The 451,890-nt window shown below is 41.7% G+C and overlaps 12 protein-coding genes and 4 pseudogenes across 16 annotated transcripts; 7 read left to right on the top strand and 9 right to left on the bottom strand.

The window, feature by feature from the left end:
- The first annotated feature begins 22,039 nt into the window (after positions 1-22,039).
- On the top strand, positions 22,040-24,909 carry LOC139374675 (soluble lamin-associated protein of 75 kDa-like; annotated as a pseudogene).
- Positions 24,910-26,818: 1,909 nt separating this feature from the next.
- On the top strand, positions 26,819-37,375 carry LOC139373776 (arpin-like; annotated as a pseudogene).
- A 1,505-nt stretch (positions 37,376-38,880) lies between these two features.
- Positions 38,881-56,173, bottom strand: LOC139416001 (aminopeptidase N-like). The gene is made up of 21 exons (XM_071164232.1): positions 55,581-56,173; positions 55,417-55,458; positions 53,976-54,118; positions 52,326-52,468; positions 51,922-52,048; positions 51,234-51,388; positions 49,360-49,473; positions 49,094-49,237; positions 48,894-48,959; positions 48,665-48,730; positions 48,378-48,526; positions 47,710-47,789; positions 47,316-47,449; positions 43,824-43,879; positions 43,482-43,629; positions 43,271-43,359; positions 43,071-43,181; positions 42,645-42,812; positions 42,408-42,548; positions 41,763-41,844; positions 38,881-41,567 (listed from the first exon to the last, which is right to left on the bottom strand). Exons 1-21 carry the CDS (start codon positions 56,171-56,173, stop codon positions 41,400-41,402), a joined length of 2,919 nt encoding a protein of 972 aa, XP_071020333.1. The 3' UTR covers positions 38,881-41,399.
- An 827-nt stretch (positions 56,174-57,000) lies between these two features.
- On the bottom strand, positions 57,001-59,726 carry LOC139415991 (uncharacterized). Its single transcript, XM_071164221.1, has 2 exons — positions 59,524-59,726; positions 57,001-59,121 (listed from the first exon to the last, which is right to left on the bottom strand). The coding sequence occupies exon 2, from the start codon at positions 59,041-59,043 to the stop codon at positions 57,910-57,912; it is 1,134 nt and encodes a 377-aa protein (XP_071020322.1). The 5' UTR covers positions 59,044-59,121; positions 59,524-59,726; the 3' UTR covers positions 57,001-57,909.
- Positions 59,727-59,839: 113 nt separating this feature from the next.
- On the top strand, positions 59,840-68,149 carry LOC139400530 (histone-lysine N-methyltransferase KMT5B-like). Of its 2 annotated transcripts, none has more exons than XM_071145370.1 (10): positions 59,840-60,105; positions 60,856-61,041; positions 61,203-61,350; positions 61,456-61,621; positions 61,711-61,820; positions 61,934-62,100; positions 62,213-62,232; positions 62,329-62,465; positions 62,584-62,780; positions 64,155-68,149. In XM_071145370.1, the coding sequence occupies exons 2-10, from the start codon at positions 60,909-60,911 to the stop codon at positions 65,885-65,887; spliced, it is 2,811 nt and encodes a 936-aa protein (XP_071001471.1). In that variant the 5' UTR covers positions 59,840-60,105; positions 60,856-60,908; the 3' UTR covers positions 65,888-68,149. The 2 variants fall into 2 exon arrangements, with proteins under 2 accessions (XP_071001471.1, XP_071001445.1); XM_071145344.1 differs by having other exon boundaries at positions 59,980-60,105; positions 60,773-61,041; positions 64,155-68,148.
- A 2,604-nt stretch (positions 68,150-70,753) lies between these two features.
- Positions 70,754-104,529, top strand: LOC139400891 (choline kinase alpha-like). Of its 3 annotated transcripts, XR_011632838.1 has the most exons (13): positions 70,754-71,232; positions 74,069-74,177; positions 76,422-76,475; positions 87,325-87,438; positions 89,306-89,439; positions 90,352-90,456; positions 92,302-92,360; positions 92,469-92,556; positions 100,669-100,777; positions 100,879-100,985; positions 101,547-101,628; positions 102,544-103,855; positions 104,004-104,529. XR_011632838.1 is itself a non-coding variant. In XM_071145472.1 (12 exons), exons 1-12 carry the CDS (start codon positions 70,997-70,999, stop codon positions 102,601-102,603), a joined length of 1,257 nt encoding a protein of 418 aa, XP_071001573.1. In that variant the 5' UTR covers positions 70,754-70,996; the 3' UTR covers positions 102,604-104,529. The 3 variants fall into 3 exon arrangements, 2 of the variants coding, with proteins under 2 accessions (XP_071001573.1, XP_071001664.1); XM_071145472.1 differs by having other exon boundaries at positions 102,544-104,529; XM_071145563.1 differs by lacking the exon at positions 76,422-76,475 and having other exon boundaries at positions 102,544-104,529.
- Positions 104,530-112,195: 7,666 nt separating this feature from the next.
- On the bottom strand, positions 112,196-116,698 carry LOC139415982 (synaptotagmin 1-like). 2 transcript variants are annotated; one of them, XM_071164208.1, is made up of 7 exons: positions 116,616-116,698; positions 115,869-116,058; positions 115,645-115,724; positions 114,995-115,396; positions 114,803-114,922; positions 113,496-113,607; positions 112,196-113,373 (listed from the first exon to the last, which is right to left on the bottom strand). In XM_071164208.1, exons 1-7 carry the CDS (start codon positions 116,616-116,618, stop codon positions 113,063-113,065), a joined length of 1,218 nt encoding a protein of 405 aa, XP_071020309.1. In that variant the 5' UTR covers positions 116,619-116,698; the 3' UTR covers positions 112,196-113,062. The 2 variants fall into 2 exon arrangements, with proteins under 2 accessions (XP_071020309.1, XP_071020300.1); XM_071164199.1 differs by lacking the exon at positions 116,616-116,698 and having other exon boundaries at positions 115,869-116,390.
- A 4,578-nt stretch (positions 116,699-121,276) lies between these two features.
- LOC139400381 (aspartate aminotransferase, mitochondrial-like) lies at positions 121,277-129,962 on the bottom strand. Its single transcript, XM_071145323.1, has 10 exons — positions 129,779-129,962; positions 128,712-128,868; positions 128,404-128,532; positions 128,239-128,298; positions 127,943-128,104; positions 127,708-127,812; positions 122,978-123,128; positions 122,693-122,858; positions 122,451-122,601; positions 121,277-122,254 (listed from the first exon to the last, which is right to left on the bottom strand). Exons 1-10 carry the CDS (start codon positions 129,856-129,858, stop codon positions 122,132-122,134), a joined length of 1,284 nt encoding a protein of 427 aa, XP_071001424.1. The 5' UTR covers positions 129,859-129,962; the 3' UTR covers positions 121,277-122,131.
- A 6,709-nt stretch (positions 129,963-136,671) lies between these two features.
- Positions 136,672-150,503, bottom strand: LOC139415976 (calretinin-like). The gene is made up of 11 exons (XM_071164186.1): positions 150,350-150,503; positions 144,955-145,031; positions 143,606-143,695; positions 143,236-143,316; positions 142,114-142,170; positions 141,136-141,213; positions 140,381-140,436; positions 140,231-140,270; positions 140,000-140,053; positions 137,247-137,318; positions 136,672-137,127 (listed from the first exon to the last, which is right to left on the bottom strand). The coding sequence occupies exons 1-11, from the start codon at positions 150,441-150,443 to the stop codon at positions 137,011-137,013; spliced, it is 816 nt and encodes a 271-aa protein (XP_071020287.1). The 5' UTR covers positions 150,444-150,503; the 3' UTR covers positions 136,672-137,010.
- A 7,599-nt stretch (positions 150,504-158,102) lies between these two features.
- LOC139415967 (purine nucleoside phosphorylase 6) lies at positions 158,103-162,435 on the bottom strand. Its single transcript, XM_071164172.1, has 6 exons — positions 162,199-162,435; positions 160,436-160,605; positions 159,945-160,048; positions 159,227-159,402; positions 158,818-159,008; positions 158,103-158,704 (listed from the first exon to the last, which is right to left on the bottom strand). Exons 1-6 carry the CDS (start codon positions 162,225-162,227, stop codon positions 158,508-158,510), a joined length of 867 nt encoding a protein of 288 aa, XP_071020273.1. The 5' UTR covers positions 162,228-162,435; the 3' UTR covers positions 158,103-158,507.
- Positions 162,436-166,138: 3,703 nt separating this feature from the next.
- On the top strand, positions 166,139-231,290 carry LOC139401276 (HYDIN axonemal central pair apparatus protein). The gene is made up of 84 exons (XM_071145650.1): positions 166,139-166,273; positions 166,558-166,683; positions 168,443-168,562; positions 172,932-173,066; positions 173,893-174,092; positions 174,203-174,327; positions 182,205-182,406; positions 182,654-182,837; positions 184,314-184,413; positions 185,010-185,128; positions 185,897-186,120; positions 189,769-189,836; positions 191,523-191,755; positions 193,050-193,150; positions 193,429-193,564; positions 193,786-193,950; positions 194,072-194,224; positions 197,872-198,110; positions 198,235-198,496; positions 199,771-199,914; positions 201,555-201,698; positions 201,856-202,169; positions 203,678-203,794; positions 205,078-205,366; positions 205,907-206,116; positions 206,400-206,537; positions 206,725-206,899; positions 206,990-207,117; positions 207,398-207,528; positions 207,629-207,765; positions 207,869-207,996; positions 208,183-208,377; positions 209,297-209,446; positions 209,985-210,224; positions 210,374-210,500; positions 210,787-210,939; positions 211,135-211,305; positions 211,392-211,565; positions 211,759-211,958; positions 212,031-212,168; positions 212,301-212,484; positions 212,587-212,728; positions 212,873-213,035; positions 213,445-213,660; positions 213,874-214,323; positions 214,432-214,641; positions 215,325-215,521; positions 215,598-215,780; positions 216,755-216,874; positions 216,981-217,140; positions 217,344-217,516; positions 217,683-217,881; positions 217,997-218,096; positions 218,254-218,353; positions 218,463-218,631; positions 218,734-218,975; positions 219,094-219,202; positions 219,348-219,552; positions 219,659-219,894; positions 219,996-220,147; positions 220,285-220,480; positions 220,558-220,666; positions 220,786-221,019; positions 221,126-221,487; positions 221,720-221,880; positions 221,985-222,079; positions 222,202-222,415; positions 222,532-222,753; positions 222,840-222,966; positions 223,135-223,300; positions 223,457-223,604; positions 223,756-223,966; positions 224,157-224,378; positions 224,494-224,663; positions 224,899-225,097; positions 225,191-225,349; positions 225,551-225,831; positions 228,249-228,468; positions 228,611-228,823; positions 229,060-229,223; positions 229,352-229,502; positions 229,703-229,933; positions 230,057-230,281; positions 230,523-231,290. Exons 1-84 carry the CDS (start codon positions 166,139-166,141, stop codon positions 231,030-231,032), a joined length of 15,330 nt encoding a protein of 5,109 aa, XP_071001751.1. The 3' UTR covers positions 231,033-231,290.
- Positions 231,291-233,459: 2,169 nt separating this feature from the next.
- Positions 233,460-358,094, top strand: LOC139415960 (N-terminal EF-hand calcium-binding protein 2-like). The gene is made up of 13 exons (XM_071164161.1): positions 233,460-233,786; positions 241,121-241,145; positions 280,663-280,771; positions 283,272-283,297; positions 283,991-284,088; positions 320,585-320,724; positions 322,244-322,371; positions 327,652-327,731; positions 331,685-331,741; positions 347,941-348,053; positions 351,188-351,265; positions 355,029-355,120; positions 356,060-358,094. Exons 1-13 carry the CDS (start codon positions 233,469-233,471, stop codon positions 356,086-356,088), a joined length of 1,293 nt encoding a protein of 430 aa, XP_071020262.1. The 5' UTR covers positions 233,460-233,468; the 3' UTR covers positions 356,089-358,094.
- On the top strand, positions 346,333-347,383 carry LOC139415952 (homeobox protein CDX-1-like; annotated as a pseudogene).
- Positions 358,095-358,957: 863 nt separating the features above from the next.
- On the bottom strand, positions 358,958-364,060 carry LOC139373209 (putative sodium-coupled neutral amino acid transporter 8; annotated as a pseudogene).
- Positions 364,061-368,715: 4,655 nt separating this feature from the next.
- LOC139400266 (membrane-bound transcription factor site-1 protease-like) lies at positions 368,716-393,391 on the bottom strand. The gene is made up of 22 exons (XM_071145269.1): positions 393,151-393,391; positions 390,270-390,832; positions 380,919-381,179; positions 377,234-377,452; positions 376,749-376,859; positions 376,399-376,625; positions 376,245-376,312; positions 375,992-376,094; positions 375,458-375,609; positions 374,025-374,186; positions 373,424-373,568; positions 373,148-373,336; positions 372,762-372,934; positions 372,470-372,585; positions 372,130-372,286; positions 371,645-371,769; positions 371,415-371,492; positions 371,185-371,325; positions 370,929-371,060; positions 370,672-370,798; positions 370,353-370,483; positions 368,716-369,519 (listed from the first exon to the last, which is right to left on the bottom strand). The coding sequence occupies exons 2-22, from the start codon at positions 390,493-390,495 to the stop codon at positions 369,305-369,307; spliced, it is 3,258 nt and encodes a 1,085-aa protein (XP_071001370.1). The 5' UTR covers positions 390,496-390,832; positions 393,151-393,391; the 3' UTR covers positions 368,716-369,304.
- Positions 393,392-399,064: 5,673 nt separating this feature from the next.
- Positions 399,065-413,544, bottom strand: LOC139400149 (serine/threonine-protein kinase H1 homolog). Its single transcript, XM_071145188.1, has 3 exons — positions 413,247-413,544; positions 410,265-411,429; positions 399,065-402,261 (listed from the first exon to the last, which is right to left on the bottom strand). The coding sequence occupies exons 2-3, from the start codon at positions 411,219-411,221 to the stop codon at positions 401,944-401,946; spliced, it is 1,275 nt and encodes a 424-aa protein (XP_071001289.1). The 5' UTR covers positions 411,222-411,429; positions 413,247-413,544; the 3' UTR covers positions 399,065-401,943.
- Between the last annotated feature and the right edge of the window lie 38,346 nt (positions 413,545-451,890).

The following is a 451,890-nucleotide window of genomic DNA, read 5'->3' as shown; positions in this document are numbered from 1 at the left end:
TCCACATTTTTGATGTGCACGTACAGTACTTTGCCTGACACACTATAGCCCAAAGGGAGTAGTAAAATCCGCCATGGAGTATCATTCAAATGCACGGATTGGACTCAATATTAGCGTTCATTCATCTGTGTTCTCTCTCTCGCTTGTTTTGTATTGATAGCGCGCAATGGGCAGGGCTCAAATAATTAATGTTAGTTCTGCAAAAGTAACATTATAATTTGAATAGGATACAAATAATAAAACAGGTCACAAATTCTTATTTTTAACTTGGGGTGTTAGCTTATAGATACGTCATGACATGCTTTTTGTTTCAAAATTCAAAAGGCACTTGCACTTCTGAGCCATCTATGTTGCAGGTGCATGCTTTTTGTTTCACAAAGTTTCACTTCTTTGCATTTGTTTCATAACGTATTTAATTTTGCAGCATATTTTGTTACTTACAAAATATTAGTAAATATTTTTTATAGTATATTTGTTCAGCAATAATAAATAAATAATGTGGAGAATCAGGGCCGGACTAACAACCTCCAGGTTGTTGAAAAAGGTGCCGTTTTATCATGTTATTCTAAACATTTTGTCAAGAAGCTATGAGAAAATGTTGCAGTTTTAAAGCTAATTTCCTGCAATTCTACATTTTTTTCCATGATGCTGAGAGAGAATGTTGCAGTTTTATAGCTAATTCCCTGCAATTCATTACATTTTGCTATCATAAGCTATCTGGGTGGCCCCAAACCTCCAATAATGTTTTGATATGTAATCAATTAGAGTTACTACTCATTTATTTTTATGAAATCATTCTCATTAGAATGTGTGTCTGTCAGAATACATTTGAACAGACAGCATGTATTTTATGTTAATAAATTCATATTTCATAAACAATTACTTAATTACACCTAAGCAGTACAGTGCCTTGCGAAAGTATTCGGCCCCCTTGAACTTTGCGACCTTTTGCCACATTTCAGGCTTCAAACATAAAGATATAAAACTGTATTTTTTTGTGAAGAATCAACAACAAGTGGGACACAATCATGAAGTGGAACGACATTTATTGGATATTTCAAACTTTTTTAACAAATCAAAAACGGAAAAATTTGGGCGTGCAAAATTATTCAGCCCCTTTACTTTCAGTGCAGCAAACTCTCTCCAGAAGTTCAGTGAGGATCTCTGAATGATCCAATGTTGACCTAAATGACTAATGATGATAAATACAATCCACCTGTGTGTAATCAAGTCTCCGTATAAATGCACCTGCACTGTGATAGTCTCAGAGGTCCGTTAAAAGCGCAGAGAGCATCATGAAGAACAAGGAACACACCAGGCAGGTCCGAGATACTGTTGTGAAGAAGTGTAAAGCCGGATTTGGATACAAAAATATTTCCCAAGCTTTAAACATCCCAAGGAGCACTGTCTAAGCGATAATATTGAAATGGAAGGAGTATCAGACCAATGCAAATCTACCAAGACCTGGCCGTCCCTCTAAACCTTCAGCTCATACAAGGAGAAGACTGATCAGAGATGCAGCCAAGAGGCCCATGATCACTCTGGATGAACTGCAGAGATCTACAGCTGAGGTGGGAGACTCTGTCCATAGGACAACAATCAGTCGTATATTGCACAAATCTGGCCTTTATGGAAGAGTGGCAAGAAGAAAGCCATTTCTTAAAGATATCCATAAAAAGTGTCGTTTAAAGTTTGCCACAAGCCACCTGGGAGACACACCAAACATGTGGAAGAAGGTGCTCTGGTCAGATGAAACCAAAATTGAACTTCTTGGCAACAATGCAAAACGTTATGTTTGGCGTAAAAGCAACACAGCTCATCACCCTGAACACACCATCCCCACTGTCAAACATGGTGGTGGCAGCATCATGGTTTGGGCCTGCTTTTCTTCAGCAGGGACAGGGAATATGGTTAAAATTGATGGGAAGATGGATGGAGCCAAATACAGGACCATTCTGGAAGAAAACCTGATGGAGTCTGCAAAAGACCTGAGACTGGGACGGAGATTTGTCTTCCAACAAGACAATGATCCAAAACATAAAGCAAAATCTACAATGGAATGGTTCAAAAATAAACATATCCAGGTGTCAGAATGGCCAAGTCAAAGTCCAGATCTGAATCCAATCGAGAATCTGTGGAAAGAACTGAAAACTGCTGTTCACAAATGCTCTCCATCCAACCTCACTGAGCTCGAGCTGTTTTGCAAGGAGGAATCGGAAAAAATTTCAGTCTCTCGATGTGCAAACTGATAGAGACATACCCCAAGTGACTTACAGCTGTAATCGCAGCAAAAGGTGGCGCTACAAAGTATTAACTTAAGGGGGCTGAATAATTTTGCACGCCCAATTTTCCAGTTTTTGATTTGTTAAAAAAGTTTGAAATATCCAATAAATGTCGTTCCACTTCATGATTGTGTACCACTTGTTGTTGATTCTTCACAAAAAAATACAGTTTTATATCTTTATGTTAGAAGCCTGAAATGTGGCAAAAGGTCGCAAAGTTCAAGGGGGCCGAATACTTTCGCAAGGCACTGTATATACACAGTGAACATCAGTGCCCTCTCAAAAACCGTTGGTGCATGATGCCACTGCTCAGGTGTAATTCAGTAATTGTTTATGATATATGAATTTAACAATTGTATAAACATAAAATACGTACTGTCTGTTCAAATGTATTGTGACAGACATAGACAGTTGAAGTCGGAAGTTTACATACACTTAGCCTGGAGTCATTAAAACTCGTTTTTCAACCATTCCACAAATTTCTTGTTTAACAAACTATAGTTTTGGCAAGTTGGTTAGGACATCTACTTTGTGCATGACACAAGTAATTTTTCAAACAATTTTTTACAGACAGATTATTTCACTGATAATTCACTGTGTCACAATTCCAGTGGGTCAGAAGTAATTGACTATGCCTTTAAACAGCTTAGAAAATTCCAGAAAATGATGTAATGGATTTAGAAGCTTCTGATAGGCTAATTGACATCATTTGAGTCAATTGGAGGTGTACCTGTGGATTTATTTCAAGGCCTACATAACCTGCAAGGCCACTCAGCAAGGAAGAAGCCACTGCTCTAAGACCACCATAAAAAAGACAGACTACGGTTTGCAACTGCACATGGGGACAAAGATCGTACTTTTGGATAAGTGTCCTCTGGTCTGATGAAACAAACATAGAACTGTTTGGCTATAATGACCATCGTTATGTTAGGAGGAAAAAGGGGGATGCTTGCAAGCCAAAGAACACCATCCCAACCGTGATTTCACGGGGGTGGCAGCATCATGTTGTGGGGGTGCTTTGCTGCAGGAGGGACTGGTGCACTTCACAAAACAGATGAGGAAGAAAAATTATGTGGATACATTAAAACAAAATCTCAAAACATCAGTCAGGATGTTAAGGCTTGGTCGCAAATGGGTCCTCCAAATAGACAATGACCCCAAGCATACTCCCAAAGTTGTGGCAAAATAGCTTAAGGACAACAAAGTCGAGGTATTGGAGTGGCCATCACAAAGCCCTGACCTCAATCTCGTAGAAAATATGTGGGCAGATCTGAATAAGCATGTGCGAGCAAGGAAGCCTACAAACCTGACTCGGTTACACCAGCTCTGTCAGGAGGAGTGGGCCAAAATTCACCCAACTTATTGTGGGAAGCTTGTGGAAGGCTACACGAAATGTTCAACAATTTAAAGGCAATGCTTCCAAATACTAATTGAGTGTATGTAAACTTCTGACCCACTGGGAATGTGATGAAAGAAATAAAAGCTGAAATAAATCATTCTCTCTAGTATTATTCTGACATTTCACATTTTTTAAATAAAGTGGTGATCCTAACTGACCTAAGACAGGGAATTCTTTACTAGGATTAAATGTCAGGAATTGCGAAAAACTTAATTTAAATGTATTTGGCTAAGGTGTATGTAAACTTCCGACTTCAACTGTATATATTTTTTAAAGATGCCTCTAAACCAAAAGAATAACACAGCGAATGAGACACAGAATGAAAGCAATTTTACTGGCAATCTTGTGCCTGTATTATACCACCACTACTGATGTTACTGTCAACTACTGCTCCTATAAACATTTGCAAACCATTCATTTCAGTATTGTTTTGCCATATGTCTAGATCGCTTATATGCCATGCAATCAAGTAGCTATGTCCATGCACAATTTTTAGAACTGGCGCCCTCTGTTGCTTCAAAGATAGTATTGACGCACCACTGAGGACAATGCACCTTCATGCTAGGGTATGTGTTGGGTACATAACTGTGTTGCTCTGTCAAAGCTTTTTCAGAGTCTGTTCTGTCTGAAACCCTGTTGTATTGCAAGTATTATTGCAAGCCAATAGACCAAATGGTCAATCAGTCATAAATCTAGGCTACTCTCGCTTTGTTCTTTTGATCCTAACTAGAACCTGTGAAAAGGTGTATAGAAGCTTTGTAGTGTGGCCCAAACACTTCGATTTGGAGGATTTTTGAGGCTGCAATAATCTATACAAATAGGTAGAAGTAGTTTTTGAAGGAAAATATTCCAAGGTCATATTAGTTAATTAAAGGTTAAACAGTAGTTCTGGTTGTAATGACTGAAAACATATATACTTTATTTTATGTTGGTAATTAGTTTGCGTGTCTGCAGAACCTTTGTATCAGAAAATCAAACTGTATCAAAGAGATTAAGCCTTTCACTGAGAAATATTACAAAAAACAAGCAGAGGATATCTGGCCACCCAGACGCAGATATGATGAGTCATCCCTGCATAATTATCCCTGGTCTCCAGTGATTGACCTGCCTGTCCACTTGCATTTGTTAAATCCTTGTAAACAGTTTCTCATAAAGAGTGGCGCCATGGCCTACCTACCTTGACCACCACTTGTTTGATTTCATTCTGCCCTAGCACTCAAGTGGAAATAAGTGTTTACCACCAGCGTGTCACATATGCTAATGAGTGGCTGTTTTTTCTTCACAGCACTCATGCAGGAGAAAATACATTTTAGGAAGTTAGGATTGGGAGAGAAAAAAAATTACAGTTCTGAAATCATAATCCCCCCAAAAATCTGGTGCATGTTAATGGATAATTGTCACTGAATCCATACTTGCCAACAGTAACTTAAACACTATGCCTAACTACATTATGTACCTTTAGTATTCTGAGTGCATATTTAAAGTCATTTAGGCCAATTTTATTTAAGCACCTCTCAGTAGTTGGTATTCAGACCCGTATGCAGCAGGGGTGGTCGGTGACATTTAAGATGGGGATGACGATTATTTTGTTTATAAGCATGGCCATATTTCTATTAAGCCATATTTGATGACTATCATTCATATTCCATTCACCCATCTCATTGTAACATCGATAGGTTTAGGCTCTATGATACCCAGATTTTCCTTATACCCATCATGAGGTTGCTACAACCTAGCCTATGAATGAAAGTTTACAACATAGGTGCACAGGTTGGGAGAAAAATTGGAGTAATCAATGTGACAGACAGTGACACATTCAATACCAACTGGCACACTCTTGCGTGCATCTAACTGATCTAGAGTGTAGTCATTAGTCCACCAGTTGCAAACAAGCGTTTCTATTAGTCAAATTCAGGTATGTTTATCCCCATTTTGGTCCGTTTGCTTACGTTTAAGAAGCGTTTTTCAACAGAATCGGCAGAATGAATACACCCCTGATCACACGCAAACACAGTTCATTTTCATAGCAGCCTCATACAAACAGTATGATAATTTTGCTTGCTGTATAATTCCTTCTCACATCTACGCACTCTCCTCCTCTCACCTTTTCCCTTTGCGTGTGGACTTTAGTGCGCAGCACATCAGCTGTCGGTGACTAGGCGAAAAAACCTTTCTAAGCCAAACTTTCATATCATAACTGCTAACCGCTATACACAGCCTACATCATTGTCACCATATTAGCTAACGTCATAGTCAACATAGCTACTTGAACTTTCACATTAGTAAACCCACTACAATCACAGTACAGTGTACAGTCAGCAAGAAGTTTAGTAGTTACACCGGTGGGCCCCGGTGGCAATAAATTTATAAAACTAAAAGCTTACCTTGACTTGGAAGAGTTCCAGTGTTGGATAGCCATAGCCAGATAACTAACACAGCATCCCTTTCTGCTTGAGCTGGGTGTTTGAGTAGGCTAAACTAGCTGGCTGCATTCAGTGAAAGTCAAAGTGAAAAAAATAGAACGAAATATAGCTAGTGCTCTCTCTTGCTCTCTCTCTCTCTTGCGTCTCCTTAATTTTTAAATAAATACATTTGTTCTAAACTGTTCAACTATTGTCTTTTTCACTCTTTGAGTCAACTATATTTTATACACTGCAGTGCTAGCCAGCTGTAGCTTATGCTTTCAGTACTAGATTCATTCTTTAATCCTTTGATTGGGTGGACAACATGCCAGTTCACGCTGCAAGAGCTCTGATAGACTGGAGGACGTCCTCCGGAAGTTGTCATAATTACTGTGTAAGTCTAAATGTGAATCAATTCTCAATTGCAGTGGTACGGTTCTAGAAACATAAATCCCTCTACTTTAATATCACATCAAAATAATTTCAGAAATGCAAAATACACACTTACTGTACATTTTTTAAACCAGTGTTAACATAGTTGCAGTCAACAATTTTTCAGTGACAACAATTTTGTGGCATCCGTCTTCCGTTTACACACAGGTTCGATGACACAGATAGCTAAGTAGAACAGGTAGTCCACTCTGTCTTCCATCTGTTTTCCGTAAGCAACCGCTGTAACATGGAATAATGGCAATTTGGTAAACCTTAACCCTCTAAAGGTATAAATGTCACCTTTTTTTATTATTATTATTTCTCGTCGATATGAAAGATAAGGTCCTTATGCTTGCAAAACTGTAAGCGATCCGTGTTAATGTTCCAACCAAGCGTCGCGGGTCTATTTGCTTTTCGATTAACAAAATCAGATTAAAGCTACAATATTTAACTTTTTGGGCTACCCGACCAAATTCACATAGAAATGTGTGTCATTCTCATTGAAGTCTAAGAATCAAATCAAATCAAATTTATTTATATAGCCCTTCGTACATCAGATATCTCAAAGTGCTGTACAGAAACCCAGCCTAAAACCCCAAACAGCAAGCAATGCAGGTGTAGAAGCACGGTGGCTAGGAAAAACTCCCTAGAAAGGCCAAAACCTAGGAAGAAACCTAGAGAGGAACCAGGCTATGTGGGGTGGCCAGTCCTCTTCTGGCTGTGCCGGGTGGAGATTATAACAGAACATGGCCAAGATGTTCAAATGTTCATAAATGACCAGCATGGTCCAATAATAATAAGGCAGAACAGTTGAAACTGGAGCAGCAGCACGGCCAGGTGGACTGGGGACAGCAAGGAGTCATCATGTCAGGTAGTCCTGAGGCATGGTCCTAGGGCTCAGGTCCTCTGAGAGAGAGAAAGAAAGAGAGAAAGAGAGAATTAGAGAGAGCACACTTAAATTCACACAGGACACCGAATAGGACAGGAGAAGTACTCCAGATATAACAAACTGACCCTAGCCCCCCGACACATAAACTACTGCAGCATAAATACTGGAGGCTGAGACAGGAGGGGTCAGGAGACACTGTGGCCCCATCCGAGGACACCCCTGGACAGGGCCAAACAGGAAGGATATAACCCCACCCACTTTGCCAAAGCACAGCCCCCACACCACTAGAGGGATATCTTCAACCACCAAGAAGCAGTAGATCAGTTCTATGTGCCCTATTTCTATGCTTCCCTTTCTTAAGTTTAGTTTTTGCATCTTTTACTTTTGGTTTTCTAAGATAACGGTTAATAAAAAACACTGGGGGGGTTATTAACTATAAAATCTGTGATTTGTTCCCCCTGCGCAGAACCCAAAATTATATTTTATATTTTCCCGAATTCTGTTTTTCGCTGGTTTTTCACTCTCAAAATTACAATTGTTCATAGAGAAACAACAACATTGGAAGTTCTGAGTCCATGCCAATGCTTAAATCACACCAGAAGAAAAAACGTTTTTTTAGGTCTGGAAGAAAACTAACACATTTCAATTTTTTTCTGTAATTCCCCTTCAATTGCGTATCTAGCAAGTGAGGATTGTGCAGTCTGATGTTCTGGTTTAGCCATGGTTCTGTACTACTGTTGCTCATTTCATGGCAAAGTTTGCAAATAATAAATACAAGGTACTGGAAAAAATAGAATACTATGAAATATCGGAGACACCAGGCCTGGTTTTCATAGCTGATTTTGAAAAGGCTTTTGATAAAGTACGACTGGAGTTTATATATAAATGCCTAGAATATTTCAATTTTGGGGAATCTCTTATAGAATGGGTTAAAGTTATTTATAGTAACCCTAGGTGTAAAATAGTAAATAATGGCTACATCTCAGAAAGTTTTAAACTCTCTAGAGGAGTAAAACAAGGCTGTCCACTATCGGCATATCAATTTATTATTGCCATCGAAATGTTAGCTGTTAAGATTAGATCAAACAATAATATGAAGGGATTAGAAATCCGTGGCTTAAAAACTAAGGTGTCATTGTACGCTGATGATTCATCAGCAACCAATTAATTGCAGCATTACCACAAAAATGGAAGAGGCAAGTAGAAGGGGAAAAAGGTAAGGAACTTGTATGTCGGCCCTGTATTAAAGAACATAAATGGTTAAAAAAAGTGTGATAAATAAAAACATATACCAATTTCATTTAAGGACCAAAAAACTGACAGCTGTGCCATATAAATTGCAAAATAGTTGGGAAGAGATTTTCGATGTTCCATGGCACATGGTTTATGAATTGATACGCAAAACAACGCCGGATGCAAAAATTTGAATTTTTCAATTTAAATTACTATACAAAATTCTTGCAACTAATAGAATGTTATATATATGGGGGATACAATCTTCCCAGCTCTGCAGATTCTGCTGTGAGGAGGCAGAGTCATTAAATCATTTATTTTGGTATTGTCCATATGTAGCTCATTTTTGGTCACAGGTCCAGGAATGGCTGAAGAATTGCAACATTTGCCTAGAACTAACACTGCAGACAGCAATACTGGGTGATGTGAAAAGCCATAGTCAATCAATCAATAATATAATAATTATTTTAGCAAAAAAATATATTTTTAATTTACAATCTGTAGAAGCTATGAGAAAAGAAAGGTTAAATTTGTTTGTGAAGCATCACAGCACAGTTGAAAAATATATGGCAAATAGAAATCCAAAATGGATAATGTTGAGAGATAGATGGGAGAGGTTGAATGGAGCTGAAGGGTGGGACTAATAGCAAGATAAAACATGTAAAACATACGGGGTCTGTAAAATGTATATAGGTTCAGAACATTTGTGAAATAGCACAGTTACAAATAGAAATCAAACTGGATGGACATCAGAAATAGAGGAAGGACTAAAAACAGACAAAAAATAACTATTGTAAAATAGGCTGTGTCTGTAAAATGTGTATAAGATGTATAAATTGAAGGTAAAAGCCAAAGTGTTTATTAGTTTACTCCAATTGGGGGATCGATGGTAGGGTTTGCAGGGAATAATAATAAAGGTATATTATTTTTAAAAGTATGTATGTCTATATAGGTATGTGTATGTATATATGTGTATATGTATGCATGCGTGTATGGATATATATATTTACCAAAAAATATATGGTGGAAATAAAATAAATAATAAAATAAATAATAATAATAATAAATACAAATGATATACAGTATATTTGGAAAGTATTCAGACCCCTTTACTTTCTCCACATGTGACCAACATGTGTTGATTTCTTTCCCAGCATAAGGCGCTAGTAGATTCAGGTGCAGCGGGGAATTTTATGGACCGCGGTTTCGCGCATAGGTTAGGAATTCTCCTGGTTCAGATTGACAAACCCCTCCCCGTGGTGCTGGGGATTCCCTGGTTGTCCTTTCACAACCCCACTATTTCGTGGCAACAGAGGGCTCTAAAGGGGTGGTCAGAGGAGTGCTCAGGTAGGTGTGTGGGAGTTTCCATCGGTGCAACGAAGGTGGAGAGTCCAGACCAAATCTCCACCGTGCGCATTCCCGCCGAATATGCCGATTTGGCTATCACCTTCTGTGAAAAGAGGGCGACTCAATTACCACCCCATCGACGAGGGGATTGTGCGATAAACTTCCAGGTAAACGCCGCACTTCCCAGGAGTCACGTGTATCCCCTGTCACAGGAGGAGATGGTGGCTATGGAAACATATGTCTCTGAATCTCTGAGGCAGGGGTACATTCAGCCATGCACGTCACCGGCCTCCTCAAGTTTATTTTCTGTGAAGAAGAAGGAGGGAGATCTGCGTCTGTGCATTGACTATAGAGGTCTAAAATCTATTACGGTGGGGTACAGTTATCCGCAACCTCTCATTGCTACTGCGATTGAGTCATTTCACAGAGCACGCTTCTTCACAAAACTGGATCTCAGGAGCGTGTATAACTTGGTGCGTATCCTGGAGGGAGATGAGTGGAAGACAGCGTTTAGTACCACATCTGGCCATTATGAGTACCTTGTCATGCCGTATGGGTTGAAGAATGCCCCAGCCGTCTTCCAATCCTTTGTAGACGAGATTCTCAGGGACCTGAACTGGCAGGGTGTGGTGGCTTATATCAATGACATTCTGATATATTCCGCCACACTCGCCTAGCATGTGTCTCTGGTGCGCAGAGTACTTGGGTGTCTGTTGGAGCATGACCTATACATCAAGGCTGAGAAATGCGTGTTCTCTCAACAGGCCGTCTCCTTCATGGGGTATCGCATTTCGACATCAGGGTTGGTGATGAAGTGTGACCGCATTGCAGCCGTGCGTAATTGGTCAACTCCCACCATGGTAAAAGAGGTGCAGCGGTTTTTAGGGTTTGCCCATTACTACCAGAGGTTTATCCGGGTTTTGGGCAGGTGGCTGCTCCCATTACCTCACTGCTGAAGGAGGGACCGATGGGTCTGCGGTGGTTGAGTAAGGGGGACAGAGCGTTTTGTCGCTTGAGGACTCTGTTTACAAAGGCTTTTGTGTTGGCGCATCCAGATCCCTCCGTGCTCTCACAGCGCTCGGGGGCGCCACTGAAGCTACGTCCCTGTGCTTTCTTTTTGAGGAAGCTCAGCCCGGCGGAGCGAAACTATGACGTGGGGGACCGGGAGTTGCTGGCTGTCGTAAAAGCTCTGAAGGTGTGGAGACTTTGGCTTGAGGGGGCTCAACACCCTTTCCTCATCTGGACTGACCACCGTAATCTGGAGTACATCCGGGCTTCGAGGACCCTTGCCAGGCAAGGTGGGCCATGTTTTCAGCAGATTCAGATTTACGATATCGTATAGACCAAGGTCCCAGAACGCTAAGGCAGACGCACTGTCCCGTCATTATGATACAGAGGAGCGGTCCATAGATCCCACCCCCATACTTCAGGCCTCTTGTCTGGTGGCACCGGTGGTATGGGAGGTGGACGCAGACATCAAGCGGGCATCTCAGTCAGAGCCTACTCAACCTCAGTATCCAGCTGGACGGAAGTACGTCCCACTTGGTGTTCACGACAGGTGTATTCGGTGGGCTCGCATGTTACCCTCCTCTGGTCATCTGGGTATCGATAGGACGGTGCGATGCCTTAGGGGGAAGTACTGGTGGGCCACTTTAGCTAAGGATGTGAGGGTTTATGTCTCTTCCTGTTCGGTGTGCGCTCAGTGCAAGGCTCCTAGGCACCTGCCCAGAGGGAAGTTACAACCCCTCCCCGTTACAACCCCTCCCCGCCTTGGTCACATCTGTCAGTGGACTTCCTGACCGATCTTCCTCTGTGTCAGGGCAACACCACGATCCTGGTCGTGGTGGATCGGTTTTCTAAGTCCTGTCGTCTCCTCCCTTTGCCCGGTCTCCCTACGACCCTACAGACTGCGGAGGCCCTGTTTACACACGTCTTCAGGCACTATGGGGTGCCTGAGGACATAGTTTCTGATCGGGGTCCCCAGTTCACGTCCCGGGTTTGGAGGGCGTTCATGGAGCGTCTGGGGGCCTAGGTCAGCCTGACCTCCGGTTTTCACCCCGAGAGTAATGGGCAGGTGGAGAGAGTTAACCAGGATGTGGGTAGGTTTCTGCGGTCGTATTGCCAGAACGAGCCAGAGGAGTGGGCGAGGTACCTTCCATGGGCAGAGATGGCTCAGAACTCACTCCGCCACTCCTCAACTAACCTTTCACCCTTTCAGTGCGTGTTGGGGTATCAGCCAGTCCTGGTACCGTGGCATCCGAGCCAGACCGAGGCTCCTGCGGTGGAGGAATGGGTGAAGCACTCGAAGGAGACCTGGGAGGCCGTCCATGGGGAACCTGAACAGGCCGAAGGGCTGCAGAAAGCAAACGCTGACAGCCACAGCAGTGAGGCTCCTGTGTTCGCACCTGGGGACCAGGTCTGGCTCTCGAGCCGAAACCTGCCCCTCCGCCTGCCCTGCCGGAAGCTGGGTCCGCGGTTTGTGGGGTCATTTAAAGTCCTGAGGAGAATAAACGAGGTGTGTTATATGTTACAGCTCCCCCTTATTACCGTATTAACCCCTCGTTTCATGTGTCTCTCCTCAGGCCGGTGGTAGCTGGTCCGCTTCAAGAAGCTGAGGTGCGGGAGGGGCCTGCAGTACCTCTTGGATTGGGAGGGGTACGGTCCGGAGGAGAGATGCTGGGTGCCGTTGAAGGACGTCTTGGATCCATCTCTGCTGAGTGAGTTTCACCGCCTCCACCCGGATCGTCCTGCGCCTCGTCCTCCGAGTTGTCCTCGAGGCCGGCGTCGGGGCGCTTCAGGAGCCGCATGTCAGGAGGGGGGGGGGGGGGGGTACTGTCAGGACTTCCACCGAAGGTGGCTCCTCTCCCTGTTCGGGCGGTGCTCGGTGGTCATCGTCGCCAGCCTACTAGCTGCCACCGATCCATTTTTCCTTTTAGTTTGTGTCTGTCTGTTATTGTTATCACCTGTGTCTGATTAGTTCATTTTGGTGGGTTTATTAACCTCCGTTGCCTGCTAGTCTTTGTGCGGGATTATTTTGCTGTGTGAGCTCTTTTAGGGGTGCGTGTTTGCGCCACAGGGTTTTTCCATCACAGTCGTTGTACCGTTGGTACTGTGTTAGGAGTAGAGATTTCTCCTCCGTGTGTTTCGTGATTTTCCCCACCTGTTGTTGGTGGGTTGGGACTTATAAATAAACGGCTGTGCAAACTGGAATTCCTTGCTCTCCTGCACCTACCTCTTCTTAAGTTTTTTTATTTTTAATTAATCAGGGATGAATACTTTTGCAAGGCACTGTAGCATCGCCCACCAGGTTAAATGGCTTGAAAAGAGTCTGTTCCAGATTTATACTTGTTGACCTGTCCCTCCCTAATTAGGGTCCTAGGAGAAACACTGACAAAAATTAAGGATCCTACCCAAGCATTTTCTCGTTTGGACAAAAGTCTGTCCTCTCTCCTCCGTGACTCAGAAACGATAAGTGGTCAATTGGTCGAGGAGTGTGTAAATTCATTAGTAGGCAAACAGAAGACGGTCCTCACCTCCTCAATGGCCTCCTTTTAGTGGGGAAGCACAAGTGTATCCTACACAAGCACAAGTGTATCCTCCTAATTGTTTGATATTTTACACACCCCCTTTGAATGAGATGTTGTATATTTTGAAGGAGAAAAGCATGCACACATGAAAAACTACAATATAAATTGTCTTTCACAACTAACTTATTCATTTTTATCACTTTAAATGTTGGGGAGGGGGGGGGGGGGGGGGTACACCCCAGTAAACGCAATTGGCTTGATGACACACAAGTGGAGGAGCTTCTCATTTCATACAAGCACATTTTCTTCCATGTTCTTCCTCTCCTCTCTCCTCACTGCCTCTCGACCATTACCTTTGACCTTTTTCAAAAGGAGGCGAGTGTCATGTCCTGACCATAGAGAGCCCTTATTACTCTATGGTGTAGGAGGTCAGGGCGTGACTAGGGGTATTTTGGTTTAATATTTCTATGTTGTGTTCTAGTTTATGTTTTCTTTGTTGGTGTTTTGTATGATTCCCAATTAGAGGCAGCTGGTATTCGTTGTCTCTAATTGGGGATCATATTTAAGTAGATATTTTTCCCACCTGTGTTCGTGGGATATTATTTTGTGTTTGTGCACCAGGTAGTCACTTTCTGTTTTTCGTTTATTTAATTTATTGTTTTGGCTTATGTTTCACTTTTGGAATAAATATGTGGAACTCAATATCCGCTGCATCCCGTTCTTACGACAACAGAGACAGCGAGAGAGGACGGAGGAGAGAGAACACACGAGTTGAGCTAATCTAATTGAGAAAAGGCGCCTGCCCTGTTACATAATGAAAGTTGCGTAACGTTTTGTTAAGTTCAGATAAAAATGTATGTAGAACAAACATGCCTCTTTGACATGTAGAATAATCACGTCGGCTCATTTTTGAACGCAACTTTCTGAAACGTTTCCTTAATGAACATGGTCCTGATACAGATCTGATAGCGCTCTACAAAATCAGAAGTAGAGTTTTACATTGCAGGACCACAATCAGTATGATAATGATCTGGGCCCGGTTTCCTGATAGCAATGGAATTTAAACTTATAGTATTTTAACAATATATTGTTCCTATAGAGATATATAACTGCCATACAACTTACATGTGTTTCCCAAAACACCATGTAGGGAGAACTTTCACTCATGCGTCATTGCAGCATGTGTTGATAGGCCTACTGATAGAATCTCTAATCTTAGACATGCTTTCTCCATTCAAATCTTATCTTAATATTATAATTATTCCACAATACTGATGATGGAGCAGTTCCTAGAGTGATATTATCACATATATGGCTACACATATTGCAGCTTTTCTAGCCTACCCAATAATAATGCGCCAAATAACTGATTTGGCACATCATTGCGCACATGTTACACATTATGGAATATATTGAGGGAAAAAAATACAGATAGTAAAATACACTCAGTGGTGCTACTGAGTTCGTATGCTAGCTCGGTAGCTAGCTCAAGTACCTCGTCTGTTCTCCTTTTTGTTTTGTCAAAAAAAAATTGCATGTTACCGTAGTGGGGTTATATTTTACATATATTCATATTATTTAAACCACTTATGTGCAATTAGCCTATTAAAATGTGTATCTGACTCCATAAAGATAATTTAGCAATGTGCAAATGTTAGCAAACATATAACAGGGGTCATGACAAGGGGGAAAAATCATTTTTCATAGTCAATCATTTCATTTTGCCTGTATTCTTGAAGAACGTTAATAAGCAGCCTATTGATATACTGAAAATGTCATCCTGGCACGTTTTTGAAAAAAGGTAAAATGTCACAGTAGCTGATGTTTTTCTCAATACATTGGAGTCAACGGGAAAATATGAATGTCACAGGATTTACCTTTTTCTGAATACATTGCAGTCAATGGGAAAAGATGAGTGTCACAGCATTCACGTTTATGTAAGGATCGACGCTGGTAGACGAGAAGCAAGTACAGGGAGTGAACATTTAATTATCAACGGACATGGAACAGGACAGGACAGCGTCTGGACATGAAAAAACAATGCACTATTGCGCGTCTTGAAGGGCAGCCTGGCACCCTCAAACGGCAGAGAGGGAGAGCGGGAGCAGGCAAGACAGTACCCCCCCCACCCCCTCTAGGAGCGCCACCCGGCATCCCACCTGGGCGAGCCTGACGTGCTGGCTGAGGCATGGGCGCTGGCCAAGCCGGCTGGGGCGTAGAAGCCCGACGAGCTGGCTGAGGCATGGGAGCTGACGATCCAGCTGAGGCGTGAAAGCCTGACAATCCTGCTGAGCCTTGAAAGCCTGACCATTCCGCTGAGGCATGGGAGCTTGGCGAGCCGGCTGAGGTGTGGGAGCCCGATGAACTGGCTGAGGCATTACGTGGGATAGGCGCCTGATGAGTCGGCTGAGGCGTAGGAGCCCGACGAGCCAGCTGAGGCATGACATGGGATGGGAACCTGCCGACCCAAACGGGGCAAGGAAACCTCTTGAGCCAGCTAAGGCGTGAAAGTCTGACGAGCCAGCGGAGGCACCCCCGGTTCCATTGGCGGTGGCACCCGGACCCGATGTCACCAACAAAACAACAAAACAAAAACCTCCCTGATGCTTCGTATGGTGGTGTCAGCATTCTGTAAGGATTGACGCTGGTAGACGAGAACCAAGTACAGGGGGTGAACATGTAATTAACAACAGACATGTAACAGGACAGGACAGCGTCTGGACATGAAAACATAATGACATTAATGCTGACACAGGGAACAGACAGAAATAGGGAAGGCAATCAACAAAGTGAAGGAGTCCAGGTGAGTCCAATGAGCGGCGATGCGCGTAATGATGGTGAAAGGTGTGCGTAACGAAGGGCAGCCTAGTGTGGGAGCTGGCGTGACAGATTATCTCAATACAATACGTTCTGTGGTGGTGGGGCAGCCAGCATAGAATACAGAGCGTAGGGGCTGGTAATGTTCTCTAGTTGCGCCATGATTGGCTCAGTGTTCTGTCACTTATGGGGACACTATATCACTGCAAAATTTAAATTAAATCCCCTTGAGTGCTGTCATAGACTTAAATTAGAAGTGCCCATCCAAGAAGGCTCAAGGTCATTGGTCACAGATCAAATGACGTCAAGTCACGTTATATCTACTGTAGCTTTGATTGGACTGATCATGTCAACATCATACTTTCAAAATCTTACCTATCAAGCTAGACAAGCAGTCATCACCATGCATCAAGTCGGCAATCCTTTTCAATTCTTATCATAGAGAAATTATGGATTAAACGTATCGGTGCTCATCGGCCATTGGACATAAACATTACACAACAAGTTGAAAATTGCAAATTCAACAATGAGTGCAAAGGCGTCATTGCAGCCACAAGTTCAATCCCAGGCTGTGTCACAGCTGGCTGTGACCGGGAGAATCATGAGGCGGTGTACCAATGGCCCAGCATCGTCCGGGTTAGGGGAGGGCTTGGCCGGCTGGGATGTCCTTGTCTCATCATTCTCTAGCAACTCCTTGTGGCGTGCCAGGCGCCTGCAAGCTAACTTCAGTCATCAGTTTGACAGTGTGTCAAGAAGCAGTGGCTGTCGACCTTCGCTGAGTTCGTAGGGGAGTTGCAGTGATGAGACAAGATCACAAGGTGCCTTGCAAAAGTATTCATCCCCCTTGCCATTTTTCCTATTTTGTTGCATTACAACCTTATTTGAATTTCATGTATGGACATACACAAAATAGTCCAAATTTGTGAAGTGAAATCAAAAATTCCAAAAATAACTTGTTTCAAAAATTTCAAAAATAAAATACAAATGGAAAATTGGTGTGTGCATATGTATTCACCCCCTTTGCTAAGAAGCCCCTAAATAATTTAAATATATTGGATTGGCCTAGTCAAAGCCCAGCCCTCAATCCAATTGGGAATCTGTGGTATGACTTAAAGATTGCTGTACACCAGCGGAACCCTTCCAACTTGTAGGAGCTGGAGCAGTTTTGCCTTAAGGAATTGGCAAAAGTCCCAGTGGCTATATGTGCCAAGCTTATAGAGACATACCCCAAGACACTTGCAGCTGTAATTGCTGCAAAGGGTGGCTCTACAAAGTATTGACTTTGGGGGGGGGTGAATAGTTATGCACACTCAAGTTTTCAGTTTTTTTGTCTTATTTCTTGTTTGTTTCACAGTAAAAAATATTTTACATCTACAAGGTGGTAGGCATGTTGTGTAAATCAAATGATACAAACCCCCCAAAAATCCATTTTAATTCCAGGTTGTAAGGCAACAAAATAGGAAAAATGCCAAGGGGGTGAATACATTCGCAAGCCACTGTAACTACCAATTGGATAATATCAGGAAAAAGGAGGGGGTAACACCATGGGCCAGAAAAGTTTGAATACGTTGGCCATGCTGTCAATCGCGTTCAAAACAACTGGAAAATCAGAACTGGGAAATTTCAGACTTCAGTGAGTTCAAGACAACTGGGAACTTGGATAAAACTAGTTCTGACTGGGAAAATATGGAAAATAATTTTGAAAGGTCATCCAACTCGAAATTGTCGGGATTTCGGGCCTCTTTCTAGAGCCCACATGAAGGACTGCCGCGCCACCTTCCTGTTCAAGTGAGCACAGCACAACAAGGTGAGTCCAAAAATTTATTGTATGCTGCTGTATAAGTGATGTAATATGCCAGGGAAATATCTATACTGTAGCCAGAAAAGTAATGCTAAGTGTATGTTGCATAGTAAGCTGTTAGTAGCCCATGTGCATCACCCTAATAATGTGGTCCCTTGCCTCCGTCATAACTTAGCCTACTGTTCTGACTTGATGGTGTACATGTAGCCTATAGCCTGTTTTAGAGAAATGTAATCCTCAAATATTGTAAGAGCTTTCATTGTCTGCTTATTATGCCCCCTTTATTCATCCTATGGTTCTGACTTGGTGTACACGGAGAATACTGTAAGAACGGGCCATGTTCTGAATTCTGTGCCGGAATTTCAAAAGTGCTGAACAAATAGTTATATTGACTACGTCCGTTATATTGACTACGTGTAAATGACTTAATCTAAATTAAGATTGCCTCTTATCCGCTTGTTGTTCCATTATAACATAGTTTGTACATCTCAATTGTCTCAAACCACATTTGTCAGAATTTTCAGTTTTGGATAAATAGCGTGCCCAATTTCAACTTCCTGCTACTCATGCCAAGAATATAAGATATGCATATTATTTGGATGGAAAACACTCAAACTTTTGTTATTGACCAAATACTTATTTTCCACCATAATTTGCAAATAAATTAATTAAAAATCCTACAATGTGATTTTCTGGATTTTTTTTTTCATTTTGTCTGTCAAAGTTGAAGTGTACCTATGATGAAAATTACAGGCCTCTCTCATCTTTTTAAGTGGGAGAACTTGCACAATTGGTGGCTGACTAAATACTTTTTTGCCCCACTGTATTATTAGGATCCCCAATAGCTGTTGCTAAAGCAGCAGCTACTCTTTCTCGAGACATGAAACATGACATGATACAGAACATTAACAGACAAGAACAGCTCAAGGATAGAACTACATACATTTTAAAATGGCACACAAGGCCTATATATCAATACATACACACAATTTCTAGGTCAAATAGGGGAGAGGCATTGTGCCATGAGGTGTTGCTTTATCTGTTTTTTTAAAACCAGGTTTTCTGTTAATTTGAGCTATATGAGATGGAAGGGAGTTCCATGCAATTATGGCTTTATATATACAGTAATATTGTACGCTTTCTTGAATTTGTTCTGGATTTGGGGACTGTGAAAAAAACCCTGGTGGCATGTCTGGTGGGGTAAGTGAGTATGTCAGAGCTGTGTGTAAGTTGACTATGCAAACAATTGGAATTGGGATATGCTTAACACCCCGGCCATCCTACAATCTAAACTAGATACTGTCAATCTCACCCAAATTATCAAGGAATTTATAGTCCTTGGTTCACTCCAGACATGACTGCCCTTGACCAGCACAAAAACATCCTGTGGAGTTCTGCACTAGCATCTAATAGTCCCCGCAATATGCAACTTTTCAGGGAAGTCAGGAACCAATATACATAGTCAGTTAGGAAAGCAAAGGCTAGCTTTTTCGAACAGAAATTTGCATCCCGCAGCACTAATTCCAAAACGTTTTGGGACACTGTAAAGTCCATGGAGAATAAGAGCACCTCCTCCCAGCTGCCCACAGGCTTGGAAACACTGTCACCACCGATAAATCCACAATAATCGCACATTTCATTAAGCATTTCTCTACGGCTGGCCATGCTTTCCAACTGGCTACCACAATCCCGGCCAACAGCTCTGTACCCCCCGATTCACGCAGTCTCCTCTGAACAGTTGATGTTGAGATGTGTCTGTTACTTGAACTCTGTGAAGCATTTATTTAGACTGCAATTTCTGAGGCTGGTAACTCTAAAATGAACTTATCCTCTGCAGCAGAGGTAACTCTGGGTCTTCCTTTCCTGTGGTGGTCCTCATGACTGCCAGTTTCATCACTGCACTTGAAGAAACGTTCAAAGTTATTGAAATGTTCCGTATTGACTGACCTTCATGTCTTAAAATAATGATGGACTGTCGTTTCTCTTCGCTTATTTGAGCTATTCTTACATTATATGATATTTTACCAAATAGGGCGATCTTCTGTCTACCACCCCTACCTTGTCACAACACAACTGGTTGGCTCAAACGCATTAAGAAGGAAATAAATTCGACAAATTAAATTTTAAAAGGCACACTAGGTGCATTCCAGGTGACGACCACATGAAGCTGGTTGAGAGAATGCCAAGAGTGTGCAAAGCTGTCATCAAGGTGGCTATTTGAAGAATCTCAAATCTAAAATATATTTGGATTTGTTTCACAATTTTTTGGTTACTGCATGATTCCATATGGGATATTTCATAGTTTTGATGTCTTCACTGTTATTCTACAAAGTAGAAAATATTTAAAAAATACAGAAAAAACCCTTGAATGGTGTCCAAACTTTTACTGGTACTGTAAATAGAGGAAGAAATAATATAAAATAATAAGATTAAATAAAATTTGATTAATTAGTTAAATAATTGTTATAATCTAATTATGTGTGCATTATTTATTTATCTATGAGTCCATGTTTTATTCATTTATTTTTAACTATGGCAGGTTTGGTCCAGCATACTCTTAAGATGCTTTTGGGAGACCAGGCCCTGATCATTTGCACAATCCTTCTGCAAAGTAGATAGATTGGAAGGCATGCATTGTGTATTGCTGTCTACTGAAGTGCCTCTAAAAAACAAGGTTTCAATGTATGTTTTCTCTGTCACCAAAAGGTGGTAGTGTTGCATAACATTTGTCATCCAGTTGACAGTTTTCAAAATGGAATCCAACGAGACATTCCAAACACAAAACACAGGTAAAAGAGAGTAATGTGAGCCCATAATGTGACATGTTAGCATGACAAATGGCTATAATGTTCAGAAGCCGATATATGATACATTTTTTATCCTCTTAAGAGATCGCTGACAGTTGAGCAAGTTATACAGTTGTAATCCAAGCGTATTGGATTACAACGTAGTTCAGAGTTCAAATCAAATTGTATTTGTCACATGCTTACTTACAAGCCCTTAACCAACAATGCAGTTCAAAAAATATAGTTAAGAAAATATTTACTAAATAAAGTAAAAATATAAAATCCAAAACTAACACGAAAACTACATAACAATAGTAAGGACATATACAGGGTCAATGTGCGGGGGTACAGGTTAGTCGAGGTAATTTGTAAAGTGACTATGCATAGATAATGTGGGGGGGGGGGGGGGGGGGGGTCAATGTAAAAGTCCGGGTGGCCATTTGATTAATTGTTCAGCAGTCTTATTGCTTGGGGGTTGAAGCTGTTAAGGAGCCTTTTGGTCCTAGACTTGACGCTCTGGTACCGCTTGCCGTGTGGTAGCAGAGAGAACAGTATGACTTGGGTGACTGGAGTCTTCAACAATTTTTTGGGCCTTCCTCTGACACCGCCTAGTATATAGGTCCTGGATGGCAGGAAGCTTGGCCCCAGTGATGTACTGGGCCGAACACACTACCCCCTGTAGCGCCTTACTGTCAAATGCCGAGCAGTTGCCATACCAGGCGGTGATGCAACCGGTCAGGATGCTCTCGAAGGTGCAGCTGTAGAATTTTTTGAGGATCTGGGGACCCATGACAAATCTTTTCTATCTCCTTAAGGGGAAAAGGTGTTGTCATGCTCTCTTCACAAGTGTGTTAGTGTGTTTGGACCATGATAGTTCGTTGGTGATGTGGACACCAAGAAACTTGAAGCTCTAGACCCGCTCAACTTCAGCCCCGTTGATGTTAATGTGGACCTGTTCGGCCCTCCTTTTGCTATAGTCCACAATCAGCTCTTTTGTCTTGTTCACATTAAGGGAAAGGTTGTTGTCCTGGCAACACACTGCCAGGTCTCTGACCTACTCCCTATAGGCTGTCTCATCGATGTCGGTGATCAGGCCTACCACTGTTGTGTCATCAGCAAACTTAATGAATGTGTTGGAGTCGTTCTTGGCCACGCAGTCGTGGGTGAACAGGGAGTACAGGAGGGTACTAACCACGCACCCCTGAGGGGCCCCAGTGTTGAGGATCAGCATGGCAGATGTGTTGATGCCTACCCTTACCACCTGGGTTCAGCCAGTCAGGAAGTCCAGGATCCAGTTGCAAAGGGAGGTGTTTAGTCCCAGGGTCCTTAGGTTAGTGATGAGTTTTGTGGGCCCAATGGTGTTGAACGCTAAGCTGTAGTCAATGAACAGCATTCTCACATAGCTATTCCCTTTGTCCAGGTGGGAAAGGGCAGTGTGGAGTGCGATTGAGATTGCATCATCTGTGGATCTGCTAGGGCATTATGCGAATTGGAGTGGGTCTAGAGTTTCCGACATGATGGTGTTGATGTGAGCCATGACCAGCCTTTAACAAAGCACATCATAGCTACCCACATGAGTGCTATGGGGTGGTAATCATTTAGGCAGGTTACCTTCTCTTTCTTGGGCACAGGGACTATGGTGGTCTCTTTGAAACATGTAGGGATTACAGACTCAGTTAGGGAGAGGTTGAAAATGTCAGTGAAGACACTTGCCAGTTGGTATGCGCATGCTTTGAGTACACATCCTGGTAATCCACCTGACCCCGTGGCTTTGTGAATGTGTACCTGTTTAAAGGTCTTGCTCACATCGGCTACAGAGAGCGTGATCCCTCAGTTGTCTGGAACAGCTGGTGTTCTCATGCATGCTTGAGTGTTGCTTGCCTCGAAGCAAGCATAAAAGGCATTTAGCTCATCTGGTAGGCTCACGTCCCTTTCCCTCACGTGTCCCTTTGTAGTCCGTAATATTTTTCGAGGCCTGCCACATCCGACAAGCATCAGAGCCGGTGTAGTAGGATTTAACCTTAGTCCTGTATTGACGCTTTGCCTGTTTGATGGTTCATCTGAGGGCATAGCGGGATTTCTTATAAGCATCCTGATTAGTGTCCCGCTCCTTGAAAGCAGCAACTCTAGCCTTTAGCTCGGTGCGGATGTTGCCTGTAATCCATGGCTTCTGGTTGGGAATTATACGTATGGTCACTGTAGGGACGACGTCGTCGATGCACTTATTGATGAATGCGGTGACTGAGGTTGTATACTGCTCAATTCCATTGGATGAACCCAGGAACATATTCCAGTCTGTGCTAGCAAAATAGTCATGTAGCATAGCATCCGAGTCGTCTGACCCCTTCCATATTGCGTGAATCACTGGTACTTTCTGCTTTTTTTCAGTTGAGCATCTATCTAAAGTGACAACCATCCAATGTTTGTGACAGATCTATCACCTGCCAAATGTAATCCCTGCACATAGAACCCCTGCTTCCTTCCATCAGGTGGAGGTGACACATGACAATGTGGGCAAACTCCTGCTGTTCGGTGATCATGATCCACCTTGTACTCCCGCGGCTCTGCACATGCCTGCAGCTGAAACTCAATGTTGATACCCTACAGATAAACTTTCAGATCCGCTTAGTTTGGTTGATGTTATATAGGCTACAGTATAATGTTACATAAAATGTAAAATGTTTTCACAGTGGTGGCCCTGAACCTGCATGGAAAGTGGTGGTCTTTAAATTATGTTCAAGACTTCCAGCAAATCCAGATCTGGTCTTGTGATGGTATGTTATTTTCATTTGCGCTTATGTCCTCTATGGTAAGTAATTGGCAATGGTGTCACTAAATATAGGACTTCCCATTACCTTCAAGTTTAGATGGGATAGGTGCACATATATTAAATATAATACCGTAAATGCTATGTTTTTACATGGTTATTACATCTAAAGGGTGCATGTAATAACATGCAAAGGCCCCTCCATACCCATAAATACATCAAATGAGGTTTTAAACAACTGAATGGGTTTTTTATCTATGTGTTTAGGATGTGGCTTAGATGTGTAGGTCATTCACAGGGAAAGTCTGTTACAGAAAGATATACTGTTCCTGCTTAGATTATTTTGGGAGTTTTGGAAAGGTTGGGTAAGAGATTTAATTCTGAGGGAATTTGGCAAAATTCTATGGCACAATGGAGAGGCAGTTGGATTCTGCACCATCAAAAAGAAAGGTAAAGCATTGTGTTTGATTCCAATTTGCTGCCAGGTCTTTTGATCAATCAGATCAGATCTGAAAAAGATCTGATGTGAAAATATCTGATGTGATTGGTCAAAAAACAATTCATGAGGGAAAAAAAATCTGAATTTGGCTGCCTATGTAAACGCAGTCAAAGGGCCCGTTTCACAGCTAATGCGAGGTGACGGAACAACTAATGGGTGAGTGTTACATCATCGACTGTGTACTCGATTGACAAATTGCTATTACATATGGTTAGCTGATACTTAAAATACCAATCCAGGCGTTATTCGATTTGTCAGGCATCAGCAAATTCTAAGCATAGTAAAATGCCCATCGATTCTCATCGCAATTTCTATTTAGAACAGGGAGTGTTGCTATGTCAACACATGTTATGTGGTTACCTGATATTGAAAATAGTAAGGCTGCACAGGAAGTTGTGAAAATCAAAACCATTACCTTATGCTCTTGGTTTACACAAAAGGCTCTGTATTGTACATGTTGAATTTAGGGGAAAGTGTCACATTCAATCATCCCATTCCTGTTTTCAAGTCAATTATTTAAAAAGCTAAACAGTGTAGGGAGGAATACATTTTTCTGTTGCATATGTTTTTAATCATTTTGTCAAAGCAACATAATGTATAATTGGCTCTTTCAGGAAGTCTGTGTGATGGATGCACAAATCAAAGCTATCAGCTTCCTGTTCTTGGCACTGTGCGTGGGGACTCAGTGGAGGAGGAAAGGTATGGCACTGCAGATCCTGACAGACTAAAACATCCTTCCTTCCTCAGTATGTGTAGCCCATGTTTCTGATGCTGTCTGGACCAAAATAATATAATGTATAACTGTTGCCACAGTAGCATTTGATTGAGGGATGCCAGCAAGCATTTGACCTCCCTTGATAACATGATGAAACCCGCACACTGCTCTTTCTAGTCTCAGTTCTCTTTATTAAGTTTTTCATATCGACCTCAAGGCCTTCATCAGAGCTTTTATGAGTATTTTTCATTTTCACCCTTATATAGACATTGTAGCCTCCCTTGATAAAAATAAAAAAAACTATAATAATTAGCCAATCAGTGTTGAGCTGAGCTCAACTGTGGGTTGTCCCCGTGCAGCAAAACACCCCCCAAAGGAGGCCAGTTTGGATTTGGCTTCAGACCAATCAAATCACTTCCTTTGCAAAACGTCATTTTCAGAAAAACCTGTCTGTTTCTGGTCTGCTTGTGTCAATGTCCTGCAGTAGCTATCTTGATAAATCGGCCCTTTCCTAAACCATGGATGGAGATGGGGATTTGGACTTGTGTTTTTGACTTAATTCTCTGTACTATACATTAATATGTTGTGCCACTGGCCTGAGCCAATTAAATCAGTAGTTGTTTGGTAAACTGTTGAAAGCCCTAACTTGCTTGACTGTTATATAACTATTTGAATGCAATATTTTCTTTGTGGACTTCACTGGACAGATGTTGCTTTCCGGTTTTGTGATGAAACAAATGTGTAGTTGAATTTATTCCGCCACTGTGTGTCTTTTTGTTGTCACCGCATTGTATATCACGTGGCGTATGAACGAATCAGTTATAGAGCAAACAACGCATTTATCAGAACATACAGTACCATTGAAAGGTTTGGACACACCTACTCATTCAGGGGTTTTTCTTTATTTTTACTATTTTCTACATTGTAGAATAACAGTGAAGACATCAAAACTATGAAATAACCCATATGGAATCATGTAGTAACTAAAAAAGTGTTAAACAAATCAAAATACATTTTATATTTGAGATTCTTCAAAGTAGCCACCCTTTGCACACTCTTGGCATTCTCTCAACCAGCTTCATGAGGTAGTCACCTTGAATGCATTTCAATTAACAGGTGTGCCTTCTTAAAAATTAATTTGGGGAATTTATTTCCTTCTTAATGCGTTTCAGCCAATCAGTTGTGTTGTGACAAGGTAGGGGGGTATACAGAAGATAGCCCTATTTGGTAAAAGGCCAAGTCCATATTATGGCAAGAACAGCTCAAATAAGCAAAGAAAAACGACAGTCCATCATTACTTTAAGACATGAAGGTCAGTCAATACGGAAAATTTCAAGAACTTTAAAAGTTCTTTCAAGTGCAGTCGCAAAAACCATCCAGCGCTATGATGAAACTGGCTTGCATGAGGACCGCCACAGGAAATGAAGACCCGGAGTTACCTCTGCTGGAGAGGATAAGTTCATTAGAGTTACCAGCCTCAGAAATTGCAGTCTAAATAAATGCTTCACAGAGTAACAGACACATCTCAACATCAACTGTTCAGAGGAGACTGTGTGAATCAGGCCTTCATGGTTGAACTGCTGCAAAGCATCCAGTACTAAAGGACACCAATAAGAATAGGAGACTTGCTTGGGCCATGAAACACGAGCAATGGGCATTAGACCGGTGGAAATCTGTCATTTGATCTATTGAGTTTTTTTGATTCCAACCACCGTTTCTTTGTGGGACACAAAGTAGGTGAACGGATGACCTCTGCATGTGTAGTTCCCACTGTGAAGCATGGAGGAGGTGGTGTGATGGTGTCGGGGTGTTTTGCTGGTGACACTGTCTGTGATTTATTTAGAATTCAAGGCACACTTAACCAGCATGGCTACCACAGCATTCTGCAGCGATACACAACAGGACAATGACTCAACACGACAATGACCCAACACACCTACAGGCTGTCTAAGAACTATTTGACCAAGAAAGAGAATGATGGAGTGCTGCATCTGAAACCATTGAGAAAGTTTTGGGATGAGTTGGACCGCAGAGTGAAGGAAAAGTAGCCAACAAGTGTCCTTCGAGACAGTTGGAAAAGCATCCTGGATGAAGCTGGTTGAGAGACTGTGCTAAGCTGTCACCAAGGCAAAGTGTGGCTACTTTGAACAATCTCAAATATAAAATATATTTTGATTTGTTTAGCACTTTTTGGGTTACTACATGATTCCATATGTGTTATTTCATAGTTTTGGTGTCTTCACTATTATTTTACAATGTAGAAAATTGTAAAAAAAATAAATAAAAAAAAAACATGAATGAGTTTTGAGCGATACACAACAGGACAATGACTCAACACGACAATGACCCAACACACCTACAGGCTGTCTAAGAACTATTTGACCAAGAAAGAGAATGATGGAGTGCTGCATCTGAAACCATTGAGAAAGTTTTGGGATGAGTTTTGGGATGAGGTGTGTCTAAACATTTGACTGGTACTGTAGGTTGCAATATGTATTTTTTACTGGCTTGGCTACCTCAGTGATTTTACCCACACACCGCTACTGCAATCAGGTACGTTTTTGGGGCTGCCAGTCATGTTTCAGTTTAGAGATGGCACACGCTATCACTAGGTTGGATGCACAACAATTTATGGTGTGTTATGAAGGACTGTTTACCTAGTCCCAAACCGAGATATCTTGGAGCCAGGAGAGGATGAGTAGAGTTCACATTAGCTGTACTTTATTTTACAGGAAGGGACTAGCCTAATGGATCTTTAAACATAGACCCACACTTTTAGATGACACTACATTTTAAATCATGCTAGCCAGCTTGTCATCTTCAAAAATGTTGAGGTAACACTTTCAGATCAAATGTAACCATGTTACACACCATGTTCCAAAATGTTAACAATGTGAGGTTTTCTCAATGAACATGTACATATTACCTCAACCTACCTGTTCCCCCGCACATTGACTCGGTACCGGTACCCCCTGTATACAGCCTTGCTATTGTTGTTTTATTGTGTTTTTAAATGTTTTACTTTATTTTATTTAGCTAATATTTTCTTACAACTCTTATTTTCTGAACTCTGCATTGTTGGCTAAGGGCTTATAATTAAGCATTCCACAGTAAGGTCTACTACACCTGTTGTATTCGGCGTACGTGACAAATAACATTTGATTTGATTTACAGTAAATGCTTTATGGAAAATTCAGGACAAATTCAGGACAACATCAAAGTTACCCCATTCAACCCACAGTGATATTGTATTCAGCCCACTGGGTACACACTGGTTGAAACAACATAGTTTCCAAGTCATAACAATGAAATTATGTTGAACCAATGTGGAATAGATGTTGAAATGACTTCTTTACAAATTGGGAAGTCTCAATTCCAGGAAACTGTCCATTGTATGTCTCCTACTCCTCTCCAGTGTGCAGGAAATACCTGTTGATGTGCCAGAAACAAAGGGATCGGCTCTGTGAGGAGGAGGTTCCTGGGGGGCTGACGCCAGAGATGGAACACATTGCTGAACATACAGCTCAACCGCAACACAAACATAGGCCATTTCTAGGTCTGAATCAGGGTGCACCAAGGCAAACGTTGTGTGTTAATGTTAGACAGACAGACATCACTATAAACATAACATGGTCTCTGAATTGTAAGACAAGAAAGCACACCTTGAAAGCATTCCGCTTGTGAATAGGATTATGTTTAATTATCTTATGTTAGGATTTTATAGCTTTTTTATTTCCATGTTAGTTTCATTCATTTTCAGTGTGAAGTATCTTTGTAAAGTGGGGTTGTCTTTGTAGGTTCAAGTGAGAAGCAATGTCCAACAACATTGAAGAAGAAGCGAAACAATAACATTTGAGAAAAAAAATCTGACTTTTGCCTGGACATACAATGTGTTTTAGTGACTTGGGGTCCATAACAACAAATTTAGCAACCACTGGATCTTGTAATTAAGACCATTTCTAAGATGTAGGAGGAAAAAACGCCTTGTATACATGGGTTAGGGAAATCAATGTGTAATCAAATATTTTCCATCTGATTTAGCCTACTTTTCTGAGTAATGTGTATTCATGACTGTACTATCTGCCTCTTGCCTAACACTTCCTTCAAGTAGTCACCTGATTATAGGTTTGCTGATGGGTTGGCTGCCGCCAGTGATGCAGCATCTTGTGATCACCACAGTAGTAAAAGAGTGAAGCCACCGGCAGACAAGGCCGACAGGAGTGCTAATTCCAAACGGATTGGGACATTAGATTAAACCTGAGCACAGATGGAACATGGTCCTCAGAAGACTTTGGGTCATGGGTTTGATACAGTATGTCATTTGTAGAAGGACATACAAGGTAATTTGTGTCACTTGTGATTTTGAGCAACTGTAAGGTGTTGACTAAGGCTAGAATAATGGATTTTCAAAACTAAGTTTATAATTTTGTGACCTGAATTGCAGATATGTCAGTTTTATATTCTGCTTAATAAATGTATAAGATCCTCACTGCAGTTACATGGGTTTATGTTTCTACATGTTTACTGCTTTGTATTCATTCTGTCCTGCCATCTCATGACTGTAATTGGATGTTAAACGTAAGTGGCTTTGCAGGGCAACCTTAAAGGCCCAATGTAGTCAAAACGTGGTTTTTCTGTGTTTTATACATACACTATATGGCCAAAAGTATGTGTACACCTGCTCGTCAAACATCTATTTCCTAAATCAACTGCAATAATATAGAGATGGTCCCCCCTTTGCTGCTATAACAGCCTCCACTCTTCTGGGAAGGCTTTCCACTAGATGTTGGAACATTGCTGTGGGGTCTTGCTTCTATTCAGCCATAAGAGCATTAGTGAGGTCGGGCACTGATGTTGAGTGATTAGGCCTGGCTCGTAGTCGGCGTTCCAATTCATCCCAAAGGTGTTCAATGGGGTTTAGGTCAGGGCTCTGTGCAGGCAAGTCAAGTTTTTCCACACCGACCTCGACAAACCATTTCTGTATGGACCTCGCTTTCTGCAGGGGGGGGATTTTATTCCTCCTCCACGAAACTTTACAGTTGGCACTATGCATTCGGTCAGGTAGCGTGCTCCTGGCATCTGCCAAATCCAGATTCGTCCCTCGGACTGTCAGATGGTGAAGCGTGATTCATCAGTCCAGAGAGCGCTTTTCCACTGCTCCACACCCCTCCAGCTGACACTTAGCATTGCACATGGTGATCTTAGGCTTGTGTGCGGCTGCTCGAACATGGAAACCCATTTCACGAACAGTTCCTCTGATGATGTTGCTTCCAGAGGCAGTTTGGAACTCGTTAGTGTTACAACCGAGGACAGATGATTTTTATGCACTACGCACTTCAGCACCATTTCGCGGCTGAACCGTTGTTGCTCCTAGACATTTCCACTTCACAAGAAAAAGCCCTTACAGTTGACCGGGGCAGCTCTTACAGGGCAGAAATGTGATAAACTGACTTGTTGGAAAGGTGGCATTCTATGACAGTGCCACGTTGAAAGTCACTGAGCTCTTTAGTACGGACCATTCTACTGCCAATGTTTGTCTATGGAGATTGCATGGCTGTGTTCGTGATTTTATACACCTGTCAGCAATGGGTGTAGCTGAAATAGCAGAATCTACTAATTTGTTAGTGACACTAACATGTTTACTTTTGAACATGTAGTGTATTTCCACAATATGAGGTTGGAATAACCCTGTGAAATTGTGAAAATTATGATAATACCCTTTTAGTGTAAGAGCTGTTTGAAAAGACCACCTGAAACTTCAGCCTGTTCTGGTGGGATAGAGTTTTGGCCTGACTGATGGAACCACCAGGCGGTAAATTAGTTAATAGACCAATAAGAATAAGAGTTCCAAACCTCTCTGCCAACCTTTCAACAGCTAGTTTTCAGTTTGCCCTTCCCCACTCAGACCTCTCCTAGAGAGTCCTAGCAAAATTCTTGCTAGAAGAATTGCTCTTTGCTAAGAAGCTATTTTTGTTTCTTTTTGACCATTGTAATTGAAAACAGTCACAGTAAGGTACTTAATTGTTACCCAGAAATGATTTCATATTGAGATGAAAACTTCTGCATGGACCGTTAATACCAGTGGCGGTCAGTGCCGTTTATGATGAGGGACGACTTTTTTTTTTTTCATGAGCATGGCCTTATTTCTATTACAGCATGATGGAAGACTGTCATTCATATTCCATTCACCCAGTTCAATGTAACATCGATAGGTTTAGGCTACTACATGATACTCAAGTTTTCCCTATACCCATCATGAGGTTGCTACAACCTAGCCTGTGAATGAAAGTTTACAACTTAGGTGCACACAGGTCGAGAGAAAAAGTTGAGATGACAGTGACGCATGGACAGACGGGGACACATTCAATACCGCCTTTCACACTCTTGCCTGTATCTAGCTTATCTAGGGTGTAATCATTAGTCTAACAGTTGCAGACAAGAGTTTCAATTGGACAAATTCAGGTATTTTTATCCGTGTTTGGTTTGCTTTTGTTTTAAGAAACGTTTTTTACCAGAATCAGCGAAGTGAATACACCCCTGATCACGCGTAAACACAGTTCACTTTCATAGCAGCCACATTGTATTCATGTTAGCCTCTATGCACTCTCCTCCTCTCACCTTTTCTCTTCATTTGTGGACTTCAATGAACAACACACCTGCTGTTTTTGATCAGTCAAAAAAAATCCCAAGCCAAACCATGTTATAACTGTTACACACGCCTACATTGTTGTCCCCATATTAGCTAAAGGAACATCTTCGTCAACATAGCTAATAGAACTAATGCGTTAGTAAACCTGCTACAATCATGCAATAACGTTACTGCAATCATGCAACGTAACGTTACAGAGTATAGTCAGTAAGCAGTTACATCGACGGGCCACCGTGGCAATACATTTATAAAACCAAAAGCTTACCTTGACTTGGAAGAGTTCCAGTGTTGTGCTGAATAGTCACAGCCAGCTAGCTAACGTAGCATCCCTCTGTTTGAGCCGGGTGTTTGAGTAACTAAACTAGCCAGCTGCATTTGTTAGCTAAGTAAGTGAAATTAAGAAATTAATTTGTTATACCTCTGATATGAGGATGGGGACAACCCAATCTTCTCATTATGAACAGGTTTATTCTGCAAGGATGTATTCTGATAAATTCAGCTCATTATTTGAGGCAATTGAGAGAGATAGAGAAGAAACAAGAACTCGTGCATTAACAGCACTGCAAAATTGTATACAGTAGCCTACAATACTTTTCTCCTAGTGGTCTAGTTGTCATATTAGAGGGAATGTTGGTTGATGTTTCACACCATGTTATTACTGACATCAACAAAGGTAAACTGACATTATGGAATAACCTCAATTAAATATGATGAGTCTGTTATTGTTACAGTGCCTTGCGAAAGTATTCGGCCGCCTTGAACTTTGCGACCTTTTGCCACATTTCAGGCTTCAAACATAAAGATATAAAACTGTATTTTTTTGTGAAGAATCAACAACAAGTGGGACACAATCATGAAGTGGAACGACATTTATTGGATATTTCAAACTTTTTTAACAAATCAAAAACTGAAAAATTGGGCGTGCAAAATTATTCAGCCCCCTTAAGTTAATACTTTGTAGCGCCACCTTTTGCTGCGATTACAGCTGTAAGTTGCTTGGGGTATGTCTCTATCAGTTTTGCACATCGAGAGACTGACATTTTTTCCCATTCCTCCTTGCAAAACAGCTCGAGCTCAGTGAGGTTGGATGGAGAGCATTTGTGAACAGCAGTTTTCAGTTCTTTCCACAGATTCTCGATTGGATTCAGGTCTGGACTTTGACTTGGCCATTCTAACACCTGGATATGTTTATTTTTTGAACCATTCCATTGTAGATTTTGCTTTATGTTTTGGATCATTGTCTTGTTGGAAGACAAATCTCCATCCCAGTCTCAGGTCTTTTGCAGACTCCATCAGGTTTTCTTCAAGAATGGTCCTGTATTTGGCTCCATCCATCTTCCCATCAATTTTAACCATCTTCCCTGTCCCTGCTGAAGAAAAGCAGGCCCAAACCATGATGCTGCCACCACCATGTTTGACAGTGGGGATGGTGTGTTCAGCTGTGTTGCTTTTACGCCAAACATAACGTTTTGCATTGTTGCCAAAAAGTTCAATTTTGGTTTCATCTGACCAGAGCACCTTCTTCCACATGTTTGGTATGTCTCCCAGGTGGCTTGTGGCAAACTTTAAACGACACTTTTTATGGATATCTTTAAGTAATGGCTTTCTTCTTGCCACTCTTCCATAAAGGCCAGATTTGTGCAATATACGACTGATTGTTGTCCTATGGACAGAGTCTCCCACCTCAGCTGTAGATCTCTGCAGTTCATCCAGAGTGATCATGGGCCTCTTGGCTGCATCTCTGATCAGTCTTCTCCTTGTATGAGCTGAAAGTTTAGAGGGACGGCCAGGTCTTGGTAGATTTGCAGTGGTCTGATACTCCTTCCATTTCAATATTATCGCTTGCACAGTGCTCCTTGGGATGTTTAAAGCTTGGGAAATATTTTTGTATCCAAATCCGGCTTTAAACTTCTTCACAACAGTATCTCGGACCTGCCTGGTGTGTTCCTTGTTCTTCATGATGCTCTCTGCGCTTTTAACGGACCTCTGAGACTATCACAGTGCAGGTGCATTCATACGGAGACTTGATTACACACAGGTGGATTGTATTTATCATCATTAGTCATTTAGGTCAACATTGGATCATTCAGAGATCCTCACTGAACTTCTGGAGAGAGTTTGCTGCACTGAAAGTAAAGGGGCTGAATAATTTTGCACGCCCAATTTTTCAGTTTTTGATTTGTTAAAAAAGTTTGAAATATCCAATAACTGTCGTTCCACTTCATGATTGTGTCCCACTTGTTGTTGATTCCTCACAAAAAAATACAGTTTTATATCTTTATGTTTGAAGCCTGAAATGTGGCAAAAGGTCGCAAAGTTCAAGGGGGCCGAAAACTTTCGCAAGGCACTGTATAAGGCAATTTTTTTATTTTATTGTTCTACTCTGCTATCCAGTAGTCCTACTGTTAGCTGTTTGTACTATGAAAGTATGACTGCATGAGGACATAGGCCTATTTGGATTTCTAGGACTCCTAATTTGTCAGTTTACAACATATTGTGCTGATTTGGCAGGGACATTTCTGTTTCATACATCAAAAGCAGTCAAATCCACTAGAGTAAATGTGATGCTAAAGGAATGGAAATAGAACCAAACTTCAGTGATACCAAAAAGGTCAACACAGGTAATCTCGTCATCATTCAGTGAGTATTCCTATCCACTTCATAGAATGATATGAATAATCTTACAGTCGGATGATTCACAGATTATTTTGTTTAAAGATATCTTATTGGTACACTTTACACTGAGAGACCTATAAAGGGCTCATCACAGCTCCTCCAATGACTCTCAGAATAATGTAAAAATGTACGTGCATGCATTTGCCCCGATACTGTATTTTTTGTAAAACGACTCTAGTGGTGCTGTCTGTTGGTTACTACCACCATGCAGAGGTGGAGGAGAGATTGACCGCCTCACTGAGGTCCAGCTGGAAAACCTAGTGACCAAGGAGGATCTGGTGAATGTGACAGGGAAAAACTGTCCCAGTGGGACCTACACTTTTTGGCACCCAGAGGGAGAGATAGACAAGATCGAACTAAAAACAGGCCAGAACATTCGAGTGAAAACCAAAGGCAATGGTCAATTCAAATCAATTTTTATTTGTCACATGTGCCGAATACAACATGTAGACCTTACAGTGAAATTCTTACTTACAAGTCCTTAACCAACAATGTCAGAATAATAGTAGAGAGAATGATTTATTTCAGCTTTTATTTCTTTCATCACATTCCCAATGGGTCAGAAGTTCACATACATTCAATTGAGATTTGGTAGCATTGCCTTTAAATTGTTGAACTTGGGTCAGACTTTTTGTGTAGCCTTCCACAAGCTTCCCACAATAAGTTGAGCGAATTTTAGCCCATTCCTCCTGATAGAGCTGGTGGAACCGAGTCAGGTTTGTAGGCCTCCTTGCCTGTACACACTTTTATTGTCCTTAAGCCATTTTGCCACAACTTTGGGAGTATGCTTGGGGTCATTGTCCATTTGGAAGACCGATTTGAGACCAAGCTTTAACTTCCTGACTGATGTCTTGAGACGAATCTTCAATATAGCCACATCATTTTCCTCAGTCATGATGCCATCTGTTTTGTGAAGTGCACCAGTCCCTCCTGCAGCAAAGCAACCCCACAACATGATGCTGCCACCCCCGTGCTTCACGGTTGGGTTGGTGTTCTTCAGCTTGCAAGCCTCCCCCGTTTTCCTCCAAACATAACAATGGTCATATGGCCAAACGGTTCTGTTTGTTTCATCAGACCAGAGGACATTTCTCCAGAAAGTATGATCTTTGTCCCCATGTGCAGTTGCAAACCGTAGTCTGACTTTTTTATGGCGGTTTTGGAGCAGTGGCTTCTTCCTTGCTGAGCGGCCTTGTAGGTTATGTCGATATAGGACTCATTTTACTGTGGATATAGATACTTTTATACTTGTTTCCTCCAGCAACTTCACAAGGTCCTTTGCTGTTCTGTGATTGATTTGCACTTTTCGCACCAAAGTAAGTTCATCTCTAGGAGACAGAACACATCTCCTTTCTGAGCGGTATGGCGGCTGCGTGGTCCCATGGTGTTTATACTTGCGTACTATTGTTCATACAGATGAGCGTGATACCTTCAGGCATTTGGAAAATACTCCCAAGGATGAACCAGACTTGTGGAGGTCTACAATTTATTTTCTGAGGTCTTGGCTGATTTCTTTTGATTTTCCCATGATGTCAGGCAAAGAGGTACTGAGTTTGAAGGTAGGCCTTGGAATGCATCCATAGGTACACCTCCAACTGACTCAAATTATGTCAATTAGCCTCTAAAGCCATGACGCCTCTAAAGCCAAGAAGCTTCTAAAGCCATGACATCACTTTCTGGAATTTTCCAAGCTGAATCATTAGTGAAATAATCTGTTTGTAAACAATTGTTGGAAAAATTACTTGTGTCATGCACAAAGTAGATGTCCTAACCGACTTACCAAAACTATAGTTTGTTAACAAGAAATTTGTGGTGACTCCAACCTAAGTGGAAGTAAACTTCATGACTTCAAATGTACATGGCGGTAGAGTTAAAGGGACTATGCATAGACAATAAACAGAGTAGCAGCAGCATAAAAGAGGGGTCTGGGTAGCCATTTGATTAGCTTTTCAGGAGTCTTATGGCTTTGGGGTAGAAGCTGTTAAGAAGCCTTTTGGAACTAGACTTGGCGCTACAGTACCGCTTGTCGTGCAGTGGCAGAGAAAACAGTCTATGACTAGGGTGGCTGGAGTCTGACAATTTTTAGGGCCTTCCTCTGGACACCACCTGGTATAGGTGTTCTGGATGGCAGGAAGCTTGGTCCCTGGGATGTACTGGGCCGTACGCACTACCCTCTGTAGTGCCTTGCGGTCAGAGCCTGAGCAGTTGCCATACCAGGCAGTGATGCAACCAGTCAGGATGCTCTCGATGTTGCAGCTGTAGAACCTTTTGAGGGGGAATACGCTTTGTTGAGGATCAGCGTGGCAGATGTGTTGTTACCTACCCTTACCACCTGGGGGCGGCCCGTCAGGAAGTCCAGCATCCAGTTGCAGAGGGAGGTGTTTAGTCCTAGGGTCCTAAGCTTAGTGATGAGCTTTTATTGCCCATTAATTTGTAAGTTCAATGTTCCTTTGAAAAGTAGAGAACTCAGATTTTCATGTTAAAATACATGTCAAACAAAAACCAATGATGTCAAAGTTAAACAAACCAAATATGCACAAGGACTTATTTGAACTATTTCCATGCAGATGCAAATGTTGGTAACAAAATGACAGTTGAAAAATAAAACGTACATTGCTTACCTAAATGATTCCAATGCATAGAAAACGTACATAAACACATTCACTTCACGAACAGTACAGATGCAAAGTTTGGGAACAAAATGACAGTTTGTGCTGTTTGTGACTTCATTCTGTTACTTTGCATCTGCACTGTTCTCCAAGTAAATGTGTTTGTAAGATTTTCTGTGCAAATTGTTAAAAGTTGTCCTTGTGCACAGAGTTGTATGGTTTGTTTAACTTTGCAGTCATTGGTTTTTGTTGAGCATACATTTTGAAGTGAATAATCTGAGTCTCAGCACCACTCTGTCACTGTGGAATTTCCAAGCTCTTAGTACTAACAGCATTGTGTACTTAGTTGTCATCTGCCCTTTCAGTTTCCTTGGCCAAAGTCGATGGAGGCACAGTGACCGAGTGCAATTTTGCAGGCGACGAAAAGGCAAGAGCATCGTGGACAGACAAAATAATGGCCAACAAATCAGATGTCAGCAACGAAGTTGGAGGGACAGGGCGTGGGAGCAGATGAGGAGGGATGGGTAAGAGGAGCAGGGGATTTCTGAAGCACAATTTATTTGCTTTCCTCACATATTTAGTCCTTGTTTACAGTAATCACATAGGGAATAATTTAGGTAATCAATGTACGTTTAACTTTTCACCTTGTTATCTTTGGGAAAACATGTCAAATTTTATCTACAGCACAGATATGATCTACAGCAGCGATGGGCAACTGGTGGCCCATGGGCCCTTGGATGAAATGATTTACTGTTGTGAGTTAGAATAGTTGGTTGTACATCAGCAGTTTCTCTTATGTCAGTCACTGATAGTCAGTTAATTTGTCCATGTCAGCTAACATTTTTTAGATTGTAAGTTAGTTTAGTAGCCAGTTATCTAAACTTATCATGGTCGAATTACTGGACCGGGGGTCACCCATAGATTTGTTAGTCAGTCTCACTCAGATATCATATTAAAAACTGCAAACATTTCTCTCCACCCTATGGCAAAATGTGTAGAATTGCAGGAAATTTGCTGTAAAACTAATTATTTTCCTCTCTGTCCCATGGCAAAATGTGTAGAATTACACTACTGGTCAAACGTTTGGACACACCTACTCATTCAAGGGTTTGTCTTTATTTGTACTATTTTCTACATTGTATAATAATAGTGAAGACATCAAAACCATGAAATAACACCTATGGAATCATGTAGTAACCAAAAAAGTGTTAAACAAATCTAAATATATTTGAGATTTTTCAAATAGCCACCCTTTGCACACTCTTGGCATTCTCTCAACCAGCTTCATGAGGTAATCACCTGGAATACATTTCAATTAACAGGTGTGCCTTCTTAAAAGTTAATTGGTGGAATTGCTTTCCTTCTTAATGCGTTTGAGCCAATCAGTTGTGTTGTGACAAGGTAGGGGGGTATTCAGAAGATAGCCCTATTGGTATTATAGTTTTGATGTCTAAACTATTATGTTTAAAATAGTAAAAAATAAAGAAAAACCCTTGAATGAGTAGGTGTTAAAACTTTTGACCAGTAGTGTATATCAAACTTGTTTTGAAACTGCAACATTCTCTACACCCTATTGCAAAATGTGTAGAATTGCACAAAATGTACTCTAAAACTTAAAACAATTCTCTCCGCTGTCAAGAGGAGGGCCAAGTAGGGGAAGATGTGGGTACGCAGACCCGCGAGCAACTGCGGGCCCTCATGAGTTCAGATTTTTTGTGGTCCCCACACCCATCACAGTTGCCCATCCCTGATCTACAGTCTAGTCACTGAACATAAATTATAGCTTTTTCTCTGTACTGTATATCTTTTATGACACCCCATTTCAATGTTTGGCCCCTATCACCCCTATTTGACTGCCATTTCTATCTTAGGATGATTGGGGAGATGAATAGAATTGCACAGCGTCCAACGTTGCTTGTGCAGCATATGCACACAGAAGAAGAAGTAAAGCGTTTAATTTTTAATGTTGTTTTTTATTCTGCATGTAATATAGACTCTACAAGACGCTGACAAATCTTGGTATTGCAGAGTACTTTTGATATAGGGGTGTAAAGCCTCTCTTTGGTAATCATCATACATGCTTTACCCCCTCTACTAATCGCTCTATTGAAAATGCATCATTGTTTGCAGAAGGGTACAAATCACATCTATAAGGCAAACCTTGTAATAAAGCTAATGGCAATTTATTTGATGGTGTTGTTGTTCTAATGATGTGTCATCCAAAATGTAAACCATCACTTGGGTAAGAGTGATCATGCAAGGATGGAGTTATAGCTTTGACTAGTAGAGTAGTAAACGTTGCCTGCCAGTCAGAATATCTGCATGTGTAAATGTGTGAAGTAGCCATTTTACAGTGGGGCAAAAAAGTATTTAGTCAGCCACCAATTGTGCAAGTTCTCCCACTTAAAAAGATGAGAGGCCTGTAATTTTCATCATAGGTATACTTCAACTATGACAGACAAAATGAGAAAAATTGTAGGATTTTTTCTGAATTGAATTTGCAAATTATGGTGAAAATAAGTATTTGGTCACCTACAAACAAGCAAGATTTCTGGCTCTCACAGACCTGTAACTTCTTCTTTAAGAGGCTCCTCTGTCCTACACTCGTTACCTGTATTAATGGCACCTGTTTGAACTTGGGAGCAATTATTAGGAAATTATTAGGAAATGGAAGACACACAAGACCACTGATAATCTCCCTCGATCTGGGGCTCCACGCAAGATCTCACCCCGTGGGGTCAAAATGATCACAAGAACGGTGAGCAAAAATCCCAGAACCACACGGGGGGACCTAGTGAATGACCTGCAGAGAGCTGGGACCAAAGTAACAAAGCCTACCATCAGTAACACACTACGCCGCCAGGGACTCAAATCCTGCAGTGCCCCCTGCTTAAGCCAATACATATCCAGGCCCGTCTGAAGTTTGCTAGAGAGCATTTGGATGATCCAGAAGAAGATTGGCAGAATGCCATATGGTCAGATGAAACCAAAATATAACTTTTTGGTAAAAACTCAACTCGTTGTGTTTGGAGGACAAAGAATGCTGAGTTGCATCCAAAGAACACCATACCGACTGTGAAGCATGGGGGTGGAAACATCATACTTTGGGGCTGTTTTTCTGCAAAGGGACCAGGACGACTGATCCGTGTAAAGGAAAGAATGAATGGGGCCATGTATCGTGAGATTTTGAGTGAAAACCTCCTTCCATCAGCAAGGGCATTGAAGATGAAACGTGGCTTGGTCTTTCAGCATGACAATGATCCCAAACACACCGCCCGGGCGACGAAGGAGTGGCTTCGTAAGAAGCATTTCAAGGTCCTGGAGTGGCCTAGCCAGTCTCCAGATCTCAACCCCATAGAAAATCTTTGGAGGGAGTTGAAAGTTCGTGTTGAGCAGCAACAGCCCCAAAACATCACTGCTCTAGAGGAGATCTGCATGGAGGAATGGGCCAAAATACCAGCAACAGTGTGTAAAAACCTTGTGAAGACTTACAGAAAACGTTTGACCTCTGTCATTGCCAACAAAGGGTATATAACAAAGTATTGAGATAAACTTTTGTTATTGACCAAATACTTATTTTCTACCATAATTTGCAAATAAATTCATAAAAAATCCTACAATGTGATTTTCTGGATTTTTTTTCTCATTTTGTCTGTCATAGTTGAAGTGTACCTATGATGAAAATTACAGGCCTCTCTCATCTTTTTAAGTGGGAGAACTTGCACAATTGGTGGCTGACTAAATACTTTTTTGCCCCATTGTAGATCTAGGCTACAGTAGAATAAGTCAACTATTGTAGGTGATTTGAAATCATGCGTTCTCCAAAATAGATCAATAACACAATAGCCCTTCTCAATCTAGTGCTTTTACCAATCTAACTTCAATCAACTAGTTACATTTTTAAAAATATATGTTTGTTTAAATAAATGTATGCACTCACTACTACTGTAAGTGGCTCTGGATAAGAGTGTCTGCTGAATGACTAAAATGTAAATAAAAATATGCTTTGACACAATACATATTTTTACAAATACATACATTTAGACATTTTATTGCTATAGTTTTGTGTAGTTTGATAGTCGTTTAACAAAATAATTGTAGTTGTCAACCTGAGAAAGCGCTTTCTTTGGGTGTGACTGTCAGTCAACAATATGGTCTCAATCAAGAAATGGTGGAATGTTACTTGTTTAAATCAAATTGATTAGAATTTCTCCTCTTTTTGAATTACAAGTGACAAAAACATTGAAATATATATTTATTTTAGGATTATATTGCATGTTGATTGTATAAAACCTGTTTTCAGATCTAACTGGAATGAAATCAAGGAGGTATTTATTAGTTGGATCCTGTTGCAAAACATTATGCAACGGAAACCATTGCTGTTTCTAAAGGACAAATTCAGGTAGGTCCCTCCACGTTTGATTACGTTTGCTTCCATTTGCTTCTTAGAGTAAACAGTAAACTGTTTCCGTTGCAAAATCTGACTAATTAATACACCCCAAGACTCAAGTCAAATACAGGGTGTGTTCAAAATCATGGCACTCTGGTCCATCTGTTTCTCATCCTATCAGCTCAGTTCAGCTGCTCTCGCCTTGACTCATTTTTAAACCACTCCAAAACAGTCTGCTTGTTTTCCTTCACCCATTTAATGTTGGCCTCAGTTCTCTCAGTGGCTTGCTCTAGGGCCCTGATTGCCAAATGCAGTTCTTCTACATCATGGTCGGTCAGGAACTGCCACAGCTGCACAATAACAATCAGGGAAAAGTTTGAATTAGGGCGGAAACCAGTAATTACTCAAAACTCAACTCCCACCAGCTGAACCTAGTCTCTCATCCCCAGACATTAAAAATCAATCACTGCATTCAAGGCAGAGGAGAGGTTTGTGACTCAGATAGCGTTGTGGGCCTTGCCTGTTACCAATAGGGAGACACTCACCTCTTCAAGCTCAAAGTCAGTGGAAAATCTCTGCGTCACTCCATCAATCAGGTTGCCAAGTGACATGATCCCTTCTTCGTACCTGAGGAGGAGAGTGGAGGAGAGGGGTGAAATGAGCATGTTTGCTCAGCAAGCAGTTTGAAATAATCCAATTTAGATGACTGCCTGGCAACTCAGTGGCCTTGTGGTTAGTGTCCGCCCTGAGATTGGAAGGTTGAGTTCAATCCCTGCCAGAGTCATACCAAAGACTGTAAAAATGGGACCTGATGCGTCTCTGCTTGGCACTCTGCGATAGACTAGCATCCTGTCCTGGGGGTGTACATTAAGCTGCCTCAAGCTACAGAAACAGGAAATGGGGTCCTGCCCACTTATTGGCAACTCCAAACAAATATATTAGAGGTGATTTCCTCTGATTGGCCAAGGAGACCTTTGTACCTGACTTGTTTGACGGGTCTACACCTTTCTTATTGGTATATTGCTTGAGGTTTATTTAGGTGATTTTTACACTTTATGAAACAACATACAAAATAATTGCTAATAAGTTATGGTTCCATTATTTCAGTTGGAAAGGAACTTTGTCCTCTGGCTTGTTTGTCTTAACATTAGGCCTTGCTATATACAGTACTTAACAACAGAAAAACATACTCCAAGCTGATGTAGTTCCAGTTTGCGCGTACAAAATTCCAGGCTATTGCTTGTCCTGCCACATTCCTGGCTATGTAGCTGATGGTAGAAACGGCATCCATTTTTCTTATCTTGTCAGGGTTCAAAGTGTACTCAAGGTATCTGCAAGATGAGAAGGAAATGCCAAATAAATGGTCTTTGCACAGCAACTAAATTTTATATCCCGAAAAGGGTGGTACGGACGGAAATCAATCTAACCTGTTCAGGAGCCAGATCTTTCTTGTGCATGAGAGGGCATATCTTAGTTTGTCTTTCTCTGTGGCTGTGGTGGCATTCTCAAACTTGCCCCAAGCAAATTCCCATTCCTTCTCTCCCCCAGCAGCTATAGCTTGGCAGTAGATGGTGGCCTTCAGGTTAGGGTGTATACTGTGGGAGTGAGGACAATCAAAGAGAGAAACAGAATCTGGTCATTGCAGTTAAAAGGATCAATACACTCAATATATCCCAAATTGCACATAACATTTTGGTATTAGGTCATTGAATTAATCTCATGCATATTTCAGGTTATGTGTTATGTTTTATGAATGATATGACCACCCCATTCAACTGTGAAATGCAGTAATAAGTACAGCAGGAACTAGCATGCATCTGGCCGTGTTGGCTTGATGAAACCTAATTCCATACCGATTGCTGGTTTTGTTTGTCATCCAGTTGTCAAAGAGCATTTTTGCCATTTCTTGGCACTCTGGAATGTCATTGCTGCATGCGACTGAAATGGCATTAATCTGGTTGTACCTGAGAACGAATAATGACATGTTAATAATATGCTTCAAGTGAGGATGTGTTCAGAGGGTTGCAATATCCAACAAAAATATGTTTCTCACTGTGCAGAATGCTTCTCTGGGACCGTAGAAAACATGGTGAAATTTTCAAAATGTTGATAAAGGCCACCAACTTGCTTTCTTAAGTATGCCTGGAAATAACATAGGAAAAAATACTGTATTACACTCATATTTGTCATTTACATTTGTAGGAATAGAGTTTGCTATGATAAAAGGGCACTTTAATGTACAGTATCTTGATTTGATGACTGACCTGCATTGGACCATAGACCTCGGAGCGATCAAACATGAGAATGAAATAGTCCAGGTTTCTCAGTGCTGATTCCCATGGTATGTACTCTGTGTCATTCCAGAGGTACTTGGTAGTTCTCAAAGCCAGTGTCACATTGATATGTTTGGCCCTTGATAAATAAATAAAATACATAATATAAGAAGACCGTAGCCGTCCAAAGAGGATATTAATTACACCAAGAAAGTATGATGTACGTAAGGTCTCAAGCCATGAAAATTCAATCATTGTGAGGTGTAAAAAATGTTTATCAGAGTATACATTTTGAAGGAAGTCCATGAATGTATCAGTCTTAGATGAGATTACCTTGCCAAGTTGAATGCATCATCAATAAGCTGTCCCCGGTTGATGATTGGAATTTCCTGAGAATAAATCAAATGAGTTCTAATTATTAAAGTCCTACTCCAGTCTCTTTTTCACCTCATTGAACACCTGATTTACTTAACAAACGGCACATCTCAATAGGTGGTCCAGGTACGACATGGCAAGAGAGGGGCCTTTCCTTTTCCCCCCTCTAGTACTCCTCTATTCTTCCCGGAAGGAAGAGGGAGGCCGATGACGTCACATCAGTCCATCATGTCCTACTCCTTGAAGTTTACAGATGTGTTTAAAAAATATTACTTTACTCAAAACATATATTTTGTCGTGCGTGTACTGTATATTACTGTATTTATACTTGTTATATTGTTTTTCAACCGGAAAAGTTCAAAGCTGAAGAGCATCTTGAAAGCAAACTGCACAAGTGAGCTAGCATATTGTCTTATTTGACTTTTTAAGTGTCATGCTCCATGGTCTGTGATCTGTGGTGAGGGGTTCGAATTATCTGATGCATGCCAGGTGTCTAGCATTCTTTATTGTACTCACCACTGTCCCTCCTACCCAAGCAAACAGAGGTAAATGACTATCGCCATGTAGCACTCACTTCTGTCTTCATGAAGTGCTTTGAGAGGCTGGTCAGGGACCACATCAGCTTGACACCCTAGACCCATAACACTTTGCATACCGACCCAACAGATCCAGGGATGACGCAATCGCCATTGCTCTGCACACTGCCCTATCCCACCAGAACAAGAGGATTACCTATGTGAGAATGCTCAGCTTTCAACAACATATTCCCCTCCAAACTCGTCACTTAGCTCAAGGCGCTGGGTATGAACACCTCCCTCTGCAACTGAATGCTGGACTTCCTGACAGGCCACCCCCAGGTGTTGAGGGTAGGCAACAACACCTCCGCCACACTGACTCTTAACACAAGGGTCCCCCGGGGGTTGCTCAGCCCTCTCCTGTACTCCCTGTACACCCATGACTGCGTGGCCGCGCATGACTCCAACACCATCATTAAGTTTGCCGACGACACGACAGTGGTGGGCCTGATCGCCGGCGGCAATAAGACAGCCTACAGGGAGAAGGTCAAAGTGATGCCAGGAAAACAGACTTTCCCTCAACATCAGCAAATCGAAGGAGCTGATTGTGGATTACAGGAATGAGGAGAGGGACCACATCCCTATTGACATTGACGGGACTGCAGTGTAGAAGGTCAAAAGCTTCAATTTCATTGGTGTGCACATCACAGAGGACCTGACATGGTCCAACACAGAGGTGAAAAAGTCGCAACAGTGCCTCTTCAACCTCAGGCGACTGAAGAAATTCAGCATGGGCCCTCAGATCGTCAATAAGTTCTACAACTGCACCATCAAGAGAATCTTGACCGACTGCATCACCGCCTGGTATGGCAACTGCACAGCCCTCAACCACAAGGCTCTACAGAGGGTGGTGTGGACAGGCCAATACATCACTGAGGGCAAACTCCCTGCCCTCTAGGACATCTACACAAGGTTGTGTTTGAGGAAGGGCCGGGAAATTGTCAAGGACTCCAGTCACCCGAGCCAGGGACTGCTCACTCTGTTACCATTTGGCAAGCAATATCGGAGTATTGGGTCTCGGACCAACAGGCTTTGAGACAGCTTCTACCACCAGGCCATCAGACTGCTGAACAGCTAACCCTAGCTGTCTCCTGCACAGACCTGAGCCTTAGTGACCATTTGCACCGACTCTCCACACACACACACACACACACAACCATCCATAAACAGACAAACACTAGCAACACGCAGTCAATGCCGCTGTTCTATTATATACTATTTATTCAACTGCGTGACCAAGACACAATCCACTTTATATCTGTAAATATAATTGTAGTGTAGATATTGGGAGGGGGGTGGGGGGTGAACAATAAACAGGGGGTTCCAGGGGTAGTCCTCCCCCAGAATGTTGTTGTTGTTGACATTTTAAAATGCATTTCCTGCAATTCTACACAGTTTGACATGATTTACTGTGCCTCTCAAGGGGTATTTTGAGGGGTATAAGGAGGGGTATTTTGAAAACAATATAAGTGGAAGGCCCCACAACCTCAAATGACTGATTACTGATTATTTTCTTGAAAACGTCCAGAATTTCAACACATTTTGCCATGGGGCAGATAGAACAATCGGCAGTTTTATAATGCTACTCTACACATTTTGTCATGAGGCTGAGATAAAATGTTGCAGTTTTAAAGCCATGGGGTTAAGTAATTGTCCAGTGAAAACTAAAAAAAATGCTTGCCATTTTCTCATAGAGGATGATGTCACCCTCCTGAGGAGGATGAGCTGGCTAATCAGTGGTCTACTTGCATTAATATTTTTTAGGACTGCCCGCACCATTCTGTTTTTGGGGTACGCCCACACCATTCCAACACAGAAAATCTGCATTTTAACATACTTAATAATGATTTCTTGGAAGGAAAACAATTTCACTCATATTGTAATTAATTATAGGTCATATTTCATAGAAATCTGGAAACACTGGGCAGCTACTTTAAAGCTAATTTCCTGCAATTCTACACATTTTGACATTGCTTATGACGTATTCAAATGCTACAAAAAACTGATTGGGGGGGGGGGGGGGGGGGAGAATCGTCCTGTTCTGTCCTGTTCTGAATATTGTGGGGATATTTCCCCCCCATTCCCGTGGCAATTTTGCCTATGAAATACAGTCATACTTGACACAGCACAATCATTATCTATACTGCAGAACCTATTGTGTATACAGGGCCGGTTCTAGCCTTCTGAGGGCCCTCAGCAAGATTTGCCCCCCCCCCCCCCCCCCTTCAGCTTTGAAGCAGATTTCCTGCAATTCTACACATTTTGCCATGATTATGACATGTTAATGATATCTGAGTGAGAGTGACTAACAAAATCAATGGAGGCCCCTGGGCACGTGCCCTGCGTGACCGGTCAATATTCGGCCATGATTACTTCTAGTTCAGATAGCTGGTTAGACTAATTTACCAATTAAAAAATTGATAGCCGACATGGATAATTCAGTGATTGTCAGCGACTGACATAGCAAGAGAAAAATTGCTGTTGCACAATATACTATTCAACAGTAAATTGATACCCCAACTGAGGGGGGGGGGGGGGGGGGGGGGCTGTACTGACATTTTGAGGGAGCTAGCACACAAGGCATTTTCCTGCACCTTTTAAACCTGCTGTAAACTTAACATGACAAGTACATTTGATTTGAAGAATGTACTCACAAAAACCTTGACCAGCACATTCTCTCCAAATATTTCTTACCATAACAAAACATTACCTAGTCTTCTTAGAATATGCTACATTGTTTATTTTGGATCAACAGGCTGCTTTGATAAAGCACAGGCACAGTTTTCTAGGCACTTGCCATATATAATGTGCTCTGTTTCGTGTCTGACTTGGACTGTATGGACAACACTGTTCCACACAAATGAGGAAGACTTACGTGAATATTAATTTCCAGCTGAGAGAGCAGTCTATCCCAATTCACTGGATCATAGTTGACTCTGAAATATCCCATACAGTTGATGTTGGCAAGCACCCACTTGCCATCTTCAGACAGGAAATCTGGCATCAGCACTGTTTAGCAAATTCAGAACATGAGAGTTACAATGTGCCTTAATTAGGTTTTTATTGACAGAACTAATGACTAGCACCATTTAATTAGTTGGGTTTGCTATTATCATACATTATACAGTATATTTGCCATGTTCAGTCTATCTATAATGGAGAATTACTGTACATAATATAGCTCATCAGATCATCTCTCTCAATTAGCCTGGGGACGAGGTTACTCAAGGTGATACTAAGACAAATATATTCAATTAAATACTCCTTACCTTGACCTTTTTTATCCAGCGTAGCTATTTTAATTGGTTCACCTTCCTTCTTCACTCTGATTGGAACATGCCATTCAAAACTAATGAAAGAGAACAAGTTTAAAAAATATATATGGGCATAATATTATGATCTACAGCTATATTCACATATGCTAATAAAATACTTAATTGTTGGCCTAATCCATTACAATGTAATCCAATTAAAACTGGAATAATATACTATAGCAACACTTAATTTGAAATTATAACTGTTATTGTCATAAACATGTCATAATTGAATGTCAAGGCAGTGCCATGTTGTATGTATTGGAAATGGTTATGACATATGTTACAACTAACAATTTTAGCAACAATGTTTAGGTGAGTAAGCAACATAAGCGGTTATGTCAACATATGTCATCACTGTTTCTGATGTATGAAAAATGACATCCTATGACATTCATATAGTATGATGCTGTTATGGTTTATATTTCAATTAAAGTGTTACTCTAAAACTGTTGAGTGGAAATGTCTGTCAGAGTACTATAACAACAATCCATTACTATAGCAACAATCCAAAGTCAGCCATTTGGGCATCTAATTCTACATGGAGGGGACAATCAGTGGTTCAGGAAACCTGTTATATTTGTTTTCTCACTCTGTGATGTTAGACAAAGTGCAGGACTTACTCGTAGTCAGATGTTTGATTTTGGAGGAAATGTTGTTGAGAAACTGCCCCATTGGTGGTGTTGATGGTGATGACTGGGTAACCCATTTGCTTTGTCCAAGTGTCCATGACTTCAGCAACTTTAATGTGGCTGCTGTCCTCGTCCACCGCCTACAACGTTTTTGTCATTAGCATTTTATACAGTGTATTCATGCCCCTAAAGCATTCTAGAAGTTTTACATGCTTGAAAGAACACAATTACATATACTAGTTTTGTGTTGATATGCCTTCGCAAAACTCAGCTTTTACCTCTTGTAAATATTCCCACAGGTCTTTGTGTACAGTATTACTGTACTGGAAAGCCTGAAGATATTTCTGAAACATTTTGAAACAATAGTATTTACACAAACTTACACAAAAAGTTCCCATTAGTTTTGATACATCCATGTGGAAAATTGCAAATATACAACATAGATGTTCCACACACTGACAATAAGCCATCCTACACATTAATGGACAAAGCCGTATGTGTGCGTACTCTCAGGCCATTCAGAAAGACCCTCTCGTCCAGATAATCTGCCAGCATTCTCAGCACAGCTGCCCCCTGAAGAGTGAAGATATGTTAATATTCATGCATCAACTCATTCTATCACTATATAGAACATTCCTGTACAATGTTAAAAATAAACATTCTTGATATCATCTCTCTTCCCCCATGGGGCTCTGTGACAACCAGACCTTGCTGTAGGTGATGGAATCAAAAAGCTGAGTGATGTCACTAGATGTTTGAACATCATCCTCTTTAGAGCTTAGAGGATGGGAGGAGGCCAATGAATCCACTTGAAATACAGTCTGGATGTCATTTAGAACAATCAGATCTTTCTGGAAAAAACAAAACAATCAGAGACCAAATAAAAAGAAGCCTATTAGAAGTATTACAATTTGCGATCTGATGCAACAGATGCAGAAAAAATACAGTTATTAATAAGTTATTAGGGACATACTATGTTCCATGTTGGCTCAATATGATCCACTCCCATATAGGATATATATGTTGCAAATCCCTCATTCAGCCACAGGTCATTCCACCATTTCATTGTCACCAGGTTTCCAAACCACTGAAAACAACACATTTAGGTGCTGTTACAGTGAATGCCACAACAATGCAAGATCATGTTTTTAATTCATTGTAGTTCACTTTACATTAATACATACACTACCGGTCAAAAGTTTTAGAACACCTACTCATTCAAGTGTTTTTCTATATTTTGACTATTTTCTACATTGTAGAATAATAGTGAAGACATCAAAACTATGGAATCATGTAGTATTTTAGATTTTACATTCTTCAAAGAAGCCACGCTTTGCCTTGATGACAGCTTTGCACAAGCTTGGCATTCTCTCAACCAGCTTTACCTGGAATTATTTTCCAACAGTCTTGAAGGAGTTCCCACATATGCTGAGCTTTTCCTTCACTCTGCAGTCCGACTCATCCCAAACCATCTCAATTTGGTTGAGGTCGAGGGATTGTGGAGGCCAAGTCATCTGATCGTGCTTCTACACCTGCATTGCTTGCTGTGTGGGGTTTTAGGATGGGTTTTTGTATAGCACTTTGTGACATCGGCTGATTTAAAAAAGGGCTTTATAAATACTATTGATTGATTGATTGATGCAGCACTCCACCACTCTCCTTCTTGGTAAAATAGCCCTTACACCGCCTGGAGGTGTGTTGGGTCATGGTCCTGTTGAAAAACAAATGATACTAATCCCAAATCAGATGGGAAGGTGTATCGCTGCAGAATTCTGTGGTAGCCATGCTGGTTAAGTGTGGCTTGAATTCTAAATAAATCTCAGACAGCATCACCAGCAAAGCACCCCCACACCATAACACCTCCTCCTCCATGCTTTACGGTGGGAAATATACATGCAGAGATCATCCATTCACCCACATCACGTCTCAGAAAGACACGGCGGTTGGAAGCAAAATTCTCAAATTTGGACTCATCAGATCAAATGACAGATTTCCACTGGTCTAATGTCCATTGCTCGTGTTTCATGGCCCAAGCAAGTCTCTTCTCCTTATTGGTGTCCTTAAGAAGTGGTTTCTTTGCAGCAATTAGACCATGAAGGCCTGATTCACACAGTCTCCTCCTGAACAGTTGATGTTGAGATGTGTCTTTTACTTGAACTCTGAAGCATTTATTTAGGCTGCAATTTCTGAGGCTGGTATCTTTAATGAACTTATCCTCTGCAGCAGAGGTAACTCTGCGTCTTCCATTCCTGTGGCGGTCCTCATGAGAGCTAGTTTCATCATAGCGCTTGATGGTTTTTGAGACTGCACTTGAAGACATTTCCGTATTGACTGACCTTCATGTCTTAAAGTAATGATGGACTGTCGTTTCTCTTTGCGTATTTGAGCTGTTCTTGCCATAATATGGACTTGGCCTTTTACCAAATATGGCTATCTTCTGAATACCCCCCTACCTTGTCACAACACAACTGATTAGCTCAAACGCATGAAGAAGGAAAGAAATTCCACAAATTAACTTTTAAGGCACACCTGTTAATTGAAATCCATTCCAGGTGATTACCTCATGAAGCTGGTTGAAAGAATGCCAAAAGTGTGCAAAGCTGTCATCAAGGCAAAGGGTGGCTACTTTGAAGAATCTCAAATATAAACTATATTTAGATTTGTTTAAAACTTTTTTGGTTACGACATGATTTCATGTGTTATTTCATAGTGTTGATGTATTCACTATTATTACACAATGTTGAAAATAGTAAAAATAAAGAAAAACCCTTGAATGAGTAGGTGTTCTAAAACTTTTGACCGGTAGTGTATATTACATTTAGAAATAGTATTTTTGAGTTTTTGTACCTGATGGGCAAGCTCATGTGCAATAACTGTGGCAATCCACTCTTTGTTTGATGTGGAGGACACCCCTTCCTCATATAGCAGAGCTGTCTCACGATATGTTACCAAGCCCCAATTCTCCATGGCACCTGCACTGAAGTCTGGTAGAGCAATTTGATCTAAAGTAGACATAAAATAGGCAGCGATGGAAAAAGTACCCTATCGTCATACTTGAATAAAAGTTAAGATAACTTAATAGAACATGACTCAAGTAGAGGTTGAAAGTCACCTAATAAAATTCTACCTGATTAAATGTCTAAAAGTATTTGATTTTAAATATACTTAAATATCAACAATGTCATTTAAAAAAATATACTTAAGTATAAAAAGTTTTTAAAAATCCCTTTATTAAGCAAATCAGACAGCACTGTTTGATTTTTTGTATTTATTTACTAAGCACTCAAAATGTAAAAGTAGTACTTTAAAGTATTTTTACTTAAGTACTTTACACCACTGAAAATAGGTTATTTTAATTGAATTTCACAACATAATCAGTATTCTTCTTACATTGTTTTAGACAGGTTATGTATGGAGTAAAGAATTAAATTGATTAGATGGATTTTATGACAATTCATCTTTGTTGAACACTTGCAATGTTATGATTTACCCATGCTTATTTGACATTGTTATGATGCAATCATGCCATACATACCTAGCTTGCTCAAAGGATAATTCATTTTGAATACTCCAGGACTCTCATAGAACGCCAGTATATTTCCAGTGATACTTGCAGCATACTTTGCCTGTCCAGCTTTTATGGCCTCCGGTCGAGCATATGTCTTTAACAAACCGAACAGAAAATAAAAATGTGAGTTTTAGTATCATATCAATATGATTTGGTGAGTAAAAACATCTATACCATGAAAATTAGCAGTGTAGTCTAAACTGAATACATTTAAATAGTATAGCGGTTTGGATGGAATCTAGAGAGAATTTGTCATTTACAACAGTATTAACTTTCTTTGATATTGCTAGTGAAATACAAACCTTTTCACAAGTAATTTTGTTGATATAATACACTACTGCAGTTATGATTCAACAACTATAGCTACATACCTTAATGTCAACTCTTTCATGTGTAGATCCTATGGAATCGAAATCAGACACTGTGAAAGCTAAGAGGTAAGTTGACATTTTCTTAGTCGTTTGAAAGCGAGTGACTTCCCAGGTCTCTCCATCGATATCCTCAAGGGTTGTACCTAAAAGGGATAAAAAAGACTCACTGATTACTTGAAGACTTTGATAGTATGAAAGGAAAGAGTTTTGTTTTGACACTCGTCACACAATAGTATCTACAGTAAATACTCAATATAAGCAAAAGAAAAGGCACAGTATATGCATGCATTAGCCTCATAATCTGTGAATTATTGTTTACAAAAAGTAATGCATTTAAAATTATGAATTTAATGAGAAGTCATAAATGTATGTCTACATTTTTTAATATACAGTTTTGCATATTGTTTTCCTGACGGACTAATTTCAGTATTGGGAAAGTTAATTTTTTGTAGTTGTTTTGGCTCTGTACTCCAGCACTTTGGATTTGAAGTGATACAATGACTATGAGATTAAAGTGCAGACTCTCAGCTTTAATTTGAGAGCATTTTCTTCCATCAGGTGAACCGTTTAGAAATTACAGCATTTTTTGTACATTGTCCTCCCCTTTTTAGGGGACCAAAAGTACACAAATTCACTTGTGTATTAAAGCAGTCAAAGTTCAGTATTTAGTCCTATATTCATAGCACGCAATGACTACACCAAGCTTGAGACTCTACAAATGTGATGGATACATTTGCTGTTTGTTATGGTTATTTCAGATTACTTTGTGCCCAATAGAAATGAATGGTAAATAATGTATTGTGTAATTTAGGAGTGTCATTTACATTTGAGTGTCATTTACACTTTTATTGTACAAAATAATATATTTCTAAACACTTCTACATTAATGTGGATGCTACCTGAATGAATTGTGAATAATGATGAGTAAGAAAGTTAGATGCACAAATATAATACCCCCAAGACATGATAACCTCTAGCATTTTTTGGGGGGGCGGGGGGTATGATATTCGTGCGTCTGTAACGATCTCACTCATTATTATTCACGATTCATTCAGGATTATCCGTAAAAATGGTAGCATCCACATTAATGTAGAAGTGTTTCGAAATATATTATATTCTTATTTACAATAAAAGTGACTCCAAAATGACACAATACATTATTTACCAGTAATTACGTGCTATGAAAATGGGACCAAATACTTCACTTTTTACTACTTTAATACACATAAGTGAATTCGTCCCAATACTTTTGGTCGCCTAAAATGTGGGGACTACGAACAAAAAGTGCTGTAATTTCAGAAAATACCCTCAAATGAAAGCTGACAATCTGCACTTTAACCTTATAGTAATTTTATAATTTCATTGTCATTGTATCATTACAGAGCCAAAACAACAAAATTGGCACTGTCCCAATACTTCTGGAGCTCACTGTACCTGCAGGAATTGTCCAACAGTAAAGTGGCCCCGAAAATCCTATGGAATATTCTGCAGGACATCTTATTCCTGCAGGATATATACTGTATTATGCAGGATTTTCCCTGCAGGATTCCTTTATAACCTTTTTGTAAGGGTACACAAGAATGTGAGGCGCCTTTTAGAAGGTGGCTTAACATTCCCTAGTATGACAATAGTATGAAATGTGCTTCTCACCTATGATTTTCCCATTTGCTAGTGCTGTTGTGCCAGGCCTATGGATGAGAGAGACTCTAAATGTAGCCTTCATGGCTGGCTCATCGAAACAAGGAAATACTTTCCTGGCGTCGGTTGGTTGCATTTGGCTAGTAGCGATGAATCTGTGAGGAAAGTATTTGTTGAAAAATAGGATAAATATTACAACTGGAATTGAATAACAGTGAATCAACAGCAATAAAACACAGACAATAGTTACTTGTTAGTTAATTTTGATTCAATTAGCTTCTTTCAGTATTTCAAATGATCCATGCTTCCAATGTCTATGCAGCTGCAGTATGAACTGTGATGGACATTTATTGCAATACGGGACTGTAATTGTAAAGCCACTGAGGAAGTAACAATTTGTCTCAAATGAGTGTCCTAATCTTTTCAAGGAATGAGCAGCAAAGCTGTTGCTGAAGTGAACAGAGGAAAAATATGCAACATTCTCCCAGGGGGTCTTTTTTATAATAAACACTTTTAAAGTTGAACATATAAATATGAGCCAGGACTGGACAACTGCTGGGTGATTTGATATGACAAGAAATAAAGAAATATAGTCCCATTTGTAGGGACATGATGTATACATCTGTACACATGTCCGCTGAAGAAGCCACTTTGGGGTCTTTTTTTAAGAAATTGGAATTCCATCTGTAAGCAAATCATGTTTTTTTTAGGGAAAGAGTGCAATAGAATACAAACCATGAGGAACTTTGTATTTGATCTCTGTTCAAGCACAGTGGTCTGTAAACTAGCGGGTCACTGATTTATAGCATGGAAACGATCACATATTAATATGCGTCAAGGTGTAATGACGAGGTGGTTTCAGGTTGTTTTCACTACTACTACTAATTCATTTCAAGGAAGCACTGCATATTAAAGGAATAAGCTACTGCCTGACCTAACCTGTGAGGACTTATGAAACAGTCATTATCTTTCCTGCCAGACTCCTAAATGTAACCATATAACAGCCTCTAACAAGAGGTCTGACCTAATGACACAGTAGGTAGAGCAATGTGTCTGCCTTGTAATTGCAAGGTCTCTGGTTCAAGCCCTGCTCTGGCTGTCCCCCTCAATTACTACATTGGTGGCAGAGGGGCAAATTATCCCATAGTATGTCAGGCCTTCGTTGGATGTGCCTCTGTTTTAGTTGAGGCATACAGTGTTGTGCCTCATGATGATACAGGGGAAGTACGTATCCTCCCTGTCAAGAAGTTTCAACTTTAAGGTTCAGGAGTGTGCTTACCTTATTATCAAAAGGTCACTACACTATCACTTGTAAATTGGCAACGTAATCAGGCCTTTATCAGACAGAGAAAGCTCTATCCCAACCGGAGCACTGTTTAGGGTGGTGGTTTGTGATCAATCCAGTTATGTAATGCAATTAATGATGCAAACATCAGACTTGTACAAGTCTTACCTTTCATCAAGTTCGACGATGATCGTTTCATTCCCAAACCACCTGTAAATGGGTTTTCATACAAGTCAAATCTAATTTCCATCTCACAGCATTCCTTTCATATAATTTTGACAACAAATCTTTGATATTTTTAGTGTCTCAGCAGTTATCAAAGAAAACCTTACCTTTCAGTGTCATCCTCTGTGCTTGGCCCTTTTTTGTATGAACTCATGTAAAAACCAGCCAGATCATCAAGGAGTTCCCCCTCAAATGCAGTAAAGAGACTGTAGTTCCCATCTTTGACTAAAACACTGTCTAGTCCAATCTCTAAGAAGTTGCTTTCATTACTATACAGTATGGTGTTATCAACTTTGATGATCTTTCCCTTATCAAGATCTGTCACCTTTACAGCAGTCACATTCTGTTCTTTACTGTGAAGGACGATAGTTTTGGTGTTCTCCACACATCTAAAATACACAGTGGAGTTTCCAGTGAAGACGAGAGATTGATTGGTAGTGTTGTTCATCACGATGTAGAGGTGAGGCTGTAGTACGATGTCATAGCTCTCTGGAATCAGGTTTCCAGGGAGTCTCATGTTGGGTGATGGTCCAGTTGGATACGGAGTAGTGGAATTAGGTGTTGGTGGTGCTGTAGGTTGTGTCTTGATTCTTTCATTCTCATACACAATAATCATTGTAATTATTCCACCAATAGATGAGACAGTCAACACCACTATGGCTATGGCCAGGAACTTTGAGATATACACCCCTGTGGCCATGTCCAGTCCTTCTGGAAGAGCCTCCCGCCTCCTGTTGTGTTGGTAAAGCTTGGAACTCGGAACTGAACTTGAAGCTGAACTGAGCTGCCTTTAATTGGCTCTATGTCTCTATCCGACCTCCCATAAACATGCAGACCGCTACGGGGATTAGCTAACCAGTTATTGCTCAGAGATTTAGCATGAACTTGCCTTTTTCAGTAATACTCTTTGCTTGCAGAGGTCGATATTCATTCAAATGAAATCAGTCAGATTGTTCTCCCACACATCTGGCATTGGTTATCCTCTCATACCATCAACCCTGGGTTAGGTGAACCTCAAACGGGAATGCTTTGAAACCCAAACATCACACGCCTCACAAAAAGTGATACATACTTTATATCGCGTGAGCTCCTCTCAAAAGAAAAAATGTCCTTTAAAAGCAAGAGAAAAAGCATGTTGGCCCTCTGGTGTCTATGTTGATCCTCGCGGTTCTAAGTAATGATAGAACCAGCTGTGTGGGACAGCAGCAGGCGCTGCAGCCCTTTGAGTCCTCAAGAGTTCTTTACCCGTTTCCAATACAACCTCTGAGTGCACTGACAGGTCTGTGTCCCACCAGCACTGGATTATTATGCATTCAGGGGAAATTAGGAGCATGTGTTTGTGTGAGGAGGGTGTGTTCTAGGGGAGGAGATTTAGGACATAATTATTTGGAATGCCCCCCTTCACCACACATTCTTTACCTCAAAAAGAAAAATAATGAAAATGGAAGTAAAGGAACATTCTAGGATATTGGATCTGCGACAAGTGATTTTCCCCCCAACACCAACTAACATAAATAGAGCAGCAAAAACTTTACATGGGTCCTTTAATGGATCCGTTTTATTGTAAAATCACAGCAAATTAGTTTTATATCAACAAAACAATGACAAAAAAGGAAATGTCAGGATACAATTCAATGATTTGTTGGAATGTCATTATCTAATACCCTCCATAAATAGGCCTAACTACATTACTGGTTACAAACTAATTAATGAGAGCGCAGATTATGTTTTACCAGTTCAGTTGCAAATTACACCTATTGAGAGAAATCTTCATGGTCAAACAAAAACATTAAGGATAAGGACCTCATGGTTAAGCGAGGCACTGCAGCATCACTAATTCTATTCTTGAAGTAATACATATGCGTTTGTTTACCCTACAAACAAGTGACCCCCCCAAAAATACCTGACAACATGTCAAGTAAAACCTGTTATTTCACACAAAGGCAATTTTCCATGGAGTGGAATAAGTTGAAATTCTGAACATTCAATGTATATTTGTTACAATTATTTTAACAGAGAACTATTGTTTCAATATCACACACAAGGAATCAATGCAAATGTTTATCGTGGAAGATCTAAAGGCTCATTATATTCCTTCACTCAAGAACAGCATATGAAATATGACATCTGTATATACAGTATGTGTATTGTTTTTAGTTGTCAATGGTGTGAGAGAAATATTGGACCAATTAAACATTATGATTGATTCAGCTTCTTCAGTAAACTAAGAAATAAGTTAAGAAAAATATTTAAAAATGTCTGATGGATGGTAAAATCAAATACACAATCCTTTTGTGCAATTGAATGGTGAAGGAATAAGCTAAAACATTCCAGCCACCATTGGAATGGACCCTGATTAGCCTAACTATGCTGCATTCCTGATAAGCTGTACTGAATTCCAACAGCTTATGATTCCGTCTTGTAATAGCATTTTGTTTACCAGAGCCAACTGTCCAGGTGTTGGAGACAATAACAGGACTGCTGGAGGATAGATGACAGCTCTCTGTAACTCTGCTCTCTCCAACCAGGAAGCAGTCGCTCATTGTTAAGGGCCTGTAGCCTGGGGGTCCCCTCTCTTAGAACCTGGTACAGACAGGGCCATCTGCTCTGTATCCTAAGCCTGGTTCGACGGTCTAAAGTAATGCCGCGGACAATCTTTTTGGCCCTTAGCTCCCGTAATGCTGGCAGATTAAGACTGGAGAAGACCAGACCACGACTAGGCGATACATCCAGGAACTCTAGAGACATGGACTCCAGCGTGTAAGATATGCCAAGGTTTCGGAGTGGCACCAGGATATGCAATGTCAAGGACTTAAGGTTGGGCAGTGACTTGGTCAGGGTCTGCAAAGTGCTTGGGCTTACTCCTTTGAAGACCCAAAAGTACTTGAGTTCAAGGACACGGAGGTGCTGGAAATGAGTAAGGAGTGACACTGATGTCTCAGACCAGTCAAAGTGCAGGCGCATCTTGGTGATCCGAGGGCAGCTGTGGGAAAGTTTTCCCAGTAACACCTGAAAGTTAGTGACCTGGTCCATCTTGATCTTGGTAATGCTGTCATGGTGGGAATTGGAACCAACCCGCAGGTCCAGTGGTTCCAGTAGTGTGAATGTCCAGTTCAGGTCCAGATGACTGAGATCCCTGCAGTGGACATTTTCCAGGAGGTCGGAGAGAAGCTCCCCCCATTTGTTGCACTGGTCCCCCAGGTCAAAGCTGGCTTTTAGGGTGAGCAGGCTTGCCCCACGGGATATAAGGTGGTGGGTGTAGTGCTGAACCCATGCTTTCCAACGCTCAAACTCTCGGTTGGACACCAGCAGTCCTTCCTGTCCAAGGTGGATCACCCCACGGCGAGAAAAGTCTGCCACTCTCCAAAGCTTCCCTGATCGCACAAGGCAACTCCAACTGGAGCATACAAGTGCAGAATTGCACTTGTCAACCTCACTCAGGAAGGAAAGCACATGCAGCTGGCATTCCACCGGCAGAAGATTGAAAGGAAATAAGTCATCCCCTGCTTTTGCCATTCTTCTTCTACTGACAGGGACAAGAAGCTTCTTCCTTGGGGACATGGTGTTCATTGGTGGAGGACAAAATCCCCACCAGGATAAGTCTGATTTAATTATGCCATATACATTCTGGTCCAGTTCTTCCCAAGTCTGAGAAAGATAATCAAGTGTTTGTCAGTAATCATCTAACGTTATAGTATACTATATAAATTATATTCTTAACCAAACAATTTAACCAATGCATACATGTCTGGTTACTGGTATCATATGTTATATTATGTTAATTGCATAACACGCATATTCCACAGAATGTGTAACGACACAGAGCGTTTGCTAAATATTTGCTGGCTAGGTAGCTAACCTGTAGCAAGAGAGCTTGTAGACAGACAGACAAATGACACCAACATCGTAAATGTTGTGCTTGTCATCGATGTGGCAACGAAATAATGGAACAAATATGTTTCGTTTTTCAATCTGCTCTAAATCTAAAGTTAAATACCAACTGGTGTGTTGTGCTAGCTAGCGTTATAGTTAGTTATACATTTCACGTACCTTGTGATGATTGTATGCAACAAAAGGAAGAGAAGTAGCTATTTGCTAGCAACCGTGGTCATTTTTTCTTGTCGATAATTATGTTTAATTACATAGGTTACGGAGAATAAATGTCTATAAGAACAATTTATGTAAAGAAAGTATTGGTTAGCCAGCTAGCTTACAAGGTTAACAGCTGAGTTGTTGTTGGAAATGTCGTCATCAAACCGCGCGTCAAGGTTCTTAAATGTTCATGGGTTTCAAGTTTGAGTAAGCAATGCGCAGGCTAATGTTATTTACATTTATAGGGCATTTGTAAAGCGCCAGGTACTGTGATGGTTTTTGTCTACAACAATGAAGTTAGCTAATACAACAGTTATTAAACTACATGCAGTCCTTGGTTTATCTAACAAACTGCCGTAAAATCAAACAATGTATATGTGTATATGTCCAGACAAGCCCCCCCCCCCAATCTTCGCCTGGCCGCCATCTTCAATTTTAAATGTTTGTTTTCTCTGACGTTTAAACTAATGGTATTTCTATTTGTTCAGATCTCGGATTGCAGGATGAATCATGTAATAGTACAAACGCTTGAATAACAAAGTGAGTATTTTAGACAGTTTGTCTTATCAGCGACACTTTTTTTTACTGATATTTCATGGACTTTTTTTGTGGAACAATGTTAGCTTACTAACGTTAGCAAGATAGCTAGCAATTGTTGTTGTGATGTTTTGCTGTAGCATTCGCTTGTTATTATTTAGCTAGCTAAGTGAGAAGAACACACTTTCAAAAGCAGAGCAAGTAACGTTAGTACAAATGGCATGTAGTCCTAACTTCTGGCTATTTAATTAGATGTGAAGCCTCTGCTAGGTAACCAGAAAACGCAGACCTCATGAGTCATGGGGGTGTTGGCATGCTAGCCTAACGTTAGTTACCCATTTATAATCTTTCAGGCATTAGTTAATTGATTATTGTGCCACATTACACTGGCTAGCACGACCCTATTTCTGCAGGTGCATTGCTTGTTTTGCCTTTCGAGAAAGACTAAATTAATAACCACGATGAAATGCAATGCTATGGAAACTCAAAGTTGACAAGCAACCACAAGATGGCATCATTTGATAAGCCATGAATTAGCTCGCTACAATCCGTTCAGGATCTCTGTTAGTTTTGTGGTGCCCCACTTTCTGCTTAATTTATTTGCTTACAGTGCCAACAAGTGCATTGCCTACAAGTCTTTACTCTCAAACCTGTTTGTTTCTTTGTTTAGGTCCAGAATGCATAGTGCTAAATTATTGTCTATATCAACAGAAGATTAAACCACGCTAGCCTCCCCTCATCCTCACTCTGCAGATCTTCAAGCACAGATTAGAGTATATGCGCCTGACTCTGGCGTAATGAAGTAGATGGGGGAATCAAAGAACATGGTGTTGAATGGCAGGCGGCATGGCAGCAGATTCTCCAGTGATCTATCCATAACCTCGGCCAGGTCGCTGCGACAGAGCAAGGGCTCCTTTAGAAGCAGGAGATGTAGTCGACGTAAGTGCTTTCCTTTGGCAATGCTCACCACACAATTACAGAACCATAAATGACCCCTTTCAGCTTCATAAATAAATTACACTGCAGTTTTTCCTGATTTTTAAATGGTTTAATTGTTCAAGTTTTTTGTCTTTCCTCATCTCCTCCCTCTCTCACCTCAGGTGTCAGCAGTTCTGCCCTAGAGGCAGAGAGACGTCATACCCCATCATCTGGTATGACTGCAAAAGAGCTCTGTGAGAATGATGACTTGACTACAAGCCTTATTCTGGACCCCTACCTCGGCTTCCAGACCCATAAGATGAATCGGAGGTTTGTTTCTTTCTGGCTCACAATTGTACACATTTGTCATATAATGACTTGGGCATAAGTAAGCAGCCAAAGTTACGAAATTGACTGTCTATGGTGTACTTTTAGGTTTCGACCTGTCAAGGACCGACATAGACAGTTGAAGGAGGTGCTAGAGTGCTTTAAAAAACATGACAACCTTGAGAAGGCCTTCCTTGCCTTGACTGCAGGGGACTGGTCAAGACACCACTTTCCGCACAAGACGAAGGCACAGGGCAAACTCTTCAAAGAGCATGTAAGTTATCTAGAAATATCCATTGTTGAGCAAAAAGCATGAACCATCAAAACGAAACTGTTAACACTATTTTTTTTGTGTTTTGGCAGGTTTTTGTTTACCTACGAATGTTTGCAACGAACAGTGGGTTTGAAATACTTCCTTGCAATCGTTATTCCTCTGAGCAGAATGGAGCCAAAATTGTAGCAACAAAAGACTGGTAAGTATCCAAATTAAATTGTAGTAGTCTGCATTTAGTTATAACAAAATGTTGCACTAAGTAATATAGTCATTTTTACAAACTCAAATGTTCCTTATTCGCATTATCCCAAGGAAAACCAACGATAAGATAGAATACCTGGTGGGCTGCATCGCTGAGCTATCGCAGAATGAGGAAAGTGTGTTACTGCGACATGGAGAAAATGACTTCAGTGTGATGTACTCCACCCGCAAGAACTGTGCTCAACTGTGGCTGGGACCTGCAGCCTTCATCAACCATGGTATGCATACCCATGCACTTGACACCAACTGTATCTGCCTCATTCAACACACATATACTATAATTAAAATACCAGTATTAAGAGACTAAACAAATGTTTTCTTGTTTTTCAGATTGCAGGCCAAATTGCAAGGTAAGTAATAATTATGCCTGCAAATCAAAGGTAATATGTAAAAAGGAAGTGAATTGTGGAAATAAATAACACCTTTTTCTGTATATGTTGTTACAGTTTGTTTCCACTGGGCGAGATACAGCTTGTGTCAAGGTTCTTGGGGATATTGAACCCGGAGAAGAGATCTCCTGTTATTATGGAGATGGCTTCTTTGGGGAAAATAATGAACTATGTGAATGTTACACATGTGAAAGGTATCATTCATTTCTTGCTTAAATATCAAACTTGTCGTTACTTTATATGTAGAATAATGAGTCATACATTGACTAGGATTTTGAGATTTCACATCTTTATAATTTCTACTCCCTCCAGACGAGGTGCTGGTGCTTTCAAATCGAAGACTGGACAGCCTACACCCACTCCAATTATCAACAGCATGTATGGCCTGAGAGAGACAGACAAACGTCTCAATCGGCTGAAGAAACTAGAAGACAGCAAATGCTCTGGCAGTCAGTTGGAAGGCTCTAATATGGATCCAGACTCTCAGGAAAATCATGACACACATCCATGTAAGTGCACCTTTGAGGTTGAGCAGGGATTGACATTAATGGTTGCCCTATTTCCTAGACTAGGTCAAGGGAATTGAGCAGTCACACAAGTTGAGCCTGCTCTGAGCCTGCTCTGTGGTTGCCCCATTGGGCAACAACCAAAATACAAATAATTGGTTCCTCCCCATTGTTTAAGTGAAAGACAGACAATTTAGGCATTTATGGGAGCTGGGCAAGTTGTGCTTGCACAGGAAATTCAGTACATTTTATGTGATAACCAACATAAAGAATCTATCTGCATGTAAAAAGCTAGATTACATTTATTTATTTTATTTTTTGTTGTTGAATTTTTCTCCTTTTCTCCCCAATTTCGTGGTATCCAATTGTTTTAGTAGCTATCTTGTCTCATCGCTACAACTCCCGTACGGGCTCGGGAGAGACGAAGTTGAAAGTAATGCGTCCTCCGATACACAACCCAATCAAGCCGCACTGCTTCTTAACACAGCGCGCATGCAACCCGGAAGCCAGCCGCACCAATGTGTCGGAGGAAACAAACATTGTGCACCTGGCGCACTGCGCCCGGCCCGTCACAGGAGTCGCTGGTGCGCGATGAGACAAGGACATCCCTACCGGCCAAGCCGTCCCTAACCCGGACAACGCTAGGCCAATTGTGCGTCGCCCCACAGACCTCCCGGTCGCGGCCAGTCACGACAGAGCCTGGGCGCGAACCCAGAGTCTCTGATGGCACAGTTGGCACTGCAGTACAGTGCCCTTAACCACTGCGCCACCCGGGAGGCCAAGATTACATTTTCGAAATCAAGTTTTTGTCATGTGCATAAGTACAGTGAAATACCTGTCTTGCTTAGTCTTTCCCAACATTGAAGTCAAGTATGACAAAAACAAAATAGAAATAAGAAGAACCTGAGAAAGTAAGTAAGCTATACAGTGTTAGTTCCAGGGTCAGGTAATTTACAATGTGTAGGGATACTGGAGTGGTAGGGTTAGATATGTATAGGGGTAAGGTGACTAGGCATCAGGATATATGATAAGCAGAGTAGCAGCATGTACTGTATGATGATTGTGTTTGAGTGTGTGTGTGTGTGTGAGCAAATGAAGTGTGTTGGTGTGTCAGTTTGAGTATGCATAGAGTCAGTGCAAAAATAAAATAGAAGGGTCAATGCAGATCTTCTGGCAACTAAAAAAATACTCGAGCTACTATTGGTCAATTATAACACGTGACATGCTGTACTTGTATTAAGAACTGTAACATTTTATGGTACATACTAATATTATAATACATTGTAATTTTACGATGATTGTATGTAGGTTGTCCTGTTTCTCAAACATTTGAATGACTGTTCTGACGTTATTTCTTCTTTTCTGTTCACATCTTAGCAGTAGGGAGGACAGCCCGCTCTAGTGTGACAAGGCTCAGTGACTCACAAGCTCTAAGCAGGCAAACTCTGTCCAAAATGCCTATCCCTACCTCATCGTTCAATCAAAGACACTCAAAGAACTCCAACGTGCCAAAGAGGCTAAAATCAAAGTCCATAAAGCCTTTGCTCAAGTTAGGGAGAAGGTGTCAGGTAACTGCCCACAAGTGCCCCATTGAGGTGGAAGCTATGGGTTTGTGCCTTAAAGACCCCACAGAATTTGTCAATAACAGGGTCTCACAAAAGAGAGAGATGGATAAGAAAGGGCCCATGCAAGTGGTGGGAACAAGGGGTGATCTTGAGCACTATACTGCGAAGGAAAACCATCAGAAATCAGTGAAAGATGTTAATAGGTGCCCTGATGGTTTAGCATGCACTCACAGAACTCGCAGTTCAACCAGAGCATCAGTTGGCACACAGGAGTCTGACAACATTAAACTTGAACCAAACTTGCCACCCATCCACTGCGGTGTGGTTAGTAAGACCAAGCCTATGGACCTTGGAGATTGTGTCACAGACAGTCACTGGATGAACAGCTCAAGCCTGGATATCAGCTGTCCAAAGACTGAGAACTGTCACAGATATAAGCAAATGATAAAGCAGGAAGAGCACTCTTTCCGACCAGCATCCCTTCTTAAGGAGGAGGTTTCAGACCTGCACCATACAGCCTGCACCACAGACATAGCTGATGGCAGGAAAGAGCTGCAAGGCCTGCCTGATGGTCATGAGCCCTACAACCTGTCTAAGGGAGACAAGCTTCTCCACCTTGGCAAGGGGAAGAAGAAACAGCAGATTACGCGCTATGATTCCCAGCTGATCCTAGCCAACAACAACTCAGGTGTCCCCAAGTTGACCCTGCGGAGACGAAGGGACAGCAGCAGCAGTAGGATTGAGCCTGGTGATGCAGACCCTGTCAAGTCCTCCAGCTCCACAAAGACCAGCATGAAATTTGTTAAGGACCATCATGCAAAGACCAAGAGGAGTTCTTATGCAGCCAGACTGAGTAATGGGACTTTCAGTCCTGTGGACCACATCCGCTCCTCCAAACATGGCCTCAGTCCTGTGGACCACATCCGCTCCTCCAAACATGGCCTCAGTCCTGTGGACCACATCCGCTCCTCCAAACATGGCCTCAGTCCTGTGGACCACATCCGCTCCTCCAAACATGGCCTCAGTCCTGTGGACCACATCCGCTCCTCCAAACATGGCGTCAGTTCTGTGGATCACATCCGCTCCTCCAAACATGGCCTCAGTCCTGTGGACCACATTCGCTCCTCCAAACATGGCCTCAGTCCTGTGGACCACATCCGCTCTTCCAAACATGGCCTCAGTCCTGTGGACCACATCTGCTCCTCCAAACTGCATATTCAGCTGCAGCGTGAGCAGGACAGCAGGAGGCTCAGCCAGTATCACCATGGTACTGGGCCCTTCACGGGTATAGTAGAGAGGGAAGCAGGGGAGGTCTTTGGGCCGACTGTAGCAACATTTGGGATGCATGATGACACAGAGGAAGACTCGTCCTCCTCTGAAGAAGAGGATGAAGACGACGTCTCTGACTCTGACCATGAAGAGTTTGACGATTTCATTCCACTTCCACCAACAAAACGCCTCCGCCTCATTGTTGGTAAAGACTCTATAGATATTGATATTGCATCAAGGAGACGTGAAAATCAGTCACGCACAGTCAATGCATGAGCTTTATGGATCTTTATTTGACTAGTTGATTTAAGTCAACAAAACAAAAAAATCCCATGCTGTTGTAAAATGTTAACTATTTTTGTACATGATGGAACTTGATTTGTTATTCATATAGTAGAATGTGTATATTTTACATAGCATATGTGTAGGCCTTTATTTTTATATCTTCAGCTTTATTTTGTACAATTGTTAATTATATTTAAAGCCTTTTCTTGTTTGTGGGGTAAACATGCTAAATTTTGCTTCACTGACATTCACAAGAATGGAACCTTTTGGGAACACACTTGATGTGCTTTTGTCCGCATGGCAGTGTATACATGCATATAAAATAATGTGTTTTATATATTGTTTTGAGAGTTTGAAAGGAACAGAATTGTTTCTTGCTGGAAGTCTGTGAAAATGTGTTTGACTTCCAGTGATTCCTGGGAGCTGGTCTGTGACATTTTTGCCCCATTTTTAATAATTCCTTCATTAATCAAAATGTCTTGGTGATTATGTATTATGTTAACTTTTCAGTTTGTGAAGAGAGAGATTTTCTTTTTATTCTATTCATTTCACTAAGTCACTCAATTCTCAAACTGTATCACTTCTCAGTCTCCGTTTTAACAATCACAAATTCATTACAACTTACTTTGTCTGGCATTGGTAGTGTAGATATTCAAACATTTTGAAAATCAGATTTTTTTTTCTTTGCTATTTTGTTCACCATTTGTTCATCTGAATGACTTTCTGTCTGCTGTGCGTGAATGATGTGCATGTCTCAACTTCTTAAATTGCTCTATCATTTTTTTTTTATACTAGGTTGATTTTAAAGTCGGTTGTACAACTTTGGTGGACCTGTCACTGTATGCTGTCATTCGTAGGCTACTGTCTGTGGTCTTGATTAAGCTACACTACATGGCCAAAAGTTTGTCGAACATCTCATTCCAAAATCATGGGCATTAATATGGAGTTGGTCCCTCCTTTGCTGCTATAACAGCCTCCACTCTTATGGGAAGGCTTTCCACTAGATGTTGGAACATTACTGTGGGGACTTTCTTTTGGCGTTCCAATTCATCCCAAAGGTGTTCGAAGGGGTTGAGGTCAGGGCTCTGTGCAGGCCAGTCAAATTTTTACACACCGATCTTGACAAACCATTTCTGTATGGACCTTGCTTTGTGCATGGGGGCATTATCGTGTTGAAACAGGAAAATACCTTCCTCAAACTGTTTCCACAAAGATGGAAGCACAGAATCGTCAAGAATGTCATTGTATGCTGTAGCGTTAAGATTTCCCTTCACTGGAACTAAGGGGCCTAGCCTGAATCATGGAAAAACAGCCCCAGATCATTATTCCTCCTCCACCAAACTTTACAGTTGGCACTATGCATTCGAGCAGGTAGCGTTCTCCTGGCATCCGCCAAACCCATGTTCCGTTGGACTGCAGAGAACATGTTTTCGCTGCTCCAGAGTCGAATTGCAGCAAGTTTTACACCTCTCCAGCCGACGCTTGGCGTTGCACCTGGTGATCTTAGGCATGTGTGCGGCTGCTCGGCAATGGAAACCCATTTCATGATGCTCCTGACAAACCGTTATTGTGCTTCCGTTGCTTGCAAAGGCAGTTTGGAACTCAGTAGTCAGTATCTCCTCGGTTGCAAAACTATTTTTATGCGCTTCAGCACTCAGCTGTCCCATTCTGTGAGCTTGTATGGCCTACCACTTTGCAATTGTTGCTCCTAGACATTTCCACTTCACAATAACAGCACTTACAGTTGCCCGGGGAAGCTCTAGCAGGGCAGAAATTTTATTAAATGATTCGTTGGAAAGGTGGCACCCTATGACGGTGCCATGTTGAAAGTCACTGAGCTCTTCAGTACAGGCCATTCTACTGTCAATGTTTGTCTATGGAGATTGCATGGCTATGCTCAATTTTATTCACCTGTCAGCAATGGGTGTGGCTGAAATAGCCAAATCCACTATTTTGAAGGGGTGTCCACATACTTTTGGTCATGTAGTGTACCTTTTTGAGTTGCTTGTATAATGTTGAGAATTACAGTTGAATTTCATATATATGGCTGTGCATTCTATAACTTAATGTATGTAATTCTTAACATTTATCTCCATGTTTAATTGTTTTTCTACCTCAGAAAAAACTGTACTAAACGTGTCCTTATTTCTGGTGAATGTAGTTTATATAATGCAAATCACAAATGCTTGTTTTTATTTTACAGTTTTAAGTACTCAAATTAAAGGTTTCTTCCAAGTGTTTTGTCTTCATGACCTGCTGTGCTAAGCTGCTGTTTATTTGGGACGTTCTCTTTTGTGTTATTTAACTAAGGAAGGAACATTCTGTAACTTTCTAAAAATCTACTTGTATTAATCGCATGCACCGAATGCAACAGGTGTAGACTTAACCGTGAAATGCTTGCTTACTAGCCCATCCCAACAATGCGGCGTTGAAGTTGCAATATGTGCTCTATTTCTATGCTTCCCGTTCTTAAGTTTAGTTTTTGCGTCTTACTTTCATTTTCGTATACCAGCGTCAAACATTTTTGGTTATGGAAAATATATTTCACAGTAGTTTAGATGGTACGTTGATTCTCTACACTATACTTGCTTGTTTTGTCACAACTGAAATTAGGCGAACTATTAGAGTTTTTGCAACCAGACAATGATGGAGTGATTTCTGCATAATATATTTCGTGGTTGTTTAGATGGTACAATATTACATTCATAATAGCTGCCCCCATAAATATCCTATTAATTCACTTATTATAGGTTTTAATCCAAACATTTTATGCAGATGAATGACTAGCTGAGCTGACTAAACTCCACTCCATTGTGAAGGAAGGTTCTGATGCTTTGTGGAATGCAGCTCTGACCACATTGATTCGTCCAAGGTCAATACGCTAACCTTGCACCTATGTTTGTCCATTGGTGAAATCCACACTTTTACAATAAATGTTAATCATATACAATCACAGATTTCTCATTGCAGTTGTTCTAAGATGGCAACTCCGTGCAAATGCACATGTGCCAATTGAATCTTAACAAGGAAATAGTTGGTGGTTGTATTTGATTATGTTAATTGAAAAAGCATGGATTTCAGCACAACTACAGAGGACAGAAGGTACACGGTTAGTGGTTCATAATACATATTTTTAAGTATTGATCATGAAAAACGTCATCACGCACTGATTTTTATCTGCAACAAGTCCATTTCGTGGAAACACCACTGGTAGGAAAATGTGTATATTTTCTTTATGCGTATTCTAGAATATTCACACGAAAAATTTTGCCAATTGGATGAACACCTAGTTTATGGCTGCGCCTGCATTCTTTGATAACTGTATGAGGTGTCTTGAAATAATATGTAGCCTTTTTAGTGAGACATTAAAGACATTAACCATGTTTCCATCCAACCATTTTAAAGATGATGAATGAAAAAAAAGTGTACAACAGGCCTTATGGAAACATCAAATTTGTCCGTAAAATTTCCCAACGTCGACAAAACAAAATGCTCGACAATTTTTCCCATGGATATAAATTATGCGAAAACTTAGGTGGAAAAACTTTTATTTGCAAATATTGATAGAAAACCCATAATGTCGCAGTAAACGCAATGATGTTTTAGCCTACTACGACTTGGAAAAGTATGAAGAGTTCATAGGCATGTGCAATAAATTATTATGAATTTAAATTATTTAATAACTTCAACTTATAGTGGTTAAGTACACAGTGATGAGCTTCATGCAAATTTCCAATAAATATTGAGGGTAGGCGATCATTTGAATGATGCTGGTGACAAGATGATCGGTGCTTGGCTGCCAATTATAGAAAGAAAACAATGCAACAGTAACCCTTTCGTCCCCCACGAATGATGCAGCGCCCCCATGGGGCAATCAATGTAATTTTGTAAATGCCGAATCTCTTTGGCAAGACGCATCATTCACCCAAGTTTTGTCAAAATCGGGCCAGTGCTGTCAGATATTTCGTGTGAAGAACACATTAACGGATGAAAACAGATCCATAGTTCCCTCCCCGATTTCATTGTGGGGGACAATTGTCTTGTTTTTATCCATATTTTGACATATAGGCAAGGCTTTACCTACTCTGTCTACTTTATCAGCAAACGTGTCTGTAGAGCATGCACCAAAACCAGATTGGGCAAGTGTGTGTGATAAAAACCATTGGTAGAGTTGAAAATTCGGTGGAAACACATTAAACTAATATTTTTTTAAAATTCTGTACATAAAGAAGTTAGCGCAAAATAGATTTTATTGCACTATGTCATCACACACAGCATTTTATCAGCTAAAAAGTAAGTTTGATGGAAATACCACTCTGGTGGGAAATCAAATGTATCATATCCAATCTGTCGCCAATTGGATGGAATACTAGCTACCGATACTTGAGAGTGGGCAATGGGACAAAATAGCATTTGAAGTCTACTTGGGTACACAGATTTCACCTCAGCAGCTCAGCTTTTCCCATATTAAATTGCCATTTTGTGCACACTGATCAGCACAAACATTGCATAGTCAACACATTTGTAGGAAATGCATTGTGAAAATATAAAATCCCATCTCTCATTGAGGTGGAAGTTGTTTTAGAGAAAGATAATTAGTCAATCTTGGGTAACAATAGCATAATCCATAGCATAGCCTAATGTAAACAATATTTTGGTCAGGTTTATCATAGCACCACAAAATAATATTTGTGATCAGCTACAAGAAGGCCTTTACCATGCATGGGAAATGGTGCTGGGCTGTCCCTATTTTGCTCCTAAAACGACGTGCCTGTGCCAACCAATGAGGTAAGAGAATGGGTGTGGTAGTATGACGTAAAGATGCAAACCCTACGTGCAATCCGTGCAACCCCCGTCGATTTCAGCCTATTGACTGGTGTAACCAGTAGTGTTTCTTCAGTCGATTCACTCCTTGACATTTAACGGTCTTGTCTACTCTGCTGTTTGAATAAACCCGAGACGCATATTTTCTAGATTGATTAAAAACACATTGCTTGAAATCAAATCTGAGTATTTTTTGTCGAAGCAAGCCTGATTCTACATTTCCTTTTATCTAATTAATTCAAACTGTAGGTTATTTAGTATTCATTTTAAGACAACATGAAGACGAAATTCATCAACGGGGTGTCATCCTCCCCTTCTATGTCGTTGGGTTTGTTGATCACTGAAAACGCACTTGAGGTGCAGCCAGATACTGAGGATGAATGCAAGGACATCATCCGGCCGGATGAGCCCGACCTGGACACGAAGCGCAAGGCATATTTATGGTGCAAAGAATTTCTCCACGGTGCGTGGAAAACGGTGACAGAAGAGGACTTTCAAATCAGTTTAATAAGGTAAATATAATCTTTGAGCCCAACCATTACTTATCAATATTTCATTTTCATACATTACACAGAGAAACCGTTATTTGCTGCGTTTTTCTCTCCCTAGTCATGATGGTGTGGAACACCAAACCTACCATAATTATAAATAAATAAATGCTCACATGAATAGATAAATAATTCCACATAAATAAATGACCAATGAAATACACAAATACTGACCAAAATGCATTCATTTTTCTCTACATATCTGTATGTATTCAAATATTTATTAATCTATTATATAATTATTCACTGTGGGTGGTATCTAACACACCATTGGTTGATCAATTTCACTGTGTGTTGCTTTTTTCTGGCCGATGGTCCGAAATGTAAACAATCAAACTACACACATTTGAGAGATTTACAACCGGTAGATAACTACAGTAGCCCACTTCTTCTGACAAGTAGGATGGCTGCAATCAGGCGAGCAGTAGTCAGAGACTTGGCAGTGCTGGCTAACGCTGCTGAAAACAACACCTCTCCAGATGACCTGCTTTTCCGTGTGGAAGTGTAACGGAGGTTAGCTCTTGTGAACTCCTTACAGTTCTCAGCCATTAGCTTCGCCCACAACTGCCTCATGTGAACTACAATCCGGACGCTGTGTTTTAACATTTAAAAACATCAATAATCATTGCTTGCAGTATGGCTTTGGAAGCATATGGCCCTTATCTTTCATCAGCGAGAAATAATCATTCAAATAAAAAAGATACACTTACTGTAGCAGTTTTGCACAGATCCATACAGCTATGGGTGCCTCCATCTGAGGAAACTACACTTCCCGAGTTACACTTACACGCTGTTGTTTGGAGAATGCTAGATATCTAATAATCACAGGTGGTAAACCTCTTGTCTTCCATCTGTTTTCAGTAAACAAGTGCTGTAACATGGAGATATAACCATGTGGGAACACTAACCCTATTAAGGTGCGTCAATTTAACATTTTGTGTTTAAAAAAAGATTTCTTGGTAAAAAGAAAGATAAGGTCCTTATAATTCCAAACCCGTACCGCAAGCAATACATGTTAATGTTCAGACGAATCTTAACAATGCTCCCCCATACAGAAGACGCCTTCGTCCAATGACACTTATGTGTAATGTAATGGAACTGAGAGTCATGATCAAGGGCTAAATGAAGGTAAGAACGTACCATAACCTCATTCCACAGCTAGCTTGAAATGTCACAGATGGAGCTATCCAATTGGTACCTATTGTATAGCTCATTCGGTTCACACGTTGTCAAGCTGGCAGTCACATGTGTTGGTGAGGTATAGGACCCTCGTTCAAGCCCAGTCAGTGGAATGTTCAAGGAGGCAGCGCTATATGCTAAGCTAGCACACTGACCCTGGTTATAGAGGCATGCATCGAAAACTTGGGTCAGCTAGCTGTTACAATGGGCACAGAGGTGGACCCATTAGTTCTTTGGAGGAAGTTTCCCGACGAATTCACCAGAGTTCAGGTTATAACAAAGAGTCCTGGTGCAGCACACCATATACAATCACCCTCTGGGCCACCATAATTGTTTTTCAACTGGTCATTCAGTACAGTATCGTTTCTGTTTAATTAAATGTTGAAAACTGTTCTGTTGTACTGAATTCACCCCAGGCAAATGATATCGAGCAACGCTCTGTGACTGTTACGTCCGTGCAAAAACAACATCCCACAAACTCAGGTGGAAAACAGGCTGCCTAAGTATGATTCCCAATCAGAGACAACGATAGACAGCTGCCTCTGGTTGGGAACCATACCCGGCCAACAAAGAAATAGAAAACTAGAATGCCCACCCAAATCACACCCTGACCTAACCAAATAGAGAAATTAACAGGCTCTCTAAGGTCAGGGCATGACAGTGACATTGATTAACCAATGGTTTGCTAGATTCATACATTTGCTTGACACCCCGTCATCATCATATTGGAGGAAGAAATACAGAAATAAATATATGAAAATATAATCTAAATTAATAAAATGAATGAATGAAAGTGTGACTCATTTAAATATATTTTTTTTAATCTATATGTGTGCATTCATTCATCCATTTATTTATCTAGTTATGTGTGCGTTTATTTATTTATTCATGTATTTATTTATTTATGTATGTGTATTCATTTATTTAGGTATTTATTTATTATTATGGCATGCTTGGTCCTCCATATCATGGTGTCCAGTGGTATGATAGGGTTTAATAAACAGAGAATATGATACTGTGATAAACCTAAGTAATGTAATTTCAAATTAAAACGATTCCTAAATGGGATTGTATTATGTGTTTTTGAATTTAAAGGCCAAGTGCAGTCAAAATTATGTTATTCCGGTTTTATATCATATTGTACAACAGCTGTTGAAACGAACACTATTAAAGAGTGAGAAAAAAATGACCAGTGTTATTTCCTGATAGTTGCTGGTGGGAGTTTCGGTTTTCCATGGTGACATAATCATGTGGTAAATTGGTTAATAGACCAATAACAAAGAGAGTTCCAAACCTCTCTGCAAATAACAGCTAATTTTCAGTTTTTCTCTCCCCACCCAGACAGTCCTATAGCAGAAATCTTGCTTGAGAAACAATTTTAGCTAAAAAGCTATATTTGCCCATTTGAATGGAAATCTATTGCAGTACGGTACTTAATTGTTACCCAGAAATGATTTGATATAGATATAAAAACGTCTGTATTTGGCCTTTAAAGCATCACTTATTATTTATGGGCTTTCTATCCCAGAACAAAAATGTTATTTAGCCCGCCACATTCATTGACCTGGGGGAATGTGACTCTTCTATGAACTTGATTTGTTTTTTTGTAATGTTGTGACAGGGGTGGCCTCAGCAACAAGCTCTTCCTCTGCGCCCTGCCCGACACCCAAACCAGTGTAGTTGATGAACCCCGTAACGTCCTCCTGCGCCTGTATGGAGCTATTCTACAGGTGTGTATAACATCTATAAACAGACAATGAAATGTTGAGTGAGTCAGTCATATCTTACCAAACATGTTTTTGTCACACAATGTCCAGTGTATAAAACATACATTTAATTTATTATTTGTTTGAATTTCATTGACTAAGCTGGTGATCATTATCATGTCTCAATGAAATGCACCCATATACAGTGGAATTTCGAAATTATTGACACCCTTTATAAGATTGAAGAACACCCTTTATAAAGATTTTATATGGTCATTTTTGATCATCTTTATTAAGGGTGTCAATCATTTCGGACCCCACTGTATGTGTTGTGTGTCCTTTGAATTTTCTATTCAGTTTAACTGAAAAATTCCGTCAATGTTCTTTAGGCTAAATACGTAGCCTACCAAAAGGCACAATCTTGGACCCTTGAAAAGTTCCATTTGAATTAACCTGATTTTCTGGTCATGTTTTAGAATAGAATAGAATGTGATAATATAAAAGTTTAGGAAAAACACAGCCTACATGTATTCCCTGATAGGTTCTAAGAAAGCTGAGCAGTGGTCTAGGCTTTGCTGCTGGAATTTGGGGTTTGACAGAAGGGGAAGGAGATATTTTCTTCCTCAAACATCTTGTTGTTGAAATGCCCTCTCGGCCAAATACCCACATGATGGGTGGCTCAAGTCGTGTGCACATGTGTGTTGGTGTGTGTGTACGCTTGCTTGTGTGTGTGTGTTTGTGGGTGTGTTTGTGTGCGCGTGTGTGTGTGTGTGTGTGTTTCTGCTGTTGTGGTGTGATGTACCCCCATGGCTGTACATGCATATGTTCTTTGCCGTAGGCCTTCCAAAAGGAGCGTGCCTTGAGCACACTTGTTTCCAGGTGATTCCACCATACCATACACGGTAGAGTATGAGATCCCTGAAGTCTCAGTATTGTCCACAACAAAGTTCATCCACATTGTTATGGAAGGCAGCTTGTGAATTGATGCACTTGTGAAGATACGGAGGGTGGGGGGTTGTGTGTTAACCTTTCCTATCCTTTTCATATTGGAAAAAAGTTGTCAAATAACATAGTAATACAAAATAAGACAAATTAGAAAACTCACATTGCAAATAAATAAATAAATTGGAGCTCACCTGACAGCAATTCAAATGTGAGGTGTTGCGCAGTAATTATAACAACTAGCAATAACGAAATTTCGTAATCTAGTTTTTTTTTGCGTCATGAGCTACTGCCAAATGACACAGGGGGATATCATTGCTGATGACATGTCATTAGGTCCACATTACATTGCTCATAGATCACATGATGGAAGGCTAGTTAGGACAACTCCAAGATAACCTCCTGGCTAAAATCAGATGACCAGAGAATCCAGGTCAAGAGTCCGTCAAGCTGACATTCTCCTTTAGTTGGATGGGAATGACAAAAGCAACAACTCTGATCTAAACCATTTTAGTGTAAAACAATTGAAGTAACAATATAAAATAGAAAATAGAATGAGACATGCCACATATCTAATAAGAAGTCATACACCATTTGGAACCTGAGGACAAAGACCCATGAATTAAACATGTAGAATTAGCCACAAGATGTAAAGCAACAAAGATTATTGTAAGAATCGAATAAAATTGAATATTAATATCTATTTATTATGGTCTCATGCAGTTTAGGAGATTCTTTCTGAATGATAATGGCAGTGGGTACCCTTTAATGCCAATGTTCTCAGTGCAATATTAGCACACCTGTTGCTAGAGCAACACTATGTACTTCACCAAAGTAACGTGCCCATTTTTACAGAAAATTACACAATACATTTTTCTCAAATGTTTCGACCATATCTACAGAGGAATTAGAAATGTCTTATCAAATACCGAATGTGATTAATATCTCTGAAATTCATGAGTAACTGGGTTTCCAAAGAGGAGAAAATATTTAAAGTGCCAATGCCAATATTTGCCTTTTATGCCAGAGCATACCGTAAGTGATTTAGCTGGTGTTGAAGCCAAACCTTAACCTTCATGCCACCTGCCTTGATCAGGAGATAACAGATCCCTTTCATAGAGCTCATCTCTCTGTTTCTACGGCTTTAATATCTCAAGTCGGTCTTTAAAAGGCACTGAGCGCTTTCCTATTGCCTTTTTGGCCGTTAACTTGGGGACTATACTGTACTCTGTCATTGTCTCTTTGTGAGGATGCTGTAGCATGACGAGTCTTTTGAAAATGTACATGTACTCATGGTTAGTTTCTTGCTTTTTCTTTCATTGATAGATGTCCTGTAATAAGGGGGAGCCCAGACGGTCAAACAAAGAAAATCTCTTTCAAGTAAGTAACTAATGGCAAAGGTGATCTACCCAGACTATTGGTTAGATTTGCCATCTGATTGTGAAAATCCCCACAATGTTTCATTTTTCTGGCCTGAAGACTGTTTTTGTATTCATTTACTGGAGTCTGATCAAATAAGTCTTAATAGTTTATCATGAAAGGTTTTAGTAATTGCCAATGGACGTAGTGATCACTTTGAAAAATGCCAGACCATTCCCCAAACGGGATGGTATAAAAGTGTGTTAAGAAATAGCCATGTTAAGTCACCACTTTGGATGGAGGTCACCTGTATTAGTTGATGACAGCAAGATAAAGAGAGGGTAATCCGACCAATGTGTTCATGTCACTCATCTGTCATTGCTATGCCATTAGTATCTTTTGCATGAGATTCACAGATTTATCCTAGAGGCTAATCCTACCTTGGCTAGCCAGTCTGTCCCCTCATAGACCTCACTGCTTCTTAACTGTGTGCATGTTTGTAGCCATTTTCTCATTACAGTGTGATTTAGGTTCACATGGACAACAATATTGCCCGTAAGGTTATTTAAATACGGTTTAAGGGCAACGTGGCATACTTTAATATAGACTCACATGACTAATTACAGTAATGTCGTCTTAACTGTAGCTTCAAGTGGAAAATCTCCACACCTGCTGTGCCATGGTCATGTGACCGTAGCCCTGGCACAAAGGGGGTAGAGGGATGGCAAGTGGTACCCATCGGATGGTACTGTGGCACTGAACAGTGTTAATACATTGTATAGAGGTGCTGTCAATGGTGCGCGTACTGGGAGCGGAGTCCGGTGCAGGAGAGCAGAGAGTTGTGAACAGGCGCACACTTTATTTAGGCAGGAGAAACCAACAGACGGACGCCACTGCGTCGAAACCTCCATCCAATATGACAAAGTGCAAAAACGCGCTAACAGTCACAACAATAAAGTACAAACAAATTAACATACCTTGTGAATATAAAACACTGAATAAACACACACCAGAAATAGCGTGTCAAAAATGACACGTAACACAAAACAATCACACACAAAGACATGAGGGGGAACAGAGGAATAAATACATGTAGTGTGATTGGGTAATGAAAACCAGGCGTGCAGGGAACAAGACAAAACTAATGGATACATGAAAAATGGAGCGGTGATGGCTAGAAAGCCGGTGACGTCGACCGTCGAACGTCGCCCGAACAAGGAGAGGAGCTGACTTTGGCGGAAGTCGTGACAGAACCCACGGACCAGCCACCACCGGCCTGAGGAGAGACACATGGGATGAGAGGTTAATATGGTAATTAGGGGGAAGCTGTAACATACCTCGTTCACTCTCCTCAGGACTTTAAATGACCTCACAAACCGCGGGCCCAGCTTCCGGCAGGAAGAAGGCACAGGGGCGGAGCTTCAGTGGCGTACCCGAGCGCTGAGAGAGCACTGCTCCTATCCCAGCTTCGGATGCTTCCACCTCCACTATGAATGGCAAAGAGGAGTCCGGATGAGCCAACACAGGAACCGAGGTAAACAGAGCCTTCAGGTGCCTAAAAGCCCTGTTCGCCTCAGCCGACCACTGCAAGCGCACTGGGGCCCCCTTTAGCAGTGAGGTAATGGGAGCAGCAACCTGATCAAAACCCTGGATAAACCTCCGGTAGTAGTTGGCAAACCCTAAGAATCGCTGCACCTCCTTTACCGTGGTGGGAGTCGGCTAATTACGCACGGCTGCAATGCGGTCGTTCTCCATCTCCACTCCTGACATGGAAATCCAATGCCCTAGGAAAGAGACGGATTGTTGGAAGAACAAGCATTTCTCAGCCTTAACGTATAGATCATGCTCCAACAGGCGACCAAGCACTTTGCGCACCAGGGACATGCTCGGATCGTGTAGTGGAGTATATCAGGATATCATCGATATACACCACTACACCCTGCCCGTGCAGGTCTCTGAAAATCTTGTCTACAAATGATTGGAAGACTGATGGAGCATTCGTCAACCCATATGGCATGACGAGGTACTCATAATGACCTGAGGTGGTGCTAAATGCCGTCTTCCACTCGTCTCCCTTACGAATACGCACCAGATTGTACGCCATCCTGAGATCCAGTTTAGTGAAGAAGCGCGCCCCGTGCATTGACTCAATCGCCGTGGTGTTAAAAGGTAGCAGGTAACTATACCGCACCATGATTTTATTGAGACCTCGATAATCTATGAATGGACACAAACCGCCATCCTTCTTCACAAAAAAAGAAACTTGAGGAGACGGGTGAAATGGAGGGCTGAATGTACCCCTGACGCAGGGATTCGGAGACACATAGCCACTGTCTCCGCTTGCGACAGGGGATACTCGGGACTCCTGGGAAATGCAGCTTCTACCAGGAGATCTATCGCACAATCCCCCCGTCGATGGGGTGGTAATTGAGTCGCCAAATCGGCATATTCTGGGGGAATGCGCACGGTGGAGACCTGGTCTGGACTTTCCACCGTGGTAGCACCAACGGAAACCCCTAAACACCTACCTGAGCACTCTCGCGACCACCCCGTGAGAGCCCTATGTGGCCAAGAAACAGTGGGGTTATGACAAGCTAACCAGGGTAGGCCTAGCACCACAGAATACGCAGAAGAATCATTAAGGAAAAGACAAATATTTTCCTTGTGACCCCCCTGCGTTACCATATACAAAGGAGCGGTGGCCTCCCTGATAAACCCTGACCCTAATGGTCAACTATCTAAGGCATGAACGGGGAAAGGCATATCCACAGGAACAATGGGGATCCCTCAACTATGAGCTAAACTTTTATTAATGAAATTCCCAGCCGCACATGAATCTACTAGCACCTTATACTGGGAATGCGGGGAAAATTCAGGAAAAGTGACAGAGACAAACATATCTACAAGAGAGGGCTCTGGATGAGAATGCTGCCTACTCACCTGGGGTGACGCCAGAGTGCCCTGCCTGCTGCATTGATTCCCAGAGGAACCAACCCGGCACCGACCAGCAGTGTGACCTCTGTGACCACATATGGTGCTCGAGCGGGAACCCCCTCCGGTCTTCCTGCGCACCATCCCTCCCAACTCCATAGGTACAGGAGAGAGGGTGCGGGAGGATGGAACAACCAGACCCCGATCTAGACGTCCACGAGTAGCCAGCATGTTGTCCAGCCTGATGGACATCTCCACCAGCTGGTCGAAGGTGAGGGTGGTGTCTCTACAGGCCAGCTCCCGATGGACGTCCTCGCGTAGACTACAGCGGTAATGGTTGATCAGGGCCCTGTCACTCCATCCAGCACCGTTAGCCAGGGTCCTAAACTCCAGAGCAAACTCCTGTGAGCCCCTCGTCTCCTGCCTCAGATGGTAGAGGCGCTCACCAGACGCTCTGCCTTTGGGTGGGTGGTCGAATACTGTCCTGAAACTCCTCAAAATGGTCCAACGCCGCAACCTCCTCTACACACAGCGCTGGCCCACTCCAGGGCTTTCCCGGTGAGGCACGAGACGAGGGCGTAACTCTTCTCGCGGTCCGATGGAGCTGGGTGGACCGTGGCCAGATACAAGCTTAGTTTGAGGAGAAAACCCTGGCAGCTGGCAGTATCTCCGTCGTACCCCTTAGGCAGGGATAAATGGATCCTGCTGGGTTCAGGCGGGGAAAGGGCACTCAGGGGAGACCCTGGTTGTGCTGGTGAAGGCACTGGAAAAACTCAGTCTCTCCCAGCGGTCCATATTCTGGACAACGCAATCCATGGAGGCGCTCAGATTGTCAATCATCTTTGTGTGTTCCATGACGCGCTCCTCCACCTCCATGGCCGGGTACCTTCTCCTGCTGACTTCATTTTTTGGTCAGAGATTCTGTCAGTCGTGTGTATAGGTGGCAGGGAAGTCAGGCGCAGGAGAATCAAACGGAGTGTAATCAAGTTATTTAATAACAATAAACAAAACATACTCCAAACACTAACTGTAACAATAAACAAAGTGGGTACGAGGCCCTATCGCGCACCAATACAAAAACAACACAACACTGAAATACAAACAATCTCTGACAAAGACATGAGGGGAAACAGAGGGTCAAATACACAACAGGTAATGAATGGGATTGAAACCATGTGTGTAAGAAGACAAGACAAGACAAAAATGGATCAATGATGTCTAGAAGACCTGTTGACGTCGACCGCCGAGCACCGCCCGAACAAGGCGAGGCTTCGACTTCGATAGAAGTCGTGACAACAGGGAAGTCATTTTCCAAAGACAGTATTTCAGACCGGTCTGCACTAGTTACGGTGGACATTTTCCCCATTCAAGTCTATGACCATTGAAAAGCATTGGGATTTATGCAAATGTGGTTGCAGTGTGAAAAGTATAAGTAGTATCAAAATGTTTTTTTCAAGCACACTAACCAATGGTAGCCTGGACGTTTTAAAGCTGTTTTGGTGTTTGTAGCTTTTACGGTTTTGGCGCTAGAGGTTCCAGCTAAATTATAATTATTTATTATTATTATAATAAGCATGAACAGTTTCTAAAGTTGTGCTTTACTTTCAGCAAGCACACCTAATTAGGAAATGTGGACCACAGTAGTGTTTTTGAGGAATTGTGATTTAGCAGTCAGAATAGTAGTGTTCACACCTGGACAGCCCACAGTGGACCTCAGTATCCTGATAAAAGGGACATCACATTGTATCACTTTCTGTTCCACAGATTAGTTGTAATCATGTATTTAAATTGACAAATCATACTGCATATTGAGTTTCAACAGAGGAAATGGTAGCCATTAAAAAAAACACTTTTTCTTTTTTTCAATACTGAGGAAGGTTGAATGAATGGAGTGCTGAACAGTTTCACGACAAAGTGGTCATCAACAGACCAGGATGTGGATGATAGATAGCATTGTTGATTATTAACCTGAAAATTAGGCTACTTAGCCAATTGAATTTGAAAAGCCTTGCTCAACAACCTGTTGTGATAGGTCGTAAAATAAATGTCGTTGGACTGCTGACCCACTTTTAGAGTGATTTCATGGACATGGAAATGCATTGTACATGTAGACCTACATACAGGCTGCAAGGCCACAATGTTCGTCAGGATGATTATGATAACAGGTTGAGCAGATTTCCATTTGGCATCCATCAGCACCACAGAGATATGTTGTTAATATCATCGGAGCAGAACCCATCTGTGAATGTGTCGAATATGAATACTTGCAGAGTTTAAAATTGGCTTAGTTGTTTTTAATAGTTCTGCCAAACTAAGGATTATTATGGCTTCATATGTACAAATCTATGGTCTCACCCATTTTATGGCATGAAATCCACACAGTGGATAGACCTAGAGATGATATCTCTCTTTTGAATAGTGGGAAAGCCATTCAAAAATGAGTACTGTAGAAGTTCCCCATGTTGTCAGTGATTATTTACTTAGTGTTGAGGAGTAACGGATTACATGTAACGGATTACATGTAATGGTAACTATAATCCGTTACATTACCAGCAAAAATATTGTAATCAGAGTACAGATACTTTTGAAAAACTAGATGATTACTTTGAGGATTACTTTTAAATTCAGAAAGTATGTTTGCGGAAAAAAATTGTTGACACCTCTCTGTTTTCTCAATGACATTGAAATCAGCATTGAAAAAAGGCGCACATTTAAATTTGTTCCACCTGAGTGAGTCTGACCACAAGTCAGAGACTACTATGATAACACACCAGATGTGTTTGATGGATCAAGGGAAATTATCAGGAATAGGCTTTTGTAGGCTACAGTTCAAGCTGTCTTCCAAAGGTGAGAGGTCAGCATCCAGGTCAGCATCCAAAGATTATCCAACTTGAATAAACGCTTATAGGTAAGGATGACAGCACTGGTGTAGTCTACGGTGATACTTATTATTGATATCTACATAGCGCATTGATGTGAATCCCACTGCTGCTCTCTCATTTAGCTATTTGCGCCTTACACGGAACTCAAACCGGCTGAGTGCGTGCGCCATCGTGCATATATTTATTTTGTCCCCCTACACCAAACGCGATCACGACACTCAGGTTAAAATATAAAAATTAACTCTGAACCAATTACATTAATTTGGGGACAGGTCGAAAAGCATTAAACATTTATGGCAATTTAGCTAGTTAGCTTGCACTTGCTAGCAAATTTGTCCTTTTTAGCTAGCTTGCTGTTGCTAGCTAATTTGTCCTGGGATATAAACATTGAGTTGTTATTTTACCTGAAATGCACAAGGTCCTCTACTCCGACAATTAATCCACACATAAAACGGTCAACCGAATCGTTTCTAGTCATCTCTCCTCCTTCCAGGCTTTTTCATCTTTGAACTTATATGGTGATTGGCATCTAAACCTTCATAGTATTACCACGACGACCAGCAACACAGTTCGTCTTTCAATCACCCACGTGGGTATAACCAATGAGGAGATGGCACGTGGGTACCAATGAGGAGATGGGAGAGGCAGGAACTGCAGCACGATCTGTGTCAGAAATAGAAAGGACTTCTATTTTAGCCCTTGGCAACGCAGACGCTCGTTGACGCGCGAGCAGTGTGGGTGCAATAATTTAATAACATAGATTTCTAAATTTATTTTGCAACGCTCACAGACCGTGTAGTCACGGTATTACGGATTGTGGTTGTTGTGGATGGCTGTTCACAAATGTGTATTTGAACCAAATAATGGTTGAATTCAAGAAGTTTAAGCTGCCTATCAATAATTGTTTTTGAAACCAGTGGACAGCCAGTGAAAAATGTGCTCTTGCAACAGCTGCATAGTGTGGATCCAAGCCTATGGAAGAAAAGTGCGGCTTTTTTTGCTCAATCTAATTAATGCTGATTTTTTTTAAAAGTCCATAGGCCTAATGGACACATGCTCAAACTCGCACACTTTTGATAGACTTAATGGGGCAATCTGTAGATGCTACAGCCATTTTTGGATTCATAAATTATATATATATATATCCATTGATTCTTGAAGGATATAACTTAGAATTGCCTCATGAGTTTAGTTCAACTGTTACACCCAAAAGCTTGTTTTTCTCCTTGAGAAGGAAGGGGTACAACATTTATTAGAATGACTGGAATTCTGATTTTGACTTTGGTTGTTAATGTAAAGATATAATTTAATCATTATTATATGTAGTAGAAATTGATGGATTAGAAGAAGCCTACATAACCAAACCATAAAGTAAAGGCCAGCTATGTAAACTTTAACATTGATTTATCCTGCAATAAAAGTAACTGAATGTAATCGGAGTACGTTGCTGAGTTTGGGTAATCCAAAAGTTACGTTACCGATTACAATTTTGGACATGTAACTAGTAACTGTAATAGATTACATTTAGAAAGTAACCTACCCAACCCTGTTTACTAATAATGTTTTCCCTATGTCTATAGTCATATGAGGTCAGTCCAATGTGCATTCAACACGCCATTAGCAAAGCACTACTATGGTTTATTTTCCTCCTATTTGGCTTCCGACAGAAAGAGCTGAGTCACTTTGAAGTGCACACTTAGCAAATTTCTTGCCCGATAGTCAGAGTCCACAGACCACTGCCAGCTCATAGCCTTTACAGTCGATAAGGGCACCTGTTCATAGCCGCAGGAAGTAGGGGTGCTGATGAATCAAAATCCCCCCAAAATATATTTAAAGAAAAAATAACATATGTATAAAATAAACTTTTTCCCACCAAATTAGTGCACTAGGCCTATTACTCCTGTATGAGCAGAGAAAAATACCCCTTGACAGCACCTCCACCCCAAAACATTTTCAAATCAAATTTATTTATATATCCCTTCGTACATCAGCTGATATCTCAAAGTGCTGTACAGAAACCCAGCCTAAAACCCCAAACAGCAAGCAATGCAGGTGTTGAAGCACATTGGCTAGGAAAAACTCCCTAGAAAGGCCAAAACCTAGGAAGAAACCGAGAGGAACCAGGCTATGAGGGGTGGCCAGTCCTCTCTGGCTGTGCCGGGTGGAGATTATAACAGAACATGGCCAGGATGTTCAAATGTTCATAAATGACCAGCATGGTCAAATAATAGGTCTGGGACAGGTAGCACATCCGGTGAACGGGTCAGGATTCCATAGCCGCAGGCAGAACAGTTGAAACTGGAGCAGCAGTACGGCCAGATGGACTGGGGATAGCAAGGAGTCATCATGCCAGGTAGTCCTGAGGCATGGTCCTACGGCTCAGGTCCTCTGAGAGAGAGAAAGAAAGCGAGAATTAGAGAGAGCATACTTAAATTCACACAGGACAACGGATAAGACAGGAGAAGTACTCCAGATATAACAAACTGACCCTAACCCCCCGACACACAAACTACTGCAGCATAAATACTGAAGGCTGAGACAGGAGGGGTCAGGAGACACTGTGGCCCCATCCAATGATACCCCCAGACAGGGCCAAACAGGAAGGATATAACCCCACCCACTTTGCCAAAGCACAGCCCCCACACCACTAGAGGGATATCTTCAACCACCAACTTACCATCCTGAGACAAGGCCGAGTATAGCCCACAAAGATCTCTGTCACGGCACAACCCAAGGGGGGGCGCCAACCCAGACAGGAAGATCACATCAGTGACTCAACCCACTCAAGTGACGCACCCCTCCTAGGGACGGTATGAAAGAGCACCAGTAAGCCAGTGACTCAGCCCCTGTAATAGGGTTAGAGGCAGAGAATCCCAGTGGAAAGAGGGGAACCTGCCAGGCAAAGACAGCAAGGGCGGTTCATTGCTCCAGAGCCTTTCCGTTCACCTTCACACTCCTGGGCCAGACTACACTCAATCATATGACCCACTGAAGAGATGAGTCTTCAGTAAAGACTTAAAGGTTGAGACCGAGTTTGCGTCTCTCACATGGGTAGGCAGACCGGTCCATAAAAATTGAGCTCTATAGGAGAAAGCCCTGCCCCCAGCTGTTTGCTTAGAAATTCTAGGGACAATTAGGAGGCCTGCGTCTTGTGACCGTAGCGTACGTGTAGGTATGTACGGCAGGACCAAATCAGAGAGATAGGTAGGAGCAAGCCCATGTAATGCTTTGTAGGTTAGCAGTAAAACCTTAAAATCAGTCCTTGCCTTGACAGGAAGCCAGTGTAGGGAGGCTAGCACTGGAGTAATATGATCAAATTTTTTGGTTCTAGTCAGGATTCTAGCAGCCGTATTTAGCACTAACTGAAGTTTATTTAGTGCTTTATCCGGGTAGCCGGAAAGTAGAGCATTGCAGTAGTCTAACTTAGAAGTAACAAAAGCATGGATTCATTTTTCTGCATCATTTTTGGACAGAAAGTTTCTGATTTTTGCAATGTTACGTAGATGGAAAAAAATCTGTCCTTGAAACAGTCTTGATATGTTCGTCAAAAGAGAGATCTGGGTCCAGAGTAATGCCGAGGTCCTTCACAGTTGTATTTGAGACGACTGTACAACCATTAAGAGTAATTGTCAGATTCAACAGAAGATCTCTTTGTTTGTTGGGACCTAGAACAAGCATCTCTGTTTTGTCCGAGTTTAAAAGTAGAAAGTTTGCAGCCATCCACTTCCTTATGTCTGAAACATAGGCTTCTAGCGAGGGCAATTTTGGGGCTTCACCATGTTTCATTGAAATGTACAGCTGTGTGTCATCCGCATAGCAGTGAAAGTTAACATTCTGTTTTCAAATGACATCCCCAAGAGGTAAAATATATAGTGAAAACAATAGTGGTCCTAAAACGGAACCTTGAGGAACACCGGAATTCACAGTTGAATTGTCAGAGGACAAACCATTCACAGAGACAAACTGATATCTTTCCGACAGATAAGATCTAAACCAGGCCAGAACTTGTCCGTGTAGACCAATTTGGGTTTCCAATCTCTCCAAAAGAATGTGGCGATCAATGGTATCAAAAGCAGCACTAAGGTTTTCCCGCGGCCATGCACCTGTCGGCTACAACGTATTTGGATTGTACTCAAGGCTATATGGGTTACTACTGTATAGTACTGTATATAAAGTGTAATAATGGCAATTATTTTTAATGTACTTAGCTACATTAATATGCAATAATAAGAACCCTTTATTTTTAAGTATCAACATATATGTATCTGTAAGTTAACAGACTTTTCTAATAAATTGTGTCAGACTGTATAGGCCTATCTTTTGAATTCTAGCTATTTTAGAGCTCTGGGCTCAGATAATTGCTCCTGCCACCATTTTACTCCACAGTTGAAAGCCCTGGTATCTTCTTTGGTTAAGCAGCCACAATTACTAATTGATGCTGTTGGCAGGCTCTGCCTCTCTCAGTACAATTGGCCCCTTGTTTTATTATTCTCCTCATGTGGAACGCAACTCACTTCTTCCCTTTCTGGTCCAAATCTGCTTTTAAACTTACCACCATGATGGATGAAATACCTGCCAAATCACTGACAGAGTTGTGAACGTAATTTGTTTGAGGTAGCCATTTTACAGTTCCCATGACTAAAATATCTGGACCTGTGTATCATTGATTTATAAATTGTGAATGCTAGATCCCTGGGAAAATGATCCTATCTCTTCCAGATAGCCTAAGCTTGTTTCATGTGATGTAAGGTCATGTGCCTCATCATCAGCTTCCGCTGTCTAAGCTGTTCTCATTTAATCCTATAGAATTGAATGAGTTTCTGTCCTACTAACCCCCACTTGATGAAAAATCACAGCTAACATGGGACCACAGGTTGGCTGCAGTCGTTTTTAGCTTATCCTATTAATTGTCTTCTCTTCCAGTTACCATGAAAACATCAACCAATGACTAAGTCATTTTCCCTCCTAATTTCTAAGGTTGGTTGTGCAAGGCAACAGTGACTGACAATCCTGAAGTTCAATAGAAGTGAACAACTTTCTGTTCTATGTGTCTGCAGGGTGCTGAGGCCATGGTGCTGGAGAGTGTGATGTTTGCCATTCTGGCAGAGCGGGAGCTTGGGCCCAAACTCTATGGCATCTTCCCCCAGGGCAGACTGGAGCAGTTTGTCCCTGTAAGTGACTCTGTGGAGTGATAATCATTGATAGAGAAAACAAATATTTACGACTGTGTGCCTCTGTGTGCGTGTGTGCGTGCCTGAGTATGTGTATGTGTGTACAGGTGTACTATCTTAATTTAATCACTCTGCTGTCACAGAAAATGATCCTGCGCCGCAGTAAATGCAAACTTGTAGTGTATTCAAGGTTTAAAAAGTATTCTAAAGTTTGTAATTTCCACTTTAAATGTCAGACTTGATTTCCCCTAACAAAAAATGTATCAACCTCTACAAAAAGGTCCATTAATTATAATCCATAGATTGTATTGATTATACTTTATTTTTATACATAAATTATTATCCACAATTCCTGTAGGATTATTTTCCTGCTGTGAGAAATTGTTCAAATTAAGATAGGAAACCTGTAGGATCTGTGCATGTTCTGTTCAGTGATGTGTGTTTAATTTACAGTATGTACAAAGGGAATACATTTGACATTTTAGTAATTTAGCAGACAGTCTTATCCAGAGCAACTTACAGGAGCAATTAAGTTTGAGTGCCTTGCTCAAGGGCACATTGACAGATTTTTTTATTTGAGCCAGCGACCTTTCGGTTACTGGACCAACGCTCTTAACTGCTAGGCTACCTGCTGCCCTAACCATACTAAATATCTTCCCTTTTTAAAGTGGCAAAAAATTGCTTGAAGTGATAAGTAAATTGATTCCATGCCCATGTTGCCCAGGCATTGTCCTAACAAGAGTTATCTTGCAAAATTCAACCCACACCTCAGGCTAGACAATTTAATCAATTGAAATAGGTACAGACCAAGAGTATAGTCATGTTCTATCTGAATCACCAGTTTTGCTTGTATGATGTACAGTACCAATCCAAAGTTTAGAAACACCTACTCATTACAAGGTTTTTCTTTATTTTACATTGTAGAATAACAGTGAAGACATCAAAACTATTAAATAACACAGTCATGTTGTAACCAAGAAAAGTGTCTCAGGTGGTTACCTCGTGAAGCTGGTTGACAGAATGATGTCTTCATTATTTATCACTTATTTTACCAGGTAAGTTGACTGAGAACACATTCTCATTTACAGCAACAACCTGGGGAATAGTTACAGGGGAAAGAATGAGCCAATTGTAAGCTGGGGATGATTAGGTGATATGAGGGCCAGATTGGGAATTTAGCCAGGACGCCAGGGTTAATCTTACAATAAGTGCAATGGGATCTTTAGTGACCACTGAGAGTCAGGACACCCATTTAACAACCCATCTGCACCCTATATAGGGCAATGTCAAAAATCACTGCCCTTGGGCATTGGGATATTTTTTGTTTTAGACCAGCGGAAAGGGTGCCTCATACTGGCCCTCCAACACCACTTCCAGCAGCATCTGGTCTCCCATCCAGGGACCAACCCTGCTTAGCTTCAGAAAAAAGCCAGCAGTGGTATGCAGGGTGGTATGCTGCTGGCAATGTAGAAAATAGTAAAAAAGAAAGAAAGAAAAACCCTTGAATGAGTAGGTGTATCCAAACTTTTGACTGGTACATATTAATACATTTTTTAGAACAGCAGTAAAGATGTTTTAGTTATCCACTTAAAGTCCTCGGAGACCAAGAAACCACAGAGGTCAAGCAAATGGCCTTTAAGCAGCTTCTGCTGTGATAAGATCTTAAACTGTTAGTGTTGACAGTGGCCAGAGTGGAGGGAAGAATGCATTGAAGCTGGTTATATCCTCCATTCTTTTTGACAACCCTATCAGCAGTTGATAATGTTGTCTCTGTTTATTGTTGCATAAAAAGTTGTCAGCTTGATGGGATTTAAGACAAGCTGTATTCAGCTAAGACTTGAAGACCTGATGTCCTTTGTGTTAATAGAGTCGCAAATTGGACACAGATGAGCTGAGCATGCCAAGCATATCTGCTGAAATAGCTGAGAAGATGGCCAAGTTCCATGGTATGAGGATGCCTTTCAACAAGGAGCCCAAATGGCTGTTTGGAACTATCGACAAGTGAGTTTGTCTCTTATAATGCAATTTCCAATAGAAACTGTAAACCCTCTTTGCCTAACCTGACCTCACTGAAAGCTCCAAACAAACATTAGCTATCACACATATCTCCTCTTACAAAATGGTTGCTAGTTTGCTTTTGTTGGTCAATCCTCAAGTCACCTGGTTTGAGAATAACAGAGAGGTTAGGGGGTAGGATGACCTGAAATATTCTGTTTTTACAAAATGTGATGCTGTTTTCAAATGAAACACAATACCTTTTTCTTGATAAAGCTTTTAGAATTGATTTGTTTTTTTTCTCCACTTTTTGTTGCGTTGCATCCTTATTCTAGAGGTAATTGAATTGTTTTTTCTCTCTAATGATCTAATATAATTTCATGCAATAGCCCTCAAGTAGAAACAAATAGAGCTTGTGGAGAAAGCAGCGGTTAGAGCGTTAATGTGTGGAATGCAACGGACTGACAAACGGTACACCAAATTCCATGGGTTAAAATGGATTTGATTACATGTTAAAATTGAAACAGTATGTTTCCCGAAGTATTTGAAGAATAAAACACGCCAATAACAGACTTAGTGAATGTTCTTTGCCTTCCTTTTGATTATGTGTTTTATGAATGGCCTAGTGAATTGACTTACAGTATTTACTTACAGTTAAAACAGGGCATATAAGTTGTTTAATGGATTAGCTTATCGGAGTGAAATATTGACTTGTTGACCTGCTTCGTGGCCTAAGGATAGTTTCAAGGAAATCACAGAGAAAAAGTTGCTAGTCCTCACAGATAATGCGTCATTTGTACGAGTATAGACAAGAAGTGCATTATCATCCTCGCTGTGATAAAATTGTGATATCTCTCTTATCTTTAAACTCTACAACCTCTTGTATCCCATACGTACTAATGTTTCCCCTATCCACAGGTACCTGAACCAGGTGATGAGACTAACCTTCACCAGGGAGTCACACATTCGCAAGTTTGCCCGTCTGAGGAGCTATAATCTGCCCCAGGAGATGGAGAGTCTCAAGTAAGGCCACCCTGGTTCCTGAATCACGTACATAACACCTTTTAGGCTAAGCACACAGGAACAGACATGATTACATGTACAGTATATGCAGTAATTCAGATATGTAATAGTCACGTGGTGTTTTCCAATAAATTGGTGTGGAATCCAGTCAACAATAATAAGCCAATAATTCCATACAAAGACTCTGTTGTCTTAGTGGTTAAAATATGTGTTGGAATTTGGCATTCTGTTTTTTGGGGGGTAAACAGTGAATTAGTGGACATATACAGTGCATTCGGAAAGTATTCAGACCCCTTGACTTTTTCCACATTTTGTTACGTTACAGCGTTATTCTGAAATGGATTACATAATTTTCCCCCCTCATAAATCTATACAAAATACCCCATAATGACAAAGCGAAAACAGGTTTTTAGAAATGTTAGCAAATGTATTAAAAATATAAACAACAGAAATACCTTATTTACATAAGTATTCAGACCCTTTGCTATGAGTCTCGAAATTGAGCTCAGGTGCATCCTGTTTCCATTGATCATCCTTGAAATGTTTCTACGATTTCATTGGAGTCCACCTGTAGTAAATTCAATTGATTGGACATGATTTGGAAAGGCACACACCTTGACAGTACATGTCAGAGCAAAAATCCAAGCCATGAGGTTGAAGCAATTGTCCGTAGAGCTCAGAGACAGGATTGTGTCGAGGCACAGATCTGGGGAAGGGTACCAAAAGTGTTCTGCAGCATTGAAGGTCCCCAAGAACACAGTAGCCTCCATCATTATTAAATGTACAAAGTTTGGAACCACCAAGACTCTTCCTAGAGCTGGCCGCCCGGCCAAACTGAGCAATTGGGGGAGAAGGGCCTTGGTCAGGGAGGTGACTAAGAATCCGATGGTCACGCTGACAGAGCTCCAGAGTTCCTCTGTGGAGTTGGTTGTCCTTCTGGAAGGTTCTCCCATCTCTGCAGCACTCCACCAATCTGGCCTTTATGGTAGAGTGGCCACTCCTTTGTAAAAGGCACACGACAGCCCGCTTGGAGTTTGCCAAAAGGCACCTAAAGGACTCTCAGACAATGAGAAACAAAATTTTCTGGACTGCCAAGATTGAACTATTTTGCCTGAATGCCAAGCGCCACATCTGGAGGAAACCTGGCACCATCCCTACGTTGAAGCATGGTTTTGCCAGCATCATGCTGTGGGGAGGTTTTTCTGCGGCATAAACTGGGAGACTAGTCAGGATCTAGGGAAAGATGAAAGGAGCAAAGTACAGAGAGATCCTTGAAAAAAAAAAAAACTGCTCCAGAGTGCTCAGGATCTCAGACTGGGGCGAAGGTTCACCTTCCAACAGGACAACAACCCTAAGCACACAGCCAAGACACCGCAGGATTGGCTTTGGACAAGTCTCTGAATGTCCTTGATTGGCCCAGCCAGAGCTCGGATTTGAACCCAATCTCTGGAGACACCTGAAAATAGCTATGCAGCGACGCTTCCCATCCAACCTGACAGAGCTTGAGAGGATCTGCAGAGAAGAATGGGAGAAACTCCCAGCTTGTAGCGTCATACCCAAGAAGACTCAAGGCTGTAATTGCTGCCAAAGGTACTTCAACAAAGTACTGAGTAAAGGGTCTGAATACTTACGTAAAGGTGACATTTCATACCTAAAAAACAGTTTTCTCTTTGTCATTATGGGGTATTGTGTGTAAATTGATTAGGGGAAAAACGATTTAATTCATGTTAGAATAAGGCTGTAACGTAACAAAAGGTGGAAAAAGTCATGGGGTCTGAATACTTTCCGAATGCATTCTAACTTCTGCTTCTTACCTGCTGAAATATGGCTTGTTTTTCTTTGTAGATCTTTGCTGGACTCCACTCACTCCCCTGTTGTTTTCTGCCACAATGACTGTCAAGAGGGTAAGGATCTTAGGCATAGTATTGCTTTCTGTAAAGCTAGTGAAGATAGTATTTTAAATACAAGGTATTGTACTGTGTGGTGTAATAATTATTCCTGTCATCCTTTAGGAAATGTCCTGCTCCTCAGTGGTCGTGAGGGCTCTGACGGACAGAAGCTCATGCTGATTGACTTTGAATACAGCAGTTATAACTACAGGTCTGTAACTCAGGCCCTAGTGCATACTGTAATCATTCCCTTTATTACTGTAATCGTCCCCTTTATTACCGTAATCATCCCCTTTACTTCCGAGTCATAGACAAAACTTGTATACTGAATGTACAGCATTTCTTTGGGTTTCTGAGAGCTGAGGCACATTCCTCAGAAAAGGAGCTAGATCCAGCAGTAAACACTGTCTGTCCAAGGTGACACTTTCTCTGCAGAATGTAAATCGTATTTAACACAGAGAGGGATGGAAGGAATTTACCTAGGTAGTTTGTATTTGTCATGTTTTTTACAACATTTAAGACAAGAACGTAGCCACACAAATTTGTGATCCAAAACATCTGGGTTTCTGAGTCTTATTTCATCATGTAAACAAACCAGCCAGACCAAACAATCCATCCAGTCTCTTACTGTAGTTTTTCCTGTACCACTTAGTATTGAGTTTGTTTTGTAAAGTGTGGAATTCATGAGTGCCCCATTTCTCGGAAAGGACTTTCACTGTTGTTGGCCTTGGCTCACAGCTAAGTTAGTACCGTCAAAACAGCCCACCCCTGCCGTCCTGACCCTCAGGCTCTCTCATGGTCATTGTACGTCACCACACGTGCTCCTCATTCTCAAGCCGGATCAGGTTTCACTGGGATCTCCTGTGTCCTCCCCAAAGCTTTGATTGTATGGGGGTCTAGGGTAAAACATAGATCATGTTTAGGAAGCTGGGTGCTCATAATAAAACAGTATTAAGTCTAATGGACATCTATACGCTATGACAAAAGTCCAAGGAGGCCCATATTAGACTCACATTTAGTTTGTTTTCCCACTGTTTTTCTTCCAAGTCGGGTTCACTGGCAGCTAGTGTGGCTCGCTTGAAAGGGCTTGAACTGTACAGGTTTTCAACATTGACCCATATTGCCGCAGCCACGGGTAGAGAAAGGTTGGAATGGAGTTTAGCCTCCAAGTTGTTCCTTTTGTCTGGTTTCCACAGCAACTGTGATTCCCTTCGCAAAGAGCTACCTATTTTCACTCCCTTTGTGAGAACGTCTCTTCCTTTGCTATGGGAACATTTTACTGTAGGTCTAGTTTTCATTTGGACAAGCAAGGAAAGAGCCCAAGGAATCATAATCCTGAATACATGTGGCAATACAATGTCAGTCAAATGAAATCTTATTTGTCACAGGGGCTGAATACAACAAGTGTAGACCATTCAATGAAATGCTTACTTTACATGCCTTTCCCGACAGTGCAGAAGAAGAAAATAAAAACACAATAGAAATAAAACATAAGAATGAAGCTACAGTGCCTTCAGAAAGTATTCAGACCCCTTGACGTTTTCCACATTTTGTTAGGCTTCAGCCTTAATCTACAGTTTATTCAATTGTTTTTTCCCCTCATCAATCTGTGTTGCTATCATGTTATCATGTTGTGTTGCTGCCATGCTATGTTATCTTAGGTCAAATCAAATTTTATTTGTCACATCCACATTAGCAGATGTTATAGCGAGTGTAGCGAAATGCTTGTGGTTCTAGTTCTGACAGTGCAGTAATATCTAACAAGTAATCTAACAAATTCACAACAACTACCTTACACACACACAAGTGTAAAGGGATGGAATAAGATATAACATAGAAATATATAATATATGGATGAGCGATGGCCGTGCGGGATAGGCAAAATGCAATAGATGGTATGAAATACAGTATATACATATGAGATGAGTAATGTAGGATATGTAAACATTATTAAAGTGGCATTATTTAAAGTGAGCCTCTATGTTAGTGATGTCTGTTTAACCGTCTGATGGCATTGAGATAGAAGCTGTTTTTTTGCACCAGCACTGACCTCGCCTTCTGGATGATAGCGGGGTGAACAGGCAGTGGCTCGGATGGTTGTTGTCCTTGATGATCTTTTTGGCCTTCCTGTGACATCGGGTGCTGTCGGTGTCCTGGAGGGAAGGTAAGTTTTCCCACGGTGATGCGTTGTGCAGACCTCACTACCCTCTGGAGAGCCTTGCGGTTGAGGGTGTGCAGTTGCCGTACCGGTGATACAATCTGACAGGATGCTTTCGATTGTGCATCTGTGAAAGTTTGAGCGTTTTAGGTGACATGCCAAATTTCTTCAGCCTCCTGAAGAGGCGCAACAGCACACTGTCTGCATGGGTGGACCATTTCAGTTTGTCTGTGATGTGTACGCTGAGGAACTGAAAACTTTCCACCTTCTCCACTAATGTCCCATCGATGTGGATAGGGGGGTGCTCCCTCTGCTGTTTCCTGAAGTTCACGATCATCTCCTATGTTTTGTTGATGTTGAGTGAGAGGTTATTTTCCTGACACCACACTCCGAGTGCCCTCACCTCCTCCCTGTAGCCTGTCTCGTCGTTGTTGGTAATCAAGCCCACTACTGTTGTGTCGTCTGCAAATATGATGATTGTGTTGGAGGCATGCATGGCCACGCAGTCATGGGTGAACAGGGAGTACAGGAAGGGGCTGAGCATGCACCCTTGTGGGACCCCAGTGTTGAGGATCAGCGAAGTGGAGATGTTGTTTACTACCTTCACCACCTGGGGAATGTCAGAATGTCCAGAACCCAATTGCACAGGACGGGGTTGAGACCCAGGGCCTCAAGCTTAATGATAAGCTTGGGGGGTACTATGGTGTTGAATGCTGAGCTGTCGTCAATGAACAGCATTCTTACATAAGTATTCCTCTTGTCCAGATGGGACAGAGCAGTGTGATGGCGATTGCATCGTCTGTGGACCTGTTGAGGCGGTATGCAAACTGAAGTGGGTCTAGGGTGGCAGGTAAGGGGAAGGTGATTTGATCCTTGACTAGTCTCTCAAAGCTCTTCATGATGACAGAAGTGAGTGCTCTGGCGGTAGTCATTTAGTTCAGTTATCTTTGCCTTTTGAGGTACAGGAACAATGGTGGCCATCTTGAAGCATGTGGGGACAGCAGACTGGGATAGGGAGCGATTGAAAATGTCCGTAAACACCAGCCAGCCAGCTGGTCTGCGCATGCTCTGAGGACGCGGCTAGGGATGCCGTCTGGGCCACCAGCCTTGCAAAGGTTAACACATTTAAATGTTGTACTGACGTTGGCCAAGGAGAAGGAGCGGGGGGGCCCCCAGTCCTTGGTAGTGGGACGCGCTGATTCCACTGTGTTATCCTCAAAGCGGGCGAAGAAGGTGTTTAGCTTGTCTGGAAGCAAGACGTTGGTGTCAATGACATGGATTGTTTTAGTCCGTAATTGCCTGTAGACCCTGCCACATATGTCTCGTGTCTGGGCCGTTGAATTGTGACTTTGCTTGTTTGATTGCCTTCCGGAGGGAATAACTACACTGTTTATATTCGGACATATTCCCCGACCTCTTTCCATGGTTGAATGCGGTGGTTCGCGCTTTCAGTTTTGCCAGAATGCCGTCATCAAATCCACGGTTTCTGGTTGGGGTAGGTTTTAATAGTCACTGGGTACAACAGTGCACTGCAGTGCACTGCACCAATGCACTTCCCAATAAACTCACTCACCAAGTCAGCATATAAATCGATGTTGTCTGAGGCTTCCCAGAACTTTTTCCAGTCCACGTGATCAAAACAGTCTTGAAGCATGGATTCCATTTGGTCAGACCAGCGTTGAATGGTTCTAGTCACGGGTTCATCCTGTTTGATTTTCTACCTATAGGATGGTACGAGCAAGATGGAGTTGTGGTCGGATTTGCCGAAGGGAGGGCAGGGGAGGGCCTTGTATGCATCGCGGAAGTTACAGCAGCAGTGGTCCAGTCAATGTGCTGGTAGAATTTAGGTAGCCTTCTTCTCAAATTCTCAAATAAATCCCGAGCTACAATAAATGCAGCTTCAGGATATATGGTTTCCAGTTTACATAGAGTCTGGGGAAATTCTTTCAGGGCCATCAAGGTATTTGCTTGGGGGGGATATACACGGCTGTGACTATAATTGAAGTGAATTCTCTTGGGAGATAATGCATTTGATTGTAAGGAATTCTAGGTCAGACGAACAAATGGATTTGAGTTCCTGTATGTTATTATTGTTACACCATTAGTAGTTAATCATGAGGCATACATCCCCGCCCTTCTTCTTACCAGAGAGATGTTTGTTTCTGTCGGTGCGACGCTTGAAGAAACCCGGTGGCTGTACCGACTCTGACAACATATATTCCGAGTGAGCCATATTTCCGTGAAACAGAGAATGTTACAATCTCTGTCTCTCTGGAAGGCAATTTGTGCCCTAATTTCGCCCACAAAGTTGTCTAGAGCCTGGACATTGGTGACTAAAATGCTTGGAAGCGGAGGGTGGTGTGCTCGCCTTCTAAGTCTGACCAGGAGGCCACTCCGTCTGCCTCTCCTGCGGAGACGACATTGTTTTTGGTCGGCCTCTGGGATTAGATCCAATGTCCAGGGTGGAGGTCTGAACAAAGGAGCCGCTTCAGAAAAGTCATATTCCTGGTCGTAATGTTGGTAAGTTGACGTCGCTCTTACAGTTGAAGTCGGAAGTTTACATACACTTAGGTTGGACTCATTAAAACTTGTTTTTCAACCACTCCACAAATTTCTTGTTAACATACTATAGTTTTGGCAAGTCGGTTAGGACATCCACTTTGTGCATGACACAAGCCATTACAAAAATTGTTTACAGACCGATTATTTCACTTATAATTCACTGTATCACAATTCCAGTGGGTCAGAAGTTTACATACACTAAGTTGACTGTGCCTGTGGATGTATTTCAAGGCCTACCTTCAAACTCAGTGCCTCTTTGCTTGACATCATGGCAAAATCAAAAGAAATCAGCCAAGACCTCAGAAAAAAAATTGTAGACCTCCACAAGTCTGGTTCATCCTTGGGAGCAATTTCCAAACGCCTGAAGGTACCATGTTCTTCAGTACAAAAAATACTACGCAAGTATAAACAGCATGGGACCACGCAGCCGTCATACCACTCAGGAAGGAGACCCAGAGATGAACGTACTTTGGTGCAAATCAATCCCAGATCAACAGCAAAATACCTTGTGAAGATGCTGGAGGAAACAAGTACAGAAGTATCTTTATCCACAGTTAAACAAGTCCTATATCGACACAACCTGAAAGGCCGCTCAGCAAAGGAAGAAGCCACTGCTCCAGAACCGCCATAAAAAAAAGCCAGACTACAGTTTGCAACTGCACATGGGGACAAAGAATGTACTTTTTGGAGAAATGTCCTCTGGTCTAATGAAACAAGAATAGAACTGTTTGGCCATAATGACCATCGTTATGTTTGGGGGAGGCTTGCAAGTCGAAGAACACCATCACAAACATGAAGGGGGGGGGGGGGGGGGGCAGCATCATGTTGTGGGGTGCTTTGCTGCAGGAGGGACTGTTGTACTTCACAAAATAGATGGCATCATGAGGGTGGAATATTATGTGGATATATTGAAGCAACATCTCAAGACATCAGTCAGGATTTTAAAACTTGGTTGTAAATGGGTCTTCCAAATGGACAATGACCCCAAGCATACTTCCAACGTTGTGGAAAAATGACTTAAGGACAACAAAGTCAAGGTATTGGAGTGGCCATCACAAAGCCCTGACCTCGATCCTATATAACATTTGTGGGCAGAACTGAAAAACCATGTCTGAGCAAGGAGGCCAACAAAACTGACTTACACCAGCTCTGTCAGGAGGAATGGGCCAAACTTCACCCAATTTATTGTGGGAAGCTTGTGGAAGGCTAACCAAAACGTTTGACCCAAGTTAAACAATTTAATGGCAATGCTACCAAATACGAATTGAGTGTATGTAAACTTCTGACACACTAGGAATGTGGTGAAAGAAATAAAAGCTGAAATACATAGTTCTTTCTACTATTATTCTGACATTTCACATTCTTAAAATAAAGTGGTGATCCTAACTGACCTAAGACAGGGAATTTTGACTAGGATTAAATGTCAGGAATTGTGAAAAACTAAGTTTAAATGTATTTGGTAAAGGTGTATATAAACTTCCCTTCTTCAACTGTATATCCAATAGTTCTTCCCAGCTGTGTGTAATAACACTTAAGATTTTCTTGCCTAACAATGTAAGAAATAATACATAAAAAAACAAATTCCTGGATAGTTTCCTAAGGACTTGAAGCGAGGCGATCTCTGTCGGCGCCATCTTACTATCTGTGGTGTCTTTTTTTGTAGTGTTCGGGTGTCTCTCTTGTTGTGATGTGTGTTTTGTCCTAAATATTTTTTTAAATCCCAGCCCCGTCCCTAGTTAAATAAAGGTTAAATAAAAATAATAATATTATAAAAAAATAGTTTAAAGATTTTTTTGCTAATTTATATAAATAAAAAAACCTGATGTATCACATTTACGTAAGTATTCAGACCCTTTTCTCAGTCCTTTATTGAAGCACCTTCGGCTGCAATTACAGCCTCAAGTCTTTGGAATGACGCTACAAGCTTGGCACACCTGTATTTGGAAGAGTTTCTCCCATTCATTTCTGCAGATCCTCTCAAGCTCTGTCAGGTTGGATGGGGAGCGTCACTGCTTAGCTATTTTCACATGTTCGATCGAGTTCATGTCCCGGGCTCTAGCTGGGCCACTCAAGGACATTTAGTGACTTGTCCCGAAGCCACTCCTGCGTTGTCTTGGCTGTTTGCTTTGGGTCGTTGTCCTGTTGGAAGGTGAACCTTCACCTCAGTCTGAAGTCCTGAGTGCTCTGGAGCAGGTTTTCATCAAGGATCTCTCTCTCTACTTTGCTCCGTTCATCTTTTCTTCGATCCTGACAAGATGTCCAGTCCCTGCCGCTGAAAAACATCCCACAGCATGATGCTGCCACCACCATGCTTCACCGTAGGGATGGTGCCAGGTTTCCTGCAGACGTGACCCTTGGCATTCAGACAAAATCGTTCAATCTTGGTTTCATCAGACAAGAGAATCCTGTTTCTCATGGTCTGAGATTCTTTAGGTGTCTTTTGGCAAACTCCAAGCGGGCTGTCATGTGCCTTTTACTGAGGAGTGGCTTCTGTCTGGCCACTCTACCATAATGGCCTAATTGGTGAAGTGCTGCAGAGATGGTTGTCCTTCTCCAGTCTCCACAGAGGAACTCTAGAGCTCTGTCAGAGTGACCATCGGAATCTCTGACCAAGGCCCTTCTCCCACGATTGCTCAGTTTTGCTGGGTCAGCCAGCTCTAGGAAGAGTCTTGGTGTTTACAAACTTCTTACATTTTAGAATGATGGTCACCACTGTGTTCTTGGGGACCTTCAATGCTGCAGAAATGTTTTGGTACTCTTCCCCATATCTGTTCCTCGACACAGTCCTGTCTCGGAGCTCTACGGACAGTTCCTTCGACCTCATGGCTTGGTTTTTGCTCTGACGTGCACTGTCAACTTTGGGACAACTTTGACATGTGCCTTTCCAAATTATGTCCAATCAATTGAATTTACCACCGGTGGACCCCAAGTTGTAGACACATCTCAAGGATGATCAATGGAAACTGAGCTCAATTTCGAGTCTCATAGCAAAGGGTTTGAATACTTATGTAAATAAGGTATTTCTGTTTTTCGTTTTTAACAAAACATTTTCTAAACCAGTTTTTGCTTTGTCATTATTGGATATTGTGTGTAGATTGTGGAAATTGTTTTATTGAATCGATTTTAGAATAACGCTGTAACGGGTCTGAATACTTTCTGTAGGCACTGTATATACAGGGAGTACCAGTGATGTACTGGGCTGTCAGGGCCTGAATAATACAGGGGCTGGGGCCCAATACCTATGGGGGCCCTTGATGCAGAGATTTTTTTTTTTTTTACTGCAACCTCCAACCACAGGAACCCATTATCAATGAGTGTAGATAGTCTACTTCCGCTATACTAATCATCAGATGGTGGAGGAGAGGATTTAGGGGGCCCACGTTGGTAACTGGGGGGCACTGCCTTGGTTGTGTAACTGATTAATAAAAAACCAAAGCCCCTGGGCCTATGATTTGTTACTCCGACCCTGTGGGCTTTCCGCACCAGCCTTTGTCGTGAAAATAAGCTTATAAAATATCTGGTGTTACAGACAGGACTGCTGACGTGACCAATGTGATATCATTGTTAATGTTGTTTTTTTCTCTCCATATTTTGTGCTTTCAGGGGATTCGACATAGGAAACCACTTCTGTGAATGGATGTATGACTACACAAATGACAAGTTCCCATTTTTCCATGTCAACTCAAATAATTATCCCACTAAAGCCCAACAGGTGAGTAAGGATGACAAAATGAAGGCTTTTTGTCCTCTGAATCTGAATGAGTGTCTTTTTAGGCAAAAGCCATCTAATAACCTTGATGTTTCTCTTTGCAGCTGCATTTCATTGGAAGCTACCTGTCAGAGACTGACCAGGGTTTCCATAATCTGAGCACTGAAGATCAGATTAAACTCAAAGAGGAGCTGTTTGTGGAAGTCAACAGGTAAGGGCCCCAAGGCATTCCTCTTGAATGTGGGGCACTGTGTCTCAGACACACAGTATTTACACCTCATGAGTCATTATTTGTATTTTTTATTTTAGCGGATGCTCTTATCCAGGGTGTCTTATGAGTGCATACATGTTTTGTACTGGTCTCACGTGGGAATCAAACCCACATCCCAAGCATTACAAGCACTGTGCTCTACCAACTGAACCACACAGGACATATGAGGACAAGTTGACTTACTGTTTTTTTGTTGTTGTTTTTTTCAAATCTGAGGATACTTGTGGTTTAGTACTTATAATGGCCTCCTGTTGAGAGAGCAGCAGTAAATCATAACAATAATGAACCCCTAAGACTGGGCCTCTTGGTTACTGTAAAATGCTTCCTGGGAAATAAAACCCTGGAATCAGCTCAGTAGTGATGAAATAGCATATTTCCATGTGGCCGTTGCTGTGGACCAAAGGTTTGCTCAGTTCACCCAGCTGTATGTTTAATGGACCGTACTGTCAATGTGCTTGTCCACGGTTTTATTGAAACATTTGTCTGTTGGTAATTACACAGGTTTGCTCTGGCTTCGCACTTCTTCTGGGGTCTGTGGTCAATGATTCAGGCGAGAATCTCCACCATTGAGTTTGGGTACATGGTAGGTGTCCATTATTTGGTTGTCATGCTTTTGTTTTAAGCATTTATATTTGTGATATAAACAAAACAGCCATTCTCCCTAAGTTCCCTTTACGTTGATTACTTTTTTCAAATCCAATCAGTTTTCCACGGTGATTCAACATTATCACATTGAATTTTTTTGTTGACATGGAAACATCGATTCAACCAGTTTTTCCCAGTGGTGTATGTTATATACAGATGTAGAATCTTAATTTGATCACTCTTTTGTTGCTGAGAATTTCCCAGCACAGCAGGAAATGCAAATGTGTGGTGTATTTGAGGTTTAAAAGGAATGTCTGACTTGGTTTGTCCTAATAATAAATTTATCAACCCCTACAAAAAATGTCCAATAATTAGAATCCACATAATAATTTCCTGTTGCTCCAGAATTATTTTCCTGCTGTAGCAAACTGTCTCAAATTAAGATCCTACATCTTTAAGACAGGATATTTAGATGAGCTTCATGATTTACATACATTCACTGAAAACCTGCACTAGCACATGGTTATATTAACAGTATTGACTTTTCATATATCCTACTATTGTCCAGCTAATAGCTTAACCACCAATGCCACATTATGGACTAAACCTTCTTATCCTGTTGCTGCAGGCTTATTTTGCTATGACAATACTGGTCAAATTAAGATTCTAAGACCAGTGTGTTCCTTGCCATGTTTGGTCTCACAGACTACTCTGAAACTATACACAAGTATTTTCCATGGTCAGGGCAACCTGATAACCACTGGAATGTGTCTGAGAATGATTATTTCTGTTATTGTTATTTTCTATGCCGAACTATATACAGTATACATACCTTTTCTTTCTCTTTATCTATTGTCTGAAATCCATTCTGTACAAATGTTCCAATATTTTTCTTTCCTCTGTCTGTCCACAGGAGTATGCCATGGCCAGGTTTGATGCATACTTTGAGCAGAAGCGGAGCCTGGGTGTCTAAGTGAGGGACCACATATAGTAGTAACAAGGAGGTGGAAGATAAATGGATTAATAGCGCTTTACCTGAAATGAATGCAGACAGGGTGTAGGACCATGCTTAATGGGGACCCCCTGCTTTGGGAATGAAATGCTCACTACAGTTGTTATTGCATGGACCAAAGTGAAACCATGAATATCTGGTTTGGTGTTAAATTAGGCCCCATGCATTGCTGCTCAGTATTTACACAATATTAAGCTCCTAATATTACACATACTCACAGGGCACAGTTGGTTCTTGGCTTGTCTTTTCAACAAAATATCAGAAAGATTAAGACGGGATAAAAATCTTCATTCTGAAAGGAGGTCTGAGTTAACACTCTGGGAAGTCTATTACTGTTTGGAAATGTACTGGGATAGTGGAAAAGAAAGGAAGTCTCAATGACCCTTGCTAATTGAAAATCCAGTAATCTGTGACCTAACTGTGATAAGCCAAATGGCCATGTTGACTCAGTGTCTCAACTTCAATTGATTATGTTTGGTTCTTTGCATCCATGCACAGTTTTCCTCCATTCTTTATCAACTGAAATTCGTCTAAAATGACTTGTATATGGAAATATCTAGAACCTCCAATGAGATGGGAGCATCTCTGGCCAACAGCATTTTTTTCCACCTGCAGTACTGTGAATATAATGTGCAAAATGTGACCTGAAATACACTAGTGAAGGTAACCTCACAACTCTACTCTGTACTTACTCTTACTTTACACAGTCCCCAGAAATGGTTTCAGCTCTGAATATGTCATTGAACCAGTAATGATATTTAAACAGATATATTCATCAAGAACACATTGGATAATACATTGGTAAGGAAATAGCAAGCAGCAAAGCTTGCTATTCAGCTGGGTTAAGCAGTTGTAGATGCAGTTGTGAGAAGAACTGTTAGCAAGGTGTGACAAAAATCCTCATGTAGAGGTTTTGAATGTTTATAATGATATCTTTAGAATATGTTTGGGGACTGGAAATATTTACTTGACTTTTTTTCCAATTCATAACCGAACTGTGAGAATTATTGATGTTTTATATATGAATTTGTATTCTGTATTTCATCAGATTTGTTTTATGTAAAAATGTTTATTTCATCTTGTTACAATGTTATTGAGACCGTTATGAGCCTTCACTTTGAAATGTCATCGTTATATATAATGTCAGTGTCACTTTTTTCCGTTCACCAGACACTTCTTCCCAATGCTTGGATGCAATTAGCCTAGGGACGAGGTTAGTGGCACTTTCCTGACCCAGTTTATTTTTTAAGATAAACTTTTTCTATTTTTTCCTCAAATGAAATAAGTATTTTTCATAATAAGAAAGTTGCCTCTTTCCTATGAAATATGTCTCACTCCTGTTTTCTCCACACCTCCTACAGAATTGTGTGATCAACTACATTCCATTCTCATGTATACGTATATATTTGTATATACCTCTTTCATGCTATATTATTAGTTTGAGACAAAATAAGAATTGATCCAACTGTTTTCAAATGTAATTGACAGTGTCACATTCAAATTTCTGAGTACATCCTTGGTGTATTTCATGTCTTGCCATCCAATACAGTGATCAAATAAAATGTACATGTAATTGATTATCAAACATGGTAAGAAGGAGCTCCTCTACGTTACACTGAATATTGTTGATAATGTATATTGTATACTTATGGATAGTTGAATTGAGTGTCCAAATTTGTTTATGCTGTGAAAGGAACCCAACTACTCTATTTTGTGCAAACATTTAGCCTTGCTTAGCTATACAGGTATGCAAATACTATAAAAGAAGAAATGATGTACTGTATAAAATAGTACGGGTTAAGTGCTTTGTAAATGTACCACTATTGCAAGTGCATACATTTACTGTACCTTCTACTGCATTGTATAAATACTACAGCAAAGAGAAAATGTGTAGTCTTGCATTTGTGAGTGTCTCACTGGATTCAATGAAAATATTTGACAACATATTATTGAAAACATGAAGCAGTAAATTATTTCAGTGCACACACCTGATTCGAGAAATAATATTAGTCTGTGTGACTGCTCTTACAAAAAGACATGTCACATTTGCAGTTTCACATATGAAAATCACATTTTCAAGCAGTTTTCACATGTTGATGTGAAATTTCACATTTGAAACTATATTTTCACATGTATTACTTTGAGTTCACATGTTAACACCAACTATTCACATGTGAGGATAAAAACATGTTTTCACCTAACATGTAAATTGCAGTTTCACGTGAAAATCAAATGTTGTACATGTGGAATTGCAAGTTCACATGAAAATCAATCACGTGAAAATCAAATTTGCAGATTCACATGGAAGAAAATGCCATATGTGAAAATCTCACTTTCATATGTGAAATTGCAGATTTACATTTGGGGTTAAAATATGTTTTTCTCCTCACATGTGAAAAGATGGTGTTAACATGTCGCAGTAGCAATGTTTCCACCGGTGAAATTCCACCAGGGTGACCACATCTAAAAAGCCCAAATGCGTGACACGGGAACAATTTTGCGGGACATTTACAGAACAGTGGACAGAATAAAGTGTTACCATACACTTTCTGGGGGCAGGTTAATGGATCACGTTCAAATGGTGACATGCACTAAGTTTATTAGGTACACCACCCTGTTCCCGAAAATCGTTAGATCCTACAGTTAGTGAGTCACAAGGGCGTGGCTTGCTATATAAAGCAGGCAGACAGGCATCGAGGCATTCAGTTACTGTTCGATTGAACGTTAGAATGGGCAAACGAGTGACCTAAGCGACTATGATCAGATCATTGGTGCCAGGGGCGCCGGTTCCAGTATCTCAGAAATGGACGTCCTCCTGGGCTTTTCATGCACGACAGTGTCTAGGGTTTACCGATGGCACTTTTCCCATGGAACTTATCATAAAAGTAGGGGTGTTAACCCTGGTGTCCTGGCTAAATCTGTCCCTCATTCCATCATGGCCAACTAATCAGAGCTATGGTCTTTTCCCTGGTTAGGTATAGTGGTGTTTCCCCACTGGGAGAACATTGTGCGTCATTTGTTGTTTTTGTGTGGTGATCGTGGCCAGAGCAGTTGTCTCGGGAGCACATCTGTGGTTTGGGGTTACCAGCGAGCTGGTTCCTCCTTTGTGAGTTAACCTAGTCCAGCTGTGCTGTCTAGTACTGGTGCCCCCTAGTGCAACAATACCCGCAGCAATACCACCGACAACTAAGTTTAGCTATAGGATTTGGGGGAACTTACGTAATACACCCATATTACGGGGGTTTGAACCTTTCGGTTACTAGTCCAACGCTCTAACCACTAGGCTACCCTGCCAACCTGCCGATACAGTGAAGTCAATTCTGCCAGCTAATTTGCTTTCCGCTGGTATTTTGAAGGCAGAATTGAGTTAACCATGTCCAGCTATATTGGATGTACCAATTGTGTCTAGTACTGGTTTGAGCAGAAAAATGAGTTACTTTTATTGCAGCTAAATCATGACAAAGATCTGGAAAGGTTGATAAAGCAAAAATAACTTGATTTGGGAAGGTTGTAGCGGGATTGGAACAAGCTAAACTGTTGCAACATCAGCGGTTAGAACTTGTCAGAAGGCAAGCGTTCAGGTGAATATTATTTTGCGTATGACTATTCAAGCTCCCCAATGGGAAGTTCTTCCCTAGGTCGTTCTCCATATTGCTGGTATTCTCCGGTTGTTTCCTAAATTTACTGAAAAAAATCAGGATAAAAAAAAATCTTAATTGAAAGTGTAGTACCTGAGCCGTGACAATTTGGTCCAGGGGACCATGTTTTGGCCCTGCTGCCCATTTTCACTTCTCCTTTTCAGGCCAAATTCAGCAGTCCATACACTGTGGTTCGCCAATTGTCCGATATAACTCTGATTGCTACCCCTGAACGCAGAAAGGTGAATCAGCTCTTCCATGTCAATTTGTTGAAGCCCTATTATGCTTGTTTGTCTTCTGAATTGGCTAAATCAGAACTGTGCTAAAACTGATGTGGTTAGTCCTGTTCTTTTGGTGGAATCTGATCTGAGGTCAGCCACTCCACCTTCACATACAGTGGCTGTGTGAAGAGGGGGTGCCAGGCCCTGATGGTATTTTGCGTTGTAAGTTGATGGGTCACCTGTCTAATTGACAAGCAGAGTTAACTGATTTTCAGTCTGTTTGCTGACACCTTCTCATATACGTTTGGCAGTCCATGATATTGATTTTGGGGATGCTTTCCCCATTAAACGTTTTTATTGTGCGTCATTGGAGACCCTATGTCACCTGGACTCAGATGAAGTACATGCCTGTTAATGAAATCGCTGTACCATTCTCCAGGTGGGCCTCCCTGTGTTTCTTGGTGAACAAGCCAGATGGTTCTCTTTGATTTTGCACTGACTACCGGAAGGTTAATAGTGTGACAACCTGACTGTTACTCAGTCCCATGGCTGGAAGATTGTGTTGATCAGGTTGGTGCTGCCCGGTTTGTCAGCAAGTTTGATTTACTGAATGGTTACTGGCAGGTGCCTTTGTCCTCAAGAGCTTGTGAAATATTTGCTTTTATTTCTCCATGTCTTTTCTCCTATACTGTCATGAGTTTTGGCCTACACAACGCTCCTGCTATGTTTCAGCGTCTTATGAATAGGGTAATCGCTGGCCTTGAAGGCTGTGCTGTTTAGATGTGGTTGTTTATAGTGACATTTGGGAGCGACGTGGGGTCAGGTGTGGTCCCTATTGTAGTTTACACTGACCACAACCTTTTTCCTGCACACCATGCTTTCCCCAAATCGCAGGATTATGCGCTGGTTTGTTCCTGCAGGCGTTCCATTTGGACGTGTGAAAGTTGTGGATGTGCTTTCCCATGCACCGATTTAATAGATCTTCAGATGCCTTTGTTGTGCGTGTGGTTTTTGGTTGGTGGTCTGTACAGGTTTTTATCTTGTTCTTCCTGTTGCTCTGGCTTCTGCTCTCCTGTCTCTCGTTCTCCATTTCTTTCTCTTAAATTGTTGCTTCCAGGTACCGTGGTTGGATGGGGTCAGTCGATTTGGTTGGGTTGGTGTCATGGGCATCCGGTGGGCCTCTTACCTTTTATGGTTTGTATAGAATTTTGTCTGAACCTTTATTAGTTATGGTTATTGATCAGTTGTATTTGTGTGGGTTTTGTTATCTAGTCCTTAGTCCCTGATTTTTATTGGAGGGGGATGTTATGCCCACTCACTCTCCCTGCCTCTTCTGTTTGTGCTTTCATTTGCAGATTGGGGACAGGTGGAGCTGTTCGGGGTGATAAGTTAAGCCTGGGTTTGGGATCAACTAGGAGACAAGTTCCTGGTGCCCAGTCCTGGCTCTCTCCACAAGCACTTTTCTTGTGATCTGGTTGAGTATGTTTTTGATTAGATGCACCCTTTAACACTGACACACATTTTACCTTCATCCATGCATCTCCATCACACCCCTCACATGCCTACTTTCACACTTCACAGGTTATTTTTTCTTTGTAGTTTTATACTTTAGTTACTTAATATTTGTTACTCCTAACTGCCTGCGTGGACTCCCTCACTTGTCACCATCTAAGAGCCAGGTTGTGTCAACTGCAGGGGGAGTGGGAGACATGGTAGTGAGCCAAAGACAGCTTTTATTGTGGGGGAGGTGGGTCTTTGGCTTGTCTCTAACGCTGACTCAAAGATGCAAATGTGTGTAAATTGTATTTCAACTGGGAGGAAAAATAAGAGCAGACAGGACAACAGTGAGCTATGATGGTAGTTCCTCACAGGAACTTGAGGTCTGTCAGGGGCTTGGAAACTTCTAGAATTTAGAAGTCTGGAGATGGAATGTGGAATTTGTCAGGGGGAGGGGCTGACGGGTAAGAGACCTCTCTGCTTTGTTAGGATTTCCTGTGCTGAGGTCAGATGGCTGCAACACAAACTTCACACAACTTCGATGGTGCCACACTCAATGTCACTATTTGAGTAATTGTCTTATACTCATATCCCACCTGTTGGGAGTCATGTTTGTTAGTTTTCAGAAATTAAATAAAAACTAAGAATGGATGATCCTACATGGTAAATTCAAACAGCTTAGCTCTGAAACTCAGGAAAATAAACTTACACACAACCTTTTCCTATGTAACCCAGCATTCCACTCAATTGACTTCATCAGGGCCATTTGACAGTGGGAATATATCTTTCTATTTAACTAGGCAAGTCAGTTAAGATTTTTTTTCATTTATAATGACGGCCAGTTGTGTGCCACCCAATGGGACTCCGAATCGCGACCGGATGTGATACACCTTCGGAATATGTATAGCAAGCGTACACCACATGGAATTTACATTTTTCTCTTAGGCAGATGATTGGCTGCATGTCACCTACGTAATGGTCTAGCGTAAAGTGTGCTGACTGCTCACCCATTAGTGATACCTGACCTACAGTATATCCTGAAAGTCCTGTATACAGTATCGAGTTCTGCTGTGGCTTGCAGCAAATAACTGTTCTGTTTATAACCAGGACATCCCATACTTGCATTTCAAAGCCAAGCTGTAAAATACACCTCGTTTTTGTTTTTCTACACACAATTTACGTTTCTATAAATGAGAGAACGCCACAGGTGAAGAGAAGTTCTCAGCTTCACTTCACTTCACTGTGGGAGATCCCAGGAGGTTTAGTAGAGCGTTAAACAACAGTGGCTAAATGTTTACCTCTAATTTCACACTGAGCAATAAACTAAATGGCAGGGCAGCTAATGACTGACGTAACTGCACTTTTTCTAACTGCACCTTACTACAGTCTGAATCAAATGTGACGAGAGCTACTTTTCATTGTTCAAACAGAAGGGAACTATGAGATTGAAAGCTGCATGACCACTTAAAGAGCATTATGTCTGTTCATACTGTGCATTCCACTCTGTAAACCCCTCAGTAGACTGAACAGAATCTTCCCTCTAACAGCTGTACAACATGAAGAGTGTGGACAGTAATTGCAGGCAGACTGCCGCCGCTCTAAAGGCATGGCAGTAAGCCCCTTCCATTGCAAGGTCTCTGGGTTTATTTTCTCATGCCTCTGTTCACGGACAGACAAATTAGGAGATAGTGGGCAGGGGGGTATCAGCCAGCTAACAGCACATTGCCCTGGAGAAGGGGTGGGCACTGCCTGGGAATGGCCTTGAAAGGGTGAGATGCAAGCTGGCTACTAATCTCACATCAGCAGCTCACAGTGTTGAGAGAAGTTTTGTCGCGTTTCATTTTGTGATTGGGGATGCACATGTATTGGGGTTGCAGTCTGAACTCAAAGAACTCTCTTCTGTTCTTATTGTTCTTTGCTCTTCATTCTCTAGTCTTGAGTAAGGTTGGGGTTTGACTCAGCTGCCACATTTCAGTTTTTCCTCATGATTGTTGCAGCACAGCCACATCAAGGACAAACACTGCATGATAGAATATGTGATGACTGATCTCGCAAAGCCAGACATGTCTATGAATATTGCATATCCTCAGACTACCATCATAGCTGTATAGTCTGGCATGGGAGTCTTGTTGACAGTTATGTCTTAGCATTATAGACACATGTGTGGACAGAACTGACTAGATAATAAATAATGTATCATGACATACAGTAACTGGTAAACTGGGGAAAGTACAGTAATAGAACCACTGAGCTACAGTGTGTATATATATATATGAATGATTATAAACTGGGTGGTTTGAATGCTGATTGGCTGAAAGCTGTGGTATATAAGACCGTATACTACATGTATGACAAACATTCTCTTTACTGCTTTAATTACGTTGGTATCCAGTTCATAATAGCAATAAGGCACCTCTGGAGTTTGTGGTATATGGCCAATATACTACGGCTAATGACTATATCCAGGCACTCTGCGTTGCGTCGTGCAAAAGAACAACCCTTAGTCGTGTGACACATGACGCATATGTGCCCTTTATGCCGCATCCAAAACAACTGGGAACTCGGAAATCACCCAATTCGGAATTCCAAGTCGAGATGCATTCTCTACCTTCTTGCCCTTTGTGCTGTTGTCTGTGCCCAATGTTTTTACCATGTTTTGTGCTGCTATCATGTGTTGCTGCCTTGCTATGTTGTCTTCGGTCTCTTTATGTAGTGTTGTCTCTCTTGTGATGATGTGTGTTTTGTCCTATATTTTATTTTTTAATCCCCGTAGGAGGTATTTTGCCTTTCGGTAGGCCGTCATTGCAAATAAGAATTTGTTCTTAACTGACTTGCCTAGTTAAATAAAAATAAATACTTTTTTTTTTTATTCTAGAGCTCCGACTTGCTGATCTGAAAATCACTGATGTCAAAATTTGACTTCGTTTTTTCCGAGTTCCAAGTTGTCTTGAAAGCAGCATTACCAATAAGTAGTGATGGGTCGAACAAATGGCTCTTTGAATGGTGAAAGAGCTGTTCATTTGGCTCCCTAAATGGCATACTGCTACCCCTGCATGTAGAGCTTAAAACAACGTTTTTCTGCAGATAAATTACAAAATGATTAAATAGTGGGGACAGCGCGTCAATCTGGTCGACGGGCATTCCGAGACTTTTTGGCTCACCGAAAATAGCCGAAGCTCATCACTACTCATAAATTACAGCAGAGCACCCTCTTGTGGCCAACAAAGGTACACGCTAGACCAGGATGAACATACATAAACTGCTTGTGGGAGTCCAACTTCAGAGCTGAGACTGTATAAATATATAAATATGGATTTCTTCAAGGTTCTAGTGATGCTGACATGCAACAATTACCATAAATTAAGAATATTTGTGCACTTCATTAAAATGGAGTTGGTCCCCCCTTTGCTGCTATAACAGCCTCCACTCTTCTGGGAAGGCTTTCCACCAGATGCTGGAACATTGCTGCGGGGACTTACTTCTATTCAGCCACGAGCATTAGTGAAGTCGGGCATTGATGTTGGGCGATTAGGCCTGGATCGCAGTCAGCGTTCCAATTCATCCCAAAGGTGTTTGATGGGGTTGAGGTCAGGGATCTGTGCAGGCCAGTCAAGTTCTTCCACACCGATCTCTACAAACAAGTTCTGTATGGACCTCGCTTTGTGCACGGGGGCATTGTCATGCTGAAACAAGAAAGGGCCTTCCCCAAACTGTTGCCACAAAGTTGGAAGGACAGAATCGTCTAGAATGTCATTGCATGCTGTAGTGTTAATGTTTCCTTTCAATGGAACTAAGGGGCCTAGCCCAAACAATGAAAAACAGCCCCAGACCATTATTCCTCCTCCACCAAACTTTACAGTTGGCACTATGCATTGGGGTAGGTAGCGTGCTCCTGGCAACCGCCAAACCTAAATTAGTCCGTCGGACTGCCAGATGGTGAAGTGTGATTAATCACTCAAGAACATGGTTCCAATTCTCCTGAGTCTGAAGGCGACGAGCTAATATTCACAGGTGATCAGGCACTGCTCATATCAGGTGAGCAGCTGGAACTTATGATTTATCCACATTTCAGTATAGTATAATAGTAAAGCATAGTCTATTTCACAGAGGTGATATCAATTTTGAGAAATAGCTTGAAAAACTAAATGTTAGTAATCCTGGTCCTCCACACATTTCCATTTTTTATTTTACCTTTATTTTACCAGTTCGGTCTCATTGAGATGATTTAAACTCTTTTACAAGAGAGACATGGCCAAAATAGCAGCACACAGAGTTGCAGACACGTTTACAACGTAAAACACAAAGAACTACAGTTTAAAAAACACCAATTTACACACTTAACAGCAAGATGATTTGGGAAAGTGTGGTGCAACTAGGAGTCAAAATATTGACAGCCCCCCACTTCATTTTCCATAACTTTCCATAATTTCCCCTTATAGTGTTAACCTAGCTATTAACTAATATAAAGGGACAAGCTCCTTTCATTTGGAACTGGAATGTTTTTCTCCTTTTCTCCGTACGGGCCTTAGACACAATCACCAAAACACAGTCAAGTGAGCACAGGCGAGCTGTTTCAATATGGCCTTATAAATACCAATGATGTAATCTCCGAAGAGCTAATGAAGGCCAGCCCACTCTCATATAGAGGATACAGTGATGTGTGAGCGCTTTAGAGTCAGTAATAAACCTCAGCGCCCCATTGTACACAGTGTCCAGCATACATAATGACTCCACAGGGGCATACATGTACAAGATATCACCATAATCAATTACAGGGACAAAAGAATCGGAAACAAGCCTCTTTCTCACTTCAAAAGAAAAACATGACTTATTATGAAAATAAAAACTAAACTTGAGCCTAAGCTTTTTCACAAGACCTTCGACTTGGGGTTTAAAGGTGAGACACTCATCTATCAAGATACCAAATTCTTGTAATTTGCCACTTTCTATTTGCTTGTCCTGCATAGTCACTATACATGGAAGAGTATGAGGTTTCATCTTAGATTTTGTGATAACCATCTGTACATTACAAGAACATAGTCAAAGTAGGGGGCTTGGCTGACCTCAGATCAACAATGGATGCCACTTTGCTATTGGCTGACAAATTGATCGCATCATCAAACACCAGTGTTCCTCCTCTGACCTCTTTCCCTTTCCAAAGGTGACCTGGCCAACCAGGCGTTTGGATGACTTCCTGGCTGCATGGATCTCGTACACAGAGACCACAATGCAGCACGCCCTGATCTGTGGGTCTGGCAGGGTGAACATCATGACTTCGTTGAAGACGGTCACTTCACACAGGGTCTTAGCAGTGGACTTCTGGTGCCGCAGCTTGAACTGGTTGCAGAGGACACTGATCCGGGCATACAACCGAACTAGAAAAATGAAACTAACTTTTTTTAAACAATCACCAATCAATCCTACCTGTATCTACAACGCAACAGTATGCAACGTCTGCTCAATAATGAGTTTATCACACAAGAAAAGTGGCATTTACCTTTGTCTTTTTGACTTTGCTGAGGCAGTGCCCTGATCTTCAGCAGACCCACCTCCAGTCTCTGGAGGGTGTGGAGGTACTTTAGAGAGAGAAGCACCTCTCCAACCATGTCCTGGAAATGGTAATACTGTATTACTAAAGTCATGACAGTACACCGACAGGTTTGATATCATTTTAACATACACTCACTCCCCTGTGTATTTATTTGGACAGTGAAGCTAAAAGTTAGAATTTGGCTCTATACTCAAGCATTTTGGATTTGAAATCAAACGTTTTATATTTTTTATTGAAATAACCTTTATTTAACTAGGCAAGTCATGAGGCGACAGTACAGAATGCCACCTTTAATTTGAGGGTTTCTGTATACGTATCAGTTTTACTGTTTAGAAGTGAAAGCACTTTATGTACAGTCTAGTCCCCCCATCTGAAGGTGTCATAAGTATTTTGAACAATTCACTTACAGTGTATTCAATTTAGTCAAAGTTTAGTATTTGGTCCCAAATTCCTAGCACACAATGACTACATCACACGTGTGACTCTACAAACTTGTTAGATGCATTTGCAGTTTTTTTGTTGTTTGTGTTTCGGATTATGTTTTGCCCAATATAAATGAATGCTAAATAATTTATTGTAAATAAGAATATAATACACTACCAGTCAAAAGTTTTAGAATACCTACTCATTCAAGGGTTTTTCTTAATTTGTTTTACTATTTTCTACATTGTAGAATAATAGTGAAGACATCAAAACTATGAAATAACACATATGGAATCATGTAGTAACCTAAAGTGTTAAACAAAAATACATTTTGATTTGTTTAACACTTCTCTAGTTACTACATGATTCCATGTGTGTTATTTCATAGTTTTGATGTCTTCACTATTATTCTACAATGTAGAAAATAGTAAAACAAATTAAGAAAAACCCTTGAATGAGTAGGTGGATCCAAACCTTTGAATGGTACTGTGTATGTAGCAGAAAAGCTGTAAAAAAACAAACAAACAAGATGTGTCCTCTGAAGAGTGGATGGGTTCAGAAAATAACAAATATACATAACACACTATAAGTGAATTTGTCCAAATACTTCAAATTGGGGGACTAGACACATAAAGTGCTTTCATTTCTAAACGGTAAAACGTATGTATGAAAATAACTTCAAATAGAAGATGACATTCTGAGCTGTCGCCTCATAAACATTTGATCTCAAATCCAAAATGCTGGAGTATAAAGCCACAATCAATGTTTTAGCTTCACTGTCCAAATAAATACGTAGCGGAGTGTAGGTCCAGATAGAGTGTATCATCCACCTTTTGTGGTGTCTGTAGATCCTCCAGTACTTCAAGAGGGTATGAGATTTTCACATCACACAGAGAAACTCTGACCTCTCCCAAGAACCCATGCCTGGAGAACTTATCAAAGTCTCTGACCTGCAGAAAAGAGGAAAATATTTTGGTTATCTGATTTAATTTAGCTAATCAATGTAACACTACGTTATGTACCTCAAACCTGACGGTGGTGTGAGGGACATCCTCCTCCTCCATAGAGCAGGAGAACTGGTCCCCAAACGTAGGGCTGCTGCTGTCCTTCACCATACGGGACTGCCACTCATGGAGCACACACTGCAGTGAAGGAGAGGACTGCTCCTCCTTCTCCTCCTCATTATCATGCTTGGCCCATAGCAGCCGAACCCTCACAAAGGGGTCCACACTGCGGCTGAAGTCCCTGACCGGCAGGCCCCGGGCCTCCAGGACGGTGACCACCAGTCTGGACTGCAGCTGGTCATAGTAGAGGGAGAAGCGCAGGGAGCCCTTCAGCTGGTTCCCCAGGCCGGGCAGCTCCACATGGCTGCCCATGGACAGGCAACGGCTCAACCTCTGTGCCTCTTCATGGAGCTTCTCCACCTGGGGAACAGATATGTCTGTCTATTTCAGTGCGTTCTCTAAACCACAACTCACTGAGATAAGCCCTCTGTTTGATTTATGTCCATTCAAGAACAGCACGACTGTAAAGATACACACAGAATGTTAGCAATTCATCATAGTAGAAGCTTGTTGCTCCATATTTCAGTGTAGACATAAGACAAGATGGGAGAGCGTTCCTTGTGAGTAACCAAAGGAATTAACAGTTACAAGTAATAGAGTGCTCTAACCTTAAAATTAGGCCTCTGGGTTTCCATGTAGAGGTCTTCTGTCTTTGCTGGCTTTCCATCAGATGAAAGTAGGTCATCCACTGCATTGAATAGAGAATTAAAGCAGCATCCAAAAAATATAGGAATTTGCAATAAAGAATTCCATCCAGTTCTACTGTACGTTGGTGCTTGACCCATATATGGTTTAACCAACAACCAACTGATAACTTATTTAGTTAACTTACCAGGTTCCTTTGGAGCCTGTGAGCAGTAGTGGTATAACTGCCACACCAGAATGCCCATAGCAATCAGGAAGAGGGTTACAGAGATTCCCAGGATACAGTACTTGACCTCTTCATTGAAGGGCATCCGTAGGTCCCCAATAGACAGGTCTACAGTGGGAAGGACACGCATGTCTCTCTGCCATCTAAAACCCTGCAGAGCAGGATGCCATATCATTTCAGCACTTGTAATGTTCTATTCAAATCGTATATTGACCCTGGTGTCCTACAGTATATGCAAAATTGGTGCAATTCTCAACATTTAAACAACATTCATGAGATCCAGTAACAAACTTTAGACCACAGTCTCCTCTATGGAATGTTACTTGAACATTTTCATGTTCGACCCATCATGGGTTCATATTATTAATGCACATTTACATTTTAGAGATACATTTTTGTTAGTGTTGCTGTATAACAACTCTGTAACAGTCATAACAAGGAGATTATATCAGATGAGTAAACTGAAGATATCTATCATGTCATCTGGCTCCCCAATAACATGTTACAGTATTACACAATGTACAAGCACTGCACATATCAATAAAGTCACCCTAAATCCTTAATCACTCTATTCTGTCCATTAATTTACAGTTGGCAGATACAAATATACAGTGACACACTGGCAAACATCATCTGATAGAACTACAGTTATGGTAAAAGACTAAACACAATGTGATATGTGTGAAGTAAGAAAATAAGACTTAATACCATATGACATCATCCGTCTGTCCCTCTCCATTCACTGTCACCTGTGTTTCCATTACCATACATGAATCCTCTGGCAAAATGACTTACTGATCCTATCAGTACCTGCCTATCCACCACCTGGTTTAACAGGTCTGATTAGTTTCTAAGGAAGTTTCCAGACTGCCTCGTCTTATTGCACTGTCTCCACAAGCAGCCTTGACATTTGTAGATAGACGGTTTCACATTACTCTCTGGCTCATTGTTCCACCAGCACTATTTGCAAAGCAACTGTTAGATAAGGTTTGTCACATGCAGTACCCAAATAGCTGCCAGAAGAATGATAAGATAGTGCAAATAAAATAAAACAGGCTTAAATTATTTCAGCATTTACCTAACAGTGTTTGGATAACTAAAGAGCAAACTAAAGCATTCTTAACATACGGATGAAAAAGTTTTTTTAATCATATCCACTTTCTTGTTCCTCATTTTCTAAAAACTTTTGTGCACAACTTGTATTTCAGATTGATCTAACATCAGAAAAACTCCTACTATGCGTCATAGGGGATAACACATGGGATAAATGTTATTTTGCAGGATTCTTACAAAATTTTCTAAAGACACGTAGTACAAATAAATACTCTCCATTACTATATTATGTAATAACACCAAAATGCTTTTCATTGGAAAAGAGAGCCATAAAATGCATCACCCTTTCAGACATAACAGTGGGATATTTCTATATAATGACATAAAGAACTGGATTCACTGCTCAGAAATAAAATATTATAATTGAATATCCTCTTAGAATGTGTGGTTTACAAAGAAGTCACATGGGAAGTTACTTATCCAAAGCTTTATCTTTTGTTTTATATGTAATGTAAGTGCCTTAATGTGTCTGGACCCCAGGAAGAGGGATCCCTAATAAATACAAATACAAATAAGAACAGCTTTCTCAAAGAAAAACAGAATGTCTACTATTTTATTACTTGCCACTTCAACCTGTTGCACATAGGCCTACAGTACAATTTACTTGTCTATTTTTAATAACATAGGTTAGGCATACAGTATCAGTGTTACAGCAAATTAAGCTTATGTCATATTAAATGAACAAAAACACAGCATGTAAAGTGTTGGGCCCATGTTTCATGAGCTGAAATAAAAGATCCCAGAAATGTTCCATATGCAAAAAAGCTTATTTCGTGCACAAATTTGTCTACATTCCTGTTAGTGAGCATTTCTCCTTTGCCAAGATAATCCATCCACCTGACAGTGGCATATCAAGAAGCTGATTAAACAGCATGATTATTACACAGGTGCACCTTGTGCGGGGGACAATAAAAGGCCACTCTAAAATGTGAAGTTTTGTCACACAACACAATGCCACAGATGTCTCAAGTTTTGAGGGAGCGTGCAATTGGCATGCTGACTGCAGGAATGTCCACCAGAGCTGAATGTTGATTTCTCTACCATAAGCCGCCTCCAAGGTTGTTTTAGAGAATTTGGCAGTACGTTCAACCAGCCACAGAACTGTACATGTGTAACCACGCCAGTCCAGGACCTCCACATCCGGCTTCTTCACTTGTGGGATCATCTGCGATCAGCCACCCTGACAGCTGATGGGTTTGCACAACCAAAGAATTTCTGCACAAACTGTCAGAAACCCCCTCAGGGAAACACATCTGCGTGCTCGTCGTCCTCATATTTCTGTTTTTTTCTCCACCTTCTTGCCATTAAATCGAGTTAAGGAGGAAATCAACGCCTTTGCAGCCTGAATGGAGAATGTGTCATGTATGAACTGGTCCACGGGAAGTGTAGAAGTGTGTATAATCAGCTGCATGCATTCGCCATCTTCCGGCCTTTGTGCTAGGTTTCTGGCAATAATCTTACCCGGAGCAGAGCTCACATCACCAGAATTCCACTATTTGCAGACCGAGGCCTCGCCTGGGTCCTGTCACCTTTAACGTTAGTCCCCAAAAATTAAGCGTAACTCATGGTTATTATGAAAAGCCATTAGATATTTTGTCCTATTTCTTCATATGCACTGTAGTGACTACTGACTCTACAGTACACAAAGATTTACTTCAGTGGTTTAGCCTAGTCACCTAATTAAAGGCAGAGGGCGCAATAACCACATCAACAGTAGGCCTACATAGCACATCATGGAAAGTAAATGTAGCCTAATGTGTGTAGTATTTAGTTCAAAAGTATTAGGCCTAAAGCACCTTATCCTTTTGCCTACCCGACTATGGTAAGACAAGTTTACCTTCTCACTAATACAGTTCACTTTGTGCTTGAATCATTGCTGAAAAGGAAGAATCTGACATTTACACAAACTGTGCAACCATTTTTATTTTACAGAGAACTTACACTGGTCTGACATTACCGAAATCTGAGAAACTCTGAAGATTACAGTGCACAATCACGATGATCAGATTTGTACCATTCAAATTAACGTCGGTTTAATGAATCTATGAAACAGATGTGGATAGTGATGTTGGCCAGAAAAAGATCAGGGGTACAGTAGTTAAAAATCTGTGTCTATTCGGAACAGAAACAGATGCTTCCACCTAATGTGCAAAATAAAATAATTCTAATTCCTGAGACCACATGGTGTCAGAGTCCTGGAACCTCAGAGCAGGTGATTGAAAACCCATTCAAAGCTTCTACTGACATGCTTTAGAACATTTGTGACCCTGCATTCCATAATGTACAAAGTGGAGTCCACCATTAATCTTGTTCTTTCACAACACAAAGTAAAAACCAGTGCTTGGCTTTGAGGGAAAGTGTGTTACAGGGCACCTGAACTGTGCTTTCCATGGCCCCTCAGAAACATACACCACAGGAGGCTGCTGAGGGGAGGACGGCTCATAATAATGGCTGGAATGGAGTGAATGAAATGGAATCAAACATAGAAAACATGTGTTTGTTGCATTCGATATCATTTCATTTATTCTGTTCTAGTGATGACTATGAGCCCGTCCTCACCAATTAAGGTGCCACCAGCAGCCTGTGATGTACAGTGCACCACTGAAAATCAGGGGGCATGGGAGTAAACGGCAATGTGCAAGCAACAAAACACCTTTCATGCTCCTGAAATTGAGAGTCAAGAGTTCATACAGTATACAGCATATATTACACACACACTACCGTTCAAAAGTTTGGGCTCACTTAGAAATGTCCTTGTGTTTTCTTTCAATAACATGTTTTTTTGTCCATTAAGATAACATCAAAATGATCAGAAATACAGTGTAGACATGGTTAATGTTGTAACTGACTTTTGTAGCTGGAAACGGCATATTTTTTATGAAATATCTACATATGCGTACAGAGGCCCATTATCAGCAACCATCACTCCTGTATTCCAATGGCACGTTGTGTTAACTAATCCAAGTTTATCATTTTAAAAGGATAATTGATCATTAGAAAAACCTTTTGCAATTATGTGCGCACAGCTGAAAACTGTTGTTCTCATTAAAGAAGCAATAAAATGAGCCTTCGTTAGACTAGTTGAGTATCTGGAGCATCAGCATTTGTGGGTTTGATTACAGGCTCAAAATGTCCAGAAACAAAGACTTTCTTCTGAAACTCGTCAGTCTATTCTTGTTCTGAGAAATGAAGGCTATTCCATGTGAGAAATTGCCAAGAAACTGAAGATCTCGTAAAACGCTGTGTACTACTCCTGTCACAGAACAGTGAAAACGGTCTCTAACCAGAATAGAAACAGGAATGGGAGGCCCTGGTGCACAACTGAGCAAGAGGACAAGTACATTAGCGTCTAGTTTGAGAAACAGATGCCTCACAAGTCCTCAACTGGCAGCTTCATTAAATAGTACCCGCAAAACACGCCTCTTCATTGTTGACATTGAGACGACTCCAGGATGCTGGTCTTCTAGGCAGAGTTGCAAAGAAAAAGCCATGTCTCAGACTGGCCAATAAAAATAAAAGTATAAGATGGGCAAAAGAACACAGACACTGGATAGAGGAACTGGACAGACCGCCAGCATCCCGGAGTCGCCTCTTCACGTTGAGACTGGTGTTTTGCGGGTACTATTTAATGAAGCTGCCAGTTGAGGACTTGTGAGGCATCTGTTTCTCAAACTAGACACTAATGTACTTGTCATCTTGCTCAGTTGTGCACCGGGGCCTCCCATTCCTGTTTCTATTCTGGTTTGAGCCAGTTTGCGCTGTTCTGTGAAGGGAGTAGTACACAGCGTTGTTCCAGATCTTCAGTTTCTTGGCAATTTCTCACATGGAATAGCCTTCACTTCTCAGAACAAGAATAGGCTGATGAGTTTCAGAAGAATGTCTTTGTTTCTGGCCATTTTGAGCCTGAAATCAAACCCACAAATGCTGATGCTCCAGATATTCAACTAGTCTAAAGGCCAGTTTTAATACTTCTTTAAATCAGAACAGTTTTCAGCTGTGCTAACATAATTGCAAAAGGGTTTTCTAATGATCAACTAGCCTTTTAAAATTATAAACTTGGATTAGCTAACAACGTGCCATTGGAGCACAGGAGTAATGGTTGCTGATAATGGACCTCTGTACACCTATGTAGATATCCCATTAAAAATCAGCCGTTTCCAGCTACAGTAGTTATTTACAACCCTAACAATGTCTACATTGTATGTCTGATCAATTTGATGATATTTTAGTGGACAAAAAAAACTTTTGAACGGTAGTGTATATAAATAATCTGTTTAATTAAATGGTACAGTATCAATGGGAGATGTGGCAGATGTTGATTGTTAGACAGTGCGCTTCCGTTACAACAGCAAAATAACATCCTTAACACACATTGTGGCTGGCGGATCATCACAACCAGGGACTCCATGCAGCACATATCATCCCACATAAAACAAGTGCCATGACCCCAGTACCATCACCTAGAAAGGTTCCACTGGCATTAAAGTTGAAACAAAGGTTTGCAGCACCTGACATCTTTTTTGAAAAAGGTTTTGTAAATTAATCCTTAATAAATTAGACGCACATTTCAATACAATTACCTTAAAGAGACAGTATTTTTAGTAAAGAATTTTCTAGAAAACTGTCTTAACCATTATTACTTTGGTGTTCCATATCACAGCCAATAGTTGAGCACAGTTCTTAGAGACAGGGTGTGCTCAGGCCAAGTGAGAGGACATGCTGCAATATAAGACATGATTCCAAACAGTGATATTGTGCTTGTTAGTTTTCATTGTCAAGTATGACTTACACAAGATATTTTGAGCTCATGACCACAGCATGCATGTCTGAGTGAGGGTAAAAAAAAAAGATTCAAGAATTCCATGAATATTTTTTCAGGGAACCGCACATTAAAAACCTAGTCACAGATAGTCCAACATACAATATCTAGACAATGCCAACAGAAAATTCAAAATAAAATAACCCTATGGTATCTTATTACATTTGATTCTTTCCCTAAAGGAAAGCAGAGGAGAGGGTTAATTTACATAAGTTGTTTTGATTTTCCTGTCTGAAGCTACCGCCCCTCCTTCCTCTGGTGGTGACTACGGTGTGACTTCTGGTTAGCCATCTCACTTGGTCACTGCATGGATACCTTGTGCAAGGTAACCCACATTGCCAGAGGTGACGCCAGCCATGGAGATACGCCCATCCTTTGTCATGTAGACGGAGAACTCCTTTGTGAGGCGCGCCACCTGCACAAGTTGGAATAGTTACTCATTACGACTCATCAACTGCATATTAAGCTATTTAATATCTAGACAGATACTTATAAGTATAGCCACGTTCAATGTTTCATCCAATGATTCCTTACCAGTAAGTAACCCAATGGAAACCACATACTATATTATATTATGAGACAGTGTAGAGTCTCAGCAACAGTTACTCTACCTGTTCAGGCTTCAGCCCTGTGAAGCAGAACATGCCAATCTGGTCAATGACGTGCTGCCAGTTCTGAGTGGAGCCCTCCTTCTTCAGGTTGGCCACTAACAGCTCCCTCATTGTGATGATGCGGTTAGCCATGCCATGCACCTCCCCCAGCCTAGGGAGAGAAGAGCCGTCACTCAACTGGGCCCGTATCATGTTGGCTATGCGGCAATTGAAATACGACACTTTGTGGATGACTTACTCACCACTCTTTGTACAGGTCTGGTGTATTGAGGATGGTGGCAGCGATGCGCGCCCCGTTCATGGGAGGGTTGGAGTAGATGGGCCGAATGAGGATCTTCAGCTGGGACTCCACACGCTTGGCCTCCTCAGCATCCTTACACACGACAGTGAATCCCCCAACACGCTCACCTGAAGACATCACACACCACCACACAAGGCATGTTGCTTAGCTTAAATAATAAATATGGTATTTTGTTTCCCCCAAAACATTATCCTCAAATTTGACCAATGCAATTATCATAACTCACCATAGAGACCCATGTTCTTAGCAAAGGACTGAGAGAGCACAATGTTGTGGCCTTGCTCAATGAAATAACGGACAGCCCAGGCATCACGGTCAATATCACCACTGGCAAAGCCCTGGTAGGCCATGTCAAAGAACACTAGGAGGTTCCTTTTCTGGAAGAGAAAAACATGAGAACTTGTTATGTACAGTACCTTCAGAAAGTATTCACAGCCCTGGACTTTAAAAATAAAACAAACAACTTTGAATATCCCTTTGAGCAGTTATTAATTACACTTTGGATGGTGTATCAATACACTCAGTCACTACAAAGATAGAGGCGTCCTTCCTAAGGAGAGGAAGGACACCACTCAGGGATTTCACCAAGAGGCCATTAGAACAGTTAGAGTTTAATGGCTGTGACAGGAGAAAACTAAGGATGGATCAACAACATTGTAGTTACTCCACATTTTTTTATTTTACCTTTATTTAACTAGGCAGGTCCGTTAAGAACAAATTCTTATTTTCAATGACAGCCTAGGAACAGTGGGTTAACTGCCTATACTAATCCTAATACTAATCTAAATGACAGTGAAAAGAAGGATGCCTATACAAAATAAAAACATTCCAAAACATGCATCCTGTTTGCAATAAGGGACAAAAATAAAACTGCAAAAATGTGGCAAACAAATGAACTTTATGTCCTGAATACAAAGAGTTATGTTTGGGGCAAATCCAAACACAGCACATCACTGATTACCACTCCTCATATATTCAAGCATGGTGGTGGCTGCATCATGTTATGGATATGCTTGTCAAGAACTAGGGATTTTTTAAATAAAAAGAAACAGAATAGGGCTAAGTACAGCCAAAATCCTAGAGGGAAACCTGTCTCAGTCTGCTTTCCAACAGACACTGGGAGACAAATTCACTTTTCAGCAGGACAATAACCCAAAACATAAATGCCAAAATATACAATAGAGTTGCTCATCAAGATGACATTGAACGTTCCTGAGTGCCATAGTTACAGTTTTGACTTAAATCTACTTGAAAATCTATGGCAAGACTTGAAAATGGCCGTCTAACAATGATCACCAACTTGACAGAAATTTTAAAAGAATAATGTGCAAATATTGTACAATCCAGGTGTGTAAAGCTCTTAGAGACTCACAGCTGTAATCTGCTAGTGCTGAGCAATTAACTTAAATTTCTGTAATTTTTTCAGTTTTTAAACAACTAATTGATTAAATGTCGGTTAAATGATTTGAATTCCATTTCGTTCTGTTTTTTTTCCCTGTGAGCTCAATGCGCACATTGCAGTTCCTCTGGAGATAAATCAGATGCAGCCTGAACTGTGCGATGTAGTAGGGAGTTGTTTCCAACAGGGCAATATTCTATGGTTTAGTGTATAAAACGTGGTAATTAACTACAATGACCATAATCCACTGCATATCTACTTGTCCGGTCTGTGTTTCTTTTATGCCTGCTACGGAAGAGGCAGAAGAATGCACGATCGTGAGGGGATAGAGAGATCAGCTGTTGCTTCCTAATCTATCGCTAACCAGGGTTTGTACAGACAGTGGCAAGTCAAGGTCTTAAGTACTTTTTCAAGCACTAATATTTATTTTCAAGGACCATCAATTTGCAATAGTTTCTATACGCAATTGTTTCTAGTCGCCACAAGATGGCAGTATATCGCCACAACCCCATGAAAAAAAACACTAACTTACTATATTATTCATCACTACCTTACAAGTTCTACTCAATATGTTTCACTACATACCTGAGTGGTAAGTCAGTACTGAAGATGTTGACTGATTTCCTTATATGAACTGTAACTCAGTAAAATCTTTGAAATTGTTGTGTTTATATTTTTGTTCAGTGTAGATATTACATTTCTTTATATTTAAATCCTCTTAATATTTCACTACATTTTAGGTCCCCCAGGCTGTCCCAACATGACATGAAAGTGAATTCTGACAGTGTAAAAGGACCTTAGTTAAATATAGAATGTATTCAATGCCCATTTGAAGAGAAAAATGTTATTGTGTTTGATAAAATTAAAGATTCTCTCAGGGGACACTATTTCAAATGGGGACAACACATGGGGCCCAGACCCCGAGTTGGGGAACCATCGTACTACTAAACTCTCTGCCTGCTTGCTTCAATGTTTCCTCTCTCTGTGTATGGGTAGCCTAGTGGTTAGAGCGTTGGACTAGTAACCGGAAGGTTGCAAGTTCAAACCCCCGAGCTGACAAGGTACAAATATGTCGTTCTGCCCCTGAACACGACACAGTTAACCCACTGTTCCTAGGCCGTCATTGAAAATAAGAATTTGTTCTTAACTGACTTGCCTAGTTAAATAAAGGTAAAATAAATAAATAAATCTCCTTTGCCTCCTTCAGCCTGTCTCACTACTCATTGTAAAGAAAAGGTATTTTGTTATGAGAATGTTTACTAGCCAATCTTTTGATTATAGCTAGCTTAATTTCAGTCAACTGCTCCTGCTGAGGTCAGGCTCCGTTCAACGTTAGCTTCTAACTTCATCCTTCTAGCCAGCTAGGTATAGCTAGCTAACTTGCTAACAGCCAGAGCCCTTACCTACCTAGCCAGCTAGACATCGGAATGAAATATCATCGACTACTTACCAGTTGTACACTCATTCTCAGAGAGTGAGTTTTTTTTGTTTTTGTGGGATGTCTGTTGACATGGCAGGAGGCGAGGGAAGTTTTTTTTTTAACTACAAAAACCACTGTCCGGGGGAGCAGGAAACATAACGAGCATACATGAATCATTTATGATTCCACTCGTTCACAAAGGTAAGCACGATTAGAACTCAGATCAAGAATCCTTCTGAGCGTTGCTCAACGCTGGGAACGCAATAAGAAGTGAGTAAATGAAAATTAAATAAAGAAATGCGAGTAAATGCTATTTCACAAATAAAAAGGTGCGTAAGCGGAATTTATCCTCTACTACATCCCTGGATGGGTCTGGCAAAACCATTCATAAAAATCTATATCCTGCAGGCAGGGTTGAATCTACATTTGCCCAACATTTAAGCACCTCAAGCAACTTGCGCGAACCCTGCTCTACCTGAAAATACATGATCTAAGTGATTGATATCTGTTATTCAGCAGTCATAAAAGTATGCTTTATTTAGTTTGAAGAACTACAAAATAGTGACTTTGTCAGACAGCATATGCAGCAGCTCTAGAGATGAGATGATGACTTGGAATGAAATAAATAACCAAATGTAATACACACAACTGAAATATGTTAAGCACTAAAGAGCAGTCACTATCATCATGGGAGTTTTATTAATTGTGTTGTTACAGCATTCAACCTAAATAATCTAAATCCGTGATCATTTTTTTAAATAATCGAACTGACCTCAAAAAGCACTGATCGCTGCCAAAGGTGACTAACATGTATTGACTCAAGGTGTGAATAATTATGTAAATTAGATATTTGTATTTCATTTTCAATACATTGTAAAAATGTCTAAAAACATATTTTAACTTTGTCGTTAAGGGGTATTGAATGTAGATGGGTGAGAATTTTGTAAAATATTGAATCCATTTTAAATTCAGTTTAACAACAAAATTTGGATTCAGTCAAGGGGTATGAATACTATCTGAAGGCACTGTATTTTGGCCTGGTTGGTGGATAATTAGGTTTCATCTGGCTACTGGGTCGTTCCACCAATTTAATACATTTTTTTGTAGTAGAAAACATTTGTTTCACCTAATTTTAACATTGTCATAAACAGCACATGTTCAACATAATAAAAAAACAAATTTCAGTGTAAACTTAAAACGACTAAAACCAGATATAAAGTATGCAGAAAAGATTATGACCTATAATATTTTTAATAATATAATCTTTGAGAACTAACAATCACCAAATTAAAATCTAGACAGTCAGGGAGAATGGAAAATTCTCCGTAGACATATTGATTTAGTTTTATGTTTAAGCAAAAGAACAGCAATAGCCATGGAAAAATTAATAAAATTGCAGGAAATTAGCTTTAAAACTGCAAAATGAAGAATTGCCGCTCTATGGAGAAATGTGTTGAATTGCAGGAAATGGATTTTAAAATGCTAAATATTATACACAGCCAAGATAGGGGCCTCTAAAATGTGTTCTAAAATTCAGCAGCGTCAATGGGCCAGCCGCACCCATTGCCATGCCCACCCCCTAAAACTGTAACAGGGTTGACGTTTAATCTTAAATATCAGCCATAAATCCCCTTGTGACAAGGGGAATAGAAGCTTGTTGTGTGAAACAGAGAGGGGCAATTGAATGCAAGCTTCATCACCCAAAAATGATTGTTAAAAAAACATTTCTAGCCTGTTAATCTATGGGTAACAGGGTTGATGTGTTATTCTCGACCCGTTCAGTTTCCCTCCACAAAAAAAACTGAAAATGGCCAATAAGAGTAGAATCAGCTCACCTGCTTTTACACTATGATTTGACTAACAGATGTTCAAGTTTATTTTAAAACAATTTTTTAAAGGAATAGTTTTACCATATTAAAAGGAGAGTTCAGTTCATTTAACAGGGTTGACCTTAAAATTAGGGACAGGTTTGTTTGTTTTCATGTTGTCTATATTAAAAAGGGCACTTCATTTAATATAACAGGCTTCTCAAATTCAATATTTGTGCACAATTTCTACCTAAAATACAAAGGGACGCAAAAGGCACTCATTTCATGGAACGACCCTACTACATCACTTTATATTCAGTTGCGTTTACCTTCACCAGGTTAGCAATCTCCTTCCACTGCTCTGGCCGAGGGTCCACTCCTGTGGGGTTGTGGGCACAGGCATGAAGCATGATGATACTTTTCTCAGGTATTTTCTGAATAAGAGGAAACAATAACACATTTGTTAATCTATAACCCAGCAGTTACTTTAAGTACACATTGATAGGGAGAGTACACTGTGTACACATTGGTAGGGGAAGATTAGGCTTCTGTGCCATGTCTTACAGAGATGTCATTCAGGGCTCCCTGGAAGTCAAAGCCACAGGTCTTTGGGTCATAGTAGGTGTAGGCCTTCAGTTGCATCCCAGCGTCTCTGAAGATGGGTGTATGGTTCCCCCAGGAGGGCTTGGGCAGGTACACATCCCGGGCCTCTGTATGGAAACGGGACTGAGGGAGGGGAGCAGGAACAAAGACAGTGGGGAAAAGAAGAGACTTTCATTCATTAGCATTCATGATGAAGGATGGATTTGTAAAAAAATTACTTAAAAAAAAAAAAAAAGCAAAAGGATCAGGGCTCTTACCAGGAAGTTGGCTCCGATTCTCAAGGACCCAGTTCCAGAAATTGTTTGGATAGTGATGTTCTGGGAACAAGGAATAAACAACAAACGGTCAAAATAAGGCTTCTAAAGCTGTGCTGTAGAATGTGGAATCAGGATGTCTGAGGTTCTAGGAAAGGCTCGACTTACCCTGCCACTCTTGGTAACCTCATTGTTGTCTCCCAAAGCCAGCTTGGCGCATGCCTTGGTAAAGTCCCCCAGACCACCAATAGCCAGGTATTCTTTGTCCAGCTTCTTTGCAGCAATCTGAGCTTCAGCCTAAGAATACAGAGGGTAAATGTCCAGCCAAAGTCTGTTGTTCTCTGTGTCCAAGTGATTGTAAGCAGCTAGGCTGATGTCTTTTTAAATTATAGTCTCTCATAAAATGTGGTTGTTTCTCATGTTATGAGGTTTATAATGAGAGTCATCATCATCATCATCAAGCAGTGATTACACACCTTGCGAACACAGCTGAGGACATATGGTTTGCCCTGGTCATCACGGTATGCTCCTACACCCAGATTCATCTTCTTAGGGTTGGTGTCACGCTTGTAGGCCTCTGACACCCCCAGGATGGGGTCAGGGGGACCCATCTGCACCTCGGACCACCATGAGCTGAGACAGTTGGGGAAGGAGATTGAACCATCCCGTAGAAGATAGAAAGGGTAAATTACAGACTTGCATCAACTCAATTTACACCCGATTAAGTAGTCTGATGCCTTTGCACTAAGTAGGATTTGATCCAAATTAGGTGATAATCCCCTAACAGTCTGAAGTTGATTAAGCTAGTCTGCTTTCACACACAGGAATGTTGGATGTGGCAGCATGCATGTGGCAGCAACAACCAACCACTAATGTTGCAAGGATGACATTCTGTCATACACTTACATCATCAATTATTGCATCAATGGCTTCAGTTGATGGGCCTACCTTTCTTTCAGTGGTCAGCCATTCACCAGCAGTACAGTAATGAAACATGCTTGACCAGTCATGTGGAGGGGGAAAAGCACTACATGCCCAGCTAAACTCGTTAGTGTTTTGTGACCTTGTTAGTTTGCTACACATTAAAGTCAAATATTTCTAACAGTGCTAAAGCTGTTTCAACTCCTCCAACTGCATGTAGCTACTATAGCTGTGGCTATCTGGTTACCAGTTAGCTGCCAAAACACATCGTTGGATCCTAGTTAAGTAACGTTAGGTTAGCTTGGCAGCTAGCTACTGAACAACCTTGGTTGGTGGCGAGGTTGCAAATAGCCAACCAGCCACACAAAGCCTATGAAATCAGTCACCTAACGTTATATCATTGGCTACTTTGCTAATTACCCGAAAATGGCTGCAAAAACCAACTAGCTAACATGCTAGTTGTCCATTTGTCTTGAGATAGCTAGCAACCAACCTGCTCCCTTTGAGGGAAAAGACAAGGGGTCGTTCGTCTGCTAGCTAGCTCTGCACTGACTAGTTGTCTATGGCTGTCAGCTAACGTGGTAGCTAGTCAATAAAGTAGTACTCTCGGAGCACATTTTACCTGGCACGAATGGAGAGCACACCCAATGGAGGGTGTACACCGACGGTAGAAACGATCTTGCTAGATTTCAACAGGGCCATTGCTGGTACTCAACACAACACGCACGGAAAACCGTCTCCTGAGTTCCCACACACTGTACTATGTAGCTCTGCTGTCAATTGCAGCACACCCCCACGTGCTCAACAGCGCCACGAAGAGAGTTCAGTCTTTTTGAGTGCACTGTAGGTTTGGGAGTGGCATGTGATACATATTATTGGCCACTTGGTAGCAATACAGCCCCATAGTAGTTTATCAAATACATGGTCTCCATGCAGAAGATTCCACAGCCCATACGGGTTTGTAAATGCTATTGTATTTATTAGCCCACCCAGTGTACTTACTGTAAATGTTGACATCTTAAATAAGTTGATAATCAGCTCTTTATTGTCATTAAATATGTCACATTCAAAGATTGATTAGGTTATACAGACCACAGTCCCAACGGCAATCAAGCATGCACAGCCTTACCTGGAATGCTTTATTTGTTGGTTGCATTCACTTAAAAGTGTTACCATTGAAAAATAAGGTTTCTACCAATGCATGCAAATGGTTACTGTAGCTTACCATGTCCAGTCATTGCAGTGTCTTTCAGTGCTTTATCACTCCATTTTACAACAAAAAAATGTATCCTTATGATCTAGAATATTAGATGCAATATTAGTCCATCGTTTATAACTGTGAAATAGATGTGTGGGAATGTTTGTAAATGCAATAAATGTAGAGATTCTCTCAAGTCAGGGGAGAGATGTTCGGTGGGCTTTTTCTATGACTGAGTGATGAAATTGCAGATAACATTTTCATGCAGGAAGGACTAAGTGCATTCCGCTGTGTATAGCAAAAGTGAGGTGTGATTTAGGGTTAGTGAAGCAAGAGTAAGTGTACTTCTATCTCCGAGAAGCCTCTCCCTTTCTTCCCCCATCTTGTATTTCTAGCTTACCATCACCCAAACGACTTCCTCTCCTGTCTGCTTCTATATTAGTCTGCCTTTCCTCTCTGATTGAAACAGCAAGTCTGATGAAAAGGCCATTTTAATATTGTCATCTACAATCTGTGTGGAAAATGGAATGGATTTTAGTAAGTATAGCAGTGAAATGCTCTGATACCACAATCAATGAATGTGTAAACATAATTGAAGTTGAGAGAATATAGACTACTCCTGTTATATTATTGGATTTCCTTGTTGCCTTTGTACGGCACCAATATTATTTTGGATCTTGTATCTCACCACACAGGAAGCTATGTGTTGGGATGGCCTAAGTCAATAGCAAATGTATTACATTGCATTATGGGTTTGTGGGAGGATAGTCCCTTAGGATAAAGACTGGTTTGTCTGTGTGCAATTATCAACGCTGCAGTGGGATGCTTAGAAATGCCTCTGTCATGTGCTGATGGCATGTTGTCAGTGTTAGATAACATTATTGACTTAATTTACAGTTTGTTAGTTGTCCAGTGCCGGTTCAGTGATTATCACTGGAATTGGGCCAGGCCTCAAAATGTTCCCAATATGGTTTTGTTTTAATTGGGCATTGCCTACATCTGTCTATCAGCTTGCCCCTTCCCTGTACATATGTACGTATTTCATTATTTAAACCATCTTGAGATTAAGCTTTTCAAACTTGTTTGTTTTACTCACAGGACCATCCAAGTGTAGATCACAGGCAGCCGGCCGGTGGCACCTTAATAAGGTGAGGACGGTCCCATATTAATGGCTGGAATGGCATAAATGGAATGGTATCGAACATATCAAGTTTATACCATTCTATTAACTCCATTCCAGCCATTACTATGAGCTGTTCTCCACTCAGCAGCCTCCTGTGCAGATATTCATTATTTTGTAGTATATTGCACAGTAAAAAGGCTAATTTGTAAATAGGTTCAGTATTTATGTCTTAGTCACCAGAGTGTGTATTGGTGTTTGTGTGTGTGGTACTCAGTGGATATACTGTAGGGAATCTAGGCAGAGACATCCATTCGATTAGTTATTTAATTCACAGGAGCTATATTTAAAGAGAGCATCAATAAAACACCAAGTTTCCTTTCATACAATATATGTTTAAATAATGAAAGGTAATATTCATGTATGAAACTGTTCTCCCTTGTTCTCCTCTCCATGTGTCTGATATCTAGTCATAATATCAGTTATTAGTTAAGATCAGGATGGTGATTGCACATTCAACAAAGCTAAAACACGTCTATGTGAATCTTAATGATAGGTAGTTACTTTTGTTCACTCTTTTCATTGACATCCTTACATGTGAAACCTATATGGAGATAAACATGGTCATCATGAATTTGGAATACCTCTTTCCAAAGGAGACCTTGATGGGAGGTGCCCATGCAGATAGTAAATTGAGGTAGCACTCTGCTAAAAAATATACAGTACACTAATATGGTCTGTTAATAAGCATCTCATAGAAATTACTACAACATAACGCAAATGCTCATCTCTGTGCATTGCACATTGGATAAAAAAAGCCAGTCTTTTCCTGCAAAACATGGCTTTCAATTAAATATTTAAATAGTGATTATTAATTGATAGGAATTTCTACAAGCTCTGTTGTGAGAGAGGGAAGTTTTACTGCTGAATTATTGAACTTGTTTTAAAAGCATCTGCACACAATTAGAGGGGATTTTTACTAGAAATATGAAGTCGTGCTTCAGAAATACTGATAGAGGAAATTTAGGAATTTATACAAGTATTCTCTTGTCTGGTTACCAGTCTTTTTAGCTAACATTCCACTCCATGCCACTCCTGTCATTTGCCAAAAACCGGAGTGGCAAGGGGTGGAACGTAATACCTGAACAGAGACTGCAACCAGGCTAGGTATTCTCTTGTAATTATAAAAAATGTGAGTGTTTCTGTGTGTGGTTGCAGTACCTCCCTGATATCTGGTAATGACAGGGCTCTCTTTATTTGCTACTCATACACCAACTTAATCTTTATTAATACTAATTGATGTACTTTTTTTCAAAATCAATATTCAATTTAATGGATTATCAACAACATTTTTAACAACCGGAGTACTATGCCAAATATTCTTTGTGTAAATTCCAAGCACAAGGAGGTGTAGAGAGTAAGGTGTAGACCAAAAAAAAATGAGAATCTTAATCGTAATATATATTTTTTAATGCTTTCTATCACATCCTCATTATAACAGTATCAGCCAGAGAACGCAACATAAAAAATCTAAATGTAACAGGGTAATAATATAAGGATGAAACACCAGATATAGACAAACTAGATGGTAATTTTCCATGAAGAAAACTTGTGGGACTTGCTTTAACTCTTTAAAAGTATTTTTGTGGTAGTGGAAGAAGTTTAAAACATTTTAATTAAGCTAATCAGTTAAATATAGTCAAAGCTAAATGTAGTAAAATAATTGGTCTGCTTACTTTGATATACTACTTTATCAACCTTATTACCTTGGATTGTGGGGCAGTTAGAGCACACATTTCATCAGAAATAACTACATCCAGACTAAACTTTTATACACTCTCCTACTTGAATATCACAGTATATGACAACTGTAATAACAGATTACAGAAGATAATGAGGCATTGATGAAGTTTTAAATAAAACATAACTGTATTTTTTCACAACATATTTGGACGACAGCAGGATGTTCATTAAATCCTCTCTGGGCTGGAGGAGGATAAATGGGAAGAGGGACCCACAGGCCAGAAAGGGGGAACCCCTTCCTTCAGAGCCCCTCTGCTCCCAGGGGGGGACACAAGTTAACTGAGCATAGCATACATCTGATAATCATTATTTGAAATGCAATTGTAGTTTTGTTTTTTTACCATGAGCATGTAGACAGTTAAAAATGTATTTTGCTTTCACAACGTATTTTGACTTTTGCTTTTTTACACTAACATGAAGGAAGAACTAATGCAAGCAGTGAAATGTGATACCAATGTTTTGGTCAAGATTCATACCTGAGAGATGTCTGAAGTGAAAATGCAGTAAACCGTCCCCTCGCCCATACCCGGGCGCGAACCAGGGACCTTCTGCACACATCATCACCCTCGAACCATCGCTCCACAAAAGCCACGGCCCTTGCAGAGCAAGGGCAACTACTACTTCAAGGTCTCAGAGCAAGTGACGTCACGCTATTTAGCGCCCACGCTAACTAAGCTAGCCGTTTCACATCCGTTACACCTTTTTGACCTTCCTCCTTTTTCCGCAGCAACCAGTAATCCGGGTCAACAGCATCAATGTTACAGTATAATTTTAAACCGTCCCCTCGCCCATACCCGGGCGCGAACCAGGGACCTTCTGCACACATCAACAACTGACACCTACGAAGCGTCGTTACCCATCGCTCCACGAAAGCCGCGGCCCTTGCAGAGCAAGGGGAACTACTACTTCAAGGTCTCAGAGCAAGTGACGTCACTGATTGAAACGCTATTTAGCGCCCACGCTAACTAAGCTAGCCGTTTCACATCCGTTACACTAGCTGTAGTACGTCTGCAGCACACCTGAATGGAGGCAATGTTGTGGATGAGAAATTAACACTGGATTTTCAGCCTGGTATTCTTTTCTGTGGTAGCAGCTTGTATCAACCGTGCGTACCCTCTATCATGAAACAATGTCAAGATGGGCTTGCTTGACCTGGATAGCAGATCCTTGTTGAAGTTGCCACAGACGATGATCGGTTCAGTGCCTTTAATGTGTTTATTACTTCTTACCTGTAGAAAATTCTAATTTTGGCACTTCAAACAGACTAAGTAAGCAGGGGTATTAATGCTCAGTGAGATCATATGTTGCTGTGGTAACCAGGGAGCTTTCAATAACAAAGTTACATGACAGTGGGAAGTTAGATGAAAGGAAAATACAACTCAAAAATATATTTTGGTATTTGTTTCATTAGTCCACTGTTGATAGTCTAATTTGTTTTGCATGTCAGCAATCAAGTTTTCAAGATATAAAACTTTCAAAATACAGAAAGTGTCACAGTATGATATAAAACACATGACACTTTATGCATTTTGAAAGTTCTATGTCTTGAAAACTTGATTGCTGATATGCAAAACACTTTGGGACTGTATCAACAGTGGACTAGAGAAACAGATACAAAAATATACAGTCGTTTTTGAGTGGAATTTTCCTTAATGAAAGCAGTTGATACAATTACTTAAACAGCTTTACCTCATGATTGGTAGAAGCTATTCCTTTTCTGATTTCAGATTTGAAAAACAGAGAATTAGAGGAAGTTTTCATATGCTCTGCTTTTTTGTCTAATTTGTTGGAACCTCGGTTACCGAAACACATGTACGTTTGATTGGTAGAATATAATTATGTCCTAATTTCAGTTTTGAATATCAGAAAAGCAGACTTAGATATTTCATGTGCTATGTTTTTTTCAAATTTGTTGGGAAAGTGGCCTGAGTAGCTAATTGTGTCAAAAGCGACATTGTTTACGCCGAATAGAATACGTCTTTATCAATAAAACGTCACAATAAGGTGCAGAGCGTTCAATTTTCCTGCTGGGGGGCAAGGAGACCCCCGGCTCCGGAATTGTTAAATAAATGTTAACTATTTGGCTGTAATGTCATCACCTCTTGAAGAGCATAGTCAGAACTACACATTTCCGATGATTCCATGCAAAACAATTACGCACATTTTAGCTCTATCATCAGAGTTATACAGCAAGTAACTGCATCCTTTTCATGGTCAGTGTTAGCTGATGTTTAATTTGCAAGCTATCGTACTGATATAAATGTTGTACAGTTGTCTACATAGTGTGTAAGTGGACCTAATGTAGTTGTTTTTCTCCAACCAACATAGTCCTACCTAGCGAAGTTAGCTAACGTTATCCCCTTTTCAACATTGTTTTTAAGAATGTTAAATCACGATTGCTGCTGACACATGATAGGCTACATTGACTGATGGACAACGTCAAATTGGTTAGCTAGCTAATAACACATCACGTCAATATGGCTAGTTAACGAGCTAACTTTCAGGGGATAAACTAGATGGCTATATCCAAATATTGTTTGATTTGCTTGCCATCTATAGGGGTGATGACAGTAGTCCAACTGACAACTTTACCACGACGAGGATTTATCGATCTAAAGCTCGTTCCAAAAGCCTAATTTCTGATGAAGCAAGGCTAAATGACACGTTGTTTGCTTAGCTAGCTAGCCAGCTAGCTACTTGCCAAATGGATAGGCTACCCTCATGTATCTGAACATACATGATCGATTGATGTTTACTGATCATGAAAAACATGCAGTTACTTTCTATATAACTCTGATGATACAGCTTAACGTGGGATAATCGGACATGTGTAGTTCTGACTATGCTCTTCAAGAGGAGATTATATTAAAACCAAATACTTATAGCATTTGCCCCTTGAAAACGGCACGCAGTTGTCAATGTTTTTAGCGGAGTTGAGGGCTCCTTGGCCCCCAGCAGCCAAATCGAATGCTCTGCACCGTATTGTGACGTTTTATTGATAATGACCTATAGACTACTGGTGTCATTATGTCACAATGGGCCCATTTAGAATGTTGAGGAAATCACTTGAAAGTTGATGGAGGAGGATAAGAAAAACAAAAAGCTTAATAGTTTAAACAAGTATAAATGTTATCAAAAAGTTGTATAATAGCACACTATTCCAGGCCTGTCTAAGCGTTTTAAAGTTTCTAGCTTAAACTGTGTAAGAGGTGTAGCGTTCTAAAAATAACTAGAAGTTAGAAATAATTATTGCTGTCGCAAGTCCCATTATGCAAGTCCCATTAATAAAAAGTCAGAAGTATGACAAAGATTTAGAGTGGGACGTTTGCTGTCGCAAGCCCCATTAAAAAGGTTGATTTGGGAGAAAAAGAGAAGAGGAAAGTCAAACCAAGCATTGAGAATAAATCATCTTATATTCATTTTCATTCCGCTCCTGTTCACATTGCAATCATAATTAGCAGAAGTACCTTTTATTATCTTTATTCATTTTGTTAAATGTAGAGTTTAGGGATTGAGCCGAAGGCAACGTCAGTCTGTAGGGAAGAGTGTCGACAGGGGTCATGAGGGAGAGCTGGTTTGTGCTTCTCAGTGCACAGTCATTCAAAACTCATAAAGGGAATGCCCGGCACATGCACCTGGTTACAGTCGTCAGGCAGCTGGAGGTGGGTGTGATCTGGGGATGGGCAGATAGGGTCATGAAGGTCAAAAAACAGACAGCAATGGTTGTCAGGGTTCACAGCATGGGCTCTCTGCAGAGCACAATCTCCAGCTCGGAGCGGTACAGCTTGCCCCCGTCCGACAGGGCCATGATGCTCTTCTTGTAGCCAGTCAGGTTTTTGGTGTCCACCTCCTGAGAGAAGACAAGACACCCTTATCCATACAGGTGCTTCTATAATGATGCATTAGAATGAGAGATTCAGCATTATGGGGAATTGAGAGTTAAACTCCAAACCTTCAATATTATCTCACCTTTTTGTTCTTTTCATAGAGGTCACGCAACAGAGCATCGAGCTCCTGCTCATCAATGTAGCCGTTTCCATCCTGGAAGGAAGAGGGGAAACGTATCATTTTATTTTATTTATTTCACCTTTATTTAACCAGGTAGGCTAGTTGAGAACAAGTTCTCATTTACATCTGTGACCTGGCCAAGATAAAGCAAAGCAGTGTGACACAGACAACAACACAGAATTACACATGGAGTAAACAATTAACAAGCCAATAACACAAACAAGTCAATGACACAGTAGAAAAAAGAAAGTCTATATACAGTGTGTGCAAAAGGAATGAGGAGGTATTCAATAAATAGGCCATAGGAGCAAATAATTACAATTTAGCAGACTAACACTGGAGTGATAAATGAGCAGATGATGATGTGCAAGTAGAGATACTGGTGTGCAAAAGAGCAGAAAAGTAAATAAAATAAAAACAGTATGGGGATGAGGTAGGTAGATTGGGTGGGCTATTTACAGATGGACTATGTACAGCTGCAGCGATCGGTTAGCTGCTCAGATAGTTGATGTTTAAAGTTGGTGAGGGAAATAAAAGTATTGAACTTCAGTGATTTTTGCAATTCGTTCCAGTCACTGGCAGCAAAGAACTGGAAGGAAAGGCGGCCGAATAAGGTGTTGGCTTTGGGGATGATCAGTGAGATATACCTGCTGGAACGTGTGCTACGGGTGGGTGTTGTTATCGTGAGATAAGGCAGAGCTTTACCTAGCATAGACTTATAGATGACCTGGAGCCAGTGGGTCTGGCGACGAATATGTAGCGAGGGCCAGCCGACTAGAGCATACAGGTCGCAGTGGTGGGTGGTATAAGGTGATTTGTTAACAAAAAGGATGGCACTGTGATAGACTCTATCCATTTTGCTGAGTAGAGTGTTGGAAGCTCTGCGCACCAGAGCTCCAGTGCTCCCCCACAGCCCGGTCTATCCGGTGCCTCCTCCACGCACCAGGCCTCCTGTAGGTCTCCCCAGCCTGGTGGGTCCTGTGGCAGCCCCATGCACCAGGCTGTCTCTCCGTCTCCTCCCTCCAGGTTTTCTCTCCAGGCCAGAGCAGCCCGTCTGTCCTGAGCTGCCAGAGCCGCCCGTCTGTCCTGAGCTGCCAGACCAGCCCGTCTGTCCTGAGCTACCAGAGCCGCCCGTCAGTCAGGAGCTGCCGGAGCCGCCCGTCAGTCAGGAGCGGCTGGAGCCGCCCGTCAGTCAGGAGCTACCGGAGCCGCCCGTCAGTCAGGAGCTGCCGGAGCCGCCCGTCAGTCAGGAGCTGCAGGAGCCGCCCGTCAGTCAGGAGCTGCCGGAGCCGCCCTTCACTCCGTCGCTGCCGGAGCCGCCCTTCACTCCGTCGCCGCCGGAGCCGCCCTTCACTCCGGCACCGCCGGAGCCGCCCTTCACTACGGCGCTGCCGGAGCCGCCCTTCACTACGGCGCTGCCGGAGCCGCCCTTCACTCCGACACCGCCGGAGCCGCCCTTCACTACGGCGCTGCCGGAGCCGCCCTTCACTCCAGCGCTGCCGGAGCCGCCCTTCACTACGGCGCTGCCGGAGTCGCGCTTCACTACGGTGCTGGGGGAGTCTCCCGCCTGTCCGGCGCTGCCGGAGTCTCCGGTCTATTTGGGGCCCGCTGTTAGGGTTCCCAGTACGAGGTCAGCGCGAGGGTCGCGGCTCCAAAGGCGCCACCTAAGTGGGCCAAGACTATGGTGGAGTGGCTTCCACGTACCGCGCCAGAGCCGCCACCGCAGACAGACGCCCACCCAGACCCTCCCCTATAGGTTCAGGTTTTGCGGCCGGAGTCCGCACCTTTGGGGGGGGGGGGGGGGGGGGGGGGTACTGTCACGTTCTGACCTTAGTTCCTTTTTTATGTCTTTGTGTTAGTTTGGTCAGGGCGTGAGTTGGGGTGGGTAGTCTATGTTGTATTTCTGTGTTTGGCCTGGTATGGTTCTCAATCAGAGGCAGCTGTCAATCGTTGTCTCTGATTGAGAATCGTACTTAGGTAGCCTGTTTTCCCCATGTTGGTTGTGGGTGATTATTTTCCGTCAGTGTTTGCTCCATACGGGACTGTGTCGGTTTCCATTTATTCTCTTATTCTTTTGTTTTCTGTGTTCAGTTATATTTCATTAAAATTATATTATGGACACTTACCACGCTGTGCATTGGTCCGATCCTTCCTACTCCTCCTCAGAAGAGGAGGACGAAAACCGTTACAACGCCCCTTGACATTTCACTCATGAATCCAAGAGCAATAACTTTAAATGCATAAGGAGATATTATGGAGAGGAAGGGCCATGGCACTGAAGATACAGTGGTGTTGTGTTTCTTTGGGAATGCGGGGGAAACAGGCTGTCTTGGTTGCGGGCTGTCAAAAAAGTTTTATTTCTCAAAGCTCTGTGCATTTACATTTTGGCACTGTAGCCATGTTAGTTTTCAGTTGACCTGGTGTGCTTCTTACTATCGCCAGTCTTTTTACCCATAATCCCATAACAGTGACAGCGGCTGCCAGTGATTCAGCTGCAGGGGGAGGTTGAAACAAACACTGAAATAATTATGCACGTAAATGTTTGACGCATATCGTGTATACACTGGCAGTGTTTCATTTCTAATTGAGTGTCTACCCCAGTCCTCTCAGCAAGCCTCTAGTCCAGACATCGGCACGCAAATATTTGTTCAACTTAAATACCTCTATAGCAAACTGTATCCTTTTAGAATATCCAATCACATATCTAAATGTACCTTGTCGTAGAATGTGAAGATAGCACTGAACTGCTCAGAGGTCAGCTTGATATCCTGTAAAACACATTCGGAAATAACAGAGCACCATCATTTTACTGAGTTAAATAGCAAATTAATGATTGTGTTAGGAAATATCTAATTATCATGTTGCTGGTATGTTTATTAGCCAAAATTACTGTGAAAACTACATTTGTTTGAAGGGATTATCAGTTCCTCTTGCACACTCCTCACCTGGAATTTCAGTAAGAAATTTTCCTGAACTGGGAGAAGCCTTAAAAGAGAAGAACAGAGAATAATTTCCATGAAAAAACTTGTTAGGAGTGTTGGATGCTGAAGGCACACATTAAATATAAAAATGTCTTCTTAGTTGCTGACAGTCACCTCGCCATTTCAGACAGGCCCAGCTTCCCATCTCCGTTTAGATCAAACATCTTGAGCTGCAGAGAGAGAGAGAGAGAGAGAGAGAGAGAGAGAGAGAGAGAGAGAGAGAGAGAGAGAGAGAGAGAGAGAGAGAGAGAGAGAGAGAGAGAGAGAGAGAGAGAGAGAGAGAGAGAGAGAGAGAGAGAGAGAGAGAGAGAGAGAGAGAGAGAGAGAGAGAGAGAGAGAGAGACATTAAAGCAATGGGCCTTCCGCAGTTGTGACGGCAAGTTTGGCTCTTCACACATTATTATTTTGATTTACCTCTGTTGGCAGTCTGTTGTACACACAAGTTGCTAGTCAACTCTAAGATTGGTAAAGATTGGTTCTCTCCCCAGAGTAATTCAGGTCAAGCTTTAGGCCTTGAGGTTGAAACAGGTGTTTGCACATATGCTGTAGGAACACACAACCCATAGGACATTGTGAGTCCCACTCCCAACCACTCAACCACATAGCAACCACCAGCATGACGGGACAAGAGTTACCTACAGTACACTCTTAGAAAAAGGGTTTCAAAAGGGTTATTCGGCTGTCCCCATAGGTGAGCCCTTTTTGTTTCCAGGCAGAACTCTTTTTGGTTCCACGTAGAACCCCTTTGGGTTGCATGTAGAACCTGTGGTTGCATGTGGTGCAGGATGTTGGTTACTTCTCAAATAAGTCTGTGAGGAAGGGTTTGGGTACAATACAGGAAGGGATTCATTTAGACTGAAAAGACTCACTATTGTCTGTGTGTACTCGTGAAGCTTCTGGTCATCGTAGTGTCTGTTGGCTTTCTTCAGCAGGTCTGAGAGGAATCCCTGTGGAGTGGAGAAATATGAATAAACTATAATTGACTAATAGGTCAAAAACAATCCTATGACCTTAGCGAGCCGGGCTTGTCTATACTTTAGCCCAGAGGCCCCAGTTATTGGTTTCCGTCAGTTATATAAGTATTGGCTTACATAGAGTTGGAGGTATCACATACTTTCTCAGATCCTTTATTGACAGAAAGGGTAATGCTATCTATCACTACCAGCTTGTTTTACAGTAAGACCCTGCTGATAAGACAGCAGAAAATATTTTAGAAATGAATTACAGTTTCAGACAATAGCATAATGGGTGGTATTACAAGTCATGATTTGTATAGTGTCCTCGTCTGACAGCCACTGAGAAGAGAGGCATTTGCATTGTCCCCATCTGCCTCACTGCATCAACTATACCTGCAAGCATTTGGGTGTTGGTTTCTAAAGCTTAATTTACATTGTATAGCATAATGATGCATCTATCTCCTTGTTTTCTTATAGCTGGATCGAATGACAAGGAGAGATAACTATTGACTTTGGTTGGAACTCTACCACAGTTTGTAAAAGGACATACTGTAAATGTCTCTTATGGATGGGTAGTCATTTCCTGCAGTCAAATGACTCATGGGTGGAATGTTATTCATATTCTTCATAATTTCATAATTAATAGAACAGCTGAAAATCTGTTTTTTCTATATCAAATGGTTTTGTCTTCTGTGATGTATATGAAGTGTAATATTGGGTTGCAAACTCAAAAATGTAACACATTTCAACTGTATCTGACATGGTACTTGTGTCTTCTTTTTCTAAGCCCCTTTGGTTTCAAATTAGATTTGTTTAAGACTACCAAGAAACACTCTGTGTGACCCTGATTTAGCCCACTGCAGTAAAACGTTAACAAGTGAGAAACCATACCTTCAGTTCATTAGCTTCAATGTACCCACTGCGATCTGTATCGTATCGTCGCCATGCCTATATATGCAAATACAAAGTCACACTCATTAGAAAGAAAAAAAATAGACATAGCCAATCACTTTCTCCCACAGTAGTACCAATCACTTTTTAAATGAGCCACCTCATTCCTCCACTCACAATCAAGCACACTCTAATGTTCTGTGACACCAAAGCAATCGAACTGGATTGTATTAATAGGATTGCATGGGACATGCATTAATTACTCTCTGGCGGGACAGAACATTTTTAAAAGAAGAGGAAGAGCACAAAAAAAATCATATCCAATTTCTGTGGCTGGTAATTGTTAGCTTTTTCTTCCTGTAATCACACTATGATTCTCATGATGCTTTCCAGATTTTCAATTCCATTCTCCTACACATTGTGAGAGGGCAAGGAGAGAGAAATGCATTTTAATTAATGTTTTAATCTAGCAGCTGTCCCTGATTCCAGAAAGTGCTCTTATCAAAGATAGATGCCCTCCCTCTCCAGGTCTATGGAGAATTACAGCAGCACATCTATAATATATGACTCTGAAAATAGAAGTTTGTACTTCCTCAATCTATCCTTTTAAAAGCCTTCCCTACCACACCTGGTGATTAAAAAATATTAATTTTCTCTTTCTCATTTCAATTTTTCTGCCTTTGACATAATGGGTGTCCATTGGGTGACTGGGTGGTCCCTCCTGTTATAACTGATAATCAAACTCTCTCCATTCACACTATGAGGACTAATCTGACAGAGCTGTCATGTGTCTTTGAAATAGTCTGCTCCATGAGTGAGTGATTGTGGCTTTCCACTTGGCAGAGGACACATACAGTATGACAGAGAAAAATAATCTTTGAGTATGATTTGTTTTAGCAATGTAATTGCAGTGCAATTCAGTAATCTGATTTATGTATGATTTGGGCAAGGCCAGGAATCCTACATTTGGATTGTTATTGGCTTTAATTGCTGTGTCTAATTGTTGTTTTTCATTCTGCCTTATTACAGTAGCTCTATATTTCCAATCACAACAACACACATAAACAGCCTGTACCCGTCTTCAAATTCTTAATACTCAAACCATCTATTTTCACCACTTACTGCCATGAATTCAGAACTAGATCCCACAAACTCTCTGAAGCAAAGCAGGAAGTTTTCCTCTGTGGGCAAAATCTGAGCTAGCTGGAGAAAGAAAGAAAGATTAATGAGGGGGAAAAAATTGAAAACTTTTGTTTCTCTGTGTTTGATAGTGTGAAAAATACTGTGTTAGATGATAGAATCTTATCTCTTAGACAAAGATTACTTGAATAAAGCATCGAGTCACCAACAGTTTCAGAACACATCTACCGTAATAACGTCTGATTGTTTCTGCATTGAAATGCAAACTGTCTGAGATCATTAGGAATAATCCTCACTGGTTTATTCAAATCCTCAATGACCTGAAATAGGAAATGGAAAAATGTCAGCTCACCTCAGACATCTCAATTCTCCCATCTGCATTCTTGTCAAACTTTTGCATGAACTCCTTCATCTTCTCTTTGAAAGTGGAGTTTGATGGGTCCTGTAAAACATGCACAAATACATCCAAATACAGTTTGTCATGACATAAACATCAGTAAAGATCAGTTGTTTTTTAATGCAAACCGTCCTCTCATGTTATAGGGCTGTGGTCACTCACATTGTTGTGACAGAGCTAGTTTTAGATGTTAGTGGTTGTTACACTGGGCAGACAGAGATTGTCTCTCTTAAACAGACAACCCTCCCCTCCCCAGCTAAAGGGCTTGTCATGTTCTAGTCACAGACTTTATGCAGCTCCATGGAGTTTATGTAACATGATTACTGATGCTCTCTGATTCCTTTGCTGTACACACACGAGATGCGGTGACAGAAACATTATTGTGCTGACTCCTCCCAAGAAAAATCATATTTTCTATCTGTGGGAGAACTCTCTGGAGAACTTTATTTTGATGTTGATTGAATAATTAATTAGCACTTGGTTGGACAAATCAGTCACATTTTAATTACTGCTAGTGGTCCAAACTCAGTCCTCGGGACCTAAAGGGGTGCACGTTTTGTTTTTTCCCCTAGCACTACACAGCTGATTCAAATAATCAACTAATCATTAAGCTTTGATCATTTGTTGTGCTAGGACAAAAACAAAAACATGCACCCCTTGGGGTCCGGAGGACCAAGTTTGGGAAACTCTCTCCTAGACGGACTGGACAGCTTACAGGCATGAGTTCATATCTCTAGGGCTTGTTACGGAACTCAATTAACCACCTACCAGAATAGGCCACAACCTTGATTAGTGAGGAGATGCCAACATGTGATTGTTGGATTTAAAGAACAATAAAAACACTACCCTCACTGTTGTCAGTAAAAGTTTTTGGTAGAATTCCTTTGTGCCATTGCTTGTTATCCTGGTACGGGAAACTCACATGACACCAATAACTATGTCAAATATGTTTTTGCAAGAGGTTGTGGTCCTTTGGTTTCACCTGATAAAACTCCAAACATAGTTAACTTTCTGTTATAATTAAAGACCAGAGCCATGTCACGTTCCTTCACTCAATTCAATCAAACCAGCATTACAGTATATCTGCTGTAGCATACTGTATAATAGCCCTAGAGAAATTATGTAAAAAAAATAGTTTTGGATTAAGTACTGTAAAAAATCCACATATACCCATCAGAGACAGAATAGGCCTCAGACATACCATAATGGCAGTAGTTATGTAAACAGAAATACTGTATGAACATTGCATTGAGATGTTTGATTGAATTGAGCCTTTAGTCAAGGTCCAGGGATCATTCCCTTACCACTCCGGCCCCTTTCCTTGAAATCTCCAACTCCCTGAAGAAGTTCTCCAGTTCCTTGCCCTCGATATAGCCATTGCCTGCAACAGAAAAAAACTGTGATTTGACCAATCATCCAAAGATTGTATCTAACATATAGGTAGACTGTGAAGCATCAAATATCCCCATGTTATATACAGTATAGGACCACTGTGAAATGTGCATAAATGTGAGAAGTGAGATTGTACATACTCTTACATTTTATAGCAAACTGGGCCAATACTTCCCTGTTTTACAGCAATTTTTTCAAGTTTATCTTGCTTACTGGCTGATTGGATGGCTGGCTCAATGACTGACATTATAACTAGCTAATTTGTTGTCCAGGTGGTTAGCATGCTGCGAAGTTGGCTCTGGCTGACGTAATTGGCGAGATAGCTTGCACCCAAACCATGGAAATTGCTTAATTAAATCCCTTGAAGGGGTCTCCCAGTCTTGAAATGCACCACTACTCCCTCTCTCTCCCTCTCTCTCTCTCTCTCTCTCTCTCTCTCTCTCCGTCTCTCTCTCTCTCTCCGTCTCGCTCCGTCTCTCTCTCTCCGTCTCTCTCTCTCCGTCTCTCTCTCTCTCTCTCTCTCTCTCTCTCTCTCTCTCTCTCTCTCTCTCTCTCTGTCTCTCTCTCTCTCCGTCTCTCTCCGTCTCTCTCTCTCTCTCTCTCTCTCTCTCTCTCTCTCTGTGCCTCTAATTGCGTCTTCCAAAGTCTTTTAAGTCCAGTTATTTGAAAAGACAATGGGGAAATCTCTGCCTGGCATGAAAGTGTAAGAAATCAATACAGTAATCTCAACTTCAAATAAATGAGGATTTCCCATCTGTGCCTAGTTGCACCCTTGCCAGGACTATTTGGATGTCTATAAATAATGGTTAAGGAAATTATAGCTTTAAAAAAGGCAACACTAGTGAGATGGTTATTATAGTGGCTTTTGACAAAAAACAACTATGCATTTCTTATCAGTGTCGCGATTTAAATGTCTTACAAATGCCTGTGTATTAATTTGCCTGTGGATTCTAGTGACATTTGCAAGTGGCTGAGTAGCGACGTCTCTGGGGAAGCAGCCAGTATGATATTTACCAGAAGAACAAGTATATGTCATTATGAACAAAGAACATTTGCATTTTGTGACAGCCCTGAATTTGTCTGAACCTTCTCAGTGCTTCTCCTCCCGATGGGATTACACAGAAAACATGATTTACTCCATATAGTGCGGATTTAATCCTACCAATATCATCATGAATATGAACTTTGTATAGCTATGTGTTAGTAAATCACTTAAGCACCAACAAGCTGGAGTTGAGCATGTACAGCTGAAGTCAGAGGTTTACATACACCTTAGCCAACTACGTTTAATCTCAGTTTTTCACAATTCCTGACATTTAATCCTAGTGAAAAGTCCCTGTCTTAGGTCAGTTAGGATCAACCACTTTATTATCAAAATGTGAAATGTCAGAATAATAGTGGAGAGAAAGATTTATTTCAGCTTTTATTTCTTTCATCACATTCCCAGTGGGTCAGACGTTTACATACACTCAATTAGTATTTGGTAGCATTGCCTTTAAATTGTTTACTTGGGTCAAACATTTCGGGTAGCCTTCCACAAGCTTCCCACAATAATTTGGGTGAATTTTGGCCCATTCCTCCTGACAGAGCTGGTGTAACTGAGTCAGGGTTGTAGGCCTCCTTGCTCACACATGCTTTTTCAGTTCTGCCCACAAATGTTCTATAGGATTGAGGTCAGGGCTTTGTAATGGCCACTCCAATACCTTGACTCTATTCTCCTTACGCCATTTTGCCACACATTTGGAAGTATGCTTGGGGTCATTGTCCATTTGGAAGACCCATTTGCGACCAAGCTTTAACTTCCTGACTGATGTCTTGAGATGTTGCTTCAATATATCCACATAATATTCCACCCTCATGATGCCATCTATTTTGTGAAGTCCACCAGTCCCTCCTGCAGCGAAGCACCCCCACAACATGATGCTGCCACCCCCGTGCTTCAGGTTTGGGATGGTGTTCTTCGGCTTGCAAGCTTCCCCCTTTTTCCTCCAAACATAACGATGGTCATTATGACCAAACAGTTCTATTTTTGTTTCATCAGACCACAGGACATTTCTCCAAAAAGTACAATCTTTGTCCCCATGTGCAGTTGCAAACCGTAGTCTGGCTTTTTTATGGCGGTTTTGGACCAGTGGCTCCTTCCTTGCTGAGCGGCCTTTCAGGTTATGTCGATATAGGACTTGTTTTACTGTGGATATAGATACTTTTGTACCTGTTTCCTCCAGAATCTTCACAAGGTCCTTTGCTGTTGTTCTGGGATTGATTTACACTTCTCGCAGCAAAGTATGTTCATCTCTGGGACACAGAACACGTCTCCTTCCTGAGCGGTATGATGACTGCGTGGTCCCATGGTGTTTATATTGCGTACTATTGTTTGTACAGATGAACGTGGTACCTTCAGGCATTTGGAAATTGCTCCCAAGGATGAACCAGACTTGTGGAGGTCTAAAAACAAATCTGAGGTTATTGGCTGATTTCTTTTGATTTTCACAGGATGTCAAGCAAAGAGGCATTGAGTTTGAAGGTAGGCCTTGAAATACATCCACAGGTACACCTCCAATTGACTAAAATGATGTCAATTAGCCTATCAGAAGCTTCTAAAACCATGACATAATTTCCTGGAATTTTGCAAGCTGTTTAAAGGCACAGTCAACTTACTGTATGTAAACTCCTGACTCACTGAAATTGTGATACAGTGAATTATAAGTGAAATAATCTGTCTGTAAACAATTGTTGGAAAAATGACTTGTGTCATGCACTGTCACGCACTTTCATTAAAGATGTATAAAGGTAACCACGCTGCATTTTGGTCCTCCTTTCTTTCACCAGAAGAAAACCGTAACATGCACCAAGTAGATGTCCTAACCGACTTGCCAAAACTATAGTTTGTTAACAAGACATTTGTGGAGTGGTTGAAAAACGAGTTTTAATGACTTCGACCTAAGTGTATGTAAACCTCCGACTTCAACAGTATATTGCAGAGAATGCTGTGTATGATAATGTGAAATATACAGTACACTAGCCCAGAGTATGTAATGCAATGTCCCATGATCTTTCAATTATCTACTCATTTACTTTTGGGGTCTATTTCATTGGAGAATTTCCATCCACAATGAATGAATCCTGAATGTTTGTCTAAACAATTGTGGCAATAGAATGTGGCCAACTGTATTGGTTTAGGTCCCACTTTGTGGCCACAGACATGTCCAACATTACCTGATATTAGCTTCCTATTTATTCTTAAAAGTCAAGGTATCCCTCAGAATGTAACAACTTAATAGTAGCATTCTACTGTTATGCAATCAGAATGCATGATAAGACTTAGTTTGACCCATATGTCTTATCCTCTCATTATGATCTTATCCTATCAGCCATTTTGAGTCTTTTTTTTACATATAGAATGATATGCTATTAGTTTACAATTACTAGGCTAATATCATTAACACATGCTGAGAAACATTGGCAATCATTATGGTGTTATGTGTTTCACGTGCCAGTACATTTGATGAACTGTTCAAAAATACTATCTGATTACCTAATCCCCACAAGACTGGTGGATTCTGATTTCGAAGCCATGCAGAATCTACAAAAGAGTACATTATAACGGGACTACACTATCATGTCAAGTCTTACATTTATAACAGCATCACAATACACATCTGAAATGTCAATATCAGACACACATTCGTTAGGTATATACAGTAACTCTGTGTGTTCTCCATAGGAAAAATATTAATTTAACATTTTTTGTGCGCTTTATAATTTCAGCACCATGGACAACGGCGAAATCGGTATCCCAAATTATCTAGACTAGCCCTTTAGGCATATTTGCACCAGAGCAGAAAAGCACCCCGTAGGCCTACTCTATCCGTATGTCATGTTGTCTTTGCAGCAAATGCTCAAGCCAGAGAGACAGTGCAGTGTATGCCCTATAGGGTGGAACCACAGCACCAATCCCTGTTTGCGCTCAGAGAACATAAACACCCAGAGGGAACGTAGAGGGAACGTGATCCAAGAGACTCCTCGCGTTTTGAGGATTCTCATTCCGCTTCAACAACTGGTCGGGACGGAATGTGCAGTTAACACTATTAATGGGGGAGGATGCCCAGATGATGCGAATGGTAATGAGTGTGGAGGGGCGTGGGCTCGTGCGCTTGAAATGAGCTGAGAACTCATTTTATACCATATAATACTGGAATTATACAGTAACCTGTCTCCGTTTTAGTTGGGATTTAATCTGTATCGTGAATTACACTAATTTAATACTATTGAATCAAACTTTTTTTATGCCGAAAATGTACGTATACAGTAGGAATTTGATTGACCAACTTCCTCCTCTTTTCAAACATTTAGTTATATTTTAGACGCAACTTTCTAAAGCAGGATTCCAACCATCAATGACCATCAATGATGATGCCTATGGAATCTGTCCTGGGTCCTGACACCATCATCCATTTTTTTCTTTTGTTTAATCCTTTATAAAACAATACAGTTGGGTAATATGGCTAGTTTATTTAAGTATTCAGTTAGATTGTAAATGATTAGGCTAAGGCCTATACAAAAGTGTAACTTATTGTGTGGTTAGGCTACATACGTTTTATATGGACGACGGACCGTGGCACACGCCCATCCATCCTTTAGCGCACCGTGCACTGAGGTATGGACTAGCCGTCAGATGCGTATTGATCGACCAAACAGACTGATGTACATTGTAATACTGATGTACTACATTTATCTGATTGGATTATTGTAATAACAGAATAAAAGCCATGCATCCATACAATCAACCTTTTTAAATTAAACATTTCCACGAGCAATTCATACACAGTAACCTATTCTAACCTTTCTAATGATATAATATAGTGGCCACAATTAATTACCTTTATTTATAAATAATACATTTTAACAATCTCAACAGTAAAACCAGGAGTTTTCTAGCTGCTTTCCTAACTGTCAAGCACTTATTTTCTTTTCCACACAAAACGAAAAAAGAAATCGACATTCAAAACATCCAGCGGATTAGACCATACGATATTTCATCTTGGACAAAAGTTATGATATACAACACTTTTTAGACAACGCTATCCCAATATCCAAGCTGCATCTTTAAAAAAAAACGAAAAGCCTATGATATTTTCTTATTGTAAACCAAAATATGTGATGGACTATTTATATCCTATGTAACCTACTCTATTCGACATGTTAGCTTACATTTATATCTGCATTTGAAACAATACCTAGTTTTAAAAAAAATGCTGCGTAAAATTCAAAGTAACATTTTGGACAACTTTGCTCTCCGGTACTGACCATCGGTATCGAAATGGTTCCAGATGTCGATGAACTGGGTGGCGCTCAATTCCGCCAGATGAAGGTGTGGAGGCTGCTGTAGTTTGTTTGCCATCTTCCCAACAACTTTTCCTCCTGTGAGCTAGAATATCCCGTGCAAACTTTTTCTCTGTAGGTCCACAATCCACACTGTAACAACCCTGCGCGCTGCCGGAGCTTTTAAACCAAAATAGAGACTGCAGTTCCCATATAGCCATGCAGGTGGCGCAGTGACACCAAGATCAACGCCCCCACACATCCATTCGTCTGTGTTCGGCTGCTTCTGCGAGGTATCATGCGGAGAGGGATATTTAATTAATAGTCCGAATGCATCCAAAGAACTTCAATGGACTGAACCTTCTGTTGCTGTTCGGGTTTTGAACTCTGCCACCTCGAACCAGATTTCTAGGCTATTTGGTTTAAATTATGTAAATCACAGTGAGAGTCTGTGCAGGAATTGTATTGCTCCATGTGCAGAAAGTGCATCAAATTCCCTCAATGTATAATTTCCTTCTTTTATTTTCATTGTCAATGTGCATGCATGTCGAAGATGGATTGGCATTGAAAATGGTATTAATCCTTACTGTGTGTTTAATTGTTTTCAATAGACTTCATGGACACATCTGTGTTTACAATCACAGTAGGAGAATCTGGTAGCAAGGAATTTCCAAAAGGCTTGGGTATTATCCTCAGTCAGGAGAACCAGAGCCCAGGGAGGAGCCATGTCTGTGCAGTAGGACTGAGGAGCATGGTAGTAATTATGGTAGTCTTACTTCTGCTGTACAGCCACTGCACTGCATGAAGCTGTTGCATGCACAACTCACTCAGCTTTAATGCCAATTACTAGGGCTTCGGTGATAGGATTCAGATGAATTAGAAATCCACACTGTAATCATATTTCATATGGCCCTGGAGGATTCAGTGATAAGGCTGAAATTCTTTGAGGACCAGAGCATCCAACAAACATATTCCTTTACAATTATGAAACCGCATTTACCATGCAAATCTTAACACACTTGTTATGAGTGCTCATGTCAAGGGTAATGGTAGATCTGGTTTAGGCGACAGCTAGTCAGTCTTCCTGGGGTCCGACACATTAAAAAAAGACATTACAGACAAAAATACTTTACAATTTACGTACATTCATTACCATTTACATACATTTAAACATCCTTGGACATGCAGATCGAGTTTCAAAGGTCAAGAATGACAATGATCAACGCCTTATCTGTAGTGAGCTCAGAAATGAGGACACACCTTGCTGTAATAATGTGAGTTTCCATTGAGTGAGAGGCTACTGGCTGCAATTTATAAGTGGGCTTTAGTCCATGACTCTGTCTGGACTGAGCTGCCCTGGCTTTGTGGCACAGCGTCACAATATGATCCTTTGGCTAGTGGTGAAAATTGTGAATTTCCTCTGTTACTGAGAAATATGTCCAGTAAATCAATGCATCCACTACCTGGCAGTCTCACACTTCCTCTTATCTCCTCATGACATACTGTGTGTTTTCCTCTCAAGGCCACTGGTGAGGCCCCCCTCATTGAGAATAAAGCAGAGGGACTACACTGGCTCTAACACTGACTATGACACTCAATACAGAACAAAAAACCCTCTGAAAAATCAATGTAATGTATCCTATTTCGTGCGTAACACCCACCAACCAGGATGGCTCATGAGAACATGTTTAGTGCAACAGACACCATTTAAATGTCACAAAGGCTCAATAACCCATAACTTTATATGGAATGATGTCAGCTAACATAATCTAAAATTAGCGGTTAGCTAATATGATCTATAACAGACAGTCAGCCAATACCATTTGAACAGGCCCATCCTCCATCAGATCCAGTGATGTCAGACCGGTTTGGAAATATTGAAAGTCTTTATTCAGCAACAATGTCTCAGTCTATTTCCTCCGCAGGTCTTTTCACCGTGGAATAGTCTCCCGTTTATTGGCAAGACAGGGTCAGATAGATCATCATTCTGAGATGAGAGCTGTCACCATGCATAGAGGTTTAAAGCATTGACCTTAAGACAATAGCACTGGTGTTTTTTTCCTTCACCCCTCCATTCTTTTGGTTGTCACTCTGGTTTTCTCTATTCAGGAAATGTTTTTGTCCCCTTCATGAATATAGATTGATTGACACGCAAACAGGGAATAGCAATTGTTCATATACATATTAAAACCGCCTCTGACTGATGTTGTTTTCAATTGTGGTTCCCATCTCTGCTGCTCATGTATCTCTTTTCTTTCTTTCTTCCTCTACTATTTAGCGATTTTAATGAGCAAATAAAGAAAAACTTAAACAAACTTTCAAAAGAGTGTGTGTTGTACCACAGTGCACTGGAGTGTGTGTAGGCGGGAATCTCCCAAAATACTTTTAAATCCCTCTCTTATTATTACACTGTATTTTACAGACTCTCCCTCTGGTAGCGTCGAACATTTGATGCAAGAGAGTAAAAAAAAGTATCTCCGTCAACAGTGGGATTGCTATTTACTGATTACACCAAAATGTGTGTGTGTGTGTGTGTGTGTGTCTGTGTTGTTAAGAGATATCTGGGTAGGAGAGACAGGGAGAGCGTGCCTCTTGATCTAAAAATGGGCACTGTTTTTTTTTTAGCTTGGTGTGTGTTTATATAGAAGAGAAAGACCATATTGTCCAAACTAGTATCACGTTCATCAATTATTATCGCATTTTATTGTGAGTGATTTACAAGTTTAGTGACTCATATGGGTTTACTGTTAACTGAAATCTGTTATCCACATAGAGATCTTGGAAAGTGTCCCTGAAATATGGGGCCTGAGAGAACATTGCAGTGACATTAATGTGTAGTGAGCCAAAATGGAATTGGGATCTTTAGGATGATTTAGCAGTTGGTGTTTGAGAGATGGGGGGGGGGGGGGGGGCTGCAAAAAGGGATGGAAGATGTGCCTGGAAAAGAGAAAAGAGGGAAAAGAAAGGAGGAAACAAAAACAATCTCTGACATCTGACCCAAAATGGAACAAAGTGTGCAATGTATGATTAACACAATGTAGCTTACTCCCAGAGACATCATGATATCATGCAATAAACTATGAGATTGCCCAAACAGCTCTGCAACAGTTACACGTCTGCAAGTGGCTAAATTAAATACTGTGATGTAGCACTATCGCTCATAGCAATGCCAATGTTGCCTTCTCTGTTATAACACAGCACTGTTCCAGACATGTGTTTTTTAATCTAACCTTTGTGTGGTGGTCAAATAGATTTGAATGATAGGAATTCAGTAATGCTTATGCAGGGTTTTCCCCAAAGAATGTGAGAGGCGCTGCAGACTGGTTGCACCACGATGCACCATTATGCTCAAAATTTTACCAGTATCATACCACCCTGCATCCCACTGCTGGCTTGCCTCTGAAACTAAGCAGGGTTGGTCCTGGTCAGTCCCTGGATGGGAGACCAGATGGTGCTGGAAGTGGTGTTGGAGGACATGTAAAAGGCATTTGGGTGAAAGAGAAATGGGGGAGGCTTGGGCAAGTTGCTGTGGGGGGTGCAGGGCTGTTGGCCGAGTTAGGGGTAGCCAGGTGGAAAGCATGGCCAGCTGTAGAAAAATGCTTATTGAAATTCTCAATGATCATGGATTTATCGGTGGTGACAGTGTTTCCTAGCCTCAGTACAGTGGGCAGCTGGGAGGAGGTGCTCTTATTCTCCATGGACTTTACAGTGTCCCAGAACTTTTTGGAGTTTGTGCTACAGGATGCAAATTTCTGTTTGAAAAAGCTAGCCTTCGCTTTCCTAACTGCCTGTGTAAATTGGTTCCTAACTTCCCTGAAAAGTTGCATATCGCGGGGGCTATTCGATGCTAATGCAGTACGCCACAGGATGTTTTTGTGCTGGTCAAGGGCAGTCAGGTTTGGAGTGAACCAAGGGCTATATCTGTTCCTGGTTCTACATTTTTTGAATGGGGCATGCTTATTTAAAATGGTGAGGAAAGCACTTTTAAAGAATAACCAGGCATCCTCTACTGTCGGAATGAGGTCATTATCCTTCCAGGATACCCGGGCCGGGTCGATTAGAAAGGCTTGCTCGCTGAAGTGTTTTAGGGAGCGTTTGACAGTGATGAGGGGTGGTCATTTGACCGCAGACCCATTGCGGACGCAGGCAATGAGTCAGTGATCGCTGAGATCCTGGTTGAAGACAGCAGAGGTGTATTTGGGGGGCAGGTTGGTTAGGATGATATCTATGAGGGTGCCGGTGTTTAAGGATTTGGGGTTGTACCTGGTAGGTTCATTGATCATTTGTGTGAGATTGAGGGCATCAAGCTTAGATTATACTCTGTATGACACATAATGTTGTTCTTAACCATTTTAAAAAAGTGTTATTTTCTTGGTCTTCATAGATAGAAGCATCTTTGGAGATATTTCTTTATTTCTGGTGGCAGGCTGCTAGGCTCACTGTGTTAATATTTCATCTCAGCTCCACTTCTACAGTGTGTTGGCAGAACTGTTGAATTATGTAATGGATTGGGGATGGGAAATTCCTTTTCATTCACCACATTTTGGAGCATGTTTAGTGTATATGTTGATATGTCCATATCTACAGTTGAAGTCGGAAGTTTACATACACTAAGGCTGGAGTCATTAAAACTCATTTTTCAACCACTCCGCAAATTTCTTGTTAACAAACTATAGTTTTGGCAAGTCGGTTAGGAAATTTACTTAGTGCATGACACAAGTAATCTTTCCAAAATGTAGACCTCAATTTCCAAATGCCTGAAGGTACCACGTTCATCTGTACAAACAATAGTACCAAGTATAAACACCATGGGACCACGCAGCTGCCATACTGCTCAGGAAGGAGATGTGTTCTGTCTCCTAGAGATGAACGTACTTTGATTCGAAAAGTGCAAATCAATCCCAGAACAACAGCAAATGACCTTGTGAAGATGCTGGAGGAAACATGTACAAAGGTATCTATATCCACAGTAAAACGAGTCCAATATCGACATAATCTGAAAGGCAGTTCACCAAGGAAGAAGCCAGTGCTCCAAAACTGGCATAAAAAAGCCAGACTATGGTTTGCAACTGCACATGGGGACAAAGATCGCACTTTTTGGAGAAATGCCCTCTGGTTTGAATAAATACAAATTATTATTTTTGGCTATAATGACCATCGTTATGTTAGGAGGAAAAATGGGGAGGCTTGCAAGCCGAAGAACACCATTCCAATCGTGAAGCAAGGGGGTGGCAGCATCATGTTGTGGGGGTGCTTTGCTCCAGGATGGACTGGTGCACTTCACAAAATAGATGGCATCATGAGGGTGGAAAATTATGTGGAAATATTGAAGCAACATCTCAAGAAATTGGTCAGGAAGTTAAAGCTTGGTCACAAATGGGTCTTCCAAATGGACAATGACCCGAAGCATACTTCTGAAGTTGTGGCAAAATGCCTTAAGGACAACAAAGTCAAGGTATTGGAGTTGCCTTCATAAATCTTTGACCTCAATCCTATAGAACATTTGTGGGCAGAACTGAAAAAGCGTGTGCGAGCAAGGAGGCCTTCAAACCTCACTCAGTTACACTAGCTCTGTCAGGAGGAATGGGCCAAAATTTGACCCAAGTTAAACAATTTAAAGGCAATGCTACCAAATACTAATTGAGTGTATGTAAACTTCCGACCCACTGTGAATGTGATGAAAGAAATAAAAGCTGAAATAAATCATTCTCTCTACTATTGTTCTGACATTTCACATTTTTAAAATAAAGTGGTGATCCTAACTGACCTAAGACAAAGAATTTTTACTGGGATTAAATGTCAGGAATTGTGAAAAACTGAGTTTAAATTTAGGTGACTAAGGTGTATGTAAACTTCCGACTTCAACTGTATGTTTTCAGTGCTGTGACCCAGTTCTTTCAAAATACTGATAGGGATGGGGAGGAGGGATGTTGCGTGGGGGCGTATCCCCCTTGTCTTTTTCTCTCATTTCATCAGATTCCTTCTTTTTATTGATCAACATTATTGATGATAATCATCTCACTTGCCCTTTTATTTTTCCCCAATTGGTAGTTACAGTCTTGTCTCATCACTGCAACTCCCGTACGGACTTGGGAGAGGCGAAGCTCGAGAGCCGTGTGTCCCCCGAAACACAACCCAACCGAGCCGCACTGCTTCTTGACACAATGCCCACTTAACCCGTAAGCCAGCTGCACCAATGTGTCGGAGGAAATAGCGTACACCTGGCAACCGTGTCAGCGTGCACTGTGATTGCCCGCCACAGGAGTCACTAGTACGCAATGGGACAAGACATCCCTGCCGGCCAAACCTTCCCCTAACCCGGACGACGCTGGGCCAATTGTGCACCGCCCCATGGGTCTCCCGGTCGTGGCCGGTCTTCGACAGAGCCTGGACTCGAACCCAGAATCTCTAGTGGCACAGCGCCACTCGGGAGGCCCACTTGCCCTTTTAAAACAAAGCATAACATAAATGTACTGCTCTATGAAACACATTAAAAGACTGTTCTCGTCCCATATTGCTCATGAGTCAATATGAACATAAACAAGAGGTAATACACCATTCCATTCAAAGGATTTTCACTACCTGTAATCTCACACTAACATTGCTCCTGCACAAACACCCTCACGCAAGCACACACACACATACACAACCTCCTACTCAAGGTGCTCAGTATTGTTTTGCCTATACTGCATGTGACTCTCACAATAACAGTACACAATTTTATAAGTGTAATTTGCTGGTTTTAAACCGTATATTATGTGAAAGTACATTCGATTTTAGGACAACTGAAATGAAAGTAAAGAAGTTAATCTCCTACATACAGTACATTACTACTCCTCAACTGTGAAAAACATCTGACAACAACAGTCTCCTTTTTATGATTACGAAAATAACTGGTCCCCAATATACACTGACTATACAAAACATTAAGGACACCTGCTCTTTCCATGACATAGAATGACCAGGGGAATCCAGGTGAAAGCTACGATCCCTTATTGATGTCACTTGTTAACTCCACTTCAATCAGTGTAGATGAAGGGGAGGAGACAGGTTAAAGAAGGGATTTTAAGCCTTGAGACAACTGAGACATGGATTGTGTATGTGTGCCATTTAGAGGGTGAATGGGCAAGACAAAATATTTACGTGCCTTCGAACGGGGTATGGTAGTAGGTGACAGGCGCACCGGTTTGTGTCCAGAACTGTAAGGCTGATGGGTTTTTCACGCTCAACAGTTTCCCATGTGTATAAAGAATGATCCACCACCCTAAGGACATCCAGCCAACTAGACACAACTGTGGAAAGCATTGGAGTCAACATGGGCCAGCATCCCTGTAGAAAGCTTTAAACACCTTGTAGAATCCATGCCCCGACTCAATATTAGGAAGGTGTTTGGTATATTCAGTGTATGTTAGAGTTTAAAAAAAAAGTTTTACTCCTCATCACTCTGAGAAATTTGATTATTCTTATAACCATGATGAGTTTTGGCGATCTCTCCATCAAGGAGCAGTCGGATTCTAGAAAGGTAGAATAATAAGTCTAACAAGGAAGAAATATACATTGTTAATCATTACTAATGAGCAACAACACAATGATTGTTGGTCCACGTGATATACAGACCATTGATTTGTCTTGCAGTGCTTGATCCCATGATCACATTGACCATGAGATTAATTTGTACTTAATAATTGTGCAATACATTAATGTACATGGAGGCTACATATCTTACACTTCAGTGTGATGCATTTTCAGTTTTGTTTTAATTCAAAGGAATATATTATTTTCAAGTATTACATTACTTTATAGCCATATGGACAACCCCTTTTTGAAGAGGTGAGTTTGGTTAGTATGCCTCTTTACAGTGCTTCAGTTTGGAGATTACACAATGAAGACAAATCCTAGCCTATAAGATGTCAAATCAAACTGAAGTAGCAATACTAGCATTAGCCTCTGTGCTGAGAAATGTAAACAAATAAGACATCATTTAAAGCTATCTAGCCTTTCCTTCAAATGACATATATCATATGATTGCAATTATCTGTCTGCTAGCTATTTCTCTAGAATATATGCATCTGTGCTTTCTGTATAACATCACCTTACAGTAGCTATGTTCCTGAGCAGTTAACACAGACAGACTGGGGCTGATCTACATCTTAGCCAGCAGGTTACTGATCAGCCTCTGTAGGTCCTGAGTGCGCATTCTTGTGGTATCCAATACCTCCTCATGGTTGGCCTTCTCCTGGCTGTCGTAGTCTGTGACCACCTTGTTGGTGATGAGAGACAGGCCAAAGACACGAAGACCACAGTGACGAGCCACCACCACCTCAGGGACTGTACTCATACCTACAGAGCACAGAGAGGGTGAAAAAGAAGACAAGCACTAGAGTTCTGTAGAAGAAATGGACATCTATTGAAAGATTTCAGGGCATTGATAAAGCCCAATGAACCATACTAACCCACAGCATCTGCGCCTAGTTTCTGGAGAGCTCTGCACTCTGCGATGGTCTCAAAGTTGGGACCTGCCAGCATGCAGTACACGCCTTGCTGGATGAAGGACGAACAGCCCTGCTCCTCAGCAGTCTCTTTGGCCAGTATAGAAAGTTCTTTGTCATAGGCGTCCGACATGCAGGGAAAACGGACTCCAAACCTGAAGAGATACATAAAGTCCTGTGTCATATCAGAGACCCTCAATGTCAGGTAAAGGATAAAGTACAATCCAAGAAGTCCACAAGTATAATACCCATGCGCTCTACTGTAATATAATGCCAGTAATCAGGCTTCTCAGACAGCAGGAACGTGCAACATGACCCTTCCTTCCAAAGATCAAGAGACTGCTATTCTAACCAGGAGTGATGGAAGGCTCACCTTTCATCGTTGTGACCACACAGTGGGTTCTGGCCTGCAAAGCCTGGCATGTTGACGTGATCCTTGATCAGCATGATGTCACCAACTTTAAAGTTGGGGTTCAGCCCCCCAGCAGCATTAGTGACAATCAGGGTCTCCACCCCGAGCAGGAAGAACACTCGCACCGGGTATGTCACCTAGAGAGAAAGAAGAACTAGAGATAAGAGATCACATGCTCAGTACTAAAAAAAAATAATAGCAAGCCTGCACTGTTTTCATTTAGTGTGTTCCCTCAGGCTACTACTCCACTATCACATATTTACAATACAACATCCATGTGTAGGTGTGTGTAGAGTGTGTGTCTTATCATGTCAGAGTGCAGATTACATTGTGTCCAAATATTTACGATGAAAATTCAACTCACACTGTCAAAGGTTAACCCAAATTGCCTGGTATGCTACTTTTACAGAGGTTAAAAGCTAACTCAAGACACTAACTGTGTTATTCTAACATTATGGGACTTATGTTCTTCATAAAAGTACAAACTGGTGAAGTATCATTGAGTATCCTCACTACTCATTTGAAAGAATATAGTAGCTGCATTTAAAATTAAATATCATCCCATAAAACAGGTGTCAGGTTTACCATGGGACATACAAGCATTTCAATACACTTCCACAACATAGATTAAAAATGTAATGAGGATATGTCTCTGGTGGGTGGAGAGAGTGGAGCTCACTGTGGCAATGTTGTAGCCTTCGTAGAAGTGGAAGCGGCCCTGCATGCAGACACACTGCTTCCCCTGCAGCTCCCCAAAGACCAGCTGACTGGCATGTCCTTGTACTGCAGTGGTGCAACAAGAAAAAAAGGTGGAGTATTTTTATAGAATTACTGAATGTAAATATTTCAGTCAGGTCCCAAGGACAGGAAGCAGCAGCCACCATCGGGTGACGGTCTGGTTATGGGTCACAGTGAAAGACTGGTGTTCTTACTTCAACTTTCAAAACATCCACCTAAACATTTCTTATCTAACATTAAATGATTAAATGCATAAGTTATCAATGATCATTATAACGTATATTGAGCTTTGGTCAAGTGTTCACTAAGCATAACACTGTAAGATAGTATGTAATGTCTACAGGATGATGTAATGATGCATGTACAAACTGAAGACAGCGTGATGCTGTACATTTTCCGGTGGGACAGTACAGGATAAGGATATTGTCTGACCTGTGCTGTTGGGGAAGCATGGGATGTCCTTGTAGGGAAACACAGTCTTGTTGTCCAGCAGGTCAGCCAGGCCGCCCAGGCCAGAGCCACAGATGATGGCTACTTTAGGCCTCTGCTCAGTGTGGGACAGCAACCAATCAGCTGTTTCCCTATAATCCTCATATGTGTAACTGAGGAAAGAAACATAGTAAGTGCATGCTATTCAGTGAAATATAATAATAATATATGCCATTCAGCAGAAGCTTCTATCCAAAGTGACTTACATTAATTTGTGCATATATTTTTACATATGGGTGGTCACAGGAATCGAACCCACAATCCTGACGTTAATTTAAATCATCAAAGATAATCTGTGTTTTAGTGGAGATAGGTTACTATATACCTTTCATCTGAACACAACCAATAGGAACTTTTATTAGTTGATGAGCTCAACCTGTCAATTACAGAAGTGTGATCTTCAAAAGTATCTTAGCAACTTCTACAGCTGGTAACAACAGAATCACAGACACAACACACCCTGTAACCCCCTCTCTTGGTAGTGTGTGTGTGTGTGTGTGTGTGTGTGTGTGTGTGTGTGTGTGTGTGTGTGTGTGTGTGTGTGTGTGTGTGTGTGAGAGAGAGAGAGAGAGAGAGAGAGAGAGAGAGAGAGAGAGAAAGAGAGTTTATCTACTTGAATTAAATTGAATCGTGAGTTCAACAAAATGTAATTAACTTCTACACATTCAAACTCTACAAGCACATCGACTTCATTTGAGACACATCACTGTTGTCGGAAACTCATCGGGTGAATGATTGATTGCAAGTCCTGTAATTTAAAAGCAGGCTTACACAGCTTTTATAAGTTACCATAAACCCAATTAGATCACTTGACTAGAGGTCACTCTAACAAACATTAGTTGCAGAAGGCAGTTTGAGTTCTGCTAGTAAAAAAATAAATATCATCCTCATATTCGATGTTAGCAATAAACCTCCAGTCACCATAAACTTTTATATCGGCAGGCCATGTTTTATGGGTTGTATACGCTTCATAATAAAGCTGGATTTAAAACGGAAAATAGCTACAAAGGCTCAGTGAGCAAGTGAAATAAGCAGCAGGATTGGATGATTCAGTGGCAGCGCAGTGCGGAGCTGTCCGTGGTGCTGCTGCCTGCTGCGGGATCAGCGCATTCCATTCAGGATGGTCCACAGAGCCGCGCGACTGCACACTCCTACTGAACCAGGCGCACAATGAACACGCACAATGGCCACTCATTTTGTATTTATTGACAGACAACGGCGAGTCCCTTTCCTTTCAAATGAGCTGGCAGAAGCTAGGGCTACTTTCAATGCTTGAATTCATTTTGCATAGAGTTTGCATGAAAAGGAAGCATGTTTCTTTAAGTGCTGCCCACGCTAACGTGTATCTACGTATGAGGATGTAGGCAGCCTAGTTACTAACAATGATAGGGAGATAAAAAGCTTAAATATTGTTAACCTTATAAACAATATACATTTTCGATATGTAAATCAACTATTTGTATTGATATCTATCAAATAGAGCCACGATAATCTCTTGCCATATGTGAAAATATGCCTATTTCATGTAGCCTAATCCACCGACACATTGTTACCTACGATATGACGATTTTACTGACCTAAACTGGCATTTTGGCAGAACTTTCATGGGTTACTGTGAAAATTATTATAGGCTCTACTGTGCAGCCTATCAGGAGGACAACCGTTCACTTCGTTTTACTTCGATATACACCAATATGTTATCTTACCTGCATTTGTTTGAGGATGACTTGTTCATTGCTGATGATGAGGTAAAGCTACAGTAGAAATGGTTTGTTCGTCAGCCACAGCGTTTAGCGACAAACGGTACTCGTAGGACAAGGTCAGTGATGGGAGGGTGGCGTGACGGAGGAGGAGTCGTTGGACTTGCGGTTCCTTTGAAAGGTCTCGTTGTTCTAATCCAATTGTCTAACAGACTGGGGCGCTCACTGACCCGCGAAATAAACCTTGAGGACTGACACTGACAGCGGGCTAGCCGTTGACAACATAGGGAACTGAAAGGATCCTATGACTAAAGCAGAACAAATAATACATAACTCTACATTAAAGCTTAACCACAAAACAATGATTTACTGACAGTGAAGGTGCATGAAGGGGAACTTTTGTCTACCTGAAACCACGCTCTCACACTGGAAATACCCACGTTAATAGTCAGAGCAGAGACCTCAATTAGTCAACTATGATTTGGGCTGGGGGGAAATCCCCCCCAAAAATATAAATATAATAAAATATGCCCACTCTTTTGAATGTCTCCATGTGCTCTGACTCATGTGAAATGCAAAAAGTGTGGTTATACGTCAGGTTTTGGCCTGGTTGTGTAGGACTACATCGAGAAATATTGCAGTTTGCAGGCTACTTAAAGGTCTTTCTCGGCCCTTTTGCTGAAGTCAATCCCCTACACTGTTGTAATGTTCTAACTTAACCTGACATATGATGTCTTATCAATTCATGTGGCATAGGGAGTTAGGCCTGGACTCATACTGTAATTTTGGGATTTTTTGATGCAGAATAGGCATGTGCATTTTGAGAGAAATCCCCTGGTATCAGGGTCTTCAGGACAAAATAGTCTGCTACTCTATTATTCATGATCTTTCACACGTTCTACTACCTAGTGCATACTCATGCATATGTCTACTGGGATAAAATAACTGTTAAAGAAACATTAAACATTTTTGATAGCAAACATTACAAATATGCTGGCACCACAATGTATAGATTAATACCCCAAATGTAGCATACATATTGTCTAACAAGACTTCCAAACTGTTTCACATATAGTTTGAGTGCTCAGAAAGGAATGCATGCATAGCCTACTAATGAAGCCTAGTTAGATAAATCTAACATTTGTCATCTTGATACCCAATTAGAATGATTAACTTTTATCATATCTATTGAAATCAATTATTTATTTAATGGGCTTAACATTGGCGACTAGCTAGAAGACTGGTCACTCTAATAAGAGAGTATGGGTGGGTGGTTGGGTCGTCTCAGAGGTCCATTTGGATACATTGTTTCTGATGTTGCCTCCCCGAAACCCACCCTTTTATTCCCGCTTTGGACACGTGACCAACGCAATGAGGACCACGTGACCATTGCCAAGGAACCAGCACGCCCTTAGAGTCGGTGCCATGGTAACGGCTAAATGCGCTACAAACTGAAAGGAGAGAAACAGAGGGACAACTATTGGTGACTATTCTGTAAGTTTCAAAACAAGTGCCAATGCCTGGTTACTAGGAATATAAAGAACCTAGAACTGAGTATAAAATGTTTGAACTGGCTTGATAATGTAGACACATTTACTGAAGTTTATAGCTAACGTTAGCTAGTTGCTAACGTTAGTTGATTGCTAGTATAACGTTATTGTACTGTTTGCAGATTTGAACGCCAGACGAAATATTGACACATTTGGATGGATTCAATATACCTTCGTTACCAATAATAATAAATTACTCAGCCAAAGTAAAGACGATTCTAGCTACAGTGCTGAAGAACTGTTATCTCTGCGCACAGGCTGTAATTGATCCAAAACACGAAATAAATTACTTTTGAGCACTGTTTACCACCAGACTTGCCAAGTAACATAACTTCAGCAGGGAGGAAGAGAGAGGCCAAACTCCGCGGGAAATCTCTCATTCAAGCAGGTTTCGTTTTTTCGCCCACAATTAATTATTTTTTTGTATGGCGATTAATGATAGAGTGGTGAATTTGGTCAACAAAAAATGAATGGTTTATTTGCTAAGTTATTGAGGTTTATTTGATCGAATATAAGTTTCGTAATGCTTAAGTTGTTACGAGTGTACTGATATAAGTAGGATACGAGACATCCAGGTGTTGTGCCGAAAATCTCCCCCCTGCCTGAATTCTCCACCCTTCCCGTTCTTCATTGCTGCGAATTGCTTGCTTGCTAGTTGAGATTTCTGCTCTTCACTCCGTTGTCAGTTTAGCTTACATTTCACTGATCTAAGTAGCAGAAAGCATTTTTGGCTGCAGTTTTCGGTTTGGAGATTTGTTTCAAGTGTATGTGGCGGTTCTAGTTTATATGGCGCCCTGGGCGAACCCCCCTTCAGTGCCCGCATCCCGGGGCGCCCGTGTCCCGACCTGGCAACAGATGCCTCACAAGTCCTCAACTTGCAGCTTCAACCAGTCTCAACTCAACATTGAAGAGGCGACTCCAGGATGCTGGCCTTCTAGGCAGAGTTGCAAAGATAAAGCCATATCTCAGACTGGCCAATAAAAATAAAAGATTAAGATGGGCAAAAGAACACAGACACTGGACAGAGGAACTCTGCCTAGAAGGCCATCATCTTCACTGTTGATGTTGAGACTGGTGTTTTGTGGGTACTATTTAATGAACCTGCCAGTTGAGGACTTGTGAGAGGTCTGTTTCTCAAACTAGACACTCTAATGTACTTGTCCTCTTGTTCAGTTGTGCACCGGGGCCTCCCACTCCTCTTTCTATTCTGGTTAGAGCCAGTTTGCGCTGTTCAGTGAAGGGAGTAGTACACAGCATTGTATGAAGAAAGGTCTTTGTTTCTGCCCATTTTGAGCCTGTAATTTAACCCACAAATGCCAATGCTCCAGATATTCAACTAGTCTAAAGAACACAGCATTGTTTCAGAAAAAAAGGTATTTGTTTCTGGCCATTTTGAGCCTGTAATCAAACTCACAAATGTTGATGCTCCAGATACTCAACTAGTCTAAAGAAGGCCAGTTTTATTGCTGATTTAATCACCACAACAGTTTTCAGCTGTGCTAACATAATTGCAAAAGGGTTTTCTAATGATCAATTAGCCTTTTACATGATAAACTTGGATTATCTAACACAACGTGCCATTGGAACACAGTAGTGATGGTTGCTGATAATGGGCCTCTGTACTATGTAGATATTCTATTAAAAATCTTCAGTTTTTATCTACAATAGTCATTTACAACATTAACAATGTCTACACTGTATTTCTGATCAATTTTATGTTATTTTAATGGACAAAAAAATGGCTTTAAAAAAAAAACACGGACATTACTAAGTGATAAAATAATTTATATGTTTAAAGATAATGATTAAATAATTCTACCCTGAAACGTAACCACTAGAGAGTATAGTTTATGTTGCATGTATAAGGAATACTTAAAGTATTAAACACAAGTCGAATTAGGTTGGACTGGGAGAGAGAGAAATGTGTGTGTGCCTAAGAAAACACAGAAGAACAGTGGTGAAAACTATGGAGAAGGATAAAACTCACCTACTGTTTGTGTGAATGTACAGTATGTGCGTAGGATACCTACTGTTTGTGTGGAAGTATGTGCGTAGCTATAAAATGGATGTCTTTGTATAATGGACTTCAGAACGTTCTCATGAATAAACTGTACTATCTTTTTGCATAAGCTGAGTCTTTGACTAATTGTTATTAAACCCATGGTCTTACAGATCTCGGGGATAGGTCAGAGCTATTGATTGTCAGTTATTATCATTGGGATTGAAAATTCTCGTGACACTAAGTGACCCCAAACTTTTGATGGGTAGTGTATCTACTAGAATAAAGACTCTTAGTGAGTCTGTCTTGTTGATTTCTAAATAAATTAATTTGTTCATATTCAACAGGATCCGCAGTTTTCTCAAATGAACTAAACAAAGAAAGATCCAACTTTGCAATGCCCACCTCCAAGGTTCAGGCATCCCATGCGGCTCTGCCAAGCCTGCCTCTGAAAATACCCGAGGGATTCAAGAGCAAAGTGGTGGCACCCAGGAATCCCAAACTAGTTAGAAGAGAGGATATGCCTAAAAAAGTGAGTACATTCATATGGAGTGTATGTTTTCAATATACACATGACTTGCAGCTATTATTGAATATATCCTCCTACTTCATTATTCATTTATATATATATAAAAATGTGTCCCTGACTTTGAAATGAGTGCAGTTCTATGTTTACCTATTGATGAACTAACTGATGGAGAGATGTTATGGGGGAAATTAAGCAGAATCTGTGTATATGTCTGTGGTCAAGGATGGACATTTTTATTTAATGATCACTCATGGATTCTGTTCATTGAATTCCCTTTCTCAATGTAGTTGACACCATCTGCTTTTGCACAAGAGATGTCTCAATCTACGGAGGAGCGTCTGGCAAATACACATTTGATGCACCCACCACGCATTCTAGAGCTAATAGACATGACTGAGACCACTCACCAGAAGGTAAAGTCTATGCAAATGCACTACAACAGGATTTCCCTGATTTCCCTCGGCCTACAGGCCGAGTTTGGCCCGCGAGTGATTCTACAAGTTTTCTGAGCAAAAATAAATACATTTCCAAAGTATTCCCACACATACTAGAAATATACAGTATATGTGATTGTATACAAATGTAAGCAAGGTTTGAAATCATTATGTTTTAGTCTAATATTATATATGTTTAGGCTCAGGGGTCAGGTTAATGCAGAATTTAGTTTTTCACATAGAACAAAATATATAAAACGCATAAGAAATATCTTGCTGGCCTCCCGAGTGGCGCAGTGGTCTAAGGCACTGAATCGCAGTGCTAGCTGTGCCACTAGAGATTCTGGGATTGAGTCAAGACTCTGTCTCAGCCGGCCGCGACCGGGAGACCCATGGGGCGGTGCACAATTGGCTCATCGTCATCCGGGTTAGGGGAGGGTTTGGCCGGCAGGGATGTCCTTGTCCCATCGCGCACTAGTGACTCCTGTGGCGGGGCGGGCGCAGTGCCCACTGACACAGTCGCTAGGTGTACCGTGTTTCCTCTGACACATTGGTGTGGCTGGCTTCCGGGTTAAGTGGGCATTGTGTCAAGAAGCAGTGTAGTTCTTGGTTGGGTTGTGTTTCGGAGGACGCACGGCTCACGACCTTCGGCTCTCCTGAGTCTGTACGGGAGTTGCAGCGATGAGACAAGACTGTAACTACCAATTGGGGAGAAAAAGCGGTAAAAGAGGGGGGGGGGGAATGAATATCTTGAAGCGTTTTGTAAAGGCAGATATAAAATGCTTCTTATTGTAATTTCTGCTCGTCATCAGACCAACGTTAATTTTTTTCCACTCTGATGAGAATTCATGAACAGGCATTCTATGAGCAGATGTGTAGCTACCTTTCTCCTGTACTTTTAGTGCAAGATTAATTTTCAGCAAAACATTAGGAAATGTAGCTGGCAACATTCATTCTAAGATAAACATTAGAAATATGATGGCCATGCAACGTTTTTGCAAAAATACCTTGCTTTTTCATTGTAAGCTCATTTACTTGTGTTGCTGCTAGCCGAATAGCATTGCACTTCTGTTATCATCTGATGAAAATGAAGATATTGTCTGTCGAATGTGTTGTACTAATATATTTTTTGTGAAGGAAAACCATAGTTGCATGCCACGATCACTCGATTGAAGGAAAAAATCTTATAAAGCATCTGCTCTCTGCACCCCTCTCTCTCTCTCTTTGCCCCTTTCTACCTCCAGCGTTTTTTTGCCTCTGTAATACTAATGTTAGCTAATATAATTTTTTTCAAACCAGCTTGTCTTTATATCAGAGCCCATCTTCTGAAATTGTATACAAAATTAAGTCAAATAGGATGAAGGGGGTTCAAATTAAGGGATTCTATTTTTCACTTACAAGCTGGCCGATTGTTGGGAGTAAATTTCCACAGTTGCAGAATACAGAATGCATCATCATTATGAGATGAAGGTCATTTTGACAGAATTTATATTAACTTTATGAACCAGGCCTGTAAGCAGCCTTCCCTTAGTCAGCATTGTCTGATGTGACCTCCTACTGTAGTAGTAGAGGCCATCTAATGTGACTTAAACAATTGCAATTGTCTACAATTATTATGTAATATTATTTTGTAATATGTGTGTTACTAAAGGCACAATGTGGCTTGCTCAAAATAGTATGTTATTGTTCCTACCCTAAGAATCCTGTCTTTTTTACTTTTCCTCTGTGCTGTTCTCAGTTCTCTACCATAGATGTGGACCAGGCCATGTTCCAGCCATACCCCTCGGAGATTGTGTTCCAGAATTATACGCCCTCAGAGACCTATGAGATTTCACTGATTCTCCGTAACAATGACAAGGTAGGGCAGGGCGGGTTTGGGTACCAGGGAAGCGTGGAAGGTTGATGTGGACATTAGATTGCCAATACCTGGCTGAGCGAGCAGCTATGTGGAGAGTGGGTAGTTCTGGAGATTTTCTTGATCCATCTGAATTCCCAGTGATAATTGTATGGCGTACGTTATTAGGACACAATGCCCACTGGTCATTAGTTACAACCCCATATGTGCCACACCAATATGTGATTGAATTCTCCATTAAAAAGTGCTCCACTGCAAACACTCAATAAACTGTAATTAATCAGATGTAAGGGCTGAATCATGCATGGATCTATCATTTAAATGGTCTCAATTACAGTTAGAAAATATGTCTCTCCTAAAACCCTGTCATGGTGTCAGAGATAAGTCAAGGAAATATATTGTTAGGCGTAGCCTATACATTTAATGCATAACCTACCTAGGATTTAGAAGAAATATCCAAATGTAACTGTCAGTCCATTATAAAAAGGTGTAAGTGCATGAAATCTGGACAAGTTCTGTTTTCAACACATGAAAAGGCATAACAATCTTTTTTACAACTCTACAATGATTGATATGCTTTTAACTTGCCTCTCAGTTATGTTACCATTGATCAACGATGATGTTATGTCTCTTCTTTCACATGTTGATAATGCATTGTGGAAGTCACATTGGTACAGTATTTTTACTATGTAATGCAATAGTTATTCCCAACATAATAACATCTCTGGCCCAGCTATGTGCATTGTGCATTATTACCCTTTTTCTTAAAGGCTACAGTGCATTATTACCCTTTTTCTTATAGGCTACAGTGCATTATTACTCTTTTTCTTATAGGCTACAGTGCATTATTACCATTTTTCTTATAGGCTACAGTGCATTATTACTCTTTTTCTTAAAGGCTACAGTGCATTATTACCATTTTTCTTATAGGCTACAGTGCATTATTACCATTTTTCTTATAGGCTACAGTGCATTATTACCCTTTTTCTTATAGGCTACAGTGCATTATTACAATTTTTCTTATAGGCTACAGTGCATTATTACCATTTTTCTTATAGGCTACAGTGCATTATTACCCCTTTTCTTATAGGCTACAGTGCATTATTACCCCTTTTCTTATAGGCTACAGTGCATTATTACCCCTTTTCTTATAGGCTACAGTGCATTATTACCCCTTTTCTTATAGGCTACAGTGCATTATTACCCCTTTTCTTATAGGCTACAGTGCATTATTACCATTTTTCTTATAGGCTACAGTGCATTATTACCATTTTTCTTATAGGCTACAGTGCATTATTACCCCTTTTCTTATAGGCTACAGTGCATTATTACCCCTTTTCTTATAGGCTACAGTGCATTCGCAATATTCCTCACACAATAACATACCTCTCTTTCCCCTACACTCATCCTTTCAAATACCAACTATTTCTACCGGTTTCATCCTTTCAGAACAGTGAAACTCATTAGTAACTACATTATGTGTTTTTTAATTAGGCCTTTTTTTTAGTTTGAACAAAAAGCATTGTGATGAAAGGATTATATAGTGTCAACTGATTTGGTAGTCTACAACCTACATATGTTCTCCCAACCATTTACCTTTCAGGGAGATGGGGTAGACATACTTTAATAAATATGGATATTAATTCCATGGAAAAACAACCTCTTTATTCAATTTATTCATGACCACATTGAAGCTGTAATGCATACAGTAGTTGGATTTAAAATGCAAGGAGAAAATATATGAAAGATTTAGCTTCGTAGTCAAATGTCTCACTTTCTCACTGCAGTCCCATGTTGATGGCAAATAGATAGGCCTAGAAAAAGTTATTGGCAGTAGAGTCAAAGCCTGTCATGTATTGTCATGTTGTGTGTTTCTGTCCTTTCCCTTCACCCTGTCTCCCTCTGCTGGTCGTTGTTAAAGTTTGGTTATTAAAGAAGCTCTGTTTATTAGTTCGCTGGGTCCTCATTCACTCACCGTAACAGAAGAATCCGACCAAGAATGGACCCAGCGACTTCGGATCCTCTCCACTCAGCCGTCGAGATCCAGGGAGCGATGCTAGGCAGACACGAGCAGGAATTGTCTGCTGCTCGACATGCCGTTGAGACCCTGGCCACCCAAGTCTCCAACCTCACAGAACAGGTTCACCATCTCCGCCTCGATCCACCGGCCACTTCCAGGGCTTTCGAATCTCCGGAGAGAATCAATAACCCGTGTTACTCTGGGGAGCCCACTGAATGCCGCTCGTTCCTCACCCAGTGTGATATTGTGTTTTCTCTCCAGCCCAACACTTACGCCAGGAGCACTGCTCGTGTCGCCTACGTCATATCTCTCCTTACTGGACGGGCTCGTGAGTGGGGCACGGCAATCTGGGAGGCAAGGGCTGAGTGTACTAACCAGTATCAGGACTTTAAGGAGGAGATGATACGGGTTTTTGATCGATCTGTTTTTGGGGAGGAGGCTTCCAGGGCCCTGTCTTCCCTATGTCAAGGCAATCGATCCATAACAGACTACTCTATTGAGTTTCGCACTCTTGCTGCCTCCAGTGGCTGGAACGAGCCGGCTTTGCTCGCTCGTCTTCTGGAGGGTCTCCGCGCAGAGGTAAAGGATGAGATTCTCTCCCGGGAGGTTCCTTCCAGCGTGGATTCCTTGATTGAACTCGCTATTCGCATTGAGCGACGGGTTGATCTTCGTCACCGAGCTCGTGGAAAGGAGCTTGCGTTCTCCGTTGCCCCCCTCTCCGCATCACTACCATCTTCCTCTGCCGGCTCGGGAGCTGAGCCTATGCAGCTGGGAGGTATCCGCATCTCGACTAAGGAGAGGGAACGGAGAATCACCAACCGCCTCTGTCTCTATTGCGGTTCTGCTGGTCATTTTGTCACTTCATGTCCAGTAAAAGCCAGAGCTCATCAGTAAGCGGAGGGCTACTGGTGAGCGCTACTACTCCTGTCTCTCCTTCAAGATCCTGCACTACCTTGTCGGTCCATCTACGCTGGACCGGTTCGTCAGCTTCCTGCAGTGCCTTAATAGACTCTGGGGCGGAGGGCTGTTTTATGGACGAGACCTGGGCTCGGGAACATGACACAATTCCTCTTATTTATTGGCCATTTAAATCCTGAATTTCTAAATATACTATGTTGCATGCCTGTCCAAACCCCAAACTCTTTTTTAGGATGTATTGCATTTGGCAGATTTTTATATCAAACAGAAGTTAAACAAGTGAACTTTTACATTGATGCGTTTGGTGACGCACTGTTTTGTTCCAGTGTTCATTTCGTCAACAATAACTATGATGAAAAATATTTGTCAACAACCTATTTTTCCTCACGAAAACTAATGACGATAGCGTGACGAGATGCCATGAAAAACACAATAACTTTAGTAACAAATTCGTTTTCATTTTAGTTGACGAAAATGTGACGAGACTAGAATTCCACATGAGACTAATGGACATTCAATTAGACATTAATATTTTTTGTCCAATCATAAGCATTCATATCTTTGCAGAATATTTAATGCAATCCTCTCATTGGCAGAATTAACGGCTTTTCAGTCACACAGCTTCCGGGCAGTCACTTCAGTCACTCAGAAATATTTTGAACTGATGCACAGCTAGCGAACCAGGACACTTTAATTGTAACTAACCTCAACTAAAAACTATAATGTTTACTCTCTTACTTTCATGTTGGCTATTTTCGCTTTGATCACATCACATGCTCCATTTTCCCATGTGTGCTGTTATTCATCTGTGTTGCTGCTCTTGCAGTCGGCAAATACGAGTCATTGTTATTTAGCCCCATCCCGAGGTTATGATTGGGAGAAAAGAGCTGTACGCTTAAATTGTTTAACCTGTTGCCAAGGCTTTGTAGCCTATGGTAAGTCATGGCCGGCATTGGTTACTATTTTCCACAATAGCAATGTGCCAGCTATATGAGGGGATAGTAGGCCTCGTTGGACAAGGCTATCTTAATGTGCACATGATGGAAGTTACAAGTCAATTATTTAATGGAAAAAAAATAGCTGCCAAAGTGAACACAGTTCTGTACCTTAGTATGGTCTGCCAAACTGCCACCAGCTGTTGAAATATATATATTTTTAAAACAAAGGATATGAATATAATGTCTTATGTTCTTCTTGCAGTTATTTCTCTTAAATATGTTTGTTGTCTTTGAGCTTCTTTTGAGGCTTAGGAGAGTAGGGAGTAGGGATGTTGCAAAGAAAGTGGAGAGTTAGTCATTATGTCCCTCTCTCTCTCTTTCTCTCTTTTTCTTTCTCTCTCTTTGTTTCACGTGCGTGCGTGCATGTGCATATGTGTGTGTGTGTGTGTGTGTGTGTGTGTGTGTGTGTGTGTGTGTGTGTCTTTCTGGTCTTTAGATCCCACGGCTGGTGAAGGTGATGGAGGGAGACTCTCTGTATTTTAAAGTGGTCAGTCCAGTGGATGTATGTAGCAAAGTGGCCCCAGGGATGGCGTCCACATTCAGTGTCCTCTTTACACCTCAGGAGAACAAGGTACTGTCAACACAAATCAAATAAAAATGATATGGCAACACACTTAACAAACAGTTGGAACACTGTAAAGTGCAATAAACTATTACGTTTTCTTTTAATGCTATGGATCAAAGCAAACAAGTGTTTCCAACTTTATTCCAACTTTATTCAATCTGTTCATTAAATGTCCTCTTTCTGATTTCAAAAGAAAACAGCTTTCCTATGTTCTGAAAATTACTGAAAGGAATGTCGGCCTAGTTATGAAACCAGTCTCATTCATTACCCTTGGTCTGAAGGAAAGATTTCAATGCTTCAGGTTTTCCTCTTCAGTAATGACAACACGGTGAAACATCAATGTCAAAGCTCATATTTCTCATTAATGCGCCTCTGCACTGTAATTCTATCAGAGAGTGTGCTTTGATGAGCATGGGCATGACAGGGAATGTTTCCACCACCGCCTACTCTCACTCCATTAGCTGCCATTCTCCAGGCTCTAATATGGCCTGGTAATCTGCTTTGCTCTGCTTGCACATTAATACATAGTGCAGTTGTTAGAGAGATTCAGGGCCCTTGGCAACATAATCAGGCCTGGAGCCAACTCATCTGTATGGAGACAATAGGGAGAGATGACTGTTTGGATGATAGACCCCTGAAAAAACAACATACTTGACAAGATGTGAACATTTGGAGCAGTAGTGAACCTTCGGTTATGCATGTGTTATAGTTCCAAGACATTGTTGAGACAGAATCCAATAAGAAACTGAACAAAGTTGAATCTGAAGTCTACCTCTGTGCTGTCCTGTCCTTGTGCACTTCATAAAGTAACCTCTCCTCCCCCGTCTCCCAGGACTACATCCACAGGCTCATCTGTGTGACAGAGAGGGAGAGGTTTGAGGTTCCTATCCGGGCGATTGGGGCGCGGGCCATCCTAGACTTCCCTGACCACCTGCACTTCTCTCTGTGCCCTGTGAAATGCTCCTCACAGAAGACCATGCTGGTGCGCAACATTGGCAACTGTGAGGCCAAGTTTCAGCTAAGCACACACAGGTGAGAGATGATCTATGATAGTAGTCTGTTCTAGGCTTTAGTCTGTTCTAGCCCAAGTACTCTATGCTAAACCAACCATTTCTACCTGTCCATGCCTTTGTTCTGTCAAGACCTTTTTCAGTGGAGCCCCCTCTTGGAACTATTGGAGTTGGAGAGAGCATGCAGGTGACAGTTGACTTTCTACCCAAGACTGCAGGAGACCACAGCCAGGATCTGTTTCTTCACTACCATACAGGTACAAGACCATAACTATAAAGCAGCAGCTACACCATACAGGCCTGGCTAGACAAGATTCAGTATCCTTGGAGCTTTATGGTCACCATTATACAGATGGTACACATGCATCTATACTCTACAATCATCTACATCCAAAATTCCCCCCACAAAGGACAAACCATATACAATATACCCCCAGTGTATAAAACATTAGGAACACCTTCCTAATATTGAGATGCACCCACCCCTTTTGCCCTCAGAACAGCCTCAATTAGTTGGGAAATGGACTCTACAAGGTGTCAAAAGCGTTCCACAGGGATGATGGCCCATGTTGACTCCAATGCTTCCCACAGTTGTGTCAAGTTGGCTGGATGTCCTTTGGGTGGTGGACGTTTCTTGATAAAGACGGGATACTGTTGAGCATGAAAAACCCATCTGCGTTGCGGTTCTTGACAAACCGGTGTGCCTGGCACCTACTACCATATCCTGTTCAAAGACACAAATCTTTTGTCTTGCCCATTCAACTTCTGAATGGAACACATACACAATCCATGTCTCAATTGTTTCAAGGCTTCAAAATGATTCTTTAACCTGTTTCCTCCCCTTCATCTACACTGATTGAAGTGGATTTAACAAGTGACATCAATAAGGGATCGTAGCTTTCACCTGGATTCACCTGGTCAGTCTATGTCATGGAAAGAGCAGGAGTTCTTAATGTTTTGTACACTCAGTGTACATGTCTCCCCAGAGTCTCCACCGATAGACCCACTCACTTTGCATTACGCTAGCACACAAGTACTTGCTCTACACCAGTAAGGTACTTCAAAGAAACAGATGCATGCACACATTCACATTACATACATTTTTTGCATAAGATAATCAACTACATCAAATGGAGTGGAACTAAAAGGATGAATCTGTTTACCATACATTCACTGTGAACACAATAATAAAATATCCCCTCCCTAATGACCCTGCAGCAGGAATGGTAAAACAGTGTTAATCATTTCAGGGGCATTTATTCACAGTCTTTAATCTCTGCTCTTTCACACAGGTTGCACCTAGCGTATAGGGAAAACACCTGAATTAGCATATATCCTATTAACAGATGTATGAGTGTGGATAGCTGGGTTTGCTGGTGTTATCTGTTGCCTATAGCAGTGTGGTCAGCCCAGTTAGAATGGACAGTCCCTGGAGACACGTCTGTCTTGTTTTGTTTGTGTGATTATACCAGCTAATGGTTTGAGATATTGATAGAACTCCATTGGAAACCCCAATATGTTTTCTTTTTGGAATGTAAGCGGATGTGCAATTCTTTTTGGCTCAATTCAAGATCTTAAACTGTCCCACTTTGTGATTGTGATGATGGGTAGTGCTGGCAAAGGGACCTTATAGGATTCCAAGGTGATTGCAGTGTTAAAGATTGATAAAAGTGTTTTTATGCTGTGGTGAAATCCAGATTTGATGGAGGATTTAGAGTAGACCTCTTTATCACTTAATTATTTTGACAAGCCTATGGTAGAATTGCAAGTTAATAAAAGGTGAATTTGCAATGTGATGGAGAACTATATCTGTGTGAGATACAGTAAACCAATTAAGAGCCAGAGGAGTATTTGAGTGTGTGTGTGTGCATGTTTATCTGTGTGCTTGTGTGTGTGTGTGCGTGTGCATCCGTGCGTGCATGCGTGTCTGTGTGCGTGTAAACGCATGTGTGTGTGTTTGGCTCAGGTGGTGCTTGGTGGTCTGCTGTCTCACTACATACACACACAGGTCAAGTGAAGGGCAGTAGCATTAACATTTTCTAATGTGCTCTACTCTAAAAAGACCACTCACTGTAAGCCCATCAGGGTTGTATCATTTTTAATTCAGCACCTTTCCCTGTCTCCTTCTCATGTATGCATCAGATGAAGCTGCTCTGGAAGTTACCCTCTGGAACCAGTGAACGCAGCAAATCATGAGTATCTTGTCAAGTAGTACTGTACATTTTTGACCCATGAACATGTCATTTCAAACATGGTCACATTTTTGCAGGGGTGGTTAAGCAGTGATTCTACTGTACATACAGTGTCCATCTATTCTAATCAATCCATCTATTGATGTATTAATTTGCCCTTTAGTAGCCTTCATCTAGGACACATTTACATATTGTATATTTTATTGGATAGTAGCCGAAGCGTGACAAATTAGGCTCCTTTGCTCAAGGGTGTGACTGCTAATACTGAGATTCAATATGACAACTAAATAGCTATATATGAATCCAGCTCCCCAGTCACTGCTATGTCATTTCCTAAAATTAACACAATAATGCAAACAGATGTCAGGTTTCTTTCATTGCTCCTGCCTGGATACTCGGCTTCTACTTGACAGGAGACAAGAAGTGCTACGTACTCTCTGTCGTTCTTGAAGTGCTAGATCAGGGGTCCCCAATTACATTCAGCCTTGGGCCGGTTTTTCCTTGAGTGGATGGTCGGGAGGGCAGAATATAGTTATAAATATTTTATACACTGCAAATTGAACGCAAACAGATATAGTATCTGACAAAAACAGAATAATTTCAAACCTTGATTACATTGGGATACGATCACATACTGTATGCCTCTCTATTTATGCATGGGAATACTTGGGAACAGATTTCCTAAATTAAAGAAAATACAATTTTATTTAAAAAAAAATACTTTTGGGGCCAAATAAAATCACGCTTGGGCCAATTTTGCTGCCTATTGGGGAACAATGTTCACACAGAAAAAACCCTCAAAGTCAATTCTGGTGAGAAATGCCATCAGTGTGTTTAAGATAGGCTTCCTTTGCTACTGAAATTAATGAATTAGTAATAGTCCTTTAGCTGCTGTCGTATTTAGGAGCAAAGAGACAGTTCCTTGGTGAGTTTACCCTAGACTCTGCCTCTGCCTTGACTATCTGCAGTCTTTTAGGAAATCGCAGGTGCACACACACACACACACATCTGTTTTAGTATCCTTAACGCCAAATCCCTAACTCCTTACCCTAAACCTAACCACTAACCATAATTCTAACCCTAATCCTTGTATCCCTAACCATAAACCCAACCCCTTAGCTCTGTTCACCCTCTCCTCACCAGCAGCACTCCAGCAGAATCTTCAGAATTTTTTCAAGAGCTGTTCACTGAGGGCTCAAGTCTCCTGTCAAATGCAGCATGGGCAATCAAAGGGATAACTTCCAACAGCAGTATCGGCTGAGGTTAAAATGTCCTCTGCGTAGCCTGGAAACTGATGGCCGTGCAGAATTAATCTCTTGAGGAAATTAGATGATGAAAGCATGATAGAGCATGATAGAGAGGCACATTTTTCTTGCCAATCAACCGTTGTCACAGCATCAGGATCTCAGCGATAATTATGGTCCCTCCATTTTCCCCTATTTTCTATTCTTTATTTTTTGTAGGACACATCTTACAGCTTTATTGCACATGACAGGCTTGTCGTCATCAATATGTGCTGGTTTTAAGTGTATCTTTGCTTTCTTTGATGCTGCTAATCATCTACGGTTCCTCCTGAGACAACATTAGGTTCTTTAACTGGGCAGCAACTACCTTAGTGAGCATGCTCACCCACCTTGCGTTGTCCCTTGGTCCCAAAAGAGTGCCGTTCACCGAGATATCACAGTCACACCACTGTAATAGGTCTACTTGGTGTTCCACAAGAGAAATCGGTGGATAAAAGGAAAAGTGGATAGATTTATGAGGTTGTGACATTGATATTCATGTCTTAAAGAAAAAGCTTATTTCCCTGGATTTTGTACTTCATCTTACTTTGATGAAGACTTATTTACTTTGACTTTATCTGCAACACCTATTTAAGAGGCATACTGTCAAGCCAATCCTTTATAGTAAGGTCTTTGAAGTGATTTTGTTATAATTTGATTATTGTACAGTACTGTATAGCCTAATCCACATCCCTAATAAAGGATGTATGGTTACAGGAGGCCTATATAATGGTTTATGTGCATCTATCTTTCTTTGACTAATCTTTTGAAGAGGTAGAGTACTGTCTACATACTTATTTGATAGAGACCGACTGTTTTCCAGCATTGGACTTACTGTAGTACCAGGCTAGCCTGGTTACCAGTCTTTTTAGCTAACACTCCTTGCCACTCCTGTCATTTGCCAAAGAGACTGCAGGGTGGTGACCAAGAACACAATGGCCACTCTGACAGAGCTCCAGAGTTCCTCTGTGGAGATGGGAGAACCTTCCAGAAGGACAACCATCTCAGCAGCACTCCACCAATCAGGCCTTTATGGTGGAGTGGCCAGACAGAAGCCACTCCTCAGTAAAAGGCACACGACAGCCCGCTTGGAGTTTTCCAAAAGGCACCTGTAGACTCTCGGACCATGAGAAAACATTTTTCTCTGGTCTGATTTCAACCAAGATTGAACTCTTTAGCCTGATTGCCAAGCGTCACATCTGGAGGAAACCTGGCACCATCCCTACGGGGAAGCATAGTTGTAGCAGCATCATGCTGTGGGGATATTTTTCAGTGGCAGGGACTGGGAGACTAGTAAGGATCGAAGGGAAAGATGAACGGAGCAAAGTAAAGAGAGATCCTTGATGAAAACCTGCTCCAGAGCGCTCAGGACCTCATACTGGGGCGAAGGTTCACCTTCCAACAGGACAACGACCCTAAGCACACAGCCAAGACAACGCAGTAGTAGTCTCTGAATTTCCTTGAGTGGCCCAGCGCAAAGCCCGGACTTGAACCCGATTGAACATTTCTTGAGAGACCGAAAATAACTGTGCAGCGGTGGTCCCCATCCAACCTGACAGAGCTTGAGATGTCCTGCATAGAAGAATGGGAGAAACTGCACAAATACCGGTGCTCCAAGCTTGTAGCGTCTATATATACGTATACACTACCGGTCAACACTTTTAGAACATGTAACGGCATTCCTCCTTCTCTTCTGAGGAGGAGAAGCGAGAAGGATCGGAGGACCAATCTGCAGCGTGGTAAGTGTCCATAAAGTTTTATTTTAGGATATAAACTGAACACTATGAAAATACAAAACAATAAACGTGAACATGAACGAAACCGAAACAGTACCGTGTGGCAACAAATACACACACGGAAAACAAAGAACCACAAACCAAAAGTGAAACCCAGGCTACCTATGATTCTCAATCAGAGACAACTAACGACACTTGCCTCTGATTGAGAACCATACTAGGCTGAACTCAAAACCCCAACATAGAACAACACACATAGACTGCCCACCCCAACTCACGCCCTGACCATACTAAATAAAGACAAAACAAAGGAAATAAAGATCAGAACGTGACAGAACATCTACTCATTCAAGGGTTTTTCTTTATTTTTACTATTTTCTACATTGTGTATATAGTGTAGTGTATATACAGTGCATTTGCATAAACATTGTGATTGGATGATAGGTTATCGAATCAGGATCACATACTCTGATATCCTAGAACTCATTAATGATAGAATGTTATTTGAAGATTGCCGGAAGGCCAGTCTATTTCGCAATGACAAGGAGTGGCAAGGAGTATAATTTTAGCTAAAGAGACTGGTACCCAGGCTACCCAGTATCAAGCTACTTGAAAGAAAATAAATAAAAAAATATGAAGAAGAAGGCCTGAAAGAAAAGAAAGGAAAAAAATATTTAAAATGTTGTTTGAATGTACTGTATGTGCTGGGCTTCATGGATTGTTTATTTGTATGTTTTGGGCTTTAGTTGAGATTATTCTTTACGCAGTCAGGCGTATTTGTCCTTGCCTCAATTGTTCCTTGACTAGCATTAATTCTTGCTGTCTATAATTCAAACCTTTTAACTTCTAATAGTAACTGTATCTACTGGCAAATAGAGAGAGAGTGGGGTGATTGCCCTCTAAGGACCAACATATTTTTTTGCAGCAGCAGTTCTGCCTGCCAGCAGTAATCATCTCTGATTGACTTGAGAGATTTAAGAAGCTATCATCGTTAATTAACATAGTAGATGCAACGCATTAAATATTTACATTTGCACTTCGTAATGAATTTTGTAACTTTGTCCCGGAAGCATTTAACTGCAGGGCACGTCCACATCATATGAAGGAATGTGCCCTTCTGATTTAGGGGACAGAGTGAACAGTTGGGAGTTTGGGCCAATTTCATCCTACACTTTACCTTGGTTTTACAGTCTGTGAACAAAACAAAGCTGATGGTTCGGATTACAGGATGCCAAAGTTATATTTTTCCATATTTTGTTCCACTTAAAGGGATGTTCAGATTCATTTAGCTCTGTGGCCCATACTTTTTGAATGGCTAGCTCAGAATATGAGCTTTCCAAAAGTTGTTTATATATTATAGAGATCAGTCCTTTTGGGAGCCCAGATCATTTATTTATAAATCCCAACATTGGATGGTTTGGTAGTTGGGTTTCCCAAGGGAATCCATATGTCAGCATAGCTGTTAATGTGTATGTGTCTTTCAAATCTTAGAATGTTCTCAAACCATTACTGTCCATGATATCGGCAAGGGTAAGGATTCCAAATTTGGACCACTCTTAGAATGTTCTCAAACTATTACTGTCCATGATATCGGCAAGGGCAAGGATTCCAAATTTGGACCACTGATGGAAAAGGCTGCCCTCCAGATCGCAAGGCATGCCATTTTGATTCCCAGTTACTGTACATTGTTTTTCAATTTTGAGCCACATACAAATTGTGTGAGCAATAACAGGACCAAAGCGTAGTTTACATTGTTTAAGGGATATACAGTATCAGTGTAGACCACCTCTTCCACGGGAATAAGATACACCATTTTTCTCTATATACTCAGCCAGAGAGTGGAAAAATCCTGTCTAAAGCAAATTAGGATGGGACAAAATGCTAGTTCCTGGAAATACAATTTAAAGTTTGGTACAAATAGTCTTCCTACATCTCTCCCTCATTGTAAGTTTTTATCCAGGGTCACTTACCTTGCCATATATTCAACCATATGTATTTCGAAACCACACTATGGATTTTATCCCTATAGCCAGAAAGGGGAGACAAGGGAAGCATAGAACTACAGAAATTAATCTGTGGCAATATATTCATTTTAAAAATAGATATTCTGCCTTCTTCTGAGGTCATATTGAATTGATTTAAGCATTCTGTAAAAGTTTTGATGAAAATACGAATAATGTAATGTACGACTATACTGTTGTGGTAAAATGGTTAGAATAATACACCTTATTGGGTAATGATCCACAGCGTCACATTGTGTTTACTTGTGGTGTATTACTCTGAATTTAACATGAACCATGTTTTTGCTTAATGAAGTTTGATGGCTGCCTGGTGCTTACTGCCTGTTTAAAACTCAGGATGCAATTTGAATACCAGCCTATTTCATTTTGGGTTACATTTTTGCTCGGTTCACTCATTAGGGTCAGGTCAGGATCTCTTCTAAAGCACCATGGCTCTGCTTTGAATGTAACCAAACTAGCAAAACAAAAAGCTAGAGGTATTTACATATTCCACATGCTGATTTATGCATTGATTTTGCATTGTATTTTTTTTTTTTTTTCATTCTGTTGGCTGCTCTGGTGGGAACCATGTGACTTGTGCTAATGTCACTGGGTCCCAGAGAGACTCTGTTATTGTTGTGGATGGCTCAGACAGTATAGTCTACATGTCATGATAATCCAACAGCGCCATCTCCATGACCAATTATGAAGCACTGACCAATAATAGCACGCTGACTAGGCTATAGCATCACATTTTGGGGCTTTGCCATAAAGTCCTGAAAAATAAAATAAATAAATGGAAAAGCCTGTATTTTAGAACTACCCACATGTACTTTTGACTTTCTATAAATATATTGGACAGCTACAGTGCTCTTGAATAATTCAGTTGCTGTTTGTGTCTGGGCTTTGTTGTTTCTCCTAAGGGGAGGATGTTGGCATCAGTCTGTATGGAGCGTCTGCAGACGTGAATGTGAGGCTGGACAGGAACTCAGTCATAGTGGAGAAAACCTACATCTCCATGGCCAACCAACGTTCAGTCTCCATAGTGAACAGGAGTGATACTCTAGTCCACTACCAGTGGAAGAGCTTGGCCACTAAAGAGGAAGAAGAGCAGCAGAAGCTAAGGTGGGATGTCTGTTCATGCTCATCTCCATGATGTACATAATATAAACATGATCAACACATCAATAGACATTGATTTCCTGTAAACAAACATCCGAAGTCACCCTTAGCTAATGGATCATCGTAAAAATGTGAGTATCAGTCCACATCAATGCTGTTTTATGTAGCCTGTTCAGATGCTCCTCTGTTCCCCATCCCCCACCTCATCCCCATACTATCTATCTCTGTGTGTATCTCTGCTCTGCTCTAGGTTCTGTTCCGAACTGCAGCGGGAGGAGGAGGATGACATGGATCAGTTCCTGACAGAGTGTGACGCAGACCCCACTCTACGTGACCGTCTCTCCCTGCTCTCACGCACCTTCCAGGACCGACGCAGGCAGCTGAAGGAGGAACGCCTGTCCTTCTCAGACAACTACATCACAGTGGAACCTCTGGTGTGTGATGTAGAGTGGGGGTGGAGGGAGGGGAATTTACTGTGTACTGATAGCAAATGTTTTGATATACACTGTAGAGTCCAATTTTCCTGTCATACAGGACTTTGTGCACGCCACACAGTCAAACAAAAGAGGAATTACATGATATAATCACTCCTGGTGATCCTCCTCTAGGAAACCTACAGTATGTGTTGAGTCACGAAGTGCAGTGCATTGAAGGTACAGTTTATACAGCAGTAGCCATGCCAACTTGCATGCCAAAATCCTCAATAATCATTGGTTTGCATTGCAATGCCTAAGGAAACTTTATACACTAAATTAATGGATGCACTTTATTACACCAGACCCTGTACTAGTATTCTGTACCAACCACTATAACCCAGTGTGGTGTCTGCTCACACCTCCAGCCTCAGGTGACAGTGACAGATCTGGCTCTGTGGATTACTCAGCTGTGGTGGAAGACAACCCGCAGCCTTTAAAGCACATTTAAAATGCTCTGCTTATAATTCTGCCACCTAGCAGTGAGTCACTTCTCCACATCAGCTATAGAAGTCCCATCAATTTCATATTCTTCAACCCCATTTGTGTTTGTGGCAATGCACTTATGAGGGGCCATGTGTTCTTGTGTGTGTGAGAAGTATCAGTGTTCCCAAACACTGTGGGAGACTGCCTGCTGAGTCAGAGGCATGGCCACGTGGATCTAATTAGCCTCTAACCTGATTTCACCTGCTGTCTCGGAGTCTGACCGATGGGCTGAGACGCCCCTGGGGAGACAGCCACTCATTCTCTCATCCATCCTGACGAAACCCAACTCGCCCTAGGCATCTGTTAAGCACACTAGGTCCTAAGGGAACTCTCACAATCATTTGACCTTGATGCCTCAATGTCAGAGAGATGGAAAACAGAGGGGAAAACAAACTCAACCCCCCCTACCAAAAAAAAGCAAGGCATCCAAAAAAGCATTGCTTTCCAGGGACAAACTCTGCACCCAAATATTCTGTAAAGCACCTTGAAGAGCTGTGCTCCATCAGCACAGAGTGAGGCCATAACCCCACCGTTACCCTTAGGCAAACTTTTCCTTCTGCTCTCCAGAGCTCTGCTGATTATGATTGCATTAGTGTCTTTCTAACTAATAAGTACTACATCCATTAGCACTCAGCTGCTTTTATTTTCCACTTGATGACTTTATCTATTTGACAGACACTATCATTTAGACAGAAGCTTTATACATATCTTTCATCAGTGTTGTCTTTGCTCTTGCATAATCACAAGTGTATAAGGGGAAGTGTTATAATATATCATTTTTAATTATATATCAAAAGTATATAATTTAGCTACTCTACACTGTCTTGACACATTTGACACATGATGGACTGTACCACTTTCTCCTCCAGCAGGATTTCAGTAATCGTGTTGCTACTGTAAGATGCACATTGTTTAAAGTTGCCTCCTCTGTTGCCTTTGTGTTACCTGCAGGAGGGGGACATTTGGCCAAACACCACCTCAGAGGTCAACATAATTTTCAAACCACAGGAGGCAAAGATTTATCAACAGACGGTCTATTGCGACATCACAGGTGAAGTTTGATGTCATTTGATCAGAGAGAGGGCTCATGTATTTACTACAGTATTAGCTAAGTTGTGTTTGATGTTACAAACAGAAGTATGATGAACAGAAATAAAATGGTGCATTGATGAGAAAGCCCCACCTTGGATTTGATCAAAAGTGACAAGGCCTGAAAATGTATTATATTTATGCATTTTGTAAAAGGTGTTTTCTGGTATTATAGTCAAATCATATAGCCTACAAGCCATAAGGCAAAAAAACATGTGTTAGTTCACAATTATAATTCTATCATCTCATACTGACAAAGCAGTTGTTGGTTGATTTGCATTTGGTATCCCATCTATATTTCCGGTGCCGGAGGTCAGATTTCCATTAATTTCCATGACTGACAGAGTTTCATGGGCAGGTGGTGACCTCAATAACACAAGTCATAGAGAGTTGATTTTTGCCTAAAGGGCAATGTACAGTATGTCTAGATGTTTTCATTACACACCTGTGTTCTGCAGATGGGCTTGATTCATGCTCATTTGTTTACATATATTCAGTTTGTTTATTTAATTCCGTCTTTGTATTCTCTGCCTTTGTGCTCTTCGTTATCCACATTAGGCCGTGAGTCTCGCCTACCACTACGGATAAAGGGGGAGGGGTTAGGCCCCAAATTACAATTCAACTTTGACCTCCTTGACATGGGTACCATCTTTATTGGCTCCAAACACAGCTATGAGGTACTTAACCTTAGTTAGGAGATGTACTAACAATATTAAACAAAGCTAAGACACAAATATTTCTACACTTACACTGAATGAGAGTTACAGAGTTTTGTTTTACACCTTTGTTCCAGATTATCAGCCCTCACAACAAATGAGACTCATAATGTGCAAGGTCCCAGCTGTTGGAGGTGCAGAAGAGTTAGACAGGAAATAGAGATATACTAGAAATAACAGCACTGTGATTATCCCCTGTAATAAGATGTGTCTCAGATGAAAATAAATCACATTATTGCTGCTGGTAGTCTGCAGATACCCATACTTTTGAGTAATTGAGTAATTGAAGTATAATTGTTATAACTGTTAGTCTTATAATAGAACAGTACATGGCAGGCTCTCTATGAATTCACGGTTAGATTAATTATTTAAGGTATGCCTACCCAGTCAGCCCCTTTTGTTTTTAGGGCATTCATGGCAGCCTTGCTGTAAAACACTGTGATACTGGTTCCCACAGAACAAGACTGTTGGATCATGCATTGTTAGCGTATTGCTAGCTTTCCAAAGCCAGCAAACAAGTATAGATAAGACCATGGAATATACACTGCAGTCACAATACACATTAATTCTGATTAGGCTAAATAAAAAAGTGAGAATATGAACACACAGAAAACAGTGCTTGGTTAATCAAATTCTGCATTTACATAATTTGGTTTTCCCTACAAATGTCCCCTCGCCCTGTTTAAACCTAATTTGACTCCACTATCCATCCATGCACTCTCTTCTCAGGTGCTTCTGTCTAATAATGGGCTCATCGAGGCCACCTTCAAGCTGGTTCCTCCCAGCTCAGGGTTTGGCCAGTGTTTCTCCTTCAGCCCTACTGAGGGGATGGTTCCCGCTGGGGCCTGCCAAGCCATGGAGGTCTGCTTCTCCTCCAGCACCCTGGGGGTCTTCTCTGAGGAGTTCATCTTCACTGTGGGGAGAAACCCACAACCTATCAGCCTCACGTTTAGGTAACACTCGCCCTATCACCCCTCTCATCCATCCCAGCACAGTCCTCAACCTCTCCATCACTGTCTTGTTAGGGTCTGTACAGTACATCACCACTGCGGTAGATAAAGCATTGGCGAGCATGTCCAGACACATATATCACCCCATACCACAGCAGCTGGGTGATTCTCATGAAACCAGTTTTAAACATGTCTGTTACAAAACCATGAAGCATCTGCAAAAATCAAATATCATTGGAAAGACTAAGATGTCTAGTGTTTGGCAAATTGTCTAATTTTAAATACATTTTACATTTTCGCCAGAATTTAGAAAATCTTCACCCCAAATTCTCATTACCAACATTTGTCCGGATTAAATTCTCGGATCATTTTATACAATTTGACATAACTTATTTGAATAAAACAAAAAATATGTAACGCATAATAAACGAGGGGTTATGCATTATATGGAACATCATTAATGACGTGGGAGGTGTGTTCCACGACACGCTAGTGGAGTAGAACTGACCTTCCACGGAGTTGCATTATTTTCCATAGAACGCTTAGAGCCCCGAGTTGATTATCCTTTTTTTACAATGGCTATAATTGAACACATTTGCCGTTTGCCGGTAGAAATGTGTTCAACATCCACTGAAGTAGCTAGCAAGTTTACTAGATAGCTACAGTAATTTCCAAGGTAACCAAACAAACAGACTTGGTTTACCAAACCATCAGTCCTAGCTTGCCACGATAAAAATCGAATTCAACAATGCCAATAACGTTTTCAATTCGACTTTTGCTTTCAAAAGCAGCTCAAACACAACGTGGAAGAATGAACTTTGCCATTGAATTCTACTGTCCAAATATACCATGTGTTATAGGGAAATAATTTACACTCTAGAATACCACTGTGTAAAAACACAGTGTCTGTGGACATGTGCCTCATTACTATACCACCTTTTCAAGTTCCTGACAAAACTTTAATAACTTTTTAAATAAAGTTTTATTCAACCATTTTTTTTATTTAGCTAGGCAAGTCAGTTAAGAAAAATGATTATTTACCCTAACAACGCTGGGCCAATTGTGCGCCGCCTTCAAAATGATGTTCTTATTCTCAAACGCCCCCTTTACCCTTCTGTGCCTTCTCATGACCAAAATGTCTAAAAAGCTCAAATTGGGAAAAAGTCAGAGAACCATTACCTTACCAACATGGAGTGTATGAATGGGCTTAGTGATGTGGTCAATTGCTTGCTCACTCATTACAGCTGTCTCCTATTACTTGCAGATTAAGCTAAGGTCCTCTCATTACTGAAACACAAATGTCTCATTACCGTGTCATTTTTCGGGCCATTTTGGTAATGAGAACCTTAATTTCTGTATTGATTATATGCAATTGTGATGTATAGTCAATGGGTGTGCTGTGCTGGTAACTTTATTTATTTACTAGGACCACTAATACCTATTGTATAGATTTTTTATAAAATAACAGTTATTTGACTAAGTAGGGTTTGTCAAGAAATATGGGATGTTTAAACCCCATTTAACTTACTTTAAGCCACAATCTACAATTTGTGTTTCAGCAAAGAGTTACCCCACTACTTAAAGGAGGATATCCCCCATTGTGACATGTGTACCTGTTTTCACACTTAAGTACACTGAGTGTACAAACATGAGGAACACCTACCTAATATTGAGTTGCACTCCCTTTTACCCTCAGAACAGCCTCAATTTGTCGGGGCATGGACTCTACAAAAGTGTTTCACAGGGATGCTGGCCGATGTTGACTCCAATGCTTCCCACAGTTGTGTCAAGTTGGCTAGATGTTCTTTGGGTGGTGGACCATTCTTGATACACACAGGAAACTGTTGAGTGTGAAAAACCCAGCAGCAACGAGTGTGAAAAACCCAGCAGCATTGCAGTTTTTGGCACACTCAAACCAGTGCGCCTGGCACCTACTACCATATCCCATTCAAAGGCACCTAAATATTTTGTCTTGCCCATTCACCCCCTGAATGGCACACATACACAATCCATGTATCAATTGTCTCAAGGCTTAAAAATCATTCTTTAACCTGTCTCCTCCCCTTCATCTACACTAATTTAAGTGGATTTATCAATAAGGGATCATACCTTTCACCTGGATTCACCTGGTCAGTCTAGGTCATAGAAAGAGCAGGTGTTCCTAATGTTTTGTACACTCAGTGTTTTTTACATTTTAATTTATTTAACTAGGCAAGTCAGTTACGAACAAATTCTTATTTACAATGACGGCCTACCCCGGCCAAATCCCCCCCTAACCCAGACAACGCTGGGCCTATTGTGCATCTCCCTATGGCGGGCCCCGATCACAGCCGGTTGTGATACAACCCAGGATTGAACCAGGGTCTGTAGTGACACCTCTAGCACTGAGATGCAGTGCCTTAGAGTGCTGCTCCACTCGGGAGCCTAAAAATACTGTTGTTGTTTGATGTCCCAAGAAAAGTGTTGGTCCATATCGCACGTATTTACAGTAGGTACTTTATAGGCATATTGTGTTATGCTTTTTGCCCATAGGAACCCATTCAATCCAGAAATATATATAAAATTCTTTACAACCATAAATATCCACGTACTAATACACCGATATTACCTGTAAAGACCTTGGATATTTTTTTGTTGTCACTTTGTTACGTTTTAGTCTACTTTTGACTTTTGAAAATACTGTACGTGCATGTACTTACATTACTTATACTGAAATAAGGGGTATTTTAGTAAATTGCATTAAGATCAGTGATTTTAGTATCATGCAAGTCATTTGGGATTAGTTGGCTCTGATAGAGATCAGTCAAATTTTGCTAAACGATGCAACACTCATTATCAAAACATGTAGTCTCATCTCCGAAACCTGCTTATCATTACCGTAATGCACCAATATTTGGGAAATATTAAGAAAAATTGTAATTTAGCAATTTTGGCTTAAATCGGATTGTGTGATTTTTGTTCTTTATCCAAATATGTGTGCATAAATAAAATGCATAAATAACATGCATACATACACAAGTGATTATGACAAAAACATTTTCTAAAAAGGTTATGTGTTAAAGGTAATGAGATAAATGACAAAATAAATGTTAAAAATGTATTTGTAAATATTTTTATTTTCAGAGTTATGTTTAACTTAGGTCTTTTCATTAGACTTTGAAAACTGTTGTGGTAATGAGAATTTTTGCATTGTTACGGTATTTGTGGAAATTGTGGTAAAATACATCATATCTGATCAAAAAACATAATAATAATAATAATTAAATCAATTACTACAGATCCTAATCTCAGTGATCCAAGAGGAAATTTCATGGAAAATCACAGTTTCATGAGAATGACCAAATTACCTACATTAATCCACCGAATGCTTCGTCTCCTGAATGCTTGAATACTTGCTCTCCCTGACTTACATGTTTGATTAGCACATTTTTATACTCTAGGTTTGAGTAAATGACTCCCTTAACATTGTGTTTAAACTACAGAATTACCCTTCCACGCTGTCATCCAAGAAATTGACTGATCTTGTTTTTTTCTTCAGTTGCTCTATACTTGCCCAACCCAGTGTAATTATTATGCATTACCCAGTGACCTTCATGCTTGCTGGTCAGCACAAATGTATTCTGTATTTCCTGTCTCTTTTATCTCTTGTAGGGGTTGCGTAATAGGCCCCACTTTTCACTTTAGCGTTTCAGAGCTCAACTTTGGGGATGTGTCCTTTGGTGAGTTAAGCTATGGTTTGTTTTTCATTAATCCTCATTGATGATGCCTGTTACTCACGCTAGATGCTTGTGTTAGGCTTGGGGGCAGATTTATCAAACAGTGCATTTGAGACACACTGATAATACCTACTGCTTTGTATTTACAGTATAAAGCACAAGCATAACAATGAATGACAGATGCAAATAAACAACCATTACTGCAAGTCTACGAAATAGATGTAGCCCACAATATACACTGAGTGTACAAAACATTAGGAACACCTTCCTAATATTGAGTTGCACCTCCTTTTGCCCTCAGAACAGCTTCAATTCGTCAGTTATGGACTCTAAAAGGTGTCAAAAGCGTTCTACAGGGATGATGGCCCATGCTGACGCCAATGCTTCCCACAGTTGTGTCAAGTTAGCTGGATGTCCTTTGGATGGTGGACCATTCTTGATACACACAGGAAACTTTTGAGCGTGAAAAACCCAGCAGCGTAGTAGTTCTTGACACACTCAATCCGGTGTGCCTGGCACCTACTACCATACCCTGTTCAAAGGCACTTAAATATTTTGTCTTGCCCATTCACCTTCTGAATGGCACACATACACAGTCCATGTTTCAATTGTCTCAAGGCCTACAAATCCTTCTTTAACCTGTCTCCTCCCCTTCATCTACACTGATTGAAGTGGATTTAACAAGTGACATCAAAAAGGGATCAAAGCTTTCACCTGGATTCACCTGGTCAGTCTATGTCATGGAAAGAACAGGTGTCCCTAATATTTTGTACACTCAGTGTATAATTAAGCAATAAGGCCCGAGGGGGTGTGGTAGATGGCCAATATACCACGTCTAAGGGCTGTTCTTACACACGACGCAACGACACAGCCCTTAACTCTGGTATATTAGCCATATATCACAAACCCTCGAGGTGCGTTATTGCTGTTATAAACTGGTTACCAACGTAATTAGAGCTGTAAAAATAAATGTTTTGTCATGCTTGTGGTATATAGTCTGATATACCACGGCTTTCAGCCAATCAGCATTCAGGGCTCTAACCACCCAGTTTATAATTGGCAATGTGTATTGTTTTGCAGTAATAGTCCCATACAAACAGTATTGGCACACTATACCTTCTTGCAACAATTACTGCACACATTTACTCCCACTCTTCACTGCAAAGTTGTCATTTTGGATCTCCTAAAATAGGCCTTACTAAAATAGGCCTTACACACTATTTGACCCTTCCAAAAATTGTCCAAGTTGATACATTTGGCATTGGATGTATTTTGAGCAGGCCTATCTCTCCTACATTTTTATGGTCCACTCAATTCTCTGCCTGCAATGCATCATGCATGTACATGGCTTACAAATGGCTTACTGTAGAATGAGACTAACACACTATTAGCCACGGTAGAATGCACATTTTTCTTGTGATCAATAACAGCAAAGGTATTTGCAGACAGATAATATTTAAGTATACTATGACACTTTTTTAATCTCAGTGGTTATTTGTGTGGCAATCCTCCCCACACAAACCATACATTTTATAACCTTACAGATAAATCAAAGTCTCGATTATGAGTTGCCCTGTGGCATTGCAGCTGTATATCAGATAACAGTGTTTGGAATTATCTCTGCACTAACCCTTAGAACTGTAACATTGCTTGCTCTCTGTTTCATTCCTTATCCCTCCTTTCCTACAGGTTTCCCTCACACACTGACCTGCAGTCTGAACAATACTTCTCTGGTTCCTATCAACTTTGGGCTGAGGGTTCCAGGGGATGGCAGTGGCCCTTCCAGCATCACCAGTGTCTCCCAGGTGTCAGACCTGAGTAGGACAGAGTGGAGCTCCAGTACTGTACCAGACCGGCCCATTGAGTTCACCCTGACACCCAACTCAGGAACTGTGCGTCCTCAGGGACTGGTTGACATCCAGGTGTGTTAGAGGAGCAGGGAGCATTACCAGAAAGTAATCAAACATTATTCAAATGAAAATGTGCTTATGTACTCACTGTAGAAGAGTACCATTTAATGGTGTTATTAAATGTAGGTGCTGTTGGGTCATGCTGAGTCAGCTAGCTTTCCAATTAGTGCTAAAGTGTATGCTGTAGGTTTTTCATTTGAGATTTAGAATGAACTAATCATTCGATTAATTACCTCTGATCGAAACGGATTTAATCAATGATAGCCCCTGAGGGGGGCAGAGCGTAATTGTAATTATCCTGTGGAGAAGTTGAATATAAAAACAATCTGTTGCAGATAAATGCCTGGGGAAGCTGCCTTTCTCCTTGTGGCTCTGCAGAGCTCTGATTATTACATCAGCCTGCTCTGGTTGCCTCTGGTTACTGAGTGTCATACGCTGGTCTTTTCCTATCAATGGGAGACTGTTTGGTCTTTTCCCATCACTTTAAGCTGTCAGCAGCCCTGCCGTGGGCATATCAGGGAATCTGTGCAGCTGTCTTCGGTGCTTTGTATAGGGTGTCTCCTGTCTGCCGCCCTCCCTTTGGCTGTCTGCAGCACGCTGCTCTGCTCTCCAACCTAGTGACAGCACAGTGGCACTCCGGGGCTCTAATGAGATCTCTTACAAGACCAGAATAATGTATGTAGAAGAGGTCAGGGGAAGTCAAATGTGCTGGAGGGAGATAATCTTCATCACCTAGACCAGAAAATGGGCCCTGGCTAACCTTTCAAAGTATAGGAAGTTACTCATGGATGGATGGTGCAGAGATAACTTTTTCTCCCCATATGCAGGCACCTTTGACCATGCAGTCTACTCTACTTCCTCTGATGAAAGTAGCTTAGTAGGGTTCTACTGTATGTAGTATAGGCTATGTCAAGAAGTGTAAAGAAAAAACAAAAGGAACATGATTGCAAATTATTGCAAATTAAAAAAGTAGTGTAATCTGTAAATATATTTGCAGGGTTCTCCTTCAGATATTTGAAGAAGGTGGTGCTGCTGAGTACGGCCGGGGGAAGGCCCAGAGGGCGGAAGTTTATGAACACCTGTAACTGCCATTTCCTGCCATCTAGAGCAAAAAGTGGTCTTACATGATAACACATAAGTTTAAAAAAAAATGTTTACATAGTGGTGCATCCAGTCCACAAATTGGAGCAGCGCCTCTCTTACATTCTTTGGGGAGAACCCTGATTTGCCAAACAAGCACAGTAGAGGTGCCATGGTTATGTTTGACTGTTTAACCAGTATGTCTGCTGTGTACCTCCATCTGTAGGTGACTCTGTGCTCCAACAGTGTGCAGCGCTACAGCCTGGCTTTAGTAGTGGACGTACAAGGGGTTGGGGAGGATGTGCTGGCCCTACCCATCAATGCCAGGTTAGAGGTCTAGATCCAGGGTCAAAACACACCTCTTAGCTACAATAATGTCCTGATTTATGATCAGGGGGGGAACTCCTCATTCAGAGCAGATGATTAATAGTCCTTTCATTCATTTCAATGTCAGAGACCCCTTATAGAAAACTACTTCATAACCTCAACACATCAATGTAGAGCTGTAAACACATAGGGATAATTATTCTACTGTGCAGGCCAATATGTGTGTAACCTAAAAGGTGAGTGGTGTATTAAGCTTGGGTAAATGTCTGTGTCCGTAGGTGTGTTATACCAAATGTTCTTCTGGATACCCCAGTACTACAGTTCCAGAGATGTTTCCTGAGTTACCCTTACGAGCAGTCAGTGAAGCTTACTAATGACAGTGACCTGCCTGCATGCTATGGCCTTCTGTTCCAGGTTAGATTTGAAGTGTTACTGTTTTATAATGTTTCAGTGTCTCTGACTTTCTGGTCTCTCCACCATCCATTTGTCTTTGCTCTACGCTTGGCTTCCCTTGATCACTGCCAAGGGGCCATTCTATTGTCTTTGACAGACAAGTTTATCAGGCCACTTACTGTTTGGGTGTTTCAGTGCTTCAGGCATTTCTCTAACACTGTGTCTGTGGTCCCTCTCTCCAGGAGTATGAGGAGTACCCGTCTCTGCTCTACTCCAGTGCCCACCCACGAGGGGTCATTCAGCCCCACAGTGCTGTGGACATCCCCCTGGCTCTGCGGGCTAAGACTGTTGGCAGGCTTCAACAAACTGCACAGATTGCTATATTTGGGAAGAAGGAGCCTCCTCTGGTGAGATCATGTCTGTGCTAGTGTGTGTGTGTGTGTGTGTGTGTGTGTGTGTGTGTGTGTGTGTGTGTGTGTAGCCTTGCATTTATACCCCTGGTCCCTCTAATTTCTTGGAATTCCATAGAACCTGCAACTGTCCTGCATTGGGGAGGGTCCGGTAGTCCATGTGCTGACCACAGAGGTGGCCTTTGGCAGCATACCAGTTCTGACCGATGTCTCCAGAACACTGCAGCTCTCAAACCAGTCCCCGATACCAGCACGCTTTGTGGCTCAAATGGTGGGTCAAACTTAACAAGGGGAAATTCTCTCTCCCTTAAATCCTCTCTCCCATTGGCTCTGTTTACCTCTGCTCATTTTCTGCTACATGCTGCCTCTGATTCATTTCTAACCTTATTCAGTGTGTAATTAATTAGTTAATTGGTTCAATTCTTTTTTAGCTGGATATCAGGCTGCCAGTGCAATCTAATCCCAATAGCAACTCATCAGACTTTTACATTTGCTCCATGGCCCTTCGTTTATTACTGTGTTACATCTGTCCTCCTAAATCTTCATAGCCTTTACCAATAGGCACAAATTAGAAACATAACAATCAGAATTTCATCGTCTTCAATTCATTAATTCTGCAGACCTTTTGCGATAGATGGGGCTTTGTTTACTCTCGCCCTAACATGTTTTACACAGTAATGTGGGTTTGTTCTATTACACATACTGTACATTGTGTTACTAATGAATCCACTGAGTATAGTGTTTGCTCTGTCTCTATTTCTGTTTGATGCCTCTTTTTTTGATTGGAACCCTGCTATGGTGGGGCCTTCAAGTACTGCAGTCTACACAAACACACACACACACACACACACACACACACACACACACACACACACACACACACACACACACACACACACACACACATGGTATCTTGGATTGCGCTTAAATCCTTAAAGTGCAGTGCTGTGGAAATGAGCGAACACTCTTTTGTCCTCCAAGGCTAAAGAGATGTGTGTTGATAAGGCAGCCATTTTTATAGAGCAATTTCAAGCATCAATCGTTGGTGATTCTTCCAGAATTATATTAGAGTCGATCGATAGCATGGCAAAGAGCCAGCCTACTGGGCACAGACGTCAGTTCACCATCTAGTTTTGATTTACATTGAGTTGTCAACTAGCGTGAATCCAACAGGAAATCAAAAAAATTGTTGTCATGTCCTTCGCTTAAGATTCAAAGTTGGGTGAAAAGAAATACGAAATTCCTTTACATGGATTACTTTTTTAAAAACCGATCAATGTCATCACATTGAATGTATTTGCTAAAATAACACGGAAACAACATTGATTCAACCAGTCTTTGCCCAGTGGGAAGTAATACTGGATAGCAAAATAATGTGAAAGATTTAAAAACAAAGTATACATTCTATTTGTACTTTGTCATTAGTATGTTCTAGACTGTTCATGATGGCACTATACTGTTCAATCTACTGAGTTTTGCAGTGGTTTCCATTCTAAACCTCATTGGCTGTGTTTACACAGGCAGCCCAATTCTGATCTTTTTCCCAATCACATTAGATCTTTCACATCAGATCTTTTTCAGCTTGATCTGCTTGGTCAAAATACCAATTAGTGAAAAAAAGATCAGAATTGGGCTGCCTGTGTAAACGCAGCATTTGACATGCCATGGTTCAAAACAATCAATTTTATTAAGCCTCTCTAATGCAAGTCTGATCTGATTATTGAAATTTCAGCTGGGTTGTTCTTCACTCAGTTCCTCCTCTCAGCGAAGACACCCCTCCATGATCACCTTTGTATCGACCGGCGGCTCATCTCTCACTAGCTCTCTGCCACATAAAGCCTGAGAAAGTGAACTATGACGCTCAGGCTGTGTTTACACAGGCAGCCCAATTCTGATGTTTCTTTCACTAATTGGTCTTTTGACCAATCATATCAGCTCTGAAAAACATCTGATGTGATTGGTCAAAAGACCAATTAGTGGAAAAAATATCAGATGACTCCAGAATTCACACAACGCTCACATGGATGGTTAGCGTGTGTCTTCTATGTGAGGTGTAGTGGATCATTGTTTCAAGGGCAGTTTACTCCCCTTTCTCTGCAGGTCTATCTGTAATGAGCTGACATCCCACTTTGAACTGCAAGTGAATATGAAATACACTGTAGTGTACGCTCTTAGAAAAAAAGGTGCTATGTAGAACCTAAAAGGCTTCTTTGGCTGTCCCCATAGGAGAACCCTTTGAATAATCATTTTTGGTTGCAGGTGTTCCATGTCCAATCCTTTCTACAGAGGGTTCAACATTAAACCCAAAACTGTTCTACCTGGAACCAAAAATGGTTATCCTATGGGGGCAGCCGAAGAACCCTTTTGGAACCATTTTTTGTGGGTTCCAAAAGAGTGTAGAGAGTCTATTAGAATATATTCATTATGACTAGACATCTTCCTAAAAATCTACCCTCATTCTGTCTTACAGGCTGACAGAATATGTTTATGTCTGAATGATCGGTTGGTTCTACATGACTGCTAGTAACATTAAGATCTTCTGTCTCCAGCAGACCATGCTCTGTTCAATAAGGTCTCCTCCACACTCCAACACACACTGAAACTCCAATTAAATTCAGTGCATTGCACAATGTCAGTGTAAAGAAGTTGCATGTTGTAAAAAAAGTGAGTATTACTGCCCTTGCTTATCTAGTTTGTAGACTAGCGAGTTTGTTAGATAAGATAAAGCCCCTGCAAACACTGAGCTCATTCAGGTTCTTTGGTTGCTGTTCAAAAGCAAACGTCATGATGGCAGTCAATTGTGATGATTCTGCTTAGTCCATGGAAGCATCCAGATAGTTGGATGAGGCCTCCAGTGTGGTGGTGAAATAAAGCATCAGCAATCAGAAAGCCCAATCCAGTGTCCCAGAGCTGGATTCAGTCAGAATATCCCAATTAAAGCACTATGCGTATCAATCAGGATACTGCTGCATGGAGAATTGATTTTAGTCCTCTTTCAGCTAATAGCTAAGATATAGAGAGCTGCTGGTGCACTTTGGGCTTATCTCCTGATGTGAACAAGGCTGAAGATGTGGTTGTAGAGAAGATTAATGTGTCTTCTTTTTAGATGAGTTCCTTATTGAATGTAAATTCATTCAAATCGATCAGAAATCTGGAATGGAGCAGAATAGGATGGGGAAAGTAGGTTTCTCATCTTTTTTTATTTAGATGAAACATACTTTCAGATAAAGATCCAATTCTCAAACTGAATTAGAAGGAAGGCTATTAGTGAAAAACAAGCACAGCGGGGTGATCCTTGTATCTATATCAACACAGCTTTTGGGCCGTTGATCTGTTAAAACCTCAGCCTGTCTGTTATTGTTTCAATTAGCAGCTTCACATTCTCTGTAAAACTGATAGACGAGTGAGCTTCCCCACTGCAGCCTTCCTCTGCCTCCACCAGGCTACCAAGAGGCCCACAGATAAGACAGTATAAGTAGGGAAGAGACTGGAGGGAGCCCGGACATGCTATTACTACATGGCCTCTCATTGTAAAACACGGCATGGCTCTAGAGCCAGATAAGGTTCTGCTAAAGGTGTTAAATTGCTTCTTGTGTGCTGCCCTCGTTTTATTTCTCAATCTGAAGCACTCAGACACTCTGTAAGAATGGGCCAATAATAGAGTTTAATAGAACATATGATCTCTATTGGCCTAATCATAAAAGGGTTCAATGCCTGTTGTTGCCTTTGGCTAACCTCCTGGATGTTTGGCTAACCTGAGAATGTTTAATCAAAATTACAAACATACTCTTACAAAGCCCCTCAGTGAATCTATCGTGCATTTGTTTTGGCTCACTGCATACTTTATACTGTATTATTTTTCTATTACCACCTCAAATGTTAGAACCTATGTAACAGAAGTCCACTGTATTTTTCCAGGTGCGCAGCAGGTCTCTGTGGCGGGTGGAGCCAAGTGAGGGAGAGGTTCCACCCCAGGGGAAGCTGGAGCTGAGGCTAGTGGCTCACCTGGATGACACCCTGCATTTCCAGGACAAGCTGCACCTGTCCATCCAGAATAGTGAAACACACACCATCCCTTTTTCTGCTACTGGCAAGGGCACTACTATTGTCACCAACCGCCCTTTTGCCCCCAGTCTGGACTTGGGAGCCCATATCAGGTAGGCATAGCTACGAGTGAGGAAATACTGAAAGTGCATACTTTACATATTCAATCAAGTCAGTCATTCAAATCCTTTTTATTCTTTCCCCTTGAAACCTTGTCTTCTGTTCTCTCATCCCCAGCTCTGGTCCATGTCAGTACCATTTTAGAGTGACCAACCGAGGTCGCCGCTCCCACCAGCTGTACTGGACAACGGATGGGTACCCCCAGTTTCGCCGAAGAGTTCCCCCACCCGCCAACACAACCAGGGAGGGAAAGGGTCGCAGCTCCCTGGTACCCCCACCTGTAGATGGGCCAGTCTTCAGCCTGCACCCCATGCGTATGGAGCTGGCCCCGGGACACACTGCCGACATGGTGCTGGAGGGCTCCTCTGACTCTCCCAAGGTGGGAAGATGAGACAATGGTTGAAAACACTCCTCTGTCAGACACAACCTAGATATTCAGTTGAGATCTAGAAACATACACACTCCCTCAAAATACACATACGGTATGCTTCTCAATGAAAATCTATGCGGATCATGCATTGTGTGTTACGTGGAAAAAATGCTTTGGAGTCGACATTGGCAACAATGGTCTTCCTCAACACCTAAAGTTGTTTAACTTTGAATAAATTATTTAATTTTCTTCCCAAGACCTACTATGTTTCACCATATTATACCTTTATGAACTCCAGTTTGTTCAGCCAAACCAGTTCCATTTAGTGGAGCATTACCAGTGTTTGGTGATAGTAATCACAGCTGGTTATTAACATTTGCTAACATTTGAACAAACATGTGAAATACAGTCAGTGCACTCTTAGCTAGCATATTAGATCACGACACAGGGGGTTCAAGGTTGAATTCTACAGAGATAAAGGTGTAGAATCTTCCCAAAGTAACACTGCACAGGCCTGGCTGTTGACTTCCTCTCTGGGGTATTACTGGGATGCCTATTGATTGAAAAAAGGAGAGGGAATGAAGCAAGAACCAGAGATAAGCCCACGCCACTGCAACCTCTGCTGATCCCTTATATCTTTGAATGGCTATTGTGGAGTTGTAATTCAGGAAAGCCCAAGCAAAGCAGTGTGGCTATGTCTCAGAAAAGCTTTGCCAGGGCTCTATTTCTGTTGGGTAGTTATAGGAAACTATGTCACATTTATACCTAAACAAGGTCAAAAGCTGAGCTTAAGTGCAGAATTGTATCTGCCGGTATAAAGGTTGTGTTAGCAGTTGATGTTATTCTTCAATAACACAGGCCCCAAAGCAAATCAGTGGTAGAAAAATAGGTTTATTCAAAGAGAAAAAATCTAAGTTGTTATGTTGGGAAGTAGATGACAGTTGTTCTTTCTTCCCTGTCCTCAGGTGGTTAACCTTGTGGTTAACTAATTAGAATTCCTTGCAGTAAAATTGGGCCAATGGTCAAGTACCAAGTATCCTGTTTCAGGTTCAATGTATAGACAATTCGAACCAATGAGAACTTGCCACAAGGAGCTATGAGTCCTGGACTGAAACCCCTACACAGATTCTAAACAGATGTTGAACTGAAAAACAACTATTTCCATTGATCGTTAATTCCCTATTGACCTCTAGTCCACTGTGTTGTGTATTATCTTAAAATATTCTTACAGTTGTCTTGAGTTAATGGGATGTGTGAACTGAATACCTGTGTTTCTAACCCAGGTGGTTCGAGAGAGGCTGGTGTGTCACGCCATCCTAGGTCACCAGAGTGGGAAGGAGCGCATCATGACGGTGGACGTCACATGTCGGTTTGTCGCACCCATCCTGGACATCTCCTCCCAGCAGCTCAGCTTCTATGTGGAGAAGGTGTGTGACACCAATCACCCATCACCCACATTTGCTGCCTCTCTGCTCACAATGCAAGTGCATTGAAGCCTTAGTGCATGGAATTCTTCTCATAAGCTTCTACAGTCATGGTGTAGCCATCCATGCCCAATGACACATATTTCATAATGTGTAATAGTGTTTCCCCTATATGCATTTAGCACCATTTAGTACCATCACTGCTAAATCATGGCCGCCACTGTAAAAAATGTTTTATATATAATGTAGCTGTATAGATGTATGCCACAGGATGACCCCGTCCGCCGCCCCGCAGGAAGACCCATCCCCCTACTAACTCTGCCACCGCTGCTGAAAAAAATCCTATGGGAAACACTGGCTTGAAACATTAGACCTCACATCAGTCATTTGTTCATTGAAGGCATTCAGTGTTCAGCAGATCAATGATTGAGTTCTGTTGAGACATTGTGTTTATTCGATGTTCTCCAGCTCCAGTGTCAGGGGTCCATTGCTCCATGAAGCTGGATCATAGTGATTATCTTCTAAGGAAATTAAACTGTATACTTCTGCACCAGTTCGTTCCTGATTTATGATGTGAAGATGCCAATGGTTCTGACAGAGCACAAAGCTTTGCCCCAGATTATGTTAGTGTAACCAATAATATATGGACCCAGTGGACATGAGAGGAAGTTGTTGACCAGAGGGGTTCGGCTCAAATCCAAAATTAGTCCACTTATTGCAGTATGCTTAAACCTGAATACACATTATGCCTATTGGAAGATGAACTTGGGTTTAAGCTATTTTCAAGGATTCTATGGAGATAGCAAAAAGCACTTTGCACTCTCCATCTCATATCATCAGAATGATTGAATTCTGAATGAGAGAAAGAATGAGGCGTCACCTCTATCATCATAATGAAATTATTTCCTGTCCCCCCTATTTTACTTTTATTATCACTAGCACAAACTCTATCGCAATGTTTGTATAACGCCCCTTTTCATGCTGAACCTGTGCATATTTGTACACATACCTAACATCTCCTGGAAGCTGCTTTCAGGTTCTGTTGCTGATCAGCCTTTCAGAAATAAAAATAATAATTTATTTCAGTGGAATTATTTTATCTGACTCTGTCCCATTCATCTATGTGTTGACAGCCTTTCCTCTAGATTTACAGGCTGCTTGTGCAGCAGACCTCTCTGGGATAAAGCAATTAGAGAGAGGGAAATGGGATGGGGGAAGGAATGGAGAGGGAGAGGGAGAGGGGGGGAAAGGAATGGGTAAGGAGAGACGGCAAGAAATAAAGGGATAAGAAATGCAGTAGAGTTTAGAGGAGGAGGGAGAGAGGCTGAGAATGAATTGCAGATGTATAAGGCCTGCTGTAAATTGTGTTGCCCACACAAGAAAGTGATAGATAGAGATTATAGATTGAGTTATTTCTGCTTTGCTTAACCTTTAAGAAGTTATTAACTACAGGGCAGCTTTTATATGGGCATTATAGTAAATTGACTTCCAGTCTCTAGAGTTTACTGTATTGAATACCGGTAGTTACTCTTAACTTATTTAATTCATCTTCCCAATCAGTCTTATCTTTCCTTTTCTAATGTGTGTGTGTGTGTTTGTGTGTTAGAATTCTGAACGTGTGACTGTTGGTGCCCCCACTGCAGGCTCCAGGTGTCTCTCTGCTTCCTCTCTACCAAAAGCTGCTCCTGAGGAATGTGTCGTCTCTGGCCCTCTCTCTGCAGCTCACTCTGGCTGAGCCCTTTGGTCTGTCTGACCACGATGGTGATCACACATGTGTCACTTCTAAGGTACATCCTTCTGCAGGCAATACTTGTACAATACATCGCAGGGATTATAGCCTTGGTTCATACTTAACATAATCTGACACGTTTGATTATTTAAAGGTATCTGTACCTAGTATTGAGGGGCAGGTACCATATTATGTCCATGTCTCTGTGTTGGTAGACTTTGGTACTGGCTGTAGGAGTGCAGACGGAGCAGTGGGTACGCTTCGATCCCTTATACCGCCAGGACAGTATGACGCGGGTGGCTGAGGAGGTGCTGGAGGTGCGCTACTCAGACCATCCTCAGCAGGACACGGTGGGCCTGAGGGGAGAGGTCCACTTCCCCAACCTGCACTTCTCAAGTGCGGCTCTGGACTTTGGCTGTGTACTGAACCACACCGAGGTTCAGCGCCAGCTCACCATGACCAACTGCAGCCCTCTGTCTGTGTCCTACCACTGGGCCTTCCTGGTCGACCAGCAACAGTACAATATCAGGTAGAGAGCCTAGACCACCTCAACAACGTCACTGTTAGACTTGTTTAGCCACCATCCCTGGGAAAGAAAACTCAAGATTTAAGCAGAGAATATCCCTGACCTTTGTATGTGTATTCCTAAACACTTCATCACCTTCCCTATATTGGTTGGCATATTGTTATAAATGGTTGGGGATATTGTTTATTGTGGTTCCACTGTTTATTTGAGATTCTATTGAGGCATAGGAGGGCTCCAGTTTTCATGTAGTTCCAGGAGGGGACAGATGGTGCAGAAGCCGCTGGTATAGCCGAGGAAAGGAACTCCTTATTAAGACTCCATTTAATCAAGCTGTTCATTTCCCCTTCAACTGAAAAGATGCTGAGCATCAGACTGCTCATCAAGCCACTTTCCTTCCTCCTAAGAGGCTGATACGAAGTTCCACTCCTGTAAACTGTGTGTTTGAAATGTGTAAGCACATACCATACTGTACTGTACTGGAGTGGCCACCTCTGGGATTATGGATTTAAAGTTGTCTGAGATGGGAAAAGCAAGATGATTGCACCTTTAGTAAAGCCAAATCCAGCCATTCTCTAAGGAAACCAACAGGGAAAAAATCATCTGAGACGCTTCAATAAAAAGTTTGATCTACTGACGGTGCACACGTATTGCTATTTTCATCTACATCTCTACCTTGGCAGCCATTCCTTGGATCCATCTTGAGAACACAATGTAAACCAGTCCAAAAGCCTGTCCTTGGAAGTGGCTACTCAGCACCACACTCCCTTAATCTCCTCACACCAGTCAAGAAGGGATCCAATCTGTTACACTATAACTCTTTGGCTACTATTTCAAGCTATCTATTTTGAGGGAATATGAACCTCAAGCAGCTCCACAATATGGAGTTGCCTTCAGTAGATATCAGTTCATTATGCACCGAGATATATAGACTCCATATCAATGATGTCCTGCTTTTTGTGATCACAGCAGGGTTTCTGTAGTGTGTACAGATAACAGATTTTCTGCAAAATAATTTGATTGTAGAAATTATTATAAGTTATTATTAAAAATACTACACTCTAAGCACTCAAAGTAGTCAATGCCCATGTTGGCTCTGATGTTAAATCTGAGCTGTCAATACAGCTCCAATCTCTGGCAGCGTATTGTTGAGTTTTTAGAGTTTTTAATTGTTCTTCAGCTGCTGCCATGTCCTGCCTCAGAGGAATCAATAGTGCTGTACGTGGGGCTAAAGTGCAGGCCAGTGAAGATTTATCACTCAGCCTCCTGCTTTTTAATTTCTCCAGACCCACCCCCTTAGAAGTGGATGACCCTTCCTATCAATATTCACTTGGTGTTCACAATGCACAGGCCAACCTGCTAATTAAATACCTATCAGTAATTCAATCATTGGTGATCCTGCTATTATTATTTTCATCTGCTTAGCTAACTGGTTTATGGTGTATATGTTTCTGACAGACAGTTTGCCTTGCTGTCCTTTTCTTTTTTGGTGCTGATATATTTCACTTCCCCAGTTTTCCTGAGCAAACCAACGTGAGTGAGGGAAGAGTAACCACACATGAGGAGGAGAGGGATACGCGATGGGACCTGTCCAAAAATAGAAACATTGACATCAGAGTGGACTCAAACAGGTCTGATCCTGCCGTTCACCAAGCTCCAGCACTTGCACCCTGTATCTGAATAGAATGAGCAATATAATGTATTTATATCATGCCAACATATAGAGAGATATTTGAGATCAGAGATTCACAGCAGGCTTATTTCATACTATAGTGACCGCATATGGAATCAAATTTTTTTAACATTACATTAACTGGAAACAATTCCAAATGGTTGAAGAACTGGATTGTCAGCATCTAGCCCAATTATAGCAGAGTATAATCATTTCAGGCGTCTCCCATGAGGGTCTTCACTTCAGACAATCTTTGAAAAGGCATTTGGCTTCGTGGGCTACATTAACGATATAAAAACAAAAAATCTACTTTTCTCTCTCTGCTGACAGTTTTGTGTAATTGAAATGTTATTTGTTCCAGAGACTTCTGAGGTGTCTGGGGATTAGTGTGATGGAATGTCAGCACATACACACACTCGTGCACAGACACACACATGCACATACATGTGCACACACACACACACACACACACACACACACACACACACACACACATGCTTACAAATGAGAGCAATGGGACAAGATAGAAAGCTTAAAATCCTATATTGTATAGTGAGACAAAATATGGTGGTTCCTCCTGACAGTGGTCCTCTGGAGTATATTAATTTAACCTGTTAAATTATCTTTGCTGGTGGCACGAACTGCCATAGAATACCCCATACAACACTGCCCCCTGCTGTTACTCCCCAGAACACCTACTCTTACTGTAGTCTGCAGGCGCGACCTGCTTTGTCTCTTTCATCACCATGTCTCCTTGTATTTTGTATCTCTGTATGTATCTGTGTGTTTCTCTATGTCGCCATTTCACTACATTTCTGTCAATGTGCATGTCTGTCTCTCTGGCAACATCTGTCCGGTCCCCTTTCTTGCAAAATATGTTTTCAGTCCATTGGAGCATTTCTATTAAAATGCCATTAATTAATTAGCATTCTGTAATTAATTAACCTCATGGACGTACCAAGCGTGTAGCTACCGAGGAGGGGGGGGGGGGGGGGGACGAGAGAGTGTTGTTGGGGGAGGATCAGGAAGCTTCTGAGAGGACTTACTGTGCTAGTATGAGTTCCTTCACTGATTTATTTTATTGCTCATTTTAATAGACTAATTAAACTTTATTTGTTACTTTGTTAATGTGTCTGTTACTTGGATCCCTTACTTGATCCAAGATTAAATATCCAGTGAGTTATCTTTATTACAGTTCAATACTATAGATATAACATAACACATTATATACTTATTCTTCAGGGAAATTGAGGTTCCCAAACTGTTCCTGGATGAGAAGGTGGAGGACGAGAAGGGAGACCAAGAGAATGAGACTAAGGAGGGTAATGGCTCTCCCAAAGATCCCCTGTCAGCTCCAGTCACCCTCACTCTCATCACAGAGGGGAGGCAGAGCCAGGGGCGAGGTAGCTACAACCCCAGCAGACGGGAGATCAACAGGACCTCACCAGCACAGTGGCCAGACAGTACTGATCAGAACACAGGCACAGCAAGCCGCACTACAAAGGACCACCCCAGTGTTGGAGTGGAGGAGGTACAGTACACACTATCAGGTGCCCAGCTGATAAGCTTTCTTCTCTGTTTTGGTAGGATGGAGTTTTGGCCTTCCATGGTGACATCACCAGGTGGTACATTAATTAATAGACCAATACGAAAGAGTTCCGAACCTCTCTGCCAATAACAGCTAGTTTTCAGTTTTCCCCTTCCCTCCCCACCCAGACCAGACAGTCCTAGCAGAATTCTTGTTTGAGAAATTGATCTTTGCTAAGAAGCTATTTTCGTTTATTTTTCACCATTTTAATTGAAATCAGTCACAGTAAGGTACTTAATTGTTACTCAGAAATGATTTAATATTGAGATAAAATGGCTGCATTGGAACAACAGAGAACATTGTTGAATTGAATTACAGTAGTGAATCAAAGTTTCTCACCTCTTATCAACTATTCCTTTGTGCATCCCCTACCCTCTCACTATTGTTCTATCCATATGTCCTTGCCTTTCTCTATCGGTCTATCATTGTTCTGACCTACTGTATACCTCCTTATATGTCTCTCCTCCTCTCTCCTTGATGCAGGTGTTTGATATCCTACCTATATATGGGGTGCTGCAGCCAGGTGAAAGCCAGCTGGTGTCCTTCTCCTTTTACGGTCATGCTGACATCAGTGGTCAGGTTCTGGCTCTGTGTGAGGTCGAGGAGGGCCCCACATATGAAATCACACTCAAAGGAGAGGCTTCACTAGTCACCTACAGCCTGAACAGAACAGAGATAGACTTTGGCCTTCAGGTATTTGTACTATGGTCACCCTGAGGCTGTGTTAGTTGAGTCCAGTTCACTTGTGAAGGATAGAGATATCTGTGTTGGCTTTCTTTGCTTGTGTTTTTCATTCGTCCCTGTTTGGGTATGCAATGAATGCATTCAAGGCAATTGTCATTGATATTCAAACAAGGACTTATTGATTTTTTTATTTTTAAAGGAGTGAATCAGCAGAATCTTATCCTTGCGGGTTCAGCATACATTGTTTGGATCCATTCCCGCTCTTCTTCTTCTTCCCTTCTTTCTCCTGCAGTTATTTGACCATGTGGCCGAGGCAGAGATCACCCTGAGGAACACAGGGAAGGTGGGCTTTCAGTTCAGTGCTCTGTTGGGGGAGAAGGATGTGTGTGAGGACCCTCGGCCTGGACATCCCCTGGTCATCCCCAGAATGGTGAGACAGCCCACAGCACAGGGGATCCCTCCCTTTTACAGTCTGCTTTCTCTACCAATCCTTTAGTGTAACTACATACACCCTTTATGTAGTTACTTTCAATGGATTTTGGCAGAGCCAGATGAACTTGTGGATACCATTTTTATGTATTTTATGTAACCCTTTGTTTGTCTCTCATTACTCAAAGGGTTACATCGAGGCGAATGCAGAGCAGAAGCTTTCAGTGTACTATCTCCCTGGGGTCCCTGAGGTCTTCCACAAGACTTTCCAGCTGCAGGTGGCTTTCTTTGAGCCAGAGAGCCTCACTCTCAGAGGAGAGGGCATCTTCCCCAGGGTGTGCCTGGACCTACCCAGAGAGCTCAGTATGTGACTTTGGTCATTGTGGAGGTCTATCGCGATACTCTAAAACTGTTTTGTTGCAGTGTGTAACTCGCTATTCTTGTATTGTGTAGATGATGAGAGGTATACTGCAGTGGTGAAGGAGGCCAAGGAGGCTCTGGAGGAGGGCAGGAGGGATGTGGGCATCAGCCGGCCTGCTACTGGAAATGGCAACCTGTCAGACAAGGACTACATCCCTACAGTCAGTACCTACTGTATCACAATCACTCAGCACTTTCACCTTGATTCATGTACAGTGCATTTGGAAAGTATTCAGACCCTTGACTTTTTCCACATTTTGTTACATTACAGCCTTATTCTAAAATGTATTAAAATGTTGTTTTTTTAACATAGATCTCACCATTATGATTGTCTTCATAAGACGAAACAAAGCTAATGTGTTCAGTTTGTATGGCAGACATGATACCTGTGCTGTGTGGACAGATGTGTGTGAAAATTGATTTTTGTCTCTCTGTGTGCAGTATGATGCTCTGCTGCAGATGGAGGTAGAGAGGCTCTTGGTGAAACAGAATGCCATGGCTGTTGAGAACAGACAAGTGGATAATAGAGACACACCTGCGTCTACTAGCAAGTGGCGCAAGAAGCTTAGCAGGTAGGCTCACATGCAAATGCACCATCTCTCCTCCATTGCTATGCATACTGTATATGTGACTCATTACTGAAAGTGGGATCTCATTGTGTCTCATGTTTAGATTCCTCCTACCGGAATACACACTGGATTTTGGCTATGTGATCCATGGTAGTGTTCCTAACCACATAGTCAAAGTGACAAACACTGGACCCATGTCTGTGTCCTTCCGGGCTGACCGCCGCCCACTCACAGGCACAGGTAGGTTCTCCAGTATTCCTTAAAGTAGCTACATATGGAGCTGTGTGGCTGTTTGGGGAATATTATGGATCATTTTTAACAATAGATTTGTTTTTTTCTCCAGGATTTGTTGTAGAGCTGGATAGAGTAAAGAATCTGCCATATTGTGAGACTGAGACCTTTGAAGTGAAGTTTGACCCACGAGGAGCAAATCTGAATTTAGGGGAGATCAACACTGTCATGCCTATACAGGTACAGCAGGGAATCTGTACCTTTAGTTCTCTACTTCATTATATCCTATTTATTTTCTTTAGCTTCTTGAGTGTATTTGAAGTTTTATTGTTTTTCCACCACATTAAATATTTAGACCCATCTTTTTTAAGGTCAAACAGGCTGAATGTGCCATGGTGTCATTATGCTGTGTGTTGTGATTACCAGGTGGTTGGGGGCCCTGCAGTGCAGGTCCATCTGTGTGCCGTAGTTACCATGCCCTCCCTCACAGTCTCCACGGATATGCTGCAGTTTGACAGCATCCAGTGTGGGCTGTGTCAGGTAACCACCGTCCAGCTGTTCAACCCCGAGCCTGTCCCCTGTGAGTGGAGCATCGCAGAGGAGCAACGGCCCAGAAAGAAGGTACACTACCCAACTTATGCACCAATATACTGTACTCTATTGCCTCCTGCTATTTTAGATACTTGTGCTTTTGAACCTTTTACTGCAGTGGGCTAAATCAGGGTCACACAGAGTGTTTCTTGGTAGTCTTAAAATCTACTTTGAAGCAAAAGTATACACCTCACACACATGGTTATGGACTTAGAAAAAGAAGACAAGTACCATGTCAGATACAGAGTTGAAATGTGTTACATTTTGAGTTTGCATCCCAATATTACACTTTATATACATCACAGAATACTGAAATGTAACAAAACCGTTTAAATAGAAACATCGGATTTTCAGCGTTGTATTTTATTAATACAACATATTAAAAACATTCCACCCGTGAGGCCACTAGAGGGCGATTTGGTCATTTGACTGCAGGAAAAGTCAAACCGTAAGCAGCAACACTGTAGAGTAAAAAAGAACATGACCTTCAAATAGAGTGTGTTTAACCTAAATGATGTGCTGTTACCGTTAACACAAATAGCTTATTAAGTGCATTTTTGTTCATTATCTCGTGTTTTGTGATGGATTAAAGCTTTTAAAATGGGATATTAAGGGCATTAGCTGCAAGGCTTTGGCTCATTTTTCTTCTTGTCTTGTGTCTTCAGAGGATAATTATAGACCCCAGGCCCCACACTGAGTCTAATGAGGGGCAGTCAAGCTCATCTCATTCATATTTTGGGCTTTATCTTTACCAATAAGACGTCCTAGTATTACAGAACATACCGACATCATGATACATATATTCCTCTTCAGTAATAAGGTTATCCACATAGTTATTCATTTGGGATTCTCTAATTAGTCTAGGGTATAGATATTGTATCTCTGTTATTTATGACATGTTAATAATTGTTAAAAACCCAAGGAATATGTGTCTATGGCCTGTGTGTAGATTGACAAGCATGTCCCCCTCCACCTGAGACGGAAGGCCAGATTGGAACAGTGTCCTCCTCCAGTGGTATTTGAAATGCTACCTTCAACAGGCGTGCTGTATCCTGGAGATAGAGTCAACGTCCAGGTCAAATTCAGCCCAGCCGAGGGGGTAAGAAAAACCAGGGGCCCATAACATTTCAATATATTTAAGCTGTCATGACTACAAGGAACACTGTTCTCTCATAATGACAGAAACAGTTTGACCGTGTCTCTGTCTCTTGTCTGTTCTGTTAACACCGCATGTTCACATTTGCACAATTTTTCCAGAGCTCATCTTTCTCATGAATGATGGAGTCAGGTTGAGCTGGGAGACACAGATAAGAGACTAGACTCACAGAGGGCATTATCTCTCTCTGCTGTAGTATGGATCTCCTCCATCAGATACACACACACCACACACACCCCAATGACAGGTCTGCTGCCTTAGAGTCTTGATGGTGTCTCATGGAGATTAGCTGAACTAAACTAAAAGCTTGGTGAAGCCTCTACAGTACATGACTTGTTGGTCTAAGTAATGTTCTAGAGTCCGGGAGAGACACACCACAGGGAATACTGCGAGAGAAACTGTTGGCTGGGCTGCAGATGGTGTCTGTTTGCTTCCTTGGGATGTACTGTAACTGTCATCTTGGCTGTGTTGTTCGCCATAGAGGGCGTACAGCCAGAGGCTGGTGGTGTCAGTGGCCCAAAGCACCCAGAGGATGTTGCTGCTGGCCCAGGGGCAGGGAGAGGAGCCCCAGCTGGAGTTCTCCTCCTCTGTGCTGGAGCTGGGACCCACCCTGCCATTCAGTGCTGGAGAGGAGGCTGAAGTGATCGTACGGAACCCCTGCCCCTTTCCCATTGAGTTCTACTCCCTGGAGTTTGACAAGAAATACCTGGAGGAAGATAAGGTGAAATCAATTGACTGCCTCTAATGGTGCACTCTGGAAGACATGGTTCTTTTAACTCATTAAGTTATCTCCTTTGTTCCGTTTCTGTTTTCGTACCTTTCAAGCACTAAGAAAGAATGTTTGGATTTAATTTCTCCCTCTCTCTTAAGATTCTGCGTATGATGAAGGGCTATGATGTCCAGAACGTCCTGCTGTTGCCCCCACGCGCCCCGGGAGAGTCACTACCTCCTGAGATAATTGACTATTACAATGAACATAACTGTGAAGAGGAGGATGGTAGGTCTGCAGTGGAACCACACTCTCATTCTGCAACCAGACTGTTCAATTATCTCTTATCAGGATGGATAAGACATATCTACAAAATGTGAGCCTCTGCAGAGCAGTAGATTAATATTTACTGATGGCTTACTTATTTATAGAGGTCATGTATAATCCATAGGGGTGAGATCTGGGACTTACTGTGTAAAGGGCCTAGTTTGAGCTGCAGTGTAAGCTTTGATTTGATCTTGGATCATCTGTAATGGAAGTTCTCACTGACTCAGAGCTTTGTCTGGTTCCCCAGAGTCCAAGGCTAGCTACCCTAAAGATGAGGAGACATCTGAGGCAGGGGACAAGGGAGAGCAGGAGGAGGAGCTAGCCACCCCACCCCTTCCAGAACGACTCGTGGAGGAGGAGAAAGAGGCAGCTCCCTCCAAGGATGGGACTCCATGTGGAGGTACTGAACAAGACCAAATATATAACATTAACATCACAACACTCAGAACAGTACAGATTACCTTGAAGAAACAGACAGAATAGCTGAACAGCTCTCACACTGCTCACAGTACACAACCTTGCCACAGGATACCTCAGACACTATAATAGTTATAGAGATCAAAGACAGCAGGTATCATGTTGCATTCTGTCACAGACCTGATCAAAGACACAGTGGAAAGCAGGACTGCCAGTGTGGGGGACCTGGAGGTCAACCCAGTGTCCAGAGCTATTGCACGCCACATGGGCATTGACCTGTCACCGGAGGGCCAGGCTGCACGAAACCGCCGGGGCATCGCAATCATTGTGCATGGGGCTCCCCTCTCAGGTAAAGAGTGGCACATCCACCAAAAGATTTCAACACTTTCAACACTCAGTTTTTTCTTTCAACCATTTGCACATATCTCTGTGCAGGTAAAACAGGCACAGCAGTGACTCTGGCCAAATACTATGGTGCAGCGTGTCTGAACATTGATGCTGTAGTGCTGGAGGCACTGTCCTCAGGGATGACCTCTGCTGGCATGCGGGCCCGAGAGCTGTGTGCCAAGGCTGCTATGGAGCATGCTCAGAAGAGGGTGGAGGAGGCCGGTGAGTCTCAGCTTGATGGATAGGACGTTTTTGGTGTGTCTCACTCTCTCAGCCAATGATAACTGTATCAAACAAATGGTAATTTATTGCATTAAAGCCTAACAGTAAATTATCTGTGGACAAACTAGGCTATATGCTTTGTTTGTAGTTGTCTAACTGTAGGTGTAATGTTTGTGTGTGTGTGTGTGTACAGCCCAGGCTGTGGTGGAGGTTATGGGGCCTGCTGGTCAGGGTGCTGGTACTCTGAGTGTGGAGGCTGTAGCCAAACACACAGCTGAGGGCAGTCAAGTCATTGACCCCAAAGCTCCAGCCTCTTCCATCTCTACACGTAACAAGAACAGTGTTGTGGGAGGGAAGAGGATCGACGGATCACAGCCCACCGCCCCCTCAATGGTACCCTGATCATCACAATAGTGTGTATTACTATATCAAAGCTAGGACACAGTTTGTAATGCCTCTTATTAGTGCTTGCTTTCTGTGCAGGGTGGTGGCCCTATCCACCGGCAGCTCAGCATCAGTGTGAGCCAGGTGGGAGAGCTGGGCCTGATGAGCTGCCTGCTACCAGACCAACTGCTAGTGGACATCCTCTCAGAGAGACTGCAGGTGACATACAGTACTGAGAGACACAGAGCCTATATGGGCCTCCCAGTCCTTGGGATGGACCCTCAATGAATCTCCTGTGTGATCCTCGAGAGTGTTGATGATGAATGGGATGTATGTGTTGTCCCCTGGCAGCTGAGTGACTGTCACCGGGGTGTTGTGATGGATGGGCTGGAAACGCTGTACAGCCTCTCCCCCAGCAGCACCCTACAGATCATCCTCAAGGCCTTCAACAACAGATCCTTCATCTACATGGTCAATCTCTCCAACAACTACTATGCCTTCAAGGCCAAGGAGAGGGCACAGAGAGAGGCAGAGGGTGAGGACAAGCTAGGCCAAAGGAGCTGGGAGCTGTGTTAAACTAAACAATAGTTTGAGGTAATTACTACGGTGACTGGTAATAACACTCCTTCCATCACAGAGGTCTTACAGAGGGAGCACGCTGAGAAGGAGAAGCTGCGCTTGCAAGAAATGGATGAGGAGGAGTATGATGCCCTGCCAGAGGAGGAGAAAGAGAGCATCGATCTCAGACACCTTGTGGCACTGAGAGAACGAAAGCGCAGGTATTGGATGAAAAATGCTTATGCACATATTAGGTATAGCAATGTGTCTGACTTAGAGAGAATGGTTTAAACAGACTGGAATGTGAATAATTATGTATGTAATTGTAGAGTTTATGTTAATGTTAATGTATGTAAATGTGATAGGGAACAAGAGCGGGCAGAAAGGGAACAGGAGGAGAGGAGACAACAAGAGGAGCTAGAGAGAGTGAGAGAAGAAGAGGAGATGAAAAAGAAAAACAAGAAAGGCAAGAAGGAGCCTGCCAAGGACGACTCATCAGGGAAGAAGAGTCAGCTTGGAGGAAAACAGGTCAGTGTTTCGTCAGATCAGCCAACTGTGTCACACGGTATTATAGAAGCATTGGAACTGTACATCTGTATATTCTCTATTATTTTGTGTGAATATTGGCTATAGTTGAAGTGTAATCTGCATTATCTGTGACTACATATTATAATCGTTATTTATTTTTAGTATTGGAAATGTGAGGACTTTTTTCTGTTGTTAATGTTTGATTGTTGTTATGTTTTTGTCTTTATCTTTGAGTTGGAGGGGATAATAATATTTCTGTAATTGTTGATTGTCCTATTTAGAATTAATAAAAATGTCTTTAAAAAAAGCTGCATCACATGGTGCTCATTGCAGTGCATAGGAGAAGTGGTAGCATAATAAATTACATTTCTTAATGTGTTCCTCCCTTATTTCCACTTTACACTGACAGTCTGCAAGTGCCCTACGCTCAGAGACAAAACTGGACCAGCCGGTGAAAGATGGGAGAAAAATGTCCTCCTGTGCTGACGGCAAGGAGTATAAAGACTCTCCCACAGAGGGCACTAGGGAACCAGAGGAGGGACCCAAGAAGAAGAAGCCAAAAGAGGGCAAGGCAGGGGGTCAGGATGAGTCTCCATTACCAAGCGAGGACCCAGAGAGAGAGCTGGTATGTTACCCTCATAAATACCAAGTGAAGAATAAGAACGCACAGCCATTACGTGACAAACATATTTTGAATATGAACTAGTTCCTTTCCTCCTTTTACGATTGTACCTCATATTGTTTAAACAATAGCTGACACCCAGATGAATAAAACATATTTAATAGCTGTTTAACTGGCCTGTAATTGAAACTCCTCTACTCCTTCTGTTCCCTGTAGTCTAGTGAGGGTGACCGACTGCTGCTGTCTCGGTTCAGGCTCTACGAGCAGAGCCAGCCCCAGCTTCTCCACATCCTACAGTTCTGGGACCGAGCCCAGGGTCAACTCCTCCAGCCCCTGTTCTCTGAAGACAACATCCAGGAGCCAGAGGAAGTAGTCCCTGAGAGACAGGCCCCCTCCGGCAAGAAGACCAAGAAAGAGCGGGAGAAGGAGAAGGTGGAGAAGGAGAAGGAGCGCTTGGAGAAGGAGAAGTTGAAGGCAGATGCCACAGATGTGAAGCTGGTGTCTCCAGCCCCTAGCCAGGCCCTTCTAGCAGTGGAGGGGTCTGAGGGAGGGGACAGGGAGGCTGCACCTGAGACTGTGCCCCACATCCTCCTTTCTGTTACTGGGAGGGACTATCTTAGCGGAATAGAGATCCTGAAGAGCAACAAACTGCCCCCTCTTGAAGAGGTACAGTAGATACTTGCAGTAATACTCTCCCTTCATTTTATATTTGATCCCTATGACGATCTTTGATAAAAAAAGCTTTACATGATGTCAACTTACTCTGTTCCTCAGGTGTTGGATGGTTTAGGGCTGGGACCCAAGGGCCCTCCTATCCCCCCCTCCACTATCTTCTCTGTCATCCCCTACCCTAAGAAGAGGCCTGTGCCCAGTGCACAGCAGATCACTAGTTGCTTCACCTTCATGGTGCCCTCAGTTCCAGAGGATCCAACAGGGGAGAAGAAGGATACAGACATGGAGGCTGAAGCTCAAGGCTCAGTCAAGGTATAATTGGTCCTCCATGGAAAATAGCATAACCTCACACATCAAACCACTATTGCCACCATATTCACTCGTTTATTTCTTGCTCACTTTAAAAAACACCATTGATGATACAGTAATAACACTATGTCAAGAGCAGGGATGGACAACTGGCGGCCCAACTCAGTAGGGATCTCAACTTACTGTTGAGAGTTAGAATAGTAGAATACACAAGCTGCAATTTCAAAATTCGGTTGTGCATCAGCAGTTGTTCTCTTATGTCAGTCACTTACAGTCACTCAATTTGCCCATGTCAGCTAAATTGTTTTAGATTGGTAAGTCAGTATAGCGGCCAGCTATCTAAACTTATTAATGGTTGAATTACCGCCCGGGGGACCCCCATTGATTTTGTCAGTTACTCTCACTTAGATATCATATTAAAAACAGCAAACATTTCTCTCCACCCTATGACATAATGTGTAGAATTGCAAGAAAAGTGTTATAAAATTGCTGAATCTTCTCTACGCCCCATGGAAGAATGTGTAGAATTGCAGGAAATTAACTCTAAAACTGCTTAAATGTTTTGCTCACAAATTTGCATGTGGGTATGGATGTGGGTACACAGACCTGCGAGCCACTGCAGCCTCTCTTGGTTTAATTAATGAAGCTATTCATCATAGTCGGGTCTAACTGAATGGGTCTTACAGGAAGAAGTGATGACCCCTACCAAAGGACGGGGGAAGAAGGCAGACACAGGCAGAGAGAGTCAGAAAGACAAGAGACGCACCCCAGCCAAAAAGGGGGCCAGGTCCAATGACTCTCGCTCCCCTCCTCTCAACGCTGTGACTCCCTTATCTGACACTGAGCATTGCCAACAGGAGTCCCAGCAGGAGCGCAACCAGCGGTGAGATCATCTATACACTACATAAGAATATACACTAATGTGCATAAATGTGACTTAAATGTGTTGTTTTCTATAGGCTCACCACATTCCGCTGGAATGTCCCACCCAATGGAGAGGTGACGCTGAAGATCTGGTTCCACTCCCAATTGCCTGGCAAGTTTGACCAAACACTGAACTTTGAGTTGTTGGGTACAAAGAGACGGTACCAAATGTACTGTAGGGGCATCTGTGCATATCCATCCATCAGCAAAGATGTAAAGTGAGTATTGTTATTTGTTTCTAGAAGACATTTGTGAAATAGAACCAATTTCTATACTTAAAGATGCACTATGCAGAAGTTGCCCCATTTCCTGGTTGCTAATAGTTAGCCTAATTTCAGTTTATGTGACAAAACAAGCAAGTATAGTATAGAGAATCATTTTACTATCTAAACTGGTGTGAAATATATTTTCCATAAACCAAAAATCTTGTATTTTCAGATGTTTGAAGCTGGTGTACAAAACCGACAGTAAAAGACTAAAAAACAAATCTTAAGGATGGGGAGCATAGAAATAGCACACATAGAAAAGATCTAGCACTTCTTAGACTTGCTTTCAATTAGAATGAGAGATCTATAACACACGTCTATGTGAATTTGGTCAGGTCACCCAAAAAGTTACATATTGCAGCTTTTCCAATGCAGCTGTTTTTATCTCAATAACAAAAAATGCCAGAGTAACAATTAAGTATCTTACTGTGACTGTTTTCAATTAAAATGGTCAAAAAGAAACAAAAATAGCTTAGCAAAGATCAATTTCTCACATAAGAATTTTGCTAGGACTGTCTGGGAGTGGTCTGAGTGGGAGGGTAAAATGGAAAACTAGCTGTTATTGGCAGAGAGGTTTGGAACTCTCTTTCTTATTGGTCTATTAGCTAATTTACTGCTTGGTGATGTCACCAGACTCCAAAACTCCATCCCACCGAAACATGCTGAAATTTCAGGCTGTCTTTTCAAACAGCTCTTACACTAAAAGGGAATTATCATAATTTTCACAATTTCACAGTATCATTCCAACCTCATTGTGTGGAAATATATATATATATATATATAAAAACACATGAAAATCACATTTTTGACTGCGCTGGGCCTTTAACTGAATTTTGGCAGAGCTGTTCTAAGTTTTATTATCGATATATATGTTTTATTATCACTGTAAATGATGTGTTGAGTGTGTGTCATTTGGTCTCTCCCAGGATGGTGTTTGCCCACAGTAAGAGGGTCCTTCAGTCTGATGAGGTTCTGCAGAAGACCTACATCATCCGCTCTGGCCTCTATGAGTTTGGCCCGCTGCTCTGTGGGAAGACCAGAGATAGGTAAGAGGATTATTTTCCACTACCTACTCTGTGAGTTTATTCACTGTAACTCCATAGAGGACAACATGTGTGATGTATGCCTGTGTGTTACCTGTCTGTGCCATAGGTATAAAGAGAGGAAGTATCCAGAGAACATGGAAAGGCTGGTGATACACAATAACTCCCCACTGGATGCTGAGATTCACTTCTACTTCCAGCATGACACCAAGGCTACCACCTACCTATTGGACCCTCCCAACATGACCCTCAAGCCCAACGAGAGACAAGTAGCCAATCAGAACTACTCATAACATAGTTGAATGTAGTCAAACATACCAGGAAGGTGTCATTGTCACTAATATTATCAATGAACAGTTTCACATCCATACATTTTTCATGTTATCAGTATACAACTGTAATAACCACATTTTGTTATGAGACTTTGTATGGTAATCACAGAGTACCACTTATCCATATTGTGCCCTTGCAGGAACTGACAGTGTGGGCATACCCTACGAGCCCGGGGCAGATAGAGGACAGTGTGGTGTGCTGTATTAAAGAGAACCCAGAGCCAGCCATCTTCCGCTTCTCCTGTCGCGGGGTCCGGCCCGAGCTCGAGATCGAACGCAAGCAGCTGCATTTTGATAAGATTCTACTGCACAGGTCAGGGAATTAATTAATGCTGTAGTCCACATTGCACAGAACTACTGTAGTGCTTTTTAACGTGTCAGTTTCAAAGTAGAGGAATTTGTTTTTGTCATGGTAGTTTTCTGTTGATTTTCCTTTCGCCACTATACTCCATTCTCCCTGTGCTGGTTGTGAATCTCAGGAAGGACACAAGGAATCTGTGCCTGCGTAACAACACGCTGCTGCCTGCAGCCTGGAGGCTGAGTGGGCTGGAGGTGCTGGGGGATGAGTTCAGTGTGTCTCAGGACCAGGGCATCATCCTGCCACACTCTGAGTTCTGCTTGCAGATGCATTTCAGAGCCATGAAGCCCATAAACCTGAAGAGAGCCATTCGCCTCGAGGTACAGTACTGGGTGATAATTAATTTGATGATTGGTATCATCATGTTGCATTATTCCTGTTTATCTCATATTGTTGTTGTGTGACTTTCTGTCTGTGTGTTGCTGTGTGTGTTAGGTGTCCGATGTGGAGAACATCCTGGGTATTGTCCATACAGAGAACATTCAGATCCTTGCTGAGGCCTACGACGTGGCTCTGGACATCACCTTCCCTAAAGGTCTTTACAGGAGTTCTCACAGACAGATACGATTGTTTCTTTCACACATGCATCATTTTACCAGCTCCCTTTGATTTGGATGAATTCCTTTTCCTGTTTGTGAAAGGGAAATTAATGGTGTTTCCCTTGATCTACCATACGTGTGTTTGTTTTTTAGGGGCTGACGGCGGTCTAGACTTTGGAACCATCAAAGTAACTGAGGAGGTCAAGCTTTCTGTGAACATGAAAAACAAGGGCAAATATGAGATAGCTTTCAAGTGAGTATCAATAAACATACACTATCCTAAAGCCAACTGCTAATCATGTCATTTTGGACCATATTAAGCACATTATCCACCAGCCCTCCCTTTGCCTCCACTTTCCCAGGTTTATCCTGGAGGCCACAGACCCAGCCGTGCCAGACCTGAACCAGATCTTCACCATCACCCCACAGAAGGGCTCCCTCAACCCCAACGACCGGCCCACATGCGTCCAGTTTGTGTTCCGCCACAACAAGGAGGTGTCCATCCGAGAGCAACCAATTCTGCGCTGTCAAGTTAGTAGACTCAACCAATAAAACTTGTGAAGAATTTCAGTAGTGTGCTGTTTCAGTCTCAGTATCCACTGGTGCCTTACAGGTGTCTGGTTTTTCTCAAAGGTGATTGAGCCAAATATTGCAGAGGGTGGAGAGACCATTGCCATCATTCCCATCAAAGTTTCAGTCCAGTCCCTCTTCTCGAAATACAACATCATGCCCTCCAGTGACATTAACTTTGGCCCACTAGTCTACGGCTGCCGCAAGACACAAACCTTCACCATAGAGAACAAAGGAGACTTTGAGATCCGCTTCAACATCAGCAGGATGTGTAAAGACCTGCCACAGCCTGCCCAGAGGAGAGGGTATGACCACCACAATGAACTCTAACCTTACTGTATCTCACTCCTAATACTTCCTCTATTTTAGCACTTTCTCTGTATAACCCAAAGTCATGGAATGCCTCTTTATGTCTCACTGCAGCATTGTGGGGAAGAGAACATCACGTGAGAACCACTCTGCTAAACCCCTCACTGGAAACAAAGTGCGGCGAACTGAATCCATCCAGAAGGACATGGGCATGTCCACTCTGGTAAGAGTTCCTCCTCGTATTACAACATACCTAGAAACTAACTTCAGCAGATGTAAATGACCTTAATGAAGATAAACATTTGAATATGGATCCATAATCCACCACTGCCCCATCCCCATGCCTCCCTCTCTTCCCCGGTGTGCAGGCCCGTTTCACCATGGGCGTGTTCTCATTGGTGCCTGGTTTTGGTACCCTGGCGCCGGGCGCTCACCAGGTGGTCACGGTAGACTGTGTGGCAGAGCAGGCAGGACGCTGGCAGGAGTGCCTGGCCCTGGACATCACTGACCGAGACCCCTCAGACAATCCAGGCGGTATCCCCTACCGGCTTGTGGCTGAAGTCTGCATGTCAGGTGTGTATATGAGTTAGCAATGGTTGAGAAGGAAATGTGATGTAACGTTACCCCTGGCCCTGAGTGCTTATGTTGAAATTGGGACTCACCCTGTATTTTTCTACAGGGATTGCATACAAAGACATTGCCTCTATTTTTGAGGAGCACCGTATCTGCAAGACCAGCACCATGTTGTACTGTGAGCAATTCCGTGATTCCATGGGCATCTATATCCACGATGAGAACAAATTTGTTTTCAATAATGTTCTGGTGGGTCGCCCGGCCAAAGCACGCTTCCGCCTCACCAACAACGGCAAGGTGCCCTGCGAGCTGAGCCTCGCAGTTAAACCTGTCCTTACGAAGGTATGGGTGGTTTTCTGATGAACATGTTTATGAAACAGAGATTGATTGTGTTTGTAGGCTGTAAGGCAGCAGGGCGAACAGTGACTGTTTGTCTGTTACAGATATCAGTGCGTAGCACGGAGGTGTTTGAGTTGACGCCTGGCAGGCTTTCTATACCCAGTCACTCTCATGCCTTTGCCATCATCACCTTCGCCCCTCAGACCATGCAGACCTACCATGCTGTGTTTGAGGCCACCCTGGAGGGAGCTACCAGGTACATACCTCAGTTTGCGTGTGTGTGTGTGTGTGTGTGTGTGTGTGTGTGTGTGTGTGTGTGTGTGTGTGTGTGCGCGCATACCTGTGTGTGTGGGTAAACTTTTCTCTCATCATTCACTCTCCTGTATTTCCTAGTCTGCAACCCATGGCCAAGTCCAAGGTGTTGGTGTTTGATCTGATGGGTGATGGCAATCTGCCCAGTGTGACTATTCTGAGACCAGTCCTGAGGACCAGCCGTGGACACCCTCTGCTGCAGTTCAAACGGCTGCTGGTGGGCCGGGCCCAGACCCTGCCCCTGGTGCTGAAGAATGATGTCAATGTACCCGCTCAGGTGAGAACATCCTCTGTTTATATTACGTTTTTGGAACAGTGCTGTTTATACATTGGCATTATTTGACTGCTTTGCAGATTCACATTGATCTTCTGGATAAGATGGGGGTGTTCACTTTGAGAGCTGCTCCCAACACCATCTGCAGCAACATCTCCTCATCACAGATAGATGCAGAGGTCGGGACAGGTTGGTACAGTATACAACTGGTCCATGAGAAAACCAGCAGAGACACTGTGTAGAGACACTGTATTATACGATTGTTTCAACTGTAAAGTTCATCCTATCCATCCTTCCTCTCCCCTTAGAGAGACAGATGGCACACACTGCCTCGTTGGTGCTGTTAGGCGGTCAGCAGGCGGAGTTTGAGGTGGAGTTTAGTCCCGTGGTGGCTCAGAGCTTCGAGGCCAACATGCGCCTCCTAGTGGTGGACAACCAGTATGAGGAGACAGTGGTGCGGCTGCTGGGGGAGGGCTACCATGACGTCATCTCCCTGGACAACATCAACAGCAAGGCTCAGCAAAAGGAGTACTCACCAGATGGTAAGGCCTCAAAGCTTTTTAGAATGATACAGCAAAGGCGTGCATGTTTTCCACTACTTCAGGCCCTTAGTTGAATATGTGTCCCTCCCTTGTATTTTGTACCCAGGTAAGGGGGACCTGCTGTTCTTTGGAGACTGTGACGTGTCCAGGCCCTACCAGGAGACCTTCACTATGACCAACCTGAGCAGCAATAACGTGCTGAGGTTTGAGTGGCCCGCCGATGGCCCCCAAGTCTCCTTCTCCCCCCAGGTGGGCCACCTCCATGCAGGCTGTGCCAAGGAGGTGACCGTGACCTTCTGTTCAGAGCAGGCCGTGGTGCTGATCGCCCAGCCTGTGAAGTGTAAGCTGTGCAGAGTGGTGTTCCAGCAGCCAGTGGACCAGGTGCCAGACTGGGACGACCGCCTCAGGACCGTCAAGTGGGTCGACTCTGGAAAACAAGTGGGCAGTCAACAGCCTACAAAGAAGAAGGTGAAGCACCCAAATATCTGTGACTGACCGCCCAGTCATAAAACAGCTGGGATAAAGCAGAATCTTTCATGATCTTTTTTTTATTTATAAAATGGAAACATTTTATTTATCCAGAAGCTTTACTTGCACTGTATTTATGTGTATAATGACCCATGAAGGAATGAGAGGCAATTCAATTTAAACACTGATAGAGAGCTCAATATTAAATTGTGTGTGTCCTGTCTGTCCCCAGGTGATTGAGACAGACCCAGAGCCAGTCCATTCTGTAGTAGAGAAGTCATTCAGGGAGACGGAGCTGCGCATCAGTGCTGTGTGTGATTATGCTAAGTTCACCTGCAACGCAGAGACCATCCGCTTCAAGGACACACTGCTCTATCAGACCAGAATGTTCCAGTAAGTTAATGTCTATTTGGGTTTCTGGGCCTTTCATATATATGTAAGTCAGAAATACAAATTATGTTGTTCCTCTAATTTTCATCATGTCCCATGGTGTGCAGGCTCCAGATGGTGAACAACGGCAGTGTGAAGCTGGAGTACTCATGGCAGGTCCTAATGGACAGATATGGAAAAGGTGTCAACTTTGATCATGGAGGTAACTTTCAGACACTGCCTTCTGGTTTTGAGGACAAATGTAAAAATATGCTATCAATATACTGTATGTACTGTATATCAGCAGACCCTGTAACTGACATGATCTGTGCTCTATATTTCCAGACGTTAGCCCTCGCTCCTGTCAGAGCAGTAGATTAGGGGTGAGACCTGCCAGCTCTTTGGAGAGCGTGTCATGCCTGATGCTGGGTGACCCAGACCTGCCACCCTTCTCCGTGGAGCCCAGTGTGGGTATCATCAGCCCTGGAGCCACCCAGACCTTCAGGATCAAGTTCTCCCCCTTCGAGGTAGCAGAGTGTGAGGCCAGGCTGGTCTGCAGGTCAGGATTAGGAACATAGACAAACACTTACAAATCAAGGCGGAGTGAATTTTTTATGTGTGCTTTCGCACTTTCATCATCTCAAATATTGTATTTATGTGTGTGTTTTATGGCAGCATCCCAAACCTGAAAGATGAGCAGAGCCCCACCATGGTGGTGTGTGGTCGCAGTTTACTGCCCTACTGCCACTTCCACCTGGAGGACTCAGACTACATCAGTGGAAACAGACGTAACCCAGAACTGCGTGGTCCTCATGGGGCCCTGCCCAGGGCCCCCCTGGACCCCAACACTAGGGTCATAGAGTTCAGATCTGTGGGCATTGGCTCCTGCATCCTTAGGTGGGTTGTAGCTTGATCACTCAAGCCAAAAACATGTTTACTACTTTTGAATAGTATATTTCATTGTATATTTTCCCCCCATACAGGCAGTTCAGCATTGTAAACCCCACCAACAAGCCTTACTCCTTTATCTGGAGATGTGAGGATGCAGGTGCCTCCCCTTTCCAATGTCTCACACCCAATAACTCCATTCAGCCTGGGAAAAAAGTAGAGGTATGGCTTGTGTATATTGTGCTTCACTTTGAGGTCCTTGATCACTGATAAAATGTTAGCTACTCTTACTGCTTTTAGTGCAGCTCCAGCGAACCCTGTTCTCTGCTGTTTTACTATTTTACTGGGGGAAAATGTCAGCTGTAAAATCTCTAATTCTTCCCACTGCAGGTATCTTTTGAGTTCCAGGCCCAGGAGCCAGATACAGTGGAGTCATTCTGGACCTTCCTGATCCCAGATCAGAACCTGTCTGTGCCCTTCCTGCTCGTTGGAACAGCTAGTGAGCCTGTTGTCTACATGGACCATGCCCATCTTAACCTGGGAAACCTGCTAGTGGGTAAGTGCAATAAAGCAACTAAGGTAGAAAATACCCACTGCACTAGAATCATTATCATATGAGAAAATTCTTAATAACATTATCCTAAACACAACATCAGTCTTAACCTGTGAACATTTGTTGTGACAACATGTTTCTGTGAATATGTCTCTGTAGGACACAAGGCTCACCAAACAGTGTATCTGCTGAATGGAGAGAATCAGCCCTTTCAGTTTTTCATTAAGGAAACGTCCCGTTACTCAGAGGCCTTCCTGGACAGCCTGCAGCTGGAGCCCATGGAGGGGGTGGTGCCACCTAAAGACAAGTGTGTAACTCAACTTCATCGGTGATACACCTGAATCTAATTTAATAGAATGGTGTATCAGCCTAAGAGGGACTGTCTGTAGTTATAGTTACTATATTGTCAGAGTGATACCCTTGACACAAAACATCCTCTCTCTCCTGGTGTCTTGCAGGTTCCCTGTGTTTGTGTCTTTCACCCCGACACAAGATGGAGTGGTGACCTTTAACCTGCTGGTCCAGGTGAAGGGGAAGGTCCAGCCCCTCAATATGAACATCAAGGCAGAGGGTTACAGCATGAATGCCTGTGTGCAGTGTGAGAGCACCGAGGGAGGCGTCACCGAGCTGTCTCCAGGCAACTCTTATCATCAGGTGGACTTCAAACAAGTGAGAAATGTCCACTTCAAAGCTTAAGACTCAGACAGAAAGGCTAATTATACACCGAACTCCCCTTAAGCCTTTGTTGTGTGAAGTACAAAACTCATGCAAATTCAGAGGTACTTTTTCTCCCCTTTGCCCGGTTTGAGTTTTATAATTACATTTTGTTCTCTTCCTTTTGCTTTTTGTTCTTGTTCAGGTGGAGCTCAGTGATACAACATTGTGTACCTTCTTAGTGTCCAACCTGGGGAAGTTCAGTCTGGATGTTCAGTATGAGTTATGGGGCTCGGCGGAGATGCAGCGCCACCTAAAGGTGGAGACAGACAAGGGGCGTGTTGAGGTGGGCAGACAAAGCCGCTGTACTGTCACATTCTTCCCCCTGCAGAAGTGTGTGCTCAAAGACGTGGGCCTCAACATCAAGGTAAGCATCTCATCTTAGCATCATTGCTCTCCCTTTTCCTCCTTATATCTACTGTGTGTATGATTCCAATCTATGAATGATTCCATCTCTCTTTCTCTCTCTCACTTCTCTTCAGATTAAGAACGGGCCTGTGTTCAGCTGCTCCATCCTTGGTTCAGCGGTTGCCCCTGGCCTGGATTTCTCCTTCTCAAAACACAACTTTGGAATGAGCTTTATCTACTGTGCAGGGATGGTGCCAGCCACACATACACTGATCATAAGCAACAAGGGAGAGAGAGGGATCAGGTACCAGCTGACAGGTTGTCTGGCACTTTGCCTGTGTTTGAGCGACAACTTCAAAACCTAAACAAAACAGCATTTTTCCATTATCAGGCTCGCTGTCAGACCATTTAATTTCCTCTCAAACTACCAAATGAAATGTAATGAAAAAGGCCTCACTGCACTGACAGGGAAAGGCATACTTTATATATCAGGGTTTCTCATTGAGGGAGCTGCCATAGCAGGTTATTGTCCTCTCCAGTCTAGATTGTCAGTTCTCCAACACCCCATTCCTGGAGGTGGGCTTCCAGCCAGAGGTGCTGCCCCCTGGTGGGTCCATGGAGGTGCCCATCACCTTTTACCCACGGGAGGCCATGCGCTACCATGAAAGAGTGGTCTTCGAGATCAATGACTGTGCCAAGCAGATGGTCGAGATCCTAGGTCAAGGCATTGAGATGAAGGTGAGGAATGCGTGTGTGGGAGCTTGCGTATGTGTGTGTTCATGCTTGTGTGTGTCTTTATGCATACCTCCCCTGTGAACTTCCTGCTACCAGGTTGACTTTGAGGACCCCAGACACAAGCTGGTGAATCTGGGGGCTCTGCAGATTGGTCAGAAGATCAGGAGGGTGATTCCCCTGGTGAACAACAGCCACTCCTCTCTAACTTTCTCCCTGCTACTCAGCTCTACTGTACACACTCTGCTGGACTCCAGGGTACGCCTCACAGCCACCTCCACACCACTGACACTATTCCCTCTCACTGACACACAATAGTACAGTTGCTAGATTAATGTATATTTTGCTCACAATTAATCTATAAAGAGAACACAGTTGAGCCAAAAAGACTGTTCCTTTTCATGGGGTTGTCATTCTAGATGTGAGTGTGATGAGACGTGTTCCTCTCCTGTACCGTAGGTGCTGTCAGTGAACCCTCCAGGTGAAGTGACCCTGAAGCCGTTTGGGGGCCGCTGTCTGGTGGAGGTGCTGTTCTCTCCCAGGCAGCGCATGGCTCCCTTCACGTCAGAGCTGCAGTTTGAGTGTCTGGGCACGGTTCGCCCCCTGCTGGTACTGAAGGGCTGCTGTCAGGGAGTGGAGGTCAAGCTGGACCAGGACTACCTGCCCTTTGGAGCTGTCGCTCAGCGCTGCAAGGTCACAAGACGCATCATCATGCAGAACACTGGAGACATCGGAGCCAGGTAGGTACTCTGACATTAATGCTGGGTGATTAGTGCTTTTTGAGGTTCATTCAGTTTCGATTCAATTATTAAAAAACAATCACGGTTGAATTTTTTTAGTTTTGCACTATGCACTATCTGGGTTGAATTCTGTAACAACACAACATTAAAAAAATGTGACCCATGATCGTAGTGACTGCCTATTACTGCTTATCACTTAATAACCATAATTTATTCACATTACTTTACTTTAATAAAATATTTCAGTTGTGTATATTACATTTGTTTTATTTGATGACTTTATTATTTAATTCTAAGTCATCTCATCTCTAGAGCTTCTTTCTATGCTGTCTGACATCACTATTTTAACAGTTCTAAGTAAATAAGGCATACTTATAAAACATGAAGAACACCTGCTGTTTCCTTGACATAGACTGACCAGGTGAATCCAGGTGAAAGTTATGATCCCTTATTGATGTCACTTGTTAAATCCACTTCAATCAGTGTAAATGAAGGGGAGGAGACAGGTTAAAGAAGGATTTTTAAGCCTTGAGACAATTGAGACATGGATTGTGTATATTTATTTATTTTATTTTTATTTAACCTTTATTTAACTAGGCAAGTCAGTTAAGAACAAATTCTTATATACAATGACGGCCTACCCTGGCCAAACCCTAAGGACGCTGGGCCAATTGTGTGCCGCCCTACGGGACTCCCAATCACGGCCAGTTGTGATACAGCCTGGAATCAAACCAGGGCCTGGTGGGACGCCTCTAGCACTGAGATGCAGTGCCTTAGACTGCTGCGCCACTCGGGAGCAAATATATGTGCCATTCAGAGGGTGAACGGGCAAGACAAAATATTTAAGTACCTTTAAATTGGGTATGGTAGTAGATGCTTGCCACACCAGTTTGTGTCAAGAACTGCAACGCTGATGGTTTTTCACGCACAACATGGGCCAGCATCCCTGTGGAATGCTTTCGACACCTTGTAGAGTCCATGCCCTGACGAGGGCAAACGGGAGAATGCAACTCAATATTAAGAATGTGTTACTAATGGTATACTCAGTGTATATGACTGCTGAATACCAACTATCAATCAGTTAGATCATGTATTTTCAGGTAGAGATACACTATATATACGAAAGTATGTGGACACCCCTTTAAATTAGTGAATTTGGCTATTTTAGGCCACACCCATTTCTGACAGGTGTATACAATCGAGCACACAGACATGCAATCTCCATAGACAAACATTGGCAGTAGAATGGCCTTACTGAAAAGCTCAATGCCACCTTTCCAACAAGTCAGTTTGTCAAATGTCTGCCCTGCTAGAGCTGCCCCGGCCAACTGTACGGGCTGTTATTGTGAAGTGGAAACATCTAGAAGCAACAACAGCTCAGCCGCGAAGTAGTAGGCCACACAAGCTCACAAAACCAGACCGGCGAGTGCTGAAGTGCGTAGTGCGTAAAATTAGCCTGTCCTCAGTTGCAACACTCGCTACCGATTTCCAAGCTGCCTCTGAAAACAAAGCAACTGTTCTTTGGGAGCTTCATGAAATGGGTTTCCATGGCCGAGCTGCCGCACACAAGCCTAAGATGACCATGTGCAATGCCAAGTGTCGGATGGAATGGTGTAAAGCTCGCCGCCGTTGGACTCTGGAGCAGTGGAAACTCATTCTCTGGAGTGATGAATCAGGAACTGCACAGAGCCCTGACCTCAACCCCATCGAACACCTTTGGGATGAATTGAAACGCCGACTGCGAGCCAGGCTTAATCTCCCAACATCAGTGCACAACCTCACTTATGCTCTTGTGGCTGAATGGAAGCAAGTCCCAGCAGCAAAGTTCCAACATCTAGTGGAAAGCCTTCCCAGAAGAGTGGAGGCTGTTATAGCAGCAAACTGGTGACCATCTCCATATTAATGCCCATGATTTTGGAATGAGATGTTCGACGAGCAGGTGTCCACATACTTTTGGTCATGTAGTGTACCTTGCGAGGCAACTGCTCTCTATCCCTCTGGAGTGCACGTTTTTCTCTCATCTCTCCATCTCTGGGCCCACACAGACCGGACAAGTAGGCACGTAATGGATTATGTAGTTAATTACCACGTTTTCTGCACTAAACTATGTAGAATATTGGCCTGTTTGAAACTTCAACCCCATATTACATCACACAGTTGGGGCTTGATCTGATTTCTGTAGAGAAACTGTGCATTGAGCTCAGAAACCCCCGAAATAAATGGAATTCAAAGAATTGAACCGATGTCAGTCAATGATAAAGTTGAATAATGTATTAGATACTGTATGCTCTCCTATTATTGATGGTCATAAAAATTTTAAGTATGCTATGTTACTGCTACATACTTATACAATAGGTAATAATGGCCATTATCTAGCATCCGTTGTATTGATGTATCCATCCTTGTGACTGTGTCAGGTTCCAGTGGGAAATGAAGAGGTTTGGCAGAGACTTCTCCATCACCCCTGTAGAAGGCTACATCTGCCCCGGCATGGAGGTGCCTTTTGAGGTGACCTTTTCCCCTGTGGAGCTGAGCCATGAGCTGAGATATGATGACCTGCCCTGCTCTATAGAAGGAGCCAAGCCCATCAAACTCACCCTGGCAGGCTCCTGTATCCTACCCCCGGTCACCAAAGAGGTAAGGCTGCTTGGAAATCTCTTTAATACAACGCATGTGCACAATATAAACCTAAAACCTGCATAGAAAATGAGACCTGTGTTTAATAATGATTGTTCCCTATCGCTTGTTCTCCTTTCTCTACCCGTCTCATTCTTCACAGGTGTTGCATTTTGTGTGTCAGGTGCGCTGTCAGCACATCCAGTCACTGACCCTGTCCAACCGCACCAACCAGCGCTGGACTCTGAAGCCTGTGATGGAGGGGGAGCACTGGAGTGGCCCTCCATCCTTCATCATTGAGCCCTACCAGCAGAACAAGGCCTACGAGATCACATACAAACCCATGGTCACGACCGCCGATGGCAAGAAGCACCTGGTGAGACACTTTCACTGCAGCGCTTTCTTGGCTCTAGAACAGACTGAGCTTGTTTGTAGTGTGAAGAACCTTGAATAGGATGGCAAATTATTATTGTTGCCGACAATTAACATATTTTAGTTTTAGTCAAATAGTATGTTCATATGATACAGCATATTATTGTATTATGTACTATAGATGCATCCTGTGATTTGTCTCTGTTGCTTGACCCTACTGTCCTCCTGTGCCTCTTCCAGGGCTCTGTATTCTTCTCCTTTCCAGATGGGACAGGCATGCTCTACACTCTGCATGGCACTGCTGAGGCCCCCAAGGCTGTAGCCACCATCATCCACGAGATGCCCTCCAAGACCCAGTACACTGAGATGGTTCCCGTCCAGAACTGGCTCTCCAAACCTCAGAGGTACCACCATTCTACTACTTTAGCAGGACGTCTATCTGATTCTTACTGATTCTACCACTGTCACACTACACTCCTAATACGTTGCCACAATTTTGTTAGCTGTCAGTGTTAAGCTGTTCTGTGTGCAGGTTCCGTGCTGTAGTGGAGATCATGAAGCCAGAGAGGCCAGACAGCACTGTGTCGCTGAAGGGCCTGGACTATCTGGATGTACCAGCTCTGGCCAAGAGGGACTACAAGGTCTCCTTCTTCACCTACAAGGAGGGCCAGTACAACGCCAAGGTGAGTGGAGATCTACATTATAAATGCATACAGGAGAATGCTATCTATCTTCAGGTACTGTATGTTTAGATTGCAAACACCCAGATCATTACTCTACCCTGCTACCTACACATAGATGAAGAATGCCAAAGGCAGCTGTTTTCCAAGTTGACTTTGTATTTAACCATGTGTCCTGTCCTCCTCTACTCCCTGCCCTCCAGGTGACATTCCGTAATGAGTCTACAGGGGAGTACCTGTTCTACTACCTGAACTTCAAGGCCACAGCGCCGGGTGTCATCAGCACCATAGAAATGGTGACTCCGGTGCGCCAGACAGCCTCTGCCTCTGTCAGGGTGGAGAACCCCCTCCCCATTAGCCTGTTCTTCAGTGCTGAGTGCCGCAGCCCAGACGTCAGTGTGCCTCCACAGCTCTCTACGCCTGCACTCTCCAAGGTGGGTCTACACGCACTTGACTTCATCTATTATCTTGACTATGATTGCTTTTCCTAAGCATATACACTGTATCAAACCAATGCTTGATTGTTCCATTTTTGTTTGGTTTTATTTAAATCGAAGGCCACTCTTTCATTTGAGTACCAGCCGCTGCGTGCGGGCGAATCCACTGCTCGTCTCATTCTTCATAATGGAGAGTTGGGCTACTTCCACTATGAGCTGTTGCTGAAAGCCCTGCCAGCGTCGCATGAGAAACCGCTCTACTTCCGTGCTCCGCTGGGCAGCGGACACTCCGTCTCTGCCAAGTTTACCAACTACTCCCGCGTCAAGGCAGAGTATGCCTGCAAGGTACTGGATCCACCTGCAATCATTTACCCACACATCCAGGCACACTGCTCATGCTTGATGACCACTGTTACCTGGAAACCTGTTGTCTTACTGCCTTTCTCTACAAATTGTACTTTTTATAGAATATCTTGTAGACGTTGGACAATACAAGCTATAGCATTTCCATTATAGATTTAATTCATTATCTCGGGGAATGCATGATCATAAAATGATGTCTCTGATGATATGATATCTCTCTTAGACGGACAGTCCTGACTTCATTGTGGAGAAGAACATCAACGCTGCAGCTGGCTACCAGGCAGGCACAGATATCAGCCTGGAGGTTTACTTTGAGCCCTGTCAGTTGGGAGAGATCCGTGGCATGCTCACCCTCTCCTCAGGGTTTGGAGGAGAATACATGTTCCCTCTCTTTGGGTGCTGCACCCCTCCCAAAGCCCAGGGCCCCTTCACCATCCGCGCCGGATCCAGCGTGTCCATTCCCTTTAAGAATGTGTTTGTCCAGACCACAGCCTTCTCCTTCCAGGTGGACAGCCCATCCTTCACTGTGAAGGGCGTGGAGACCATCCGGTCCAAGAAGACCCATAACATTCTTGTTATGTTCGAGGGGCCTCCCCCTGGCTCCCGAGGGCCCTGCAGTGGTAAGCTGACCATCTCCAGCCCGCGCTCCGAGGGCCACGGCCAGAGCATCTCCTGGGTCTTCTACCTGAAGGGCTACTGCCCTGAGCTGGCCCAGAGGGACAAGACCTCCTAGAGGAGGGTGAACCTCTTCTATACAGTATCTACAGTCCAATGCACAATGTGGTTGATACTACAATATGTTTACTCCACACTGATATAGTTTTAAGCAAATGTCAAGCTAATAAATGTCATATAGATGGGTGTTTTTCTTCTGTTGCACTTACATTTGTACTTTTAGCACAGAATCGTATTTGTTGAATGTGTTTTAAATCAGTAGGCTACAGTAATCACATTTAGTTATTGATTTTACAAATAAGAATGTGTTGTTGTCCTATTTATAAAGCCTTAGGAGATTTAGACATTGTGAGACTAAATAATAAATATATTTATAGCAGAAATGGTCTATCGTATTAGAGCTCTGTTGGATTTTATCTCTTCTAGATCATGTCCCTCTCAGAGCCACTAGGGAGAGCACTTACTCCTCCAAATAGCAATCATTATGTGTCAGCACCAGTGACTTCCTACATTCATTTGTGGGAACAGGATGGGTGTTCAAGATGCATGAAATATAAAAAGAGTTTCAATTTGCATAAACAGCAGTTGAATAGGTGTGTCAGAACGAGAGAGAGCAAGTGTGTGTGTGTGTGTGTGTGTGTGTGTGTGTGTGAGCATACAGTTAGCAAGCAGGATGAGTGCCTGTGTTTTGGGACAGATAACTATTGCAATTTTCCCTCATTCTCTCAATCAATGAGTTGTTAAATTCTTTCATATTTAAATATTGCGCAGGGGTTTGAAGTCTCCTGGCAGAGCTTTTAATCTGGTGAGTAGGAGAGCTTTAATGAGGGAGTGGGAGGGCATTGTACAGACACACGTACATATATTGGCTTTTTTTCCTAACCACGGAATTCAAATTGTTCTTTCATTTTTCACAGGATCATGAATCCCCTGTTTCTTTGCTGCCGTGTCAAGCAGTCCCTCTGCCAGAACTAACTTAGTACTGTGGGCTGTGCTGTGTAGGCTATCGGCTCAATAGGGATGGATGGCATAACCACCACTTTCCCACTGTATGTCTCCCTCCCACCCCCACTGCATAGCCTGTGGATCTATTTGATGGGCTTGTTATATGATCAGATTGTTCTTGATACCCCTATCTTGTGCGGTCTCAATAGAAGACGGTGACCAGAAGAGGATGAACAGTTTTGACAGAAAGGACATGTGTTGTGTTTATGATTGTCGGTTTGAAACTGGCTAGCAGTTATGATGCAGCTGAACTGTAATCAGAGTAGACAGATAAGATGATCCAGTGAAGGAACACTCTCTCTCCTCTATGGAACGCTCCGAGCTCTTTGCTAAGGGGCATCACATCTATCTGGGCCTGACCACAGGAGAGGCCTGTCTATGCTGGGCTGCCTGTATTGGGCTTGTTTGCCTGATCTGTGTAGGGTAGCAATGAGGCAGATGAAGCTCAAGTAACCAGAGTCACATAAACAAAAGTCCTGTTGAGATCCATTTAGTGTAACCCAGCCAGGTCTGACTGGCTGTGCTCTGCTGGGCATCAGGCCTTCTGTCAAGAGACCAGAGGCGGATGGATGCACTTCTAGTCGCCTGAGGCAAGACTTCCTCTAAGAATGGGTTCCTCCTCAACTGCTGTTCCATATGCAGTTTTATGCCACACATTAAAATGGCAATAATTATATCTAAATATTTCTAAAGGCAGAGCATTCTTCCTACTCTGGTGGATTTGGCTAATTAAAGAGAGGGGCCTGGAATGACTTAATCACCTCTCTGAAAAGGGCAGGACCAGGGAGTCTTTCAACTCACAAAGGTTATCCTGCATGGGCCTTTATAGTTGCACACATCACACACTAGTAATGAGGGACATTCCTCAAAATTTAGAGGGGCTCAGATGAAACATGTAGGTGGGGAATTCTGCGCTCTATGGTGAGGCCCAATGTCTCTGATCATCATCAGCCAAACTTTTCATCTAGCAGAGATTATGAATGCAACAGGGGGCCTAATCAGTGGCTTAATTAATGAACCACATACACTGGGTGACACCACCCCACTCAACCATGCCACTATCCTAATGGAAACGTAGTTAGCTAGTGACTTGATTAATTTGCCCCACAACTGATAGAGATCTGTTAGAGGTAGTGTTGTAAGGACTCATACTTTTCTTTAACTTAATTCATGGTGCTTCAGTCCACTTTGTACAATGTCTCTCAACACGTTTACTTACATTTCTTTACAATAACTTCTACATATACAACAACTTCTCATATATTTAAGCAAGTAGACCTGTATCAGGCAAGATGCTGATTAGTCTAATCGAATATTGCCAAGGCATCAATAGACAGTCACCTGGAATAGTCCACTAACCCTCTTAAAGTTTGAAGTGATGTTGAGGAGAGGTGTGTTTTCGGAGATGTTCGGAGGGTCGATGATGATGTAAGAGAGGAGGGAGGGATTGGCCCCATAGCGCTCAGCATGAACGCTCCGGTGCAAAAGGATGTGTGAGCAAGCAGCGCGCTACTGCAGGGACGGTGTCCACAAACTGCTCCAAAAAGAACAACCGAAACTCCGGGCTCAGGACAGCAAAGAGCAACCAAAACCCGTGGACCAGGACAGCGAGTCAGCAACGGCTGCACAGTCCGGAAACAGCGGCGCCCAGCCCGGTGCAATTGACGGGCTCGTCCGCTGGATAGTCACCAAGATGAGCGACAACAAAAGCATCTCTACCCGGGAATACGCGAAGGAGGAGGCGTCGGTTGCCCAAGAGCAGTTCTTCGCACCAGAGCCACGGAAAGGCATCTCTGTTATATTGGATGTAGGTATCGCTAACTTGATTGTAGGGTTACCAGATATCTTACCTGCACATGATTCGTTAATATGGTAGCTGAGGTGGAATAGTTTGCGGGAGAAAGTCCCATTTTAATTCAGTGCGCACTTACGCTCATAGATCATCCTCAATGTTGTGCAAATACTGTACATTAATTCTAGCTTCTCTGAATACACATGCACTCACTATAAATATCTTGAAAATAAAGTTTCTCTGTAATCAGTAGGCCTATCTGGCCCATATTTTCCATAAATAGTGGAATAATTCTAAGCACCCATAAACAAATCAAATAGGCTACTCAGAGTTACGTCCCCCCATATTGGCTTTGAGTGGTGTTTTATAGGCTATACATCCTAGAATATGTATCACATCCGACAGTGATTGGGAGTCCCGTAGGGCGGCGCACAATTGGCCCAACGTCGTACAGGTTTGGCCGGGGTAGGCCGTCATTGTAAATTATAAATTGTTATTAATTTAGTTGCCTAGTTAAATAAAGGTTACATTTAAAAAATGTAAAAAAGGTTTTTATCCATGCTCCAAATTGATATCAATAGATGTAAATGCTCCTACATGTGTGCAGTTTGTTACTACATAATTGGCCTTTGATTCCACAACATGCATATACAGTAATTTAAAGCTACAATAAGCAACTGTTTGAGAGACCCGGACAAATTCACATAGAAATGGGATTTATAGATTTGTCATTCTTATTGAAATCAAGTTTAAGAAGCGGTAGATATGTTATAGGTACACCAGCTTCAAACAGCTGAAAATACAATATTTTTAGTCGTGAAAAATATATTTGACAGAGGTTTAGGTGCAATGATTCATAAAACTATACTTGCTTGTTTTGTCGCAAACTGAAATTAGGCAAACTATTAGAAATTTAACAACCAGGAAATGGCAGAGGGATTTCTGCATAGTGCATCTTTAAATGTTGTCTTAATTAAAAATCTTATAAAGAGCTATAGATTAATATATGACTGATAGTCAGACATCTTGTCTTTACCATGCACTAGCACATCTTTGACAGTCATATCTTATTTTTATAATTTATTATGCTTTTGCAGTGTACCAAGCAATTAGCCTACACTGTCGGGTAGGCTGCTTAAGCTGGTCTCAGCAGTGTTGATTTAATAGGTCAAAGTGTTGCCATAGTATTAGTCATAATTGCCTAATGTGTATCTGATGCTCGTTTCTCTAGGGATCTACATATTGCTTTAATGGATAAAACAAACCTGAGAGTGAGAGAAACTAGTTCACTTTTACACCAAGACCCAGACCCAGATAAGATGATAAAGAAGTGGTGCATGGAAACTGATTATAGGAGACCAGAGGAGTAGAAGTATCCTAGTGGGTGTGTGTGACTGTGGTGTGTGTGTGTGACTGTGGTGTGTGTGTGTGTGTGTGTGTGTGTGTGTGTGTGTGTGTGTGTGTGTGTGTGTGTGTGTGTGTGTGTGTGTGACTGTGACTGTGGTGTGTGTGTGTGTGACTGTGGTGTGTGACTGTGACTGTGGTGTGTGTGTGTGACTGTGGTGTGCGTGTGACTGCGGTGTGTGTGTGTGCGTGTGTGCATGCGTGTGCGCACGCGCGCATGAGAGAGAGCAAGAGAAAAAGAGAGTGAGGTGAGGGGAGAGAGAGTACTCAGTATATGAAAGTGAGAGAGACAGAGTTGTACAGGGTGGCCATTTAAAACCAGATAAGACATTCTCTGCTGAGCCCACTTTTAAGTTCACAATAAATTGCACAGCTGATACTGTATAAAGTCTTGACTGCACCTAGTGTACACTGAATGACAATGCAGCCTCATACAGTATACTAGGTATACAGTATTAGCAATGTAGTTTGCTTCTGCATTTGCCTGTCGATGTAGTGTATTGCTCTAGGACATTCTAGCTCTGTGAGTGACTTAGAGGTGATTATTGAAGGTTTTTAATTAAACTGTCCATATAGATCCAGCAAGTGACATTTACAGAAGATTTTAGTTGGATTATTGGCCATGAAATGTAAATGTTGTTGTCATTTGCACCGTTTTTAGCCTCAGCCATACCAGACTTTACTACTTGCTTTAATTGCATGTTATCTCTTTTTGAAGGACAAACATATGGTATTAATTAATATTATTTATTGCTTGCTATGTGTTCCAGGATTTTTAAAATAATGTTATTTGTCACATGCTGGTGTAGAACAGTGAAATGCTTACTTACGTGTTATTTTCCAACAATGCAGAGTTAAAGATAAAAAACTAAAATATGAGGAATAAATTCACAGTGAATAACAATAATGAGTAAAAAATAAAATAATGTGGCTATTTACAGGGAATACCACTACCGAGTTGATGAGCAGGGGTACGTGGTAATTGAGGTAGCTATTGTATGTACATATAGGTAGGGATAAAGTGAACAGGATAGTTAATAGACAGTAGCAGCAGTGGAGAGTGCATTCGGAAAGTATTCAGACCCCTTGACTTTTTCCACATTTTGTTACGTTGCAGCCATTTTTTTAAATCCTCAGCAATCTACACACAATACCCCATAATGACAATGCAAAAACAGGTTTTTAGAAATTCAAATAAAATAAAAAAACTGAAATATCACATTTACATAAGTATTCAGACCCTTTACTCCGTACTATGTTGAAGCATCTTTGGCAGAGATTACAGCCTTGGGTCTTCTTGGGCATGACACTACAAGCTTGGCACACCTGTATTCAGGGAGTTTCGCCCATTCTTCTCTGCAGATCTGCATAGCTATTTTCAGGTCTCTCCAGAGATGTTCAATCGGGTTTAAGTCCAGGCTCAAGGACAATCAGAGACTTGGCTTCTGTCTGGTCACAACCATAAAGGCCTGATTGGTGGAGTGCTGCTGAGATGGTTGTCCTTCTGGAAGGTTCTCCCATCTCCACAGAGGAACTTTAGGGAAAAGTCTTGGTGGTTCCAAACTTCTTCAATTTAAGAATGATGGAGGCCACTGTGTTCTTGGGGACCTTCAATGCTGCAGATATTTTTTGGTACCCTTCCCCAGATCTGTGCCTAGACACAATCCTGTCTCGGAGCTTTACGGACAATTTGTTCGACCTCGTGGCTTGGTTTTTTCTCTGTGTGTGCCTTTCAAAATCATGTCCAATCAATTGAATTTACCACAGGTGGACGACAATCAAGGTGAAGAAACATCTGTTGGATGATCAATGGAAAGGATGCACCTGAGCTCAATTTCAAGTCTCATAGCAAATGGTCTGAATACTTATGTAAATGTAAATGTACTCATGTACTTATGTAAATGTAAATAATAAATATAAATAATATTTCTAAAAACCTGTTTTCGCTTTGTCATTATGAGGTATTGTGTGTAGATTGATTAAGAAAAATATAATTTTATACATGGAATAAAGCTGTAACCTAACAAAATGTGGAAAAGGTCAAGGGGTCTGAATGCATGGTATGTGGTGAGTGTGAAAGTGCGTGTGGTGTCAGTATGCATGTTTGCACATGTTATGTGTGTGTGGCCGTATGTAGGGTGTGTGTTGGGGTGTAAGTATGTCTGAGTTTGTGAGTAGAGTCCAGTGAGTGTGCATAGAGTCAGTGCAAGATAGTTACTGGTACTACCTGTTTTGAGTTTTTGCTTGTAAGCAGGAGGATAGAGTTATGGTCTGATTTTCCAAAGGGAGGGTTTCTGTATGTGTTTCTGTGTGTGGAGAAAGGTGATCTAGAGTTTGTCACCTCTGGTTGCACAGGTGACATGCTGGTAAAAAATGAGGCAAAATAGATTTCAGTTTCCCTGCATTAAAATCCCCAGCCATGAGAAACCCTTCCTCTGAATGTACATGTTCTTGTTTGCTTATTGCTTGTGTTGAGTGTGGTCTTAATGGCAGCATTGGTTTGTGGTGGGCAGCTACAAAAAATATAGATGACAACTCTCTTGGTAGTAGTACGGTCTACAGCTTATCATTAGGTATTCTAACTCGTTATAGCAAAAACTTGAGACTTCCAGGACATACTGTATATTTAAAGGTATGTGAGTATTGAAAACCCATCTGATTAGAAGAGAAAACTCACAGTATCTGTTCTTTGTACAGTATTTCTTACAGCCCCATTATTCTCCTTTCTTCTCTCCTCCACACCCCTACTCCACACAGCAGTGACTGCCTAGGGAAAACAGATCCATCCATTCTTAATGAGGAAAAAAGTCAGGGAGAACGCTGCCTCTCTCTCTCTCTCTCGCCCTGTTCCCACCATTCTGTGCCTCGCTCTTTCTCACAAATTTTCATGCTTATTGTTTGTCATGTCTTTCATTCTTTTCCTCTCTCTCTCATTATTACCTTTTAATTTTCCAGGTCATGGTTTAGCTTTTTCTGGAGAGGCTTTATTACTGCCACTTTTAGTGAGTTTGGTACACATCCGGAGGATAGGGAGGCGTTTATTATGTTCAACATAGGAGGGTCAAGAACAGGAAGTGACTCTTTCAGTGGTTTAGTTGGAATCGGGTCCAGTAGGCAACTGGAAGGTTTGTGAATGTGTCATGAGATACAGGATTTAAAAAACTTGAGTGTCTCCATTTATCTTAGGTCCTGGCAGTTCTGTGTAAACTCAAGACAACTGCGTTTTGGAGAAATACGCAGATTCAAAGAGGAATCCGCAATTTGCTTTCTAATGATCATGATCTTTCCGTCGAAGAAGTTAATGAATACATCACTGTAAAAGTGAAGGCCATCTTCTCTTGGACTTGGGGAATGCTGCTTTTTAGTTAGCTTTGTGACTGTATCAAAAATACATTTTGGATTGTTTTTATTCAGCGTCATTTCCGTTCCAATTTTCTGGGAGCTTGCTTTAGGGCTCGGGTATTTTCTGTATACCAGGGACCTAATTTCTTGTGACAAATGTTTTTTGTTTTTAGAGGATATTACACAAGGTTAAATTTAGATCCTTGGTTAGGAGGTTAACTGATTTTTTAACTTCAACGTCCTTGGGTAGGTGGGAGAAGTCTGGAAGGGCATCTAGGAATCTTTGGGTTTTCCGAGAATTTAAAGTGCAGCTTTTTATAATCCTTGGTTGGGGTCTGAGCAGATTATTTATTACGATTGCAAACGTAATAAGATGGTGTTCTGATAGTCCAGGAATATGAGGAAAAACATTTAGGTCCATAATATTTATTCCAGGGTATGACTGTGGCAATGCGTAGGTTCGGAGACAAGTTGGACAAAACCCACTGAGTCGATGGTGGCTCTGAAAGCCTTTTGGATTGGTTCTGTGCACTTTTCCATGTGAATATTGAAGGCACCAAAAAATTTGAATATTATCTTCCATGACTACAAGGTCCGATAGGAATTCAGGGAACTCAGTGAGGAATGCTGAGGAATGCTGTATATGGCCCAGAGGGCCTGTAGTAACAGTAGCTATAAAAAGTGATTGAGTAGGCTAAGTAGGCTGCATAATAACCGTTCTGTTCTTGAACAGTATTGATCACTTTCATTCTCGGTTCTGTTCCTCTGTAAAAAATATTTTACGGTTTTCAGTTCTGTTCCCTGAACCAGTTCCAACCGCTGGATAACAGTAGCAAACCACACCCTGGCCCCTGGGAACTGAGCTGCTCTAGTTGTTTTATACTTGTCTTAGTAAGTGATACTCTTTGATGTCGTTTTCATTCTATATATTTTAGAGAAACAGTGTGTGCATTTGGTGTTTGTCCCCTTTTTTTTGTCAAATATGTTTTTTTTTATATCTGAAACGAAGTGAAATTGGGTCACCTACATTATGTGACACTTTGCTGGTAGGCCTGACAAATGGATGATCAGACAAGCCCCTCAACACCAAATTGGCCAATTCTATACACAAACGTCTGTCACCTTGGTCATACTATTCCCCACTTCTGTTGCTTTAATTGTGCTTTACATTTTGCATGATATGTAATATTTTAATGCACCTTTTCTAATCGTGTCAGTGAGGATGAGTCTTTCTGGAGAGTAGGTACCTGTATTTCTTTTGTACATTAGTGTTTTACATCATGAATCTTGTTCTTGAGGCAGCTCTGCAGAGTGGTCACTAACTGGCACAGCCACAAAGTCATAAAATCTGATTTTAAACCTAACCTTAACCCTAACATTAACCACACTGCTAACCCTAATGCCTAACCCTAATCTAAAATGAAGCCAATTTTGACTTAGCAGCTGGCCCATCTAGCGGTAATCTCTCAGTTCTGCCTCCAGGACAAGACTCATCCCAATAAATGTCAACCTGCAATTCTTTCTCTCTCCCCATCTAATTTCCCCAATCCTTATTTATCTCTTTCTCTTATTTATCTCTTTCTCTCTCTGTCTCCCTCTCCCTCTCTCTCTCTCTCTCTCTCTCTCTCTCTCTCTCTCTCTCTCTCTCTCTCTCTCTCTCTCTCTCTCTCTCTCTCTCAAACCTGACTATTTCATCCACCTCTTGTGTTTGATCTCAAAATGATCTCCTTTCCCTTATCTTTGTATCGCAAAGAAATTCTCCGATAGCAGAAGATATAAACGATTAAGCTCAGCAAACACCATCACTTCTAAATGATTACAATAGTGCTCTAGCAGTGCTTTTCGGGTGGAGTGGAAGATTGTGGTATTGATCTGAAATGGTTCCCAAGACGTTTTGCTCAGCTTACTTCACCCTCAGATGCCAAAGATAAACATGGCACAGACTCGTTATAAAGGCTTCAAACATCTGCAGTCACATAATAAAGCCGTAGTAATGTATGGAGTGTTCTCTAAGTCACATGTCCATTTTCATGGTCAATTATTTACCCCTGATTTGTTTTATTAAAACTACTCAAGTGCTTATCAATCTGGTGAAGCAAATAGATAGTATCAACAAACACACGAAGGACAAACACCTACAGTATACACAGTATTTTATTCCTTTCCATTGATCATTGCATGGATGAAATGCACTCACCGCTTTCAAACGCATAGAAAGAAACAACACATGAATATGTTTCCCCCACCAGATATAACAATGGTTACAGAAAATGTATTAGTGTTTTAAACTGGTGTGAATACTGCTTTTCCAGTGACAAACAAATGCTTTTTCTTACTCTACCCTGCAGCCTTAACTGTGCTATTACACACATGAGTGCACAATGTGGTCAGGCTTTTTAAACAAGACTACACTGGGTTTTCACTTACTCTTAACTAGCCGTTCAGGCAGGCTTATTTACTGTCTCCGTGTCTGTAGCTAGTATCTTTTTAGGCGTTATGGTATCATTGACCTTTTTTGCCATGTTTTATCATGTTTTATGGCTTGACACTTTTCACGTGACTAGTCCCTTCGCTAATGCAGAGCTCCTATTTTGTCTTAACAGATTTTCCGGAGAGCTGATAAGGATGGTAAGTGTGTTTTTGTTTGTTAAACTGATCTGTTATCATGTTGTCTGTGCCCTCTCAGTAAGGTAGCCACTCTGTCCAGTGTTGTGGGTTATTTGGGTGTTGGTTCATTTCCAGGCTAGTACAGCGTTTTGTTTGGTGCCAGCGCTTCCCTCATTCCCTCTGTCACTTGTTTGTTCTGCTGTCGTCTCTTGGAGCCTTTGACAAGACAGAAGAAAACGAACAAGGAGACAACTTAAAAAGCTCAGTTTTCGTATCAGCCAGATGGCCATCTTCTTGTATTCTCTGATGTGCGTGTGTGTGTGTGTGTATGTATGTGTATGTGTGTGTGTGTGTGTGTGTGTGTGTGTGTGTGTGTGTGTGTGTGTGTGTGTGTGTGTGTGTGTGTGTGTGTGTGTGTGTGTGTGTGTGTGTGTGTGTGTGTGTGTGTGTGTGTGTGTGTGTATGTGTGAGCATACAGTTAGCAAGCAGGATGAGTGACTGTGTTTTGGGACAGATAACTATTGCAATTTTCCCTCATTCTCTCAATCAATGAGTTGTTAAATTCTTTCATATTTAAATATTAAAAATAGTTAACTATTCTGTGTGTATGTTTGTTACTAACACAGTAGATACACTACATGGTCAATACACCAAAGTTAATTGTATCTCTTGCAATTTAAGAGTGTGTAACCCTTTTGCAAGGTCACCCAACAATCCTGTAAATGCAAGTTCCCTTTACATTTACCAAATAATTTGCTGTTCTAAAACCAGTGATTTGTCCTTGGTTTTGTTTTACCCAGAGGAATATGGGCTTTTTCCTGTGGGTTCATGAGTAAGCTGCGCAATGGTGAAATCTAACTATTTATTTTTCAAAGGGAAAAACAGCTAATCACTGTGAAAAGGACCACAGCTGCCAAAAGCACATAGTTAAAGAGAATCCTTGTTATTTGATGTATGGAACAAGCTCAGTTTGTGCTATTTTTACCCTCCTCTCCTGGGAAATGCTCTGTGGCTGTTTTAACGAGAGAGAGATGCTAAACACACACATAGAGAGAGAGATTACTTTCTAAATGTAATCTGCTACACACTGCTAACACTAATATGTGAGAACAATCTTTCTTGTGAACAAATTTTACATTTTGTCGTTATAATAAAGTTGGTAGCAACATGTAAAAATCTTGGTGGAAATCTGTTCCAGCTCAACCCATAATGCAATGCAATATCAGCATGTGAAGTAGCTACAGTAGCTGTAAAATCGCCTAAACAAACTGCATTATCAATTTTGGAGTCTACAATCTTAACATGTTCAACCTGCAGATCGATGTGCCTCACAGAGTGTAGTCTGACATTCACAATGGCCCTGCAACGGCACCATACAATGCACCTTGGACTGAAGAGGCAGACAAATAGGAGAAATGTGGTGGATTTTCTGTTAAACTACACATTTCTCGAGGTTGGAATATCGCAAAAAATATGGTCAATGGCTCATTCGAGAGAAGACAACCTCCTACGTTATGACATCGGCCAGTATTGAAATCAGACATGTATGATAGACGTTTTTGAGATCTAAAAGTCAAATTCATATTAACTTTCTGTGTAGTGAGAGAGACTTTATCACGGTGCCATATCATACTGGACGGATTTCTGCCTGCTTGAACAGATACACATGAAGACATGAAAACATGAAATTACCCTGGGAATCAATAGAACATCTCTCAGAGATGCACTAACACAATATAACATTCAAAATTGGTGAATATTTCCATTAAGACAAAAATTCTAAAAGAACATTCATACATTTTTACAATATAATCAATTTTTACTTTGCAGCTAGCGAAGACATCACTCACCCAAATAAATATCATCTTGCTTATGAAGAAGCAATACAAGACAAAAATGAATATGACCAATTGAACGACATATTGCAGGATAAATCAATGTTACAGTTTATACATAGCTGGCAATAAATATATGTTGCATTTTACTTTATGGGTTTGGTTATATAAACTCAACAAAAAAAGAAACGTCCTCTCACTGTCAACTGCGTTTATTTCCAGCAAACTTAACATGTGTAAATATTTTTATGAACATAACAAGATTCAACAACTGAGACATAAATTGAACAAGTTCTACAGACATGTGACTAACATAAATGGAATAATGTGTCCCTGAACAAAGGGGGGGTCAAATCCAAAGTAACTGTCAGTATCTGGTGTGGCCACCAGCTGCATTAAGTACTGCAGTGTATCTCCTCCTCATGGACTGCACCAGATTTGCCAGTTCTTGCTGTGAGATGTTACCCCACTCTTCCACCAAGGCACCTGCAAGTTTCCGGACATTTCTGAAGGGAATGGCCCTAGCCCTCACCCTCCAATCCAACAGGTCCCAGACGTGCTCAATGGGATTGAGATCCGGGCTCTTCGCTGGCCAATGCAGAACACTGACATTCCTGTCTTGCAGGAAATCACGAACAGAACGAGCAGTAATGGCTGGTGGCATTGTCATGCTGGAGGGTCATGTCAGGATGAGCCTGTAGGAAGGCTAGCACATGAGGGAGGAGGATGTGTTCCCTGTAACGCACAGCGTTGAGATTGCCTGCAATGACAACAAGCTCAGTCCAATGATGCTGTGACACACCACGCCAGACCATGACGGACCCTCCACTTCCCTCCACTTCCAAATTGATCCAAAGTACAGGCCTCGGTGTAACGGTCATTCCTTCGGCGATGAACGCGAATCTGACCATCACCCGCGATTCGTCAGTGAAGAGCAATTTTTGCCAGTCCTGTCTGGTCCAGCTACGGTGGGTTTGTCCCCATAGGCGACGTTGTTGCCGGTGATGTCTGGTGACGACCTGCCTTACAACATGCCTACAAGCCCTCAGTCCAGCCTCTCTCAGCCTATTGCAGACAGTCTGAGCACTGATGGAGGGATTGTGCGTTCCTGTTGTAACTCGGGCAGTTGTTGTTGCCATCCTGTACCTGTCCCGCAGGTGTGATGTTCGGATGTACCGATCCTGTGCAGGTGTTGTTACTCGTGGTCTGCCACTGCGAGGACGATCAGCTGTCCGTCCTGTCTCCCTGTAACGCTGTCTTAGGTGTCTCACAGTACAGACATTGAAATGTATTGCCCTGGCCAAATCTGCAGTCCTCATGCCTCCTTGCAGCATGCCTAAGGCACGTTCACGCAGATGAGCAAGGACACTGGGCATCTTTCTTTTGGTGTTTTTCAGAGTCAGTAGAAAGGCGTCTTAAGTGTCCTAAGTTTTAAATGTGACCTTAATTGCCTACCCTACCCTCTGTAAGCATGGGGAACAATGTTTTACAATGAAGATCTGTGAAGTTATTTGGATTTTTACAAATGATCTTTGAAAGACAGGGTCCTGAAAAAAGGACATTTATTTTTTTGCTAAGTTTAGGTGTCTTCTAACCCATTACTTTCTACTACAGATAATAATATGATTAGGCTATATCTTTACATTAAAAACAACAGTCCGTCAGATTTCCAGTCATTCCGATTCAATTAATACCCCTTGATATTCAAGAATAGGACTTGGAAATATAGATTTGCCAAATTGTATTACCTGAGCATAACCCAAAAACTAAGACCTAATTAGCCTACTCTGTTGTTTATGATTTTGTTGTCATGGAGGACTGCTTCAAGTTGAAGAAATGCTGCTCTGGGAATTTCATGCTTTCAGCACTACCGAAATGTATGCTGCATATGCTCAATTTGCTATAGGCCTATTGTTTACATTTTTGTTGGTGACTCTTGATAATTTGCAGCTGTTTAAGTCTATAAAAAGTGCGTGTGTTTCAGCATATGTCCGTTAGGCCTATGGATTATTCTAGTTTTTTTTATCAGCACGAATTAGATTTAGAAAGAAGTAACTCCCTCAAACTTGTATTCCACAGGCTGGGATCCACTCTATACAGCTGTTGCAAGAGCGCATTTTTCACTGGCTGTCCACTGTGGCGTAGCCTATTCATTATGCCGATTATTTTGCAAAACGTTTCTTAAGCGGAAGTGAACTGAACGAAACGGGGAGGGATCTACCTGAATTGGTCCAATAGAAACTTCCGTTTTGCGCTGTTTGCTTCCGTTTGGTTCTTAAATGGTAAACGATTTCTGTAATGAATACATCCCTCGTGGCAAAAACATTGATTGATGGGCAGCTTAAACTTCTTCAATTCAACCATTATAGGGTTAAAATACACATATAGCAGTGGAGGCTCCTCCTCAGAGGAAGGGGAGGACCATCCTACTCAGTGAATTTAAGACAGTTATTATTTTTAGATACAACTATACTAAATATATATTCACCAAATCACTGATTAAAACTCACTGTTTTGCAATTAAGGTCTACAGTAGCCTCAACAGCACTCTCTGGGGAAGCACCAAGGTGTCGCCAGAGGACAGCTATTTTGGGTACCTATGAGTACATTGGCTTTAGTACAAAACTTAGGAGGCTCATGGTTCTCATCCCCTTCCAAAGACTTACACAGTAATTACGACGACTTACGGAGGATGTCCTCCAACCTTTCAGAGCTCTTGCAGCATGAACTGACATGCTGTCCACCCAATCAAAGGATCATAGAATGAATCTAGTACTGAAAGCATAATCAGCGGCTATCTAGCACTGCAGTGCAGTGCATACAACACTCCTACCGTGGCCACCAACTGCTCTTAAACGCTAGTAAAACCAAATGCATGCTTTTCAACCGTTCGCTGCCTGCACCCGCACGCCCGACTAGCAACACCACCCTGGATGGTTCCGACCTAGAATATGTGGACATCTATAAGTACCTAGATGTCTGGCTAGACTGTATAAACTCTCCTTCCAGACTCATATCAAACATCTCCAATCTAAAATCAAATCTAGAATCGGCTTTCTATTCCGCAACAAAGCCTCCTTCACTCACACCGCCAAACTTACCCTAGTAAAACTGACTATCCTACCGATCCTCGACTTTGGCGATGTCATCTACAAAATAGCTTCCAATACTCTACTCAGCAAACTGGATGCAGTTTATCACAGTGCCATCCGTTTTGTTGCTAAAGCACCTTATACCACCCACCACTGCGACCTGTATGCTCTAGTCGGCTGGCCCTCGCTACATATTCGTCGCCAGACCCACTGGCTCCAGGTCATCTACAAGTCCATGCTAGGTAAAGCTCCGCCTTATCTCAGTTCACTGGTCACGATGGCAACACCCACCCGTAGCACGCGCTCCAGCAGGTGTATCTCACTGATCATCCCTAAAGCCAACACCTCATTTGGCCGCCTTTCGTTCCAGTTCTCTGCTGCCTGTGACTGGAACGAATTGCAAAAATCGCTGAAGTTGGAGACTTTTATCTCCCTCACCAACTTCAAACATCTGCTATCTGAGCAGCTAACCGATCGCTGCAGCTGTACATAGTCTATCGGTAAATAGCCCACCCAATTTTACCTACCTCATCCCCATACTGTTTTTATTTATTTACTTTTCTGCTCTTTTGCACACCAATATCTCTACCTGTACATGACCATCTGATCATTTATCACTCTAGTGTTAATCTGCAAAATTGTAATTATTCGCCTACCTCCTCATGCCTTTTGCACACAATGTATATAGACTCTCTTTTTTTTCTACTGTGTTATTGACTTGTTAATTGTTTACTCCATGTGTAACTCTGTGTTGTCTGTTCACACTGCTATGCTTTATCTTGGCCAGGTCGCAGTTGCAAATGAGAACTTGTTCTCAACTAGCCTACCTGGTTAAATAAAGGTGAAAAAAAAATGTGGTGAGTAGTTGACTCAGAGAGAGAATGACAATAGTTTAACTGTTTTTAACAAATTAATTTATTCAACAATTAAGGGGAAGCAGCAGAAAGAGAAAGAGTTAGCTCTATTTTGTTGCATTTTTTTCACTTTCACTTACTTAGCTAGTAGCTATTGCAGCTAGCTAATTTAGCCTACTCCAAAACCCAGCTCAAACAGAGAGGAATGCCATTTATGTTAGCTAGCTGGCTAAGCCTATCCAACACTGGAACGCTTTCAAATCAAGGTAAGCTTTAGGTTTTAGTAATCTATTGCCACCGGGGCCCACCGGTGTAACTGCTAAACTGCTTGCTGACTGTACACTGTACCCTGATTGTAGCGGGTTTACTAACGTGTTAGTTCTACTAGCTGTTGACTATGTTGACTATGACGTTAGCTAATATGGTGAAAACGTTATAGGCTGTGTGTAGCGGTTAGCGGTTATGGTATGAATGTTTGGCTTGGAAAGTTTTTTTCGCCTGGCCACAGGCGTCTGTTGTGTTGTGCACTGAAGTCCACAAGTGAAGGGAAAATGTGAGCGGAGAAGGAATTATACAACGAGCAAAGTGATGATGCTGTTTGTATGTGGCTGCTATTAAAGTGAACTGTGTTCGGTGATTATGGGTGTATACATTCTGCAGAATCTGTTGAAAACGTTTGTTATAAACGTAACCAAACAGGGATTAACCTACCTAACCAAACAGGGATTAACCTACCTACATTTGTCCAATAGAAACTCTTGTTTGCAACTGTTTGGACTAATGATCACACCCTAGGCGGTATTGAATGTGTCATTGTCTGTCACCTTGAATACACCAATTTGTCCCTCGACCTGTGCACCTATGTTATAAACTTTAATTTGAAGGCTAGTTTGTAGCATGTTACATTTGACCTAGTTGAATGGATTATGAATGACAGTCATCCAATATGCTGTAATAGAAATAAGGCCATGTTCATTAAGAAAAAGTGTCCTTCCTAAACTTAAATGGCACTGACCGGCACTGACCTACAGTATAGGACTACATTTGTGAACAGCCATCCACAACAACCACAATATAGCAAAATAGCAGAATGAGAAAGCAGAAGTGTGAGTCACATCAATGTGCTATGTGTCCTAGATATCAATAATAAGTTATATCTGTATCGCCCATATGCTACACCACTGCTGTTGTCCTTACCTCCAAGCGTTTATTTAAGTTGGATAATATTTGGATGCCGACAGCAGTCGCACTATTGGAAGACAGCCTGGGCTGTAGCCTACAAAGGCCTATTCCTGCTCTTTTACCACAATCCATCAAACACATTTAGTGTGTCATCATAGGGGTCTCTGACCTATGGTCATTTTTTGCAAATTTGAATGTCATTGAGAAAACAGCAAACATCCTTTCTGAATTTAAAAGTAATCATCTAGTTTTTCAAAGTATCTGTAATCTTATTACAATATTTTAGCTGGTAACATAATGGATTACAGTTTGTTTTGTAATCTGTTACATATGGGAGGGTACTGTATATTAGGGAAAGAGAGGGGGAGAGAGAGAATCCTTAGCTCTCCTCAATAGAATCCATGTATGGATTGACAAGGGTCAGAGGTTGTATTGCCTCTCCCTTCCTGCCCACCTCCAAAAGGGCACCTGCTAATGAAGCCTATGATCATTTCCATGAGCACCAACATGTGAAGTTCATCGGAGCATATCAAATTGGGTGTCAAATGATAGCTAAGAGTCTATATTTTGGGGAAATGAAGGCATAGATAAAGAATTATAATAACAAACATCTTAAAAATGTGACAAGTAATGGCTTTGATTTCTGATCAAACAGATGGAAAAGGAGTCTTAGAAAACATCTTCCAGAAAAAGGTATTAAAAATACATCAAAACACAATAATGTTGAAGCAAAGACCCCTGACAACTAATATCAACACATATTTACCTTCTGTAAGTTAAACTTAGGGATAGCCCCATTTAAAAAATGTTTTTGCCTAAATGACATACCCAAATCTAACTGCCTGTAGCTCGGGTCCTGAAGAAAAGATATACACATTCTTGGTACTATTTGAAAGGAAACACTTTGAGGTTTGTGGAAATGTGAATTGAATGTAGGAGAATATACCACAATAGATCTGGTAGAAGAAAATACAAAGAATAAACCAACCGGTCTTTTTCTATCACCATCTTTGAAATGCAAAGAGAAGGGTCATAGTTATAGCCTTCACTCTGGTTGTAACTCTGATAGTATACATAAGATGGCAGCAGTGTATGTGCAAAGTTTCAGATGGATAACTTGAAAAATGAATGAACAACAAGACTTTTAGTGTGAAGTCCCCAGGTACATTTGGGTAAATCATGGAGGAGAGATTCGCATTCATATTCCATTTTTCTGCAAGACTATCGTCAAATCTGTATACTCGGACTTTTAGCTTTCCAAGTATTACTAGCCATATTATAAGTTCAACATTTGCAAAACAACCAGTTTTCATAACTTCATAACTCTGAATATCCTTATAATTTTTGTCCAAAATGAAAAGGCATGCTGTCGTACAAGGTTAGTTGCTACATTTTACGACATACATTTGACAAAGATACAGTTGTTCAAGTGATGGCCGCTCGCGTCATCGACGTGCCTTGAAGGCGTCGCTCTCTGACCAAATATGGTGTCATATAGGATATACTACACCCCTAATTAAATAGTGAAGTCTTGTTACCTTCTCGGAACTCTGAGGAATAGATACGAAAGTGATTTGACTCATTGATCCAACGTTTAGGGTGAGATTTTCACAGATTCCTTTCTTTGCAAATTGAACGAGTGGAAATACAAAGTCGATCGTGCATGCTATATGGATCTTTTTAGAATATATTTAAAAGGATTTTATCTAACAAAACTAACACTTCATGTTATCTCTGGGACCCTTTGGATGATAAATCAGAGCAAGATATCAGAATATAAGTTCACATTTCACCTTCAGAGGTGAATTTATCAAACCTATCGCGAAGAAAAAAGTGTTTTGTGGTTAGGAGCAGTAATAGTTACTGTTAATTGGACAGTGCAGTTATATTAACAAGAATTTAAGCTTTCAGCCAATATAAGACCAACATTTGTTGTTTCTCTCAAATCTGCAATCTTGACATAACTCGCTACATGATTTACAACTGTCCCGTTGACGGAACGCCAATCCTTAAGAAGTTTTAAGAAACATTGCCTTGTGCCTTGTAATTATGTTACCTGTCATTTAAGATATGTTCTAATTTCTCTCCCCCATGAAGAGGGAGAATAATGAACGTTCATAGAAGTAACAAGGGAAGCTAGACCTACCAATTAGTTATAGTGTTTTTACTGATATACATTTCTGTTTATTAATTATTATAAGCTGCGTAGTTCGAGCCCTGAATGCTGATCAGCTGAAAGCTGTGGTATATCAGACCGTATACCACAGGTATGACAATGATGTTGGTAACCAGTTTATAATAGCAATAAAGCACTATGGTGTTTTGTGGTATACTGTATTTTTGTATATATTTTTTTATCTTCATTTAACTAGGCAATCAGTTAAGAACAAATTCTTATTTACAGTGACGGCCTTCCGGAGAAGAGTGGGTTAACCTCCTTGTTCAGGGGCAGAACGACAGATTTTTACCTTGTCAGCTAAGGGATTCAATCCAGCAACCGTTCAGTTACTGGCCCAATGCTCTAACCACTAGGATACCTGCAACCCAAAATGGCCAATATAGCACGGCTAAGTCTGTATCCAGGCATTCCGTGTTGCGTCGTGCTTAAAAACAGCCCTTAGCCATGGTATATTGGCAATATACCACAACCTCTCTTGCCTTATTGCTTAATTAAGTGATTAAAACTTGTAATTCTGTTACCAAATTGGTAACAACAATTACAGAAACATATGTAAGGTAATTACTGCAATTTAATTGACTACAATGGGAAATCAAAGTAGCCACGAGCCACAGTTGATGTTTGAAACTTGGTTAGCCCACCCTGGCCTTGATTTCAACATCCACACACGTCGTTTTTTGGGCAAGTCCGGACCAGCCAGGATTTCAACATCTACAGTTTATTACCGGCATTGATTTGGCCCAATCATAGACGTCCATGACCGGACCAAATTTGGTCTTGTTTGGGAATAATAGCCAGTGTATAGAATAATACCCATATATGCAAAGGATAATGTTGCATACAGTGCATTCGGAAAGTATTCAAAGCCCATTACTTTTTTTGTTATGTTACAGCCTTATTCTAAAATTGATTAAATAAAAAAAATCCTCATCAGTCTACACAGAATAGCCCATAATAAGAAGGCGAAAACAGGTTTTTAGACATTTTTCGAAATGTATTTAAAATGATACTGAAATACCTTATTTACATAAGTATTCAGACCCTTTGGTATGAGAGTCGAAATTGAGCTCAGCTGCATCCTGTTTCCATTGATCATTCTGGAGATTTTTCTACAACTCGGAGTCTACCTGTGGTAAATTCAATTGACTGGACATTATTTGGAAAGGCACACAGCTGTCTATATAAGGTTCCACACTTGACAGTGAACAAACCAAGCCATGAGGTCAAAGGAATTGTCCCTAGAGTGCCAAGGCAGGATTGTGTCGAAGCGCAGATCTGGGGAAGGGTACCAAAACATTGGGGATGTTTTTCAGAGTCAGGGACTGGGAGGCTAGTCAGGAATGAGGGAAAGATGAATGGAGCAAAGTACAGAGAGATCCTTGATGAAAACCTGCTCCAGAGTGCTCAGGACTCCAGACTGGGGTGAAGGTTCACCTTCCAACAGGACAACGACCCTAAGTACACAGCCAAGACAGCTCAGGAGTGTTCTTGAGTGGATCTAGCCAGAGCCCGGTATTTGAACCCGATCGAACATCTCTAAAGAGACCTGAAAATAGTTGTGCAGCGACACTCCCCATCCAACCTGACAGAGATTGAGAGGATCTGCAGAGAAGAATGGAAGAAACTCCCCAAATACATGCTTCTTGTAGCATCATACCCAAGAAGACGTGAGGCTGTAATCCCTGCCATAGGTGCTTCAACAAAGTACTGAGCAAAGGGTCTGAATACTTATGTAAATGTGATTATAATTTTGTATTTTTTTTCTACATTTGCAAAACAATCAAAAACAATTTTGGATTTGTCATTATGATTTATTGTGTGTAGATTGATGAGGGATTTGTTATTTATCAATCTAGAATAAGGCTGTAACATAACAAATGTGGAAAATGTCTGAATACTTTCTGAAGGCACTGTATTTCTACCTTTGTGTACCTATTCAGGATACATCAGCATGAGGAGAATGACCTTCATATCCATTATTATGCATTTCTGTGTAGTACAGATCAGGGACCCAGTAAATAATTCCGTTACCGTAATTATTTTACTGGGTTATGCACTTCACTTACAGTAGTTCAATAACCAATATATTTTTCAAACTCAAGGTGTCATGTCATATCTGACACCCCATTCTTTCTGTGGAGTAGAGTTTTTGGAAAACGTGATCACATAAAAAAATGTAGGGAGATTTTACTGTAATTCTGTTGCCAAACTTTACATCTGCACAGTTCTTCCAGTAAATGTGTTTTTGTGAAATTCTCTGTGTAAATTGTTCAAAGTAGTCATTGTGCATATAGTTCAATCAATCAAATGTATACATCAGCCGATGTCACAAAGTGCTGTACAGAAACCCAGCCTAAAACCCCAAACAGCAAGCAATGCAGATGTAGAAGCACGGTGGCTAAGAAAATCTCCCTAGAAAGGCCGGAACCTAGGAAGAAACCTAGAGAGGAACCAGGCTCTGAGGTTTGGCCAGTCCTCTTCTGGCTGTGCCGGGTGAGATTATAACAGTACATGGCCAAGATGTTCAAACGTTCATAGATGACCATCAGGGTCAAATAATAATAATCACAGTGGTTGTAGAGGGTGCAACAGGTCAGCACCTCACCTAATAAATGTTAGTTGGCTTTTTATAGCCGATCATTCAGAGTTCGAGACAGCAGATGCGGTAGAGAGAGATTCGAAAACAGCAGGTCCGGTAATGGTTTGTATGGTTTGTTAAACTTTTAAATCAATGTTTTTTGTTTGGCATACATTTTAAAGTGAAATATATGCATAATTACGTTACCATGGAATTGCCCCTACATGTCTCCAAGCGTTAATAACGCAGCTGCAGTGAGAACGGTAATCATTAGTGTGTGTTTTATAGCTGAGCTGACATGCTCCTTTGGCCCTGGAACTTTTATGGCTCCAGACGAGCTCTGCTTACCAGGCCCTGATTAGAGGTTCTGACCCTGCAGGGTAATGCTTCTGGGCCCACCGTCAGAGAGTGGGACGCATCACGCCCCTTTAAATGTGGAAGTCCTGTAAGCGAAACGCTTCCCTGAGAGAAAGAGAGGTATCAGTAATTATAAACAGTGGGTGGTAATGGAAATGTAATTGGCTTCTTTCTCCCACTTTAAATTCTGAGCACAGCTGCCAGTGCTATTCTATGCTCCATTCCCTGAAACTGCTCAGGGGGTGCGTGAGTGTTTCCCATCCAGCATTACAGGAAAAAGCTGTAACAGCACCGATAGTTTGTGGGAGAGTGTAAGCCTGTGTACCTGATTAGTGATTTACATGCCTAGATCGTTGTGGAGCTGTAATTCTGTTTTTTTGACTGGCTTGCAGAGAGTATCCCACTGCCTATCATATAATCGTTTTCCAGAAAGTTTTCAGACATTTTTTCTGAAATGTTCTTTTATTGAATCACAATGAGGAAATGTTTGCAAATTTCAGCCTTTGAGTCATTAGATTTAGTGTTGAAGTAATTGTTTTTCTGAAAGGTTTGATCCTAGTGTTGCCTTAGGTTTCAGTGTGAGTGGAATGTTTGCATCATACAGTATGTTTTATCCTAGGGTGAAAAGTATTTGTGCCATTGGCTAGTATAGTTGTGTGTTTCCTCTCAGCGTTTTGTCTCCTCTCGTCTGAACAGATCTAGTGAGACAGATCACTCTGCTGACGGAGTGGAGGGAAGTGTTCTGCTTCAAAGTGACAGGCTACTGACATTTTCATGAGAGAGTGAAGGTGGAAACGGCGAGAGGAAGAGAAGGAAATGAGAGGGAGAGAGAATGAGAGAGAGATAATGAGAAATTGAGTGAGAGAAAAGAAGAAAGAAGCAGAGAGAGAGTGAGTGCTGCTCTTTGGGAAGTGGAGAGAACTCTAGAGGGGTGGATTCACAAAGGTTTCTTCTTGCCCTATTTTCCTCTTCTCTTCTCCATGGGCAGACTGCAGGGAAAGTCCCTCTCACAACCCCACAGAGTGCAGCATGAATCTGACCCGCTAACCCAACACTTCTTCCTCTGCTATAATGCTCTTTTTGTTCTCCTCTTTATTCCAGTATTTTGGCTCCTGTGCCTTTGGTGAGCTCTCAGGAGTGTTCAATCAATCACATTTATTTATAAAGCCCTTACTGATGTCACAAAGTGCTGTACAGAAACCCAGCCTAAAACCCCAAACAGCAAGCAATGCAGGTGTAGAAACACAGTGGATAGAAAAAACTCCCTAGAAAGGCCAGAACCTAGGAAGAAACCTAGAGAGGAACCAGGCTATGAGGGGTGGCCAGTCCTCTTCTGTCTGTGTCGGGTGGAGATTATAACAGAGCATGGCCAAGATGTTCAAATGTTCATAAATGACCTGCATGGTCAAATAATAATCACAGTGGTTGTCGAGGGTGCAACAGGTCAGCACCTCAGGAGTAAATGTCAGTTGGCTTTTCATAGCCGATCATTCAGAGTATCTCTACCGCTCCTGCTATCTCTAGAGAGTTGAAAACAGCAGGTCTGGGACAGGTAGCACGTCCGGTGAACAGATCAGGGTTCCATAGCTGCAGGCAGAACAGTTGAAACTGGAACAGCAGCACGGCCAGGTGGACTGGGGACAGCAAGGAGTCATCAGGCCAGGTAGTCCTGAGGCATGGTCCTAGGGCTCAGGTCCTCCGAGAGAGAAAGAGAGAATGAGAGAAAGAGAGAAAGAAAGAGAGAAAAAGAGAAAAGGAGAGAAAGAGAGACGGAATTAGAGAGAGCATACTTAAATTCACACAGGACACCGGATAAGAAATACTCCAGATATAAGAGACTGACCCTAGCCCCCCGACACGTCAACTACTGCAGCATAAATACTGTAGGCTGAGACAGGAGGGGTCAGGAGACACTGTGGCCCCATCCAACGATACCCCCGGACAGGGCTAAACAGGCAAGATATAACCCCACCCACTTTGCCAAAGCACAGCCCCCACACCACTAGAGGGATATCTTCAACCACCAACTTACCATCCTGAGACAAGGTCGAGAATAGCCCACAAAGATCTCCAACACGGCACAAACAAAGGGGGGGCGTCAACCCGGACAGAAAGATCACATCAGTGACTCAACCCACTCAAGCGACGCACCCCTCTTAGGGACAGCATGGAAGAGCACCAGTAAGCCAGTGACTCAGCCCCTGTAATAGGGTTAGAGGCAGAGAATCTCAGTGGAGAGAGGGGAACTGGCCAGGCAGAGACAGCAAGGGTGGTTCGTTGCTCCAGTGCCTTTCCGTTCACCTTTAAACTCCTGAGCCAGACTACACTCAATCATAGGACCTACTGAAGAGATGAGTCTTCCATAAAGATTTAAAGGTTGAGACCGAGTCTGCGTCTCTCTCATGGGTAGGCAGACCATTCCATAAAAATGGAGCTCTATAGGAGAAAGCCCTGCCTCCCGCTGTTTGCATAGAAATTCTAGGGACAGTAAGGAGGTCTGCGTCTTGTGACCATAGCGTACGTGTAGGTATGTACGGCAGGACCAAATCGGAAAGATAGGTAGGAGCAAGCCCATGTAATGCTTTGTAGGTTAGCAGTAAAATCAGCCCTTGCCTTAACAGGAAGCCAGTGTAGAGAGGCTAGCACTGGAGTAATATGATCAAATCTTTTGGTTCTAATCAAGATTCTAGCAGCCATGTTTAGCACTAACTAAAGTTTATTTAGTGCTTTATCCGGGTAGCCGGAAAGTAGCATTGCAGTAGTCTAACCTAGAAGTGACAAAATGTCAAAATGTTTGTCAAAAGAGAGATCAGGGTCCAGAGTAACGCCGAGGTCCTTCACAGTCTTATTTGAGACGACTGTACAACCATCAAGACTAATTGTCAGATTCAACAGAAGATCTCATTGTTTCTTGGGACCAGAACAAGAATCTCTGTTTTGTCCGAGTTTAAAAGTAGAACATTTGCAGCCATCCACTTCCTTATGTCTGAAACACAGGCTTCCAAGGAGGGCAATTTTGGGGCTTCACCATGTTTCATTGAAATGTACAGCTGTGTGTCATCTGCATAGCAGTGAAAATTATGTTTCCGAATGACTTCACCATGAGGTAAAATATATAGTGAAAACAATAGTGGTCCTATAATGGAACCTTGAGGAACACCGTCATTTACAGTTGCCATGTTGCCATGTTGCTTAGAGAACGGCAGTTGTTCTAGTTCCAGCCTACTGATAGAAATGTGCCCATAGAGTGAGTCCTCTATCCCAGCAGTAAGGGAAACTGCACAGAATGCTAACAGTTTGTGCTGTGTACATGCCCTGGTTATCTCTGTTAGCAGTGGTCACTGTCCCTACATGGTGACCTTTATACTTGCCACCTCACTGCAGGGTAGGCTGATCAGATTCCCTTCTGCCCCATCACAGCGCTTACTTTCCCTGGCCACAGATAGGACAGGAATCAGGACAGAAGAGGCTGGGGAGCTGCACAGGTGAGCTGGAAGCTGATGAAGTGAACAGATAGAGCTGCTACTCTCCTCCCTGTCTTGTCCTCTGTTCAGCATCATCTATTATTCAGGGGCCTCTTTGGGAGTTAGAACATCATCTGAACCAGGGCTGTCACCAGTGTCAGGAAAGGACAGTGCGCATACACACGTACCCATGCATTTCTACCTCATCCATTATCCTCTCCCTCTTTCTCTCTCTCTCTCTCTCTCTCTGTCTATCTGCTGCTCTCTCGCTCACTCTGTCTCTGTCTTTCTCTCTCAAAGTTACCATAAAGTGTACTGTATAAACAAAGATATACACAAAGTGTACACACACACACGCACACACTCTCTCGCTCTCCCTCGCTCTCAGTGACTTTCCCTCTTGTATGTGTTTGTCATCATCTCTGTGTGAATACCTGTCAGACACCTCTCCTCTCAGCAGGATAAATTCCTGTCTCTACGCTGCCTGCTGCCTGGTGCCCTTGTCTTGTTCCTCTTTTTGGGGGTTTAATTATTGTTTGTGATGCTCCGTAGATTTCTGACTCATTTAGCTTGAGATAATTATTGTAACTCACGGTGATAAGGAGACAACAGTCATTTAGGGATGTTTGTTTATCCAATATTCTCTACTTCTGCCTACATAGTGGTTTCAGTATTGGGCTAGGGTGAATGGTGATTGTAATGGTGATTGGTGGATCTAAATGAGCAGCATTACCTCTGTGAACACTTGTAAACATGTGTTCTTCTAACAGCCAGTCCCAACCTTGCTCATTTATTAATTAACCTGCAGTCAGGCTGGGGAGAGTGCTTAAGAGTGGAAAGGGCTGGAGAGAGGAGAGAGAGCAGACTATGGAAGAGAAGCGCAGGGTGCTCATGGTTTATTCAGCATTAACACCCAGCATGATAGAATCTGCTCACTGACCTTGAGCCTCAGATAGACCATTATCTTCCCCCTGACCAGACCAGGGCCCGGTTTCCCAATAGCATCTTAAGGCTAAGCTCATCGTTAGAACCTTCGTAGAAGCAACGCCTGCCTCAGAACACTCGTAGAACAGCTAAGTGCGTCGTCAGATAAAAAAAATATCCCTCCCATTTCACTTTATACAAATAGGATCTCTGCTAAATATTGAATCACATGGTTATCTGTCTCTCTGTGACCGCCGATAGCTTCAGAACAAAGTTGACTACAAATACAAAGTTGGCAACGTCTTTGCAATTATACAGTACAAACAAGCGAAGTATAAAAATATGCTTCAAATAAAAACCAAGATATGACTGCATTATAATATATACAGTAAGCTAAAGGCTTATTTCAATCATTTTGAAATACATCTCATGTTCAATTAATTGAGTTCTATTTTGCTACTTGTAGACTACTGTCTAATGTGTCTCAATATATTTCATTATGTGTAGCCTAACGTGTGCAATGATGTGCCAAATCGGTGGTTTAGTGCATTTTTTTTGGTTAGGCAATATTTGCAACCAGAGGGGGTAATATCTCTCTAGAAGCTGATCCGTCATCAGTATTGAGAAATAATTCTAATGTTAAGTTTAAATTTAAATAGAGAAAGCTGATCTGAAAGCTGATCTGTCCTGTATACATTGTCAATGGTATACATTGTCAGTGGGGAGAGAGAGCTATGACACTGAAGTTTAGTGCTCAGCGAAAACCAAGACGTCCAGCAAATGAAGGAAACAAAAAACACCTTAGCTGTGTTCAAATACCCATACTAACCTACTGTATACTACATACTTAATGAGTATATACTACATACTATTAGATCATTTTAGTATACTCTAAACTAAAGGTATCCTTTAAGTTGAGTGTACTAGCGCTTCGCCTGTGTACTGGAAGTTGATGCTGTTGCTATGCAACTTCTTGCTAGCTTGTTAGCATAACAAATTACTAGCTAGACATCTTACGACTTCATTAACAATGTCCATTGAGAACGAACAATGACTGTACCACTTAGCTAAGCCAAGAATGACGTGAATAATCAAGGCATTAAACGTTGGGTACTTAGTTAGATAGAATCTAGTTAATATAATATAATATAATATACTGGCAAGTTCGATGTATTAGTAGCCAACTAACGTTAGGTAGTTATTATTAACTAACATACCGGTACATACAAGCAATTCCTGTAATTATATGCTCTGCTGTTTGTAAGGCTAGTGTAGCAAAACAAATTGTCGGCCAACGTGTAACATAACTTATTTAAAAAGTCATTACTTTTTTATTACATTGCTCAACATTTTCTTAACATGTATCATAATTAGTTAAAGCAATTCATATTTACTTTTTGTACTTATATTTGTATCCGCTCTCGTCAGACTTCGGCTGCATATTTTCCGCCATTTTCTTCAAATTTGAAAATGTTGTGAAACCACGCCCATTTTTGGAATAATTGCAATATGGGCCCTAGAGCACAGAATTGGTGTCCACAGTTTGTATACTTTAGAATTTTGGCGAATGTAGTACGACATCCGGGAACTTTTGGCATACTAACTATATCCATACTATGACCAATAAGCATACTACATACTCAATTTACGTCACAAATAGTAAGGTTAGTGAGGTTAGTATGAATATTCAAACACAGCTCTTGTGACAATGCAGCAGCAGAACCTAACAACTGTGAAAGATCAAAAATCAACAGGAATCTTTTAAAGGTGTTTGAAAATGATTTTGGCACCCGCAGGTCTGTTGAAGTCTCACTACCCAATGCCAGGAGTTGCTGGCTAATTAAAACACACGTTGGGCCTCAAGCAAAGAGCTTTGGGTTTGTTCCCATTTAATATTGTTCTGTTTTCCCCCCCCTTCTCTCCAGTACTCTATCCAGATTAATTAGGTTTAGATTTTTTTTTCTCAGAATAAGCAACAGAGCGCTGCTGTTTTTGAATGTAGAAGTATCAAAAAACGTTAAGCAGGAATGTTTGGGTTTGTGATAAGCACAGTGTTCAGTGGGGGTTGTGTGTAGGCCTACTGGGCAAATAGAGTGTGTGTTTCTGACTTTCCTCCAAAGCTGTCTGTCTCCCTGCACTGTTTAATCACACACAGAGAAACCATGAGTCACAATGCCCTGAAACCATGCAGAACATCAAGAGCAACCCAAATCAGTGTTTTCAGACAGACCCAACATCCTTAAGGACTTTGGAGAAATGTGGATTTTTGACTGATGCGTTGGTGGTACCTCTCGAAGTAAATGCCTATGGGAGTGAGCCAGAGCCATCCAGGAGCTGTGCTGTGCATACATACTCTAGGGGATTTAATGGCCGCTGTCCCATCAGACCACACCAGGGAAGAGGAGAGACAGCGGAGTGATTAGATGGCTGGGAGCTGCTTGGTGTTTCTGAGGGGGATTGATGCTGGAACTGGACAAGACCTTAGGTCAGCACCATGGTTTATTTATTTTCCATTTAGTGTCTACGGACCACAGTCCCTGTAAATGAGAGGGAAAAATCATCATGCAGCCTTTTAGTTTTAATCAGTACCTATACTCTTATACGAGGCAATAGATCCAGGTTTTCCCTATCTAGACTCTATAGCAGCCTTGCCTTGCAGACTGCTTATCTCTGTTTTATAGTTACTGTATATACAGTATAGCATACATTATTACCCAATGATACATCCTACTACATTCTGAAAATATGTTAGGCTTTGATTGGAGTGAAGAGAGACTAAAAGAGTCTGATATTTTCATGAAATGTCTTGGTTTTATGGATGGATTTTGGATCAAAGGCTCAAAATTAAGATGCCCTTTTGAAGATTTTTTCTCTACCTGAACCTTCTTAAGGTGCTGAAAAGCTTAGCACTGAGAAGAAGGCTTTGCCATCCATCCCCCTGTGAGCTGTAACGTCCATTCTCTGAGCATTCATGATATGACTCAATATTGGCTAGTATGGAGTCAAATCCGATTCAAAGGTTGAACGGGCGCGAGATGGTGCGTACCAGCAAGATGAAACATCATTGCACAAGTTGAGAGAGAAGAAATGTGGTTGAGGTAATCCGAGGACGGTCCTGCGAGTGCACAGGCCAGTTGAGAGTGGAAATTAAACTTATGCATATACTGTAGAACTGTAAGCAAAGAAACGGGATTCAAATGTGTAACAAATACACTTGAACACATTAAATTGTCAACCAGCAATAGTCACACATTGCTCTCTCTCTCAAGTCTTGGCACCTTTTGGGTTTGGATTTCTGGCAGATGGGGGGCAGGCTTAAAAGCGAGTGCGTGTCTAGAAACCTTAGATCCATCACTTTCACTGGCGTGAAGGACAAACTAACAAATTCCTGCCCCTGGCCAGTCCAGTGTTGTGATTGGCTATTACGCTGCCTGAAACCCGTCGTGTTGGTTGGTTGAGCCTTCTGTTTTTTGGCCCCCAAATAGATGTACTGCAGAGCTGTATGTTAAGGTATCTAGCCGGCATGAGCAGTTAGCACCGAACGGCTTGGGGAAACCCAGCAGCTTGATAGACAAATTAATTTGGAAATAAATTCAAATAGGTGTACTATACCTTGATTTGAGTGGAATCTACTTGCTAAAGTTAGCTAGCTAATTACTTGTTAACCAGAAACGTTCGTCTGTCAAACGAAAAGCAGACAGTCAGCTCTAGCAAACACCATAAAACGAGTCTACTAATTGAAGGCAGGATCCAATATTTAAGGTATTAAGCCCAAGAACACACACACGAACAGCACATGGGGATTTTTTATTATATGAAGACACAAAGAGGATAATCTGCTGCTACAGTTCATACAGTAAATAAACAGTCCCAAATAATAGAATGTAAACTGACATATGATTAAACCTGCTAAACTCAGGTTAACATGTCAGAATCAGCTTTATTCGCCAAATACATTTGCATGTACAGGAATTTGACTCTGAAATGGTGTTAGCAAAATAAACAGAATATACAGAAAGACGATAAACAGAATATACTGACAAAATATATAGACACAGAATTTCCACAGATCCACATACACTATGAACACTAAGCTAAAAACTGTTGAGTACACTATGAAAGCTATAAGCAACATTTTAAATTATGCAAGAGATGTGCAAAGAATAATGTGCAGTTCTGTGGTGATAGTGCAGGGTGCATGGTCTGTGGATGAATAGTGCATAGTGCAAAGTCCATGGATGAGAAGACCATCGTGGAACAGGTGGCCGGACGGTGGGGGCCACGGTGCAGGGGAAGGAACTGTTCAGGTGGCGGGAGGTTTTGGTCTGTGAAAGAGGGGGTGGAAGGGGTCGGCGATGGTCTTTCCTGCATGCTTCCTTGCCCTGGAGTCGCGCAGGAGATTGATGGAGGGTAGGTGGCAGCTAATGACCCTCACAGAAGCCCAGACAATCTGTTGCGGTGATCAAGGAGATGAGGATGGAATCGAAGATGGCTGTTTAGCACTGAATCAGTACACACAGCATTCAAAGGAGGACTGAGGACAAAACAAAGCCATGCATTCACCAAACATTGCGCTGATGAAAACTAATTTGTTTTACAGTAATTATCTGATTGGGAACTACCATTGTCTATCACCCTCAAAATCAACTCCCAAAGCCAGTTCCACTCCTTTTTTTTCATTGTTACCCTCTAATCAGGAACTGATTTTAGACCTGGGACACCAGGTGGGTGCAATTAATCATCAAGTAGAACAGAAAACCAGCAGGCTCCGTACCTCATAGGGTAAGAGTTGGATAGCCCTGCTCTATCAATTACAGAATCTCAATTTATTTCAATTTGGCATATTCGCACCCCCCCCCCAAGTCTTCTGAGCAAAAAATATATATACAGTACCAGTCAAATGTTTGGAAACACCTACCAATTGCAGGGTTTTTGTTTATTTTACTATTTTCTAATAGTGAAGACATCAAAACTATGGAATAACAGATAAGGAATCATGTAGTAACCAAAAAAGTGTTAAACAAATCCAAATATATTTTAGATTTTAGATTCTTCAAAGTAGCCACCCTTTGCCTTGATGAGAGCTTTGCACACTCTTGGCATTCTCTCAACCAGCTTCATCAGGAATGCTTTTCCAACAGCCTTGAAGGAGTTCCTACATATGTTGAGCACTCGTTGGCTGCTTTTCCTTCACTCTGCGGTCCAACTCATCCCAAGCCATCTCAATTGGGTTGAGGTCGGGTATTTGTGGAGGCCAGGTCATCTGATGCAGCACTCCATTACTCTCCTTGGTCAAATAGCCCTTACACAGCCTGGAGGTGTGTTTTGGGTCACTGTTCTGTTGAAAAACAAATTATAGTCCCACTAAGCGCAAACCAGATGGGATGTCGTATCGCTGCAGAATGCTGTGGTAGCCATGCTGGTTAAGTGTGATTTGAATTTTAAATAAATCACTGACAGTGTCACCAACAAAGCACCCCCACACCATCACACCTCCTCCTCCATGCTTCATGGTGGGAACCACCCATGTGAAAATCATCCGTTCACCTACTCTGCGTCTCATAAAGACACGGTGGTTGGAACCAAAAATGTCAAATTTGGACTCATGATACCAAAGGACAGATTACCACCGGTCTAATGTCCATTGCTCGTGTTTCTTGGCCCAAGCAAGTGTCTTCTACTTATTGGTGTCCTGTAGTAATGGTTTCTTGGCAGCAATTCAACCATGAAGGCCTGAGTCATGCAATCTCCTCTGAACAGTTGACGTTGAGATGTGTCTGTTACTTGAACTCTGTGAAGCATTTATTTGGGCTACAATTTCCAAGGCTAGTAACTCTAATGAACTTATCCTCTGCAGCAGAGGTAACTCTGGGTCTTCCATTCCTGTGGCAGTCCTCATGAGAGCAAAATTCATCATAGCGCTTGATGGTTTTTGCGACTGCACTTGCAGACATTTTCAAAGTTCTTGACATTTTCCGTATTGACTGACCTTCATGTCTTAATGTAATGAAGGACTGTCGTTTCTCTTTGCTTATTTGAGCTGTTCTTACCATAATATGGACTTGGTATTTTACCAAATAGGGCTATCTTCTGTATACCACCCCTACCTTGTCACAACACAACTGATTGGCTCAAACGCATTAAGAAGAAAATAAATTCCACAAATGAACTTTTAACAAGGCACACCTGTTAATTGAAATGCATTCCAGGTGACTACCTCATGAAGCTGGTTGAGAGAATGCCAAAAGTGTGCAAAGATGTCATCAAGGCAAAGGGTGGCTACTTTGAAGAATCTCAAATATAAAATATATTTTGATTTGTTTAACACTTTTTTGCTTACTTCATGATTGCAATCCCACTAACGGGATAAGTGTAATCAGCAACCGCTGAATAGCATAGCGCTACATTCAATGAACATTATTATAAATATTTATATTCATGAAATCACAAGTGCAATATAGGAAAACAGAGCTTTGCCTTTTGATAATCCACCTGTCGTGTCAGATTTTGAAATTATGCTTTACAGCGAAAGCAATCCAAGCGTTTGTGTAAGTTTATCGATCGCACGACAAAACATTAAGTACACTTAGCAACAGGTAGCTTGGTCACAAAAATCAGAAAAGCGATCAAATTAATTGTTTACCTTTGATGATCTTCGGATGTTTTCACTCACCAGACTCCCAGTTACACAACAAATGTTCCTTTTGTTCCATAAAGATTATTTTTATATCCAAAATACCTCAGTTTGTTTGGCGCGTTATGTTCAGAAATCCACAGGGAAGAGCGGTCACAACAACGCAGACGAAAATTCCAAATAGATTCCATAATGTCCACAGAAACATGTCAAACGTTTTTTATAATCAATTCTAAGGTTGTTTTTAAAATATATAATCAATAATATATCAACCGCAAATGTCTTTTACAGTAGGAGAGGGAAAAGCAATACCTATCCAAACTCTGATGTGCGAGAAAAACTAATGTGACCACTTGACGCGATGTTATCGTTCTGGCTCATTTTTCAAAATAAAAGCCTGAAACTATGTCTGAAGACTGTTGACACCTTGAGGAAGCAATAGGAAAAGGAATCTTGTTCATATCCCTTTAAATCCAGCAAAGGGAGGCTATGGAACCTGGAGTTTTCAAAATAGAAGCCACTTCCTGTTTTGATTTTCCTCAGAGTTTCGCCTGCAATATCAGTTCTGTTATACTCACAGACAATATTTTGACAGTTTTGGAAACTTTAGAGTGTTTTCTATCCAATACTAATAATAATATGCATATATTAGTAACTGAGACTGAGGAGCTGGCCGTTTACAATGGGCAACTTTTCATCCAAGCTACTCAATACTGCCCCTGCAGCCATAAAAAGTTAAGAAGGAAATAAATTCCACAAATTAACTTTTAACAAGACACACCTGTTAATTGAAATGCATTCCAGGTGACTACCTCATGAAGCTGGTTGGGAGAATGCCAAGAGTGTGCAAAGCTGTCATCAAGGCAAAGGGTGGTTACTTTGAAGAATCTCAAATATAAAATATATTTTGATTTGTTTAACACTTTTTTTGCTTACTTCATGATACCACATGTGTTATTTCATAGTTTTGATGTCTTCACTATGTAGAAAATAGTCAAATAAAAAAAATGAGTTGGTGTCCAAACTTTTGACTTGTAGCCTAGTGGTTAGAGCGTTGGACTAGTAACCGGAAGGTTGCAAGTTCAAACCCCCAAGCTGACAAGGTACAAATCTGTCGTTCTGCCCCTGAACAGGCAGTTAACCCACTGTTCCTAGGCCGTCATTGAAAATAAGAATTTGTTCTTAACTGACTTGCCTAGTTAAATAAAGGTACAAATAAATAAATAAAAATAAAGACATTAAGGATGTTCTCTCAAGTGTGCTGTTTTGTAGGTGGCACATTTAGGCCTGCCTCTTTAAATGTTTGCTCTTGTGGCTTTCAGTAAGGTTCATGGAATTTGCTACTCAACCATCATAGCTAATGCTATTTTCTCTCAATTCAATTCAATTCAAGGGCTTTATTGGCATGGGAAACATGTGTTAACATTGCCAAAGCAAGTGAGGTAGATAATATATAAAGTGAATATATAAAGTGAAATAAACAATAAAAATTAACAGTAAACATCACACATACAGAAGTTTCAAAACAATAAAGACATTACAAATGTCATATTATATATATATACAGTGTTTTAACAATGTACAAATGGTAAAGGACACAAGATAAAATAAATAAGCATAGATATGGGTTGTATTTACAATGGTGTGTGTTCTTCACTGGTTGCCCTTTTCTCGTGGCAACAGGTCACAAATCTTGTTGCTGTGATGGCACACTGTGGAATTTCACCCAGTAGATAAGTTTTTCAAAATTTGATTTGTTTTCGAATTCTCTGTGGATCTGTGTAATCTGAGGGAAATTTGTCTCTCTAATATGGTCATACATTGGGCAGGAGGTTAGGAAGTGCAGCTCAGTTTCCACCTCATTTTGTGGGCAGTGAGCACATAGCCTGTCTTCTCTTGAGAGCCATGTCTGCCTACGGCGGCCTTTCTCAATAGCAAGGCTATGCTCACTGAGTCTGTACATAGTCAAAGCTTTCCTTAATTTTGGGTCAGTCACAGTGGTCAGGTATTCTGCCGCTGTGTACTCTCTGTGTAGGGCCAAATAGCATTCTAGTTTGCTCTGTTTTTTTGTTAATTCTTTCCAGTGTGTCAAGTAATTCTCTTTTTGTTTTCTCATGATTTGGTTGGGTCTAATTGTGCTGCTGTCCTGGGGATCTGTAGGGTGTGTTTGTGTTTGTGAACAGAGCCCCAGGACCAGCTTGCTTAGGGGACTCTTCTCCAGGTTCATCTCTCTGTAGGTGATGGCTTTGTTGTGGAAGGTTTGGGAATCGCTTCCTTTTAGGTGGTTATAGAATTTTACGGCTCTTTTCTGGATTTTGATAATTAGTGGGTATCGGCCTAATTCTGCTCTGCATGCATTATTTGGTGTTCTACGTTGTACACAGAGGATATTTTTGCAGAATTCTGCGTGCAGAGTCTCAATTTGGTGTTTGTCCCATTTTGTGAAGTCTTGGTTGGTGAGCGGACCCCAGACCTCACAACCATAAAGGGCAATGGGCTCTATGACTGATTCAAGTATTTTTAGCCAAATCCTAATTGGTATGTTGAAATTTATGTTCCTTATGATGGCATAGAATGCCCTTCTTGCCTTGTCTCTCAGATCGTTCACAGCTTTGTGGAAGTTACCTGTGGCGCTGATGTTTAGGCCAAGGTATGTATAGTTTTTTGTGTGCTCTAGGGCAACAGTGTCTAGATGGAATTTGTATTTGTGGTCCTGGTGACTGGACCTTTTTTGGAACACCATTATTTTGGTCTTACTGAGATTTACTGTCAGGGCCCAGGTCTGACAGAATCTGTGCATACGATCTAGGTGCTGCTGTAGGCCCTCCTTGGTTGGTGACAGAAGCACCAGATCATCAGCAAACAGCAGACATTTGACTTCGGATTCTAGTAGGGTGAGGCCGGGTGCTGCAGACTTTTCTAGTGCCCGCGCCAATTCGTTGATATATATGTTGAAGAGGGTGGGGCTTAAGCTGCATCCCTGTCTAACTCCACGACCCTGTGTGAAGAAATGTGTGTGTTTTTTGCCAATTTTAACCGCACACTTGTTGTTTGTGTACATGGATTTTATAATGTTGTATGTTTTACCCCCAACACCACTTTCCATCAGTTTGTATAGCAGACCCTCATGCCAAAATTGAGTCGAAGGCTTTTTTGAAATCAACAAAGCATGAGAAGACTTTGCCTTTGTTTTGGTTTGTTTGGTGGTCAATTAGGGTGTGCAGGGTGAATACATGGTCTGTTGTACGGTAATTTGGTAAAAAGCCAATTTGACATTTGCTCAGTACATTGTTTTCATTGAGGAAGTGTACGAGTCTGCTGTTAATGATAATGCAGAGGATTTTCCCAAGGTTACTGTTGACGCATATTCCATGGTAGTTATTGGGGTCAAATTTGTCTCCACTTTTGTGGATTGGGGTGATCAGTCCTTGGTTCCAAATATTGGGGAAGATGCCAGAGCTAAGGATGATGTTAAAGAGTTTTAGTATAGCCAATTGGAATTTGTTGTTTGTATATTTGATCATTTCATTGAGGATACCATCAACACCACAGGCCTTTTTGGGTTGTAGGGTTTTTATTTTGTCCTGTAGCTCATTCAATGTAATTGGAGAATCCAGTGGGTTCTGGTAGTCTTTAATAATTGATTCTAAGATCTGTATTTGATCATGTATTTGTTTTCATGTAATTCTTTGTTATAGAGACAAAAAGATTGGAGAAGTGGTTTACCCATACATCTCCATTTTGGATAGATAATTCTTCGTGTTGTTGTTTGTTTAGTGTTTTCCAATTTTCCCAGAAGTGGTTAGAGTCTATGGATTCTTCAATTACATTGAGCTGATTTCTGACATGCTGTTCCTTCTTTTTCCGTAGTGTATTTCTGTATTGTTTTAGTGATTCACCATAGTGAAGGCGGAGACTCAGGTTTTCCGGGTCTCTATGTTTTTGGCTGGACAGGTTTCTCAATTTCTTTCTTAGATTTTTGCATTCTTCATCAAACCATTTGTCATTGTTTTTCATTTTCTTCGGTTTTCTATTTGAGATTTTTAGATTTGATAGGGAGGCTGAGAGGTCAAATATACTGTTAAGATTTTCTACTGCCAAGTTTACACCTTCACTATTACAGTGGAACGTTTTACCCAGGAAATTGTCTAAAAGGGATTGAATTTGTTGTTGCCTAATTGTTTTTTGGTAGCTTTCCAAACTGCATTCCTTCCATCTATAGCATTTCTTAATGTTACTCAGTTCCTTTGGCTTTGATGCCTCATGATTGAGTATTGCTCTGTTTAAGTAGACTGTGATTTTGCTGTGGTCTGATAGGGGTGTCAGTGGGCTGACTGTGAACGCTCTGAGAGACTCTGGGTTGAGGTCAGTGATAAAGTAGTCTACAGTACTACTGCCAAGAGATGAGCTATAGGTGTACCTACCATAGGAGTCCCCTCGAAGCCTACCATTGACTATGTACATACCCAGCGTGCGACAGAGCTGCAGGAGTTGAGACCCGTTTTTGTTGGTTATGTTGTCATAGTTGTGCCTAGGGGGGCATATGTGGGAGGGAATGCTGTCACCTCCAGGCAGGTGTTTGTCCCCCTGTGTGCTGAGGGTGTCAGGTTCTTGTCCGGTTCTGGCATTTAGGTCGCCACAGACTAGTACATGTCCCTGGGCCTGGAAATGATTGATTTCCCCCTCCAGGATGGAGAAGCTGTCTTCATTAAAATATAGGGATTCTAGTGGGGGGATATAGGTAGCACACAGGAGGACATTTTTCTCTGTTAGGATAATTTCCTTTTGAATTTCTAGCCAAATGTAGAATGTTCCTGTTTTGATTAATTTAATGGAGTGAGTTAGGTCTGCTCTATACCAAATTAGCATACCCCCTGAGTCCCTTCCCTGTTTCACACCTGGTAGTTTGGTCGATGGGACTACCAGCTCTCTGTAACCTAGAGGGCAACCTCCTCTCTCTCTCAGCTGTGCCATCCTACTGTAGCAAGCTTGGTTGCCAGCTGTAGCAAGAGAGTTGTATACATGTGGCAGTGTATAGTATAGCCCTATAAGTATCCACAAGTATAGTAGTATGTGTCCACTGAGACAAGTGACTGAGATTCTCAGAGCAATTTATCTCAAATGCATTGATGTGAATATAACCTTTTATAGTATCTTGAGGACATTTTCTCACCAGTGATCTCAGAATGTCTTCCTCTGCCTCCTGCAGGGTGGATATACAGTATTTACGTAGCCTAACACCACTATCATATGCCATCCTACTGGCAGTACTGTCACTGGCAGCCTGGGGGAGGGAGTGGGCAGAGACTGCCCTATCCGAAACTCCTCTCCAGCGATCGCTCACAGCAAGGATCACGATTCTCCATTTAATTATGTGCTTTTTTAATTGGAAGAGAATGAGGACTGCCAGCAGGGGAGACGTTATGAAATAACGAGATTCAGCAAAACTGTTGTTGAAGCCATTTGGTTGTTGCTGCTGAACACAGGTTCATGCAGCATACAGTCTGAGATATACAGTACACACAGTGACTGCACACTGTCAATGCATAAGAACATGCATACCAGCAAAATAAGTGCTTGCCTGTAGTATTAGTATTATATTTTACTTTCATACTCAAATTAAGCAATAGATCCCAGTTGTCCATCCAATTTCCTGTGAGGTGTAGGAGTGAATCATCAATGGGACCTTTCTGCTCAAAGCCTCTTAGAAGCAGACAGATAGTCTCTCTGACCATACTAACCAGAACAAACAAACCACTCAATACGACACGATTACAGCACTGCACTGTGTGTCCTGGCATAGATTACAGTATACATGCCATTTAGCAGACTTACAGTCAGTGGTGGAAACAGTAATAAATTGTCATACTTGAGTAAAAGTAAAGATACCTTAATAGAAAATGACTCAAGTAAAAGTGAAAGTCAGCCAGTAAAATACTACTTGAGTAAAAGTATTTGGTTTTAAAAATACCTAAGTATCAAAAGTAAATGGAATTACTAAAATGTGCTTAAGTATAAAAATGTAAAAGTATAAATCATTTAAAATTCCTTATTACTCAAACCAGACATCACAATTTTCTTGTTTTTTTTATTGACGGATAGCCAGGGGCACACTCCAACACTCAGACATCATTTACAAACGAAGCATGTATGTTTAGTGAGTCTGCCAAATCAGATGCAGTAGGGATGACCAGGCATGTTCGCTTGATAAGTGCGTGAATTGGACAATTGTCCTGTCAAAATGTAATGAGTACTTTTGGGTGTCAGGGAAAATGTATGGAGTAAAAAGTACATCATTTTATTTAGGAATGTAGTGAAGTAAAAGTAAAAGTTGCTAAAAATATAAATAGTAAAGTACAGATACCTCCAAAAAATGACTTAAGTAAAAATACTTGAAAGTACTACTTAAGTACTTTACACCACTGCTTACAGTCATGCAGGCACCCAAATCCACCAAGGGTGTCAGGTAGCAGGATGGAAGAGGAGAGGCGACAGGGTGGCTGAGTTAGACTGAAGGTGGCGGTTAGAATCAGCCTTGGTCGATTTGGGTGCATGCAATTTCATCATCATCAGCTCTTTCTCACTATCCTTCACATTTATTTTAGAGCACAGGGGCTGGTGACAGTCAATGAAGTGCTAACATGAGATGATGACATTAAGGAAGATTTGAAATATAAATAATATGATTGACATGCCTGGTAAGTGGCCAGAGTGTTGAGATTATCTCTGTTTGTTCTTGGCGAGGTATGTAAACCATCCTGAGGGTAATCTATGTGTGTGTTTCTGTTAATGACTGCCCTTTCTGTGCTCTCACTAATGAGCTGCGGTCATGATGGTGTCAATCACATGACATGGGGGATGGCTGGATGTGATGTGCTTCTCTGCGCTAGGGCTCAGCAGGGTCTCTGTCCAAATGACATTTGGATACCTGGTAATTAACCAGGCTGCCTTGCTGTGTGTTTGTTTGTGTGTGTGTGTCTCAGAACTCTGTGTGATATCACAAAATTGTGTGTGTGTGTGTGTGTGTCTCAGAATTCTGTGTGATGTTACAAAATTAAACCTTTGAGAATGGTAAAAAAATATATAATAGTTCGAGCCTTAGAGGAAAAACAGCCCTCCACCTCTTCATCTCTCTCTTTTTCTCCCATGGCCATGACCACTGTTGTTCAGGAGCAACTTTTATCACTGAAGGAGACTTTTGTCCCTCCAAATGATGCCCCCCCGGCATGTAGAGACCTTGACCTAACAAACGATAATTGCCTTGACATCTACAGGAGACAGGAGTACAGCAGTGGCAGCCTGTAGTAAAGTTGAAATAACTCATTGCAGCAGCTGTACCCTTTCTCTAGTCCAGAGTTTCATAAACTATGGGTCGGGACCCAAAGTGGGCCCTGGGTCATGGGTTATGAGACTATATCTATAATCACAAACAATTTCTTCTTCATTTGGGGGAGGACGGGGAATTTCTCATTTGGGTCTCGAGCTGAAAAAGTGTCAGAACACCTGCTCTAGACAATGACTTTGAGGGGACTCCCCGCTTTATTCCAAGTGCATCTAGTGGTCAAGTAGGGTGTATAGTTTCAGCCAACAAAATGGCAGAGGGAGGCACGGGGAGGGTTGTCAACAGCATTGGCACAGAATTGGCAATTATGGTGGTGGAAGGGGGTAAACATACTTTATGTCTGTAGCACGTTATCCACAGACCAATGTCATTGCCAATTTTGTACTGTACAGTGCCTTGCGAAAGTATTCGGCCCCCTTGAACTTTGCGACCTTTTGCCACATTTCAGTCTTCAAACATAAAGATATAAAACTGTATTTTTTGTGAAGAATCAACAACAAGTGGGACACAATCATGAAGTGGAACGACATTTATTGGATATTTCAAACTTTTTTAACAAATCAAAAACTGAAAAATTGGGCGTGCAAAATTATTCAGCCCCTTTACTTTCAGTGCAGCAAACTCTCTCCAGAAGTTCAGTGAGGATCTCTGAATGATCCAATGTTGACCTAAATGACTAATGATGATAAATACAATCCACCTGTGTGTAATCAAGTTTCCGTATAAATGCACCTGCACTGTGATAGTCTCAGAGGTCCGTTAAAAGCGCAGAGAGCATCATGAAGAACAAGGAACACACCAGGCAGGTCCGAGATACTGTTGTAAAGAAGTTTAAAGCCGGATTTGGATACAAAAAGATTTCCCAAGCTTTAAACATCCCAAGGAGCACTGTGCAAGCGATAATATTGAAATGGAAGGAGTATCAGACCACTGCAAATCTACCAAGACCTGGCCGTCCCTCTAAACGTTCAGCTCATACAAGGAGAAGACTGATCAGAGATGCATGATCACTCTGGATGAACTGCAGAGATCTACAGCTGAGGTGGGAGACTCTGTCCATAGGACAACAATCAGTCGTATATTGCACAAATCTGGCCTTTATGGAAGAGTGGCAAGAAGAAAGCCATTTCTTAAAGATATTCATAAAAAGTGTTGTTTAAAGTTTGCCACAAGCCACCTGGGAGACACACCAAACATGTGGAAGAAGGTGCTCTGGTCAGATGAAACCAAAATTGAACTTTTTGGCAACAATGCAAAACGTTATGTTTGGCGTAAAAGCAACACAGCTCATCACCCTGAACACACCATCCCCACTGTCAAACATGGTGGTGGCAGCATCATGGTTTGGGCCTGCTTTTCTTCAGCAGGGACAGGGAAGATGGTTAAAATTGATGAGAAGATGGATGGAGCCAAATACAGGACCATTCTGGAAGAAAACCTGATGGAGTCTGCAAAAGACCTGAGACTGGGACGGAGATTTGTCTTCCAACAAGACAATGATCCAAAACATAAAGCAAAATCTACAATGGAATGGTTCAAAAATAAACATATCCAGGTGTTAGAATGGCCAAGTCAAAGTCCAGACCTGAATCCAATCGAGAATCTGTGGAAAGAACTGAAAACTGCTGTTCACAAATGCTCTCCATCCAACCTCGCTGAGCTCGAGCTGTTTTGCAAGGAGGAATGGGAAAAAAAATCAGTCTCTCGATGTGCAAAACTGATAGAGACTGATAGCGACTTACAGCTGTAATCGCAGCAAAAGGTGGCGCTCCAAAGTATTAACTTAAGGGGGCTGAATAATTTTGCACGCCCAATTTTTCAGTTTTTGATTTGTTAAAAAAGTTTGAAATATCCAATAAATGTTGTTCCACTTCATGATTGTGTCCCACTTGTTGTTGATTCTTCACAAAAAAATACAGTTTTATATCTTTATGTTTGAAGCCTGAAATGTGGCAAAAGGTCGCAAAGTTCAAGGGGGCCGAATACTTTCGCATGGCACTGTATATGTTGTGTTGCCTCGGCTGCTTTCTCAGACTTATTTTTCTCTCTGACTATGAAGAGTTTAGAATTTAAACTGGCACAGTACAGTGCATGATGCAACAGTGATAACAAGAAAGTAGTCTGACCCTGGTTGTTGAAGATGTCAATCTCATATCGAGGATTGCAGTAAGAACACTGTGTGAGGTCTGAGGGTGAAGTGACAGCTTGTAGAAGAGCTTTGAAACTTTTCAATTGACTTTATTAGAATGTCCACTCCCCACCAACCTCCCAGTGCCCAGTTGCCCCTAGTTACAGCACTCTGGAATCCTTCTTCTCCCATGAGGCCATTCAGCTCGCTGTTACCATGGTGTCACATTCATCCCTCTAAAATTGCATACTGTATCTCCAGATGGCTGAATGCTTTAATGAAATGAAAATCCAATTCAAGGTCAGATCCTGGCCTTATCTCATGTGTATTATATCTACATAGAGGTTTGTATCTGCTGATTGAGTAGCACATCCTACATTGTTTTATTCAGAATGTTCATTAACCGTGTAACAATCCTTCCCCTTACCTCATGGAAGACCTGCCATTGAACAGTAGCCTGGTTTAATTAAATGGTTCCTTCCAGGGATTTTTCTTCATGTCTGTTGGTTTCAAAGTGCATGTCCAGTCCAATGTATTCAAATGCTTTCACTGCTTCACAGACTAAGGATTTTCACCGCACAGCATGAACCAAAAAATAATTGAAAATGTTTCATCCTCTGAGGAAATAAAAGTGTCTTATTAGATTAGTGCTCCTCTGAGTGAGTGGGAGTAGAACGTGGGATGTTATTATTGTCTACAGTCCAGTGTATTGATGGGCTATTCAAATTCTCTCCATTTACACCCCCCTTCTCCTTTCTTCTTTTTCTGTCTTTTACCACCTCCTTGGTCTGTAATGTTCCAACTTCCAAGTGTCATTTATAGTACAATATTAGATGCCTCCATATTGCCAATTCTAAAGGCCATTTAGAGACTTAATTTAACCTGCGGAGGAAAAAAACCTTCTGGTTGTGAAATATGTTTTTTTAACAGCAAACGACCATAATGCAGCAAAACTACCACCATACGACCTCCTTTGTGCCCTCAACATTCTATATTATATTATTAAATATATAACATAATTACTCAACATACAGTGCATTCAGACCCCTTGACTTTTTCCACATTTTGAGATGTCACAACCTTATTCTAAAATGGATAAACTTAAAAGAAAATCCTCATCAATCTACACATAAAACCCCATAATGACAAAACACAACACATTATTTTTTTGTTGTTGCTCAGTTATAGAAAATTCAAAACAGAAGTACCTTATTTACATACAGTAAGTATTTAGACCTTTTGCTAGGAGACTCGAAGTATTTAGACCTTTTGCTAGGAGACTCGAAATTGAGCTCAGGTGCATCCTGTTTCCATTGATCATCCTTGACATTGATTGATTGGAGTCCACCTGTGGTAAATTCAATTGATTAGACATGATTTGGAAAGGCATACACCTGTCTATATAAGGTCCCACAGTTGTCAGTCTATGTCAGAACAAAAACCAAGCCATGAGGTCGAAGGAAATTGTCCGTGGAGCTCCGAGAAAGGATTGTGTCGAGGAACAGATCTGGGGAAGGGTACCAAAACATTTTTGCAGCAAATCAAATCAAATTTTATTGGTCACATACACATGGTTAGCAGATGTTAATGCAAGTGTAGCGAAATGCTTGTGCTTCTAGTTCCAACAATGCAGTAATAACCAACGAGTAATCTAACCTAACAATTTCACAACAGCTACCTTATACACACAAGTGTAAAGGGATGAAGAATATGTACATAAAGATATATGAATGAGTGATGGTACAGAACGGCATAGGCAAGATGCAGTAGATGGTATCGAGTACAGTATATACATATGAGATGAGTAATGTAGGGTATGTAAACATTATATTAAGTGGCATTGTTTAAAGTGGCTAGTGATAAATGTTTTACATGTATGGCAGCAGCCACTCAATGTTAGTAGTGGCTGTTTAACAGTCTGATGGCCTTGAGATAGAAGCTGTTTTTCAGTCTCTCGGCCCCTGCTTTGATGCACCTGTACTGACCTCGCCTTCTGGATGATAGCGGGGTGAACAGGCAGTGGCTTGGGTGGTTTTTGTCCTTGATGATCTTTATGGCCTTCCTGTGACATCGGGTGGTGTAGGTGTCCTGGAGGGAAGGTAGTTTGCCCCCGGTGATGCGTTGTGCAGCATTGAAGGTCCTCAAGAACACAGTGGCTTCCATCATTCTTAAATGGAAGAAGTTTGGAACCACCAAGACTCTTCCTAGAGCTGGCTGCCCGGCCAAACTGAGCAATCGGGGGAGAAGGGCCTTGGTCAGGGAGGTGACCAAGAACCCGATGGTCACTCTGACAGAGCTCCAGAGTTCCTCTGTGGAGATGGGAGAACCTTCCAGAAGGACAACAATCTCTGCAGCACTGCACCAATCAGGCCTTTATGGTAGAGTGGAAGCCAGACTGAAGCCACTCCTCAGTAAAAAGCACATGACAGCCCGCTTGAAGTTTTCCAAAAGGCACCTAAAAGTCTCTCATACCATGAAAAACAAGATTCTCTGGTCTGATGAAACTCGAACTCTTTGGCCTGAATGCCAAGCGTCACATCTGGAGGAAAACATTTTAAAACCTGTTTTTACTTTGTCATTATGGGGTATTGTGTGTAGATTGATGAGTGAGTGGTGTTAGGAACCATCAGAGTCCTTCTCCCATCGCTGTATGAATCTTCATCAACTTGACACATTGCTATTTTTGACTATAAAGCATAATTACTTAAAACAGCATTATGGATATTTGCATGCACATACACACATACGCTGCACACGCACACATGCACAATTTGTACTGGGCAGTGACTCTTGTTGATCTACTTGATTGATGATGATTACATGAAAGTCTGTGCCATTTGAATCAGCTCTTAGCCGCTGAATAAGAGGAAATTGTGATTTATTAAAGCTTCTTCACCCATCATATCTCCATAAAAAGCCTTAATGTACTGGATTATTTTTATTTAATTTTTTTATTTCACCTTTATTTAACCAGGTAGGCTAGTTGAGAACAAGTTCTCATTTGCAACTGCGACCTGGCCAAGATAAAGAGTAGCAATTCGACACATACAACAACACAGAGTTACACATGGAATAAACTAAACACACAGTCAATAATACAGTAGAACAAAAGAAAACAAAAAGTCTATATACAGTGAGTGCAAATGAGGTAAGTTAAGTTATTGTCTTTGATCATGTTAAATTTCCCATTGGAAGTCTGAGCACAGTGTCCTTTGTTATGATTTTGGGGGTGACTGATTTTGTATGTTGCGAATTGATTGGTTTGACTTCTTAGTAAGTATATTAGGATCCGATTGGTTAGGAGAGCTGTGTGTGCTCAGCTTCTATTGGCAGGTTGCCTGTGCTGTGTGCTACTGTTCAGAGGTGTTCAGTTTAATCCGTTCACCACAGCCTCATCCAGGCCACTCTGAGAACATGTAGTAGGGCTAGTGTAGATTACATCTGAATAATATTGGGTTATTGTTAATGAATTGATCCTGTCAGTGACGCTGCTGATCATAATGATGCAGGGTAGGGATGGGATGCAGTAATGAGGGTTGCGCTCCCCCCTGTTCCCATCATGACAGATGGTAGCCACTCAGAGGAGACAAGGGACTTATACTATAGATAACTCAATCGCTGTCTCTACCAAGCTCTGTACTGTAGGAGTCTGCAGTATCAACACCTAATAAAACTAATGATACAGTATGTTGATGTATGCTTCACGCCCCTACGCTAAATTATTTTATGTGGTAACATCTGTTGATGAGCATCTGTCCTGCGAGGAGTTTGGTGTATTTCTTTATCGTGGCAGACAGTGCAGGTTTGGCTGTGCTGATTTGATGGACGGCAATAAGGAAAGCTGACAGCCTTGTGAGAGCCACTTGTGTTCCTCATTCATCAGACAAAACAGGTCTCTGGGACCGGCCCTGGCTCTGTGTGGGGCCGGTCCTCGTTGTGCGTGCACACGCTATCATTTTCAGACTCTTTCTCTCTTTCTCTCTCGCTCTCTCTCTCCCTCTCTCTGTTACTTCATGTGGAAGAGTAACTTCAAGTTACTTCATGTGGAAGAGTTCCGTGTAGTCGTGGCTCTATGTAGTACTGTGCATTTCCCAGAGTCCTTTCCGGACTGTGAAGAGACCCCTGGTGTCAGCTCTTGTGGGGTAAGGTACGGGTGTCTGAGCTGTGTGCTAGTCGTTTGAACAGACAGCTTGCTGCTTTCAACATGTCAACACCTCTCACAAAGACAAGTAGTGATGCAGTCACTCTCTTCTCTTCTTTGAGCCAGGAGAGATTGACATGCGTGTTATTGATATTAGCCCTCGGTGTACATTTAAGGGCCAGCCGTGCTGCCCTGTTCTGACTGTAATTTGCCGATGTCTTGCTTTGTGGCACTTCACCATATAACTGGGCAGTAGTCCAGGTGTGATAAAACCTGTAGGACTTGTTTTGTTGATTGTGATGTCAAGAAAGCAGAGCAACACTTTATCACGGACAGACCTCTCCCCATCTTAGCTACCGTTGATTCATCTGTCACACACACACACACACACACACACACACACACACACACACACACACACACACACACACACACCTTCACTTTCAGACACTCCCAACCACAGCTTTGTCTCTAATGAAATGTCCCATCAATCCATCAGAGGAAGATATTCCTGTGTGTGGTAATCTTGCATGGCAGGGGGCTATTCTCCTGTTCTGAATTGATGGCACAGACCATCTCAGGCAGGAGATAAAAGCTGTAAAAAGGTCCTTTATTAGTCTAGGACTAAAAAAGGAATTGTAAAGAGAGAAAAGATGGGTCACTGGAAATGGGTCTCTACACCCTTTTCCTGGATTGGGTCATTAGAAATGAGGAAGATGGCGAATAGAGGAAAAGGGGAGAGATGCACATGGAGTCTGGTTGCCATGACAACCGGGAAGCCCAGCACCCCAACAATTATATGATAAAGGATAGAAATGAAATACAGAGTCTGTCTGTTCTTATTCTTAGAAGAGTGCAGGATGTGAGAGCCCTGCTGGAAGTAAAAGTGCTAATTGCATCCCTTTTATCTGTAGCAGCGAGGTCTGCATAGTATCATCCGTATTGCGTCTGCCCACTCAGACACATTAGCAGAACCGTTCCCATCTGTCTGATGTACCCCTGTCTGTCCTCACTAACTCCCCACACTTCTTCCCCACACGCACATCACATTTTATTACAAAATAACACCACTGGATATGAGGTCTTTTCATTGCTTTGAATCTAATCTGAACTCTATCGGAAAAACGTGACCATCTGAGCAGAGCTTTTCATGCAGTTTGGGGTTTATACTGTGTCTTTATCAGATCCTGATGCTTGCATACTGTATGAGTTATAGTCCACCTATCAGCCTGGAACACAGAGAATGTTATTCCCTTTCCCGTTGGTGAACAGAGATAACACTGGAACCAGAGATCTGCCCACATCAGAACCTGATGTCCAGCCCATATCCCACTGTACCCACTGAGCTGCAGTAGTGGCCATATCCTCCAGCACACTCTAATTTGGAGAAGATAGGGCTGGGCTGGCGTGCTTCTTCATGCGCATGGTATTCCTTAGTGGGAGTACTGCGGTAAAAGTGGGTCAGTGTTTAATTAACTGCTGGTACAGTTGTGCTGTTCTGAGACTCTACTGCCTCATATGGAAACAGGGTGAGACAGGGGGACACAGAAGAGAGGTGGAGATGAGCCTGTGTCTAGTATAAAGATGTTTCTCCTCTGTTCCAGCAGTTCACTCAGCTCTTAAGTGCCTATGCCTGTCTCTCAGGCGCAAATAAGAGATAAATGACAGTGACAGTGGAGAGAGGAGAGGAGAGAGAGGGGGACAGAAAGAGCAATGATGAAGGTAGAGAGAAGAGAAAGAACAGGGGAGGGATATCAATAGGATAGAGAGGAGGGCAGAAATAAAGAGATGATAAGAGAGAGATGGAGGGAGAAAGAGAGAGAGGAACGTGCTGCTGCAGCCAAGAATGAGTGCCAGTTTTAATTCAAAGGACCAGGTTCAAAAGCTTTTCCATTTCAATGTCCCAATAGTTCTGTTAGGTGGCAATAACGAAAACCACTCTCTTTATTTTGGCTTGCACGTTAGTCATTTTCTTACACTGGAGATTAGAGCCTACAATGGCTCCAATAGCCAAAAGTCCAGTTGAACAGCTTCAAGGGCGTGGTGCGCCCGGCCACAGCATGGCTCCACAGACTCCTGTAGTCCTAATAATGCTGACTGGAGTCCTCCTGGCTGGGGCTGGGCCTGGAGTCTGGTTCCTGGGGCTGGGCCTGGAGTCTGGTTCCTTGGGCTGGGCCTGGAGTCTGGTTCCTGGGGCTGGGCCCGATGGCTAAGTTTGAGGGCTAGGACCTGGCCTGGTTCTGGGGTCTTAGTCTAATTCTAGTTCTGATCTTGGGTGCAGGGCCTCTCACTGATTCCAGAGTGGCTCAGTGGGAGCCTGATGGATCAGGAGCCAGCTCTCTCCAGGTCCAGATACCTGTTCAAGCCTTGTAGTGGTACTGTACATCATTCTGGAATCAATAATTACTGATCCGCAGAGAGCTGACCGGTCTGTAACAAAAGCTCTGCAAGTGGTGGCCTCTCAAATGATTTTCACTTTGTTGATCTTACAGCTTGCATATATGCCAGGAGCATTGTGTAAATTCTTTACCATAATCTATAATGGTTCAGAATTGATGGAAGACTGCAGGGTGGGAGGAAGATGAGGATGATGATGATTATCATTATTATGGCGATGATGATTATGGCTATTATGACATTGTTGGTAATGATTCCGGTGATAATGGCGATGATGATATCATGATAAAGACCATGTTCATTGATCACTGTGTGTATACATATTATCACAATGAGCCTAGTGGTAATGACGGTGATCATGGTGTGTAGCTGCATGGTTTATATCCGCTGTTAACCTGATGGATGTCTCCACCTCTCCTCTTCTCCTGCAGATGATGGGAAGCTGTCTCTGGACGAGTTCCAGGCGTTCTTCTCCGACGGAACGCTGAATGAGGAGGAGCTGGAGAATCTGTTTCACTCCATTGACTCAGATAACACAAGGTGAGAGCATCATCACACTGCTGAAGCAGAGGTATTGACCTGCCCATTTGGGTCTGGAGTGCAGGGAGGAGATAGCATTGAGATATATGAAACGATCACAAGTCATCCTCTAGTTTCGGTCTACTTTTGTCCATAGCTGATACATCCCAGGACCTTCATGTCCCTCTTTTCATGCCAGGAGCCTATTCACTAACATAAGGGCTAAAAAGGATGTGCATGTGTGCATGTGTGCATGTGTGCGTGTGTGTGTGTTTGTGTCTGCATATGTGAGCAAATGGATCTATCCTACCGGGGTGTGTATATATTATATATGCAGTACTGTTTAGTAGGCCAGCCCTGCCTGTGTGTATTTTGCCACATTTCTCCCCCGCTCAGTGTCAGGCTGCCTCAGGAGGGTATGCTGCTCCACTGTGTGCATTGTCTTTAATCACATTTCAGATTGAATTATGTAAAAGGGAGGAGACGAGTGCAGCTGCTGAGCTCAAGTCCCTGTTTGCCAGGTCTAGCGCTTCCCTCTCATTAAATAATGAACCAGCACAGCCAGCCGTGAACAATGCCTTAGCAAGGAGCAGAAGGGAGGAGGGGAGGGAAGAGAGAGGAGAGGAGATGAGAGGGAAAAAGGAATAGGACAGGGATGACAGTAGTAGGGTGGAATTGGGTGGATGGGGTCACTCTTAGAAACAAAGGTGCTATCTAGAACCTAAAAGGGTTCTTTGGCTGTCCCCATAGGAGAACCCTTTGAATAACCCTAGAGTATGTCAGACAGTATGCACTATGTTTTTACATGATCTATCTCAAATAGTATGTGTTATCTATCTATATTATCTTCAATATGTAGATCATAATCTGCTTTCTAGTTATGATCAGGACTGTTCTAATAAAGTGTGTTACATTTAGGGGAAAATGTCACTGGTCTGAGAGTGTGTGTGTATATGTTTGCTTGCAAAGTATACAATTTATCTGTACTCATAAATGTCATATCCACCTTTTCAAGATCTTTTGATATGATTTGGTGTGACCTTTAGCTGACAGGCCTTTGTTGATGACACCTCTAGATTAAAAAGTGAAAAAGAGAATGATGAAGAGAAAGATGAAACACCAGGGAAGAGAGAGAGAGAGAGATGATGAAAGAATTGCAGAGTAAGGACAGTCCTCCAGTTCCTGTGTTACCTGTGGTCTCATCCTCTTATCTCCTCCCTCCTTCCTTTTCCTCTTTCACCTTCTTTCACTGTCCTTCCGGCTGGCATTTTACAGCACTCCTGACCGTCCATGTCATCAGCCTTGTTATTTTCAGACACTAAATGCGTTCTCTCTTTAGAATATTGATTGAAAAAAAGATCGTTCCACTCAATTTCTCTTTAATCATAAATACATGCTTTTTATGTCATATATATTTTGATTTTATCTGAAGGTTTTCTTTCCCTTCGTTACTCAGAAGTATAACCAGTTACTATTGGGAGATAATTGATTGGCCTGTTTAAAACGTTAAATTACAATGTAAGCATTTGATATTGTTGGATTCTGGGTCAACTTTGAACATTGCTATACTAGAGAGATGATAGATCAGAAGTATGGTATCTGAGGGATGATAGTGAATGGTTATTACATCAGAAGTTAATGGTTATCTGTAGGAGTCAGATGTCTTTGGAATGTGTAGGGGAGACGGGTGGAGATCTTAGAAACAAACAATGTCACTGAGGGACAGAGGGTGATGTATAACGTTTACATTATGTCAGGATATGTGATTGTTAGCCACCAGGGATCCTCTGGGAAGAGAAGAGACACAGTCTGGTATCAATAACCATGACAGCCTTGAGTTGGGGAGGAGTGAGCACTTTGGGGTAGAGGTCAGGTCAGATGAAGTGAGGAAGAACAGATATCACTAAGGTTCTGTCTAGCAACAGAGATGCATTGGCTGTTCAGTGTGGAGGAGGAGACTCAGCCGAGGAGAAAGGGTTAAATATCAGTGCTTGTGTGAAATGTGATGTCTGAATACAGCTGTGTCGACCCTTTGGGAATAATTAAACTTGGTTAAGCTTCTCTAGTGTCCGTGAGTTATTTACTCTGAAAAATAAGAACCTAACAATATTTAATGCCAATCTGATTTATCGACTGCCCAGACCACAGCAAGCCAAGATGAACTGTTCTCCTTATTCCTGCTCCTCATCAATCTGGTTCCTACACTGCGCCTTTGTAGAGATTTTTTTATCAGTGATTTATAGCAGCATCTTCTATGCCAAAGAATAATAAGATACAAAACGAATAAAGATTTAATAACCTGAAGCTGAATTCATGAGAACAGATTTAGGTTAGGGTTTTGTCAAATTATTGTGGACCTGCTGCTCCCCCCTGATGGAGCAATATAGATATAGATGGTTATAGATCATGTTGTGTTGCATGCCAGCCTTGCCTGTTTCTTACCACATTCTCCCACTGCCTTTTCCCTCTCTCTCTCTCTCTCTCTCCCTATGCTGCTCCTAACTAACCTGTGGTGTGTTAGTAATGTTGACACTAAGGAACTCTGTGGTAAGTATTAACAGATTAATCTGTGTGTGTATTTGTGAGCTTTACTTGTGTTTGTGTGTGTCTTTGGATGTATTGTATATGTGAATGTATGACCAAATCAATCTGTGAAGTCAATATGCCATGTATAGTTTTCTGGCTTCACAATAATCCCAAACTTCCCAGTAGAATATCTGATTTTGTAGTATTCAAACGAAGACTTGATTAATCACGTAGCTAGTTGGTAGTCTCCTAAGTGTGTGTGTACCTGTATACATTTGTATTTGTGTGTACTAGAGCCCGACCTATATGTTTTTTGGGGTCCGATATGATTCCGATTTTTGGGGGGACACAATTTACCGATAAATCTGCCGATATACTATTTTAGATTGGGGAAATTAAAAAATGTAATTTCCCACACTGAATTCTCATAAATTCTCATCCAAAAAAGCAATTGTCCAATAACTATGCTTCAAATGTTGATTTCGTACATTGTGACAATAATGACACATCATGAGAACTGCAGCAAGTGTTCAGATAAGATTGAGATTCCCTTTTTTCATCATTTTTATTGAATACCGGCTATTGTGGAATTACCATCTGATACCGATATAGCAGTAAAAGGCCAATGTCAGTCGATAATATCGGTAAACCGATATTTCGGTCGGGCTCTAGTGTGTACCCCTCTTACCTCTGTCTTTTCCCCTGTCCTTCCAGACTACTTTGTCAAACACATGGGTGACTATGAGGGTGTACTGGCCTCCCTGGAGACTCTCAACCTGTCCATCCTCAGAGCCATGGACTTCACCAAGAAGGTGAGTGTCAACCCGGTATGCTACGCTATTAGATGTGTGTAGGCATGTCTGTCTTGCTTGTTTGTCCTGTCTGTACTACTATATGTATTATTAATTTGCATGTGTTTTCAATGTGGTTTACATTGCAAGGTGGGGACTCACCTCATCCAACACCAGAAAACTTTTCTTTGGAGCTGAGCCTACTTAAGATGAGGATGTTCGTTCTTATAGACAAATACTAGCAATAGGGGGCTGAAAGCTCCTCTTTCCACCAGTAATCTAAAGTAAAGCCCATGTGCTGCAGATAGGACTGGGAGTTACAGTAGATGTGTGTGGTAAACTAATGTGTTAGTGTGGCAGCAGCTCAGATAGGGGCTATATATAGCCTGTCGTTTCAGAGCTTCACTTCCATATTCTGTTTGTTCCTGGCTTCTAATTAACATTGTGTCTGGGTTCAACCTAATGATTCTACTCTGTAGCTCTGAGCTCTAGGGCATCCAGCGACGCAAAGCCAGCACCTAGTTACCTCTCCTCATTATAATGAACAACTGCTGTTTTATGTATCAGCTCTCACCACTGCCCTCTTTCTCCAGGGCATACTGTGCAGTTTACAGTCCTTGTAATTAATGGAGCCAAGCTACAGGGCCAGCCCGCCCATTAGGCAGGATTAGGCAACCGCCTAGCGCGGCAGATTGACGAGGGCAGCAAATTCCAAGCTAAACTGACCAAGACAACACCTCACATAATTCTTCCCAAAAAACAATGACAATCTCTCTCACCCAGTGGCATATGGGCTATTTAGGTGAGCGTTGATACCACCCCGTGACAAGCAGTGCCCACTTTGTCAAAGGCAGGGGCACAAAATATTTAGCATGTCCATGCCCAGTGCTTCTCTCCAGGGTGCTGTTGGAGAGACACACCGCTGCAGCGTTCCATCATTGTTTCGTCAAAAAATGATCGAACATAAATCACGTATCCTATAGCCTATGGTAGAATGGGTATGTGGCGTTTTCTGTAGCCTGTCATGAGACACATGTTACATCATGCACGTTTCTCAGATCAAATAGCCTAACCTGGCACTCAACCAAATAAAAACATGTACTTCAATGTGAAGATGACATATCAACATTATATGCTGTATCAAACAATATATCATAAAACAGGACAGGTCCAAGTAAAATGGAGAATATGGAATGAAAAATCAAGCTACTCACAACTGCTGTCTGGGAGTTTCACCCTCTGGGCTAAATTGTCATGATAATCAGTGATTTTAAGTTTGTATTCCTTATGACGAGCTGCATAATAGCGAAAAAATAAAATACTTCTGCATTTCCTGCAAACACATGGATTCTCTTTGCAAATACAGTGCCTTAAGAAAGTATTCATTCCCCTTATTGTGTATTCATACCCACTTTGTTGTGTTACTGCCTGAATTCAATATATATATATATATATATACCTTTATTTAACTAGGCAAGTCATTTAAGATCAAATTCTTATTTTCAATGACTGCCTAGGAACAGTGGGTTAACTGGCAGTTCAGGGGCAGAACGACAGATTTGTACCTTGTCAGCTCAGGGATTTGAACATGTTTTTAGACATTTTGTCCAAATTGATTGAAAATGAAATCCAGAAATATCTCTTTTACATATCTATTCACACCTCTGAGTCAATACATGTTAGAATGGCCTTTGGTAGCAATTACAGCTGTGAGTCTTTCTAGGTAAGCCTCTAAGAGCTTTGCACAACTGGATTGTACAATATTTGCATGTTATTTTTTTAATTCTTCAAGCTGTGTCAAGTTAGTTGTAACTAGGCCACTCTGGAACTTTCAATGTCGTCTTGGTAAGTAACTCCAGTGAATGTACAAAACCTTAGGAACACCTGCTCTTTCCATGACATAGACTGACCAGGTGAACCCAGGTGAAAGCTATGATACTTTATTGTTGTCACTTGTTAAATCCACTTCAATCAGTGAAAATTAAGGATTTCGAAGCCTTGAGACAATTGAGACATGGATTGTGTATGTGTGCCATCCAGGTTGTATCACATCCGTCCGTGATTGGGAGTCCCATAGGACGGCGCACAATTGGCCCAGCGTCGTCCGGGTTTGGCCAGGGTAGACCGTCATTGTAAATAAGAATGTGTTCTTAATTGACTTGCCTATTTAAATAAAGGTTAAATCAATTTAAAAAATAGGGTGAATGGGAAAGGAACAAGATTTAAGTGCCTTTGAACGAGGTATGGTAGTATGTGCCAGGCTCACCGGTTTGAGTGTGTCAAGAACTGCAACGCTGCTGTTTTTTTATTTATTACACTGAACAGTTTCCAGTGTGTATCAAAAATGGTCCACAACCCAAAATACATCCAAACAACTTGACACAACCTTGGGAAGCATTGGACTCAACATGGGCCAGCATCCCTGTGGAACGCTTGAAACCTTGTAGAGTCCATGTTCTGACGAATTGAGGCTGTTCCGAGGGCAAAAGGGGGTGCAACTGAATATTAAGGTGTACCTAACGTTTTCTACACTAAGTGTACATTTGGCCTTGTGTTTTAGGTTATTGTCCTGCTGAAAGGTGAATTTGTCTTCCAGTGTCTGTTGGAAAGCAGGATTTTGGAAATCTAGGATTTTGCCAGTACTTAGCTCTTTTACCTTTTATTTTTATCCTAGAAAAACGTCCTAGTCCTTGCCGAAAATAAGGATTTTGCCAGTCCTTAGCTCTTTTCCTTTTATTTTTATCCTAGAAAAACGTCCTAGTCCTTGCCGAAAATATGCACACCCATAAACAAGTATACCCATAACATGATGCAGCTACCACCTACCACCATGCTTGAAAATATGAAGAGCGGTACTCAGTGATGTGTTGTGTTGGATTTGCCCCAAACATAACGCTTTGTATTCAGGACAAAGTCAATTTCTTTGCCACAGTTTTTGTAGTTTAGTGCCTTACTGCAAACAGGATGCATGTTTTGGAATATTTGTATTCTGTACAAGCTTCCTTCTTTTCACTCTGTTAGGTTAGTATTGTGGAGTAACTACAATATTGTTGATCCATCCTCAGTTTTCTCCTATCACAGCCATTAAACTGTTTTAGTCACCAATGGCCTCATGGAGAAATCCCTAAACGGCTTCCTTCCTCTCTGACAACTGAGTTAAGAAGGATGCCTGTTAAGGTGTGTGAATACTTTCTGAAGGCACTGTACATTCAGGATAACTCCTGATAAGGTTGGGTAGCTGATGCAGAGCTTAAATAGCCAAAATGATTAGTCACAGGAATCAGGACTAATAAACCCAATGCAACTGCTTGTTTTACAAACGGTAGGCCGACCACATGGATGGGCATTCATAAAATGATATGGCGAGCCGATAGTGTAAGCTACACTATTCTAGTTTTGCGTGGGAGGAAGGCGGCAATTTGTTTTGTCTGCCTAGGGTGGCATCAAGGACCAGGACAGGGCTTGCCAAGCTATATATAAGTACTGCAGGTTAGAGTCCTTAAAGAGTTGATGGAATTAATGGCTGTTGTAAACTATATACGTACACAAGCTGAGTTTACTCTTTAAATATTTACGGTGCTTTCGGAAAGTATTCAGGCCCCCTGACTTTTCCCACATTTTGTTATGTTACAGCCTTATTCTAAAATTTATTGGATTGTTTTTTTAATTCATCGATCTACACACAATAACCGATAACGACAAAGCAAAAACAGGTTTTTAGAAATTCTAGCTAATTTCTTAAAAATAAAAAACGGAAATATCACATATGCATAAGTATTCAGACCCTTTACTCAGTACTTTGTTGAAGCACATTTGACAGTGATTATAGCATTGAGTCTTCTTGGGTATGTCGCTACAAGCTTGGCACACCTATATTTAGGGAATTTTCCCCATTCTTCTCCACAGATCCTCTTAATCTCTGTCAGCTTGGATGGGGAGCATTGCTGCACAACTATTTTCAGGTCTTTCCAGAGATGTTCGATCAGGTTCAAGTCCGGGCTCTGGCTGGGCCCCTCAAGGGCATTCAGAGTCCCAAAGCCACTCCTGCATTGTCTTGGATTTGTCCTGTTGGGTCATTGTCCTGTTGGAAGGTGAACCTTTGCCCCAATCAATTTTGAGATCCTGAGTGCTCTGGAGCAGGTTTTCATCAAGGATCTCTCTGTACTTTGCTCCATTCATCTTTGCCTCAATTCTGCCTAGTCTCCCAGTCCCTGCCACTGAAAAACATCCCCACAGCATGATGCTGCCAACACCATGTTTCACTGTAGAGATGGTACCAGCTTTACTCCGTCAGAAGTGATGCTTGACAGTCAGGCCAAAGAGTTCAATCTTGGTTATATCAGACCAGAAAATCTGGTTTCTCATGGTCTGAGAGTCTTTAGCTGCCTTTTGGCTGTCATGCGCCTTTTACTGAGGAGTGGTTTCCGTCTGGCCACTGTACCATACAGGCCTGATTAGTGGAGTTCTGCAGAGATGGTTATCTTTCTGGAAGGTTCTCCCATCTCCACAGGTTCTCCCATCTCCACAGAGGAACTGTCAGAGTAGCCATCGGTTCTTGGTCACCTCCCTGACCAAGGCCCTTCTCCACCGATTGCTCAGTTTGGCTGGACGGCCACCTCTCGGAAGATCCTTGGTGGTTATAAACTTCTTCCATTTAAGAATGATGGAGGCTACTGTGTTCTTGGGACCTTCAATGCAGCAGAATTGTTTTGGTACCCTTCCCTAGATCTGTGCCTCGACACAATCCTGTCTCGGAGCTCTGCAGACAATCCCTTCGACATCATGGCTTGGTTTCTCAGGACTTATAGGAGGAGAGACACGGAGCTTCGGATGAAAACCACTAATGTTTAAATGCAGCCAAATGATTACCAACAAGAACACCTTCGATAATATAGAAAAACATTTGTCCACCACTGTCAAGTTCTCCTCCTCCTTCTCTTCCTCCACCCTTTTATCCACCACACCGCCAAAAGTTTGGACACACCTACTCATTCAAGGGTTTTTCTTTATTTTTACTATTTTCTACATTATAAAATAATAGTGAAGACATCAAAACTATGAAATAGCACATATGGAATCATGTAGTAACCAAAACAGTGTTATATTAATCTAAATATATTTTATATTTGAGATATGAAATTCTTTCAACCAGCTTCATGAGTTATTCACCTGGAATGCATTCCAATCAACAGGTGTGCCTTGTTAAAAGTTCATTTGTGGAATTTCTTTCCTTCTTAAGGATTGGCGTTTGAGCCAATCAGTTGTGTCAATGCAAGGGTGGTATACAGAAGATAGCCCTATTTGGTAAAAGACCAAGTCCATATTATGGAAAGAACAGCTCAAATAAGCAAAGAGAAATGACAGTCCATAATTTCTTTAAGACTTGAAAGACAGTCAATGCGGAAAATTTAAAGAACTTTGAAAGTTTCTTCAAGTGCAGTCACAAAAACCATCAAGCGCTATGATGAAACTGGCTCTAATCACATAAATGCTTCACAGAGTTCAAGTAAAAGACACATCTCAACATCAACTGTTCAGAGAGTACTGCATGAATCAGGCCTTCATGGTCAAATTGCTGCAAAGAAACCACTACTAAAGGACACCAATAATAAGAAGAGACTTGCTTGGGCAAGAAACACAAGCAATGGACATTAAACCGGTGGAAATCTGTCCTTTGGTCTGATGAGTCCAAATGTTTTGATTTTTGGTTCCACCCACCGTGTCTTTGTGAGACGATAGTAGGTGAACAGGTGATCTCCGCATGTGTAGTTCCCACCGTGAAGCATGGAGGAAGATGTGTGATGGTGTGGGGTTGCTTTGCTGGTGGCACTGTCTGTGATTTATTTAGAATTCAAGGCACACTTAACCAGCATAGCTACCACAGAATTCTGCAGCAATACGACATCCCATCTGGTTTGCGCTTAGTGGGACTATAATTTGTTTTTCAGCAGGACAATGACCCAACACACCTCCAGGTTGTAAAATAGCTATTTGAACCAGAAGGAGAGTGATGGAGTGCTGCATCAGATGATCTGGCATCCACAATCACCCGACCTCAACCTAATTGAGATGGTTTGGGGTGATTGGACCCAAACCAACCAAGGAAAAGCAAGTGCCTTGCAAGACTGTTGGAAAAGCATTCCAGGTGAAGCTGCTTGAGATAATGCCAAGAGTGTGCAAAGCTGTCTTCAAGGCCATGGTTGGCTACTTTGAAGAATTTCAAGTGTAACAAATATTTTGATTTGTTTAACCCTTTTTTGTTACTAAATGATTCCATATGTGTTATTTCATAGTTTTGATGTCTTCACTATTCTTCTACAATGTAGAAAATAGTACAAATAAAATAAAAACCCCTGAATGAGTAGGTGTGTCCAAACGTTTGACTGGTACTGTATATCTTCTCATTCTCTCTTTTAGTTATTTTTCCTTCTCTCACAGCAGTTGTTCCTGTTCTTCTCTCTTCTCTTGCAGCACAGACTGCTATGCTCTGATGTTTCCCTCTTTACGGAGTGTGAAATTCTCCAGGGTAAAGAGAAAATTAAATAATGCTTAAAATGTCTGCCTCATGGTTTGCAGCACAATCCTGTTGCTTGCTGACATTTTACACTTCCTTGTTCTCTCCCTCTCCTGAGTATCGGAAAGGCTATATGGACATGCCTCGTGCCCCAATGGATGAAGTATGGTCGCACAGCGAGAGTTGAGTGGAGATGAACAAATTCGGTTCAGTCAGTTCATTCAGTCGTCCTAATGAGCCCTTCCCAGCTAGCTAGTTTATGTTTGTGGCGAGAAACTTAATTGGGAATTTGAAACTTGTCTGCCAAAGTTGGGACTTGGGAGAGTGTTCAGAATCATCCCGTTTATCGGAGTAGTTGTTTTGTTTTGTTTTTCACAAAAATGTAGACGTTATTGCCGTAGTTGTACATTTTCAAGGAAAATCGCGGTCACCCTGGCCTGATATACAGTATACTGCAGCAAGTGGGAGCAAACGACACCGTGCCCCGTTTTGTTGTGTGGCTGGCTTTGCAGCACAAACTCTACCCATTTAGTAGGCTGTATCACGGTGACATCCAGATGGTTACCACCAATATTACAAGTTATTTCTTGCTTCCCACTCAACTAATGCCCAGTGGGTAGCAACTCATATCTGCAACCACCTCGATACAACACCGTTGTGGTGGTCATTCGCACCGGCTTGTCGATATGTTTGCTAATTGGCATGTCACGGTGACATCCAGTTGTTGATCAATAGGCCTACTTCACTGAAATAAACATCACTTTCTTTTCCAAGTTTTAACTAGCGCCATGCTGCTGTTGTTGCCAGCATAAACTAGCTAGCTGGGAAGGGCTCATCATCAGCTCGACTGACTGAACCAAATCCATTCGTCTCCATACTCAACTCTCAGCTGCACGACATACTGTACGTCATCAATTTGGGCACCAACCGTGTCCGTATAGCATCTCCCTCTGAGTGTGTACCATCTAGACAGGCTTCAATGACTGACATTAACCCCTCCCTTTGAATTAAGCAGCTGTGTTCTGCTTTCTACCTTTGAACTTTGGACGCAGAATTGAGTTCCACATCACTTGAGTTTGATTGCAATCATGTCAATTTTGGCGTTTCTCCTGGAGAGTGTGTCAGGTGTTCTCTCTCGCCTCACTGGAAAATAAAGCCCAGGAGATTGATGTGTATTTGATGTTGGCTAATCGAACAACCCAGGCTCAAATCCATGTGGTGTTTGCATGATCGCCTGACTGGTTTATAGAAGAAGCTATTGAGAGTCCCATCACTCACAGTCTATCCTTCACATCTCAAGGGACACACCACCAATAATTGATGTAAATGTGATATTTACATTCACTTCATTAAATATGAATCCTGTGACAGTCTGCGCGTCAATTAGAGGGACAGTTGTAATCCCTTTTTAGGATGGAAATGAAATATGCAAAACAATTCTCAAAAGTGGTTATTAAGTAACTTATAAACAGGAGCTTGAAATGATGCATCCTAACCTTTCACACAAATCTTTAGTAAATAAGAATAATGAAGTTGTGTTTCATGGGAAAGTAGGGAGTGATTTACGTCTCTACCTTCTAGTGGTAGTGGTACAGTAGTTTTAACACCTTGTCTCTGTCACGCTGCAGGATTACTCATGTGGTTAAATACTATGCATGCCAGTCTCTCTTGGCTAAGAGTTGAGGAGAAACTGACTGCATCACTTAATGTATTGAAAATCCCAAAATTGTTTGCATAGTCAACTTAAACCATAGGGCGGCGCACAATTGGCCCAGCGTCGTCCGGGTTAGGGTTTGGCTAGGGTAGGCCATCATTGTAAATAAGAATCTGTTCTTAACTGACTTGCCTAGTTAAATAAAGGTTAAATAAAAAAATAAAAAATGTAAACACAGCTCTGACACACACACACACACACACAAAGTCACACACACTTACCCCACCAGGCATGTCACTGAGGGTCTTTTCACTGTCCCAAAATTCAGAACAAATTCAAGAAAGCGTACAGTATTATATTGCATGGAACTCTGGTTTAAAGAACAGATACAGCAATAACTTAATGTGAGTTATTTGACCTAGGTAGTTTGTGTGTATGTATTGATATGTAGGCTATGTGGGCTTTTTTAGTATTGATGTAGTTCTGTCCTTGAGCTGTTCTGGAAGAGGAAGGAAGAGTAGCTGCTGCTTTCACAACAGCTAATGGGGATCCTAATAAAATACCAAAGGATCATTCATTTGTAAAACTCCTGATCTCCTGGGTATTACATGCAAGTCCCAACTTAAGTCTCGGCGGTGCTGTAATGAGTGCAGAATTTACTATGGAGACAGTTGACTATTGAGACAGTCAGTTAGAAACAGTGTTTGTTTGGTGTACCCAGGGCGGGTGCTGTTCCGTTCCCAGCTGCATGCTGAACCCCAGAGCTACCATTGACAAATTCCCCAACAAATCCCAAATAAGAGCGATCTCACGTCAGAGCTCCACAGCACTCTCCTCCTCTACTCCTTTCTTTTCCTCCTCTCCATCTCTCCTCTCCTTTGTTTACACGCCCAATGTATGGGAGTAAAGAGAAATCATACGTCAAAACAGATTGCCTTTCCTTGGTTTTATTGATTATAGATAGTCACGTCTATATTACGCATTGGATGAAGCTCTCCCTACCATCATATCTAAGACAATATGACACCAATCACAATGAAAATATGCAAATCAACTTGGAGGTACACAACACACTCCCCGCCTCTAGTCATCCATCCTTTACCGAGAACCAGATACCGGATTTTTTAACAGGGTCTTTGGAAATTGAATTTGAAGACTATTTATTGCGCCAACCTAGCTAGAATTCTAGACATTGGATTAAAATAAGACTATAGTGTCCATAAAGTGACCATTGGATTGAAGAAATATCGTATTGACAATATTTGTAGGGGCAACAGTTTTTATTAATTGTATAATTTAATGCTCTCTCGTGTACATTTTTGTCCATTAAGAAACAACAATGTGCTACCTTTTTGGATTTCTGTCATCCAATATAGAATGATTCTCATATTAGCTGCCCAGTAATAATATTGAAAGTTTGGAAGTGCTATACCACCCTGGGGACGAGATCTCTGCAATGTGCTCTTACATATCCAAGGGTTTTTCTTGTTCCAGATAAAAGCGGATATCAGTTTATGTATGGAGATAAAAAATACTTTGTCAGAAAGATAGGAATACATTGAAATAAGTATGAAAATGTACGTAATGCATTCATTTAAACAGTGTTAATTCTTCCTCCCAAGGAAAGAGAAAGTAAATCCCAGCATTCAAGATCCTGTTTCAGACAACAATCAAGGGAGGGAAATTGGCTTTATAGAGATCTTTGAAATTGTGAATGACCAAATGTCTTTAGTAGAACCTGGATCTCTGGAAGACCAGTTAAAGGGTCAGACATATATAATAGCATGACATCCGCATAGAGTGAAACTATATTTTCTAAGCCCCCACTTCGAATACCTTTGATAGTGGTGTTATTACGTATTGCTATGGCGAATAGGCTCAATTGCGGTGGCAAACAGCTGAGGGGATAGAGGACAACCATGTCTTGTCCCACGTTGAAGTTGGAAATAGGATGGAAGATTATTATTTGTGTGCACTGCAGCCATAGGGGAAGAGTAAAGGACTTTGATCCAGGACATAAAATTGAGATTTCAAATTGTTTGAGAGTATAAAATAGATAATCAAACCACCTGATCAAACGCCTTCTCAGCATCAAGTGATAACAATATCTCTGGAGTGTCCGTTGAAGAGGGAATTAAAAACATAAAAAAACAATACTCTGAAGTCTGGTATGAAAAAGAAAACGCACCCTGGTCAGGTCACCTGAACAAGTTAACCGATAATCCCCAAACAAAGATATCCGCACATAATGTGCTTGTCGTAAGGAACACTAAACCTATCGTGTAGAGAGCCCTGCTGAAATAGTGAAGGATTTAAAACAAGTTATGCATAATAAATCAATAAGAAATACTTACTTTCAACCCCAAACTAGGCTGTTTTAAAATAAAGTATAAATAATTGTATAAATCACATCTTACAGCAATACCACTAAATAAGCAATTAAATCGTATTGGTCACATACACATGGTTAGCAGATGTTAATGTGAGTGTAGCGAAATGCTTGTAGCAGCTACATCTTTAAAGAAATGACGTAATCTAATAATAGAACTGTGCTTTGTCTACCCTGGATACGGGTACCATCGATAAATAGAATAAAACGTTAAAACAAAAGGAGAATTCACTCACCAGAAGTAAGGCACTAACGTAACCTAATAATTACAATATCAACTGATTCCACTGGCAACGCTATACAGTATCTACAAAAGAGAGACTGAGTCTGCAGTGGTAGACACATTCGTCCATTACCCTAATCGCCAAATAAGTGAACATTCAGCCATTTGCTTCGTCTGCCCTCGGTAGAATGTTGGCCTTTATGAAGGCCATCGCCTTATGTGGATCTTGGAAATATGTTATACGGAGTCTGGCAGGAAAAGACACACCATACCGAATGTCGGTCCGTCCACGGAGCAGACTCTTGACATAGTCGAAAGTCATAAGTAACGCTGGGGGCATAGTCTGGGTAGATAGAGACGAGTGCTCCGTTGCATCAAAGTGGTCCAAATTATCTGGCACACTGAAGAACTTCAATACAGTCCTGATAGTAGTGTAGTTCAGCCACAATGACGCAAGGTTTCTGCCAGGCTTTCTTGCTTGAGAGCCCCGATGTGAGTGTCTACAGATACAGTTAAATGTCTTTAGTTTACATACACTTAGGTTGACGTCATTAAAACCTGTTTTTCAACCACTCCACACATTTCTTGTCAACAAACTATATAGTTTTGGCAAGTCGGTTAGGACATCTACTTTGTGCATGACACAAGTAATTTTTCCAACAATTGTTTACAGACAGATTATTTCACTGTATCACAATTCCAGTGGGTCAGAAGTTTACATACACTAAGTTGACTGTGCCTTTAAACTGCTTGGAAAATTCCAGAAAATGATGCCGTGGCTTTAGAAGCTTCTAATTTACATAATTTGAGTCAATTGGAGGTGTACCTGTAGATGTAATTCAAGACCTACCTTCAAACTCAGTGCCTCTTTGCTTGACATCATGGGGAAATAAAAGGAAATCAGCCAAGACCTCAGGAAAAAAATTGTAGACCTCCACAAGTCTGGTTCATCCTTGGGAGCAATTTCCAAACGACTGAAGGTACCACGTTCATCTGTACAAACAATAGTATGCAAGTTTAAACAGCACGGAACCGCACAGCCATCATACCGCTCAGGAAGTTTTCCTGCGAAAAGTGCAAATCAATCCCAGAACAACAGCAGAGGTCCCTGTGAAGATGCTGGAGGAAACAGGTACAAAAGTATCTTTATCCACAGTTAAACAAGTCCTATATCGACATAACCTGAAAGGCCGCTCAGCAAGAAAGGAGCCACTGCTCCAAAACCGCCATAAAAAAGCCAGACTACGTTTTGCAACTGCACATGGGGACAAAGATCATACTTTTTGGTGAAATGTCCTCTGGTCTGATGAAACAAAAATAGAACTGTTTGGCCATAATGACCATCGTTATGTTAGGAGGAAAAAGGGGGAGGTTTACAAGCCGAAGAACACCATCCCAACTGTGAAGCACGGGGTTGGCAGCATCATGTTGTGGGGGTGCTTTGCTGCCGGAGGGACTGGTGCACTTCACAAAATAGATGGCATCATGAGGAGGGGAAATTATGTGGATGTATTGAAGCAAAATCTCAAGACATCAGTCAGGAAGTTAAAGCTTGATGGCAAATGGGTCTTCCAAATGGACAATGACCCCAAGCATACTTCGAAAGTTGTGGCAAAATGGCTTAAGGACAACAAAGTCAAGGTATTGAAGTGGCCATCACAAAGCCCTGACCTCAATCCCATAGAAAATTTGTGGGCAGAACTGAAAAAGCGTGTGCGAGCAAGGAGGCCTACAAACCTGACTCAGTTACACCAGCTCTGTTAGGAGGAATGGGCCAAAATTCACCCAACTTATTGTGGGAAGGTTGTGGAAGGCTACCCAAAATGTTTGACCCAAGTTAAACAATTTAAAGGCAATGCTACCAAATACTAATTGATTGTATGTAAACGTCTGACCCACTGGGAATGTGATGAAAGAAATAAAAGCTGAAATAAATAATTCTCTCTACTATTATTCTGACATTTCACATTCTTAAAATAAAGTGGTGATCCTAATTGACCTAAGACAGGGAATTGCTTACTATGATTGAATGCCAGCAATTGTGAAAAACCTTTGTTTAAATGTATTTGTCTAAGGTGTATATGAACTTCCGACTTCAACTGTATCTGAGCTACTGTGTCCAACACACAACCTGTTGTTATATTGGGCACCTGCTGACCAAAAAAGGATGTTATTATGATATTTTTTTCTAATGACATGTTTGCTAATATAAAGATTTAAGGAATACAGGCATGCACCACATTACTACAAGACAAAACAGCTGTCATGACGTTGGCCTGGGGGTTAGGTTTATGACAGTCATAAATACCTCTTTCCCCCTTTTCCTCTCTCTGCCCTACTGAGGTTACATTTGCAAAAACCTTGGTTAACATAGAGATTCTGGGAACATCAGTAGTTGGGGGGAAATTAACTCTATTCTGGTAATCCGAACAATTGAACATATGCGGTGGTACTTAATGACTATGATGTCAGTTCGGTTGTCATCTGAGACATTCTCATCAATGATAAGATGACATAAACTCTACAGTGGAAAGTCTACACATCAGAGTTATCGGATTCACATGGAATTGTTGTTCAATTTAAATGTTTCAATATTAAATTATTCGTGATGGGATGAAATGGGATTTTAGCTTCTAAAATGTGAGATTTGGGTTTTCATAAGATATGGCTCTGCTCAATCAGTGGCCCTCCCCTGTGAAGGGACATGGGCTATAAACCTTTTCGAACACGCCTTCCTCTCCCTTCCTATATAAGCTCTTGACGACAATATAACTTCCTGTTCCGAGGATGTAAGACGACGGTCCTATGTCAGAATAGTTCAGATAATAACTACAGAACGATGCCAACATCAACGTGAGCTTTGGTTGCGAATGGTATGAACTTTGAACTCTTATTCACTACAGAAGTGATACCTCCTAGCCGTTGAGTTAGCAACAGCAGATAAAACGAGGGTTAGGAAGGAACTGACAGAGTATCCCGTCTATCACCCAACGACGTTACTACAACGTATTCAATTGACAACCAGAGACATTCTTCAAAGGACTCGGTTTGGCAACACGGCCTTCCATCTACCACCAACTTACCGAGGCGCAGCTCAGAGTAAATATTTATTGCGTTTTCCTTTTTCAAATGGGCTGTAATTTAGAATGCATAAGAATCTGTATTTACGATAGCACAGCTTTTTCCCTTTGTTCCTCAGTCTTACCACTCTTTCACTCAAACCCAGCCCCTTTTCTTTTGTGTAACAAGCTGTCATATCTGTTCCGCCCGCTAGGGACGTTTTCCTTTATGACGTAATTTGTAATCAAGTTATGATTTAATGATGTGTATGTGTAATTCTGTGTGATTGTTTAGGTATTTAGTAAATAAATAATTAAACATAATTTTGTATTGCTGATTCAAATTGTTAGCCAGGGTTCGTGCAGATAACCAAGAATTTACAACTTTCAGATGAGACTGAATTAAGACGACGATTGATATTGACTGCTATTGATGTAAAATATTACTAGGTCTTTAAGAGTTTATTCGGAAGATAACAGCTCTATAAATATTATTTTGTGGTGCCCGACTCTCTAGTTAATTACATTTACATGATTAGCTCAATCAGGTGATATTAATTACGGAGAAATTATTTTATAGAATAGCATGTCATATCACTTAATCCGGCATAGCCAAAGACACGACACAGCTCAATCAAGCCTGATGGTCTTGCAAGTATAAAAGCAAAGCTTGCTTTCACAAAAAGCATGAAAAGGTAGTGTAATGGGATAATGTCTTACAGTGGTGTGTGAAGAATCCAATACTTTACCTTGCATGCAGTACAAATCACATATTGTGGAAGCACCACCTCTAAGAGTATGAATTAGTCTGTTTGAAAAGGTTTGAATCCTAAGCAACCTGCCTACACATAGTTTGAAGTACAATGCCAACATTGCTACTGTGGTAGGTCAAAGCTGTGTGCTGGAAAACCTTGAGCATGGGTGGAAAAGGCATTGTGGCGCTCATGTGAGTTTCTTTTCTTTTTGGCTTCAAAACAATGCCTATTCTCACTTAAAACATTGTATTTGGTTTTTAATTGTATAGATACTGACGTCACTGCAATGTTCATGTTATCTCTTATGTATTCTTTATTGTTGTTAGTTTAATCCACTTCACGAAGGAGTAGACAGATGGAAATGTCAGTGAAGTGTTTTGAGCCATATCCAAATGTAGCTGCTATACATACCTGTATGTATCCCTAGCCTCTTGATGTTCTAGAGCTGCCTGTGAACATGTCAGTAGCAGTGTGGGGAGCCGACACCAAATGGGATTGTAACTGCTGGGCTGAATTGCTGCTGATGACAAGCAGGTCACAATGATTGCTCTCATCCCTGTACAGTCAGACTGCTGTGATGTGATTTTTTTCTGTGTCTGTCTGTATCCTTCCCTCAGAGCTGGTAGGAGGCTGTGGGTCAGTCAAGGTCTGTCATTAAGAAAATATTGGTAGCTCTCTCCCCAACAGGGATCAGTCATTCCTCACCCTGCAGCTGACATACTGACCCAGCACTGGACCACCAGGATTCACTGTAATTATCTGAATGGCAGGGAATGGGTTTGGCTCTGGTGGGACGAGATGATGAGCTAAAGATACAGTAACTCCTTTGGGTAAAAGTTTCCATCCCCATATGACAGTCAGAGTCCATGACAACCAAATAGACAATATACAAATATGTACCCAAATAAATACACAGAACATGTGTGTTGACTATTCCAACACCTGTACTTTTAAAGCAGTTATACTAATAAGGAAGTAATGATTCCATAACATTTTTAATTGGCTCTTTAGCAGGTGGAAATAACTAATGGACACTCCCATTGGGAGAGGATATGAGTAAAATTAAACTGAGAATTCATTAAACACATCCCATCTTCTCCTGTCCGTCCTGCACACATACTGTCTAATGAGCTACTGTAATTATCCTCTTATTTATTCAAGCCTTGACCCAGCACACAAAAACACACACACACAAACACACTCTATTTCTGAATCCACTCAGGACAATGTTTAATATTGATAAGTGACCATCCAAGTTCAGCAGGTTTTCCAACAGTACATTTATTCCACTGGCCTGTTGTTGTTCTTTTTTTCGATTTTCTGTCCTTTCCTTTCGTGTGCACCACTTTCATCTTCTCCTCTCTATTCTCCACCCCTCCCCTCACCATCTTGAGAGATGGGGATTATTTATTTTTGTGTTTTTTTTTATGGCAATGTCACAGGCGTGCAGGGTGAGGTTAAGCTATTGTTTAAAATGGCAATGTAGAGAGACTCGTTTAAAGCTGCAGTTGGTGTAGCAGCCCTTTGAACCAGCTCCTCCTGACATATCTACAGTGCCTTCAGAAAGTATTCACACCGTTCGACTTATTCCACATTTTGTAGTTACAGCCTGAATTTTAAATGGATTAAATTGATGTTTTTTCTCTCCTATCTACACACAATACCCCATAATGACAAAGTGACAACATGTTTCTAGAAATTATTGCACATTTACTGAAAATGAAATACAGAATATCTCATTTACATCAGAATTCACACCTCTGTGTCAATACATGTTAGAATCACCTTTGGCGCAGTTACAGCTGTGAGTCCTTCTGGGTAAGTTTCTAAGAGCTTTGTATACCCGGATTGTACAATATTTGCACATTATTCTTTTTAAATTCTTCAAGCTCTGTCAACTTGGTTGTTGATCATTGCTAGACATCCATTTTCAAGTCCTGTCATAGATTGTCAAGCCAATTTAAGTCCAAACTCGATGTCATTTATTTGTGTATATTTGTATATTTGGGCTTGTGTTTTAGGTTATTGTCCTGCTGAAAGGTACATTTGTCTCCCATTGTCTGCTGGACTGAACCAGGTTTTCCTCTAGGATTTTGCCTGTGTTTTAGCTCTATTTTGTTTGTTTTCATCCTAATAAACTCCCTGGTCCTTGCTGATGACAAGTATACCCATAGCATGATGCAGCAACCACCATGCTTGAAAATATGAACTGGTACTTTGTTGTGTTGGATTTTGCCCCAAACATGACGCTTTGTATTCAGGACATAAAGTTTATGTCTTTGCCACATTTTTTGGTATCTTATTGCCAACATTATTTATGTTTTAGAATATTTTTATTCTGTACAGGCTTCCTTCTTTTCACTCTGTCTTTTAGGTTAGTATTATGGAGTAACTTGTTGATCTGTCTGTATCTTTGTAGTGACTGGGTGTATTGATACACCATCCAAAGTGTAATTAATAACTTCACCATGCTCAAAGGGATATTAAGTGTCTACGTTTATTCTTACCCATCTACCAATAGGTGTCCTTTTTTGCAAAGTATTGGAAAACCTCCTTGGTCTTTGTGGTTGAATCCATGTTTGAAATTCACTGCTCGACTGAGGGACTTTACAGATAATTGTATGTGTGGGGTACAGAGATGAGGTAGTCATTCAAAAATCCCGTTAAACGCTATTATTGCACACAGACTGAGTCCATGCAACTTATTATGTGACTTGTTAAGGAAATTGATATTCCTGAACTAATTTAGGCTTGCCATGACAAAGGAATTGGTTGTGTTGGGTTTGAAGACTTATTGACTGAAGACATTCCAGCTTTAAATGTTTTATTAATTTGTAAACATTCCTAAAAAACATAATTCCACTTTGACATTATGGGGCCAGTGACACAAAATCTAAATTGAATTCATTTTAAATTCAGGCTGTAACACAACAAAATGTGGAAAAAGTAATACTTTCTGAAGGCACTGTATCTCCTCCAGTCATGTCTCATTGATCTAGGTTCCTATTCATGCAGCTCCAGTGTATCTATAGTCATCTCCCCAAAACTTCATATGTATAAATGCGTCCCTCTCTCTGACATGGTTGCACAGCAGGGGAGTTATTTCTGAATTGTTTTGTTGTTGATGTTTATCTCTGTGAGTTAGTTGACTGATGTGGTAGGTCGTATTCCTCCACGCCCATGCCCTGAAGGAGGGAAAGATACCTGTCAGCTACTATCCAGTCTATTCCAAAACATTGCTAATGTAGGTGAGACCAGTGTTGTTGTCACAGTTTTTACTCTTGTCTGTATTTCTCAGCATCATTATATCTTACAAGACTATTTTCAATATGAGGAGAAAGACCAAGGTCTTGGGTTGAAATGGGGACCCTTTATCCTGAAATCTTATTCCAACATGGAGTTATTAGCCATTAAAAACATTCTGTCCACTTGTGACAACCAGCCCCATCGCAGGGTTGGATGTCACAGAGTGTGGGGTTGGGTGTATCTATGTTTGCTAGTAACTTATTTATTTTGTAACAGGAAACAGAGCAATATAGCAAACAGAGTCTTAGAAATAGCCTTTCTTTGATCAAACAGATTTCTGAATTTTATGCCTTGAGAAAATAATTGTACCTTTTTTGTAAATTTGTGTGGGTGTGTGTTTGCACATGCATGTGTGCCTGTGTTGTGATTTATTGTATATTGGCAGTGGTAAAGTTGATAGTGACGACCAATCCCACAGTTCATGTGACAGCCATCCCCAACAACTCCCCCCAATGTTAATTAAGATGCTAGTCACCACATGGCTTGACCTAGAAATTCAGAAATTGGTTTGAAATATATCTCTCCCTTTCCCTTTTTCAGCAAACATAACATTCATGGATACTAACATAACTCAAACTTTTACAAAGAAAATACCAAGATATCTATTTTTTTTACTTTCACCTATGAAAGAAACATAAATTCACTTTACCTCATTGTTTTGTCATGCTAACATGACCAGGTGAATGAGTCCTTTCAAAGAATTCACACATTTTAAACCTACAATTACTACACATTTAGATTGGGAGTAATAATCATTGTGACAACCAACCCGTGAGACAGCCAACCCCGTTCTCCCCCCACTCTTTGAGTGTCAAACAAGAATAGCTGTATTGGGGCAGTAGTTAGAGCATATTGTAGTTAGAGCATATTGTAGTTAGAGCATATTGAAGTGCGTATGTTATTTTTTATTATTAATCCGTTATTTTACCAGGTAAGTTGACTGAGAACACGTTCTCATTTACAGCAACAACCTGGGGAATAGTTACAGGGGAGAGGAGGGGGATGAATGAGCCAATCATAAATTGGGGATTATTAGGTGACCATGATGGTATGAGGGACAGATTGGGAATTTATCCAAGACACCGGGGTTAACACCCCTACTCTTACGATAAGTGCCATGGGATCTTTGATGACCTCAGAGAGTCAGGACACCCATTTAACGTCCCATCCAAAAAATGGCACCCTTCACAGGGCAGTGTCCCCAAGCACTGCCCAGGGGTATTGGGATATTTTTTAGACCAGAGGATAGAGTGCCTCCTACTGAGACTGGCTAGGACCAACCCTGCTGAGCTTCAGAAGCAAGCCAGCAGTGGTATGCAGGGTGGTATGCTGCTGTATATATATATATATATATATATATATATATATATATATATATAAAGGAGTTAAAAAGGAGTTTTAAAACATTTGGTATTATTTTGAAGCAGATTTGAGCTTGAATGGCAAAATCACTTGTTCATTTTTATGTAAAATTTTTGTATTGAGTATATATATATACATATACACATATATATATATATATATATATATATGTGTATATATGCTCAATCTTTTCTTCAGTGTTTTATGCTTTTTAAACGAGGGACAGTGTAGCTTCAGTGTGTTTTCAATGTTGACACACAGGTCAAATCCAGCGATAAGTCCACTTCAGTGCTTCTGTTTTTGTTTTCTAACTACTTTTCCTTGGATGAGATCATAAATAGTGCTAAATAAGGTTTCCTGAAAATAAGATTCTCAATAGCACCTTGCTTATTTTATGTTTACTGTTGAAGTCAGAGTGTTTTGGTTTGTGTAGCAGTGATGTGATATTAACCATGGCCCTGTGTGCACTCTAGCAGCACCTGCTCTCCTTTCCTCTCACATAATCAAACCTGGTGACTAGGGTTACTGTGTAACCACGGTAACAGAGGAGGCACCCATCAAGAAGCACTGGCTGGCCTTGCTGTAAACTAGAGTTGTTGGAGGGGAAAGCCAAGGGATTGATCCTTACAGTGCCTCTGTTTTGACCTTATCCTTCAGGCTCTGGACATATTTCATTAGCAGAGTGTAAAAGATGTTGTCATGAAAGTCGTTTGATGGGTAGGTCATGCAACCAACTGTCACATTAACATCTGTTAATCAGCAAAGGTCCCAGTGTGTGTCTGTCTAAGCCTGGCTCTCTGAGTAATAAAGTTCCACCCAGTAAATGAATAATGTAGTGGAATGTAAAAGTGAGAGCAAATAGAGGGAGGAAGGAGTGAGGAAGCTAGACTTCAAGGCAGGGTTAGTGTGTTTCTCATGGGAGGGCACATCCAGAAGAAGCTCTCTCTCTCATTCCTTCTCTTTCCTCAGGAACGTGCTGCTGCTGTGGCGCACAGGGCTCTCACAGATCTGTCTACGTCTGAATAATCTAATTGGGGAGCTCATTTGAATTTCTATATAGATTACAGAGTTAGTGGTGAGTGTTAGATTTGAATATAAGTCTACAGATGACAGGTTACTGCACAGCTAGGTATGCTGTTGGATAATTTATTGTATGTACAGAATAGACAGAAGCTTTTGTTGCTCCCTTAACTAGTTTGACGGTTGGTACCACCAATAGTATATCCTGTTTCTCTACCCCACTCATTACTTTCTTTTCTCCACTCAATAGATTTTTTGGTCTAGTTAGAGGGAATGAGAGGTACATCTGAGAGACAAATAATGTATGCATGAGAAATGTCTGTCACTCCCAACTAGAACATGTTCAGGTCATTTCCTCCGTGGTTTCATATTATATAGATGGGGTTGAGATTGTCCCGGTACCCTTCCATGGAGGATGGGAGTGGTGGCCAGTGCCATATGAAGTAGACAGAGACCTAGCTGAGCAGTAAATCTATGAGGGATTCACTCAAACACCCTGGTATAAACCATAGCAAGATTCATCACCTCCAATACTGCCCATTCTATTGGGGTAGATTGCTGCTGCTTCTGCTCTCTGACAGAATCAATGATGTATATAAAACCTGGATTGCTGATGCTATGTACTGGCCAGTGAGAGAGGCTTTGAAGCCACTAGGCGGCCATATTGCCACTGCTCAGAAGGAGCAGTTGTCCATAGGAATGAATGGCATTCTACAGTATTTCAATTAAATGTTTAAATGACAGAATGTATTTATTTTTGTTGTTGTAGTGGGGACAGTATCACTAGAACTTTCAAAAAAATACACTTTAAGGAAAATGTTTTTATATATGTTTTCATTTTTTATTTCTATGTTTATCTCACAGAATATAATTTAAAATTATGCATTAAGGTGTCTGTAACAGAATAAATGTGGCAAAAACAAATGTAGACATTAATAAATTCCTTTCTATAGCTTCCAAAATATTTTTACAACGGTGGGGAAGTGCCAAGATGGAGGCGTGTTGGCTTTAAAACAGCGCCTCCTGTCAGTCATCTAGTGTATATATAAATAATTGGTCAGAACTCATACCTATTTATGTGGAGAGCAGCATGGAATATATATTGATTGTTGCCAGTGACTACTAGGAGCTATGTTTAGTGCTAATGAACCTGGCATCATATCTAAAGGCGCCTTATGTTTTAGATGTTTTAGACTGCCATCGTACCATCATCACACCTTAAACAGCCATGGTCCATCTGTACCCGGATTCAGAACTAAACCAACAAGCAAACATGGAATTTGAATATTCATCAGCATCTAACATGACTTTGAGCTCTTGGCATGGAGAATGGCATGAAACCATATCTAGAATTCCTGGATCATCAGTGAATAGCACATGTATGATTCGGCAAGGAGAATGTTGAGGGTCTGAATGTGCCATCGAACACCCACTATAATGTATGTGTCTCAATGAGCCATTGAGATACATACATTATAGCACATGTTTATCCTTATATCATATATCCTTATTAACTTCTTAGATAGGATTGATGAAAGCAAAATCGAGGACCTTCTACCTTGCCTAATGATGCAGGTAGTTATGCACTCCAGAGTGGGGCAGCGGTCTAAGACACTGCATCTCGGTGCTAGAAGCTACACTACAGACCCTGGTTTGATCCCGGGCTGTGTCACAACCGGCCGTGATCGGGAGTCCGGGTTAATAGGGGAGGATTTGGCTGGGGTAGGCCGTCATTGTAAAATAAGAATTTGTTCTTAACTGACTTGACTAGTTAAATAAATCTAGTCCTGTCTGATCACAGAGCATGGAGAGATAGGATACAGGAAATCAAAGATGTATTTATTTATCAAGTTCATTACTACAGTATGTCACCAAATTTAGCAACAGCAGACCATTCATTAGTCATGTGCCCATTTCAAGCAGAATTTGTTTTAAAGTTGGATATAGAGGTTAGGTTTATAACTAACTTAGCTTTCTTTAGTCCTGCAGATGACCTTATTGATAGTGTGTATCTCGTGTGAATGTAAAAATAAACCATACACGACAACACATAATCCTACCCGCTACCTTTAATAAAGAATTCTGTTTGAATTCTCTCTCCAGCCTAGCCATAAAGCTACGGGCTGTATTGTATTTGTTTAGGGGCACCCCACAGTTACCCTCTATCTCCATCCCTCTCTCTCCATCAGTTCCTATCACATCCCCCTGTTCAAGAGAGAAAGAACCCATTTCCTTTTGGGAATAGAAACCAAAAAAGATTAAATCCTGTAATCTATAATTCATTGAGGTCAGTGACCTCTGGAGAGTCACTGCATCGCCCCCTCTATCTGGGATGTTGATTTGCTTTGTTTTCATGGCACTCCTCACCCCCTGTTGTGGTTGGGCTGTTGTGCTGCTAGCACACTGCTAGGACACTCTAGTCTACAAACTCTATCACCCAATAGTGAAATTCAGTAATGTAATCTACTTGAATCTAATTTCCATACCTATGCATTTAAGATGAATACTTTTTCAGTGTTCTGATTTTAACATAACCTGTGAATTTAAGTGCTACAGTATATCAGCAATGGCCATCGGGTACTGAATCAGCCAGCCAATTCATCTGCAGTGCTTTTCACATTGACTGACTAATGATTAGATTTCACCACTCACTATCTTTAACTTCAATATGGTCCAATTACAGCCCAGGATAATGATGACTGGATTGTTACTGCTTGATGAATAGTACTAGTGAATTGAATAATAAGATTAGAATAATCTTTGCTCTTCTCAACTCTTTTCTTCACCAGAGAGAGAAGGGAGAGAATAGGACATAGCTTGACTGGCACTTTGTGTGTTTATTATTACATTTAATCAGTTTGAAATAGGTCAGGGTGTCAAGGATTCTCTCTCTGTCTCTTCATCACTTGTTGTACTCACCTTTATTTGTAGTTTGAGTGTCCCTATCCAAGAAGAGTGTGCTGTAGTAACTTCTGTTGAAGTATCACTCGGGGCTCCCGAGTGCCGCAGCGGTCTAAGGCACTGCATCTCAGTGCCAGAGGTGTCACTACAGACCCTGGTTGAATTCCAGGCTGTATCACAACTGGCCGTGATTGGGAGTCCCATAGAGAGGTGCACAATTGGCCCTGAGTCGTACGGGTTAGAGTTTGGCCAGGGTAGGCTGTCATTGTACATAAGAATGTGTTCTTAAAACTTATTTGGGATAGGGGGCACCATTTTCACTTTTGGATGAAAAGCATGGCCAGAGTAAACTGCCTCCTACTCAGTCCCAGAGGCTAATATATGCATCTTATCAGTATTGGATAGAGAACACTCTTAAGTTTCTAAAACTGTTTGAATGATGTCTGTGAGTATAACAGAAATCATATGGCAGGCAGAAACCTGAGAAAAAAAATCCAAACAGGAAGTGGGAAATCTGAGGTTTGTATTTTTTTTACTCAGCCCCTTTCGAATACACAGTGGGATATTGGTTATGTTGCACTTCCTAAGGCTTCCACTAGGTGTCAACCGTCGTTAGAACGTTGTTTGAGGCTTCTATTATGAAGGGGGGCTGAATGAGAGGGGAATGAGTCAGAGGTCTGCCAGCAGTCACGCGCTGGTCACGCGCATTTCACATGAGAGGTAGCTCTCGTTCCATTGCTTTTCTACAGACAATGGAATTCTCTGGTTGGAACATTATTGAAAATTTATGATAAAAACATCCTAAAGATTGATTCTATACATAGTTTGATATGTTTCTGCGACCAGTAATATAACTTTTTGCAATTTCCATCCGACCTTTCCGCTGGACTTGCACGCACACGTTTCGATTTGTTTAACAAACGCCCTAACAAAAGGAGGAGTATGGACATAAATTATTAACTTTATCAAACAAAACAAACATTTATTGTGGAACTGGGATTCATGGGAGTGCATTCTGATGAAGATCATCAAAGGTAAGTGTATATTTATAATGCTATTTCTGACTAATATTTACTGCACAACATGGCGGATATTTCTTTTGGCTGGTTTGGGCTCTGAGCTCCGTACTCAGATTATTGCATGGTATGCTTTTTCCGTAAAGTTTCTTTGAAATCTGACACAGTGGTTGCCATAAGGAGAAGTTTATCTAAAGTTCCATGCATAACACTTGAATTTTCATCAACATTTATAATGAGTATTTCTGTGAATTGATGTGGCTCTCTGCAAAATCACAGCATGTTTTGGAACTACTGAACATAACACACCAATGTAAAATTAGATTTTTGGATAAAAATGTGCACTTTATCGAACAAAACATACATGTATTGTGTAACATGAAGTCCTATGAGTGTCTTCGATGAAGATCATCAAAGGTTAGTGATACATTTATCTCTATTTGTGCTTTTTGTGACTCCTCTCTTTGGCTGGAAAAATGGCTGGGTTTTTCTGTGACTTGATGGTGACCTAAAATAATCGTTTGTGGAGCTTTCGCTGTAAAGCATTTCTTAAAATCAGACACTGTGGCTGGATTAATGAGAATTGTATCTTTAAAATGGTGCCTAATACTTGTATGTTTGAGAAATGTAATATATGAGATTTCTGTTGATTTGTATTTGGCGCCCTGCAATTTCATTGGCTGTTGGCGGGGGGTTCCGCTCGTTCCCAGACATTAACTGACTTGCCTAGTTAAATAAAGGTTTAAAATAAAATCAACATGGAGTGGGCACTGAGAGTGCTAGTCCATTAAGCATCACTGTCTAACATCTAACATCACTGCTGCTGTCTGCCTCAGAATAGAAAAGTGGAAAATGGAGTTGGGACAATGAGAGACTGAGGTAGGTGGTATGTCTGGAGGATGGGGGGAAGGGATGTAGGGAAGTTGGGTAAGCCAGGTGTAGGGAGGATGGGACAGTGTGGGTGAGGCGTATGTGGGGGTGAGGGTCATAGGGAAGTTGGGAGAGTTGGTAGATAGGTGGAGTGAGGATGTGCAATGTACTGTAGGCAGGAGGGGAAAGTGGAGTAGAGAGATGTTGGTAGTGTGGACGAGAGATACATTTTTGGGTGTGGAGGGTGAGGATGTATGTGGTAGAGCAGCAGCAGGATGTGGAGGGTGCGGATGTATGTGGTAGAGCAGCAGCAGGATGTGAAGGGTGAGGATGTATGTGGTGGACAGCAGCACTATGTGGGTCGGCCCATCCCTGGCTAATAGAGGAGGGAAAGTTCTGCCACAGCTCTTTCATTAAGCCTGGGAGCCCCCTGCTCTACAGTAAATCTCTCTGGGGCTTTTCTATGTGGTTGCAGGCTGCAGTCAGCAAGACAGACTCCTTCACTCTCTCCACCCATCTTCAGTGATGCTGCAGGAGCATTTTTGGCATCCTGCAGACTGGTTAGCTGTCTGAAACGTGGGCAGTTATTCCCCTGAAGTGAGCCTTGTCTGAAATATACACATCATGTGAATGGGAAGAGACTGTTAGAGGAGTTTGCCCGTGCACATGTAGGACTTTTATGGACTTTCTTCCTTTACTTACCACACTGCAGTGGAGAGCTCCTTTCATGCAATCATAAAATATTGTCTCGTTATTCCCTTTTTGAAGAGGCAGTTGCTCAGTTCAGTGAATTTACTGAATGCAGTCCTTCTGCATCATTACATTCCATTATTTCATTGGCTTGACAAAAGAACTACAGCAATGACAATAAGTTAGCCAATCTACAGTGTGCCTCATCAGTAACCCTTCTTCTGAGGCAGGGGGTACAGTAGGCACACGTGAAACACAGGCTGGATCCATGTCTTAATCAAAGGCGATAGAAAAAAGCCCCCATAGAGAATGATTTGTTTTCCAGCCTTCACCACTGTCCTAACAAAAGCCTTATCATTACACAATCCCAGGCCTTTTTAATGGTGATTCCTCCAAATAACCCTGCCTGATTAAAATTGCCTGGAAAAAGGGCGGTGAGCAGCGATTATAATTAGGCGCTGGACAGGACTCATTTTGTGGTATTTGGGGCCATTGTTTGTCGTTACCTCCTGCTGCCTTGATGGTGGGTTATAAGGTCTTCACTGGGAGAGAGGTATACCCAGCTGGAGACCACTCTGCACCTGCTAAACTATCAGTCCCAACCTCACACAGAGAACTGCAGAACTACCTCTCTTTCACAGTTTTTTTACTATTACTTTTAATGCTACTGCTTTCACTGTTTTTGCTGTGGCTCGATTGACAGGTAGCTATTTATGTATTTTACTCATGCTTGGGCAGTGCTTGAGTTTATTGATTGTGTATTCATCAAAATCCAGTATGGATGTGGAGATAATGTCAAGAGAGCCTGTAGTGTTCTTAATGTTTTTCTAGGCCTGGCTTGTACATTATTGGAATCCCCCTTTGGTGAATTGGCAGTCTTCCTACAGTACTTCGATCCACACCTGTACAGTATGTCATTTTCTCATATTGACAGTCAAAGGTTTAGCCTTTTCTTATTGAATACTTTATTTGGAAATTACACTATATGACTCTCTCCTAGAGGTAAAATCTTTGAGTACCAAATATCTACACTGCTTCAAACATTTCTATAATTTCTGTCATATCCCTTAAAGGGACAATCTGCCGTTGCTACATCCATTTTTGGATATATACCCATTGATTCTTGAAGAATATACCTTGAAAATATCTAATGAGCTTAGTGTAACTGTTGTATCCCATCAGAACCCAAAATAGCATACGCCTCTTTTACTCCAATGTTTGTAAACATTGTAAATGTAAACAAACACTGTATAGCCTCAAAACATGCTTGAAACTATCATTTTGATATCATGGATGTTCAGTCCCTGCATCCAACCTCTGTCTAATAATCTGAGAGTGGTTACATTTAGCCAGTCCCATCCCTCAGCTTTTTACCAAAAAACAAACAGGGTGTCCACTTTGTAATTTTTTAAACTCTTCAAGTCCTCTCATCCACAAACCTTCGAATATGAAAGTGGACCATAGCAGGTTTCATCTTCACTGAAGGTGTGACAAATTATATTGTGAGAAGTCTCCTTTCTGCAGTGGTGTAGTGCTATTTTTTTTTAGGTTCGAAAGTAAAAAATAAGTACAAAGTTTGTTGTAGATGTAAATACAGTTGTAGCCTATTGAATAGTATTATAGAATATGAATAAAATGAATCCTCCAATTGCAACGTCTGCTTATGCCCACATGTATTGTCCCAATACGTGTTTAATACCCTCAAACACCAAGTTAGGCTACCTAATTCCCAAATAATCATTATTCAAGTCTTACCAGTGAAAGTCTGCATCTCAATGCCAATCATTTGATTGATCTCAATCAGTTTCACGGGAAAATGCATTTGGATTTTCTTGAATTACTGTTTTGTGGGCAAATTAGAGCAGATGGTGTTAACAAGCTATTAGCCTTTCTTGTATTTTGTTTCAATCGAAGCATACATCCTGCCTAGTGGTGCACGCTGTTGAGATTTGGTCACCTGAGAAAATAAATGTGACTATTCAGCTTCAGCTAACCGTCATAAAATCTCACTAGAAATGAGGTGTTTTTGGTTTAACAGTAATGTTATAGGCCTACTATTCTAGGGTCTTATATTCGGTTCTGTTTGTGAAATACTAATTACCCACTTGTCACGGAAGTCAATTCAATGTCTATTCCACGTTGGTTCAATGCAATTTCATTGAAATGACGTGGAAACAACATTGACTCAAACAGTGTGTGCCCAGTGGGTCATCATTATGCGATCTTGTGGGACACTGATTCAGCTTCACAAATTATTTTCCAGAAATATTTTGACCAGCTCCTTGTAATCTCAAATTGAAATCCCTTGCACACTGGCAGCACTACTCCCTTGCCTTTCTGGTAGAACTGCTGCTTCTGTAGAGTAGAAGGGGATGATAAAAGCCCCCCTATGGTTTCTCTCCGTGTTCTGAGGTCACTGAGGTTCAAGTTAACAACAAGCTTGGTTGGGTAGGTTACTTTCTAAATGTAATCCGTTACTATTACTAGTTACCTGCCCAAAATTGTAATCAGTAACGTTACTTTTGGATTACCCGAACTCAGTAACGTCATCTGAGTACATTTAGTTACTTTTAGATTACTTTCCCCTTAACAGGCATTAGAAGAAGACAAAAATCTATGTTACCAATTGAACAACATGTATTGCAGGATAAATCATTGTTAAAGTTTACATAGTTGGCCATATATGGATGATACATTTTACTTTATGGGTTGGTTATATAGGTTTCTTCTAACCCATCGCTTTCTACTACGTATAATACGATTAAATTATATTTTACATTGAAAACCGAAGTCTATCAGAATTCCAGTCATTCCAATAAATGTTATACCCCTTAATCTTCAAGAATAGGATTTGGAAGTATAGGTTAGCCAAATTGTTTTACCTGAGCTAAGGAGTTATTAGCCAGCCCTACTCTGTTGTTTATGATTTTGTTGTCATGGAGGACTCATTGATTCAAGTTGAAAAATAAATGCTGTGCTCATGAAATGGCATGCTCTGAGCACTACAGAAAAGTGCTATTTTCTATAGGCCTATTGTTTATTAGACACTCTAATGTACTTGTCCTCTTGCTCAGTTGTGTACTGGGACCTCCCACTCCTCTTTCTATTCTGTTAGAGCCAGTTTGCGCTGTTCTGTGAAGGGAGTAGTACACAGCGTTGAATGAGATCTTCAGTTTCTTGGCAATTTCTCAAATGGAATAGCCTTAATTTCTCAGAACAAGAATAGACTGATGAGTTTCATTAGAAAGTCTTTGTTTCTGGCCATTTTGAGCCTGTAATCGAACCCACCCGCTGATGCTCCAGATACAGTGGGGCAAAAAAGTATTTAGTCAGCCACCAATTGTGTAAGTTCTCCCACTTAAAAAGATGAGAGGCCTGTAATTTTCATCATAGGTACACTTCAACTATGACAGACAAAATGAGAAAAAGAAATCCAGAAAATCACATTGTAGGATTTTTAATGAATTTATTTGAAAATTATGGTGGAAAATATGATGACACACCAGATGTGTTTGATGGAAAAAAGCGCAGGAATAGGTGTGTCATCATAGTGGTCAAACTCGCTATGGTGGAACAAAATATTTTCAATGCTGATTTGAATGTCAGTGAGAATTGTTTTTCACAAATATCCTTTCTGATTTTAAAAGTAATCCTCTAAGTAATCATCTAGTTTTTCAAAAGTATCTGTAATCTGATTACAATCTCTTTGCTGGTAATGTAACAGATTACAGTTACCGTGTTTTGGTTGTTGTAATCCCTTACATTATTACATGTAATCCGTTATTCCCCAACTCCCCAAGACAGGGTCAGCCTGACCTCCTGCAGAAACTCACACAGCCATGGAATGACAGACATCTGCAGCAAGTGGATGAAGAAAACAGAGACTTCATTTCACATTGTGGATTCACATACACAAACACACACACACACACACACACACACAAACACACACAATAGAAGAGACACAGTTTAATGATTGGCTTCTTTGACAGGAGGCTCCTCATCTCTTCCGTTCATTTTCTCCAGCAGTAGATCTAATCCCAGTCTTGTAAAGTCTCTACAACATAGATCCAGCAGCCGCTGAATGGTTGTATCAGTGCCTGAATAACTGGATTATGTCCTGAGTCCTGCTTTTAAGCCTGGCTAATGCGATTGAGATTGAATCTTTTCTTTCATTTTCTCGGAAGCTTTGTCTAACTGGGTCTGCAGCAGGACCAGATCAGTTCTACTGATGCAGGCAGCACAGCACCTTTACCTGTCTGTCACTGTTCAGACTCCAGCATGCAGGGAATGAGTTTAAACCCAGAGAACATGAGAAACCTTTCTTCAGCCACTCGAGAATGTGATAGTGTGAAAGTGTAACACTCTGTACCTGTGAACTTTCCCTCATGATACAGTAGATGAAATACATTGTGACAAGTCCTTGCCTAACTTCCCATATATCCGTCAATTTCAGGTTATGATAATGATGTTTTGCAATGATTAAGTACACAACAGGCATCAGGTTGTAATGAAATATTCTTTAATATTGATATTGATTTTGCTTAAACATTTTCAGTCTTATGCAGAGCCTATTCTACAGCAAAGCCTTCCTCAGTCTTGCGCTCTCTCCACAGTACAGCTGGTATGTAAACATACCGACAAAGGTGTGATCACTGATAAATATGCAAAGATAACTTGTGTTTTTAACTATTTTGAGGTTTAAACATTCCTAGTTACAGACTCCAAAGTCGCTGTTAGCTGACTTGAACCAATTAATAGTATCCTAACATCAGTAGTCAATATGTTTCTCAACAACACCATTTACATATGTAAAATGATATTTAAGCTAGGCCTTCCAATAAAGTATTTGACGATGCCAAGGCTACGGCTCACACATTATCATTAAGGAATCGTCAGGCACCGTCATCTTAGAAGTCGTAAAAATATGGGTTTCCAGGAGGTTATGTCTAGAAATGGATAAAAGTAACAAATATCACTCAACTCAATCCAGCTCTCTCTCTGTCTCATACCACATTCAACCCTCAGTATGTCTCACACAGTGACTCTTAGACCTTTCCTGTCTATGTCTGTATCTGTCCCTGGAGGGAGACCCTGTTAATAAAGAGACCATAGTCCTCACCAGGCTCTTCAGCTCACACACACAGAGCAGCAATTAGACCTCTATCACTGCTCATCATCATTAATCAGCCCACAGCAGCCAGGCTTAATGTTATCTATTAATTATCTCTCTCTCCCTGTGTGAAGACCAACAGTGATAGGATTGGTGGCTGGCTGGGCTTTGTCTCAGGTGCTACCTGCTACTCACTGCACACTAATATTTAATATTTAACAATCCCATTTGTTAAAACAAAACCTTGACTGGTTTACCCACCTTTTTCACTTATTTTACAGGTACATCCAACACAAGATATACCTTATGGATGGCTCTGAACTGTATTAGAGATTTTGTGAAATGAGCCCTACAGTATTCACATGCATTTAGAGGCTATTTCTCCAAGCCTGCCATTTGAATAATCAGTTCTCCAGATGCATGTTATTTTCCTCAACCCTCGCATAGAGCTAGGAACCTCGTAACTTGTTAACGGTGCACGGTTTTGAACCCACATCCTTTAACAGTCTGCACTCTGCACACACACACTTCCCTGAGTGTGCTAGATGACCTCTGTGTAATAGAATATGGGCCTGTGAGCCAACACTGTAGTATTCCCCCTGCCTGTGTTACTATTACACTACTAATGGACCTCTCTGTCTGTCTTCCCTAGAGGACCGTTCAGCAGGCTGACCATTAGTGCAGTACACAAGTGGAACCACACACAGATAGAATTGCAAGATAAGCATCCTCTCATGTATCATATTTTGCTCTACTTGTGTCTCATTTTGCTTAGATCAGTCAAATAGTCTCTGTCTGTGCATGAAATATAGTATACCAGAGTATACCAAACCCCTTCCCAATATTGAGTTGCACCCCTCCACCCACCATTTGCCCTCAGACAGCTTCAATTAACATACACTATGCACTATACACACATGTACACCTGGAGTTTGTGTTGATATGTGGTAGTGGAGTAGGGGCCTGAGGGCACACACTTAGTGTTGGGAAATCTGTTGTGAATGCATTGTAATGTTTTTAAAATTGTATAACTGCCTTCATTTTTCTGGACCCCAGGAAGAGTAGCTGCTACAAATACAAATTTGTCGGGGTATCAACTACAAGATGTCGAAAGCATTCAGGGATGCTGGCCCATGTTGACTCCAATGCTTCCCACAGTTGTGTCAAGATGGCTGGGTGGTGGACCATTCTTGATACACGTCGGAAACTGTTGAGCATGACCCAGCAGTGTTGCAGTTCTTGACACACTCAAACCAGTGCACCTGGCACCTACTACCATACCCCGTTCAAAGGCATTTAAATATTCTGTCTTGCCTATTCACCTTCTGAATGGCACACATGCACAATCCATGTCTCAATTGTCTCAAGGCTTAAAAATAATTATTTAACCTGTATCCTCCCCTTCAATCTACATTGATTTGAAGTGCATTTAATAGGTGACATCAATAAGGGATCATAGCTTTCACCTGGATTAACCTGGTCAGTCTATGTCATGGAGAGAGCAGGTGTTCCTCTTGCAAAGAATGGGGATGTTGGCCCTGTCGGGTGTTTGGAGAATGTCTTGTGTGTCTTGCTTGTTGAAGAAAAAATCTTTGTCTAATCCGTGGTGAGTGATCACTGTCCTGATATCCAGAAGCTCTTTTTTTGCAGTTTGATACGGTTGCAGAAACATTATGTACAAAATAAGTTACAAATAACGCGAAAAAAACACATAATAGCACAATTGGTTGGGCGCCTGTAAAACTGCTGCTATTTCTTCCGGCGCCATTTTGTATAATCAAATTGTATTTGTCACAAGCGGCGAATAAAACAGGTGTAGTAGACCTTACAGTGAAATGCTTACTTACAAGCACTTAACCAACAATACAGTATGAAAATAACCCCCTCTCCCAAAAAAGTAAGAGATAAGAATAACAAATCATTAAAGAGCAGCAGTAAATAACAATAGCGGGGCTATATACAGGGGGTACCGGTACAGAGTCAATGTCAATGTGCAGGGGCACTGGTGTCAAGGTAATATGTACATGTAGGTAGAGTTATTAAAGTGACTATGCATAGATAATAACAGAGAGTAGCAGCAGCTTTCCGGGGGGTAGCCATTTGATTAGCAAATAGTTTGGGTAGCCATTTGATTAGCTGTTCAGGAGTCTTATTGTTTGGGGGTAGAAGCTATTTAGGAACCTCTTGGACCTAGACTTGGCGCTCCGGTACCGCTTGCCGTGCGGTAGTTTATGACTAGGGTGGCTCGTGTCTTTGACCATTTTTAGGGCCTTCCTCTGACACCGCCTGGTATAGAGGTCCTAGATGGCAGGAAGCTTGGCCTCTGTGATGTTCTGGGCCATACACACTACCCTCTGTAGTGCCTTGCGGTCGGAGTCCGAGCAGTTGCCATACCAGGCAGTGATGCAACCCATCAGAATGCTCTCGATGGTGCAGCTGTAAAACCAAATCTTTTCAGTCTCCTGAATAGGTTTTGTCATGCCCTCTTCATGACTGTCTTGGTGTGCTTGGACCGTGTTAGTTTGTTGGTGATGTGGACGCCAAGGGACTTGAAGCTCTCAACCTGCTCCACTACAACCCCGTCGATGAGAATGGGGGCATGCTCGGGCCTCCTTTTCCTGTAGTCCACAATCATCTCCTTTGTCTTGATTCACGTTGAGGGAGAGGTTGTTGTCCTGGCACCACACGGTCAGGTCTCTGACTTCCTCCCTATAGGCTGTCTCATTGTTGTCGGTGATCAGACCTAGCACTGTTGTGTCATCAGCAAACTTAATGATGGTGTTGGAGTCGTGCCTGGCCGTGCAGTCATGAGTGAACAGGGAGTACAGGAGGGGGCTGAGCACGCACCCCTGAGGGGCCCCCATGTTGACGATCAACGTGGAGGATGTGTTGTTACTTACCCATATCACCTGGGGGCAGCCCGTTAGGAGGTTTCGGACCCAGTTGCAGAGGGAGGTGCTTAGTCCCAGGGTCTTTAGCTCAGTGAGGAGCTTTGAGGGTAATATGGTGTTGAACGCTGAGTTGTAGTCAATGAATAGCATTCTCACATAGGTGTTCCTTTTGTCCAGGTGTGAAAGGGCAGTGTGGAGTGCAATAGAGATTGCATCATCTGTGGATCTGTTGGTGCGGTATGCACATTGGAGTGGGTCTAGGGTTTCTGGGATAATGGTGTTGTTGATGTGAGCCATGACCAGCCTTTCAAAGCATTTCATGGCTACAGACGTGAGTGCTACGGGTCGGTAGTCATTTAGGCAGGTTACCTTAGTTTTCTTGGGCACAGGGACTATGGTGGTCTGCTTGAAACATGTTGGTATTGCAGACTCAAACAGGGAAAGGTTGAACATTTCAGTGAAGATACATGCCAGTTGGTCAACGCATGCTTGGAGTACACATTCTGGTAATCCATCTGGCCCTGGGGCCTTGTGAATGTTGACCTGTTTGAAGGTCTTACTCACATCGGCTGCGGAGAGCGTGCTCACATAGTCATCCAAAACAGCTGATGCTCTCATGCATGTTTCAGTGTTACTTGTCTCAAAGTAAGCATAGAAGATATTTAGCTCGTCTGGTAGGCTTGTGTCACTGGGCAGCTCTCGGCTGTGCTTCCCTTTATAGTCTGTAATAGTTTGCAAACCATGCCACTTAGTCCTGTATTGACGCTTTGCCTGTTTGATGGTTCGTCAGAGGGCATAGCGGGATTTCTTATAAGCTTCCGGGTTAGCGTCCCGCTCCTTGAAAGCAGCAGCTCTACCCTTTAGCTCAGTGTGAATGTTGCCTGTAATCCACTGTAGGGAGGACGAATGTGGTGTACTCCTCAATGACCGGAATAATCCCTGAAAATATTCCAGTCTGTGCTAGCAAAGCAGTCTTGTAGTTTAGCATCTGCTTCATTTGACCACTTTTTTTATAGACCGAGTCACTGGTGCTTCCTGCTTTAATTTGTGCTTGTAAGCAGGAATCAGGATGATAGAATTATGGTCAGATTTGCCAAATGGAGGACAAGGGAGAGCTTTGTACGTGTCTCTGTGTGTGGAGTACAGGTGGTCTAGAATTGTCTTTCCTCTGGTTGCACATTTAACATGCTGATAGAAATTAGGTAAAACTGATATGTTTCCCTGCATTGAAGTCCCAGGCCACTAGGAGCGCCTCCTCTGGATGAGCATTTTCCTGTTCGCTTATGGCGGTATACGTGTGGCATACAGCTCATTGAGTGCGGTTTTAGTGCCAGCATCGGTCTGTGGTGGTATGTAGACAGCTACGAAAAATACAGATGAAAACTCTCTAGGTAGATAGTGTGGTCTACAGCTTATCATGAGATACTCTACCTCAGGCGAGCAAAACCTGGAGACTTCCTTAGATATCGTGCACCAGCTGTTGTTCACATATATGCATAGGCCCATTCTATTCTGTCTGCATCTTTACTATACCAGCTCCGCAATGTCCATAGTGTGCAATTTGAGTACACATTTATAACTGTTCTATTAGACTGCTTCAGTAGCTTCTCTAATGTCACATTTAAATACATATTTCATATTTGATGATCAGACTTGGAATAATATTGTCACGCTCGTCGTAAGAAGCGGACCAAAGCGCAGTGTGGTGTGAATGCATCATTTTAATGGATGACGAAAACACGAAGTAAACTGAACAAAACAATAAATGAACAACGACCGTGACGCTATATACCAAATGTGCTGACACAAGCACCTAACATAGACAATCACCCACAACCCACAATGACAAAACAGGCTACCTAAATATGGTTCCCAATCAGAGAAAACGACTAACACCTGCCTCTGATTGAGAATCATATCAGGCCCAACACAGAAACAGACAAACTAGACATACAACATAGAACGCCCACTCAGATCACACCCCGACCAAACAAAACCTATAAACATACAAAGCAAACTATGGTCAGGGCATGACAAATATTAATTATTTGGTATTCAATCACCAGATACACCAATACAAAGATTCATCACGTTGCCTCACTTTTTCTTTTCATACCAGTATAAAAACTGTTTCTGAACCTACAGCCGACATTTGCAGAGATAATGGTATTCGATATTCACTTTCTGTTTTCTTGGCCTGTTTTTCTGTCATAAGAAATGATCAGTCTGATGTAACAAAGTGTTCCAATTATCTCAATAATCTTAGTGTGTGTCTGCTTACAAGAGCTGACAATTAAGTTTATCGCAAATAATATAAAGCTTGTTTGACAGCACTGACCATTTCCCCACAATGACAAAGCAGAAAGAATATTGATTATTTCAACCAGTTAAATTAACCTGACAATAGATGAGTATGGCCAAGGCTGCATCCTAGTGGACTACTGCCTTTGAAACAGAAACTGTCCTTAGATCTGTCTGACTGTGCAGTTCTGAGCCAGGTTATAAACTCCTTAAATGTTATCACCCTATTTTTAGTATTTTTCTCTTAACCTTAGCGAAAGTGTCTGCCTTCAACTTTGACAAACCCTTAAACACTCAGGAACTTTGAAATGTGCATTTGGCAAAAAGCACTCTGCAGGAGGGAAGCTTTCATAGGCAGTGAAAGACATAGAGGGGGACTTACCTGATATGTGTTCAGGAGATGTGCAGAAAGGTGCCAAGGCTTCTCTCATTCTCTATCTCTTCTCTCCCCAGGTGTACGAGCGAGGGACCAACGTGGAGCAATTTGTTACTCGCTTCCTGTTGAAGGAATCAGCAAATCAGATCCAGTCTCTGCTAAACTCGGTGGAAAGTGCTGTGGATGCTATTGATGAGCAGCATTGTAGCCAATCAGGGTGAGTCGTCGAGGGAGGAGGGAAAGGGAAAGGGGGATACCTAGTCAGTTGTACAACTGAATGCCTTCAACTGAAATGTGTCTTCCGCATTTAACCCAACCCCTCTGAATCAGAGAGGTGTGGGGGGCTGCCTTAATCGTCCTTGTCAGGACGCCACTGCTGTGTCATGTCATTATGTGTGAAATTGAGACTGGCAGTTCCCCGAATCAAAAGTCACTCTGGTTCCTAGCTACACTACATTACCAAAAGTATGTGGACACCGGCATATCGAACATCTCATTCCAAAATCATGGGCATTAATATGGAGTTGGTCCACCGTTTGCTGCTATAACAGCTTCCACTCTTCTGGGAAGGCTTTCCACTAGATGTTGGAATTTTGCTGCGGGGACTTGCTTCCATTCAGCCACAAGAGCATTTGTGAGGTTCGGCACTGATGTTGGGCGATTAGGCTTGGCTCGCAGTCGGTGTTCCAATTAATCCCAAAGATGTTTGATGGGGTTGAGGTCAGCGCTCTGTGCAGGACAGTCAAGTTCTTCCACACCGATCTTGAAAAAACATTTCTGTATGGTCCTCGCTTTGTGCACAGATGCATTGTCATGCAGGAACTGGCCTTCTCCAAACCGTTGCCACAAAGTTGAAACCACAGAATCGTCAAGAATGTCATTGTATGCTGTAGCGTTAAGATTTCCCTTCACTGGAACTAAGGGGCCTAGCCCGAAACCATGAAAAACAGCCCCAGACCATTATTCCTCCTCCACCAAACTTGACAGTGGGCACTATGCATTTGGACACGTAGTGTTCTTCTGGCATCCGCCAACCCCAGATTAGTCCGTCAGACTGCCAGATGGTGAAGCGTGATTCATCACTACAGAGAACACGTTTTCACTGCTCCAGAGTCCAATGGCGGTTTGATTTACACCACTCTAGCTGATGCTTGGCATTGTGCATAGTGATTTTAGGCTTGTTTGCGGCTGTTCGGCCGTGGAAACCCATTTCATGAAGCTCCCTACAAACCGTTATTGTGCTGATGTTGCTTCAAAAGGCAGTTTGGAACTCTGTAGTGAGTGTTGCAAACGAGGACAGATGATTTTTATGCACTACACGCTTCAGCACTCAGCGGTCCCGTTCTGTGAGCTTGTGTGGCCTACCACTTTGCGGCTGAGCCGTTGTTGATCCTAAAAGTTTCCACTTCACAATAACGGCACTTACAGTTGAACGGGCCAGCGCTAGCAGGGCAGAAATTTGACGAACTGACTTGTTAAAGGTGGCATCCTATGACGGTGCCACGTTGAAAGTCACTGAGCTCTTCAGTAAGGCCATTCTACTGACAATGTCACCTGTCATTAACAAGTGTGGCTGAAATAGCCGAATCTACTCATTTCAAAGGGTGTCCACATACTTTGTATATATAGTGTATGTGCCTGCTGTACTTACTGTGTTCCTCCGTTACCATCCGTCTCTCTCTCATGCCTCTCTCTCTTTATCTCTCTGTCTCTCATCCCTCTCTCTCTATGTGAAGGTATCCCACTAAGGTCAGTCCACGGGTTCCAGAGAAACGTTATGAAAAACCAGTGCCTGACTACCCTCCTAACAACAGAGTCCGTACTGCCAAGGATGTTGCCCCAAGGAACATCAACACTGCTACAGGTCAGACCTCTGCCATGTGTCACGCACATGCTACACTGATGTACAGCTCTCATTGACGTAGGTTTGTATTGATTGCAGTCGATTGTCCAGCCGCTTCTTCAATCTGAAGATTCATTTAAGTGATGTACTCTAACTTTTTTCTCCTTTAGTCTCCCCAGAGACACATCACATTTAAGCATAATGTAGCCTTGTCACCTCAACCAAATGCAATGTAAATGTTTTCTGGATGAAGTGTGACACATTTGTCGGTTGCATTTGTGATTGGCTTGAAGAGAAGCATGGGAGCATTAATCAATTGCAATGGAAATCAAAAACTCTGTTCTCTTCAGGCAGAGTGATTTATTTCCCATTTTCTATCTCAATCTCAATCAATCATCAACAGAAACATGGAAATGTGCCTGGCAGCTCTAGCTCTCCCACAGAGGAGAGAAGTAGAAGGAAGGGAGGGAGGCAGAGAGAGGGAGGAAGTGAGGGAGGAAGTGAGGGAGGCAGAGCGAGGGAGACAGGGAGGCAGAGCAAGGGAGGCAGGCCGAGGGAGGGGGGCAGAAAAAGGGAGGGAGGGGCTATACAATGACACAGATCGATCAAATAGGCATATATATTCTGCACTGCAGCCCTCACTTCGGTTCGGAGGCAAGACACTGTAGAGAAGGTTTAAGCACAAACAGCTAGTATATTTATGGCTATCAGTAGCAATAACAAAATGGTCTTCTAAAACCATTGTACAGTGCCTTGCGAAAGTATTCGGCCCCCTTGAACTTTGCGAACTTTTGCCACATTTCAGGCTTCAAACATAAAGATATAAAACTGTATTTTTTTGTGAAGAATCAACAACAAGTGGGACACAATCATGAAGTGGAACGACATTTATTGGATATTTCAAACTTTTTTAACAAATCAAAAACTGAAAAACTGGGCGTGCAAAATTATTCAGCCCCCTTAAGTTAAAACTTTGTAGCGCCACCTTTTGCTGCGATTACAGCTGTAAGTCGCTTGGGGTATGTCTCTATCAGTTTTGCACATCGAGAGACTGATTTTTTTTCCCATTCCTCCTTGCAAAACAGCTCGAGCTCAGTGAGGTTGGATGGAGAGCATTTGTGAACAGCAGTTTTCAGTTCTTTCCACAGATTCTCGATTGGATTCAGGTCTGGACTTTGACTTGGCCATTCTAACACCTGGATATGTTTATTTTTGAACCATTCCATTGTAGATTTTGCTTTATGTTTTGGATCATTGTCTTCTTGGAAGACAAATCTCCGTCCCAGTCTCAGGTCTTTTGCAGACTCCATCAGGTTTTCTTCCAGAATGGTCCTGTATTTGGCTCCATCCATCTTCCCATCAATTTTAACCATCTTCCCTGTCCTTGCTGAAGAAAAGCAGGCCCAAACCATGATGCTGCCACCACTATGTTTGACAGTGGGGATGGTGTGTTCAGCTGTGTTGCTTTTACGCCAAACATAACGTTTTGCATTGTTGCCAAAAAGTTCAATTTTGGTTTCATCTGACCAGAGCACCTTCTTCCACATGTTTGGTGTGTCTCCCAGGTGGCTTGTGGCAACTTTAAACTACACTTTTTATGGATATCTTTAAGAAATGGCTTTCTTCTTGTCACTCTTCCATAAAGGCCAGATTTGTGCAATATACGACTGATTGTTGTCCTATGGACAGAGTCTCCCACCTCAGCTGTAGATCTCTGCAGTTCATCCAGAGTGATCATGGGCCTCTTGGCTGCATCTCTGATCAGTCTTCTCCTTGTATGAGCTGAAAGTTTAGAGGGACGGCCAGGTCTTGGTAGATTTGCAGTGGTCTGATACTCCTTCCATTTCAATATTATCGCTTGCACAGTGCTCCTTGGGATGTTTAAAGCTTGGGAAATATTTTTGTATCCAAATCCGGCTTTAAACTTCTTCACAACAGTATCTCGGACCTGCCTGGTGTGTTCCTTGTTCTTCATGATCCTCTCTGCGCTTTTAACGGACCTCTGAGACTATCACAGTGCAGGTGCATTTATACGGAGACTTGATTACACACAGGTGGATTGTATTTATCATCATTAGTCATTTAGGTCAACATTGGATCATTCAGAGATCCTCACTGAACTTCTGGAGAGAGTTTGCTGCACTGAAAGTAAAGGGGCTGCATAATTTTGCACGCCCAATTTTTCAGTTTTTGATTTGTTAAAAAAGTTTGAAATATCCAATAAATGTCGTTCCACTTCATGATTGTGTCCCACTTGTTGTTGATTCTTCACAAAAAAATACAGTTTCATATCTTTATGTTTGAAGCCTGAAATGTGGCAAAATGTCGCAAAGTTCAAGGGGGCCAAATACTTTCGCAAGGCACTGTATATGCCAGACACCATCATTTCTTTTAGTTTTCCTTCATTTGGAACCACAATGAAATGTAAGCTGTTTCATGGTGCTTCTGTCTCAAAGACGATTCTGGAATCAATCCATTTAAATCAGATTGCATAACGTACAGCATTCAGAGCAGTTACAGAAGCCATAAACAAAGAGTGCCTCGTCATCATGCATGCAGTAGATAAGCATTACGTAAGTATCCAGTGGTTTGGAAGTAGACCATAAGTGCTGAAAACGGTAACTTTTCAATGGGGATAAATCATCCCTATTTCCCTGAATCCATTCCTGTATTTCAATTAGAGCACGGCTCCACTGCAAAGCTGGAGCTTCTGCCTATGGCCTCACAAATTAATTCCATTTTTTTTGTGACACAGATAGAGGCCAATAATTCCCTTTGAAGTTCAGCAGTGTTTTCTACCCATCGCCACTCTCTTCCTCTCTCTTCTTTTCCTCCCTGCTATAGATTCCATCTCTCTCCATGTGTAATGAAACCCTCAGATAGCTTCTTAACACTGAGTCACATACTGTGAATACTCATAGGCTATTGATACTCCCTTCCACTCACTTGCTGTAACAAATGATATGTTGTAAGAAGTGCCACTTTTGAAGGGTTTTGAGAGGTATTCAGTGACTTAACTGATTTAGGAATGACGCGCATTGCGAAGGAGGGCTATGAGATTGATTAGCAGTATATCATGAAGTAGCCATTTCATTTCCTGTGCTACCCAGACTCCTTGCTCTGGACAAACGCTACGCCACGCCCATGGATGTTAGTTTCTTCTCCACAATAAGTCTGGATCTGAGTACTTGCCCAACCCTTCAACAAAAGCGAACACATTTGGGTCCGTCTGATTGGTCCAGAAACTAACGGGTTGGGCCAGAGCCAGAACACTAGTGGGTAAAGCAGCAGTTTGAAAATGTGTCATTGGCTTTGATACTCTGATTGGTTAAAGACAATCCAATTTGCGTATTACTTTGTTTTTTACAACACCCCTCGTGCCTCTCGTCACCACAAATGACTTCAACGATGGCAGTCTCAGACTAAAGTATGTAGCAAACAACAGAGAAGAGGACAATTTAGTGTGAGCCGTCAGGCTAGCCTTTTCACACATGGCCTTATGCGGCTTTCCTGATATTGTACTCTACTTGACAAGAAAATATTCCATTGGCCAAGTTGTAACAATTAATTAAAAACCAATAGTCAAAATTGCTCTCCTTTGATAACCCACCGGGCAAAAATTGGTTGAATCAATGTTGTTTCCACATTATTTGAACAAAATAATTAAATGTGATGTCTTTGAATCTACTTGGAAAACTGATTGGATTTGCAAAAAGACAACAAAACCAACATTTCTATCACCCAACTTTTAACCTAAATCCTGTGATGTGATTTTTTTGTTGTTAATTTCACGTTAAATTAACTTTAGTTGACATTGAACTGACTTTGGTGCCCAGAGGGAACAGTCTTTATAGAATTGTACTGCAGTTAAATTAACACTTAAGTCGGACACCAGTTTAAATTGTCCTGTTTGGGCCATAAAAGCCAGTGTTACAGCTGTCAGAGGCTGGGGAGAGGACCTTGATTGGATCCAGCTTTGTCTGGCCTGTCATTTGAGAACACCAGAAAGAAAATATTGATCAATACCTCCCTATGCCCGACTCTCTCTGTTTCTCACTCTCACATTCACTTGTTCTTCTCTCACTATCACCCTCTCTCATTCTCTTTCTCCCATTCACACTTTTGTCAAATATATTTATTCTTGCTGTTTGTCCTACTGTTTCTTTTGCTATATATCTTTTTTTTTTATCATGGCAGACAATACATTCTGGTAGCATAATCTGTCTCTGCCCTCTGTTTACTGATCAGAGAATACTTTGCCAGTGAAAATGCTAAATGTAAACATTCAGTTTTGTATCTGCAGGATTATTTGACACCTTGGGTGAAAAGTTATTTTTAAATGAGCCATTGTTCATTGTGCAATGCTACCTGAGGCAAGGAACACTCCCCCATGCATTTTGACAAGAGTGTGTGTCTGTTTGTGCTTGTGTGTGTGAGTGTGCAGGCACCAGCCTAGTCTGAGTCATGTACATTTTCCTTGCTCACAGCTTATCTGCAACTGTGCCATATGTTAGACAGTATGCTGAGACAGCTGCACATGGAGACGGCTGTCTGTCGTTAGCATGGCTAGTCAGGACTAATGACTGCTCTCCTGCATTTGACAAAGACCATGCTCAAATAGCGTGGACTGCCATTCAAGTCCAACTGACCAAATGTGCCTGCAATGTGCCTGCTTCAAATGTCTCTATGGTTACAGCTGGTAGGTTCCAAAACACAGTAGCCCCCCTCAGCTGTGTGGTTCTCTGGTAGGCTCATCAACACAGGGGGAAGTGTCATCCTCTAATTGGCTTGGCACCTCGAGAGGTGATGATTTTAAAGAGCAGGAAGCCCATTTTCCACCACTAATTGGCTGTGTGGCATCACATAGAGGGGAGAAGAATGGAATGATTAATATTGTTGTCTCATATTTATTTATGCCTCAATGAAGCCTCCTATTCCAGGGCTTCTAAGTGTATTTGACTCTACTGGCCTTTACAGCACACACTACTATCCAGGGTGACTTAAAACGGCAAAGCTAATGACTAGAGCCAGGTGCGCTAGAATACAATGTATTATTGCTTTCTAAACAGAGCTGAGAAGCAATAAAGACCCTTCTCTTCTGAGGCACTGTGAATATATTTCAACTTCAAACCTTGAATACACATGATTTTTCCTGATTAACAAATGCAGTTGGCTATTTATCAGACCTGGTTGGAACTCTTTATTTCCGTCAAATATTCATATACTAATGATTGCTATCATAAAATGTGTTGAATGCTGGGAGTGTGTTGGCGTCAGGTGTTGTGTGCTCTGTTTAAACAGGGGTGGTGGAGGTGAGGAAAGAGACTCTGGAGGCACAGATCAACCGACTGGCTGAGCTGATTGGACGCCTTGAGAACAAGGTAAGAACCCCCCACCCTACTCTACATTAATTCAGGTACAAAGGTAATCTGTCCTGGCTTTGGTAAGTGGTCACATGTGGTGTGGTCACACTTTCATTGATGTCATGACTGGCTTCTTCAACACAGCCTCGGTCCTCAGCTAGTTAACTCACCTCTACCATATAAAAATCTGCTTTATCAATATGGGTCTCCCAACGAAGGTCATTAGCAGTAATAACACCACACAATAGATAAGATACTTGGCGCAACTTGCGCTGTAGAATGTTCAGAATACAGGGCTGATCGATCTCTAGAACATTTCAGGGTGGCAGGTAGCCTAGGGGTTAAGAGCGTTGGGCCAGTAACTGAAAGGTTGCTGGTTCAAATCTATCGATGTGCCCTTGAGCAAGGCACTAAACCCTAAATTGCTCCTGTAACTCATTAAATTACTAAAATGTCAAATACAATGGTGCCTCTTTAGCACATCTCCAACAACACATCTCATCTGTGCTGTACCTCCCAGTAATTATGCTGAGAGAAACCCAGGGAACTGAGATGAGATTCAGGTTGTGTTGGGGAAAGCATTACTGTAAACCCAGTAATCTCTCCTCTGGTTATTACTGCTCTCTCTCCCCCAGTGGGGGATGTGAAAGAAAAAGACAAAGGAAGGAATTATTGAGCCTTGACGAACTATTGCAATATGTTTAGCTATTTATTTCACCTATCCCTCCCTCCCCCCTCATGCCCTCCCCCTACCCTTTTCCTCATGCTCTCTCTGTCTCCCTCTCTCTCTCGCTCTCTCTCTCTCTCGCTCTCTCTCTCTCATTCTCTGTTCTTTCTTTATCTATCCATCTCTCTCTGCTCTGCTCTTTGTCTCTCCCCATTGCCCATGTCTTGTAGGCAGTGAGCATGGTAGACTAATGGAGTCCCCAGTTAATTCTGTTGTCTCTGGCAGGCAGGCAAGTTCTTATTGCAGCTAAGAATAGCTGAACGGGTTTATTCCTCGCTCGATGAAGCACCCCTTAGAGAACAGGGAAGGAGCTGTCAGATCCCAGTAAAGATTCCTAAATGGGAGGATTTCTGAGTCTTCCCAGGCAGACCCTCTGAGTCACAGTGCTAGGCGCGATCCTGAAGCAGTTAACTGTACGTCTGTGCTGGGAGCAGACAAACGTTCCCTCACAGGAAAGATATATTAGCAGTGGGCGGGGCTGTTTGCCACAAGTGCTTATTATCCATGTTATAGGAGAGGGACTGTTCAAATTCCCGGGTGTGAAAACAATTATTACAAAATGGTTTAGAACAGAGCGAGAATTTTGTTTACTGGATGCAGTTATGACTAACATGCATCGCACAAATTGAGTTGTCTTCTGCCTCATGAGATCAAAGTAGTAATTCCCTCAGCTATCTCTGTGTGCTATCTCCATACGAAAAAAGCCAATCTTATACAAGTGAACATACTTTTTTGGTTTAATTTCTCATACAAGCAGACATATGCTTTAAATTGCTAGTCCTAAACAATGTGCCTAATTTGCACACACTGGAAGGCCCTGATTTTCATAGCCATGTCCCATCTAGTCATTGTATATTATCTGCAGGATGATTTTACCCAGAGGTGACCTCAGGCCCATCCCAGATGTGCTCTTGTTGTCTAGAATGCTTGCCTGCTGCTTCAAGAAGCATAATTTCCTTTTCCCGTTGTGTCATTATAAAGGCCTCAATTACCGTGGCAACTGGAGCACCAGCCCGCTTTCTTCCACAAGCAGCCCTCGTATTGCTACAGTATTTGGTTCTGTATGAAAGAAAATTCCAGGATCTCAAACTCACATTGATACACATCTGCGTTGAGTCATCATGCACCATTATGCACTCAGTATGACATTTGTGGGAAAGATTCTGCTATACAATACAGTGTTTCACTCCACTCCCACCGGAAAGCAGAGAGTAACTTCAGAAACACCACAGAATGTGACATTTTCTCAGTTTTCAATAGTTGTGGTCCTTATGCGGCCTGCTGTAGACTTCAGAATAATAGGACACAGAGTGACTGCATTGCTCATGCCATTGTTACTTGACTCAGTTGATCCAGCCCATGTTCTCCTATCAGTACTTTGGATTGGATTTAAGACTGGGAGATGGGAAATATAGCTCTCCAATACAGTGGTGCCTTTTCTGGGCTTTACATCTCTGATTAAGATCTCTGTGATTACTTGTTTGAGCTCTTGTTCGCTAATGTCAACACATGCCATATTAAATGTAGTGTCTACACATGCAATTTTATCTTAAAGGCCCTTCCACATTATCCTTTGCGATAACTACTCTCTGCAGTGTAACATTTTCCTCTACAGTTATATGAGTATATTAGCTTGCTAAACGATATAGCATGTCACATTATTCAAGCCTTTCTCTCATTACAGCGACAATCCATTATAGGGGCGGGGGTGTAGTTTGACGGTTTGAAGGGAACTCCATTGTTAACTGTAATAAATGGGTCATAAAGCAGCAATAAAAGTATAATTCATGACTACCTTAGTTACTGCAGTTTGTATTCACTTCCTAACCAGATGAATATATTGCTCATGGTTTATGAGCAATATAGTGATTATGTGTTTATGTATTCCAGGAGTGTATTGTTGAATTTCTTGATATTTTTCTCAATTCTGTCATCTGACACATGTATATTATAAAATATATATATATAACAGTACCAGTCAAAAGTTTGGACACACCTACTCATTCAAGTATTTTTCTTTATTTTTACTATTTTCTACAATGTAGAATAATAGTGAAGACATCAATGAAATAACACATATGGAATACATAGTAACCAAAAAAGTATTAAACAAATCAAAATATATTTTAGATTCTTCAAAGTAGCCAAGTTTGCCTTGATGACAGCTTTGCACACTCTTGGCATTCTCTCAACCAGCTTCATCTGGAATGATTTTCCAACAGTCTTGAAGGAGTTCCCACATATGCTGAGCACTTGTTGGCTGCTTTTCCTTCACTCTGCGGTCCAACTCATCCCAAACCATCTCAAATGGGTTGAAGTTGGGTGATTGTGGAGTCCAGGTCATCTGATGCAGCACTCCATCACTCTCCTTCTTGGTCAAATAGCTCTTACACAGCCTGGAGGTGTGTTGGGTCATTGTCCTGTTGAAAAACTAATTATAGTCCCAATAAGCACAAACCTGATGGGATGGTGTATAGCTGCAGAATGCTGTGGTAGACATGCTGGTTAAGTGTTCCTTGAAATCTAAATAAATCACTGACAGTGTCACCAGCAAAGCACCCCCACACCATCACACCTCCTCCTCCATGCTTCACGGTGGGAACCACACAAGCAGACATCATCCGTTCACCTACTCTGCGTCTCACAAAGACACAGCAGTTGGAACCCAAAATCTCACATTTGCACTCATCAGACCAAAGGACAGATTTCCACTGCTCTCATGTCCATTGCTCGTGTTTCTTGGCCCAAGGAAGTCTCTTCTTATTATTGGTGTCCTTTAGTAGTGGTTTCTTTGTAGTAATTCGACCAAGAAGGCCTGATTCGCGCAGTCTCTTCTGACCAGTTCTTGCCATAATAAGGACTTTTAACAAGGCACACCTTCTAATTTAAATGCATTCCAGGTGACTACCTCATGAAGCTGGTTGAGAGAATTCCAAGAATGTTTCCAAGTGGTCATCAATGCAACTGGTGGCTACTGTGAAGATTCTAGAGAGAGAGAGACGGGGTCAGTCATCAGAACAGTATGAAAGCAAGTCTTCAGTCTGTTGTGACAGTCTAGAGAGGAAATCACTGGATGAAAATAAAAAATGTTTCTGTACAGTTGCTAATAAGAAATGTGAGGTGAAAAACCTGCCCAACTGGGTTTATGCAGTGCAGAGTAGGGTTCCTCTGTTCCCCTGTTCCAGTGCTGCTTAGGGTTAACGCTAATGCAATTGTGGTTCTTGTGTTTTGGTTCTTATTGCAGACAGTTTGGTTTGACCTGCATCAGAGGCTAACAGACACTGATGGCACAGCCAGCGCAGTAAGTAGCATCTTTATGCCTGAGAGCCTAGTAGGGGAGCACTGTACAGCAGTGACACTGTGGAGGACTCGCTGCTCCATCCCTCTCTACTCCTCACAACCCCCCATAGACACATCTCCATTCTGAATTTTCCCGCATGCACAGGGAATCATTGGCATCTCATATCCAACTCCTCTCCAGCAGAAAGCAGCCAACAAGGTTATCTCAAATTTATTTCCCATTTCAATCATGTCTAAAAGTTGCTTTTCGTCTCCATGCATGAAGAGCATGAGTGCATGTCATTTAATTTTTGCTATCAATGTACCGTAGTCAGATTCAGTGCTTCAGTTCAAAATATGTATTTTAAGTGTCTCCCATGGGGGGGGTTCTTTTACACTGCAACCTTAGGGCAAGCACACAGTCTGTTCATATTGTTGGAATGGCCTTATGCTTCCATATAAACAATTGCTAAACAATCTGGACTGTTTCCTGCAGTATAGCTAACTTCTTTATATCAAATAAAATACTTCACCAAAATCGAAGACTCAAATGTTTATTTACAGTTTGTGTAGTCTGCGACAAGCATACTCTCCAAATGCCAAATGGTATTTTGCTCTTATGACCCTTTCATAATTTTTCTTTGATTAAAGAGGCCAAAGTTTCTCCATCTGGTTATTGAAATAGATTCTCTTAATATATATATTTATAAATCTCTCCCTCAGCAGCATGCCTGTATGAGATGTGGAGGCAGTGGCCTGTAGAGCTGACAGTATGAGTAAGATGGAGAGATGGCAGTTCACACAGGGACAATCATAGGTCTGATGGCTCTGATGAAAAATACATGGTCTGGTTTGTCTAACTGAGCATCAGTGCAGCTCCCCGGCCTCCGCTCGCTCCTAGGGTCCTACTGAAGCAGTGCACTGGCAGCTCCTGCTCTGATTCTGAACCAAGACACCCGTAACCTACCTCCGAATGTCTTCTGCCTTATTGATGCTTGAGGGATCAGAGCAAATTTAATTATTCCTTTTCACCCATTAATCTTGTTAGCGTCTAGAGCCATCATTTGCACTGACAAACAGGATTAGAGCAGGCTTCACCTGTCAGCTGGACGGTCTGATTGGTGTGGGGCTGCATCTGCGCCCGTGCACCCAAAGCTCAATAGGGGCACATTGGTAGCCCAATGGGTATTCTTAAAGTGGGAGAGAAGACTGAACCTTTTGACCCACCGTACTCTCAGCAGGATTTCTCTTAGTGCTGTGAACATTACTGAAAGTGAGCCATCAGCTCAGCATACGATCAAGAATAGAAAGATAGTGCCGAGAGTATTGTTTTTTACAAAAGCATGTACAGCGGAGGTGCTGGAGTTCGCCATCCACATTTGAAATTCGTTTTTGCATGGCATTTTGATACTGATATGGTACCATTACTGTATGTGTATTATGCAATGTTTCTTAATGCAAATCCATCCCCTGCAAAAACGGAATCATTCCAGTAACTTCCCCCTCCTCTCCAGCACCCAGGTCACATATATATGAGACTGGGGTCTGATTATTACCTCTTTGACATGCCTTAGTCCCTATTTAATAAAATGCTAGCTTCCAACTTACTGTGCTACAGCTAATGATGCTCTGGCCTAGTTTTCTTGCTGTTTTCTGAATGAGACAAACATTCCCATTTTACAAATGGATTGCCTGCTTGAGAAACTGCTAGGTATTATACATGTTATCCTAGAGTGGGTGGCAATGTGGTAAAACATTGATTGACATAAAATGAGGGGGTGCATGCCCTCAAGTAGCACTCGGTAACGCATACAGCAACCTCATTACTTACGGGTTTATCTGATTTTACAGAGAGGAAAACCAAGGCCAGCCTATAGCCTAACCTGACAGAACAGAGCACACTTATTTTTTCGTTCCATTACCCAGTTCAGTGATATAATGTACCTGGGACAGACCAGTGCTGCAGACCAGAGTTATCTGACCTGACTTTAGCCAGCACAATGGACATTGTGTGTAGCACCACTGTTACTTCTGACAGACCTATTTAATCTTGAGTGCAGCAGGGTAAAAAACGTTTTCATCCACTCTCCAGTTGTTTGGTCTAGAATGTGAAACTCAACAGCAATGTGGTGAGGGATCGGAGCATTGGAGGGAGTGAGCTGTAGTTATTGCTCACTGTGGGAGTGACCAGTGCTCATACACTATCTCCATCTGGAGAGAGTCAGAATGAATGCTTCGTTGCTCTCGTGTATTGTCAGAAGTTTAAGGGTTTAGAATGCTGTTTCACAGTTGTTAATAGTCTCCTAGACCACACACAATGTTATTTCTGATTGGCAGACCTGAATATAAATCATGGCCCTTGTCGATATAACCACTGTGCCGTGAGGGATGGAGAGAAAGACACAGGGAGAGAGAGAAAGAGACAGTGAGAGAGAGAGAGTCCTTGGAGAAAGCTCTCCTTGCTCATTTGGAGTGTAGTATGGTGGGAAGGGATATACCACTGCAGGAAGGGAATCGTCCCTCTAGGCACTGTATGGTTCCTTTATCAACACTCCAAGACAGAGCCCTTTAATCTGGTTTTAAGAAAAGCTGAATAAAAAATATATGCAAATGTGTGTGAATAAATTAAGGAATGATTTACTGAGCTGGATTACAGTGAGGGATATCGATAAGGGAGCAAGGCTAGCTGAGAAAGGGGAGATGGAGGCCTGAAAAGGGGTGGGGGGGTATTCCCCAGATTCCATGGTAACGGTGTAATTTTGTAAATTCCCTCTGAGTTCTCCCCCTACCCCATAATATTCCATACCCTATGGATGACACATTCCAATACATACACTACCGTTCAAAAGTTTGTGGTCACTTAGAAATGTCCTGTTTTTGAAAGAAAATAAATTAAAAAAATTGTCCATTAAAATAACATCATGTTGATCAGAAATACAGTGTAGACATTGTTAATGTTGTAAATGACTATTGTAGCAGATTCTTTTATGGAATATAGGCGTACAGAGGCCCATTATCAGCAACCATCACTCCTATGTTCTAATGGCACTTTGTGTTAGCTAATCCAAGTTTATAATTTTAAAAGGCTAATTGGTCATTAGAAAATAATTTTGTATAATTATGTTAGCACAGCTGAAAACTGTTGTGGTGATTAAAAGAAGCAATAAAACTGGCCTTCTTTAGACTAGTTGAGTATCTGGAGCATCAGCATTTGTGGGTTTGATTACAGGCTCAAAATGGCCAGAAAGAAAGAACTTCCTTCTGAAACTCGTCAGTCTATTCTTGTTCTGAGAAATGAAAGCTATTCCATGCAAGAAATTGCCAAGAAACTGAAGATCTCGTACAACGCTGTGTACTACTCCCTTCACAGAACAGTGCAAACTGTCTCTAACCAGAATAGAAAGTGGAGTGGGAGACTCCGGTGCACAACTGAGCGAGAGGACAAGTACATTAGAGGGTCTAGTTTGAGAAACAGACGCTTCACAAGTCCTCAACTGGCAGCTTCATTAAATAGTACCCGCAAAACACCAGTCTCAACGTCAACAGTGAAGATGCGACTCCAGGATGCTGGCCTTCAAACAGGATTCATGTTTAGGAATATTTGTTTTATTCTGTACAGGCTTCCTTCTTTTCACTCTGTCATTTAGGTTAGTATTGTGCAGTAGCTACAACGTTGTTGATAGAGACTCAGTTTTCTATCACAGCCATTAAACTCTGTAACTGTTTCAACGTCACCATTGACCTCATGGAGAAATCCCTGAGCGGTTTCCTTCCTCTCCAGCAACTGAATTAGGAAGGACGCCGGTATCTTTGTAGTGACTGGGTGTATTGACACACCATCCAAAGTGACAGTAATAACATCATCATGCTCAAACGGATATTAAGTGTCTGCTTTTTACATTTTTACCCATCTACCAATAGGTGCCCTTCTTTGCGAGGCATTGGAAAATCTTCCTGGTCTTTGTAGTTCAATCTGTGTTTGAAATTCACTGCTCGACTGAGGGACCTTGCAGATAATTATGTGTGGCGTACAGAGATTAGTTAGTCATTAACAAATCATGTTAAACACGATTATTGCTGTTCGTGCAACTTATTATGTGATTTGTTAAGCACATTTTAGGCTTGCCATAACAAAGAGGTGTGAATACTGTCTTAAGGCCCTTTATATTGAATGTATTTATTGACCGTTAGAATGCATTGGCTCAGAACAGGATTTCTAGATGCCCAGCTTTTCTTGTGTTAATAACCTACATGACCAAAAGTATGTGGACATCTGCTCGTCGAACATCTCATTCCAAAATCATGGGCATTAATATGGAGTTGGTCACCCTTTGCTGCTATAACAGCTTCCACTCTTCTGGGAAGGCTTTCCACTAGATCATGGAACATTGCTGCGGGGACTTGCTTCCATTCAGCCACAAGAGCATAAGTGAGGTCAGGCACTGATGTTGGGCGATTAGGCCTGGCTCTCAGTCGGCGTTCCAATTTATCCCAAAGGTGTTCGATTGGGTTGAAGTCAGGGCTCTGTGCAGGCCAGACAAGTTCTTCCACACTGATCTTGACAAGCCATTTCTGTATGGACCTCGCTTTGTATACAGGGTGCATTGTCATGTTGAAACAAGAAAAGGCATTCTCCAAACTGTTGCCACAAAGTTATCAGCACAGAATCATCTAGAATGTAATTGTATGCTGTAGCGTTAAGATATTCCTTCAATGGAACTAAGGGGCATAGCCCGAACCATGAAAAACAGCCCCAGACCATTATTCCTCCTCAACCTAACTTTACAGTTGGCACTATGCATTGGGGCAAGTAGCATTCTTCTGGCATCCACCAAACCCAGATTTGTCCATCAGACTACCAGATGTTGTAGCGTGATGGCATTGCACATGGTGATCTTAGGCTTGTGTGCGGCTGCTCGGTCATGGAAACCCATTTCATGAAGCTCTCGACGAACAGTTCTTGTGCTGACATTTCTTCCAGAGGCAGTTTGTAACTCGGTAATGAGTGTTGGAACCGGGAACAAAAGTTTCACTTCTCAAAGACGTTTCCACTTCTCAGTAACAGCACTTACAGTTGACAGGAGCAGCTCTAGCAAGGCAGAAATTTGATGAACTGACTTGTTGGACAGGTCCTATGACGGTGCCATGTTGAAAGTCAATGAGCTCTTCAGCAAGACCATTCTACTGCCGAAGTTTGTCTTTGGAGATTATAGGGCTGTGTGCTCAATTTATACACTTGTCAGCAACGGGTGTGTCTGAAATAGCCGAATCCACTAATTTGAAGGGGTGTCCACATACCTTTGCATATACAGTACCAGTCAAAAGTTTGGACACACCTACTCATTCCAGGGTTTTTCTTTTGTTTTTATTATTGTAGAATAATAGTGAAGACATCAGAACCATGAAATAACACATATGGAATCGTGTAGTAACTAAAAAAGTTTTAAACAATCAAAATATATTTTAGATTTTAGATTCTTCAAAGTAGCCACCCTTTGCCTTGATGACATTGTACTGCTGAAAAACAAATGGTAGTCCCACTAAGCGCAAAACAGATGGGATGGTGTATCGCTGCAGAATTCTGTGGTAGCTATGCTGGTTAAGTGGGCCTTGAATTCTAAATAAATCACAGACAGTGTCACCAGCAAAGCACATACCACACCATCACACCTCCTCCATGCTTCACGGTAGGAACCACACATGCGGAGATCATCCGTTCACCTACTTTGCGTCTCACAAAGACACGGCGGTTGGAACCCAAAATCTCAAATTTGGTTCATCAGACCTAAGGACAAATTTCCACCGCTCTAATGTCCATTGCTTGTGTTTCGTGGCCCAACAAGTCTCTTCTTCTTATTGTTGTCTTTTAGTAAATCAACTCAAATCAATTATTTGTCACATACACATGGTTAGCAGATGTTATTGCGAGTGTAGCGAAATGCTTGTGCTTCTAGTTCCAACAGTGCAGCAATATCTAACAATTCCACAATAAATACCTAATACACACATATCTAAATAAGAACTGGAATAAGAATATATAAATATATGGATGAGCAATGTCAGTGCGGCATAGGCTAAGATGTAATAGATAGTATAGAATGCAGTATATACATATGAGATGAGTAATGCAAGATATGTAAACATTACTAAAGTGACTAGTGTTCCATTTATTAAAGTCGCCAATGGTTACAAGTCTGTATGTAGCCAGCAGCCTCTCTGTGCTAGTGATGGCTTTGAGTCTGATGGCCTTGAGATAGAAGCTGTTTTTCAGTCTCTCAGTCCCAGCTTTGATGCACCTGTACTGACCTCGCCTTCTGGATGGTAGCGGAGTGAACAGGCAGTGGCTCGGGTGGTTGTTGTCCTTGATTATACTTTTGGCCTTCCTGTGACATCGGGTGATGTAGGTGTCTTGGAGAGCTGGTAGTTTGCCCCTGGTGATGTGTTGTGCACATCTCACCACCCTCTGGAGAGCCTTGAGGTTGTGGGGGGTGCAGTTGCCGTACCAGGTGGTGATATAGCCCAACCGGATGCTCTCAATTGTGCATCTGTAAAAGTTTGAGAGTTTTAGGTGACAAGCCAAATTTCTTCAGCCTCCTGATGTTGAAGAGGCGCTATTGCGCCTTCTTCACCACACTGTCTGTGTGGGTGGACCATTTCAGTTTGTCAGTGATATGCACACCGAGGAACTTAAAACTTCCCACCTTCTCCGCTGCTGACCTGTCTGTGGACAATGGGGTGCTCCCTCTGCTGGTTCCTGAAGTGCACAATCATCTCCTTTGTTTTGTTGAGTGAGAGGTTATTTTCCTGACACCACATTCCGAGAGCCATCACCTCCTCCCTGTAGGCTGTCTCGTCATTGTTGGTAATCAAGCCTACTACCGTTGTGTTGTCTGCTAACTTGATGATTGAGTTGGAGGCGTGCATGGCCACGCAGTCATGGGTGAACAGGGAGTACAGGAGGGGGCTGAGCATGCACCCTTGTGGGGCCCCAGTGTTGAGGATCAGCGAAGTGGAGATGTTGTTTCCTACATTCACCCACTGGGGGCAGCCCGTCAGGAAGTCCAGGACCCAGTTGCACAGGGCGGGGTTCAGACCCAGAGCCTCAAGCTTAATGATGAGCTTGGATGGTACTATGGTGTTGAATGCTGAGCTATAGTCAATGAACAGCATTCTAACATAGGTATTCCTCTTGTCCAGATGGGATAGGGCCGTGTGCAGTGTGATGGCGATTGCATCGTCTGTGGACCTGTTGGGGCCGTAAGCAAATTGAAGTTTGTCTAGGGTGACAGGTAAGGTGAAGGTGATATGATCCTTGACTAGTCTCTCAAAGCACTTTATGATGACAGAAGTAAGTTCTATGGGGCGATAGTAATTTAGTTCAGTTACCTTTGCATTCTTGGGTACAAGAACAAAGGTGGCCATCTTGAAGCAGACTGAGATAGCGAGAGATTGAATATGTCCGTAAACACACCAGCCAGCTGGCCTGCGCATGCTCTGAGGACACAACTAGGAATGCCGTTTGGGCCAACAGCCTTGCGAGGGTTAACGCGTTTAAATGTCTTACTCATGTCGGCCACAGGGAAGGAGAACCCACAGACCTTAGTAGCGGGCCGCGTCGGTGGCACTGTATTATCCTCAAAGCGGGCATTTTGCTTATTTGATTACCTTGCTGAGGGAATGACTACACTGTTTGTATTCTGCCATATTCCAAGTCGCCTTGCCATGGTTGAATGCGGTGGTAATCGCTTTCAGTTTTGGCGAATGCTGCTATCTATTCACGGTTTCTGGTTAGGGTAGGTTTTAAGTCACAGTGGGTACAACATCTGCTATACACTTCCTTATTAACTCACTCACCCGAATCAGCGTATACGTCAATATCATTCTCTGAGGACACCCGGTTCCTATCCCAGTCCGCATGATCAAAACAATCTTGAAGCGTGGATTCCAATTGGTCAGAACTGTGTTGAATAGTCCTTAGCATGGGTACTTCCTGTTTGCGTTTCTGCCTATAGGAAGGGAGGAGTCAAATGGAGTTGTGGTAAGATTAGCCAAAAAGAGGGTGGGGGATGGCCTTGTATACATTGCGGAAGTTAGAGTAACAATGGTCCAGTGTTTCTCCAGCGCTACAGTCAATATGCTGGTAGAATTTAGATAGCCTTTTCCTTAAATTTGCTTTGTTAAAAACCCCAGCTACAATAATTGCAGCCTCAGGATACAGTTGAAGTCGGAAGTTTACATGCACCTTAGCCAAATACATTTAAACTCAGTTTTTCACAATAGCTGACATTTAATCCTAGTAAAATGCTCTGTTTTAGGTCAATTCAGATCACCACTTCATTTTAAGAATGTGAAATGTCAGAATAATAGTAGAGAGAATGATTTATTTCAGCTTTTATTTCTTTCATCACATTCCGAGTGGGTCAAATGTTGACATATACTCAATTACTATTTGGTAGCATTGCCTTTAAATTGTTTAACTTGGGTCAAACGTTTCGGGTAGCCTTTTGGCCCATTCCTCCTGACAGAGCTGGTGTAACTGAATCAGGATTGTAGGCCTCCTTGCTTGCACACACTTTTTCAGTTCTGCCCACACATTTTCTATAGGATTGAGGTCAGGACTTTGTGATGACCACTCCAATACCTTGACTTTGTTGTCCTTAAGCCATTTTGCCACAAATTTGGAAGTATGCTTGGGGTTATTGTCCATTTGGAAGTCCCATTTGCGACCAAGCTTTAAGTTCCTGATTGATGTCTTGAGATGTTGCTTCAATATATCCACTTAATTTTCCCTACTCATAATGCCATCTATTTTGTGAAGTGCACCAGTCCCTCCTGCAGCAAAGCACCCCCACAACATGATGCTGCCAACCCCGTGCTTCACGGTTGGGATGGTGTTCTTCGCATTGCAAGCCTCACCATTTTTCCTCCAAACATAACTAGGGTCATTATGGCCAAACAGTTCTATTTTTGTTTCATCAGACCAGAGGACATTTCTCCAAAAAGTATGATCTTTGTCCCCATGTGCAGTTGCAAACCGTAGTCTGGCTTTTTTATGGCGGTTTTGGAGCAGTGGCTTATTCCTTGCTGAGCGGCCTTTCAGGTTATGTCGATATAGGACTCGTTTTACTTTGGATATAGATACTTTTTGTTTCCTCCAGCATCTTCACAGGGTCCTCTGCTGTTGTTCTGGGATTGATTTGCACTTTTCGCACCAAAGTACATTCATCTCTAAGAGACAGAACGTGTCTACTTCCTGAGCAGTATGACGGCTGCGTGGTCCCATGGTGTTTATACTTGCATACTATTGTTTGTACAGATGACCGTGGTACCTTCAGGCATTTGGAAATTGCTCCCAAGGATGAACCAGACTTGTGGAGGTCTACAATTCCTTTCCTGAGGTGTTGGCTGATTTATTTAGATTTTCCCATGATGTCAAGCAAAGAGGCACTGAGTTTGAAGGTAGGCTTTGCAATACATCCACAGGTACACCTCCAACTGACTCAAATTATGTCAATTAGCCTATCAGAAGCTTCTAAAGCCATAACATCATTTTCTGGAATTTTCCAAGCTGTTTAAAGGCACAGTCATCTTAGTGTATGTAAACTTCTGACCCACTGGAATTGTGATACAGTGTATTATAAGTGAAATAATCTGTCTGTAAACAATTGTTGGGAAAATTACTTGTGTCATGCACGAAGTAGATGTCCTAACCGACTTGCCAAAACTATATAGTTTGTTAACAAGAAATTTGTGGAGTGGTTGAAAAACAAGTTTTAATGACTCCAACCTAAGTGGCAGATAGCCTAGTTGTTGGGCCAGTAACTGAAAGATTGCTAGATCGAATCCCTTAGCTGACAAGGTCAAGCTCTGTCATTCTGCCCCTGAACAAGTCACTGTTCCTAGGCCCTTATTGTAAATAAGAATTTGTTCATAACTGACTTGCCTAGTTACAGTGCCTTGCGAAAGTATTCGGCCCCCTTGAACTTTGCGACCTTTTGCCACATTTCAGGCTTCAAACATAAAGATATAAAACTGTATTTTTTTGTGAAGAATCAACAACAAGTGGGACACAATCATGAAGTGGAACGACATTTATTGGATATTTCAAACTTTTTTAACAAATCAAAAACTGAAAAATTGGGCGTGCAAAATTATTCAGCCCCCTTAAGTTAATACTTTGTAGCGCCACCTTTTGCTGCGATTACAGCTGTAAGTCGCTTGGGGTATGTCTCTATCAGTTTTGCACATCGAGAGACTGAACATTTTTCCCATTCCTCCTTGCAAAACAGCTCGAGCTCAGTGAGGTTGGATGGAGAGCATTTGTGAACAGCAGTTTTCAGTTCTTTTCACAGATTCTCAATTGAATTCAGGTCTGGACTTTGACTTGGCCATTCTAACACCCGGATATGTTTATTTTTGAACCATTCCATTGTAGATTTTGCTTTATGTTTTGGATCATTGTCTTGTTGGAAGACAAATCTCCGTCCCAGTCTCAGGTCTTTTGCAGACTCCATCAGGTTTTCTTCCAGAATGGTCCTGTATTTGGCTCCATCCATCTTCCCATCAATTTTAACCATCTTCCCTGTCCCTGCTGAAGAAAAGCAGGCCCAAACCATGATGCTGCCACCACCATGTTTGACAGTGAGGATGGTGTGTTCAGGGTGATGAGCTGTGTTGCTTTTACGGCAAACATAACGTTTTGCATTGTTGCCAAAAAGTTCAATTTTGGTTTCATCTGACCAGAGCACCTTCTTCCACATGTTTGGTGTGTCTCCCAGGTGGCTTGTGGCAAACTTTAAACAACACTTTTTATGGATATCTTTAAGAAATGGCTTTTTCCTTGCCACTCTTCCATAAAGGCCAGATTTGTGCAATATACGACTGATTGTTGTCCTATGGACAGAGTCTCCCACCTCAGCTGTAGATCTCTGCAGTTCATCCAGAGTGATCATGGGCCTCTTGGCTGCATCTCTGATCAGTCTTCTCCTTGTATGAGCTGAAAGTTTAGAGGGACGGCCAGGTCTTGGTAGATTTGCAGTGGTCTGATACTCCTTCCATTTCAATATTATCGCTTGCACAGTGCTCCTTGGGATGTTTAAAGCTTGGGAAATCTTTTTGTATCCAAATCCGGCTTTAAACTTCTTCACAACAGTATCTTGGACCTGCCTGGTGTGTTCCTTGTTCTTCATGATGCTCTCTGCGCTTTTAACGGACCTCTGAGACTATCACAGTGCAGGTGCATTTATACGGAGACTTGATTACACACAGGTGGATTGTATTTATCATCATTAGTCATTTAGGTCAACATTGGATCATTCAGAGATCCTCACTGAACTTCTGGAGAGAGTTTGCTGCACTGAAAGTAAAGGGACTGAATAATTTTGCACGCCCAATTTTTCAGTTTTTGATTTGTTAAAAAAGTTTGAAATATCCAATAAATGTTGTTCCACTTCATGATTGTGTCCCACTTGTTGTTGATTCTTCACAAAAAAATACAGTTTTATATCTTTATGTTTGAAGCCTGAAATGTGGCAAAAGGTCGCAAAGTTCAAGGGGGCCGAATACTTTCGCAAGGCACTGTAAATAAAGGTAAAATTACAAATTAAAAAACTTCCGACTTCAACTGTTTATGGTTTCCAGTTTGCATAAAGTCCAGTGAAGGTCCTTGGGGGCTGTCTTGGTATCGGCTTGTGGGGCGAAATACATGGCTGTGACAATAAACTAATAGAATTGTCTTGGGAGATAATATGGTCGGCATTTGATTGTGAGGAATTGTAGGTCAGGTGTTGTTACAATAACACCATGAGTCGTTAATCATGAAACATACACCCATGCCCTTCTTCTTATCAGGAAGATTTTTATTCCTGTCAGTGCGATGTACTGAGAATCCCGGTGGCTGTACCGACTCCGACAGCATATCCTGAGAAAGCCATGTTTCCGTGAAACAGAGTATGTTACAATCCCTGATGTCTCTCTGGAAAGCAACCCTTGCCCTGATTTCGTCAACTTTGTTATCTAAGGACTGGACATTAGCGAGTAATATACTCGGAAGCAACGTCTGACTAGAAGACCGAAACGACTCCCTCTCCTCCAGCGGCGTTGTTTTAGGTCGGCCTCTGGAATCAGTTCAAATGCCCTGGTGGTGCGAACAAGACTCCTCTTTGAGGAATTGTAGGTCAGTCCTATTCCTGGTCGTAGTGCTGGTAAGTTGACGCCACTCTGCTATCCAATAGATCTTCCCGGTTGTATGTAATAACACAAGATTGTCTGGGCTAACAATGTAAAAAATATAAAAAATACTGCAAAGTTTCCTAAGGACTAGAAGCGAGGCAGCCCTCTCTGTCTGCGCTATTTTCATTAAGTAGTAGTTTCTTTGCAGCAATTCGACCATCAAGGCCTGATTCACGCAGTTTCATCTGAACAGTTGATGTTGAGATGTGTCTGTTACTTAAACTCTGTGAAGCATTTATTTGGGCTGCATTTTCTGAGGCTGGTAACTCTAATGAACTTATCTTCTGCAGCAGAGGTGACTCTGGGTCTTCCTTTCCTTTAGCGAACCTCATGAGAGCCAAATTCATCATAGCGCTTGATGGTTTTTGCAACTGCACTTGAAGAAACGTTCAAAGTTTTCCGTATTAACTGACCTTCATTACCTAAAGTAATGATATGGACTGTCGTTTCTCTTTGCTTATTTGAGCTGTTCATGACAAAATATGGACTGGGTCTTTTACTAAATAGGGCTTTCTTCTGTATACCACCCCTTCCTTGTCACACCTCAACTTATTTCAAAAGGAAATAATTTCCACAAATTAACTTTTAACAAGGTGTAACAGTATAACTTTAGTCCGTCCCCTCGCCCATACCCGGGCTCGAACCAGGGACCCTCTGCACACAACAACTGACACCCACGAAGCATCGTTACCCATCGCTCCACAAAAGCTGCGGCCTTTGCAGAGCAAGGGGAACCACTACTTCAAGGTCTAAAAAGCGAGTGACGTCACCGATTGAAATGCTATTAGCGTGCACCACTGCTAACTAGCTTGCCATTTCACATCCGTTACAAAGGCACACCTGAACCTCTTTATCCTACCCCCTCCTTTTTCGAACATTCTGTTAAAAATCGCGCAACATTTCAGCGTCCTGCTACTCATGCCAGGAATATAGTATATGCATATGATTAGTATGTGTGGATAGAAAACACTCTGAAGTTTCTAAAACTGGTTAAATCACGGCTGTGACTATAACAGAGCGTGTGTTTCATCGAAAGCGCAAGAAAAACTGGTCACTGAAATCTGAAAAAAGTATCCATGCGCCCCTTTCATGGATTATTTAAAGGAAACCAAATTTAATATGGAGACGGATGCAATTCCTAAAGCTTCCACACGATGTCATTTTCATTGACAAAAATCCTTTGAGACATTACCAATAGATCCGTGATTCCATCCAGCCTACCTCAATCGATTTTGGAAGATTGAAAAATGGACGCTGTTTTCTTGTGTAGCTGCTATTGAATACAGATCGCCCAGTGATCAATTTGATCGCTTATTAACGTTTACAAATACCTAAAGTTGGGTTATAAAAGTAGGTTGAAGTGTTTTGTCAAAGAATATAGGCAACTTATATAATTTTTAAACATGACGTTGCGTGTTGGAATAGAGCTTTTTTCGTGATGCAGACAGGCTATACAAATGGATATTTTGGGCATTCATGGACGGATTTAATCGGGAAAAAGACCAATTTGTGATGTTTATGGGACATATAGGAGTGCCAACAAAGAATATCATCAAAGGTAATGAATGTTTTATATTTTATTTCTGCGTTTTTGTGTGGCGCCGGCTACGCTAATTATTTTGTTTACGTCGCCTTCAGGCATTTTGGGGTGTTGCATGCTATCAGATAATAGCTTCTCATGCTTTCGCCGAAAAGCATTTTAAAAATCTGACTCGTTGGCTAGATTCACAACGAGTGTAGCTTTAATTCAATACCCTGCATGTGTATTTTAATGAACGTTTGAGTTTTAACGAGTACATTTAGCATTTAGCGTAGCGCATTTGCATTTCCAGGTGCCTACTTGAGACGTCTGCGTCTCAAGTAGGAGCAAGAAATTAATTGAAATGCATTCCAGGTGACTACCTCATGAAGCTGGTTGAGAGAATGCCAAGAGTGTGCAAAGCTGTCATCAATGCAAAGGGTGGCTACTTTGAAGAATCTCAAATCTAAAATAGATATACTTTTTTGGTTACTACATGATTCCATATGGGTTATTTCGTCTTTTTGATGTCTTCACTATTATTCTACAATGTAGAAAATAATCCAAATAAAGAAAAAACAAAACTTTTGACTGGTACTGTATATAAATATATACATTGGAAATTATGCAGACAATTACATTGATAGAAGCCACAATCTATTTACAATATTAAAGCTGATCCACCCACTAGTTGTTTAAAAAAAAAAAAAAAAAAAGTGGGGTAAGGTGCGTCAACAGGTGCGTCAACAGGTGCGTCGTAGGTTACAGGAGGTCAAGTCGCATAGATAGATTTCTAGGAATTTCTAATGAATTGGTGTTATAATGTTTTTGATTACCATGCGCAGAGGAGTTCATTCATTGAGATGTACGTGAGTTACTTGCTGAATAAAGACACAGGAAAGTACTCAAATTCTGTGACACACCCGACTCAAACGCTGAACAGTCAGAACTTAATGCAATATACAGATTTCAGTGGTTATCATGACGTCACATGCATCAATGACCCGCATTCCCAGACGACAGGGAAGTGGGGAAATCCACTTACTTCGCATATCCACGGGAGAAGTGGTCACCGTGTGGTTCCCCAGATCTGACATCCATCCTGCCTCCGGGGCCGGGAGCTCTTCCATCACTCAACTCACCTGCTGGGCAGTACTCAGAGAGAAGAAACTTGTACGACTGAATCAGACACAATGTACATTCATCCAGTACAGGAGGGAAGACGCCCAGCAAGGAAAGTAAAGTGTGGTGTACACAGACCAGCAGTGCCTAGAGCTAGAGAAGGAGTGGCAGTACAGCCGCTACATCACCATCAGGAGGAAGACAGAGCTGGCCCTGGGCCTCAGCCTCTCAGAGAGACAGGTAGAGATCTGGTTCCAGAACAGCCGCTACATCACCATCAGGAGGAAGACAGAGCTGGCCCTGGGCCTCAGCCTCTCAGAGAGACAGGTACAGATCTGGTTCCAGAACAGCCGCTACATCACCATCAGGAGGAAGACAGAGCTGGCCCTGGGCCTCAGCCTCTCAGAGAGACAGGTACAGATCTGGTTCCAGAACAGCCGCTACATCACAATCAGGAGGAAGACAGAGCTGGCCCTGGGCCTCAGCCTCTCAGAGAGACAGGTACAGATCTGGTTCCAGAACAGCCGCTACATCACCACCAGGAGGAAGATAGAGCTGGCCCTGGGCCTCAGCCTCTCAGAGAGACAGGTACAGATCTGGTTCCAGAACAGGTGAGCCAAGGAGAGGAAGATTACCAAGAAGATCCAGCTGTACCAGCAGGCCTCTAAGACCTCAACCACCCTGACCCTTACCCTATCCAGCCTTGCTGACCCCGGAAATGACTCCATGGCAACCAGCTTCAACAGCAGCAGCTTGTTGTCAGAGACAATATCAATCAAAGAGGAGTACTGAGTTCCTTTACTGTGGACAAACTGTACAACACTTGAATACCCGTATTAAACTGCTGATCCCATAAATAAAAACAACCAAATATTACTGGCAAAGTACGTACACTTTTCATCAATAAATTAGCTATCAGCAAAGCCGGATATTAGACAACCCTCCCCTATTTTGGACCCCCCTCACCCCAGTAAATTATGAACTGTCCCTAGAGATAACACATTAAACCTGAAGATAGCACAAACATTATGCAAATTAGTTTTGTTTATACAGTAAGAGAGGGGTATGACAATAATCAGTTCTCTTTCATATGCCTAAGCTCTTTCCTAATGCTGATATTCAGTGGGAATATCCTACTTGATATTGCTGGATTAGCCTTAACCATTACTTTCTATTGACAACTGACCTGGCAAAAATGGTAATCTGCAATACCATGGTTATATGGCACACTGCAAGCACACCGTAGAGCATTCCCATCACACGATATAATGGATTTTGTTACCTCTCTCTGTTTTTATCTACCTCTTTTTCTAAACCCCTCTCTCTTCCTTTGTCTTTCTCTTTCCCAGTCCCTGTACCTGATTCGTCAGGAGATGGCGGTATCCCAGAAGCAGCTGGGAGAGTTCTGCGAGGCCCTGAAGCAGTACCTGAAGAATGTCTCTGCCCAAAGAGACTGCTTCCAGTGGGTCCACCTATTTCCCTTTATCTGTCATTGTCAATCTTTCATAATAGTGGCCTTTTGTCTGCTGTGTGTGTTTTATTTATGGCTGATCTATTCCCAACCTGACTGGTTATTTGTGGAACCCTGCTCAAGTACTTTAGCAATCCTCAATACACAATTTAATATGCGAGACTGATTCTTGACTCCAGTGACTTCTGCACTGACACATTTCTCTATTAACACGATTGTGTCATGCCTTTACAAATCCTCATATTCATCTCTGGAGTGATGGGCTGTGCCTTCATAATGCTTGTTTTGTCACAATGCTCAGCAAGGTACTAAACCCATCCCCCGGTATAATGGCAGGAAGCTCAGGGGAGAGAACATGAATAGATATGAGGAAATAAAGAGGACAAATAAGTCAACATTACAGTGACCTTGGTTGAGGGAGATAGGGAGAGACAGAGAGCCTCTGAGTGCTGGTGTGTGCAGGTTAGTAATGGTTGAGAATCCATCTGACAGAGAAAGGATGTGCTGCATGTGGACTGAAGAGGCAATCAGACCTGGGAAAGGTGTCTGGCCGCTGAATAAACCTGTTAGACACGCTGTTCTCCTCTGCCTCGCCACAACCATCATCAACCAGGAGGAATCTCCATGTGACAAGGGACCATGGAGTGGAAAATAGGGTTGAGCAGATTAGAGAAAGCTGGGTTTAGTTGGACAGAGCCTCTGATCTTTTGCTCTGAGGTAGCCTACTACAAAACCTCCAAGTACACTAGAGCACTGCTGTCATAGCGAGGATATTTCTTTATCAATAACTGCTTTGCAGAGAAGATGACATGTATAGTTGAAGTCAGAAGTTCACATACACTTAGGTTGTCATTAAAACTAGTTGTTCAACCACTCCACACATTTCTTGTTAACAAACTATAGTTTTGGCAAGTCGGTTAGGATATCTACTTTGTGCATGACACAAGTAATTTCTCCATCAATTGTTTACAGACCAATTATTTCACTTATAATTCACTGTATCACAATTCCAGTGGGTCAGAAGTTTACATACAATAAGTTGACTGTGCCTTTAAACAGCTTGGAAAATTCCAGAAAATTATGTCATGGCTTTAGAAGCTTCTGATAGGCTAATTGACATAATTTGTGTCAGTTGGAGGTGTACCTGTGGATGTATCGCAAGGCCTACCTTCAAACTCAGTGCCTCTTTGCTTGACGTCATGGGAAAATCAAATGAAATCAGCCAAGACCTCAGGAAAAGAATTGTAGACCTCCACAAGTCTGGTTCATCCTTGGGAGCAATTTCCAAATGCCTGAAGGTACCCCGTTCATCTGTACAAACAATAATACCTTAAGTATAAACACCATGGGACCACGCAGCCGTCATACCGCTCAGGAAGGAGACTCATTCTGTCTCCTAGAGATGAATGTACTTTGGTGCAAAAAGTGCAAATCAATCCCAGAACAACAGTAAAGGACCTTGTGAAGATGCTGGAGGAAACAGGTACAAAAGTACCTCGACATAACCTGAAAGGCCGCTCAGCAAGGAAGCCACTGCTCCAAAACCGCCATAAAAAAGCCAGACTACGGTTTGCTACTGCACATATGGGGACAAAGATCATACTTTTTGGAGAAATGTCCTCTGCTTTAATGAAACAAAAATAGAACTGTTTGGCCATAATGACCATCGTTATGTTTGGAGGAAAAAGGGGGAGGCTTGCAAGCCGAAGAACACATCCCAACCGTGAAGCACGGGGTTGGCAGCATCATGCTTTGCTGCATAAGGGACTGGAGCTCTTAACAAAATAGATGGCATCATGAGTAATGAAAATTATGTGGATATATTGAAGCAAAATCTCAAGACATCAGGAACTTAAAGCTTGGTCGCAAATGGGCTGAAATAAATCATTTTCTCTACTATTATTCTGACATTTCACATTCTTAAAATAAAGTGGTGGTCCTAACAGACCTAAGACAGGGAATTTTTATGAGGATTAAATGTCAGGAATTGTGAAAAACTGAGTTTAAATGTATTTGGCTAAGGTGTATGTAAACTTCCGACTTCAAATGTACAAATGTATCTTATTTCCTATCATGCAAATCAATGTAGCAGCAGATTCTTAGGCCGTGTAAGACTCAGTTCAAAAGGACTAGTTCCTCTACAGTTCGTTTCAGAGCGACTCCCTGGAGCCAAGTCCAGGAAATGGGCCGCATGTTGTCAGTAGCGTTTTGTAATCTCATCATAATGCACGTAGGGACGGTGAATAATTTATCACTGAGGAATTGGGCTCTGAGTCTGTACTGCTTCTACTGCTGCTGCTGAATAGGCTATTTTCTTGTCTCTTTTCTAGTCTCACTCACACCACCACAATCTAGGTCTGACCCTTTGTTTTCCTCCCTCTCATCTCTTTACTCTTGGTTCCTATAAGTGCTTATATATGGTACTAATACATCCTGTCAAACTCCATAAGAAAATGTCCTCCTTTTTAGTCATTTAACTCACAGTCTCAGATACACACAAACGCTGGCAAAGTTATGGGAAGGAAGCACACAAATGAATGCACAGACTCACAGTCAATCAACCTCCCACAGTCCACAGCTTTCTTTTAGATGGACACACACTGACTTGGACATAATGTTTCTTTGGTTTGATTAATGTGATTGTTGAGCCTTGCACAGCATCTGCCCGTCAAATGAAACAATGTAGTGGTCTAATATAGATGTTACCTCCAACAGAGAGCTGCTAGCCATAATGGAAGCATTCAGCGGGTCAATAAGACATGTCAGGAGTCTCTCCAGTGGAGTTGTGAGCTCCACTGTGATGGAAGCCATTATAAAACCCAGCTCATACAGTAGAACTGTTCTACTGCACTAAACCCGAGGCACAACTCATCCATCTGAACCACTACTGCCCTCCAGTGGAAGATAATGGGTGGGAAGTGAGTGGAGCTGAAGTCAAGTGACTATGGGTGTCTACTGCTATGGTTTATGTGGTGTGAAAGTGTTTCTTTGCTTAACTACCACACATAACTACTACCACATATGCTTATTGGCAATTAGGATATTTCATAGTTCTCCAATGTCCACTGCCCATTATTGACTTTCCAATGTCTTACTCTCTTTCTTTTTATTCCTTTCTTTCTCAGTGTGACTGCAGTGCGGCTGCCAGATGGACTCTCCTTCGTGGTGTATGAGTTCTGGGATGGAGAGGAGGAGTGGAAAAAGTAAGACCTAGATATGTGTCAGATTTGACCTCGTTCCTCTCTCTCCCACATCTCCTGAACCCTGACTCATTGGTGTTTTTATAATCCCATAGGTCCAATTCCCAGAAAATATGGAATCAATAATGCACAATAATTTGATATATTTGTATCATTATCTACATCCGATCCGAATTAGTGAATAACTATTTTGTATGCACGGTTCTTTTATGAGATACAGTCTCTAGTGAAAGAGACTTACAGTCTTCCCATTTTTCTGCTTTAAAACTTAATCTCAAAAGGGATAAAAAAATAAAATACAAAAATTCTACCGATCTACATAACCTACTACACACTTTCAAAGTTAAAGAAAAAGTATTAAACATTTTCCAAAGGAATAAATATAACAAAACAAAGACGTTTTGATTGTGTATGTCTTCACACCCCAGAGTTAATATTTTGGCCAACTTTTTTTGATTTGACCAACTTTGCACAACTCTTAGGTCAACATTTATCCACTGTTTTTGTCAAAATTGCTCAAGCTCATTGATGGATGATGGATATTCAAACCTTGTCTCTGGATAAAAATAAATATCAAAGGAGCAAAGGCCAGATTAAAAGGTTAGAGGAAACCCTGCCTCAGACTTCTAGATACCTAACCCCTGGGATAGTTTTATTTTTTAGCGTGACAATTACACACATTTTAATGCCAAAGACACACTGGAATGGCTTTCCAATAGGTGTTGTGTGTTCCTGAATGGTCCAGTCTCATTCCAGAGACAAGGTTTGAATATTTCTATCCACCAACGACTTCCAACCAAATTTACTGAGCTTGAACAATTTTGACAAAAACAATAGACATACACTGAGTGTACAAAACATTATGAACACCGCCCTTTCCTTGACATAGACTGACCAGGTGAATCCAGGTGAAATCTACATTATGGTCCCTTATTAATGTCAGTTGTTTAATCCACTTCAAATAAGTGTAGATGAAGGGGAGGAGACAGGTTAAAAAAAGATTTTTAAGCCTTGAGACAATTGAGACATGGATTGTGTACGTGTGCCATTCAGAGGGTGAATGGTCAGGACAAAAGATTTAAGTACCTTTGAACAGGGTATGGTAGCCTGGCACACCGGTTTGCGTCAAGAACTGCAACGCTGCTGGGTTTTTCACGCTCAACAGTTTCCCATGTGTATCAGGAATTGTCCACCACCCAAAGTTGGTAGAATCTTATTCAAAATGTTTCGCAGCTGTAATGGCTGCCAAAGGTGCTTCCACCAAGTATTAACTCTGGGGTGTGAAGACATATGCAATCAAGACATCCTTTAAAAAAATATGTAAATCATTCATTTGGAAAATATCCTACACTTTTTCTTAAACTTTGGAAGTGTGGAGTACAAAAACCTAATTATTATTTATTTTTTATTTTAAGGCAGCGAAATTTGAAGACTGTGCAAGGGATGTGTAGACTCACTATGCACTGTGTCTGTATTTCTTACATGATTGGGTAGATGAATACAGAAGAGCCATCGTTGCTTAGTGTTTTTGTTGTTCATACTAAGGTAACATCTGGAGTCAGTCTTTGGTTAAGTAGAGGTCAGAGGAGGAAGGGGATGACCATCCTCCTCAGGGAATTTCATAAAAATAAAAATTGTGAAACATTTAAAAAGTTATAATTTTTAGATAAAACTATATTAAATATATTCACGTCACAAAATAACTGATCAAATACACTGTTCTGCTATTCCAGTCTACAGTAGCCTCAATGGCTGACAAGGTAAAAAATCTGTCATTCTTCCCCTGAACAAGGCAGTTAACCCACTGTTCCTAGGCCGTCATTGTAAATAAGAATTTGTTCTTAACTGACTTGCCTAGTTAAATAATGGTTAAATAGAAGAAAAAAAACAGAAAAACGAGCAGTCTGTATGGTAGCACCATGGTGTAGCCAGAAGACAGCTAGCTTACGTCCTCCTCTGGGTACATTGACTTCAATACAAAACCTAGGAGGCTCATGGTTCTCACCCCCTTCCATAGACTTACACAGTAATTATGACAACTTCCCAGAGGACGTCCTCTAACCTATCAGAGCTCTTTCAGCATGATCTGATATGTTGTCCACCCAATCAAAGGATCAGAGAATGAATCTAGTACTGAAAGCATAAGCTACAGCTAGCTATCACTGCAGTGCATGAAATGTGGTGAGTAGTTGACTCAAGAGAGAAAAACAGTAATTCATTTCTGAAAAAATGAAGGAGAAGCAAGAGAGAGATATTTAGTCTTTTTTTTTCATTTTCACTTTCACTTACTTAGCTAGCAAATGCAGCTAGACAGTTTAGCCTACTCAAACACCCGGCTCAAACAGAGGGATGTATGTTAGCTAGCTAACTATGACTATCCAACACAATACTATGATTTTTCCAAGTCAGGGTAAGCTTTTGGTTTTATTAATTTATTGTCACCGGGGCCCACCGGTGTAACTGCTAAACTGCTTACTAACTGTATACTGTACAAATGACTGTAACATGTTTGGTAACACGTTAATTCTATTAGCTATGTTGACTATGACGTTACTTTAGCTAATATGGTGACAACGATGTAGGCTGTGTGTAGCGGTTATTATATGGTTTGGCTTGGAAAGGTTTTTTCGCTTGGTCACAATGCAGCTGATGTGTTGTGCATTGAAGTCCACAAGTGAAGGGAAAAAGTGAGAGGAGGAGCGTGCGTAAATGCGAGAAGGAATACAACATGGCTGCTATGAAAGTGAACTGTGTTTACGTGTGATCAGGGGTGTATTCATTCTGCCAATTCTGTTGAAAAACATTTCTTAAACAGAAGCAAACAGAATGAAACGGGGATAAATATACCTGAATTTGTCCAATAGAAACTCTAGTTTGCAATGGTTGTACTAATGATTACACCCTAGATCAGCTAGATGCAGGCAAGAAAGAGTGTGCCAGGCGGTATTGAATATGTCACTGTCTGTCCATGTGTCACTGTCTGTCACTTAAAAAAATTATCTTGACATGTGTGCACCTACAGTATATTGTAAACTTTCATTCATAGGCTAGGTTGTAACAACCTCATGATGGGTATAGGGAAAATTTGAATATAATGTAGTAGCCTAAACCTATCGACATTACATTGAGCTGGGTGAATGGAATATGAATGACAGTCATCCAATATGCTGTAATAAAAACAAAAAAGAATCGTCCTCCCTCATCTTAAACGGCACAGACCACCAGATGTACAGTATGTGACTCTACAGCAGCAGGAATCCATTCAAATCAGTATATTTGTCACGTGCGCCAAATACAACAGGTATACTTACAGTGAAATGCTTACTTACGGGCTCTAACCAATAGTGCAAAAAAGGCATTAGGTGAACAATAGGTAAGTAAATAAATAAAACAACAGTAAAAAAGACAGGCTATATACAGTAGAAAGGCTGTAAACGTAGCGAGGCTACATACAGACACCAGTTAGTCAGGCTGATTGAGGTAGTATGTACATGTAGATATGGTTAAAGTGACTATGCATATATGATGAACAGAGAGTAGCAGTAGCGTAATCTAGCTACAGCTAGAATAAGGCTGACATAATTACTTATTGATGATTTTGGGGATGTGCTGAGGCTGTAATGCGTCTTTATCTTGTATGTTCTCATTAATATTTTCCTGCTCACAATCACAATATAATCTATGGGGCATACTGAAGAAGTGAGTGAGCGTGCATATGTCCTCGTCTGTCTTTGTGTGATCTTATGCCCTCCATCTCTGTCCTCAGACACCTCCAGACTGCATCTTCCAAGGCCTTTCAACATGTTAAAGTGGACACTCTGTGCCAGCCCGAGGCTGTGTCCACTGTCGCTGTGCCAGGTTAGTCTCCTGAGAGGGCAACCAGGTTTCAGAGAATTTCATATTGTTCTATACATAAATCCGAGACACTCGATTTAGTATGATATGTTACGTTTGCTATGGTTACATAAGACAGATGCTTACATAAGGCAAAACAAAAGGAGGGTGGTTGGTCGGGGTAGATGGGTGGGCGTAGTAACACAAGAGTTGCGAGTTCGAATCTCATCACAGACAACTTTAGCATTTTAGCTTACTTACTACTTTTTTGCTACATTCCAACTACTTAGCATGTTAGCTAACCCTTTTCCTAACGTTAACTATTTTAGCTAACCCTTCACCTAAAGCTAACCCTTTTAGCTAATGCTTCCCCTAACCCTAACCGTTTAACCTAACTCCTAAACTAGCTAACATTAGCTACCATTAGCTACCTATTATCCGTAACATATCATACAAATTGTAATCATATGAAATTGGTGATGGACATCCACAAATGAATACATACCACACAAAACGTAGCATATTGTACTAAATGGAGTCTCTTGGATATACGTAGGAATAATACGAAATGCTCTGAGTCCAGGTTGGAGAGGGATGCTGGCATAGTGCCATGTGTCTGGGATGGATGGGGAGCCCTTAATGCAAGGGAACCTACTGAGGAGAGATATGTTCAATGTAGAGCAGGAACAGTCAGGGAAAGCACATACCTTGATATTTATTGTTGTGGACTTATTGTTATTGGCATGAATGCATAAGGCCTTATGTCATAGACTTACCCTAGACAAACCTGAACATGTATGACATTAAATTTGAATTATATTACGCAGTGTATTATCACATTTGAGCAGAGAAACAGTAGATGTGAGTGTCAATGTGTGAGTGTGTTAATGATAGACTTGTTTTTTTGTATTCCTGAGCTGTTTGTGTCTTAACTGAACTCCCCCTCTGTCTCTCTCCCTGCAGCCGCCTGGTGCAGCCTGAGCAGAGACTGACGGGGGTGGGGCCAGATTGCCTGAGTCTGCAACACCCACCATCCTTAGCTCCCCCTTAACCTCCCTCACCCTCTCTCTCTCACCCTCACAACCCCTCTCTTTCTCTCTTTTGTAAGTACATGTTTACACAGTGTCTGTTTGATATTGAGGCAAAATGGAATGCGTCAATTGCAGTGAATATTGAACAGTGCATTAAAGCGAGATTACCTCCATCCAATGCATTTCTTCATCATATCGTTCACCCTCAAGTCATGGTAGAAATGACGTGAACTGTTAACCTGCTTTTGAGGCTCTCGTGCATGTCATCCATTTTGACTAAAGACATGAACCTGCTACTGCTAGTGGTAGACTAATAGAGCACTCAACATTCGTCTCTATCAAGCAGTTAAGGTTGTTTTTTCCGTTGTGTTAAAAGTAAATGTATGAATCAGCACTGGATATATTAGCTGTTAAAGTCTAGTAAAATTATATGAAAAAATGTTATATTATAATTATATTTGTATTGATGTCTTTCGTGATACAGTGCAAAATTATGAAGAAAAAGCAATTACTACAAAAGTAGCAAAACTTGGTTTGCTGCAGCAGTTCCCTTTTTGACCAACACAATCTCAAGCCTTAAACATCAGCATATGGTTGAGGTTGTAAGTGGGTACCTAGGTAGGATTTCCCATAAACACACACTAATTAGATTTTAAACATCTAACGCACAGCCCCATCTTACAATCACAATGTTCATTGCAATTGAGCAAAAAGGAGATGTTTACACACCTATCAAGCAAAATGACAGTAACAGAAAATATATCAGAATGTTCACCCACCAGCCCAGTTAGAGAAGAACCTCTTGTGCACATCTAGGACCATGACGACTTTGTCCAACCCCAATTTCACCAACCTGAAATCAACATGATCAAACAGAGACCTAGTCAAAAACCACAATGTACATAAATGGAATATAGTGATTAAGATATATAAAGTATGAGAGTATTAGAAATGATCAAAATATGAATGTTATCTATAAAGAATAATGTATGAATCACTCATCTTGATCAACCTTTAGAGGGCGGAATATTTCACCTACTTCGCCATTGAATTTCTTAGTTTGTCCTGTCAGCACATGAAGGTCATGGCAAGCCTGTCCTTAACCAATGGGGGAATATCAAACTCTCCCTCCCCAGGATAACATTCTCAGATAATATCAAGTAATAACAAATAATGTCCTTGTGCACTGTAAAATAAATACAACGGTTTGTTTACTTGCCTTTGATCATAACTAGGACCACCACTGAAATGGAATGAACTCATGTCCAGTTCAATCTCTGGTGCTAGGCCACATTACACTTTACCTTGAGAGAACCCTGGACTTCTCAGTGTTAATGCACCTGTGATATTAATCAATAATGAATAGCACGCCTGGGGCTTTATATTAGCCTCAGCATCAGTATTACAGAATGGAGCAAGTGCATGGATCCCTTGTTGACAGACGTGGGGAAATTCTACTGGAAAGGTTTTCTATTTATCCGTTGCTTCTGTTGGGTTCTGTATGAACAGGTCAGAGCCAGCCAGACAAAAAAAAATGCCAATACTATTTCTATAACATTCCTGGCTGTTCCCTAAACTGTGCAATCAATTTTTTCTCTCCTTATCCCTCACTTGAGTGCATGTTCAAATGAATGTCCAGTAACTTATTTGCTGTAGTATTTAGCCATGCTATTTTCAATGGGTTTTGTGCATTTCTTATTTTTTTTTTATAGTATTCCTATAAAGGACAGATGAAACAAAAATATATATGAATAGAAAATGCCATACAGGATGAACATTCACTTTTATGGCAATGTTTAATGAAATACTAATTCTTATACTTATGTATGTTTCAGTAAAATGGCTTTCTCTCTTTGAGTGTAGAGACTTATTGCAGGGATGCAAGTACTATATTTAGTCTTAACGTTGTTGAAATTCTAGATAATGTAGAGTGATGCAACTCAATAAAATGGTAATACTGAAATAAACCATGAATCTGTTGCTTGATTGCTTTACATTTCTGGGAAAGGATGCAGTCGACATGTATGAAGACAAGCGAAACAAGTGCCAGTGCATATTTCCTATTCAACTTTTTTTAAATATTTTTTTTTACTTCTGACAAACATGTCAATACAATGATGAATATCGATATACTGTTCACAGAATGCCAGTAACCGAAAGGTCGCTGTTAAGAATCCCAGTCGACTAGGTAAAAAAAAAATCTATTTATGTGCCTTTGAGCAAAGCACTTAACCCTAATTGCTCCAAGTCTAGAACCAACAGAACCATGAACAGCATCTAACCCCAAACCATAAAACTGCTAAAGATGTTAACGAAATAGCTACCCACATCTGCATTGAACCTTTTTGCATAAACTGTTTTTACTCACTCACTTGGCTGTTAGCATTATCATGAAAAGGGGCATGAGGGAAGCCCTACAATATTACCTTTTTCTAAGTGGCGAGAACAGGAGGGAGTAGGAAATGTTGAAAAGTAACCTTTAGATATGTGGTACTTCTCTAAAAAGTAGTTTTGTAATTTAGTAAAACAATTCGACAACAAGAAAATTGAGTTTGAAAAAGGTTATGTTTTTGCTGTGAGTCAAAGTAGTAACCTAGGTAACCACAGGTTGTTTTCCCCACAGGTGGGCAGTGCCGCAACGTTATATCTAATACCAACTGGGTCTATAGGAAAACTCTTTGAAGAACCCTTTTTGGTTCCAGGTAGAACCCTTTCCACAGGGAGTTATACATGGAGACCAAAAGGGTTCTACCTGAAATCAAAAAGGGTTCTACTATGGAACCCTTTTTTCTAAGAGTGTGCAGTCGTATAGTCGCTGTGTTCACTACAATCACTTGGTGCTATCAGATAGAGTATTGAAAGGATGAGCCTCACAAGTTAGGGAGTAGATGACCAGGCAGAAGAACATGGACAACACAGAGATGAACACCCAGTGGGACAGGCTTTTGTTCTCCATGCTGCTGCATGCTGCTGTAGATGGCTGTGCAAGCCTCGTGACACTGGAGCACAGAATGATACAGAACAGGACATGGCAGATTCAGAATGCAAAGCACAGATAAACATGGCTACATAGACCTGAGACTGAGACTTGTGTCACTCATATAGCTCTAATTTTCACAGACAGTGCCCACAGGAAAAAGAGCCCCAACACTTAATCCTTTGAATCATTCTGGTGTCCAGTTAGTCTCAATGTAAGAGCCAGAGAAGCAATCAATAGTACGGGGCTCCAAAGCTGTTAATGCTCATAGAACGTCAAAGCCTTTGTCATGAGCTGAGACAAGCTTCCAATTCAAAAGTATACATTGCATAAGCAAAGTTCTCCCAGGTTTCATCAATATGTTCCTCCAACATTCCTCCATCCCACCTTCCTTCAGGATCTCCATCATTCCTTTTTCTTCTCCAGCTAAGTAATCAATCAGCCTGAGGGTGCAGGGGCTCAGCTAGCTGGGCTTTGTGGGCCTCTTTTAGCTTCGTATGAACCATCCTGATCTCGCAAGCTTAAGTTCAGTTTCGCTAAACGGATAGCTAAACAGAATGTAAGCTTGAGAGATCAGGATGGTTCTTACAACACTAGTTCTCTCTCCCACTGCCCTTTAATTGCATTTCTGATCATCCTCCTGTGTTCCCTTGGTTACTCAGAAGATTACAAAAAACTACCTCTGGAAGAAAAGTGGAAAATAACACTTATTTTCAATCTTACCTATGTTCAAATATTGAACAGAGAACCAGCTCTCCTTAGTCATTTTAAAGAGCAGGATAGCCTGAGGCTCGACTGGACTATGATGGGTTTCCAGACAGCTCCTCAATTGACCAGAATTTGGGGTAAATGCCAGACCTTTAACCATTGGCTTCATAAAGAAAATAATCTAACCTCACTAGTAACCTCTTTGAAAACCAGACATGATTTAAGCAGTACTCACCTAAAAGCCAAAACAGATGGTCGGGATAACGCTGAACATCGAAGGCATAGAGCTTATTCTACAGAGAGCCAACAACAAAAGTATGGAAAGGCTTTTTCTAAAGTACCTGGTCTGCCCTTTGAGGCAATGTCAGTCTTTTACAGTTCATGTGTCAATCACACTGACAAATTACAATGTGGCCATGACTTCACTCCCAAACAGTCAAAATGTTGTTGAAAATTAAACTACCTTTAACAAGAGCAGAATGTTTAGAAGTTACTTTTATTAAAAGATCATCTTATATCCTGATCTCACAGACCTAAGATGCATAAAAGGCTACATTTAACTTTGACAGCATTTTTCTACCTAGCACATAGACCTATCATAGAGGCCTATCATAAACTCCTATCTATTGTTCACCTCAGATGATATAACAAAGATAGAAATGACTCATATTAATTGGGATTACAAGCACTCACCCACTACTGTAGAGGGTGGATATGTGCACCTCACGTTCCTCTCTTGTGTGATATTTCAGAACGATGGCCACTGTTAGGTATGTAGCGGCCAGAGTACCTAAAAGACTTCAAAGAGGGGGAAAGGCTTGAGTATAACATTATATTGAATATAGCAGCAACAGACATGTCAATATTGCAATGTTATGCAGCAAGTAGTCTTTGCAATGCCGTATTAAACTGCCCATAAATACCTCACCTGATGTACAGTGCCTTGCGAAAGTATTCGGCCCCCTTGAACTTTGCGACCTTTTGCCACATTTCAGGCTTCAAACATAAAGATATAAAACGGTATTTTTTTGTGAAGAATCAACATCAAGTGGGACACAATCATGAAGTGGAACGACATTTATTGGATATTTCAAACTTTTTTAACAAATCAAAAACTGAAAAATTGGGCGTGCAAAATTATTCAGCCCCCTTAAGTTAATACTTTGTAGCGCCACCTTTTGCTGCGATTACAGCTGTAAGTCGCTTGGGGTATGTCTCTATCAGTTTTGCACATCGAGAGACTGAAATTTTTTCCCATTCCTCCTTGCAAAACAGCTCGAGCTCAGTGAGGTTGGATGGAGAGCATTTGTGAACAGCAGTTTTCAGTTCTTTCCACAGATTCTCGATTGGATTCAGGTCTGGACTTTGACTTGGCCATTCTAACACCTGGATATGTTTCTTTTTGAACCATTCCATTGTAGATTTTGCTTTATGTTTTGGATCATTGTCTTGTTGGAAGACAAATCTCTGTCGCAGTCTCAGGTCTTTTGCAGGCTCCATCAGGTTTTCTTCCAGAATGGTCCTGTATTTGGCTCCATCCATCTTCCCATCAATTTTAACCATCTTCCCTGTCCCTACTGAAGAAAAGCAGGCCCAAACCATGATGCTGCCACCACCATGTTTGACAGTGGGGATGGTGTGTTCAGGGTGATGAGCTGTGTTGCTTTTACGCCAAACATAACGTTTTGCATTGTTGCCAAAAAGTTCAATTTTGGTTTCATCTGACCAGAGCACCTTCTTCCACATGTTTGGTGTGTCTCCCAGGTGGCTTGTGGCAAACTTTAAACGACACTTTTTATGGATATCTTTAAGAAATGGCTTTCTTCTTGCCACTCTTCCATAAAAGGCCAGATTTGTGCAATATACGACTGATTGTTGTCCTATGGACAGAGTCTCCCACCTCAGCTGTAGATCTCTGCAGTTCATCCAGAGTGATCATGGGCCTCTTGGCTGCATCTCTGATCAGTCTTCTCCTTGTATGAGCTGAAAGTTTAGAGGGACGGCCAGATTTTGGTAGATTTGCAGTGGTCTGATACTCCTTCCATTTCAATATCATCGCTTGCACAGTGCTCCTTGGGATGTTTAAAGCTTGGGAAATATTTTTGTATCCAAATCCGGCTTTAAACTTCTTCACAACAGTATCTCGGACCTGCCTGGTGTGTTCCTTGTTCTTCATGATGCTCTCTGCGCTTTTAACGGACCTCTGAGACTATCACAGTGCAGGTGCATTTATACGGAGACTTGATTACACACAGGTGGATTGTATTTAGCATCATTAGTCATTTAGGTCAACATTGAATCATTCAGAGATCCTCACTGAACTTCTGGAGAGAGTTTGCTGCACTGAAAGTAAAGGGGCTGAATAATTTTGCACGCCCAATTTTTCAGTTTTTGAGTTGTTAAAAAAGTTTGAAATATCCAATAAATGTCGTTCCACTTCATGATTGTGTCCCACTTGTTGTTGATTCTTCACAAAAAAACACAGTTTTATATCTTTATGTTTGAAGCCTGAAATGTGGCAAAAGGTTGCAAAGTTCAAGGGGGCCGAATACTTTCACAAGGCACTGTACTTCTGAATACTGATCTCTTTAGGGATGGAGAGAGGGAGGATGAGGAAGACACACAGGAGGATGAGGACAAAATGCAGGTCTGTTTACCAGTGGAATGGCATGTCTGCTTCGTGCAATCCAGTTATCAACACAAACACATAAATGACATCATGAAACATGTATCAGATATAATGTTGACAATCTATATCATTAACCCATTTCCTATGAGCATCATTACATAATGAGAAGGATGGAGGAAAACAAACTCAGATGATTTCAAAGGCTCCAGAAGAAATAGTTCAGGAAGGAATTTCTATAACATAATCGAGCAAGAGATGTCAGGGAGTCATGTGGTCACGGAGATGACTCACATTTCTCCAGCTGGTCCGTTACTATGACCAGGAAAGCCACAGAGATCATGAAGAGGTTGAAGACGAACACGACCTCACAGAGTTGCCCGATCGCAGGCCCACACACATCCTTCACCACACCTTGGTATGTGTTCTGACTACTGATGGAGGAGTAGCCCAGGATTACCAGGCCACTGATGAGGAACACCAGGGACACCTGGGGCAGAGGAGGGATAAAAATACAATCAAGAGGTTGCTCAGTGGGAGAAGAGAGATGTTATTGATCAGTGAATTAGAGAGTAGGCCTATGAAGGATAAAAGTGATGAGAGGAAGGGATAACCAGAGGGAATGTCAGAGAGAGGTGAATATCAGTTATTACACTAGTCTAGAGAATGACTGGTGTTCTTGATATTGATTCTATATAAAATGAAAAAACTGGAAATCATTTGACCTTTCCCAAAAATAATCACCAACACCCAATTTTAGAAGGTTCACCAGCGCATTAAATTACATGTCAAGTAAGTCAATGGGATTTAGTAGAGATAGAGTAGATTGGATTGTTTAAATTGGTTTGAATTAAGTTTAAAAACAGGAGGAGATGGTTAGTGATGGTTGTAATTTAGTTAAAGAACAGGAATATAGGCTATACATGTTTTGTTTACCAGGGTCAGCAACTTGGTCTCAGAGCATTTAGTATTATTCTGTATGTAAATCTGAGACAGTACATTTAGTATGATATGTTACGTTTCATATGGTATGTATTAATTTGTGGATGTCCATCACCCATTTCATATGATATGTTACGAATTACAATTCGAATTATATGTTACAAATTCTCAAAACATACAATATAAGTTTATAAGTTTAGGAGTTAGGTTAAAGGGTTAGGGTTAGCTAACATGCTAAGTAGTTGGAAAGTAGGTAAAAAGTAGTAAGTAGTTATAAAGTTATTAATTAGGTAACATTCTAAAGTTCTCTGCGATTAAATTTGAACTTGCAATCTTTGGGTTGCAAGACGTTCGTGTTATACGCCCACCCATCCAACCACCCTACTTTCATTTTTGCCTTAACATATCATACAAAATACAGTGTCTCGGATTTACGTACAGAATAATACGAAATACTCTGAGACCAGGTTGGGGTCACTAAAGTCACTAACCATTTCCACAGCGACTGCAGTGTGAATTCCCTTGGCTTTCTCGAAAGCCCAAGGGAAATTGAGAAGTCCCGCACCAAGCGCAGATTTGAGCATGGGGAAAACTGCTCCCATACATGCAAGTCTTGGGCCGTCTGTATCGAGCACGGGCTTGGCCAGCAAGCTGATGCTTTCTCTCGCCAACTCTTCCATGCTTGGTCAGACTTGCTGACCTATGCAACTCGTGCCAGGTGGTATTCACATAAATATGCTCAACATGAACTGGAAAGTAGGCTGGAGCAGGGAGGGTTGAAGGTGGAGGTGTCTCCCAAGTTTTCAAACCAATGATAACCATGCTCCACTTGTTTCCAATTTCAAAAGAGTCTACCGTTTATGAATTACCACGTGAACAAACTATCAATGCTCAATATTCATTACTTCATTCAGATAGGTGATATGAGTCAGGCAAATCGCTCACAGGTGACTTCGAAATTGGACGCCTATTCACATCCTGAGGACGTCAGGAAATTCCACAAGGAGCAACAGTGAGCACTATTACCATCAAGTAGGCGGCTTGGGTTTTGATAGGGCGTTATGGGTGGGGGTGGCAAATGGGTGTAATCCCAGAAGGCTGTATATTCGATCCCAGTGGTGGACGCTTGTTTTAAAAACATTTGTCAACCCAGGGTGTCAAAAAACACTGACATTTGGAGCAACTTCAAAATTATATATTTGGAGAAGCATGAATAAACATCTAATTGAGAGCTTGTTGACCTGAGTGACCCAAGTTGACCTGCACTGGTGGCCTCAAGTGAATTAAGGCAGCAACAAGTAGCCCATGATGTTTTTCAAAATAGAAAACTATAACCAAATGTTGTAAAGTTGTGATGATCTTACAGCCAATCTAATATATCCAGTAATTTGTCCAGTAAAGTATATGACCCTTGATTTTGAAGAATTACTTATAAAGATCATGCTTTTGTTTAACTGTATAGCTTCAAATCATGGTTTAAAAAGTCATGTTGCTCTCATGGAATGTAAGTCCTGTCCTTGAGCACTACAGACAGGGGACAGTGAGCCATTTTTTACATTTAGCGTCACTACGACTAGGGAAATATAGTATTTGTTCTAACAAAGATAATGTATATTTCAGGATGTTGTGTATCCCTGGAAATAATCAGAATTCATAACAGTTATGAAAACATAGCTTGTCCCCCCCTGGAAAAAGAGGTTTCGACACAACTTATCCCGGGTATGTGGTAAATTGAGCATAGAGGCAGGGTAAGTGGCTTTGGGGTAAGTGCTGGTAGGTCAAAGTTTAATTAATGGAATATGGGTGTGGTATATTGTATATCTTAAATGTATGCCTACATTCAGATCACAGGAGGTTGGTGGCACCTTAATTGGGGAGGACGGGCTCGTGGTAATGGCTGGAGCGGAATCAGTGGAATGGTATCAAATTCAAACAGTTTGATGCCATTCCATTCGCTCTGTTCCAGTCATTATTATGAGCCGTCCTCCCCTCAACAGCCTCCACTGATTTGGATATACAGTAGATCTCTGTTCAATATCCCTTTGTCTTCCATTTCTTGACCAGATGTCTGGGACAAGGATGTTGTTTCGATGTGCCAATTGGTAGACAAGTTCTCTGCATGAGGCTACTAAGCCCAAGAAACTGGTCGGTGAAAACGTGACCACACCGGTCTGAAAATGTGGGCACAATCAGAATGTGGATAAGATCAGGACAAAGGATGCATGTTAAAGCTCTGTTTATACCTGGTTCTATAGACCCCAAATTATGAAAAAAACTATCTAATTTGGTTTTGTATGCTACCGAGTAGCACAGCAGTCTAAGGCACTGCATCTCAGTGCTAGAGGCGTCACTACAGACCCTGGTTCAATCCCGGGCTGTATCACAACCGGCCTTGATCAGGAGTCCCATAGGGCGGCGAAAAATTGACCCAGCATCATCTAGGTTACTCTGATAGAGTTCAGTGTGCCAAATCGGAGGGTCTGCTGTCCGGACCTCTGGCAGTCTCTATGGGGGTGCCACAGGGTTCAATTCTTGGACCGACTCTCTTCTCTGTATACATCAATGATGTCACTCTTGCTGCTGGTGAGTCTCTGATCCACCTCTACGCAGACGACACCATTCTGTATACTTCTGGAACTTCTTTGGACACTGTGTTAACAACCCTCCAGGCAAGCTTCAATGCCAAACAACTCTCCTTCCGTGGCCTCCAATTGCTCATAAATACAAGTAAAACTAAATGCATGCTCTTCAACCGATCGCTGCCTGCCCCTGCCCGCTTGTCCAACATCACTACTCTGGACGGCTCCGACTTAGAATATGTGGACAACTACAAATACCTAGGTGTTTGGTTAGACTGTAAACTCTCCTTCCAGACCCACATCAAACATCTCCAATCCAAAGTTAAATCTAGAATTGGCTCCCTATTTCGCAACAAAGCATCCTTCACTCATGCTGCCAAATATACCCTTGTAAAACTGACCATCCTACCAATCCTCGACTTTGGCGATGTCATTTACAAAATAGCTTCCAATACCCTACTCAATAAATTGGATGCAGTCTATCACAGTGCCATCCGTTTTGTCACCAAAGCCCCATATACTACCCACCATTGCGACCTGTACGCTCTCATTGGCTGGCCCTCGCTTCATACTCGTTGCCAAACCCACTGGCTCCATGTCATCTACAAGACCCTGCTAGGTAAAGTCCCCCCTTATCTCAGCTCGCTGGTCACCATAGCATCACCCACCTGTATCATGCGCTCCAGCAGGTATATCTCTCTGGTCACCCCCAAAACCAATTCTTTCTTTGGCCGCCTCTCCTTCCAGTTCTCTGCTGCCAATGACTGGAACGAACTACAAAAATCTCTGAAACTGGAAACACTTATCTCCCTCACTAGCTTTAATCACCAGCTGTCAGAGCAGCTCACAGATTACAGCACCTGTACATAGCCCACCTATAATTTAGCCCAAACAACTACCTCTTTCCCTACTCTATTTATTTTATTTAGCTCCTTTGCACCCCATTATTTTTATTTCTACTTTGCACATTCTTCCACTGCAAATCTACCATTCCAGTGTTTTACTTGCTATATTGTATTTACTTTTCCACTATGGCCTTTTTTGCCTTTTCCTCCCTTATCTCACCTCATTTGCACACATCGTATATAGACTTGTTTATACTGTATTATTGACTGTATGTTTGTTTTACTCCATGTGTAACTGTGTCGCTGTGTGTCGAACTGCTTTGCTTTATCTTGGCCAGGTCGCAATTGTAAATGAGAACTTGTTCTCAACTGGCCGACCTGGTTAAATAAAGGTGAAATTAAATACATAAATAAAAGGTTAGGGGAGGGTTTGGCCGGGATAGGCCATTATTGTAAAATAAGATTTTTTTCTTAACTGACTTGCCTAGTTAAATTAAGGTTAAATAAAAATAGACAAGCATCATGAAACCTATAACCCATATTAATTTGACTTTGTGAAAATCCGATCTTTGGCCCTAACTTGCTTACCACTTTTTCCATGTGGTTTCATTCAGACTTCATGCGATGGTTTCCTAAATATTAGGTCACATTCAGTTTGTATAGTTTCCTAGAAACAAGAGATGGCTCAACTTACCCCACTCTCCCCAACATACATCACTAGGGTGGGTGTGGGTAGCCAGGTCTGTGGTGGTGGTGAAGCCTGTAGGTACAGGTTTGCTGACTGTCACATTCGGCAATGTCAGGAGGAGAAATCGTTGGCTCCTTTTCCTGGCTGCTGGGAACTTACCAAGGGAAAAGAGGGCATGTGACCTCGTTTAAGAAAATATTTTTAAAATCCATTTAACCACAGATAACTGGTTACAGGGTCAGTTCCCATGTTCTCCAGGCAATTAGCATACATTGTGGGCTGTCATCAGAAGGATCAGTGACATTTTCACAGGCTGTTCACCCCCATTAAAAAGTGGATCAGGCTGGGTCTTTAGCAGGACCGCTCGGCCCTCACCTTTTATGGAATTAGTCCACTTCACAACCAAGGAGGTGACAAAATGGTCGACAAGGAGACTGATCCTCAGACAACTAATGGAATTTGAGGGAGGCTATAGTGGGAACTCTAGTATGGCATTACTACCATACCATTAAACTGCTAAGATCATACACTGAAATTCTGATATGAGAAACACTCATCAAAATGCAGCACTGTAGAAAGTCAGAACAGGTGAATTCACTCTTTTCATATCTAACAATGACCACAACTTGAGTTATCCTTTGAATAGTGTTTGACCATGACTTACTTTAAGGTAAAATATTTGATATGATCATTGATCAAGAATATTCCACTTTAGAATACCTCTATTTGATCAGGTTAGTTTCTGAACAGCTCATGCTAGATCATGACAAGGCCATTAATCCTGTGTTTTAGCTGTATAACAGTTCCATCAACAGCGTCCCAAATAAATCTTCAGTTGCCACAAATGTGTAATAGTTCACCCCAAGTGTGAAGCATGGTCCCTGTCCATAGCCATCTGTTGTATGCTACATTAGATCCTAGTCACCCAGCTACACGTCTCAATTCCAAATGAATGTGAAAGATATACACCATCGAATTATCATTTCAGATGCTGCCTATATTTCGCATTCACTTGGAGTGAAGGCAGTAGATAGACAACAGATGGTGTGGGTCATCTCGACATTAGAACACTGTTGAAAGCCTGACAACGCCTGCTAGATTTAGACATATCGTCTTGCATGCCGTGGCTTTCCACAATATACTTTAACAGATTAATTACATTAGAAGAGTATGGAGAAAGCTGTGTTTTTTGAATGGCACACAATACAACAATAAACAAGGGACCCAAGGCTAACGCTTTTTAATTGATGATATATTTGAAAAAGTTTGCCAAAGCTACTTCAATGACAGTTGGACTTTAACAGAATGCCTCACCAGGGCTCATTATATAAAATATAAAAACAAAGAATTAACAAATTAAGCAACCCATAATCACCTGAACAGAAAGAGAAAAAAGCAAGATCCAAATAAGTATTTCAAAACATCAGAATTTGTTTTCAATCCAGTTCATCTAATCTGACTTTAAAAGACCTTGAGGAAGATGAAACCAATCAGGGGATGACGCACAGATTCAATAAATACAAAAAGTGGACAGACACGTTTCATTCAAACTCCATTTGGTCAGTGGAATGAAAAGCTCTTGTGAAAAGTAGAGGCGAAAGAGGTGAGGTCCTGTGGGAAACATCCTTGTCTGTTTTGTGGGCTGCATATTTCAAAGTCAGACAAACACTGCTCATTAAATCAGCCATCTACCAGCCCCAACTCAAAGGCAGAAGCACACATGCAGTCAACACCTCAGTGGAGGCTAGTCTTCCAGAGTTCTGGGCCTTGTGTGCTGTGGCCCAATAGTCTGTGGTGGTTGGGAAGGCAGCCTCACACTGTAGGGTTTTTGCCTGTTGGTGCCAGTTGTTGCTGCTGTTGCTGCTGGAGGTACGTTGGACGTTTGACTCTTGGTTTCCGTCGTTTGGGCTTGTTCTTGGATTTGGTGAGCTGCACCACAAAGAAGGACAACACAACCATGGCTCCCAGGAAGGCAAACATGGGGATGGTCTGGCCCACTTCCTGGTTGTAGCGGCCTGGCATTATACCTGGGGAGAAAACAGGAGTGTCAGTCACACAGAGGCATCACGCGGTACATGACGATTGTCAACTATTATTAACAGTGACAAGACTGAAGAAACAGACCTCAGACATTTGAACTGTTTGTGTGCATATTTTAGCACCTGTGCAGTTTTTCATTTTATTTAAAAAAAATCATCACTATGTCTAATAAATCACAGTTTATTTCTTGAAAATAACTTCAAATTAATGTGTTATTTTTCTGATCCAAATTTTTACAATTAAACACATTTACATACACAGACCTGATTGGTGGATAGGATTGTCTGAGCTGTTCCCAACCAGAGGTACTAGGACCCCTGGGGGTACTTGGCCTACTTGGCCTATCCACAGGAGGTACTTGGCCTATCCACAGGAGGTACTTGAGAAGACTCATGAGACCATAGGTCTACTGGTAAAATGCACATGATTGGGTACTTCAGGAGTACTCCGGGCAGCGCAAAATTCCGTTGGTGGTACAGTAACCAAAAAAGGTTGGGAACCACTGGTAGACTGCCTACCCCTCCAAAGTAGAAGGATACATATGCAAATAAAAGACTACTGGTCATTGGTCAGAATAATCAGATGTCATGATCCATCCCACCTGAGCAGGCTGAAATTCCATGCATCTTCTTCAAACAGCTCTTACACAAAAAGGGCATAATCATTTTCACAATTACTAAGTATTACTTCGACCTCAGTGTGAAAAAAAGTATAAAAAAACGAGAAAAATCACCTTTTTAACTGCACTTCCCCTTTAAACAAACTGGGTCAGTAAGGTGATTTGGAGTCAGTGATCATTCTGATTGGTATATATTCTTACCTCCAGGGATATCCCAGGCTCCACTCTCCCCAGGGGACAAAGGCCGGACCTGGGGTCTATAGTTTCTGACGTTAGGCAGCACCACTTTGTCCATGTCAATAGATAGCAGCTTCTGGTGCTTCCATAGGTTACTGATAACAAATAGAACCAGGGAGAGTACAAATACATGGTTAAACATTATTGAGGAGATTACCAGTTAAGAAAGAGTGGCATTATCCAACAATCTCTCCATCTGTTTGATAGAGAATGAGAGGAAAGTCGGGAGAAGGAAATGAACACTACAGGAGTTAGGGACTTTGACAGGTGATTTGGCACACACCTGGGTGCAGTCTCGTTGAGTGGCTGTGGCTTGGACCATGACAGGTGAGGGCAGGCAGGGAGTGGGCGGGGCTTTGGGTCTCCCAAGTGAGCTTCTAATACCTTCGAGTAGCGATATAGGTGATTACCTGTGGAAGAGAGGAATAAAGGTACTGTATTAGCCATCATAGCAATTTAGTTTTAATTTTACTTAACTAGGCAAGTCAGTTAAGAACAAATTCTTATTTACAATGACTGAAGCTCTAGTGTTAGCCTTACCCTCCAGTCTCTCTGGCAAGGGACGGTCGGTGCCAGTGGGAGGAGTCACCCTGCTGTTGGAGTGGATGAGGCTGGGAGGAGTCATGCTGTAGGAGGTATACTGCAGAAGAGCATCCAGCAGCCAGAAGCAGTCTATGGGGGAAACACACATCAATGGTCAAAATCAGACACGAACTGATCACAGAAGAGGAGTTCAAACCTTTATTTCAGAAACAGTTTTATAGAGAACAAGGGAAACAGCAGGTGGATTCTCTACCTTTCTGCCTGTGACTGTCATCTATACAGTTTGAGTCTCCATAAAGGGCTATCCGACCTCCCCCTTCAGATGGTGTTTGGTACATTCCCAGTATGGGAACACCCTCCACAACAGCAGTCTCCTGCTTCAAGACCTCCAACCCTGAGAGGGGAGGAGTGGGGGAATATTCAGCAACATCCTCATGGTAACAGCTGCCAGGTGTGTTGTGGCAGTGAGTGTGTGTTATATACCTTGATCCTTTAGGGTCTTGGCAATCACAATCCCATCCTCTGGAAACTTTGCAATACTGCACCCTGATGCATAATACACTGAGAGAGAAGAGTTTAAACATTACACTAAATAACATATCATGAAGTAATCCATCTAATCTGAATCATTTCTAGATTTACACAATGTATTTCAAAATGAGTGGCACAGCAAGTGAATGAGGGTGTGTAAGAGTATCAGAGTGTGTTCTTACTGTCATGGTCTGCCATGGTGAAGTCTCCCTCATAGAGCCCATCACTGAAGGCCATCCCCCATACAGAGATCAGGTCATTCAGAGCTGGCACATTGGCGCCCCCTGTGTCTGGCATCCACCATTGCCTGAGGGGAATATTTTATGTGGTTGAAATACTATAACTACAGGGACTGCAGGTTATGAGTCAACCCACGCATCACTAACACACATTAGGTTGCAGAGGCAGGAGCAGAGGGCAGCAGCCAATGAGAAGTTTAGGGGGTAAGTTCCTTGCACAAGGGAACATCGACAGTGGGTGGCCGAATCCCAGTGAGATTTGAACTGGCAACCCTCAGATTGCTGGTCCACTTCTCTAATCTCAAGCCTGCCGCCTCCCCCTATAGTCACAAGGCATGATGCCCCATCGGTCCATTGATGTTTGAATGACGAATTTAGATCAGGAGGGGGATATAATAGGAGCTACACAGTGGGGTTGAAATACCTACCTGGTGTTTTCATCATAGAACTTGACTTTCCTCATGACAGAGGTGTTGTACCAGTCACTGAAGACAATGAGAGACAGTCCCTTATCAATGTCTCGCCGCAGCTTGGTTATCTCCTCAGGAAAGTACTCCTCTTCACTGTCCACCATCATGAATGTCCCTAAACACACAGGAGATGTCAGCCGAGACCAGAGAAAACCAATAAGCTATGCATGCAGAGGCACTAGAATTATTGCTGTAAGCAATGACAGAGAAGCCATTTATTCATGTGCTGCTCTCCCATATCCCACTTTAACTTGTTTTTAGATTAGAATCAACTGACAAAGAGCAAAAATACTCTCACCATATTGACTAGCATCAAAGCAGGTGATGGGTGCACCCAGGACCTCCACAAAATAACCCATACTCCTCAGGTGCTGGTACATGTCCCTGAAGTTGGTGTGAATGTGATCTCCATTCCTACAAATGATTCAGAAAAAAAACAACATCAAGACACCAATTGCTCTTATGGCACGTTTTAAGAGTTGCACTACAGACGGCAACTTACCCCAAACAGCCAGTACACCTGAAATAGCCTAATCTTCTTTCTTAAAACTAAAATGATACTGAGGTAAATAGTTGTCCGAAGAACTCACCAGTCCAATGGGTCATTCTTCATGCGCAAGTTATCGCGAGGGAAGTAGCCAGGTGGATAGCGCAGGTTGTGGTACTGGTCCCACAGAACCCTCTTACTACGAGGAGGAGTGGGGACTATTTTCACCTTGACTGGCAGTTTAACCGTAGAGGTCATCTCCCCACCCACCTCAGACTGAGGAATTAGAAAATAATGAGGGTCAGAACATTGACCTTTGACCCAGGACACATGCTAACTCTAACAGTAGTATCCAAATATAGCTTTTTTTTAAACTGTATGATGCTCTCTGGTTACAAATCTACATAAGAGGATGTCAGTGTGATTTACAGAAATCCCATAAAAACAGTGAAAGGTAACTATGTGAAACAGATCCTTGTTGTTACTCACATTATTCCCAGCAGGCGAGGCCACGGTTACCATCACATGACCCTGGGCAATCCCTTCCCATGATGCAGCTTTCTTGGCGACAGAGATGGAGACGGCCAGGTATCCAGCCCAGGGCCAGAGGACTGGCGAATAGGAGACTGCCACATCAATGTGGTCACCATTCTGCGGTAGGTAAGGCTGCCAGATGGGCTGGAGGGCACAAGAAAGAAACAGCATGTCAGATAAATGTATATTCATGTTTTGACATGAGACACAAAGCCGTCTATATAAAAGTACCTTGTCCAAAATCCTGCCAGTCACACCCATGCCATTGAGGATGGTGACGTTGACGATGGTGGGCATGCCACCGTAGTAGATGGGCTGGGAGCAGTAGGGCCACATGTAGGGGCACTCAGTCAGGTCGATGTAGCTGGGACTGAGACTAAAGACAAAACAGGATCAAATCAACATGAGATTAGGTTAGAGTTCTGATTATTGGACATTGCTAGAACCTTTCAAAGTAAAAAAAGAGTGAACATTTAACATTAGATGTGACTTGACTGTAGAGTGAATACTATGTAAAGTGAGTGCGTGTTATGATGACGAGCGTGCAGAGTGTGCGTGTTATGATGACGAGCGTGCAGAGTGTGCGTGTTATGATGACGAGCGTGCAGAGTGTGCGTGTTATGATGACGAGCGTGCAGAGTGTGCGTGTTATGATGACGAGCGTGCAGAGTGTGCGTGTTATGATTACGAGCGTGCAGAGTGTGCGTGTTATGATGACGAGCGTGCAGAGTGTGCGTGTTATGATGACGAGCGTGCAGAGTGTGCGTGTTATGATGACGAGCGTGCAGAGTGTGCGTGTTATGATGACGAGCGTGCAGAGTGTGTGTAATACCTGGCCTGGGGTTTGTAGCTGTTGAGGATCTGGTAGGCTCTGATGAGGTCCAGTTTTCCGTGGCCCTGTTCAAACATGTTGACTCCAGGGAGCCTCCGTGCTGAGGCGATCAGAGCCTGCTTCATACTTGCTGGGTTCACCAGCTCTCTGTTCAACACCGTGCTGTAGGAGGGACACGGCTGGGTTAACAACTATTACATTAGCTTTACATTAGGTTTCAATGAAGATAGGACATATGAAGCAAGAGCGACCATCTGACTCAACAGCTTGCTATGAGAAAGAGAGAGGGATGATGATGTTTTAGAGAGAGATGTAGATAGGTGTAATAAACCAATTTGTAAGAGACGTGAGAAGTCTGGATTAAACTCTGTCTGGATCTTAAGAGAGACCTACATAAAACGTGTAGAGAGAAAGTGAAAGTGTGTCAGCTCCTTTCCTGCAGGGAAAGTAGATTGATTCTGTTAAATGTCTGTGTCCTTGTTGTTTTGAAGTGAAGGATATCTATTGGCGTTTCATTTATCCCAGAGTCCACGGGAAACACAACAGCATCAGACCACTTATACACAGACAGTACAGTCTGGCCGTTAAACTGTAACTGCATATCGAACCTGAAGACTGTTGTTACAATTTATCAGCCCTTCCGGACTCTTAGTCTGTCACTAACACTGCAAATTAGGTTTTCATGGTCTCTTAGAGAAATGCTGCTGAGTAAGGTCTATTTCAGAAACTGCAGAACTAGACCACCTTATCAATTGGATGCTTTAATGCTACTGTGCTGAAGCTAGCTAATGTTTGAACACAGAAAATGTATGAAAACCCATTGAGATATGTATGTCTTAATGGTAATTATTGTTCAACATAACATGGCAGTAAACTGCTTTGGCCAGGTCTCAGCATTTCACTTAAAGTAATAATGGCTTCAGTATGGCATGCAACAGCCAATCCTTAAGACAGCAAATTACTTTGAGAGTTCCATACCTGAGGAGACCGTATCAGGTGTGTAATTTATGGGGTGACGTTATTCTGCTCCCAGATAAAAAGCAGAAACTCTCTCACAAAGATGGCTGAGATTAAGACCATGAAAAACATCTGGAACAACAGTGTTATCTCCAGTGAGTGCGTGTGCGTGCTTGTGTAGGAGGTGAGATAAGACCACATGATAGGGAGAGGCCAGGGGAAAAGGGAGGTGTAGACAGCCAGGAAGGGTGGTGGAGTTAGAGCAAGCAACAACACAGTTCTCAAAGTTACACATTCACTGGTTATGTAAACATTGCGTAAACATTGCACCTCCACAGCCATCCTGGGATCTGGGTCCTTTGCTCCTTCCATTTCAAAAGCAGAGTCATATGGCTTAGGTGACTGATGGAATATATATATATATTTTTTTTAACAACGCTGATGCAGCTGTAAGGGTAGTCATTGAAATGACTTACCTCACCAGTAGAGTCACAGCTCCTGCCACCACAGGTGACGCTACGCTAGTCCCTGAGAGAGAGCGACAGCCCTCCTTCATTCCTGAGCCCCTCACCCCAGAGCCATAGGTCACGATGTCAGGCTTCACTCTGCCATACCCCCCAGGCAGCTCCTAAAACACAAGACAGAATCATGTTGAATAAAGAGTGGGAGAGAGGCAGTATAGGAGAAAGAGTGACAGAAGAGAACATGGGACAAATCCTACAATGTTTGCATTCCTCATTTACAGTATATGTCCCACAAAATGCAGGCTATGAAGTGCCACATGCTTCAAGGTCTGAGCACAGAGCACATTGAACTCCTCCATCTCAGTGTTTTTCTATGGCAGAGACGGGGGCTGCAGATCACAGGGTTAGATGTCTAGTCTGGGACTGATAACAGGAAGGCTGGGGAACAGAGTTCAGTTTACTCTGACTGGGAAAGGTAAGAATACACTGAGATAGACATGTGAGAAGGTACTCAGGGTTATGCTGTGGGTTGTGAGGGAGACGTACCCAAGTGGTCATCCCCCGGGAGGAGAACCTGGCAATGTTGTCCTCAAAATCAATCCCACCGACCCCAATCACATCCATCTGATCCGCTGGGTTGTTGAGGGTGCTAGAATACACAGGGATAAAGTATCATCAGTAAAAACTCTATGCTTACATATATTTGGTTCATAATAGCTCTTCAAACTAATCAGTATCTTGCACCAATCAATACTACATCCTCTAGACCGTCACCTCTCCTCCCAAGGTCAGAACATACCCATAAAGTGGCCCATCGTTCCCAATGGCAGAGACCATGATAACCCTGTTAGCAGTCAGCTCCCAAACCTGGCACACACAAACACACATTTTGATCAATTCAGAGTGGGAAACACTAACGGCTTCGGACAGCTTCGGCATCTTCTTTTAATCACCTTATCAACAAAGGGGTGGTCCATGAAGTCTGGACCGCCGATGCTGAGGTTTAAGACATCAATCTTCTTCAGAATGGCATAGTTAAAGGCATCCAAGAACCAAGAGGTGTATGACACCTGATTGTTGGTGAACACTCTGAAGATGTGAAGCTCAGAGTCTGGGGCAAAGCCCTGACACTCTCTCATGCTGGCAATGACCCCTGCTACAAAGGTACCATGACCCAGCCCTGCAGAGAAAAATATACCAAATGTAGTGAGTGCAATGTAGCACAAATAGACATCCACTCCTCCTCAAAAGCAAATCCCATCACTAAGCACTACCAGAAATCTTGACCACAGCATTATCTTACCATCATCAAGTGTCTTTTCATTGGTCCAGTTGGTTCTCTCCTTCACATTCTTAAAATGTGGATGTTTCTCACTGAGTCCTGTGTCAAAAACGGCCACCTTCACCCCAGAACCTACACACAAAGAATACAGATATTTAGAAACATGCAGGCTACAGAAGACATGTTAGTGTAAACCCAGAAACACACAAGGGAAAGGTCAGTTGTACAACTGAATGCCTTCAACTGAAACGTGTCTTCTGCACTTAACACAACCCTTCTGAATCAGAGAAGTGCGGGGGGCTGCCATAAATCGACATCCACGTCTTTGGCGCCCAGGGGACAGTGGGCACCCAGGGAACTGCCTTGCTCAGAGGCAGAACAGATTTTTACCTTGTCAGCTCGGGGATTCGATCCAGCAACCTTTCGCTCTAACCACTAGGCTACCTGCAGCCCACAAGTGTTTATACACTAATAGACAACCAGATAAACACAGTGTCTGTCCTCACCGGTGTATCCCATCTGCCAGAGGACATCTGCCTGCAATATCTGGGCCACGTGTCGGGGGATGGCCCTCAGAAGCCTCCGGCTGGAGTGGCGGCCCGTGGCGTGCCAGAAGCCGAAGGCCAGAGACAGGCTGGTCCGGCGCAGCGGACGGGACGACTGCCACGACTGCCACTTCTGGGTCCAGCGGGTGTCGTTGTTGCAGGTTGCCCCAGGATCCGGCACTGAAAAGAAGGGATGACAAGAGAGGAAAACATCAAGAACAAGATCTTTAAAAAACACAATCAATGAAAAGCCCAGGAGCGCAAAACAAACATTCAGTTATACATTGGTGTGTGCACAATATTGAGAGAGATGGATAGCTCCCAATGTGATGTGTAATATCTTGATCCTGTATGCAGTGAAGCAATCGGCTGTTTTCATTTCAAATCAAAGATCTACAGAATACGCCAAACCGTGATTTCTGACTGAATCTGGATGATGATTAGCTACTGTACTGAGTTTATCATGCAGAATATATGAGGTTGTTGAACATGATTGGGTTCAAAAGCAGATAGCTCACTCAACAGCGACCAGACCACTACAATAATCAGAGTCAAGAGAGGGGTGATGGTGGTGGGCAATTAACAAGCAACGCTGATCTAATCATGTGAAATGGCCCTACGGCAGTAAGTTAGTCCTCTTCTCACTGGCAACTGCTCAGTGACACTGACAGAGCTGCTCATGGCTCCTCTAAGAAGTCTAATTACACTGAAAAAAATTAACAACAAGCAACAATTCATACGGATTTCAGTCAATTGAAATAAATAAATTAGGGCCTAATCTATGTATTTCACATGTCTGGGAATACAGATATGCATCAGTTGGTCACAGGCACCTTAAAAAAAAGGTAGGGGTGTGGACCAGAAAACTAGTCAGTATCTGGTGTGACCACCATTTGCCTCAGAGTTGATCAGGCTGTTGATTGTGGCCTGTGGAATGTTGCCCCACTTCAATGACTGTGCGAAATTGGTGGATATTGGCGGAGCATCGATCCAGAGCATCCCTTAACATGCACAATGGGTGACATGTCTGGTGAGTATGCAGGCCATGGAAGAACTGGGAATTTTTCAGCTTCCAGGAATTGTGTATAGATCCTTGCAACATTGGGCTGTGCGTTATTATGCCAAAACATGAAGTGATGGCGCGGGTGAATGGCACGACAATGGGCCTCAGGATCTCGTCATAGTATCTCTGTGCATTCAAATTGCCATTGATAAAATGCAATGTTGTTCCTTGTCTGTAGCTTATGCCTGCCCATACCATAACCCCACCATGGGGCACTCACAACGTTGACGTTCACAACGTTGACGTTCTTCGGTTGTGCAAACCCACATTTTAATCAGCTGTCTGGGTGGATGGTCTCAGACCTGATGTGGAGGTCCTGTCCTGGCGTGGTTACACGTGGTCTGCAGCTGTGAGCCCGGTTGGACGTACAGCCAAATTCCTTAAAACAACATTGGAGGTGGCTTATGGTAGATAATTTAATGTTCAATTCTCTGGCAACAGCTCTGGTGGACATTCCTGCAGTCAGCATGCCAATTGTACAGTCCCTCAAAACTTGAGACATCTGTGGCAGTGTTATGTGACAACACTGCACATTTTAAGCACCAACTGTCAGAGCAGCTCACAGATTACTGCACCTGTACATAGCCCACCTATAATTTAGCCCAAACAACTACCTCTTTCCCTACTGTATTTAATTTATTTATTTAGCTCCTTTGCACCCCATTATTTTTATTTCTACTTTGCACATTCTTCCACTGCAAATCTACCATTCCAGTGTTTTACTTGCTATATTGTATTTACTTTGCCACCATGGCCTTTTTTTGCCTTTACTTCCCTTATCTCACCTCATTTTCTCACATCGTATATAGACTTGTTTATACTGTATTATTGACTGTATGTTTGTTTTACTCCATGTGTAACTGTGTCGCTGTGTGTCTAACTGCTTTGCTTTATCTTGGCCAGGTCGCAGTTGTAAATGAGAACTTATTCTCAACTGGCCTACCTGGTTAAATAAAGGTGAAATATTTTTTTTATTTTTTATTTTTTTTGTGACCTTTTATTGTCCCCAGCACAAGATGTACCTGTATAACAATCGCGCTGTTGAATAAGCTTCTTTATATGACACCTGTCAGGTGGATGGATTGTCTTAGCAGAGGAAAAATGCTCACTAGCAGGGATGTAAACAATTTTTTTTGCGTATGTAACATTTCTGGGATCTTTTAATTCAGCTCATGAAACCAACACCTTACATGTTGCATTTATATTTTTGATCAGTGTACATTAAACTCCGCGATTCTCCTACAGTCACTCCAATAGTGATGGCCAATCATATTTATTACCTCCAAATGAAGCCGGGCAGTCAATTCAGATAATTTTAAGTTAGTTAATTTCCAATACCCCAAATAAATTAGATAATGTTTAAATTGGTGGCAGTGAGTGGTACTATTGGTTTGCAGCATGGTCATTATGGTGGTGAGTGGGAACTGAACTAGGCTGTATCACAACCAGACGTGATTCGGAGTCCCATAGGGCGGCCGACAATTGGCCCAGCGTCGTCCTGGTTTGGCCGGTGTAGGCCGTATGTTTTAAATAAAAATGTGTTCTTAACCGACTTGCCTAGTTAAATAAAAAAATACTCTGGGGTGGAGGGGGGGGCTCCAAAGTGCCCAGACATAGCACTCTTTCATCCTAGGAGAGAGACTTCTACCAACCCGCAGGCACAAACAGAGCTCTCCTTTCTGCCAGCCCCCCACCAGTCTGGAGCTGCCCTACTGCTGGTTAGTACTCAGGGGGTATGTGTTGCAAGATATATGATCCCTACTAAACGTCTAACGCGTCCAAACACAACACAGAAGGACAGAACAGAGCACTGAAACGGCCTGGAGCATTACAAAGACACACTGACCAAACTACAGCTATTGTGTAGCGGGGATAAAATATTCACCTACATTTACCTCTGACAAAGCAGTCAGTGTGTGGGGTTCAGTTTGGTGAGCAGACGTGTGTGAGATCAAACAGTTTCATGAAACAGTTTCAATCGAGGGACAATAAGATGGTGAGTTTACAAGGGGGAGAGGTCAAATGTGATTGAAAGGCAGCTATACGATATGACACACACGTATGGGGGATATGGGGATGGTCCAGAGACGGGTTAGCTGACAACGTCACAAAAATGATATGCACACTTCCAAAGGGCAGAAGGCCGTGTGTTAAGGTTCTGAATGACCTGATAGCTAGCAACAATGACAAGAAACTGCCATGTGGTGAATAATAAGTGGCTCGTTTCAGCTCATTTGATCCATGTCTTGTTTTGAGGTGTTTTGACTGATGTCACATATGCTAATAAGGCAAAAATGTGCTAGCTGGCTAACCAACGTCTAACGATGTATTTGAGAGACAAGTGCTTATTGCGCAACTTTATTTATGTTTTCAATAAACATCGGAGGCAAAATATAGTTTACAATCTAAGCCAGTCCTGTCCGTTTTGCCCCATAGTTGCGCATGCGTCGGGTTTGTTTCTAAACACCCAACCCATCTAGAAGACAAAAGCATAAAATATGTGGATCAGTTAAAACAAGAAAAGCAGGACTGAGCAAAATATGTGTAAATATTTGACTATAAGAGGCAAAGACAGAGACTCACAGTCGGGTGTATAATTGAGTGTGCGGAACACCTTGCGCTGGGGAGTGACCCTCTTGATGTAAGGGTGGTCCTCCAGGGTGAGCAGGCTGCTGTGAGAGGCCTGGCGGATCTGCACCACCTCAAAGTCACTAGGGAAGTCACTGGCTGGGTTCTTCCGGGGCACAATGCGCCAGTCCAGGGCCTCGGAGCTCTTCAGAGCACTGTTGATGAAGTGGCTGCGTGCCTTGGCTGTAAAGTAGCCATTAAACGCCACAATGTATTCTGTAGAAAGAGGAGAGAACATGGTAATCGTTAAGTATCTCCATGACAGTTGCGCTTCCGGCTGTGGGAGATTCCATGTCAACAGATTTATATGTGGCATTGCCATTTGGGGAGAGAGATAAAGGTAAAGCTGGAATAACTCCATTGGTTTAACTTGGCAATCCCTGAGATTTGTGTACATTGCAGTCACTGTAATATTCTTGTCTCTAGAACAGGGACGAGCAACTTTGATGGCGGCGGGGACCACAAAAAAAAATCTCTACTCACCAGTGGCTCACAGGGCTGTGTACCTACACATGCAGTCAGGGCCTGCCCAATCCTTTTGCCCCCCCCCGTAGAGAAAATGTTGCCTTTTTAAAACAAGTTTAACACAATTGTACAAATTTTGCCATAGGGCGGCGAGAATATTGCCATTTTTAAAAACGAATTACTTACAATTCTACACATTTTGCCATTACTTATGCCATATTAATATGATATCGGAGTGAGATAGACTTAAGGCGTCAGCATGCTTCAGATTGGCTGGCACCTAGCCGAAGTCAGCTAGCTGAACCGAACGAGTGTGCTCGCATACTCCCTTAACACTAGAATCAGCATTGGCCACTGACATTTGATTTTGTAAATAAAATAACATTTTCCTGACTATTCCTAAATGTTTGTATTTTACACTGCTCCTGTCAGAAGTATTTAGAGCCTTTAGCTGTTGTTTCACACCTACTCCAAACTTAACCCGCCAAGACAATGTGCTGTAGGATGTTGGTACCCAGCCAGGCGCTAATGTGTCTCTCTCTCTGACAAATGGTCGAAAATTGTGCACCGTACTTCAAAATTGTATTTAAATTGGGCCTAACTGAATGATAAGGAAGGTGAAGAGGTTAATTAAATTTAGAAAGACAGTGTAATGATGAGTTTGTGTTATGCCTATCTATCAGCGTTGCGCTTGTTCATTTGACCGTGCGCTTTAGAGGTTGATACCATTCTCTTTTATGTTTTACTATGTAAAAAGAAGCTGTTAGAGGACTGTTCTATTTACTGTAACTCTTACTAATGGAATGTATTGTAATGGAAAAACAAACATGCTGTGTTGCAAAAGGCCTTCAGAATAATGCAAAACATATCCTTGACTCTATCCAAGTTGATGAGCGGGAAACAAATGATGCCAGTCAGCCTGCATAGCAGGCCCATCGAGACTACACCGAAACTAATCTCACACATACAAGTTAGCCTATAGACATCTGTTGAGTGACAATATTAGGCCTCAGTTCTTAAATTGTACATGAAGAGATGGGCACCTTGTAATTTAAAGACGCAGGGAAAGGATCATCACTTTATCAAATCCTCCTTCAGTCACATGCAGGTAAAATTGAGATTTCTATACAGGTCTCAGAAAGAGTATATTGTGCAGTTTGTTACGCCTACCTTTGTCAAATAACTGAATTCAAGAGGTGCAGCTCTATTTTCAAATTTGACTTTTTCCAAGAATATCCGTGCTGTCCATCAATTCAGCACATGACCACTCGTGCAGCAGCATTGCTCTAGCTACTAAGCAAAAACTAGTAACATAATTAAAATATGCTATTTATTTACATAATTCATCCTTTACAATTGTTCATGCACTGGTGCCTTTGTTTAGGAATACAGAAAATAATTTCACCTACGCACCTGGCTGATCATATCTTTTTCATTTCTACTTTGTCAAAAGAAGCTGTAACTGGACTTTAATTGCTAAATCAAACCCACAAATAAAGTTGATCAAATGAATTACACTGTAATGTTTTTATTGTAAGGGGAATTAAAATAGGCTATAGGCTTGTTTTTCTAGGACTTCGTAGAATTATACAAAACCAAACCTTGACTATTGAAACAAATAACTATTGTTATTTATACATTTCCACAAATATGTAATTAATCTTTTATAATAGTTTATGCACTATTTATCAAGCATTGATGCTTAGATTTGCTACACCTTGCAGGTTGATATGCATCTGATGGATATGCAGGTACGTTCTCTAGTGGGCACTTACTTATAGGCTGAAAGGCCAGGTGGTTCTAGAGTCAAAAGACCTTCGCTTGAAACACGAGAAAAAAAGTGGCAATACTACCGCTTGTCAATTGAGACGCCATAGCCAGCATACACTTCCTCAAAATGGTCAGAATTCATCTAAGACACCTCAAGAAATCTGTCATTAATGTTGACGTTTTTTGCAGAGGAGATCTTAGTGGCACAATTTTACAAAAACAAGTAATCTCTTGTTGAATGACAGACTTTATTGAAGAATCCCTACTGTTGACCAATCACTGACAAAGGGGCGTAGACTTTGGCTCCAAACTCCAGGGTGCCTCCAGAAAAACGAACAAAAACGTCAAAATGTTGTCATAATATATGCACGAACTCTTCCGGCTGGGAAGCATGCAGACACCTTTACAAAATCAATGGGGGCGCCCCAATCCGTAATTCAACCATGATTATTAAAAGGTTAGATAGCTGGCTACACTAAGTGACCAATCTAAAAAAAATGTAGCTGACATGGGCTAATTAAGTGACCATCAGTGAATAACATGAGAGAAACTGCTGATGCATATCCAAATTTCAAAATTGCATCTTGGGTATTCTACAGTAACCGACTTGAGTCCCCTCCCAAAAAAAAATGTATTTTGGGGGGGTTTGGAAATTGATCCGCGGAGCTACAAAAGGGGGGACCGCCTGTTGCCCATCACTGCTCTAGTTTTGTTTTTAAACTCCCAGTGACCCTTCCAACTCTGCACCTCCCTCCGATAAAAAGAAAACAGTGCTGCATTGTACTACCAGTTCCTCTGCCATCTTCAATGCAATAGAGATACGACTTTTCTACAAAGCCTTGTAAATTCTGACTGACAAACAATTTTAATAACAATTAACTAGACCATAAAGTTCTTTGGAATTATCACAAAACACTGAGCAGAAGCAAATAACCAAATCAGAGAAATAAAAGCAAATAAGAACAGTCTTGGTTGACAAAAGGTACCACATGAGGGAGGAGGATGTGTTCCCTGTAACGCAGTGTTGAGATTTCCTGAAATGATGACAAGCTCAGTCCGAGGCTGCTGTGACGCCGCCTCCAGACCATAACGGACCCTTCCACCTCCATAATCGATCCCGCTCCAAAGTACAGGCCTCAGTGTAACGCGCATTCCTTCGACAATAAACGTGAATCGGACCTGTCTGGTCCAGCGACCGGTGGGTTTGTGCCCATAGGCAACGTTGTTGCCGGTGATGTCTGGTGAGGATCTGCCTTACAACAGGCCTACAAGCCCTCAGTCCAGCCTCTCTCAGCCTATTGCGGACAGTCTGAGCACTGATGGAGGGGTTGTGCGTTCCTGGTGTAACTCGGGCAGTTGCTGCCATCCTGTACCTGTCCCGCAGGTGTGATGTTCGGATGTACTGATCAGCGTACAGGTGTTGTTACACATGGTCTGCCACTGCGAGGACAATCAGCTGTCCGTCCTGTCTCCCTTTAGCGCTGCCTTAGGCGTCTCACAATACAGACACTGCAATTTTTTGTGCCCTAGCCACATCTGCAGTCCTCATGCCTCCTTGCAGCATGCCTAAGGCACTTTCACGCAGATGAGCAGGGAGCCTGGGCATCTTTCTTTTTGGGATTTTCAGAGTCCGTAGAACGGCCTCTTTAGTGTCCTAATTTTTCATAACTGTGACCTTAATTGCCTACAGTCTAAGCGGTTAGTGTCTTAACGACCGTTCCACAGGTGTATGTTCATTAATTGTTTACGGTTCATTGAACAAGCATGGGAAACAAAGATCTGTGAAGTTATTTGGACGAAACGTCCTGAAAAAGGGAAGTTTCTTTTTTTGCTGAGTTTAGTTACCAAAAAAGTGTTCATTCAAAATATATTTTACATTTGAGATTCTTCAAAGTAGCTACCCTTTACCTTGATGACAGCTTTGCACACTCTTGGCATTCACACAACCTGCTTCACCTGGTATGCTTTTCCAACAGTCTTGAAGGAGTTCCCACATATGCTGAGCACTTGTTGGCTACTTTTCCTTCATTCTGCAGTCCAACTCATCCCAAACCATCTCAATTGGGTTGAGGTCGGGTGATTGTGGAGGCCAGGTCATCTGATGCAGCAACCCATCTCTCTCCTTCTTGATCAAATAGCCCTTATACACCCTGATGGTGTGTTGAGTCATTGTCCTGTTGAGAAATAAATGATAGTCCCACTAAGCCCAAACCAGATGGGATGGCGTATCACTACAGAATGCTGTGGTAGCCATGCTGGTTAAGTGTGCCTTGAAATCGAAATAAAAATCACAGACAGTGCCACCATGCTTCACGGTGGGAATCGCACATGCGGAGACCATCCGCTCACATTCTCTGCGTCTCACAAAGACAGTGGTTGGAACCAAAAATCTCAAAATTGGACTCATCAGACCATAGGAAAGATTTCCACCGTTCCAATGTCTATTGCTTGTGTTTCTTGGCCCAAGCAAGTCTCTTCTTATTTGTGTCCTTTATTGGTGGTTTCTTTGCAGAAATTTGACCATGAAGGTCTGATTCACAGAGTCTCCTCTGAATAGTTGATGTTGAGATGTGTCTGTTACTTGAAATCTGAAGCATTTATTTGGGCTGCAATTTCTGAGGCTGGGAACTCTTAATGAACTTATCCTCTGCAGCAGCGGTAACTCTGGGTCTTTCTTTCCTGTGGCAGTCCTCATAAGAGCCGGTTTCATCATAGCAATCGATGGTTTTTGTGACTGCACTTCAAGAAACTTTCAAAGTTCTTCAAAATTTTCAGATTGACTGACCTTCATGTCTTAATGTAATGATGGACAGTCATTTCTCTTTGCTTATTTGAGCTGTTCTTGCCATAATATGGACTTGGTCTTTTGGCAAATAGGGCCATCTTCTGTTTACCACTCCAACTGACTAGCTTTAAAGCATTAAGGAGGAAATACATTCCACATATTAACATTTAACTTCAATGGGATAGGGGGCAGCATTTCCACTTTTGGATGAAAACCGTGCCCAGAGTAAACGGCCTGCTACTCAGTCCCAGATGCTAATATATGCATATTATTATTAGTATTGGATAGAAATCACTCTGAAGTTTCTAAAACTGTTTGAATGATGTCTGAGTATAACATAACTCATTTGGCAGGCAAAAACCTGAGAAAAAAATCCAACCAGGAAGTGGGAAATCTGAGGTTTGTAGTTTTCCAACTCAGCCCCTATTGAAGATACAGTGGGATATTTGTCACTCTTGCACTTCCACTATATGTCAACAGTCTTTAGAACATTGTATCAGGCTTCTACTGTGAAGGGGGGCTGAATGAGGGGAATGAGTCAGAGGTTTGCCAGCAGCCACGAGCTCGTGACGTGCGGTCATGTGAAAGTTACCTCGCGTTCCATTGCTTTTCTACAGACAAAGGAATTCTCCGGGTTGGGGCATTATTGAAGATTTATGTTAAAAACATCCTAAAGATTGATTCCAAACTTTGTTTGATATGTTTCTACGACCAGTAATATAACTTTTCGTCCGACCTGTCCGCTGGACTTGCACGAGCGTTTGGATTTGTTTACCAAACGCCCTAACAAAAGGAGGTATATGGACATAAACGATGAACTTTATCGAACAAATCAAACATTTATTGTGGAACTAGGATTCCTGGGAGTGCATTCTGATGAAGATCAATGGTAAGTGAATATTTATAATGCTATTTCTGACTCATTTTAACTCCACAACATGGCGGATATTTCTTTTGGCTGGTTTGGGCTCTGAGTGCCGTACTCAGATTATTGCATGGTATGCTTTTTCCGTAAAGTTTTTGAAATCTGACACAGCGGTTGCATTAAGAAGAAGTTTATCTAAAGTTCCATGTATAATAGTTGTATCTATTATCAATGTTTATTATGAGTATTTCTGTAAATTGATGTGTCTCTCTGAAAAATCTCTGCATGTTTTGGAACACGCCAATGTAAAATTTGATTTTTGGATATAAATATTAGAGGTCGAACGATTATGATTTTTCAACACCGATACCAATGCCGATTATTGGGAGGACCAAAAAAAAAAGCCGATACTGATTCATCTGCCGATTTAAAAAATTAAAAATGTATTTGTAATAATGACAATTACAACAATACTGAAAGAACACTTAATTTAACTTAATATAATACATCAATAAAAATCAATTTAGCCTCAAATAAATAATGAAACATGTTCAATTTGGTTTAAATAATGCAAAAACAAAGTGTTGGAGAAGTAAAAGGGTACACACTGTACATGTACACACTGTACATTTGTCATGAATAAATTGCAGAAACAAAGAGCACCACATGTGCCATGTAAAAAAGCTAACGTTGGTGGTTCCTTTTATCATGAGACTTCAATATTCCAAGGTAAGAGGTTTTAGGTTGTAGTTATTATAGTATTTATAGGACTATTTCTCTCTATACCATTTGTATTTCATATACCTTTGACTACTGGATGTTCTTATAGGCACTTTAGTATTGCCAGTGTAACAGTATAGCTTCCGTCCCTCTCCTCGCACCTACCTAAGGGGAATAACTACTCCAAGTCTTGAACGTTTGAAAAGCTATTAGCGCGCACCCCGCTAGCCATTTCACATCGGTTACACCAGCCATTAGGCTGATAGGCTTGAAGTCATAAACAGCGCTGTGCTTGCGGAGAGCTGCTGGCAAAACGCACGAAACTGCTGTTTGAATGAATGCTTACGAGCCTGCAGCTGCCTACCATCGCTCAGTCAGACTGCTCTATCAAATCATAGACTTAATAACATAACACACAGAAATACGAGCCTTTGGTCATTAATATGGTTGAATCCGGAAACTATCATTTCGAAAACAAAATGTTTATTATTTCAGTGACATACGGAACTGTTCGGTATTTTATCTAACGGGTGGCATCCCCAAGTCTAAATATTCTTGTTACATTGTACAACTTTCAATGTTATGTCATAATTACGTAAAATTCTGGCTAATTAGTTCGCAATGAACCAGGCTGCCCAAACTGTTGCATATACCCTGACTCTGCGTGCAATGAACGCAAGAGAAGTGACAATTTCACCTGGTTAATATTGCCTGCTAACCTAGATTTCTTTTAGCTAAATATGCAGGTTTAAAAATATATAATTCTGTGTATTGATTTTAAGAAAGGCATTGGTGTTTATGGTTAGGTACAGCCGTGCAACGATTGTGCTTTTTTCGCAAATGCGCTTTTGTTAAATCATCCTCCAGCGTTGCATCAATTATATGCAACGCAGGACACGCTAGATAAACTAGTAATATCAACCATGTGATATTATGATTGACTAGTGATTATGATTGATTGATTGTTTTTTATAAGAGAAGTTTAATGCTAGCTAGCAACTTACCTTGGCTTCTACTGCATTCGCGTAACAGGCAGCCTCCTCGTGGAGTGCAATGAGAGGCAGGTGGTTAGAGCGTTGGATGAGTTAACCGTAGGGTTGCAAGATTGAATCCCAGAGCTGACAAGGTAAAAATCTGTCGTTCTGCCCCTGAACAAGGCAGTTAACCCACCGTTCCTAGGCCGTCATTGAAAATAAGAATGTGTTCTTAACTGACTTGCCTAGTTAAAGGTGTAAAAAAATTAATAATAATAGGCGTCCAAAAATACAGATTTCCGATTGTTATGAAAACTTGAAATCCGATTAAAATCGGTCAACCTCTAATAAATATGCACTTTATCGAACAAAACATACATGTATTGTGTAACATGAAGTCATATGAGTGTCATCTGATGAAGATCAAAGGATAGTGATTAATTTGTATCTATATTCCTGCTTTTTGTGACTCCTCTCTTTGGCTGGAAAAATGGCTGTGTTTTTCTGTGACTTGGTGGTGACCTAACAATCGTTTGTGGAGCTTTTGCTGTAAAGCCTTTTTGAAATCAGACACTGTGGCTGGATTAATGAGAATATTATCTTTAAAATGGTGCCTAATACTTGTATGTTTGAGAAATTTGATTTATGAGATTTCTGTTGTTTGAATTTGCCGCCCTGCAATTTCACTGGCTGTTGGCGAGGGGTTCCGCTAGCGGAATGGGGTTTCACAGGTTACGGCACACATGTTAATTGAAATACTTTCCAGGTGACTACCTCATGAAGCTGGTTCAGAGAATGCCAAGAGTGTGCAAAGCTGTCATCAAGGCAAAGTGTGGCTACTTTGAAGAATCTTAAATATAAAATAAACTTTCTTGGTTACTACATGATTCATAGTTTTGATGTCTACGTTATTATTCTACAATGTAGAAAATCGTTTAAAAATAAAGAAAAACCATGCAATGTGTAGGTGTGTCCAAACTGTTGACTGGTACTGTATGTGTTGGCATAGCAGAGACATAAAAAACACAAAACAATTCCTTATTGACTCTGCACAAGGTCCTTCAAATAATCTTGACCCCTTAGCCCCACCACTCTGTCATGATGACCTCTCGCCCTGTTTCACAATGCACTGCTCTCACTGGGTCACTAGGAATTCGTAAAAAGGGCTGTAGCACAAAGGACACATTCAGCCGCAGGCCAATATTAAGGGGACAATAACTATCACGTTATATTCTGGCATGGCGTTTTGTCAGCCTTGTCCACAGCAGGGCTGCAAAGACAAGCATCCAGACAGACTACTCTGACTGGACCTTTAAGAGGAAGGAGGGGGAAAGGGGTGGTTGTGTACTCTCTGGGACAACAGCCATTGAATACCCCACCACTGTTTGCCTGCCAAGCCTGGAATCTCCAGCCAGGTAGAGTAGTGTAGAAAAGCTTGACTGTGATCGTCCTGCAAAGGCTCACATTGTGTTGTTGGTCTGTGGTCAATGGGTGGCAATTCATTAAACACAAACACCATAAAAGAGAAAAATACACTTGACTTGCAGGTCATAAATGGCAATCATCTTAAACAAATCATGTGTGACCTGAAAATCTCTCAAACATACTGTGGCTGACAGAGGAAATATGCATTCATCTGTCTGTTTCAATTATTGTTTACACTTTCACAATGCTTTAAATGTGTTCTAGTAAAAGCTTGAGAAATACAAATAGACAACAGCACTTACCATGTTCAACAACTTTGGTGGAGAATTCCAGCTTCACAGTGAGACTTGAGCAGTTGGAACTGTGATTCCCATCAGGGTTGGGAGATGAAGTGGAGGTGGATGCGGTCCCATCTCCTCCCTCTGTCCCCACTAAAGGCAACCTGCCACATAGCAGGGCCACTAGTAGCGAGAAACAAATACGCACCAGGGTCATGGTCCAAGCAGTTATTTTCTGTTCACCACCCATCAGAAATAGTCTTTATCCCTCCAAGCCCAGAGCAGGCTTCCTAGCAGCCAGGGGCAATTGTTTAACATATGACAAGACAAAAATAATGCTGATATGGCAATCATCCATCAACAGAGCAGTTCGTGCCCAAAGCTCACAGATGTCTTCATTGCACACGGCCTGATCTTTTCATTTCTTTCTGCGTTTCCTCTCCATCTTTGAAGTCCAGCGTGTAGATCAGTCCTTCAGCCAGGCGACTATCAAAGGATACATTTTTACACACTGAGGAGATCCAAAGGCTGATGAGGAAGGTGGGTGTTTGGCCTAGAGTTCCACTGCAGATATTTTCCTCAAATACCTGGAACGAAATGGAAGACACTGTCGTATTAACAGGACATAATCAAATCTAGCCTAATGCACACATACTTCAGCAACTTGATGCTTTCCCTTCCCCAATCAAATCCATCTACTTCAATTCTATGTAGTTTTGGAAGGTAACTAGTGTCTACAATGTAATTTCAGTATTGAGTTACAAGGCAACATAAATTCAGAATGGGTTGGTCAAATGGATCTTAACCATTTTCACTGCCGTTTTCAGGGAGAGGACCTCCACTCTCGCACAGAGTCTACAATAAATCTGGAGGAATGCCGAAACACGCAAACTCAGCCACAAAGGCTTGGCCCCAAGGGGGGAAATCAGCCATCATTAGGATAGGTCAGGGGCAGCCTTAAAACCCCACCCCATCAATAACAGACCCTGGACAGGTGGGGTATAATTTCCTTCCGACGGCCTGAGGCATGGACCAGTGGTGTATTCATTCAGCAGATTCTGTTGCAAAACATTTCTTTAAAGGAAACAAGGAACTAAACAAAGAGAGATCTTGCCTGAAAAACTTATCCTGAATTGCATTGAATTCTACATCGGGCAGAAATGAGCATTTGAATCAGGAAAGTTTCCTCTCATGACCTCTACAAGCCTGAATGTTGAATAAGAGTATATTTCACCTCTTGTCCGTGCAGTTATTCCTTTGGCGGTAGGAATGTGAGACAATATATCCACAGAAAAGTATAATTACATCAACTTTTCAAAGCGCATTCAGATTTATAAGCTTGCACAGAAACCATGTAAACGCAAGTATGCATGCATTTATTTTTATATTGTGTACATTATTCAACTATTCAATTATTCTGGCTTGTAGAGGTCGACCTCTAAAAACCTAATTTCTGACCGATGTAGAATTCTATGCAATTCAATGTCAGGTTTCCACCTGAATTTGTCCCATAGAAACTCTCATTTTGCTCTGTTCGCTAACGTTTGGTTCTTAAATTGAACCTTTATTTAACTAGACAAGTTAGTTAAGAACAAATTATTATTTACAATGGCAGCCTACCGGGGAATAGTGGGTTAACTGCCTTGTTCAGGGGCAGAACGACAGACTTTTACCTAGTCAGCTCGGGGTTTCGATCCAGCAACCTTTCGGTTACTGGCCCAACGCCAGGAACTGGACCAACGTTTTCCGTAATGAATACACGCCAGTTAGATAGTGGCACTAAGGTAGCCTCTCTTCCAGAAAAATATGGACAGCTCCCTCCCATTGTGCACACCAGATGGGCCTTTCTGAGATCCAAACCAAACCACTAGTTCTGACTCCGGCTGGGAACATTGTCTGCGGATGTAAATTAGGGCTGTAAAGTCTGACAGGACCACTTGTGTCAACATAACGTTGACATGAGAAAACGCCACCAAACCTCTCTGGACAGCACATCAACCTCCTCTAACATGGTGACCAAAAATAAATGTGTGTGTGTGTGTGTGTATATATATATATATATATAAAAACCATATGACTCCGAACTTTACTTAGCAAATAAACCGGGACACCAGTCTTATTTTCAACAACATAACTATGGTGAAGTTGTTCGATAAAAAAAAATTGATTGCTACATTGATGGGCAACTAGTAACGTACAGCGTAGTAACGTACAGCTTAGTTGAGCATTTTCCAATGTGATGACATTTTATATACTACCTGTATCAACGTCAATCTTTGATATGCTAGCTAGCTATAACAAGAAGCAGATGTAAATACAAAGTGGCAAGTGTGAGTATAACTAACATTAGGCTAGCAAACAATGTGTTGTTTGTCTAGTTCAAACGTTTTGGGAGATTACCTTAATATATTGTCAAGCAACACAGGCTATCTAGCTATATTTGGTTGTTGTTTATTAGCTAGCTCTATTAGCATCATCGTTAGTTAGCATCATGATAATGGATAGCTGGCTAATAATGGTAATGTTCAAGTCAGCCCCCTCCCCCAAAAAGCTAGCTAGTTAGCTAACAAAGCAACTAGCCAGTTAACGTTGGCTAGCTAAACGCACTCGTTAAAAAAAACACGCTGTTGGTAGTGTTATGCTGTATAGCTAGCTAGTCAGCTATTGTAGCATGTTGATTCAATTGCCTAGCTTGTTCGCAATTATTAGATTACTAACTAGCAAGTTGTCTAGCCACAGTAGCCAACAGTGTCAACACACCACTGTTTGTCTCGTATTGTGAAACGCAGCTAACCTAACGTTAAAAGACTAGCTATTAACGTTACATTTCAACACATGCGTACGCCAGCCAGTATCCTGCTAGCTTAGATATAATTTTACCTGGCAGACAGATATAGCTACTCACCTTTAACGTGCTTGACGCCAGCATGAATAATGCAATTTCATATAATCTTGTATGACGTTTTGTGGTGAGGTGGCTTGGTCTCAAACAAAACCAATAACTTCACGGCCGCAGAACACTAACGTTCAGCTAGCTAGCTAACCATATTTTTTTCCGCTAGCTAACCATCGTCATTCTGCAACAACACATCATGGCGTTCGCACATTTGTTTGTGCATGTTGCCACCTACTGTGCGGGAGTGTGTGGTCGATCACGTTACATTTTGTGATACAAAAACAAAATGTAGGGGGGGGGGGGGGCTATTGCACCACCAACTAACCCTACACCTATATACCACTATTTGATAAAAAATACAAAATGTAAATAAAAAACACCACCCCATTCCACTTCTTTGACCCTAACTGATCCTACTCCAGGCTGAATGCATGGGGGGAAGGGACTCTTTCGCTCAACACACTTTGTAACTCTTCTGCAATAAAAGCTTCTCTGCAGCTACCACCACCACCACACCTATTCTCTGTGATCTAAGTTATATTTCTGCAGTACAGTTGTTAACCATGGGAATGAATGCTAAGAAGCCAACTTTAACTGAAGCACAAATTTGTATCACTCTTTATTGGCCTAGCAAACTGGCTCTAACCAGAATAGAAATAGGAGTGGGAGGCCCCAGTGCACAACTAAGCAAGAGGACAAGTACATTAGAGTGTCTAATTTGAGAAACAGACGCCTCACAAGTCTTCAACTGCCAGCTTCATTAAATAGTACCCGTAAAACACAAGTCTCAATGTCAACAGTGAAGATGCAACTCCGGGATGCTGGCCTTCTAAATAACAGTGTTATTTTGGAGATTATTTCATTTTCAAATAACCGGAAGTGAGAGATTCCCATCTGAATAGAGGAAAAAGGTCATTATTGAACAAGGGGTGAGACATTCTTACTAATATGCTACAAAAGTTATAACGTATCATTTTTGTATGACTGAAGCCTTTAGTGAGAGGTCTAATGCTTTAATATTTAATAATTTCTGCTCTCCGAACTCATATTCATTACATAAATAGGCCCGTTTAATTTTGTCTGGCTTGCCGTTCCAAATATAATTTAGAAAACAAGTTGCTAGGTGTAGGCAAGGCCATAAGCAAATAGGTTAACTGGGATTTGACTAAAGAGTTAATCAGGGTGATTTTTCCACAAATAAACAGGTATTTTCCTTTCCACGGTAGCAAGATGGTATCAAACTTTCTATTAAAATGTATTGTAGTGAGATAATTTCTTTCTTTCGGGATATGAATACCAAGTATTTCCACATCACTGTCAGACCATTTTATTGGTACACTACATAAAAGTGTTATTTTTTTGTGATCCAATATGTAATATAGTACACTAATCATAATTTTGTTGTAATCCAGAGACATTAGAAAAAGTATCTAGATACTCTATGAGACTGTGGGAGGATACAAATTGTGGATTTAAAAGAAAACATGAATTATCAGCGTACAATGGCACCTTTGTTTTTAAGCCCTGAATTTCTAGCCCCTTGATATTATTGTTAGATCTGAGTTTAATTGCTAACATATCGATGGCCATAATAAATATATATGCCGATAGTGGACAACCTTGTTTTACTCCTCTTGACAGTTGAATACTAATATTTTACATCTAGGGTTACTATACATAACATCAAATTTGAAATATTCCAGACATTTATAAATAAATTCCAGTTGTACTTTATCAAAAGCCTTTTCAAAGTCAGCTATGAATACCAGGCCTGGTTTCCTGGATTTTTCATAGTGTTCTATTGTTTCCAGTACTTGTCTTATACTATCTTCAATGTATCGTCCATGTAAAAAAAAATGCCTGATTAGGATGAATAATATCCGACAATACTGTACCTTTTTAATTCCATGCGCTATGCATTTTGCCAGATTTTTTTGCATCACAACACTGAAGTGTAAGGAGCCTCCAGTTTTTTAAATGGGTCTTTATATTTACCACTTGGGTCCGGTTTCAGTCGTAAAGAAATCAGACCTTCTTGTTGAGTATCTGATCATCTAAAATGTTTACAGGAGTGGTTAAAATGCTAATAACGGTCCTCTATTTACATCAAAAAAAGGTTTGGAACACCTCAACTTGTATGCAATCCAGCCCTGGAGTTTTCCCGGACTTAAAGGCTTTAATTGCATCAAGAAGTTCCTCCTCTGTAATTTGGCCTTCACATGAGTCTTTCTGTACAGATATTAATTTTACATTATAAATAGAAAAAAATCCATAGAATTCACGAAAAATATATGCTTAAAGTACTCTTTCAAAATATTGTTTGGTGAATCATGAGTGACTCCATCATTTGTAACAAGTTTCTATAAATAATTTTGGGGTGCCATATCTTTGTTGAAGATTAAAAAACTATTTGGTGCATTTTCCCCCATATTCCATCCAGTTCGTTTTATTTTAATAAGATATTACACTTGATCTTTCTTGAATATGTTCCTCCATTTGTTTTTGTTTTCCCTCTAACTTATTCTGTGCCTCTATGGCACAGTTTTTATTGCTATCTACTGTATCTGTACTGTTAGTCCTTCTATTTCTTTTGTTAATATGAACTCGTTTGACCTTAATTGCTTTTGTTTTAAAGATGAGTATTGAATTGCATGGCCTCTAAAGGCACAATTGTCCCATACAACAAAGGGATCTGCTGTACCTATGTTATGTTGGAAAAAGTCAGTTAGAAATTCTTATGTTGTCACGCCCTGGCCATAGAGAGGTTTTTATTCTCTATTTTGGTGTGACTAGGGTGGGCATTCTAGTTTCTTTATTTCTATGTTTTCTATTTCTTTGTTTTTTGCCGAGTGTGGTTCCCAATCAGAGGCAGCTGTTTATCGATGTCTCTGATTGGGGATCACATATAAGTTGTCATTCTCCTTTTGGTGTTTGTTGGGCTCTTGTTTTTTGTTAGCTCTGTGAAGCCTGCAGAACGTGACGTTCGTTAGTCTTTTGTTTTGTGTTCTGAGTAAATAAAGAATCATGAACACTTACCACGCTGCGCTTTGGTCCAATCATTCCGACGAGATCCGTTACATATGTGTTTGTTAAAAACAAGTTCTCATCCAATAGGCTTTGATTACATTTTCAATATCCTCTCCCATGTTAAAATGCCGTAAGCGTAATGTATATGCCAATTATTTGATGGTCCAACCGCATTTTGTCCCCTATTAACACTTTTAAACGTTTGATACCAGCGAGAATGACATAAGAAAGTAGTCGAGATGACTAGCTTGATTGAGCCTCCGCCATGTATATCTCACTAGGTCAGTTTATTTAAGCCTCCATATATACACTAGTTCCAATATATCCATGATATTCGGGACAGGCTAGTTTTAGTCACAGGCTGCTGCGGGGCTACAGCTGTATACTATTTATGCATATTCGATGGGATCAGGGATGCAGAGTCCACCACCATCACATACAGATACACTGTATCGAAATGATTTATTGGCTACATTTAAACTACTTATCAACACTAGTCTATCAAGTTAACATGCAGCATGATTCACAGCAACTGGTAAATGAGATAAAAGCAGTTTCACAATTTCACAGCATCTTGGATTTTTAGATGCAATGATCCTTAACAATCCAGTTATACTAAGTCATATAAAAGAAATACACACAATAATTAAAAAGTACACATGAGAATACAATAAATACATGTTAGAATATACACTATATGCAAGGTCAGAATCAGTACCAATCAATGAAAGGGATTCTGGTGGCATTTGTGTAATGTAGTCCTGTGTGTGTGTAGAGGGGTGCAGGAGTATCAGTATATGTGTTTGTGGATGTGTGGGTAGTGTGTATATAGTCAGTGCAGGTAGAGTCAGTACAGATGGGTGAGGTAGTCAGCTGTTGATGAGCTGTTCATAATCCTATTGCTTGGAAGTAGAAGCTGTCTCAGAGCCTGTTAGTTTGAGACCTGATGCTCCGGTATCGCTTGCAAGACAGTAGTGGGCAGAACAGTCCATGGCTGGGCTGGCTGAAGTCTTTGCAGATTTTCCTGGCCTTCCTCAGACACTGCCTGATGTAGACGTCCTCGATGGCTGTGCTGAGCCGTCCGCACCACCATCTGTAGAGCCTTACGGTCGAGGGCATGTCGTTGTTTTACCAGACGGTGATGCAGCTAGACAGAATTCTCTCAATAGTGCATGGATTGGAATTGAGTAAGAGACAGTAGGTGTTAAATCTGACCTGATTAGAAGGCTATCTAAGGACAGGGTTGTTGAATAACAAGTTACCATAGTCTATAGTCTGTCCTCTTTAAACACACCAGTGGCTCAATTTCCTGCACTGTAAGCAGCCTATTGACTGTGGTGGAGCCCGTTTGTAAAATATCTTTACCAAATACGATACCCATCAACACAACTGGATAAATGAAAACAGAACCTGGTGTCTGTGAAAAGTATTTAAAATGCTCAGTTAATTGAATTAAGCATGTAACAAGACCCACACATAAGGAAAACACTTAATCATACATTGCAGCAAAACCCTTTTGTCATTTTGGTGGCATTTACACTATACTGTGTATACAAAAGTATGTGGACACCCCTTCAAATGAGTGGATTCGGCAACTTCAGCCACACCCGTTGCTGACAGGTGTATAGAATCGAGCACACAGCCATGCAACCTTCATAGACAAACACTTGCAGTAGAATGGCCCGTACCGAAGAGCTCAGTGACTTTCAATGTGGCACAGTCATAGGATGCTACCTTTCAAACAAGTCAGTTCGTCAAATTTCTGACCTGATAGAGCTGAACTGTAAGTTCTGTTATTGAAGATCGTCTGTCCTCAGTTGCAACACTCACTACCAAGTTCCAAACTGCCTCTGGAAGCAACATCAGCACAAGAACTGTTCGTCGGGAGCTTCATGAAATGGGTTTCCATGGCAGAGTAGCCGCACACAAGCCTAAGTTCACCATGCGCAATGCCAAGCGGCGGCTGGAGTGGTGTAAAGCTTGCCGCCGTTGAACTCTGGAGCAGTGGAAATGTGTTTTCTGGAGTGATGAATCACGCTTCACCATCTGGCAGTCCGACGGACGAATCTGGGTTTGGTGGATGCCAGGAGAAAGCTACCAGCCCGAATGCATCGTGGCAACTTTAAAGTTTGGTGGAGGAGGAATAATGGTCTGGGGCTGTTTTTTATGGTTTGGGCTAGGCCCCTTAGTTCCAGTGAAGGGAAATCTTAACGCTACAGCATACAATGACATTCTAGACGATTCTGTGCTTCCAACTTTGTGGCAACAGTAGTTTGGGGAAGGCCCTTTCCTGTTTCAGCATAACAATGCCCCCGGGCACAAAGCAAAGTCTATACAGAAATGGTTTGTCGAGATCAGTGTGGAAGAATTTAACTGGCCTGCACAGAGCCCTGACCTCAACCCCATCAAACACTTTTGGGATGAATTGGAACGCCGACCGCGAACCAGGTCTAATCGCCCAACATCAGTGCCCAACCTCACTAACGCTCGTGGCTGAATGGAAGCAAGTCTTCGCAGCAATGTTCCAACATCTAGTGGAAAACCTTCCCAGAAGAGTGGAGGCTGTTATAGCAGAAAAGGGGGGGACCAATTCCATATTAATGCCCATGATTTTGGAATGAGATGTTGGTGTCCACATACTTTTGGTCATGTAGTGTATTTTACTAGGACTTCCAAACAAAAAATCCATTGGGCTCACATAGGGGAAAGACCATAATGATGCCAAATCCATCAAAACACTGGGAAACATGACAAAGCATATGATACACAGTGGAAAAAAAGGGATCTTTCCTTTCAAATTGGTATGAACATATGGCTGGTACTTTTTGAAAGGATGTATCACTAAGAATTATCATTAGAGCTGAAACTTTATTTTAAATTAGTACAAAAAAAGTTGTCAGGTTCGAGTTTGTTTATTTGGCATATTCAAATAAAACATGACTCATTGAACCAGTTCACCATTAAAAAAAAAGTGAATGTACAAGAATCATTGTGTTATCACTCATTTAAACACAAATGAACAACATAAAAAAAAATACATAAAAAACAATTGCATTGGGGAAACAGTGTTGAATTGGCTACTTCCGAAAAAGACAACAGCATGTGTCATACAGATAGAACAGGTGAAAGGAAACACTTTGGGAAAATATGTTTACATTCCGCAAGATCTCTTGCAAATACTATTTGGTTAATCATTGACTTGGCACACATTACACACTTTACAATTTGCTCCATTTAAAAAAATGTAATCTATTCTCTTCAGGCCTAGACATAGTTTTTTCAGGATGTAAAAATAATTTTGAATTCCATGTTTGCATTAAAACCAAACCTTTGTTAAAAATAAAAGGCATTGATGTTAAAAAAAACAATCCATCAACAAGTGACTGAAACCATGGCATTATTCGTTCTGTGGGGTTGAAAATGCATGGTACCAATGTATGCTGCATTTCACATACACTGAGTGTACAAAACATTAATAACACCTGCTCTTTCCATTACAGACTGACCAGGTGAATGAATGCTTTGATCCGTTATTGATGACGCTTGCTAAATCCACTTAAATTGGTGTAGATGAAGAGGAGGAGACAGGTTAATGAAGGATTTTGAAGCCTTGAGACATGGATTGTGTATGTGTGCCATTCAGAGGGTGAATAGGCATAACAAGAGATTTAAGTGCCTTTGAACAGGGTATGGTAGTAGGTGCCAGGCGCACCGGTTTGTGTCAAGAACTGCAACGCTGCCGGGTTTTTCATGCTCAACAGTTTCCCTTGTGTATCAAGAATGGTCCACCACCCAAAGTACATCCACCCAACTTGACACAACTGTGGGAAGCATTGAAGTCACCATGGGCCAGCATCCCTGTGGAATTCTTTCAACACCTTTTAGAGTCCATGCCATGACAACTTGAGGCTGTTCAGAGAACAAAAGGGGGGAGGGGGAGGGTGCAGTTGGCCAAGTATGTGGGGGGAAGACACCACTGCACATTACTGTGCAACAATTTTTAAAAAACAATAACAGCAGTAGGACCGATTGAGTGAAGATGGAAAATAATGTAACATTATAGAATTACCAAATGAGAGATTGAGGTAAGCTGATACGGCTCTGTTGGATTTCCAGTATCTTTGAAAAATTCACTTTAAAATACCAGCGCTTCTCACCGGAAATTGCTCAAAAGTACATAGTCTATATGACAAAATCAAACGGATCGCTTACTATGGGTGTCTTGGTTGGGGAGTACAAAAAGATAACTACAAAAGGAGCTAAATAACAAGAGCATGTGTAATTAATATACAAAACCTTCAATTAAGCCTGTAAACAAAAAACAGAGGTATAAGTATTTTGTTTAATCCCTTCAAAACACTATTGGATGACCCCTCAAAATGGTACTGTGGGTTAAATGAGATCAGTCCCTTGAACCACCACTTAAATATGTGCATTCACAGGCTATAACAAGGTACACCCAAAATAATAAAATCTCTGAAACATTGAAGAGTTCCATTTAAAAGACTAAAGCAATAGTTTTATTTATTAAAATATTTATTTTCAATCCTATCATTTTATGGTCATTTTTCTTGATTAAGACTTGACAATAGTGCAGAAAGGTCAGATTTGAATTGGTCTCTCCTCCCAACAGCCGTCTGTGGGCTTTACAACTGGCAAAGCATCCACCACAGCACAAATTAAGTTGTTGTCAAACTACACGGTTTGTTCAATAAAAATATTTTGAAAAAATAAAAAATACAGTACAAACATGAGATGTCTGCATTACTCAGAACAAATTGGAAAGAAATATTTGATACAACAAATTAAATGAATACTGAGCTTTCAACCATTGGACTATTCTCCATCAGTTAGAATTTTTTTGATCCATTCTCCATCAGTTTGTTAAATTACACATCACTTGACGTGTATACTTCATTACAACAATGCTGTCCATCTCAGACAGCAGGAGCAGGAGAGTGCAGAGACAGGACTAGGTTTCAGCCTAATCAATCCTCACGACGACAGATGCAAAAGCGCTGGATCATCCGTCCTTATTTAGTTTCCAGTCAACCTCCCTCAGCCTTTCAAGCTCACAGTTAAAAAAGAATCCCAGAACGAATTGGGGAAAAAAATCATGAATGGACAGGTTGTAAAAACTGAATCCTGGCAAGGAAGAGACTTAATTTGCAATCCATGAAAGCAACTGGTCGGGATACAATAAGATTGGATATACGACTTCTAAACCAAAATTAAATAAATCTATGTTTATTTTGGCCTTCATTGACATACTTGTGTTTTAGCACAAAGTATCATCGTATTTTTTGTCCAAATCAAGATATAATCAGATATATATCTCCACCAAACCAAGTAACTCACTGTTCTTGTAACATAATAAATTCACAGCAAATAATCAGGAATCAGTGTTGGAAAAGCATTTCAACATCTCTTCCTAAACCTTCATTACCTTGAATTCTGTTCAACAGATCCGTTTAGATGGACAGCTTCAAGTGACCATTTCTACGGAAACAATATAATCATGACAACAATAAATAAATATGAGGAGACACACAAGGACAGGAAAGAAACTTGAGGAAATAGGAATCTAGGAAAAATAGTGAAATCTGAGGATGTTTTGTTTACTGCCTCAGTGGCACAATGGCCTAGGATGGATGTTGAAGTTATTGCTGAGCTGAAGTGCTGTTCTAGGCCGCTGCTGATAAGTCCCTGCTTGTGGTCTCAATGAGACCTGCAACATTACAAGTTTGTCAAAATTACAGCCCATGTAACTATTACTCAGCCATTGTATTGTTGTTGGTAGCGGCGGTTGAGCTCACGCAGCTCTTTCTCCCGAGCACGGCGAGCCTTGTTGGACTTGGTGGAGCGGCTGGAGCGTGTGGACTGGGCAGACTTGGTGCTGTGGCAGCGTGACGAGGCCCTCTTCAGGAGGTTCTGGGAGATAGAGCGCTGCAGGTTCTTCATGGAGGATGAAGCAGCCATGCTGACGACCCAGGGGTGCTTCAGAGCCTGGCCTGCAGTCAACCTCTCGCTGGGGTCCACTGTCAGCACACGGTCAATGAAGTCCTTCGCCAGGTTGGACACACTGGGCCATGGCTGTGCAGGGAGGAATAGACGGAAAAAGAGCTTTAAATGTTGAGGAACTGCAACATTTGTTATGGTTTGAATTAAGGCTTTATTTGATGCACTAGTGGGGGGGTCAAATCCATTTTCAGTGAAAGTAATCAAGTGGCAGAGTCCATTTCTCTAGCACACTTGTGGATACCTGCTGAATTTTGGGACATAACTATAACGAACAATACATACAGGAGGGCAACAGAATGTAAAGCAGCTGCGGTTGAACATTGCTATACTGTACGCAGTGTTTTCCACTAGTGCAAGCTGTCGGCTTTACAGCCGACTCGCCAGTTTTTCTACTTAAATTAACTATGCTACTTTTCAATTCGGTAGTCAGAAAAAATAATGTGGAGCCTTCCCCCGCTAGAATGAACAATATGCATCTTCTAGTGTTCTATTGATAGGAGGACAGGTGCAGTAACAAAGTGAGCAATGACAGGGAAGTCTGCTGTCTGTCCCACCTCTCAGTACCTCTGTATCTGAGTGTATGAGCAGTCAAATTTCTTTACACGGTGGGATAGAGCATAAATTTCCATGTCCCATAACAGGGCTCGACAATAACGCTTGTCCGGGACAAGTAAAATACATTGTTGGACAAGAAGAATATAGATATAATATATAAGATGTCCAAATGGACAAGTACATTTTGTATTTTTTTTTAAGTCACAAAATGCTCCTGAGTGGCGCAGCGGTCTAAGGCACAGAATCTCAGTGCAAAAGGCGTCACTACAGTCCCTGGTTCGAATCCAGGCTGTATCACATCCGGCTGTGATTGGGAGTCCCATAGGGCAGTGCACAATTGGCTCAGTGCCGTCCTGGTTTGGCCGGGGTAGGCCATCATTGTAAATAAGAATTTGTTCTTTTAACTATTAAAATTAAATAAATAAAAAGCCTATGTGCGCATTTTACCTACTTATGTCCAAACTTATGCTGACATGAGGGAGGCGCCAGACAATGTAGCCAAACTTTAATGAGACTTTTAATTACATAAATATAGGCTAAAACGCCAGTTATTTTTGACACATTTAACAAAATATAATAAATATTAACATCTAAAGGCTTGATTCTGTCGACATCCTCGATGCACAGTTCGTTCAGCTCAAATGGTCACAACAGTGGAGAGCGAAGGACCATGCCTGTTCCGCACATCACTCATCCTTGAATCTGAGCGGAGGTGGTCAGCATTTTGAAACTAGTTAACCATGAAGCAAGCCTTGTTTCAAAGTAGCCTAGCCAAAATACAACCATATAAATGTTGAGGGAATGATTTTATAAACACTTTTAATATGTCATTGAAAACAGCATTTTTCTCATGTTATATTGGTTTTCAAATCCACGTTATTTTATTGTCCAGCAGCCAAAGGTATAATCCTAGCTATATTAGTAACCCGTGCCAGTTGATTCCTCTTTAGATCTTAGATTAGGCTAGGCTAGCTAATTGAGGCTATTTTGCTGCACTCCCCATCCTTGTCTACAACAACTCCATTCACATTAAACAGCCTAACCGTTGGCTGATCATTGAAGACTACACATTCTCATTTAGCCAATTTAATTCCGGAATTTTAATTCCATTTTGCATTGATTATAGATCTCCTACTTAACTGCTACACATGTAGCATCTGACTGTAGTGCTGCAATGACTGACCGACAATAACAAGCCATACCCTGCAAAACGTGTGTAGGCTACTCATAATAAACTGTCATAAAACTGTTGTTTTATAAAAAGGTGGAATGTAATGGTCTATTGTTGTAGGCTATGTAGCAATGTCACATAATTGTTTTACATTTTAGACAAAGCCTTTTCATTGTTAAAATAGTCCTATATTTTGTATTTCTTCTAAAAAATGAATACCAATGTCCGTTCAGATTTTTGAATAACCGCGCCCATCCATACTTTTTAATACATATCCTAATAACCAAATATATAGAGAAAGCGTGCCAACCTATCGGCACTGCATGACCCCATTGCATTTAAGAACTACACCATGTCTGAGCCAGTAGTGGGCCAGCGAGAAAAAAAGGCTACCATTGGACCTTGCCATGTTTCATATGCAGCCACGGAGTGGTGGCGCATAGATTATTTACTGTGCTTTGACTGACGAACAGCAAGCTTGACTTGTTTATAAAAGGTGTCGAACTGAATGAAAAGTCGATCTCATATATCCTTGCCATTCATAAATCATACAACATAGTTATACAGTGAGCTTCAAAGGTATTGGGACTGTGACACATGTTTTGTTGGTTTTGGCTCTGTACTCCAGCACTTTAGATTTGAAATTATAGAATTAGGTTAAAGTGAGGTTAAATTGCAGACTCCGCTTTAATTTGAGAGTATTTTCATCCATATCGGGTGAACCGTTTAGAAATTACAGCACTTTTTGTACCATTTTAGGGGACCAATAGTACTGGGACAAATTCACTTGTGTATTAAAGTTTGGTCTTTATAAAATTAAGCATAGCTACACCCATGTATGTTAACCCCACTGAGAAAAGCTGAACTTGTCTGATTCAAAGAAGGAGGCCCTTATGCGCACACACATTGAGCATACTGCAGTTGCTGCCAGGAACTCCAGCCTACAGTGCATTGCGAAAGTATTCGGCCCCCTTGAACTTTGCGACCTTTTGCCACATTTCAGGCTTCAAACATAAAGATATAAAACTGTATTTTTTTGTGAAGAATCAACAACAAGTGGGACACAATCATGAAGTTGAACGACATTTATTGGATATTTCAAACTTTTTTAACAAATCAAAAACTGAAAAATTGGGCATGCAAAATTATTCAGCCCCCTTAAGTTAATACTTTGTTGCGATTACAGCTGTAAGTCGCTTGGGGTATGTCTCTATCAGTTTTGCACATCGAGAGACTGACATTTTTTCCCATTCCTCCTTGCAAAACAGCTCGAACTCAGTGAGGTTGGATGGAGAGCATTTGTGAACAGCAGTTTTCAGTTCTTTCCACAGATTCTCGATTGGATTCAGGTCTGGACTTTGAATTGGCCATTCTAACACCTGGATATGTTTATTTTTGAACCATTCCATTGTAGATTTTGCTTTATGTTTTGGATTATTGTCTTGTTGGAAGACAAATCTCCGTCCCAGTCTCAGGTCTTTTGCAGACTCCATCAGGTTTTCTTCCAGAATGGTCCTGTATTTGGCTCCATCCATCTTCCCATCAATTTTAACCATCTTCCCTGTCCCTGCTGAAGAAAAGCAGGCCCAAACCATGATGCTGCCACCACCATGTTTGACAGTGGGGATGGTGTGTTCAGGGTGATGAGCTGTGTTGCTTTTACTCCATAACATAACAACACATAACGTCTTGCATTGTTGCCAAAAAGTTCAATTTTGGTTTCATCTGACCAGAGCACCTTCTTCCACATGTTTGGTGTGTCTCCCAGGTGGCTTGTGGCAAACTTTAAACAACACTTTTTATGGATATCTTTAAGAAATGGCTTTCTTCTTGCCACTCTTCCATAAAGGCCAGATTTGTGCAATATACGACTGATTGTTGTCCTATGGACAGAGTCTCCCACCTCAGCTGTAGATCTCTGCAGTTCATCCAGAGTGATCATGGGCCTCTTGGCTGCATCTCTGATCAGTCTTCTCCTTGTATGAGCTGAAAGTTTAGAGGGACGGCCAGGTCTTGGTAGATTTGCAGTGGTCTGATACTCCTTCCATTTCAATATTATCGCTTGCACAGTGCTCCTTGGGATGTTTAAAGCTTGGAAAATCTTTTTGTATCCAAATCCGGCTTTAAACTTCTTCACAACAGTATCTCGGACCTGCCTGGTGTGTTCCTTGTTCTTCATGATGCTCTCTGCGCTTTTAACGGACCTCTGAGACTATCACAGTGCAGGTGCATTTATACGGAGACTTGATTACACACAGGTGGATTGTATTTATCATCATTAGTCATTTAGGTCAACATTGGATCATTCAGAGATCCTCACTGAACTTCTGGAGAGAGTTTGCTGCACTGAAAGTAAAGGGGCTGAATAATTTTGCACGCCCAATTTTTCAGTTTTTGATTTGTTAAAAAAGTTTGAAATATCCAATAAATGTCGTTCCACTTCATGATTGTGTCCCACTTGTTGTTGATTCTTCACAAAAAAATACAGTTTTATATCTTTATGTTTGAAGCCTGAAATGTGGCAAAAGGCCGCAAAGTTCAAGGGGGCCGAATACTTTCGCAATGCACTGTAACATCACAAAGAAACGTTGGGGGTTTGTTTTGAAATAATTGTGCACAGTCCAGAAACACATAGACATGTTTTCGATTCAAATGAAACCCAGGCTAACACATTAGCAACTGTATGCAATGCATCCAGTATGAATTGAACAACAGTGGTCGGCGAGTATTGTTAAGATCACAGACGCTCGTTCAGAACGTTTTAACGCATCGCAATCGATTCGGTTTTGGAAACAAAAGGAATGTATCTTTCATATCAGCGAGAAATACTATATCATATGGAATTGTTTTAAGATGGTCATACCAAATTATTTGATTTGGAATTGTAAGACCCCTTAAGGTATAAACAAATAAATAATTGAATTTGGCATTACTGCTATTAGCCCATAGAAACGCATTGAAAAACAGGTCCACTACATAAAACAACAGATTGTAAAACATTTTCTTTTTTTACTAAGGAAGTTTGTTCTGAAGTTTCTGTCCAATATTTGAGAGATGTAAAAGATTAGGATTATTATTTTAAATGTATTTAACCGCGTATTTCAGGCACTAAATGATCTACATATATACATACATGTATGTATGTGGACACCCCTTCAAACACTACCTGCCCGAATGCATAGTGCCAACTGTAAAGTTTGGTGGAGGAGGAATAATAGTCTGGGGCTGTTTTTCATGGTTCGGGCTAGGCCTGTTAGTTCCAGTGAAGGAACATCTGCACACTACAGCATACAATGACAGTCTAAAGGATTTATTCCCTGTTTCAGCATGACAATGCCCCCGGGCACAAAGCGAGGTCCATACAGAAATGGTTTGTCGAGATCAGTGTGGAAAAACTGGACTGTCCTGCACAGAGCTCTGACATCAACCCCATCGAACACCTTTGGGATGACTTGGAACGCTGACTGTGAGCCAGGCCTAATCGGCCAAAACATGAGTGCCCGACCTCACTAATGCTCGTGGCATCTAGTGGAAAGCCTTCCCAGAAGAGTGGAGGCTGTTATAGCAGCAAAGGACTCAGTCAGAGGCTCCATGTGGAGGAAAATCTTTTCTAAATTTGAAAAATAAATTAAGGTAAGAAAAAAGTAACAAAATAACAAGGCTATATACAGGGGGTACCGGTACAGAGTCAATGTGCTCCATATATATAAATATATATACACACACACACGGAGGTAGGGGTAAAGTGACTATAGACAATAAACAGGGAGTAGCAGCAGTGTAAAAAAGGGTGTCAATGCAAATTGTCCGGGTAGCCATTTGAATAACTGTTTACAGTCAAATGGCTTGGGGGTAGAAGCTGATAGGGAGGCTTTTGGACCTAGACTTGGCACTACGGTACCGCTTGCCATGCAGTAGCAGAGAGAACAATCTATGACTAGGGTGGTTGGAGTCTGACAATTTTATGGGCCTTCCTCTAACACCACCTGGTATAGAGGTCATGGATGAAAGTAATCTTGGCCCCAGTGATGTAGTGTGCCATACGTACTACCCTCTGTAGCGCCTTGAGATCAGATGCCGAGCAGTTGCCATACCAAGCGGTGATGCAGCTTTAGAACTTTGAGGATCTGAGGATCCATGCTAAATCTTTTCAGTCTCCTGAGGGGGAAAAGGCATTGTTGAGGCCTCTTTACAATTGTCTTGGTGTGTTAGTGATTTGGACGCCAAAGAACTTGAAGCCCTCGACCCGCTCCAGTACAGCCCGTTGATGTGAATGGGGGCGTGCTTGGCCCCCTTTTTCCTATTGTCCATGATCAGCTCTTTTGTCTGGCTCATGTTGAGGGAGAGGTTGTTGTCCTGGCACCACACTGCTAGGTTTAAGACATCCTCCCTGTAGGCTGTCTCATCGTTGTCAGTGATCAGGACTACCACCGCTGTGATATCGGCAAACTTCATGGTGTTGGGAGTCGTGCGTGGCCACGCAGTTGTGAGTGAATGGGGATTACAGGAGAGGACGCACCCCAAAGGGGCCCCCGTGTTGAGTTGTGGCAGATGTTGTTGGCTACCCTTACCACCTGGGGGCGGCTTGTCAGGAAGTCCAGGATCCAGTTGCAGAGGGAGGTGTTTAGTCCCAGGGTCCTTAGCTTAGTGAGGAGCTTTGAGGGCACTATGGTGTTGAACGCTGAGCTGTAGTCAACAAACAGCATTCTCACATAGGTGTTCCTTTTGTCCAGGTGGGAAAGGGCAGTGTGGAGTGCAATAAAGATTCTGTCATCTGTGGATCTGTTGGGGTGGTATGTGTGCATGCTCGGAGTATGCATCTGGCCCTGCAGTCTTGTGAATGTTGACCTGTTTAAAATGTCTAACTCACATCGGCTACAGAGAGCAGGATCACACACTCTGGAACAGCTGGTGCTCTCATGCATGGTTCAGTGATGCTTGCCTCGAAGCGAGCATAGAAGGCATTTAGCTCGTCTGGTAAGCTCATGTCACTGGGCAGCTCGCGGCTGGGTTTCCCTTTGTAATCCGTAATAGTTTGCAAGTCCTGCCACATTCGACGAGCATCAGAACCGGTGTAGTACGATTAAATCTTAGTCCTGTGTTGACGCTTTGCCTGTTTGATGGTTCGTCAGAGGGCATAGCGGGATGTCTTAATGTCCCATGTCTTAATGTCCCGTTCCTTGAAAGCGGCAGCTCTAGCCTTTAACTTAGTGAGGATGTTGTCTGTAATCCATGGCTTCTGGTTAGGATATGTACGTACAGTCACTGTGGGGACGACGTCTTTAATGCACTTATAGATGAAATCGGAGACTGATGTGGTGTTACTCATCAATACCATCGGATAAATCCCAGAACATATTCCAGTCTGTGCTAGCAAAACAGTCCTGTAGCTTAGCTTCCACGTCATCAGACCACTTCTGTATAGAGCGAGTCACTGGTACTTTCTGTTTCAGTTTTTGCTTGTAAGCAGGAATCAGGAGCATAGAATTATGCAGATCTGCCAAATGGAGGGTAAGGGAGAGCTTTGTACACATCTCTATGTGTGGAGTAAAGATGGTATGGAGTTTTTTTTTCTCCTGTGGTAGAAATGATGTAAAACGGATTTAAGTTTCCCTGCATTAAAGTCCCCGGCCACTAGGAGCACTGTTTCTGGGTGAGCATTATCTTGTTTGTTTGTGTCCTTATACAGCATTGTTGAGTGCGGTCTTAGTGCCTGCATCAGTTTGTGGTGGTAAATAGACAGCTATGAAAAATATAGATGAAAACTCTCTTGGTAAATAGTGTGGAGACTTCCTTAATATTAGAGATTGCGCAGCTGCTGTTGTTGACAAATAGACACAGACCATCACCCCTCGTCTTACCGGAGGTAGCTGTTCTGTCTTGCTGATGCACGGAAAACCCAGCCAACTGTATATTATCCATGTCCTCGCTCAGCCATATTATTTATTTGAATTCCATTCCACAGAATTCCACAGTTCCGTCTTGATCTGATTTATCTCTAAATAAACTGTGCATTGATCCCACAGAAAAAAAATGGAATTCAAATAATTACAAACCAACAAATAACCGAATATCAACATATGTTTCGAAAACCAGTTTGAAAGGAATGACTATTGATGTTTCTAAACGTTAAAACACAGCATCAGAATTATAGTTCACATGGAGCCAACCGTAAGCAAATGTAACCGCTGAAAAGGAGGGGTTTTTGAGAGATAGTGTGCACTCAACACATCAAGGGAGGAGTGCTCGATAGGGGTTGTAGAACTATTGAGAACCAAAGAGGACAGCAAATTAGTAAGAATCAGAAACTAAATGGATGAAGAGAGTGTGTGAGGTCATAGATGCTTACCTCCCCAGAGAAGCTGTACTTCCCTTTGAGGATCTGGCGGTAGAGTCGCATGCGGTTGTCATCCTCAAAGGGCATGGTTCCACTCAGCAGAATGTAGGAAATGACACCCAGAGCCCACATGTCTACAGCATTAGTGTATGGCTTCCGTACCAGGATCTCTGGGGCAATGTACTCTGGTGTCCCACAAGTGGTCTTCATCAAGCACTCATCCCCCTTTTTACGAGTGCTGGCCAGCCCAAAGTCAGTGATCATAATTTTTGAGTCCGCCCCAGGGTGATAGTAGAGCAGGTTCTCAGGCTTGAGGTCACGGTGGGTGATGCCAAGTGTATGTAGATACTTGACCCCGTCCAGTACCATCTGTAGGACACGTGTAGCATCACGCTCTGTGAAAGAGCCACGGGCGATAATACGGTCAAAAAGCTCTCCTCCTGTAGCCAGCTCCATCACCATGTACACTCTCTCAGCTGTCTCAAACACCTCCATCAGCTGGATGATGTTAGTGTGGCGTACACGACGCAGGACACACAGCTCTGACTCGCATACCTCACGTCCCTCTCTATAGCGCGTCTCGATCATCTTGATAGCGTAGGGCTGACGCGTGCTCTTGTGCTCCACTCGCACCACCCGGCTGAAGCTACCGCGACCTATCAGGGCCTTAATGTCATATTTGGCTGTGACCCGTGGGTCAAACTTGGCTCTGTACTTGGCTACCTTGTTTCTGCGTGGGTCTGAGGCCTCTGGTTGGCCTGTACCCGGGGATGCCCGGGTAGCTGGGAAAGCTGCCTGGGCTTGTGGAGAGAGAGAGCCTGTTTTCTCCCCTCCCATTTTAATCCCACTGCCGTCGTCTCGGATGAAATGTTTGTAGATGTCGGTCTTAGGAGGCTCCACCTTTTTGACCAAGTCTAGCTGGACATCTCCAGGTGGCTCAGGGAGGACCTTGCTCGTCCTGCACCCCATCACATCACAATCCTGACCAGCAGGACATCCTCATCGCCCATGTAACAACCAGGCACTGAAGAGCATCAAGACACAGCAGACAGCCAATGCTCTTGACAAAATTCTGCAGTGGCCCACTGAACCAACTTTATATATTGCAATCAGTGTGGCAGGCCACTCAGAAAATAGCTTCTCCACATAGAAGTGGACTGATGAAAATGGGGCAATTCTGAAAGAAAGAATACAGAGTAAAATATATATTTTTATGATACATTTTAAATAAATAATTGTTCAATACCAAGTTCAACACCCTAAAAGATGACTGATTTGACCAAATATAGCCTAGTAGCATATAGGCCTAGCACATAGGCCTATTATGTGTGCTGTGGAAATGCATCACATTTCCTACCTAAACTGAGAAGTGGTGTGGCATGAAAAATTAAATCAAGAATTATGTTAGGGCCTCCCGGGTGGCGCAGTGGTTAAGGGCGCTGTACCACCAGAGACTCTGGGTTCGCGCCCAGGCTCTGTCATAACCGGCCGCGACCGGGAGGTCCGTGGGGTGGCGCACAATTGGCCTAGCGTCGTCCGGGTTAGGGAGGGGTTGGCCGGTAGGGATATCCTTGTCTCATCGCGCACCAGCGACTCCTGTGGCGGGCCGGGCGCAGTGCGTGCTAACCAGGGTTGTCAGGTGCACGGTGTTTCCTCCGACACATTGGTGCGGCTGGCTTCCGGGTTGGATGCGCGCTGTGTTAAGAAGCAGTGCGGCTTGGTTGGGTTGTGTATCGGAGGACGCATGACTTTCAACCTTCGTCTCTCCCGAGCCTGTACGGGGAGTTGTAGCGATGAGAAAAAATAAGAATTATGTTAGTAGAATCAACTCTTTTCTGGTAAAGATTCTAAATAAAAATCGGGCATACCAAGAATGTCGATAAAAAAGTCTGCATACATTATTTAGCCGTATTGACATACGGCTAAATAACGGTTCAGGCATCCCACCAACTGGCCCCCCCAGCTTAATTTACATTTATGCTTTAGGTTTGTCTCAGACGTCACATTATTGGATCTGTCCCACTATAGCATCTGTAAGATGGCAGCGCCATTGAGGACATCTCAATTTTAAAGTAGTACATGTTCTTCTTCTACTACTTCAATGAGTTGACAAATAAACTGAAAGGGTGCATACTGACACCTGTAGTGTGTTCTTTGAACAGGTATAAAGCCAAGGTTGGCGATTTACTGCCATCTGCAGTTATGGATGGTTTGCTCACGAGCAGGGCTCTAAAATTGACATTTTTCATATGTAGCACGGGTGCTCCCAACGTTAAAAAGCACAACATACAATTTAGGAGTACCAGAAAATCTGATTTTTAAAAATGATTGAGAAACAGCCTATATGAATTTTAGCTACTTCTGAAGCACATTGTTCCCTAGAAACTAATACATAACCCTGTAAATACATGTGTTTAATATAAAAAGCAGATTCATACATATAACTGTCATTGAAATTAAAAAGTAATTTGTGGCATATTAGGTTCCTACAGCTTCTGGGCACCAGAGTCTTCTAGCTTTCTCTATGGCCTGGCTACATCATATACTGGCCTTGCAAACCAGGAAAATAGTGCCATTGGCAACAGCCGCCATGTATCAAATCTATAATCCAACCCAATTTGAGAAAATTTTACATTGTTGCAGTTTGTGGCAGCATTGTATAATTTGGGGCGGTGTAGCCAACAAGGTTACTTTGTCGGCCATGATGAATGTAGCAAACCTAAATGCCGACGATAGTTGCCTATTCCTCTGTAGCATAACCTAAAACTATAGGCCTAAAAGTTTTGTTTTAATACATTTGTTTGTGGTAGGAATCTAAACAATTTGCGAGATAAAAGGTCGTGAGAAAGTTGACAGCCATGCCACTTTATCTTGATCGATTGTTTTAAAAAGGGACATTTATCCTTTATCATAAACTGTTGGTTAACAAAACCCATGTATTAGTACATTTCATATTGTTCTGGACTCTGAAGCATCAAAACAACAAAATCTCACCGTAGCTATATCCAAGTTAGCTAGCTAACACGACAGCAAGACTCCACAACAGGACTCAGCTGTTCTCTCCATTTTTTTGGTTCGTATTTTTCAAAGTTGAATCCAGTTGATAATAAACATAGACGATTGAGCAGTATGCTGTCTCTGATAACATTCGGAGTAAATTGAAACAAGTTTATGGCTTTATTTCGCGGGTAAAGGCGGTGGCAAAACAGCAGATTGAAGTGCTCGGTAGTTTGCTTCATAAAACTGTTTTTTTGTGGGACCACCTTTTCCCCCTGTAAACTTCTTTGTAAGTACGACCTCCTCGGCTTGTTTCAGATATACTTTGGAGGCAGCCTGGTCTCATAGACTAGACGTAGTATACTAAAGTAAATCCGGGAAATTTAAAAGTATGATACAATATGTTATGTTTGGTATGGTTACATAAGACAAAAACAAAAGTAGGGTGGCTGGTCAGGTGTATAACGTCAACGTCTAGCAACCCGAAAATTGCGAGTTTGAATCTCATTATGGACAACTTCAGCATTTTAGATAATTAGCTACTTTGCAACTACTTAGCTACTTTGCAACTACTTAGCATGTTAGCTAACCCTAACCTTAACCCTTTTAGCCAACTACTAAACATAATCCTAACCCCTAGCCTAGCTAATGTTAGCAAGCTAGCTAATGTTAGCCACCTAGCTAGAATTCGTAACATATCATACGTTTAGCAAATTCGTTACAGCTAATACAAATTGTAATTCGTAACATACAGCATATATGCAAAAGTATGTGGACACACCTTAAAATTAGTGGATTTGGCTATTTCAGCCACACCCGTTGCCGACAGGTGTATAAAATGCTATAGGCATAAACTACAGATCTGTGTTAGATCCCAGATACACTACCGTTCAAAAGTTTGGGGTTACTTAGAAATGTCCTTGTTTTTGAAAGAAAAGCACATTTTTTGTCCATTAAAATAATAAAATTGATCAGAAATATAGTGTAGACACTGTTAATGTTGTAAATGACTATTGTAGCTAGAAACAGCAGATTTTTTATGGAATAAGGAGCCTAGCTGGAGTGAGCTTTACACCACTCCAGCTGAAGCTTGGCATTGCGCATGGTGATCCATTGTGAGCCCTGTATATGCTGTTATTGTGAAGTGGAAACGTCTAGGAGCAACAGCGGCGTGAAGTGGTAGGCCACACAAGCTCACAGAATGGATCACCATGCGCAATGTCAAGCGTCGGCTGGAGTGGTATAAAGCCCACTGCCATTAGACTCTGGAGCAGTGGAAATACATTCTCTGGAGTGATGAATCACACTTCACCATCTGGCAGTCCGACGGACAAATCTGGGTTTGGCAGATGCCAGGAGAACGTTACCTGCCAGAATGCATAGGGCCAACTGTAAAGTTTGATGGAAGAGGAATAATGGTCTGGGGCTGTTTTTCATGGGTCGGGTTAGGCACCTTAGTTCCAGTGAAGGGAAATCTTAAGACGACAGCATACAATGACATTGTAGATGATTCTGTGCTTCCAACCTTGTGGTAACAGTTTGGGGAAGGCCTTTTCCTGTTTCAGCATGCCAATGCCCCCATGCACAAAGTGACGCACAAAGTCCCCACAGCAACGCTCCAACATCTAGTGGAAAGCCTTCCCAGAAGAGTGGAGGCTGTTATAGCAGCAAAGGGGGGACCAACTCCATATTAATGCCCATGATTTTGGAATGAGATGTTCGACGAGCAGGTGTCCACATACACCACACGACCAAAAGTATCATATGAAATGGGTGATGTATACCCACAAATAATATATACACCATACGAAACGTGACATATCGTATGGATTTAACCATCTCCGATTTACAGAACAATACGAAATACTGTTGAGACCAGGTTGCAACAGGAGATTGGGAATCGTAATAACGCACACTGTGTATGTTGCCCGTACACTGTCAATGGACTACGCGATGCATTCTGGGTACACACCGACAAGGAAAGCTCTCCTTCAAGGAGTCAAATTGAGAGTTAGCACAAAAACCCAACATGAACAAAAAAAACTCAACAATACAAATATTTTCCAGGATTTTAGATAATTAACTTGTCCTCTGTAATATAGTGTTTAGCGTTCAAATCGTGACATTACATGACATACTTTCGAGAAAAATAGGCCGGTTTCTCGACTCCATTGCGTGACGACTAGTTTAGCAACCGCGTTACCTCTGGTAGAAACAAGCAGAGATGTTAGAAAAGGAGGAGATAAGAATCCCAGCGGGAAATGACTGGAGAAACATATCATGTATTAGCTTGCCGCCCAGCAGACTGTCGACCAATCGCGTTTACTCTGTTATTTTGCGTCACGTGGTTGCCTGCTCATCGTCATTAGGATAATTTAGGTCATTTACAGCCATGCCGGTCAATTAATAACACTACTGGTCACATTGTTTCCATTGTTTTGCATTTAGCTTTGTGCCTAATCACCTGGTATTATGGCACCTCTATAATAGGGCAAGCCAAGAGTGCAAGCCTGGTATGCAATGGCATTTTATTTAATACTGGAAGAAAACAAAGAGCAAGCTAAAATATTTAATTTATTCCTTTGTAATTAATTATGATACAGTCCTGAATTAGTCATTCAGCAGAGACTTAAAGTGACAGACAGTACAAAAGTGAAGACTGGACCCTGGTTTTATGGACACAATCAATAGTTTTTCCTGTAGAATGCTGTATTTGTACCATAGTGTCCAGGGATATAGCATCCAGGGGCCCCAAGCAAACGTTTTGTTCAAACTCATCTGTTTTGTATGCTAGGGACTCTAGTGAATAGGCTGGACCCTGGTTTTATAGACATACAATTGATTATGTACAGTGCAATATTTATGCCCAATATGAAACATTTACTGCATTTAAGCTGATTGACCACTCTGTAAGGGTGTAAACTTTGTGGATTTGACAACTTGAAGTGCTCCTGAGTAGAATGGACCCCCTTTTACTGTGACACAACGTACAGAAAATTGTGTACGGTGTAATATGTATGTCCAATTTGATTGGATTTAAGCTGATTGGCCACTCTTTAAGGGGCACAAAATGAGCAGTGGCGCTCCTTCGGGTGTAAACTCTGTGGATTTGGAAACTAGAAGTGCTCCGGAGTAGAATGGATGCTCCTTTAACTTCGACACAACATACAGGCAACAATATATGGTGCAATATGTATGTCCAATATGAAAAACATACTGAAATTCAGCAGATTGGTGCCTCTTTAAGGGGCGCAAAATAAGCAGCGATGTTCCTCTGGGTGTATCTTCTGTGAATTTAGAAACTAGAAGTGCTCATGAGTATGCGACACAATGTACAGGCAATTATGTCCAATATGAAAAACGTACGGAACATCATGCAATACGAATGGGGTAAATAACAATGGAATTTAAATGTGCTTTCTAAAGATAATAATAAGACTATTATGAATATGGTTATGACTGTTAACATTATTATCATTAGATTATTGTTATTATCATTATTTTTTAATGACAACGGCCTATAGAGTACCACATTATGAGTCATAATATCCGTAAAACCTAGCAGTCAAACAGGGAAATGGTTCCAATAGTTTTTCCACCATTCATTTTTCCCATAGGGAATTTTAGAAACACTTAAAATAAGGGCTGTGTTTCGTGTAGGCTCACCCTGGCGTGACGTTTTGATAACTGTTTAAATCTCTCTAGGACAAACTAACTTTTATCAATACATTTATAGGTTGTTGATTTGTATGTTTTGGGCTTTAGCTGAGATTATACTTTAGAGTCAAGTGTATTTGTCCTCAGTTTTTCCTTGACTAGCACCATTCATTCTCATTGTCTAATTCTAACGTTATAACGTGTAATAGTACTTGTATCCCCTAGTGAATTGGGAGAGAGTGAAGTAATTGCCATATAAGAGCCAACATCTTTTTTTTGCGGCAGTGCTGCCTGCCAGCAGTAATCATCTCTGATTAATTGAGAGATTCAAGGAGCTATCATCTTAAATTAACATTACTTTTAACGCTGTTAAAAATATAATCAATGCTATAATATTATTTTTGCTATTAAGCCTATTAACTTTTTTTCCTTTTTTGATATTGTTAAATAAAATTCTAAGACTGCTAACAAAATGTTATGAATTTCGACGATTTGTACAATTTACCATCTTCATTGCAGGACTTTTATTTTTGAAGGGAAATCGCAGAGGTCAGGCCTTATTTATAGAAGGGTCATGGAACCGAGGGTGGATGGAAGGTCTGGGATGGATTCGAAGACGTAGCAGGTGAGCCACTGGGCGGACATGGGGTAGGAAGTCTTGGTTACCGGGTCTAAGGCTATAAAGGCCACCCCATCAGGGAGCCGTAGGGAGAGTTGGTCGATAGTCCCTGGCTGTCCCACAAAACATCAAGGGTGGAGGTTCCGGTGTAGGGCGGCATGCTCCAATGGTCACAGGAGAAGGAAGGTGAAGCGTTTGTCTTGCCAGCTGGAGGAGGAAGGCCTGGGTTGTCATGCTGGCCACCAGAGGGCATCTTGGAGGTTGCACACTTGCCACAGGAGAGGAGCCTGAAGGGCACACTGGTCACTGTAGAGGAAAGGCCAGGGCGTGGCATGCTGACCACTGGAGAGTGGAGGACCGGAGGTGGCACGCTGGAGATGGTAGACCTGGAGTTGGTGGCACTCTTGCCACAGGAGAAAGGCCTGGAGGTCATGGCTCTCTGGCCACTAAAGGGGGTTGCTTGGTTGATGGAGCTGGGATGACATCTTAGACCGGACATTGATAGGTGGCCCAGATTGGTGGCTCCCTGGATCGGCGCAAGAGAATCATGCTTGGTAGAGTTTGGTTCGCTGGCTACATGAGGGGGGCTGGGAGGAACCAAAGGCTGAACAGGATGGGAACTTGATGGAGGTGATGGCCACTGTACCTGCTACTCCAGGAAGTTGCCATTTTTCTGCAGGCTTGCGTTGTTTGCCTGTATTGTCTGGTTGCTTGCATGCTGGGTCTTGTCGTATCTTACTTTTGATGTCTGTTAACATCTCTAGCAGTAACTGGTATTGAAAGAGGGTGAAGAGATCTTCATACCTCTGATCTGTGTGTGTTTTGAAGGCATTTGGGGAGGATTCCTACATTTACATCTGGTACGTTGTCTGCTTCCATGGCAGCAGTCTTATCCACGATGAAGGACCATGAAGAAAAGGATGAACCTAAGTTGGACTGTAAGTTAGGCTCAGGACTGTTGCTACCGCTATGGTACATCAGAAAGGATGTTAGAGGAATGAGGAGGTGGAGCAGGAATCCAATACTTGATTTTATTACACACGCACAGATACAGAGCCCATTGAGTTGTTTGGAGGTTATGGAATTGTGGTTTTGACACAAGGGAGACAGACATTAGTATACAAGCAGTGTTGTATTAGGTCTGGAGAGCTTATAGAGTGTCTCGGTCTTGTTTCGGTGCCTGATACATATGTACTCTCCATTCAGTCAGCGCATAACTATCTACACTCCTTTCTTGAAACATTAATTTAAAAAATCATGAAACAGTAGCTTAACAGCCTTCACATCTATTATAGACATGTTTGCGCAGTGGCGAACCTATAGGCCCCAGTGTGTGACAGGTTGTGAATTCTGAAAGGACAGGAACCATAATACCAGCGTACTCATGTAGGAATGTGCACTCTTTGTAAAACACAAAGGATCAGTGGTGTAGTGGAGGCTATACACAAGTATAAACTTTTTTTCCAGTGGGCATTGCGTATACTCACCTCTTAATCTTGACTGATGCGTATCAAAGTCGTTTAGTGGAGGTATACCATTACTCAATTTATCAAAAGAGAAATCATGCACAAAGTAGCCTATACAATCACAAAGCATTAGTTGTTGATCTTGATGTTCATAGCTGAGGGAGAGAGAGCTTACCTTTTCAGGGTTGTTTGATCAATAGGGCTGTAAAGTTCCCAAATGTAAGAGGACTCCCGGGGTGTTTACATATTTGCAGAAATCTATTCAGGTGTATTTTGTGGCTTTTGGAGTATGCGTTCTAATGATCTTAAGTCACACTGTTGCAACTGCCTGTAAACACACAGTCCAGTTTATAGTGAAGGATGGCAGGCCCATGTGGGAAATGGCTTGTTTGTATAAAGGCCTACTGTAGCTCTGATTGGCTATAGCGCACTGGTCTATGTACACCGATCCTGGATGGTTTTATTTGGTTTTATTTACTGCAGTGTCTATTAATTGTCCAAACGCACGGCCGCTTTCCTACTCTATATTGCTACAGAATTTTCACAAATGCCTTCGTATACATAATTCCCAAATATTCTAAGAATGTATTAAAATATGAAATTGACCATATCTAAGTAGTCGCTCGTCAGAAAATGTTTTAAAGAGTGTAATATTCTTCCTGGGGGTGTACATTAACATATATTAATAACATTTCATGTTGCTAAAATGCTGTCAGTTCCACCTTAAATGCAATAATGTTTCACACACAAGTTATTTTCAAAGAGATGGCTAACAACAGCAAGCATGTTGCAATAAAAAAACACAGTTCCACTCCCCAGATGATGATAATTTGAAACTCAATTTCTTGTTGAAAGTTATTCTTGAAAAGAAAGAAGCTAACAAATTAGCAACAACATCCTCTTTGATAACACCTTCTGAAGCAACTGCAAACTAGCCGACGACAAACACCCCATACAGAACCATTCAGTCGATATAATCGAGAACAATCATCAAAAATCCCGCGATATGAATTAGACAGTGGGCCGCCGCCTGACCCACTAGTTGGTCAGAAGGTTCAAATCAACGTTTCATATCGTATTTCCGAGTAGGCGGTAATGATGATTTTTATTGTGCTATAACTGAAACTAGAAGATCTTCTGATGCCCTTTCCCTTTGTCAAAGGTACGTAATGGATTTTTAAAAGTGTTTTTACCCCGGGATAGCCTGCTAATATGACCCATAGTAGGGAAGAACATTTCTTGAGTGCAATTCGATCTACAGTACATCTACACCACGATATGAAACGTTGATTTGAACCTTCTGATCCACTAGTGGGTCAGACGGCGCCCCACTGTCTGATTCATATTGCTTGATTTCTGATGATAGTTGTCGATTATATCGACTGATTGTATATCGGGTGCAACAAAAGCTAGCTAGCTAGACCTGTGGGGAAACTACTGTTCGCTATTGCACAGTGATCTGTAGGCCTTCTAGAAGGCAGAAGTTTCCATTCGTTTTTGTAAAAACGGTCCCACTGTTTAAATCAAAATGTGAGTGGTTGATTCCACTGTCACTCAGAAATGTTGCCCTAATACAGTTGAATGGCAGACGCCTTTATCTATCTTCTGATGGCCGAGCTAATGGCGGATTTAGCCAGCTCGATTTATCTCCACAGAGACCAGCAAAGAAAAATCCTGATTGGATCTTTTTTCTCTTCCGTGTTAACCCTTTCCTTTCCAACAAAAACTGAAGAGATTAAATCAGAACATCATTGAAAATTATAATATCATTATCATTATTATAATAATTATTTAAAAAATCCTTAGCCCTTCTCTGAAGGTGTAGAAGGCCCATTGTTCCCCACTGTGTTTGGGTTAGAAATAATTTGTAGAGTGGCTCTATTTTCCCTCAGCATGCATTTTGTCACTGTTCTGAATGTTTAAAGAATCCATATGTTGTTCTGAAATATGTACACAGAAATACTGGACATTTTCACCTCTTATTATGGTGGTGATTTGACAAAATTACAATCATGGTCTTGAATTGGACTTTTTCTGGTCTCTGTCTTGACTTGGCCTCGAACCCCTTGTCCCCCTCCCTGTCTCGGTCTTTACTCGGTCTCACCCCCCTCCGGTCTTGGTCTTGACTCTGACTTGATTTTCTATAGGTGGTCTCGAACACAACACTGCATACAAGCATGGCTTCTACATCTACAACCGTGCTTCTACATCTGCATTGCTTGCTATTTGGGGTTTTAGGCTGGGTTTTTTTATAGCACTTTGTGACATCTTCTGATGTAAAAAGGGCTTTATAAATACATTTGATTGATTGACTGACCGTGCCAAACTATATAAGATAATTAAAGGCTAAGAAACACATGTACTGCAAGCTGTACTTGCAATAAGGAAAGTGTGCTAGGACGGATGTGAAACGGCTAGCTTAGTTAGCGTGGGCGCTAAATAGCGTTTCAATCAGTGACGTCACTTGCTCTGAGACCTGAGACCCCGGGTATGGGCGAGGGTACGGTTTAAAATTATACTGTTACATTGATGCTGTTGACCCGGATTACTGGTTGTTGCGGAAAAAGGAGGAAGGTCAAAAGGGGGGTGAGTGTAACGGATGTGAAACGGCTACCTTACGGTCTAAAATTATACTGTTACACTAAGGATGACATCAGCATACCAAACAGTCTACATTCTGTGATAAGGCAGTTACTTGGTCAGTCGTGCAACAAAGGCAGCATAAAGGCAAGATGGCCACCCAATGGAATCACCAGCACAACTGAAAGCTAAGGGAAAAACTGCAGCCGAAATAGTTCAGGAATGTTAATTAGTTCAGTGGGAACAGGTGTAGTAATTCGCCAGGGAAGGGTGTGGCCAGAGTAGACAGAAAACCTGGTAGCTACCATGAGCCTGTGTAACACAAATAAATGGGCCCATTTTAGATTAGAAATACATAGTTTAGGCTTTAAATACATGGCGTTACTGTTTTGTTTCCTCTGGACAGAGGGGATTAGAGTGCATAGGCTTCTCTAGGCTACCTACAGCAGTGGTTGCTACAGTTGATCAGACTGAAGGACAGATTAATTGTGCACGAGTAGACAAATCATGAAGCAAATCAGTCTAAACAACAGCACTTTGTCCATCTTTTCAATGCTTTTGTGTCAAAAAAATAAATTAAGCCATATCAAAAGTGCTTGGACAAATGCAAGCTAGCCACACGTTTTCCGTTTGCCACGCTGTGCTGACCTCCGCCATGTGGATAGAGGGAAATAGCCACACAATGCTACACATAAAGAAACATATCCTATACAGTGCATTCGGAAAGTATTCAGACCCCTTGACTTTTTCCACATTTTGTTACATTACAGCCTTATTCCATAATATATATATATATATATATATATTATTATCTCATAGCAAAGGGTCTGAATACTTCTGTAAATAAGGGGTTTCAGTTTTTTTATTTTTAATACATTTGCAAAAAAAAAAAAAGCTGTCTAAGGCACTGCATCGCAGTACTAGCTGTGCCACCAGAGATTCTGGGTTCGAGCCCAGGCTCTGCCGCAGCCGGACGTGACCGGGAGGCTCATGGGGCGACGCACAATTGGCCCAGCGTCATCCAGGTTAGGGAGAGACTGGCCCGGCAGAGATTTCCTTGTCTCATCGCGCACAAGCGACTCCTGTGGTGGGCCGGGCGCAGTGCACGCTGACCGGGTCAGTAGGTGTACTGTGTTTCCTCCAGGTTAGGGAGGGACTGGCCTGGCAGGGATGTCCTTGTCTCATCACGCACAAGCGACTCCTGTGGTGGGCCGGGCGCAGTGCACGCTGACCGGGTCAGCGGCTGGCTTCCGGGTTGGATGTGCATTGTGTCAAGAAGCAGTGCGGCTTGGTTGGGTTGTGTTTCGGAGGATGCATGGCTCTCGACCTTCGCCTCTCCCGAGTCCATACGGGAGTTGCAGCGATGAGACAAGACAGTAATTACTACTGATTGGATACCACGAAATTGGGGAGAAAAAGGGGTAAAATTGGGAGAAAAAGGGGTAAAAAAAACTGTTTTTGCTTTGTCATTATGGGTTATTGTGTTTAGATTGATGAGGATTTTTTTTATTTAATCCATTTTAGAATAAGGCTTTAACTTAACAAAATGTGGAAAAAGGGAAGCCGATGACACCGAGATGCACTAAATCCCCCCTCAAACCACCTCTAATCCACATTGAATCTTGCCTTTCTGCAATAAAAACAAGATTGCAACAAAACTTCCTCAAGCTCAACAGTGATAAAAAAGTGAACACCTCCTCATAGGCACCAAATCCACGGTCGCTACTGACTACCGCAACTCCCTACTCTCCGGCTTCAACTCAAGCTCCCTCTATAAGCTCCAAGTAGTTCAAAACTCAGCAGCCCAACTCCTCACCCTCACTAAGTCCTGGCAGCACCTCAACCCTATCCTCTGTGAACTCCACTGGCTCCCTGTTTCCTAACGTATTGATTAGAAGATCCTCCTTCTGACCTGCAAAGCCCTTCACCACCTTGCCCCCCCCCCCCCCTTACCTCTGACCTTCTTCTCTCCTACCAACCCACACGTGCACTCCGTTTCATTACAGCAGGCCACCTTGTCATCCCCAGTATGGCGCTTCGGACCTTCGAGGACAGTTTCTTCTCCAAGGTTGCTCCTACACTCTGGAACTCCCTTCCTCCAGCCCTAAGTCCCCAGCACCCCACCCCCGCACCCTCACACAAACACACACATAGAAGCAAAGCAATACACTACAAAGACTCTCCTCTCTGCACCATACTGAGCACCACCTAACCCAAACCCTTACCCTACCCCTTTCCCTAAACCGGGTTCGTATCCTAACCCCAATATCGCCCCTTACCCTAAACCAGGTTCGTATCCAAATCCCAACCCTACCCTCCCCATACACTGATACATCACACTCTTTCCCTTCTTTCAGCCCACACCTATTTTTGTTCATGTTGTTGTTCAGTCTGATGTTGTTTTGTTTTGACTCCTGTTTTTTAAAATTTAAATCACGATTGTAAACCGACTTTGGATCCTTGAAAAGCACTATACACTGAGTGTACATAACATTAGGAACACCTTCATAATATTGAGTTGCACCCCCCTTTGCCCTCATAACAGCCTTCATTTGTCGAGGAATGGACTTTACAAGGTGTCAAGCGTTCCACAGGGATGCTGGCCCATGTTGACTCCAATGATTTCCACAGTTGTGTCAAGTTGGCTGGATGTCCTTTGGATGGTGGACCATTCTTGATACACACGGGAAACTGTTGAGCGTGAAATACCCAGCAGCGTTGCAGTTCTTGACACACTGAAACCTGTGTGCCTGGCACCTACTACCATACCCCGTTTAAAGGCACTTCAATATTTTGTCTTGCCCACTTAATGGCACACATACACAATCCGTCTCAAATGTCTCAAGGCATAAAAATATTTATTTAACCTGTCTCCTCCCCTTCATCTACACTGAAGTGGATTTAACATCAATAAGGAATCATATCTTTCACCTGGTCAGTCTATCATGGAAATAGCTTTGAATGTTTTGTACACTCAGTGGATATGGTAATTTATAATAAATAGCTCTTAAATTACAGAGGCATACCTGAAGTTATTGTCTTGCTAACTAACTCTCATAATATTTTACATTATTAAGTGTTGCTGTGGGTAATTCCATTTATTTCTGAATTTTGTTTTCTCTTCATGCTGCAAGGTCTATGTCACAGCTACTTGAAATGTGATCTGGTGTAAAGACCTATAGCCTATAACTCAGAATGTTGCACAACAAAACCAGAATAGGTTAGCTAAGCCTACATGTTGATTAGGCTTATTGGGAATTATAACCTAATAACATTGTTATGGTTTTTAATTTTACCAGACAGATCCACAGAATGGCGCTATATACATGTGCTACATTAGGTTGAGACCACTATCGCTAAAGGTTTTCCCAAAGAGTATGGTAACTAAACCTTCATCTGTGGTTTTCCTATTAAACTTTTAGGATGAAATTAAAGATTTTTTTATACTTCACGCTTTTTGCTGAGCTGTTGTTCAACTGGCTACATGAGTGACTTTTAGATAAACAATTTCCCATCCAACTGGGCAAGGCAATGCAAAGCCTATATTTTTATAGGGTCAATGAATGTTATGAATTGTGTTGGACTAGTGGTAAACCATCGGCACAGACAAATAGCCTGTTAAAGGGCACAAACAATCTGATGTGACATTAGAAATGAGACTGCAGTCCCTATCTTAACCTATACGGCATCCTGCAGAGAGAGAGAGAGAGAGTGAATAGTTTACCCTGTTTTTTTCCCTGGTGTTTCTCAGGTTCTGATGTGGTCAGAGACCTGAATAATAGATGGATGGTTTACAGTTTTAAAATTCTGATTGATTGCTCCTGTCCGCCTGACAAAGATTCTTTGCTCAATCCCAAAAGTATTGACCACTCCTGTTCTCTCTCCTGCATAGCAATGTCCACCAGACCACCACATCCTCCCCCGTCTTGCTCTGTCTTCCTCCCTCTGTCTATACCACTCCCCTCTGCTCCAAAAAGGTCAATATCATCCGTTAAATCCGAATTTGCTGACTGCTTTGCATTATTTATCAACATGGAGCGAGAAGCAGCTATATTAAAAGCTCAACTGACTCTTTGTCTCTCGCTCAATTATTTTCATGATGATCATTCTTACTCTGTGTATCTGTCTTTTGGCAATTGGACAGCACTAGGAATATAATGAATACGAGACAGAGTTGGTAGATTTGGTACTCTTCTGTCTTCCCCTCATATCATTGTGGTGTGTGTGCTTCTATTTCTGCTCTCCAATCCTATTTCCTGTCCTGTCCAATGGCACTGGCGACTTCCCTAGCGAAGCAGACAGAAGAACAGAGGAGCATCTTTTGGGCTGATCGCTCTTCTGCCCTGATTTAAACTTCCAAGCAAAGCAAGGGCACTGAACTCAAATTTTATGGGAACCATCCTCTGTGAATATGTGAGTTTCTTCCTGTCATTCCCCTCTTTCATCTATAGGGAGAGGTCCAAGGCATAATCACTCAAACAAACAGTAGTAAATTAAAATATACTATATACACTGCTCAAAAAAATAAAGGGAACACTAAAATAACACATCCTAGATCTGAATGAATGAAATATTCTTAATAAATACTTTTTTATTTACATAGTTGAATGTGCTGACAACAAAATCACACAAAAATTATCAATGGAAATCACATTTATCAACCCATGGAGGTCTGGATTTGGAGTCACACTCAAAATTAAAGTGGAAAACCACACTACAGGCGGATCCAACTTTGATGTAATGTCCTTAAAACAAGTCAAAATGAGGCTCAGTAGTGTGTGTGGCCTCCACGTGCCTGTATGACCTCCCTACAACGCCTGGGCATGCTCCTGATGAGGTGGCGGATGGTCTCCTGAGGGATCTCCTCCCATAGCTGGACTAAAGCATCCAGGAGCGAGACATGATGTCCCAGATGTGCTCAATTGGATTCAGGTCTGGGGAACGGGCGGGCCAGTCCATAGCATCAATGCCTTCCTCTTGCAGGAACTGCTGACACACTCTAGCCACATGAGGTCTAGCATTGTCTTGCATTAGGAGGAACCCAGGGCCAACCACACCAGCATATGGTTTCACAAGGGGTCTGAGGATCTCATCTCGGTACCTAATGGCAGTCAGGCTACCTCTGGCGAGCACATGGAGGGCTGTGCGGCCCCCCAAAGAAATGCCACCCCACACCATGACTGACCCACCGCCAAACCGGTCATGCTGGAGGTTTTTGCAGGCAGCAGAACGTTCTCCACGGTGTCTCCAGACTGTCACGTCTGTCACATGTGCTCAGTGTGAACCTGCTTTCATCTGTGAAGAGCACAGGGCGCCAGTGGCGAATTTGCCAATCTTGGTGTTCTCTGGCAAATGCCAAACGTCCTGCACGGTGTTGGGCTGTAAGCACAACCCCCACCTGTGGACGTCAGGCCCTCATACCACCCTCATGTAGTCTGTTTCTGACCGTTTGAGCAGACACATGCACATTTGTGGCCTGCTGGAGGTCATTTTGCAGGGCTCTGGCAGTGCTCCTCCTGCTCCTCCTTGCACAAAGGCGGAGGTAGCGGTCCTGCTTCTGGGTTGTTGCCCTCCTACGGCCTCCTCCACGACTCTGTCTCATGCTACCACTAGAGTGAAAGCACTGCCAGCATTCAAAAGTGACCAAAACATCAGCCAGGAAGCATAGGAACTGAGAAGTGGTCTGTGGTTATCACCTGCAGAACCACTCCTTTATTGGGAGTGTCTTGCTAATTGCCTATAATTTCCACCTGTTGTCTATTCCATTTGCACAACATCATGTGAAATTTATTGTCAATCAATGTTGCTTCCTAAGTGGACAGTTTGATTTCACAGAAGTGTGATTGACTGGAGTTACATTGTGTTGTTTAAGTGTTCCCTTTATTTTTTTGAGCATTGTATATCACTTAACCCTAAAAGCACAACTATTTACTGACAAACCCCCCTACAATTTACCATGATTTCAGTGTTAATATGGAGGAATTAATTGTTTTTCTTTTGTATACTAGTGATGAAAATGTTGGCTCAAAAGTGGACTTAGTGATATAAGCACGGTAGATGTACAGTATGTACCCTCAAAAGATATAGATATGGAACCACCCCAGATGTGTGTGGGGGGGGGGGGGTGTCAGCCACTATAAAAAAAATAATTTTTAAAATAGTAAATTCATTCTAAGCTTTATGTCAATGTCTCTATATCAAGTTTCAGATGCAATTGGAACTGAGTTGGTAGCCCATAACGCAGCGCAGTACAGTGGCGATTTTAGCATGTAAATCTTGGTGGGGCTACAAAAAAAAAGTGGGATGCATGCCAGCAAAGCCACTAGACAACACTAAACAATACATTCATTGCACTATAATGGTGACAAACGCTGCCCACAAACTGTTAGGGCTTACATAAAGCTGTTCCAATAGCAGAGTCCCAACACCTTACCACTGCTACACCTGGCTATCAGCGGAGCCTTGTCTGGCAGCGAAACAGTTTAAAAAAAAACATTTGGCTGACTTGCTTAAACAAATCTGGTTTCTACTGACAATTGAGATGTACAAACTATGGCATAAGGGGACGAGAAGCAGATAAGAAGCAATCCGTAATTTTGATGAATCAAATCAAATTTATTTATAAAGCCCTTCTTACATCAGCTGAGAACACATTAATGAGCGAGCTAGGACAGACGTAGTCAATATACCTACTTGTTCATCACTTTTGAAATGTACAGCAACAGAATTCAGAACATGGGCCGTTCCTGCAGTGTTCTCACTGTACACAAAGTCAGAAACGTAAATGAAGGGGGCATATAAGCAGACAATGAAAGCTCTTACAATATTCGATGATTACATTTCTCAAAAACAGGTTATAGGCTACTTGTGCACCACCAAGTCAGAACAGTAGGCGAAATTAAGAGGTGAAAATGTACCAAATTATTAGGGTGAGGCACATGGACTACTAACAGCTTACTACACAACATACACTTAGTATTACTTTCTTAGCTACAGTATATATATCTCCCTGGCATATTACATCATTTATGCAGCAGCATACAATACATTTTGGACTCACCTTGTTGTGCTGTGCTCACTTGAACAGGAAGGTGGTGCAGCGGTCCTTCATGGGCAAATTTGTCATCAAACTTTGTCTGCCATTCTCTGGATTTATGGCACTTTCAAGACAACTGGGAACTCACAAAAAAAAGGTTGAATCATGATGACGTCAGTGATCTTCAGGTCGTAGTTCTAGAAAGAGGCTTGAGTTCTGGATTTACAATTCCGAGTTGTATTTTCCCAGTTCTCCAGAGTTCCCAGTTGTCTTGAACTCAAGTTAGAAAAAACTAAAGTTAGATTTTGCAGTTCCAAGTTAACAGTTGTTTTGAGTGCAGCACAAATCATGCTTCATTGACAGCATGGTCAATGTTGAATGTTTATAATTTTAAACTAGGAAAAGAGACCCTTAATCTTAGACTCCACTGAATAGCAAACTAATGATTGCTTTGCAGTGCTTGCAGTTAGCCACTGATTCCTTCCAAACCTCTCATTGTTGAATTTTCAACTTGTTGTGTAATGTTTATGTCCAATGGCCAATGAGCACTGATACATTTATATATAATTTCTCTTCATTATTTATCTTCATATGACAAGGATTAAAAAGGATTTGCCAGTAGATTGTCGACTTGATTCACGATGATGACTGCGAGCTAAGATTTTTTTAAATAAGATGTTTCTTGGTAGGTCGATGTCCTCATTGTGGTTTTACAGGTGTGTTTAATATGTTTTATGTGCACACTTTATTAAAATATTTATGAAATGCATATTGTTATATTTGGTAGCACTTATTTGTTTTCCCTCGACTCCTACCCCATTCGATGCATGGAACAGATGTGGGTGGGACTAGGTCTACATAAGGGTGCTAATTAAAAAAACTGACAAAAGCTCTGTCGAAGGCCGTGAGGCCGATGGTATCACTGCTCTTTAATAGGCTTTACCTATTAACCTATTTACCTATTTTTTTTCTCTTTTTATTCAACTGTTACCATGCACCTGCAAAAAAAGGTAGCTCAGATGTGCAAGTACCTTTTGAATTTTGAAAGTATGATGTTGACTAAGATGGTCCCGAAGAGGATGGCTGCCGTTTTACAGGCTCCTGACCAATTGTGCTATTTTGTTTGTTTTTTAGCCTTTTTTAAAACGTATTTTGTACATAATGTTGCTGCTACTGTCTCTTATGACCGAAAATAACTTCTGGACATCAGAACAGCGATTATTCACCACGAACATGAATAAGCTTTTTCCTTTAACGAGTCTGATGAGAAGTATATACTGCTCTCACGGGAACATGCCCAAATCATCGTCATTTGCCGTCATTCCTGTCTCTCTGTGCCAGTTCGTCTTTTATGTTTTCAAGTTAACCAACGTGTTTTTCCCGTGCTCCTGTTTTCTATTCTCTTTTTCTAGTCTTCCTGGTTTTGACCCTTGCCTGTTTTTCTGGACTCCGTACCCGCCTGCCTGACCCTTCTGCCTGCCTTGACATCAAGCCTGCCTGCCACTCTTTACCTCTTGGACTCGGAACTAGTTTTGAACTTTTGCCTGTCCACGACCATTCTCTTGCCTACTCCTTTTGGATTATAAATAAACAACAAAGACTCTAACCATCTGTCTCGTGTGTCTGTATCTGGGTCTCGCCTTGAGCCCGTATAGAGAATCCGTAGGCGAGTGAGTAAACTCCCTCTGCCATCCATTCTACCCTGCTAACATGCAGTCATTGGAAAATATAATGGATGACCTACGATTACGATTATCCTACCAACGGGACATTAAGAACTGTAATATCTTATGTTTCACCGAGTCATGGCTGAACGACGACACAGATAATATAGAGCTGGAGGGATTTTCCATGTACCCGCAGAACAGAGATGCTACGTCTGGTAAGACGATGGGTGGGGGTGTGTATTTTTGTCAATAACAGCTGGTGCGCAATGTCTAATACTAAAGAAGTCTTGAGGTATTGCTCGCCTGAGGTAGAGTACCTTGTGATAAGTTGGAGAACATACTATCTACCAAGACAGTTCTCATCTATATTATTCGTAGCCGTCTATTTACCACTACAGACCGCTGGCACTAAGACTGCACTCATCCAACTCTATAAGGCCATAAGCAAACAAGAAAATGCTCATCCAGAAGCGGCACTCCTAGTGGCCAGGGACTTTAATACAGGCAAACACATCAGTTTTACCAAATTTCACAAGTGCAACAAGAGGGAAAAAAACTCTAGACCACCTTTACTCCACACACAGCGATGCATACAAATCTTTCCCCCGCCCTCCATTTGGCAAATTAGGAAGTACCAGTGACTCGCTCAATACGGAAGTGGTCACATAACGCGGATGCAACGCTACAGGACTGATTTGCTTGCACAGACTGGAATATGTTCCGGGATTCGTACAATGGCATTGAGGAGTATACCACCTCAGTCATTGGCTTCATCAATAAGTGCATCGATGACATCGTCCTCACAGTGACTGTACGTACATATCCCAACCAGAAGCCATGGATTACAGGCAACATCTGTTTCAAGCTAAAGGCTGGAGCTGCCGCTTTCAAGGAGCGGAACACTAATCCGGATGCTTATAAGAAATCCCGCTATGCCCTCAGTTGAATCATCAAAAAGCAAAGCATCAATACAGAATTAAGATTGAATCCTACTACACCGGCTCTGACGCTCATCGGATGTGGCAGGGCTTGAAAACTATTACGAACCACAAAGGGAAACCCAGAGGCGAGCTGCTCAGTGACGGGAGCCTTCCAGACGAGCTAAATGCCTTTTATGCTCGTTTCGAGGCAAGCAACACTTAAGCATGCACAAGAGCACCAGCTGTTCTGGATGACTGTGTGATAACGCTCTCCACAGCCGATGTGAGTAAGATCTTTAAACAGGTCAACATTCACAAAGCCGCAGGGCCAGATGGATTACCAGGACGTGTACTCAAACCATGTGCTGACCAACTGGCAAGTGTCTTCACTGACATTTTCAACCTCTCCCTGACTGAGTCTGTAATATCTACATGTTTCAAGCAGACCACCATAGTCCCTGTGCCCAAGGAAGCGAAGGTAACCTGCCTAAATGATTACCGCCCCGTAGCACTCGCATCGATAGCCATGAAGTGCTTTGAAAGGCTGGTCATGGCTCACATCAACAGCATCTTCCCTGATACCCTAGACCCACTCCAATTCGCATACCTCCCCAACAGATCCACAGATTACGCAATCTCAATCGCACTCCACACTACCCTTTCCCACCTGGACAAAAGGAACACCAAACACGACTCCAACACTATCATTAAGTTTGCTGATGAAACAACAGTGGTAGGCCTGATCACCGACAACGATGAGACAGCCTAAAGGGGGGAGGTCAGAGAACTGGCAGTGTGGTGCCAGGACAACAACCTCTCCCTCAGTGTGAGTAAGACAAAGGAGCTGATTGTGGACTGCAGGAAAAGGCAGGACGAACAGGCCCCAATTAACATCAATGGGGCTGTAGTGGAGCGGGTCGAGAGTTTCAAGTTCCTTGGTGTCCACATCACCAACGAACTATCATGGTCCAAACACACCAAGACAGTCGTGGAGGGCACAACAAAACCTTTTCCCCTCGGGAGACTGAAAATATTTAGCATGGGTCACCAGATCCTCAAAATGTTCTACAGCTGCACCATTGTGAGCATCCTGACCTGTTGCATCACCGCCTGGTATGCAACTGCTCGGCATCTGACTGTAAGGCGCTACAGAGGGTAGTGCATACGGCCCAGTACATCACTGGGGCCAAGCTTCCTGCCATTCAGGACCTATACAATAGGCAGTGTCAGAGGAAAGCCCATAAAATTGTCAGAGACTCCAGTCACCCAAGTCATAGACTGTGTTCTCTGCTACCGAACGGCAAGCGGTACCGGAGCCCCAAGCTCTACCCCCAAGCCATAAGACTGCTGAACTCCCCCCCACCCCCCCCACCCATTTATTTTGTACACTGCTGCTACTCGCTGTTTATTATCTACGCATAGTCACTTCGCCCTACCTACAGTGCCTTGCGAAAGTATTCGGCCCCCTTGAACTTTGCGAACTTTTGCCACATTTCAGGCTTCAAACATAAAGATATAAAACTGTATTTTTTTGTGAAGAATCAACAACAAGTGGGACACAATCATGAAGTGGAACGACATTTATTAGATATTTCAAACTTTTTTAACAAATCAAAAACTGAAAAATTGGGCGTGCAAAATTATTCAGCCCCCTTAAGTTAATACTTTGTAGCGCCACCTTTTGCTGCGATTACAGCTGTAAGTCGCTTGGGGTATGTCTCTATCAGTTTTGCACATCGAGAGACTGACGTTTTTTCCCATTCCTCCTTGCAAAACAGCTCGAGCTCAGTGAGGTTGGATGGAGAGCATTTGTAAACAGCAGTTTTCAGTTCTTTCCACAGATTCTCGATTGGATTCAGGTCTGGACATTGACTTGGCCATTCTAACACCTGGATATGTTTATTTTTGAACCATTCCATTGTAGATTTTGCTTTATGTTTTGGATCATTGTCTTGTTGGAAGACAAATCTCCGTCCCAGTCTCAGGTCTTTTGCAGACTCCATCAGGTTTTCTTCCAGAATGGTCCTGTATTTGGCTCCATCCATCTTCCCATCAATGTTAACCATCTTCCCTGTCCCTGCTGAAGAAAAGCAGGCCCAAACCATGATGCTGCCACCACCATGTTTGACAGTGGGGATGGTGTGTTCAGCTGTGTTGCTTTTACGCCAAACATAACGTTTTGCATTGTTGCCAAAAAGTTCCATTTTGGTTTCATCTGACCAGAGCACCTTCTCCCACATGTTTGGTGTGTCTCCCAGGTGGCTTGTGGCAAACTTTAAACAACACTTTTTATGGATATCCTTAAGAAATGGCTTTCTTCTTGCCACTCTTCCATAAAGGCCAGATTTGTGCAATATACGACTGATTGTTGTCCTATGGACAGAGTCTCCCACCTCAGCTGTAGATCTCTGCAGTTCATCCAGAGTGATCATGGGCCTCTTGGCTGCATCTCTGATCAGTCTTCTCCTTGTATGAGCTGAAAGTTTAGAGGGACGGCCAGGTCTTGGTAGATTTGCAGTGGTCTGATACTCCTTCCATTTCAATATTATTGCTTGCACAGTGCTCCTTGGGATGTTTAAAGCTTGGGAAATCTTTTTGTATCCAAATCCGGCTTTAAACTTCTTCACAACAGTATCTCGGACCTGCCTGGTGTGTTCCTTGTTCTTCATGATACTCTCTGCGCTTTTAACGGACCTCTGAGACTATCACAGTGCAGGTGCATTTATACGGAGACTTGATTACACACAGGTGGATTGTATTTATCATCATTAGTCATTTAGGTCAACATTGAATCATTCAGAGATCCTCACTGAACTTCTGGAGAGAGTTTGCTGCACTGAAAGTAAAGGGGCTGAATAATTTTGCACGCCCAATTTTTCAGTTTTTGATTTGTTAAAAAGTTTGAAATATCCAATAAATGTCGTTCCACTTCATGATTGTGTCCCACTTGTTGTTGATTCTTCACAAAAAAATACAGTTTTATATCTTTATGTTTGAAGCCTGAAATGTGGCAAAAGGTCGCAAAGTTCAAGGGGGCCGAATACTTTCGCAAGGCACTGTACATGTACAAGTTACCTCAACTAACCTGTACTCCCGCACACTGACTCGGTACCGGTACCCCGGGTATATAGCCTCGTTATTGTGTGACTTTTTATAATTTTATAATATTTTTTACTTTAGTTTATTTGATAAATATTTTCTTAACTCTTCTTGAACTGCACTGTTGGTTAAGGGCTCGTAAGTAAGCATTACATGGTAAGGTCTACACTTGTATTTGGCGCATGTGACAAATAAAGTTTGATTTGACATGATCAGTCCTATCCTAGCTACTCTAGATATCACGTGATTTGACATAATTTTATCTGTGGCCAATGACCTTGAGCCTTCTTGGATGGGCACTTCTAATCTATCTCTATGGTAGCGCCCAAGGGGCTTGAATTTTCGAGCTCTACCCTTAGACTCTACGTATTTTCTGCTGGCTTGCCCCACCACCACAGAAAGCACTGAGCTAGGCTGAAACACCTGCATTTTGGAGCTGCCTTACTCAAGAAAACAAAGAAGACACCATATCTGTGTGCAGCTTTATTAACTCAATTATATATATATTTTTACATTGTTTGCAAACTGATATGTGACACGTATTAATTCCAAAATAACATACAAAACAGGAAATCTTCCCCCAAAAATGTGTATTTTTACATTTTATTTTTTACAAAAAATATGAGGCTCAAAATACACTACTTGCGCAGTGTTCCCCAATTACAATCAGGCGGTGGCAGTTTTTTTGCTTGAGCAAATTGATTACAAGAAGCCTAAACAGATATAGTTTTTGACAAAAATTCTTGATTATAATTGGGACACTATATAATCACCTCTATTTATGTGTGAGAATACTTGAACAGATTTCCTAAATTAAATTTGAGCTGATTTCCTGGTGATTTTTGTCTTTAATGTCCAACAATGATAATTATTCATTAAAAAAAGACAACAAATTTGTGAAAACATGGGGGACCGAATAAAATCACCTGCCGACCGAATTTGGCCCGTGGCCCGCCTATTGGGGAACCCTGCCATAGCATTTAAAAGTTAGAACTAAAAGTCTGATGGTACCAGCTCCCATATCGCTTATATCGCCCATATCAACGACCATCTGTTCCCTAAATGTTCCCACACATAAATAGATGTATGTAGTCATATACCAATGTAATCAAGGATTGAAATGATTGTGTTTTTGTGAAATACTATATCTATCTGGGCTTCTTGCAGTCAATTACAAGGACGTAAGCAAGTCATTCAAGTGTGTTAACCCTCGCAAGGCTGCCAGCCCAGATGGTATCCATCATGAAGTGTGTTCTCAGTCCCCTCCTGTACTCCCTATATACCCACACAACAGGAGTAGGTCCTCATTACCAACAACGATGAGCCGGCCAACAGAGAGGAGGTACTGTAGGCACTCTGATTGTGTCAGCAAAAAAACATTTGTGGATTGTGGACTTCAGGAGGAACCAGGTTGGGTACGCCCTCATCTTCCTCAACAGGGCCGACATGGAGATGGTCAAAAACTTCAAGTTCCTCTGTGTACACCTCTCCAATGAGCTGAAATGGTCAAACCACACAAACACCATGATGATGAAGGCACCGTAACAACTCTTCAACCTCTGTAGACTGAAGAAATTCGCCCTGTCCCCATCAAGAGCTTACAGTCGGGCTGAATCATGGCCTGGTCGGACAACTCCACCACCGCTGACCGCAAGGGTTGTACGCTCAGCCCAACGCATCATTGGGTGCTCACTGCCTGCACTCCAGGACACCTACAACCAGTGTTCCTGAGAGTATTATCTTTCAGTGACAGGGTCATAATATTTGAAACCTTAAAAGTTCATCAGAGCCACATCTGAAATAACAGCGGTTCTATGAACCAATCGCTATGTCTTTCAAATCAGGCGACTCCACCCCTAGTTTGGGAAATGCTGTTATTTGCAAAGTGCTAACTAACCGTTATGTAATATTGTGAACAATCCTTTTCTAAGCAATTCTCTGTAAGTACCTTATCTTTTGAGAAGTTCTCATTTATACAAATATTCAACCTATTAAAGCAGAATGGATGTCCCTGAAGACAGGCTATTAAACATGAACAATCTATTACTAAAATATTTCCAAGTACATGCATTCAAAGTTGTAAATCATGAGATGCTGAGGGTACTTTTTTATGAGAGTTGTGTGTCATGAAAGACTGCAGTCAGTGCAGATGAATATATAAAGGAACATATAAAAAATTGTACACTAGAAGTAAGTATGGTATAACACTTTATTGCACTGTTATTTTGTCCCACTGAGTGAAAATGTTTTACAGAGTATAAAATGAATTATCATTATTCACATTTTCAGATTAACAACTTTGTAATTGATGCTAAAGAGCTGACCAATGTTGTTTTTGAAGCAATCCTTATACACTTACCCAAATAAACAAACCCTATAACAGTAACACAATATTTGTCAGGTACAGATCTGAAGAAAAAACATTAACTGAGGGAGAGTGTGTACAGTGATGGATTTCCCTTGTCAAAGACATTGTGTATGTGACTTTGTGCATTCCCGTCATCCCTCCTCAGCACCCTCCTCCACACACCTCTCTCCCTATGTACGATGGATTATTCATCACTGTTTCTCTGAGTGCAGACCAATTGCAAGCCCACTGCTGCCTCGCATTATTTCCACTGGGACTATTTCAGGGACCATTCCCATCTCAGTGGGGAGTTAGAATAAGGCTACAGAGAGAAATGTTTCTCACACACACACACACACACACAAACACACACACACAGAGATCGTGACCATCCTACATGGCAGGCAGTGTAACCCCTCATGGGCTCTTGGGATTTGTGTTTTATGGTATTCATAAAAGCATTGCTATAAATCCCTCCTCAGGACCTTATGGGATATGTTACATAGACACATACCAGTAAGCAAAATTACATTTCAAAGACAAGATGTACAATCTACATCTATCTACAAGATGTCTTTTCCAGACGTTGAAGTTAGGTTCACTGTAGGTTCTGATGAAAGGTGAAAATACATTTTCTGGATGTAAAATATGTATTTTCACACAAACACACATACAAATACATCCACACTTTTACGCTCATCATATGCTGCTGCTACTCTGTTCTTTATTTGACTCCCATCCTAATGCCAAGTCACTTTACCCTGCCTTCGTGTATAAACACAACATGTAAAGTGTTGGTCCCATGTTTCATGAGCTGAAATAAAAGATCCCAGAAATTTCTCATACGCACAAATAGCGCATTGCTCTCATTTTGTGAACAAATTTGTTTACATCCATGTTAGTGAGCAATTCTCCTTTGCCTAGATAATCGATCCACCTGAAAGATGTGGCATATCAAGAAGCTGATTTAACAGAGTGTGCAATTGGCATTCTGACTGCAGGAATGTCCACCAGAGCTGTTGCAAGATAATTTAATGTTAATTTCTCTACCATAAGCCACCTCCAATGTTGTTTTAGAGAGTTTGACAGTACGTTCAATAGGCCTCACAACAGCAGACTACGTGTAACAGGACCTCTATATCCGGCTTCTTTACCTGTGGGATCGTCTGAGATCAGCAACCCGGACAGCTGATCAAACTGTGGGTTTGCACAACGGAAGAATTTCTGCACCAACTGTCAGAAGGGAAGATCATATGCGTGCTCGTCGTCCTCACCAGGGTCTTGACCTGACTGCAGTTTGGCGTCGTAACTGACTTCAGTGGGAAATGCTCACCTTCGATGGCCACTGGCACCCTGGAGAAGTGTGCTCTTCACGGATGAATCCCGGCTTCAACTGTACCAGACAGATGGCAGACAATGTGCATGGCATTGTGTGGGCGACAAGTATGCTTATGTGAACATTGTGATTAGATTGCCCCATGGTGGCGGTGGGGTTATGGTATGGGCAGACATAAACTACAGACAACGAATACAATTGCATTTTATCGATGGCAATTTGAATGCACAGAGAATCCGTAATGAGATCCTGAAGACAATTGTCGTGCCATTTATCCACCACCGTCACCTCATGTTTCAGCATGATAATGCACGACCCCATGCCGCAAGGATCTGTACACAATTCCTGGTAGCTGAAAATGTCCCAGTTCTTCCATGCCCTGCATACTTACAAGATGTAACCCATTGAGCATGTTTGGAATGCTCTGGATCAACTTGTATGACAGCGTGTTCCAGTTCCCGCCAATATCCAGCAACTTTGGCACAGCCATTGAAGAGGACGGGGACAACATTCCACATGCCACAATCAACAGTCTGATCAACTCTATGCAAAGGAGATGTGTCGCACTGCATGAGGCAAATGTATTAAATTGAGATTTTGTGTCATTGGCCGACACACGATACCCCATCATTTCAAAGTGGAATTATGTTTTTAGAATTATTTACAAATTCATTCATAAAAAATGTAAAGCGGGAATGTCTTGAATCAATAAGTATTAAAGCCTTTTGTTACGGCAAGCTAAATAAGTTCAGGAGTAAAAACTTGCTTAACAAGTCACATAATAAGTTGCATGGACTCCATGTGCAATAATAGTGTTTAACATGATTTTTGAATGACTAACTCATCTCTGTACCTCACACATACAATTATCTGTAAGGTCCCTCAGTGAATTTCAAAAACAGATTCAATCTAAAAGACCAGGGAGGTTTTCCAATGCCTCGCAAAGAAGGGCTCCTATCTGTTTGATCATGGTGAAGTTATTAATTACACTTTGGATGTTGTATCAATACACCCAGTACCTACAAAGATACAGGCGTCCTTCCTAACTCAGTTGTCGGGATAAGGAAACTTCTCAGGGATTTCACCATGAGACCAATAGTGACTTTAAAACAGTTTCAGTTTAATGGCTGTGAAAGGAAAACACAGAGGAACATTGCAGCTACTCCAGAGTGAAAAGAAGGAAGCCTGTACAGAATAAAAAATATTCCAAATCATGCATCCTGTTTGCATTCAAGTAAAACTGCAAAATAATGTGACAAAGAAATTAACTTTATGTCCTTAATACAAAGTGTTATGTTTGGGGCAAATCCAACACAAGACATCACTGAGTACCACTCTTCACATTTTCAAGCATGGTGGTGGCTGCATCATGTTATGGGTATGCTTGTCATCGGCAAGGACTAGGGAGTTTTTTAGGATAAAAAGAAAAAGAATAGAGCTAAGCACAGGCAAAATCCTAGAGGAAAACCTGGTTTAGTCTGCTTTTCAACTGACACTGGAGACAAATTCACCTTTCAGCAGGACAATAACCTAAAACACAAGGCCAAAAATACACTCTAGTTGCTTACCAAGATGACTTGAATGTTCCTGAGCGGCGTAGTTAGTTTTGACTTAAATCGGCTTGAAAATCTATGGCAAGACTTAAAAATGTCTGTCTATCAATGATCAACAACCATTTAAAAAAAATGTTTTCACTTTCACTTTCACTTCATCCAAAAAAAGTCAATTTAATCAATTTTGAATTCAGGCTGTAACACAAAATGTGGAATAAGTCATGAGTACTTTCTGAAGGCACTGGTTCTACTTAAAATGCCTTGCACATTCTTCTGGTGCTGGTACTCCCTGTTTATGGTATAGCTTCATTCATGCGTATGTTATTTCTCGTGTTACTATTTTTCTTTTTATTATTATTATTTCTTAAGTCTGCATCACCGGAAAGGGCAAAGAAAGCATTTCTTTTTTTTTTTTTTTTTTTTTTTTTTAAATTTTAAATTTTACCCCTTTTTCTCCCCAATTTCGTAGTATCCAATTGTTGTAGTAGCTACTATCTTGTCTCATCGCTACAACTGCCGTACGGACTCGGGAGAGACGAAGGTTGAAAGTCATGCGTCCTCCGATACACAACCAACCAAGCCGCTGCTTCTTTAACACAGCGCACATCCAACCCGGAAGCCAGCCGCACCAATGCGCCGGAGGAAACACCGTGCACCTGGCCACCTTGGCTAGCGTACACTGCGCCCAGCCCACCACAGGAGTCGCTGGTGCGCGATGAGACAAGGACACCCCTACCGACCAAGCCCTCCCTAACCCGGGCGACGCTAGGCCAATTGTGCGTCGCCCCACGGACCTCCCGGTCGCGGCCGGTTACGACAGAGCCTGGGCGCGAACCCAGGACTCTGATGGCACAGCTGGCGCTGCAGTACAGCGCCCTTAACCACTGCGCCACCCGGGAGGCTGCAAAGCAAGCATTTCACGCCCGTTTTATTCGGGGCATGTGATCAATAAAATTTGATTTTAAAAGCTTTAAAACTGGCAGTGATGATGTAGTCCAACCTATATAATAAATCAAGAGACCACTTCAACTACCAAAGTGTAAATGTAAAGCATGTTGGATGTTATTCGAATGAGCTCAGCCCCGAAACAAGTAAACATTTGGTCGGTCTGGACCTGAGCAAATCGGACAACGCACAGACGTCTAGGCTTTGTTTCACAAGTTTGAACAGCACAGTATGCCACAGTTCAGTTCAGTAGAGCACTATACTGTAGTGTACCCTGCTGTACTGTAAGGTACTGTGCTGTTCCAAACTTGTGAAACATAGATGTCTATTATTGGTTCACATTTGGTTCTGACTGGACTAAATCTGAACCAATGATAGACATCTATGTTTGGGCCAAATATAGGCCGGTCCAGATCGGACGTCTGTGGACGTTGAAATCAAGGCCGGTCGTCTAGACATCTATGATTGGTTCAGATTTGGTCTGTTCCGGACCAAAAATCTATGTCTGTGGACGTTGAAATCAAGGCTGTTCCCGACTGCACCAAAAAAATACGCCAGGTCTGAACAGGACCAAAAGAAAGGGTCAAAACTCTCAATAACCACCCACAGTGGGGCAAAAAAGTATTTAGTCAACCACCAATTGTGCAAGTTCTCCCACTTAAAAAGATGAGAGAGGCCTGTAATTTTCATCATAGGTACACTTCAACTATGAGACAAAATTAGAAGAAAAAAAATCAGAAAATCACATTGTAGGATTTTTAATGAATTTATTTGCAAATTATGGTGGAAAATAAGTATTTGGTCAATAACAAAAGTTTATCTCAATACTTTGTTATATACCCTTTTTTGGCAATGACAGAGGTCAAACGTTTTCTGTAAGTATTCACAAAGTTTTCACACACTGTTGCTGGTATTTTGGCCCATTCCTCCATGCAGATCTCCTCTAAAGCAGTGATGTTTTGGGGCTGTTGCTGGGCAACACGGACTTTCAACTCCAAACTCCAAAGATTTTCTATGGGGTTGAGATCTGGAGACTGGCTAGGCCACTCCAGGACCTTGAAATGCTTCTTACGAAGCCACTCCTTCGTTTGGGATCATTGTCATGCTGAAAGACCCAGCCACGTTTCATCTTCAATGCCCTTGCTGATGGAAGGTTTTCACTCAAAATCTCACGATACATGGCCCCATTCATTATTTCCTTTACACGGATCAGTCGTCCTGGTCCCTTTGCAGAAAAACAGTCCCAAAGCATGATGTTTCCACCCCCATGTATGGTGTTCTTTGGATGCAACTCAACATTCTTTGTCCTCCAAACACGACGAGTTGAGTTTTTAACAAAAAGTTATATTTTGGTTTCATCTGACCATATGACATTCTCCCAATCTTCTTCTGGATCATCCAAATGCTCTCTAGCAAACTTCAGACGGGCCTGGACATGTACTGGCTTAAGCAGGGGGACATGTCTGGCACTGCAGGATTTGAGTCCCTGGCGGCGTAGTGTGTTACTGATGGTAGGCTTTGTTACTTTGGTCCCAGCTTTGGTCCCAGCTTTTTTTGTGATCATTTTGACCCCACGGGGTGAGATCTTGCGTGGAGCCCCAGATTGAGGGAGATTATCAGTGGTCTTGTATGTCTTCCATTTTCTAATAATTTCTCCCACAGTTGATTTCTTCAAACCAAGCTGCTTACCTATTGCAGATTCAGTCTTCCCAGCCTGGTGCAGGTCTACAATTTTGTTTCTGGTGTCCTTTGACAGCTCTTTGGTCTTGGCCATAGTGGAGTTTGGAGTGTGACTGTTTGATGTTGTGGACAGGTGTCTTTTATACTGATAACAAGTTCAAACAGGTGCCATTAATACAGGTAACGAGTGGAGGACAGAGGAGCCTCTTAAAGAAGAAGTTACAGGTTTGTGAGAGCCAGAAATCTTGCTTGTTTGTAGGTGACCAAATACTTATTTTCCACCATAATTTGCAAATAAATTCATTAAAAATCCTACAATGTGATTTTCAGGATTTTTTTTCTCATTTTGTCTGTCATAGTTGAAGTGTACCTATGATGAAAATTACAGACCTCTCTCATCTTTTTTAAGTGGGAGAACTTGCACAATTGGTGGCTGACTAAATACTTTTTTTCCCCACTGTACATTATGTTTCAATGGCTGACACAACAAGGATTTATGTTACTCATTGCCCTTTGCCGCTACAAATGACAAAGAGAATCAAGTAGATTGCCTCTTGTAGACTGGACATCTCTGGTGTTGTTATTGGAGATTGTGAGAGTTTGATTGATTTGAAGCAATTAGTTAAAGGTCAAACAATCACTCAACCAATACCCTTTCTATCAAATTTACATTCAACACAAGTACTGGCAGAACAAACTCTATCATTCTTTATTTGACTTGTTTCTTTGGATCAATTCACCACGGGTGACTGGAACGTGTGACAACACAGCATAACCAGTACATCTACCCCTGTGTTTTAGTGTTGGATCAGGATGTATGCTAATATGTGAGAGAGAACAAAGAGTGATTCGCGTTTTTTAATGTTATGTAGCATCGTGCAGTACTGTACATTGGCCCAGTGTCACCTCAAATACATCAATTTTGAGCACATTGTGAATCATTTCATCTCACTCATCCAAGGCTATCCCCTTCAGCGTTACTTTTTTACCCAGTCTTTTCAAGGTCAGTCCACACACTGAGCAGACTCTCTCCTCCTCTTCTATTACTTTACACTTACCATGTGTTCTCTCCCTTTCTGATCACTAGCCTATGAGGAGTCGCCAGAAAAGTTTTAGTTCAGGGATACAATATTTTCATCTTAACTTCCGTTTCCCCTGAAAAACAGAAGTGGGAACTCTGCTCAGGCATCTTTCTACACCTGCTATGTTAGGTTAGCTGCTCCCTAACGCCTCTCTTCTTTGTATACTCCATTCCTCTTCTCAATATCCATCTGCATCATCTCTCCTTTCCTATCCCCTCTCTGTTCAGACAATAACGAGACCCTGAATCCAAAGGGAAGAGGAAAGGAAAAACAAATCTACATTTTCTCTGTGTTGCTCTCAGCTCTGTATACTGCTAAATGCTGAAAGTAAACTCCTGTCTGCCCCTTGGGCCCAGTTTTAATAAGCACGTGTGTGCTTGTTTTGTTTGGAGCTGGTAGGGGCAATATCAGGATTACCTGATTGATAAATAACCTATTGCCTTCCTGAATTGAATAAGTGAACAATGACAGGGATGTTCAAGCAGCAGTAATCCATCATGGGGGATTCCCTCTCTGAGAAAACAATAGAACATACATCTCTCCTGTTTGGGTGGGTCCATGTTACTCTGTCTGAAGACATCTTTAACAACTGTTATTTCAATGCCAATTTCAATGAAGGTGTATATTTTAGGCAGACACAACACCCACATGAGAGCTATACAACACATTAAATGAATATTGGTGGCAGGTAGCTAAAGGGCTCCTACTTCTCCAGTTATGCTTCACACATTCATATTGACATGGTGGGTCTAATCAGTTGCCATGGATTCAAATGTCATAAGTGGCATAACTGTACCCTACAATACTACTTGTTTTGTAGAAGGGTAGATATATGCAATAATGTGTTTTAGGGTTTGGTTTAATTTGCCATTTTGTGGAGAGAGTTGGTCCTGCTACTGGATGCTAGCTGTTGTAGGATTGAAGAGCATTTGAGAATAAAACTCTCAGTACTTCACTGGTGTTGGAGCCAAGGTTTCCCAATACCCCTAGCTGAAAACTGAAGCAGGGCAGGGCAGGGGCTTCATAAAACCTAACCTTCATTGAATCTCTTGTCGACGGGTGGGGTTATCTGATAGATCAGAACAACAAAGCCACAGAGAGGAGGGATAGCCAGAGCCAGAGTTATAGTCAAACGCCATTGGTTGTCCACGAACAATAAGACTGTGTTAGATAACTGCATGCAGTGGTTTTGCCAGGGGAGCACTGGCCATGGAATCTACAGCGGTGATCTCCTAAAGTCCTTAACACTACCATAACTGCACTAAACAGATCAGAGTGATAGAAGTTCAACATTTTAAGCCAGATATACAGTACTTTTCAACCTTGAAAGAGGGATGTGTCGATGTACCATTTTTTTTGTTGTTGCGTCGAACATAACATCTCCTTTTCTAATATGAAATGTGCATACATTAGAATGCTGTGTTGTTACATTCTGTACATGTCAGAATTTGGTGCATATTATGAATGAATCTATTTATCTGTGTGTTCTTATACAGTCTACAATGGTATGGGAACACAGTGCGTGCTGGGACATAGTCTCCATTCAGTTAACTGGAGTTGTTTTTTGTGTTTACTAAGGCAGCTGGGAGCCATGAAATATGAATATATAAAGTCTTCCAAATAACTGGGAGTCAATTATGCTTATCATCACCTCCCATCTTTACACCAAATGCCAATCTGAAGTTCTGCAGTAGTACAGGAAGGTACCGTATCTGTCCAAATCTCAGTCACTGGACACAGAGCACCAGCACTCATTTCCATTTGGTATTTCATCAAAACTAGAATACATCTTGGAGGCCTTCATTTTTAAAAAAAACTTTATTTTAACAGGGAGTCATACTGAGACCTATTTTACAGAAGAGCCCTGTATTACAGAAATGACATACACACATCAAAATATACATACAAAATGCAAGCAGAAAGAAAACACGGTCATAAAAAACAACAACATTCATCAGTAATAAGGTCCTCAATCAGCTTTCTGAATTGCCGTATAGGCACCAAAACAACACATTAAGAACATTTTGTTCCACAAATAAGGTGTAAGAAACTAAAAGCTGATTTACCTAACTCAGTGGAGACCAAAGGAATGTCCAGTTCGCCATCCCTGAGACGGGGTGTGGTAACTCATATGTTTAAAGTTTAGTAATGATGTTCGGTACAGTGGGAGTTTTTGAAAAATGGCTTTATAAATGAAAACATAGCAATATATCAACCTACGTGACATCAAAGAGAGACAACCAGCTTTCTGGTAGAGAATGCAGTGATGAGTACTAAAACTGATGCCTGTAATGAAGTGCAGTGCGCTATGATAACGGCTTTAATGAAGTGGCAGATGTGTTCATATAGATGATGTCGCCATAGTCTAGGACCGATAGGAACGTCGACTGAATAATTAGCTTTCTACTATTTAGCATGTTCTTCTTGAAGAAGAACATTTTGATTCTCAGCTTCTTAACTAACTCATCAAAGACAGCTTTTCATCTACACAGATATATATTTGTAAGCAGGGACTGAATCAATATGGGCACCATCCAAAGTACATTTGCTTAAATCATCAGAGTTCTTTTTATGCGCTCTAGAGAAAGTTTTACCTGCATTCAATACTAATTTCAGTCCAATCAAGCTTTCTCAACACTGGGGCCCCACAAGGGTGCGTTCTCAGCCCTCTCCTGTACTCCCTGTTCACCCACGACGGCGTGGCCATGCACACCTCAAACTCAATCATCAAGTTTGCAGACAAACAACAGTGGTTTGATTGATTACCAACAACGACGAGACAGCCTAGGGAGGAGGTGAGGGCCCTCGGAGTGTGGTGTCAGGAAAATAACCTCTCACTCAATGTCAGCAAAACAAGAGATGATCGTGGACTTCAGGAAACAGCAAAGGTGGCACCCCCCTATCCACATCAACGGGACAGCAGTGGAGAAGGTGGAAACCAAGTTCCTTGGTGTGCATATCACCGACAAACTGAAATGGTCCACGCACACAGACAGTGTGGTGAAGAAGGTGCAACAGCGCCTCTTCAACCTCAGAAGGCTGAAAAAATGTGGCTTGTCACCCAAATCCCTCACAAACCTTTATTGGTGCAAACTTGAAAGCATCCTGTCGGGCTGTATCACCGCCTGGTACGGCAACTGCACCGCCCACAACCGCAGGGCTCTCCAGAGGGGGGTGTGGTCTGCACAACACATCACCGGGGACAAACTACCTGCCCTCCAGGACAACTACAACACCCGATGTCACAGGAAGGCAAAAAAGATCATCAAGGACAATAACCAACCGAGCCAATACCTGTTCACCCCGCTTCCATCCAGAAGGCGAGGTCAGTAGAGGTGCATCAGAGCTGGGACAGAGAGATTGAAAAACAGCTTCTATCTCAAGGCCATCAGATTGTTAAACAGTCATCACTTGCACAGAGAGGCTGCTGCCTACCTACAGACTTGATATCATTGGCCACTTTAATAAATGGAACACTAGTCACTTTAATAATGCAACTTTAAGAATGTTTACATATCTCGCATTACTCATCTCATATGTACTGTATATACTGTATACTGTATCCTTCACTATATATTCTTTACTATCTATTGCATCTTAGCCCCTCACCCCTCACTGCTCATCCATATATTTTATACTTATATATTCTCATCCCATTCCTTTACTAGATTGTGTGTATTAGGTTTTGTTGTGGAATTTGTTAGATATTAGGTTTTGTTGTGGAATTTGTTAGATATTAGTTTTTGTTGTGGAATTGTTAGATATTACCTGTTAGATACTGCTGCACTGTCAGATCTAGAAACATAAGAATTTCGCTACACTCGCAATAACATCTGCTAACCATGTGTATGTGACCAATAAAATGTTATTTGATTTGAATTCAAGGCAGACCTTAGTTAAGATAGAGCCTGGTCAACCATGGGGACAATAGCACACACAAAAGTATCATCAGAATACAGGTGCAGCTAACAATTTTTTACAGTCAATATTGTGAAAGTAAATGTTGAGAGGCGTCACTGCAGGTAGATTGTATGTTTAAATGTCAACATAATGTTTGAAAAAAAAACCCGTAATAAGTACAGAACCCAGAATCGACCCCTATGGGACACCTTTCGTGTCCAAAAACCCTGATTTAACACCATCAGTAGATACATATTGAATTCCACCTGTCAAGTCATTTTGAAAACAGTTACATGCAACCTGGTCTAGGCCAATTGAGGAAAGCCTCCAAATTAGCGAGTGGTGATCAACAGTATCAAAGGCCTTTGACAGGTCGATTAAGAGGGCAGCACAATGTTGCCTTTATCCATACAGTTAACCACATCATTTATAAATAGGGATGCAGCAGAGATAGTGCTATGACCTGGTCTAAAACCCAACTGATGTACACTACCGTTCAAAAGTTTGGGGTCACTCAGAAATGCCCTTGTTTTTGAAAGAAAAGCAATTTTTTGTCCATAAAATGAACATCAAATTGATCAGAAATACAGTGTAGACATTGTTAATGTTGTAAATGACTAATATAGCTGGAAACTGATTATTTTTAAAGGAATATCTACATAGGCGTCCGGGATACTGGCCTTCTCGACAGAGTTCCTCTGTCCAGTGTCTGTGCTCTTTTGCCCATCTTAATCTTTTATTTTTATTGGCCAGTCTGAGATATGGCTTTTTCTTTGCAACTCTGCCTAGAAGACCAGCATCCTGGAGTCGCCTCTTCACTGTTGACGTTGGTGTTTTGCAGGTACTATTTAATGAAGCTGCCAGTTGAGGACTTGTGAGGCATCTGTTTCTCAAACTAGACACTCTAATGTACTTGTCCTCTTGCTCAGTTGTGCACCGGGGCCTCCCACTCCTATTTCTATTCTGGTTAGAGCCAGTTTTCACTGTTCTGTGACAGGAGTAGTACACAGCGTTGTACCAGATCTTCAGTTTCTTGGCAATTTCTCGCATGGAATAGCCTTCATTTCTCAGAACAAGAATAGACTGACGAATTTCAGAAGAAAGGTATTTGTTTCTGGCCATTTTGAGCCTGTAATCGAACCCACAAATGCTGATGCTCCAGATACTCAACTAGTCTAAAGAAGGACAGTTTTATTTTATTTTATTTATTTTTGTTTCACCTTTATTTAACCAGGTAGGCTAGTTGAGAACAAGTTCTCATTTGCAACTGCGACCTGGCCAAGATAAAGCAAAGCAGTGTGACACAGACAACAACACAGAGTTACACATGGAGTAAACAATAAACAAGCCAATAACACAAACAAGTCAATGACACAGTAGAGAAAAGAAAGTCTATATACAGTGTGTGCAAAAGGCATGAGGAGGTAGGCAATAAATAGGCCATAGGAGCGAATAATTACAATTTAGCAGATTAACACTGGAGTGATAAATAAGCAGATGATGATGTACAAGTAGAGATACTGGCGTGCAAAAGAGCAGAAAAGTAAATAAAATAAAAACAGTATGGGGATGAGGTAGGTAGATTGGGTGGGCTATTTGCAGATGGACTATGTACAGCTGCAGTGATCGGTTAGCTGCTCAGATAGTTGATGTTTAAAGTTGGTGAGGGAAATAAAAGTCTCCAACTTCAGCGATTTTTGCAATTCGTTCCAGTCACTGGCAGCAGAGAACTGGAAGGAAAGGCGGCCAAATTAGGTGTTGGCTTTGGGGATGATCAGTGATATATATACCTGCTGGAACGTGTTCTACGGGTGGGTGTTGTTATCGTGACCAGTGAACTGAGATAAGGCGGAGCTTTACCTAGCATAGACTTATAGATGACCTGGAGCCAGTGGGTCTGGCGACGACTATGTAGCGAGGGCCAGCCGACTAGAGCATACAGGTCGCAGTGGTGGGTGTATAAGGTGATTTGGTAACAAAACGGATGGCACTGTGATAGACTGCATCCAGTTTGCTGAGTAGAGTGTTGGAAGATATTTTGTAGATGACATTGCCGAAGTCGAGGATCGGTAGGATAGTCAGTTTTACTAGGGTAAGTTTGGCGGCGTGAGTGAAGGAGGCTTTGTTGCGAAATAGAAAGTGTATTCTAGATTTGATTTTGGATTGGAGATGTTTAATATGAGTCTGAAAGGAGAGTTTACAGTCTAGCCAGACACCTAGGTATTTATAGTTGTCCACATATTCCAGGTCGGAACCGTCGACGGTGGTGATGCTAGTCGGGCGGGCGGGTGCAGGCAGCAAACGGTTGAAAAGCATGTATTTGGTTCTACTAGCGTTTAAGAGCAGTTGGAGGCCACGGAAGGAGTGTTGTTTGGCATTGAAGCTCGTTTTATTGCTTCTTTAAATCAGGACAGCAGTTTCCAGCTGTGCCAACATAATTGTAAAAGGGTTTCTAATGATCAATTAGCCTTTTAAAATTATAAACTTGGATTAGCTAACACAACGTGCCATTGGAACACAGGAGTGATGGTTGCTAATAATGGGCCTTTGTACGCCTATATTCCATGAAAAAATCTGCCGTTTCCAGCTACAATAGTCATTGACAACATTAACAATGTCTACACTGTATTTCTGATCAATTTGATGTTATTTTAATGTACAAAAAAATATGCTTTTGTTTAACAAACAAGGATATTTCTAAGTGACCACAAACTTTTGAACGGTTGTGTACATTTAGAATATATTTCAAAGACAAGAAAGATCTTAGCTGAGAATTAATCATTGATTCTAATATTTTAGATAGCCAAGCAAGTTTAGAAATAGAGTGATAATTATTTAGGTCACAAGGGTCACCACCTTTTGTGAATGGGAAGTACATGGGCCGCCTTCCAAACGTTGGGGATAGTACCAGATATAATGGTCAGGTTACAAATATGGGTTAATGATTCAGCAATCAGGGGAGCAGAAAGCTGCACCAAAAATGGGTTATGCTTATCAGGCTTAGTGGATCTTTTTTACATAAATATTTAGCAAGGCATCGAGCACATCACAGGTAGTCAATTGCTGAAATGAAACAAAGATTCACTAGAAGTCGACGGGTTAAGCGTCAAGTCGGCTAGAGGCTGGCAGGGGGAAGAGCAGTCGATTGGCTGACCAGGAATACAGGAGACAGTGGCTAAATCAGAGTCGAACATGTCATGTAAATACCCCTTAGGAATAAACTTTAAAAAAGAGATTTAATTAAACGATGATTAGTATTATGCTGTTGATGTAGGCTAAACTGAGTAGAAGATGCAACTCACTGAAAGCAAAGGCAGATTTAGCATCAGTCAGCACCAGTTTATTGATTTTATATAACTGTAGCAAAACATTCTGCATACAGACAGATACATTTAGTTTGTATTATTATTATTTATTTATTTAAACATTTTACCCCTTTTTCTCCCCAATTTTTGCGACATTCAATTGGTAGTTACAGTCTTGTCCCATCGCTGCAACTACAGTACGGACTCGGGAGAGGCGAAGGTCGAGAGCCATGCGTCCTCCGAAACACGACCCTGCCAAACCACACTGCTTCTTGACACACTGCTCGCTTAACCCGGAAACCAGCCGCACTAATGTTTTGGCGGAAACACCGTACAACTGGTGACCGAGTCAGCGTGCATGCTACAGACAGACAAATATTGAAAGTGAAAAGAACAAATTGAGCCACTGTTGAAACTCAGGGTTCTATTCAATCAGATCCGCTTTAGCCGACATCCGTATAGCAGTTGTTTTGGCAGTGTTGGATGTGGAACTAGGCTACATTAGAGCTGTCAAATCCATAAGAGGCTCCTGACATTAGGCTATACCAAAGACTGTCTATTATATTGACAATATATTCGAGTGACTGCTCTAACAATGGAAATACATGTCCTCAAAGATAGAAGGCAAGCAGGAAGAGGCGAGATTAGGTGGGACCATTCTAGCCAATGAGAGGGCAGATACACGTGTGAACAACAGGCCATAGATCTAGATAGAGGACTCATCTTTGAATCTGTGCCATTATAGCATCTGTGAAAGCATGGACAGTGCCATTGAGGCACTATCTACCTAGAGCAGCCAGCTCTAGGAAGGGTCTTGGTGGTTCCAAACTTCTTCCATCTAATAATGATGGAGTCCACTGTGTTCTTGGGGACCTTCAATGCTACAGACAATTTTTGGTACCCTTCCCCAGATCTGTGCCCTGACATAATCCTGTCTCGGAGCTCTACGGACAATTCCTTCGACCTCATGGCTTGGTTTTTGCTCTGACATGCACTGTCAACCGTGGGACCTTAAAATTGATTTCATTGCCATGTTTTGTCAACAATCTACACAGAATATTCTGTCAAAGTGTGTGCCTATCCAAATCATGTCCAATCAATTGAATTTACCACAGGTGGACTCCAATCAACTTGTAGAAACATCTCAAAGATGATAAATGGAAACAAGATGCACCTGAGCTAAATGTAGAGTCTCATAGCAAAGGGTCTGAATACTTAAATAAGGTATTCCATTTTATATATTTTTTATAAATATGCAAAAAATTCTAAAAAACGCTTTATGGGGTAGATAGTGGTCATTGGTGGTCATTTAAAAAAATCTATTTTAGCATTAGGGAAGTGGTCTGAATACTTTCCATCATAGCTTTGTGAAGTTTATGGAAATTCTGTACATATGATTGGGGTCCCCAGGATCGAGTTTGGGAAACGCTGCTTTAGTATGACAGTATC

This window comes from Oncorhynchus clarkii, chromosome 1 (assembly GCF_045791955.1).
Source record: "Oncorhynchus clarkii lewisi isolate Uvic-CL-2024 chromosome 1, UVic_Ocla_1.0, whole genome shotgun sequence".
NCBI lineage: Eukaryota > Metazoa > Chordata > Actinopteri > Salmoniformes > Salmonidae > Oncorhynchus > Oncorhynchus clarkii.
This window is presented reverse-complemented; position numbering and strand designations above follow the sequence as displayed.

Coding starts and splice junctions, on each gene's coding strand:
- LOC139400530 (XM_071145370.1), top strand. CDS start 60,909: ATGGGGGAATCAAAGAACATGGTGTTGAATGGCAGGCGGCATGGCAGC. Junction 62,466..62,583: donor GAATGTTACACATGTGAAAG/GTATCATTCATT, acceptor TACTCCCTCCAG/ACGAGGTGCTGGTGCTTTCA. Junction 62,781..64,154: donor AAATCATGACACACATCCAT/GTAAGTGCACCT, acceptor TTCACATCTTAG/CAGTAGGGAGGACAGCCCGC.
- LOC139415991 (XM_071164221.1), bottom strand. CDS start 59,043: ATGAACACCATGTCCCCAAGGAAGAAGCTTCTTGTCCCTGTCAGTAGA.
- LOC139400149 (XM_071145188.1), bottom strand. CDS start 411,221: ATGGGGTGCAGGACGAGCAAGGTCCTCCCTGAGCCACCTGGAGATGTC. Junction 402,262..410,264: donor AGTACAGCTTCTCTGGGGAG/GTAAGCATCTAT, acceptor CTCCCTGCACAG/CCATGGCCCAGTGTGTCCAA.
- LOC139400266 (XM_071145269.1), bottom strand. CDS start 390,495: ATGGGTGGTGAACAGAAAATAACTGCTTGGACCATGACCCTGGTGCGT. Junction 376,626..376,748: donor TGAAAAGACACTTGATGATG/GTAAGATAATGC, acceptor TTTTCTCTGCAG/GGCTGGGTCATGGTACCTTT. Junction 371,493..371,644: donor CACCATGGCAGACCATGACA/GTAAGAACACAC, acceptor CTTCTCTCTCAG/TGTATTATGCATCAGGGTGC.
- LOC139401276 (XM_071145650.1), top strand. CDS start 166,139: ATGCCCACCTCCAAGGTTCAGGCATCCCATGCGGCTCTGCCAAGCCTG. Junction 191,756..193,049: donor AGGGACTGGTTGACATCCAG/GTGTGTTAGAGG, acceptor CTCCATCTGTAG/GTGACTCTGTGCTCCAACAG. Junction 228,469..228,610: donor TACCCCCGGTCACCAAAGAG/GTAAGGCTGCTT, acceptor CATTCTTCACAG/GTGTTGCATTTTGTGTGTCA.
- LOC139415960 (XM_071164161.1), top strand. CDS start 233,469: ATGTGTGAGCAAGCAGCGCGCTACTGCAGGGACGGTGTCCACAAACTG. Junction 280,772..283,271: donor ATTGACTCAGATAACACAAG/GTGAGAGCATCA, acceptor GTGGTGTGTTAG/TAATGTTGACACTAAGGAAC. Junction 355,121..356,059: donor GTCCACTGTCGCTGTGCCAG/GTTAGTCTCCTG, acceptor CTCTCCCTGCAG/CCGCCTGGTGCAGCCTGAGC.
- LOC139415976 (XM_071164186.1), bottom strand. CDS start 150,443: ATGGCAAACAAACTACAGCAGCCTCCACACCTTCATCTGGCGGAATTG. Junction 140,271..140,380: donor GGCCTGTCTGAAATGGCGAG/GTGACTGTCAGC, acceptor TTCTCTTTTAAG/GCTTCTCCCAGTTCAGGAAA. Junction 137,128..137,246: donor TCTATGAAAAGAACAAAAAG/GTGAGATAATAT, acceptor GTCTTCTCTCAG/GAGGTGGACACCAAAAACCT.
- LOC139400381 (XM_071145323.1), bottom strand. CDS start 129,858: ATGGCCCTGTTGAAATCTAGCAAGATCGTTTCTACCGTCGGTGTACAC. Junction 128,299..128,403: donor AGGTTACCAAGAGTGGCAGG/GTAAGTCGAGCC, acceptor CCTTGTTCCCAG/AACATCACTATCCAAACAAT. Junction 128,105..128,238: donor GAATCGGAGCCAACTTCCTG/GTAAGAGCCCTG, acceptor CCCCTCCCTCAG/TCCCGTTTCCATACAGAGGC.
- LOC139400891 (XM_071145472.1), top strand. CDS start 70,997: ATGAAGACGAAATTCATCAACGGGGTGTCATCCTCCCCTTCTATGTCG. Junction 89,440..90,351: donor CTGTTTGGAACTATCGACAA/GTGAGTTTGTCT, acceptor CCCTATCCACAG/GTACCTGAACCAGGTGATGA. Junction 100,986..101,546: donor CTGTTTGTGGAAGTCAACAG/GTAAGGGCCCCA, acceptor GTAATTACACAG/GTTTGCTCTGGCTTCGCACT.
- LOC139415982 (XM_071164199.1), bottom strand. CDS start 116,082: ATGATATGGCATCCTGCTCTGCAGGGTTTTAGATGGCAGAGAGACATG. Junction 115,725..115,868: donor ACAGGCTCCAAAGGAACCTG/GTAAGTTAACTA, acceptor TATTCAATGCAG/TGGATGACCTACTTTCATCT. Junction 113,374..113,495: donor GCAAAGTCAAAAAGACAAAG/GTAAATGCCACT, acceptor TCATTTTTCTAG/TTCGGTTGTATGCCCGGATC.
- LOC139415967 (XM_071164172.1), bottom strand. CDS start 162,227: ATGAACAAGTCATCCTCAAACAAATGCAG. Junction 160,606..162,198: donor TCATCCTCAAACAAATGCAG/GTAAGATAACAT, acceptor TTCTTTCCTCAG/TTACACATATGAGGATTATA. Junction 159,403..159,944: donor AAGGCTACAACATTGCCACA/GTGAGCTCCACT, acceptor CTTTCTCTCTAG/GTGACATACCCGGTGCGAGT.
- LOC139416001 (XM_071164232.1), bottom strand. CDS start 56,173: ATGGCCACAGGGGTGTATATCTCAAAGTTCCTGGCCATAGCCATAGTG. Junction 43,880..47,315: donor AGCTGGAAATTAATATTCAC/GTAAGTCTTCCT, acceptor ATTTATTCTCAG/GAAATTCCAATCATCAACCG. Junction 43,630..43,823: donor GATGCATTCAACTTGGCAAG/GTAATCTCATCT, acceptor TTATTTATCAAG/GGCCAAACATATCAATGTGA.